This window comes from Bos indicus x Bos taurus, chromosome 2 (genome assembly GCF_003369695.1).
Source record: "Bos indicus x Bos taurus breed Angus x Brahman F1 hybrid chromosome 2, Bos_hybrid_MaternalHap_v2.0, whole genome shotgun sequence".
Lineage (NCBI taxonomy): Eukaryota > Metazoa > Chordata > Mammalia > Artiodactyla > Bovidae > Bos > Bos indicus x Bos taurus.
The window spans coordinates 97,480,033-98,056,748 of NC_040077.1; the positions used below are offsets into that span (position 1 = coordinate 97,480,033).

The 576,716-nt window shown below is 38.5% G+C and overlaps 5 protein-coding genes, 1 long non-coding RNA gene and 1 pseudogene across 41 annotated transcripts; 3 read left to right on the forward strand and 4 right to left on the reverse strand.

Annotated features, from left to right (window-relative positions):
• The first annotated feature begins 28,631 nt into the window (after positions 1-28,631).
• On the forward strand, positions 28,632-258,825 carry UNC80 (unc-80 homolog, NALCN channel complex subunit). Of its 14 annotated transcripts, none has more exons than XM_027566179.1 (65): positions 28,637-28,849; positions 29,775-29,823; positions 33,042-33,198; positions 34,230-34,531; positions 43,827-43,950; positions 45,710-45,783; positions 49,385-49,524; positions 70,412-70,673; positions 71,672-71,806; positions 73,812-74,028; positions 74,953-75,129; positions 76,193-76,461; positions 77,535-77,903; positions 83,453-83,599; positions 89,029-89,176; positions 92,021-92,169; positions 94,303-94,469; positions 95,439-95,537; positions 99,863-100,077; positions 101,241-101,347; positions 107,139-107,235; positions 115,403-115,575; positions 135,475-135,687; positions 140,258-140,429; positions 144,272-144,405; positions 151,316-151,481; positions 158,681-158,884; positions 160,882-160,982; positions 164,171-164,371; positions 172,109-172,216; positions 174,170-174,308; positions 175,891-176,072; positions 176,681-176,812; positions 179,823-180,009; positions 180,933-181,064; positions 182,765-182,908; positions 186,503-186,603; positions 187,605-187,691; positions 190,811-190,994; positions 192,816-192,910; positions 194,852-194,941; positions 195,661-195,762; positions 198,418-198,598; positions 200,049-200,317; positions 201,769-201,903; positions 205,892-206,030; positions 207,216-207,312; positions 211,404-211,574; positions 215,053-215,145; positions 216,649-216,684; positions 218,138-218,356; positions 225,699-225,899; positions 228,305-228,428; positions 229,362-229,487; positions 230,741-230,864; positions 231,607-231,813; positions 235,753-235,937; positions 236,536-236,701; positions 238,399-238,578; positions 241,616-241,754; positions 244,219-244,275; positions 250,977-251,058; positions 252,031-252,142; positions 253,193-253,392; positions 254,916-258,825. In XM_027566179.1, the coding sequence occupies exons 1-65, from the start codon at positions 28,758-28,760 to the stop codon at positions 255,180-255,182; spliced, it is 10,053 nt and encodes a 3,350-aa protein (XP_027421980.1). In that variant the 5' UTR covers positions 28,637-28,757; the 3' UTR covers positions 255,183-258,825. The 14 variants fall into 14 exon arrangements, with proteins under 14 accessions (XP_027422081.1, XP_027421980.1, XP_027421989.1 ...); XM_027566188.1 differs by having other exon boundaries at positions 180,936-181,064; XM_027566197.1 differs by having other exon boundaries at positions 99,863-100,071.
• Positions 258,826-260,258: 1,433 nt separating this feature from the next.
• Positions 260,259-285,493, forward strand: RPE (ribulose-5-phosphate-3-epimerase). 8 transcript variants are annotated; one of them, XM_027566374.1, is made up of 7 exons: positions 260,260-260,461; positions 261,126-261,145; positions 270,808-270,887; positions 276,033-276,172; positions 276,542-276,676; positions 277,233-277,319; positions 278,893-280,856. In XM_027566374.1, the coding sequence occupies exons 1-7, from the start codon at positions 260,351-260,353 to the stop codon at positions 279,013-279,015; spliced, it is 696 nt and encodes a 231-aa protein (XP_027422175.1). In that variant the 5' UTR covers positions 260,260-260,350; the 3' UTR covers positions 279,016-280,856. The 8 variants fall into 8 exon arrangements, with proteins under 8 accessions (XP_027422235.1, XP_027422185.1, XP_027422175.1 ...); XM_027566427.1 differs by having other exon boundaries at positions 260,317-260,461; positions 261,126-261,156; XM_027566412.1 differs by having other exon boundaries at positions 260,405-260,472; positions 261,126-261,156; positions 278,893-279,298.
• KANSL1L (KAT8 regulatory NSL complex subunit 1 like) lies at positions 280,390-406,291 on the reverse strand. 9 transcript variants are annotated; one of them, XM_027566294.1, is made up of 16 exons: positions 405,905-406,070; positions 386,892-387,029; positions 382,806-383,922; positions 355,061-355,202; positions 346,972-347,169; positions 345,178-345,299; positions 324,438-324,642; positions 304,003-304,168; positions 301,382-301,489; positions 289,763-289,891; positions 288,141-288,259; positions 287,271-287,395; positions 285,790-285,844; positions 284,527-284,639; positions 283,421-283,583; positions 280,832-282,332 (listed from the first exon to the last, which is right to left on the reverse strand). In XM_027566294.1, exons 3-16 carry the CDS (start codon positions 383,891-383,893, stop codon positions 282,102-282,104), a joined length of 2,964 nt encoding a protein of 987 aa, XP_027422095.1. In that variant the 5' UTR covers positions 383,894-383,922; positions 386,892-387,029; positions 405,905-406,070; the 3' UTR covers positions 280,832-282,101. The 9 variants fall into 9 exon arrangements, with proteins under 9 accessions (XP_027422152.1, XP_027422146.1, XP_027422095.1 ...); XM_027566311.1 differs by lacking the exon at positions 405,905-406,070 and adding an exon at positions 405,505-405,715; XM_027566302.1 differs by lacking the exon at positions 405,905-406,070 and adding an exon at positions 404,293-404,677.
• Positions 406,292-421,734: 15,443 nt separating this feature from the next.
• On the reverse strand, positions 421,735-463,038 carry ACADL (acyl-CoA dehydrogenase long chain). 4 transcript variants are annotated; one of them, XM_027566446.1, is made up of 11 exons: positions 462,931-463,038; positions 454,285-454,440; positions 452,577-452,714; positions 449,967-450,131; positions 449,581-449,647; positions 446,014-446,178; positions 445,267-445,368; positions 444,409-444,522; positions 430,524-430,651; positions 428,248-428,334; positions 421,735-423,173 (listed from the first exon to the last, which is right to left on the reverse strand). In XM_027566446.1, exons 1-11 carry the CDS (start codon positions 463,014-463,016, stop codon positions 423,080-423,082), a joined length of 1,302 nt encoding a protein of 433 aa, XP_027422247.1. In that variant the 5' UTR covers positions 463,017-463,038; the 3' UTR covers positions 421,735-423,079. The 4 variants fall into 4 exon arrangements, with proteins under 4 accessions (XP_027422247.1, XP_027422256.1, XP_027422266.1 ...); XM_027566455.1 differs by having other exon boundaries at positions 462,757-462,985; XM_027566465.1 differs by lacking the exon at positions 444,409-444,522.
• A 40,532-nt stretch (positions 463,039-503,570) lies between these two features.
• Positions 503,571-504,656, forward strand: LOC113907381 (annotated as a pseudogene). The gene has a single exon (XR_003515182.1). The product of XR_003515182.1 is annotated as a ninjurin-1 pseudogene (transcript).
• A 10,438-nt stretch (positions 504,657-515,094) lies between these two features.
• Positions 515,095-518,685, reverse strand: LOC113881051. The gene is made up of 3 exons (XR_003507915.1): positions 518,110-518,685; positions 517,720-517,873; positions 515,095-516,667 (listed from the first exon to the last, which is right to left on the reverse strand). It is a non-coding gene; the product is annotated as an uncharacterized LOC113881051 (long non-coding RNA).
• Positions 518,686-526,997: 8,312 nt separating this feature from the next.
• Positions 526,998-553,274, reverse strand: MYL1 (myosin light chain 1). Of its 4 annotated transcripts, none has more exons than XR_003515186.1 (7): positions 540,760-540,880; positions 540,004-540,176; positions 533,981-534,124; positions 530,570-530,743; positions 530,038-530,115; positions 528,144-528,186; positions 526,998-527,314 (listed from the first exon to the last, which is right to left on the reverse strand). XR_003515186.1 is itself a non-coding variant. In XM_027566497.1 (7 exons), the coding sequence occupies exons 1-6, from the start codon at positions 552,973-552,975 to the stop codon at positions 528,158-528,160; spliced, it is 585 nt and encodes a 194-aa protein (XP_027422298.1). In that variant the 5' UTR covers positions 552,976-553,274; the 3' UTR covers positions 526,998-527,314; positions 528,144-528,157. The 4 variants fall into 4 exon arrangements, 3 of the variants coding, with proteins under 3 accessions (XP_027422298.1, XP_027422317.1, XP_027422307.1); XM_027566497.1 differs by lacking the exons at positions 540,004-540,176; positions 540,760-540,880 and adding exons at positions 539,722-539,749; positions 552,844-553,274; XM_027566516.1 differs by having other exon boundaries at positions 540,004-540,028; positions 540,760-540,842.
• Positions 553,275-576,716: the final 23,442 nt, after the last annotated feature.

Sequence of the window (576,716 nt, forward strand, 5' to 3'; positions counted from 1 at the left end):
AAATAATTCAAGGCTAGAATGTTGTCCATGTCAAAAGCACACTTTCTAGTATCCTAAAATTGTTTCAAAATACTGTCCTTCTCTAGGTTTTCTTAAATACCTTGAAGAAACATCATGCTGCTGCTGCTGCTAAGTCGCTTCAGTCGTGTCCGACTCTGTGCAACCCCAGAGACGGCAGCGCAGCAGGCTCCCCCATCCCTGGGATTCTCCAGGCAAGAACACTGGAGTGGGTTGCCATTTCCTTCTCCAGTGCATGAAAGTAAAAAGTGAAAGTGAAGTCGCTCAGTCATTTCCGACTCCTAGCGACCCCATGGACTGCAGCCCACCAGGCTCCTCCATCCATGGGATTTTCCAGGCAAGAGTACTAGAGTGGGGTGCTATTGCCTTCTCTGGAAGAAACATCATAGACATACCCTTAAAGCCTCCTTTTTGCCTTTTATGCCTTTCATCACAAACGTACCACAGCTGTTCCCACTTCATCCTCATTCTGTTAAAATCTTCTCTGCCCCAGGCCTCGTTGAGGCACTAGACCTGTGGCCTCCAGCTGCACTTTGTTTGGGCTTGTTTTCAAACTCAAGAAGGTTCACACACACAAAAATCCCAGACTTGGACCTTTGAAAAGTTAAAAGTTCTGGCAACAGTGGGTCCACATTCATTCATGATAATGGTTGTCTGGAGCTGGTCCACGAATGATGAGATGGATCTCTTCCCTCCATTTGTCCACAACACCCACCCGTGCCTGTTACTGCTCCTAGTCCACATTTGTTCCCTGTCACTTATTACTGTGAAATTTAGAAGTTGTAACCAACCTCTCCTCTAAATCCACTTGTCTCTCTCCCTCCCTATTTCTTTCTCATTTCTGTGAAATAAAAGTCCAAAAGCATAAGCCCCAGTCCTGGAGTAGGAGAGAGGAAAGGTCAGGTTGAGTAGGTCAGGTCAGAATCAACTGGGAGCCTGGGAAACCAATATTTAATAGATTTTACCTGTCTCAAGAAAAAAGAAAAAAAAGGTAATATGTTCATTTGATGGTAGCAACTGGCAATTTTGATGGTAGCAACTGGCAATTTTCATGTCCCTGATAAATACATTTAAGATTCTGCTCTCATCTACATTTATCGAAAAACAGAAGAAAAATGCATTTTTGTTTGTGTCCCCGCCCTGTGATAAATAAAAATGTTGTCAAGTGAGAAAAGGCAGAAACTACCATCTTACTCAGTAGGTCTGAACTTATGAGATGTCTGCCTGTTACTTTTAGAAGTAGAAGAAAGATATTCTAACCAAGTGAGAGGCATGTTCTTTAACCCAGGGCTGATTTTCAGTCAACCTGGACCTTATTCAGTTGCATAAGTTTTTATAATATTAAAAGACTTGCTTCCAAGACTCTACCTTATCAATGCCTGCCTTTTGCCCCCCAGACCTGTTCCCCCAGGTGTCACTGACCTCCTGCAATTCTAGCTGCTATGAGGTGAATGCTGGGTACAGCAGAGAGCTTCCAGATCCTGTTCCAGGGTCCCCAAAAGTCCTGCCTTCCAGGCACCACCAGTTTCTATGACCCCCTCAGGGCTCTGAGGGCTGGCCTCTTCACACCAGCTGTTCGGGAAAGTCCAGATTCTCCAAGTGGGCTTCTAGCAGCCTGCTGGCCCGCCAGCCAGCCCACCACAGCTTTTACTTGACAACTGCTGTCCATGCATCATCCTCCAAGTCAGAAGAAGACTGGCGTCCTACAAGGGAGATAACAGTTTGGGGCATCCTGAGAGTCAAGTACACGGTGCTCCTGGAACCATACTTTGGCTGTGGCCACAGGCTACCAGTCTCGTTTGTCCTCAGAGCCCTCCTCTTCTATGAGTCGCATGTAGGAACTGCAGTCACCACAAAATGAACTCTCACCAGAGTAAGGAGACAGGTAACAGGCACTGAGAAGGTAATAGGAGCTTCTGAGGCCAGCAGTAGGAGGTTGTAAGCAACAGATGCGTCCCGTGGAGCCATGCGGGGTACTAGTGCCTGAGATAAAGACTTTAATAGTGCCTGCTGAAATTAACTTCCATTTAAAACCCACCAAAAGCCCAAAGGAAGTAGGTATTAGCATTAATTTTATACTTATTTAGTGATTGTCTCTATAGGCATCCTTATATCCTTATCCTTATGTTAACTCCTATGATTAAATACTGTAATTCTCAGCATCCCCATTTTACAGATCAGAAAACAGGCATAGAGAAGTTGTTTAAAACTTAATGTGCAGAGCTGGAATTTGAACTCGAAGAAACCCAAGATGTCTGATCTGACCTAATGGATTAGGTTTGATTCAATTAAATATTCTAATAAAACAATTTTCTTGACAATGATAAAGATACCAAACTAGTATTACATACATAAAAGAGAAAACTCTCAGCAAGCTGTTAATTGACCAAATGATGACAGAGAATTGGGGATTATAAACAATCTGATTTATATAAAGAGAAATTCTCTTTAAAAAAGTCATTCAATAACAAGTGGGAACTAATTGGAACAATTTTCTGCCATTCTCTATGTTAGGTCCAGGCCCATACGTAGGCATCATTTAGCAAGTGACATGTATGTCAATCAAAGATCAACCAGGTATTTCTAAAAGTCAACAGTGATTTATATTTGAAAATTATTAGGAAAATTGGATGAATATTTGTGCCAAAACACACATCACTTGACAAGCAATTTCACTATTCATACTGTTTAGAGAATAAAAGCATTTTTTATACATATTTGTTTAGATAATGTGCCAGTTGCTAAATAATTGGTCTTCTGTATCCATGATGTGTCCTGCACCCCGAATTCTACCAACCATGAAACCCACAGATGCAGAGAGTCAACTGTACCAGGACGTTTTGCATAAAGGATGAAAGCGTCCACAGATTTTGGTTTCCATGGATGGGGTAGGTACTGGAACCAGTACCCAACAGATACTGAGGGATGACCATTTTAACATCGCTCTTGATTTCAGCCCCATGTAGCTTTCTTAAATGCTTCTTTTCTTTCTCTTATGACACTAATAACTGAATTAAATTTCTTGCTTTCATTATAAGCATGGCATGCCAGTTAGATTTTTCTTGTAAAACCAGGATCTATAATTAATAGCTTAAAATGTGAGAATGCCTATTCAAAGCTTTAGATGATAGTTCGATTTTTAATATTAGTAAGCAAAAGGTTTTTCATTAACATCAGAAAACCAAGACACAAATAGATACCAAGAGGGACTTCTCAATCTTTTTTTTTTTTTTTTTTTGCTTCAACTGTAGAAAAATCAGAAAGCACTCATTATGTGGATACCCAAGTATTAATATTTTATCTTTTCCAGTATAACCAACATATTGAACAAGCATGAATCATATAAGTTGTGAGCAGAATGCACATTTATTTTTGTGTCTCATAGTTACTTTAAACATTAGGCAGGGCAGAAATCTTCCCTTTCCCCGTGCTAAAGACTTGGGCAGACTCGTGACGTTTCAGTCCCTCTCAGATAAAGTTTTTCTGGCTATAAAAAGAATCTCAATGATTAAAAAGTGTCATTTCAGAAATTAAAATACCCAGCCTATGGAACGGTCAAAATTCTGAAGATAATGTCGTAAGATCTAAACTTCTTCAGCACAGATCTGCCTCAGGCAGCAAGCCTGCTTTCTGCTCCATGGACTCGCTTTCTCTTCTTCCTGACAAAAGCTGTTTTTTCTCCCTCCAGGAATAAGGCTGGGGGAATAAACAAAAATAAGGGAATAGGAGATATCTTACTTGATTGGAGACTAGGCAGCCTGTGATTTGCAGGTGGTTTAAGCAGATTTCTTCTCTTTTTCTGTGGGCTTCCAATGGTATACCTCCAGCCTCTTTCTGCTAATTCTTCTGTCCCAACTCAGGCAGCCTTACTGGGCAGGACCTAAGGTGACTTTCCCCAGCTCTCTCTCCTGCACAGCCCTCACCTGGCCCTCTTGTATTACCAATTCTCCATACTCTGGGAGTTGAGGCAGATCCAACTCAGAAGCGCTCCTAGGGTTCCAGAACCAAAGCCATCAGCCCTTCTCTCGCTGTTGATTTCTCCAGCCTGCAGAAATCCAGTGTCTCCCAATATCTGTCTCCCAGCATCAAGGAACACACTTTAATGTTCTCCAAGCATTTAAATCTTCTTTCTATTAAGCTTAGGATTAGAAAAGGGGCTTCCCTAAGGGTGCAGTGCTAAAGAATGCAGTAGGCACAAGAAATGCAGGTTCAATCCCTGGGTTGGGAAGATCCCCTGGAGTAGGAAATGGCAACCCACTCCAGTACTCTTGCCTGGAGAATTCCATGGACAGAGGAGCCTGGCGGGCTACAGTCAATAGTGTCACAAAGAGCTGAACATGACTGAGCAACTAAGCATACATGAGTGCTAGAAGGCGAGACCTCCCCACAGCTCCCCCACACCAAAATAAAAGTGTGACTTGGCTCATGACGTCTCTGTCCAAAGAAATGTCCTCATCAACTTCCTCTCATCTGGTCCCTCTCTGTGTCCCCTCTCTGTGTCTTTAACCTGACAGAAATGAAGTCCCAGAGATCATTTCCTTTATAAAGCATCACATGGGCAGAAACAGGTTTTTACTCTCACTTTGACAGACCTGCATGCAGTAGATTCTAAGGTTAAAAAAAAATACAGTTTTAATATCCTGCTGTCTCTTCTTTTATGCTCTATTGGCTAGAGTAGTCTCGAAATGTGGATGCCTTTAAAAATAGGAAATGAATAAATGCCCCAACACTTGCTGAGTGCAGCATCCTTATCTGGTCCAATGGCCTCAAGGCATCCAGAGTCAAGTGACACCCAACACACCACAGCCCAGGATAAACAAGAATACGTGGTGGAAACTCAAGTTCACACAAAACCTATGGGGGGGAAAGGAGGACAGGGGGTAAAAAAGGGAGAGATTTCTAAAGCAATTCAAAAGCATGAGTGGAGGACACATTCTGAGAACATGAAACCTTTTGGTGTATCTGGAGCATAGGTGGGTCAGAGTAAATGAGGCCAAGGGGGAAAAAAAAGAAGCTTGGAGCTAGATACTGGGTCTTCTGTTATATTCAGAAGTTTGGATTCTATTGTGTAAGCTGGAGCAGTCATTAAAGGTTTCTGAGGAGGAGAAATGCCATGATCGTTTCTGAGGTTTAGAAGAATCATTTTGTCAACAGTGTAGAGACTGGACTGGAAAGATGAGGGTACAGCTGAGGGAACTGGGGAGAGGTGACCAAGACCCTGAGCCAGGGGATATCTCTTGACATCAAATGGACAGAACTAGGGGATGTGAATTGTAAAAGAGAAGGAGAGATATAAACTTGAGGTTGATCATTTGGGTAACCAAGTGTATAATAACATTGATGCCATTAACAAAGATGATGTATGCAGGTGAAAAAGACAAGGTATCAGCGGGGAGTATTCATAAGGCAACCTCAGAAATTTGTCAATTCGTATCCAGATCTTAGAAGTGGAATCGTGACCAAAGACGGATATGAGTATCACTCCAGATTCTGGAGGGTCCCAAGGCAGGAAGGGTAAACAAGAAAAAGAGAGTTAGCTTGCCCTGATCATACCTAACCCAACTGTACTGCTCAATAATGAGCAATGCTCTCATTGATCATCCCAGAGCATGGTTCTCTCTGAATTCAGGCATTATCCTTTAGGACGAATGAATCCAGCAGCTGTGAATGCAGTGTTGGTGACCACCCCAGGTCCATGATTCCCCTGTTGTAAATCTCTGCGTGCATTGCTAGTTTTAAGGAAAACCTCCTAAGTGGCTATGATGCAGGTTACGATAGTTCTTCCTGACATTGGTTCAGTGATTTTATACTTAACTCTTCCCGCATCATCAGCACTGATTCTTAATTTGTCCCTTGCCCCTAAGACTGTTTCATCTTAAGTAGGCAAAAGGTCTTTTTCCTACAATTTTATTTGTTCTTGACATCCCTCCATTAAACACCAGTTACATTGGCTCCATTTATTTTGTCTATGGATGAACATCAGGTCATCTAGAAATAACATCCTTCAAGTCATCAAGGACCAGTACAGTGTTATTAATTTTGCCATCTTCCCATAACATTTAACATTTGTTCTCCTTTCCTTATAACCTGAAACAGAACTTTGAAAAATTCCTAACATACAAATGACAGTATTAGTTCTGGAGACTGGATGAGCTCATTCAGGCTGGGCTTACAACAGAGAGAAGAGTTAAAAAGTCCAAAATGAAACTTTATGTAATTCCTATATTTCAGGGACAGAGAGGGGAAAAAAACGGGGTGAGGGAGGAGACTAATACTAAAAACTGAGGACCAGTGATTTGAGAAAGGGGACTGAGAAATATCAAGATAAATAGGGCTAAAATCTGCAAGGAGTCTGCCAGACAGGAGAAATGAGAAGCTGATCATTCAGTGACTTTACAGAAAAATAGTGGATGCTGAAGATAGAACAGGCTTCTTGGGCTTTAGTTCTTTATTTCTTTCACATATGACCAGGGGGAAATTACATAACTGAGCCTTTGGCAAAGAAATACCTTCTCAGCTCCCAAAGGGCAATCTGCAATGAATTTCCCACTCGTACCTTGGGGAACTTTGAATATAAATGTTTTCTTCTGTAAATGCCTTTCATCCAGGGCACACAATATTTGTCAGCATTGTCAATGATGAAAAGGCAATTTCTCTTCACTTTAGCAGCTCCTCCTAGCAGTCAGATGACTGTTTTTGAAAACTAGTTCTATTTCCCCTGGTTCACAAGTACTTATATTTGCTACCTTGACAGCACATGGTTGCTAACTTTGATACTGACTTCTAAATGAACATAATTAGGTTAATTCTTTTGTAATAAAAAGCATGAATGCAAAATTTCATAGGAGTAAATAGACTGCAAAGTATATGAAGCATTCCAATAGGATCTCAAGGGTTAAAAGAAAGTGATTATGTCTGTTCATAACTGATTCATTTGTTGCTTTTAGATTAAATCTTTTAACTAAAACTTTCAGCCACAAAAATGAAGATAATAATTCTTTCTTATGTCCTTGTGTTTTAGCCAATTACATTTGCAGAGTGATTTATGATTCTCAGATAAAGATTACTGAGTTTTCTAATTTAAAGATCATAATAATAGGTGATGAGTCGATGAATGTAAAACCCTCTGCCCTCAGGACCAGTCTGGAAAACCACAGGAGATTAATTTTGGTTATATAATTTATTGTGATTTCTTCTCTAGATAGACTTGAATATATTACACAATCATGCAATCATTTGTACATAATCGCCTTTGAATTATGTTCTATTTTGATCTCATTCCTGTTTTTGCACATACATGAGTGTGAGCATGCTTTAAATATTCTATGACATGCCCATTCTAAAATTAAGTTAGTTTTCAATTTCTTAGGAAATGAGGAGTTTCTGATGACTCCAAAATAAAAGGCGGGGGTTGGGGGGGCCTCCGTTGGCAGCCAGTTCTTTCTGCAGACTTGTAGTTCTTCCCAATTATGTTGCCTGTACTTTATTCCTGATGCCAGAGGAATCATCTTTATCAAGCATATGCGTGCATGTGTGCTAAGTCACTTCAGTCGTGTCTGACTCTCTTGACCCCACAGACTGTGGCCTGCCAGCCTCCTCTGTCCATGAGATTCTTCAGTAAAAAATACAGGAGTGGGTTGCCATTTCCTTCTCCAGGGGATCTCCCCAACCCAGGGATGGAACCCAGGCCTCTTCCATCTCCTGCACTGGCAGGCAGGTTCTTTATCACTGCGCCACCTGGGAAGCCCTCTGATCAAGCACTGCTGCTGCTGCTGCTAAGTCGCTTCAGTCGTGTCTGACTCTGTGCGACCCCATAGACGGCAGCCCACCAGGCTCTCCCGTCCCTGGGATTCTCCAGACAAGAACACTGGAGTGGGTTGCCATTTCCTTCTCCAATGCATGAAAGTGAAAAGTGAAAGTGAAGTCACTCAGTCCTGTCCGACTTTTATGACCCCATGGACTGCAGCCCACCGGGCTCCTTCGTCCAACCCGGAGTGGGTTGCCATTGCCTTCTCCCTAACCAAGTACATGGTGCTTAATTAGAGAAGAACATGCAGCAGCAATACAACTTGCCTAAGGAGATGGGTTATTTATCTATACTTTGTAAGGGAAACTTTTACCAATAAAAAATGAAATCATATTAAATATCAGAGCATAAATGGGTGGCTTCCACACATTTTTAGAACATGGGTTAAATATAGGAGAGCAAGTAGAAGACTTCCCCTTGACTTTCACAGCCACATCCAATGTCATTCCATTTTTATAGCAAAATTTCTCACCAATTTTCTACACAAAGTTTCACAGCATCAATTTTGTACATTGGAAAGAAAGATCCTAGCTGTGAGATCACTAAAAGAAGTAAACACCAAGAGAAGTCTGTTTGGCTTGTTTTCAAAAAATGCTAGAAAAATAGAGATGAAAATTACCCCATGTGACACAGCACAAACCATGGAACAAGATGAAACTCCCTGTTGTTTCAAAAGTATATCAATCACAGGTGCCATTATTCTCTATTCAAGACAGTTGACCGAATCTGTTTTCTTATGTTTGAATCAAGGAGTAGAATTGTACTCAGCTATTTTTGCCCCCAGCCCTGACACCCACAAGAGAAACCCATAGCAACCGTTCCCCAATTGGTAGTATTTTTCTAACTCGATAGGCTATAGTCCTAACACTATCAGAAAGGCAAGTCATTCTTTTGAAGAATTAGGATATTTTTCTTGCCAGCTAACATATTTTTTTTTTAGCAGATGAATGTCATTCTTAAGCACGCTAGGTAATATCTCTAGATGTAAAGAGCTTGTCTGTAATGGAAGGGCTGTATACATTTTCATCAGGATCTCAAAGAATGATTAGTGTGTGTGTGAGAAGTCAGACTTTTCCTTCAGCGTCATTTCCTTGAAAATGCCAAACTAATGATCTCTAAGTTAGTGGCTATAAACTGACAACCAGTCTTAAGATGCAAAATTAAATTACTTAGCCGCTGCTTAGTATTTTAGCAATCCATATGTAGATACCCATAGGGAAATTCTGGTGTTCATTGCTTATTACCTTTTTAAGGAAATCAGAAGTTTATTGCTTTTCAAGTATGTCTTACATGCTTTTTTAAAATATGCTTTCTTTTAACATGGCTTCTTTTAGTCTTCACAGTAACCCTATGAGGTAAATATCATTATTTTGATTTTAAGAAAAGAAGAACTTATAGGGCCAAATTAACTTATCCAGCATCACATAGACAGTAATGGTTAAGCAGTGAATCACACAGATCTCTCTGATGGGAATTCCCATACTTTTCCCATTAAACTCCAGAGAAGGCATCAGTTATTTATACTAAAAGTACATACTAAAGTTGACTTTTATTTTATATAAAAAATATATAATAAAAATAATATTTTAAAATAATAAATAATAGACAATAAATTATGTTTTATTTATTGCAATAAAATATCCAACCTGATCCTGAAAGGAAACCATGGGGTAGGATATAAAGAACATGAGCTTCCTGGGACATCCCTGGCAGTCCAGGGGTTATGATTTCAACTTCCAGTGCTGGGGATGGGAGTTTGATCCCTGGTTGGGAAATGAAGATCCCATATGCTTTGTGATCAAAACGCATATAAAACAGAAACAATATTGTAACAAATTCAACAGACTTTAAAACTGGTCCACACTAAAAAGAGAATAAAACACATAAACTTTCTAATCCTGGCCTTACTGCTTACTGGTGACGTAACTTTGGGCAATTTACTTAAATTGTGTGCGTCAGTTACAACACATGTAAAATGGAGACAATTTTAAGCATATTAAAAATGTAATTAAATTAAAAATTAGTGAATAGCTCACCGGATTGTTGGAGATTTTAAATAAAATAATGTGTAGGGTTATTTAATAGAGTACCTAAAACTGCAAATGCTAATTTTTCTGCTGTTTCACCTTTTACATTTTTCAAAATCAAATTTAATGAAATAGCACAACATATAATTTTACTAAAAGAACATACATGTTCTTGTGTATCATGCTGTTTTCCCCAAACATGTATACATCTTTCAACTCAATAAATGTAGGTTTGCATGATTTTTTTTAACGATTCTATTCTTTCCATTTGATGGATATACAGGTTACTTAGCTAATAATATATATTTGGACATTTGCTCTGTTTATAAAATTTCACTATTATAAATGATTCTCCTTTCCTACATCTCTGCACAGATATCTATTTCCCTGGCAAACATTTATAGAAATGGAATTATTGAGTCAAAAATTATTCGGATTTATAAGAGCTTTTTACATATGTAGCAAAGTTGCCTCCAGAAATCATGTGCCATTTTTTATTCCCCAAATAGAAAGCTATTCCCCAAGGCAGTTTTTTATCTTTGCCAATATGTTGTACATACATTAGTTTTTCATTTTAAAAGTTTGTGATAACAACTAACGAGACATTATTTTCTTACTAACAAGAAAACAAATGAAAAGCAGCCAGTAAGTAAGATCAGGAGTCTGAAAACTTATTCTACAAAGAGACAGATAATATTTTAGGTTTTTTCTCATCATACATTCTCTGTCTCCTCAACTCTGCTTGGTAATGTGAATGCAGCATCCAAAAAAAAAAAAAGTAAAAATTTATCAACATGGAAATTTAAATTGTGTATAATTTTCACATCCCATAATTTTACCCTTATTTCAATATTTTTCATTTAAAAATATAAAAACAATTATCAGCCCACACAGAGGACTGGATTTGGCCTACTCTGTCATTTGCAGACCCCAATTTGAATAGATGTAATGTGATTACATGTGACTCATGCTACCAGATTTTAACATAACAAAAGCAAGGGAGGAGACAGCAGAGACAGGTGATCAACTGGTTGAAGAGGCTGGTGCTGTTTAGTTTTAAAAAAAGATCTGCACCTTCCCGGCCCAAATGACTCCAAACCCTGCTCTGTAATTTATGACCAGTGTGAACTTCAGCTTTTCCTCACTTATAATGAAGTTGGAATCATCCATTTCATATGCTTAATTCATATGAAAGCAATTAAATAATAGCCAATATTCATTCTTCAATGTTCTGGAAAATTCACACATGAAGTATTGCATTAATATATTGGATACAAGAGTTAAAATGGACAGTCAAGCTGATACTTATTCATAAGCAGTCGCCTTGCATTGCCTTCCTTACAATAGTAATGAATCTGACATTCTGGCCGTTGAAATGATTATTCCTCTATATTTGCCTTCTGCTTTGAGATTTACTAAGCTTTTCCAGCTCAGTTCAGTTCAGTCACTCAGTTGTGTCCAACTCTTTGTGACCCCATAAAACCAAGGAAATTTGAATCAAGTACTGACTTTAATTAAAATAATCTATCAATATTGGTTCATTCAGTTCACGTCAATCAGTCAGTCATGTCCAACTCTTTGTGACCCCATGGACTGCAGCATGCCAGTCTTTGCGGTCTATCACCAACTCCCAGAGCTTGCTCAAACTCATGTTCACTGAGTCAGTGATGCCATCTAACCATCTCAACCTCTGTTATCCCCTTCTCCTCCTGCCTTCAATCTTTCCCAGTATCAGAGTCTTTTCAAATGATCAGTTCTTCGCATCAGGTAGCCAAAGGATTGGAATTACAGGTTCAGCATCAGTCCTTCCAATGAATATTCAGGACAGATTTCCTTTAGGATTGACTGGTTGGATCTCCTTGCAGTCCAAGGGACTCTCAAGAGTCTTCTCCAACACCACAGTTCAAAAGCATCAATTCTTCAGTGCTCAGCTTTCTTTATGGTCCAATTCTCACATCCATACATGACTACTGGAAAAACCCTAGCTTTGACTAGATAGACCTTTGTTGGCAAAGTTATGTCTCTGCTTTTAATATGCTGTCTAGGTTGGTCATAGCTTTTCTTCCAAGGATCAAGCATCTTTTAATTTCATGGCTGCAGTCACCATCTACAGTGATTTTGGAGGCCAAGAAAATAAAGTCTGTCATTGTTTCCATTGTTTCCCCATCTGTTTATCATGAAGTAATAGGACCAGATGCCTGATCTTAGTTTTCTGAATGTTGAGTTTTAAGCCAACTTTTTCACTCTTCTCTTTCACTTTCATCAAAAGTCTATTTAGTTTCTCTTCATTTCCTGTCATAAGGGTAGGGTCATCTGCATATCTGAGGTTCTTGATATTTCTCCCTGCAATCTTAATTCCAGCTTGTGCTTCATCCAGCCTGGCATTTCACATGATATACTAGGCATATAAGTTAAATAAGCAAGGTGGCAATATACAGCCTTGACGTACTCCTTTCCCAATTGGGAACCATTCTGTTGTTCCATGTCTGGTTCGAATTGTTGCTTCTTGACTTACATACAGGTTTCTCAGGAGGCAAGTAAGATTGTCTCTTTACGAATTTTCCACAGTTTCTTGTGATCCACACAGTCATAGGCTTATGTATAGTCAATGAGGCAGAAGTAGATGTTCTTCTGGAACTCTCTTGCTTTTTCCATGATCCAGAGGATGTTGGCAATTTGATCTCTGGTTCCTCTGCCTTTTCTGAAACCAGCTAGAACATCTGGAAGTTCACGGTTCACATATTGCTGAAGCCTGGCTAGGAGAATTTTGAGCATTACTTTACTAGCGTGTGAGATGAGTGCAATTGTGCGGTAGTTTGAACATTCTTTGGCATTGCTTTTCTTTGAGATTGGAATGAAAACTGACCTTTTCCAGTCCTGTAGCCACTGCTGAGTTTTCCAAATTTGCTGGCATATTGAGTGCAGCACTTTCACAGCATCATCAGGATTTGAAATAGCTCAACTGCAATTCCATCACCTCCACTAGCTTTGTTAGTAGTGATGCTTCCGAAGACCCACTTGATTTCATACTCAAGGAAATGTCTGGCTCTAGGTGAGTGGTCATACCATTGCAGTTATCTGGGGAATGAAGATCTTTTTTGTATAGTTCTTCTGTGTATTTTTGCCACCTCTTCTTAATATCTTGTGCTTCTGTAAGGTCTATACTGTTTCTGTCCTTTATTGTGCCCATCTTTGCATGAAACGTTCCCTTAGTATCTTTAATTTTCTTGAAGAGATCTTTTGTCTTTCCCATTCTATTGTTTTCCTCTATTTCTTTGCATTGATCACTTAGCAAAGCTTTCTTATCTCTCCTTGCTATTCTTTGAAACTCTGCCTCCAGGTGAATATCTTTCCTTTTCTCCTTTGCCTTTAGCTTCTCTTCTTTTCTCAGCTATTTGTAAGTCCTCAGACAATCATTTTGTCTTTTTGCATTTCTTTAATTGGGGATGGTTTTGATCATTTCCTCCTGTACAATGTTAGAACCTCTGTTCATAGTTCTTTAGGCACTCTATCTAATCTAATCCCTTGAATGTATTGGTCCCTTTCACTGTATAATTGTAAGGGATTTGATTTAGGTCATACCTTAATGGTCTAGTGGTTTTCCTTACTTTCTTCAATCTTAAATCTGAATTCTGCAATAAGAAGTTCATGATCTGAGCCACAGTCAGTTCCCAGTCTTGTTTTTGCTGAATATATAGAACTTCTCCATCTTCGGCTGCAAAGAATATAATTAATCTGATTTCAGTATTGACCGTCTGGTGAAGAAAGGTTTTTCAACTATTTATTTAATCCTTTAAATCAATCATGTGGGGTATATACTCTTGCCACATTTTCTGTAGTGAAAACTGATATAAAATAGCCTTGTATTATACAGAAGACAGCTAACTAATGGAAGAAGTCTAGTTCAACAGGTTTTCCAACCCCAAGTCTAGACTTCTCGTTCCACATGCAGAGGGAGCCTCTCATATTTGAAAAGACTAGGCAGCTGCCTTCTCTGCTGTCCTCTTATCCTGAAGCAGTCACTCATGGCCTGACTCTTACAGAGATTCAAAGACGGTCTGTCCCCTTTGTCCACAGTTCCTGCTGTCGTAAATAGTCATGGTTTAGAACATGATCTTTCTCCTCCCAGCTCTATCATAGTTTGTGGAACCACTAACTGCAAGTTGAAGACAGCTAAACCCTAGGCAAAAGGATGGTGGGGTTGGGGTGGGAGGGTGGGCAGACCTGCAGAGTGTAGCCAAGCCTCACTAACTATGGACCTATAGCCTGAACTGATGGTCTGGTCCTTGTCATGCCCTTGTCCGCACCCAATTCCCTTTCAGTGAGGCCCAGACACAACTTCTGTGTTTATGAGAGTCACGTATCCCTCTGTTTAAGCTAGTCTGAATATGTCTGTTTCTTCCAACCAAATAAGCTCAAAATAAAACATACTGGATGATCCATGTAGCATTCTTCCCCCTCCCAACCATATGTAAAGACTCATATAGAGCCATGATTTTTGATCAAAATCCCATTAAAATTTACACATCTGTATACGAGTGGGCATGTTTTAAAAAATCAAAGTAGTCAAATTTGATTTTGAATTATTTCTCACAGAGAGTAAAGACCATTGATTATTACTAACCATCCAATTTATTTTGGATGGCACCTAGTCCATGATCAAATGTTGATCAAAACCTTGAAGGCAGAAGTTAGAGGATTGTGTTTTCATTTATGGCAATTTTTTTCTGGTTTTTCTATGATAAACACTACTTTCTTGATTAATCGTATTTGTATGACAGTTGGAGTTCTTCTATTTTTCGATTTTTTTATGTAGACCTTTTCTACATTATATGAATATAATATATACAACATATATGAATACATATGTAAATATATGTATATTTTTTCAATTTATTTTACTGACATATAGTTAATCTATAATGTCTTAATTTGTGCTACACAGCAAAGGAATTTAGATATATATATATATATATACACATTATTTTTCATATTATTTGCCATTATTATTTATCACAGGATATTGAATATAATTCCTTGTGCTATACATTTAGGGCCTTGCTGTTTATCCATTCTACATATAATCATTACATCTGCTAATCCCAAACCCCAATATATCCCTACCCCATTCCCCTCCCCCTTGGCAAATGTGAGTCTGTCCTCTATGTCTGTGAGTCTGTTTCTGTTTGTAGATAATCTCATTCGTGTCATATTTTAGATTCCACTTACAAGTGATGTCACGTGGCATTTGACTCTGACTTCACCTGGTATGATGATCTCTAGGTCCATCCATGTTGCTGCGAATGACATTATTTTATTTTTATGGTTGAGTAGTATTTCGTTGTAAATACTTACCACATCTTTATCCATTCATCTTTTGATGGACATTTTAGTTATTTCCATGTCTTGACTATTGTGCATGGTGCTGCTATGAACATAGGGGTGCATGTATCTATTTGATTTATAGTTTTGTCTTTCAGCTATATGCCCAGGAGTGGGATTGCTGGGTCAACTGGCAGCTCTATGTTTAGCTTTTTGAGGAAACTTCATACTGTTTTCCATAGTAACTGCACCCATTTACATTCCCACCAACAGTGGGGGAGGGTTCCCTGTTCTCCACACCCACTCCGGCATTTGTTATTTGCAGACTTTAATGATGGCCATTCTGACCAGCATGAGGTGGTACCTCACTGTAGTTTCAGTGTGCATTTCTCTAATAATTAGCAATGTGGAGCATCTCTTCATGTTAGTCAACTGTATGTTTTCTTGGAGAAATGTCTACTTAGATCTTCTGCTCATTTTTCAATTGAGTTGTTTCATTGTTGTCATTGCTACTGAGTTGTATGTGCTATTTGTATATTTTGGAAATTAAGCTGTTGTTGGTAGCACCATGTGCAAATATTCTCCCCTAATCTGTAGGTTGTCTTTTCATTTTGTTTATGGTTTCCTTTGCTGTACAAAAGATTTTAAGTTTGATTAGGTTTCATTTGTTTATTTTTGCTTTATGTCTATTGCCTTGGGAGACTTAAGAAAACATTGGTCCAATATATGTCAGAGAATGTTTTGTCCACACTATCCTCTCGGAGTTTTATGGTATCATGTCTTACATTTAAGTCTTTAGGCCCTTTTAAGTTTTTGTTTATGCTCTAATATGGGCTTCCCAGGTGGCACAGTGGTAAAGAATCTGCCTGACAATGCAGGAGATGCAGGGTCCATCCCTGGGTCAGGAAGATCCCTTGGAGGAGGAAATGGCAACCCACTCCAGTATTATTGCCTGGAAAATTCCATGGACAGAGGAGCCTAGTGGGCTACAATCCTTGGGTTTGCAAAGAGTCAGACATGACTGAGCACTCGTGCGTATATAGTTTAATGCATGCATAGTTTGACTTTAGTTAGATTAGAGTACAGTGGTTCTTCATCCAGTTTGGACACTAAAATCACCTGCAAAACTTTGTAAAAATATTTGCATATTTTCCTCTCCCCAGTGATCTGATTTAATTGATCAAGGATGGAACCCAGATATTAATATTTTTAAGCCCCACTGGTAAGATTCTAATCACCAGAATTGAAAACCAATGGTTTCAAGAAATCTATCAACTTCTTCTAGAATTCAATTAGTCAGCACTAGGGTTGATAACGGAGAAGGCAATGGCACCCGACTCCAGTACTCTTGCCTGGAAAATCCCTTGGACGGAGGAGCCTGGTGGGCTGCAGTCCATGGGGTCACTAAGAGTCGGACATGACTGAGCGAATTTACTTTCACTTTTCACTTTCATGCATTGGAGAAGGAAATGGCAACCCACTCCAGTGTTCTTGCCTGGGGAATCCCAGGGATGGGGGAGCCTGGTAGGTCTCTGGGGTCGCACAGAGTCAGACATGACTGAAGCAACTTAGCAGCAGCGGCAGCAGGGTTGATAAATGTATAGTTTATTTCTTGATCAGATAAAAGGATATCGATCCAGATGCATAACATTTTGGATCAGGAAACAGGAGAAGAGCTGAGTTTTGCTGTACCTGTAGCTCAGAAGTGCCATGTGAAATGAATCCCCAAGAGGGTCTTGGGCAGGCTAGGCTGATCTTGGTTCCATCGATAGGAATGATTATGCTGAAAATAAAGAAAAATTAAAGTATTTGTTCAGTGGTGACCGTTTACCTTTTTTTTTTTTTTTTTTTTAAAGAGAAAATCATGAGCTGTCAGAGTCTGATAGCATTTTAAATCAAGTTGCAAACATTTCTGCAAATCAGATTCCCTTCCTTTGGGGAGGAAGTGCTGCCCAAGGTCATGCTGCTGGGTTCTCTGCAAGCAGATTCCCAGATGTAGTTGGGGTGCTCTCTCTGCAGGGGCGGGTCAGGGTCTGGGGTTTGTGCTGCTGCCTCATGACTGAGTTGTGGACAGATTCCCACCTTGAACCAGAGAACAGATGGAACAAGGAGTAAAAACAGTGACACAGCAGTATGGAGAAGTGTTACAGTGAGATTGCTTCTCCCTGGTTATTTCCTAAGGAGCCCAGCACTGACAGGTCTCCTCACACCAATGCTCATTATTACAAATTGCAGGGCACACAGATTAAGCTATTTCTGAAAGCTTGGCCAGTTACACACAAACAAACCTTTCATTAGCAAGAAAACATCCATAGACTATTAAGTGCAGATACTGCATTTTCCGCATTTTAAAAGGACATGCTTTCTAAAATGAACAAATTTTTCTTCGAAATTGGTTCCTGTGCAGAAATGGTTTAGACTCTGGGAAAACATGAATCTCTTCATTCTAAGACTGGTGGTATAAAATATTTTTTTAAATATCTTATCATATACTTCAGATGGAAAATTAAATTGAAAAATAGTTTTCTAAGGGGCTGCTCAGCATTTCCACCTTAAAAAAATAAAGCCTCCTTCATTACATTGCAGCATAATATAAAGTAAAAATATAAACATCTTCATCATCACAATATAACAAACTGCATGATAATGAAGACTGAGAATTGAAAATATTTTAAATATTCCACATACCTATGTTTAATGAAAATAAATACACAATGACTCAGCAAATATGACTTCTGGTATCCGGAAGCTTTCCTACTCTTTCAGCCAAAGACATGTGATTGTTTATAAAACTAGAAATAAGCAAAAATAGGCTTTAAGATATTGAAATGTACCTGAAATACGAGGTACTTATTTCTTCCTGTCTTAAAGCTGTAGAAGAAAAAGATGTTTGTGTTCTTGAAACAGAGCTGTCAGACAATTGATGGGAATCAGAGGGTTGGCATGAATTAAAGTTAAAACAGAAATCTGATCTATTAAGGGACTGATCATTCATGTGTTGTGATTTCAAATAAGTGGATTCTAAAGCGATGTCAGCAGCTAGCATCCACCCCCACCCCCCACAAGCAGCAGCGAGTGATAATGTGTCATCTCACCCTGTGCTTCAGGGATGTGTTGACTAACAAGATACCAAGTGGCAAGGAAAAAACTAAATGAAAATGCTCTAGTCATTTTCTCCACATAATTGCAAGGTTTATATAATACCAGCTCTGATAATTACCAGAATTGTTTGTCCATCTTCCCCAGTGTCACTCCATGAAGAAACAGCATGGATTATAAAATCAAGACAAAATTTAAAAGGTTAAGCAACAGAAGAGTTCATTTAAAAGGCTAAAAGCCTATGGCATCACATCCAAAGAATAATACCAATGATGGAGTAGAACAGGCACTGTTCCTAGTGCTTTACTTATATTGTGGTTATTCTGAAAGATGGCTGCAAGATTTGACACTCTTCCCATTGAGAGGTGGAATCTGCGTTGCTACTTCTTGAATTTGGAGGAAACTTAATGACTTACTTATAACCTATGGACTGCAGCAGAAGTACTGCTACATGGTTTTTGAGGCTAGATCACAAAAGACTAGGCAGCTTCTACCTGGTTCTCTTGGGATGCTCTCTGGGTGAAGTGAGCTGTAAAAATCCAGCTACCCAGAGACTGACACTCAGGAGAGGCTGTGTGTGTTTGCTCCAACGGACAGCCTGGGCTGAACTCCCAGCTAACATCAACTGTTAGCCACGTAAACGAGCTGTCTTAGGCATATAGACCATTTAAGTTTTCAAATAACTACAGTCTCAACTCATGACTACCTGTAACTGCATGAGAGACTCTAAATGAGAAGTACCCCGCTGAGACTTCCTAAATTCCTGACTCATGGATCATGAGCCCAATAAAATGGTTGTTTCATGCCATGAAAATACAGACTAATCACTGGTTATACAACAGTTGGAACCGGAAACTATATTGATTCATTTAATTTAATCCTCACAACAGCTGTACAAAGTAGTTATGCTTGTTATTCTTGTTTTTCAGATGAAGATACTGACTCCCAGAGACGTTAAGTGGTATTTTCAATATTACATGGCTTGTGAGCTGCAATGCTGGTATTTGAATCCAGGAAGGACCCAGGTTTCAGGGTCCTTGCTTTAAAAAATGAATAGTGGTTATCATTTCTTAACTTAAGTGCCATATTGAATCCTCTTGGCCTCACTTGTTTCTAGAGCCAGTGACCACTTGTTCAAGCTCTAATCACTTCTGCAGAGACCAATACTATTTGGACTCTTGCCAACTCTACCTTGACTGGTGCCCCTGCCACATACACTACTAGTAACCCAGAAATCCTTTTGGATGCTGAAGCATTAGATGCTGCAGGAGCCTGTGTCCACACATACATGTCCAGGGAGTGTGTGAAAGTATCACTGAGTACAAGTTTGTGTGCTCAATGCACAGTAAGCCCAAACACACTGAAATACCAAAATTTGGAGCAGAGGAAGGTTTATTTCAGTGCCGTGCAAGAGGATGAGAAGCACATGCCCCTTCCCAAAACCCTCAGCTCTAAGAATTTTCAGCAGAGCATTTTTAAAGAAGTAGAGAACAAACTTATGGATACCAAGGGGGAAAGGAGGGGATGGGATGGACTGAGATTGACATATATATCTTATTGATACTATGTATAAAATAGGTAACTAATGAGAACAGACTGTATTTACAGGGAGCTCTACTCAATGTTCTGTGGTGACCTAAATGGGAAGGAAATCCAAAAAGGAGGGGACATATGTACATGTATAACTGATCCACTTTGCTGTACAATAGAAACTAACACAACATTGTAAAGCAACCAAACGCGAATAATTTTTTTTAAACAAGGTGAGGGAGGGACATAGTTGGTTGTTAGAAATTTCTTGATGTAGGAATCCTTTTTTCTTGCAGCTGTCCACATAGGTCAGGTCATAACCTTCCTGTAAACCTCCAACAAGACAATTGTTATTCTCTGTTCTGCACCTTTTTATCCTATATGAATGGAAAAGTGTTATAGTTTTAACGGTCAGAGGCTTGAGAATGGGCCGTCCTGTGTATTTCCAGCTATAGGCGACATTCTTAACTCAAAGCAAAAGCAACAGAAAATGAAGATTAAAGTAAAAGAAACAGATCTCATATGGAGTCAGATTTGTTCTTCCCTATTTCAAAGGAACTAATACTCCATAGAGCAAACCAAACCTCCAGATACACTTTTCTCGCTTCCTTCTGTAGATACACTCTCTTGACAAGCAGTTATTCTGAGAAGTAGGTTCTCAGAGAACAGTTTCCAGATAAAGCAGTCAATTGCTCCTGTTACAAGGTAGTACTCAGCTTGGTAATGCACCATCCTGTTAGCTTTCCTCCTTCCCTAGCTTGTCTATTTTTAGTTCACTTCTACCCCCTTGAATTGCACACCCTAGTAAAAGGCAACATGTAAACCATTATTTCAAGACCTGTTTTCGGTGAAACTCAGGTCAAGATAATAAAAAAAAATAATGATGTCAAACATATTCACTATGTTATTATCAGTCAGTTCAGTTCAGTCGCTCAGTCGTGTCCGACTCTTTGCGACCCCATGAATTGCAGCACGCCAGGCCTCCCTGTCCATCACCAACTCCCGGAAACTTCACTCAAACTCATGTCCATTGAGTCGGTGATGCCATCCAGCCATCTCATCCTCTGTCATCCCCTTCTCCTCCTGTCCCCAATCCCTCCCAGCATCAGAGTCTTTTCCAATGAGTCATCTCTTCGCATGAGGTGGCCAAAGTACTGGAGCTTCAGCTTTAGCATCATTCCCTCCAAAGAACACCCAGGGCTGATCTCCTTCAGAATGGACTGGTTGGATCTCCTTGCCTACCTATAAATAAAATATATAGCATTATTTTGTGATGTTATTATTACTGTAATTCTGCACGTTTTTTGTTCGTTCAGAACTGTATTTTGGAAAATTCCCCATGTTGATACATGGAACTCTAATTTATACATGTTAAATGCTATATATAGTACTATTCCATCATGTGACTATGTCATAGCTAATTTATCCTCCTATACATGGATATGCATAGGATGCTGAGAATTCACTACCAAAATATTGTTGTGATGAGTAATTATTGTTCTTATCTTTTGGTTCATATATGTGATAAACCCTCCAAAGTTTACTTCAGGAATTTTGTGCATATATTTTAATTTTCCTAGATATTGCCACATTAGTCTCTAAAATTATTTTATAAATTAAGTCCTTGCTGGCAGTTCTATTCTTGGCAAAACATAGTATTACAAGACTTTTTAGAAGACTTTATTTTTAGAGCAGTTTTAGACTTACAACAAAGTTGAGAGATTTCTCATTTTTCCACTGCCCCCAAACCTACATAGCTTTTCTTATTATCCATATCCCCCATACCCTACTAGAGTGGGATATCTGTTAAATTAATGAACCGACACTGACACATTATAATCACCCCAAATCCATAGTTTACCTTACAGTTCACTCTTGATGTCACACATTCTATGGTTCTGGATAAATATATAATGACATGTATTCGTCATCATAATAGCGTATGGAGTATTTCCGCTGTCCGAACAATCCTCTTCGTTCTGCCCATCTGTCTCCCCTCCCTCACCAACCTCTACAGCAGCTGATATTTTCACTGTCTCCATAGAGAATGACAAATAGCTGAGGTCATACAGTGTATCACCTTTCACATTGGCTTCTTTCCGTTGTGTTTAAGCTCCTCTATGTCTTTCCATAGCTTGATAGCTCATTTTTAAAAGAATAACAAAATATCATTTAAAAATGACTCTCCCTACCTAGGAACATGGTACTTTTGCCAGTCTCTATGCCTCTGAACAATTTATGGTATCTTTTCTACAATGGCATCTATTTTTGTTAGATTTATCCCTGAATATCTTAGAGAGTCTCTTGCTATCCTGTAGATGAAACTGACAAACCTTAAAAAGTAGATATAATATTCAGAGAATGATAACTTTTATGAAGCAGAAAACAGGGGAAAATAATAGCTTTCTGGAACAGGATAGGGAAGACAATTTCAGGCAGGTTAATCAATAGTCTTAAATGATGAGGTTATACTTGGACTGAGACCTAAATGGTGAAAAGGTGCCAGCCTTGTAAAGATATAGAAGACAGACCAGTGGTATAAGATTCTTGAAGGGCTAGTATACATAGGGCAAAGTGGAGCGGTTAAGAGTTGTGAGTAATGAGGTCAGTCATGGAGAACCTTGCAATCCAGAGTAAGGAACTCAGAAAAGTATGAACTTGGGCTTTGGAGCTTTGTTCTGCTCACTGAAGGACCACTGGGACTGTTCTCCTCAGAGACAGCAGCTATTTGGGCTAACGGTGCCCAAGACACCTGGGCTATATCCATTCCTGCATAATTAGTATGAGCTTAAAGTAAGTGTGGTCTCTCCCCTCAAATTCCAAAACTGCAGCATCAGTGTATTCATTGTACACTTTGACTGATAGACACATGACAACAGCAATCATGCCTCGTCTTAAAATTCTGGTGAGTTGCTGCAGAGTAACAGCAGGCTCTTGCCAAAACTGTTTTTATTAATTACTATGAGTGCTTATATTACTACTAACTCTCAGATACTTACACAGCATTCTGGATTCTGCTTATTAAAGCAATATTTTCCAAAATCCAGACTGTTCTTTGCTCTGTTTATTTGAAAAGAATGTTTATTTATACACTCATCTGACAACTTGGCACTTGGCCACTATTAAAATTCACCCTTCCATTTAAAAGAGAGGATAACCTTCAAGGCTGACATACATTTGGTTACATCTGTCTGGATCTTTTTGCAGTTTCCTCGCACATGTTTCCTAAAGCCCTGTAACCAGATTCTTCTTCTGATCTAAAGCTACTCTATCACTGGGTACCATCTTTGGGAAAGCTCCATGTTCAATTCAGTGTCTTACACAGTGAGATGATAATATAAGAAGTGATTATCATGGAGTAGTTTGTTAATTTCAGTGGTATGATTAATCAAATTAACTTAATTCTTTGGCTTCTTCCTCTGAATTAAGGAAATGTATTAAAGAAAGCAAGGTAGAGAAAACCATGCAGGGAGGGCAGATCTCTTACCCAAAGGCAAGAAATGTTTGGAGGTTTTCAGTGAGGCATGAGAAGTAAACCATCATAATTCTCCACTTAATATTAATGAATTCTCTCCAATCTTAATTCTCCACTAAAATGTTATTTTGAAAACAGATCTTTACAGTGCTTATTATAGATTTTTTTTCCACCTCCATATGACTCATTACCTTAAGGGGATTTGGGAATGGAAAGGACCATTAGCTCTTCTTCTTCTAAGAACAATTAGCAGAGTTCTTTCACATGTCCTTAAGCAGCTCTCACTTGCATAATTCATAGCACTTCTTCCAAACCCTCACAACTTCACAATACTCAAGATTGTAATAGAAAGTTACAGTATAACTTTGAAGCCAGACTTCACAGTTTCTTTTAGCACTTTTACTGTGTAACCTCAGGCAGGTTATGTAACCTTTCTGTATCTCATTTTTCTCTTCTTAGTTTTTTGGATCAATTAACTGATATACTTAAAACAAACCTGGACATATAACAAGTACTCAATGACATACAACAAGTCTGCTATTAATATTTTTCTGACAGATATCCAGCTTTTTCTATTTAATATCATTCAAAGGACCTAATTGATTACTTCACAGCTTTATATAGGCCATCAAGACTGAGATCTCTCATAGTCTCATTCTTCCTCATTTCCTTCTAAGTTAGCCTCTACCATTCTTCCTTTTAATCTCCTTTCTTAGGAATTACTCTTCCACAAAAGAAGGATGATTCCAGCTGTGCTTCAGAACTTTGTTAACTATTCTTTTTCAAATATATCCAGCATTTTCTTCTAAAATGACCCTTTAATTTTGGCCCATAAGCATTTCCAAATCTCTTATTTTAAAAATTTCCATGGTACAGACACTTTGAATGACAATTTGACAGTTTCCTACAAAGATAACCAGTCTTAAAATGTAGTCCAACAATTACACTCCAGGGAATTTTACCAAATGAGTTGAAAACTTATATCTTTCAAAAACCTGCACACACAATGTATATGACATCTGTATGCATAATTGCCAAGGATGGGAAGCAGCCAAGGTGTTCCTTCAGTAGATGAATGGATGGGGAATTCCCTGATGGTCTAATGCTTAGGACTCCACACTTTTACTGCCAAGGGCCAGGTTCGATCCCTGGTTGGGGAATTAAGATCCTACAAGCTGTTCTGTGTGGCCAAAAAAAAAAAAAAAGGATAAACAAACAGTGATACAAATGGAATGTTACTTAGCCATGAAAAGAGATGAACTATCAAGTTACAAAAAGACAAGGAGGAAACTTAAATACTAAGTGAAAGAAGCCAATCTGAAAAAACGACACACTATATTATTCCAACTATAAGACATTCTAGGAAAGGTAAAACTACAGAGCCAATGAAAAGATTAGTTGTTGCCAGAGGTTGGGGAGGCATGGGAAAGAATGAGTAGGTAGAGCAGAGAGAATTTTTGAAGCATGAAACTACTCTGTATATCATAATGATGGGTAGATGACATTATTTAGAAAAACCTATACAACTCTACAGCACAAAGAGTGAATTTTAATGTAAACTATCAGTTCAGTTAATAATAACCTATCAAATTGGCTTATCAATAAAATAAGTGTACCACATCAATGCAAGAGAAACTGTGGGCTGGAAAAGCCAGAATAGATGAGAACCCTGTACACCTTCTGTGCAAATTGTTCTTTAAACCAAAACTTCTCTAAGAAATAAAGCCTATCAATAATTTTTTTTTAAATTTTAAGGGTATATAAATTGTTTCACTGCAGCACCTAAGATAGTATGTTTTTTAATGAAAAACTTGAAGAAGATGTTTACCAGGAGGCAGGAATCTTGGGGCCCATCTTAGAAGTTTGCCTACCCTACCCTATGCTGTCACCTCTCAGAAACATCTTTTGTGACAAAAAACTAAAATCGATGTCCCCTATACTTCCAAATTGGGATCTTTTTTTTTTTTTCTCTTTCTGTGTGTTCACCTGCATTACTTTACCTATTGATACTTCCATAGTTTCAACTACCTTTTCTATCATGTCAATCCATTTATCCTACCCTGTTAACTTTTCTGAGTGCTGTATCCATAGTTCTAGCTGTCTCTTCATGATATCCATTGGAATTTCCAATAGATACTCAAGGAAAATTCATTAATGCTCCCACACACACTCCTAAAATAACATGATTCTCCTTGCCAACTTTTTCTCTCTTTGAATGAGATCATCATTACTCAGTTGCTCAAAACAGAAAATTTAGAGTTTCAATTGATATTTATTGAAGGCTTAGTATAGTTCAGGGACTGTCTTAAATTCTTTACAAGTGTTAACATTAATTTCACAACATCTCTATGGAGAAAGTACTATTAATTGAAAACCTTAGTGAAGAACCTTTCCCAGGGCATTATAACTAAACTAGGTAGGGTTAGAGTCAAAATTTTTTTGGCTGAACCCCTAAGCTTTTAACTACTGTGATATTTTTCTTTCCTTATTCCCACTTTGTTATCAAATCTTATCTATTCTGCTTCTGCAAGTCCACCATCTCCTTATCTCTAGCTCTAATGTCTCATACTTAGTTCAGGATCTCATAGGATATTTTCCTAATATTCAGACTTAGATGCCCACATGCAATATTGCCTATTTCAAATAAGCTCTCCATTCTAGTCATATCAGTCATTTTTAAATGGATATGAAGTCTTTACTGCCCTATTAAAGTCTTCCTATCCTAACCAAATGTTATAGCTGCTGTGCATAATCTTTCTCCATCTGATTCCTGCCTATATTTTATGTCTTGTCCCTTTGTTTATAATTGAATTTGTATCATGTCTCCAATAGTACACTTTTCTTTCCCTGTCTTCCCTTCAATACAGTGAGTTTCTTATGATCAGGAATCTATATAGATTAGTGCTTGGCATATGAAACAGACTCAGTAAATATAAATAAACTATTTAGAATCTATTTTTCTTTATTTCAAGATTCATATTAAAAGATGATTTCAGGAGGAGCAAAGCTGGAGTTAACCTGTACTCAGAGCTTTAATCCTGCCCTGGCAGCTTTGAGATCCTAGTCAGACAGGCCATGTGATAATAACATAGAAGCCAGAGACATTTAGCAACATGAGAAATTGAGAAACAATTCAAGAAAACTCAATGAAGATCCCAACACTGAGACTAACATATTTTCCTAGTAATCAAATCTAAATTTGGCCCACTGAGACATATTACCTCTCTTAGAATAGAAAACTTTGACAGCATAAGTAACATTGTGAGTGATGGCAGCTACAAGCAAATCAGAAGAAATATTGAAAATTTAGCCTCAAGGATTGTGTATAAAGAAGAGTTTTGAAAAGACATAACACACATTTGTTATTTCCCCCATGCTGTTCACATAGCAGACAGCACTAATCAATAAGAGCAGTTTTGTCTTAAAGTACCTGCTTTAACTTCACAGTCTTTCGCAACAGAAAGGCCTTACCAATTGATCTGAGTTGACACAAGAAAGAAAACCTATTTAGCATCTAGCCTATAAAATAAACCTGGAGGAGAGCATGGCAACCCTTCCAGTATTCTTGCATGGAAAATCCCCATGGACAGAGGAGCCTGGTGGGCTACAGTCCATGGGGTGCAAAGAGTCGGACATGACTGAGTGACTAAGCACAGCACTATAAAAAATAAAGTTCTGTGTCAGGAATCATGAAGATTCCTTCTCCTTTGGGATCTACCATTAACCAGCTAGGAAGTCACTTTATAACTCTAGGCCTCATCACCCTTATCAGTAAAATTTGGAAGTAGAGGTAGTTAATCTCTAAGTTTCCTTTGTTTGTCCTAGCTCCAAATGGCTCAGTGGTAAAGAATCCACCTGCTAATACAGGAGATGCAGGAGACTCAAGTTTGATCCCTGGGTCAGTAAGATTCCCTGGAGGAGGAAATGGCAACCCACTCCAATATTCTTGCCTGGAAAATTCCATGGGACAGAGGAGCCTGGCGGGCTACAGTCTATGGAGTTGCACAGAGTCAGACACAACTGAACATACATGCACTTGACTTAAGCAATGGAAAGTATTTGTGAATTATTGAAAAAAGCATATTATAATTCTAAGAAATGAAATTACTCATTGATGTTATAAAACATCATTGTTATCTTTTTCCTCCTGACAGAGCTGCTGATACTAATTATAAAATTATTTGTCCAATGGTGGTAAAAAAAAAAAAAAAGTTCAATAAATTAAATGGAGACATTATTTCTCTAACTTTTCTCTGAAAATACCAATAAATACAATATAGTTCTCTCTATATGAAGTAGACACACATGTGGTTAACAGAAACTATTTCTATCTTTTGAGATTAGGCTCTGGGGTTTCTGATTCTCCATTTCATGGGTCACACCAATATCTTTGTTCAAAATGATGTGCGGCTCTGTTCACTTGCAAATATTTGAATCCACAGCAATGAATTTTTCACTCAAACTGCTTCACTTGACCCCATCCCTACTTGTTTTACTACCAGATAAAACATCTAACAATCCACTTATAAACTGTTGTATAGGGCTTTGACTATGACAACTTAAGTAAAATGGCAGTTATCAATGAGATAGAGACACCCAAGTTCACTAAGGGACTATAAACATTAAACCACATTTTCTAAAAGCATGATTCAAATGTTCTTTCTCTAGTTGTAATAATTGATACCCATAACTTGCTGGTTTGGCAATATTTCTGTTTTGGCAAAACAAGCATGGTTACTTTCTTGTGGTTACCATTTTACAATAAATTCTCCCATCAGAGAACTTTTAAGCTTTCTCTGCCTTGCCAAGCTTGCTTCCTTTCTGGTTTACACTTCTAATAATTTTCATGTGCTCCTTCTGCTAAACCCCAAGGGTGGACTCCTGACCTCCTTGCTAGAGGTGCGAATGATGCCAGGCTTAGTGACTGCTCTGCGGTTTCCAAAGCTCCTCCTCCCTAGACCTTGACAGTTCTTCAGATGCCAAGGTTGGGAAGCAGGACAGGGGACACTCCTAGGGTGCAGTTCCGAAGGGAGGAAGCCTAAATCTGGGGGCTAAAGAGGCTACGTAGGGGACCTGCGTGCTATGCGGAGTTTGGACCCTTTCGGCCATCCCAAGTCTGCTCAACCTGACCCCTGCGCTGGTCTCCCGCCCGTGCGTCCGGCGCGGGCCGCTGTCCACAGTGGGAGGTGCTGAAAGCAAGGAGCGGGCGCGGGGGCGGCGAGGCGGACTGCTCCTCCGAGCGCCCCCCTCCTCGCTCCGCGGCTCCTCCAGCCCTCCCCTCCTCCTGCAGCCATGTTCCACGCTCGAGGAGGGGCGGGGGAAGGGGAGAGGGACGGGGGATCAGGGCGGAGAGAGTCTGCTCTGCCTAGGGGAAGGAGGGGATGAGAGTTGGGGAGAGCAGAGGGAGGAAGAGGCGGGGGCAGCGGCTAGCGAGGAGCCAGCGCTGAGTCCTGCAGTAGGACTCCCAGGAGCCACCATCATGGTGAAGAGGAAGAGCTCCGAGGGCCAGGAGCAAGACAGCGGCCGTGGTATCCCCTTGCCCATCCAGACCTTCCTGTGGCGGCAAACCAGGTGAGGGGCGCAGAGGGCGCACCGCGGGCGCCCAGGGCTGGGGGCGCTCCTGGGGCCGCCTGGGTTGTGATCGCTGCTGCTGAGGCCGCGCCACAGCTTGCAGCTCCCTCTCTGAGGCTAGAAAGCAAGCTCTCCAAACCCGCTTAAAAACACGCATTTAAAAAAATATTTCAGTGAAGTTTGAGGACAAGCAGATTGGCAATATACGTTATTTAGGGGGTGAGAGGGCAGAGAGCCTAGGAGGAGGGGGCGGGGAATTAGGGGAGATAATTATGACTGGTTGTGCTCCTGTGTCCAATTTACCCTCCGTCTCCTGCTGTAATTCCAGCCCGTTGACCTGTTGTTTTTCCAGCTCCTGTTTGTCGAATATCTGCTATGCCACTTGTTAACCATTTTTGCTCGGATCCAGCCAGTGTAATCTTCCTGGTTAAAGCCTCTGAGAAGACTCATTTTTTATAAGAATTTGCTTTTTCCAGAAAAAACAAAACAAAACAAAAAACAACCCTGAAGCCTATTCCAATAAACGGGAAACAAGGTTTCCATTATTATTATTGTTAGAGATTTATCAGATAAGAAATTAGATTCTGAAAATCATAACCCACAAGCTGGGTTCATTTTTCAGTTTTGAGTAAGACTGTACACATGAGTAATGCAATACTTCTGACCACTGGCAATTTAGAATCCAATTAGATAAAAAGTCTTCAGAAAAAGAGTTGATACAGAAAATGTATAAATTCACACCTTTTTCATATATGTAATTGCACATAAAAAAGCAAATGTCAGCTGTTTAACACCTGCTCATTAACAAGGCATAGGGAGGCATGAAATTTGACTTTTGCATGTCTTATCCATTGAAAATGTCATAAGGATGCTCTAATAATAATCTTGCATGTGTTTATAACAATTATCTCTCTTAATTTTTCAGTGCATTTTTGAGGCCTAAACTGGGAAAGCAGTATGAAGCCTCTTGTGTGGTACGTGATATTCATCATTTAATGAGTATTTCCATATATCATGTGGTAATTTGAAAGAATGATGTTAAATGTACTGACTATACATGTTAATTCACTCAGCGAACATTACTGAGTACCTACTATGTGCCAGACACAGTTCTAGATGATGAGATGGAGCAATAATCAAAACAAATAAAGGGTTTGTATTCTACTGGGAGGGGGATGGGACCCTCATAAATAAATAAAATAGATAGCCAGCCAAATGGTGATATATACTATGGAGAAAATTTAAGCAAAAAAGGAAATTATAGAGCACTAGGGTGAAGTTTTCATGTTAGAAACAGTGGATAGATAAGGTTTGCCTCCTTATGTGACCCTTGGACAAAGATTTGAAGGAAGGTACTGAGGAATAGCTGAGAGAAGAGCAGAGGGAAAGTGAGTCTGAAGGCCCTAAGTGGGGGGAGTAGAGCAGAAGAGAGATGGGGAAATAACAGAGAATCAGGAGACAGAGGGCAAGTATAACAGTCAAATCCTTAATCAACAAAATTGAGAAATGTTATCAAATCAACAAGACATTATTTTATGTAGTGGAAGCTCATAAAATGCAAGCCTATGAACTACTCAATGTAATATGCAATATTGAACTTTTATGTCTTCCATTTTTTCTGCAACTCCAAAGTGGATGATATGAAATAATTATAATAATGCTATTAATATTTATGCAAAATAGAGTGCACTTGTCCTGAGATTCTAAGGGAATCTCATGACTTAAAAACTGTCTTTTTACAAACTGAAGACAAGATGAAAACCTGTGAAGCAAAATTAAAATGGGTTTTTTACAGACTTTATTAAAAATTGGAGCTCACATAAAGGTCATTACATTGTATATGAAAGTGAAAGTCACTCAGTCATGTCTGACTCTTTGCAACTCCATGTACTGTAGCCTGTCAGGTTCCTCTGTCCATGGAATCCTACAGGGAAGAATAATGGAATGGGTAGCCTATCCTTGGGAGAAGGCAATGGCACCCCGCTCCAGTACTGTTGCCCAGAAAATCCCATGGATGGGGGAGCCTGGTCGGCTGCAGTCCATGGGGTCGCTAAGAGTCAGACATGACTGAGTGACTTCACTTTCACTTTCCACTTTCATGCATCGGAGAAGGAAATGGCAACCCACTCCAGTGTTCTTGCCTGGAGAATCCCATGGACGGAGAAGCCTGGTAGGCTGCAGTCCATAGGGTCGCACAGAGTCGTACATGACTGAAGCGACTTAGCAGCAGCAGCAGCAGCAGCAGCCTATCCTTTCTCCGGGAACTGAACTGAGGTCTCCTGCATTCCAGGCAGATTCTTTACCATCTGGGCTACCAGGGAAGCCCCACATTGTATATATTATAGCCTAAAAGTAGAAACCTACTCATTTGGATATTGCCATGATATTTGCAAATGACCAGACAGAGAACAGATGACCTTCTAGTAAGGAGCTCTGAAATGTGTTAGGGCCACAAACTATTACAGAAGCCAACTGGAAAATTAAACACCCCACTTACACGCACATATATGCACAAAACACACTCAAATAGGAATTTATTTTGTTGCATTTCCTGCTCTTCAAATTGTCACATGTATTTTTTATATCTAACTTTTTAATGGAATTTATTCTACTAAGCTCAGGTTAAAGTAATTTGACACTTGAAATCTCTGAGTCTTTCTCAAACCAAGCTTACAGTTATACTAGCTTAAAATAACCCTGGCTTTTCTCTCTTCTTGGCAAAGATATGTCTGACATTTTAATGTAGTCACATAATATCAAGTAACTGAGTCACATTCATAGCTGCAGATAGATAGTGATATAAGTATAGAAAACAATTTCCCTGGTTTAAAATGACAAAAAGTTATATTAGTAACATTTAAGAAGAAAATGACAGTAAGTATTTAAGGCTTCTTGAGGTTATAAGGTATATAACTTATCCTCTAAAAGTGCATTCATCCAGACTGTATAAATTCTTTATAATCTTTCAATGTCTAACATATACACCCTTTACTTAATGAATAGTTAGGAACCAAGGGCTGAGGAGTTTTAAAGTGTTTGGATCTGCCTTTATCTAATTTCTTTAAGAAAACCCCAGAGACTACATCTCTGATCGAACTCCTTACCAAACCCTAGCATGCCTTTCATTATGAAAGTGAATTTATTTTTTTTCTTGAGTCAAATGTAAATAGCTTTCTTTGGAGAATCTCTGTATTAAGTCATATTTTTCTTATATATCCTAATAATTCCAATAATTATTGCTAGGCATTGCTAGGCACATGGAGTAATTCAGGGACCCCAAAATCAGATCTCTTCTAAGAGGTCTATCTTATTTAACATTTGTTGCACATTCACAAAAATTCTGTCCCTCCAGATACTTTTAAAAAAGATATCTCACCTTGGTCTGCAGCAGGGATAGCTCCTTTAGATGATCCAACAGCATTTTATAAAATACTACTTCTAAATACTTCATATACTTAAATGTTTTCTATTCTTTTTGATGGGAGCTTATTTTGGTGGAAATAAAAATCATTTAATAATTCAAGCAGTATACTTTGGATCAAAAACTTAAAAATGGGTGTTCTCAGTCATGTCCAATTCTTTGCAACCCCATGGAGCCCGCCAGTCTCCTCTGTCCATGGGATTTTTCCAGGAAAGAATATAGAAGTGGGTTTTCATTTTCTTCTCCAGGGGATATTATCGATCCAGGGATCAAACCTCTATCTCTTGACTCCTGCATTGGCAGGCGAGTTCTTTACCACTAGCGCTACTTGGGGCCAGGTGGCGCTAGTGGTAAAAGAGTCTGCTTACCAGTGCAGGAGATATAAGAGAAGCAGCTTCCATCCCTGGATTGGGAAGATTCCCTGGAGTAGGAAGTAGCAACCCACTCCTGTATTCTTGCCTGGAGAATCCCATGGACTGAAGAGCCTGGTGGGCTATAGTCCATAGGATCGCAAAAAGTTGGACATTACTGAAGCGACTTAGCATGCAGGCCAACTGGGAAGCCTGTTTGAAAATGGGTAGATAATAGGAAATTATCGTTGATTCATTTCATGTCAACATGTACAATGAAATGCAATGTGAGTGTTCTGTAAAGAATTTCGACTAGTGGTGTGCAACTTTTTAGGATATACAATACCTTGTCTATTTTTCCACCCATCAGAATATTTAATTTCTTATTTTAATTTTTTTTTTTTTTTTTTGGTGTCTATAGTCCTTTGAACGAGTGTTAGTAGAAAACAAGCTGCATGGCCTCTCTCCAGCCCTCTCTGAAGCCATCCAGAGCATTTCCAGATGGGAACTGGTACAAGCTGCTTTGCCTCATGTCCTCCACTGCACTGCAACCCTGCTGTCAAACAGAAACAAGCTAGGTTGGTGCACCTGCATTTCTTCTTCATAACACACCACTGTCCTCATTCATGGTAACACTCATAATAACACCCACAATAGCAACCTGTATTAGTACTTTCCCAGGCACTTGGCACACATTCTCAATTAATTCTCACAAAATCTTCCTTAGTTTCATATTACTGTTATCTCCATTTTGCCAATGAAGGAACTAGCTCTCCTTTTTAAACTTTTTCATTTTACAAGTAAACTGTGAATATGTCTTCCTTTTGAACATTAGAATGTTGTAGAGAAACTAAGGACTCTCACCTATTCAAGATGAGTTCTAAGCAGAGTTGTCCTTTAGTCCTCCCAGTGTCTAAAGCAACCACCTTCCTGCATTTGGCATGCCCCTCTCCAGCTCTTTTCCCAGCTTTGTAGTACTGTGTGCATGTGTGCATGCCTGCACATATGTGTTATTTTTCTTGCTTATATTATTTTGCAGATTGCTTTTCCCACATAGCATTATGTCCTAGCCATCTAGCCCAAGCTCTTCTTCATCCAGTTCCTTCCCCTTATGTGGATCTTTACTCAAGTGTTACCTTTATAGAGGGGCCTTTCCTAATCACACCAGGTCTTCCCAGGTGGCTCAGTGGATAAAGACTCTACCTGCAATGCAGGAGACTCAGAAGACATGGGTTTGATCCCTAGATTGGGAGTAATGAGCACACATGCATGCAAAATGGAGTAGCTATCTTCAGAACCAATATTCTTAACCATTGTGCTCTTTATTTGGAAATATATGTGGGTATCTGGCTGAAGAGATGTGATGTATGCAGTTTCTTTCCCTGTGGCAACGTATTGTTCTGCAAAGATTGCAGCCAGTTAGAAAGTCCCAAAACAAGAATGGACCGTTCTAACAATGGCTGTAAGTGGTGCAGAGAAATGCTAGTGTCTCCCAGGAAATCAAGCCACAGAACCTTAACACAAGGATGTTCTTCCCAGATGCAAGGCTGACATCATTGTCCTGGCCACAGAGTCTGCCTTAACCTGACTGTGTGGTTGTGCAATGCAGGACACCAGGATAAACTGGGTGTTGCTGAGACAAAGCTCCTCCATACCCTGCACTGGATGCTCCTGGAGGCCCCACAGGACTGCAACAGCGAGCGTTTTGGGGGCACAGACCGAGGTTCCAGCTGGGCTGGCAGCAGCAGTGCTTTCGTCCACCAGGTTGAAAACCAGGGTTCTCCAGGGCAACCTTGCCAAAGCACCGCCCATGATGAGGAAGAAAATAACCGAAGGAAGATTTTCCAGAACTCCATGGCTACTGTGGAGCTCTTTGTGTTTCTGTTTGCTCCTCTGGTACACAGGATCAAGGTAAGCAGAAAGCTGATTAGGCTGAAGAGGGACTAGAGGTCAGGTGAGGGTGGGCTTCAGATGATATTTCCGTATTTGTGCGCCCATGTCTTTGTATGAGCTTATAGGAAGAGAGCTTTGTTTCTATATTAAGATATTAAACATTATCTCAAAACCATGATTCTCCTACTTAAAAATCCTTGATAGTTCTCCATCTGCCCCATGATAATGCCCAACGTATTAAATATGACATATAAGGTCAACCATGATCTGGAGCTGAAGTCCCCTCCGTTGACCACTGCCAATCCCTACTGCCCACCCCATGATAGTTCTGGGAGCCACGTGAACCATTCCCCGAATATGCACTTGCTGTTAGCTCTGCCCTCCTTTTGCTCCATGGCTCTTCAAACTTCAGTGTCATCATTTCCATGAAGCTTTTCCTCTGACCTTCCCCATGGAGACCTAGTCACTATCTCTTTTGTATTTCCAGAACATAATGCAGGGTCTCGAGCAGAAGCTTTTACTTTTTATGTGCTGCAGTCTCTTTGACAGTTTGGTGTACCATGTATGAATTCCTTTTCAAAATATTTTTCAATGCGTAAAATAGAAAACGTATTTCATGGAAACCAATTGTATTAAAATACAGTTATATACAGGTACCCCTTGGATCTGAAAGAGACAATATTATCTTAAGTCACTCTGCTACCACTTTCTAGCTGTGTGATCTAGGTGGTCCTACTTAACCTCTTGGATCCTCCATTGCATAAAATTTTGGATATTTAAACACAGGGTGAATATACGTGAAGACACAGTACATGAAAGTACATGGGAAAAAAATCAAGTAGATGGAAAGAAATCAAGAACTATTTGTTACTTCTGAGAATTAATAAATTGCAACATTCCATCTAAGCGCTCTGATAAAAGATAGAAGGAATCAATATGCTCAAATATTCTATAACAGAATATTAGGATCCTAATGAATGTTTCATTTTTGCAATATATTATATATATGTGATGAAGGAGGAAATGGCAACCCACTCTAGTATTCTTGCCTGGAGAATCCCCATGGAAAGAGGATCCTGGTAGGCTACAGTCCATGGGATCGCAAAGAGTCGAACATGACTAAGCAACTAAGCACATATATATATGAAGGTGGTTGTAAGACCATTAAGAGCCATTATGAGGGCGGATGGACTAGAGAGTCTTTTCATCCATTTTATATTCAGGTAAAATTCACTTTTGATTGATTCTGTCCCGTTTCTGGTAGGACTAGAACTGAAATTACCTGTGGACTCCTAAAGTGCTTCACATCCACTGGCCACGTTGTCTATCAAAATTATCAAAAAAAAAAGTTAAATGTGATTTAATTAAATTTCTGCTTTAAAAACATTACACTTTCTATTTTTAAAAGTCTTTGATAAAGGTTACGCTTAATGGAAACATTAACTGAGAGTGTCCCCCTGGCCAATGAGACCTGCAGGACATGAATTCTGCTTGGCTTCATCTCCCTCAATCTCACTGGCCTCTATCTTGTTCCCAAACTTGCAGGCACACCAAAGGCTCACCTTCAAACCCGAGAAGATTGTTTTCGGTTTCAGATCTTGGTGCTGGTTTTTTCCTTCTATTTGAATCATTTACCCCCACCTTCCACCCCAGATTTTCACGTGGTCGTGTTCTTCTCAGCGGTTTACTCACCATGTAGTTGCTACCAACCCAGAAGTACTTCCCTGGCTACTTTAGTGCCACTAGTATATGGTCTACTTTTTTCATTGTTTCCTTCTTTGCACTTATCAGTTCCTGAATTTATTTTTTATGTTTCTTTACATGTTTGTTACCCATCACCCCCACCAAACCCGAGGTTCTTGAACAAAGGGACACTGCCTGTCCAGGTCACAGTGGTATCTGATGTGTCTAGAATAGTGTCTGCATATATGAGACAGTCAATAAATATTTAATGATTGTCACCGAATAAACCCAAGTTACTATCAGAAGCTGATTCAGGTGCTAAAAGTAGCAAATATATGTAGGCACATAGTCCCTTAAATGGAAAGGGCAAGAAAGAAAACTCCTTAAAAAAATAGCCCATAACATATCTATTTGTAAAGAAATATTATCTAGATTAAAAAATGTTTAAGTGTCCAGAATGACTGTAATTTTATTTGGAAACATGCAGAGTGTAAGGTTTGGAAACAGTCCTGAGTTAGAATCCAGTGCTTGCTGCTTTGTATTCTATGTAGAAAGGACATTGAACGATTTAACTTCATTAAGCCTCAGTTTTCTCAAGTATAAATTGAACATGAGAATAATTTTACGGAGTATTGTGAGGATTAAACAAATTAAAGTGCTCACCTGATGCACAAAAAGGCGTTAATAAATGGTAGTATTTAGCTTTGACATTTTATAGCTATCAGCATTATGAATTATGAGTAGAAGAGGAGCCAGATCTTCTTTCAGGGGAGACTACACAGATAGTTGAGAAAAGCTGGCTCAAGGTCCCCAGGTTTACTTCTGGCCTTGGATTGTAGTATTTATAAGGAAGTAAAACAATCCCTATAAAACATGGCACTGTGATTAATACATAGTATTGTATTCTACGATTATTGCTGGCTATTATTACTAGCATTATTGTTCTATCATTTTATTATTGCTATGAGAGAAACGTTTTCCTAGATGCCATAGGGAATACAAATATTAATGAGTCAATAGATTTCCCTATAAGGGTTGTTTTTTTTTTTAATCTGAGTGAAGGGTTTGCTTTTTTCAGTGGGGAATGTACAATCCCTTGATCGGGGTTTCTCAGTTGTGGCACCATTGGCATTTGGGGCCAGATAATTCTTTGTCCTGTGCTTTGTAGGGTATTTAATAACATCTCTGGCTTCTACCCACTAGATGCCAGTAACACGTCCTCCCTCTGGTTTGTTGCAAACACAAATGACTCGAGACATTGCCAGATATCCCTAAGGAGTAGGGAGGGGGAGAATTGCCCTGGATTGAGATCCACTGACCTAGAATTTTCATTTGCCTGCTAGTTATCAGGCCCTATCTTCCTTCCATATCCGTGCTCTAGCTGTGTCAACTGCTCCTCATCAGCACCATTAATGGCCCCCTTATTCTTCCATTGCATTTGATCCTCAGAACTCCAGCCCAAGATCAAGACTAAAAGCCACCTTTTCTTTCCAGCCCCAGAGATCTGCATGCTCCTGGGGCAGAAACCAACAGCCGTCTAGACTCGTATGTCTACACATTGTGCCATCAAGCTCCACGTGATGCCCACTTGTCAGTCCGTTTCTTGTTTCCCTCAAGTCCCCACCCCATGTTCACATAGACAGTGTTGTAGGTTGAAGCTCTTATAGGACATGGTGTTGCGGGAGTAACGAAGGGCTGAAATCCAGTCTAGGCATGAGCCTGTGCTTCCACTTCTCACCTTCCCAGCCCCTTCCACTTGCTTCTGCTTTCCTCTAGTATGTAACAGTTCTCGCCTATCATTTCTAATTTTTACAAACACCCACAGGAAGGTAGATTTTACCAAAGAGGAAACTGAAGTCCAGAGGTAATAATCAAGCTCATTAAGTAGGCAAGGTGGGATTCAAATCCAATTCCATCCGACTTTCTACAGAGCTATACTGTTTCTTGGTTTCTGTGCTAGAACTCTTCTAACCAAGGTCATCAACAAGCTTGGGCTATTGAACCTAATCTTTACTTTGCTGTCTCCAATTCATTAAATCTCAGCTGCATTTGAACTTACCTTCATTTCTTCTTGAAGTTTTCCATTCCTCTGGTGACACCACACTCTGCCAGTTTTCATTGCATCTCTGGCTCTTTCTGCTCTGTCTCCTTTGGGAGCTCATCTTCTTTGCCTGCTCCCTTAACATTGGGACTCCCCAGAGATGCAACCTAGACCCTTTGCACTTCCCACTGTATCTTTTCTTTGAAAGACCTCTTCTCCTGCTTCATTTATTTACCATTTGTGTCCTGATAGGCTGAGATCTAATTTTGTATCTCTAAACTAGTCTTCTCTCCTGGCCTCTAGACCAACTTTTCAACTAGTTTCTCCAAACAGATAATCTATAGACATTTCAGATTTCCCCTGGAATGAGCTCTTGTCCTGATGTTCTGTATTTCAGATGATGGACCCATTCACATAAACTCAAAACCTAGGAGCTTCCTTTGATTACTCCTTCATCTTTACCTACACATTCTGCTAATCACAGAGTTCTGTTTTGTCTCCTAAGTATTTCTAACTTTTTTTTTATCCTTATTCACTCCATAACCCAAACTTTCATCATCTCTTCCTTGGACCTGTTACTTGGGCCATTGTCTAATTGAATTTACAGTCTCCTGGCTTGTCTTCTAAAATCCAACCTTAACACCAAAGTGATCTCTCTAAATGCAGATCTGACTGTATCACCAATATGCTTAAAGTAATTTGTTAATTTATCGCTATACAGAGGGTGAAACTCTAGATTCTTGGTGTGATAACTGGGGCCTCCATGTTTTGTGTTTTTTTGGCTACCTCTCCTGCCTATGAGCTCCAAATGCTTGAAGTCTCCCTGAGAATATAACGTGGTTTATTCCAAACCTGTTTTCATGCTGGTCATGTTACCTGGAATGCCCTCATAACCTACATTTCTGCCTAGAAAATTCCTACTCATTCTTTATGATTTCATTCAAGATCTAGGCTCCCCTCTTCTCTATCTGTATAATATTTTAAATGTATTTTTATTGTTATTTTTAGTTTATTTGTTATTCTTATCTCTTTGTGTGTCCATCTCTCCCACTAGATTCCAAATGGTTTGAGAATAGAAATTATCATTGTATCTGGGGTAGTTAACATTAATGTTTGTGCTTTGTAGATATTTAATAAATATTTGTTGAATGAATTAGTTTACTAATTAACAAATACATCTAAATGACTCATTCTTTTGTAGGACAGTGTATAATTCAATGGATTGTTATACTTTTAACTTAAAACTAGCTCAAATATTATATAAGAAAATTAATATTCAAATATTCTGTCAAGTATTATAATTTTAGGCCAAATTTAAATGATGACATGTGTTACAACTAAGGAATCCCTTTTAAATGTGCTGTCAGTATTTTCTTGATTTGATTATATTCACTTATTCCTTCAATAAATATTTATTGGATGCCTACTGAATGCTAGGCACTATTCAAAGTGCTGGAGAAACTGCAGGAAATTAAACAAAATACAAGCCCTCAAGGAGATTTTTATAAAATTCATATGTCTAAAGTAAACAACTTTAAAACAGAATTCAAAATAATAGTTGTTTAAGCAGATGTCTCTAAGCTACTAGAAAACACATTTAGAATTGCTTCATGTCATCACGGAAACAGATTTTCATTGCAAGCTAGAAAAGAAACTGTAATGTGGAAATGTTGATTTTTTGAATGCTTACACCTTCTGGTTTTTCTTAGAACCTTTCCAGACCATTCACCCCACAGCTATTTGAATGATAAAGAGCACCTTCTCCAACTACAGAGCTTCTGTTCATGTGTGCATATATCACACTGAGTGAGCCATTGAAGGGGATTCTAGAAGTGGAGTTAGCTTTCAGAGTTTATGCGTTCCTCCAGCTTAAAAGGATGTACAAAGGAACATATCTACATAAGAGTTGGCCATAGCTTCTGCAGGTATTTGGGTCTAAAGAATGATCAGATTGAGCTGGTGTTATTTGGAGAGTCTAATATATGTTCAGTTAATCAACAATTATGTATTGATATTCAAGGAAAAATACACGGAAGAAGATCTCAATTTATCTTCAAGAAATATACAGCCTAGCTGGAAGTATATCAAACAAAAAACAAAATAATGACAGTGACTGTCACTGAGTGGTAATTGTCACATTAAGAGAGCAGATGTTAAAAGCCAGGATGTCAGTTTAAGAGAACTCACTTCCTGTTGCCATGTCCATTGGAGTTTTGTGCCAAGATTACTTAGAAGAAACATGGAAGAGAACCCATCTCTGAAACTAAGAAATTATCAAAACCTGATGAATTGAGCATTCTACATTTCTGGAGATAAATCTGATATACTCTGCACACTGTTAATTCCTTGCTTGCTGGATCTAATACCTTACATGATACCAGGCAGTCTCCCCCATGATTATTTCAAAGGAAGAGGGATTCTTTCCCTTTAACTTTAGACCTGGCCATCTAGTTGTTTACTCAATAAGTCTAGTTGAAAGTCTAATAGACCTCTCAACCTTAACATGTCTAAAACTAGACTCCTGATATCCCCAGACTTGTTTCTTCTTCATCTTGCCCATCCTTATCAGTGACAAGGCCCAAGATCTTTGACATCTTTTTCTCCTACACTCCACCTCTAGTCTGGAGAAGGCAATGGCACCCCACTCCAGTACTCTTGCCTGGAAAACCCCATGGACGGAGGAGCCTGGTAGGCTGCAGTCCATGGGGTCTCTAAGAGTCGGACACGACTGAGCGGCTTCACTTTCACATTTCACTTTCATGCATTGGAGAAGGAAATGGCAACCCACTCCAGTGTTCTTGCTTGGAGAATCCCAGGGACGGGGGAGCCTGGTGGGCTGCCGTCTCCGGGGTCGCACAGAGTCAGACATGACTGAAGCGACTTAGCAGTAGCAGCAGCAGCCACCTCTAGTCAGTCAGCATCTGCCCTCTACTAATTTTATCCTCTACTAACCCCTTAGTCTAATGATCTTTCACCTACATGATAATAATAGCTTCCTAAATTCTCTGTCTCCACCCTTGCCCTTTCTCAAACTATTCTCAATAGCCTGGGTGATCCTATCAAAGCATATATCAAGTCATGTCATTCTACTACTCAAAATCCCTGCAGTGGCTTCTCATGTTACTCAGTAATTGCTGACGTGCTTACTAAACCAGTCAGTCCTAAAGGAAATTAGTCCTGAATATTCACTGGGAGGACTGATGCTGAAACTGAAACTCCAATACTTTGGCCACCTAATGCAAAGAACTGACTCATTTGAAAAGACCCTGATGCTGGGAAAGATTGAAGGCAGGAGAAGGGGATGACAGAAGATGAGTTGGTTGGATGGCATCACCGACTCGATGGACATGAGTTTGAGCAAGCTCTGGGAGTTGGTGATGGACAGGGAAACCTGGTGTGCTACAGTGCGTGGGGTGATAAACGGTTGGACACGACTGAGTGACTGAACTGAACTTGCTATGACCCATCAGGCTATATTATTTGAAACTCAATAATGTCCCTGATCTTATTTTTTCTACTCTTCTGTCATTCACTTGACTCCAGGCTCACGGTCTCTTGGCTGTTTCTTGACACATGAGACATACCTAGGACCCTTACACCTGCTGATCCCTTTTTATAAAATGCATTTTCAGGAAATAGCTACATGGCAGCTCCTTCATTTCATTCAGATCCTACTCCAAAATCACCTGCACAAGAAGGCCTTCCCTGGCCTTTCTGTCTAAAACATTGACACCTTGCCTGCCATTTTTCTCCTTCTGCTTTACTTCTCCTTTGCACTGGGGAGCAGAGATTTTTTTTGTATGCTTTGTTCCCTGTTGTATTCCAGAACCTCGAATAGGACCAGGTACACAGTAGGTGGTCTGTAAACATTTGTAGAATGACAGTTGAATGAATTTGACCAAATGCTTTATATGCTTTTCCAATATGGCCACTAGATGCTTCTCCATAATGAGTACCACTGTGGTGCCAGGATCTTGGTCTGTAGCTTAGAGACCCCTCTATACCAACACAGAGATTTATTCAGGGATTTCAGCTAGTCTTTCCAGTTGAGGCTTCCTTTGATAGTGAGCTGCATTGATTCACCATTTGCAGAATCCTTTTCTTCCCAACTTTTTCAATTTTTTGCTAGCTCTCGTTCTTCTAGATCAGTGGTTTTCAACCGTAGCTAACATGAGAGTCACTAGGGAGAACTTAAGCAAATCTCACAGTGATTCTAACTTAATTGGTCTGGTTAGGGGAAGAAGTGAGACCTGAGCCTCCTAGGTTTTAAAAGCTCCCTGGGTGATTATACTATATACAAGCCAGGGTTGCAAATCACCACCCTAAGTGAATTTCTGGGTCTCAGTTGTGCTCATTAATCTGCAGTCAGATTCTCTCTGCTTTCATGTCTATGTTGATTTGAGAGGCTGCATTGTTGAAAATGTAACCTCAGAGTGTTATATGTTTGTACTTACGCAACTGCATTTTAAACATCTCAGCCACTCAAAGTGGTGTAATGATGAAGCAGAGAATGTGCTTCCTGGCAGAGACTTTCAGTGGTAGGCAAATTAAATGAGTATGGGTTGTAAAGTCAGTACAATTCAGCAACTATTTATTGAGCACCTATTGTGCACCCAATGCCTAACACTGAATTTAGTATTGTGATGGTGACAGAGATTGTGGAGGAGAATGCTGGCTACATCTCTGCCCTCAGGGAATTAGATTGTTGAGAAGGCAACAAACAAAATAATATACTAAGAAGGGTCTAACTGTAGGTTACTGATTCCATGAAATGCAAGAACAAGAGATGGACTGGAGAATAGAAAGTCAAAATGGCCAGCATCTGAGGATATTTTGTCTGAGCCACCAGGGAAGCCCATGAGAGAGAAAGAGGACAATTAAATCATTAAGAGGGATAATATCAATATAAATAGCCATAAGTAAAGAGATCTGCCTAGGCCCTTGAAATGAAAAGGACTCAATGGGTGCTAGTAGAAAACAATAATTTGTATTTTGTGCTCTGTCCAAAGTTCCATTTTAATTAATTACTAATTTTGCTTAAAGGAGATCACCATGATTTTTGTAGTAATTATGATGATGGTGTGTGTGTGCTCAGTTGTGTCCAACTCTCTGCGGCCCCATGGACTGTAGCTCACCAGGCTCCTCTGTCTGTGGAATTTTCCAAGCAAGAATTCTGGAGAAGGTTGCCATTTCCACTTCTAGGGTAACTTCCCGACCTAGAGATCAACCTGAATTTCTCCTGTGTCTCCTACTTTGGCAAGCGGATTCTTTACCATTGCACAACCCATTATGATGATAATTTAAGCCTATTGATTTATCTGAGTGAGGAAGGAAGATCTTGAAGATCAGCCTACTTTGAAAATAATCTTATGAATGATATTCTTTTTTAATACAAGCTTAAAAAGTTACTTTCTGTTTGTAGTTATTACAAAATATTGGCAGTATTCCCCATGTTGCACAATACACCCTTGAACCTATCTTATACACAATAGTTTGTGCCACAAACTATTGGGTGAAAGATGTTAATTGTTGCATTGACTGTTCCCTTCAGCCAATTCTTGGACATAGATCTTCCTTCCCATCTTCTAGGAATCTGACCTCACATTTCGACTGGCCAGTGGACTTGTCATATGGCAGCCCATGTGGGAACACAGACAGCCTGAAGTCTCCGGCTTCACAGCACTGGTGAAGCCCATCAGGAACATCATTACAGGTTTGTGACTCAAACACCTAGTGTGATGGTCTCAGCATAAGTAGGAATGAAGGTGATGGGTGATTCACTCTTAAGAAACCAAGAGGAAGAAAATTCCTCCAAGGAGTTATCTAGGGGCCCCTGGGTGTAGGGTTCGTTTACATGATGAGAAACTCTAAACCAGGAGCACATGCTGTGGTATTACCAAAGTATGACTTTGGGTGAGTCATTCAAACTTCCTGTGCCTCCATTTCCTCATCTGTAACATGGGAGTTATAGGTATAACTCCCATATAAATATAGTGTAACAAGTACTTACAGGATTATGATGAAGAATAAATGAGCTGATATATGTAAAATTGCTTAGAAGAATGCCAAGCACATAGGAAATAAATAAGTGGCAGCCATTATTATTATTACATCTTAATCATAATTATGATGGATGGAGTAGCAGCTCCTTAACAATCTTGCTTTAGTGGAGGTTTGTTGTTGTTTGCTGTCAAAGCATTTCACTACTGGGATTGTCTAATGAAACAGTCCTATTGTCGAACTGTAGAAAGAGTACAACATGATAGCTTGAAAAGTGCCTGGAAAGTTCATGCTTCACCCCAGATCTTTTATCATGTATATAACCTAACCTCCCCCAAGTGCTTTCATTTCTTTAAAGTTTTAGTTGCTAAGTTGTGTCTGACTCTTTGCGACCGCATGGACTATAGCCTGCCAGGCTCCTCTGTCCATGGAGTTCTCCAGGCAAGAATACTGGAATGGATAGCCTATCCCTTTTCCAGCAGATCTTTCCAACCCAGGAATCGAACCAAGGTCTCCTGTGTTGCAGGCAGATTCTTTACCAACTGAGCTATCAGGGAAGCCCCAGATTCCTTGTTCCTTATCGTTTTCATCTGTAAAATGGGTCTGGTAATATACCATAAGCTATTATAGGGATTATTATAAGTATTAAATGAGTTGATACATGTGAAAACACTTAGAACTTGACAGATATTAGGTACTGTGTGTGCTCAGTCACTCGATCTTGTCTGACTCTTTGCGACCACATAGACTGCAGCCCAATAGAATCCTCTGTCCATGGGATTTCCCAGGCAAGAATACTGGAGTGGATTGCCATTTCCTACTCCAGGGGATTTTCTCACCCAGGGATTGAACCCACATCTCCTGTGTATCCTGCATTGGCAGGCTGATTCTTTACCACTGAGTTATCTGGGAAGCTCATGTTAGGTACTATGTAGATATTAACTGTTATAATTTTCAGTATGGCTAATTTTTTTAGCACCTTAGCCTATCGAGTTGGACTGAATAGATGAAGAAATCTATATTGATAACCTAAAAATGCAAAGATTTTTTCATTGGTTGTTTGATTTCTCTTACAATACATGCTATTAAATGTCTTCTTTCAAGGTTTTAACCATCTATTAAAATGGGTTTTTGATTCAAAAAAAAGATGAACTTCCCTGATGGCTCAGATGGTAAAGAATCTGCCTGCAGTGCAAGAGACCCAGGTTCGATCCCTGAGTCAGGAAGATCCCCTGGAGGAAGAAATGGCAACCCACTCCAGTATTCTTGCCTGGAGAGTTCCATGGACAGAGGAGCCTTGTGGGTTACAGTCCATGGGGTTGAAAAGAGGTGGACACAACTGAACACGCATGCACACATTGAAACATATATGTTACCATATGTAAAAAACAAAAGAAAAAAGGAAATAAAATACCTTACATAACTTATATAAACTTATAAAATTTGTGATGGGATTTCATCCGTATTTGCAGCTAAGAGAAGCTCTCCTATCAATAGTCAAAGTCAGACCTGTGAATCACCAAATCAAGACACAAGACACCGAGAGGTGAGTATATTATAACCATGAGAAGAAAGGTAGATATTCCTTGAACATGGCGAGGTTTGAAGGGTAGGATTTGACCAGTGCTTTATCTCAGTAGCTAGCAGGTAACGCTTAATAAATGTTAGTTATCATTATTCATTCCACATTAAAGTATCTTGTTCTCAATTACTGAATCTCCTAATATTTGCTAGGCAACCCTAATATAAGTAAAATAATACTACAGCAGGTGTGGAGGAGGAAGTAGAGAGGAGGCTTAAGACGCAGTCCTACCCCTAAGGAAACTAAAGTTTAAAGACAAATCCACATGAAACAGAAGATGTGTAATGAAACAGTATAAAGTAAATTCACCATGCACTACTTGATTCAGAAAAGAAAGAAATGAAGGCCAGAGTAGTTCAAAGTCACATAGAAATGCATACCATCATTAATTTAATATGTGTTAGATGACCTGCTTTGTCTTTCAGTTCAACATGTGGAAAATACAGTTTACCGTTATCCATCAAAATTGAATCCTCTTTCCAACTCATGCATTATTGCCAGGATTATTATTATTATGCATTATCATCATCCTTTTTACCCTCAAAACTGAAAATGTTAACATCTTAGTATGTCTCCTACAGAACAATTGCTAAGTATAGACACTGTGATTTATATGCTGCTGCTACTGCTGCCGGAGAAGGCAATGGAAGCCCACTCCAGTACTCTTGCCTGGAAAATCCCGTGGACGGAGAAGTCTGCTGCTGCTGCTGCTCCTGTTACTAAGTCACTTCAGTCGTGTCCGACTCTGTGCGACCCCAGAGACGGCAGCCCACCGGGCTCCCCCGTCCCTGGGATTCTCCAGGCAAGAACACTGGAGTGGGTTGCCATTTCCTTCTCCAGTGCATGAAAGTGAAAAGTGAAAGTGAAGTCGCTCAGTCGTGTCCGACTCTTAGCGACCCCACGGACTGCAGCCTACCAGACTCCTCAGTCAATGGGATTTTCCAGGCAAGAGTACTGGAGTGGGGTGCCATTGCCTTCTCCAGTGATTTAAATGCTATATTTCATCTATTCTCAGATGTAAATTTTTTCACTTTTAACACATTTGAAATATAGTGTATTTTTCATGATCTTACATCTTACATCTTACATCTCTTACATCTCTCTGCCTGGTAGAAATCTTGTTGTGATTGTCATTCTTGTGCAGCAAAATGTGATCATTTCAGCATCTAAGTTTGCAGTATAAGGGTCAGTAGCTTAGGAGAATATCAGAGGGGATAGTGGAACACTCTTTTAAGAAATAACACTCTTGATGGAGCATAAGTTATTCTATAGGAAAAATATATGTCAACAGCTCTGAGTTGAAATTTATAAATGTTAAAACATTTTAGGAATACCTACACCAATTTATTTCACTTATATTTTCCTTTTTACATATACATGGGATATATTTATACTTCTCAAGAGGCTCAGTGGTAAAGAATCCACCTGCCAATGCAGGATATACAGGAGATGTAGATTCGATCCCTGGGTTTGGAAGATACCCTGGAGAAGGAAATGGTAACCCACTCCAGTATTCTTGCCTGGAAAATTCCATGGACAGAGGAGCCTGGTGGATTACAGTCTGTAGGGTCGCAAAGAGTCACACAAAAACTGAGTGTGCACATGCATGGGGTGGATATATGATCAAAAGGTCTGCATAAATAAGGCTAAGTAGACCTTTTTAATAACTATAAAATAAAAAGTCCTCACTACTAAGAACTTAACAGAATTTTTTTAGATCATACATAAAATAATGGTGTCTTATAACTGAAGACATCTTAGATACAGTGAAATACATAAATTCAACATTTCAGTCTTTTTAATCCTCTCCATTTGATTTCTTGCTGAGTTATATTGTTTTCTTTTCATTCTGTTGCTCAGATGTGTACTGCTATCTTCTAAATCTAGGTCTTCCTATGTAGATTGCAGCTGAAATGACCTGATTGGATTTTCTACTTCTAGCCTCTCCTGCTTCATATAAATGTCGTTCATAATGCCTGATTATTCTTCCTAATGCATCATTTATTTATTAGCTCATCATTCCACAGAGGCTCATTATATACGAGGCACTGTCCTTTTATTGCATCCTTTCCTCCTTAGGTGCCTTTAGTGGGTCCCCTCACCTCAAGACCAAACTCCTCCTCCTGGTTCTCTGTGCCTTCCACCACCTAGCATCATCCTTCTTAGGTGACCTCAATTATTCCTTTAGTTAGTAAAGCGCTGCTCCCAGGATGCAGGGCTTGCAACATTAGCCTCTGAGGCTTTGCTCAGACAGTTCCCTTATACTGGATTGCTCTCTTTCCTCCCTTTACCTATCTAAATTGTATCTTTAGGGACCAATTTAGACCTTGATTCCCCATGAACTCTTATCTAGTTGCTTTAACCTTCACTGTCCAATATGACAGCCACCAGGTCCATTTGGCTACTGAGCACTTGAAATATGACTATTTTGAATTGATCGAATGGTGTTAAGTGTAAAATGTACACCATATTTTGAAGAAAATGTAAATATCTTAGTAATATTTATATTGATGACAAGTTGAAATTAAAATTTTGGATTAAACAGAATATAGAGTTAAATTTTTAATTTTGTCTATTTCATTTTATTTTAAAAATAAGATACGTGTCTCCTATTTATGGCTTGCATTGTACTCCTATTGGACATGATGCTATAATCTTTATCTGTTTTAAAATTTAGCTGTAAGTTCTTGATTTCAAGGCCAGATTCATCTAATATATTTTTATCGCCAAAGCATCTAACATGAAACATACATAGTATGTTCTTGCTAAAGGATTCTTTGATCAAATTCAGAAGACTTACTTTATCAAATTTCTAGCTGTATTCTATTCGCTCTATGCATCATGGTTGAACAATACTTTCTTATTTTACATATGAAAATACAACGGAAGTTGTAAGGGGTTAAAATACTATGATCAGTTTTTGTGGGTATATCTTTTAGCAAAGAAATTTATCTGTAATACTGACGGGAAAATATCTCACATTGGGCAGAATTATATTTATTAGATAAATGTAATTAAAGTAAGCTACTCTGTCAATAAAGTGAAATGAATTTGTGCTTACAAATAAGGGTTATTGTATTCATTTGGGAGAAATGTCTTCCATCTCCCCTCTGATGAATGATGAAAAAATCTGAGCCCTGCACTTTCATGTCCATGCTTTGGCTTTGATTTGATTAGCTGTTTTTCACTTACCCTTGTTTTCTGCCTCATGCCTCTATTCCATTCACTTCAGTACTGACATATCTTTGATGAATTATTGGTTTGTAGCTCTTCTTCTGCAGACACTGGATATGGAGGTGAAAAGAGAAAAGAATCAAGGGCAAAATGAAATAAAGGACATAAAAGTACTTAGGCTAAAAGGCTTCTCATGATACAGGGGCTCTTTAGAAGCCTGTTTCTGTTCCTTCTTAGATGAAGGCAAAATCCCTTTGTCTATATTTATTTATGCTGCAATTTCTTTTAATTTAAAAAACAATGTATGTACAATAATATGATAATTCTGGAAGATATTCCTGAAGGAAAAAAAAAAAAAAAAACACTAATCTACTATCTCCAACCCCAAAAGGGACTCCAAGTGGTCTGTGAAACTTTCCAGTCAGATTCCATCTCACCCAAGGCCACTATTTCCGGCTGCCACCGAGGAAACTCCCTTGATGGAAGTCTGTCCTCCCAAACTTCCCAGGAAAGAGGACCATCGCACTCCAGGTACATGACGGCAATATGATGGACAAAAATGTATTTCCAGATCCTCAAAACTAAATATGAATTTCCAGCTACTCGTATAGCCTCTCTGTCTCTTAAAATGTGTAAATGTATGATATATGTATACATATTCTGGGTCAGAGTATAATTACGTGAATACGTCTATAACTAGCTGGCCATATTCTTAAATAGCTCATTTAAACACATTCAGGCAGGCGTGGTAAGACATGATTTAATGAGATGTCTGAATTGAATTTTAAGTATTTAAAAGTGGAATGATGCTACCAAAAACTTATGTTGCAGGAACGTGAAAGGATCCGCTTTAATGTATAAAAATACTTCATACTAGCAGATCCTTGTATTAAGAATGGGTGCCTCTAAAGTACGCATAGAGCATTTGGGAATCTATTCTTTGTGAACATTCCAAAGCTGCCTCTGTTAGCTGGTGTCATAGTGAATTTGCTTACCAATGCCTTCTCTAGGAACAAACATTAGTCCACTTCTTCCTGCTCTCTGATGAAATTAAGGAAACCTGGATTCATGAGGTTTGCCTTTGTGCCCATCTATAAACTCCACCTAGCAGGAGAGGAGACCATTTGTATATACCTGTTTTCAAATAAGGTTACAGTCTAATGGATAGTGTTTTAAAAGGTGGTATGTTTAAAATAGCTTTATTGAAGTATAATTTATATACCATAAAATTCACCCTTTTAAGTGTACAATTTAATGGTTTTAAGCAAATTTCCAAAATTCTGCAACTATCAACACACTTCAATTTCAGAACACTTTTATAACCCCCCAAAATATCCCCTCTGTCCATTTCAGTCACTCCCGTTCCCACACCCTGATCTAGATGGTCTCTTAACATGCTTTTTGTCTATATATGGTTGCAATTCTGGATACTCCATATAAGTGGAATCATACCATGTGTGGTCTTTTAAAAGCATTTGACTTCTTTGCTTTAGCGTGGTGTTTTAGATCATTGCATATGTCAATAGTTTATTCTCCTTTATTGCTGTAATGTATCCATACAACAATATTCTGTTATTTGGATATACTACATTTTGTTTACTCATGCATCAGCTGATGGATGTCTGGGTTGTTTATAACTTTTTGTCTATGGTGAATAATACTTTGATGAACATTCGTATATAAATTTTTGGATGAGCATATGTTTTTAATTCCATTGGATAGACACCTGGAATGAAATTGTTGGGTTGTATGACTCATTGGAAAAGACTCTGATGCTGGGAGGGATTGGGGGCAGGAGGAGAAGGGGACGACAGAGGATGAGATGGCTGGATGGCATCACTGACTCAAAGGACGTGAGTCTGAGTGAACTCCGGGAGTTGGTGCTGGACAGGGAGGCCTGGCGTGCTGCGATTCATGGGGTCGCAAAGAGTTGGACATGACTGAGCGACTGAACTGAACTGAACTGATGGTAAATTTAATATTTTTTTGAGAACTATAAAACTGTTTTGCAAAATGTCTATAACATTTTACCTTCCCACCAGAAATGTCTGGGGATTCATTTATCTCTATATCCTTGACAGAATGTGTTATTGTTGTTTTATTATAGCCTTTCTAGTGGGTGTGATGTGGGATCTGACTGTGGTTTTAATTTATATTTTCCTAGTGAGCAATGATGTTAAGTATATTTTCATGTCTTTATAAGCTATTTGGGTATCTTCTTAGGTGAAATATCTATTTAAACATTTTGCCCAAGTTTTAACTGGGTCATTTGTCCTCTTATTATTGAACTGTAAGAGTTTTTATGTATTCTGAATACATATTCAGAATGTCCTTATACCTCTCCCCACCCTGGAAAAAGATCCATAAATATTTCCTCTCAGTATTAACTTGCCTTTTTGTTCTAAAATGATTTACCTTCTTCTGGCTCCAGACAGATAAAAGAGAGTAAATGCATAAATAAATTATTTTCAGTTTACTCTAAGTATAAGAAGGCAAATAAGGACAGGATGGGCTCTTTCTCTTAGAGATCTAAATAATATGGAGGAAATGGCCTCAGAAAGATCTGGGAAGAGCAATCCAGGCAGAGGAAACAAGCCTAAAGGCTTCGAAGTGGGAACAAGTTCAGTGTATTCCAGGAATGGAAGGAAGGCCAGTGTGACCAGGGGCTATTGATGAGCAAGTGGGCAAGGTGAGGGAATCAAGCCAGAGAGGCCATAAGGAGTCAGATCACAGAGCAGCCCGGAAGCCATGGTAAGAAATTTGAATTTTGCTCCAGGTGTGATGAAAAGTCATTAGAGTTGTTTGAGCAGTAGAGTGTAATGTCACTGAATTATACCTCTTAAAGATCACTCCAGATGGTTTATGAAAATAGACTTGGAAAGAAAAGCAGACACAGAGATTAGTTAGGAGACACTTTCCATGGTCCGGGTGGGAGAAGAGGTGGCTTGGTTAGGGTGGAGGTAGTAAGGGTAGAAAGGCTGAGATTAGGCTGTAATTAGGATATATTTAAAATAGAGCTGCAATGACTAGATGTGAAGAGTGAGAAAAAGGAAAGAATCAAGCATAACTTAAGTTTATGACTTGAATAACTCTGTGAGTAGTTATGAAAAGGACATCTTTTTTGGGTGTTAGTTCTAAAAGGTCTTGTAGGTCTTCATAGAACTGTTCAACTTCAGCTTCTTCAGCGTTACTGGTTGGGGCATAGACTTGGATTACTATGATATTGAATGGTTTGCCTTGGAAACAAACAGAGATCATTCTGTCATTTTTGAGATTGCATCCAAGTACTGCATTTCGAACTCTTTTGTTGACCATGATGGCTACTCCATTTCTTCTGAGGGATTCCTGCCCGCAGTAGTAGACATAATGGTCATCTGAGTTAAATTCACCCATTCCAGTCCATTTTAGTTTGCTGATTCCTAGAATGTCGACATTCACTCTTGCCATCTCGTTTGACCACTTCCAATTTGCCTTGATTCATGGACCTGACATTCCAGGTTCCTATGCAATATTGCTCTTTACAGCATCAGACCTTGCTTCTATCACCAATCACATCCACAACTGGGTATTGTTTTTGCTTTGGCTCCATCCCTTCGTTCTTTCTGGCATTACTTCTCCACTGATCTCCAGTAGCATATTGAGCACCTACTGACCTGGGGAGTTCCTCTTTCAGTATCCTATCATTTTGCCTTTTCATACTGTTCATGGGGTTCTCAAGACAAGAATACCGAAGTGGTTTGCCATTCCCTTCTCCAGTGGACCATATTCTGTCAGACCTCTCCACCATGATCCTCCCGTCTTGGGTGGCCCCACGGGCATGGCTTAGTTTCATCGAGTTAGACAAGGCTGTGGTCCTAGTGTGATTAGATTGACTAGTTTTCTATGAGTATGGGTTCAGTGTGTCTGCCCTCTGATGCCCTCTTGCAACACCTACCATCTTGGGTTTTTCTTACCTTGGGCATGGGGTATCTCTTCACGGCTGCTCCAGCAAAGCGCAGCTGCTGCTCTTTTCCTAGGATGAGGGGTATCTCCTCACCACCGCCCCTTCTAACCTTGAAAGTGGAGTAGCTCCTCTAGGCCCTCCTGCGCCCTTGCAGCCACTGCTCTTTGGAGGTGGGGTTGCTCCTCCCGGCTGTGATCCCTGGCCTCGGGTGTGGGGTAGTTCCTCCTGGCCGCTGCCCCTGGCCTCAGATGCAGGGTAGCTCCTCCCAGCCTCTGCCCCTGACCTCAGACGTCGGGTAGCCACCTGCGCTAAATGCGCCGGTTGCAGCCGTCCGCGCTTAATGCAATGGTTGCAGCCGCCCAATAGGGGACTGAAATGCAAAAGTAGGAAGTCAAGAAACACCTGGAGTAACAGGCAAATTTGGCCTTGGAATACAGAATGAAGCAGGGCAAAGACTAATAGAGTTTTGCCAAGAAAATGCACTGGTCATAGCAAACATCCTCTTCCAACAACACAAGAGAAGACTCTACACATGGACATCACCAGATGGTCAACACAGAAATCAGATTGATTATATTCTTTGCAGCCAAAGATGGAGAAGCTCTACACAGTCAACAAAAACAAGACCAGAAGGTGACTGTGGCTCAGATCATGAACTCCTTATTGCCAAATTCAGACTGAAATTGAAGAAAGTAGGGAAAACCACTAGACCATTCAGGTATGACCTAAATCAAATCCCTTATGATTATACAGTGGAAGTGAGAAATAGATTTAAGGGCCTAGATCTGATAGAGTGCCTGATGAACTATGGACGGAGGTTCGTGACATTGTACAGGAGACAGGGATCAAGACCATCCCCATGGAAAAGAAATGCAAAAAAGCAAAATGGCTGTCTTGGGAGGCCTTACAAATAGCTGTGAAAAGAAGAGAAGCGAAAAGCAAAGAAGAAAAGGAAAGATATAGGCATCTGAATGCAGATTCCAAAGAATAGCAAGGAGAGCTAAGAAAGCCTTCCTCAGCGATCAGTGCAAAGAAATAGAGGAAAACAACAGAATGGGAAAGATTAGAGATCTCTTCAAGAAAATTAAAGATACCAAGGGAACATTTCATGCAAAGATGGGCTCGATAAAGGACAGAAATGGTATGGACCAAACAGAAGCTGAAGATATTAAGAAGAGATGGCAAGAATACACAGAAGAACTGTACAAAAAAGATCTTCACAACCCAGATAATCACGATGGTGTGATCACTGACCTAGAGCCAGACATCCTGGAATGTGAAGTCAAGTGGGCCTTGGAAAGCATCACTACGAACAAAGCTAGTGGAGGCGATGGAATTCCAGTTGAGCTATTTCAAATGCTGAAAGATGATGCTGTGAAAGTGCTGCACTCAATATGCCAGCAAATTTGGAACACTCAGCAGTGGCCACAGGACTGGAAAAGGTCAATTTTCATTCCAATCCCAAAGAAAGGCAATGCCAAAGAATGCTCAAACTACTGCACAATTGCACTCATCTCACACGCTAGTAAAGTAATGCTCAAAATTCTCCAAGCCATGCTTTAGCAATACCTGAACCGTGAACTTCCAGATGTTCAAGCTGGTTTTAGAAAAGGCAGAGACCAAATTGCCAACATCCACTGGATCATCAAAAAAGCAAGAGAGTTCCAGAAAAACATGTATTTCTGCTTTATTGACTATGCCAAAGCCTTTGACTATGTGGATCACAAGAAACTGTGGAAAATTCTGAAAGAGATGGGAATACCAGACCACCTGACCTGCCTCTTGAGAAATCTGTATGCAGGTCAGGAAGCAACAGTTAGAACTGGACATGGAACAACAGACTGGTTCCAATTGAGAAAGCGGTACATCAAGGCTGTATATTGTTACCCTGCTTAATAACTTATATGCAGAGTACATCATGAGAAATACTAGGCTGGATGAAACACAAGCTGGAATCAAGATTGCTGGGAGAAATATCAATAACCTCAGATATGCAGATGACACCACCCTTATGGCAGAAAGTGAAGAGGAACTAAAAAGCCTCTTGATGAAGGTGAAAGAGGAGAGTGAAAAAGTTGGCTAAAAACTCAACATTCAGAAAACTAAGATCATGGCATCTGGTCCCATCACTTCATGGGAAATAGATGGGGAAACAGTGGAAACAGTGTCAAACGTTATTTTTCTGGGCTCCAAAATCACTGCAGATGGTGACTGCAGCCATGAAATTAAAAGACGCTTACTCCTTGGAAGAAAAGTTATGACCAACCTAAATAGCATATTGAAAAGCAGAGACATTACTTTGCCAACAAAGGTCCGTCTAGTCAAGGCTATGGTTTTACCTGTGGTCATGTATGGATGTGAGAGTTGGACTGTGAAGAAAGCTGAGTGCTGAAGAATTGATGCTTTTGAACTGTGGTGTTGGAGAAGACTCTTGAGAGTCCCTTGGACTGTGAGGAGATCCATCCAGTCCATTCTGAAGGAGATGAGCCCTGGGATTTCTTTAGAAGGAATGATGCTAAAGCTGAAACTCCAGTACTTTGGCCGTCTCATGCAAAGAGTTGACTCATTGGAAAAGACTCTGATGCTGGGAGGGATTGGGGGCAGGAGGAGAAGGGGATGACAGAGTATGAGATGGCTGGATGGCATCATTGACTCAATGGACGTGAGTCTGGGTGAACTCCGGGAGTTGGTGATGGACAGGGAGGACTGGCGTGCTGCGATTCATGGGGTCGTAAAGAGTCAGACATGACTGAGCGACTGGACTGAACTGAACTGAACTGAACTGTGAGTAGTTATTAAATTTATGGCATGAGGAAGACTGAGAAAAATCATGTATGAAAGTATTCTGAACCTGCTTCCTTCTACCTATGTCTGTGGCCCCCACCATATTGTCCAAGCCACTCATCACCTCCTTCCTAGAGTCCTGCAACAGCCTGCTTATTAGTCTCTTATTTACTCTTGTAACTGCCCAATAAAGGATATACAGAGTCATGAAAAAACTTAATCATGCCACTCCCATACTTTAACTTTTTCAATGGCTGCCCACTGCTATCAAGATAAAATGCAAAATCCTTGAAATACCCCTCAAAGCTCCACATTATCTGGCTGGTATCAAGGTCTCCTGTCTGACATCAGGCAATTACTCACATCCTATCACTAGACTCCAATGTCTTTTGAGTTCTTCACATGCAGTGTACTTCCTCTTAGCTCTGAGATTTGGAGTATGTTATCCCATCTGCCTGGATGGTTCTTCCTTCTCTCTTTACTTAACCAGCTCCTCCTTCTTCAAGACTCAATTTAAATATTATTTCCTTACTTCCTAGAGAAGCTTTGGCAAATTTTAAATCTGATCACAGAACTCTTGTGTTCTCTTACAGTACAACTGGCAACCATAATTCCAAGACCTGTGTTGTCTAATAAATTAGACAACAACTAATAGATTAGTTGTCTAATAGTTATCTCCTTCACTAGACTGTAAAATGCATGAGCAGAGGGACCAAATCTCTTTTATTCATTGCTCTATCTCTAGTGCCTGGCACATGGCCTTAATGAAGGGCACTGGATAAGTAAATAAATTTAATCTTCACAACAGCCACACGAAGAAGACACTTCTTATTTTAAAGATGAGGAACTGAAGCATAAAGAGATTATATGATTCATTCAAGGACACACAGCTAGAAAGCAGAAGATCTAAATTTGAGCTCAGTCTAGACAGTTCCATGGTCTACACTCTTCACTACTCTTCCACAAGGAGACAGGTATTTAGGTGGAGCACAGAGGTTCCTATAGAAACCTACCCATCTTCTTAATATGTTTTAATGGAAGCCTCTTTTCTTTTTGACCCCTCATTAAATTAAAGGAGGAAGTGTTGTGGTTATTTGCCATAATTGGTCATTTTGGGGAACAAATGCTTAACATCACTTTCCCCTGACCTCTCCCACTAGACCTGAAACTTAGTCCATATTTGGTTCTGACCTAATTGAATCTTTCAGCACTTTAACCCCCATGGGCACTCTATCCTTCCTGTCACTTCCTCCTCTTCTTTTGCATGTTATACTGGTTTCTTTCCCCTTACCTTTCAAGCTGAATCTTTGTAGACTTTTCCTTTGGCTTCGCCTCCATGGCCCTTTTCTTTCTGTTGGTGTTTCCCTCTCCTCCCACATTCTCCCTCTGAGCAGTCTTATTTGCTGCCATAGTGTCAGTCACTCACTCTATGTTGATGACCCTCAAACCTTTACATCTCACCTAGACAACTCTTTAAAGCTCCAAACCCATGTAATCAAGACTGATAGAAAGCTCTTCCTGTTCCTCCCAGGTACCTCAAACTCTGTCTGAAACCAAATGCATCCTCCTGCCTTCTGTATTTCAGTAGATGGTACCACTATCAACCCAGACATTCTAGTCAATAGTGTGAAGTTTGCTGCTGCTGCTGCTGCTGCTAAGTCGCTTCATTCGTGTCCGACTCCGTGCAGCCGCATAGATGGCAGCCCACCAGGCTTCCCCGTCCCTGGGATTCTCCAGGCAAGAACACTGGAGTGGGTTGCCATTTCCTTCTCCAATGCATGAAAGTGAAAGTGAAGTCGCTCAGTTATGTCTGACTCTTAGCAACCCCATGGACTGCAGCCCACCAGGCTCCTTCGTCCATGGGATTTTCCAGGCAAGAGTACTGGAGTGGGGTGCCATTGCCTTCTCCAAATGTGAGGTTTACTCCCTTCCAAAACCTTTACATTTTGCCTTCTTAATCTCTCTCAAATCCTCTCCTCCTCTCCAACCTTACAGTCACTGACTTAGTTCAGATCCCTATCATTTCTTATTTGGATTTCTGCAGGTGACCCTAATGGTATCTCTATATTTGGAGTTGCCTCCTTTTAATCCATTACCTATATAATGTTACAAAAGTAATTTAAAATACAATCCCATCATTCTATTCCCTTGTTAACAAATCCTCAGTTGCCATGCATAGTTTTTAGGATACATTTCAAACTCCTTAGTCATCATACCTAAGTCTTCATGATTATTCATATCCAAGCTCACCTCTCTCAATTTTTCACTTGACACTTCTTTTTCCATGCGTATTTTCAATACCAAAATCTGCATTAGCTAACAATTGCAATACAAGTTACCAACATTTCTTAGCAGCTTAAAATGAAAGACATTTATTATCTCAAGCAGTTTCTGAGGATCACAAATCCAGAAACCGCTTAGCTAAATGACTGTGGCTCAGGGTCTCTCAATGACAAGCCTGATCTGCAGTCATCTGAAGACTTGAATGGGCTGGAGAGTCTGCTTTCAAGGTGATTCATCTAGCTGTTGACCAAAGGGTTTAGTTCTTCAATACCGGGGCTTCTCAAAATAGCTTCTGATGACATGGCAACTGGCTTCCCCCAAAACACATTATCCAAGAAAGTGCGTGGGGAACCAAGATGGAAGCTTCACTGTCTATTATAACCTAATCTCCAGATGGAATCTTCAGTGTCTTTTATAACCTAATTGCCAAGATAAATGCCATCAATTCTTCTATAGTCTGTATCACACCAGCCAATCCTAGTATAGTGTGAGAGGACATTGCGCAAAGGTTGTGAACATTAGGAGGCAGGTATTGAGGGCTATTTTGGAGGCTAATTTCAATAAACAATAACGATAACAATGTAACCATCATTTTATGTATAGAGATATATGTATAGATGACTGTATGTCTATTTTTATTATGTTATTAAGTATCTTCATATTCCTTCTTCACTAATTCTGTTATATTCCAAGGAGTTTATTTTAAATGTGATTTCTTACCTCAAATATAATACTGTGCTTATGCCTGACTTTAAAAAACTGTGAAACAATGTTAGGGTGAAATATTGAGGTCATAAAATACCTAGGAACTTAAATTTCCTGCATAATTTTTCTCAACCATAGTAAGCATGGAAATTTGCAAATATAAATAGCAAATGATCTTCTTTCCTCTAATAAAATTGATTGTTAATGGCTTTATTTTGATTTGCGTGTAAAGACAAAGACAACAACGATGTTCAAAGTTACCTCTTTGTGAAAGGACATTGTTTTTGCCCATTTTTGAATACTGCCACACTCAGTCATCTATGTATATATGCATTCTTTGGCATATATATGTGTACACAGTCACCCATACATGTGCGAATTAGATATGAACTCAGTGGCACTTAGAAAAATGAATTATGTCTTCTCTTTGCCTAGCTGCAGTGGCTGGTTGCCATGGAAATGATGCAGAAAGTAGACCTTTCAGGAAATGCTAATTCTAATGTGTCTTCATTGGAGGAGTTCATGTATAAATCAGAAATAAAGAGAACTTTAATAACAAAACAACGCAAATATGTTAGGAACAAAAGCTATCTGCTTTTATCAAAGAAATCCAATTCACCATCTCTTTTGTCCTGACCTTGACTGAACCAAACATCACTCTTTCTGGAACTCAGCAATCATAGAAGAGATAGCTAGTTTTTAAAAATTAATGTCAGATTTCATCTTTAATTACCATATGCATAGAGTTAATTTCTGCTTCATTAAGTACTGCATGGGGTCAGGACTAATTTCCACAGTTCTCTACCTCCATAGATTATCTATTATTTCTAAAGTGTTTTCCTGCTTCAGATGTACTCTACTAGCATCTCCCAACACTGATTAATAATAACTTGGTTTCCTTAAAACCATAGTTGCTTGGAAAATATACTAAGACAATTCCTATCATTTTTTGATACCCTTTTTTGTCATAATGTAGTCTATGCATATAAAAGAAGTATATGCTAATTATGGAAAAAGTTTTAAGGTATCAAATATTTTTTAAAAATTGAAAATCATCCATGAGCTTATCAGGTAGATATAAACATTATTTTTTAATATATATATATACTCCTCTTCATTGCTTTTATGTATACCATTTAGAATAAAACTGGTATTCATCCTTTCAGAAATTTTTCATTTTTTCCTACAAAATAACTTATAGAATCATAGAATATTAAAGTTGGAAAGAACTCTTCTATCATATTATGCAATGAGCTGCCTTCATATCATCTTTACTCACTTATGTAAGTTTCTTTCTCACATTTAATTAGGTAGATAGTTGATTAGTTAATTACAATAACTTTTATTGGTTACTTCATGACAAGTTGATTGTCTGATAGTTCTGTCCTAAGTGAAAAATTATTGTTTATTCTTGCCCTTTGTTGATTATTCGCCCCAGTGTAACTCGCACTTTAAGCCAAATAAACTAGTACTAGAGTAACATTTAAAATTGAGGTACTTCATGTTATAATATTTGCTATAGAATGACCGTTAACTTCATTCTTATTTCAAATAGAGTTTCTTTAAATATTAAGCAATTGAAATGTGAATTTACTTAGCAAATTTTGATTGCCTAAGTTACAGACTCATTTTTAGTCTCTGAGTGCAGCTCTTTGTCGGTGGGAGTTTTGCTGTTGTACATCTGATTATCAGTTGACCTTATCTGTTAAAAAGTAGTTAATGACTATGAGAATCAACTGTACATTAGTAATTACTTTCAGTCAAATAAGCTTTGTGTGTAGACATAAATATAATCATCTGGCACCCTCAGGGAGACAAAACTGCCAACGTATCATTCCAGTTAGTGTTTCCATGTAGGAATTGTTTTGGATGTTGACTTACAAGTACAAAAGTCATGCATTATTTGTTTCTCTAAGGTAATTGTCCTCCAATCTTATTGAAATTATTTAAGAATTACCTGGAGAAATTAGGAGTATAGGATGAACAGATATAAACTACTATATGTAAAATAGATAAGCAACAAGGATTTATTGTATAACACAGGGAATTATGTCAACATCTTGTAATAATCTATAATAGAAAACTGAATCATTTTGCTATACACTTGAATTTAACACAATGTTTTAAATCAAGTATATTTCAATAAGAAAAAAAAAGATTACCTGGCTTAGTAGTTTGGGATAAGACTTGGGAGTTTTGCATTTTTACCAACTTCCCTTCTCCCTACCCACCTCTTGGAGGGGCAAAGGGACAGAACAGCTCTGGGGAACTCTGTGGAGAGTGATTAATAAGATCTGTGACCTTCCATGACAGCCCTAAGCAGATCTCTAGGAGGGAGGAGCTTGAGGAAGGAATTGGTGTCCTTTTTCCTTCCCACATCCTGTGGGAGCCTCCTTCTGCAGAATTCATCCTACAGCCAAAGGGCATGGGAGCCTCCTATACAGTCTATACAGACCAATCTTCCAGACATGGAGGTAGAGAAAGGTGGAGAGTGGATGGGGTCAGGGAGCAGAGGTTAGAGGCAAATAAGAGATATACTGCCCCCCAAATTACATAATAAATATTTACATTATATATTTATATTTTATATATAATGTATATACAGAGTTGTGTATAAAAATGTATATATTATACAAGATATATATAGTATATAAATGTATAGATTTTCTGTATATATAAATAGTGGATTTTTAGTCCATATTGAGAAAGTTCAGGATCTTAGTTGGCTAAAATTCTCTAAAGAAACAGAGAAAAGTACACAACACTGAAGTGGTTAGGTTCATGTATTTTCATAGGTGAATACACTCGAGTGATCAGCACCCATATAAAACAGAACATTACAAGCACCCCAGTCTGATAAATCATGTAACACTTAATTCGTGTTTGTTAAATGAATATACTACCAGCATTTATTTGCCCATTCTCCTTTGGCTGACTTTGAAGGTGTTCTCTAGTTTTTTATTGTAACAAAATTGCTGCAATAAACATTCTTGTGCATATCTTCCTGTGTACATGAGCAAGAGTTTTTCTAAGGTAGAATTTCTGGATCATAAGGTAAGGACTAAAGTTGACTGCTGCTGCTGCTGCTGCTGCTGCTATGTTGGGTCAGTCGTGTCCGACTGTGTGCGACCCCATAGATGGCAGCCCACCAGGCTCCCCTGTCCCTGGGAATTCTCCAGGCAAGAACACTGGAGTGGGTTGCCATTTCCTTCTCCAATGCATGAAAGTGAAAAGTGAAAGTGAAATCGCTCAGTCGTGTCTGACTCTTAGCGACCCCATGGACTGAAGCCTGCCAGGCTCCTCCATCCTAGATACCACCAAATTGCACCCTGAGAGAGTTTGCCAGCAGTGTATGAGTATTCCCAAGTATTTTTTCCCTCAGTAATACTCAATGAGTTTGGGTAAACTCCGGGAGTTGGTGATGGACAGGGAGGCCTGGTGTGCTGCGATTCATGGGGTCGCAAAGAGTCAGACACGACTCAGCGACTGAACTGAACTGAACTGAACTGAAGACTCAGTGTCTTCAGTTTTCTGTGGTCTCACAGATTTGTTGAGTGTGAAGTGGTATCCCACTGTGGTCTAAGTCTACATTGCCCTGACTGTTCACGAAGTGAAGTCTCTCTTTTGTTTATTCCCTCTTTATGTTTTCTTTCTGGTGAAATTTCCTTCCATACCCTTTGCCCATTTGAGCTATTTGTCTTCTTAGTGTCTTAAAAATATGTCTTCTTTATTAGGAAGAAGACTAATCCTTTGCAGGCTAAATACATTGCAATTATGTTTTACATTTTGTAAACTTTTCAGTTTGTTTATGTTTTTAATAGAAGTTTTACATTTGAAATAGTCAAATTTATCAATACTCTCTTAAAATAGTTGGGAAAGTTATCTTCTTTGAGAATCCTTTCACTCATACTCAGTCACATCCAACTCTTTGTGGCTCCACATTGACTGTACCCCTCCAGGCTCCTCTGCCCATGGGACTTCTCAGACAAGTATACTGGAGGGGGTGGCCATTGCTTTCTCCAGGGGATCTTCCTGACCCACAGATTGAAGCCATATCTCCTGTGTTGGCAGGCAGATTCTTTAACACTGAGCCACCTGGGAAACCCCTAGGATCCTGTCATACTAGGTCATAAATATTCTTAGTGTTCTTCTATTTTGTCTTTCCAAAGTCTCTAGTTCATCTAAAGTTGCCTTTTTTTTTTTTTTTTTGATACATGATGGTATGAAATAAGGATTTGGTTCTACCACATAAATAACAGTTTTTCTCTCACCGTTTCTTGAATGGCTATTTTCCTGCAAATGTGTAACTTTATTGAGTATTAGTGTCAGTGTACACATATGTGAGAGTATGACTTTGGCTTCTCCATTCTGTTACATTTCTCTGTTTGCCTGATTCTACCAATATCCTATTGTCTTGTTATTATAGCTTGTTTCTGATTTTTGTTATTGATTTTAATAAGTTAATAATAAGTTTTATAAAAGGTTTTCTGTATCTACTAAGAAAATCACGTGAGTATGTTCTCCTATAATTTTTTTTAGGTAGTAAATTACTTCAATAGACTTTCTAATAGTAAGCCATTCTTAAATTCCTGAGGAAAATCCAACTTGTACATTGCTGGATGGAGTTTGTTAATATTTTGTTATTTTTACATTCATGCTCATAAACGTGCCTTGTGGTTTTCCTCTCCTGACTGTTGTCTGATTTCGGTAGCAAATTTACAATAGTCTCATGAACACCCCTTCTTTTTCTGTCTTTGGAACACTTTGTATAAAACTAGAAATTCCCTTTTCCTTAATGTTTAATGAAATTTGACTGTAAACTTTCTGGGCTTGATACATTTTTAAAATAAATTTTATTTACCACAATTCCATTTTTAAAGGTGGTATGCCTGTTTAGGTTTTAATTTCTTCTTGACTCGGTGCAGATGGATAAATACGTATTCTTCTGGGTATTCAAACTTTTAATCCCATTAATCATAGTGTTTTCCTTTATTTATGAAACCATCATCATATCTAGTTATGTCTGCTTTTACAATGATCATATCTTGGTCACATCTTTTATTGTATTTCTTAATTAATTTTTATTAGTTTTGTCAAAAAATAACATTTGATTTTGTTAATCCTATTTTCCTTTGTTTACTATTTTATTAGTATATGCTTCTCTTTTACTTTCCTTTTTTCTGTACTGTTTGGGGTTTTATTACCTTTTTTTTTTTTTTAAACTTATTGTAGTATTAGCTTGGCCAAAAATTTCATTCAGATTTTTCTATTCATCTTAGGGAAAAACCTGAACAAACTTTTTGGCCAACTCAGTGGATGCTTACTTCATTATTTTTTACTTCTTTACAGTTCCTTTATCCTGCTATAGTCTTGTAATACTCTAAATGCTCTTTTCATTCCACTTTATCAGTATCTCACAAGTTTTCATATGTGGAATCATTATCATTCCATGTAATATTTTAAAAATTCTCATTGCAATTTTTTATTTGACCCATGAGTTATTTCAAAGTGTATTTCTACATTGGCTAACTGATTAGAGTTTTATCTTTTTGCTGTTAATTTCTACTGGAATTCAACTATGGTTAGAGTACTAGGTTTATATGAGATGATGAATTTTCTGTTTCTTTTGAGTCTTAATTTGTAAACATTTCAAGGTACAAGAAAACAATGTTAAATGTAGTATTCAGATCTCTTATGGTCTTCAGTTCAGTTCAGTTCAGTTTCTCAGTCGTGTCCGACTCTTTGTGACCCCATGGACCCCAGCACATCCTGCTTCCCTGTCCATCACCAACTCCCAAAGCTTGCTCAAACTCATGTCTATCAAGTTGGTGATGCCATCCAACTGAAAGGTTGTTGCTGAGCCATGAAAGATGCCGGGATTCTTGGCCTCCAGAGGAGAGAATTAAATCCAGGGCTAGTGATGAGGCTTGATTGCTCAGAGCTTTTGTGTAATAAAGTTTTATTAAAATATAAAAGAGATAGACAAAGCTTCTGACATAGACATCAGAAGGGGGCAGAAAGAGTACCCCCCTGCTAGCCTTTAACAGTATGTTATATACCTATCAGCAAGCTAGGAAAGGAAATGTCTCAAAACTTAGAGTGGCACCAGGCCCCTCACCCACAACATGCATTTTGAGATAACATTGGCACAAGGTGAGTCATCTCGGGCCATGAATCTTGAAGAAAGGCAGGTTTCCAAGTAAATATATAGTTTCATTAACATAGATTAGGAGAACAATGTACGAGTAAAACATACTGGTTTGTTGAGCCCTTATCAGTTCTGAGTCTTATGGGGAACCCACTTGAAGAAAGACAGAGTCTAGGGTAAATGCATAGTTCATTAACATATCTTAAGAAAGACATTTCTATAAGAAAAATGCATTGGTTAGCTGAAGGTTTGAGAAAAGGTTAGTTCAGGTAGAACCTGGTGTCGTCATGGCAACACAGAATTTTAAGAGAAACCTCCTTTTAATTTTGCATAAAGAAGGAAAAAAAATTTGATACATGTATTTTGTTTCCTCTTGCCACTTAAGAGAGACAGAAAAAACGTCTGACACTTGCAGCGTATTTCCTCTGTTTGGAGACCCCTAGCTTTCCTTCCTGTTACCCTCTCACAACCATCTCATCCTTTGCTGTCCCCTTCTCCTCCTGCCATCAATCTTTCCCAGCATCAGGGTCTTTTCCAAGGAGTCATTTCTTTGCATCAGGTGGCCAAAGGATTGGAGTTTCAGCTTCAACATCAGTCCTTCCAATGAATATTCAGGACTGATTTCCTTTAGGATTGACTGGTTGGATCTCCTTCTAGTCCAAGGGACTTGCAAGAGTCTTCTCCAACACCACAGTTCAAAAGCATCAATTCCTTGGTGCTCAGGTTTCCTTATAGTCCAACTCTCACATCCATATGTGACTACTGTAAAAACCATAGCTTTGGTTAGACAGACCTTTGTTGGCAAAGTAATGTCTCTGCTTTTTAATATGCTGTCTAGGTTGGTCATAGCTTTTCTTCCAAGGAGTAAGCATATTTTAATTTCATGGCTTCTGTCACTATCTGCAGTGACTTACTTATAGTCTTACTCATCTCCGTATATGCTTGATCTGCTATTTGCTTGAAAAATGTGTGTTAAAGTACACTATTATTGTTTGTTTATTTTCCCCTTACATGTCTCTTAGCTTTTGCTTTAAGTGTCTGGTAGCATTCTTATTAGGCTTCCCTGGTGGCTCAGAGGATAAAGCATCTGCCTGCAATGCAGGAGACCCGGGTTTTGATCCCTGGGTTGGGAAGATCCCCTGGAGAAGGAAATGGCAACCCACTCCAGTATTCTTGCTTGGAGAATCCCATGGACAGAGGAGCCTGGCGGGCTACAGTCCAGGGGGTCGCAAAGACTAGGACATGACTGAGCGACTTCACACACACGTTAAGAATTTAAGCTTCTTGGCTTAGTTTTCCTTTTAACGTTATGGTAACCATCTTTATACCTAATAATACTGTTGTAGGAAGGGAGACCTCTTCCAGGGCCTGAAACTGGGCTCATGTCTAACACTCAGAAATGAATTGTCCGAGGAGACACATGTGCTGACAAAACAAGAGATTTTATTGGGAAAGGGCACCCGGGTGGAGAGCAGCAGGGTAAGGGAACCCAGGAGAACAGCTTTGTCACATGGCTTGCAGTCTTGGATTTTATGGTGATGGGATTAGTTTCCGGGTTGTCTTTAGCTGATCATTCTGAATCAGAGTCCTTCCTGGTGGTGCATGCCTTGTTCAGCCAAGATGAATGCCAGAGAGAAGGATTCTGGGAGGAGGTCGGACAGGTGGTGTCTCCTTTTGACCTTTCCCGAACTCTTCCGGTTGGTGGAGGCTTTTTAGTTCCATGTTCCTTACCAGGACCTCCTGTCGTAAAACAATTCATGCAAATGGCTACTATGGTGCCTGACCAGGGTGGGCAGTTTCAATCAATGTGCTTCCCCTAATGATACTTTTTACCTCAAAGTTTTTTTTTATTATTGTTACACCAACTTCCTTTTAATTACATTTACATATCTATACCTATTCTCTCCCTTCCTAACTTTCTGTGTCCTCAAATATTAGAATTTTATTTCCTAATTAGAATGTGACTAAACCTTGTTTTGTAAATCCACTATAAACATTCTTGTCTTTTATTCCATTAATGTATTCATTATTCATTTTGATAACTGACATTTTGGATTTATATTTTATTTTATTTTATACTTTTTATATACTTATGTGGAGAAGAAAATGGCAACCCACTCCAGTGTTCTTGCCTGGAGAATCCCAGGGATGGGGGAGCCTGGTGGGCTGCCGTCTGTGGGGTCGCACAGAGTCGGACACGACTGAAGTGACTTAATAGTAGTATATACTTATGTATTTTATGTTTATTTTTTTCCTTGTCTGTCAATTGATTGTATTTTCTCTAATCTCCTTGTTTCTTGTTTTGGAAGGAAGTTTTCTATTATATGGCTACTATTGAAAGTATAACATGGATTCTTATCTACTCAAAGTCAGAATTAAATGAAATCCCAATGTTTCCGCTCCAGTCACTCTGTGCCTTATTATATACTGTTATATACACTTATGAAAACATCGCCATAATCAAGATAATGAACATATCCATCGCCCTTTAAAATGTCCTTGTGCCCTTTGTAATTTTCCCCATTCTGAACCCCACTCTTTCTTAATTTACAGGCAGCCACTGAACTGCTTTCTGTAACTGTAGGTTAGTTTGCAATTTTCCAGAATTTTGTATAAGTGAAAACATACTCTTTTTACCCAGCACAATTATTGAATATAATACTTTTCTCCTTTTTATTGCTAAGTAATATTCTGTCATATGAATATATCACAATTGGTTTGTTCACTCACCTGTTGATGTACATTTGTGTTCTAAGTTCGGGACCAGTACATTCTTATAAAGTCCTTTTCCACTCCATGTCAGTTAAAAAAAAACATAGCCAATTTTTTTTCTAGTACTATTATGGCTTTATATTTCTGCATTTAAATTTTAATCTATCTTGATTTTATTTGGTAAATAAAATACATTAATTTAAGATAGGCTAAATTAAATTTTTCCTGAGGAGTAAGTCAATTATGCCAATATTATTTATTGACTAGTATATTCTTTGAAGTAATTTGATTCTTGATCTTTATATATATTAAATATTTATAAATACTTGAATCTTTTGTAGCTCATATTTTATACCACTGAACTCTTGTTTAAAATCTTGACTAAATATTATTGTTGTATAACACAGATTAATATCTTGCAATTTATACTCTTTACATTTCTTCTTAAACCTTTCTTGATTACTCCCAATTTTTTTTCATCCATTCAATTAATTTCTCTGGAAATTTCATTGGAATTTGTGATATTGTGATTTATAAAAAGAAATATGTAATATTTTGTCTTCATCCTTGTTCCTGTCTCAAAGTCCCTATAATCCTTAGGGTATCCTAAGTGGTGAGCGGAACAATTATCTTTTGCTATGTTAATAAGGTGACTTTTGGACAGCATGTAAGTTTAGGGGCTTTTGTTTGTTTAGTTCTATACAGTTTCCTTGGCTCCTTTACATAATATTTGTACAAGACAGCAAAAGAGACACTGATGTATAGAACAGTCTTATGGACTCTGTGGGAGAGGGAGAGGGTAGGAAGATTTGGGAGAATGGCATTGAAACATGTAAAATATCATGTATGAAATGAGATGCCAGTCCAGGTTCGATGCACAATACTGGATGCTTTGGGCTAGTGCACTGGGACGACCCAGAGGGATGGTATGGGGAGGGAGGAGGGAGGAGGGTTCAGGATGGGGAACACATGTATACCTGTGGCGGATTCATTTTGATATTTGGCAAAACTAATACAATTATGTAAAGTTTAAAAATAAAATAAAATTAAAAAAAAATCCTTATGAAGTACTACACATAAGGATTATTCCCATTTCTTTCTTTTTTTTTTTTTTTTTTTAACTGTCACCTTCAATTTTATTCATCTCTAAAAGGATGATGGTCAGCGTTCCAGGTGTGCCCCACACACTGGCATGAAAGAGCAAGGCTTTCTTCCCAATAGCTTCACTACCCCACCTTGGCAAAACATGGCTTATAGCTCCGCTTTTCTCATTGGTTCATTTAGTCATTTACTTGTCTCTTGTTTCATCCTACCATCCTCCTAAGTGGTCTCACTCATCCTACTTTTGCTAGATACTACCTAGAAGTAGAGACACTGGAGAGAGTTTTGAAGGTCAGGTAGTAATTATCCAGGCAAAACTGAGGATTGGTCAGGAGAGTGAGTCAGCATTTCAGTCAGAGGAAACAGTGCCTATGGAGGAATGGAGTTTAAAAAGAAGTCGTGAGTTTCAAGCAGGTGGAGGAGAGTCAAGTAGTCAGTACAGTTAGTGAGTAGTTTGGTGGTGGTGGTCTATAGAAACAGATGAGGTTCATATTATGATGTTTCTTTTATACTAAGGTTATACATCAGGTTGACTTATACCTTGACAGAAATGGGAATAGACAAGCGGCCACTCCCAGCCGGCGCCGCAGCCCCCCAGGAGCCCGGCCCCTAGGTGTGAGATATTTCAGTCAAAGGAAGAAATAGCTCTTCTCCTAAGATGAAATCTGTTGTTTGGGAATGTGGTTGATCAACTTGACACATTGGCCAAATGGTGCCCAATGTAATAAAATGAAAAGAAGAAGCAAGATGATGTCATTTTCCCATATTGTGAAACTAAAAACAAATGCCTTTTGTGAGACCAAGCTAACAAACCTCTGACGGTGCAAAGAATAATTCTGTTTGAAGAACTTAATAGTAAGATAAAAGAAGTACTTTCAAGCTGAGACCTGCAGGTGTACAAAGATCTAAAATACATATTGAGTAGGCCTGATCATCTGAATCTCATTCAGTCGAGAAGGCATGGCTATGAGTTGGATTGTCTTCTATTTGTGGCCCATGACTATATTTGTGGGCTATATAGATGGGCACAGTTTGTTTTCTTTGAGCCTATTACCCTGAGGATGTGCCAAGATGTGCCTTATAACACTGCCTTCATGCCCAATCTTCTGAATCATTATGACCAACAGATGGCAGCTTTAGCAATGGAGGTTCCCAGATTGTGGTGACCGTGTCCTCGGCTGGTGGACCTGAATTTAGCTGGCGATCCTACTGAAGGAGCCTCAGTGGCAGCGCAGAGGGACTCTGGCTTTTGGTGTCCCTGAGAGTTGAAAATTGATCCTGATCTTGGCTGTTGCTTTTTGCACATGCGTGATTGTTCACCTCCTTGTCCAAATATGTACTTTAGGAGAGAAGAGCTTTCATTTGCTCTGTATTTCATAGGATTGATTTCAGTCATTTGCCTTTCTGCCACGTTGTTTACTTTTTTAGCTTTTTTGATTGATGTGATAAGATTCTGGTATCCTGAAAGACCCATTATAATTTATGCCGTCTGCTACATGATGGTGTCATTAATTTTCTTTATTGGGTTTTTGCTTGAGGACCGAGTCGCCTGCAATGCATCCAGCCCTGCACAGTATAAGGCTTCCACAGAGACCCAAGGATCTCATAACAAAGCCTGTATCATGCTTTTTATTATACTCTATTTTTTTTTACTATGGCTGGCAGCGTTTGGTGGGTGATTCTTACCGCTTGGAATGTATGACTTCTAGTATTAACCATGTGCTTTCTGCCATTGGAAACAGGGTCTCTCTCGTGATACCTCCATGCCAAAGGTCCCGCTATGCCACCTACTTTGATGTTGCTGTTCTTCGCTGCCTACTCCAGCCGCACTGGTCTGAAGAAGGCACTCAGTGGTCTCTGATGTACTATCTACAAAGGCTGAGACACATGTTGGAAGAGAAGCCAGAAAAGCCCCCAGAGCCAGATATTCCTCTCCTGCCCAGACCAAGGAGTAGCTCCATGGTGGCAGCAGCTCCCTCACTAGTGAACACACATAAAACCCAAGTAAGAGCATCTCGGGTCCATTGTTTTTTCAACAAACAGCTTTGCCATAACAGAGTCTTTTTTCCTTCTGTGCATCCAGCTCTTATTTATACCACTGCCGACTGTTTGGTTGGTGGGTTCCCCTGATACTATTATCCTTTCCTTTCCATCTTTTACTACTGGAGCATTTGGCTGTTCTGTTTTGCAAAATTCCATTTTGCATTTAATTTACCAGCCAAAGAAGTGCTTTCTAAATGCCTCTTACACACACTAATCTAGAGCAAGCTTCTGTTGATCCATAATAATGGAATATGGGTCTTCTGGCTAATTAAAGTGCTAGTTAATAAAGAGTTTTTGTATATACCTGTCAATTACCAATATTATAAAGCAGGTGACACTGGTGTTTTACTGAATATGATTTAACCTCCTTTGCATAGCTCAAAATTTTCCTGTGCCTCAGTGTCACCGTTCACAATATTGGTTTTTGATATATAGTCTTGCTGTTTATTATAGATGTTTGAAGGAATAAACTGAATATGTCCTGATGACATCCCCATGAAAATCACTTTTTGATAAATGAAAGTACCAATAGCAGCTTAAACACTTGTTCTCTTTTTCAACATGTTAAATATGTAAAGTATGATCTGCAATGTGTTGCAGTTGTTTGAGTTTATTGAAATGTGAATTGGCTATATCTGAAATATGTCTGCATATTCTGAAAATAAACAGGAGTGATATCAGAATGAAAAGGAAATATGTTCTGTTTTAGTAATAGATGATTTTGCCCAGAGTGAATATCTCCTCTGGTGAATCATTAAATGGAAAAACACATATTTTAAATAGAAAAAGAAATACCTACTCCCTTCTTATTTTCTTGGCTTTCCTAAATCTGGAACTTTGTGGTCTCACTGTTGAAATCTCCAAAGAGAAGTTACAATTAATATGAAACATATCTCTATTGTAATATGAAATATATCTCTAAGTCCTTGACCATTAATCTATTTTTATTGTCTATTAAGGATCTCACCATGAAATGTAATGAAGAGGAGAAATCTCTCAGTCCTGAAGCCTTTTCCAAGGTTTCATTGACGAATCTACGCAGGTCTGCCATCCCAGATCTTTCTTCAGATCTTGGCATGAACATTTTTAAGAAGGTGAGTAGAACCACTTAAAAAAAAAAACAAAACATCAACAAAAAAAAACAGTAGGGCATGAAATGTTTCTGATTGTGCAGCTGAGTCAGGTGGGTTGAGGAAGGGACCTCAGAATAGAGGTCCACTCCCAGTTATAGCGCTGACTTGCGGTATGACCTTGGGCAGCATGACCTTTCACATTTCCTCCTTGTGCGTGAGTGCTTCGCATTTTACACATTATGTGGGGTTGTTACAGAGCTCAATCCTGATAATATGTGTAAAGTGCTTCTAGTAGTGTGGTCATGGAGATAGTTGTGGTAGCAGTGATGGTATCGTGCATTTGTATAGCTCACCTCATTCTACCAAGCATGAGATCATATAAATAATTCTTATTTAATCCAATGAGACTTTTATTCTCCACAATTTGCACCTAAGAACCTGAGTCTCATTGCAGTTCTTAGAGTAATGGGATCATCATAGAACATTCATTCTTGAAGTCATCTCTTAAAAATTTTAAGGCAATAGAAAAACCAAGCTTTGTGATAACATAGTAAATCCTTATAACTGACCTCTAACTTTACTACCGTCATTTCTCTTTGTGAGTGACAGTGTAGGTTTCCATTCAGCAAACATTTATTGCACATCCACAAGAATCTAGAACACTAAAACTGGGAAATTAAAGGTTGAGTCTTTGTGTAAATAAACTGACTTGGGAGTCAGTTGATTGGTTCAAATTCCACTCCTACCATTTTCTACCCATGTGATACTGGCCAAATGATATTGGTTTCTTCATTTATAAATGGGTACATAATATACTTACCTCAAAAGTTTATGATAATTGAGATTATGTGTGTAGAGTCTTTATTGGGCCTAGTACTTAGCAGGTACTCAATAAATGTTAACTGTTATTTTCAACAATAAAATAGAAATAAGACTGCACCTTAGAAACTTTAGATAGTTTTAGAAAGGTTGAGTCCAACCTCAGAACTAGGTCTTCTAACTAAATATTTCATGCTGTTATTAATCCACTCTTCTCCTCTCTTTTTTATAAGCAAATGGAGCTAATCAAATAGAAAATAATATGTGTAAGATAATGTATGTGTGGTGGCTTATTTTTTTCTTTTGCAAAATGACTAGTTTGTGTCAATGAAGAATACAGAATTACCAACCTATCTATAAGCTCAGAGTTTGCTATGCAACATTGATAATTCAGTAAAAGACAAATGCTGTAGTTTTTCTAAACATGTTAATCAGTGGGGAGAAAAGAGGTTTTCAGTTCTGATTGCATATGAGAATCTCTGCAGAACTTTTAATAAATCAAGGGCCCAGGCCTGACCCTGGATCTATGAAGTCACAATCGCTGAAGATTAGGCCCAGACATTAATATATTTTAAAAACTTGAGGCAATTCTAAACTCTTAGATATACTAGATCTTGAATTTCTTTGATTGATAGGTCATAGGGTTGTACCAATGCATATTCTGCATCCTCTTTGCCTCTCCTATGAACAGAGGTGTGCATCTGAAGTCATTTGGCTGAAACAATGGATCTGTCTTGAAAAGTGGAGTAGAAAAAGACTGATTGGTCTTCGTGATGACTCAGGGCTCCTATATACTAACCCAGGGTTTCTCAAGTTTTACCAAGCGTCAGGATCACCTGCAGGACTTGTTAAACATTGCTGGCCCTCCCCTTTTGGCTTTCTGATCTAGTATGTCTGGAGTTGAACCTGAGACTCTGCATTTCTGACAATTTCCCAGGCACTGATGCTGGTCCAGGAACCACACTTGGAGAAACATTCCTCAAGCCCGACCCGGCAGAAAAACCTAGGAAATATGTTATCTTTTTCTTAATTTCTTTCACTGCTTTGCACATTGTGGAAATTTCTCTTGTCTCTTCTGGATGACATTTGGTGACTTTCTGGGTCTCCTTTTCCTGGAACATTTCCTGAATTTTGCTCCAACCCTTTGGGAAGCAAATGGTAACCTTGCCTTTGCCCCGTGCCTGACCTTCATCTCTCACCCCTGTAGTTCAAGAGCCGCAAAGAAGACAGAGAGAGGAAAGGTTCCATCCCATTCCACCACACGGGGAAGAGGCGGCCTCGGAGAATGGGAGTGCCATTCCTGCTGCACGAGGATCACCTGGATGTGTCCCCAACTCGTAGCACGTTCTCCTTTGGAAGTTTCTCTGGGCTCGGAGAAGACAGACGAGGCATGGAAAAAGGAGGCTGGCAAACCACCATTTTAGGTGACCACAAGGACCTTCGAAAGTAGGGCAGAGCTTCTTTGACCTGTTTAGAAATCTGGATCTAGGGCTCCCAGGGAAATCTGTACCTTTCTCGACAGTTTAGTCGAGAAATCTGGGCCCAAATACAACCTCCCCAGGACCCAAATAATGCTGTGTCTTCATAGACAAAGAAATGGAAATAATTGAATTATGCAAGAATCCTGTATAATTAGACAGCTCTATTTCTAATCATCCTATACAATGATTCTTTAAATTTTATTGAAGTACAATTTATATATAATATCATGTTAAAAGTTATATATATGTATTTATATATATTTTTCATATTCTTTTAATATTTCATGTTCTTTTCACATGATATTGATTAGAGTTCCCTGTACTATCCAGTATGACCTTGTTGTTTATTCATCCTATATATAATAATTTGCCTCTGCTAATCCCAAACTCCCATTACTTTCCTCCCCTACCCTGCCTTCCTCTTGGCAACTGCAAGTCTGTTCACAGCAGTATATCATTCTAGACATGGAAACATGGCCTTAGAGGGCTCTGTGCATTAACTTTGTGAATCCAAAGACAGACTTTTCTTTCACTCAGCTATTAAAAAAAGAAGATGTAAAGAAGAGAAAAGGGAGGGTTTTTTTTTTTTTTTTTTCTGGATGTCATATTAAGACCAGCTTAAAATCAAGAGATGACAACTAGCGGGGGCCTAACAGATGGTTTCTGACATTTGGCTTAGATTGGGGCTGACCTTCTCACAGGCAGCTTCATCAATCATCTCAACCCTGAATGTTCCCAAGGGAGATTTAATTCCTGCTAGTCAGCTGTGCCTTGCAGAGTTCCTAATACCCGCTGACTGTCACTGCCGTCCTTTGGCAGAACATCTTTCAGATTTTCTAACCTTCTTGTGGTTCTCGTCCTTCTCAGGGAAATTTACCCGGCGGGGCAGTTCTGACGCGGCCACTGAGATGGAGAGCCTGAGCGCCAGGCACTCCCATTCTCATCACACGCTGGTGAGTGACCCGCCAGACCACTCAAACAGCCACGGGGAGAACATCGTCAAGGAAGGTGGGTCGGAGGCGGCCCCTGCAGGCGGGACTTCAGGTTTCTTTTCCTGTTTCCTGTTTTTTCTCCATGTTCCATCTTCATTGTAATCTGGCTCCATGTGCTTTTTGAAAACTTGCATTTGTGTATTTTATGGCTGGATTATTTGTGAGCTGTTCTTAAAATTTCCTTAGTAGCAAGAGCTATGGGATAGCACACTGTGAACACCATACCTCTCAGAGGGAAAACAAGGGCAACCCATTCTATATTTGTTTTCACAAGAGCATTGACCTACAGGAAAGACTTCTAGGACATCTGTCACATCCCTCTGAAGGGCTTGTCCATCTTCAGGGGAGGAAAGTCCCTACCTTCTAAGGTCACTGATTCCCTTTCCAGACAGCTGCTATTCTGTGCTTTATGTGGAGCAAATGTGTGCCTCTGGATGAAATCCAAGATGGGTTCTTAATCTGTGCTCTTCTCAACCTATGAGTATAAATTTAGTCCCTCTTTTTCCTGGACTGTACTTCAAGTACTTGATGACATTTGTTAGTTACCACCACAAATTTATGTTCCATAATTCTTAAGCAGAAGAGAAAAAAGAATCTTTCTGTTGCCTCAATATATTAAATAAAACCAAATATTTTCACAGCTACAAACTTGTGGGGAAATATTTCAACCAAATTAGTTTAACTATTGGAGAAGGAAATGGCAACCCACCCCAATATTCTTGCCTGGATAATCCCATGGACAGAGGAGCCTGGTGGGCCCCAGTTCATGGGGTCGCAAAGATTCAGACACAACTGAAGCGACTGAGCACAACACTGTGTAACTAACCAATAGGGTCTATCTTCTAACTGCATAAAAAGCACCAGTTAGGCAAAAAAATTCTATCCTGGGTCTCAAGAAAGCCAGTTAAGAATTCACATTTTCTATAGCCTTCATTGTTTGTCAGATATTATTATACATGACTTAACACCATGGGAGCTGACAATAGCCCTGAGACTCTCCATCAAATATATGCTATAGCTGTGATTGTGGTCGTGATTTAAATAGTAGGTTAAGTGTCTAACATGATCTTGTAGGTTCATATGGGAGAAGTAAGACATTGCTTTCCTTTTTCTAGTGCGATCTCAGATCTCCACTATTACAGTTGCAACCTTCAATACCACGTTGGCATCGTTCAACGTTGGCTATGCAGACTTTTTCAGCGAGCATATGCGGAAGCTCTGCAACCAGGTGCCCATCCCTGAGATGCCACACGAACCCCTGGCGTGTGCAAATCTGCCTCGAAGCCTCACAGACTCCTGCATAAACTACAGCTACTTGGAAGACACAGAACATATTGATGGGACCAATAACTTTGTCCACAAGAATGGCATGCTTGATCTTTCTGTACGGAGCAAGAATTTTTCTTACTGAAGCGCAAAAGATATTGAATCTTTGGTCCAGTTTTTACAGTGTTGGGTAAAATGGACATATAAGTTCTTAGAAATGTTGAGTCTTTAAATGAAAAAGCTACACTTAAAAAAGAAAAAAACCTTTTACGAGTGTATCACCCATCTTAGATGTACCTTTTCTTTTTTTTGAGCTTCACTTTAGATTCGATCTGATATTAGAATATTTTTATAATTGAAAAACGTTAGTGAATCCTGAATACACTTAGTAAATATCTGTGTATTTGTGTTTGCTAAGTCCCTCATTTTCTAGACCAGTAGTAAAAAATTCTGCTTGTTTTCTTTTGTTATATAAGCAACATGACTATAAACCACCCAAACAGCAAGAGAGAATGAATAGAAGTCCATTAAAACATTTAAACCTGCATTCTCAAGAATGCCTGTCTTGATTATAGTTATTAGCAAATGAAAGGGTTGTTATATTTTACAAATATATTTCACACAATTTTTTTTATTTCACATTAGGGAACCTGGCTCAGCAAATAATTTAACATATTAAAATCAGTAGAAAGACATAATTTAAACATGCAAATATTTTGCATTTAAAATTAAATGTAAATAATGATGCAATTGCAAATGTTCTTCTATTATATGTCTAAGGAAACCTTTGCTCTTCACCAATTATTAGTGGAAAGGATTATTGGCAGAGGATTAAAACACTTTGATTTTAGAAATCAGTTGAGCAGGTTTTCATTTGGGCAAGTAATTGCTCTCCCATTAATCCATTATGCTTTGTTATCTCCATTAACTGTCCATATTATGGCAACTTTAGAGTCCTTAAATGAGATAACACACTTATACATTTTTAATTCCTCGGGTGATTTGTTGATTAAGCACATATACAAGGTTCCAATGCAGCATAATAAGATCATCTGAAAATTACCTGAATTATTTATACTTATGTGCATAGAACAGCCAAAGGAAATGCAATAAATGGAAGAGCCAAATCTATTTAGGAAGAGGTAATTCAAGTAACTTAATCACCCTCTGATTACTTTTGTCTTCCCCCAGGTGGTTCTGAAGGCCGTTTATCTTGTCCTTAACCATGACATCAGTTCTCGCATATGCGATGTGGCACTGAACATTGTGGAATGCTTGCTTCAGCTTGGTGTGGTGCCCTGTGTAGAGAAGAACAGAAAGAAGAGTGAAAACAAGGAAAATGGAACTGTAGAAAAAAGACCAAGTGAGGGAACTTTCCAATTCAAAGGAGTGTCTGGAAGTTCCACCTGTGGATTTGGGGGCCCTACAGTGAGTGGAGCTGGAGATGGTGGAGGAGATGAAGGAGGAGGTGGTGATGGAGGAGGTGGAGGAGGTGATGGAGGAGGAGGTGGAGGAGGTGGAGGTGGCCCCTATGAGAAGAATGATAAGAACCAAGACAAGGTATGAATGAACCAGCTTTTGCATACTCATGAAATGTTATTCTGATTTCTTTCCATATTTTTGCTTGCCAGCAATCTGTTGGCTCAATAGCCACTAGTCACTAGTCCATAATAAGCAGTATGCATGCATGCATGCTCAGTCACTTCCATCATGTCCAGCTCTTTGCAACCTTATGGACTATAGCCCACCAGGCTCCTCTGTTCATGGGATTCTCCAGACAAGAATACTGGTGTGGGGTGCCATGCCCTCCTCCTGGGGATCTCCCAGATCCAGGAATTGAATGCACATCTCCTGTATCTCCAGCATTGCAGGCAGATTCTTTACTGCTGATCCATCTGAAAGCCTCTAATAAGCAGAATAATTTTTCTGAAAAACATTAAGTTCTTTCTCTTGATTTAAGGAACGCATTTTTAGGTAGCCTGCTTCAGTCACAGTTAAAGAGAAGAAAAGGGGGAATTTTTATTTAGTACGTTGATTTGCTGGTATGAGTTTAGAAGACTAGTCTTTGTCCTCTTACAGCTCGGTGTGTCACACCCAGGGGTCTTTATCATTCTCATTAGTTATTGTTTCTGAATTTAACTTCCTTTGACTTGACAACACCTGATTTATGATTTCAGTGCTTAACATCAGTAATTAGTTTTCTAATTTGAATTTTAAAGAATTACTGCAGCTATATTGATATAATTTATGCTATTTCAATTTGAGATCTTAGTTGGAAAATACTAAGTAATTGAAATCAAAGAAGAGATTTGAATCTCTAACAGGTGACGATCTACACATCAGGCCAAGTGTTTACATGTGTAAGATTTCACGGTGCAGAGTTCTATTACCTACATATTATCTTAAATGTAAATTGTTGATTTTTTGTGGGGTATCAGGTTTTTACAGCTGAAGGTGTGCAGTGCTCCTTCCTCTTTTTTTCCCCCTTCTTCTCTCTCTAGTCCTACATCATGCCTGTTTAATTTGCATTTATCATGTTTCTTTCCTCATGGTCTATTCTCATTTTTCCCAATATTTGCAGACTCTCATCCAATAATTCCCGCCCCAGTATTCTTAGGTTCTCGAACCTAACTTTTCCTTTAGAATTTCTTCTACTGCCTCACTCATATTTATATATCTTCCAATTCTAATAGAATCTTCTGGTATTTGATGTTTCCAACTTTTACATTCTCAAACATCACTGAGGACAATTCAAGGGTCCTCAGATCTCATTGTAGATGAAAATTATCAAAATGTTGATATTAATCACACGGGATTTGAACTTGGATCCCAAGATCTAAGGGATTTTTCAGTCAAAAGTTATGTAGGAATTAGTAAATAAATACAAAGTATAAGGACCACATTTATAAACACAGCAAACAGTAAGATTCTTAATTTAAAATTGTTTTACCTGTCAATCTAGGTGGCAACTCAAAGAGACGATAGATAGAACTATGTCATTTTGTTGCAAAATTCAAGGGAAAATAGGAAAAATAAAAGTTGTCAAATTTTGATAAGGATTTCTTTGGAAGGAATGATGCTAAAGCTGAAACTCCAGTACTTTGGCCACCTCATGCAAAGAGTTGACTCATTGGAAAAGACTCTGATGCTGGGAGGGATTGGGGGCAAGAGGAGAAGGGGACGACAGAGGATGAGATGGCTGGATGGCATCACTGACTCCATGGACATGAGTCTGAGTGAACTCCGGGAGTTGGTGTTGGACAGGGAGGCCTGGCGTGCTGCGATTCATGGGGTCGCAAAGAGTCGGACACAACTGAGCGACTGATCTGATCTGATCTGATCTGTCAGTAAAACTTAGATATATGCTAAATTGATGAGGATTTGCTATGTTTGGGGCTTCCCAGGTGGTGCTAGTGGTGAAGAACAGGCCTGCCAGTGAAGGAGACATGAGATATAGGTTTGATCCCTTGTTATGTTTATTGAGGATTTGAGATATAGTATTTTGTTTCTGTTTGGGTTTTGTTTTAGTTCTAAAATTACACCCAACTAGTATTCACATCTAATTTTTTATTAGAGAGCTACAAATGTCTTGCCTATCTAGATATTATATATAATCTAGATATTATTAATCTATTATATTATATAAATATAAATCTATTGTATGTAATCTAGATATTATATGTAATATATAGATATTATGAACACTAGAAACTTGATAATATAAATGTTACCTTGACTAGTTACTTTTGATTAGGATGGGGTTTTACAAAGTCAGATTATGTGTTCTCCAAAACAACTACAAAAGATGCAAATGTTCTGTAGTTAGTTCTGCAAAATAATATCCTTTGTAATGCAGAGAATTTATAAAACTGTACCGGAACGTAGGTCAAGTGCATTGTACTTGTGATTCACACAGGTCTGCTCTGCCTCCAACCCATCTGTTATTTTCAGTGGAACTGGGAGTTTATCTAATTTTGCAACCTAGTAATACCAGAAGCATGGGGGAATTGATTAATTCAGAAAAGAAGATCTAATTTCTATTTCTATATTTGCTGCAAACGAGTACTTAGAACTTGAAATGTTATTTAATATGTGTCCTGATTTCTGCCTATAACATGCTACATCTTTCTGAATGTCTCCTTCTGAAGGAGCTGAAATCCCAAGGACATCTGAAGATCCAAAGAAATACAAATAGATATTTACAAAAAGCTTTGGGAGCTAGGAATTTTTTTAAGGAACATTTAATAGTTTTTAAATGTTCATAAATCAATCTTCCAAATCAGCTCTTCCCCAGGGTGACCTTTTCTGAGGCACAACTGCCTCTGGCCACACAGGCTGTGTACTCTACAAGAGCTCTCTGCTAAAGAGGCCAGGCAGGACTGAAATCAGGGACAGTCAAGGCTGCTTCTACTAAGAGGCACCTTTTAGTAGAAGGTGCCTACTACTCACTTTTTCTAATTCATCCTCCCAGAATAGTGCCTTTTCTAACTTGCACAAAGTTGCCCCAAAGGATAGCAGTGCCCCACACCTAGAAATGGGCTTCCCTAGTAGCTCAGCTTGTAAAGAATCCACCTCAATGTGAAAGACTCAGGTTCGATCCCTGGGTTGGGAAGATTCCCTGGAGGGAGGGCATGGCAACCTACTCCAGTATTCTTGCCTGGAGAATCCCTTGGACAGAGAAGCCTGGTGGGCTATAGTCCATGGAGTTGCAAAGAGTTGGACACAACTGACTAAGCACAGCACACCTAGAAATAATCATTAACACTGGTTTTGCTATTATTATGCACCTTACTTGTTTTGCCTCACAAACTCTGTGAGACGGATATTTTATGATTCCCCTTTTGTGAGGCGTAGGGTGTTAAGTAGCTTGCCCAAGGTTATGGAGCTAAGATTTTAATTTAAACTTAAAAGATTTATGAATTGGTGAAGGAATTCACCAATTCCTACACCAGTCATGCTCAGTCATGTTGGACTTTTTGTGACCCCATGGACTATAGCCTGCCAGGCTCCTCTGTCCATGGGATTCTCCAGGCAAGAACACTGGAGTGGGTTGCCATTCCCTTTTCTTGGGGATCTTCCTGACCCAGGGATTGAACCTGGGTCTCCTGCATTGACAGGCAGTTTCTTTACCCTCTGAACCACCAGGGAAGCCACTGGTGAATATATGTACATATAAATAAATAAATGTATGTATGTTCTATGTATGTGTATGTATATATATATATATATATATATATATATATATATATGTATGTTTGAGTCTTCCATTTGTAAGCATCTGAGCTGCAGAGTTCCCAAGAAGCAGACTCGGACCAAGAGATGTGTGCAGGAGGTTTGATGGGGTGTCCACTCAGAATTGACGTCTGTGAAATGTAAAAGAAGCAGGATGGAGCCAAGAGAGAAGCTGAATTGCAATGTAGTTGTAACAGAGACTTCAGTCCCTCACACAGGGAGCACCAGAGTTGGGATGGTTCTTCAAAGTAATCCCTGGGTAAAGTAAGGGAGCCCACCTTATTCCATGACCTCCCTCCTAGCCCTCTTTATACCCTTGACCAATCATTGGAGGTGGATTGCTTCCAGGAGGAGAGCATAATGTGGGTCAAGGCCCATCTCTTTAGCTAAGGGCAATACCTGAAGAGGAACTCACCTGAGTTATCAGCCATCAATACTTCCAGCCTTGATTCATGGCTGGAAGAGAAGGGGATGACAGAGGATGAGATGGTTGGATGGCATCACCGACTCAATGGACATGAGTTTTGGTAAACTCCAGGAGTTGTTGATGGACAGGGAGGTCTGGTGTGCTGCGGTTCATGGGGTCAGAAAGAGTTGGACACGACTGAGTGACTGAACTGAACTGAACTAAATACTTACAGCAGCTCAGAGAATGAATGTTCAGTTCTGAAGGGAGGTGTTTCTGGGCATCACAGCCACTACCTGAGGCTTTGGTTAGAAAAAAAAAATGACCCAATTACATAACATTAGGGGAGCAGAGAGAGTGTCTCGTCACATAATGAACAGCACATGATGTCTAGATAACTCTCATATCTGACACACCCTCCCTGCATTTGAGTATTCTTTCTATGTGGATGGCCCCAAAGTTTATGTATCAACCTGAGCATATGACTATGGAAAAGCCCTTCACGATTTACAGATCAAGGCTTATTCATTATTTTATATTTGTCACAGTAAACTGATGAAGTAGGAAGGGAAGCTATTAAGATTCTCAATTCACAAGTGGGGAAACTAAAGCACAAAGAGATTCATTCATTTATCTAATGTCATGTGCAATTAAGGAGTGCGAGCTGGGCTCTCAGGTGGCTGTGCTGACAACAGAGAATCACTAGAAGGACCGAGGAAGGTTGAAGCTTCCTGAAGGTTATGGTGCAGATCTGCATCATTTCTTAGCAACAGCTTCCTTATGCTTCTTTGGAAACAATTCAAGGATTTTCTGGAAGCTATGTTCTTCACTTAAAGCAAGGATTACATGAGTCAAAAGAGAGGATAATAACAGTTCATCTCAGGGGGACTTCCTATTTAACCTCAAATGAAGAACCCATGCTGAATATTTGCAAAAAATTTTTTATTCTCACTTTGTTTATACATGAGTATTACAATACAGCAAAAGCAAAAAAAAAAAAAAAAAATCCTTCGAAAATGTCAGAAAATGCCACATGATTTCAAAGTTTCAGACTTTGATCAGTTCCAGAAATTTAGCAAAAATCCTTGCCTAGTGATACTATCGGAAAACTGCTGGTAAAGGTACCTTCTGGAAAAAGCTGTTTGCCTTCATCATTGATAGTCCACACTGTCTCTCTCTAGACAGTCATTCTGATCACCTGTCAAGCATATGAAAGCATGTCTTCTACTGAAGAGGTCTACATCCATAGTAGCACTAGAGGGTATTCAAATATTTTTCTTTCTTGTAAATCATGTTCTAGATTTTCTAAAAAATTAACCTGCCTGTTGAGCTCTTGACAATTTTATTTCCCAAACTGCAGGGGCTCACTGTAAAACATATAAACTTGGTTTAATAATAAAATAGAGTCTCGGTAGCAAAAGAATCTAAGTAACTAAATAAACAGCATCCTCTCTCTCATTCTGGGTGCTAGGATGAAAGTATACCTGTAAGCAACCATAGGCTTGCTCTAACCATGCTCATCAAAATCGTGAAGTCCCTGGGATGTGCCTATGGTTGTGGAGAAGGACACCGAGGGCTCTCTGGAGATCGTCTGAGACACCAGGTATTCCGGGAGAATGTAAGAGAATTAAAGTAGATTCCATTTCCTCTTCCTCTTCCCTCCTTTCAAATTAAGAATGAGTCCTTTGACAATGAGGGTCAGTGTTCCCTGAAAAAATATTTTGTGAGGGTAATTAATGCTGTCATAAGGTGGGAGAATTCCCACAAGATAATCTCAAGACATCTAAAACCCAGGCTTAGGAAAGTTTAATTGGGAAAATAACTTCTGCCTCCTGCCTAGGGCAGGCCAACTCCCAGTTGGTAAAAGGATGTATAATTGGAACATGAATTATAGTTTGAAAGAACATTGCAAAAATGAATATATTTAGCAAACTTCTGATGGTCTGTGACAAATGGTTTTTTAATCACCTGCCTGGGTACTATGGAAGCATATTTTATATTAGAAAAAGGGATCCACCTTTCAGATTAAGTTTGTTGTTTTTAGATATGGAAAATGGCCCTTATTGGGACAAAACAGGACTACAAAAGTAACCATTTTCTGGCTGCTGTGTTTGACAATGAACCTTGACTGCTAAATATTGGGTTGGACAAAAATTTCCTTCAGATTTTTTCATAACACCGTAAGGAAAATTCAAATGAACTCTTTTGGCCAACCCAATATTTACAAGCACATCCCTTTGAACTGTGTGAAACTTGAAACTCTGCCCTGAGGTTTGCAAAAAATAATTCTTGTAATGGAACATGGAAATGTAACTCTAGCTCATTTTCACTTGCCTCTGCTGATGACTACTTTTCCCTTCAGACTTTGGCGATAACCCACCTCTACAACAACTTCAAGCTGGAACAGTTGCCTCATACATATTTTGAACTGAAATCATAAGAAAATAGTCCCCGACAAATAAGAGTTTGATGCAAATTTGAGTCTAGGAAACCCTTTGGCATATCTTAGCAGAGTTTTAGGGTCATGTCAAAATCCAATGCCAGCCATTTTTCTTTGGTATTAGGTTTTGTCATGAAATGTTCACACAGTATCAGCATGCTGGCTTTCTTTCTTAATCTGTCATCTACCTACCTACCCATTTATATATCATTCTCTTTCTTTTCTATTCTATTGTGTCATATTAGTTTATTATTTGTATGTGGGGGGGGTTATTCATAGTAATTACTTTCTCTAAATTCTGAAACTTGAAAACTTTGACCAAGATCTAGATTTTGGGGCCCCAAATTTTAAGAAATCAAAATAATAAATAATAAGGCAGTAGAAGCTGACATTACCTCCATCTTTGCACATATGTTTATGATTTGGGGTCTTTGATTTTTATTCTATCACAGTATGAATAAATGCCTTCAAGGCTAAAATTACATCACATCTCATGCAGAAAACTAATTCTATGAAATGAAATACCAAAATATAAAAATAAGCATCATGCTGTAGTTGGAATTATAAATTGGTTCTGATATCAGGACCTGTCTTTCTATACGTGGAGAAGGTTAGGGCTAGTTGGATCAGAAGCCACTTGAGAGATTATCGTTACTGCTTAGTCACGATGTTTTCTTCTCTCAAGAGTACTGAGTGTTTCCTATCAGGACATCCAGTTTTCTACTTGCCTTCTCAACTGTTGATTTATATGGCAGTACCTCCATTTTCTTGTAGCCCAGTTTTATACTCCTTATCAGGATTATACTTACTTATCCATGCTTAGTAAACACATGGTCCATGAGATAGAAATTTGAGAAATCTACCCTGGGAATGTGTAATTCAAGAAGCTAAATATTTCCAGATTTATCTGGCATTGGATTTTTAGTAGTTACTTAGCTTTTAATGCATAAGAATATTTCTTACCTCTACCAGATGAAGTCCACTATACTTTTATTTTTTTAATAAACCAAATTATTATCACAATGCTATTCATCAAAGTGCCTAGTAATTCCAGGGAGTTTCTTAGAATAGTTTAATCATTAGCTTGTAGTCCCAAATTATTGAAATGGAATTCACTCTTTATATCTCTTGGAGAAGTTTAGAATATTCATTCAGAATCAAAATACTTATAGTTTGATATTCTGATCCTTGCTGAGACTTTCAGTTGAATTGTAATGGCCTCTAAAGAAGAGATTTGAAACTATGCCTTTTTTGGTGTATTTTATAGAGAAGTCCTTTAAAACTTCATTTTATAGCAAGCAGCATTAATTTTATAAGAAAAAAAATTGCTTGAGATCTAGCAACCAGTAGCCTCTCTGGAATTCAGTTCAGTTCAGTCACTCAGTCGTGTCCAACTCTTTGCAACCCCATGGACTGCAGCATGACAGGCTTCCCTCTCCATCACCAACTCCCGGAACTTGTTCAGACTCATGTCCATTGAGTCGGTGATGCCATCCAACCATGTCATCCTCTTTTGTCCCCTTCTCCTCCTGCCTTCAATCTTTCCCAGCATCAGGGTCTTTTCCAGTGAATCAGTTCTTCGTATCAGGTGGCCAAAGTGTTGGAACCTCAGCATCAGTCCTTCCAATGAATATTCCGGACTGATTTCCTGTAGAATTGACTGGTTTGATCAACCAGTAGCCTCTGGAATAAAAACACCCAATTTCTTGACCTAGTAAAGGAAAAATGAAAGGGAAAAAAAATCCTCCTGACTTTGTGATATAAATGGAAAGACTACGACAAGGTCACAACAAGAAACCATTGCTAATTATAAGTTTCAGCCTTTTATAATCTTTTTCCTCTCAAGAGTTCTAAGAATTTTTCTCTGTGTCTTGATTTGTCAAAATGGTGATGTAACTTAAATTATCCTCTGGCCCACCATTAAGGACCCAAATCCCATGAATTGCTGTCCTTGCTTCTGCCTGGTTGTCCAAAATTCTCCATTAAGGTTATGGAGTCCTCACTAAGTCCTCACTCTTAGTCCTTACTAAGCCAACTCTTCTTTCTTGATTGTAGATTTTCTTCCTCAACCCAGTTTAGTTCACTTCAGTCGATCAGTCATGTCCAACTCTTTGTGACCCCATGGACTACAGCACGCCAGTTCTCCCTGTCCATCACTAACTCCCAGAGTTTACTTAAACTTGGGTCCACTGAGTCAGTGGTGCCATCCAACCATCTCATCCTCTGTCATCCCCTTCTTCTCCTGCCTTCAATCTTTCCCAGCATCAGGGTCTTTTCAAATGAGTCAGCTCTTCATATCAGGTGGCCAAAGTATTGGAGTTTCAGCTTCAGCATCAGTCCTTCCAATGAATATTCAGGACTGATTTCCTTTAAGATGGACTGGTTCGATCTCCTTGCAGTCCAAGGGACTCTCAAGAGTCTCCTCCAATACCACAGTTCAGAAGCATCAATTCTTTGGCACTCAGTTTTCTTTATAGTCCAATTCTAACATCCATATGTGACTATTGGAAAAACCACAGCCTTGACTAGATGGACCTTTGTTGGCAAAAGTAATATCTCTGCTTTTTAGTATGCTGTCTAGGTTGGTCATAGCTTTTCTTCCAAGGAGCAAGTGTCTTTTAATTTCATGGCTGCAGTCACCATCTGCAGTGATTTTGGAGCCCCCAGAAATAAAGTCAGCCACTGTTTTCACTGTTTCCCCATCTATTTCCCATGAAGTGATGGGAACAGATGCCATGATCTTAGTTTTCTGAATGTTGAGTTTTAAGACAATTTTTTCACTCTCCTCTTTCACTTTCATCAAGAGGCTCTTTAGTTGTTCTTCACTTTCTACCATAAGGGTGATATCATTTGCATATCTGAGATTATTGATATTTCTTCCAGCAATCTTAATTCCAACTTGTGCTTCATTCAGCCCAGCATTTCTCTTGATGTACTCTGCGTATAAGTTAAATAAGTAGGGTGACAATATACAGCTTTGACGTACTCCTTTCCCTATTTGGAACCAGTCTGTTGTTCTATGTCCAGTTCTAACTGTTGCTTCTTGACCTTCATACAGATTTCTCAGGAGGCAGGTCAGGTGGTTTGGTATTCCCATCTCTTTAAGAATTTTCCACAGTTTCATTTCACAGTATCATTTTCCCATTTCTTTCCATTGGTAAGGACATTCTTTTTTAAGATGATCTTGCCTTCCGCAAGATATCAACTAATCTCCATTGTGTCAACCCACTTCCTTTTGGTAATGGGTGGTATCTAAATACATTTTCTCCAACAACCACTCTCTAAACTAGCCATGAGGCTACTATCAATATATTATGAGAAGTGTAACCACTCTGAGGAGGCAAGACCCTAGCTTCTAATTTTGGCTCTGCTGTGAAACTTGGTGTATCAGCTTGGACAAAGTCCTTGATTTCTTTGAGTCTCAGTTTCCTCCACTGTAACATAGGGAAACTCTTCAAGTCATAGAGAAGTGTGAAAGTCAAATGTTTGCATTTACAATCCAGAAGCATATTTTAAACAGCAAAGCACTACACAAATGTGATTTTTCTCTCAAAGGTAGAATGGGACTAGGGGGCCCCCTGAGGGTCCCAGATAGCATTGGGGTGTCCTGTCTGTGACCTTCTCCAGCCAATGATTGTAACTTTGTTTGTTCTGATGGTGCAAATTACTCCCTTTTCCTTTGCTAGATGACAAAATTATTTGTTGGATCATAAGAAATACGTTTTTGTGTTTCTGGTAATTTGCCAGCTCTGCCAGCCCTCTGGCAGAGCCTAATGCATGGTCAATTGGTTTTCATATCCTTAAGGCCAACTTCTATTAAATACCAAACTTCTATATTCAAAAGCAGACACATAAATAAACAAACTAGACTTGCTTTATTTTATGTCTCTTTCATGTCTCAAGGGTCTTTCCCTCCTGACCATATAAGAGAACTCTGGATAAACAGGTCCTAGAGCCCTCTCATGCCATCCATTGTTTTAAGTCACTTCAGTCGTGTCTGACTCTTTATGACCATTTGGGCTGTAGCCCACCAGCCTCCTCTGCCCATGGGATTCTCCAGGCAAAAATACTAGAGTGGGTTGCCATGCCCTCTTCCTGACCCAGGGATCAAACCTGTGTCTCTATGTCTCCTGCATTGGCAGGCAGACTCTTTACCACTAGTGCCACTTGGGAAGCCTCATGCCCTCTATTAAATCTATTTAAATTCAAAGTAGCTGAGTGTGGGGGAGGTTGGCTTCTTCTCCCTGTGTAAAGCCTCTGAAGTTTCTAATCCTTGATTACCAATCCTATCACCTACATCAATATTAAATTTTTTTTCATTTATATCTTAAAATCTTGATCTTGGCAAAAATACTGAGCTGTTCCTGGGGCAGCATTAGCCTTTAGTTTGGGGTTTTTCCTGAGGAGAAGCCCTTCTCAAAGTCTTATCCCCAGCCTACCTCTGCCCATCTCAATCTCAGACGTGAAGGGCTAGCAGAGCTGGCAAATTACCAACCAGGAGGGGTGCATGGGGACCTTTGCCTTCTGAAGGCTTCTGTCTGAAATCAGTGGTATCCCCAGCATAAGCTGGTACCTGTGACTTCTTCACTTTTCTTCCTTCCTTGCAGGCCCAGAACTGCCTCACTAAGCTATACAAGCTAGATAAGATGCAGTTCCGACAAACCATGAGGGATTATGTGAACAAGGACTCTCTCAATAACGTAGTGGACTTCTTGCATGCTTTGCTAGGATTTTGTATGGAGCCGGTCACTGACAGTAAGTAAAGCTGTGCCGAGTTCTAGGAGAAATCGCTGCGAGGTGAAGCAGGTAGTGTTTCTGAGACACCCTAAATCTGTGGTAATAGAATGGAGAGGAAAAGATATATGTTTGTGTGTGTGTGTGTGCATGCACGTGAGTCTTGTGTGTGATAAAATATAAATGTGAGAAGCTTGCCCATCATCTTTGATTATACATTTTGGAGGCCTTTTGAGGACAACTTAGCTCAGCAAATGGGAACTCAGCTCGGTAAAGCCATGACACCCTCATCTGCAGGGCCACTATCCTCACGCCCTGCTCACGGCATGCCTCTCTCTCAGGTGACTTTGTTGTGTGACTGCTGAGGCAAGGATCAAGGAACAAAAGAATATTTTCATTAGTTCAACAAAATGAAGTGAGCACCTTTTATGTGCTTGGTGATTTTTTCACAAGATAAAATAGGACAGAGAAAAAATGACTGCAGTAAACATAGTAGTAATGTAACTTCGATACACACACGCACTGAATTAAAAACAATGGACAAAGGGATCTATAGATAGGCCCATAAACTATAGGTTTATGGCTTTAAGAAAACTCCATCATAGAGCCCTGTATTACAGGGATAGACCAATGAACCCAAATGGCATCCATAATCAATGAACACTTTCAGTACCACTTGAATACAAATACAGTAATGGAATGAAGGTGATGCATGAAGCCTGAGTTGAGTAAAATACACATTTTAATTTAAAGCCTGGGAAGAAGCATCTTTTTAGTATAGGTTTTTATGGTTTATATAGTATTAATGTGATAATTATAGATAGGGAAATAGTGGAAACAGTGTCAGACTTTATTTTTTTGGGCTCCAAAATCACTGCAGATGGTGACTGCAGCCATGAAATTAAAAGACGCTTACTCCTTGGAAGGAAGGTTATGACCAACCTAGATAGCATATTGAAAAGCAGAGACATTACTTTGCCAACAAAGGTCCGTCTAGTCAAGGCTATGGTTTTTCCTGTGGTCACATATGGATGTGAGAGCTGGACTGTGAAGAAAGCTGAGTGCTGAAGAATTGATACTTTTGCACTGTGGTGTTGGAGAAGACTCTTGAGAGTCCCTTGGACTGCAAGGAGATCCAACCAGTCCATTCTAAAGGAGATCAGTCCTGGGTGTTCTTTGGAAGGAATGATGCTAAAACTGAAACTCCAGTACTTTGGCCATCTCATGCGAAGAGTTGACTCATTGGAAAAGACTCTGATGCTGGGATGGATTGGGGGCAGGAGGAGAAGGGGACGACAAAGGATGAGATGTCTGGATGGCATCACTGACTCAATGGACGTGAGTTTGAGTGAACTCTGGGAGTTGGTGATGGACAGGGAGGCCTGGCGTGCTGTGATTCATGGGGTCACAAAGAGTTGGACACGACTGAGTGACTGAACTGAACTGAATGTGATAGTGGTTGATTAGATTACAATAGAGCTGTATTTGATGGATTTAGAAAGTTTTTCTGTTTGTACCCCAGGCTTTATTATTTGGTTTTCACATTAAAGGAAAATATTGTTCCCCTATAGATTCCCTGAAATAATCTATGTTATTGAAGTTGCTTTAATCCAAGCACATAACAGATCTGAAAAACAATGAAGTAAGAATTGGGGTTGAGATACTGCAAGAGAAATTCTTGATTGCATTTTTTTTCTCTTTTTAAACCTATTTGAGATAGAAACTATAAGAGCAGACTAAGACATTTCTTTCTGTAATGTAAAGTCTAAAGATAACCCACAGCCCTTTGATACAGACAGTGAGAGGTTAGTCATAAAGTATGTAATCAACACTTTGAAGTAGTGAATTCCCACTGAGATTCTTGAGAAGGTTAAGTGGCTCATAGTGAATCATCCAGCAGATGCACATACTCCTGTCTGATCTGTCTTGAAGCTGCAGGTAACTGGCCCCTAAGGTCCACAGGTGGCTTGCAAGCTTGCAATACCCTGGCAAGTCCACAGAACCCTGGAGTGTCCATGGAAATGGGAAAAACTGGCATAAACTGCCACGTTGGGTGATGGCCTCAGTTCACTGGCATTTCATGTGTGAATGAGTTAGGCGGTGGCTCCGGGAGAGGTTGTAGATTTTTCCAACTTATATGCCCATGGAGTCTCTGGAAGCAAGAAGTTGCTAGAAGTCTTGTGTAGCTTTTGTCCAGAACTCAGTCTCATTTTTGGTTTCTGGTGCTGGTGTTAATTCCCCTACAGGACCCTGTCTCGTCTCTTCCCTCCACTGCCCGACTCACCTAGTTGGCCCTACCTCACTCCACTTCTCACAGACTGAACAGTTTCTGCTGAGAAACCAGCATTCCTCACCACCAAAACAAGCCAAATCAAGTCTGTCTCCATTGAGGGACCACTTAGTAAACCATCTTTTTAAAAAAATTATTGTCTATTTAACATTACTTAGGTTTAAAACATTTTCTTAGGGTCAACAGTTGTCCTCTTTTTGTTGCTAAGATTCATTGATGAAAACCTCCACTAAGGGATGAAATATGTCATAGTAATAACCCTGAAGGAGATTATGAGCTGTTTATCTCTAAGTCCTCATTAGATGATCAAATCTGTAGTGGCTTCAATTCTCTGGTTCTGTATTTTTTGTGTGTGCATGCTCAGTTGCTCAGTTATGTCTGACTCTTTGCAACCCAATGGACTGCAGTCCACCAGGCTCCTCTGTCCATGAAATTTTCAGATAAGAATATTGAAGTGGGTTGCCAATATTTTGTGTAGCCCTTCACTAACTCCTGGATGCCAAGTACTTCATTACTTCTTTAAACATTGTACCTGAAAGGAAACACTGCCTTTAATTGGTGCCTTTGCATTCCAGACAAGGCTGGGTTCGGAAATAACTTCACCACGGTGGACAACAAATCCACAGCCCAAAATGTGGAAGGCATCGTCGTCAGCGCGATGTTTAAATCCCTCATCACACGCTGCGCTTCAACTACTCATGAATTGCACAGCCCTGAGAATCTGGTGAGAAGCTCACCTTTTCCTCCCACAGGAGTTCTCAGTTTTATGCCATGACCTTGAGAAAGAGAAGTTGAAATCTAAAACTGTAAAGTTAAAATGTCTATGTATTTTCCCAGTGTCACCAGCAACTCACGGTAGAAACCCAGCAATACCTTTCTCCCCCCTGTCACCTGTCATCGTACCTGCAGATAGGCTTATCTCTTCCATCTCAGAGGTTCTGTGGTAGTTGGTGAAATAGTTGCCAGGTATTCTGAGCCCTTCAGAAAGAAGGTGCTAGAGCCCAGCATGCTGGCTTGTGAAATAAACAAGAGTGTTATACCAAGCTTTTGTTTGAAACCGCATTTACTTTAATAACTAATTCAAATATGCTGCTGATCAGGTTTTGTCTTATCAAACACCAATCTTTTAGCTACTGTTCACAAAAGACTGTGTTAATTAAACCACCAAGGCCACAAGTAGAGAGCACCAGGTTTTAAAAGATTAGTGTTTATTGCTGCCAAGAAGATTGTGGTTTGGGATAGTAAAATAAAGATGAAGACTGACACATCTGACATGACTAAATGAATTCAGGTCTCTCAGAGGAGTAAAGAAGCATTTCTGTATCTTACTAATCTGTTAGCTATAATGACTTCTATGCAGAAATCAGCCCATTGACACATATGGACACTATCTGCTAATCTACTTAAAACAGAAATAGTTTTAAGTTCTTCTAAATCACTGAAACTATGTAGTCACTTGAGATAAACAAAACAAAACCCTGAATGAAAAGGAGTTTGATTTTACTGATTGTCAAGCCTCCCAACAAGGTTCTTGGAGCTTGAGAATAACTTGCATACCATCCATGTGTTCAATTTGGTCATGGCAAGAAGTAATTTGACAAGTTGATTATAGCATATATGAACTCTTATAAGTCTTACCCTACATGTGCATGTATAGAAGAAATACTACATTTCTTAATTGTATTTAAATCAATTTAAATTTGGCTTTGAACCTCCATTCCACCGGAATAGCTGGAAGTTGAACCTCACTCACTCTTGGGTCTCCCAGCTTCAGAGAGTAGGGCAAATATTCTGAAGTCTTAGGTAGGACCCAGGGCTTGTGGTGAGGCTCCATGGGTGTCAAGCATCAGTTATATCTGTTTGTTCGCATGGTGCTCTCTGCTGCTTAAGGATGGGCACTCTGGTGAATTTGGAACCCTTGTTTTTTGGAGTCTTGCCTTCCATGGAGGAGCTACCACATTGCAGAGTGAGAGCATAAGGCCTTCTTCTCACAGGACCAAAAGGACGCTTTATGTTTTCCTCAGTGGCCCTTCCTTCTGCTTTTCTAAAGATCATGGGCATAACTGTCCCAGTGGTCTTAGATTTTGAAATCCAAAGCTCTAAGGTGTTGTTTAGGCTTCTATGTTCTTTGTCATGAACCTTTCCTAAGACACAGAATATACTAACTACCTTCTTAGAGAAGACAGATGGGGAAATGCTGAATGCGAAGCTTAATATATTAAAAAAAAAGAAAAAAGTCCTGCATTAAATATTGAATCACTAATACATTGGTTTTAATAGCCTTGTGTCTTTGTAAGTCTATAGTCAAGTTCATGCTCAAATGAGCTACAACATACATATTATTTGCTAAGTCTATGTAGAAAAATGTATCATCCTTGAATGTTAGGCTCTATTAGAATTGTCTAGAAGGTTTAGCATAATTTATCACAGTGATGCCAAAAATTTGGAGAAGTTGAACAGCGACTGAAATCTCTAGTCTAGACAAAATTCTGATTCCCTTATTTTTGCAGGCATCTCTTCAGAAGTCCCAAGAGACATAATTAAAAATTTGGAGGTTCAGTTGTTATAAAAGTATAAACTGATGTCTTTCTAATGTCACAGCCAACTTTCTAAATATGTAGCATGGTGACTATCCTTTTTGATACTAAGAATGACAGGCAAGGTTTTTAGTAATGTTACCATGGGAACAATGGAGGGGCAGGATACCATTAGTTGCACTATAGTAATCTCTCTTCCTTTTATGATCCCAAGGCTCATCTAAGTCCAAGGAATTACCTTCTACCCCTCTTCCTATGAATATTCTTCAAAGACACAACTATCTTTCTTTCCCCACACTTTCCTCCTGGCCTCCAAATAGGGGCTGTATTGTGACATCCGTCAGCTGGTCCAGTTTATCAAGGAGGCCCATGGGAATGTCTTCAGGAGAGTGGCCCTCAGCGCTTTGCTTGACAGTGCTGAGAAGTTGGCACCAGGGAAAAAGGTGGAGGAAAATGAACCGGAATCTAAGCCTGGAAGAGGAAAAAGGTTGGAAGCTTGAGCTCTCTGAATGTGAGGGTTTGCCCAGTCTGTAGAATATAATGTCCTGTTGTCTTGTCCATGATGTGAAATTGCAGGGCAGGGATGAAGGACTGTCCTGTATGAGTGATACCACTGGCAGGGCCCAGGTGCAGCCTAGAAAACGGAAGAGTTTCCTATTAAACAAATGCTGCCTCTGTATGAATCAGAGCTTAGTTGATCCCAAACTTTCATACACTTGAACCTTACTTCATAGCTTTTACTTATATAGTAAAATGTTATCTATGTTTTAGTCCCTTCAATAGGTATCATTTATATTTTTTGTCCAGAAAGAAAAAGCAATTGCTGATACCATATCATTCTGTTCAGTAAGTAATATTTTTAACATGGTGAAAGATAAACAACTGAGACATGTCCAATTATGTTTTCTTCTAGTAAACATGAATTTAAGGGCTTTGCAGGTAGCTCAGTGGTAAAGATTCTGTCTGCCAATGCAGGAGACATGGGCTCACTTCTGGGTCAGGAAGATCCCCTGGAGAAGGAAATGGCAACCAATTCCAGTATTCTTGCCTAGGAAATTCCATGGACAGAGGAGCCTGGCAGGCTATAGTCCATGGGGTCACAAAGAGTTGGACATGACTTAGTGTCTAAACAACAATAAGAAGCATGAATTTATTGTATGCCTGTTCTGTAAGAAATGTCACTTATGAAGATTAAAAGAAATGCCTCAATTTAACATCCTGCCTGCAGTTACTGCCTCTGTGTGCAATGATGGTATTATAGTCTTCTCAGGCAATAATGCAGCTAGGTAGTAAGTTAAATGGTAGGACATAAATTCCATAGCACATAGACTCATGATGGTATAGGGGGTGTGCAGTCCATTTAGGTTGTCTGTAACAGTGTTTTGCTTTATGAAGTCTATGAATTACTGAGAAGTGGTGTCCTGCTCTGCTGTGGTGGAATGCACCATTTGCACAGGTCAGAGGCGGGAAGCGTGGTGGATAAAGGCCCGGTGACCGCCGCACCTGAGGAATGTCGCAGCTTTATGTCCGGTCGCCCCTCACAGACTCCAGAGCAGTAAGTAGAATTAGCTTTGTCTCCAATGCAATGGGCTGAGCACTTCCCCCTAGAAGAAATTCTATTTCCCAAGCTGCTATTTACTTTTCCTATCTGCTGAACCTCTCCTTGCTTCTGCCCTTTACTTTTCATTCCCATGTGGCTTATCTCTACAGGCTCAAATCGCAAGTAATCAACTTCATGCTTCCAGGAAGCCTCCCTCACTGCCTTTCCTATTTCCCGCCCCTACCCCACTCTGTCTTCCATGCACAATCTTGCAGGTAAATCTTGAAAAGTAGCATGGATAGCAGGTACGAGGGTGATGTCATCCACTTTCTTGCTTAAAATATCTCTTATAAATCACTTACAACTGTCAATAATTGAAGCTTTATCCAGAAATATATAAGATAATCTTCTCTCATGTCCAGCTTTACCTGAAACAGACTCATCCGTTTCATCTTGGTTCTCTCCAGAGATCCAGTCCACTGCCTCTGATATCAATTTATTTCCACTTTTGATAATGGCAATATCAAAAGCATCATGAAAATAGTGCCCCCAGAAAATGTTAGGATTATTGTAGAAACTAAATACAGTCTAGTTCTATGCAAGACTCATTTGTATTCATTCTTCTTTTGAGACCTATTTACTTGTAAGTGATGTTGATCAATACTTAAAATATGATCCTTTTAGTATGCCATTCTATCTCCCATAACCATTATTTAGTACAAAATGATTATTCTTCCAGAAATTCTGTAGGGTATTCTAGGTTTTATGGTATCCTCTCTGTACGGTCAAGGAAGTCATGTCATCACATAGGACCCTGGCAACCCACAACAAGCACGCAAAACCTTTAAGGAACAAAAGGCCTGCACAGTTCTTATAGCCCTTCAAAATTTTAGAAACTGCCCCTAAAATGAGTGGGTAAAAGTAGTTCAATTGCTCAGTCGTGTCCAACTCTCTGCAACCCCATGGACTGCAGCATGCCAGGCTTCCCTGTCCATCACCAATTCCCGGAGCTTGTTCACTCTTGTCCATCGAGTCAGTGATGCAAGTAAGGAGAAGGTAAATCAACTCCATGGGTCCAGCGACCATGTGAGTTTTTACTTAACTACTACAGCCCCAGTGCCTCAATGGGCCTTGCTGGGTCCATAGTAGGCTCTCAATATATATCAAGAATGAATGTATGACAGTCAATGAAAGGATGGACTTATTGAATTACCATTAAGCCTTTGTCTTCTTTAATTTCTATTCTCAAAATTGAAGTTTAGTTTTTCCTTTAAAGAAGTTTTTAAGGACATAGTAAAAACCCAAACATAAGTTCTAAGAGGAAAAAAAAATGTGAAAGGCAAAGATTTGTCTGTAGCTGAATAACCAACCACAAGACTAGTTAAAAGTCCTTATATGCAGAATCTATCCAAAAAAAAATGAGAGAGGACTTTTTTCCCCCAAAATAACACTAACAACTATTGAGTTAATCTGAACAATAAGAATGATTTAATAAGTTAACTAGATTTAAAACATAAAACTATCTACCTTGATAGGTGATCTAGTTTCCTCAATTGCAGATACTCTTTCTGTAGTTTTATAAATACCACCTGATTTCTTAGCATTTAGCACATGTCTATTCTCTCCCTTGAGGAAAGATACATGTTTTAATATGCCTCTACATAGCAATTTGCACTTGGAGGGATGTCGTAGAATGTCAAGTATGGGAATTTCCCCTGATCCAAGTGGGCCCAGGAGATGAGCTGCCACATGTCCTCTGTTTAGCACTGAAGAAAGGTAGGTGGGTAATCTTGGCTCCTACTCTGTCTTCTCTCTCTCTGTTCCCATTCCCTCCCCTTCATACCCTTTGCTTCTCCATTTTCCCTCTTAAAAATCACATTAACTGAGTGATATTAAAAGCAGTTGTATGTGCCCGTTTCTCTGAAACTCATGATTGATACATACCCTTTGGACAAAGCTGATATGGCACTTTATTGTAAAGCTGATCAATTATAGCTTCCCTGGATATTTCCCCACTCAGGCCACATAGTCAATACTCTCATGTTACACATTCTCTCAATGTTACACAATGTTACACAATACTCTCAATGTTACACATTCCCCAAAGATAAAAAATGCTTCATACACTGTAAGCATTTGATAAAATAACAGGGAAGTCAAATTTGGAAACACTGATTTAAATTCACACTGTAGGGCTTCCCTGGTGGCTCAGGCAGTAAAGAGTCCACCTGTAATGTGGGAGACCTGGGTTCGATCCCTGGTTTGGGAGTATCCCCTGGAGGAGGGCATGGCAACCCACTCCAGTGTTCTTGCCTGGAGAATCCCCATGGACAAAGAAGTCTGGTGGGCTATAGGCCATGAGGTCGCAAAGAGTTAGACATGACTGAGCGACTAAGCACCACAATATTTGAGAAGCAGAATGTCCTGAATGAAAATAATAATTAAAAATTTTGGGCTTCCCTGGTGGCTCAGTGTTGAAGAATCTGCCTGGCAATACAGGAGACAAGGGTTCAATCTCTTATCTGAGAAGATCCCACATGCCACAGGGCGACTAAGCCCGCATATCACAACTACTGAGCCTCGTGCTCTGGAACCCAGAAGCTACAACTGCTGAGCCCATGCACCGCAACTACTGAAGCCTGTGTGCCGAGAGCCTGTGCTCCACAACGAGGGTAGACCCCACGACGAGAAACCCTCCCACTGCAGCCAGAGAGTAGCCCTGACAGCAACAGAGACCGAGCACAGCCAGAAATGAATACATACAATTATTTTTAAAATGATAGCTAAAGGTTTTTATTACTCTCATGACATTTTGAGAGAGAAAATCTACATCCCTCTATAAATATCCCCAGAAAATGATTGCTTTTATACAGTACTATCAAATTTTAGGTAGATCCCAGGTATAACCCCAATGCTTATAAATAAATCATTACCTAAAACCCCCAAAACAAATTTCATCATATGTTACTCTTTTCTCTAACCTTTTCTTTCCAAATGACTAAAGTAATATATGTTGATCAAGTTGCCAAATGTGGAAAACACACACACAAAAACATAGAGAAAAATAATTTTAAAATCAAAATACCTTCAACCACTGTCAACATTTGGTATATTATGTTGGATACACATTTGAGCATGTGTACACACAAGTTTACACACACACACATAATCACATATGTGCTTCTTTAAAAAAATTAACCTGATGATAACCTGCTTAATCCATTTATTTGACCACTGCCTTTTAACTTTACAGTATATCATGAATGTACCCCTTTTCATTAGTCTTATGAAAATAGCATTTTAATGACTATGGAGGGTGCCATCTTACAGAAGTCCCAGAATTTCTTCGACTCTTTGCCTAGAATTGAATATTGAAATTGTTTCCAGTGTTTTAACATTGGCCCAAAATCTCAGTGAGCATCTAGCATCTTAGTATGTTGTTCCATCATTTCCTGGGAATAACTTCCTGGAAGTTGAATTTCTGTGTCCTTGTTGTAGACATAGGCTTTACATCACGTATTACCAAATTACCTTCCAGAAAGGTAAAATCATTCTACCTCACCATGACTGTATCATAGTACCCTTGCTTTCTCTCCGTCTCCCTACCCCTTCTTAATCTTTGTCTTTTTAATGAGTGAAAATAGGGATCTGATTTCAACTGGCCCTTTTTTTGTTAATACCTAATGAAATTAAACTCTGTATTACCATTGGCCACTTGTCTTTCTCCTCTTGTGAAATGCCCTAGTCAAAAATCCCTTTGACAGTGTTCCCATTTGTCTTATTAAGTCAGACTAAACTTTTTTTTTTTACTTTTAAGCCTTAAGATTCTTTGACATAAGAACGGTAAATAATCAGGCATCATAAAAATAACAGTGAAAAATTATGGTATGATGCATTCCCTGGGTGTGGTGATTATATTTTATTTATTCATGCATTCAAATATTTGTACAGTTCTGAGGTGGAGATGAGGGTGGAATATGGTACGACACACTGCTCAGGGAACTTCAAAGAAAAAGTTAAATATTTACTGACACTGTAAGCGTTTTTTTATGACCCACACTCACAGACGATTACCTGCAATAATATTTAGTCTTACATTATGGTTGAAACAAAATGATGACCTCAACTTGACAGCTGAGCTGTAACTATTCTCAGGAAGAGCTCAGGGAGTCAAGCTGGGTCTTCTGCCTTCCATTCCCACTCTGCCCCTTGCTAATCCCAGCCCATCATAGGTCATCCTGCATGATTTGCCTCCATGTCACTGACAGGAGGTTGAAAGAGAGTTAAAAGACTTTCACATGTGTTGTCAGACATTTAATCATCCCCTTGCCTGCTTTCAGCGATGAACAAATGCAAGGGGGAAACCTGGGGCGAAAAGATTTCTGGCGCAAGATGTTCAAATCCCAGAGTGCGGCGAGCGACACCAGCAGCCAGTCTGAGCAAGACACTTCAGAATGTACCACCGCCCATTCAGGGACCACCTCTGACAGGCGCGCCCGCTCCCGGTCCCGCAGGATTTCACTCCGGAAGAAGCTTAAACTTCCCATAGGTAAAAGTATGTCTTTTTTATTTTATGGATTCTCTTATTCCCTGCCATGTCCTCAGATCAGCTCATAATCAGAACAGAGCAATTCATGGGAAAGTAGAGAAAGGGAAAGCTTTCAAGTCACAAACCCTAGGGTGATTCATTCATTCATTCATTTCTTTCAGCAGGTATTTCTCAAACCTTTTACTGTGAGCTTCTAGGGTGTGCAAACACTGTGCTAAACTTCAGTGATTAAATGATGAGCAGCATTTCACAGTGTCTGACTCTGCTGAACTTAGAATCTATGAGGGGTGGCAACCACTAAAGCAGATCATTATACAACAAAGTATAGTTGCAAGCTATGAATTTTATGAAGGAAATCTACATGGTGCTGTGAAAGCATGCAATAGCAAGACCCAATCTAAATAGGAAGAGGAGACAGAAATCAGGGAAGGCATCCTGAAGCAAGTGACATTAATATCTGCAGAGTACTTGGGAGAAGGAGGAAGGAGAGCACTCCAAGTGGTAGCAATGCAATATGCAAAGGTATTAGGAGGGAGGGACATGGAAGAACTGAGACAAGAGCATCTCTATGACAATGGTGGAGCCATAGAGACCAGAGTATTGTGGGCCTTGCAGGTCACCTGGCTCTTCATCTTTTAGCCCTACAGAGGCCAGATGGGATGTTGAACAGGGGGGTAACATAAGCCATAAGCAAGTAGATTTTTTTTCTAGAAGATCACTGCATGGAAAACATACTGGAGGCAGCATGAGTGGATAAGGGAGATCAGATAGAAAGCTGCATTATGGTCCAGGTATAAGTAACAGTAGCTTAGACTGGGTGGTGACCATGTAGACGGAAAGAAATGGACATATTTGAAAGATACTTAGGAGGTAAAATCGACAGGACTTAATGGAAGATGTGAAATTTGACAAGGACTACATGGATTACACTTTTAATCACCCAAGAGGCCCAGGTTCTTTTTGTCCTGATCTTAGTCATGTGATCTTATAGTCCAACAGTGAATGTTTTGGTTCAAAGCATGTACATTTTGAAAACAATTTTTGTTCACTTTTGTTTACATTGGGTCCTGTAATTTTCATTGCTTTTTGGGCCCATGCCAACATTTTTGTCTAATCCATTTGGGAGAAAATGCTATAATGGTCTAATTTTTTTAAAAATTATTAACTAGGAAACTGGCTGAAACGTTCGTCTCTCTCGGGCCTGGCAGACGGCGTGGAAGACCTCCTGGACATCAGTTCTGTGGACCGCCTGTCTTTCATCAGGCAAAGCTCCAAGGTAAACAGGACGTTACTTACGTAAGGGAATGTTGTAGTCACTAATAGAAAAATGTCAGGGCTGAGAAGTGCAAAACACCTGGAGGGGCTGAAGAAATTCTCTTCACGTTTAGTAAGTTTGGGGAACTTAAATGAACTATGGAAACAAAGATGCCTTAGTATTCAGATCAGATCAGTCGCTCAGTTGTGTCCAACTCTTTGCTACCCCATGAATCGCAGCATGCCAGGCCTCCCTGTCCATCAACTCCCGGAGTTCACTCAGACTCACGTCCATCGAGACAGTTATGCCATCCAGCCATCTCATCCTCTGTCGTCCCCTTCTCCTTCTGCCCCCAATCCCTCCCAGCATAAGAGTCTTTTCCAATAAGTCAACTCTTTGCATGAGATGGCCAAAGTACTGGAGTTTCAGCTTTAGCATCATTCCTTCCAAAGAAATCCCAGGGCCGATCTCCTTCAGAATGGACTGGTTGGATCTCCTTGCAGTCCAAGGGACTCTCAAGAGCTTCTCCAACACCACAGTTCAAAAGCATCAATTCTTTGGCGCTCAGCCTTCTTCACAGTCCAACTCTCACATCCACACATGACCACAGGAAAAACCATAGCCTTGACTAGACGAACCTTTGTTGGCAAAGTAATATCTCTGCTTTTCAATATGCTATCTAGGTTGGTCATAACCTTCCTTCCAAGGAGTAAGCGTCTTTTAATTTCATGGCTGCAGTCACCATCTGCAGTGATTTTGGAGCCCAGAAAAATAAAGTCTGACACTGTTTCCACTGTTGCCCCATCTATTTCCCATGAAGTGATGGGACCGGATGCCATGATTTTCGTTTTCTGAATGTTGAGCTTTAAGCCAACTTTTTCACTCTCCACTTTCACTTTCATCAGGAGGCTTTTTAGTTCCTCTTCACTTTCTGCCATAAGGGTGGTGTCATCTGCATATCTGAGGTTATTGATATTTCTCCCGGCAATCTTGATTGCAGCTTGTGTTTCTTCCAGTCCAGCGTTTCTCATGATGTACTCTGCATATAAGTTAAATAAACAGGGTGACAATATACAGCCTTGACGTACTCCTTTTCCTATTTGGAACCAGTCTGTTGTTCCATGTCCAGTTCTAACTGTTGCTTCCTGACCTGCATACAAATTTCTCAAGAGGCAGATCAGGTGGTCTGGTATTCCCATCTCTTTCAGAATTTTCCACTGTTTATTGTGATCCACACAGTCAAAGGCTTTGGCATAGTCAGTAAAGCAGAAATAGATGTTTTTCTGGAACTCTCTTGCTTTTTCTATGATCCAGCAGATGTTGGCAATTTGATCTCTGGTTCCTCTGCCTTTTCTAAAACCAGCTTGAACATCAGGAAGTTCACGGTTCACATATTGTTGAAGCCTGGCTTGGAGAATTTTGAGCATTAGTTTACTAGAGTGTGAGATGAGTGCAATTGTGCGGTAGTTTGAGCATTCTTTGGCATTGTCTTTCTTTGGGATTGGAATGAAAACTGACCTTTTCCAGTCCTGTGGCCACTGCTGAGTTTTCCAAATGTGCTGGCATATTGAGTGCAGCACTTTTACAGCATCATCTTTCAGGATTTGAAATAGCTCAACTGGAATTCTATCACCTCACTAGCTTTGTTCGTAGTGATGCTTCCTAAGGCCCACTTGACTTCACATTCCAGGATGTCTGGCTTTAGGTCAGTGATCACACCATTGTGATTATCTGGGTCGTGAAGATCTTTTTTGTACAGTTCTTCTGTGTATTCTTGCCATCTCTTCTTAATATCTTCTGCTTCTGTTAGGTCCAATCACAGAAAGGAAAACAGTGACAAAAACTTTAAATAAAATTGTAACGCAGCTATAAAGAGGTATATAGCTATTTGTGCTCGTGCTCAGTTGTGTCTGACTCTTTGTGACCCGGTGGACTATAGTCCACCAAACTCTTCCCCCCATGAAATTTTCCAGGCAAGTATACTGGAGAGGGTCGCTGTTTCCTCTTCCAGGGGATTTCTGGGCCCAGGGTTCGAACTTGCGTCTCCTACATTGGCAGGCAGATTCTTTACCACTGAGTCACCTGGGAAGCCCATATAGATATTAATTCCCAGCTACTTTTAACACACTTGAAATCCTCACATTTTGAGATCCTGTTGAAGGACACATAACTGTACAATGTGCATAGATTTCTTTTATACACACACAGAGTTTATCTTTGTTCCCTCCTTTTCCTACCATCTGAACCATTCTCCCCATTGACAAGAACAAAGAAGCTCAGGGTGATTTTTCCCACTTATGGCCTTCATCTGTTAAGCATCTTAGTAGCCTGCAGTTTGGAAAAGGTCATAATTCTTACTGAAAGCATTTCTGATGAGAATCTTTCTTGTGACTGGTTTGTGGTCTGCTCACAGTAATTGTTGGTGTGTGATAGAAGTTACATTCCTTTATATACAATTTGCCTAAACTTTTTCTTCTTAGATCTCACTAAAACCAATTTTCTTCTGTTTCAAAAATAATGTTTTTAAATTATAAAAAGAATATAGCAATATTATGAGACATTTAGAAGATATATTTGTAATTCCTCCTTCATATTCTTTTTATTAAAATTTGGCCAAGTATTTGAGAGTCTGTGAAGTATATAGCTTCTTTGCTTTGCTGTAAACACATTTTAAGCATTAGGGGAGAAAGCATGTTATTGCACTTTAATTATAGGACACCTTGTGAATTCATTTTTACTGATTCTTGCATAGAGATTTGAAATCTTCTATTTGGCTGTCTTTTACTTTCATCTGATTCTCAGCTGTGGTGTTTTTTATAAAGGATGAATATGACTTGTTCATAAATTTGAGTTTGGACTTTAGCAGAATTAAACTCTAAGACTATCTCAATTATTTGCTAAACTATTTTCACAGTGCCCAATTATTTTACTTTCAATCTATGATCAAGACTCTCCTTCAAAGTATAGTTGTAAGTGATGTCTTTTTGGTACGTGGAAATAAACTCTACAAACTAGCTAACCAGATATGGAAATTGGAAAAAATGAAGTGACTTTTATATAATAAACAAATTATTTTTCAAGGTAAAGGTTAAGTTCAGTTCAGTCGCTCGTCGTGTTTGACTCTGTGACGTCATAAACCCCAGCACGCCAGGCCTCCCTGTCTATCACCAACTGCCGGAGTCTACCCAAAACCATATCCATTGGGTCGGTGATGCCATCCAACCATCTCATCCTCTGTCATCCCTTTCTCCTCCTGCCCTCAATCTTTCCCAGAATCAGGGTCTTTTCAAATGAGTCAGCTCTTCGCATCAGGTGGCCAAAGTATTGAAGTCTCAGCTTCAACATCTGTCCTTCTCATGAACACCCAGGACTGATCTCCTTAGGATGAACTGGTGGGATCTCCAAGGGACTCTCAAGAGTCTCCTCCAATACCACAGTTCAAAAGCATCAATTCTTCAGTGTCAGCTTCCTTTATAGTCCAACTCTCACATCCATACATGACCACTGGAAAAACCATAGCCTTGACTAGACGGAACTTTGTTGAAAAAGTAATGTCTCTGCTTTTTAATATGCTGTCTAGATTGGTCATAACTTTCCTCCCAAGGAGCAAGTGTCTTTTAATTTCATGGCTGCAATCACCATCTGCAGTGATTTTGGAGCCCAGAAAACTAAAGTCAGCCACTGTTTACACTGAATCCCCATCTATTTACCATGAAGTGATGGGACTGGATGACATAATCTTAGTTTTCTGAATGTTAAGCTTTAAGCCAACTTTTTCACTCTCCTCTTTCACCTTCATCAAGAGGCTCTTTAGTTTTTCTTCACTTTAAGCCATAGGGGTGGTGTCATCTGCATATCTGAGGTTATTGATATTTCTCCCAGCAATCTTGATTCCAGCTTGTGCTTCCTCCAGCCCAGCGTTTCTCACGATGTACTCTGCATATAAGTTAAATAAGCAGGGTGACAGTATACAGCCTTGACATACTCCTTTTCCTATTTGGAACCAGTCTGTTGTTCCATGTCCAGTTCTACCTGTTGCTTCCTGACCTGCATATAGGTTTCTCAAGAGGCAAGTCAGGTGGTCTGGTAGTCCCATCTCCTTCAGAATTTTCCACAGTTTATTGTGATCCACACAGTCAAAGGCTTTGGCATAGTCAATAAAGCAGAAATAGATGTTTTTCTGGAACTCTCTTGCCTTTTCCATGGTCCAGCAGATGTTGGCAATTTGATCTCTGGTTCCTCTGCCTTTTCTAAAACCAGCTTGAACATCTGTAAGTTCACAGTTTACATATTGTTGAAGCCTGGCTTGGAGAATTTTGAGCATTAGTTTACTAGAGTGTGAGATGAGTGCAATTGTGCGGTAGTTTGAGCATTCTTTGGCATTGCCTTTCTTTGGGATTGGAATGAAAACTGACCTTTTCCAGTCCTGTGACCACTGCTGAGTTTTCCAAATTTGCTGACAAATTGAGTGCAGCATTTTCACAGCATCATCTTTTAGGATTTGAAATAGCTCAACTGGAATTCTATCACCTCCACTAGCTTTGTTCAAAGTGATGCTTCCTAAGGCCCACTTGACTTCACATTCCAGGATGTCTGGCTTTAGGTGAGTGTGAGTGATCACATCATTGTGATTATCTGGGTCATGAAATTCTTTTTTGTACAGTTCTTCTGTGCATTGTTGCCACCTCTTCTTAAGATCTTCTGCTTCTGTTAGGTCCATACCATTTCTGTCCTTTATGGAGCCCATCTTTGCAGGAAATGTTCCCTTGGTATCTCTAATTTTCTTGAAGACATCTCTAGTTTTTCCCATTCTATTGTCTTCCTCTATTTCTTTGCATTGATCACTGAGGAAGGCTTTCTTATCTCTCCTTGCTATTCTTTGGAACTCTGCATTCAAATGGGTATAACTTTCCTTTTCTTCTTTGATTTTGGCTTCTCTTCTTTTCACAGCTGTTTATAAGTCCTCCTTAGACAGCCATTTTGCTTTTTTTGCATTTCTTTCTCTTGGGGATCGTCTTGATCCCTGTCTCCTGTACAATGTCATGAACCTCTGTCCATAGTTCATCAGGCACTCTGTCTATCAGATATAGTCCCTTAAATCTATTTCTCACTTCCACTGTAGAGTCATAAGGTGTTTGATTTAGGTCATACCTGAATGGTCTAGTGGTTTTCCTCATTTTCTTCAATTTAAGTCTGAATTTGGCAATAAGGAGTTCATGATCCGAGCCACAGTCAACTCCCTGTCTTCTTTTTGCTGACTGTATAGAGCTTCTCCATCTTTGGCTGCAAAGAATATAATCGGTCTGATTTCTGTGTTGACCATCGGGTGATGTCCATGTGTATAGTCTTCTCTTGTGTTATTGGAAGAGGGTGTTTGCTATGACCAGTGCATTCTCTTGGCAGAACTCTTTTAGCCTTTGCCCTGCTTCATTCTGTACTCCAAGGCAAATTTGCCTGTTATTCCAGGTGTTTCTTGACTTCCTACTTTTGCATTCCAGTCCCCTGTAATGAAAACATCTTTTGGGGGTGTTAGTTCTAGAAGGTCTTGTAGATCTTCATAGAACCATTCAACTTCAACTTCTTAAGCATTACTAGTTGGGGCATAGACTTGGATTACTGTGATATTGAATAGTTTTCCTTGGAAACGAACAGAGATCATTCTGTATTTTTTGAGATAGCATCCAAGTACTGCATTTAAGCTCTTTTGTTGACTATGATGACTACTTCATTTCTTCTAAGGTAAAGGTTAGTATAAACACAAAAAATTTCTTTTGAGTTAAGTTATCTGACTTCTTGTTTTTTTTTTTCTTAGGTCAAATTCACCAGTGCCGTGAAGCTTTCTGAAGGTGGGCCAGGGAGTGGAATAGAAAATGGAAGAGACGAAGAGGAAAATTTCTTCAAACGTCTTGGTAAATGTCACTTGGCCTAAGAATTGCATGCAACTTTCATTACATGAAACAAATATTTGATTAAATTAAATGATCTACTTTATATTTTCCTTGATTTCTTAATAATTTTTTCCTCATATATATGTTGCTTGCATTACTCTTCACTAAGTCATGCCTGACTCTTTGTGACCCCATGGATTGCAGCCTGCCAGGCTTCTCTGTCCATAGGATTTTCCAGGTAGAATACTAGAGTGGGTTGCCATGTCCTATTCCAGGGGAGCTTCCCAATCCAGGGATTGAAACTGCATCTCCTGGATCTCCTGCATTGACAGGAGGATTCTTTACCACTGTGCCACGTGGCAAGCCATACCCTTTAGAGGCTTGTATATACATCTCTGTTAACCATTTGGTTTAACACATATTAGTGGTGTTCTACTGTGTTCCTCATTCCCTAGTGGGCCCTGGATTTACAAAGAATAAGGCACAGGCTTTTCTTCTGCTGTTCTGTCCTTTATTAAAAATCCGAGAGCTTTAAAGAACCTTCAGATATCCTTTTATCCACCCACCTATCTACTTAGGAATTCTGCACAGTAAATCCCTGACAGGTGGCCAGCCACCCTCTGAGCACTTCCACCGAGGGGGAGCTTATGACTGTACAAAGCAATCTGTTCCAGAACTAGACAGTTTTCGTTGTTAGAAAGACTTTCCTTATATTCTGAAAATATACTTATCCATAAATTTGACTCACTGGTCTAGTTTTGGTATCTCTAGCTGCACTCCGCCCCCCCCCCACCCCTGCCCACACACACACACACACACTCATACACTCATTCATACACACATTGCTAGTTTCACCTATTATCTATTTCATGTTCTCTCTTTTGATCTCACTTCTGCTGGTTAAATATTGTTGATTCCTTTTGTTTTACTTACATAGAACTGTCTCTAGATCTATCACCATCCCGATTCTATTTTACTGTGAATCAGAATTAGATGATATGATTTCAAAATGGGGTGCTTCAGATGGAATGTAATACACTATATTTGACTTTAGTCACTGTAATAGATAGTGTAACTGTTAAGCACCAGGGGTATAACCAGTAGATGAATACAATTGAAGAGTGCATTGTCTGTTTTCACATCACAGAGTTGGTTTGTGTTGAATTTGGGATTAGCCTTTGCCAGTTGTCCTTTACATGAATAAATATCATGTATTATTTTGATGTAGCTATTATTAATTCTTCATCTCAGAATAAATAATATGTATTGTTTCATTAACATGAAGGGTAGTTAAGTCACTTACCCAGGAAGGAAATTAAGAGATAGGACCCAAAACAAGTTAAATTCTGAATCTTCCATACAATTGTGCTATAAAAATGCATCAGCAGGGACTTCCCTGGACAGCTCCTAGAAAACATATAGTTGACTTATTGATTGACAACTTGTGGTTACAGTTTTTGGCCAATGATACATTTAATATACTAATGATCAGCAAGAACTTTCCCACATTATTGCAAAAACATCACCAGACTTTACCAAAAAATTATCTCACTGATACCTTTATAACTCTGTCAAAAGGAGGAAAGTAATTTAGTTTAACATGATATTTTCTTCACGAAACCAAGTGGTTCCTTTTTTTTGTTTGTTTGTTTGGTTGTGTTTTGTCTTTTTAGTGATCCTCTCTATCTAATTCTCTGTTACAGAATTTGGCTAGGCATACATGCATCAAGGGGCTTCCCAGGTGGTGCTAGTGGTAAAGAACCTGCCTGCCAATGAAGGAGATGTAAGAGATGTGGGTTTAATCCCTGGGTTGGGAAGATTCCCTGGAGCAGGAAATGGCAACTCATTCCAGTATTCTTGCTTGGAAAATCCCATGGACAGAGGAGCTGGGCAGGCTACAGTCCATAGGGTCATGAAAGGTCAGGTCTGTGGTTTCAAGAATCTTCCTATTAATTGGGAACTTTGTCATTTTCAGTCCTCTTGCACTCTTTCCACTCATATTTCAGAGAAGATGCATCTAATGTTCAAAGTTGTTAGTATTATAAATAGATTTTTGTGGTGGTTGTTTGAGAAGGAAGTGTGGAACTAAAATACATTCTCTAAATGTGTGCTGTGTTAGCTGGATGTCATTTGACTAGTACTGTGATTGCATCTTCAGGTCCTTTCTGTGCACTGGAGTGTAATTTGATGGAACTGAGACATAACCTCAGAGAGTCGGGTCTCTCACATTGGTTGCCTTCTTAATGAAGCTTTTCTGTACTTTCCCATTTGTGAATTTTTCTCTTTAGTAGAAAAGAAGAAAGCATGATTGAGTTGTTTATCTCCCTTTCCTTCTTCAAGTAATAGGTCAATATTTTTATTCTTACTCTTATTCCAAACATGTTATCATTAGTCTTGCTCATGCACCTTAGTTTCTTCTGGATTTTGTGTTTTTCTCACCACTGTTCTTACAGACTTCCGCCATTGTTTCATGTACTCTTTATATTTCATTCACAAATAGAAAAGACCTGATACAAAATAGTCACACATCCTGAGTCTAGGGTGAGTTTGCGTCAACAGTACCCACAATACAGTCTCTACCTGTGTGTCTAGAAGACAAAATGATAAAAATCTGGAACTGATTCTGGGATATTTAATGTGTTTTTGACTGAGAAAAGAATGTGGTTTGTACATCATCATTCTTTGTCCATAATCTCTGGCTTGTTAAAAATTTTTAAAGTATTCTATGAGATAATTCTTTTGGAATGTTTTGCAAGAGACAGATATCCCCAGCTATTCTAAAAAATCAAAACAACATTATCTGCTCATCTGAGTACATTGTATTTTGCAACAACTGCCATCCTTGACCTTGTAAACATCTTAACTTTGAACCTGTTTTTGCTTTTTATTTCTTTCTTTTCCTTTTTCTAATACTTTGCAATCTGTGAATAGATGATCACTGCACATCCATTATAGATGCATTGTCCATTTCTTTCTCATTTAAATTACTTTAATTACCTATTTTCTCTGTTTCTTTAAAGTTGTTGAAGAAAGCAAATACCAAACATTCTAACTCTCGGTTTCAATGCAGTACCCTAACTTCACTGGGTTAAGATAAAATGAATATGTGGTTGAATTTTTTAATCTAAGATTTTATTCAACAAATGAAAACTACATTTACTGAACATTTACAGAATTGAAATTACATTCAGAGACCAGCCATCTTTTTCTTCTGTATTTTCCTATTTGCTAAGAATATTTCATTTTAGAAATCATATTGTCTCTATTTGAAGGAAGATATTTCATTAACTAAAACAATGTTTTTTCCCCCCAACTGACCAGGAAAATTGATGACTTCTTTGTGCTCAGCTCTGTCATGAATTGTATGGAAAATGCTTCTTAAAGAAATACTAGATTTTAAAATGTCCTTGAGATCTAGCAACTTTTTGGAAATACATCCTATGTAAATTATACATCAGTAAATTTAATGTAAAAAAATAGTCAATAAGTGTAACTAGAATGTATTGAGACTAAAATATTACTCATGATGGAGCAAGCCAAGAGGCATCCTTACATTCTAGTAAATGTATATAAAAGATTGATAAGGAAGAGGTACATTTTATAAGCAAATTACTTTTAATGTTTCTTTCAGTATCACAATATGAAAGGTCAACAGGGTGCAACTGGACAGTCTGTATCATGTACAGTGTTGATTAATTTCTTACAGTAAATTTTACTGAAAAAAATCACAACCTTCAGCAGGATGTAAAAGTCTTCAACATAAACATTTGGGTATTCTAAAACATAGTGTGGCCTGGTGGGAAGAGAACAGGCTGTTTGTTACCAGTTTGGATTTGAATTCTGACCTTATCACTTTCTGTTGCATGAACTTAAACAGAGCTAATTCTCCTGTCCTTTCCTCTTTATCTCTCTGTTTCTATTCCTTCTCATTCTCTCTCTTTTAAAAATCATTTTAAAGATCTATCTTATATAGCTGTTACAAAAAAATAAAATAAATTATAAAATCTCTCATACAGTACTTGACACATATTAAGTGCTCAAAGAGTTAGTAAATATATTGTTATCTATTAACACTATATGGGCTTCCCAGCTGGCACTAGTGGTAAAGAACCTACTTGCCAGTGCAAGAGACATAAGAGATACAGGTTTGATCCCTGGGTCAGGAAGATTCCCTGGAGGAGGGCATGACAACCCACTCAAGTATTCTTGCCTGGAGAATCCCATGGACAGAGGAGCCTTGTGGGCTACAGTCCACATGATCACAAAAACCAGACATGACTGAAGCAACTTGGCTCACAAGCACATTAATGCTATATAGATACAATGGAAAATTTCCGTTGTAAATAGCTTTTACTCATAGCATGATCCTTACATCCTGGACTTGTGGGGTTTTTACCAAATGTGCATTGTCTGTGAATGATTCTTCACAGAATAGATTCTTACCAACAATGATTGTTTTGATCACTTCTGTTTTCATTATTTTATTTATACTTCTTAATTGTGTTGTTTCTGAAGTTCTTTCTATCAAAATGATACTTTCTTGGGAATTCCCTGAAGGTTCAGTGGTTAGGACTCTGCAGGGGGCAGAGATTCGATCCCTGGTTGGGAAATGAAGATCCTGTATGCCACCTGGCGTGGCCAAAAAAAAAAAAAAAAAAGGAAAGGGAGACTTTCTTTAGTAATATTGAATATATATTTTTAGAAGTAATTATCTTGTCAAAAATATTGAAAAAATGGTGGTATATTTATTCTTAATGCTTCCTTTAATAAAATGATGAAAACTTTAAATTGGTTAAATAAGAATAAATTTTTTGACCATCCAGTCTATCTTATACATTAGTTCTATTACAAATTTGAGAGTTATCACTTAGTGTATCTTAAATCTTAATTATGGTAAGAAATAATGGAACAATTTGATTCACTGAAAAGAAAAATCTTATTATTTGGGAATCTATCTTAAATTCAAAGTTTAAATTTAGGTACAGTTAAAGTTATAAATATTTAATGAATGAGATATCCTGTGGCATGTGTATCTATTAAAGGACTGTATAAAAACGATTAATAAAGTTATATATAGATAGGAAAAATAACAGGAAGTTACCTGTTCTAATGGTTTTGCTTATGTTCAATGAGTAAATAGAATAGTATTTTGAAAGACAGCTGTCTGAAGACGATGTTGTCCAGGAAATGTTTGTTCATTATTTGTAGCTTCTAGCTATGCCTTTTTAGGACCATTTGAAATTCTGTCTTCTGAAATTTTTTCCACCTTCAGATTCTTTTTGTGCTACTTCCTTTTGCATTTGATACAAAATATACTTACACTAACTAGAAAAAAATACTGAAGATGCTGAATATGGAATTTTTATTCTAGAATATTTATACTTGAAACACACCCATAAGGAATGAAATATAGGAAATGTTGATAATGATATTTTCATTATATTCTGAGCCATTTTTGTACTTAATGAAAATGTTCAAACATAGACAAAGAGTAAAAAGAGTGGTCCAATGGATTCCAAATATCTATCACCCACTTGTAATAATGAAAAAATTTTTTTGCAATTTGCTTCATCTTATTTTTTAATGTTTTAGAACAAATTCCACACATCATATAATTTCACACCTATATAATTCAGCATGATACTGAGATATTTTGAAAGCTGTTGACCAGGAATTGGTAATTATTTTTAGATAATGCCATAATTTTTTAGCTTGTGGTAATAAATCCAAGGGAATCTGTTCCCCAAGCTTGAACTGCTTTCAAAGAATGAAACACAGGTGCTCACCGTTTCCACTAGTACACGTGATGGCTGACATCCCTATATGCGGCACACTATCATGGTAATCCAAGCTCACAACTATAAATACCACCCTCTTATTTATGAAGAATGCAAGTAATTAAAAGGATAAGTCTAACTCTGGATTTGATTTTTAAGTGCAAATTTGTGAACATTAGTGTTTATTAACAGGAATAAATTATTCACCATATATCCTGCAACTACCAGTTACGGCACGTTTGCATGTAGGGCACTTTAGTGGAGAGCAACAGCTATAAGAGCCACTTTTTTAAAGCTGAGGCAGCAAGTGGGAAAGTGGGGCAGTGCTTGGGCGGGATTAAGGTACTTTTTATAGAATAGGTGAGAAAGCCATTTCCTATAATGGCATCTGTGACTTAGTGAGGACCTGGGGTTGGCAACACTGCAAATGAATGGTGTCAGTATACATTAAGCCATGCACGAGATCAGCCTCCTGGGGGTATATTCTGAAGTGTGAAGAGTCCTTTTCAAAACCATGGGAGGCAATCTGGGCTTGGTTTTTAAAAGTATACTCAATATTATATGAGATTATATATATTACATATAATATAATATATATTATATAAGAGAAACTAAATATTATATATATACAAGTGTATACACAAACACACACACACATATACTAGAAATTATCAAAAAGCTATGAGATATTTAGGTTGTTTTAAAAAAGAATTGTTCACTTGCTCAGTTGTGTCCTACTCTTTGTGACCCTGTGGACTGCAGCAGGCCAGGCTTTCCTGTCCTTTGCCATCTCCTACAGTTTGCTCAAACTCATATCCATTGAGTTAGCCATCCAACCATCTCATCCTCTGTTACCCGCTTCTCCTCCTTCCTTCAATCTTTCCCAGCTTTAGAGTCCTTTCCAGTGAGTCGGCTCTTTGCATCAGGTGGCCAAAGTATTGGAGCCTCAACATCAGTCCTTCCAATGAATATTCATGATTGGTTTCCTCTAGGGAAAAGTACCTGGGGTTAAAAAACCGATGAAAAACAGTGCTTTGTGTTTTCCTTCCTTAATGTGCGATCCTTAGACTTCCTGTATTAAAATCATGTCACATGTTTGTTAATATTCATAGCCCCCAGACCTATGGAATCAAAACCTCTAGCAATAGAACCTGATATTGTGCATTTTAAGGAACTCCAGACAGATTCTCATTCTTATGCAGCTTAACTGGAAAAATAAGTGAAGAAAAATAAGTGGTTCCCAAACCTCTGATTACTGTGTGGTATCAAGCTGGCAGCGTCCTTATCATCTGTGAGGCTTTACAAAACCCACATTCTCATGCTCCTTCCAGAGACACTGGTTCTGAAGTTCTGAATAAGATTCAAAACTTCCCATATAATTCTGATGCACAGCCAGGTTTGGAAATCTTAGAATTAAATGAGCACTTTCCAAGTCCTTTACAACTCTCATTGTCAATGATTATTTGCATTGGCACCAAGATACCAGGATATTGTCTTTGATATAAGTTTTTTGTAACAGATCTGAAATTGCATAGTGATTTTACATCTTCCATAAAAACAGAATTTAGCTGTTGATTACAGGAAGAATTTTTTAAAATAATCCCCTTAGCAGTGTTAGGGAAGAGACCTGGTATCAAAATGATTGGACCCTATATTCCCTGGTGGTACAGATGGTAAAGAATCTGCCTGCAGTGCCAGAGAGCTGGGTTCAACTGGGTTGGAAAGATCCCCTGGAGAAGGGAACAACTACTCACTACAGTATTCTTGCCTGGAGAATTGCATGAACTTAGGAGCCTGGAGGGCCTACAGTCCATGGGGTCACTTAAAGAGTCGGACATGGCTGAGCGACTAATTCTGAATTTTATATTTATCTTTTTAATTTTTAAGATTTATTTTATTGACACATAGTTGATTTAAAATGTTGTGTTAATTTCTACTGTATAGCAAAGTGATTCAGTTATATATATATTTATACATTATATTTCGCATTCTTTTTCATTATGGTTTATCACAGGATATTGAATATAGTTCTCTGTGCTATACAGTAAGACCTTGGTGTTTATCCATTCTGTATATAATAGTTTACATGTGCTAATCCCAAACTCCCAGTCCACCCCTCCCTCACGCTCTTCCCCTTTGGCAACCATGACTCTGTTCTCTATGGATTGGACCCTATATTTAAATAGTTGTGTAACACCCCGTATGTACATACGCAGTGTGTCACCAGAGTCTTAAAAGTCAAGGCATGTCCAAATCAAGCATTAGATAGAGAGGAGGGAGGTGTAGTTCAAGAAAATGTTCTCAGGACAACACTACAGAAAATAGATTGTTGAAACTTGAAAGCTCTTTTAAAATTTACAATCATTACACTCTCTCTCCTTCTTTCTTCCAACATGGGAAAACCCCTACAGGTTGCCACAGTTTCGATGACCATCTGCCTTCCAACCAAGATGGCGGAAAAAGCAAAAACGTGGTGAATCTTGGAGCAATCCGACAAGGCATGAAGCGCTTTCAGTTTCTGTTAAACTGCTGTGAGCCAGGGACAATTCCTGATGCATCGATCTTGGCAGCTGCCTTGGATCTTGTAAGTTGTTGCAAGAATTTTCTCACCCTGTACTCCGTTCCAGTTAATTCTGCTAATGGAGGAAAGCATGAATCCCTAATCCTAACCTTAACTATGGATTTATGTTTTGGCCTTATTTTTTCCCCTCAGCATTAGTGGGAAAAGGAGGGAAAAGGTGGTGAGGTAAAAGAAGAAAAGAAATTGAGGAAAATTCTTAGTAAATAAATTCTATATAGCATCATAATTTAAAGTTTATGAATCTTTTAAATATAATACATAAATTAAAATATATAAAATATATTCTGTATAGCATCATGATTAAAAGTGTATGAGTTACATTCCAGAACAGTATGAGACTTCCTGGCTTAAAATCTCCCTAACATCTGTTAGCCAAACACTGTAAAATGAGATTAAATGTAATAAGAGTAATAATAATATTATGTCTACCTCCTAGGGCTAGTGTGAGGATTAAATGAGATACTGGATATAAAGTCTTCAGCGCAATGCCTGAAATATGGCAAGTTCTCAATAAAGTAGGCCATTATTATTGTTAATTGTTATTAGTCATGTCTGTCACATATTTGTCCTTTAAACTCTGTCTTGGTTTAATTACCTGTTCGTCAAGGGAGAATATGAAGCAAGGATCAATTGAAATTAATAGTACAGAAGCACCTTGAACATTGTGTGGCATTAGTCACATGTAAGAGATTCAAGAGCATAATGTGGATCTTGTTTAGAAAGTATTTTTGTCAGGTAAACGAAGCCCAGACATGAGTTTAGAACTGTCTCTGTTTCCTTTATTTACCTTCTGGTTTAATAAATTCTTCGTATGATGTATAAATACTGGGTACAAAATGCCAAGTAAATATCAAGAAATAAAAGTCTTTTATATTAACATTTCAAAAAAGAATTAGACATTTTTACAACAGAAACCCTTTAGCCCATTTTATAACTCATGATCATATAAATGCTGGCCACTCATATTTTTGCCTTGGAAAATCATCTAAAGCTTATAATTCATGACATTTTTCTGTGACATTAATAGTTTTTACTGTCATGATATTTAGTGACCAGCAAGGTATGTAGCTTCACGTAAGCCTGAAATGCAAATACCACTGTAATCACCCAAAGGTTATTTATATAAAATTTTTCAGTCAATTTCTCACTCTTGGATATTGGCCTTTGCAAATATTTTTCTTAATTCCAAAGTAGTTAATGTGTATTGATATATGCTATGGTGACTGTAAAATGTAGAGAGTCACAGGTCTCCGGGAGAGCTGAGGCAGGTGGCAATCAAAGAATGAGATGCCTGTCTAAAGCAAGAGAGCTAACAAGGCAGAGAGCCAGATTCTTGTTGTCTAAGTGGAAGAGTGGTAACTAGCCTGTCACTCTTTTGAGTCATGCATGGTTCTTCTTAATTACATCTTGATCTATTCTGAAAGGAGCACATTAAAATAAATTAATGTAACAAATTGATAAAGAAAGGACAATTGAACATTTAGAAAATAAGTAAGTATGTGGTTACTTCACAAAAAATACTAAAGCCAGTAAAGTGTGCCACATTTTATTTGCACTTCAGAAATACTCATTAAAATATCCATAAATTCCTGTATTATAACTGTCAGATTTGTGATGATTAGAAAGTGCTAACAGAGTATAAAATATCATGGTGTTGGTAGCAGTGGAAGCAGCAGGATTTGATTAGGGAACAGAAGAGAGTATTGGAATAACAGGATGACAGTGAGAATGCAGTAAGCGTGAGCAGAGTTCTCAGCCTCTCCTGAGTTGTTAGTAATTTTCGACTGGATCTAGTCATAGAGGAAGAGAAACATATATTTGATATATCAAATATCAAATGGAAAGTATGGTGAAATTTGAAAGCCTGGAATTCAGTGTGGCTTATAAGATACTCATCATATAATAATTGATTAATTAACTCAGCCAATATCTCTTGAAGGTTTCCTATGTGCCAGGCATAGTGCAGTAAAGGATAACACAACAGAACTCAACTGGAAAGCATTACCTGTTTTGCAACTTTCCTTATGAGGATAATATTTGTATGGTGACCTCTCTTCTAGACTTAGAGTGTACAGCATTCTTAGGTTGACAGACTAATGGTTAACACTTACTGTGTGCCTACTGTATTACCAAAAAAAAAAAAAAAAAATGAAGCTCAGAAAGACCAACTGGCCAAGGGCTCGAAGTCAACAAATGATAGAGCTGGATTAGAGCAGACCCTCTATTTTATACAACACCATGCTGACTCTCTCATTAAAAAATTATGTGAGATCACTACAGGAACTTTAAAATATGAAAAATAAGAAATTCTATATTTTAAACCTGATAGTTTAAATGTGGTTTTAGAAACTGATGATGACAGAAGCTATTGGAACAATTTATTAAATACACAGTAGCAATGTTGCATTAGAACTTTGTGGGTAATCTGTGCTGTAGAATTCCAAATGTACTATTGTGTCCATCTTTGTCTCAATTCTGAAGTCACAGATACTTTGGAAAATTTTTAGACAAAGGAACCATCAAATTTTATTAGCATTTACTGATGGTATAAAACAGAAGGAATAAATACTTCCTACATAGAAGGCTTTTAAGAGTTATAAGATATGTGGGCATGGAAAAAACAGGAGGCTTGACACAAACAGATTGATATACTTGAAGATTTAATAAATAACCCCAGTCAAGCAAATTAACACTGGCTTCTGAATGGAGATTATGTTAATAAGAATATTGATGAATACTTTGATAGTCATCAATACTTTGTTTTGATGCTGGAATTTTATTCCTTCTCATCAGATGTTTCCATACCTATATAATCTCTAACTGCTATAATGCTTAGAGTTTCCAAGGATATTTAATTAGTGGCAGAATTCCATAGAACTTTTAAAATTATTTTACATCTTCCAAATAAGATTGTGGCCAGTTAGTTACCAAATCACTAGATTCTCCTTTCTTCCTTTCCTGTTGGACCAATTCTGGTCTGCTTGATCTTCTCAATCTTATTAATCTCATGGTAAGAAATAAAGGAGATTTTATATTTATAACCAATATCTTCAAGCTTCAAAGTAAAGAAGCATTTTTTGATCATTATAGATATCCAGTGATGAAGTAGATACATTGAGAAGTAATGAGCTCTTTTTCATTACACTGGACTCAATGGGGGAGGTTTACAGGGGGACTTAAGAAGTAGGTGGTTAGTGTGAGTTTCTTTATTATCTGAGAGTCTTTGATTCTAGGTCAAGGTCAAGGAGTATCCAGAGGTCAGTATCAGTCAAGATTAAAAGGAAACAGAGAAATTACAGGCAGACCTGGTTGGTTGAAAAAAAAAAAAAACAACAGATGAGATAGATAATGATGGTGATGATGGTAAAAAGAGGGGACAGTTGATGATGGTGGTGATGGTAAAAAGAGGGGCTAGGTGATGGTGGTGGTGATGGTAGCCATTGTGGTGGTGGTGGCGATGATGGTAGTCATCATGATGGTCATGATGATAGTAGTCATGGTGGTAGTGGTAGTGGTGGCAGAGATGAGGGTAGAAAGTAACATTTTCATTATTTGTCACAGTTTATAAAGCACCTTCATATTCATTATTTTATTTGTTGATATAAGAGGAAAGGATTAAGCCAGGAAATGGTCTCCAAATGAGGGCACCCTTAACTTCAATTTCTCAGATACAGAAAAGTGAAGGAACAAAAATCACTGGTGAATGCTGGCAAGAGGACTGAGAGGAAGGAAAGTGTGGCTGCATGTCCAATATGTTTGAAGCAAGTGGCATTCTCTTTTTACCATCATTTATGCAAGTGCGGCAGTGGCAGTTGTTCATACCTGTTGATCTGGGGTTAAGAGCCCCTTGAGATTAATGTTCACAAATGTCTTTTATTAGATGTGTTATTACATTTTGTATCCTCTGTGTTTGCTTTCACTTAATACCTGACTTCATCTGCTTTCCGACTTTCAGAAATGCTTCACTTTTAAATATGTTTTACATGTTTTCCAATGCATTTGTGGTTTTAGTGTATGAATATATAGATATAGAAATATGTAGATGTAGATATCTGTCTAGTCAAAGCTATGGTTTTTCCAGTGCTCATGTATGGATGTGACAGTTGGACTATAAAGAAAGCTGAGCACCAAAGACTTGATGCTTTTGAACTGTGGTGTTGGAGAAGACTCTTGAGACTCCCTTGGACTGCAAGGGGATCCAACCAGTCCATCTTAAAGGAAATCAGTCCTGAATATTCACTGAAAGGAGTGATGCTGAAGCTGAAACTCCAATACTTTGGCCACCTGATGTGAAAAACTGACTCATTTGAAAAGACCCTGATGCTGGGAAAGATTGAAGGTGGGAGGAGAAGGGGGCAACAGAGGATAAGATGGTTGGATGGTATCACTGACTCAAATGGATATGAGTTTGAGTAAACTCCAGGAGTTGGTGATGGACAGGGAAGCCTGACGTGCTACAGTCCATGGGGTCTCAAAGAGTTGGACATGGCTGAGCGACTGAACTGAACTGAACTGGGATATAGATATAAATGACATAGATGGATAGATTGATGATAGATACAGATGTCAGATATATATGCAGATGCATATGTACATACAGATAGGTAGAGATAAGTAGATAGATAGATACAGATATAGGTATAGATTCTACCATTTCATCCTATATGATTTGGGAGAGGAAGGGAAAATGAATATATTCAGTTCATCATCATTTTACAGTCCAGCACTCTCCCATCTCCTTTTCGTTGTTTGCTTTTGTTGGATGTTGCATTCATTTTTTAACTACAACTTAAATGTAATGTTTACCTTATGATGTAGCTTTTATTTCAGAAAATTGTCATTGTCTCTTTACCTGCATCATAGAATTTCAATGTGATTTTTTTATAATTTACAATTTTCTTCAGAATTAAAACGCATTATTAAATGAAAGAAATGCTAGAAATGTCAGTGTTCAAAGTCTTGCCCATCTGAAGGTTTTTGTTTTAAACAATCCTCTTGTCATTATTACTATGACTATGAAGGGATAATTGGTTCAGTTTTTGTTTCAGCACAGCTCCTCCTCACACTCTTTCTCTCCAGTATAAATTTAATAAATGCAACTCTAAGACATTTTTTAAAAGACGTGATTTAGAAAGGATATATTTCATCTTTAGGTTGATATAATCTACAAGTACAAAAAATAGAAAAATTATGTAGTTTGAACAAAAGGCGTTTTTGTCTGTTTTCTATATATTTCAGGTGAAATCATCTTTCATTTTTTATCCAGACAAATACATAGCATGTACAGACATAGTGATGTCTCATCTACTGGTTAATTTACTAGCATGAATAACACACAATAATGTCAATTTGCTTTAGTAACAATTCCATGACTATAAGATTCCCATGGGATCATAGTTTTCTCCCTAGTCTGTGGAAAAATAAAATCTAATTCATGTTAAATTATAATAGTTTCATAAATAGATAACTTTAGGAGGAAAGATTATATAATTTGTATTCTAACTGGGACACTTTTGAGAGTGAAATGGGGTGTAATCAATAATCATACCAATTAGACATAAACTAGAACTCTCCTGGGGAAAATGAAACATTAGGTTACCATATAGTCATACTTTTAGGTTCACTGCTACAAATTTAATCCACATTGGAGTTCACCATCATAAGACTACTTGGTGATCGATGGAAATTACCTTTTTTCAAGGAATTAGGAATATATGCAGACAGGGAACTATAAAAGCAAAGTAATATTGTGTTTTCTTTTGAATCATAAGGAAAGTTGAAGTAATCCAGTAATAACCAAAGCTAAATGGTCCAATTATACACTTTATTCTAGTGGTACTCCTATATTGAATTAAAAAAAAAATCTGACTATGAAATGTAGCAGTCAGGCACATAAAAAAAGATATGTCATAAATATGTAGCATTTAAACAAAAAAATTTTAATGTCATATGTTCATCATATATGTTAAAAAGTAGTACATTTCAAAATTTTTTTAAGTCCCTTATATTCCTTTCCTAATCACTCATCCCTACTTCTCAGAAGACCCTGCTGTCTCAAACTTTAATTTTCCCTGTGCTTGGCTTATTTTGCTGCATAAGTTTGTATCCCTAGAGAATATGTCATTTTGTTCTGTTTCCTCATGCTGTATTTTAATATATACATTTTTAATATAATTTATCAAAATTTTCTTTAATGGTTTTTTTTAGTCTTTTTAAAGAAATCACACAGTAATAAAAAATACATGTTACATTTTCCTCTAAAATTTTAAAGTTTACATTTCACATTTAGGTCTTTAACTAGAATTTACTGTGTGTATAAAGTGGGATTCTTTCCTTTTTTTCTTTTTATTTCACATGTAAAAAAAAAATCCTAGGATGTTATTTTGACTAATTCATTCTTCATTATCTGATATGCAACACCATCCTAATCATGTGTCCAGTTTCTATACATGCAAGGATGTGGTTCCGAGTGTTTTTCTGTTCCATTCCCTGTGGCTTTGAGTTAATCTACTCTGTCTTAATAGCTCAAACTTTGAACATCACCTAATTATTCTTTGCTCTTCCATGTAAATTTAATAATTAGCTTTTCAATTTCTATGAAAATTCTTTGATATATTCTTGGAATTACATTGAGCCCACAGATAAATTTGGATGTAATTAAAATTCAAATTGAGATTCAGAGTTGAATTGATTATTCAAAAGTTTTATTTCTCTCTGAGCCAGTTTAAGTAATTTTACATTTTTCAGTAATTTGTCAGGTTTACCTCAATTTTCATATTTGTTGGATTAAAATTGATAATTTTCTTATTAATATTTGCAGCATCTATTATTATTTTATCTGTTTTTATTCCTAAAATTGTCTCCTTAGGCTTGCCAGGGATTTGTCAATTTTGTTAGTCTTTTTTAACAATCTTGTTGATTCTCTCTATTATGTCTTATTCTCTAACTCATTAATGCCTTATTATTTTTTATTGAGGTAGAGTTGATTTAAAGGTTGTGTTAGGTTGTTTTGGGTGTACAACAAAGTGATTCAGTTTTATATATATATATAATTTTTAAAGATTATTTTCCCTCATAGGTTATTACAAAATATTGAGTATACCCTGCCCTTATTTTTTATTCTTCTTATTGCTTTGAATTCATTGTATTATTATTTAGCTTATTAGCTGATGGCTTGGCTCATACTTTTATTTTCATCTGTTCAAAACTGAGCATTAGAATTTTAGCATTACTACTTTAATCACATGACATAAATTTTGATAAGCAGTATGTTTGTTATAATTTATATTTAAGCATTTTAAAATTTAATTATTTCCTTTTCCATGAGTCATTTAATAGATGTGTGTGCATTTCAATTTATAAATTTCAGAGTTTTGCTAGGTATCCATTTGTTATTGATTTATAACTTCATTTGCAGATACTGATTCTTTGGAATTAAAGTTGCTTTATAAACTAGAGCATTATATAATTTTCATAAATGTTCCATGTGTAGTTGAAAAGAATGTGCATTCTCTAATTGTTGGGTATAACAGTGACTTTTCTTTCCTTTTTCTTAATTGAAGTATAGGTGACAATATTATATTAATTTCAGGTGTACAATGTAGTGATTTGGCATTTATATGCATTATGAATTGATCACCATAAAGCTAGTAACCAACTGTCACCATACAATGTTCAGTTCAGTTCAGTTCAGTCGCTCAGTTGTGTCCGACTCTTCCAGACCCCATGAATCGCAGCACGCCAGGCCTCCCTGTCCATCACCAACTCCTGGATTTCACCCAGACTCACGTCCATCGAGTCAGTGATGCCATCCAGCCATCTCATCCTCTGTTATGCCCTTCTCCTCCTGCCCCCACTCCCTCCCAGCATCAGAGTCTTTTCCAATGAGTCAACTCTTCGCATGAGGTGGCCAAAGTACTGGAATTTCAGCTTTAGCATCATTCCTTCCAAAGAAATCCCAGGGCCGATCTCCTTCAGAATGGACTGGTTGGATCTCCTTGCAGTCCAAGGGACTCTCAAGAGTCTTCTCCAGCACCACAGTTCAAAAGCATCAATTCTTCGGTGCTCAGCCTTCTTCACAGTTCAACTCTCGCATCCATACATGACCACTGGAAAAACCATAGCCTTGACTAGACGAACCTTTGTTGGCAAAGTAATGTCTCTGCTTTTCAATATGCTATCTAGGTTGGTCATAACTTTCCTTCCAAAGAGCAAGCATCTTTTAATTTCATGGCTGCAGTCACCATCTGCAGTGATCTTGGAGCCCTAAAAAATAAAGTCTGACTGTTTCCACTGTTTCCACCTCTATTTGCCATGAAGTGATGGGACCGGATGCCATGATCTTCGTTTTCTGAATGTTGAGCTTTAAGCCAACTTTTTCACTCTCCACTTTCACTTTCATCAAGAGGCTTTTTAGTTCCTCTTCACTTTCTGCCATAAGGGTGGTGTCATCTGCATATCTGAGGTTATTGATATTTCTCCCGGCAATCTTGATTCCAGCTTGTGTTTCTTCCAGTCCAGCGTTTCTCATGATCTACTCTGCATATAAGTTAAATAAACAGGGTGACAATATACAGCCTTGACGTACTCCTTTTCCTATTTGGAACCAGTCTGTTGTTCCATGTCCAGTTCTAACTGTTGCTTCCTGACCTGCATACAAATTTCTCAAGACGCAGGTCAGGTGGTCTGTTATTCCTATCTCTTTCAGAATTTTCCACAGTTTATTGTGATCCACATAGTCAAAGGCTTTGGCATAGTCAGTAAAGCAGAAATAGATGTTTTTCTGGAACTCTCTTGCTTTTTCCATGATCCAGCAGATGTTGGCAATTTGATCTCTGGTTCCTCTGCCTTTTCTAAAACCAGCCTGAACATCTGGAAGTTCACGGTTCATGTACTGCTGAAGCCTGGCTTGGAGAATTTGGAGCATTACTTTACTAGCGTGTGAGATGAGTGCAATTGTGCAGTAGTTTGAGCATTCTTTGGCATTGCCTTTCTTTGGGATTGGAATGAAATCCAATCCAGTCCTGTGGTCACTGCTGAGTTTTCCAAATTTGTTGGCATAATGAGTGCAGCACTTTCACAGCATCATCTTTCAGCATTTGAAATAGCTCAACTGGAATTCCATCACCTCCACTAGCTTTGTTCATAGTGATGCTTTCTAAGGCTCACTTGACTTCACATTCCAGGATGTCTGGCTCTAGGTCAGTGATCACACCATCGTGATTATCTGGGTCGTGAAGATCTTTTTTGTACAGTTTTTCTGTGTATTCTTGCCATCTCTTCTTAATATCTTCTGCTTCTGTTAGGTCCATACCATTTCTGTCCTTTATCGAGCCCATCTTTGCAGGAAATGTTCCCTTGGTATCTCTAATTTTCTTGAAGAGATCTCTAGTCTTTCCCATTCTGTTGTTTTCCTCTATTTCTTTGCATTGATCAATGAGGAAGGCTTTTTTATCTCTTCTTGCTATTCTTTGGAACTCTGCATTCAAATGTTTATATCTTTCCTTTTCTCCTTTGCTTTTCACTTCTCTTCTTTTCACAGCTATTTGTAAGGCCTCCCCAGACAGCCATTTTGCTTTTTTGCATTTCTTTTCCATGGGGATGGTCTTGATCCCTGTCTCCTGTACAATGTCACGAACCTCCGTCCATAGTTCATCAGGCACTCTATCTATCAGATCTAGGCCCTTAAATCTATTTCTCACTTCCACTGTATAATCATAAGGGATTTGATTTAGGTCATACCTGAATGATCTAGTGGTTTCCCCTACTTTCTTCGATTTAAGTCTGAATTTGGCAATAAGGAGCTCATGATCTGAGCCACAGTCAGCTCCTGGTCTTGTTTTTGCTGACTGTATAGAGCTTCTCCATCTTTGGCTGCAAAGAATATAATCAGTCTGATTTCTGTGTTGACCATCTGGTGATGTCCATGTGTAGAGTCTTCTCTTGTGTTGTTGGCAGAGGGTGTTTGTTATTACCAATGCATTTTCTTGGCAAAACTCTATTAGTCTTTGCCCTGCTTCATTCTGTATTCCAAGTCCAAATTTTCCTGTTACTCCAGGTGTTTCTTGTTATTATATATTATTGACTATATTCCCTATACTGTACATTATATCCCAATGACTTATTTATTTTATAATTGAAAACTTGAAACTTTTAATCCTCTTCACCTGTTTCACCTAAGCCCCATTCCTCACTCAACTCCGTACTTCTGGCAAGCACCAGTTTTCTATGTCTGTTTCTGTTTTGTTTGTACATTTTGTTTGTTTGTTTTTTAGATTCCAAATATCAGTGAAATCATACAGTATTTTTCTTTTTCTGTTTAACTTATTTCACTTAACATATTCCCTCTAGGTCTATCAGGGTATGGTATTTCATATTCAACTCTTCTACATCCTTATTTTTTTCTCCTCACAACTTAATCTGAGATGCCAAGTCAGTTTAGTCACTCATCATGTCCGACTCTTTGAGACCCCATGGACTGCAGCACTCCAGACTTCCCTGTCCATCACCAACTCCTGGAGCTTACTCAAACTCATGTCCATAGAGTCAGTGATACCATCCAACCATCTCATACTCTGTCGTCCCCTTCTCCTCCCACCTTCAATCTTTTCCAGCTTCAGGGTCTTTTCAAATGAGTCAGTTTTTTGCATCAGGTGGCCAAAGGACTGGAGTTTCAGCTTCAGCATCGCTCCTTTCAATGAATATTCAGGGCTGATTTCCTTTAGGATGGACTGATTGGATCCCCTTGCAGTCTAAGGAACTCTCAAGAGTCCCTGTCTTACTATTCTGTCTAGGTTGGTAAACATTCAGAAAACTAAGATCATGGCATCTGGTCCTATCACTTCATGGCAAGTAGATGGGGAAACAGTGGAAACAGTGCCAGACTTTATTTTGGGGGGCTCCAAAAATCACTGTAGATGGTGACTGAAGCCATAAAATTAAAAGATACTTGCTTCTTGGAGGAAAAGCTATGACCAACCTAGACAGCATATTAAAAAGCAGAGACATTACTTTGCCAACAAAGGTCTATCTAGTCAAAGCTATGGTTTTTCCAGTAGTCATGTATGGATGTGAGAGTTGGACTATTAAAGAAAGCTGAGCACCGGAGAACTGATGCCTTTGAACTGTGGTGTTGGAGAAGACTCTTGAGAGTCCCTTGGACTGCAAGGAGATCCAAGGAGATCCTAAAGGAAATCAGTCCTGAATATTCATTGGAAGGACTGATGCTAAAGCTGAAACTCCAATCCTTTGGCCACCTGATATGAAGAACTGACTTATTTGAAGAGACCCTGATGCTGGGAAAGATTGAAGGCAGGAGGAGAAGGGGATGAGATCGGATGAGATGGTTGGATGGTATCACTGACTCAATGGACATGACTTTGAGTAAACTCTGGGAGCTGGTGATGGACAGGGAGGCCTGGCATGCTGCAGTCCATGGGGTTGCAAAGAGTCAGACATGACTGAGCAACTGAACTGAACTGAACTGAGGTTTGTCATAGCTTTTCTTCTAAGAAACAAGAGTCTTTTAATTTCATGGCTGCATTCACCATCTGCAGTGATTTTGAAGCCCCCCAAAATAAAGTCTCTCACTGTTTCCATTGTTTGCCCATCTTTTTGCTATGAGCTGATGGGACAGGATGCCATAATCTTAGTTTTCTGAATGTTGAGTTTTAAGACAACTTTTTCACTCTCCTTTTTTACTTTCTCAAGAGGCTCTTTAGTTCTTCTTCACTTTCTGCCATAAAGGTGGTATCATCTGCATATCTGAGGTTATTGATATTTCTCCCGGCAGTCTTGATTCCAGCTTGTGTTTCTTCCAGTCCAGCATTTCTCATGATGTACTCTGCATGTAAGTTAAATAAGCAGGGTGAGGATATACAGACTTGACGTACTCCTTTTCCTATTTGGAATCAGTCTGTTGTTCCATGTCTGCTCCTAACTGTTGCTTCTTGTCCTACATACAGGTTTTTCAGGAGGCAGGTCAGGTGGTCTGTTATTCCCATCTCTTTAAGAATTTTCCACAGTTTGTTATGAGCCACACAGTCAATGGCTTTGGCATAGTCAATAAAGCAGAAGTAGATGTTTTTCTCGGAGAAGGCAATGGCAACCCACTCCAGTACTCTTGCCTGGAAAATCCCATGTATGGAGGGGCCTGGTGGGCTGAAGTCCATGGGGTTGCTAGGAGTTGGACACGACTGAGCAACTTCACTTTCATGCATTGGAGAAGGAAATGGCAACCCACTCCAGTGTTCTTGCCTGGAGAATCCCAGGGACAGGGGAGCCTGGTGGGCTGCCGTCTATGTGGTCGCACAGAGTCGGACACGACTGAAACGACTTAGCAGCAGCAGCAGCAGCAGATGTTTTTCTGGTATTCTCTTGCTTTTTCGATGATACAGTGGATGTTAACAATTTGATCTCTGGTTCCTCTGGCTTTTCTAAATCCAACTTGAATATCTGGAAGTTCATGGTTCATGTACTGTTGAAGCCTGGCTTGGAGAATTTGGAGCATTACTTTACTAGCGTGTGAGATGAGTGCAATTGTGTAGTAGTTTGAGCCTTCTTTGGCATTGCCTTTCTTTGGGATTGGAATGAAAACTGATCTTTTCCAGTCCTGTGGTTACTGCTGAGTTTTCCAAATTTGCTGGCATATTGAATGCAGCACTTTCACAGCATCATCTTTTAGGGTTTGAAATAGTTCAGCTGGAATTCATCACCTCCACTAGCTTTGTTTGTAGTGATGCTTCCTAAGGCCTGCTTGACTTCACATTCCAGGATGTCTGCCTCCTGCTTCTAGGTGAGTGATCACACCATCATGGTTATCTGGGTCATGAAGATCTTTTTTGTATAGTTCATCTGTGTATTCTTGCCACCTCTTCTTGATATCTTCTGCGTCTGTTAGGTCCATACAATTTCTGTCCTTTATTGTGCCCATCTTTGCATGAAATGTTCCCTTGGTATCTCTTGAAGAGATACCAATTTTCTTGAAGAGATCTCTAGTCTTTCACATTCTATTTTTTTCCTCTATTTCTTTGCATTGATCACTGAGGAAGGCTTTCTTATCTCTCCTTACTATTCTTTGGAATAGCATTCCAAATGGGTATATCTTTCTTTTCTCCTTGGCCTTTCACTTCTCTTCTTTTCTCAGTTATTTGTAAGGCTTCCTCAGACAACCATTTTGCATTTCTTTTTCTTGGGGATGGTCTTGATCACTGCCTCCTGTACAATGTCACGAACCTCCATCCATAGTTCTTCAGGCACTCTATCAGATCTAATCCCTTGAATCTATTTGTCACTTCCACTGTATTTTGGTAAGGGATTTGATGGCAAAGTTATCCATTTACCTTGAAGTTCCAGCAATTTTTGTTTTATTGATTTAGAGGAGGCGGGTAGTTTAGAAATATAATATGTATCAGGTCCTATAAAAATATTATCACTACCTTGTTCTTGTTCAGTCACTCAGTCATGTCCAACTCGTTGTGACCCCGTGGACTGCAGTACACCAGGCTACCCTGTCCTTCACCATCTCCTGGAGCTTGCTCACACTCTTATTAAGTCAGTAATGCCATCCAACCATCTGTCCTCTGTCGTCCCCTTCTCCTCCTTCCTTCAGTCTTTCCCAGCATCAGGGCCTTTTCACTACCTAGTGACCCAATTTATTTTTAGTATATAAGGATATATTTTTCTTTAATATTAATACAGTTGAAACAAGTTTACTAGTTTAGCATTGGACTTGTATATCTTTTTGTAAATCCTTTCAACATTTCTATATCTTTGTGTTTTAGTTTTATCTCTTATAGAAAACAAGTATTTGAATTTTAAACCATTTTAATGATCTTTTTCCCTAGAAAGGTTAGTACATTTGCACAGATTATATTTACTTATATAGATTCAGTTCTGTCTTCTTCGGACTACTTACCACATTTTTTTTTACTATTTCATTGTATGTGTGTTTTTGTTTCAATTTCATGCCTTCTTTTGAATTATGTTGGATTTTTCTTTGCTTTGGTTTAGCTTTGTTTTATTCATTTTCCCTTATCAGTTTGAAATTTGTTATATTCTATTTATATTTTTAAAATTGCATGCGTATTTAACTCAATGCAGTCTAAAATTAATGAATATCTTTACTCTTCATGCAAATAATAAAAGACTGTAGAGGGTTTTAATGCCAGTTGTCCAAGATTTAGTTCTCTGTTTTTGTTTTAACATTGACAAAGTAAACTTTATTTTTATTAGTTGTTAGGAAAATAATTTTTAAATTTGCCCAAGAGCTGAGTATAGTCTTTGCTCACCATTTCTCCTTGCATCTCAGACATTCCTTCCTAGGATCTATGTCCTTCTTCTAAAAGAAACCTTTCAGACATTTCTTTGGTGATGATCTACTGGCAGTAGCTCTCTCAACTGAAGTTTAATAAAAAAAATACTCCCACCTGGGATATTGGCTTTATAAAGGAGTATGTGGCCTGACCCTCCACTCCACATGAATACTGACATTTAATTTGTGGTCCATTGAAAACCCACACCCCGGTCTTGCCATAGTCAATAGAAACCCTCGGGGCAAATATTCCTTCACTAGTTCACACCTTTCTCCCTGCCTTCACTCCAGAATTGAATTTTCTTGTAATTTCCACTTTTCAATGGTCTATCATCTCATATCAGAAGCAAAAGCAAAAATAAAGTGAAAAAAATTTGGATATTTTATCCAGCACTTTTAAATGTCTAAACCAAAAGATGTTTGTCTTCACACTTAATCCATCATATTGTCAGAAATAGGAGTCCTTATTTGGTTTTTAAAACAATTATGCAAGATATTAGCATGATCTGAGTGTTAAAATGCCAACCCAGCCAAACTACGTACTCAACTGAAATGCCTGCATCTAGCCTGACACTGAATCATTTCAGTTGCCCGCAGCTACTGCAGGAATGCGCAGGGACAGAGACAGCCTGTCAGTTGCTTAATGATCTCGGGCAGAGAATTCAATACAAGCTAAGTAATAAATACTGGCTCACAAGCACGTGCCCTCTAGCAAACAAGGTTCCAGCATACACTAAGACCCACAATACCTGCTTATTCCCAGTGGTCTTAAATAAATAAGTATCTTACACCAGCAAGAGCTTTACATTTTATTGTAAGGCAATAAAAATATTATGTAATTCCCCAGGAACCAACATAAAACATTGTCTTTAAAACAGTTCCTGCTCTGGTGTTGTTATGAGTTTACAGGATCAATCAGGGTTTCTTCTTACATAACAAGTTTACATATAGTCCTTCAGGGGAAGGAATGTATCGCAATTATAACCTTCAATTAACCATCATATCTTGGTAACAATATTTTCTATGTCCCCAGGCAAAATAAAGCACAGCTGTTTGAATTAGTATTCTAGTTCTCTGCTTTACCTTCATAAAGGAAACATTCAATATACATAACAATCTTATCAAATGCAGGAAAAAGTGCCAAAAGAAGTCAAGGGAAAATAGCCTGATACTTGAAGTTTTCTAGCTGAAGAATGTTAGAGAAATAACTTACTGCATAATGCATGATGTTTTGTAATTTTAAATAGACAGCTCTGTAACCATTGCAGACAACACCGTATATAAAACCAAACCATATGAAATTGATGATATGGTACTATATTTGACCAGCAAACTTAGAGATTCCATAAAGTTCAACCTAACATTTTATCTCACCAGTTCAAATTGCTTCTTGCTTTTCTGGCAACTGCAAAGTTATGACATAATGGAACTGAAGCTGCTCTGTGGCATTATGGAACACAGAATAGAAAGGTGATCTGGCAGACATGTTAATCAGAAAGAATTTAAATCTGCCTAGTTTTCTTTTAGGACCACCAGCAAAATTCTCTGTGGTATACCAACGGTACCAAAGTTTGTTTTGATGTTCAGTTTTGACTGTGTCTCTGAAACTCCATGGTTCTCTTCATCCATGCAGCCTTCTTCTGATTCATTTTTCTCCATTTGTGCTGTTTTTCTCCGTGATGTGAATCCATCCTTGCCCATTCTGTCGTGTCTCCATTGTTTTGCTGCTTCATGAGATTGCTCTGAGCCATTAAGAGGCAAGTCCATCAAAAGAGGAAAAACCAACTTTCCTTTATGTCCAGGCAGAATCCTTTGTCTAAGGTATTCCATAACCCTGCTCCTCAAATCAATACTTTCTAACTTACACTTTGAAAGGAACTTATAAGGAAAATAATTCCTATAGCCACACCCACAACATAATGCCTTGACTACTCTTTCACACACAGTGTGAAGTCAGTTCTTATTGCCAAGGATCTTCTATGAGGACGCACAGTTGAGTCCTTAGCTTTATACTACACCAGCACCCTCCATTGTCCGTACAGTAACACACACACTACAGTACCACAGAAATTGTTAGTACTCAGTGTCCTCTTGACTAGAGGATCCCCAAGTCTGCTTTCACCTACAAGATTCGCGAGGTTTATAATAAGAAGGCAATATTTGAGTTACTCTGTGTCATCATCCCTTAATGCAGACAGTGACATTTCCAAAAGTTACTGAGTTTGGCAATTTACATGAATCAAATTATCAATAATAACTAACCTTCCCTTTAATGTTGTGCTATATAGTCAATTAATGGGAATTATTTTGATAATGGTCTCAGTTCTGTTTTCCAACTTAAAGTAGGATTTCTTAGGGCCAATAACTGATAATGTCTGGGTTTTATCATAAGAAGCTTTTGAGAGCAGAGAATTAAAATTGTTTTTTATTCAAAATGCCTTAAGTTTCCTAAGCAAATAAAACATATTTGCTAAAGAAGCCAAGCCAACCTACATGGGAAGCCTTACATAGCACAGTCTGGGTTTTTTATTCATCTTCTGTTAGTCTTCTCAGTGCAATTTAATAGTTAAACGAAATATGTGAAAAAAAAAATCTCTGCCCCATACATTTGAATTAGGTTAAGTTTTTATGCTCATTAATCATGAAAGAGCTAAAGTTCATCACCTAATGCTATTCCAGCAGTGTTGTTTCTGCCTTCCTGTCATTAAGCAATGAATCTCATTGCTTTATATTGGAAATGTGTCAAAATGTGACATGATAAGAATAGATTTGCATCACTTGCCTTGCCTTCCAGACTGAAGCTCCTTTTTAGAGATAGATATTCCAGGCTTTTCCAAATGCAGATTAGCATATCTGAAATCTTTAGTAAACTGAATATTTAATACAAGGAAAGAGTATAGATCTTTAGTTGGGATGTTATGGCACTATGGTAATGATAAGTTTAATGCAGAAATTCATCTAAGCCTTTGCATTCTAAAGTCTTTCTATCCTTCTGACCTGCTATCAAGTCTTGGCACCAGTAAAGTTGAGGATAGTTTCTCATCATCAGTGTCCATCTTTTATTAATGATAGATGTTCATCATTGTGTTTATCTTCTATTCTGCCTTAGATTAACTGCACATAGATTAACTTTATCTTCAATGGCAATATGTCATATTTTTTGTAAAATTAAGTCCCAACATAATTAAATTTCTTACTAGGATTCTTGATAGTTTCATTTAAGTTGTAAACAATGGAAAAATGCTTAAAGGGCTAACTTGCTTGAAACATCCAGGGTATTTGAGATAGTGTGTTACCAGACAGTATGAAGTAACTGCCTCTGCCTGAAGAGGAAGGATTAAGGAAATCTTCTTAGAGGAGATAACTAAACTGAAGCTTACAAGTGAGAATCTGCTAGATAGAAAAGGGGCTTAAAGGCTCTGCAAGTGATGGAAACAAAACATGGAAAGGTATGAGATGTCATATCTGGGAGACTAACCAGTTTGACATAAGTGGATCACAGAGCACTTGAGGTGAGGATAGGGAGAGAAATGAACAAAACAGCAAAGGTCAGTTGCCTTTATTCATTGATGATTCAGATGGATGGACCATAAAATATATTTTAAATGGGAAAATTATGTGCTTACTTGTGTTTTACATGACATTAATGTTCCATTTTTAAACAGTAACTTTCTACATGCATTCTAGAAATCGTCTGTTCCCCAGGTGTGTATATGAGCATGAATTAAGATCTTGAAGATAGCAAAGAGGTACAGATCTGAGCATGAGAGACCTGAAAATGAATCTCATGTCTGCTTCTTCCCAGCAACATAAGAGTGGAAAAGTTATACCTCGTATTAAAAAACATTAAAATGAGGATATTATTTCATAGGGTTGTTATGATAATTAAGAATTACAATTTATAAAAACTAGTTGGAACATAATTGATATTCTCTATACATTAGCACCTATTTTGACATTATAGATTGAGGCATTGTTAAGAATGCTATTACTTGAATCATGAAAACTGTTTCCATTTGAAAATATGTGGGACATGGGACATGGGATTCATTAGGTAACTCTAAGATGATAGCAAGGGCTTCCCCCTGATAGCTCATCTGGTAAAGAATCCACCTGCAATGTAGGAGACCCCAGTTCAACTCCTGGGTCAAGAAGATCCCTGGAGAAGGGATAGGCTACCCACTCCAGTATTCTTGGGCTTCCCTTGTGGCTTAGCTAGTAAAGAATCTGCTTTCAATGTGGGAGACCTAGGTTTGATCCCTGGGTTAGGAAGATCCCCTGGAGAAGGGAAAGGCTACCCACTCCAGTATTCTGGCCTGGAGAATTCCATGGACTGTATAGTCCTTGGGTTTGCAAAGAATCAGACATGATTTAGCAACTTTCACTTTCAAGATGATAGCAAATATTGTTATATATATATATATATTTTAACTGACACAAGTAAATGTTTGATGTATGTATTTTTTGTGACCTGTTGACCTATGGGAAACTTCACATTCTTTCCCATATTAAATTTTTCTTGGCTTCTAAAGAGTAGATATCTTACTCTTATAAGTTTCTGGATATTAACAAAAAGTTCTTGCTTTTATTTTTCAAGCACATCTTGACAAGACGGAGTCATATTTTTGTTTTCCTGAAGAAATGCTGTTTTTCATTTACCAATTAAGCAATTTCCTCTTTGTCAAACATTTTCAATTGAAACCATTCCTATTTAAGCAGAATTTGATCTGTTTATGAAAAATTAGAGAAAGAGACTAACTCAACCGAGTTTATTTATTCATTCATTCATTTATTTGTTTTTTTCTCATTTCAGGCCCCATTTTATTCTGTTTATCCTCACAACTCAGCCTGATATAGTAAGCTCTTCTTTTTCTTATTAGCCAAAGTGAGAGAGCAGTTGCATGTCCTTTGAGTTTGTGGAAGGTCCTTAAAAAACTGACATCTTTGGTTAATCTACATCTAGTTCTAGAAATTGAATATATGTTTTCATCATGCTAATTTTAGGTTTAAAAAAGCTTCATATTTAAAATCTCCTTATTAAAAGTGATTTCACACTCAAATCCCCACTGTCTCTGAAATATGAAAAGATAGAGTCATGGAATTACTTGAGATTCTCCAAAAGGAGAAAAGTACATGCAGAAACCGACTTAAAATGTCTCATTATTCAATACTCAAATTTGCCTTCATGGATTCATTTTCCAGATTTCCCACTACTACTGTAACCATGTTAACACTACCCTGGGAAATATCGCTGCTGCTGCTAAGTCGCTCAATTGTGTCTGACTCTTTGTGACCCTAGGGACTGTAGCCCGCCAGGCTCCTCTGTCCATGGGATTCTCCAGGCAAGAATACTGGAGTGGGCTGTCATTTCCTTCTCCAGGGGATCTTCCTGACTTAGGGATCAAATCCCTGTCTCCTGTGGCTCCTGCGTTGCAAGTGGATTCCTTACTGCTGAGCCACAGGGGAAATATGGCTAAACCAAATCAAAATACAAAGGCAAAAATAAGCTAAGAGTACATAGGCATTGGCTTTAAGGTCAGATTCATTGTTTCTTAATCCCACATTACTCTTTCCTTAACAACCCTACTCAGGAAGCACCGGTGGTAGCCAGAGCAGCATTGTTCCTGGAATGTGCCCGTTTTGTGCACCGCTGCAACCGTGGCAACTGGCCAGAGTGGATGAAAGGACATCATGTGAACATCACTAAGAAAGGCCTTTCCAGGGGACGGTCCCCCATTGTGGGCAACAAGCGGAACCAGAAGTTGCAGTGGAATGCTGCCAAGCTCTTCTACCAGTGGGGAGACGTGAGCTTTTGATTTTCTTCTATAAAAATTAGGCCGAGTAAAGTGAAGACGTTTTGAGTTTCTGTTTGTTCATTTGTTTGGGAGATAATCTGAGTATCTGTTATGTACCAAGCACTGAACAAAACATTTCAGGGGGAAATAATTCATTTAATCTTCCCAATAAATCTACAAAGTTAGACATTATTATCTCTTCTGGCTCCCTTTCTGATCCTCTGCCTCTTTCCTCCCTGTAAATGTAAACATTCTCAGCATCTCTTATCAGTTCTTCCTGTATAATCTCCACCAGGATTGCATTTATTCCTGTGTTAGAGCTAGAAGTACCCAGTTCTCTATCCATAGCACTTTTCAGATCCCTGACCAACTTCACCAACTGTACTTTGGAGGCATTTACTTAATGTTCTGAAACTAAATCTGACCAAACTGAAATGCTTCTCTCCATTTAAACACACCCCCATCTGTAACCCCTCTTGAATTTTCTATTCTTTTTGATAGAACTACCATCATCTGAAATGACAGTCTTTAAACATATTCTCAACCTCCTTTCCTTATTGATTCCACCTCTTCCGTGTCACTGATGCCCTTTGAGGTCAGATCTTCATTACTTCTCCTCTGTGTGACTAAAGTATTTTCCTATTTGGTTTCCTCCCACAATCTCCCCTCTCTGACCCATCCTACACACTGCCAATAAAATCTCCCTTTGGCATAGCCCGTCTAAAAGCAGAACATTCATATCTCATCTCCCAGCCTCCAGACTCTCTCCTTCCAATTCATTCTCCAAACTGCTGTCAGAATGATTAGGCTAAAATGCAAATCACGGTATAGTGCTTCAGTGGCCCTCCTTTTCCCTGGGGATAAAAACCCAAATTGCTCAGCCTGGCATCTCAGCTCTTTCCACAACCTTTATTCAAATCACACCAAGATTATAGATGATGAAGTCAATGAGCTGATGTACCTAAAGGACATTTATCTCAATCCTTTACATCTAAGAGGTGTTCAATGATAAGTTATGATACTAAATTTTGAAAGCAGGATAAATGGTTTGTCTCTACATTTTTAGACAGCTAGCATGGTGTCCCTGGAAGGAGTGATAACGCTTCTCCCCTGCTCAAAAACTGCCTTTCATCCTTCAGAATGCAAAATGAAGTCCAGCTTCAAGAACTGTGGAATCTGGTCCCGATTTACCTTTCCAAGCCCTCAGGCACATTATTTCTGCTCAGAAAATGGTGCTTCAACCAAGTGGCTTAGTTGATAGTCTCTGAACACGTCAGTGCATGTCTCTGAATATGGGTCTTTGGGAACTCTCCATCTGAAATATCTGCTTTTCCCTTTCCCATTAGCCTAACACCAATTCTTGAGAATCTATGTTTGAATCCCAGTTCAAGGCTGCTGAGTGACCTTGAGCAGGTTTTTCAACCTAACTTTCCTAATTGCCAACAGTGATACTTCTTTATGAAAGTTTATAATCTACTCAGGCATATTAATAAAGATACTGATGCACTATAACAGTTTATTCAACTTTATGTTTTATTTAATAACTAGCAAACTACCTCGCATAATAAATATTTGATGAATGAAGAAGGAATAATCATATCCCTAAGGCACTTTTCTTGTCTTGAAAGAGATGTAGAGCTCTAAATTATTATTTAGATATTTTATATTATCCCAAGTAAGTTCATTTTTTGAGAAACCTTCTAAGTTTTGTGAACTGTGGGTTTAACTTAAATTGCTTGGTTTCAGAATCTGGGGGAGATCAATGTAGATTTTTTCTCCCCTTGACTCTCACTATTAAGTCTTCTGGCTTTGCTCAGACTCATAATTCCTTGTTTCCTTCTGTTGGGGGAGTGTGTAATTTCCTCGGTTCTTTCTCGCCACAGCAAAAATTTGAAGTGACGGACAGACCAGTGTTACAGCCCCATGTAAATTTCCTTGTTACAGCAAAAATTTGAAGCAATGGACGGACCAGTGTTACAGCTTCGTGTTACAGCTCAGTTTTATTAAGAAAGCAAAAGAAAATATATCCTTGAGGTGTGAGAGGGAGTCGACCCAGAAGACTCAAAGAGAAGAGAAGCAAGCCTCCAGCTCAATTTTGGTTCCTCTTTTCATAGGTTTTTTCTCCTCCCCCTGGGCCTGCCCTATGTAAACTGGGCTAGCCAGGAGTGCTGTTGGTTTTACCTGAGGTCCTTACTCCTGTCCTCAGACCTTCCTTTGTTCTGTTTTCACAGGCTTTTCCCTTCTTTGTCTTTTAGCCACCGCCATTCTGGACTCCTTTTTCCTATTCTAACCACCTAACACTTCTTTAGAATTTCTAAAATAGTAGCATCAGGACAAGGCTTTCTGTTGAGGTGGTGGTTTTTGCTTTCACGTTTTGTTTTGTTTGCTTAAAACTTCTCAAGTTAGCAACTGACCTGCATTTCTTTTGTATTGATGTGGTTTTTGTTACTCCTCAATTGCAGACTTTAAGGAGACCCCTTTGTTCTCAAATAACCAAGATGTTCAAACAAAGTGTGTTTTTATTTGAAGAGCTCTAGACATATCTTTTGAGCTTCCCAGGTGGCTCAGTGGTAAGGAATCCACCTGCCAACGCAGGAGACACAGAAAATGTGGGTTCAATCCCTGGGTCAGGAAGATTCCCTGAAGTAGGAAATGGCAACCTGCTCCAGTATTCTTACCTGGAAAATTCTATCGACAGAGGAGCCTTACAGGCTATTGTCCATAGGATCGTTAAGTGTCAGATGCGACAGCATGCACATGCACACACGGACATATTTTTGTAACTTTCCAACAGAAAATCAAATCTCTTGCATGCCCAGAATTTAGTCGTTTTTCTAAATATTTGAAAAGGATGATGCGGGAGGGAAGAAGAAAATTAGCTGGAATTTTGTTCTTACCAATGCACAGAGTAATCACACTGTCAGACCAAGTTCAGTGCTCATTTTATCTTTTTGAGTCTTTTTCCTATGTATGTGTCTCTTCTTTTATTCTATACAACATGTAATTAGAATGTGAAAGGAATTAGAGGTAGCATATTTTGTCTCTTTTCTGGGGGGAAATTCTTTTTTTAAAATCAGACGTTAGTACATGATGACTCCGAAGAACAGATAGTAAGCATTGGTTTTGTGAATACCTTATAAAAGCCAATGTTGTTTATGTGTGGAGGTAAAAGTCATGTTTCTAATGTTGATGTTCAGGACACTATCAAAAGAATAGCTAATATTTCAAAAGAATAGTTAATATTTCTAATTCATAGCATATCATGAGGGGGAAACAAAGTCTATAAGAAAATTTTGATTGCATATATGATGAAAGATACAAATAAAATTGCAGTTCTAGAAGTCATGCCAGCCTCCAAATTCATTAGCATAACACTGCTATCCTCATAAAATTGCATGATCAGAAACATTCTGAGGAAATGTGACTTCTTATTTTTTGCTGCAGCAAAATCCTCCATTAAAAACAACTATACAGGACTTCCCTGATGGTCCAGTGGTTAACACTCTGCACTTCCAATGCAAGAAGCATGGGTTAGATGGGGAAATAATGGAAACAGTGGGAGACTTTATTTTGGGGGCTCCAAAATCACTGCAGATGGTGACTCCAGCCATGAAATTAAAAGACACTTGCTCCTTGGAAGAAAAGCTGTGACCAACCTAGACAGCATATTAAAAAGCAGAGACATTACTTTACCAACAAAGGTCTGTCTAGTCAAAGCTATGGTTTTTCCAGTAGTCATTTATGGATGTGAGAGTTGGACCATAAAGAAAGCTGAGCACTGAAGAATTGATGCTTTTGAACTGTGGTGTTGGAGAAGACCCTTGAGAGTCCCTTGGACTGCAAAAGATCCAACCAGTCCATCATAAAGGAAATCAGTCCTGAATATTCATTAAGAGGACTAATGCTGAAGCTGAAACTGCAATACTTTGGCCACCTGATGTGAAGAACTGACTCATAGGAAAAGCCCCCGATGCTGGTAAAGATTGAAGGCGGTAGGAGAAGGGGACGACAGAGGATGAGATGGTTGGATGGCATCATCAACTTGATAGACATGAGTTTGAGCAAGCTTTGAGAGTTGGTTGTGAACAGGGAGGCCTGGCATGCTGTGGTCTGTGGGGTCACAAAGAGTCAGACATGACTGAGCAACTGAACTGAACTGGAGAACTAAGATCCCATTGCCATGCAGCATGGCCAGAAAAAAAAAAAAAAAAAAAACTTTTTAAATAAATAAAAATAGTTAAAAGAAAATACAACTGCATACTCCCTTATGTGAGATCTATAAAATAAATGACCTTTGAGGAATAAAAATACTTTCAGAAAAAGTTTTGTGTGAGAATAAATACCATTCCAGTTCCTATAAGTCTTTAGGCTCAATGACCTTGGAGACAGCATTAGTGCCTTCCTTCCCTGGATTCCCATGTTGGGAAATGTGGTGGTAACAACACTATGGCAAACAGAGGAAACTTACGCTGAAGACAATCCCCATGAATTGATTGCCGACGACCTCTGTAATGTGAGAACCTCTTTTACAGTCTGACATATACCTCACACTGTTTCATTCTTTTTCTGTTCATGGTAGGCAATCGGCGTCCGGCTGAATGAGCTGTGTCATGGGGAAAGTGAGAGTCCAGCCAACCTGCTGGGTATCATTTATGATGAGGAGACCAAGAGGAGACTGAGAAAGGAGGATGAGGAGGAAGACTTTTTAGATGACAGTAAGGAGACTCCCTTTACTACAAGAACCCCTGCTTGTAAGAATCTCTGCTTTAGGAGCACGTAATATTTCTCTTTCCTCTTTCACATTCTTACCACCTTCCCATGTCTTCCACTGTACCTTCTCCCCTATTCCCTGTGCATGGATGTGAGCATGTGCATAAAACCCACAAAGTGAGGGCAGGAACCAGAGGAGAAGACTATAGACAGGAGCAAAGAGCTGTAGGCCATATGAAACATTCATTGCTTTGTGGTCTCTGACTCCTAATATTGTAAATGTCAAGATCAGTTTTAGTCCTCCGTGAGAAAAGGAAATTGTGGGAAAGTGCTGTTCCAGAAAAGGATTTGGTCAGGTTTTGTGTTTTTTCATTACTCTTGAAGATATAAAAAAGGGCTAGACCAAATGAAATTAAACACAAAAAGCTTCTCAAATCGCTAAAATATTAAAATACTTAATCATAGTTTATTATCATATTTAACATGAAATTCAAAATTTAAGGTTCCGATTATCTGAACTATGAATGTTTGATTTACTGTACTTATTTATTAAAAGTATAATTGAGTCCCATCATAGAAGAATAGAGACAAAGAGATTCCTGAACATCTTTTTTAACACCATTTTGTGCATATGTGTGTTCTATACCATACAAGCTTATGAGTATGTGTACCACTGTTTTTTATGGAGTAGCAAATTCCAGTATAGTTTTGGAATGAGTATCATTAACTGATGAAGACACTGAGGTCTCTTCCTTTTGACCTACCCTAGTGATTTGAAATGCAGATTCCCTGATGATGTCTTAAGGATTATCCTTAGTTAAGTGATGCCAAACCTACTTTATCTCTAAAGGCATGAAATATAAAAGGATGGCTAGAGTGTAATATTAGACAGAACTAAATAATAATCAAAAAAAACATATTGTCTTCTACTTTCATACCAATAATTTTTTTGCATTTTTCCATCATTTTGCTCTTTCTCTGCTGCTGCTGCTGCTAAGTCACTTCATCATGTCCCACTCTGTGCGACCCCATAGACGGGAGCCTACCAGGCTCCTCTGTCCCTGGGATTCTTCAGGCAAGAACACTGGAATGGATTGCCGTTTCCTTCAAATCAAAGAAAATCTTCTTGACTTAACTGTTGACAAAACACCGAATTCTGATGTTAGTCTTTTAACCTAATGATGAAAGTTGTTCCCAAAGATTCCCTCAAGTTCACAAGAGTCTAGGTTATCCTAGAAAGACTCACGAAATTGGGTCTGATTTGTAGTAGGACTTGAGGATAATCCAGCAACCACAGAATCTAGTTTAGGCCTGCCAGGAGACATCCCCAAACTGCCCCGGATCTCCTAGGGGTCCTTCAGAACAGAGAGAAGCCAAAGCCACGTTAGATGGAAATAGCTTCATAGGCCAGAATGTTCTCACATCTCCATGAGACCGCATAAGTATCACTGGTGATATGGTATGCTTGGTATAACAGTTTTTTGGTGAGACTATTTATAAGTCAGTAATTGTTCCCTATAACAGAATATTTCAGATGATACTTATGAGAAAGCCTGGACTAAGACCAAGCTCATTGTCTATGGGACTGACAAGAAGAATCTAGATGATATCCTTAGGATTACAAGCACAGATCCAGAAGTTTATACTAAATAACTAGTGTTCAATTATGTTTTAAAAAACAGTTGCACATCTAGGCAAGTTCAAGCATCATGTAGACTCTAGAACATTCATTCAATGAATATAAGATTGGAATATCTTCTTTAGTTCCACTTTTAAGTCAATACATAGCTCAGTTTGCATTTTAAAAATAATTATGGTATAAGCAAGTATCAGTCTGGAAACAATAGAGAAGTTTGTCTTTTTCATTCCTTTTTTTTAGTACCATTTTTAAAATTTTTATTTATTTTAATTGGAGGCTAATTACTCTACAATATTGTGGTGGTTTTTGCCATACATTCACATGGATCAGCCATGCGTGTACATGTGTTCCCCATCCTGACCCTCCCTTCCACCTCCCTCCCCATCTCATCCCTCAGGGTCATCCCAGCACACCAGCCCTGAGCACCCTGTCTCATGCATTGAACCTGGACTGGCGATCTATTTCACATATGATAATATACATGTTTCAATGCTATTCTTTAAAATCATCCCACCCTTGCCTTCTCCCACAGAGTCCAAAAGTCTGTTCTTTACATCTGTTTCTCTTTTGCTGTCTCACATATAGGGTTATCGTTACCATCTTTCTAAATTCCATATATATGCATTAATATACTGTATTGGTGTTTTTCTTTCTGAGTTACTTCGCTCTGTATAATAGGCTCCAGTTTCATCCACCTCACTAGAACTGATTCAAATGCATTATTTTTAATAGCTGAGTAATATTCCGTTGCGTATATGTACCACAGCTTTCTTATCCATTCGTCTGCTGATGGACATCTAGGTTGCTTACACGTCCTGGCTATTGTAAACAGTGCTTTTTCATTCTTAATAAGAGGCAATGTCCCCAGCCACATATTACCTCTGTGGAAAATATAATGGTTTTCATGGGGAAGCAATAGCCAGATATGGTCAGAAAAACCATAATTCTACCCACTATCAATATAAGCCATGATTGTATATTATAGCAATTATGAAAGCCAAATACACAGGAAATATTTTAGAGCTATTTAAAGATATTTTCGGAGAAGGCAATGGCGCCCCACTCCAGTACTCTTGCCTGGAAAATCCCATGGACGGAGGAGCCTGGTAGGATGCAGTCCATGGGGTCGCTAGAGTCAGACACAACTGAGCGACTTCACTTTCACTTTTCACTTTCACGCATTGGAGAAGGAAATGGCAACCCACTCCAGTGTTCTTGCCTGGAGAATCCCAGGGATGGGGAAGCCTGGTGGGCTGCCGTCTATGGGGTCGCACAGAGTCGGACACGAATGAAGTGACTTCGCAGCAGCAGCAGCAAAGATATTTTTAGGAAGGTTAATATGTAATGATATAGTTATTGCTTGATAAGTTGATTCATTCAAACTATTTTCTTCTAAGGGAGACATGTCTTTGTCTTCTTTTCTGAACACTGATAAGTAATCAATATATTTCTCCATTTTTGTGATGTCATGTATCTGAGAACTAATCCTGAGGATTTAAGTCTCTATAGTGTCACCTTGGCCATTATCTGCCTTTATAACAAAATCCATTTTTTGGTCTATGGTGGATACAACATTTAACTCATTCAGAGACTGGTGTTCTTCAAAGCAAAGGAGAATATTTGCATATTCTAGTATAGCTATTCCTTAATATGACAGGCTAGCTTGTATAAACTGTATAACATGGGTGATCAAGTAAATAAGTCTTGTTTATGCTACAGAAACACATCTGGGATAAAGCTGAAACAACTTCACTGCCCTAAGAACATTAAGATAGCCATCTCTTACAAAGTGAGCAGACAGGACTTTTGTAGTTCCAAATCTATTCACGGGCCTATACCATGAATAAATCTGATTGTATAGGTACGTGAAAATCTGGCAAGGCTGCTTTCTGTTTTTGTTTTCATTAAAAGGCTTTCCGGCCTAGTGGAGCTGCATTTTGTTTCCCTATAATGCCTTGAGGAAAATAATTCTTACTGACTGACATTTTAATACTGAGGTATTTGTTCCAGAATTGCAAAATGGAGGAAAAAAGAGGTGTAGTGTGATGTATAGATTATGCTAAAGGGACCGGGTAAATTGAACATGTACAGGTGACACCCTCATTTACAGTTTCATTTTGCACATGGATAGGTAACATTCTCATATACAATTTGATTTTACACATGTGTAGCTATCTCCATCAAACTGTGCCTCTGTATTTTTTATTGGTTGTTCGCTTATGAAAGAACTCTTTCCTTCCACAGGTACTGTGAACCCCTCTAAATGTGGCTGCCCCTTTGCCTTGAAGATGGCAGCCTGCCAGCTTCTCCTGGAGATTACCACGTTCCTACGAGAGACCTTTTCATGTCTGCCCAGACCACGCACTGAGCCTCTGATGGTTAGTGAAGCTTATTAATAATGAGGCTACTTGGAGAGTCCAGCCAGGTGGCTTGGTTTTCAGTAGTCACAATTTCCTCAAATATTCAATGAACAAATGTATCATATAGTTTAAAAATTCAACAAAGGGATTTTCATATATAAAAAGAATATTTCTTTTTATCTCTTAAAAAACTGAAAATTGACCTTAAAATCACAAAAGACTGCACCACTGGGTAGTGTCTAATTGATTACTGTCAGTTAACCTAGGAATGTCTAAGAACCTTTATACGTTCCTTTATTCTGCAAACTATGAGGAGTTTTATAGCCAGCATTTTCCAGAAATCACTGATAGGTTTGTTTTTTTCATGCTCAGTTCAGTTCAGTTGCTCAGTCGTGTCCGACTCTTTGCAACCCCATGGACTGCAGCATGCCAGGCTTCCCTGTCCATCACCAACTTCCAGAGCTTACTCAAACTCATGTCCATTGATTCGGTGATGCCATCCAACCATCTCATCCTCTGTCATCCCCTTTTCCTCCTACGTTCAATCTTTCCCAGCATCAGGGTATTTTCTAGTGAGTCAGTTCTTTGCATCACGTGGTCAAAGTATTGGAGTTTCAGCTTCAGCATCAGTCCTTCCAATGAATATTCAGGACTGATTTCCTTTAGGATGGACGGGTTGGATCTCCTTGCAGTCCAAGGGACTCTCAAGAGTCTTCTCCAATACCACAGTTCAAAAGCATCAATTCTTTGGTGCTCAGCTTTCTTTGTAGTCCAACTCTCACATCCATATATGACTCCTAGAAAAACCGTACCAACAATTCATAAATTTATGTGCTTCCAGTGAATTTTCTCATTTAAATTATGAATGAAAATACTCAAGTCTTTAGCATGTAAATGTCTCTGAACAAATATTTTATTCCTGCAGCATTTCTTATGGATACAGATAGGCAGAAAAAGACCATGTGTGCATGCACACACACACACACACACGCACATGCACACACACACGTGCACAGAAACACAAAGACCCACAGGCAGGCATACATACAGACACACTTGTATGCTATCAGGGCCTGATTTTTTTAATTTAAGATACAAATTCTGGCAAGAGCCAAGAGTCATCACAAAGCACTTTGGACAGAGGCCCATCTCAGAGCCGACTTTCTTGGCCCTTTGTTCTCTAATGGGCACCATGTTTCCAGTGGTTCTTTTATCATAGGCCTTACCTGACCAGAGCTGAGGAACCAGACAAATTCCTTTTTTTCTCCCCTTTACACAAAACTTAGAGTACCAGAGAAACTGTTACACTAACAATCTATGTGCTTCCATTTAGGTGAATTTTACAGTGTGCCAACTCTCCTGCTGTTTTGAAACAAACTCAGTATGAGCAAGACCCTACTGCAGTCCCGGGGGGTTGGAGGTTGGCATGAGGAATGGAACCAAAAAATCAGTGCTCTGGTATTCCTGAACTGTTCCTCTAACTTTGGTTTCCAGTGTCTGCACAGCCCATTTCCTCACACTCTAAAACATAAAATGGAACTCTTTGTAGGTAAAATATGTTTTCAAGAGAAACGTGTCCACATTTGGACTGTGAAACTGCACCGTTTAAATACTATCAAATGGAGTTCCTCCTACAGACCTTATTTAATTTCATGTTATCCTGAACCTTTATTTTTCTGAATTGTCACCTTCACAATTATATTGAGACTACTCTTAAAAACCAAGTAAGTCAGCCACTTAAGCGTGTTTAAAGTCAAGATTAATCTATAGGCCTCTATGAGTGTTATTAATATCAATATTCTAATTATACTGACGTCTTTGTAAAAGCTCAGAAACACATCTGTTAAATTTTCAGATTTTCATTTTTTATTTATTTTTTAATATTTATTTGGGTGAGCCAGGTCTTAGTTACAGCATGTAGCATCTTTAGGTGTGGCAAGCAAGCTCTTAGTTACAGCATGTGGAATCTAATTCCCTGACCAGGGATTGAACTTGGGCCCCCTGTGCTGGGTGTATGGCGTCTTAGCCACTGGACCACCAGGGAAGTCCAAATTTTCAGATTTTTAAAGGTCATCGTTTTGACTTATAGTGATTTAAAAAAGATAAGAACCTTAAAGTTTGATTCAGTTATTTTTGTTCTTTCAACACTATACAGCTATACTGTTCCTTATTATTATAACAAATTTGTTTTTTAAGAAAATTAATCAAATCTTTAAAAAATGACTGTATAATCAACTGGCTGTCTAGTAGAAAATGCCAAAAAATTAAACTAAAACAGAGGCTGCAGTTATTCAATCAATAAGAGGAAATTTTTCATTGCCTTTAACTAGGTCTCATAAATCTTTTATTCATTGAACTATAACTTTTATTGTCAAGTATAGGTTCATAAATTTGGGGGGGATGTGACCTTTGGAAAACGGGAAAGAGCTCATGTTTAATCTATGTAACTATAGTTGATGATAAAGAAAACTCAAATCACATTTTTAACTATTACAGAAAAAACAGTATCATAAAGCCATTTGACTAACACAGAAGCTATAAATGCTTGAAATAGGTTTTTTAAGAAGTTGTACAAAACAGTAAATCTAACAAGCTAAGCATAAATACCATTAAAATGAAATATCTAAAATTTTAACAAAACACTTGCTGTAAGAGTATTTATAGATTTGGGGGATATTTTACTAATTCAATAACATTTTTAACAGCAGAAAAATAAATAGCTACCTGAATGTACAGAATAATAAAAGTATAAGCTAGAAAAATAATCACATTAGAAACTATATTCTAGGATCTGAGACTTGAGGAGGGGGGAAGATAGGGAACATAAATGTTCTACCAAGAAAGTCTTTCTGATAGAAATGTCCTAAGATCATTTCCCTGTGAAATATTTGTTTGAAAAAGTCCTGTTTATATCCGAAGTGTGCAAGAGAAAGGGGCTTCCCAGGTGGTATTAGTGGTAAAAAATCTGCCTTACAAAGCAGGAGACATAAGAGATGCAAGTTCAGTCCTTGGGTTGGGAAGATCCCCTGGAGGAAGACATGGCAACCCTCTCCAGTATTCTTGTGTGGAGAGTCCTATGAACAGAGGAGCCTGGCAGGTTACAGTCCATGAGGTTGCAAAGAGTCGGACATGACCTAGCACACACGAGGAAGAAAAGGCAAAAGAGCCTAAAATGCAATAAATAAGTTAATTTGATAGAGCTAGGCAATCTCAGGAGGTCACTCACTGGATAGTGGGGAGTGGAGGTAAGTGAAAAGGAAAATTAATATCAGCTAAAAATATATTTTTACCAACTTAACAATTTTTTTCCATCTACATCCCTAGATGGAACTTAGTGTATTTGTTTCTCCCCCCATAATGACTTCTGGTAGCATTTTTATTCTCTCTTTTTGTAAACCATCAGATCAGATCAGTCGCTCAGTCGTGTCTGACTCTTTGCAACCCCATGAATCGCAGCACGCCAGGCCTCCCTGTCCAACACCAACTCCCGGAGTTCACTGAGACTCATGTCCATCGAGTCAGTGATGCCATCCAGCCATCTTATCCTCTGTCGTCCCCTTCTCCTCCTGCCCCCAATCCCTCCCAGCATCACAGTCTTTTCCAATGAGTCAACTCTTCGCATGAGGCGGCCAAAGTACTGGAGTTTCAGCTTTAGCATCATTCCTTCCAAAGAAATCCCAGGGCTGATCTCCTTCAGAATGGACTGGTTGGATCTCCTTGCAGTCCAAGGGACTCTCAAGAGCTTCTCCAACACCACAGTTCAAAAGCATCAATTCTTTGGTGCTCAGCCTTCTTCACAGTCCAACTCTCACATCCATACCTGACTACTGGAAAAACCATAGCCTTGACTAGACGGACCTTTGTTGCCAAAGTAATGTCTCTACTTTTCAATATGCTATCTAGGTTGGTCATAACTTTCCTTCAAAGGAGTAAGCGTCTTTAATTTCATGGCTGCAGTCACCATCTGTAGTGATTTTGGAGCCCATAAAAATAAAGTCTGACAGTGTTTCCACTGTTTTCCCATCTATTTCCCATGAAGTGATGGGACCAGATGCCATGATCTTCGTTTTCTGAAAGTTGAGCTTTAAACCAACTTTTTCACTCTTCACTTTCACTTTCATCAAGAGGCTTTTTAGTTTCTCTTCACTTTCTGCCATAAGGGTGGTGTCATCTGCATATCTGAGGTTATTGATATTTCTCCTGGCAATCTTGATTCCAGCTTGTGTTTCTTCCAGTCCAGCGTTTCTCATGATGTACTCTGCATATAAGTTAAATAAACAGGGTGACAATATACAGCCTTGATGTACTCCTTTTCCTATTTGGAACCAGTCTGTTGTTCCATGTCCAGTTCTAACTGTTGCTTCCTGACCTGCATACAAATTTCTCAAGAGGCAAGTCAGGTGGTCTGGTATTAAACCATACTCATAAAGAATATCTAGAAAAGGAAAAAGCAGCATTTTTACAAGATTTATCATCTAAAAAAGCATAATAATCCGTTTTTCTTCAAGCAATGATCAACTTCCAAACTTGAAAACACAAAAATTTTTTTAGAGAGTTTTGTCTATAAAACTGCAAATCTATTAAAATGTTTCCCTGTTGAGTTGGTAAAACCAATAACTGATGACCAAGCAGCATGGAATTAAATTAATTCCCATCGGATGCCAAGATGATCCTTAATAACAAAGAAAATGACCATAAAGAAGTCTCTTTACATCTATGTTCACTCATTAGGGAAAACAACATGTTGAATGCCTTTGTATAAGATTGTGCTAGAAACTGTACCAATTGTACCAATGGGATTTAACAAATCACTATAAAGAATACACCACTGGATCCCAAATGCTTCTAAAGTTAAACGATCAGAGTAAAAGTCGTTCAGTTGTGTCCAACTCTTTGCGACCCCATGGACTGTACAGTCCATGGAATTCTCCAGGGCAAAATACTGGAGTGGGTAGCCTTTCCCTTCTCCAGGGGATCTTCCCAAGCAAGGGATTGAACCCAGGTCTCCCATGTTGCGGGCAGATTCTTTACCAGCTGAGCCACCAGGGAAGCCTGATCAGCAGCAAAACACAATTCACATTCATATTTGAAGAGTAGATATGAATATTTGAGAGTTAGGCTATGAGAAAGGGTGGTGTAAAGGGTGCAGAGGTGGGAGTGAGGGTGATGCAGAGATGAATATGCTGTAACAGGAAAACCAACACATGAACAACACACAAGAAAGGAGCAGAGGGCCAACGCTAGCCAAAGAAGGGGCTGGAAAAATCTGAAGGACATTCCTGAAAGAGATCATATATGAACACAGCTTTGAAAGATAAGTAGGGTTTTGACTAGTAGATACAAGAAGTTGGAAGAAATAACTACTTTAGAGAATCAAAATTGTTATTACTTTTTGTCTCAACTAAGAAGCTTATCTAATTAAATTTGGCTGCCAAACTGGAAAGTAGTTAGGTTGTTTTCTTTTTCCTAAAAAGGATTAATTTCAGAGGAGCAATTATATCCTAGAACATTTTTTGACAATGTTAAATAGACTCCATGTGGTTCCTTCTTTTTTCTAGATTTGATACAGTTTTCTGAGTACCAAACTATAACTTCTATTCTTAATTCAAAGGGAAAAGAAACTATAGAGTCTAAAAGTTTCATTTATTAACAACAGTTAAAAGCTTAAGGTTTTAATCTCCGTACAAACTGGGTTTTTCAAAATATCTTTTGTTTTTCAAGCTACTTGAATCTAAGGACTTATTGTGTCATAATTAGAAAAAAATCACTGTATAAAAATAAGGTTAGCATTTTATATATTTTTCATTTATCAGGTCTGAAAGTGTTTTATAGATTAATGATTAAGTATGATCTTCAGCATGAGCGAGTCTCTCTTCATCAAACAAATCAAATGTCCATGCTCACCTCACAGATTGAACTCCTACTAAATACTTATATTCCCTACTTTCGGCTATGGGATCATTCTGTTCATAAGTGGATGGAAAAGGATCCCCTCTTATATTTGAAGTCTTCCTAAAAGAGAAGGAGTGATTCTCCCATTGTCTGATATTGTTATCATACACGAGGTTTCTTAAGCCAGAACTGCCTTTTCCTACCTGTTTGCTGAGCAAGTTTTACTCAATCCTTAGGACTGAATTCCAGCATCACCTTGCTATTTGTTTTCTGTTTATGTTCTGTGATATGATGATTTATAATAAAAAATATATGTTTGGTCTTCATCTGTAGTTCTGGCACAGTATTCCTAAAACCCTTGGAATTTCTTAAGAAGGGTGACCAAGGTGTCTTAATGAGGTGACTTGTGGTATGCCTCTAGATTACCTAAGGATCAGCTGTCACCGAGTGATTAGAAAAATGAAAATTTCAGTCCCACTCCCCTCACCTCTAGGTGGCAATGATTTAATCAATCATGCCTATTTAATGAAACCTCCATAAAAACCCAAAAGGACAGGGTTCAGAGAGCTTCCAGTTGGTGAACATGTGACAATTGGGGAGAACAGTGCCCTTGGATGACTTGGAAGCTTGGTTACCCTCACCCCATTCCTTGCCCTGTGCATTTCTTCCATCTAACTATTGCTGACTATATATATATTTTTTATGATAAACCATTGATCTAGTCAGCAAAATATTTCTCTGGGTTCTGTTACCACCTCTAGCAAATTAACTGAACTGAGGAGGGGTGTTGTTGGAACCTTCAATTTGTAACCAGTTGGTCAGAAGCACAGGTAACAACCTGGGCTTGCAATTGAATCCTTAACCTGTGGATTAAGGAAAATGTTTTCATGGCCACAGTCTGAAACTGGTATAAGGTAGATGGGAATTGGCTATTTCAATGCTGTGTGTGCTACTCAAAATGGAGTGAGGTTTGCCAGAAGACCAATGCAGTGCTGGGGAGACGCCTTCATTCACATGCTCCCCACTGACATTGCAGGACTTGGAGAGCTGCAGACTTCGTTTGGACCCTGAATTAGACCGGCACAGATATGAAAGGAAGATCAGCTTTGCTGGAGTCCTGGATGAAAATGAAGACTCAAAAGATTCCCTTCACAGTAGTAGCCACACCCTCAAATCAGATGCAGGTGTTGAAGAGAAGAAAGGTATGGATAAAGCAAAAATTAATTCATGTTTCTGGGTTTCTCAAGGGATATTTGGTCTGGGTCTAAACTGCAGAACTGTGCACTGAAAGAAATCCAAATTATTGGCTCCATACAGCACTAACAGTGTTCATTCAACTAGGCCATCATGCTAGTTAGGAGTTGAACTCTAGCTCAGCATCTCTCCATACCCCATTGAATATAAGGTACCATTAGTTGTAAAATGAACCATTATTTTATATACCATCTACTGCTACTGCTAAGTCGCTTCAGTCGTGTCCGACTCTGTGCAACCCATAGATGGCAGCCCACTAGGCTCCTCTGTCCCTCGGATTCTCCAGGCAAGAATACTGGAGTGGGTTGCCATTTCCTTCTCCAATGCATGAAAGTGAAAAGTGAAAGTGAAGTCGCTCAGTCGTGCCCAACTACCAGCGACCCCACGGACTGGAGCCCACCAGGCTCCTCAGTCCATGGGACTTTCCAGGCAAGAGTACTGGAGTGGGGTGCCATTGCCTTCTCCGTTTATATACCGTAACAAAGGAAAAATACTCCCCTTTCAGCTCTTACACAATGCTTTCTTATCAATTAATTTGTTTTATTCTTATTGAAAGAAGACTTTCAGATGTAATTAGATGTAGATTTTTATTACCAGTCCGTATGATTCTCTCTGCAGGAAAGTAAACTGATTCGTTTTCCTAAACTATCTGCAATTCAGAGTTCAAATTCTTAATCACTTTTTAACTCAAAATTGTCACTGTCTGTGTTTTTACGTATGATAATGTCCTCTGTGTCATCAGAATGTTAGTAATACATCATTTCTTAAATGAATCTGTAAAGCTCTTGGTGCTTGTTACATAAGCCAATGTGCAGTTGTATGAAGCTAGCCTACCTTCAATTCCTGTTTCAGGAATGTTGCCAAACATACATGACTTACTACTTCACCTACTCCTTCACCCAACTATCATTCAGCTCCTGAGACTTAAAAGACGCTGGCACCCATTTTGTACATTTTGTTGCTGGTGCTTTAGATATTCACACGAACACAAGCAATGGCAAATGTGTCACAAGTACCACTTGGCTCTAGTGATATCTTAAGATGGCATCAATTGTAAGCCAAATCTCAATTTCAGAGATGTTCAAATGTTAAAAAAAAAAAAAGGTGCATCTTAAAATGGTGAAATAGAGTAACTAATTATGTGACCTTGTCCAAGTTTAGCTGCTAAGCCAATTTTCTTCTCTGTAAAATTAGATTATTAACACCTACTACATTGTAATGCTGAGAGCTTAAATGAACAATGGGCTTCCCCGATAGTGCAGTTGTTAAAGAAATCCACCTGCAATGCAGGAGACCCCAGTTCAATCCCTGTGTTGGGAAGATCCCCTGGAGAAGGGATGGGCTACCCACACCAGTATTCTTGGGCTTCCCTAATGGCTCATTGGGTAAAGAATCTGCCTGCAGTGCGGGAGACCTGGGTTCAATCCCTGGGTTGGGAAAATTCCCTGGAGAAGGGAAAGGCTACCCACTCCAGTGTTCTGGCCTGGAGAATTCCATGAGGTCGCAAAGAGTCAGACACGACTGAGCGACTTTCACTTTAACTTAAATGAACAATGCAAGTAAAACATAAACTCAATAAGGACACAGTCTTTAATTAGGAAATAATAAATAATCATCATTGGTTTTTTAAAAATGTGTATTATGAGCATATAGATCAGAACCCAGGCAGAAAATCCTAAATATGAGTTAAAGATTGCAAAGTTTTAAGGTGCTCTTTAAAGCCTCCTTTAAATTGTTAACTTCTCTGATTTTTGTATTTCTTAAATTTTATTGCCCTTCAGTGTTTTTCTAACAAATTTCCATTAAATGAATATCAGCATATTTGTAAAAAGAGTCAAAGACAGTTTTCTCCACTGGTATATTTTCTGTAGTCAGTGACTCCATAAATGTTTGGTAGTTCAAGGAATACATGTTTCTCAAAAGAAATATCCCTACAGAAGACCTAAACAGATATTTTGCCAAAGAAGACCTGGCCAACAGGCACATAGAAAGATGTTCAATGTCACTAATTACTTGAGAAATGCAAATCAAAACTGCAACGAGGTATCACCTCATGAAAATCAGAATGGTCATCATTAAAAGTCTACAGATAATAAACACTGGAGAGAGTGTGGAGAAAAAAGAACCTTCCTACATTGTTGGTGGGAATGAAAATTGGTGCAGCCACTATGAAGAACCATATGGAGGGTCATTAAAAACTGAAAATAGTTACCATATGATCCAGAAATTCCATTCCTGGACATAAATCTGGAGAAAACTAATTAGAAAAGATACATGCACCCCAGTGTTCACTGCAGCACTATTTACAATAGCCAGGATACGGAAGTAATCTAAATGTCTATAGACAAATGAATGGATAAAGAACATGTGGTGTGTATATACACATACATATACATAAAATTGAATATGAGTCATAAAAGAGAATGAAATAATGCTATTTGTAGCAACATGGACAGACCTATATATTAACATATTAAGTGAATATAGAGAAAGACAAATATACGGTATCACTTATATGTGGAATTTTAAAATATGATACAGATGAATTTTTTTACAAAACAGAAATAAACTCACAGACATAGAAAGCAAACTTGTGGCTACCAAAGAGGATAGCAGGGCATGGGGCAGGAGGAGATAGTACTATATATAAAATAAACAACAAGGATCTACTGTATAGCATAGGGATGTATACTCAGCATCTTGTAATAACCTACAATTTAAAAAATCTGAAAAAGTATAGCCCTAAATAAGGAAAAACACAACATATTTAAAATATTTAAAACTTTGTAAAGAGTGGATATATTCTGGTAAAAAAACCTTTTTAAAATTTCAAGATCAGAGTGTTGTCACAACATTTAAAAATGTAAATATATTGTGTTGAATTTATGGTGAACAGAAGCCATGTTGCAGGAAGAATTAGCCAAGTTTTATCAGTTTCTGATAGTAAGAAGTATCAAGTCAAGGTTTATTCAAATACTTCTACTTTTTTTTTTTAGGAGTACATATATCTTTTTTTTTTTTTTAATTTTATTTTATTTTTAAACTTTACATAATTGTATTAGTTTTGCCAAATATCAAAATGAATCTGCCACAGGTATACATGTGTTCCCCATCCTGAACCCTCCCCCCTCCTCCCTCCCCATACCATCCCTCTGGGTCGTCCCAGTGCACTAGCCCCAAGCATCCAGTATCGTGCATCGAACCTGGACTGGCGACTCGTTTCATACTTAATATTTTACATGTTTCAATGCCATTCTCCCAAATCTTCCCACCCTCTTAACAAGTGGTGCTGGGAAATCTGGTCAACCACTTGTAAAAGAATGAAACTAGAATACTTTCTAACACCATACACAAAAATAAACTCAAAATCAAATACTTCTACTTCTGACAAAGAGGGCTGCATATGATGAGAAACTTCCATCTTTTTTTATCACTTTTTAAAAATTGAAGTGTCGTTGCTTTACAGTGTTGTGTTCCTACTATATAGCAAAGTGGTTTAGTTAGACATATATATATTCTTTTTTATATTCTTTTCCTTTTTTTAAATTTTCTTTTTTTTAAATTTTATTTAATTTTTAAACTTTACATAATTGTATTAGTTTTGCCAAATATCAAAATGAATCCACCACAGGTATACATGTGTTCACCATCCTGAACCCTCCTCCCTCCTTCCTCCCCATACCATCCCTCTGGGTCGTCCCAGTGCTCTAGCCCCAAGCAACCAGTATCGTGCATCGAACCTGGACTGGCCATTATGGTTTATCACAGAATATTGAATATAGTTCTCGGTGGTATGCAAAGACCTTGGTGTTTCCATTAGATATATAAAAGTTTACCTCTGCTAACCCCAGCCTCTCATTCCATCCCCCGACTCCTTCTCCCTGGGAAACCACCAGTCTGTTCTCTATATCTGTGATTCTGTTTCTGTGAAACTTACATATTTTAAACATATCCTACAGGGACTTTTTCCCCACTCAAAATTATTATGCTAATTATTATTTAAAGTAGTTGAAGCAAAAAGCATTAATACTGACGTGGTTACATTTCAGCAGAGTAAATTCTATATCATTTTAAGAAATAAAATCTCAGATTAATTTTTAAGAACATTAATTTCATGATTATCATTTATGTAAATTGCCTTTAATGTTCAAATGCACAAGCATTTTTCTTCTCATAGAATGGCTATGGGATCATATGAACCTATTTAATAAATTAAGAGCAGAAAGCTAGAAGTATAAATAAAATGAGAACATATTCATAAAATGTCCTTTACCAGTTGGCAAGAAACTTCTCAAAGATTCCTAAATACTCCTTAATCCTTTTAACAAGCTGATACCAGATGCTAAAGCCGATGTGAAAACGGGGACCGCAGGGACCCTGCTAACTCAGATTATTAAAATTGTATTTAAAGTTTCACACCATCTGTTTGTATAACATCTAAAAATGTCAGTTCTTGAAATAAACAACCTGAGGACAGTTGGGATTCTACAAAGGAAAACTAATATGAAATCATCCTTAGAATGAAAAATGTCTTAACTAAAATCTCCGAGCAAGATCTGATATCATTTTATCCATATTCCAGATACAAACTAAGACTGGCTTTCCAGAATACAGATACCAAGACATGTGTGATTCCTCAGTAATCATGTACTGAACATCTGCTGTATACCAGGCACTATTATAGGTTCCTAGAATATAGCAATAAACAGGGGAAATTTCCCATATATATTTTAGTTTAGATTAGCTAATAATGAATAACATTAAATTCTGGACTTTCAAGTAGAGATAAATAGTATGAGGAAATCAAGTTAGAGTCAGAGAATTGGTAGTGACCTGGAGTAGGAGGGATTCTAGTCACAAGTGACATTGAGCTGAGACTTGCATGATGTGAAGAATCCAGTCATGCTAAGGGCTAAGAGGAAAGTCTTCCAAACAGAGATAATTGAGAACAAGGCTCTGATGCAGGAACATGGGAGCATGTGAAGAAGGGCAAGGAGGCCAACATGGTTGCAATAGAATGAATTGGAGGAAGAGTGTTAAAAGATGGGGTTGAGCAAAGGTCAAATAAATAGGGTCTGTAAATATGGTCAGAAATTTAATTCTATTTAAATGTGTCAGATAGTTGTTGGGAGATTTTGACCAGAAAAGTGATATAATATTTGTATTTGTGATTATGTATTTAAAAGATGATTCTAACTCTATGAGTAGAGGTAAGAGAGTACAGTTTGCTGGTTATATTCATCCAGGGAATAGGTGATGGGGCTTTCAAAATCCTGTATTTGGAAGTGTTGCATCAGCAGGACTTGCTATGATGTGGTGTTAGAGAAAAGGGAAAAGCAATGTTTTATCCAATATAGATGAATTTGTTTCTTTAATATTAGTTCTCATTGTCATGGATGTACTTTACCAAATCTGAATCCTAACTATTATGTCCTTTGTAAATAACCAATGCCATTCTGAATATTATTTTTTGAATTATATGATATTTCCAATTATCTTTGGTAGTAGAACAGGGTTCTCAAAGTTAAATTTTTTTGCAGCATATTAAATTGGGGTTACTGTACTATATTTGTAAGCAGAAAAATATCATGAAATCAAACAAAGAACGACAAAGTGTGCCTCTGTAAAATTTTTAAATTCTTTCTTTAATCTTTTTGTCTACTTCCCAGTCTATTTTGACATAATTGTATTAATAGTCTTTAAAAATAACTATATTCTGTTTCAAATGCATTTCAGATAAGTCATAAAGTCTCAATTGTGCCTAAAAATAATACTGAAAAATACAGTGGATGAGTTTGTGCTATTACTAAAATTGAGCATTATGGTCTTTATGGAATATATTCAACTGTGCTGCAAGAACTTCTGTCTGGATGTGAAATTCTATCCAGATGTGTTCAGGGAGCTCCATGAAGCCATTGCCAGCTGAGTGGTGATAATTTTAGTCTTTCTCAATCATGGGTATAAATTAGAGATTAAACATTTCACATGATTCAACAGGATATCTTCTAGGCTCCTTTAAATGTCACTAAAAGTGTATACTTAATTAACATTTTATGGAGTGGTACAATCTTCTATCACAGTCACAGACTAACTCTCCTATGGGTAAGAAACTTGAGACTAAAATGCAATCTTCTTGATTGGGACTAAAATATTAATAGCTGTATCTTGCATAATTAGTAAGAAATCTTGTTCATGTCTTAAGAAGGAAAACTTAAAAAAACAGCCCCTTCCTGAGTATTACTTGAAGCCCTGAACTTTCAGAATCACCCTTACAGTATCAGTATGTGACAATCCCAGATCTTCAGAGGAAAAGGAAGGAGGTGTGGATATGACTATGGGAAATAAGGATGCTTTTGATTAAAAAGTAGGTTTCTAGCTGAACGTGTTTATTTTACCCTTTAATTTTCCTCACTGATGACTGTTTCTTCCAGAACACTAAAGAGGAGTAATGCATGTTCTTCTTGGTGTATGTAGACTGTAAGGTTGGTGCAGGGTGTTGCAACCTTTGGACTCATATCTCACCCAACCTTTTGACTAAGAGGAGCAATCACTAGGCGCATTGAAAATGGAACCATTTCACACTCGTGTTCACCCAAAGCACCCCACTGAAAAAACAGTTCTTTTAGTGCCTTTGCTGAGGAGCCGAGCGGACCCCACTGCTGATTGTTGGAGAGTGAAGCAACTGTTGTTTTTATTTCTTATTGAGGTATTCCCAAATGAAAGGGTTTCCCATGATGGGGTTTCCCAAACTCACATAAATCTGCCTGTCCTATTTCAAAAGACAAAAACACATGACTGATGATTCTGTGAAATCAAGCAATGATGCTATGTCAACATGCTAACAGTCTTGGAGGACTCCATGGTGAGGGCACACTCATGCTTGTGAATTCTGGGCCAGAGAGAGAGAGCAGGTTGTTCCCAGCACCGATGAGCTGTGTGTCCAAGAAAGAAGCTGCACCAGCCCTTCCTGGTGGACCCAGCCTCCTGCCCGTCCAACAAAGCTGCCTGGCTGGGCACTTGGGAGAAGCTCCTTGTCCAGACCAGCAGAGAAGAGGTTGTTCAGTGACAAAGTTGGGGAGAGCTTGGCTCTGACGCTTACTGGGGAGAACTAAGGGGGAAAAAGCCCTATTTTATTCTTTTAATACAGTTCCCAGCAGGAAGATCAGGATAGGAGGTTCCCGCCTGCTCCAGATTAAAGGAACCCGCAGTTTCCAGGTGAAGAAGGGGGGTTCCTTGTCCAGCATTCGCCGGGTCGGCAGCTTAAAGAGCAGCAAGTTATCACGGCAGGACTCAGAGTCTGAGGCTGAGGAGCTGCAGCTGTCCCAAAGCAGGGACACTGTCACTGACCTAGGTAACATAGAGGAGTGGGTGTGTGCAGGGACGTGGGGGGTAGGAAGACAGAGCCCAAATCCCCATACAGCTCAAGTCCATTTCCTCACAGGTCCATAGTCGGAGGGCAGAGTCGTAGGTTAGAGTACCCACTGGGTCTGTAAACGATGTTGCCTTCCAGAGCAGGGCTGCTCCAACCTTACTGTGCAGAGTCAGCTGGGAGCTTGTTAAAACGCAGAATCTGATTCAGCATCTCTGAAATAGGAGGCTGAGATTCTGCCCTTTTAACAAGCTTTATGGTGACACTGATGCTGCTGGTTCAAGGACCACAGCTTGAGCAGGGAGGATATGAAGTCTACAGTAGGGAAAGAAAATACTTTAGTGACGACGACAGATTTTTTTTTTTTTTTTGAGATCCAAATGCTTTATGCCTTTATACTTCTGAACAGGACCTTTAAAGCAAAATGTAGACATTCTCTTGATGTTAAGCTGACTTAATGTACTCTGTAAAATAAAGTCTCTCTTTCTCAGTGAAAACAACCAAAATTTTAGAAAGGAAAGATTGTCTACACCTAATGATTAGTGACCTTCAGCAAGTCACTTAACTTCTTGGGAATTTGTTTTTCCCAGTTACCCAATAAGAATAATTCTGTGTGCTCCTTAACCACAGTGAAAAGATGCTCTAAAGATAAATTAGGAATGATTATAAAGTATATCAAACTCCTGAGAATCAGATTTATATACAATCAGGATATTAGAGTTGTAGACTGTCACCATAGGACCCAAAGAGACTGTGAATCCCAAAATATGTTAGTCCTATGGGCTCTGATCATCATCTTAAGAGACAAGAAAAAGATTAAATGTGCATGCCAGTAGAACTCACCAGCTGTCTAGAATTTGTTAGGTAAAAATTGAAGTACATATTCTTTGCCATTCAGTCCCTGTGTGAAAACCAAAATGGAAAGCTCTTCTTTATAAGTAAGTTATTTCAGAAGTTAGTTAGAAGTTACCCAGGGAATGTGGATAAATTATCAATTTAGCCTGCTGAAATAGGAGCTGAGTATGTTTAATCAAAGAGAATTTAAAATAGAAAATGTTTCTACACCTACCCACCCTTCCCTTTGAAAATAGCTAATTTATGCATTAATTGAGATTCAGCCTATTTTTCAAGAACATAATAGAAAAAAAGCCTCATGCCATCTTTAGTTTCAGATCTGAGCTGTAACAGTATCATCAGTTAGTTTGGGGAAAAACATTATTTGAATTAATTATTTAAATTGATCCCTTTAGCCTAACCAGTTAAGTCAAACTGTCCAAGCTAGAGGCATAGTTTTGTCATAGAAAATATCCAGAAAAGCTGGTAGATTGGAGCGCAAAGCTTTGTTGTCTAGTATACTATCTAGTATATCTAGTATACTAAGAATTCCTGCGACATGTCTCCTTCAGAGAGGAATTTGGACAAAGAGTTATCCACAACTGGGCACATTTACTTCCAAATTCCCTTCGTTTTTTTGAGGCACCACCCATCTTTGAAGTAGCTCTGATAGCAAAGCCAGCTGGTGTGAAGAGCAGTTACACTAGCTGAGGTCACAGTCCCAGTGGAGGTGGCAGTACCCTTTGTGCCCACTGCAGGTTGGCTGGCGTCCCTACTTACCTACACCTGCGAGGTCTGGGCAGTCTGGAATGGGTTTGGGCACACTCAACCAATAACTTGCTCATCTCAGCAATTCAAGGACTTGGCTCTGTGTTTTTTTTTTTTTTTTTTTCCTCTGCTCCCATGTCTCAAAATGGAAGCCACTGTAACAGAGATCATAAATGTCTTTGTAATTGCTGGTTCAGCTGGTGGTAAAGGGAACATTTCCTATTAATATTCCTCCACTAAAGTCAATGCTATGCCCTGTAACCCATTGGCCATGGTAGTGTGCCCTAGGATTCAAAAGCATGGACCCTGATACCGTAGCAATGTGCTCTCCAGGGAGACAGAACAGTACAACCTTTCTTGGTGTTTTTCTTTTGAAGAAGGGAGTCCTTGGAGTGCAAGTGAGCCCAGCATTGAGCCCGAGGGCATGAGTACAGCCGGCGTGGAGGAAAATTACCACAGGAACATGTCATGGCTTCATGTAAGTAGGCATCTCAGAAAGAGCCCTGAGATCAATTTCTTTTGGCACCGGGGGCAGATCTGTGAAGAGAGGACAAAAGACTATACTAAAAATATCCATCCATTTCAGCCTCTTAGAAATCTATATGTTCACATTTCAGCTGAACCTCTGGATCCTCACTAAGATGGGTCTTCTGCTGGACTGTATTCATTTGAACCTTATCTAAGACCAAGGGTCCTTTGTTATGGTTGGCTTGTGAGTCAGTCAGGGAGAACCCTGAGGGACCAGGCCAGGTTGGTGGTCGAGAGAACTCGGGTAACACAGTCAAGGCCTCATGATCAGTTTTACACAAGTTTTCACAAGTGCTGAGAGCAAGATCATGGTGTCAGTCTTGAGTCTGCATTCTACCAAACTGTAAACCAGGACATGGAGATTCTATGATTAAGGTCACACCTCAAAGGGCTCTCCTGAGGGCACAGGCAAGAGGGAGTCCCAAACACAGGTTGTACTTCAAGGGCATGAAGAAAGGAAGAGAAAGCTCAGGAAGTAATATGTAAGATCCACAGTTGGCAGGGTACTGGCAGCACTGTTATTGATGTTAGTTATGGAATGTCTCCATCTCCTCTTTCATTTGACTTCTAGTAGGGTCAGATAAGGGCTGCCTGGTATGTCATACTGCCTGGTATGTACAGGGATAGCCCTTGAAACTGGCTGATTCCCAGAACCAGCTGATTTTGAGAATCTCTGAGATAACTATTTTTAAAGTCAACTTTGTAGTTAAGTCACACCTACATATTAAAAAGCATACAAAACCTATGTGCACGGCTCAATAAATTCTCATAAAGTAGACACATCTGTGTAACCACCACCAAGTCACGAAGAACATTAGCAGTACCTTAGAAGCCCTACCCAGGCCCTCTGCCAAATACTACCCTCCCTTCCTGGTAACTACTATCCTAACATGGAAGATTAGTGTTGTTTGTTTTTGAAATGCATGTCATATGCTAGGTACTCTGTTGTGTCTGGTTGCTTTCGCTCACTTAAGTGTAAATCCTCTAGCTCTGTTCTTCTTCAGGATGACATGGTCTATTCTTGGCTATATTCATTTCTATTAAAATAACCTTGTTAGTTTCCATAAAAAAAAGCTTCTACAGCAGCCTTATATTGAATATAAAGATAGTTAAAATTGAGGAATTGAAATTCTTTATTAAGTTTCTAATGTATAAAGTGGTCTACCCTCCCTTAACTTATGCTCCATTATTTATTTAAGATCTCTTCAATTTTATTTTCATGTTTTTTAATTGTTTGTTTATTTTTTGACTGCGCTGGATTGGGTCTTCATGGCTTTGCTCGGACTTTCTCTAGTTGCGGCTACTGGGGACTACTTGCTGACTTCTCATTGTGGTAGCTTCTCTTGTTGCAGAGCACAAGGTCCAGGCGCACGGGCCTCAGTAGTTTTGGCGCAGGCTCTAGAGTACAGGCTCAGTAGTTGTGCACATGGACTGAGTTGCTCCCTGGCATGTGAATCTTCCTGGACAAGAGATTAAACCTGTGTCCCCTTCATTGGCAGGTGTGTTCTGATCTGCTGGCATTACCAGGGAAGTCCTGAATTGCTTCAGTTTTATTCAATAATGCATTTTAGTTTTCTGTACCATGTTAGCCCTCTAGAAGTGTTTGTGTTTAAGACCAGAGATATTTTTTCAAAATAACTGGTGAATCTTCTAGACCTAAAAATTTCTTTGTAGGAAAGTCTTTAATTATATATTTAATTCATGTCATATGATTAAAATCATTCAGATTTCTGTTTCTTCTGGGATCTGTTTAAGCAGATTGATTTTTTTTTCCCTAGAAATTTGTTGATTTTATCCAAATATTCACATTTATTAGCAAATAGATGTTTATATAGTCTCTTAAGATCATCTTAGATTCTGTGGGATTTACAGTGATGTGCCTTTACTGTTTCTGATATTGATAGGTTATATCTTTGCTTTCTCTTTTCTTGATCAGTCTTGCTAGAAGTTTGTCAGTTTTGTTAGTCAAAGAACCAGGTTTTGTCCCGGTTCAAGACTAACAAGGGAAACCTTACAGTTCTTATTTGTGCCCTGCCTCATATCAGTATAAACAGAAATGTTGGGCATCTTCAATGAATCTTGAGAGAGATCTGGATATTCTGCTCACACAAAACCTGTATTTTTTAAACTTTGAAGAGTGTGAGATATTGTTAGATGACTTTGACAGGAGTGCATTTTTACTGTTTACCTTTGTCTCATGGTAAGCAGACCTCTTCTTCCAAGGAAATGCATGGCATCCTTGCCTAGTAGGTCTGATTGGTCTTATTCATGTAGACTTATTTTATGTTCTGCATCCAATATGGCACCTCACAGGTTAGGTGTTGGGGTTGGAACTAGTTTCATGAAGGACAGAATCATTCAAAAGATTACTGTATGCAGATTTGACTAAACTTGCATCTTTAGGAATGCTATTCCCTTTTTAGGAAAGCAACTTAAGAAGTTTTAAACCCTAGGGCCTTCATTCCTTTTCTTAAAATAACCCTATCCTTTAAATCAACTGAGTTCTTTTCTGGAATCCTATTTGGGAAGTCTAGGAGATATGAGAATTTGAGCCAGATCAAGCCACAGTTGAGGAGCTAGAATAACCCAAAGCTGAAAGCAAATTGTTTGTAGAGAGAGGAAACGAAGTTCTACAGTGGATTCAAGCCCAGTTGAAGGTTAGAGGCCAGGGTGGAAGATACAGAAATATTTTCAAGTTCCATGTAGGTGGGCTAGAGTTAAAGACATCCCACAGCTGTCAAAGGCCAGCCAAATCCTTTGGGATGGAACTTCTCATCATTTTCTGCTCTTCTACGGGCTCCTTCTACAACATCAGAGCTGAAAAAAATAATATAAGTTTGGAATCATTTGAAAATATCTGGGAATCATACACTTCCAAGTTTTTGAAGATCACTGAACTTTTTATTGTTTCAAAAAGAGCTTTCTGTCAAGTGTGAATCCAGGGAGCAAAAGAAGTCAAGTACATAAAGGCTTGTAAGTCTTTGTTCTCTTGTGGGAATTACTGTTCTCTCATGGAATTACTGTGATTTTAAGACCCATTAAGGAAAGTTGACATTCTGACTTTTCATGTTCTACCCCACATCGTGGCTCACGATTGGCCTGTGCCCTGGCTGAGCCTCAGTGATGTCTGTGTTCCAGGTCATGATCTTGCTGTGCAACCAGCAGAGCTTCATCTGCACCCACATCGACTACTGTCACCCTCACTGCTACCTGCACCACAGCCGCTCCTGTGCCCGGCTGGTCAGGGCCATTAAGCTGCTCTACGGAGACACTGTGGACTCCCTCCGTGAGAGCAACAGCATCAGCAACGTGGCTCTCCGGGGCAAGAAGCAGAAAGAGGTGAGTGAATGATCACATGGTATATACCAGTGAGAGGGAAAAAATGTCCTAACAATCTTTTCTCTGTAAATGCAAATTTCAGCCCACTGCAGTGGTATAAACCTGGCTACAGGTCTGTGTGGTTTCGAGCAAAGATAAACAACGGGTAGCCTCCCTGGGAGTTCAGCTGGTAAAGAATCTGCCTGCAATGCAGGAGACCCGGTTCAGTCCCTGGATTGGGAAGATCTCCTGGAGTAGGGAATAGCAACCCACTCCAGTATTCCTGCCTGGAGAATTCCACGGACAGAGGAGCTTGGTGGGCTACAGTTCATGGTGTCGCAGAGTCGCACGCGACTGAGCAACTAAAACTTTCACTTTAGAAGCTGCTGCTGCTAAGTCACTTCAGTCGTGTCCGACTCTGTGTGACCCCATAGACAGCAGCCCACCAGACTCCTCTGTCCCTGGGATTCTCCAGGCAAGAATACTGGAGTGTGTTGCCATTTCTTTGGTGCAGAAAAGACAAGTGCTTTGCCATCATGTCCATGAGCAAATATAGACTCTTTTTGTGGGTTTTGTCTTATTTTGACAAATAAATATAAACTCAAAGGAGCGTTTTTGATGAGTTGTTGTGGTAGGCAGAATAATGTCCCCCTAAAGATATCTGAATTCTAATCCTTGGAACCATGAATATGTTACCTCACCTGGCAAAAGGGATCTTGCCTGGGTGAATAAATCAAGAATCATATAATAGGAGATTATTCTGGATTATCCAAGTGGGCCTAACATAGTCAGAGATGGAGTTGCGACAATAGAAGCAGAAGTCAGGCAGGGTAGTGAGCCTAGGCAGCCTCTAGGAGCTGGAGAGGACAAGGAAATGAATGATTTCCCCAGAAGGAACACAGTCCTGCCAGTCCATTTTCAACTTCTGACCTAGAAAACTGTTAAAATCATTTTTTATTTTTTGCCAAAATAATATTTGTGCTATTTTTTGCCAAAAAGATTGTGGTCCTTTTTTTTTTTTTGCAGTAACAGGAAACTGATACAGTTTTATCTTAAGAAATAAGTAATAAATAGCCCAACTTTTCACTGACAAATAATAGAGTCAAATCAGACTAAAGGAAACATCTTCGAGAAATGATTACGTTTTCTCAGTATTCAGCTGTACTTTCCTGACAATTGGACAGCTGAGCTGGCTGAAGATGAAGACAGTTACCAGGGTTGCTGTGCTTCTGCCAGGGAAGCCCTGAGTTACCCACCTGCCCCCAAGAAGGCATGATGGCCACTGTGTGCTGCTGGCTGCGTCTGCAGCTGCTTCTCCCAAGTGGTTTTGCCAAAAGATTTTTATATAATACCTATTCATCTCAGTGAGTGTTCATTGGGAACCTGCTGTTGGCATAATATGAGGCCAGATATCCTTGGAGAAACAAAAAATAAGTAAGTGGAGCAGAGGATCTTTCTACTAAAGAGTTTGTGAGCCAAGTTTGGTAAGGTGGAAGGGTGGCAATAAAATGCAAATCAAACTAGAGAATATAAGCAATAACAAAAATGTACAGTTGAGTTGTATAGCAATTTGTAATGCTTTAGCATTCGAAAAAGGGATTTATTTAATTCAGTTCAGTTCAATCATTCAGTCCTGTCTGACTCTTTGTGACCCCATGAACCACAGCACACCAGACCTCCCTGTCCATCACCAACTCCCGGAGTTTACCCAAACTCATGTCCACTGAGTCGGTGATGCCAACCAACCATCTCATCCTCTGTTGTCCCCTTCCTCTCCTGTCCTCAATCTTTCCCAACATCAGGGTCTTTTCAAATGAGTCAGTTCTTCATATCATGTGGCCAAAGTATTGGAGTTTCAGCTTCAACATCAGTCCTTCCAATGAACACCCAAGACTGATCTCCTTTAGGATGGACTGGTTGGATCTCCTTGCAGTCCAAGGGACTCTCAAGAGTCTTCTCCAACACCACAGTTCAAAAGCATCAATTTTTCTGTGTTCAGCTTTCTTTATAGTCCAACTCTTTTTAAAGTATGCAAGTACAAGGAAGTGATTTTGGCTAATACAAGAGCTCCTAAAGAAAAAATTGTATATCTTGTACATCTCATAAATGTGATAATTTCCCTTCTGGGATATGACCTTTTAGTGTTTTTTCTGAAACATGTGTATGACAAACTATACATCATTGACAATGTACTTTTAAATTCTTACAAATCTTGTTCAGTAGATACTCTTCACTCCATTTTACAGATGAAAACATTGAAGTTAAAAAAGATGGGATTGTCCACAATCCCATTGTCCACAATACCTAGAACATATTCAGCTAGCCTTTAGTTTAGGAACATGGATTATCAAAGTCAGGGCTTTTTCAATTAAACTCTCTTACATCTCATGATATTCGGAAAACACAGATTCTAAGGAAAGATCAGGCGGGAAAATTACATAAACTGCTAAATGATGACATAAAAAGAAAAATATATATGTGCATATATTCTTATACATGTATACATATATATGGACATGTCATTTATGTTTGAAATGTATATGTATACATACCTATCTATAAACATATATATACATATTTGTGCATGTATGTATCTCAAACATAAATGATACTACATCCAAAGAAAACTTATTTAGATAAGCTATCCTTCCTATAAAAACTCCCTTACCTGTGTAAGAAAACCTATAAAATATGTTGAAAATTATAAAAATACACCAAACTAAATTAATGTTCATTGTTCCTCATGTACACGCTGAGATTTCTTCCATACCTTTGCTCCAGTCATATCTTCACCTGTAATCTATATGTGGCTGAACCCAAACATACTTCAAGATCCAATTTAAGTGCCATCTCCTCTTTGAAACCTTTCCTGATCTCCCTAGTGTTCACCACAGGACACTGCAGGTGGATGATTAATTTCATTTTTTTGTTCCCTTCTTCCTCTAAACTATAATGGTGTTTTATTCTGCTTTTCATATTATTCATTCATTAATTCATCCATCAATCCATGTGTTTATTCAACAAATTTTAAAGACTTTATGGACCATACTGAGTCCATACTGTGGGCTAGATATAATAATGGCCACAGAGATATGGCACTGTCCTTGTATGATGCACACAGTCTAGCTGAGAGACAGAAATTAATCAACTAAGCATCCCTAAGTTGGTGTAAAATTGCAGCAGGATAAGCACAATAAAGGAGAAAACTCTGTGCTGAGAGATCTTATGAATGAGACTTTGAACTTATCGGGGGAGATAAGGCAGTATCTCCAATAAAGTGACAGATGAGTTTTGGCTGAAGGATGCCCAGATGTTAACTGAATACAGAACTCTCCAACCAGAGAGAAGAGGGAGCACCAAGGCTGAGGACGAGGTTCAACCTGGCCTGCTCTCTGCTTGCTTGTGCAGCCTCATTATGTACTGCGGTCGTCTGTGCTCTTGTCCTCTGAGGCTGTGGGAAGGATTTTAGTCTTCATCCTGTGATATAGCACTGAGAGCTTTTAAGATCCCTCTGCCTACAAAATGGGGCTACTTACACCCCTATTTATCTTCTGCCACTTAATTATAAAACTTCTCGAGAACTGAGGCAGTCTTACACATTTTGTATTCTGTGTAATACCTAACAGAGAACCTCACTATAGCAAAGGGACAATAATATTGAATGAGCGAGTGGGCTTTAGGGTTTTAGCGTGTTTCACTGAATGCCCTCCACTTCTGGGCCATGAAGGACAAAGCAGCCTGAAGCAGCAGAAAATGTTACCAACCTTACAGATTGCTCACATTTCTGAAGAGTGAGTGTAAGTGAACGTCGCTCAGTCATGTCCGACTCTGCAACCCCACAGACTGTAGCCTGCCAGGCTCCTCTGTCCATGGAATTCTCTAGGCCAGAATACTAGAGTGGGTAGCCGTTCCCTTCTCCAGGGGATCTTTCCAACCCAGGGATAGAACCCACGTTGCAGGCAGATTCTTTACCGTCTGAGCCACGAGGGAAATCCCACATTTCTGAAAGGGAAAGGGAAAGGAAACAAGGGTAAATGTTCCCTAACCTTAACACATTTAAATTAGTCATGCCAATGGAGAGCTGAAAAGATGTATTGAGTCTTCAGTGATAAACATTATATTTCCAAAATGCCAGCCTCCTGTTCAAGCTTTTTCTTTTCATTTTCTCATGATGTTTCCATTTGCTTGTTCTGAATTTGTCACATAAATGAACAATGTGCACATTTCCAGAGCCCAGATGAAAACAGAATAGGCCATAAATCAAGGCTAAAAGCAGTGGTTCTGATTAAAATCAAGACTAAGAGCAATTGGTATTTCATTCCTGTTTCCTTTTTAATCGGTTTTTATGGCAGAATATATTTATGGCAGCTACTACATTTTGTAACCCTTCTAACTCTGATCAATATGCTAATCTTCATTTCAGTGCTCAAAGCCTCACTATGTTCCATTAGCCTGGTTAGTGCACTTCTAACCTTGTTATATATCACTTTCACCTAAAGGTAAATTCACCAAAGAATTTTTTTATTTTTCCTATATATCCATACCTTGTCTAATGCTATGTTCTAAATAGAGTACATGTTCAATTATTACTTGCTATGTCTGACTCTTTGCGACCCCGTGGACTGTAGCCCACCAGGTTCCTCCGTCCATGGGATTCTCCAGGCAAGAATACTGGAGTGGGTTGCCATTTCCTTCTCCAGGGGATCTTCCCAACCCAGGGATCGAACCCATGTTTCCTGAATTGCAGGCAGATGCTTTAACCTCTGAGCCACCTAAAGAGGTAATTGGAGTGGATAAAACATTTTTTTCTCCTTTCAGTTTAAAAGGAGAGGTAAATAAAAGGTTGGAGAAGGAAATGGTAACCCACTCCAGTATTTGCCTGGAGAATCCCCATGGACAGAGGAGCCTGTTGGGCTACGGTCCATAGGGTCAGACAGAGTTGGACACAACTGAAGTGACTTATCATGCATCATGCAAATAAAAGGTTGTTTGTTTGTTGTTTTTTACTCGCTAAGTCATGTCCTACTCTTTCTGACTCCACGGACTGTGCCTGCCAGGCTCCTCAGTCCATGGGATTTTCCAGGCAAGAATACTGGAGTGAGTTACCATTTCCTACTCCAAGGGATCTTCCTGACCCAGGAATCAAACCTGCATCTCCTGCATTTCAGGCAAATTCTTTAACAATGAGCCACCTGGGAAGCCCCTACTAATAACAAACAGATGCCTTCAAAACTAGTCTCCTACAACAAGTTACCAAATCAAAAAGCAACTGATGATAACTTTGTTAGTCTGAATCAGAGTCACACCAGTATAGGACTTCAGGAACCTCATGTAATATACTGAAATGCCCCTCATATGTGTACCCATCTTTAATATCTATCTTTTAGGCCCAAACAGGACACTTAAGGAGAGTTATTAGTCCATCACCCTAGTGTAAAAGCCTTTCCAATTCCCTTCCCTTTCCACTATAACAAACACCCTAATTATCTTGAAGCTGGCAGAACACACCATGCTTAAGCATGCATGCTGGGATACTACATATCTGATATCTGAGAAGCTTGACTTATACCCTCTGTCCCCAGCAGACAGGATTAAACAGAAGTCTACATGTCCCAGAGTGTGAGAGACATAAATGTTTGTCCTTTTTCTTCTGAGTATTTTTCTTTATCTGCCTGGTTAAAATTCCCATAAATTAATCAAAAGTATTATTCAGAAGTAACCCTGAAAGGACAAAATGTCCAGCCAAATGAGAAAGCAATAAAATATTCTAAAAATTAAAAAACCATATTTTAAAAGAACTGTAATGACCTGGGGAAATCATCATCATACTATCATAATGAAATGAAATGTTTAAAACTGTGTGCCACTCATTCTGGATGGGAGGGGAGTTTGAAAGAGAATGGACACGTGTATGTATGGCTGAGTCCCTTCACAGTGTACTTGAAACTCTCACAACATTGTTCATCGACTATACCCCGATACAAAATAAAAAGTTAAAAAACAAAACTTTGTGCCACATACATAGCATCATCACAGCTTTGCTGTGTAGGGGGACAAAAATCTGAAAGAAATCAAACAATGACTATCCCTGAGTTGGGTATTATGGAGATTTTGGTTTCTTTCTTCATAGTTTTTCTGTATTTTCCAGGTATTCTGCAATTTGCATGTGTTTTTTATAAATAGAATAAAAGCAGAAAGTTGCTGCTTTTTGAATACCTTGACTTTAAAAAAAGTAAATCAGATATACTGCTACATTTATATGGAAAATGATTGCCATATATGATTTTAGAATAGCTTTAAAATTATATAAAACAGGCACAATATGTATATTACATATTGCTTTTACTTTCACAAGGGGAAAAAAAGCAATGCAGAATTTCTCTCCCCAAATGATATGTATTCCCAAGTATATGCCTCCACTTTTTTTTAATCTTTAGAAAACACAACGAGAGCTCTGGTTCATTTGTTTCCAAGTAGATTCATTTAAAAGTTCATTCCATACCAGTCACATAATAGATGCATTGTCTTGGGTCTTTTTGTCAGTTTTGAAAGACTTTCTTGAAACATGCATGTAGTTTCAGCTTTGCTTTTTCTTTCAAAATATTTCCATCTGTAACACTGTGAAGCTCTGTTCAAAAATTCTTAAGGAGTTCATTTTTTTTCCCTTGGCATCGAGAGAGAGAGTGTTTCATTGACATGGCACTGGAAAAACAAATGAGCCCTTATACTGTGCAAAGGGATGGATTCCCTTTTAGCACAGCCTGGAGTGCAAAAATAGAGGACTCAGGATAAATAAACAAGGGCCTGCCAACATCAGAGTGACCATCCTTCCAGCTGCACTGTCCACTCCATTCCTTGTCATGTACAGAGTCAGGGGAAGAAATTGTCTCCTCTGTGTGAGTGCTAGTGAGTCAGGGCTATTTTAAGCTGGTTGAGGGGATGGTTTGAAAGAAGAGCTGCTGTCTCATATAGACAACTATGATTAAAAAAAAACACTTTACCTGGATGATAGATGATTATGAACTCATATTTCCTTGATGGGTCTTTTACCTTTCACTTCCTAACACTTCCCTGTGAAATATTTTCTCTTCCAATTGATTGACTTGTAGCATCCAACCCTTTAGAGGGACTATTAGAGAGAGTGGATTTTAACTCACAATATTTTAAAAGATTTGTGCTTTTAACAGCTTGGTGGAAATATAATTAGCCCTGAAATGGAAGTCGGGAGAGCCTGTCCTTTCCTTATTCTGCTAATAACCAGCTTCGCAGTTTGGTCAAGCTAGTCTATGGGCTTCCCAGGTGGCACTAGTGGCAAAGACCCCACCTGCCAGTGCAGACTAGATGTAAGACACACTGGTTTGATCCCTGGATCGGGAAGATCCTGGAGAAGGATATGGTAATCCACTCTAATATTCTTGCCTGGAAAGTCCCATGGACAGAAGAGCCTGGCAGGCTACAGTTCGTAGGGTCGCACAGAGTTGGACACTACTGAAGCGATTTAGCACAGCAAGCTACTCCACCTCTCTGGATCCTGGTCTCCTCAGTGGTAAAAGAGGAGTTTGTTGCTAAACATCTCTAAGTGCCCTTTTCATAACTAACTTAACTGCTTTTATCGCTTTCAGAAAGTGCTGACCCATTAAAAGGCCTTACATCATCTGGTGCGTTAGAAGTGGTTATCTGGAGAACTGGGGGCAAACAGCATTGCTGGATTTTAAGAGTGCACAACACGCTTTGTCATCTGTCTCATGTTCTTTCCAGTGCTCAGATAAATCATGCCTGAGAACACCTTCTCTGAAGAAGAGAGTTTCAGATGCCAACCTGGAGGGGAAGAAGGACTCTGGGATGCTGAAATATATTAGACTACAGGTATTAATCATGGTTTGAAAACATTCATGAAGCAGGAATAGGGAGGGAACTTCAGATATCCTTATTACTAATGTTTGGAAAGGTCCCTGATGCTGGGAAAGATTGAAGGGAGGAGGAGAAGGGTGCAAAAGAAGACGAGATGGTTGGATGACATCATTGACTCCATGGACATGAGTTTGAGCAAACTCCAAGAGATAGTGAAGGACAGGGAAGCCTGGCATGCTGCAGTCCATGGGGTTGCAAAGAGCTGGACATGACTGAGCAACTGAACAACAACAACAAAAATTTGGGATATACAATGCCAATTGGCACAGTGTTGGCATAACAGCCCCCTCTAATTTGGTGAGAAAGAGTGCTACCAAGTATACAAGAAAAAAAATATCCCTTCTTGCTAGACAGCCAACTTCCCTAAAGACAAGGAAGCTTGGTTAGAACCATGCCTCTTTCCACTCTAGTGGAGCCAGCTTCCTACCAGTCTGTGGTAGTGATGCTCACAGGTCTTGGAATGAGACAATCTGGGTTCAGATCCTATACCTGCTGCTCTGGCTCTGGGACCTTGGGCAAGTTAATTTCCCTTAGTTTTAGTTGCTTGATCTCTAAAATGGGGATTTTAACACTGGATCCCGGAGAAGGCAGTGGGACCCCGCTCCAGTACTCTTGCCTGGAAAAATCCCATGGATGGAGGAGCCTGGAAGGCTGCAGTCCATGGGGTCGCTGAGGGTCGGACACAACTGAGCGACTTCAGTTTCACTTTTCACTTTTCACTTTCATGCATTGGAGGAGGAAATGGCAACCCACTCCAGTGTTCTTGCCTGGAGAATCCCAGGGATGGGGGAACCTGGTGGGCTGCCATCTATGGGGTCGCACAGAGTCAGACACGACTGAAGCGACTTAGCAGCAGCAGCAGCAGCAACACTGGACCCATCTCAAAGGATCACTGCATGAATTAAAAGAGATAGTACACTTACCTACTTATCCAGGGCTTCACAAAGTTATGTTGTTATTACAACCTGAACTCTAAATCATAATACATTTTCCAGGGGAAGAGAGAAAAAAATTTCATGTTTTTCTAGAAAGTGTTTTAAATGATGGCTAAAGACAGGCTTGCCCCAAACTGACATTTTTTACCTCAATTATTTATAATAATGAATTAAATAGTATTTTGTGGGCTAACCTGGACTAATAACCACACTGTATAATATTTTGAAGGAGAAATACCATCCAAGTTCACTGGCTTAGAAAACTAACTTTCTGAATGGAACTCCTTTATAAATTAGAGGCTGCTCACAGCTTTCAGTGGAAATCATTCCTAATAGGAAGGAAAATAAGATGCTGTGAAGGTCCACTGGACTTTTAACACAAAGATTTACTGACTAAAATCCTTTTTTCTCAGAGAGTTGTACTTATTCTACAGTTTAGTCCCTGCTGCTGCTGCTGCTAAGTTGCTTCAGTCGTGTCCGACTCTGTGCGACCCCACAGACTGCAGCCCACTAGGCTCCTCTGTCCCTGGGATTCTCCAGGCAAGAATATTGGAGTGGGTTGCCATTTCCTTCTCCAATGCATGAAAGAGAAAAGTAAAAGTGAAGTCACTTAGTCATGCTGGACTCTTAGTGACCCCGTGGACTACAGCCTACCAGGCTTCTTCATCCATGGGATTTTCCAGGCAAGAGTACTGGAGTGGGGTGCCATTGCCTTCTCAGAGTTTACTCCCTAGGTGGTTACAAATTACTTTTGTGGTAAAAGTGTTTTAAAATAATATAATTTGGGACAATTATACATCAACTAATAGGGTATAAAGCTTACTTACTATACATCATGCCAGATATGTTCCCACTTTAAAAAGTATTTTAAGGTCATTTAAGGAAAATGGAGAGAGAAGCGACACTTAACTTTCAAGAGGACAACAACCAGTGTCTTCGATGGTTTTAAGACATCATTTCCATCTTTTTGCAGGTGATGAGCCTGTCGCCTGCTCCCTTATCTCTACTGATCAAGGCCGCACCAATTCTGACAGAGGAGATGTATGGAGACATCCAGCCAGCTGCCTGGGAGCTCCTGCTCAGCATGGATGAGCATATGGCGGGGGCGGCAGGTAAAGATAGGCCCCCCAGGACCCTGGTCCTGCTGCCATTCATCCCAGTGTCTCAACAACAGCAAGGCACGTTCATTCCATCTTCACGCTGAGGTCACATTGGTAGCAGTGGCTGGATCTCTAAACAGAGCTGTGCACTAAAGGGAAACAGGCCTAGGCTCTCTGTATACACTGTTCATGTTCCTGTGTAGTCTGCACAAAGGCAGCATGTCTGTCCCAGGATGTTAAAAATTACAATGATCTCGCCCAGAACCTACATCTTCACTGTATTTCACAAAAGGTTCTTTTGTGTGTGTTGTGATTTCCCAGACTGACCATGAACTACCATCGTTAATTTTATTAACTCTTAGGTAAGTCATGTTCTGTGTTCAAATTACAGTATTGAAACAAATGTCTAAAATTTACGTGATGTGTCCAAAGCCATGTAGCTAGTAAATGGTAGAGGCAAAAATCTGGATTCTTCATCATTTTCCACTTTTTGTGCACATTCCTTTAATTTTGTATGGTTACTTTAATTGAAAAATACATAGTAAAAATTCAAATAATGTAAAAATGTATGAAATTTAAAACCGTCACCCTCTATTCCATGACTCCCAGTCCTCTTTCTCAGAGGTGGCAATTTTTAAATTTCCCAGGAAACCTTCTATAAACTATGCATATATAGTACTTTTGATGTCACAAAGCATTTTTTCATATATTATTATATTTTATTCTAACAAGGCATTTGGAGGCAGCTACATCATCATCATCATCATCATCATCATCATCATTATTGATGTTTTACCAATAGAGAAACACAGACTAAGAAGTTAAGGGACTTGGCCAAGATCAGTTTCAGAGATGTGACAGCCCCAGTTATCGTAAGAGTTGGCTGAGCATATCTTGAGGATGTGGGGGAAAGTACAAGGGAAATTTTAAATAATATTTTTACAATTGACACTGGCTTCTCTGTCTATGCTATAGAGTGTACTCTTTTTTTTCTTATTATTCATTGACTTTGTAACTTACCATGGAATGACCTTTCTCTTCCTAGTATTTGGCTTTCCCCAAATTAAAAAACAACAATGATATTATGTTTCATAAATTCTCTGTTGGTTTCTCAATCTATTCTACCTCTTGGAAGGGTAGACATTTCTAATAGAGTCTACCTTTTGAATTTTATTGTTAATATAACATGTAACTTTAATGGACATTTTGTGTACCATCCTAGGGTTACTCTGAGATGACTCTAGACATTTCCTGAAAAGGATATTTCAGCATGTAATTTCCTTTTTTCATTAGCTTCCTCTGACATTCACTTTTCACTGTGAGCCAAGGGAAAGGTTGCTTAAAATGATATTTCTACTGCAATGTCATGCTATCACTGCCCTCACATCAGATATTAGAAGATTGTGGGTGGTACAAAGGATGGTGCCTGGTTTCCAGTGGATGAAACAGGGTTTTCTTTGGCTAGTGCTGGTGGCCTGGCTGTATAGCTCAGTAGTCGTTTTCAAGAGACAGAAGCAGTTTCCTCCTTCCCCTCATCCCCAGGAATCATACAGCTTAAAAGATGTGTAGCTGATGGATTGTTGACTGTCTTTAGCGGCCATGTTCCTGTTGTGTGCGGTGAAAGTCCCCGAAGCTGTGTCCGATATGCTGACGTCAGAGTTTCACCATCCAGAGACCGTGCAGAGACTGAATGCCGTCCTTAAGTTCCACACACTCTGGAGGTTTCGCTATCAGGTCTGGCCCCGGATGGAAGAGGGAGCACAGCAGATTTTTAAGGTGAGGGATACTTCTGGGATAATCCCATGGACAGAGGAGCCTGCGGGCTACAGTCCATAGAATTGCAAAGAGTCCGACATGAGTGAGCATGCGTGTGCGGGCGCGCGCACATACACACACACTTCTCACATGGGAATTAGATTAGCAAACCCAACCCAAGGTTCATTTCAATCCTGCAACTTCAAATCCACAGTGTATGGCCCAAGAGATGCTTCTTTTTTCCCCTTCTCTGGTTTTATAAGTAAACCTAACTCCAATATGAATGAATTCTTGTTCTTAAAAAGATTAAAATATACAGAAAGGTAAAGTAAGAAAATCAAGTTTCTATAATCCTCAAGATCACAGTACCATCCCCAGAGGTAAGCACATAAAACTTGCAGACATTTCACTATATATACACAGATGTTTTTGGAGGATGGGGTAATTAACACAAATAGAGATCATACAGTTGAAACTCTTCATTTTATTAATGGGTAAACTGAGGCCCAGAGACATTCATTGTGTGCTTTGTAACTGCCTGTGCTCTGTAAGATTATTTCGTGATTTTACTTCAGACTCAATCTAGTTTATTTCCCATCTTCCTTCATTCCTCTGGTATCAACTAACAGATCCCACCTCCCAGTATAAATTTCACCCTGCCATCACCGGTGCTCGGAATGCCATCTGTCCCGATGTTTGACCCTCCCTGGGTCCCTCAGTGCAGCGGGAGTGTCCAGGACCCCATTAATGAAGACCAGTCTGTGAGTAACGCATTCTTCCTTTCTCATATCTTCAGGTTCCATGGTGTACTTGTAAGAGAGAAGAGCAATGAGTGTGAGAGACAATGTGTTCTTGTCATCAGAATATAATAACACAGAACAGCAGCCACAAAAGTTCTTTAGTTCTTCTGGAATAGAATAGAGGGAAGTAACTTCTGGGGTGAGCATTTGCAGACCTGCAAGCCAAGACAGTTTGTTCTATAATTCAAAGCAGCAGCTGCCTTATAAAGCTATTAAAACAATTAGGCACTGATTTCTTAGCCCAAGGTAGCACTTTTGCTGCTCTTGATTACAGAACAATTTATTTAACCTATATACACTATCCAAGGTGCTTCCCTGGTGGCTCAGACGGTAAAGAATCTGCTTGCAATGCAGGAGTTCTGGGTTCAGTCCCTGGGTTGGGAAGATTCCCTGGAGAAGGGCATGGCAACCCACTTCAGTATTCTTGCCTGGAGAATCTCCATGGACACACGAGCCTGGTGGGCTATAGTCCATGGGGTCGCAAAAAGTCGGACATAACTGAGCAACTAAGCATGGCACAGCATGCTATCCAAAAGTGAACGATATTGACCCTGGATGAATAAGAAAAAGAACTGAGTTGACTGCTCTTATTTTCCTTATTTGGACCTTAGTCTGTTTTTTACCTTGTTGATCATCAGTATCATCATCACAAACATCACTCAGAGAACTCAGGGCATCCTATTCTAATTTATCACTGCTGTATGTAATGTAATTAATAAACAGTTAACTTTAGAACACAGTCTATTTATAAACAAGAACCAAGAATATGTGCCCTTTGAAAAAAATGAATCTTCAAAATATGCCTTTTTCACATGTTACATAGCATTTTTCTAAATTTCAAGAGTAATGTAGAAAGTTTTGGAAAGTAAATCAAAAAATAAAGAACATATCTCTCTACACAAATTCATGACTATTTCCTTGCATAGTTTCCCATGAGATTTAGGGCAATCAATATGTGAATTAAAGATTTTTTTTTCTAGATATGAAAGAAAGAACAGAAGTAGCATTTATTGAGTATTGCATTGTTGTGCCAGGCATCTTTATGTCACAACTCTGATGGACTCAGCCATAGACTTGATGAAATCTCAGCAATAGATTTCTTCATCTCAGGATTGGACTTGAGAACTGGATGGCACTGAGTTTGCAGGTTGAAGTGTTGGCGCCAGTGGCTAAATTGGCCATGGCCTGCTGCTGCTACTGCTAAGTTGCTTCAGTCGTGTCCAACTCTGTGCGACCCTATAGACAGCAGCCCACCAGGCTTCCCTGTCCCTGGGATTCTCCAGGCAAGAACACTGGAGTGGGTTGCCATTTCCTTCTCCTGAATTAAAGATTTTTGATAGATCTCACAAAATATTCCCAGGACAGTTGTACCATTTTACTCTCATTCAACAGAATGGGAAAGCATCTTCCTTATTCAAATTAACTAGTGTTATCTTTTAATGCCACATTGAACAGCAAAAAAACAAAGTTATCGGCTTTTTTATTCACATGTCATTAAAAAGTTTGTTGAATATATGAAGTGAGGTTGAATATTTTTGCATGTCACATATATTTTCTAGCCTTTTGTAGTTTTCTTGGAGAACTGTTTATTTGAATTCGTTACCCATAAGAATATTTTTATTTTAATTCTTCTGCATACAGTACCTTCATATCTCATGGTTTTGTGCCAAAGATAAAGGCACACTTGGTTCTTCCTCATATATGTAGTAATTCCAGCATCTGAACCACTGGGATAAAAATCTTTAGGTTTTCTCCCACACATGTGATGGAATCATTAGAGTCAAATCCATCCTCTCTCCCAAGTTCACAGTGAATTTCAAGCCAAGTCCTCTGATTCTATATTTAGTTCTCTTTTCCTTATTCCACAATTCTCACCTTACTATAATCAACCAGCTTGACCCCGACTCTGAAAATGAATTGCCATGTAGCCCATCAATGCCCTTAATTGCTGTTATGTCATTCATTATAGAAAATGTTATGTTAAGATGTTGCATAAAGGGAGCTTTAATGACTATAGTCCTTCAGAAGAGTGACCAACACCCCTTGTCTGTCTCTTGAATCCTACAGACCACGGGCCAACAAAGAGATGTAGAATTGCTACTGTACATAGACATCAAACTGGTAGTAGAGAATGTCAATGATCACTTCCCTGTTCTGACACCAATGGCTTTATCCCTAGAGCTCTTGGAATTTGTCTCAGCATAAGGATCATGATTAAGACAAGCAGAATGACCACTTTGCAGAGTGAATCTTGTCTCCTTTATTGTTTCTTATCTATTATGCTTTTGCTGCTGGTAAACAGAATCAGATTTTACATTCAGCCTTAGTAACACTACCAACTCATAATTTCCATTCAGTTGCTTTGTTTCTACAAATATTGCTTAGTACTTACAGCGTGCCACTGTATTTCTATGAATATTTATTATTATATATTGTTAATATTATTTAATATTAATATTTCTAAATAGTATTTACAGTGTGGTAGATACATAAGATACAAAAATGAAATAAATCTCAAAATTAGTTGTTCATATGAGAGATCTCTTTCCTCCTCTTTCCCATTGTTCTGACTTTCTCTTTTATTAACCTTACAAAATAAATGTCCTTCATTTAAAACTGGTTCAAGAAATTTTGGTAAGAAAGAGAGTATTAAAAATGTTTCTTTGATGTCAGTGTTTAAAGAGTGAATCATTGAACTTTTGTTTGAAAAGTAAAAAAAAAAAAGACTGTTTCTAGAAATTATAAACATCTTTGAAGAATTATTCAGACTTAATGAAAAAGAATAGCTTAGTTATACACAGCCTGGAAACTTGGTAGAAAAAGAAACAAGTAAACAACATGAAACTAGATCACGACACCCTAACATTTCCTGAGAGCAAAGTACCACATCTGTGTCATTCCGTAGACCACTCTTGTCTGTGACCATGCAGAAGAGTTGCTAGTAAACAAACTTGCCTTCATGTCTCCATAGAAATCCTTTTCAGCCCGGGCTGTGTCCCGCTCCCATCAAAGGGCAGAACACATCTTAAAGAACTTGCAACAGGAGGAAGAGAAGAAGCGTCTTGGTCGAGAAGCCAGCCTCATCACTGCCATCCCTATCACCCAGGAGGCTTGCTACGAGCCCACCTGCACACCCAACTCAGAGCCAGAGGAAGAAGGTGCCTCTACACACTGGACTTCTTGGAGGGCTGGGTCAGAAAAGGGAAAGGACTTGCTTTAAAATAAACTGACAATTTTATGTGACTTGAGGTGATAAGCTCCCTCTCTCTCTCACTTACCTCCTGACACTATCTAAAGAAAGAGAAAAATTGTCTTTTTCTAAATGTTTAGAGCTGGCCCGATTATGGAGGAGGACATTAACCACATTGAATGAACTAATATGATAATGGATCAAGCAGTGACTATGATTCAGGCAACAGCTGAACCCAGAGTGTGTGCTAAAATATATTCAGTCTTTCATCATTAAAAATGGGGTTGGTCCATTAGCTGCTTTCAGCCTTCACAAGTACTGGCAGTTTGTCAGAAAATGATTTATGGGGACTTTTCGGGCTGTCCAGTGGTTAAGACTCTGTGCTTCCAACACAGGGGGTGTGGGTTTGATCTCTGATCAGGGAAATAATATCCCACATGCTGCATGGCCGAAATATCTGTGTGTGTGAATACATATCAATAATGGAGAAGGAAATGGCATCTCCAGTATTCTTGCCTAGAAAGTCCCATGAGCAGGGGATCCCAGCAGGCTACAGTCCATGGGGTCACAAAGAGTCAGGCACGACTGAGTGACTAACACACACACATATATCAATAAAAATGGAAGAAAATAAGTAAAGACCAAAAATTGTAAAGAAAGTAATTTATGAGCTATTCTAAATTCAGTGATTTTCCGCCCTGCTTTTGTGAAATTTTGGGGAGGAATTTTCTGTCATTCTTTCTGTGTTTTTTCCTTTCCTAAGTACACTCTAAATCATTTAAGCCTTATGTTCTGAGAACTATATACACTTCGATGTAACTACAAGTGTAGTTGTGATGATAACTTTGTTGTTACAAAACCAAAGTTCACGTTGCCTGTTTTCTTTGCCAGTAGAAGAAGTCACCAATCTGGCATCTCGTCGACTGTCTGTGAGTCCGTCCTGTACCTCCAGCACTTCCCACAGGAATTACTCCTTCCGCCGAGGATCAGTCTGGTCAGTGCGTTCAGCCGTCAGTGCTGAAGGTGCGTGCTCTTACAAATGTGTCCTTTATTCCCTATGTGTTTGAAACAATTCCATGACTTCATTACACTGTTTTCATTAAATAACTTGCTTCTTGATTTGAAGTTTTGAAAAGATAGATTGAGTGGTATTCCAAAAAAAAAAAAAATTGTTGATTTAATCCAACAAATGTCCTTAATAAGTTGGTTCTATTTTAATTACATTAATGTAATCATATTGCTGAGGGTTTAGTAAAACATTATTCTAGACGGTTTTCAACCCTGACTACACATTGCAGTCAACCAGGGAGTTTTTTTAAAATGCCCAGGTCACAACCAAGATCAAATCAGAATCTCTAAGGGTGGACTCACCACCTCAGTGTTTTTTAAAATCTACTCAGGTGATTTCAGTGTGCAGCTAAGACTCAGCGGGATGCTTTAGGATGCTGTTCTGGAATAACAACAATCAGAGAACAAAGCTCATGCCACTCCTGTAATTAAATCTGATTCCAGAGGAGAAACGTGATGCTCTTTAGGTCCAAGAATTTATAAGCTATGCCTTTCTAATGATGAGGAACTGTCTGGGACTCACTGCTTCATGATTACACAGATTTCATCACTGATTTATGAAGTCATCAAAAAGTTACACAGAAACCAGTTGTTCTCAACCCTTTATTGCACAGCCTTGGAAAACTTCAAAAATGACCAATGCTAACTAATCCCAACTTATAGGACCGGGGTCTAAAGATACCTATATTTTTTTATAGCACCTTTACTGAGATATAATTTACATACCATAAAATTCACCATTTTGAAGTATGTAATGCAATTGATTGATAGTATATTTGTAGAGTTTGCAACTGTCACTGCTATTTAATTTCAGAATATTTTCATTATCCCCAAACAGGGATACCTTATACCCATTAGTAGTCACTCATCCACCAGTTCTTCCAACCCCAAGAAGAAGTAGTGTACTTTCTATTTCTGTGGATTTGCCTAATCAGCACATTTTATAGGAATGGAACCATACAGTACATGGCCTTTTGTGACTAGATTCTTTCACTCAGCATAATATTTTCAAGGTTGATCCATTTGTCACATGTACCAGTTCTTCATTCCTTCTTATCACCAAATAATATTCCATTGTATGGATACAACACATTTTGCTGATCATGTCATCAGTTACTGGACATTTGTATTGTTTTCATCTCAATTATTATGAATTATGATGCTATGAGAAGTTATGTGTAAGTTTTGTGAGGAATACTGCCAAGCTACTTCAAAAGTTTCTGTGTCATTTTATATTCTTACCAAAAAGTATGAAGGCTTCAGTTGTTCCATACCCTTGAAAAGACACAGTAATCTTGCAAATGAAGAACAAAGTTGGAAAACTCACATTTCCTAATTTCAAAACTTACTACAAAGCTGCAGTAATCAGGATTGTGTGGTATTGACTTGAGGATTGATATACAGATCAATGGCATAGGTTGGGACCAGAAGTAAACCATTACATGTATATCAATTTCATGTTTAAAAAGGGTACCATGAAACTTCAATGGGGAAAGAATAGTCTTTTCAACAAATGATGCTGTGACAACTAGATGTCTACATACACCAAAAAAATGTTCTATAGGTAGGCCTTGAACTGAGAAATGTTGTGCTAGAATGTTCTGAGAATGTACCTGGTACTGAGAAAAGCTTCCCGATTATGTCTCCCTCTTCAGATGAGGAACACACTACCGAACACACGCCCAACCACCATGTGCCTCAACCCCCACAAGCAGTGTTCCCAGCATGCATCTGTGCAGCTGTGCTCCCCATTGTCCATCTGATGGAGGACGGTGAGGTGCGAGAAGATGGAGTGGCAGGTATGGCTTTGACTAGTAAAACCATCTAATAAATACTTGAGGTACTCATCTGACAAAGGACAGTTGGGTGCTCTTGAAGACATGAACCACTGGCCACACATGGAGTTCTTTTATGCACATGTTATAATTACAGATTTGCTATATACTGAACTAACACTGTCACTTCCTCCACTTTCTCTTTTCATAAACTTTATGACCAAGAAATTGCATTTAAAATATGTGGGTTGGTCCAGGAGTGCTGTTTATGCCCAGAGAACAGAGCAATGCTTATTTGACCACATAGGAACCAAACAGTGATTTTAGCCACCTTAGAAATCTTAGTTATTGGCTTGACATCTTTAATACCATCTTTCTCAATTGATTGCCTTTTCAGAGGTAGTATCTATAGAGAATAGCTACAAAATTAAATAATAAACGAGGGGTCTCAAAGGGTCGGACACGACTGAGCGACTGAACTGAACTGAACTGAAAGATGAGTTACATTTGTGACAGATAACACATTAATATTATTTTTAAAAAAGCTTTATAACTTAATAATGACTTTTTTAAATGCCAATAGACAAATGGACAAAGAATATAAACACACAATCCAATGGCCAATAACATCTGTAAATAACACTGTTGTTTAAAACAACAATGAAATCTTACTTTTAATATAAAAAATTATAAGGATTATTTTAAATGAAAATATGCGTAGTTGGTAAATATTCAAAGAAAACAGCATTATCACACCTTGCTGATGGCAGTAAAAATCTAATGCAAGCATCTTGAAACAGTGTCACAGAGTGCATCCTAAAAGCATTAAAAGTGTGAACACCCTTTGACACAGATTTTGATCTCTAGCAATTTCCTAAGGCAGTATTGAGGGGTGAATAAAGATTTATATAGAATACTGAACATTGAACATATTAGAAAGAACAAATATTTGAAAATAATTTTAATATCTAACCATAGGATATTAGTTCATTGTGGTATTTCCAAATGACAGCATTCTGTGCACATTAGAAATAATATTGTAGAAAAATATTAATACAGAAAGTGTTCAATTTATTGCTAATTAAAAATGTGAGTACCTAAGAGTATTTTCTATACAATATTATTTAAAGATACACGTAAATATATATTCCATGTGTATGAAAAAACATACTCTGAAATGTTTATAGTTGTTCTGAAGAGGAGAGTGAAAAAGCTGGCTTAAAACTCAACATTCAGAAAACTAAGATTGTGGCACTCAGTCCCATCACTTCATGGCAAATAGATGGTGAAACAATGGAAACAGTGACAGATTTTATTTTCTCGGGCTCCAAAATCATGGCAGATGGTGACTGCAGCCATGAAATTAAAAGACGCTTGCTCCTGGCAAGAGAAGCTATAACAAACCTAGACAGCATATTAAAAAGCAGAGACGTCACTTTGCCAACAAGGGTCCATTTAGTCAAAGCTATGGTTTTCCCAATAGTCATGTATGGATGTGAGAGTTGGATTATAAAGAAGGCCGAGTGCTGAAGAATTGATGCTTTTGAACTGTAGTGTTGGAGAAGACTCTTGAGAGTCCCTTGGACTGCAAGGAGATCAAACAAGTCAATCCTAAAGGAAATCAGTCCTGAATATTCACTGGAAGGACTGATGCTGAAGCTCCAATACTTTGGCCACCTGATTCAAAGACTCGACTAATTAGAAAAGACCCTGATGCTGGGAAAGATTGAAGGCAGGAGGAGAAGGGGGTGACAGAGGATGAGATGGTTGGATGGCATCACTGACTCAAAGGACTTGAGTTTGAGCAAGCTCTGGGAGATGGTGAAGGAAGGGAAGCCTGGCGTGCTACAGTCCATGGGGTTGCAAAGAGTCAGACACGACTGAGCGACTGAACAACAAGACACGTCTTATTCTCCTTCTTGTCTTTTTCTGTATTTTTCATGTTTTAAGCATTAAATGCCTTCCTTAGCAATCAGAATAAAATGCTGTTATAGTTTTGTAACCAATTTGAACCTAACAAAAACCTGCATTTATTTTAATTATTTATGAAGCCACATGAGAGCTAAAGCTTATTTTGCATATCTCTTGTTAATATTATTTATAAGGCTCAGTTTCAATTGGATGGTTAGCTTCTGAAGCAAAAAAGATGGTATAATTTATTTAAAATATAGCCTGAAAAATAAAGTCATGCTAAATTTTATATTCCTAGTTTAGAAAATTGAACTAAACTATTTAAAGATCATCTATTTCTTCTCCACTACTCACTTTTACCCACCTGCTTTCTTAGCCTGGGCACTTCCAGGCAGTCTTAGCCAACTACCTTCCCCAAAGAAGTAGCACTTTTTCTTTCACATTAGGAATAATTATTTATTCCTAAGCCATCCTCATTAGAAGTGGGAACCTTAACTATTACTGGCTCAACTATGTCATCTTTTTGAAGGAGTTGTTATTGAAAGCATTTATGTGAACAATATAAGGTCAGGTCTAATTCATATGCATTCTAAACAAAAACGTATTTTCTAAAACCCAAAATATTACATTAGAAGTTTCTCTATATAGCAAACAATGAAATAGGACTTTAATAAATACCACTGTTAATAGTAGGATGATTTCCAAAACAAAGATTCATAAATGTATTCTTGTTTATTAAAGTATGACCCTGACCCTGAAGTCACTCAGTCGTGTCCAACTCTTTGCAACCCCATGGACTATAGCCTACCAGGCTCCTCCCTCCATGGGATTCTCCAGGCAAGAGTACTGGAGTGAATTGCCATTTCCTTCTCCAGGGGATCTGCCCAACCCAGGGATCGAACCCAGGTCTCCTGCATTCCAGGCAGATGCTTTAACCTCTGAGCCACCAGGGAAGCCCTTTATGACTTATAACATTGTGCTAGTTTTAGATATGCAACGTAAACATTTGATGTATGTATATATTGCAAAATGAATACCACAGTAAGTTTATTTAACATTCATCTCCACACGTAGTTTCAATGTTTTTTTATGATGAGAACTTTTAATATATATTCTCTTAACAGCTTTCAAATATACAGTATAGTACTGTTAAATATAATCATGCTGTACATTTCTAGGATTTATTTATCTTAGAACTGAAAGTTTGTAATCTTTGACCACCTTCACTCAGCCCCAGTGCCCACCCCCCACCTCTGGTAACCAGTCTGTTCTCTGTGTCTATGAGTTTAGGTTTTTCTTACATTCCACATGTAATTGAGATCATACATTTGTCTTTCTCTGTCTGACTTCTTTCACATTGCATGACACCCTCAAAGTCCATCCATAATGTTGTTAAGTGGGAGAATTTCCTTCTTTTTAAGCTTGAATGATATTCCATTGTCTATCACAAATACATTCTTTAGAGAAGCAATGCTAGTATTTAAAGACCATCCTATACACTTTTGTCACCTTTTCTTTATAGGCTAAAATGTTCAGAAACAACAGCAAAAAGAAGAATACTTACCTTCAGTAGAAAAAGGGTTCATAGAACTCTGTGAGGCAAAAATTTTAGAGAAACCAATTAAAGCTTAGAAATTACTTGAACACTATATCTAATAGATTTATGTCCATTTAAAATGAATGTTCAATTTATTTTCTCTTCTAAAGTGAGTGCTGTGGCCCAGCAAGTCTTATGGAATTGTCTAATTGAAGATCCATCAACAGTTCTTCGACATTTTCTGGAAAAACTGACCATCAGCAATAGACAAGTAAAATCTTCTGTGTTTATAGTAGCTCTGTGTGTGAACATGGTTAAACAACAAGCAGTGAACTTTATTGTGATATTCATGCAACATTGGTTGACACATAACTAAGAAGTACTTTGCATAATGAAAATAATGAACAAATTAAACTTTGCTGTTTTCTTTTGAATTTCCCCATTAACTGATGTCTCCATGTGTGTGTGGTACGCTGCTGGTAATGACCATAAGATACCGAAAGATTCTCAGTCTTTTAAACAAAGATTAAATTCAATTTAATGTTTTCAGTGTTGAGTACATTTACTGAATTCTGATTGGTTGGTAGTATGTGATACAGGTAGTATTATTAGTGTATGTTGAAACTCTCCTTTAATCAAGACATTTAATTTACCAGTTCACCCTATAAGAAGATGATACCAAAGAAAAGTAGCTTTCTGAGCAATGACAAAATATATCAATAATTATAAATTATTTCTTCATTTCTATATTATTGTTCCATTTGCTGGACAGTTAAGTTTAGTTTCTGAAAGAAAGGTTAATTATAAACATCTACCTAGGAAACAGAACTATGAAGTTTAAAAAACCTAATTTGTTAATAGTTTCTTAAGATAGGTCCTCCTCACATTTTCATCACACCTGAAAGCTATAGTAAATAGTGTTGACTAAATATACAGCTCTCCTGTGATTTGCCTGTAACCTATAGAGTCAGTCTTAGTTTTTATTTTTAAAAAATGTCTGACTATTGCTGACACGACTGAAGTGACTTAGCAGCAGCAGCAGCAGCAGACTATTACTTAATAACTTCATATGCTAGCTTCTAGGAAAAGGTGTTACAGTTGGCTTAAATAATTTATCAAGCATCACAAATACTGTATTAAAATGCTGAACATAAGAGAAATCAACATGTGGGCAAAAGTAAGAAAAATTCCCCCACCTTGCTTTTCAAAAAGTTAATATTATTTCCTACAACATGGCAGCTGAATGAGACATAGATTCTGTTGCTCTTTCAGGATGAGTTAATGTACATGCTGCGCAAACTGCTCCTGAATATCGGAGACTTTCCTGCTCAGACCTCTCACATCCTATTCAACTACTTGGTGAGTTTCACCTCCAGTAGGTTATAAATGTTCATTTCCAAGTAAGAAGCAACAATGCAAGAAAAAGGTCTTAGGGGATTTTTTCAAATAAATTTTCATTAACTGTGTGCCTGAAGTTGCATCATAGTCAGCTGAATTCACCACTGATTATATGGGAAAACTCCTCCTGGCACAATCCCTGGCATGTGATGGGCACTCAATAAATGTCTGTTTCCTCCCTGTCTCTCTTTAGCATTGTAGAACTTCCTCATGTTGGTCCTTAATTTTAGTTTTCTGTTGAAAAATGTATGTGTCATTTTTAGTCATTCTTTCCCTTTTCGTATCTCACTGTTTAAAACACATACACACACACACAGAGGAAAATGTTGCCCTAGATACAAAGTATTTGTGAGTGTATTTTTCCATAGCAACTATCTGTGCTTTACATTGTCCTCACAGCTCCTTCCTGAACCCTCCAGAATTTGCCAGTTTCTTCACATTCTCCTCCTTATACCCTAAATGAATATGCAGTTTGGGGACTGTTGGCTTGATGACTGTTCTTTTAAACTACACCTTAATTCAAGCAGACAGATGGCCAAATGAATTTCAGTGTTGGGAGAATGTTCTTTCTTCCTAACCATCACTGGTCTTCTGCGAGTGGGGAAATAGAAGAGTTATCCATATGCATCTGCAGGAGGATGATAAATTTAACTCAATGCTACTACTCTGATGTGCAAACAAAAGTTGTAATTCCTTCCCTGTGTTTATGACTGAGGTGGTTTTCATTATGAATGCCCACCTACTGGTGGACAAGGGGAAAAATATAAATAAGTGTCCAATCCAATTTTAAGTTCAGACTGATAGAAATATATAAATAGTACCTTTGGATAGTATTTGGTCTCTCTTGTCTAAAAATACTTAACCTCTAGGAATTCTCCTCCCTTCTAACTTCTTTCATCTCTAGATGTTATTTGGAGTTGGGGAGAAAAAAGACCCTTGTTCAGAATTCTATCTCCTGTCCAATGTTTGCCCCAGCTCCTCCACTTGTTAGACAGAGCTCTCTGGCTGGCTGGTTGCTGAACGCCTGACTGGTGGAAGCTGAAGCCCATGGCTTCTGTAACTTGCAAACCTTGTCTACTCCCAGCAGTGCTTGCTGGGAGACTCCATCTCAGCTCCTGCTGTTGCTACCCACCCCTCTGAGTTATGGTTGTTCCATATGGCTTTAGATTAGGAAGTCCTCTGACTAGAGTATCCTGCTCAGTGAACCAGCCTATGGCAGTTCTATCCAAAAATCTCTCCAGCCAAACTTTCTACTACTACGTCTCCTATCTGCACTACTCAGAAATCCAAGGTAGATTAGCACAGCCAAAAATATCACAGCCTCCTTCAGTTTAAGTATGTGCTCTGCCAAGTTTATGTTACAGCCAGATTGGTATCAAAAGGCTCTGTGGTGAACTCTTGTCAGAGACGCAAACACTAGAGGCAAAAGCCCCTTTGGGGTGCCTGCTGCTTCCCCAAGTCACTGGATGGGGGAAACACTTATATTGCTCCCCTCCATCCTTTTGCCCTTGGACAAGAAAATGGACAGTTCAGTTCCCTTCTGCCATATTGTCCTTTCAACTCCAAATAAGCCTTAACGCTAGACATAAATCCTCCCAACTATGTCATTGATAAGTTACTAGAGCAAAGGGCTGGGTACACATCGGCCACTTGCTGTATAACCTTGTTTTATATAAACCCCAATCTTATCCTGAATCCCAAGCACATGCATGCTTCAGGTGGACTAGGGAAAGGGGTTTTGTACTCAGAATGGCAGAACAGTGAAGGGCAGAGTCATGTTTTAAACCATTACCCCCATTGTATCTCTCTTTTTTCTAACAACTATTATAGATATGTGTGATAGGGAGTTGGGGAACATGATCTATATCTTCCAGACTTCATTAGGAACTTTTAAACCCATTGCCCAACTTGATTCAGTGATCTTCAATCTGGGGGTCTTAGTCCATCTAAGGGTATGTGAAGACTTTTGAAGCAGTTTGCTGCCCAAATAGTTTTAAGGGAATAAATCTCCAAATCCTCATTTTGTAGATATGCATTAACACTTCTTGGGCGTGTCTGCCATCTCAGTCATCACTGTACACCAGAAAGGCCCACTCTGACCCTCCCAGGTATCACCAGGCTGCATTGACAGATGTGTAAGACAGGGAAAGAATCTGATGTACTGCATTAGATTTAAGGAAACCTCATTTCTGATTGATTGAGGCCCTTTAAACCCACAAGACTTCCCACCTTTTCCTGTCTTCTGTAGATTTGTACTAGGTATGAGGTTTGGCCATCATTAGGATATTCAGCCTTCAGAGTCACCAAAGTGCACTGGGTTAGTGACATTGATTCTTTCAATGTAACTGGAAAGTTTTCTAGGTTTAGCAAATTTTTCCAGGAAAAAAAAAGTGTAAAATCGATGGGCAGTGGCTTTTACATTATTTCTTTCTGATTCTGTTGTGCATTATTGAATAAGGTAGCTAAAACTAATTTCATCAAATGTGCCGGAGTATGTGAAGTATGCATTCCAATCATAGTCAGTTCTCTTTTTTCAACATACAGGATGTTTAACATACTTATTCATATTAACAATGTAAATTTATGATGGGACATTTTAAAGTTTAACTTTAAAATATACAAAAGGGCACACAGTTTTTCAAAACTTATTCCAGAGGACACAAACAAAAACTTTTAAGTTCACCAACTTAGCCAAGCAGAGTGTTCTTATGTCAGATATAATTATTAGACATAATCCAAGCTGAAAACAGTGTTTGGACAAACGTCACATAGTCATTTTGGGTGGTCCAAGTACCTGAGTCACCAAGTGACTTGAAAGCTGGAAAACATGGTCTTTTGCTTTCCTCTTAAGCAGTAGGTATTTTGGTGATAATGCAAAAATGTATGGCAACCTGCTCTGGCCAGTTTTCCAGTTATACCTTCTCCTGCTTACTGCCACTGAAGATGCTAGAGAAGCACTTGAACAGAGAATACAAAAGCAAAAAAAGAATATCTAATTAAGAAAATGCAAAGCTAAGGAAATGAGAATGCGAATTCAGAGTCATTGTGGCTTTGTGACCTCCTCCTGTCCTGAGTTGCAGGTGGGATTAATCATGTACTTTGTGAGGACCCCCTGTGAGTGGGGGATGGACGCCATTTCGGCCACTCTGACTTTCCTGTGGGAGGTGGTCGGTTATGTGGAAGGCCTGTTCTTCAAGGATCTGAAGCAGACAATGAAGAAGGAGCAGTGTGAGGTGAAGCTCCTGGTGACCGCTTCAATGCCAGGTACTGCCTTCAGATGACAGAACTTTTCTAAGAGTATGAATACCCCTTTTACAGACCAAGTGTCTCTTTCATTCATGAGAAAACTTGCCAACCCTGGGATTGAGTGCCTCAAAGAATTTTTGTTGAATGCAATCTGAAGAAACACAATAGACCCTTTAAAAGTCAGCAATTGCCAGATGAAAAGGGGGACATGAGAACTGAGATCTGTGTGAGTCAGTCCTTGAAGGGCTGCCAAGGTGAAAGATGTGTTTAAGTCTATCACAGAGGGCCAGCTGAACTGAAAGCCTTTTTGAAGGGATTTTTGGCACTGCAGGGAGAATAATATTGTTGCGTGGCATGGACCCCAGGCTTTTGTGAACTTACTGAGAGATGGCTTTATGAAAAATTGCAAAGGGGAAAAGCAGGAAGGAGAATTACAAAAGAACATGCAGTATGATATAAAATCTAGATACAGTTCCTTTTCACTTTGGATAGCTTGTCTTTCTTGGAGATAAAAGAAATGTTTCCAAGCCTTTATCCTTGTGCAATGACTAAGAAAATGTGAGATGATACATGTATTGATATAAAGAGAAAGACAGAATTATATATAAATAAGAACACAGTTTTTATTTAACACGGGCAGCAAAGAGCCCCGTGTTAAAATCAGAGCACTGCCTCTAATTGTCTGTATGATTAATATTAGCTATGACAAGGTACATAATTTTTAAAGCTTTCTTTATGGGTAAATTTGGGATCTAATTCATACTTCACAATTGTGAGGAATAAATGAGTTTAGATTTGTAAAATACTTGCTGTCATGTCTGACACATGGTCAGCATTCAGTAAATGGTAATACACAATTTATTGTATCTATAGCAATAAATACAATTGCTATAGATTATTCAGCAAAGTGTTCATTTTTATTAAAGAAACTCATATTGTCAGGCATATACTTAAAATCAGCTCATTGAAAATCAAGGTCTATCATAATGTTCACAAAGATTTATAATTTTAAGGAATGAAGTAGAAATACTGTCTCACCAGCCAAGTAAAATACAGAACAAGTAAATTTAAACTACATTTCATGGGACTTCCTTGGTGGTCCAGAGGTTGGGGCTGAACCTTCCATTACAGGAGGTGAGGGTTTGATCTCTGGCCAGAGAACTAAGATCCCACATACCTCGCAGCCAGAAAACCGAAATGTAAAACTCAAGCAGTGTTGTAACAAATTCAATAAAGACTTTAAAAATGGTCCGCATCAAAAAGTCTTTAAAAAAAATAAATAATAAACTATGTTTTAGGTACTTGTTTAGCTTTTGCTAGTCTCTCTGTTTGTATTTTCTCAGCCATTATTTAAAATTTAGGAATATATTATTTGTTGCAGTGTTTAAAGCTTGAATTCTGACTCTTCTAGTAAATAAATGTCTTTGACTAAGTTACTTATACATTCTTATTTATAAAAATAAGTTCTCTGTTTCTTCATTTGTAACACGAAAATAATAACACTAGTGTCATAGGGTTGTTGTGAGATTTAAATACGATTATACACATAACACCATTGATAAGTATTGGAAACTCCATAAATGGTAGCTATCATTATTAAATAATAAGGAAACATATTTAAAGCAGATATTGACTATAAAAAAAAGGAGTACAGATAGTGGAATGCACAGCTCACATTAAACCCTCACTAACAGAATCCTCAACTCACATTAAACCCTCACTAATAGTCATCATAATAACAAGAAAAACATCAGCTTAATAATATTTCAATATTTCATGCTTTGTATTCAAACTTCTTTATAGTAGAAGTCAGTTTATTATGATTTTTACCTTTTGTAGGTACCAAAACCTTGGTAGTTCATGGACAGAATGAGTGTGACATCCCAACCCAGTTGCCAGTCCATGAAGACACTCAGTTTGAAGCCCTGTTAAAGGTAGGGATGACTTTCAACAGAAGTGATTTTTTTTTAATGCACAATGGCTATGGCCACTTCACTGATCATCCAGTTTAGAATTAAATGGCATTTTTCTACCTTCAAATAAATATGTGCATTTATTTACATCTTCTAGAATCTGCCCCACTTTTGCCTGCTTTTATTTTCTTGCATATTTTTCCCACTTTCACTGACATTTTACCTCTGCACTGAAGTAGCCAAAGGCTCCCTCTCAGCTACAAAGCTCATAACACTTGTCTTCAGATGCTGAGAATCCTACTTTAGAGCATCCTGGTATCGCTTGTGGTTGTTCTGGAGCTGCCCTGGGTTTGTACACCAAGAACACTGGGACAGACTCTGGTGATCAGGTGACCCATGCAGAGACACTTATTTTGGCACTGAGTTGACTGATACATAGTCTTGACTTGCCACTGACAGAAATGATTAGAGAGGCAGAAGAGAGAGAGAGAGAGAGACACACACCTTAGAATACATTAGGTGAATCAAGAAAGTATTTTTAATGGTTATGGCAACTGTGTACCTCAAGAGAAATGCAATCCAGCTACTCATGCCTGCAAGGTTTTAAAGGAAAAGTAATAAGTATACTAGTACAGTGATTCCTCTTTTATCTGAAGTCCTAACTGTTGGCCCAGACATAAGTAGAAAAGACCTCTGAGAAAACCAGCTTGCCAAACCCATGTATCTGATTTCAGTAGAAAAGGTTGTTAGGTCTCCTCCAAGTCTCACCCATTCATCCCCAGAGAATCTCTCAGGCCCAGGGAAACAGACTTCAACATCCACTTCCCCTAGGCAGTGAGTTCAAACTCAGGCTCCACCACAACCAGTGTCACCTAAATAAATCAAATGGCAGGCTCTCTCTAGTCTCAGTTTCTTTTTCAGCAGTGCTCGATATTAGTGCAGGTTATACAAGTTTTCTCCCTGGGTTGGGAAGATCCCCTGGAGGAGGGCATGACAAGTATTCCAGTATTCTTGCCTGGAGAATCCCATGGACAGAGGAGCCTGGTGGGCTACAGTCCAAAGGGTTGCGAAGAGTCAGACATGACTGAAGAAACTTAGCATACCTACACACACGCGTGCGCGTGCACACACACACAAACACACACACGTAAGTTCTCTACATGGGAAGCCTTGAATGTAGAATATAGTAGATAAGTGCTCAATCATTGTAGTTCATAATACTCTTAATGCTGCTACTGAACATGCTTTCTTTCTGTTACTGAGGCCAGTAGATGCCACTGTGTCTCCACAGTTCATCACTCAAGGCTGTACTATAATTGTACCTCGTTTAGCACTATGAGAGCAGAGCAGATAGTTTATGTCACAGTGTCCTTTTTAAATTGAGGTATGTATGTTAGTAGCTCAGTCATGTCCAACTCTTTGTGACCCCATGGACTCTAGCCCACCAGGCTCCTCTGTCCATGTGATTCTCCAGGCAAGAATACAGGTGTGGGTTGCCAGTTTCTTCTCCAAAATTAAGGTATAGTTGATGTATAATATTATATAAACTTCAGGTGTACAGCCTAGTGATTCACAATTTTTAAAGGTCATATTCCATTTATAATTATTGTAAAATACATTCTGTGTTGCACACTATGTCCTTGTAGCTTATTTATCATATATTAATAAATATAGCTTACACCTCTTAACCCCTACCTTTGTCTTACGAGATCTTACACAGTCTTTATGCTATCATTTTTTAGATGGCTATGTGCCTGTATATATTCATATATATGTGTGTATAATATATATACACATATATGCACACATATAATATACACAATGTAAGATATAAATACATATATTTATATTCCTTATAAGAAATTACCTTGTTTTTATGGCATTTTTGTCTTTCATCTTACTGTTTGGCTCATAATATGATCTCAGTAAATGTTTTTTTAAGATTTGTTGTTGTTATTCTAGGAGTGTCTGGAGTTTTTTAATATCCCAGAATCGCAGTCAACACATTACTTTCTCATGGATAAACGATGGAACCTTATCCACTATAATAAGGTAAGCCTGTGGAGTGATGACGCTCATGGAGAGTTGTGTCAAAAGCCTGTTATGCCTTTCCTGAGGGCAGCTTCCCTCAGGGGTGTGTCACTGTTTAACGGTGGGGAGTATGGCTCTTGGATCACACTGTCTTACTGTCAACATAGGTTTGGACTGGCCACTTGACCTTCATACCCTTCAGTTTGCTTGCCTGTAAAGTGAAGGTGATGATGGTGTCTACTTTAGGGTTGTTGTAATAATTGAAGAAGTCAAGCAAGGTATATTGTCACTCTTATTACATCTAAGTGAAAGTTAAGTTCCCATATTGTAAGGACATATATCTATTTGGAATGTTAACATTATTCTTGTTCCACTATATTAAGCATGATCATGGAAACCTGATCTAATTAGCAAAAGGAAGCCTCAAGACCACTGACAGCACTTTAGAATGATTTTCTTCCTCTTCCAGAATGTGTTTTAGTAAATTGCCTCTGGCTCCCTTGCTCCTGACAGGGTATTTGGGATTGGGAAAGTGTATCTGGCTTGGGGAGTTTGAAGCTTTCCTAAGGAGGGGGTATATTCCTGGGATTTTGTAGAATTTGGCAGGAGGGCAAAATAGTAAGAATGGAAACCATTAGAAAATACATAACTTATGTTTGTCTGCCCTTTGGGGAATGAGAAAATGAGAGTCAGAGTTTAGCTGTTTGAACTCTTTTTGTCTTTGTGTAACCCCACCACAGACCTACGTTCGGGATATTTACCCTTTCAGGAGATCCGTGTCTCCACAGCTGAACCTTGTACACATGCATCCAGAGAAAGGACAGGAGCTCATTCAGAAACAGGTGCCTGACCACCACAGTTTTATGCTATTATTGTGTCATGTTACTGGGATAGACTATCTGTAAATGATTGCTGGCCCTGAGATCCTATGGTTCTGTTATGATCTCTAGAGAGAGAAGGATGGGTTCTTGATCAATAGACAGTTCCCCCTAAATAGTGTATTTTTTAAGTTTTGCAAATTGGATCATATGTAAAGGTATTAAATACTCACTTGGAGTAGTATTTTGATGAATTGTTGGGGTATAAATAATAGAAATTTTCTGTTTTATTTACCTACTAGTTTCTAAGTATGGATTTTCATTCCAGATTGGGAATACATATAATGTAGCTATAAAAATGTTGTTTCAGAAATTTCTGCTAGCTGGAAAAAAATAAAAGGGATCAATGGATAAAGCATGCCTGCATGCTAGGTTGCTTCAGTCATGTCTGAGTCTTTGTGACCCCATGGACTGTAGCCTGCCTGGCTCCTCTGTCCATGGGATTCTCTAGGCAAGAATATTGCAGTGGGTTGCCATGCCCTCCTCTCAATGGATGGTAGCATACCTGAAAAAGGCACTGAACCAAGGTTCAGAGATCTGGACTCAGTCATAGCTCTGCCTCTGACCAGTGATCTGACCTTTGGTATTTTGGTAACTTCTCTTAAACTAGGAGGAGATAGAATCAATCTGCTGTACTTAGATTGAAGAGCAGAATAACATTCACACATCTCATCACAAATCAGACTGAACTTAAGAAAATTCACTGTTTTGCATGTGAAATGTAGCTGTAGCCCACAGTTCTAATGATGCAGGTTTAATGTGGTCTATGTGTTACATTCATTTATTTTCTTTTCTAATTTTATTTTATTTTTAAACTTTACATAATTGTATTAGTTTTGCCAAATATCAAAATGAATCTGCCACAGGTATACACGTGTTCCCCATCCTGAACCCTCCTCCCTCCTCCCTCCCCATACCATCCCTCTGGGTCGTCCCAGTGCACCAGCCCCAAGCATCCAGTATCGTGCATCGAACCTGGACTGGCAACTCGTTTCTTACATGATATTTTACATGTTTCAATGCCATTCTCCCAAATCTTCCCACCCTCTCCCTCTCCCACAGAGTCCATAAGACTGTTCTATACATTTATTTTTAATAAAATGTCAAAACAAAGGGCTTTCCTCATAGCTCAGTTGGTAAAGAATCTGCCTGCAACGCAGGAGACCTGAGTTCGATTCCTGAGTCAGGAAGATCCTGTGGGGAAGGAAATGGCAACCCACTGTAGTATTCTCTCCCGTAGAATCCCATGGACAGAGGAGCCTGGCAGGCTACAATCCGTGGGATCCCAAGAGTTGGACATGACTTAGCGACTAAACCACCGCCACCACATGTTACATTCATTTATTTTTAATAAAATGTCAAAACAAAAAGCTTTTATCTTCTCAATTTTTTTGCACATAGCAAGAATGCCAATTTGGCATCAAAGTATTCAGAGATATCCTCATGAGATGGCATAGAATTCAACAAGTTAAGTAATTTAAAACATAGTTAATATTAACTACCTAAATTGCATTGAAAAGAAAGAAAATAGTGAATGTGTTACAAAGTATGAGGTGTTGGGAGAAAACTTAAATATTTAATTTCTAAAGCAATCCCCCCAAATTATACCAGTCTCTGATTTTGGCAGCAAAATAATGAAAGCCATAATCAATAACAGCTCTTCATGAGCAAGGTTTTTAAAACATAATGTTTAAGAACGTGTTTTAAAAGAAGAGCATAGGGACTTCCCTGGCTGTTCCATGGTTAACATTTCACCTTCCAATGCAGGGGGTGCGGGTTGGGGAGCTAAAATCCCACATGCCTCATGGCCAAAAAAAGCCACATAAAACAGAAGTAATACTGTAACACATTCAATAAGACTTTAAAAATGGTCCACACACACAGAAAAAAATCTTTAGCAAAAATAGCATAAAACAAGACTCTTACTCTTTGTAAACTCCCGCTTGTGATCTTAAGACTTCGAAGTTCCTCAGGGAGATAATAACATGCACACTGTGGTTCTGGCTCTGGTCAAGCTGCTGATCATCTTCCTAATCACATCCCCCTGCCCTCTGACCAGGAACAGAAAAGGCACTTGGAAAAGGAACATGAGCCCCACATTCATGCCATCTAAACTCAGGGCTAAAGGGCCACCAATCTAGGCCCCATTAGCTTTTGTCCCAAAAGAGGTTTTTCCTGGATCCCATTTCAGTCTTTAAGAGGCAAACCCAGAACTGACAGGAAACAGCTTAAGGCCTCATTGGAAATGAGGGAAGCAAGTGGAATTGACTGGCTTCTGTTGGAGAAGGCCTTCCATCTTATGACATCCACACAAATGCACTCTATTTAATACTGAGCTGTTCTTGACAATACTTGCCTTGTGCTCCTTCTCCAGCCTGGCATGAGAAACACTTCCTTCTCTAGAGCAGACAGATGCAGGAAGTGTGAGTCAATTAACTATTGTTTGCTCTTTCTGCATGGTAAGGAAAAGAAACTTCTTTCTCCTTCCTTTCACTTCCCCCACCCCTTAATTTTTACTTAGCCTGGTTTGCCGTTAGAGATTTTAATGTCTTCAGTCGTGGGGGTTTCGGGGTTGCCCAATTCCGCTTTTCGTCTCCTTCTGCCCTCGCCTGCTGCTAGGTGTTCACTCGCAAGCTGGAGGAAGTGGGGCGGGTTTTGTTTCTCATCTCCCTCACCCAGAAGATCCCCACAGCCCACAAGCAGTCCCACGTCTCCATGCTCCAAGAAGACCTCCTCCGACTGCCCTCATTCCCTCGAAGTGCTATTGATGCAGAGTTTTCACTCTTCAGTGATCCTCAAGGTATCAAGAAAGAAGCCTTTCCTCTCTTGGGCATCTTCTCATGGCCTAGTTTTGTCCTCAGCTGGAGATCATCTCCATCTTAATCAGTAAACAGTTCTCTAAATCAGTGACTCTCAGTCTTGAATGGGCAACAGAATCACCTGGAGGACTGGAGGACTTGATAAAACACAGATGGCTGCATCCCACCCTCCAGTCCCCAGTTTCTGATTCAGTAGCTCTGGAATGGGGCTCAGGAACTTGTATTTCTAGCAAGTTCCAAGGCATGGTTGATGCTGCCATTTCAAGGACTAAACTCTGAGACCACTGCTCTGAGCTAATCATAAGCAATTGAAGAAAGTAGTAGGGTGTTGTTAGGGAGTACTTGACTAAGTGAAGGACAAGTATTTCTGTGAAGTTCAGTCAGTCAGTCAGGCAATTCAGTCGCTCAGTCGTGTCTGACTCTGTGCGATCCCATAGACGGCAGCCCACCAGGCTCCCCTGTCCCTGGGATTCTCCAGGCACGAACGCTGGAGTGTGTTGCCATTTCCTTCTCTAATGCATGAAAGTGAAAAGTGAAAGTGAAGTCGCTCAGTCGTGTTCGACTTAGCGACCCCATGGACTGTAGCCTGCCAGGCTCCTCCGTCCATGGGATTTTCCAGGCAAGAGTACTGGAGTGGGGTGCCATTGCCTTCTCTATCTGTAAAGTTCAAGAGGAGGCAAAATGAATCTACAGTGAAAGAAATCAGAGCAGTAGTTCCCTATTCAGGCGGGGGCTGGGGGTGGGGGGGGTAGGGGGCGTGGTGCAGAGGGCGGGGAGAATGGATTTCCCAGAAAGGGATTTGAAGGAATTTTCTCAGATGATAAAAATGGTTCATATATTGATTGGAATGTTGGTTACAAGTGGGTATTTTTGTCAAAATTCGTTGAATTCTACATTTAACGATCTGTGTATTTTACTCTATGTAAATTACCTGAATTGGAAGAGAAAAATGGAGAGAGAAAGGGAGAGTGAGACAGAGAAATAGAAAAAGATCCATTTTGAAACCACATTCAGTTATTCATTTGTGACAATTTACTTAAATCAGCATCTTTGTGCTGTGTCTTCATCCAGATGCTCAGAGTGATGGTACATGAGCTCTAGTCCAACCAGGAGTTAAAAGACCAAGAACTAGTCCCAGCCCTGCCATTTTCTTTCTGAAATAATTTTTTCCTTAAAGCCACAGCTTATGCAACAGCAACACACCACACTTGCCGGCCCTGTCTTGCCCACAGAGTTGAATCAAAGGGGTGACAGAAAAGTCCTTGGAAGACTCGAAAGTGTTACCGAAATGCAGGCAACATTGTGCATGTCAGCAGTAGGTCTTCACATCCCTGAGTTGGAAACAGCAGGGCCCTAGGTTGGACTGCCCTCCATGCTGACATGGGGATTGGTGTGGGGCTAAACCTGCCTCTGTGTCTTCATGTCTCACAGCTGGAAAGGAACTCTTTGGCCTTGACACTCTTCAGAAAAGCTTGTGGATCCAGCTCCTGGAGGAGATGTTCCTGGGCATGCCTAGTGAGTTCCCCTGGGGAGATGAAATCATGCTTTTCCTCAACGTCTTTAATGGGGCTCTGATCCTGCACCCAGAAGACAGTGCCCTGCTCAGGCAGTACGCGGCCACCGTCATCAACAGTGCCGTGCACTTCAACCACCTCTTCTCCCTCAGTGGCTACCAGTGGATTCTGCCCACCATGCTGCAGGTACATGGGCCTCCTCCCCTGCCCATTCAGAAGGTCAACAAGGTCCATGCTGAGACTTTAGCTGATCGAATTATCTGTTTTCATGACCTGAGAAGGCACCAAATGAAACCCCCACAAAGATTTATCGAAGGTCACAGTATTCCATTCTATCCTGAGATTTCCCAGATCTGAGCCACAGTTCCCCGTTTCTTCTGGGCCCGTGGTTCTCAAAGTGAAATCTCTGAACCAGCGGCATCAGCATCACTTGGGAATTTGTTCCAAACGCACATTCTTGGGCCCCATCCTAGACCTACTTCATCGGAAACTCTGGAGTCACAGCCCAGGAATCTGTGTTTTTACAAAGCCTCTGGGTGGTTCTGATGCCCTCAGAAGTTTGAGAACCATTATTCAAATGTGGGGCAAGTGTTCAATTGCTGTTTCTCCCAAGAGATTTTGCAACCTCTCTCTGAAAAGAGATTTTCAAAATTGCTGTTAAATTTGGTATAATGAGGTGGTTGGAGGAGATGAATGTAGCAGGAACAGTTTTCCCTTAATCATGTCTAACGTGTATGTGGCCCCATTGAGGGGTACTGAATAAAGTTCAGAAAGGGCCTGGGGGCTCATCCTAGTTCTCTGTTTTTATGGAAATTTTAGTAAATCATAGAAGAAGTAATACATGCTTATGTAAAGTGGAGTTTGCTCAACCTACAGAGGCAAGAAATTGACTTTTAATATCATCAGGGCTCTCTGTCCTCTTTTTAAATAGTTGGAATTTTATCTATTTTCCATTATTATAGCTTCTTAAATAATTATCAAAAACAATAAATGTTCATTATAAAATTCAAAAGAAGAAAGTTTAGATAAGAAAATAAAGATCATCTATAATCCTCCTTCCTAGATAATCATTGTTTGCACATCTTGAAAATTCTGGTGCTCTCTCTCCTACTTTTTTTTAAAACAGAAGTTGGAGCATACCATATGTTCAAGTTTTTGCCTACCTTTTTTTTAATGTGACACTAAGAATGTTGTGGGCATTTTCCCTGTAGCTACATTTAGCACTATATAGCATCTTTTAAAAAATAGTTGCATAGTACTCAGTTGTATGCATATAAATAATTCACTTAATCTCAATTTATGAATAATTTAGGTTTCAAATTTTCTACTATTTTAATGCCTTAATGCCTTGCAGCAGGCATTCCTGTATATACATCTTTGTATATTTGTTTAATTGTTTTCTTACGACAAATCACTAGTCATAAACTTCCTGGGGAAATAGTATATTTTATTTTTTGCATTTTTATGTATATTTCTAGATTTCTTTCAAAAAGGTATATACCGCTTTATCCTCCCCGCTATCAGTTTATGAAATTAGTCATTTCCCTCCATGCTTCCCATAGCTATGAGCTTGTAAAGCAAACACAACTCTAGTAAGCTGTTAAGGCCTTTTCTGAATATGTGCTGTTTTCGCACAGGTGTACTCTGACTATGAAAGCAATCCTCAGTTGCGTCAAGCCATTGAATTTGCCTGCCACCAGTTCTACATTCTACACCGCAAGCCCTTCGTGCTCCAGCTGTTTGCGAGTGTGGCCCCTCTCCTGGAGTTTCCTGTGAGTAAACTCTGTGGAAGTAAATAAAGGACCAACCCAATGAGAAAAACCAAGTTTGTTTATTCAGAACTCACTATAGCAGTGGATTCCTGGGCTGGTTATTACAGGTTGTGGATCAGAATTCTGTTTTTATGTATGGCCATTGTCCATTTCTGTTCTGTCCATTTATGGATCTCTGCCACACCCCACAGTAGAATTTGAGCTCCATTAAAGTGAGATCTTGATCTGATTTTTGTTTGCCTTTGCTTGATTTTAGTTGTTGTTTTGTTTGGTCATTGTCCATTTCTGTTATCAGGCTCTCAGCTCTATTCTTCAACCTATGGAATGCAAATACCCTAAATCATTTCTCTTTCAATAAGAAATTTGTCTGTCTTCAGCATTTCTCCTCAAGTCTCATTTCAGCCCCTAGGATGTAAATAGACCAATTCTCTAGTTTTTTTAATTAATAAAAGAATGGAAAATAGAAAATGATAAAAGGAAAAGATTCTCGAACTTATGGTTTCCTGGGGGGAAGGGACAGTTATGGAGTTTAGGATGGATGTGTACACATTGCTACATTAAAAATGGATAACCAACAAGGTCCTACTGTACAGCAAAAGGAACTCTGCTCAGTGTTATGTGGCAGCCTGGATGGGAGGGAAGCTTGGGAGGAGAATGGATACGTGAATATGTATGGCTGAGTCCCTTGTGCTATCCACCTAAAACTATCACAGCATTGCTAATCAGCTATACTCCAATAAAAAAGTTTAAAAAAAAAAAGGAAGAGTTCCTGATTCTCATTTCTATCACTGTTCAGCACTTACCCTGTTTTATTTTTATTTTTATGCAGAGTATTTATACTGTATCACGTATAATACTTGTATTTGTTTCACTAATATGTATCTCTGCTACACCCCACAGTAGAATTTGAGCTCCAATAAAGTGAGATCTTAATCTGATTTTTGTTTGCCTTTGCTTGATTTTAGTTGTTGTTTTGTTTGTATGGTTTTTGCTTTTGTTTCTGTTTTGCTATAACCTCAGTGCACAGAATGATGCCTGACACACAGTAGGAATTTAATGAGGATCTGTTGTTTTTAATGAATGAATCAAAGCCATTTTACAGAGACAGCAAGTATCTCTTCTGGAGATATTTCAATAGATTATCAAATAGGAACCACAAAATTCCCAGGGTTTTCAAAATAAGCTTCTGTTTCTCAAACATATTTGATTTCATTATGGAAATTTGGGGGGGAAGGCTGAGTCCAACTATCAAAGACCAGAGGAAACACTGGCATAAACTATTCTGGCAGTTCACATTTCTGTATTTTCAAGAGTTTCCATAAAGATCTCTTTTGTACCGGATTAGCTTTTCCTTTTGATGCTTTTGAACTGTGGTGTTGGAGAAGACTCTTGAGACTTCCTTGGATTGCAAGGAGATCCAACCAGTCCTTACTAAAGGAAATCAACCCTGAATATTCATTGGAAGAACTGATGCTGAAGCTGAAAATCCAATACTTTGGCCACCTGAATCAAAGAATTGACTCATTTGAAAAGACTCTGATGCTGGGAAAGATTGAAGGCAGGAGGAGAAGGGGATGACAGAGAATGAGATAGTTGGATGGCATCACCAACTCAATGGACATGAATTTGAGTAAACTCCAGGAGTTGGTGAAGGACAGGGAGGCCTGGCATGCTGCAGTCTATGGGATCACAAAGAGTCAGACATGACTGAGTGACTGAGCAACAAGCATTTAATAGATTCTTTAAAATTAGGCATTCCATTCCAAAATCATACAGTAGCACGGTTGGATGCAGAATTACGTAAACTGAATACCACCTAGATAATTGTTATCAGTGGCAGTGTTTTGAAACTTGAATTCCTGATCAAAACATATTAATACTGAGGTAGGAATTAATAAACTAAAATAGCTCTTCTTTAAATTGAAGTATAGCTGATTTACATGTTAATTTCTGTTGTATAGCAGAGTGATTCAGTTTTACATAAATATGCATTCTTTTTATATTCTTTTCCATTATGATTTATCATAGGATATTGCTTACTGGTGGACACTTAAGTTGTTTCCTTGTTTTGGCTACTGTGAATAGTGATGCTATGAACATATGGGTGCATGCGTCTTTTTGAATTAGAATTTTCTCTGGATATATGCCCAGGACTTGGTTTGCTGGGTCATGTAATAGTCCTATTTTTAGTTTTCTAATGGTATGGACCTAACGGAAGCAGAAGATATTAAGAAGAGGTGGCAAGAATACACAGAACTGTACAAAAAATATCTTCATGACCCTGATAATCACAATGGTGTGATCACTGACCTAGAGCCAGACATCCTGGAATGTGAAGTCAAGTGGGCCTTAGGAAGCATCACTATGAACAAAGCTAGTGGAGGTGATGGAATTCCAATTGAGCTATCTCAAATTCTGAAAGATGATGCTGTGAAAGTGCTGCACTCAATATGCCAGCAAATTTGGAAAACTCACAGTGGCCACAGGACTGGAAAAGGTCAGTTTTCATTCCAATCCCAAAGAAAGGCAATGCCAAAGAATGCTCAAACTACCGCACAACTGTACTCATCTCACACACTAGTAAAGAAATGCTCAAAATTCTCCAAGCCAGGCTTCAGCAATACGTGAACCGTGAACTTCCAGATGTTCAACCTGGTTTTAGAAAAGGCAGAGGAACCAGAGATCAAATTGCCAACATCTGCTGGATCATCAAAAAAGCAAGAGAGTTCCAGAAAAACATCTATTTCTGCTTTATTGACTATGCCAAAGCCTTTGACTGTGTGGATCACAATAAACTGTGGAAAATTCTTTAAGACATGGGAATACCAGACCACCTAACCTGCCTCTTGAGAAACCTGTATTCAGGTCAGGAAGCAACAGTTAGAACTGGACATGGAACAACAGACTGGTTCCAAATAGGAAAAGGAGTACGTCAAGGCTGCATATTGTCACCCTGCTTATTTAACTTCTATGCAGAGTACATCATGAGAAACTCTGGGCTGGAAGAAGCACAGGCTGGAATCAAGATTGCCGGGAGAAATATCAATAACCTCAGATATGCGGATGACACCACCCTTATGGCAGAAAGTGAAGAGGAACTAAAAAGCCTCTTGATGAAAGTGAAAGAGGAGAGTGACAAAGTTGGCTTAAAGCTCAACATTCAGAAAACGAAGATCATGGCATCTGGTCCCATCACTTCATGGAAAATAGATGGGGAAACAGTGTCAGACTGTATTTTTTTGGGCTCCAAAATCATTGCAGATGGTGATTGCAGCCATGAAATTAAAAGACACTTACTCCTTGGAAGGAAAGTTATGACCAACCTAGATAGCATATTGAAAAGCAGAGACATTACTTTGCCAACAAAGGTCCATCTAGTCAACGCTATGGTTTTTCCAGTAGTCAGGTATGGATTTGAGAGTTGGACTGTGAAGAAGGCTGAGCGCCGAAGAATTGATGCTTTTGAACTGTGGTGTTGGAGAAGACTCTTGAGAGTCCCTTGGACTGCAAGGAGATCCAACCAGTCCATTCTGAAAGAGATCAGCCCTGGGATTTCTTTGGAAGGAATGATGCTAAAGCTGAAACTCCAGTACTTTGGCCACCTCATGCGAAGAGTTGACTCATTGGAAAAGATTCTGATGCTGGGAGGAATTGGGGGCAGGAGGAAAGGGGGCAACAGAGGATGAGATGGCTGGATGGCATCACTGACTCAATGTACATGAGTTTGAGTGAACTCCGGGTGTTGGTGATGGACAGGGAGGCCTGGCATGCTTCGATTCATGGGGTCGCAAAGAGTTGGACACGACTGAGTGACTGAACTGAACTGAACTGAACTGAACTGAAGGAACTTCCATACTCTCTTCCCTAGTGGCTGCACCAACTTACATTCCCACTGGTAATGTGTAAGGGTTCCCTTTTCTCCACACCCTCTCCAGCATTTGTTATTTGTAGACTTTTCAGTGATGGCCCATGACTTTTCTTTACACAGGATGCTGCCAATACTGGATCCAGCAAAGGTGTGTCAGCTCAGTGCCTGTTTGACTTGCTGCAGTCCCTGGAGGGAGAGACCACTGACATCCTGGACATCTTAGAGCTGGTCAAAGCTGAGAAGCCTCTTAAATCATTGGGTAAAAGGAAAATTTGCCTTGACATTCTTTTTCTCCTTGTAATATTTTTAGTGACTTTATACTGAATATTTTGAACTAAATGAAAACAGCAACATAAGTGGGGCTTAGTATCAGTTAAATGAATACATTTTCCTATGCCCTGTTTCTTAAATTTCTTATAATTCTTAAAGTGTTAAGGATTCTCTACCATGAAAACTGGGAGAAATACCAACAACCTCAGATATACAGATAACATATGGCAGAAAGTTAAGAACTAAAGAGCCTGTTGATGAAGGTGAAAGAGGATAGTGCAAAAGCTGGCTTGAAACTCAACATTAAAAAAACCTAAGAACATGGCATCCAGTCCCATCACTTCATGGCAAATAGAAGGGTAAAAAGTGAAAACAGTGATAGATTTTGTCTTCTTGGGCTCCAGAATCATTGCAGATGGTGATTGCAGCCATGAAATTAAAAGACACATGGTCCTTGGAAGGAAAACTATGACAAACCTAGACAGTGTATTAAAAAGCACAGACATTACTTTGCCAACAAAGGTCCATATAGTCAAAGCTATGATTTTTCCAGTAGTCATGTATGAATGTGAGAGTTGGACCATAAAGAAGGCTGAACACCAAAGAATTGATGCTTTTGGACTGTGGTGTTGGAGAAGAGTCTTGAGAGTCCCTTGGACTGCAAGGAGATCCAACCAGTCCATTCTAAAGGAAATCAGTCTTGAATATTCATTGGAAGGACTGATGCTGAAGCTGAAACTCCAATATTTTGGCCACCTGATGTGAAGAACTGACTGATTTGAAAAGACTCTGATGCTGGGAAAGATTGAGGGCAGGAAAAGAAGGGGGACGACAGCGGATGAAATGGTTGAATGGCATCACCAACTCAATGGACATGAGTTTGAGCAAACTCCCGGAGCTGGTGATGGACAGGGAAGCCTGCTGTTCTATTAGATGAGAGTTTTTTAATTACCAAAAAAAAACACTTTTATTTGTCCTATGATTATTCAAAAACAGAATAAAATTTTTAGTCCCTTAAGATGAGGAAATTGAGTGTTCACAGTTTAGGAATAAAGTCTATTAAAAAAAAATACCTACAAAATATCACTAGAAAGAAAATGTTAGGAGTGATAAGCTCCTCTTTATCCCTGGCAGAATCCACTCTGATTGTGTGCCTTGACCTCTGTCCCTTTAGATTTCTGCTATGGAAACGAAGACCTGACTTTCTCTATAAGTGAAGCCATTAAGCTGTGTGTTACAGTGGTGGCATATGCTCCTGAGTCATTCAGAAGGTAACTGCACGCTTTAATCTGTGCCTTGTAATAAGTAAATATGGCAAGGGAAATAAAGCTGAGTGAATACAAAGGTTATGTTTGTTAATACTAGCATGTAACATTCTGGCAAGTCCATTTGCAAAACTAAATGTAGGAAACTTGTCATAGCAGAGGTTATGAAAAATACAGTAAATTTTCATCAATTTGAAATCCTCTAATTTAGAATTTATGCATCAGCTAAGATGTTTAGGAAATATTATCTTCACGTGTAATTGAAATTTGATTTGCTATTAATTTCTCAATAGACATTTAATCTATTTAAGAAAACTCCTTTTAGGGAAAAATAAGGACTCTGTCACACAAAGAGCAGGAAGATAAATCATGCCTATCATTTTCCAAGAGCAGGGAGCCCAGAGGCCTCACATGGAGAGTGTTATTCCGATTCTAGGATGTTGCCTCTGATATATACATATACATATATATATATATATATGTTTGTGTGTATAAATGATATGTGAAGTGAAAGTCAGTCTCATCTCTCTATTAAAATAGGTCTTCTAAAGGCAGAGATAATAATTCAAATGAATTGTGGATAGTTCCCTTTTAATATACATGCTTAAAAATAATTAAGTTGCATTTTTTCAAAATGTTCCATTATTCTGACTTAACCAACTCTTTGGCCTTTCCTCCTCCTCCTCCTTAATTATGTAACATTAGGAAACCTCTTCTTTTTAATTTCTCAATGAGGTAGTCAATAATTTTTATTTGATATGTAGACTTTTCCCGAGCTTGTGTGGAGTGGTGTACTGGTGAACATTTCACGACTAGATCTCTGTAGCTTTGCCAGTTTACCAATGTGTAGTAATTGCTAAATACAAAGTACCAGAATGGTATCACTGAACATGGTATTGGAAAGAAAGGCATACGGTAGGCTTTCCTTTCTTTTTTTTTTGGCGGGGGGCGGGCCCTGCCCTGTGGCATGTGGGATCTTAGTTCCCTGACCAGGGATCAAACCCTTGCCCTCTGGCAGTGCTGGGCTGCCAGGGAAGTCCCAGTAGGCTTTCTTGACTGGTTATTTAGCCTTTCCAACACGTGACTGGCTACCTGTATTTCAAATGATATCTTTTACTCTGTGACTTATAATTTGACTTCCCTAAGTTTGTCTTTTGATTAACAGAACTCTTCATTTTAATATAGTCCAATGTGCCGGGAGCCGGCGAGAGACATTCCGCTCGTGACAAAGGTCATGAGGAAGGAGGCTCGGCATACGCAAAGGTGGGATCGAGCCTCGGGAGTCTCCCCGGATATTCTCGAGTATCTTCCCCCAAAAAACCAGAGTCTGCCTACTTTATTGCTTTGTGCTCTCACCTCTGACTCTACTGGGGGCTGTCCCCTACCACCATCTCGCTCTCTCTGTCAAAGAGTTAACTTACAGCTCCAATTAATAAAGTTCCTGGGCAATTAGGAGTGTTTAAATCCAAACCCCTCAGATGGCTCTCTAACTCGCCTGACAAGTTTACCCGGACTCCTGCAGCTATGCATACGATTGTTTACAGTCTCCCAGCCTCCAGAGGCACGGGAAGCTTAAGATATTCAAATAGCTTAGAGCCTCTCAGAGAGTTAGAAACTGTCAGAATAAGACTAGTAAAGGATTTCATTGATGAGTCAATGCTTGTTGCCAAGTTTTCACATCCCCTGAATTGTATCCTTGAATATGTATTAATTAATAGTTGGTATATAGAAAAAATAAGTAGTGGCCTTGGTGTTAGTAACTTTAGACCCTTAAGGTAATAAATTCTTTCCTTTGTTGTAAACCCATTACACATCCACCCTATAGGAATGCAATTTTATCTTCGGAAGATGGTGCCAAACCTTAAAATAATTACTCTTAGAGAAAATAAGTCTTTGTTGATAAGTCCTTGTCAAGAGTCATAAAATGTTAATAGGCCTTCTGGCCAGAAGATGATGTAAATCACCTAAACCATTTGTATACGATAAATCTGCAGGAAAGAAACCCTGGTTTTTGATAAGAATCAAAGACTGCTGACTTTGCATCCCCTATTATCCTCTATGTGTAACTTAGGGTATATAAGCCCCTGTTGAAAATAAAGCTACGGGCCTTGCTCACCAACGCTTGGTCTCCCCATGTCATTCTTCCCTTTAACTTCCAGCTGAGTCTCCATCTGGAGCGCGGAACCCACCACGCTTACTAATTATGCCTGGGCTTCTAAGACACACTCGAGAAGGTGTCTAGGGTGAGGCACCTTCCGCTATTCGAGAGGGCGCCTGCGGCCTACCTAAGTGGTGCAAACTTCTTGTCTTGAAGTTTTATTGGTCTCCCGCGTAAACCAAGCTACTCAGCCTCTTTTCTCCACTGAATTTTCCTACTGAGCTATCCTCATTCTATTATTCTTTATATCTCTAATTAGCATATAAATAGTCGCCTAGGCCGTCTCTCCTTCGAATACCCTGGATCAGCTGGGGCTGGTCCCCGGCACCAATGTATCACCTTTTTCCTATGTTTTAGTTCTGTGTCCTCTTATGAAATCTTGGCTAACCCAAGGTTACAAATGTGTCCTCTTACAGGCCAGGTGCTTTATTGCCTTTACATTTACATTTAGGTTAACAAGTCACCTGGAATTAATTTTGGTACGGTGTAAAGTAAGGGTCAAAGTTTATTTTTTCTGTAGAGATATCTAATAGGCAACAGACCCAGCACCATTTATAGAAAAGACTGGACTTTTCCCATCATATTGCAGTGCCATTTTTGTTAAATATCAAATATCTACAGATTTGTTTTGTATTCCTTATTCTATTTCATGTATCTATTTGTCTATCCTTGAACCAATATTATACTGATCTTACTTACAATAAGCTTAATGATAAGCCTGACATCTGGTAATATGTCTTTTTATAGCTGTGAAATTTTCATCTTTAACTATAGGAATGCTATTTGCCTTGAAGTCTGTTTTGTCTAACATTATAGTTATATCAGCATTCTTTTGGTGTTTGCTCTTATTGTCATCTTCAACATTTCTGTATACTTATATTTAACATGTCTCTTAATAGAAATACAGCTGAACTTTTTAATGATTCATTCTAGTAAGCAGGCATTTTTCAGACCTGCATCACAATTACTATTTCAGACATGATTCTTGCTGTAAAAATGCTTAAGCTTTAGGAAGCCAGCCTCCTAAAGAAGAGTTTAATCTTGTCTCAAATTTGTTCCAGCTAGAAAATCACTCTTGGCAAATTACTGAATAAAAGCTTTGTTGATGATTTTGTGAGGTTCATTTCTCTACATCGACTGAATAACTCCACCTATTACCATTCTATCAGGTCGGCCAAAAAGGAAGAGTTTACAGACAAGCCCAAACGAACTTTTTGACCAACTCACTATTATGCTGTCAACCAATTGTATATACGTTAACTCATATCCCTTGGAGTGCAGCTCACCAGGCTCCTCTGTCCATGGAATTGTCTAGGCAAAATACTGGAGTGGGTTGCCATTTCCTACTCCAGGGGATCTTCCCAACCCAGGGATTGAACCTATGTCTCTTATGTCTTCTGCATTGGCAGGTGGATTCTTTACCACTAGTGCCACCTGGGAAACCCATTGGGTGCTTAATTATTTCATTAATTGGTGTTAATCAATATTTCCAATAGCTTTAATTACTCTTGACATGGGTGGAGTGGGAAGGGGACTCAGATTTTTTCATCTCTCTAGAGGCTTCTCTGGAGAAGGCAATGGCACCCCGCTCCAGTACTCTTGCCTGGAGAATCCCATGGGTGGAGGAGCCTGGTAGGCTGCAGTCCATGGGGTCGCTAAGAGTCGGACACGACCAAGCAACTTCACTTTCACTTTTCACTTTCATGCATTGGAGAAGGAAATGGCAACCCACTCCAGTGTCTTGCCTGGAAAATTCCAGGGACGGGGGAGCCTGATGGGCTGCAGTCTATGGGGTCGCACAGAGTCGGACACGACTGAAGTGACTTAGCAGCAGCAGCAGCAGCAGCAGCAGCAGCAGCAGAGGCTTCTCATTTCTCTATGCTCCAAAATATTAAATAGGATGTAAAACGTGATTTGGTTTTCTTTCTGTTGATTGAAGTCTTCAGATGCTGATGGTCTTGGAAGCTTTAGTGCCATGTTACCTACAAAAGCTGAAGAGGCAGACATCACAGGTGGAGACGGTACCTGCTGCCCGAGAGGAGATTGCCGCCATGGCTGCTCTTGCAACCTCCCTGCAGGCCCTTTTGTACAGTGTGGAGGTCCTCACCAGGTAATCCCATTGGCAGAAATGTCCACAGCCATAAACAACATGTATCCACCACAAAGAGGAAGAAAAAAAAAAGTGATGGCTAAAATCTCTAAATCCCAGTTTTTACTCAAACTTGGGAGTTTCCCAGGTGGCTCAATGGTAAAGAATCTGCCTGACAAACAGGAGACTTGGGTTCGATCCCTGGGTTGGGAGGATCCCCTGGAGGAGGAAATGGCAACCCACTCCAGTATTCTTACCTGGGAAATTCCTTGGAAAGAGGAGCCTGGTGGGCTACAGTCCACAGGGTCGCAAAGAGTCAGACACAACTTAGCGACTGAGCATGTACCCAAACTCAGCCCTTTATGGCTAAAACTGCAAACGTTCCCTGAGTTGTTTGGATAAATAGTGCTAAGTACTGTGAATAATAACAATAATGATAATAATAATTAGTAGTAGTATTGTTATTGCTAAACATACATTTGCACATAGCTTGCTGAGCTTCTCTGGCAGTTTTAACCCAGTAGTAAACAAATCTTTCATAAAAGGGCTAATTTAGTGAATGAAAATATGATCCACATTTTTATTAGCTCTTATTTTATGCAACATGAAATGTCACCAATTTCAACTAAGTGTTTATATTATTTTCCTATTTGTAAAGAGTTGGGGTTTTCTTCCTATAATGTCAGAAGCTACATAACAGACATAAACTACAAAATTTTATTCTAATGCTTCAGTTGGTAGATTCTCCATTGGACAAGACTCATTAGTGCTGAGAGAGGGGACTGAGGGATTTGGGAATGGAAAGGTCAGTTGACACCAGGGTTCACCCTAAGCAGAGTTCCAAGAATTTAGTCCTGTCAAAAGATTCTTGGGTGCAGAAACAGAAGAACTGGGTGATCTGGGGCCCAGGGAAGGGCTGGGCTGATGAGGCCTGGGTGGAGTTTGGGGTAGTAGGGGAGGAGGGATGTCTGTGTACAAAAGATAAGGTGAGTCGGAATGGTAGATGCAGAAAACTACACAGTGACTGGCTTTCCTTTTCCATTTTCATCTACAATTAGCTGGAAGGAGGTGTTCCTCCCCAGGGGTGGAGATGGGGAAGCCTTCTTTCTGCATTGGTGTCTTTGTTCCTCCATCCCATTTAACCATATCATTAGCCTAAAATTCTGTGGTTTACTCTCATCAAAGGTACCAACTTCTTCAGCCCCATCTCACTCAGTCAGTGGGAGGACTCGCTGAAATCTCTCAGTCACTTCCAACAGCAAGTGAGAGGGGGCGTGAGGTTGTCTTTCATTAAGTTCAATCCATATTTAGTTCCCAATCTTGCACTACATTGCCAGCCTAGAGAAGAACATAGCCCAAAGTTTTGGGTAGACTATCTGTTGAAATGCCCACATGTATCTAAACTGAGGAAATGGGAAGCTATGAAACAGGGACCTCATTGCCTCATTGCGTGACAAATTGCCTCATCCCATGAGAAACGGTCCCCAGTGCTTTGATGATGGTTTTTTGAAAGTCCAAGGAGAAAGAACATCCCAAGGAAAAATACATGACTTACACTCTTCCTTCTGCACCTACCTGGGTATGTCATGAGCACCTTCCTGAGACTAGAGGAAAGAGCAGTCAATTTCCCCAAGTGCCACTTGATTCTTGCTCTTCATAATACCCAATGATGTTTTCTATTCCTTTTTATAAGGATAAGTCGATTAACTTATCCAAAATTGACTTAACCAAAATTCCACAAAGAATTATGGATGGAGGTCTGATATTTAAAATTCCATGGTCTTAAATATTCCAGTGTACTTAATATTCTTTTGATGGAGTGGACGACTAGCCTCACTGGTTGGTTATAATTATTCACAACTAAACTGGCCTCATTGTTTTTACAGAAAGCAAATATTTAATAAGAAGGATACCATTTCACTTTCACAGTCTTAATTTATATAGCTCATGAAAAAAACAGCAGTTCTATAGATAGTAACACATAAACAAGTGTATTACAAGTGTATCAGTGTTAGTTTTCCATTGTTGCAAAGCATGTTACCACGAACTCAGAGGCTTAAGACAGATAATATCACATGGCATGGTTCTCTAGGTCAGAAACCTGGGGCAAGCTCAACTGATTATTCTGCTTAGGGTCTCCCAAGGCCAAAATCAAGATGTCAGTTAGTCTGACCTCTTATTGGAAGGTTCTGGGGGAAAATCCATTTCTAAGCTCATTAAGGTTTTTGGCAGAATCCAGCACCAGGCAGCTTTGGGTTGGAGGTCCGTTTTCCTTTCTGACTTCAGCCAGGGGCCACTCTCTGCTTAGAAGACACTGATTTCCCTTCTCACCTAGAACCTCCAATCCTCCAGCTGACAATGATGCCCTTGAGTCCTTCTTAGGCTTCAAATATCTCTGCCCCTAGCAAGAGAAAAATTTCTGCCTTTTAAGTACTGGCATGTGACTCAGTGTAACAAATCTGCCTGCCATGCTGGAGACACGGGAAACACAGGTTCAGTTCCTGAGTTAGGAAGATCCCTTGGAGGAGAACATGGCAACCCACACTAGTATTTTTGCCTGGAGGATCCCATGGACAGAGGAGCTTGGTGGGCTATAGTCCATGGGGTTGTAAAGAGTTGGACACGACTAAGCATGCACAGTAAGATTAGGTCTACACAGATCATCCCCCTCTTGCCATATGATAACCATGAGAGTAACACCAGGGCAGGACGAAAGTCTTGGGGCCAGCTTTAAATTCTGCCCACTATAGCAAGGGCACAGAAAGAGACAGTCTGGTGTTATCATTAAAGGTTCAGTCGCCAACCACAACCAGGATATAGAAATTGAGCATAATAAAAGCAAACCTTAAATAGTTCATATAAGCAATTGCTTTAAAAAGCCTTATCTTCCCTTCCATGTCACAAATGACACAAAGGCAGTTAACGTAATACTCAGAGAAGATGTAAAATGAGATGATTCTTATCTATTTCTTAGCATCAAAATTACTGACTTAAATAGATATTCATTTACTCATGTCCCTGGGTAGTCTTAGGTGTAATTTTCACTAGAAAGGTTCTTTCCTTCTCTGATAGTTTTGCAGAAAAATCAAGTGGTTGATTATGGAGTAGGTAGCCTAAATGATACGTGCATCCTTTTTTTTTTTTTCCTTACTGTCTAGAATGGCTAACTTCCTGGTACCTGTAGATTTGAAAAGTGAATTCTTAACTTTCACTTTATCAAAACAGACTTAGAAGTCTGATTTCATAAATGTCTGGCTTGGAGTCCTAGTTCATTACTCAGGACCAAGAAACAAAAGACCTTAAATCTCACTGATAGACCTTTGGGAATCGGTATTCCCATTTAAGTGCCTCCCAGAACAAAGACAGTACCCGAGTGTGACAGAAAAGCCCAAAGTCTTTCTAAGACTCTAACACTGACTTAAAACTTGTATGAGCTGCAATAACCTGAGGATTTCATAAGTGTCTCCACTTGTGTTGTTTGTTACTGTCATTGTTGCAGGCCCATGACGGCCCCCCAGATGAGCAGGTGTGACCAAGGTCATAAAGGGGCCACCACAGCCAACCACACCATGTCCTCTGGGGTGAATACCAGGTAATTCCCTGGCCCTATGCTTCTGTGGTCTCAGTTTCATACAACCTGAATCTCAGCCACTGGGAATGAAAAGAATCCTGAAACTAGTCAATACTGAGGGAGACATTCTCCAAAGAAAAGAAGGTGAGAGTTTAGAGTTCCGTGAAAATACTGAGGCCATTTTTAAAAAGTGTCACCTTCATAAATGAAGAGAAATAAGACATCTTTAAAAAATGGCGTTCCTTTGTTTGTGTGAACATGCAAGATGTTCTCTGCCTCCTGGGTGGTCTTTGAAGGATTCCACTGCTGTTTCATTTGCCTTTTTGTTGGACACAGATGAAACAATAATAACCAAGAGGTGGTTGCTCATTCCAGGGCAGTTGTGCAGAGTCAACTTTCTTTCATGTGGACAGATTTTCAGCAGACCTTTCATCCAAACTTTGACTTAGGTCCCTACATGATGCTTTCATGGTTGTTGACTTAATCATCTTCCTTGTTTTAGTGTAACTCAAGATACTGGCTGGACTAGTTAATACTTTACCTGCTTCATTCTGCATAGGTTAACCTCTAAATACCCTGAGACAGAAAGAAATGTTCAATTAGCTTCTTCCTTCAAGGAAGAATTTAAGACAGGGCAAATCTAAAATCAGCTTGAGAGAAAGTTCTCTTTTCCCAGTGTGGAATAGTTAGCACAATAATCATAAGGAAAAATGAAATAATTTTCTAGTCTCTCTGAAGCACATTTTAAAGTGTGGATCATTATTTATGTAAATTCCCTGCTCATCATATATTTAGGCTAAAAATGAAATAGATTTCAAACTAGTGTTGAATTGGGTCTCAGTGTCTCACATTAACTAAAAATGATTCTTTGGGTTTCGAGTAATGAGTTTTACTCATTACTCCAGTATCGACCCACTCCAGTATCCTTGCCTGGAGAATCCCCATGGACAGAGGAGCCTGGCAGGCTACAGTCTATGGGGTTGCAAAGAGTCAGACACGACTGAGCGACTAAGCACAGGGATTTCTCTAAGCATACTGAGCTATGTTCAACTAGGTTAGATGCAAGGTACACAGAGAAAGAGGGCTTCTAAAGTCCTATTGCCAATCACTCATAAAAGGAGAAGTCTCTAGAACCGAAAAGAAGTCAGCCATAATTTTCCCTCTAGTCCCCTAAGATATAGCACATGATGTTAAAATTGTAAATAGATTCACCTTACCTTTAAAGTTCAAAAATTTCCCTCATGAGACCGCATTCTGTGAGTTTGGGTGTGTTTTTACAATATTTGTCTTTCTACAAATTATCTGGCAATGGAACAGCTTTCCTGGCAGCTATTATTGCAGTATCTGTGATAGCTGAATGACAGATCAGGATTTTATACTTTAGAATTAGTACATGTGTCGTGGTGAGCTTACCAAAACGTGTAGCTTCAAAGGCTTCTCATGAGGAAAAGTCTTTAAGAGGACCCACCACAGGGCCCCTGTTCTTGCTCCGATAGTGACTCAGACTGTTTTTCTGACTCTCAGGTACCAGGAACAAGGCACCAAACTGCACTTCATCAGGTACAGAAAGACAACCTAACTTTTAAAAAAAAAAGATAAACACCTTTAATATTTTGGAAAGCATCTACCAATTGTTTATTTTTACACAAACATACATAATCACATAATTATATGTGAATAGATTGTCTTCTACTGTACTCTTTTTGAAACCTGCCTTGTTTTATTCAACACTATGTCACACCCATCTTTCAAGCCAGTAAATGTAGAGCCTTACCTTCATGTGTAATGGTTGGATATGTCTGATTATAAATATACACTCTAATTTGTTAGTCAAGCCTCTACTTGTGGGCTATTTAAGCTGTTTCCAATAGTTTGCAATTATAAGCAACCATGTAATGGCTAGATCCCACTGGGCAATTACTTATTATTTGACTGTCTTCTCCAAATGGCCTCTGGCTTCTCCAGGGCATGGCCTTTGTTCACACTTCTTTCTTTTGAGAGGGAAGTTCTTTCTCATTTGCTTAATAGTTATTATGTCTTTTTAAAATCTTTTCCTACATGATAAAAGTAAAATTCACAACCCATTAAAGCATATCTTTCATCCTAGATTGCCCAATTAAATCAAGGAAAGCCTCACAACACTTCAGGGTAGTGAGTTTTAAACTTTTTTAACCATGAGCCACATTAAGTAATACACTTTTTAAAATCATGAATTAAAACATACTTTGGGGGGTAGAATTGCCTATATATTTTTCCTTTCTAAATTTAATTTATTTTTTATTTCATTTTTACTCTTTTTAAAATTTATTTTAATTGGAGAATATTAATTATTGTGTTGGTTTCTGCCATACTTCAACATGAATCAGCCATAGGTGTACGTATGTCCCCTCCCTCTTGAGCCTACCTCCCACCTCTCACTCCATCCCAGCCCTCTAGGAAGATAACTCTAATTTTGTGCTATTTAATAATTCTATCATCTTGTGATGATTTGCCTTGTAAGCTGGGTTATGGTTCCATCAGGTTTCATTTCATTCACGCTTGGCATCCTAATTCTGCATAAATCCTCAGGAAGTGACTAATGTAAAGTCACTACAGTTTGGGGTGATAGTCTCTTCTAGAATGATGGACTTTCTTTATTTTTCCAATGTGTTTCTCCTTGGCCCTGCCCTGCTGCTTCATTAACTTGGGTATAATATAAGGCAAGGGTCCCCAACTCTGGGATCTAATGCCTGATGATCTGAGGTGAAGCTGATGTAATAATAATAGAAATAAAGTGCAGAATAAATGCAGTGTGCCTGAATCATACCCAAACCATTCCCTTCCCACCCTGTCTGTGGAAAAATTGCCTTCCATGAAACCGGATCCTGGTGCCAAAAAGTTTGGGGACCACATCATGTTTTTCTTCAACATGATACCCTTCTTTCACAGCTGCCCACTACACACACCTTTCCAGACCCCCAGTTAATAATTTTTATTGCCATACTTTTTAATAATAATTTTATAATTTCCCCAGAGAAAACCTGCACTTACTGGAGGAAGGGCAGGGCCTTCCCAGGGAGGAGCTGGATGAGCGGATCGCTCGGGAGGAGTTCAGGCGGCCTCGGGAGTCTCTGCTGAACATCTGCACAGAGTTCTACAAGCACTGTGGGCCCAGGCTGAAGATCTTGCAAAACCTGGCCGGCGAGCCACGAGTCACTGCCTTGGAGCTGCTGGATGTGAAGTCTCACATGAGGTACCATCCTCCTTTTCTCTCCACAGCATGTGCACACAGCCAGGGCAGGTGAGGGGTGGGGGCGGTGTGCAGGGTGGTTGAGATGGGGCAGGGTCAAAACTTGTAACTGGTTGAAATTGATTGGTCTCCTGTGGTTTGGATACATGACAGATGAGCCCTCTGGGAAAATGGATGTCAAATCCATGGTAAAGGATCTTGGCATGGACAGGGGGAGATATTCTTAAAGTCAGAAAAGCTCAGTCAATATTTGCTCCTCAATAAGAGAATGAAAGGAACTTGTGTCACCTGAGTTCTTATGGAAGTAACATTCCTCCAAGTACTCTTTACTGCCCCAATTCTAATTTTTCATAAGAATCCAGTGTCTCCTGCCTCTTATATTGCATGAAAAGTGCACAGCTGCTTTCTGCTCCAGGACTTGCTCTGCTCCAAAAATATCTGAGGACTCAGTGATGCGCCTACAGGGAAGGGGCAGTTTTAATTTAGAAGCACACTTTGGTTTAGTCTGAGATTCCTTTTATACACATTGTGCATGATAGCCTTCCAGTATTTCAAAAATGTCCTGGTAAAAATTCTGCACTAGCTGAGGCCAGTCATCATATAAAAATTTGTACTCCTGGAGTATCAGAGAGAGACCCCAGAATTACATCTCTGTGCACTCATATTTCCTTCTTCCTGCTGCTGCTAAGTCACTTCAGTCGTGTCCAACTCTGTGCGACCCCACAGACGGCAGCCCACCAAGCTCCCCCGTCCCTGGGATTCTCCAGGCAAGAACACTGGAGTGGGTTGCCATTTCCTTCTCCAATGCATGAAAGTGAAAAGTGAAAGTGAAGTCACTCAGTTGTGTCCAACCCTCAGCGACCCCATGGACTGCAGCCTACCAGGCTCCTCCGTCCATGGGATTTTCCAGGCAGGAGTACTGGAGTGGGGTGCCATTGCCTTCTCCATCCTTTTTCCTAGGGAAATGTCATTTTACTTGTTACTCAGACTATAAAGCCTGTGTCTGTATTTTCAGGTTCTTCAAAGAAACATGATTCCAGGGGATCTTCTATTTTGATTTATAACAGTTTGTAAAGAATTATAAAAATTCCTGGAAAGGAAAATTCCATGGGTAACTGAATATTCCCTTGAAGATTTTAGTAGATCTATAAAGCTAAAGGTAGGCTTAGGTTCTAGCCTTTCAGAAATAACATTGCAATTTGGCAAAACACACCAATTTCCTGATTATTGCCTCATTTTCCCCCCTAAAATTATCCCTTGAAAAGTTTATAAAGTACTAAGTGAGGGAAAGTGAGAAATGTATGAAGAACACAGGCTCTTTCTCCTCCAGACTGATTTCACACTCTCTGAGTTGTTGGCGCACACCCAGAACTCCATAGCATCACATGTGTTCACACTCCCCACTGCGCTGTGATGGGAAGAACTTATTTTACACTGAGAATTTCAGCTCCAACACCGGGAAAGGGGAGGGAAGTTTGAAGTGTTAAGCTCCTGTTGCCATAGTAACTCAGTGCTTCAGTCACGCTCTCTCCCCTCCTTTCCTACTGATCATGGCTTGTTGTTCAGTCACTGAGTCATTTCCAACTCTTTGTGACCCTGTGGACTGCAGCACCCAGTCTTCCCTGTCCTTCACTATCTCCCAGAGTTTGCTCAAACTCATGTCCATTGAATCGGTGATGCCATCTCTCATCCTCTATCATCCTTTTCTCCTCCTGCCTTCAATTTTCCCTAGCATCAGAGTCTTTTCCAATAAGTCAGCTCTTCTCATTAGGTGGCCAAAGTATTGGGGTTTCAGCAACAGTCCTTCCAGTGAATAACCAGGGTTGATTTCCTTTAAGATTGACTGGTTTGATCTCCTTGCTGTCCAAGAGTCTTTCAAGAGTCTTTTCCAGCACCACAATTCAAAATCATAAATTTTTTGGCACTCAGCTTTCTTAATGGTCCAATTCTCACATCTACACATGACTGCTGGAAAAACCATAGCTTTGACTATATGGACCTTTGTCAGCAAAGTGATATCTCTGCTTTTTAATATGCTGTCTACCTTTATCATAGCTTTTCTTCCAAGGAGTAAGCATCTTTTACTATTGTGGCTACAGTCACCGTCCACAGTGATTTTGGAGCCCAAGAAAATAAAATCTGTCACTGTTTTTACTTTTTCCCCATCTATGTGCCATGAAGTGATCGTGGCTAGCTGTCCTAAGTTATTCCACGTCACGTTTCCAGAGTCAGAGACACGCTACTACCAACAGACATTTTGTGAGAAAAGATTCCTAAAAGACAGGAGAGTGAATGAAGAAAGAGAGGAGAGAGACCAAGTTGGATAGAGAGTCATAACAATGAATTAGTAACTGTCCTGTGACTTGAGGGTCTGTATCTGCATTCCTTAAGGCATTTGGAGGGAGGGGAGCTCATGAGTCAGAGAGGCCTGGAGCTCCCTCTAGAGGTCAAACCCTGTTAAAGATTAAATGAGCTCTAGAAAGGCAAACTGTTAGCTCCATGCCTGGCACAGACTGATCAATAGATACCAATGCTAATGAGAAGGATCCAAACACTATCCTAGACACTGGGGATGTAAAATAAACCCCTTGTCTTAACAGGATCACAGTCCAATACTGAGACACACATAAGAATATAGAATGCCGTGTTGCAAATACTGTCTAGCACATGTGAGCATTTAGTTTATTATTGTACCAAGTACTTGAGGCAACTTAGAAAATCGTATGATACAAAAGAATACAATTTACAAATTAGAGAGTCAGAGCTATGTGAAAAATTAGCAGGGAAATAATTTTTTTAACATGGGAAATCTATGATTTTATAATATTAGATGCTGCTGCTGCTGCTGCTAAGTCACTTCAGTTGTGTCCAACTCTGTGCGACCCCATAGATGGCAGCCCATCAGGCTCCACCGTCCCTGGGATTTTCCAGGCAAGAACACCAGAGCAGGTTGCCATTTCCTTCTCCAATGCATGAAAGTGAAAAGTGAAAGTGAAGTCACTCAGTCGTGTCTGACTCTTAGCGACCCCATGGACTGCAGCCTACCAGGCTCCTCCGTCCATGGTATTTTCCAGGCAAGGGTACTGGAGTGGGGTGCCATTGCCTTCTCCATATTAGATGCTACTCATGAACTATAAATTTGACTCTGTGCTATCAATAGGGAGACAAGACCAATCGTAAAATCATAGTTTCAATAAGATAAAAACAACCAGTTTCTTGGTAAAACATCACCTTTTTAAATATGAAGAACAAGAAGTATCTCTTGGTTGATGTATGTTAAAAGGAAAGATGAGTGTGACAGACACCATCCTCAGCAACATCCCATGGTAGATAAAGGACCATTTTCCTGGGACTGGATCCCTATCAGTGCTGAAAGTTACATAATGTCATAATGCAATTCAGCAAGAGTCAACTGTGTGGAGCCAGTGTAAGGTCATTCTAGGGCACCATTATTTCATGGCCTGAATCTAGAGAAATGTAAGCAAAACTTTTCTAGCAGGGAATATTTAGACTAAATGCCCTCTATTCATGCAATATCTCATAACAAACTTTCAACAAACTTCCTTGTTCTCTGGCCAGAGTTTACTAAGTAGTGATAGTTCCATATGCTTTGACCTTATACCAAGCAAAGGATATAACGAAGGTCTTCTTTTGTATACATTTGGATATATGTGTAAGTCAGAGCTCAATATATAAGTTCTAGAATTGGGGACATATAGGTAGTACATAAATTCATAAGAATGGATAGTATCAACCAAGGAGAGAGGGTTGATTTAAAGAAAAAAAGGAATGGGATGATATAAAAGAGGATATATTTGCAAGAAGTACTTGATTTGAATCAGAGTCAAGAGGAGTGTTGAGACGATCTGTACTCCTGCGTTTGCAGAATATATGATTGATTGCAAGGCTCTCAAGAAAAACATTCTTGATTGGAGAGTTTCTACCCCAAGGGAATTTATTGCCTCATTTTCCCAGACCAAAGCTACTTAAGCAAGTGGAACAGAGAACAGTAAGCTCTGCAAATGCATTTTTCCTCTCTCTCTCTCTCCTTCCTCCCCTCCCCTGCCTCCTCTCTCCAACTTGCCCTTTCTCCCCCTCCTTCTCTATCTTAGGTTCTCAAGATTATTCGTGCAATAGTACAGCAAAGCCTGTATTAAAGGAAATTTTTGTTTTATGCTGAAACATATTCATGTTGCAACATGCCCAGGGATGAGCATTTCTGGGGGGCTCCAGAATCACTGCAGACGGTGACTGCAGCCATGAAATTAAAAGACGCTTTCTCCTTGGAAGAAAAGCTATGACCAACCTAGACAGCATATTAAAAAGCAGAGACATTACTTTGCTAACAAAGGTCTGTCTAGTCAAAGCTATGGTTTTTTCCAATAGTCACGTATGGGTGTGAGAGTTGGACCATAAAGGAAGCTGAGTGCGGAAGAATTGATGCTTTTGAACTGTGGTGTTGGAGAAGACTCTTGAGAATCCCTTGGACTACAAGGAGATCCAACCAGTCAATCCTAAAGGAAATCAGTCCTGAATGTTCATTGGAAGGGCTGATGCTGAAGCTGAAACTCCAGTACTTTAGCCATCTGATTTGAAGAACTGACTCCTTGGAAAAGACTCTGATGCTGGGAAAGATTAAAGGCAGGAGGAGAAGGGGACAACAGAGGATGAGATGGTTGGATGGCATCACCGACTCTATGGACATGAGTTTGAGTAAGCTCCGGGAGTTGGTGATGGACAGGGAGGCCTGGTATGCTGCGGTCCATGGGGTCACAAACAGTTATACATGACTGAGGAACTAAACTGAACAGGGATGAGAGAAATTTAGTAAATAACCTATTAAATGACTCAAATTCAACTCTAAGCATTGTGTTCAAGTTTGGAATAGACCAGTATTTTCTCCTGCATTTCTTAAGTTTGCATACAAAATAATGCTTCCCAGGTGGCTCAGATGGTCAAGAATCCACCTGCCAATGCGGGAGGCCTGGGTTCAGCCCCTGGGTTGGGACAACCCCTTGGAGAAGGGAATGGCAATTCGCTCAAGTATTCTTACCTGGGAAATCCCCATGGACATAGGATCCCGTGGGCTACAGCTCATGGGGTCACAAAGAGTTGGACATGACTGAGCAAACAAAATACACAAAATAATAAGGGAAAGGAAATGCATTTATATTGATATACCCTTCAGTTCAGTTCAGCTCAGTTGCTCAGTCGTGTCCGACTCTTTTCGACCCCATGAATTGAAGCACGCCAGGCCTCCCTGTCCTTCACCAACTCCCAGAGTTCACTCAAACTCACGTCCATTGAGTCAGTGATGCAATCCAGCCATCTCATCCTCTGTTGTTCCCTTCTCCTCCTGCCCCCAGCATCAGATCCCTCCCAGCATCAGAGTCTTTTCCAATGAGTCAACTCTTCGCATGAGGTGGCCAAAGTACTGGAGTTTCAGCTTTAGCATTATTCCTTCCAAAGAAATCCCAGGGCTGATCTCCTTCAGAATGGACTGGTTGGATCTTCTTGCAGTCCAAGGGACTCTCAAGAGTCTTCTCCAACACCACAGTTCAAAAGCATCAATTCTTCGGCACTCAGCCTTCTTCACAGTCCAACTCTCACGTGCATACATGACCACTGGAAAAACCATAGCGTTGACTAGATGGACCTTTGTTGGCAAAGTAATGTCTCTGCTTTTCAATATGCTATCTAGGTTGGTCATAACTTTCCTTCCAAGGAGTAAGCGTCTTTTCATTTCATGGCTGAAATCACCATCTGCAGTGATTTTGGAGCCCCCCAAAATAAAGTCTGACACTGTTTCCACTGTTTCCCCATTTATTTCCCATGAAGTGATGGGACCGGATGCCATGATCTTAGTTTTCTGAATGTTGAGCTTTAAGCCAACATTTTCACTCTCCTTTTTCACTTTCATCAAGAGGCTCTTCAGTTCCTCTTCACTTTCTGCCATAAGGGTGGTGTCATCTGTGTATCTGAGGTTATTGATATTTCTCCCGGCAATCTTAATTCCAGCTTACCTGTTTAACAACCTGGAAAGTAAAGAATTATTTTCTGCATGACACATCTTTGAGAAGGAGATCAACAAAAGAATGTGAAGGCTGTTGAAGATAATTTCTTTAAAACACTCACACTCACACACAATTCCCAGAAAGCAATGTGTACATTCAGTCTGGAGAGAGGATGAGTGGGAATGATAGTGTTACCATGGATGTATGGTTAGACTGAATTCATGCTTCCAGATGAGGCCTCATAGGAAAAATTTGAGAGAATTTGAGAACCTAATATGAGGAGACCTTTTCACAGTATGGACCTCCAAAGATGGAATGAGCTGCCTTTTGGAACAGTGATAAATCCTCCATCCCTGGCACTAGTCAAATGGATACAATTGTGGAGCACTCCATGTTTTGAAGGCAAGGGCTTAGCTCTGATTCCTATACCAGAGTGCCTATCAGAATCACCTAGGGCATTGTTAAACTATAGATCTTTTAAGCATTTATCCTGTCTCTCTTGGAGTAATCATATGTAAAATAGATGACCAGTGCAAGTTCGATGCATGAAGCAGGAATACCCAAAGCTGGTGCTCTGGGACAACCCAGAGGGATGGGATGGGGAGGGAGGTGGGGGGGGGTTCAAGATGAGGGGGACACATGTATACCCATGGCTGATTCATATTGATGTGTGGCAAAAAACCATCGCAGTATTGTTAAAGTTATTATCCTCCAATTAAATAAAATTTTTAAAAAGGAAGCTTCTTATTAACATGTTATAGTTAATATATGAATAAGAGAATGATACAGTACTACCATTGTACTACTTCTGATGAGTTAATGAATCTGTGCAGTGATCACTGATGCCCGCTGACATCATCGAGTGACAACTAGGAATCACGTGCCTCCCGATGAAAGTACACATTGCCTGTGAAGGCAACATACCAGGAAGTCAAGGTCTAATCTGATCTAGCTCCTGGATATAACCAGCAATTGAATTAAATACAGGCGAAGTAGGATCAATTAAATGACACCATGGAGACTCAGTCAGGAAAATCCAATATGTGGGAAATGCTACAGGACAAAAAGCTAATTTCTCCCACAAATAAATTACTGAATGTCCAAAAAAGAGTCGAAGAGGGGGAACTGACAAATAGGAAAGGCTTCAGAGACATATATGGGTCTAATTTTGTCCAGATTTTTTTTTAATGTTTATTTACATAGTATAAGAAAATGTGCTAGAATGTTTGTAGCTCAGGGAGTCAGTGTATTGGAAGGAGGGTGATTATCATGATGCTGTGTGAGGAAAATTCCCATGGTTGGTGGCATTCTAAGCTTATTCTTATTTAAAGGTTGGCAGAAATCGCACACTCCCTTCTGAAGCTGGCACCATACGACACCCAGACCATGGAGAGCCGTGGGCTTCGACGCTACATCATGGAGATGCTCCCCATCACCGACTGGAGCGCTGAGGCAGTGAGGCCGGCCCTTATCCTCATTTTAAAGAGATTGGATAGGATGTTCAACAAAATCCATAAGATGCCTACTTTGAGGTGAGGAGGCCTCCTAATCAACTGCAGGTATTGCAAGCCTCAGATTTCAAGTCTGTCAGCTTTTAAGGTGGTGGATCAATCCAGAGTTGAAGGAATGGCTCAAAAGTGTTCTGTTGGTTATATGTGCACAGCTAATCAGGATATGAATGCATAAGTAGCCAGGTCTGTATTTTTGAGGAAATAACATATTCTTCCAAAGTATACATCTATCTTGAAAATCTATTTATTTCTCAGCTATCATGTTTCTTATCTGACACACTTAAAAAGTTCAATGTGTATCCTTCAATTCCTTTCAAATAAGGCAGGATATGCCTTATAAATTAAACAACTAAGGACAGAAGAAAAATTAACTTGATGTTCAAAAAATACATGTTTAACATAGTATTTTAGGTATCACTTTAGAGAAATGCAAGCTTTACAATAATCAGTAAAGCACCACCGGAAGAGATCTCAGGGTTGATAACAAATACCTAATTCAGATGGTACTAAATCAATGTTGTTATCACTTGATCTCCGTTCTGGGGCCTGAAGTATCATTTGGTAGCCTCTCTATGAGCAGATGTCTCTGAACCCATCTACCTGGAGATCTGAACCCAGTCTGGAAATCTATAGCTACAGTGGGTAAACAAATCAATTAAGAAATGCTAATAAACCCAGTAGATTGGAAATTCGAAGTTTCAGTGAGACCGTTTTCCGTCCTATTAAACTAACCCCAAATCAATGCAACTCTTGCCCAAGAATTTGTAGCACTTATTGCTCAATGTGCCAGAACTTTTCCAGGTTTTATCCTGTGTTCTTCTTCATTTATGCAGCCATTTGAAGCTGTTGAATTTATTAAAAAGAAATTGAAACATTTTATTCTAATAAATGTTTGACAGTTTGATCCTATATTCTTTTCTACCATGATGATGGATGCCTATACATGATTTCAAGGTTATTTTAGTAGCATAGAAAGGCCTATCCTCAAAGCACTCCTATTTTCTTTAACAGTTCCAATAGAACACTTGTCCCTACTGGCAAATGACCAAAGTTTTATACATCTTACAAAGATGTGTAAAAATAACTTTTCATCTAAAGATGTTAACACCTGCATAGGCTACCTCATTTGTCATATAATTAAGCCTGTTATGAAGAATAGCAGCTTCCTAAAAGTAGACTTTTGGATTAATATGTGGCTAAGTCACTTCAGTCGTGTCCAACTCTGTGTGACCCCATAGACGGCAGCCCACCAGGCTCCCCTGTCCCTGGGATTCTCCAGGCAAGAACACTGGAATGGGTTGCCATTTCCTTCTCCAATGCATGAAAGTGAAAAGTGAAAGTGAAATCGCTCAGTCGTGTCTGACTCTTTGCAATCCCATGGACTGCAGCCTACCAGGTTCCTCCATCCATGGGATTTCCCAGGCAAGAGTACTAGAGTGGGGTGCCATCGCCTTCTCCAGGATTAATGTGTAGACTTGGTTACTAATAGCAATTTTCTTGGGGTACAATGTGTGAATTTGGGGTTGCCTTGGATTAAATTTCTTCAGGTGATCTAAGTTCAACAAGAGAAATGTTGACTGAACCTGACCTGTGGGTTACTTGTACAACAGGGATGTCAACATATCCCCATGTATGAACATTACTATTTTATCATTACAGTGATTTCAATCTGGTAGGTAATGTAAGCTTAGAAAGTATTTCCAGGATAATATTTGGAAATAGCATTGATCTCAGTAAAGCCCAACCTGTTTATTTAGGGGACCATAGACATGCCTCTTTGGTCCTGAGACAATTACAGACCAGATTGTCTTTTATTACAGAAAATCTGATGTTCATCTAATTGAGATATGTATACCACCATATTTACTACCACAGAAAGTGGTCCCAAAGCATCATTTTCCAGAAGGTCAAGAAAGAACACTTTTAAAATAGACTGTTTTCCTGGAGTGAATGCACATAAGTCTAATTAGTTATAGTCTGGTATAAAAGCTTATGAAATCAACTGTAATCTGATTTTTTTAAAAAGCATTATAAAAGCACAGCCTATAGTCAGATTACTTCTGTTGTGAGGAATGACTCCTACAGCAGGTTTCCTATAATGGGAGTCTCATACCCTTTCTCAAAGCTAAAGCCAGGAAACTTGAAAGGCCACTCATTCATCATCTCTGTTTTCCCTTCAGTAGATTTTGTCTCACTAGTCGAGTGGGGCAGGAGTGCCTCTGCCGCGTGTTCAGTATCCTCTTCCTTTCCCACTGTGCTCTGTACTTTTGGAACAATATGGGTAAACTTCATCCCTGGTGAAGCACTTTCTTGTCTCAGACACCCATCCTGTCTTAGACGGCATCAGAATCACTGTCTCATTCGCTTGTTTCAGGCAGTCTCCAGAAGGGAGCCACACTGCTAATGGCTCCTATATTGTATTCCAGGCGACAGGTTGAGTGGGAGCCTGCCAGCAATTTGATTGAAGGGGTTTGTTTGACACTTCAGAGGCAGCCAATCATATCCTTCCTGCCTCACCTTAGGTCACTGATCAATGTCTGTGTCAATCTGGTGAGTAGCCAAGTGGCAATGTTATGAAACTTTACAAAATTTAACTCTGCTATTGACTTCTCTGAGCTGAAGACTTACAGGTCAACCTACCTACCTACATACCTACCCATGAAAACAGACGGCTCAGGTGACACTGAAAATAGTGAGGTACATTTCAAGGTGGTGCGTGGGGAGATCCCTACACAGATGGGATTTTCGTGTGCTGCTTCCCACGTGCTACTTTGACAATTGACCTCTTCAAGTTGCGCTGAGAGTTGAGGGCTGCCAGTTGGAGAGTGGGGTGGCGGGAGACTGTGCAATTGGCTAGAAGTTGAGGTAGTTTGGGGTGGGGGAGTTTAAAGGGCAAAGAGGATTTTTGGTGTTTTTTTAGTGCAAAATGACACTATGAGTTGGCCAGTCTAGGATTTATGTGAAGAGGAAAAAAAAAAAAACTTCTTTTATCATTTATGTAATATCTAGAGTCTGATCTTGACAAGGTTTTGTACAATGTGGAAACCATGGTAGAGCATTTCATGAATAGAATCTGCTGCTTAGCTAGTTAAGCAATAAATCTGTAGCTGGAATGCCTAGTGCAAATAGAGCTCTTGCCATCATCATTGTTGTCAGTATTTACTCCATCAAAGAATGTTGACTTCATTCCTTTGAGTCCACAAGTAAGTATGTCCAGTCTCCTGATTAGACTAACTTTTGATTCATCTCTCATTATTTACATAGTTAGTTATAAACAGCATTCTACAAAACCTTGGCTAAAGCTGGTGTAATCATTTGATCTGACTCCAGATATTACATGCCTTCAAAAGAAGGCAGCACGAACAGATTAAAAGTAACATGCCCAACCTTCAAATTATTATTATAATTGACTGAGACTCCCTTCCTACAGTTGCATGAAATTGCAATAGTCAAGGCTGGTCATGTGCTCTGTTTGTATTTCAGGTGATGGGAGTGGTAGGACCCTCCAGTGTTGCTGATGGATTACCCCTTCTTCATCTCAGCCCTTATCTCTCACCACCTCTGCCCTTCAGCACAGCTGTTGTCCGGCTTGTAGCATTGCAGATACAGGTGTGACTGCCTTACCTGTTTGTCACGCTCATTATGTTGCTGGTTGAGGCACCAGATCATGGTGTTCTCTTTTATTTTTCTGCAAAGGCTGGGCAAAATCTGTGAAACAGAAGTGTAAACATCTCCAAACTTTTGCAGGTTTGGAGCTTAAGCCCTGAGCATGATCCTAAAGTTGTGCTTCTGTAATTCTTCTTGAGATCTCAAAAATAGCAGAGTCATTGCAGTCCTGCCACACCTCAGGAACCACTTCTATCATTTAAAACATGTGCCAAAACTTTAGGAAAATAATGGTCCACAGATAATCAGCTCACAGTTGTTAATTAAAAGAGTAATATTCAAAGTCTGGTTTTACATTATTGCAGAAAGAACTGCAATAAAAAAATTTTTTTCAAATGTTATTACTAGACTTTGAATATCTTACTTTTCTTTAATGATTGTGGGTTAAATATTATGGGTGTTTTTATCATTTTTCTTCCACTTCTTTTAGTTCCTAAAATTAAAATAATCATTCCCAAGCCAAAAAAAAAATGTGTACAATCCCAATTTCCCTGCTTATTTGTTTGTCACTTATTTTAAAGAATGGTAAGTCACCAGAAAACTCTGTGACCAATGGAAAGTATACAATTGCTGCAAGTGGATAACTAACCCATTCGTTATCTGACAAACCAAGTTTGATGGTCCATCATCCAGCTAATAGGTAGATTATGGAAAAGAGATTCAGCAAGTGCTGTGGTTACTATGCAGAAAGGATACAGAGGCATCCCTAAAGTGATACATTTTAACAACCTGTATACAGAGCTCATTATTTCTTTCTATATTGTCTATTGCTTTCTGGCTGGAAGAAGGTCTCATACAAAGGTCAGATGACTTTTAAATAACTCCCAAATGGAGCAGGTGGCAAGTTCTCCTTTTCTTCTTTTTCTTTGGTCACTAAAATATTTATTGGTGGATAGACACATGGAGAAATTGAAGGGGGTAATGCGGGGATTTTGTACTAAATGATAGATATTAAAATTTTTAATTTGATATTCAAAATATTACTGTTTTTTTAGGTATGTAGCTCTCAATTATATCAAGCAAATGGTAAAGTATCAATTTGGGATGAATCTTGTATGCTGCACAGATGACAATTGAACTCCTAGTTTGCAGGTGCAGCCAGCAGGGAGTCCCTGTCTCCACCATGCTGTGTAAGAACAAGCAGACTGAATGCGTGAGGGGGTCAATTAATCTTTTTTTCTATTATTGCTGCACAGGCTTTAAAAGAAGATTTCCCCTTAAGCCATGTGATCTCCCCATTCACCAATCAAGAGCGAAGGGAGGGGATGCTTTTAAATCTGCTCATCCCATTTGTGCTCACAGTAGGATCTGGAAGCAAAGGTCTGATTAATTTAACTAAAAGAAATTTATTATTGTTACTGTGTTTTCTTAAGTATCAGGCTGTTGTATCTTCCTTTTCCCATGGAGACCATCATTAAACTCGATCTGAATGATTTAAACATATATCTTAGGATATATGGTTTTCTTTCTATTCAATTTAGCTGCCCTTGGTCAAGACTTACTGTGCTCCACTTCTTAGAAGACACATGCTATTTAACATCATTTCAGGATAGCAAAAATCAAAAGAGCATTGTTTCAATTATGAAAATGGGAGTACTGAAGTACAGTATGATATGAATTGACAGATAAATGGACTTGATAACCTATTGACACTAGGTTTGGCATACATCCTGCCATTGTCATTAAATTTCAATATGTTTTCATTACTCTTTCTTTTGGGGGGATTTTTCCTTTTAGGAAAAGTTTATCTCAAATGTAAAGGCAGTGTGTTATGAGTATTTGAACAGAAAAAAAAAAAAAAAAAAGGAGATTGAAATGGTAAGCAGGAGATTTGGCTAAGAACAGGGACCTTTTGATGCTGACTGCGGAGGAGACACCCAGTACCAGGAGCGCTACTTCTGTCCATAGGAGAAGCTGTACTTGGTGGGGAAGACACTCGAATTTCTAGGGTGTTCTAGTTTGGAATTGGAAAGAGAGTTGAATTTTTCAGTGTCTAATGTGGAAAGTTTGCCTTGTGATTTGCTTTTATTTCCACTTCCTCCTTCCAAACTCTGCCCCTCAGACAGCCCATGGCTGGAACAGCCCGAGGTACAGCTGCTACTGCAGACGGTCATTAATGTGCTCCTTCCTCCACGGATCATCAGCACATCCAGGAGCAAGAATTTTATGTTGGAGAGCTCCCCTGCTCACTGCTCCACCCCGGGGGATGCAAGCAAAGACCTACGCAAGGAAGGGTTGGCAGAGTCCACCAGCCAAGCAGCGTACTTAGGTGGGTACTTCTTTCTCTCTCAATAAATAGAGACATAAAAATATAAAATAGATATAGGTATAGATAGAGATATATACACAAACATATATATGTGTATGTACACATTGAAAAGACTGATGCTGAAGCTGAAGCTCCAATACTTTGGCCACCTGATGTGAAGAGCTGACGCATTGGAAAATACCCTGAAACTGGGAAAGATTGAGGGCAGGAGGAGAAGGGGGCAACAGAGGATGGGATGGTTGGATGGCATCACTGACTCAACAGACATGAGTTTGAGCAAACTCCGGGAGATGGTGAAGGACAGGGAAGCCTTGTGTGCTGCAGTCCATGGGGTCACAAAGAGTTGGACACAACTGAGCAGCTGAACAACAAAATATGTATATACGTGTATATGTATATACATATTACTTACTTAGCTATATTCCTCCTTGACTCAAAAAGTATTTTAAAAGACCTGTATCCAGAAAGTCTTTAAAGAAACCATTTCAGCAAGTACAAAGCATCAGTCTCTACTTCTGCTTTCCTGTTACCTCTTCCCACTGCCATGACTTGAATGGTATTCCCATTGAATACCAGAAGCTACTCTTTGACTAGAATTAACTAAGCCAGGGAGAAAAGGCTACCCCTGTCACTGCACTGAGGCTAAGGAGCACTGGCCATAGAAAATCTCAAAAGGAGGAAGCTGAAAACATCTTGCCTGACATTTTTCAGTTCACCAAAGCAGCTGCTGCTGCTAAGTCACTTCAGTCGTGTCCAACTCTGTGCGACCCCATAGACGGCAGCCCACCAGGCTCCCCCGTCCCTGGGATTCTCCAGGCAAGAACACTGGAGTGGGTTGCCATTTCCTTCTCCAATGCATGAAAGTGAAAAGTGAAAGTGAAGTCGCTCAGTCGTGTCCGACTCTTAGCGACCCCATGGACTGCAGCCTACCAGGCTCCTCCGTCCATGGGATTTTCCAGGCAAGAGTACTGGAGTGGTGTGCCATTGTTTTCTCCATCACCAAAGCAGACAGAATGGTAAAAACAGGTCCTTGGAGTTTGGAGTGTGTGGGAGGTTGTGGGGAAGTGGGTAGAGGTGTTTGGGCTGCATCATAAAGGATGTATTTGAAAATGTTATGATTGACAATGAAAATGAAAAAAAAAGCCAAGGCTGTATGTGCACAGGGCCTGCCCACGCATAGCACTTGGTTGCCAGAGGCAGGAGAACGTAGGTTTCAGATAAAATCCAGACTCTAGTACAGAGCCCTGCATGAGGTTTGGGATTGTGCAGAGGATGTTGGAGAAAGAAACCTTAACATGGAATAGAGGGATAGGAGGAAACACTTAACAAGTAACTATCTTCAGTTCTGTCCACTTTCTGCCTTTTATCTTAATTGAACTATACTTGATTTACAATGTTATGTTAGTTTCAGGCAAAGTAATTCAGTTCCGCATATATAGATAGCTATTTTCTTTCATATTCTTTTCCCTTATAGGTTATTATGAAATATCTAGTAGAGTTCCTTGTGTTATACAGTACTTCCTTGTAGGTTATCTGTTTTATATATAGTAGTGTGTATATGTTAATCCCAAACTCCTTATTTATGCTTCTCCCTCTTTCCTTTTGGTAACCATAAATTTGTTTTCTATGTCCGTGGGTCTATTTCTGTTTTGTATATAAGTTCATTTGTATCATTTTTTAGATTCACATAAAAGTGATACTATATGATATTTGTCTTTCTCTGTCTGACTTCCTTCATTTAATATGATCATCTCTAGGTCCATCCAGGTTGCTGCAAATGGTATTATTTCATTCTTTTTTATGGCAAAGTAATATTCCATTGTATAAACATACCTCATCTCCTTTATCCATTCACCTGTTGATTGACATTTATGTTGCTTCCATGTCTTGGCTATTATAAATGGTGCTGCAATGAACATTGGGGTGCGTGCATCTTTTCTAATTGTGGCTTTCTCTGGATATTTGCCCAGGAGTGGGATTGTAGGATCATTCGGTAGCTCTATTTTTTTTTTTTTTAAGAACCTCCATACTGTTCTCCATAGTGGCTGTACCAGTTTACATTCCCACCAACAATATAGGAGGGTTCCTTTTCTCCACACCCTCTCCAGCATTTATTATTTGTAAACTTTTTAATGATGGCCATTCTGACTGGTGTAAGGTAATACCCCATTGTAGTTTTGATCTGCATTTCTCTGATAGTTAGCAATGTTGAACATCTTTTCATGTGCCTTTTGGTCATTTGCATGTCTTCTTTGGAGAAATGTCTATTTAGATCTTCTACCCATTTTTTGATTGGGTTGTTTGTTTTTTCCATTTTCTGCCTTTTTAATGAAGGCAAAGTCTTTGGTTACTTGGCCAGGCTACTGGACTTCTCTTTTAAATTTAGTTTTACCTTTATTTTGAGCACTTAGCGGGCACTGTTTTCTATACTTTACATTATCACTCTGGAATCCTCACAACAGCTCAAAGAAATAAATGTTCTTACTTTAGTAAGAGGCTAAGGCCTGGGAAGATCCCTTGGAGAAGGAAATGACAACCCACTCTGGTATTCTTGCCTGGAGAATCCCATGGACAGAAGAGCCTGGCAGGCCACTGTCCATGGGGTCGCAAGAGTCGGATGTGACTTAGCAACTAAATGACGATGACGAAGGCGCAGAAAGGTTAAGTAACTTACCTAAAGTCACACTGTTTGGTGGCAGGACCAAATTTCAAATCGAATCCATCCATCACCAGAATCCTTGAGCCCTTTGCCATTCTGCTGGTTTTGGGCTGATGCTGGTGAAGGTAGAAAGTAGGAAGGCAGAAATCCAAAGAAGGCCAACAGGCACACAACAATAGAAGTGTTACCAGGATCAGGGTAGGGTTAGAGGAATGCTACTTTTTGTTTATGTGCTTGCAACATCAAGGGAGAGGAATAGAGGTGAGTAGATGGGGAAGGAAGAATCTTACCACATCTGTCTCTGTGTTATATGCCCTAGTTTTCCTCCTACAAATGCCCAAAATAGAAGGTAATGGTGATTTCCAAGGGCTTTAAGGAGTTGGATTTGTATGTGTCTTCTAGATGCTGAGATAGGCCTTAATACATGATGGCCAATGCCCAAGTTACCTTGACTGCCCCACGGGAGACCCTCGGGGGAGAGCTCGGGTGGCAGAGGAAGCCCCCATCATAATCTTTGATGTCATTACAGTATTCTGGTTTATCTTGACACACTGAGAAATCTGCTCCCTAAAAATATATTTTAAAATGTAGTTTGTAACAAAGCTGCCAGAATCTGGAAGAAAAGAGATATTGTAAAAGAAATCCCATAGGGTTTAGTAATAGACATGATGAGAGGCGAGGGAGGAAGGATAGAGTTTTCTCTTCTGGAAGAATCTACTCAAACACATTTATTGTTTACTCTGGGGAGCAGTTTACAGTGGGGTCAGGAAGGGAAAGTACTCCTTTTTTTAACTTTGCATTTCTGCATGGGTTGATTTTACTTCTAATGACAAGGATATATTATTTCTAAGCTGAAAGGGAAAAAAAGGAAAATATTTTATCTTCAGATGTGAGTGGTATGCTGATATTACCATAAAGCCGCTATGATGAAACTTTTAGAAAGCAAAATATCAGCTATGTATCATGTTTATAACACATTTCCCTTTCAGTTCTATAAATTGCTTCAGTGTAAATTTTCCAAAGTAGTAGTTAAATGCACTTAATGAAGATATATGTGTTCTCTTAATCAGAATCAAAACATGTTTACTATACAAATATATGTCCTTATGTCAGAACACTCACTCAGAAGTACACTGAAGATTTTGGAAACATGGAGAAAGTTTAGAAATTTGAAAATTGTCTGATGCATAAGAGGGCTGAGGATGCAGGCAGCTGGGTGTGGCAGGGTTCCTCTGAGGCACCAGTGTGCAGACTCAGTTTTCTCTTTTCCTGGTGTGAAGCGCTGAAGGTGATCCTCGTCTGCTTTGAGAGGCAGCTCGGAAGCCAGTGGTACTGGCTGAGCCTCCAGGTGAAGGAGATGGCCCTGCGGAAGGTCGGAGGCCTGGCCCTGTGGGACTTCCTGGACTTCATCGTGCGGACCCGAATCCCCATCTTCGTGCTCCTGCGACCTTTCATCCAGTGCAAGGTGCGCTACGTGCTTCTCCTCTGGGAAGTAACAAGCCCCATGGACGTGCTGTTCCCCAGATTTAAGGCAAAACGACAGCAGCAGTCTTGGGGGAGATGCTATTGCTAGTCAGGAGGACCTGTTAAGATCATGCCTGATGAGAAATCAGCCCAGACAAGTATCCCTCTGGGGAATACCTTTACAGTAAGAGCTTAGTTAACATCTTAAAACATTGCCCTCTCTCCTCTTACCCCCTCCCCAGGGAAAAAAAAAGATTGATCCAATAGATGATCTCAAGAATTATCACTTGTCTTTGGTGGCATAATTGAAACCTGATTTTAAATAAATATGTAAAAAAATGAGATAGTTAAAGTATGGTTTTCCTCTGAGACCCTCAGTCTTCATCTACTTTTTTTATTCTTTTCATGCCTGATTTCTGATATCTGGGGGCCATGATTCAAAGCAGTGGATTGATTAAGCACTTCCTAAGGACTGTTCTAAGAACCTCATATGCATTACTTTATTTAATCCTCACCACCAACTATGAAATCAATACAATTATTAGCCCATTTTACAGATGGGAAAACTGAGGACCAGAAAATCTATGCCTTCCTTTCAGCTTCTGGCCCAACCAGCAGAGAACCATGAAGAGCTTTCTGCCCGACAACACATTGCTGACCAGCTAGAGCGGCGTTTCATTCCACGCCCTCTGTGTAAGAGCTCCCTCATTGCTGAGTTCAACAGTGAACTGAAAATTCTAAAAGAGGCAGTTCACAGTGGATCGGGTGAGTATGCATGGGATGGTTTGACTTTGACTAGTAGAACAAAGAAAGATCCTTTTTATAGGTCACTGCTCTTTCTGGAACCAAGTGTGAGTTAGCCATTTTGGTACAACTAGCGTTGCTGACCCTGTCATCCTTGTCAACAGTGCAAGTCAAGGGGGCATCATAAGAATTTAATTTTATTCCTCTTCTAATATATTTTTCAGTCTTTATTTTCGTAGTTCAGCTTTTTCTTGAAGACAGCTGGGGGGAAAAAACTTACTTTAATTCGTACTTTATTTTCCTTTTTGAAAAGGAAAGGGGACTCACATTCATTGAGCATCTGTTATATGGTAGATTATTTCATAGATGTTATCTCATTTAATCCACACAAATACCTGCAAAATTGTAACTGAAAATCTGCTTATAAAAAGAAGAAATGAAGATTCAATAGAGGATAAATAACTGACACAAAAAGACAATGACACCTGTGAGAGGACTTAAAACTGGGTCTGTATGATTGATAAAAAAGTCGTTAAGTTTTCATGACTTGGAGAGAGAGAGGATTGAATTAAAACTGATGGGCTGGGGTTACTTTCTTTACATTATTCAAAAGATTTTCTTTGGGAATGCATTGTTTACTTTTGTAATTATATTAACTTCATGTTACTAGGGAAGGAAAAGAAATCATTTTCTGCCATTAGAGGGCAGTCATCACCTATAAGTAGAATATTCTTATACATGTGGCTTTTTGTCTTTCTAAAACCTATTGTTGGTGATGTATTAAGGACCAAATATTTGTCAAATACAATCTTGGTGAAATCTGCACAAGGCCATTCAAATGTTCTGCTTTATAATGAAATAATATGACAAAAAATCAAGGGGGTGTTTTATTGTAATCTCCAGAAAAGGGTAATAAGGACACAGTATTAATTATGTATTCTGATTTTGATTGTGCAGTTCCTTTCGGACAATATGTCTATTTCTTCTGTATGCTTGTGTCAGGTATAAGGTACATGTCTCAGTGAAATTGATCAAATTGATATCTATAGTTCAGCTCAAAATGAATCTGCATTCAGCCAGCCTTGGAAAATGAAACTGGAAAACAATGAGAGAGGCTGCAATATCAAAGCATTTTTTATTGTTAGAGATATTATGCTCCTGCAAGAAAACTATTCAGTTACATCAGTGGCCGATTCTTTATTTTAATAACGTTTTCAATTCTGTTTGCTATGTACGTATGTGAAAGTCGCTCAGTCGTGTCTGACTCTTTGTGACCCTATGGACTGTAGCCTGCCAGGATTCTCTGTCCATGGGATTTTCCAGGCAAGAATGCTGGAGTGGGTTACCATTTTCTTCTCCGGGGATCTTCCCAACCCAGGGATTGAACCCTGGGTCTCCCACATTGCAGGCAGACTCTACTGTCTGAGCCACCAGGGAAGCCCTTTGTCCTAAAGTTCATCTATCTGGGACACACTATTTAAATGACCTTCCTTTTAAAAAATACACGCTGTGAGGGAAGAGTTTGAAGCTTGGTTTTCTTCCAAGCACCTGGGAATTCCCTGGTGGTCCAGTGGTTAAGACTCCTGGCTTCCAATGGGCACAGGTTCAATCCCTGGTCAGGGAACTAAAATCCCACATGCTACATACTATGCACCCCCTCCACCCCAGCCAAAAAACATCCTCACTATGGATTTTCTTTGGTCTCTCAACCTCGCTAGCTTACCAAGGAAAGACGTCCATCAGCACCGTGGGCACCTCCACTTCTGCTTACCGCCTGAGCCTGGCCACCATGTCGCGCTCCAACACGGGTACTGGCACTGTCTGGGAGCAGGACAGTGAGCCATCCCAGCAGGCTTCCCAGGACACCCTGAGTCGGACTGATGAGGACGATGAGGAGAGTAGGTCACCTGCAGCATCTGGGGTGGGGAGGTGGTGGGGCTCATGTGTGACACAGCTTGGCCATGCAAATGAGGACTTGGGTGGATTTCTGCCTTTCTGATCTTGTGCAGTTCTGATCCTCTGGTCATTTTTACAAAAAGGAGTTAAAATGGAATTGCGACTGATCCCATGATTTCTTATGCCTGCTTTTCTATAAATTCCTTGATATCCTTGGTCATTTGGTAGGATTTTAGGCAAAAAGTAAATCTTTAATGACCCCTAAATTTTCTTTGAGTTTATGCATTTAACCTTTCCACTAACCCATTTAAATTGTGGTTAAGGAACTAAGGGGAGCATTTATTCTCCTTTTTCCTGGCCAATCTTGTTTAGACGATCAATCAGCACTTAGGTGACTCAGGACTTCTCCGGTGGTCCAGTGGTTAAGACTTTGCACTTCCAATGTAGGGAGCAATGGTTCCATCCCTGGTCAGGGAACTAAGAGCCCACGTGCCGTGTGGCACAGCCAAAATGTTTCTTTAAGAAACAGCACTCACGTGACGTGACTGCAAAGAAAAGTGAGCAAGGCATATGCTCACAACTCAGAAAAAAATAGTTGGCAATATTGTCTAGAATGTAAACCCAGCGGACTGTCTTGAGGGCATACAACCCAATTTAAGTGTCCCCAGTCACTGAGGCAGCCCAATTGTGTTTTAAAGACACTCTGATATAACCTGTAAAGTGTGCAGTCTATGTCTTAAGAAAACAAAATCTAGACTTTTACTCAGAGCCCCTCTGTACCAAACAACAACAAAAAAACCCCACTCTGAAATAAATTAGAGTCAAGGTTAGAATTTTAATTAACTAAGATGAAAGAAAATTCTTTAATACCCTACTACGGTTGGAAGTGTAGGAGAGGGAAAGAAGTAACTACTTAGTCAAAGCACGTGTCAGTAATATTTCCAGATTTAGCTTCAGGGTTAAATAGATAACAAAGTGATAATCATATTGTCCTATACCTAACTTCCAGACATATTTGTTTCTAAATCATGTCTCATGGAAATAATTCTAAAATTGTAATTAGGGAAATCTTGAAAGATCTTGACCAAAAAAACAAAATGAGAGAGACAAGGATTAGCAGTTCACATATTCATTATAAGTCCTAGCAATAGTCCAGAACTTAAAGTAATATCTATTTTTCTTTAATGGTTGAAATAGTCTCTCCTAGAAATTTTTTAAATGATAGTAAATGATAAAAAAAAAACTCTTTAATAGAGCTAAATGTATTTTTCAGGTGGCCTTGTGAATTAGAGGATGACCAAGCCAGTAGGAAGGAAGTAGGGAAGAAAAGTTTAGTACAGAAGACATAAACAGAGATAGCACTGACCAAGGGCCAACATTAATACACTGACATGTATACAAGTTTTTGTTAATCTTTCTGCTCTCAAGATCATAACTGTCCCAATGACAATATGCTGTGGGTCTATATTAATTTATGAAATACAGTATGCAAGCTAGAGTGTTAACACTTTTGAATTAAACAAATTTTCCATTCAGCAATCAAACCTGTATTAAGACTTAGCAGGAACGAGACGAGGAACAAGAAGTATGAGGAGGATATATTCTCTGCTGTCTAAAATCTTAGAGTTTTCTAGAGGAGATAATAGACATTTTTTGATAAAGAATGCCTAACAAAAGAGTGAATGACACAATGTTGTGAATCAACTATACTTCAATAAAATAAATAAAATTTAAAAAAAAGAATGGAAGGCAATGCATATAATCACCAAAAAACTATTGAAGGAGTAAATGTTAAGTGATATATGAGTTTGAATAAGAGGGGGAAAAATTACTGGAATCCCAGAAAGGTCTTAGTAGAAATAGCTCAATCTATCCTACCACATTTTTTCATGTTTTTAAAGGCATATTTGATTATACTCTACTCTCTGAACACCTAAAAAGGAAATACCATTCTATAACAAGAATCAACTTCAGGTCAGTTGTTATGTAGCAAATTAAAAATTTTCAGGACTTTATATACTCATCTCTGGGTTTGAAATAAACTTCTCTAGAAATGTGACAACTTAGGATATTTTAAATAAGTGATATCAGATTACATGGTAGTAAAAAGTTCACCAAAATTCTAGGTTAGTCAAGGTATGTTTCTTGTTCAATGACAAACAATATTAGCTCACTTAGAATGAGGTCGTCTCGTCAAAAATACTATACTAAAGTTAATTTTAATATGGATTTGAATACATGAATTTCAGTTTCTATGGAGAAAATAAGTGTCTGCTTCTAATTTTAAAGTTAGATTAAAACAAACATTTATTTCTGAACTTTATAGATTTTTAAATATTTTTTGGAAAAAAAATACCTGAAATAGTCTTTCCCTCAGTAGTCTAAAAATCATGAAATGTCCTGAGTGTAGTGTTTGAAAGTCAAACGTGCTTGATTTGTTCAATAACACAGTCCCCTACTGAACTATTTCTGGAATGTTTAAAATGTTGTAGTCCAGCTTTTCTGAAACCTTTAATTTGCCAACGCCCCTTTATTTTTACAAATAATCTACTTGTAGAAATGGACAAGAAGTTTACGTTTATTTCATGCAAGCTGTTTGAGGGTGGGAGATGTGTAGATGTGAAGAATTATCCTTCACCCTTTGTGCAGATTAAAAACTCAGCTCCAGAAGGTTTTTTTTTTTTCAAGATAAGGATACATTCTTGATGTTTTATTGATGCTGTTTCCCTCAACCAAATGAAGTAACTAGTCACTTTAACTCAAAGTTCTCATAATGTTCATATTCTTATAAATGACAATGTTCAGTGACACTAAAGACTCAGCTATTAAAGTCTCTGGTTATATAAAAGCAGTGAAAATGTTTCTTAAGCTCCCAAAGGTCTTAGTTTTGAATCTGTACAAAGGGACGAATGATTATTTAACTTTAGATATTGTCCTAAGGTTGTATTCTAGGCAAGGATGGAACCCAAGTACAAAGCTGGTCTGGGTTTTCTGGTCAGCATCATAATTTCCTAACACTCTCCTCTCTGGCCCTTTCAGATGACTCTGTCAGCATGCCCAGTGTGGTAAGTGAACAAGAAGCTTACCTCCTGAGCACCATTGGAAGGAGGCGGTTCTCCAGCCATGTCTCCAGCATGTCTGCACCTCAGGCTGAGGTGGGCATGTTACCCAGCCAAAGGTAAACAGCCCTGCATATGTCGTACTCCACATCTGGGGGCAAAGGTATAAATTCTGAAAACTCACTCCTGTTACACTAAAAAGGGCCTAAAGAGAAGCAAACAATCCATTTTTTAAAGTATACCATTCAAACAAATTTTCAACAAGGGTTTGCACAACAATTTGTAGCATTTTCTAAGTCAGGCAAGCTGAAGGGATCTCAATTTCTGATCCAAGCATTGTTTCTCCTTAACATTGTTCTATAAATAGATATATGCTCTTCTTTCATGGTCTTCTTTCAGATGACATTCTTGTATTTCATATATATTATCAGCTAAGCTAATAATGGCTACCTGGTAAGTGTATAGGACTGCCTTGATATATTTGGTAGCTTAGACTTCTGATATGTCATCAGTATTTAGTTGGAGGTAGTGATGCTTAACAAAGCAAAAAAAGACCCATGCCAGTACGTGTGACCTTGGGCAGGTCATTTAACAAGAGTCCACAGTTTTCTCCTCTGTGAAACGAGAGGTTAGCTAAAATCTGCCTTTAAGGTAGCTTCCCTACTATAGAATTTTATGATTCCATAATTAGACTCTTTAAAACATTTTCTTTGGTGCTCTCTAACCTCTAAGAATATAGATTTGAAACTTTATACATATAGTTTACCATTTATATGGTAATACAGAAAATGATCTGACATAAGAAATAAAACATTATCTATTTCAGAGTCAGGACTTTTACTTTAGGAACTGAATTCTTTCAAAGAATCAGTCTTATGTTTTTATCTAGTTTATTGTTTATTCTTATTAACTATGGAGTTATTGTGGTATAACTTATACATGGAGAATAAGAACAATCAGGAGACATTCTTGTGCTCAGATAAATTTAGTTTACATGGAGAAATAATTACTCTGTACCTAAATCCTTTAGCCTATCATTCCTGAACTGTACAGATGAAGTAAAATTTGTGAAATAAAGCCAAATTTTGCAGAATATTTTAAAAATGGGGGAATGATAAAATATTAATAACTAAATTATATACTTGTAAAGAAAGCATTATTTATATACTATGGAGTTATAAAAATTGGTAATATAAAAGTATTATTATCATTGTAAGATACTGCTTTACCTACTGATAGTTTATCTTTGATAAGGAAGTCTTATAAATAAAATATACCAAAAAAGAGAGCCAAATTATAAAATATCCAAAAAAAAAGATATAAAGTCATACAGGCAGTTAATATGGGAGCATAGTGATTTATTTTTAATTCCTAGAAATATGCAAACTTTATTGAGAATAAACAAAACTTTAGTCTATGTAAAAGTTTTTATTTAAATTAGGGAATTTTAAGTAGAGATTCTTTTTGGTTATTTACATAACATAACCAGGCCATCAAATCGCTTTGAAATATCCATTAAGGAGTTATCTCATTTCTGGGGAGAAAATTTGTTTTATTATGGATAGACCAGAAACCCAGCAAAATAATATAGCTAAACTCTTTGGGCTTGAGTCCTGCTTGGGAGGGCTAGCAAAGGTAATGATGTCTCTCTCTGTTAGGGAAAGCCTCTTTCTGGGGATGGAGGCTATTTTTGCAGTATAGGTGAACAATAAAGAGTTTAATTCCATCCATTTTAACAACTATTTATTGAGTGCCACGTGGACACTTAGCTCAGAGCTAGGCACTGAAGGAAAGAGAAAGTATGTATGACATAGTTTCTGTTCACGAATCCCCATATCACCCAAATAAATTAGCGGCACCCAAATAAATCAATAAACTATTTAATCATTCTTTCACCAACCTGACAGGTTTCTTCTTTTGGCATTTACAATTCAGTCACTAGAGGATGGAGTGAGGAGGTGAATGCAAGTTCCATGTGAATATACCAGGGTTGTCTTCCTTCTTTTCATTCAACTTCCTTTTTCACTGCAAAATTAGCAGGTGCAATCAGGTTCTTTATTTGCTTTTCTTAATGGCATCAGCTCCAAGAGTTGGGTTGTGACAGTTCATGGTAAGTGGTTTCTGTGTGATCAGGTCACAACTCACAAGAAAGAAGCAGGATCCTGGTCAATGAAACATTATATGAACAAGACAGGTGAAAAGTCATAGCCACCCAGCCAAATGGTTATCAAAGGAATGATAGTTTCATCTTCTACAGACTCATTCCGCAATGTGTTCCAGAGCTCCTGTGTCCATTCGGAGCTTATCACAAGTCCCAACTCATGACCAGTAAATAGATTACTCCTCTGAGAGTCATATCCACCAAAGGCCTCCCCCCTCCCCATTGCCTTGAGTCCTATGTCTTGACCAACTCAGCACAAGGTGAAATGGTTGACTGTCTCCTTTTCCTTCCTTGTTCTGTTAAATTTATTTATTTATTTTTGGTTCTTAGAAGCAGAAAAGTGCATGCCTTTTTTTTCCTTTTTCTTTTATTTCTTTGCATTTTCTTTCCCTAAATGCTTCATCTCCCTACCCCTCCTGCAGTGAACCTAATGTCCTCGATGACTCCCAGGGCCTGGCCGCCGAGGGCAGCCTCTCTAGGTACAGTGTCAATGCTACCTGTGTATTGGTGTCTGTGCTGGGAAACAAGCTGTTCCCTGTCTCCTCCGTCTCTCTGTCTCTCTGTCTCCTCCCGCCCCGTCTTGATATCGATTTCCATTCCTTGCCCTTTGTTGCTCATAAACACACGAGCCTGGAAGTCAAAGGTGTAGCCTCTTTCACTTTTCAGCTTCAGAGCTCCATCATAAATGGATTAAAAAGTCTAATTTAAAAAAAAAAAAATCCCTGGAGTTCTTCTAGGGGTTTATCCCATGGACCATCTCAAGAGTTTGATATACAAAATGTTAAATTTATCCCAGCTAAACATTCCCTCCCATGCTGAAATTCTTTAAGAAATTTTTTTTTTGTCAAAAGCCTTTTAATACAACTCCCTATCATTAGGAAGCCCCAATCTAGACAAGTCTTCCAGCCAATACTATGGGTGATAAGAAAACAGTGATACTATAACAAGAATACCAATGTCAACATGATTTATATAATTCCCTCTCTTTGGTGCATGCAATGTGACAGGCTGTTATGATAGCTTATTCAAACCATGTTTATATAAAGAATGTCTGTCCCAGTGCTAAGATGACCCCCAAATTTGCCACGAAATATCAGATACAAACATTTCTTGGTAAGAGACTTCTCATGATGCAAACAATATAATGGTTTGGCTATTGGTTTAAAGCTTCAGAAAGGGGGCCTGCACCTTTAACACTCAGATAAACCACGTCAAACATTCCTAATCTTGTGCTGTTGATTCACACCTCTCAACTAATCCTCATTAGGGGTAATGCTTCTTGTTCATGCTAAGAGTACCTTTGTTTCATCTCAAGAGAAAATATTCCCTTTCAGGTTTGCATTATATAGTGAGTGCTCCCATGTTTATTGCTGTATCACAAAGATGAGGAAATGTTGAGAGGCCGTTCCTGTGAAAGGCTGTCCTTTTTTTATTTTTTGCATCTTGTTCAGATTTCACATTTTCTTTTGCAACTGAAAATGGGAAATTTACTGCATCATCAGATGTATCTTTTTGTTTTTTTTAACTGGCCTCATAATTCATGACATTCATTTGTGTTTGCAAGCCCCTGCCTGGATAGATCAGTCTCTTATTTGTGGTAAATGTGGAAGTGTTGCAGAGTGCAGGCTTAATTCCATTATTGAGAACTGCAAGGACAGGGAAGAACAGAGTAGTCCTCAAGGTGGTTTCCTTCATTGTTCACAGTATTGGAAGAGCTCTGAACCCAGCCTAGCACCATGACCACTGGTTTCAAAGCATTTATTTGTTAAATGCTTAATATTACATACAAGACAGGAGAATCTAGCTAGGAAGGTGATTTCAATGTCCTACTGACAGTAGAAAGTATTAAATCAGACTTTGTCCCAGGTCTTTTCTAACTAGGCCAAATTCTATTCTTACTGAATAAAATACTAGTCTGGAGTTGGTGAGAGAAGACGAGAGTTTGAGTTAATTTTTATAAATTCTCCCTAAGACTTGGCCCTCTTTGTCAGGCTTAGGGTTCAAACGGACTAATCTAGAGTTGTCTAAACCAATCCAATCTGCCTTTGGTCTAGTGTAGATTGGAATAAACCCCAAGTTCTTGCTATGTGAGGGTGGTTCAGAGCCAACGCTATAGGTTTTATCTATAGATGAATTAGTCAATCACGTGAGTTCCTTGATGACTGTTTTGGATCAACTTTTGTTGATCTGTTGTTCCCATAACTGGTGTGTTTGCGTTCTGGATGCCAGTCACCCTGATCGATTAGTGATCATAAAGAAACCAGAAAATGAAGCGCTCACTTTGGATTCTAAAAAGTTCCACGCGTGCAGAGGCATCCGACAGCCGTAGCACGTCCGCCTTTGCCATGCACTGCAAATCATCTCTCTCAAACGCCACCAGGTCACCAAGTTCTCTTTGGAGGAGAGGAACTTTTGGCATTACTAAGAGGTGGGTTTATAAAATAGGATATATATTTTTAATATTTGGTTTCCAGGCTTTCTTATGTTTGGCATGAAACTTCTTTATGGTGCAGATTCTTAAGGTTCTAAAGAAGCAGTAAGATATTAACTATGTAAATTACATTTAGCACACACCCGAGCCCTCAACGAAGGAAAACCTGACTCTAAAGCTTAAAGAATATCAGGAAACATGCCTAACAGAAAGTATTAGACCCTGCTGCTCACCCCAACCCCACATTTTGATAAACTTTCTGGGGATTTGCTTTTGAAAGAACACTTGTTTTAGGCAGTGTGGGCAAGTTGGTCCGAAGCCTAAATGAGGAAGTCTCCAGGATAATAGTATAACCTGATAAATAGGTGGAAACCAATAAAAATTTTGCAGACCTTTAGAAAATTTCTTCCAGGATTTTTTTAATGTGTGGTAACTGGTTTCTTATAAAGATTCATAGGAAAAAGTATAAGTCTGTAAGAATCACTATGCTATGGTGAATTTTTTTTTCTTTTGGAACTAATAAATGGCAATAGTATGTATATCATGGAAGAATTCTCTTCTTTAAGAGTTTTACTCTTAGAAATACAGAAACTTCATTGTAGATCTTCTCTCCCTGTGCCCACCCCCAAATACACACACCATGGGCCATATTTCTCTCTCCAGAAGAATATAAACATGCAAAATGTTATTCAAGCACTTAAGCCTGGAAGTTTATACTTGAGAATTAAATTTTGTTTGGACATGTTAGAACATTTTGAAAGGCAGGAATTGACAATCAACTCTAGCTTAAAAAAAAAATAGAGAGAAGAGATTACAATGCTATTTGATTCCATAAGGGTAATTTTAATCACAGTGGAAAATAAGAATGTGACACAAGTTTGAACAAGATAGTCTGCGTGAAACAAAATAAAAATAATCTATCCATCTCATGATCATCCACATTTCCAAACAATGAAAATTTGGCAAGTACACCCAAATAGAAAAGATTAAAGCAACCTTGTTATGGAGTTGAGAATTAATAACTAAAAAAATATCTGTTTATCTGTTGTGATACACAGAGAAGTGTACTCTCCCGGTGTTAAATCAGTTCTTACAGGAGAACTAAGATCCAGATCCTTCCCTTTTTTGTCTGAATTCCAGTCTCTAATCTCTAAATGCTGTGGCATTTAAAATATATTTTCTTAGATGTTATGGAGGCTAAGTAAACTTTAAATGCTAATCTTTTACTGGGAAAGGGAAGAGTAGGATTTTGTCTACTGTTTATATCCCTGTTTCCTATAAATGCTTTATGGCTCCTTCAGTACTGGCTTCATGCATTCCTCAGCACAAGGCGGTCACCGGGTGAAAATGGCTATGCTGTGTGCCTTCTGTTCCCCCTCCAGATTTCTCTAACCATAATAAAATTAAAACTAAAAGTATAGATAAAAGCAAAGGAAATACAAATTCATTTCCTATAGTTTCACCCAGTACTTTTACTTAAAACTTTTATTTTGAAATCTATGTTGAAATACACTTTTTTTGTACTTTGAGATGAGTGACAGAAATTTTTATTGTATTACTGAATGGCCTTTTGTTCCCCTATCCTTTAAGAAATACCATTAAATATGTATTTACTGAACGACTGAGCGACTTCACTTTGACTTTTCACTTTCATGCATTGGAGAAGGAAATGGCAACCCACTCCAGTGTTCTTGCCTAGAGAATTCCAGGGATAGGGGAGCCTGGTGGGCTGCCGTCTACGGGGTTGCACAGAGTCGGACATGACTGAAGCGACTTAGCATGTATTTCATTAGGATATGCATACATATTAATTGTATATGGTGCTTCCCCGGTGGCTCAAGTGTAAAGAATCCACCCGCAATGCAAAAGAGTCGGACATGACTTAGCAACTAAACAACATATTTATACACTCCAAGTCTTCATGCTGAAATGAGAGAAAAGAAATCATTTGTGCCAGGATTGTCTTCTAACATTGTCTAAATTTTTCTAGCTTATAAATTACTTTCTTGCATTTTGAGTAAGGTCTTTGGTTTTTGTAGACAGTTGACTCATACCAGTTCTGCCAAGACCCATATTTACTTCTCTAAAATCCAGATTGTTTGCCAGAGTAATTAATATTGCTTAGTGACTCAGAAACACCAAGGATGATTTCACTTCAATTTAGAAAGTTTTGTTTGCTTTTATACTTATGGTTTTACCTTTTTATTTGACAAAACAGTGGAAATCAGCCATTTCTCATTCCGAAGATTAAAATTTTTAGGGAATTGGTTTTCTCTAGAGAGGTGCTTAGGGCAAACACCATGGTCTTCTGGTTGGTGTTATATTGCACCCCGATAGTCACGTATCACAAATCCTGCACATGACAGAAATATTACATGACATGGGGAGAACTAAACTGAAACCACCTTTTATATGCAACTCCAATTTGATATAGACCCAAAATTACTTCTGCGTGCATTACTTCTATTATTAATTTCTCTGGTTGTTTATTACTAATGTATCCTCTGCACACAGTTAAGCCAGACTTTGATGTTCCAAATATAAACATGTTAGCATCATATTTTTAGGGAGAATATATTAGCTGAGCTGTATTTCCAAGGGAATGTTCTATAATTTAATCATTGATATGTGCATTCCATGAAACACTAACTGTATCATTTATATAAAGCAACTAAATACTAAATCTATAAACCTGATCCATTTCTTAGAATGAACCTCTCTATCCATAGAGAAAACTTTGATGCTTTTGATTCTTCCTTGGAATAATCATCGTGAAAGTACCATTATGTTTTGGCATTTAACACTCCCTGAGTGACATGTATTTCTTTTCTTGCACCATTTTTTTCTCACAATCTCAGATTACTGAATAAAAGTGAAAGCGGACTGCCTCTATTTCATTTTCTCTACCCAATTATTTTTAAGACTTTTTATTACCTACTTCCTTCTGGTGTTCTAGAAGCAATAAACTCATTATAGATGTAAAACAATGAAGCATACTATGTTACATCACTTTTCATGTTCAAACCATTTCACATTGACTAACTTCTTTTCTCTACCTTAATGGGAGGTAGATGGTAAGTATTAACCTCCCTTTACGGCCAAGGGAACTGAGGTAACATTTAGATGTCAATGAAGAATCCATTCCAGTGAAAGCTTTGCTTGGTATTTGGGAAAAACTTGTTTCTACTTTTGTGCATATGGTAATCGAATACTTAATCTTTCCAGTTTAAGACACATATTAAAATGTATAATTAATAAGGAGATGTCATTTCAAACTTGCCAGCAACTCAGTCTGTATTGCTTATCAGAATTTATTGCATTGTTCCTTTGAGGTAATTTTCCATCTACATAGAAAGGTCATTTATGGTACAAGGTTATATATGTATAAAAACAATGTACATTGATCTTTTTGAACTTGATATTCAGGAGAATAAGAAAGTCTAAAAAAACACCTGTTTTTAAAACTCTATGGAATTTCGTGTATCCCAAATGGCCTAATTATTTCAGAAAAACTATGATAAACTCCATTTGGGAATCATTGAATTTTCTTCTAGTGGAAATATGAGTAAGACTTTTAAAAATGACACGTGACTGTGTCAACCATGTAATGATTAACTATAGGGGAAACGTCTGATTGTCCGTCTTGCCACTGACTTCTCTCCCTACAACTGCAGGGAGATTTTGTTTAGGGAGCTCATTTTTTTTTTAAATGGCAATGAATGCATACAGTCTTTTCCTTTTCATGGACAGTTGCTGATGCTGCATTCCTCTGTGGAATATTTTACTGTAAAAATTATTTGTAGATGACTCTCCTTTCGCAAAGGCAAAGCCGAAATTAATCACATTGGCATCATCCACAGGATTACAATGTTCTCTGGGGCACAGTATATTTCTTTTTTTCACCTCCACTCCCATTATAAACCCCTATTATACATATGCATGCAGAATGAAAAAGGATCATGGGTCCATGACAGTGTTTTCAGCTTCACCCAATACTAAAATAGGGACCACTGCTGGTAGCCATTTTTGCATATAAAAGACACACATACACAGTAAATTTGGGAGGAGCAGGTTGTTACTTTTACAAATTGTGTGCTATATTTGGGTGCAACTATTTGATAGTAATTAAGCTACTAAGTTGTAATGGCAGCTTAATTTCTTTGCCAGCCTTATCAATCTAAAATCATTTTAAAAGACATTTTCATTGTCTACCTATGTGACTATTTACTCAGTCACAGACTTCAGGCTGCAAACATGTGTTGAATGTGACCCTTCACCCAAATGGATTCTGTGTCTGATGTGTTTGATATTTGTCCATCTTATTTTCATGTAAGTTGAAATATTTTAAAAGGTGTTCCCATCCATGTGATAGAGTTGTTCGTGTTTGTTCGTCACCACCTTTCTCCTTACCCTTGAAAAAAAAAATTGAGATTAGCATATGACGTGTTAAACCTTTTGGTGGCTTCCAAACCAGGGGTGTGATTGAATCAATGTTTTGCTGAATGACAGACTGGCATCAGTGATTGAAAACAGAATCTCAATTTTGGCAGCTTGGGGCTACAAGGCCTCGTGTCCTACTTCCTAAACCTCTGAAAATTCCCATCCCAGGGGTCCTTTCCTAACCCTCCTTCAAAGATAATGGTATCTTTGAAGTGACTGTTTCCTGTAAGCGATTTTGACTAACACCCACCAGAAGATTGTCTCATTTGCCTGCTCCGGGCACGCTAACACTGGTGATGCTCTTGACAGGGTGGCAAGTGTGCAGAGTGAACCTGGCCAACAGAACCTTCTCATTCAGCAGCCACTGGGGAGGAAGAGGGGCCTGAGGCAGGTAAGCAACCCTGAAAGGGCAGGGGAGACATGCTATGAAAGGGCGGTTCTATTCAATTTTTAGTGTATATTAAGACTCTATTTTATGTGTATTAAGACTCTGTTTTACCTGAAATATTTATTCCCCACCTGAAATAAGCAGTACAGAGCAACTTTAAAACATGGTAAGTGCTTGGGCAAAGTGGAGAGTTTGGGGCTTCTATTTTTAGCTCTAAATCTTAGTAGCAAACCTGGTTACTTGGTGAAATAAGTGGGCTTATGTTTTTATTTGCTCCCTATTCAGAAACCATTGCCAGTGAAACTACTGACCACGGAAGATTTGTTATAAAGTTCACTGAAGGCCTCTTTCTGTAGAGAGGCAGAGACAGTCATCCTTTCTTCCTCATTTCAAGATTAATGATTCTATTTAAAACTGAAATTGAAGTAAAGATTATTCTTAAAAATTTCCTTTGGTAGGGTGGGTTTCCTTTATGTTACCATCTAAATAAAAATCTAAATGAGGCTTTGTGCTGTGGCTTTGATGGGAACATCCCAGCACTGATCTGGAGGCTGGACATTTTCCCAGAATCTGGGGTGTTTTTCATCAGTCTTTCCTTCAAAGTTAGAATATATTCAGCTACAGCTTTTGGATGAGCAAAGGCTGACTGGTAAGCAATCATTGCTAGTTTTGTATCCTGAAATTCTTACTATAACTATTTTAATTTATATTAATGTTCTTAAGCTATATAAAGGGGTAATAATCGTTAAGATAGAATATAGGATTGGTTAAAGGGGATGCCAGAATTATATAAGTACTTGTGTTTAAATATGCAGGAAGCAGTTTATTTTATGGGCTAAGAATATAAGGAACAATCATAAGACTCCAAAGAGATCCTCAAAGAAGAGAACAAACCATAGAATCCTCTGAATTTAGTCTTTCCTCCCAGCAGTTAGATCCTTCCTGCTAGCTTTTTCTTCTGCCTATTCCCTTTAGCTAAGGCGTCCTCTACTGTCACGTCAGAAGACTCAGACTGAACCCAGAAACCGCCACGGGGCTCGGCTGTCAACCACCCGCAGGAGCATTCAACCTAAGACAAAGCCATCCGGTGAGGCCTCCTGTGTCCCTCTGGGTAGACATTGACACAAGGCCTACTGCCCTGCCACACAGCGGGGAAGGCCTTCAGAGACTGAGAGTCATGCAGATAAACACACCTTTGGAAGCCACTAGGAAAAGGGAAGAAGTTTCCCAGGAAACTTGAGTGCCTTTTTTTCCCCTCACCTTCCTCAATCCCATCTCTCTCCTCATGCACCTAGGTAAATGAATAATTCCCTTGTCTTTGGGAATTGTCTTTACAAAAGTCTTTATACTCTTTGCTATGAAAAAACTAAGAAATATTTAATAATAAAATTACTATTGAGGGCTTCCCTGAAGTTCCATGGTTAAGAATCTGTCTGCCAAATGCAGGGGACACAGGTTTAATCCCTGGTCCGGGAAGTCCAAGTTGAACCACAAATGCTATGAAATTTGATGATAGAAGATTGTGTTTTATTTACCCAAGCCAGGAGCTGGGTTTGTTATATGTCTCACCAAAGACAAGGGCATGATGAGTAATAGGAACTTTTAATTCCTGTTGGCAGTTGTTATGAGCGATGACCAAGTTCACTTAATGCTTTGTATTGATCTTGTTTTTATGGAAAAACAATTTATGCAGAAAGGTTCTTTTATGTAAAAATGATTTTTCTACCCATGTGCTACTGTTTGTAAGAAGTGAAGTGAAGTGTTAGTTGCTTAGTCATGCCCAACTCTTTGGGACCCCATGGACTGCAGCCCACCAGGCTCCTCCATCCATGGGATTTTCCAGGCAAGAATACGGGAGTGGGTAGCCATTTCCTTCTCCAGGGGATCTTCCTGACCCAGGGATTAAACCTGGGTCTCCTGCACTGCAGGCAGATTCTTTACCAGCTGAGCTATGAGGAGAGCCCCTAAGAAGGTAAAATCAAAACATGTATCTAATGGCCTAATGTGCTCTCATTTATTGGTAAACGAGCAATGTCTTTACTAAGAAAGGCAGGAGACACTGGTTAAGGCTAATTATTAAGCACTGCCAACCTACTATCCTCCTATTCTGATTTACTGCTCTACTTCCAACCTACAGCGGACCAAAAACGATCTGTGACCTTCATCGAGGCTCAGCCAGAGCCAGCAGGTGCCCCAACAGACACACTTCTTGCTACAGGCCAGCCACAGGGCTGCAGCCCAGCCCCATCCAGAAAACCGGAAGGAATGGACAAACCAGTGCTCACGTCTTCCCCCGCCATTGTTGTTGCTGATCTTCACAGCCTGTCTCCCAAGCAGGTGAGGGCCCTGGAGAAACAAGCAAGTCTTGCTCTTTGCATATGTCTGTCTAGGAATGGGGATATGTAAATGTCATCCATATCATTTGAGTCTGAGTCAGTAATGTTTTGTCAGACACTGGTCCTATCCCTATGAAAAAAAAAAAATCAAGTATATGGCCAAGAATATATCTACTTGAGAAGGAATAAGAGAAGTCTTTATACTCTTTGTTATGAAAAAACTAAGAAATATTTCATAATTAAATGACCACTGAGGGTTTCCCTGGAGGTCCATTGGTTAAGAATCTGCCTGCCAATGCAGGGGACACAGGTTCGATCCTTGGTCCGGGAAGATACCACATGCCACAGAGCATCTAAGCCTGTGTGCCACAACTACCGAGCCCATGCTGCACAGAGGAGAAGCCACCACAGTGAGAAGCCAGTGTACCTCAATGAAAGAGTAGGCCCCACTTGCCACAATTAAGGAAAATCCACGTGCAGCAACACCTAGCACAGTCAAAAATGAATAAGTAAATATATACATAAAATTAAAAAAAAAAAATTACCATTGAAAACCAGTATACTATACATGGCTGACAGTTCAATGAAAAAAAATAAAGTTACCAATTTAGATGAAACCTTTAAATACATACTTAGTCACGCAGTCATGTCGGACTCCTTGTGACCCCCCTGGACTGGCTCCCAGGTTCCTCTGTCCATGGGATATCTCAGGCAAGAATTCTGGAATGGGTATCCATTGCCTTCTCCAGGGGATCTTCCCAACCCAGGGATCAAACTCATGTCTCTTGCGTCTCCTATAATGAAGGTGGAGTCTTTACCATCTGAGCCACCAGGGAAGCCCTTTAAACATAGAATCTTCTGAGAGGAACTTTTGTTTTGATCTTTTTTTGTTGCTGTTTAGATATTTTTTTTTGTTGTTTTGATCCCACATTCTTCTCATGTGGTATTTAAAGAAAGCTAAGGGGCAATATATTATATACATTTTTAAAGTCTTTAATGGTTAAAATCATTGTAATACCTTTATCTCATTTTACCCTCACAGTCTACAAGGTGAACAGGGCAAAAAATGAGGCTCATGCAGCAGGTTAGAAAACTGAGGCTTAGAAAGTTGAAAGGGCCTATATAAACTCTCACGTATGCTGCTGCTGCTGCTAAGTCGCTTCAGTCGTGTCCGACTCTGTGCGACCCCATAGATAGCAGCCCACCAGGCTCCTCTGTCCATGGGATTCTCCAGGCAAGAACACTGGAGTGGGTTGCCATTTCCTCCTCCAATTCATGAAAGTGAAAAGTCAAAGTGAGGTTGCTCAGTCGTGTCCGACTCCTAGTGACCCCATGGACTGCAGCCCACCAGGCTCCTCTGTCCATGGGATTCTCCAGGCAAGAGTACTGGAGTGGGGTGCCATAAGGTTAAAACTAGGTCCAGCCTTGTGATTCCTTTCCAGTCACAGCTGGACAACAGTAATTTTTGATCCTCTTTCCTGGTATCCATCCTACCTTTCAATGTTACGATCCTTTTGGTCATAGGGTGAGAACTTCCTAGCTGAAGAAGGAGAAAGGAAAGAGGACACAGAAGTACAAGGTGCTACAGCACACAGCCCCCTCTCTACGCAACTCTCAGACCCTGATGACTTCACAGGCCTTGAGACATCCATCCTCCTACAGCACGGAGACACAGTTCTTCATATCAGTGAGGAAAATGGCATGGAGAACCCCCTGCTGGCGAGCCAGTTCCCTTTTACTCCCACTGAGCGGGGGGAGACGGATGTCGACCTAGATGAGTCTCACGTTTAGTTCTGTACCTTTTAAGTGTTGTAGGTGTAGACAAGACGTGGAAGGGATCAGTTTGCTGAAAGTTGAAAACGTTCACTTGGAATATATGAAAACACAGCACTTTACACTCAGTGGGTAGCACAAATCCCAGTAGATTTTTCTGCCAATGTGCATATTGTTTCATGAACATCGTTAAAAAATCAATGGCTAAGATGGTTTGGTTGTGTAAAGACCATGAAATCCAGGAAGGAATAAAGGGACAGAGCCATTTCACTGCACATTGTTTATGATTCAAGAAGCCTTGAGCAATTAAAAATGTATAATATTACAGAGCTGCTTACCTAGGAATATTAAGAAGTAATGTATTCTAAAAAACTAATGCAATTTTTTGAGGTTACATAATACATCTCATGCAAATGTTTATTTTTCTAATTTTAAAAACATTAAATCAGGTGGCTATACAAGTAGCAATTTACATAAAAAATAATCAAAAGGAAAATATTAGTTTGGGAAAACTAAATATTAATAGCAAATAAATCTGCAGCCATTTTTTTTTTGGATCAAAAATATAACCATTTAGAAGAAAAAATACTATTTTTAGAACTATGAACTTTTCAATTTATTTTTTAACTGTCATTTTCATTACATATTGTAAATCAAAATGCTAATGCCATAAGATCATTCCATTTCATAATCAACACAGAGAATATTCTAGAAATTATCAGACATAATTCTGAATTAAGAAGACATAAATAGCCTATGATAAAAATTAAATATAAATATAATAGCTAGAAAGAGATGGTATTCCTACTTCTAGCCCTGATGACATCAATGCCAACATTGGAAAATATCAGGAAATGTAGTTATTTTCCCTTATAGTGTCCTGTGCCTGCCCTTAAGGGCATATTTTCAGATATTAAGATTAGTGTTATTAGAATTGGTTCAATAAAATAACTTTTCTCAATGTTAACAGATTTATATGATCCTTTAGATGTTAAGCTTATGAAGAAAAAATATAAAGTGTGCAATTTCTTTATAGACACAGTCAGCTTGTGTATTTTACTTTAACTTGACATTCAGTTACTTCAAGAAAAGTATAAAACTTAGGAGGCTCATGAGGCCATATCTAGTGTGTTATTAATCCTATAGTAGGGCTTGGCATCTTACAGTTCAAGATTAAATTTCAAAACTTTAACAATTTATATTAGAAAATTGTTACATAACTTCTAAGCATATAAAAATTCATATACATACCTAAATTGGTATGGTGGTGGGGTTTGTGTGTGTGTTTTCTAGCACTCAAGCTACAGTTTAGACTATAATTACATTGCAATGAATTTAGAACCCATTCTGTACACTTAAACTTTGACTATGTTGGTTATGAAATGTATATGTATATATAAAGGAGACCTATTAAACCCACCCAAATCACAAAGGAAAATTATTTTCCTGTTAGCATTGCTTATTAAACAGGCATTGTTTGTTATTGTGATTTATATTTTCCAATATAATTTGGGATTTTGGTCTCATTCACAGTAGAATGAAAGATATCTGTGAGTTAAAGGACAAAACTAAACATTGCAAATCTAAACATTCAGAAAACAGAGGTGGTAAATGACCTCTTCTACATTTTACAATATTTTCAGGACATTTATGCTTAATGCTGAGTTCTCAAATGCAGAAATACACATAAAGAAGTGGTTTTATAATTCTTGCTAAGGTGATATATTTCATCTGCTTAAAATTATGCTGCTCCCTTAGTGTTAGAGGCCTTATGTTTGGTAATTACAAATGTCTGGGCTATATGAGTCTCCTGTATGTGCGTGTTTTGTTCCAGTTCCTTGATGCTTGACTCAAATTCTCTGTGTATAATTGTATCAAATATTTAAAAAGTAAAAGGGTCGAAGAAAATTGTTAAACATCTGACCAGAATCCTATATACCTTTATATATATATTTGAAAAGTAATAGACTGTGTTGAACATGACTATGCTGACCTGTCTGCCTTTTAGCCTGATTCCTTCACTTTAGTGTTATGGAAGTCTGTTGGAAACTTTTCCAATAAGCTAAGTAATGTTGTACCTTGCAAAAAAGCCTCCACTCTGACAAACAGGGCCTTATAGAATAGGAATGTTTTCATATTGGGACTATGGAGATTTTACAGATGTATACATCTGTTCCATTTAAGGTGCCCTTAAATGTGTTGAATGTAATGTGTTAAATGTCTGTGTGTAATTGCTAAAATACATGTATGTGCATAAGATTGTCACAAGATGTATTCTCAGGAATACTGTTCCCTGGATTTTGAAGGAATAATTATTTTAAAAAAAAGTTGGAGAAGATTAGAAAAAGATCAAGATAAGTAACAATTTTTTATAATTCAAAATGTTATTGAGTATATGACTAAAAGTTAATTATTACATATGATAAATATAGTATTGGTAATACTAGATCATTTCTTAAGCTATGATACTTAACAATATTTATCTTGTTCAGAGGAAAATAAAAACAGACACCTACTTCCCATGTACAAAAAAATTGGATTCAACCAAGGGACTGCTCTTCTGAAATTAACTTTTGAGAGACCTTGGAATGAGCATGTGTCCTCCACAATAGTGGGTGTAGATTTACTCAGATTCAATTAAAGCAGTTCAAATTCTGGATACACCATTTTATACAACAAAATATTTAACTTCTGTTTTTCAGTATTTGCTGCTTTCTGTAATTCTTTTAGGTAAGTTTTATTTCTTTTTTCCAAAAATGAAACTGAGTTATTGAGTGCATTGGGACAAGGCACTTAGAGCTATAGTGTCAAAAGGCATAAATGGGGATAACAATACTGGGAGAAAAATCCGTAGAATTTGGGGGGTCTGGTTTGGGCTTGTTGAGTAGGCTGGAAGTAATGTGTTTACTAGTTCAAGCCTCCAAGAGTACTCTGGGCAGAATACCAAGAGTACTTTCTTTAGTATTTGTCCCTTTAATCAATTTAAAACATTCTCTACTCTGCTGTCCAGCTCTGAGAGTATCTGAACAGGAATAGAGTATATGTTGGGACCAACAGGGAAAAAAAGGTCATAAATAGAATGACAGTCCAATATAAAACTAAATACCCTTTGTCAAGTTATACAGAGACTTTAATAGTCTCCGTAATTAGCTGCTATCACACCGAGTTTTGCTGTTGCCCTGTCACCTCACACTTCCAAGTCCATGGCCTTGTCTTGGCAGTGACTAGAAAGTCTCACTTCCTCATTTACTTCAGTGGGTCCTAACTGCACCTTTTCAGAAACAAAGTTTGCTTTGACACTCAGGAGAATAAAAATAAGTTAGAGCAGAATGTATTTGGAAAAACTTAAGACAAATTTACTTATGTTGTTTTAGGATCATTTAGGATTACAGATCAATGTACCTCCATATTTTTCAAAAGTCACTGTGACTGCAGGATGAAAATCCTTTATTAGCCATTTTACAGGTAAAAGCAAAAGATTGACTACACAGCCGATTTCCCTCAGATTACTATAAAGTTTGTTATGAATACTGAATGACCAAAGAGCATGGAAAAAATGCATATGAATAAATATTGAAATGTTTATGAAAGATATTTATGAAAGATAAGACTTCTGTGTTTGAATATGCACATATAATAAAATAAATCTAAAAATATTTAAGATGCCTGATTGAGTTTCATTCCTCATTTTTCAACACAGGAAATAGGTTAACTCATTCAGAAAAGTGTTCATTTTAGACCCTGAGGTGTGCTTTGTTTTGGATCCCTGGAGCTCATCTTGACACTCCTCCTCAACCCTCATAGTCTGGCCTGAAGTCACCTTTCAGTTCAATACCTCTAATTCCTCCCTCTTCCAAATGAGCTCCATTCTACTCATGCTTTCCATCCCTAACTTTCAAAATTAAGGAGAATGGGCACACTGGGAGACAAATACCCCAGTATGACTTCTCTGCTTAAGTATGATCATTTGGAAGGACTGGTAGATTTCCCAAGAGGAATGTTAAGGGCCAGGTTATTCTCTGAATGTGGCCAGAACCCCATGGGATCCAACTTTACCATCACAGTTCTGTCTTTTATACAAAGTGCCTTATCCTTAAACTCAAAGTAATGCTCTTACTAAACTTTTTTTTTCCCATGTGAATTTGTTACTGGAAAAATTGTGTTCCTCTCTTTGTGGGAGTCAAGCCAAAAGACACAACCAAGTCAAAGATTCGAGAAGGAAGGATGTATTACTTTCAGCAATAAAGAACAGTGAGAATCTTTCCCAAAGCAGCGTCTCCCCAACTGGGAAAGTGGGTAATGTGTTTTTTCTCTTTTGGTTTGGGGGTGTGTGTGTGTGTGTGTGTGTGTTAAGTTTTAAGCTAAGGGTACATGTGTATTCAGGAAGGGGCTTGGTGGGTAGACAGTCCCTGATTTAGTGATTAAAGACATCAGGGTCAGAAAAGGTAAACAGCATCATTTCTTAGGTTCCAACTGATCTGGTGGTTGAGGCTTCAGGCTAACCATTTTCATGGAAAAGAACTGGCTGAATTCACAACTGATACTGTATCTTTGGGGCTTCCCAGGTGCCTCAGTGGTAAAGAATCTGCCTGCCAAGCAGGAGACCTGGGTTCGATTCTGGGTCGTGAAGATCCCCCGGAGAAGAGACCGGATACGCACTCCAGTATTCTGGCCTGCAGAATTCCATGGACAGTCCATGGGGTCGCAAAGAGTCGGAAGCGACTAAGTGACTTTCACTTTCACTGTATCTTTAGGAATGTTACTTCTATCTATGCCTGATAACAGTGTTTGTTTCCGCATTCTTTGGTCTCCTTAAGATCATTAATTACTATACAAAAGAATCTGAAAAAGATTTAAGAACTAAAAAAGATTAAGAAACTCCTCAGAAGACTGGGAGACCAGACAGACCTGGTTTTTAGTTTTTGTTTTTTGAAAGCCCTGTTTCAAAAACTGAGGTCAGAGGAAGGATGAAGGTGCCTCATTGCGAGGCCCCGCCCCTAAGCCCTTAAGGTGGCAGTCCTTCCCTCTAGGGGAGGCGGGACTTCCCCCTTAGGGCAGCTGCTTCCGGCGGAATCCGGAAAGATCTACGGAGAAGAGGCGGAACCAAAACTGCTCGGCCAATCTGGGCAGGACGCCTTCATCGAGCCGGGCTCTCGTGCGGTAACTTGCGTTGGAGCACTAGCACCATGGCGTCTGGTTGCAAGATTGGCCCTTCCATCCTCAACAGTGACCTGGCCAGTTTAGGGGCCGAGTGCCTCCGGATGCTGGACTCTGGGGCCGATTATCTGCACCTGGATGTAATGGACGGGTAACTCTCCGCGGGGTTCGGGCCTGGGTTGTCGCGTGGGGCGGGATAGGCTCCCATTGACTGAGTACCTGTTAGGTGCACGGCGTCCCTGTGTCGCGAAGCGCCTCACTCTGAACGCGGTACTGAGGAGGGGGCCTGAGGTGGAAACCCAGGAGGTTCCGCTTGGAGGGGACCTGGGCTGCGACCGTGTCCCAAGCCTCATCTTCTCCCCTCCCCTTTACATAACGTGTATTCTTCTAGCACTTAGCACCCGGAAGCGACCTTAAATCTCTAGGACCTGTCTCTCATTTTCAGGTGGAGAAACTGAGGCCCAAGGGGATAGGCATGACTTGCCCAAGCTCATATAGCTAGTTAGTGGCATTGCTGGGGAGACAGACTTGTATAACGATGACGAGCTTTGCAGCTGGAGTGAGAACGCCCGAGTTCTGCCACTTGCTAGGTTACTTGGGACAAGCCATTTAACCTCATTGAGCTTCAGTTTCATTCTGTGAAAAGTGGGAGTAATAACACTCTATTGCCCAGGCATCTTTGGAAGATGAAATGAGCTGGTACAGGTAGTTTACAATGCCTGGCACATGGTAAATTTTCTATAATTGATGATAATTGTTGTCTCTTTGTTCGAATTTTGATTTTCCTATCTATTTTCTCTTCAGGCACCCTGCTCTTCAGGGAGGTCAGTTTTTTGTAAGTAATTTTTAAGCACTGTAGTTATAGCCCATAATCAATATTGTTTGAAATCAGATTGATGCTAGTTTCATAAGTTGGTTATAAAATGAGGAACAAAGCTAGAGAAAACAGTTAATACTCCCTCAAGGTTACACACATTGTGACAGAGTTGCAACTTGCATTTGTCGCACTGATAACTGCCATAAGATCAAAACGGCCGTTAACCATGGTTTGGGGTAGAAGAGTAAATTTATTGTAAATAGGTAAAATCTCTGTGAGTGAGTGAGTGAAGTCGCTCAGTCGTGTCCGACTCTTTGTGACCCCATGGACTGTAGTCTACCAGGCTCCTCTGTCCATGGGATTATCCAGGCAATAGTACTGGAGTGGATTGCCATTTCCTTCTCCAGAATATTACTTCTTCCAAAACCTAGATTTTTAGTTTGCTATCACATGTAACTCTATTTATGTACTTTGTTTTTTGACACCTTTGCTTGAAAGCCCTGAACTTCGAAAAGTTACTGGAGTATGTACTCACAGATGGGTAGCTACATTTTTGTGTCTGAGATATAGAATGAGACATAATTCTGAGTCACTTAGGAGTCTCGGGATAGAGCAGACTTCCCAGGTGGCGCTAGTGGTAAAGAACTAGTGTCTGCTAATGCAGGAGACACAGGAGACATGGGTTCGATCCTTGGGTTGGGAAGATTCCCTGGAGGAGGAAATGGCAACCCACTCCAGTATTCTTGCCTGGAAAATCCCATGGACAGAGGAGCCTGGCAGGCTACAGTCCATAGGGTCGCAAAGAGCTGGACACAAATGACTTAGCACTTACGAGTATAGTCTGACCATGTTTAAGTGAATGAATGGAGAAAATAATTTGTCCCAGTTTATCAGTCAGAATATCAATGATAACAATAGGGAATAATAAATATAGAGCTCATAAAGAACACTCGATTGTTTCTGTTCTAATACTTTTTTTTAGAGTTTTTTTCTTTTTTTCTTTTTCTTTTTTATTGAGGGATAATTGCTTTACAGAATTTTGTTGTTTTCTGTCAAACCTCAACATGAATCAGCCATGGTGGTGGTGGTGATTTAGTTGCTAAGTCGTGTCCGACTCTTGCGACCCCATGAACTGTAGCCCGCCAGGCTCCTCTGTCCATGGGATTTTCCAGGCAAGAATACTGGAGTGGATTGCCATTTCCTTCTCCAGGGGATCTTCCTGACCCAGGAATCGAACCCAGGAATCAAACCCAGGTCTTCTGCATTGCAGGCAGATTCTTTACCTACTGAGCTACAAGGGAAGCCCTGAATCAGCCGTAGGTATACATATATCCCCTGTTCTAATACTTTTTGTGAATTATCTCATGCAGCCCCATGTGCTTGCTGCTGTTATCAGCACCAGAGTTGACAGTGAGGAGTCTAATAAAAGAGAGATTAAGTTCCCTTGTAGCTAGGAAATGGTGGAACCCGGATCGGAAGCAGGCAACAGTTTGTTTTGTCTCAGAAACTGTCTTCTCTGGGTATTCGGCTTACAGAGAATGATTAAGATATTGTCTGTCTTTGAGAGACAGCTAGTTTATATTTTTGTCATTTATTTCATATCTCCTGCTGCACGGTAAACTCTCTGAAAGCACAGCTCACCTCTGTTCTCTGCAGGCAGGAAAAGCACTATGGCAGGCCTAGTTATAATTGGTTGGATGAATTGCTTTATCATAATAGAGGTATCTTCTAAGAAATCTCTTGGCCCTCCCAGGCCTATGGCAGTCCCTGAGCTTGTTAAGTAAATGTATTTGTTTTTTATTGACTCCTTTCCCCTTTTACTGAGAAACATCTTGGTTTGAAAATAAGCAAATTTTGCATACACTATTTTAAAAACCTTTCCCTGTTAATCATCACAACTTTGAGTTACTTTCATTCCCATTTTGCAATAGGAAACCAGTTGGGGAGGTTCAGCCCCTTCCCCAGTGTCCCATCAGAACAGGCAGGGCCTGGCTAAACTGCAGTGCTGCTTAGGCCCAGGGTATGAAAGAGGGGCTGTGGACTCCCTCCACGTTCTGCCTCCATGCTTTTCCTTGCCCCTTAAAAATCTTACATTGAGCTTGATGCACTGGTTGTTCTCTGGTCCTCTGTCTTTCCCTGAAGTCCCCACTGTGTCTTCTGATTAAAACTGAAGAACTTTGAAAGTGAGAACAAGTTTTGGAAACATTGGTCGGTGGAGCACTAGTGTGGTTGGATATTTGAAGTAAAGGACAGGTGGGTTTTTCTGGGAAAAAAAAATTGGAGAGCATGTAAACATAAATGTGTCTTGACAGGAAGTGATTGGAAATGTATGGGTCTTTAAGTGTAGGAACAGAGCAAATAAGCAATTTCTAAATTAGTTGTTGTTGTCTGGTTGCTAAGTTGTTCCAGCTCTTTGTTACCCCATGAACTGCAGCATGCCAGGCTTCCGTCCTTCACTATCTCCTAGTGTTTGGTCGTGTTGATTGAGTTGGTGATGCCATCCAACCATCTCATCCTCTGTTGCCCCCTTTTCCTCCTGTATTGTCTTTCCCAGAATCAGGGTGTTTTCCTGTGAGTTGGCTGTTCGCATCAGATGACCAAAGTATTGGAGCTTTAGCATTAGTCCTTCTAATGAATATTCAGGTTTGATTTCCTTTAGGATTGACTAGTTTGATCTTGTTGTCCAAGAGACTCTCAAGAGAGTCTTCTAAGCACCACAATTCAAAAGCATCAGTTCTTTGGTGCAAGCCTTCTTTATGGTCCAACTCTCATATCCCTACATGAGTACTTGAAAACCATAGCTTTGACTACATGGACCTTTTTCAGCAAAGTAATGTCTCTGCTTTTTAATATGCTGTCTAGGTTTGTCATAGCTTTCCTTCCAGGGAGCAGCAGTAGTGCTAGTCACTCAGTCATGTCCAGCTTTTGCGACCCAATGGACTTTAGCCTGCCAGGCTCCTCTGTCCATGAAATTCTCCAGGCAAGAATACTGGAGTGGGTTGTCATTCTCTTCTCCAGGGGATCTTCCCTACTCAGGGCTTGAACCCGCATCTCCCTCATTGCAGGCAGATTCTTTACCACTGCACCACCGGGGAAGGCCTTCAAGGAGCAAGTCTTAATTTTTTAATTTCATGGCTGTAGTCACCATCTATAGTGAATTTGGAGCCCAGGAAAATAAAGTTTGTCTCTGTTTCCACTTTTTCCCATTCTCTTTGCTGTAAGTGATGAGGCCAGATGCCATGATACTAGTTTTTAGAATGTTAAGTTTTAAGCCAGCTTTTTCACACTCTTTCACCCTCATCAAGAGGCTTTTTGGGTCCTCTTCCCTTTCTGCCACCAAAGTGGTATCATCTGCATGTCTGAGGTTGTTGATATTTCTCCTGGCTATCTTGATCCAGCTTTTGATTCATCCAGCTCACCATGTCACATGATGTATTCTGCATATAAGTTAAGTAAGTAGGGTGACAGTATATGGCCTTGCTGTACTCCTTTCCCAATTTTGAACCAGTGCATTGTTCCATGTCTGGTTGCTTCTTCAGTTGCATACAGGTTTCTTTAGGAGGTAGGTAAGATGGTCTGATATTTCCATTTCTTTAAGAATTTTCCACAGTTTGTGGTGATCCACACAGTCAAAGGCTTTAGCGTAGTCAATGAAGTAGAAATAGATGTTTTTCTGAGATTCCCTTGCTTTTTCTATGATCCAGCAGATGTTGGCAATTTGATCTCTGGTTCCTCTTCCTTTTCTAAATGTATTATGTACATCTGGAAGTTCTCAGTTCACATACTGCTGAAGCCTAGCTTGAAGGATGTTGAGCATTACCTTGTTAGCATGTGAAATGAGTGCATTTGTGCGGTAGTTTGAGCATTCTTTGGCATTGCCTTTCTTTGGGATTAGAATGAAAACTGACCTTCTCCAGCCCTGTGTCTGTTGCTGAGTTTTCCAAATTTGCTGGCATACTGAGTGCAGCACTTTACAGCATCGTCTTTTGCAGTTTTAGATAGCTCAGCTGGAATTCCATCACCTCCACTAGTCTTTTTGTAGTAATGCTTCCTAAGGACCACTTCACACTCCTAGATGTCTAGCTCCAGGTGAGTGACCCCACCATCGTGGTTATCCTGGTGGTTAAGACCTCTTTTGTATAGTTCTTGTATGCATTCTTGCCACCTCGTCTTAATCTCTTCTGCTTCTGTTAGGTCCTTACCATTTCTGTCCTTTATCATGCTCATCCTTGCATGAAATATTCCTTTGATATCTCCAGTTTTCTTGAAGAGATCTCTATTCTTTCCCATTTTGTTGTTTTCCTCTACTTCTTTGCACTGTTCATTTAAGAAGGCCTTCTTATCTCTGCTTTTCTTTGAAACTGCATTCACTTGGGTGTATCTTTCTGTTTTTTCCTTGCCTTTCACTTCTCAGCAATTTTTTTTTTCAAAATTTCCAGTACTGGGCCCACAGTCTCACAGGCCACCATTAGCCAGTAAAACCTCCTCAGACAACCTTCTTGTATTTCTTTTTCTTGGGGATGGTTTTGGTTACTTCCTTCTACACAGTGTTATGAACTTCTGTCCATGGTTCTTCAGGCACTCTACCCAGATGTTATCCCTTGAATTTATTCATTGCCTCCACTGCATAATCAATCATAAGTAGTTTGATTTAGGTCAAATCTGAATGGCCTAGTGGCTTTTTCTACTTTTTTCAATTTAAGCCTGAATTTTGCTGTAAGGAACTCATGAGATGAACCACATTCAGCTCCAGGTCTTGACTTTGCTGACTTTGTAGAGCTTCTCCATCTTCGGCTGCAAAGAGTATAATCAGTCTGATTTTGGTACTGACCATCTGGTGATGCCCATTTGTAGAGTCATCTCCTGTTGTTGGAAGAGGGTGTTTGCTATGACCAGTGTGTTCTCGACAGAGTGTCTCTGTTAGCCTTTTCCTTGCTTCATTTTGTACTCCAAGGCCAAACTTGCCTGTGAATCCAGGTAACTCTTGACTTCCTACTTTTGCATTCCAGTCCTCTGTGATGAAAAGGACATCTTTTATTTTGGTGTTATAGAAGGTCTTGGAGATTTTCATAGAAACATTCAACTTCAGGTTCTTTGGCTTTAGTGGTTGGAGCATAGAGTTGGATTACTGTGATATTGAATGATTTGCCAGGATCATTCTTGCCTTTTGGGACTGCACCCAAGTACTGCATTTCAGCCTCTTTTGTCGGCTGTGAGGGCTACTCCATTTCTTTTAATCGATTCTTGCCCACAGTAGTAGATACGATGGTCATCTGAATTAAGTTCGCCCATTCCAGTCCATTTTTAGTTCACTAAGATGTCGATGTTGACTCTTACCATTTCTTGTTTGACCGTATCCAGTTTACCTTGATTCATGAACCTAACGTTCCAGCTTCCTATGCTGTATTGTTCTTCATAGCTTCGGACTTAACTTTCCCCACCATATACATCCACTGCTGAGCGTCATTTCCACTTTGGCTCAGCCTCATCATTCTGTGTGGAGCTGTTTCTCCGCTGTGCTCCTGTAGCATATTGGACACCTCTGACCTAGGGGACTCATCTTTCAGTGTCATATCTTTGTGCCTTTCCATATACTGTGTACGGGGTTCTCTAGGCAAGAATACTGGAGCAGTTTGCCATTTCCTCCTCCAGTGGACCACGTTTTATCAGAGCTCTTCACTTTGACCCGTCCATCTTGGGTGGCCGTGTACTACATGACTCACAGCTTTATTGACTCACACAAGCCCCTTCTCCGTGGCAAGGCTGTGATCCGTGAAGGGGTCCTAAGTTAGGATGATTTAAAAGCCAGGGAGATTGCACATTAGTACTAGATTTCTGACTTTTGAAAAACTTGCAGAAATTTCCAGTACTGGGCCCACAGCCTCACAGGCCACCATTAGCCAGACCAGATCTTCATTTGTCCCCTGTCTCCTTCTGCCCTGTTTCAATCCTCCATGCTATCTGCCAACCCAGTCACCCCATCCCCACCCCCGACTACTTTCTCTCTCTTAAGGCTCTCCTCCCTTGGACTTTTTTTTCAGTTAGTTATTAATTGTCAGTGAAGGGACAGACAGGCCCAGCAGATAAGAGCCTGAACTTTGGAGCTAGGTTGACTGCCTCCTGCACTTACTGGTTGTGTGAGCTTGAGCCTCTCTTTCTCATCTATCAGTTCAGTCGCTCAGTCGTGTCCAACTCTTTGCGACCCCATGAATTGCAGCACGCCAGGCCTCCCTGTCCATCACCAACTCCCGGAGTTCACTCAAGCTCACGTCCATCGAGTCGGTGATGCCATCCAGCCATCTCATTCTCTGTCATCCCCTTCTCCTCCTGCCCCCAGTCCCTCCCAGCATCAGGGTCTTTTCCAGTGAGTCAACTCTTCGCATGAGGTGGCCAAAGTATTGGAGTTTCAGCTTTAGCATCAGTCCTTCCAAAGAACACCCAGGACTGATCTCCTTTAGAATGGACTGGTTGGATCTCTTTGCAGTCCAAGGGACTTTCAAGAGTCTTCTCCAACACCACAGTTCAAAAGCATCAATTCTTCGGTGCTCAGCTTTCTTCACAGTCCAACTCTCACATCCATACATGACCGCTGGAAATACCATAGCCTTGACTAGACGGCAAGTAATGTTGGCAAAGTAATGTCTCTGCTTTTCAATATGCTGTCTAGGTTGGTTATAACTTTCCTTCCAAGGAGTAAGTGTCTTTTAATTTCATGGCTGCAGTCACCATCTGCAGTGATTTTGGAGCCCAAAAAAATAGAGTCTGACACTGTTTCCACTGTTTCCCCATCTATTTCCCATGAAGTGATGGGACCAGATGCCATGATCTTCGTTTTCTGACTGTTGAGCTTTAAGCCAACTTTTTCACTCTCCTCTTTCACTTTCATCAAGAGGCTCTTTAGTTCCTCTTCACTTTCTGCCATAATGGTGGTGTCATCTGCATATCTGAGGTTATTATTTCTCCCAGCAATCTTGATTCCAGCTTGTGCTTCTTCCAGCCCAGCATTTCTCATGACGTACTCTATAAAAATACAGAAAACAATGGTACCTGTCTCACTGAATTGTTGGCATGATTTTAATGAGTTAATATGATGGAATTGTTTAGAATGGTGGTTGTCCTGTATAATTTTTTATTAACCCGCATTCTGCCTGCTTGTCATCTGAGCTCAAGACCTTGGTGCTGGGTGCTAAGTTACTTCAGTTGTGTCTGCCTCTTTGTGACCCCATGGACTGTAGCCAGCCAGGCTCCTCTATCCATGGGATTCTCCAGGCAAGAATACTGGAGTGGGTTGGCATGCCCTCCTCTAGGAGCTCTTCCCAACCCACGGAGGGAACCTACGTCTCTTACATCTCCAGCATTGGCAGGCAGGTTCTTTACCACTAGCACCACCTGGGAAGCCCCGTGGTTTCTTCTCTGACAGCACTTCCCACCCCACCACCACCCTGCTGCATCTTATCAGGAAAATCCTGTCAGTTGCTATCCTTGTTTCTGTTTTTGCTGTTTCTTGTCATTTACCAACACCTCTTGCCTTGCTTCTTCCAGTTTACTGCTCAGTCATTTGTGCTACTAAAGTATTGTTTCCATCTTAATTGTTCATTGCTTCTCTGGTGGCTCAGCTGATAAAGAATTCACCTGCAATGCGGGAGACCTGGGTTTGATCCCTGACTTGGGAAGATCCCCTGGAGAGGGGAAAGGCTACCCACTCAGTATTTTAGCCTGGAGAATTCCCATGGACTGTATAGAACATGGGGTTGCAAAGAGTCAGACCTGAGTGAGCGACTTTGACTTTCTCTTTTAAAACCTCACTTGATCAGGATTAAAGTTCAAACAGTGAGCCTGGCATTCTGTATCATTTAATATGACACAGTCTTGCCTCGTATTTTATTCATAGTAGCCAAGGTGGGCAGCACCGTCTCCCTTTCTTTGAGCTTAACTTAGTTTTCTCTACCTTTGCTTCATTTCTTTCCCCATCTTTACAAATTCCATTAGTTCTGTAATTCCATGATCTGGGGCTTCCCTGGTGGCTCAGGTGGTAAAGAATCTGCCGGTAACGTGGGAAACCTGTGTTTGATCCCTGGGTCGTAAAGGTCCCCTGGAGAAAGAAATGGCAACCCATTCTAGTATTCTTGCCTGAAGAATTCCATGGACATGAACCCCATGATCTATTGCTTTAAAAAAAAATGCTATTCTACCTGCCTCTGAAACAATTATCTTATATTGCATACTTTAGCTTTTTTCTACAGGCCTCATTCAAGGTAATGCATACTACTTTAACTAAAGAAAGCCTAGATTTCTTTGGCTTAACATTATAAAGTTTATTTTTCCTTCAGGTAGTAGTTTGGTGTGAATGTCCTTCCATGCAGAAATTCAGGGACGTCAGAGTCCCCTTCCATCCCCTGTCTCTGCCCTCAAGGGCCTCTTTCCTGGCAGAAGGGTAAAATGAGAACAGAACACGAATATACTCAACCTCCCGGGCTCTGCAGTGACACGCATCACCTGTGTTCGTATTTCACAGCCCTTTTGTGAGAACTAGTCACGTGGCCACCTGGTGTTAAAGGGAGTTGGGGAAAGTGGTCCTTAGCCGAGCTGGCTTCCTGCCAACAACTATACTGTAGCAGTCAGTCATGAGTTGTGGTGAGTCATTAGCCATCTCTTAGTGCCAGTGAGATTGTAAACTTGTCTGTGGTGAGCAGAGAAACTCTTTTTTTTTTAAACAAAGTATAGTACTCTGAAGCACCCAGCCTAAATGTTGAAGTGAGCTGGTGATACAACAAGAGAACTGGAGCAGGATAATGGTTAACTGCCTTGGGTCTGATATCAGAAAGCCTTAATTTGAAACCTGCCCCAACGAATTATTAACTGGGTGACTTAAGGAAGTTATATCCTGTGCTCCTCAAATGGAGATAATAACAGCATCTACCTCAGAGGGCTGTTGTGAAGATGAAATAAAATAAGGTACAATATCTGGTATGTTACAAACCTTCAGTGAAAGTGAAGTCGCTCAGTCGTGTCCGACTCTTTGCAACCCCGTGGACTGTAGCCCATCAGGCTCCTCCGTCCATGGGATTCTCCAGGCAAGAATACTGGAGTGAGTTGCCATTTCCTTCTCCAGGGATCTTCCTGACCCAGGGATCAAACCCAGGTCTCTCTGCATTGCAGGCAGACGCTTTAACCTCTGAGCCACCAGGGAAGGCACAGTTAAGTTTCCTTATTGATAATCTTTAAGAAAGCTTAAATAATCTTGTCATTTTATGCCCTGTGATAGAGGTAGATTAGAGATAGCCACAGGTGACCTGTGATAGGCTTAAGATTTGAGAAACCCATATCAGAGTCTTAAACTTCCTAACTAGTATGTGACTTGGGCAAGTCATATAAATTTTGGGGTTTTGATTTTGTCATCCTTCATTTCTTCCTGTCATGGATTTTGAATTACAGTGTTAAATTGGTTGATTATGTGACATTATGACTTACTGGAATATCAAGGAGTTACTGCTCTGTAAAACTGAAATTCTATGGGTATTTTTAGTGCCTAATACTGATACTGATGTTAAATTGAAAAATATTGCAAATCACAGATAATCTCCTCTTTGTCTATCAGGATACATTTTGAGAAAAATACAGAGACTGAATTGAAAACATTTTCAGAGTAAGATTTTGTTTGTCTTGTAGGCATTTTGTTCCCAACATCACCTTTGGTCACCCTGTGGTAGAAAGCCTCCGAAAGCAGCTAGGCCAGGACCCTTTCTTTGGTAAGTGGGTGTTTACGCCATCTGAAGCGGAGTATCTTGCTCAAGTAAAGGGGAAGTAGCTGGTTGATTTCTCAACCTCCAGTTTGACAGTGTACCCTTTCCCTTCTCCCTGTGCTGGGACTTCATTGGCCTACTGTAAGAAGCCGAACTTGCGCACTTCGGGGCCTAGGCACTTTGGCTAGAGTCGCTTTGCCTAAAAAGCCGTGTTCACTTGGTCAGTGCTACCTCATCTTTCCACCTCAGACCCTTTGTTGTTGTTTCTTCAGAGAGCCCTGTCCTAAATTAACCTTTTTACATTGTTGATTTTTCTTAGAATTTCTTTCAATCTGTGATTGCTTTTATCAGACTCCTTAAGGGCAGGATTTCATTCACTTGGTTTGCTGTGGTTTTCCCAGAGCTTAGCATAGACACACAGCTGAGGCTCAATGTGATTGTTAAATGAACTTAGGAATCAATTGATTTATGGTCTAGATGAGAAGTCGATTCATAGAAACTGGAGCTTTCTACTGGTCTGTGTATGCTCCACTTCAGTGTTGTAGGATAAGGTGAATTAAGGTTTGTTTTTAAGATCTCATAGTGACCTAGAAGTTACTCCTGTGGAACGTAGATTCAGCCCACATATCCTTGTCACTGCTGCTGCTGTTTTAAGCTAAGTTAGCAGAGCCTCTCTTGCCAGATCTCTGGTACAGAAGACATTGGGTGAGTTTTTATAAATAATGTGTGTTTATGTAATTCATTACTTAATTTTAGTAAAACTTACATATTTTTATTGACCTATTGTGGACCAGTTTTATGAAGGGCTCTAGCTGTGCCTGTTCAGTATGGTAGCCACTAGCCTCATGTAGCTATTTAAGTCAGCTAAAATTAAAAATTGTTTCTTAGTGGCATTAACTGCATTGTGAGTTCTTAGTGGCCGCGTGTGACTACTGTCCCAGTGCAGTTGTGGAACACTGCCGACATTGCAGGAGGCTGTTAGAGCCTCTGTAGGCCTGTTCCACTTCGAAGGCACCAACTTTATCAGTTCATGTGTCTTGAGGGAAACTGTTCCACCAACATGTTCACCATTTTGAAATTTCCAAATAATGGAATATAATCCTCTGATTACCTGAACTTTTTTTTTTTTTTAATTATTATTAACATTTTGGAAGCTGAATTTTCGAGGGTAAATATATCCTTACAACTATCGGAGTTGGATGAAATAGTGTTCTTTGCCCTCTCACGCCTTGTACGATGGCCACAGAATCCTCCACTCTGGCTTTGTGTGGATTTAAAGTATGTCTGTAGTTGTCTTTTCCCCTTCCTTTTAGCTGGTCTCCCAACTGTTACTTCTCACTGCTGTTTGACTCCCCCCCGTCTGTGCCGCTTCTCTTACCAGCTCAGCTGACACCCCCACCCCCCCACAATCTGTTTTTTCATTCCTGCTTTTAGTTTGTTGTTTGCTGCTAAACTTGCTAATCAGTCTTACCAGAAGACAATCTCTAAAGATGAATGGATTTCATATGCTTTAGTGTTTGTGACCTTTGTTTTTATATTATATGTTGTTTGTTTAATTCTTGGATACTGGTTGTTGGTGCCTTATGTATCTTAGGAGTTAGATCACAAGTTGTGTGTATAACTGCTAAAGCTTTTAACAATTCAGTCCTAATATTGAGTAGAATTTACTGTCTTAAGATGTAAAGTGGTAGGGAAAAGTCATTTTTGCTTTTATCTAAATCAGTGGTCTTCAAGTATGCCTGAGGACCTGTGGGAGTCTTTTTCAGACAGATATGACTGAAGCGACTTAGCAGCAGCAGCAGCAGCATGATGTCAAAACTATTTGTAGTTCGATTTGTAAATTATTTGTACTGATATTATTTGCCATTATTTGTACTGATGGTGCAGAAGCGGTGAGTGAGTCTGCTGATGCCCTAGCCAGAGATAAGGTGGTTTTACTGAACGGGTAATACTGAACAGGTTACTACAGGTAGTCGTGATGTTCTTACACACCGTGCCTTCATAGTAAGTATCCTTGATGAATTGGAACAGGTGATGGATTTAGTAAATCTTGATTCTTGAGTGCACGTCTCTTTAGTATTTTGTGTGACGAAGTAGGAAGGTAATACGTACAAAGCCCTTCTGTTGAATCCTGGAGGATGATCATTTCCTTGAGGAAGACCACTCATTTCATTGTCTTGAGCTGTACTGCAAGTGCTGGTTTTTTCACAAACACCATTTTCCATTACAAGAATAACTGACAATGAACTGTGGTTATTAGCCTTAGATGTTTTCCTGATGTTGTCTTTAAAATTAACTACGTGAACCTGTCACTTCAAAGAAAGCAGCTCATCACTTTTCGTTGCCACTGACAAAAGTTAGAATTTGCAAGTGAAAATTGGAGTTTTGGAAAACTTATATTTGCTGCTTTGAGCTTGAGAGCTTCCCAATGCTTACAGCTTTTTTGATCAGATCTGTAGTGACATTGACACATGTGGGTTTTGGATAGTATATAAAGAATGTGTCTCTGTTTGGAAGATCTGTGTAACTCAGTGAAACAATAGTACTTAAAAAAGCTGTTCAAAATACAGACTAACGAGTTTTAGCATTAACAAAGTATGGAAAGGTCACTGACAGGATTTATAGATTCCACATTGCCTGTAATCTTTCATACTGCTTATTGAGTTTTGGGGTAGAAATGGTAGAATATCCATACTTGAGTGAAAAGGCTATGCGTGTAGGGACGCCTCCCTTTTCTGTATTTTTTTTTCCCTACTATAAAACAACAGATTGAATGCAGAGCAGATGTGAGAATACAGATGTATTCTCTTAAGCCAGGCACTACTGCTGCTGCTAAGTCACTTCAGTCGTGTCTGACTCTGTGGGACCCCATAGACGGCAGCCCACCAGGCTCCCCTGTCTCTGGGATTCTCCAGACTAGAGCACTGGAGTGGGTTGCCATTTCCTTCTCCAATGCGTGAAAGTGAAGTTGCTCAGTCACATGGCTGAAGTGACTTAGCACACACAAGTAGACGCTAAAAGTTTTTTTTAGTTTGCCTTTCTAATACATTCAGTTCAGTTCAGTCGCTCAGTCGTGTCTGACTCTTTGCGACCCCATGAATTGCAGCACGCCAGGCCTCCCTGTCCATCACCAACTCTCGGAGTTCACTCAGACTCACGTCCATCGAGTCAGTGATGCCATCCAGCCATCTCATCCTCTGTCGTCCCCTTCTCCTCCTGCCCCCAATCCCTCCCAGCATCAGAGTTTTTTCCAATGAGTCAACTCTTCGCATGAGGTGGCCAAAGTACTGGAGTTTGAGCTTGAGCATCATTCCTTTCAAAGAAATCCCAGGGCTGATCTCCTTCAGAATGGACTGGTTGGATCTCCTTGCAGTCCAAGAGACTCTCAAGAGTCTTCTCCAACACCACAGTTCAAAAACATCAATTCTTTGGTGCTCAGCCTTCTTCACAATCCAACTCTCACATCCGTACATGACCACAGGAAAAACCTTGACTAGACGGATCCTTGTTGGCAAAGTAATGTCTCTGGTTTTGAATATGCTATCTAGGTTGGACATAACTTTGCTTCCAAGGAGTAAGCGTCTTTTAATTTCACATCATCAGTATTGGGGTGGAGGAGTCTTCAGTAATTTTTAAGAGTGCAGAAGGAGTCTGACAGTAGAACATTTGAGCCCTGTGTTGTAATTACAGGCAGAGTCGCTGAGTCATTGATCCCCGGGAACACCAGAGAATGTCCAGTGATGGTTGCTGGTGGTGACTGCACGCTGGAGATTGAATAGGGATGACTTAGCTATCTAGTCTGGTAACTTAGGAATGAGTAAACTTGGTCTTGTAAACCAGATTGAATTTTTCTTGTTTATGATATGAAGGAAAAACACACCAAATTGAGTTTATCTTCTAAAATCAAAGTTTTGCCTATTAAAATATGTTCTATTTTTGTTACTTTTACTAGTTTAGAAATATAAATGTTAGTCTTGACTTCATTAATCAGGCTCTATACTCTGTTTTCCTGATGTTTTTCAAAGCCTTGTTGCATTTTATAAATCTTTGCTATTGAATTCTGGAATACTAGATTTTTTTTCTTTAACATAGCTTTGCTGAATCAGAAATGTGCTCTCTGTTACAAAGTAAAAGGCTCAAAACTCTCCTCATTACTCTCTGTCTGGCACAGGAGTGTTTACTGTTTCTTCTTTCCTGCATCATTTCTTGTTTTCACTTCTTTTAAGCTGCCCTCTCTTTCCCGTGAAGTGCTATTAATATTATATTTTAAGTTGAGATGTTTAAGAAGGCCACACTCATTTCTTCCCAAACATTTTCATATGATTTGAGCTTTAGATTTAAGGTCACGTGGCAGGCTGCTTCTGGTTAACATGTTCTTTCCTCTGAGTGTGCCCTTCCTTTTTGCAGTTGTCTCCCTCTTAGTGGTGACACTTCTGTTCTAGCTCCTTAGGCCCACATCCTTGCACCATCTGACCCTTGTCTCACTGCGCACATCTGAGCCACAGCAGCCCCTCTTGGCCCTGCCTTTAGAAAATATCTGGAATCCCCACCACTGTTCACCATCTGCAGTCACTAGGTTTATTGCCTTGATCTTCAAAGTTAGATCTAAGTACTGCAGTATTTGTTCTGTGTCATTCAGAATAAAACCTGATGGTCTGCAGAGTTCGGTAGTTTTATCCAGTGTTTCTCTTACCTCATCCTCTCTCCCCGGTGCCGCCCCCTTCCCCTCGCCCCCCCGCCCCCGCCCCGCCGCCCCCGACTCCAGCAACACTGGCTTTATTTACTGCCAACTTTATTTGTATTTACTCCTTTGTTTGTCTCCCTCACTAAGAATGTAATCTAAGTTTTTTACAACGGTCTTTTCTGAACCCGAACTTATGTTTCCTGATTTCTAGTTACTACTTCTCATAAATAGTGCTGTAAGCTTTTTGTGGAAAAATGTTGGATTTTTTTTGATAAATGTGTTTAACCAAAACCTTATCTTAAGGATGCAGGGAAGCTATCTATGCTGAAGTATAACTTCTATTTAACAATTATCATGATGCCAAAAGAGTCCATATCTGAAATAGCAAAAACTACAGATTGACTTCAATAATATGAGCAGCTGTTTTCCTTTTAGTAATACTTAGAGGATATGTCTTTTCTTTCCAGACATGCACATGATGGTGTCCAGGCCAGAACAGTGGGTAAAGCCAATGGCTGTAGCAGGAGCCAATCAATATACCTTTCATCTTGAGGCTACTGACAACCCAGGAGCTTTGATCAAAGACATTCGGGAGAATGGAATGAAGGTAAGAGCTTAGCGGTGACGTTAATGTTTTATACTATTCATTTTCAGAATTGGGAAGGTTTGGTGGAAGACCCAAAATGATAGGTGAAGAAGACCAGACGTAGACAGCTGTTCTTCAGCTTTGAAGCTAGACTTTAAGTATAATATGTTTGTCAGATAAGATTAATACATTCTACTAATGTTTTCTAGAAATTGCTACCTTTTAGAAACATTTCCTTGTGATAACCATGTTGACTTAAAATTTACAGCTGAACAATTTATGTATGTATTCCATTCTTTAAGAATAGAGCTTCCTACTGGGCCTGATAAGCCACAATAATGTATTACGGAAAGAGTTACTGATGTGATGTAGCAAATTTGTTTGTTACAGGTTGGCCTTGCTATCAAACCAGGAACTTCAGTTGAATATTTGGCACCATGGGCTAATCAAATAGATATGGCCTTGGTTATGACAGTGGAACCTGGGTTTGGAGGGCAGAAATTCATGGAAGATATGATGCCAAAGGTAAAAAGAAGTATTTGGTTCCGGAGTAGGGTTTTTTATTGTGTATATTCATTCAGTAAGCATGTATTGGGCTGCTTGTATGTTTGGGCTGCTTGTATGTTTATGCCTTGCTCTGAAGGCAGGGAAATGGGGGTGCCTACATATCATTGGAATATGGGATGAGAGATGCCCAAGAGATTCAGGTTTGGAGATCAGAAGAGATACCACATGTTAGTGTTGAGTTTTTGTTTCCAAAACCATTGGAAACTGTTCTGTAACCTTTAGATGGAATTTTCATTGAATATTGAGGGTTTTATCTTCGCCTTGTTTCTGTGAACTATATTTTCGGCAAATCCATGACAAATTCAATGCCATTTGCCAAATAGAACAAAGCTTGCTTTTATGAAAGTTTGTTTCAGTATATTAAGATGGTTTTCCCCAGTCATAACTTTTATTGATATAAAGTTACTTGGTGAGACATTTGGAGTCATATTTTAGTGGCCATTTCATTTTTGTTTGGTGTGCTTTCCCTCTACCTGTCCACTTAGGAGTCATTTATTTCCTTGTGTATATCTAGGTTCATTGGTTGAGGACCCAGTTCCCATCTTTGGACATTGAGGTGGATGGTGGAGTAGGTCCTGACACTATCCATAAATGCGCAGAGGTGAGACTGCTCCTTGACGGCAACCTGGACCAATTTCCTATCAAATGTAATGCCAGGACAGGTCTTATCTACCAAAGAGATTTCCCCTACACTTCCTAAATAGTCTTTCTTTCCTGGAAAAGTATTTGTTTGTTTAAATGTAAAACTAGGAAAGTAAATAGTAAGTCCTGGCTACCTCATTAATGATGAAAAAATTCTTTGAAAGAGGAATGTGCTGACTACCAGCGTGTGTAATATCATTGAGAAGTTCCAAGGCCTTTGAGACAGTTTTCCAAAGTAGGGAATCGTCCTATTTAGTGTGTGGGTTTTTTTTTTGCTTCCTATTTTTGCTTCCAATGTTTTGTGTAAATGTCACACACTTTTCTGCTTGATACTGTGATCAGTATGGAGATGACACTGGACAGACAGTGAGCATATATCTTTTGACCCCTGTAGAATTCATTTTTACTGAACTGTGCTTTGTCATTAATGCTGTTTCTGCTTACATTGAGACATATTAAGTTGTAATGCTAGAAAACTAATATTTCATTTTTATGAGGAACATTGTTGGACAATGCACTGTATCATAGCACAGCAGTGTCTCTCTCACTGGAGAAATTTTTCTCAGCTTCAGCAGTTCTCTCAATGGTCCCCCTTTCTTTCAGCTCTGAATCATATAACAGATTGGATTTTCCTCCCTGAGTCAAATCTCAGATAAATTTGAACTCATTTTTATAAGTTTTTACTCGGTTTTACTCTTTGATTTCATATTGAAAAACATCTTGAAAATCTTTTGTAAGCCACCTCAAAACCATTCTGGAATGCAGTGAAGCATACATAAGAATATGTTCCATTTGTACTGGCATCAACATGAGAAGATACTTAAATGTAGTGTTGCCATATTTTATGGATTATCTCACATTTTAACAGTAATTGTCCTTTTAGACTGTCTGCAAATTCCTCTACATGGTTCAAAGATGAAAAGATTGATTTTTTTTTTAGGAGCTGAGGGGGCATCGGTACATATGGGGAAAACTTTAATAGAGGTGAAGATGAAAGGTTTTAGATTAAACCTTATCTCAGTGTTCGCAGAGATGCACTATAGTTTATTTAGAAGGGGGTTGAAAAGAAAGTGAAGTCGCTCAGTCATGTCCGACTCTTTGCGACCCCATGTACTGTAGCCCACCAGGCTCCTCCGTCCATGGGATTTTCCAGGCAAGAATACTGGAGTGGGTTGCCATTTTCTTCTCCAGGGGATCTTCCCAACCCAGGGATTGAACCTGGGTTTCCTGCATTGCAGGCAGACGCTTTACTGTCTGAGCCACCAGGGAAACCCTGAAGAAGGGGGTTAAGGGTTACCAAAAAGACAATGTTTCTTAGACATGTTTAAAAATAATTTCACATCCTCTTTTAAGCATTTCAGCTTCTTTCTTCATTGAACTAGCTGCTTAAGTATGTTCATCTTGAAGTGGCTTTTATACAGTTAAAGTGCTGACTGCCAGCTATAAGGGTAGAAACTCTAGTCTGGGAGTTCTGTTTCAGGTTTTTCCACATCTTCCTTTGAGGCATAACCTAAAGTGTTTACTTCTTTCAGGCAGGCGCTAACATGATTGTGTCTGGCAGTGCCATTATGAGGAGTGAAGACCCCAGATCTGTGATCAACCTGTTAAGAAATGTTTGCTCAGAAGCTGCTCAGAAACGTTCTCTTGATCGATGAAACAACAAGGACCCCAGTGTTTCTGCTTAGGAGCTCTCCTTTTTACTGGAAAACAAGAATATTGACTACCAAATCATACCACAATTGAGGCAGTGCTGCTTTTCTGAGCAATTACTCATCCCAGTGACTAAAATCCATTATGCAGAATGTTCCAAGAGGTTAGAAATTGGTGTGTATAACTACATTTTTAGTGATGGAATTGAAAGATTAATGTGATAAAATACCATTTTTACTGGGAGACTTGATTTTTATGAAGAGTAAAAATATGGCCGTATAAAGGTTACAAGCAGAAAAGTGTCTTAATGCCTAAGGAAGGCATGTTAGCTACTATGAAAAAAAATTTTTTTTCTGAATTTCTAAAAAGAATTTTCTTTGGTTTCTTTACTGTTTTCTGAAAGCAAAGGAAGTTCTTCAGTTTTTCCTGTTTCATGTCATTTTTTGTGTGTGATAACTAAGTTTGCATCTGATTAGGAATGGCATACTTACTCTCCTAGTTTCAAAAACATTTTTTACTTTGCACCTTATATTTGATATATTAAAAAAAAAAAAGTGTATTATGAAGCCCAGGGATTTTCAAGTTGTCTGTTCTAAAATATGAGCACAAGTTTTATCAGGGTATTTTGTTAGCTGTCCTAGAAGGACAGAGTATTCAGTGATCTCTCCCCCCCACCCCGTTTCCCGTTTTTTTTAATTATACACACTATTCCTAAGGACATAAAAAATGTTTTGCTAGCTCTATGCTAAAAAAAGAAAAAAGGCCTATATTTAGAAGTAATATTAAGTTGAATCCTGACCCTTCTGTTTGTTTGATCTTAGCAAACCAAATCAGCCAACCTCTTTGAGTTTCTATTAATTGATTTATACATTGAATGTAATTATGAGAGTGTGGTATTGTATTGAGGATTAAAAGATTATTATATATGTAAAGCTTCCACTATTCCTAGAATTGTAAGGGTGTGGAATTGAACATGCCAAGGCAAGGAAGCTATTAGATAAATTTCTTTTGAGGAAGATTATAAAGTACATTGATACAATCTCACTAAACCTACAGTCAGTCCTATGAATGGTAAAACAGGTGTGTTTGTCCCCATTAAAAAAAAAAAAAGATACTGAAACTCATCAACAGGCTGGTACAATGGAAAGAATCCAGGAAAGCATAGGATTTCTGTTCTGTACTCTTTTTTTTATAGATGGAGCACTTAAGAGGTGGATTAAGCAAAGGAAGCTTAATTGTCTTATTTCTAGTCTAACTTTAAACTAGAAAAACCAATTGCTAAGAATATTCTGCAACTAATGACTTTTGACTCCAAGGATATATATTTTATTAATCCAAGAAAGAAAGACCAGGTAGGCTAATATATGACAAGGTACAGATTTAATCCATACACTATTTATTATTGTATCCCAAATTACACTTTGACAGTAGATATGTATTACCTACTTCATTCTTGTAAATACTCTTGCTATGAAATACACATGGCAAGAAATAACAGGACCAATGTCATTAAACTTTTTCAGGCTACTATGAGTTTTGAGAAATAAGGTTTGGAAAATAGGAATGTTAACACTTTAAAGCATGGAATAGAGCTTCCTTGGTTTCTTCTGTTTTCTCAAGGTAAAATTTTACTTCTTACTGTTCGTTTTTATTTTGGCTTAGGAAAGGCTTTGCCACACAGCTAGGAGACGACGAGGCGTGTAGAAATAGACACAGACAACAGGGCATATAGAAATAACTTTTTAATTAAAAACTTACATAGATTATAATATCAGACATGACAAAAAAATTGAGTTTATTTGCCTGGACAACTTGGGTTTGTTCTTTTTTTTTTTTTAATGTACAGTAAAACTACAAGCAAAAATTTGTCAGTATTGAATTGCAAATTTTTTCTTTAAAGAGACCAGTATAATTTCCAGTCTCTAACAAAAACTTTCTGTCAGATCCCCCAGATTAGGCCAGGTGGCTAGGATTGTCAGTTATATGGGTACTACAACTTGAATAACCTGTTCTACATGAGAAAAGTGATTCATATAAATTGTCCTCAGTTTTTACATAGGAAAAAATAATGTAATAGTGTCAAAAGATTTTACTTTATATTTACTCCAGTATCCAATACTGAACTATTAAGAATTTTAATTCTCTCTCTAGGATACAAGTAAGAATAGATGCCTATTTGAATAGAGTAAGCAATGGTAAGGAGTGACCAAATGAACTAGAAGTACAATAATATACTAATGGCAATTTCCTGTTTGTTACTCATTTTAAGTGGGATGTTTATGAGATACATAAAGCTCAAATCTTAAAAGATGTGATACTTTTAAAATACACTAATATTTAACTCGCCATTGCTTTTCTTATTCTGTTAGGAGTGAATAGAAAATAACCTGTGTTTAACCCAACAGATTATCAGTGATTTCAAATAAAGTGTATTATGTTACCTGGTATAGAAATTTCCATAAATAACTTCTATTAAATATGTTTTTTCAAGTCTGGACTACTAGGAAGGGATGTTTCTAGATGTCCAATATCATTGGAAATCTGTGCTTCTTTATAGTGCAGCTGATATTTCATGGGATAATTCATACATGCATTTTTCAAGTGGAATGGTCACTGCCAGTGCTTTTTAAAACTACTTAGATGTGTGTATATATATGCATGTATACTCTATACACGCATATTTTTATATTCTTATTTCTGAGGCAATTTAAGATTAACCATTTGTATAGAAAAAAAGGAGCTGTCATTTGATACACGGGGGTGGTGGGGGGGGGTGGGGTGTGGGTGTAAGTTGTTTAAAAATTATTTACCCAGTAATGTGATTTGACAGCAAATTAAAGCAGTTAATTTTCTGGTACTTGTGATTTGCATCAAACACAAATGACTAGCACTTGTTGGTCAGTGAAAAGCTAGTTACTTGTGGTTTCAGGAAGGAAAATGACACTAACTTGCCTGTTTCATAAACAGCATAAAAGGTTAATGTGCACTATATGCTCTTATTCTGGAACTGAGACTGGAGGGGCTGGACAACAGGGCTTGCTTTTTTCTCCTGTTTTCCCATTCATTTACAGTTTTCTTCACTTGTTCCCTGTCACCTATTTTTTTTAACATGAGTAAGTCCTAGACCAAGGGTTTTGTACTCTTCCATTCCATCTGCCTGCCTTTTTGGATGGTGGCCATTCTCTGGTGCACTGGTGCAGAAGACTTGACCGTGGAAAGCTGGGCTTGATCTTTCAACCTGATCATTTTTTTCATCTTGGCATAATAAAGCTTCTGTGTCTTCATCCTTCAGTGGAAAAGTCCGTCGTTCCCACCACAAAGACTGAAAGAGAAAACATTTTCAGTTTCAGCTAATTTAAGTTCATATCTCAGATAATCTGTAGATGTCAATTTTGTAATAACCATTGGTCAGTACAAATTCTTATTTGGTCCTAAGTACCCAGCAACTTAAAGTGGGACATACTGAGGATTATTTAATAGGGACCTTTGGGAATTATTTTTTTACTTTGCCTCTTCCAAGAAGAGGGAAATGGTACCATTAGGGAGTACTGGTCCTCATTTTAAGGCTAGGTGCATGTTAGGGAAATTCCCTTAAATGTGTTTGGGTCATCTGCTTCAGTATCTCCATTTTCATTCCATCATTATTATAGACACCTATTAACTTTTCTTTGAGCTTTCTATGATTTGCCTCTTAAATTCTATTATCTCTACTCTCTTGATTCTAGATATTCTTCTTTTCCAATATCTACTGATGAAAAACAGTGCAAGAGCTGTATAGATGCAGTGTAGAAAGCACTCCTATTGAGGTTAAAACTGGACAAATGGGGAGACAAAATCTTTTCTAAGGGGAAGAGAAATAACTAACCTTTCTATGTGCCAGGTAGCATTCTATTTAATCCAATTAGGTTTGTAATAAACTTTGATAGAATTCCCTTTTTCTAACAATAAGTGAATAGGTGGAATTAGGTTTTGGCATGTTACATAAAAGGGCTTCCCCGATGACTCAAGCAGTAAAGAATCTGCCTGCAATGCAGGAGACACAGGTTCGATCCCTGGGTAGGGAAGATCCCCTGGAGAAGGGAATGGCAACCCACTCCAGTATTCTCGCCTGGAGAATTTCATGGACAGAGCAGCCTGGTGGGGCGATAGTCCATGGGGTCGCTAAGAGTTAGACATGACTGGGCACACACATACATGTGTTTCATAAAAGGGGGAAGTATCTGTAGTTAGTGATGGAACTTGAATGCTGGAATATGGATCCTCTGGTTCCTACACCCAGCATTCTGTACTGGACTGTTGCACTGAATGTGTTACGTAATGGTGAATCCTTTGTCAGCAGCAAACAATTCTATAAACAAGTTTTTCAAAGTCAATTAAGGAAGTTTTAACAGTTACATAGAATACTCTCACCTTGGTCTCTTGACTCAGTGAAGGTGAGCCGTGTGCACTGGAAGCCTGGCTCTCTGAAGGAGGCTCAGCAGGACTCCCCACTGTGCAGTGCTGCCCACCACTGAAATCATAAGGGCAGTCTTTCAAAAGTAGATCTTGTCCTTCAACATTTTTAGGGTAAGCTCTAGCAAGAAAATCAAGAAAACATTTTATAAACAACCTAAAGTGTAGTTCATAAGTCCATTTAACTTGGTAACTTTTCTTTAAACAGTTCTGCCCAAAAGATTTTTAAAAATTCATCTGCTGATTTTCCCCATGTTATCCTCACATCTCAAAGGCTTTTATTTAAATGGTACTTCAGGGAATCTTGCCAAATTATTATAAGTAGTTTTGTTTGGGGGTATTTTTTGTTTGTTTTCCAGAAAACAGGAAAAGATAGTTAACTTGACTCTTATCCCGAGTTCCCTGAGTATCTATGATTATTGTAATGTCATCCATGAAGAACTCAATTCACATTTTCCTCTGTACTTCTGGAAAACTGTATCTCTGTAATGTAGAGAAAGTTGAGAATAGAATCTCAGGTATGTTAGGATAACTCTTAGAATAAGGATCAACAACAAATCATCTGAATATCTTGACTTAAACAGAGAAATGTGTTTTAAACGTGTGAAATGAGGCCCCCACACTACAGTGACTACTAGGTTTCAACATGATCTTATGTTTTAAGTTTTGACTATATCAAAAAATAGTCCAGTTAAACATAAAATATCAGGGTTTTTCTCAAATACATTATGTTTTTAGGATTTATTCCCCCTTCCTTCAAAGTCATGTTCAAAGTATTTCAGGCTATTTGCTTTTTACCCTAGATAGGTTTTTAAGGGTCTTTTTTTGGTTCTTTTTTAAGAAAAATATTTTTGAAGTAGTTGTGTTACAGCTCACTCAGATTCTAATCACTAGTGTTAGGTCCACCATTATAGTACACTGAAATGACCTTTTTATGGAGAATTTTCACATTATTTGCTCAGTTAAGTCTATTACCGATGCTGACAATTAGCATGAGAAATAGAGTGGAGTAAGACACAAAACTCTTCATCATGTAAGTAGCCTGAATATAGTTCAACACCTGCCTGCTGTTTCTTCTCTGCCACTTGCTTTGTTCCCATAGTGACCATCTGGCTTGCTCCTTCTCTTCATACTTTTTGTGTCTTAGGGAGAAGACTTCATCAGAGAGGTTTTCTATCTGGAGTTAGAAATGAAAAGTTTTGCTTTGGTCAGAAACATTCTGAAATGAGAACAGGTGTCACAGTTCCTCATAAAGAGAACAATAGGAAGAAAACAACAATAAATGCAGTCTAAGTCATGAGAACATATGAGAGGAGATTCAGATTCCTAAAAAGAGGAGTTTGAAACTTTTTCACCTCCGGGTCATGTTTGAAGACTTACCTAGAGTTCTTAATAGGTACCCTGAATACACATAGGTTCACAATGGTTTTTTATATTTACATAAAATATCCTTCATGCTTTATTCATTCAAACCTTTGTATTGATTGCTTCCTATGGAGTATACTGTTGATGGAACATAGTAATATCAAGGAAAGTAAAACTGAGATATGGGAATTAGTTTAATAGATTTCTAAAGCTTTGGTTGTGGTGTTTCTGGCTAGAATCATTCTGAACTAGGGTGCATTAAAAGAGGGAAAGGCATTAAAAAGCAAATTTTGGTAGCTGAAAAATGATATCAGTTGGCATAGAATGTAATAGAAACAATGTCTTTTACATAATACTGCCTCTTCAGACTGTCACTTTGGAATTAGTTTGGCTATATAGTATTTTTCTCTATAATTTTTTCTTGTCTTAATGTAAATTTTATCCTTACAGGTCCATAGTCCCTTTCCTGTGGTTCCAAAAATCTGGAAAAAAAAAAAAAGTTTTCATAATTCATTTGGTGACACAGCCTGATCTGAAAATGATGTGAGGTTATTGTATTTCCTATGAGTATTTCACTGTAAAACTCAGTATTGATTGAGAACTGCCCTAGACTCCCATACAAGACTAAATTTCATGCAGAAAAATATGACTAATAGTGGAAGTGAATACAGATACTCATGTAAGTTCAGTATTTCAACAACTCATGTATGGAAATGGTATGTTTTATTTTTGCTTTTGTTTATTTTTTATGCATGTTGTCTTTGTAGGCAAATTTGTACAAAACACTTTCCTAATCAAATTAATACCTTTAGTGAGGAACTTTTCATAAGTTTTGAAAATAAAAAATCAAAGAGGGCTTATAGTTCCATTTAGTTCCTCAAATATCAAATTAAGCACATGGAAAAGAAATTAAGCAGTCTTCATAATAAGTGCGATTATCCCATGAGTGAAAGGCAACTTACCTCTTCTTCACCTAAATCATATTCATCCAAAGGCTGAAGAACAACCATCCTCCAGCTGTTGAAGATAGAACCAATTTCAAATAGCTTTTCTTAATCTATCTAAATGTAGCAATTTTATTCTATAAGCACAACCAATATAGTAGTGTTTTCTTTCTTTGGGATTTCCATAATTCAACTGGTTGTAGTATTTTAGTACTTCATTTTTTAAAAGAGACAAAATACTTGTACCATGAGAAGGGGACAAGGAGAAGACGAGGCTTTGCTTTGGGCCTTACAATAAACAGTCTCTTCTACATAGTTGCATTTTATACCTAAGAATGTACTAATTTTGAAATGAGTTAGTGGTATGCTGATAAACTGGCACAGAAAATAAAAGGAAAAAAGCTGTGATTTGTAGCATTTGCCAGTTTGTTTGTGTGAAGACTCCCATCATGGCCTCACATCACAGGACTTGTATATTAAAAACCAGGTCAACCAGCGAGCTCCAGCCTACCACTGGAAACTGGAAAGACTGTTGCTATAGAACTTGTAACCACCAAGTGTTGTTTTTACTTAATATACAATGTATCAACAGATTCTCTGTAGGAATTCGTCTAATACTTGCTAGAGTATTAGGAGTTCTCTCACTGCCTCAAATCAATTATGAATAAAAGGATCAATTTAGCTAGAATAGAGATGGGTAGGAATAACTGCAGTTGTCATCAGCTGTCTTGTTTCTATCCTTTTCTATATCTACTTCTTGGTGCCAGATTTATAATCTTGAAAGTGCTTTCATTATCACTAAAAAATTTGACTAAGTTGGCTGCCAGGAGACAGATCTGTGTATGGTATTCGAGGACATCCACAACCTGGTTCCAGTTTATTTTTGAGCCTTCATTTCGTTTATCACTCTAAACAAAACCTTAGTCTCTGGCTTAGCCTTGCATGATTGCTCCTGTGCCTGAGTTATGGTCTTCCTGTGTGAACACACACTTTCTCCTTCTGCCCCACCCCCTTTTCCTAATATACTCCTAGGTCTTCCCACTCTTCTTGATATTTGACGTGTGTATTGCGGACCTGGAGATACATGAGAATCTTTTGTTGTCACAGGAGTGGTAGTTGCTTTCTTTGAACTCTGTGCAAATCTCCATTTTAAAGAGCAAAGATTGTTAATGGAATTATTTACATCCCTAAAGTACCTTTTAGTTCCATGTACACCATAGAAGACTAAATGTTGAATGAAAAAATACTCAAAAGTACTAAAGTAAGTAAATCTTAAGAATTTCCCTTTCTTATTAAAACCTGAGAAATAAAGCTGCGTTACTATATGGCATTATTTTTCAGCATGAGTAATGTAAAGGTTTCTTTCACTGTCTTCCCTCCATGTAACCATATAAATGGGATAAAGGCAGAAAACAGCATCTTGTTTATGTTAAATAAAAATTTTAACTTCACTGAAAGTTATTCAAGAAAGGAAAATTAAAGGATGTAAGTATACATACCTTGGAGTAAGTATTTCCTTATATTGGAGCTTCTCTAATTTAGCTGGGGCCACTAACGACATGGGGATCACAATATTATCTATATCATAAGAGCTCTCACTTCGCAATCTTCGTCGTGCCGTATTCTGCAAGACAGGATTACAGTAGTTTGACAACAGTTTTGGTTATGTATGCTGATACTCCTTTTATGAGTATATAAAGAAAATATGGAGTGCCTCTAAGTTTTATAAATATATTATAAAATCTGACCATAAGATATTAAGAAAAACAAATATACATAACTTCTATGAAACAGTACATTTGTGTGTGCACACATTCAAGTCTGTTTTTAAAACCATTAAAAAATATGAATGCCTTAAAATACAAAACTCTTAGCAGAAAAGGTACTCTAAAGCACCCTAAATGACAGTGAAATCTTTTAGCCAACTCGTTTTTATTAGGAAGAACTATGAGGTAAAATGTTTGGTGAGCCATTTAATGAAGATTATTTTTACAGTCTTCATTTATGTGTTCCTAGGCCCTGAGCGTCATGCTGTTTTTCTAAATCCGCCCATGTTTTGACCTCTGCTCCCGACCAGATAACAAAACACAAAACAATGTAAGAATAACGCAAGTGCTGGATTCTTACTTAGCCTCACTAGTTTTTAACACACACAAAAAAACCATAGTCAAGAATTAATGAACAATTAGCTCCCTAATAAAATTTAATCAATATATTGTTTCTTAGTAAGATAATTCTAAATATGCTAATTATGTGCTAGTAAATAAAGCTGTTAACAAAATATCCTGTTTAGGTCCCCCCCACCACCCACCAGATGCGTGAGCTTAAGTCTGTAAAGCAACTTGAAAGTTCACTGTACAAAAACCTACTTGTGATGATGAATTCTGGGTTCTTGATAGAACATTGACATTAGTAACTGCAGTAAAAGTGCTTTGGGATCCTGGTTCTGTGCGCTGAAAAGCAAATTCTTCAAATCTAGTTCTTTCTCCTGCCATGGAAAGACCATTGAGAGTGTCATACATTAAATGTAACTGGAAAGTATCAGAATTTGTTTTCCTAGTTTGGTAATGTGAGTCTTGATCAGTTTATTGATTTTAATTTTTTAAATTCATGTATCAAAAACAAAACGAAGGAAATTTTATAAAAATCTCAGTCACACTTGCCATTTTCTGGAGTCTTGACAGTTTATACCCAGTATATCATTTCTTTAATCTCATCTCCCTTTACTATGTTCGTGCTTTCTGTAACTCTTATTCAGCTGTTGAACTTCTAAGATTTACCTGGTAATTTTCTTCTCTAGTTTTTCATTTTTAAAATGTCTTTGACTTTATGATCAACTTTTTGGAAGATTTTCTTAACTTCTGACTTGATTTCTGAATATGTTTCTCTATTAAAGTACTAATTTCTAAAAGTTCTTGTTTCCTTTTACTCTGTTTTTAAATAACACCCTATTTCAGGAATGAAACTTTCAAGATCCTGATTATAAGATTATTTCCAACTTTATTTTGTTTTCTTCCGTGTTCCTTTTTTCCATTTGTTTTGGGTCTCTATTTGTGCGATTTGTTTATTCTCATACTGCCCTTGTTTATATTACCACATATCTTGAAAAGTAATTTCCTGTGTAACATAAAATTTAATACAGTCTATATATTATTCCAGTTGTTTAAAAACATCCTTTCTAGCTAGTTGTTTCTTCAAATCGGTATCCATGCATTAAAAATGGTTGTTGCATACAGAGCTGTCTAGTTCCTTTGTAGTATAGCATTTTACCTGTGGTGTTCTTGTATTCATGTTAAATCCACCATGTATAATATAGTTCAGTACATCTTGGGTATAGTTTCTAATTTATTGGGTATACTGACATACTGTACCTAGGGCATACTTCACTAACGTACATAATGTTAGAGCCTCTAGAACAATGAATAAGATCCAACAGAGTATACAGATTATTTGTTATTTAATACACATCATCCCAGTTAAGTTTTGTGTTACTAGCAGAGTTCTAGTTTCAAAGGTATCTCTTCATCTTGGCACTGTAAGGTCTTAAGGGCAATTCAGCTAGGTGGCTGAGTTACTTAGATGCATCTCATCCAGTTTATCAAAATTCTGAAGAAGCTGCAGCAAATCAGCATCTCCACAAAAGGAACCAGGTATGGTAATCTCTAAAGGACAACCTTGTACTAACACGTTCTGAGTCCAGAGCACAGTGCTAGAGACTGAAGTCCCATCCAGGAGAACAGTTGGTAGAAAATAACTCCGGTTAGGAAACATAGGAAGGAAATTCTTAATTTCCATAAAGTGGATGGAATCCCAGTCTACATAATTCTGAATTGACGACATGAATTTGCTGTTTGGTGTTCATAGAACCATGGATGTTTTGTGTAATTAGTGACTTCTGGGTTATTACTTCCATGAGGCAGGGCTTTTGGAGATCAGAATTTTATTATTTTCAGTTTTTACTACTGGTGCTCATGTCCTCATTTGAACTTACCTATTGCTGTTTCACTCAAGTGTCTTTTCTTTCTTCCCTGTAATAGCTGCACAGAAGATTCTGACTCTATTTGAGGCTTGCATATAGAGGAATATCCATTTCTCCATTGATTCAGAGAAGTATTACGTACTAAAATGGAAAGAAAAATGAAATTTTAGTTCCTTAACACAAGTATGATGAACATGTTAACTTGCTTTTACTTTATAACATTGCAGAATATTGATATACCAGTTCAAAATGACATAAATAACATATGAAGATGAAATACCCCTAAGCTGAAAATAATAGAGTAAGATTTATTAAAAACATCTTCATGAAGTGCCCCAATTCCTATAGTTTCTCCATTATTTGAAGAGGAAAGGTGATCTCTTGTGTCTTCTAAGTTAGGAACTTTTACAGAGAAGATATGTTCAGATCTGTAAATCTTGACTGAACTTCCTCTGAATCATTAAGTTAGTTTATGCTCACCCTTAGATCTGGTAACAGTTCAGGACTAAGTAAGATTATAGAATCATAAGAGACTGGGATCTCTTGAGAGCAATAACCAGATTTCATCAAACTCTTGACAGTGCCTAGTGCCATTCTTTTTAAAGCAATGAATTTTTAAAACTTTGAAGTCATTTAATACCTATCTGCATCAGCTGCCTGAACTGTAAAATAGGGATAATAGCTATTGTGGGATTATGAGGATTGAGTGAGTTAATTCCTGTAGTGGTCACTAGAAGGATTTCTGACCTAAGTATGCAATAAATGTTAGTTTCATCATTACTGTTTTCTGTCTAAACCCTATATTTGCAATGCTGGATTAATAACCAAATTGGCTTCTTTTTTTGAAATGTTTGGAGATGTGGAAAGGATGGCTTAAGTGACAAATTCTAACCAACACTGAAAAAAAGAGTATGGATGGTCTGCCAACAGTGACAGCAACTAAGATTTCATGATGGCAAAGCACCCTAAAAATGATAGACAAAACTTTTACACATAGATGCACAGATCTACACATTTACATCCATATTAGCATGTTAAAAAATGAAACTTTTAAGTAGAACAATTTCTGAACAATCTCTGAAAGCCTAATACCTTAAGAAATTTGAAGAGCAAACTGCAAAAGCACAAGAGAGTACTGCCGCAAAAGTGTGATCATCAAAGGAGCTCTGAATCTGGAGGAAAGAAACAATTACCTGTAGTAGAATTACCTGTAGAATGACTACACATACTAACACAGCCAGGATCCTTGAAGCTTCAGCAGAGAAATGGATGGGTGGATAGATAAGGCAATGCCCAGGTGCCCCACTTTGAAAACATGTCCTGCCCATCCATAACTGCCTCTGAAAACAATACTGAGTGTAAATTTTTTCCTCTTCCATGAGGAGGATCTCAAGCAGTGGCGAAACAATCTTAACAGTCAACACGAACTTTAGAGATGAAAACACAAGACTCCAACAAGAAGTAATAGCAACAAGTGTAAAAGTTTTCTCAAGAAATATCTAATGGGTTCACAGAATACAAATTTACAAGTCTTCAAAATAATATTGCCAAGAGAAAGGCAAAAGGCCTCTCCAAAGAGACCTCAGAAATGGAAAGGATAATTGAACAAAATCTTATTGGCCTGAATAACAGAATGGATATAACTAAAAATCAAGATCAATGAATTGGAACAGTAATTCTAAAACTCAAAGGAACAGTGATGGAAACAGGAAAAAAATTTCTGGAAGAGGACAAACCAAAAGAGGGTAAAAAATTGGAAAGGATAGAATGAATGAGAGGCAATATTGGAAGAAGCAATAACCAAAAATATTTACACAATAGTAACCCTAAGGTTTCAGTAACTCGAGCATCAAAGCAAATGGGGGGGAAAAAACCCAAACATCAGTATGAAGACATCCTAAAAATTACCAGAGAAGGGGGAAATTATCACAAAGGAGTGAGAATCAGATTGACATAAAAGCAAATGCAGGAGAAAAATGGTGACTTAAAGCATTCATGGAAAACTAAACAAGATCCTAAGGTTTCTACCTACTCCCTCAAAGATTTCTACCCAAGAAAAATAATGCAGAGAAAAATGTTAAATAGTAAATAACATAGGCATAATTCTAAAGTTCATTTCTACAAAGGTGTATCTAGAATTGTGAGTTGGGTTTTAAAACACCTGGCATGTATTGGTGTTCCCACAGTGTCCACCACTATTGTTTTCCAGAGTATTTTCAAGAAAAATCCAGGTAAATTCAACCCATCTCTTCTAAAGGAATTCACCACCCACCTTGTCTCATAAAAGCACATCAGACTTTGTGAAGAAACCTTAACCTTTACTAAAGTGATCCTTTAAATTTAATTTTATTCAAAAGTTTCATTACACTTTTCTCCCTCTTACTCTTTGGTAATTTGTAACATTATAATGGACTCTTGAAATAGTAGGAAATATAATTCAGAGTGTAACACACATTCTCTTTACCTATGCTCATTGTAGTAGTAACCCCAGCCTTTCAGCTTGCTTACCCAGATCTGAATTCCATCCTAAAATATATTTTGACCCAGTATCTCTCATATTCCCTGTCTTCCCTTCCTCCCTTTCATTTATAGAGAGCCAATTACATGCCAGGCATGTAATTTGATTTTTAAAAATATAACTTGCTACAGGGATTTGGGGAAAATAATTGATTAGGAAGTTGATTATTTCCCCAAATAATTGATTTGGGGAAAATAATTGGTCAATTTGTTTTGATCAATCAAAATGATTGATTTCCTAATCAAAATAATTGATTAGGAAAATAATTGATTTCCCCAAATCAATTTGGGGAAAATGATTAATTATTTGATTAATTGAAATCAAATAATTGATTTCAGCAGTATAGATAGGGCTCATTAATTTGGACTAAACTGGTAGAAATACAGAGGAGCAGGTTTGAAGTGTAAGATCACTGATGGTGGGGTTTAGATAAGGTAAGCGCAGGTAAAGAAGGCTGAGCCTTAGGGTTCTGACCTGTGTGGGTTGTTGCTGTTTCTGCACTTTAAACTTTTTATTTTGACATAATTTCAGACTTACAGAAAACCTGCAGTAACAACAAGTGCCACTTTAATTCAGATTCCCTAAATATTATCATTTTACCACAATGGCTGTCAATGAAATTAAGTTGCTGACATGATGCTTCTCTATTCTAAATATGCCAATGTTTAAGGGCATTCTCTTACATAGCCACACAACTATCAAAACCAAGAATTAATGCTGTTAGCTAACTGTATAACTTACTCAAATTTCACCAGTTAGTCCTGTAATGTTCTTCACAGCAAATCCTGTATTCAGTGGACAGGTTTCTGTTTCCTCATATCTGAAATAGTTCCAGTGTCTAGTTTTTCATGACTGAATATTTTGATGAGTATAGGCCCTTAAGTTGGCTTTGGTATTTTCTCACCACTGGCAACTACACAAATCTTCAATTTTTTGTCTTTTCTCTACTTTGTTGTTAGCTGAAATGAGTAGTTGTCAAATTGCTAACTCTAATGCACAGTATAGGATAAATCCAACATCTGAGGCAAAGCACAAAACCATCTATTTACCTTCAATTTACCCTGCAAGAATAACAGGCTATGACAAGGTATGCAGTTGTTTCCATTTTAAAATCTTACATATAATGGGCCAACAGCATCTGAACCACCTGGGACCTTGTTAGAATCTCAGACCCCATTCCAGACTTACTGAATTAGAATCTGCATTCTAACAATAGCCCCAAAGTAATTTGCACATTAAAACTTGAGAAACAGTGATTTGGAACACTTGACTTTTCCTCTAGATTCCAGTTAAGTATTACATAAAGCTACACTTGGCATCACCATCTTACTGGAGTTCCTTTTTGCCCTTTTCCCATCACCCTTAACCTCTCTTCCTCTGCTGTCCACTAGGCAGTGTACACACTCATCCTGTTTTTTAGAATATTTTTATCATGTTGGTACCCATAATATCATTTAATAGTCATTTGTGTGTCTGCTTCTATCATATAATTTAACTTCCCATGATTCACCTTTGATTTTTCAGCACTTAATAGTCTACTTGGCACAGAGAAGGTGGTCAATTAATACTGGGTTCTAGTTTTACTCAGTATTTATTGACCACCTTCTCTGTGCCAAGTAGACTATTAAGTGCTGAAAAATCAAAAGTGAATAGCTGGGTTCTAGTTTTACTAGAACCAGTGTTCTTGCCTGGAGAATCCCAGGGACGGGGGAGCCTGGTGGGCTGCCGTCTATGGGGTCGCACAGAGTCGGACATGACTGAAGCGACTTAGCAGCAGTTTTGCTCTGGAGAAGGCAATGGCACCCCACTCCAGTACTCTTGCCTGGAAAATCCCACGGACAGAGGAGCCTGGTAGGCTGCAGTCCATGGGGTCATGAAGAGTCGGACACGACTGAGCAACTTCACTTTGACTTCACTTTCATGCATTGGAGAAGGAAATGGCAACCCACTCCAGTGTTCTTGCCTGGAGAATCCCAGGGACGGGGGAGCCTGGTGGGCTGCCGTCTATGGGGTCGCACAGAGTCGGACACGACTGAAGCGACTTAGCAGTAGCAGCAGTACTCAATTCTACAGAAAAGAAAAACTAGTGACCAGCTATTTAAGACACATGAAATTTGGGTTGAGAGTGGGAGGGAATGGGGAAAGTAGAAAAGGAGAGTAAAAGTTGCTCACTTGTCCGACTCTTTGTGACCCCTTGGACTGTACAGTCCATGGAATTCTCCAGGCCAGAATACTGGAGTGGGTAGCTTTTCCTTTCTCCAGGCGATCTTCCTAACCAAGAGACTAAATTCAGGTCTTCCACATTGCAGGTGAATTCTTTACCAGCTGAGCCACAAGGGAAGTCCAGGAAAGGACAAATTGGTACACAAAAAAGTACTGATTTGCCTAAAGTTACAGTGTAAGTTCGATGCAGGAACCAGGATACTCAAAAGCCGGTGCTCTGGGACAACCAGAGGGATGGGATAGGGAGAGAGGTGAGGGAGGGTTCAAGATGGGGGGACACGTGTGCACCTGTGGCTGATTCATGTCAATGTATGGCAAGAACCATCACAATACTGTAAAGTAATCCTCAAATTAATAAATGAAAAAAAAAGGTAGCATTCCATTCAAATGTTTTCCACTCCTAGCTTTTAATTTTCCATTACTAACATGTCATTATATTATTGATACATCAGTAATAATTTTGTGCCTAACATTTACACTGCTCCATTTTTTAAAGTCAGATAAATTAGAGTAACAGAAGAAACATAATTACAGAAGAAATATAATGACTTTGTTTTTGCAAATTCACTTTCAGTCATATACATAAATTTCATATTCACATTTCAAATGTAATAATTTTAATGCCAACAAAGGCCCGTCTAGTCCAGGCTATGGTTTTTCCAGTGGTCATGTATGGATGTGAGAGTTGGACTGTGAAGAAAGCTGAGCGCCGAAGAATTGATGCTTTTGAACTGTGGTGTTGGAGAAGACTCTTGAGAGTCCTTTGGACTGCAAGGAGATCCAATCAGTCCATTCTGAAGGAGATCAGCCCTGAGATTTCTTTGGAAGGAATAATGCTAAAGCTGAAACTCCAGTACTTTGGCCACCTCATGCGAAGAGCTGACTCATTGGAAAAGGCTCTGATGCTGGGAGGGATTGGGGGCAGGAGGAGAAGGGGATGACAGAGGATGAGATGGCTGGATGGCATCACCGACTCGATGGATGTGAGTTTGAGTGAACTCCGGGAGTTGGTGATGGACAGGGAGGCCTGGCGTGCTGCGATTCATGGGGTCACAAAGAGTCGGACACAACTGAGCGACTGAACTGAACTGAACTGAATTTTAATTTGGATATATGTATAAGTTTTTTTTTAACCTGATAACTTATTTTTTCAGATGGTCACCTAACATTCCTCTGATTAGAAACAGTAGCATTTAACTATTCCCTAGCTGTTGGAACTACTTATAATCATCATAATTTTATTTGTATTATGGGCATTCTTAGAATAATCATCTTGCACACATTTTTTAATTAAAAAAATTTTAATCTAGGATAAATTCCAAGAAGCACAATTGTATCATGAAAAATATCTAAACATAAGCTATACTTTCCTGTATTTCTTTTGCACAGGCAATTCCTTGTTCTTAGTGCTTTCATTTCATTTCTTTAACTTTTTACAGTGGAAAAATTTCAAGAAACATACATGGAATAATGAACTCCCCTGTTCCTATGATTCAGCATCAAGAGTGCTGGTAACCAACTTGTTTTCTCTCTCTCCCACCGAGTATTTAAAAACACATTCCAAATATTGCCTACATATATGTCAGCTTGAATCGAATAAACTAACAAACTGTGTTTATGTAACTGCATGCATTATTACATCTAACATAATAGTTTATTAATATGCAACAGTAAGTCCATGTTCAAATTTCTTGTCTTAGAAACTGTGTGTCTACAGCTGAGTTAATGAGGATCTTTTAAGAGGCCTACAGGCTGCATCTGGCTGAAGCAAGTATAAATATTTTTACATGGATATAATTGTATCATTTGTTTTTGTTCAGTGCCTAAATCAAGTCATGTCCAACTCTTTGTGACCCCATGGACTGTAGCCCACCAGGCTCCTCTGTCTGTGGGGTTTCCCAGGCAACAACAGTGGAGTGGGTTGCCATTTCCTTCTTGAGGGCACCTTCCTGGACCAGGGATTGAAACTGTGTCTCTTTCATCGGCAGGTAGATTCTTTACCATGGAGCTCCCTGGAAAGTCCCAGTTGTATCATACATAGAAGTAAAACTTTTGTCCTTTTAGATCACTCACCATTCTTGGATAAATGTTTATATCCTTAGATAAACTTTTACAATGTTTTTAAAAATGTATGTTCCATTGGGTTAGACAGATAACCATATTCCTACTGTTCTCCAAGTTGTTTTTAATTTTTCATTACCACAAATAATGTTAAGTATATCAGTGAATAAAGGTGGTTTCATATTTAGCATTAGATTGGGTTCTTGGAAATGGATTTATCAGGTCAGAATAGAGTTAACAGTTTAGTAAATGTTTATTGTGAACAAGTACAGACGTTTTTTTTTTCCTTAATGAGATTTAAAAAAATTAATCATTTAAAGGCCTTATAATGCATTTCAGGGGATCTTCCCACCTCAGGGATGGAACCAGCGTGTCTCAGGCAGGTTCTTTACCACTAGTGCCAAGGCTGTAACAAATGCATTTCACAGTACTTCCCAAAAGGCTTGTATCAATTAATTGTACCTGTAATATTTGAGGGTACTATTTTTGCTACACAGTTTTCCCAGAACTGATGATTATATGTCTAATATTATTAATGTAATTGGAGAAAGGAAAAACATTTAGCACAGTGTCTGTCACATAGATACCCAGTACATGTTAGCTATAATTTTTTTAAATTTACTTATTTTTAAATTGAAGGATAATTGCTTTACAGAATTTTGCTGTTTTCTGTCAAACCTCAACATGAATCAGCCATAGGTATACATATATCCCCTCTCTTTTGATTAGTTAGCATTTTCATTATTATCATGAATACATCTAGTTTTTCTTCTAATTCTTTTAAGATGCCACTTTTAATATTTACCTCTTTAATCTATCTGGAATGTATTTTAATGTTCATCCACCTTAAATTTGTTTTAAGGTGCTATATGACATAAAGATCTCATGTTATTTTACCAAAAAGTCATTCCTTAATACCTCTGATTACAGAAAAATAGTCATTTTAAATGTGGGCTCTGAGCAAGACTATTTGGATTTGAATCTTGCATCTGCTACATCTTAACTTTGATTTGGGAAAAGTTAGTCAAGCAGAAAATAGCCTATAGCCTGACATACTATGCAGAACAGTTTTAAAAATGCTTTAACAGAGCTGCTGCTAAGTCACTTCAGTTGTGTCCGACTCTGTGCGACCCCAGAGACGGCAGCCCACCAGGCTCCCCTGTCCCTGGGATTCTCCAGGCAAGAACACCGGAGTGAGTTGCCATTTCCTTCTCCAGTGCATGAAAGTGAAAAGTGAAAGTGAAATTGCTCAGTCGTGTCCACCTCTTAGTGACCCCATGGACTGCAACCCACTAGGCTCCTCCATCCATGGGATTTTCCAGGCAAGAGTACTGGAGTGGGCTACACAAATGTATATAGGACATTTGAGCTCATAGCCACCTTAACTTCATTTTGTCTAAACAAATCACTTTCATACTTAATGGGAAGGCCATCAGCTTGAACAATCATCTTAAGACAGAATGATAGATTTTTTCTATCAACAACTGTTAAATAAGATTTCTTTCAACAGAAAAGAGATGTTAAGATAGGAAACTTTTTTATATCTTGCATTAAAGGAGTGGTAAAATGATTTTAAAGTTTTTAGCAGTCCACTGTGGCTCCTTTGCCTGTGTGTGAAAGGTCATCCCTGGTGGCTCAGATGGTAAAGAATCTGCCTGCAATGCAGGAGACCTGGGTTCAATCCCTGAATTGGGAAGATGCCCTGGAGTAGGGAATAGTCACCAACTCCAGTATTTTTGCCTGGAGAATTCGATGGACAGAGGAGCCTGATGGGCTATATAGTCCATGGGTACAAAAAGAGTCAGACACAACTTTGCCTGTGTGTACTGAAACCTTACAGGGTTGTACAGATTAAAGGAAATTACAGATATAAAGCCCTTCATTACTGTAATAGTGTATAAGGAATGCTTCATAAGAATTGTTATTACTGTTTATTAGGCTATCTTTTCCACTCTAATAGGAAATATCATTCATATAATAAATCCTTGGGCTTATCTCTAGGCTTTTTATTTAGTTCCCTTGGCTTCTAACAGCATCAAAATGTTTTAATGATTATACCTCTATATTTCGATATCTGACACCTTATTAGTTCAGTTCACTCAGTCATGTCCAACTCTTTGCGACCCAATGGTCTGCAGCACGCTAGGCTTCCCTGTCTATCACCAACTTCCGAAACTTACTCAAACTCATGTCCATCGAGTTGGTGATGCCATCCAACCATCTTATCCTCTGTCATGCCCTTCTCCTCCTGCCTTCAATCTTTAGCAGCATCAGAGTCTTTTCAAGTAAGTCAGTTCTTCGAATCAGGTGGCCAAAGTATTGGAGTTTCAGCTTCAGCATCAGTCCTTCCAATGAATATTCAGTACTGATCTCCTTTAGGATGGACTGGTTGGATCTCCTTGCAGTCCAAGGGACTCTCAAGAGTTCTCCAACACCACAGTTCAAAAGCATCAATTCTTCTGCACTCAGCTTTCTTTATAGTCCAACTCTCACATCATACATGACTACTGGAAAAACCATAGCTTTAACTAGACAGACCTTTGTTAGCAAACTAACGTCTTTGCTTTTTAATATGCTGTGCAGGTTGTTCATAACTTTTCTTCCAAGGAGCAAGTGTCTTTTAATTTCATGGCTGCAGTCAGCATCTGCAGTGATTTTGGAGCCCCAAAATATAAAGTCTGTCACTGTTTCCCCATCTATTTGCCATGAAGTGATGGGACCAGATGCCATGATCTTAGTTTTCTGAATGTTGAGTTTTAAGCCAGCTTTTTCACTCTCCTCTTTCACTTTCACCAAGAGGCTCTTTAGTTCTTCTTCACTTTCTGCCGTAAGGGTGGTGTCATCTGCATATCTGAGGTTATTGATATTTCTCCTGGAAATCTTGATTCCAGCTTGTGTTTCATCCAGCCTAGTATTTCTCATGATGTACTCTGCATATAAGTTAAATAAGCAGGGTAACAATATACAGCCTTGATGTACTGCTTTCTCGATTGGAACCAGTCTGTTGTTCCATGTCCGGTTCTAACTGTTGCTTCCTGACCTGCATACAGATTTCTCAAGAGGCAGGTCAGGTGGTCTGGTATTCCCATCTCTTTCAGAATTTTCCACAGTTTATTGTGATCCACACAGTCAAAGGCTTTGGCATAGTCAATAAAGCAGAAATTGATGTTTTTCTGGAACTCTCTTGCTTTTTTGATGATCCAGTGAATGTTGGCAATTTGATCTCTGGTTCCTCTGCCTTTTCTAAAACCAGGTTGAACATGTGGAAGTTCACGGTTCACGTATTGCTGAAGCCTGGCTTGGAGAATTTTGAGCATTACTTTACTAGCGTGTGAGATGAGTGCAACTGTGCGGTAGTTTGAGCATTCTTTGGCATTACCTTTCTTTGGGATTGGAATGAAAACTGAACTTTTCCAGTCCTGTGGTCACTGCTGAGTTTTCCAAATTTGCTGGCATATTCAGTGCAACACTTTCACAGCATCATCCTTTAGGATTTGAAATAGCTCAACTGGAATTTCATCACCATTTCTGTCCTTTATGGACTGACACCTTATAGAACTTTTAAAAGTTTTATTGGATATTCAGCATTTACTTTAAGAAGAGTGCCTCTGGGATTTTGATTAGAATTACATTATAAGTTCATTTGAGGAAAAATGACACCTATAGTTACAACTTTTCTTTTGACAGGAGCAGAGTATTTCTCTCCATACAAGCAGATATACTCTTCTGTTCCTCAGTAAACTTTTCAAGTTTCTCTCATGTAATTTGTTGTTAAGTTTAATCCTATATATTTTATATTTTCATTGTCAATATGTCTAGGATAATTTATTATTTTACAAATTCTAATGGGTTATTATTGGTATTTTTAAAGGCTACTTGTTTTTTAAGTTTATTTAAAGATCTGTTATGGTTTAAAACTCCACGTCTAACAGGTATTCACATTCAAAAAAATGCTGAGTTTTTGAGGGAGATGATGATTTCATTTGGAAATATCTTGTTTTGTGTAACATTTTGATGTTGAAAAATATGCAGATATATTTTCTTTCTTTTTCTGATTGCTTCCAAGCACAATGTCCCCATCCCCAATTTAGAGTTTCATTATAATTTTTCAAATTTTATTATGTAACTTTAGTGTCCTATTTAAAATTCTTGGAACCATATAGAATTTACTGATAAATGATATGAGTGTATAAACATTTTCCCCAAAATGACTAACAATACTCTTTACTGAATAGTTCTCCACTTTCTTACTGATTACAATTCTTCCTTTAAATAATAAAGAATAAGCTATGTAGTCTGCTTCATGAATCTACTTTGCTAAATGTAAGCAAAACAGAAGCTATGCTAATGTTTATAGATTTCTGTAATGTTTTCATATGTGGTTGGGCTAGATTCTCTCAATATTTTTTCCAGCAATTCCTTTTACATTTTCCCATTAATTCTTCCAATGGGCCGTACAATTATTTTAAGTTAACCAAATTCTTTTAGAACTTCAAGTTACATTGCACCAAACATAAACCAGTAGGAAGAACTGATATCGTAATGATTCTTACCATCCAGTAGTGCTGTTTTCCCATGTTTATTTAAATTTCCTTTTATATTTATCAATAACATTTCATAATTCTCATTCAATATTCCATAAGTATTGCACATTTCCTGTTAGGATTACTGCTGTGTATTTTCTGTTTGTGTGTGATGTATGAAAAGTGAATATTAAAAATTAAGGACTTACATTCATTCCTTTGTTAAATTTTATGTCCTTAGCAAAAGTAATAAGTATATGAAAGATGTAAAAAATATATAAAGTACAAAATTTATAAGTAACATACCAGGTGATGGAGATATGATACAGTCTCCTAAAAATTTATTTTCAGTAAGATCTCCTTTTATTTCAGTTTTTTTTAACAGTGTTTCAAAGTGAAAACGAAGAGGCACATCTAGAAAAATAAAGCAAACAAAAATATTTTCAGTGAAATCACTCTTCATACCGTCCCATATTAAGATTTAGAAAAATAAGCAAAAGCTTGAAACGTCACAACTATTAGAAGTTGCAAAATATTCTTTCCAAGTGTAAGCAATATTTTGGAAATTACTGATTATACATACTAAACAAAGACTATGAACAATTTCATAAACTAAAATAGTACATAAGGTGAACAAAAGTATAAACATTAAATACTACTTGCAGATGAAACAAATGCTCCCAAAAAGTCTTTAATAAAATATATAGTCAAACCTAAGTCCATTCCACCCACCCCTACAAACTCTGCATTTGAAATAATGAAGTTTCCAAAAGACATAATTATACAAGTTTAGTTACTTGAAGGAAAAACACTATAATACAGATGCAACCTTTTATGAAAATGTCATTTAACATTCCCTTAGTTTACTACTGTTATGAATCACAAAATTAAATCTACTTTTACGAAAATCAAAACATACTGACAATCTAGTTCTCTTCTCCTAAGTAGAGGCTTAGGAGAGTTGTTCAATTCACTACGTTTATGTTCCATATTCTCACAGCCAAAAGAGAAGCTAAGTAAATAAAACAGATGTGCTTCACATTTATTAACCAAAGCATGTTTTCTTCAATAAAGAATGCAAAAACAATCATCTTAAAAACTTTTTCCTAAGAAATATAAAGAAATATTTTATAAAGTGGTTGTTTATTCAAAGTTTTGCTACTGAAGATATTTTTAAGAGAACTAATTATGAATGCATAAATTAACATAGATCCAGAAAAAGTCTCAATTTTAAACAAAGAAGTAGGTTTCCCTCAAAATAATGTATTTTAATAGCAGATCCATACTCAAGTGTGGAAAAATATGCACACAAAAATGGGTTCATAAGTATCATCTTGGAAACTTTCCCATGGGGCAGGGGTAAGATAGCTTTCAATGCTATCACTATACTAAGACCATGAGAAAACTATATAACAAAATGAAAATAAGAATACAAATTAAATATACTGCATAAACATTTCAGGATTCTGATATTTCCAATTACCAAAACAAGTTTCTCCAAAGAAACATCACCTATTATGTAGAGTATCACCTCTTCTACCACTGTTCTTTAGTTGTTGGAAAACCTGACGGAAGTAGGGAAGGTGCTTGTTCTACTCATATACCTTCCTTAGAACCCACCCTGTAACCTGTGAGCTTTTAGTAAAGTTTCATAACACTTTATTCCATTTAATAGTTTATATCTCAGTTGTCGAATTGGAATGCAAGTACCTTGAGGGATTTATTTGCATTCATTTTCCTATCATACGTAGTATACAGCAGGTATTCAGATTTGTATTAAATGAACAAAAGAAGAAAGATAACCCTAACTAGTAGGTAAGGAAGCTAATCTTAATTTATTAGATGTAACATTAGTAGGATGAAAGATACTTATGCCAGATCTCAGGTTTTTTCATCAGAAACAAATTTACTAATAAGAAAACAGGAAGTAAAGAGTATGGTTAGGAGTATGGCTCTGGAGAATGACAACTTCAGGTCAAATCCTGTCTCCATCATTTACTAGCTGTGTACTCTTGAATGAGTAATTTAATATCTCTAAGCCTCAGTGTTCTTATATGTAAGATAAAGAAGACAACAATCACTCTCATGGGGTTGCTGCAAGAATTAGAGGAAAATGTAACATGCTTATAGGATCCAGTGTATTCTAAGATCAAATGTTGGCTGTGTTATTATTGTCATAAATATTTTTTCTTTCTTTTATTAAGGTTTCCTCAAAGATACAGTGAAACAGCTCCTACCAGGAGCTTACTTCAATGTATGGTATAGCTAAGAAACCATTGTAATACTGGTAAAAACCAAACTAAGATTCAGGGCAGGAATAGGTACAAGAAATGGTGCTTTACAAAGAGGAGCAGTCCCTGGGTGATTAGAACCAAAAGCTGAAAAGGAAACAAAAGCTCATTTGACATATCTTCCCATAAATAAATGAACTTGAGATAACCAGTGTGAAGAATGTTTTCTTTTTTTACCCTAAATATTTACTTCAGTTTCAATGTACATAAGACTGGAAACATTCAAACAGAAAACAGGAACTGGAGAGAAACTTAAAGCCATATTAGGGACATAGGGATGTAATGCCTCATCTGCTCCATTGTAGATTACTGGTATTTTTGAGGTTCAAAAGTTGAGTACGTCTAAAGATGGACAGTTTTCTTCTCTGAAATTCAATGCTGATTATAGATGGGGGAATACTATATGGTGGGAAAACTCCATGCAAAAAAAAAAAACACACATTAGAAAAAGAACCCTGACTTACTGAGAAACATTTCAATAGCATAGCCATATTATCAATAAAATGCTAAAAATTTAACACTCAAAGGGAGATCAAAAGCTAAGTACTTTGCAAAGTTAGTCAAAATGGTTTCCAAGGAATTAAAAAATCAACTTACAGAACATTAATTCATTAATTAATTTATAAGGAGGTTTACCTGATGGCAATGATAGAACAGAATGGAAAGAAGAATCTAACTCTGATACATGTTCTGTTAACATTTGAGACTTTGAATTGTGTTCACAGCTACTCCAAATTGAAGCTGACTGCAGGCAAGGCATCTGTGTGGTATTTAAAAACCTTGTTTCTTTTGAAGGCAAAGTCTGTAAGGAAAACAAGAATAATTATTTAAAGACTTCATTTTTTTTTGAAAACTGATTCAGAGAGAATATAACAGTTAAGAGTACAGTGTGTGAATGACATCAGCAAGAAGTCCTGGATTACTGAATCACCTTGGAGAGAGCACTTTATGAAAAAGATAAATGAGTTTGAACAACTTTAGGTCAAAAGAAAATGATTACACTTCAGATTAGTGAGAAATGCGACACTGAGCAGGTACCATGCTAAGAAGAATTGTGCCTATAGCTGACTGTTGAACACAGGCTTGAACTATGCAGGTCTACTTATATGCGGGTTTTTTTTACTTAATAGGTACTATAGTATTACATGAGCCATGGTTGGCTGAATCCTTGGATGCTGAACCACAAGACAGGGAGGAAGGCCAACTGACTATAAAGTTACGCATTGCCTTAGACTTTTTTTTTTTTGCTGTGTGGGGTTGATGCCTCTATAACCCCACCTTGTTCCAGGGTCAACTGTACTGTTTTCCTCCTTCTAATCTGTTATAACCAATGAGTGAAACTAGAGTCTGCTTTGAATTATAATACCAGGCAATATCTACCCTGGAACAATAGTGAAACACTATGAAGAATATCATATATATACATTAAATAAAACTGAATTTAAAATAAAACATTACTTACATTACCATATGTAAAATAGATAGCCAACGGGAATTTGCTGTATGGCTCAGGAAACTCAACAGGGGCACTGTATCAACCTAGAGGGGTGGATGGGAAGGGAATGGGAGGGAGGTTCAAAAGGGAGGGGATATATGTATACCTATGGCTGATTAATGTTGAGGTTTGACAGAAAACAACAAAATTCTGTAAAGCAATTATCCTTCAATAAAAAAAATAAAGATATGTATAAAATATGCAGTATGTTACATGAGTCTCAGTTTAAGGTAAAGTTAAGATTCCAGAAATCTCATGAAAATCATGTTGCTAAATAAAAAAGTTACACTGCTACATTAAAAATAAATAATGTTTAAATGTTGGGTTCTTAAATTATTTTTTTCTGGTTATAAGTAGTTGGGCTTCTCTGGTGGCTCAGACTATAAAGAATCAGTCTGCAATGTGGGAGACCAGGGTTCAATCCCTGGGTTGGGAAGATTCCCTGGAGAAGGAAATGGCAACCCGCTCCAGTATTCTTGCCTGGAGAATCCTATGGACAGCAGCCTGGCTGGCAAAAGTCCACGGGTCACAAAGAATTGGACATGACTGAGCAACTAACAGAGCAGATAAGGATACAACCAATGAAAAAATTCTATAAAACAGAAAAAATATTTTAAAAGTTAATATGAGTTTACTTGCGTTCCTTCTGTCACCTCTTACCTCCACCTACTACAGTATCATTAGGACTCTTTTTTTTGAAATGATATTTAAAATGCTCATAATAACAGAATTTTAGATGCTATTTAAAAAAAATTACTTTGTAAACTTACATTGAGTTTGTCAATTTTCTTGAGTTTGAGTTTCCTGGCTAACTGGCATGTTTTCTCTGTGTTTTGACAGAGAGAGGCATAGCCATGCCTGCCATAGCATTTAACTAGATTTCCTTTGGACTGTGAGCTCCTTGAAGGTTGGGACTATAATTTGTTCAATCCTGTATTCCTGGAACCTGACACAATCCCTAACATATGGTTGAAGCTTGAGTGCTGACCAAATGGATTTTATCTCATTTGCTCTTAAAAAAACTTAAGTGAATAGAATTTTCAAATACATGTGTGCCTAAGACTATTCCACTGGGGGAAAAATAGTTCCTGTTAATATATGCTAAAATTTATCATGTAATGACTTCTGTTTATATTGCATTGGCCAAGACTTAGGTCAGCTAATCATACTCAGCTGCAAGAAGTCTAGGAAATGCAGTCATTATTCTGGGTGGTCAAGCAAATTGATGATTTTGTAAGAAGATATAACATGGGGGACATGATAATAAAGCTGTGAGTTATTTCCAAAATTTATTCTAATGATGCTATATATCTATGGGAACAGTTGCAATTTCTTACCTTTACAAGATGCACTGGTACTTGTGACTCACTCTAGAATTATTTGTTCTTTTATGATGTAGTTCAAAAAGATATAAGGAACAATTATTTAAAATTACAAAGAAAAAAATGTGCTAACCTCTCTTTTTCCATGTATGGCTAGAACATTATGAATAAAATTTGGTGATAAAATCTGAATATTTACCATGTAATTAGTTTTCTCTTGCAATTTTTCCAAATCCAGGAAACCCATTAGCCAATTTGAAACTATCCTAAATAATTATGGAGACAAGTGAGGGGCATCTAGGAAAAGGCCTTTTTTCCCCTGCAGAGAAAGTGAAGCCCAGGAGGCTGAAAAGGAATGGATGGAGAAATAAGAGAAAAACCTGGAGATTCTTGCCAATAAAAATTCAAATGTCTAGAGGGAGTGATCAACAATACCATATGCTGCATAAGATTCAAGCAAAGTAAAGCCTGAAAACTATCCACTACATGTTTTAATTTTAGTAATGAACCGTTTCATATATACAAAAGTATATAATTTATAAGGGAGGTATAAAATAACGTTTAAAAAGCACCTATACACACTATCCTACTTTTAGAAACAGAACAATGCCAATACCTTTGATGACTTCTCTTCCTGTCTCGCCTCCACGAGCCTGTGATGAAGACTGCTACTTTCCTCCCAATATCTGTGTTGGCTTCCTCCCTGTTCTAAAACTCCTGATTTTCAGTTGGGCACATTTCCCAAGTGTCCTTGCATCTACAAATTACTAAATTCTAGTCAGAACACCATGAAGAGGAGTCATCTGTGAAACCTTTAGAAACTTCCCTTTAGAAGGTAATTTAGCACTCCATTCTTCCACCTATGATGGTGATCCCTGTCCCGCCCCAGTCTTGTGAGTAAGGGTAATGCTCAAAAGATCAAACAAAAAGTCAGGAGGAGCCCGGTTCCTAGGTAGGTTTTTCCATTAATCAAACATATTCTCTACAAGTCATGACAGTTTAGATTCTTTCATTCAGTCCTAAAACCTTGAACTATTTTTATTTATAAGGTTCCAAACATGCTGGATAGGCTCACCAGTTCAATATGAATAGAAATGGCCAAAAGACACATTGTTTTGTCCCTTATTATACAGTAAATGCTTCTAAAAATTTTTCATAATTAAAAATTACAAGGATTAAGAATGATTGCAGTTTTTTTCTGTATACACTTTATCAGAATATATGTCTTCTCTGCCAAAGTATTTTTTTTAACTATGTTAATGTTGAACTTAATCATATACTTTTTATGAATCTATTGAAATGATTACTTGACTTTTCTTAATGTGGGTTACTACATTAACAAATTTATAAATGTCAAAGCAACTTTCAATTTTTATTGAGGAATCTTGCTAGAGATTTAACAATTTCTTTGCAAAGAACCAGAAACTGGATTTATTTTCTATATTGCATATGGAAATTTTTGCGTATGTATATTTGTTCTTACGTTTCACTGATTCTGGTTTATTAGGATTGATAAAATATTTTGTCATGTTTTTCCCCTCAATTAACTTCAACTTATACATTCTTCTCTTTTCTTTTAGTGGTTTTCCTAGAGATTACAATGCATACGTAACTTAAGGCTTTTAGAGTATAAAACAAATTATTCCTTTTACCACTTCCCTGAAAACACTGGAACATTAGAACACTTTTAAACTCCATTCACTCTCCTCTTTGTTACTGTTGTAATGCATTTCAAGTCCATATATAGTTAAAACACTACATTATACTACCATTATTTTTATTGTCAACATTTATATTACCCATATATTTATTCTTTCCATTGTTCTTCACTTCTTTCTACAATTCTGTTTCCGTATAGGATCATGTTCCTTCTCCTGTTGTGTAGATTTGCTATCAACAAATTCCCTCCATTTTTATTTATTTGAAACTTTTGTATATCATCATTTTTAAGGATATTTTTATGGATATAGAATACCAGATTGACTTTTTTTCTTGCAGCACTTTAAGAATATTCACCTTTTCATCTGGTTTCCATTATTTCTACTCAGTGTGCATGCATGCTAAGTCACTTCAGTCATGTTAGACTCTGCAACCTATGGACTGTAGCCCTCCAGGCTCCTGTGATCATGAGATTCTCCAGGCAAGAATACTGGAGTGGCTTGCCATTTCCTCCTCCAGGGAATCTGCCCAACCCAGGGATAGAACCTGCATCTCCTACAGCTCCTGCACTGGCAGACAGGTTCTTTACCACTAGCGCCACCTGGGAAGCTCCTTCTACCCAGTAGTTAGGTCTTATTGTTGACCTCATGTGAAGGTAATATATCTTTTTTACCCTGACTACTTTTAACATTTTTCTATGTCCTCACTTTTTAGCAGGCCTCCTATGTCTTGATATAATTTCTATGTATTTGTTATTTTTGAGTTTCAGAGAATTTGTATCCATCAGTTGATGTCCTGCTTTAGTTTCGGAAATACTATTATTATCTGTTCAAATGTTGCTGCTGCTGCTAAGTCACTTCAGTCGTGTCCGACTCTGGGCGACCCCATAGATGGCAGCCCACCAGGCTCCCCGACCCCTGGGATTCTCCAGGCAAGAACACTGGAGTGGGTTGCCATTTCTTGCTCCCTGTTCAAATGTTACTTACCCCCTATTTTCTTTCCTTTCTTCTAGAGTCCAATACGGAGAAGGCAATGGCACCCCACTCCAGTACTCTTGCCTGGAAAATCCCATGGATGGAGGAGCCTGGAAGGCTACACTCCATGGGGTCACTGAGGGTCAGACATGACTGAGTGACTTCACTTTCACTTTTCACTTTCATGCATTGGAGAAGGAAATGGAAACCCACTCCAGTGTTCTTGCCTGGAGAATCCCAGGGACAGGGCATCCTGGTGGGCTGCCGTCTATGGGGTCACAGAGAGTTGGACACGACTGAAGTGACTCAGCAGCAGCAGCAGAGTCCAATAACATATATGGTTAATTTATTTCACTAATTCACAGTTCTCTAATTCTGTTTGTGTATTTTTTTTTCTATTTTTATCTCTGTGCTTCTATTTGAGTATTTAATCTTAATAAGTCTTTTGGTTCCTTAACTGTATCTTATACTCCCCTGGTGGCTCAGACGGTAAAGCATCTGCCTCCAATGTGGGAGACCTGGGTTTGATCCCCAGGTCGGGAAGATCTCCTGGAGAAGGAAATGGCAACCCACTCCAGTATTCTCGCCTGGAAAATCCCATGGACAGAGGAGCCTCTTAGGTTGTAATCCATGGGGTCACAAAGAGTTGGACATGACTGAGCGACTTCACTTTAGTCACTTTCACTGTATACTCCATGACGGCTTCCCTGGTAGCTCAGCTGGTAAAGAATCCACCTGAAATGCAGGAGACCTCAGTTCCATTCCAGGGACAGGAAGATCCCCTGAAGAAGGGACAGGCTACCCACTTCAGTATTCTTGGGCTTCCCTGGTGACTCAGCTGGTAAAGAATCCATTTGCAATGTGCGGGACCTGGGTTTGATCCCTGGGTTAGCAAGATCCCCTGGAGGAGGGCATGGCAACCCACTCTAGTATTCATGCCTGGAGAATGCCATGGACAGAGACTGGAGGGCTAGAGTCCATGGGGTCACAAAAAGACACGACTGAGTGACTAAGCACAGCACAGCATGCTCTTAACAGATAAGCATAATATATGCTCCATTACTAACTGTATCTTAGTAATCTGTCTGTTTTTCTCTCTTGAAGGCTAGTCATCTGGTCCTATCTTTTGGGATGCCTAGTAATTTTTGATTGAATGCCAGACAGTATATTTTTAAAAATCACAAAGGCTCCAAATGATGTAATCTTTCTCCACAGAGGATTCCCTTTCCCCACTGCTAAGCAGACAAACTGCGGGTTTCTCTCTTTAATCTACATGGGGAGTGCGCTCAGTTAACTATGGGTTGCTGCCCTCATATGGTTTTCTATCCCTAATTTGTTCTTGGCCCTTCAAGATTTTCAGTTAAGTGTTTGCTGTATTTTACAGACCTTTCCCTAATCATTCAGACTTTAAGAAAAAAATCTTAAGAGTACACTGAGAGTGCCACCCTTCTTTGAATGGGTTTTGTCACTGATGATTTTTTTAAGCCTACTGTTCTCTGCAGCCTGAGTATTTAGCCAGTGTTATGAGGAAAACATAAGCATAATATATGCTCCATATATATGCAAGAGTGAACATCGACATTCTAGGAATCAGCAAACTAAAACGGACTGGAATGGGTGAATTTAACTCAGATGACCATTATATCTACTACTGTGGGCAGGAATCCCTTAGAAGAAATGGAGTAGCCTTCATGGTCAACAAAAGAGTCTGAAATGCCGTACTTGGATGCATCTCAAAAACAACAGTATGATCTCTGTTCATTTCCAAGGCAAACCGTTCAGTATCACAGTAATCCAAGTCTATGCCCCAACTAGTAACACTGAAGAAGCTGAAGTTGAACGGTTCTATGAAGACCTACAAGACCTTTTAGAACTAACACCCAAAAAAGATGTCCTTTTCATTACAGGGGACTGGAATACAAAAGTAGAAAGTCAAGAAACACCTGGAGTAACAGGCAAATTTGGCCTTGGAATACAAAATGAAGCAGGGCAAAGGCTAATAGAGTTTTGCCAAGAGAATGCACTGGTCATAGCAAACACCCTCTTCCAACAACATAAGAGAAGACTCTACACATGGACATCACTAGATGGTCAACACTGAAATCAGATTGATTATATTCTTTGCAGCCAAAGATGGAGAAGCTCTATACAGTCAGCAAAAGCAAGACCAGGAGCTGACTGTGGCTCAGACCATGAACTCCTTATTGCCAAATTCAGACTGAAATTGAGGAAAGTAGGGAAAACCACTAGACCATTCAGGTATGACCTAAATCAAATCCCTTATGATTATACAGTGGAAGTGAGAAATAGATTTAAGGGACTAGATCTGATAGATAGAGTGCCTGATGAACTATGGATGGAGGTTCTTGACATTGTATAGGAGACAGGGATCAAGACCATCCCCATGGAAAAGAAATGCAAAAAAGCAAAATGGCTGTCTGGGGAGGCCTTACAAATAGCTGTGAAAAGAAGAGAAGCGAAAAGCAAAGGAGAAAAGGAAAGATATAAGCATCTGAATGCAGAGTTCCAAAGAATAGCAAGGAGAGATAAGAAAGCCTTCCTCAGCAATCAATGCAAAGAAATAGAGGAAAACAACAGAATGGGAAAGACTAGAGATCTCTTCAAGAAAATTAGAAAAAAAAAAAGAAAAAGAAAATTAGAGATACCAAGGGAACATTTCATGCAAAGATGGGCTCAATAAAAGACAGAAATGGGATGGACTAACAGAAGCAGAAGATATTAAAAAGAGGTGCAAGAATACACAGAAGAACTGTACAAAAAAGATCTTCATGACCAAGATAATCACGATGATGTGATCACTCATCTAGAGCCATACATCCTGGAATGTGAAGTCAAGTGGGCCTTAGAAAGCATCACTATGAACAAAGCTAGTGGAGGTGATGGAATTCCAGTGGAGCTATTTCAAATCTTGAAAGATGATGCTGTGAAAGTGCTGCACTCAATATGCCAGCACATTTGGAAAACTCAGCAGTGACCACAGGACTGGAAAAGGTCAGTTTTCATTCCAATCCCAAAGAAAGGCAATGCCAAAGAATGCTGAAACTACCACACAATTGCACTCATCTCACACTCTAGTAAAGTAATGCTCAAAATTCTCCAAGCCAGGCTTCAGCAATACGTGAACCGTGAACTTCCAGATGTTCAACCTGGTTTTAGAAAAGGCAGAGGAACCAGAGATCAAATTGCCAACATCCACTGGATCATTGAAAAAGGAAGAGAGTTCCATAAAAATATCTACTTCTGCTTTATTGACTATGCCAAAGCCTTTGACTGTGTGGATCACAATGCACTGTGGAAAATTCTGAAGGAGATGGGAATACCAGACCACCTGACCTGCCCCTTGAGAAACCTATATGCAGGTCACGAAGCAACAGTTAGAACTGGACATGGAACAACAGACTGGTTCCAAATAGGAAAAGGAATACATCAAGGCTGTATATTGTCACTCTGCTTATTTAACTTATATGCAGAGTACATCATGAGAAACATGGGGCTGGAAGAAGCACAAGCTAGAATCAAGATTTCCCGGAGAAATATCATAACCTCAGATATGCAGATGACACCACCCTTATGGCAGAAAGTGAAGAGGAACTAAAAAGCCTCTTGATGAAAGTGAAAGAGGAGAGTGAAAAAGTTGGCTTTAAGTTCAACATTCAGAAAATGAAGATCATGGCATCTGGTCCCATCACTTCATGGGAAATAGATGGGTAAACAGTGGAAACAGTGTCAGACTTTATGTTTTTGGGCTCCAAAATCACTGCAGATGGTGACTGCAGCCATGAAGTTAAGAGATGCTTACTCCTTGGAAGGAAAGTTAGGACCAACCTAGATAGCATATTCAAAAGCAGAGACATTACTTTGCCAACAAAGATCCGTCTAGTCAAGGCTATGGTTTTTCCAGTGGTCATGTATGGATGTGAGAGTTAGATGGTAAAGAAAGCTGAGCGCTAAAGAATTGATGCTTTTGAACTGTGGTGTTGGAGAAGACTCTTGAGAGTCCCTTGGACTACAAGGAGATCCAACCAGTCCATTCTAAAGGAGATCAGTCCTGGGTGTTCTTTGGAAGGAATGATGCTAAAGCTGAAACTCCAGTACTTTGGCCACCTCATGCGAAGAGTTGACTCACTGGAGAAGACTGATGCTTGGAGGGATTGGGAGCAGGAAGAGAAGGGGACGACAGAGGATGAGGTGGCTGGATGGCCTCACCAATTTGATGGACGTGAGTCTGGGTGAACTCTGGGAGTTGGTGATGGACAGGGAGGCCTGGCGTGCTGCGATTCATGGGGTCGCAAAGAGTCAGACACGACTGAGCTACTGACTGAACTGAACTGAACTGATGAGGAAAACATTGGTCAAAAATGTTCTGAAGTGAAAACTGGCTGTGTGTTTCAGGTCTCAAAAAAGAGCCCAACAGCATCCCCCATAACCATCATCTACTAGCAACTGCACCAAATTTAAAAATTTCTGCCAAAGCTCCAGGACAAAAGTGGTTGCAGAAGCCAGCTATCCTAGGTGTTTCCCTCTGTGAACACATATGCTGAATCTTCTCCTCTAACCTGTATATTTTTCATTTATTTTTGTATCTTCCAATTCTTTTTTTTCCCCTCGGTTTTCTCGTATAAAATCGGGCATGAAAGAAGAATTATGTATAAGGTATTCATAAGTTGAAACAGTGTCTGGCACATAATAATTGCTTAATAACTATTAGCTATTATTATCTGACATTCTTATTAGAGATTACTGTTGCAAAAGGGACAAAATCAAGTAAAAATGCATACTAAATTATGCTTTTTATGAATTTTGCCCAGCTAAGGGATCATAACCTCTACAAATGATGATTCTAAATAATTATCCCAATCCTTTTACCTCTATTTCTTTTATCTTGTTGCTCTGACACAACAAGTAGTATAATAATTGCCTATAAAAGTGTGGAGGATAAAAATGGTACATAATGAATTCATAGATCTGGCTAAGGAGGTTTCTAGGCAGAATATTTAAGTGCCAATTGTTCACTTAACTGCCTATGATTAAGTATGGATGGAGTAATGAGCTTAGGCACAAAAGGAGCTAAGTTTTCAAGCAAAATTTAAAGAAAATACAGAACTAAGACTTGATGGGTTCAAAAATAAGACTGTTTCTCATTTACAGCCAGTCCAGACAGCAAAAGTTTCACACAGGAAGAAATGACATCAGTACAAAGGTCAAATCCAGAGAGCTGCCAGTAAAACTGTGGCCACAAAGTCAGGATCTCAGAGATGAGACTGGAAAACCAAGACGTTAGAAAGGTTTGAAACATGTTCACAGATCCTCGCATGTAGACAAGAGGGCTCTAAAGAATCTTAAAGGTGCGCCTTGTGCTACACAAAAAATGCCAGTAAGTATCTTCAGGGTATTGTCCCACAGCAGCCTCACACAAAGTCCAAAACCCAGTAAGGTGTGTGTTGAAGAGGTATGCAGATATGATATTTCTATAATGGAGTTTATTTCAATGTGATACATAGGAACACCATGAAGTTTTAGACTTGAACTTGTACTAGGACAGAAGCAGCTCAAAATGACAAGACCTCTGGGCTTTTAGTCTTTTACAGAGAGGAAGCATGCTGAGAAAACCACTACATATTTTAAAAGGTGCTTCTTTTTATGGAAAAGAAAAGATTACTCAGAGGATGTAGCCAGGAGTTGCTAGGGCAGAACTAAAAGCTAAGAAAGAACCATTTCCAGAGGAACAGGCCCACATTAACAAACCTGCAACATGCAGTAACTGTGTATTTCAGAACTGCTATATTCTTCCCATTCCCCCTGTCTGAGCAGTATTTCTTCTGATTATCCCTGTCTCACTATTATATGTTGAGTATAAATCAAATAACTAATAACATTAGTTCACAAATCTTTCCATCCAGAGAAACCACACATGAGGAGCTAAACCTAAAGAAAAACACCTGGGGAGCCATACATAAAAAGTCTCAGTGCAGGTACCTGGACATGATTTAAGAGGATGATTTTAAGATTTTAAGCCTGAACCTAATGAGGTGATGAGATGAGAAATTGGAGGTCTTCAGGGGAAAATAAGTATTGGGGCTGAAACTCCAATACTCTGGCCATCTGATGCAAAGAACTGACTCATTTGAAAAGACCCTGATGCTGGGAAAGATTGAAAGTGAGAGGAGAAGGGGATGACAGAGGATGAGATGGTTGGATGGCATCACCAACTTGATGGACATGAATTTGAGTAAACTTCGGGAGTTGGTGATGGACAGGGAGGCCTGGTGTGCTGAAGTCCATGGGGTCTCAGAGTCGGACACGACTGAGCAACTGAACTGAACTGAACTGAACTGACAGGAAAAGATTAAGTCATTTTTACATATGAGAGAGATGTCAGTAATTGGGAATCAGAGATGGTCAATGGTAGTCCCTACTGATGGCTCCTAGTACTCTTGCCCTTGAATAGTTTCTCCCACATTAAATCCTACATGGATTCCCTTTAACCAATAAAACCACACTATTCCACACCTAAGTCTTAAAAAGCACTGACAGCTTTCATATTTGCATTTTTGAGAATCTGGATCACCAGGTAAAACTACTGTGCTCAAGAAAAATCTGGTGGAGAAGCTCCATGGAAAGGCTCTGAGATTACATAAAGAGAGAATGAAACCCAATTATTCAAGCCCATTCAAAACCCTAGATGACTCCAGCCCCAGCTGCCATCTCACTGTAACTGTATGAGACCCCTTAGACAAGACTGAAAGAAGAACCACTCAGGTAATTTACAGAATCATGAGGTTATAAATTGTTTTTAAACCACTAAATTTGGGGATGGTTTATTATGTAAAAAGAGATGACCAAAATAAGGATGGGCTAACTCTGTGTAGCATGAATCCATATATACTTCTATAGTGAAGAAGATACGTATCATGATCAATCTTTGCACACATATACATGTAGCATCCACCATCGGTCATTCACCATGACCGAGATACACAGCAGTTCCAACAACCCAGAAATCTTGGCTGTACCCTTTCCTGGTCAAGGACTTTTCAGTGCAAGTCCTACCACTTGCACTGAAGTAACCACAATTGTAAGGTCTATCACTGCTAACTTTTATCTATGTTTAATATACAGTATGTACTCTTTTCTTTCAGCCAACGTAATTCTGGGAAACACATCTACACTATTGAAAAGCAGCCTATCCTTTTTATGGATATGACACAATTCTGCCAATAGATATTTAGATTGCTCTAGTTTCAGACTTTAATAAGTAAAGCTATTACAATGTTGCTTCAGTTGTGCCCGACTCTTTACAACCCTATGGACTGTAGCCCAACAGGCTTCTCTGTCCACAGGATTTTCCAGGCAAGAATACTGGAATGGGTTGCCATTTCCTTCTCCAGGGGATCTTCCCAACCCAGGGATCAAACTTGCACCTCTTATGTCTCCTGCATTGGTAGGCGGGTTCTTTACCACTAGCGCTACCTGGGTGGGAAGCTATTACAATAATTCTTATATATGTCTTTTTGTGTATAAATGTATTCATTTCTCCTGGGAAAGTTCCTAAGAGTAGAACTGCTGAATTATAAGGATATATGTACGCAGTGTATTTCACTGTGGTTTTAACTGCATTCCTTTGATGAGTAATAATTTTAAACATTTTTATATACTTGTTCATTTGGATATCCCTCCTCTATAAAAGACCTGTTCAGTTTTCTGTTTTTTTTATTTAAAAGAAGTTCTTACTGTGGCAAAATACACATAAAAGTTTACTATTTTAACCATTTTAAAGTTTACAACTCTGGGTTATGCCTATTTTTAATTGGATTGCTATTTTCTTATTTTTTAGGAATAAATTAAATTATTAATGACTTCCCTTGTGGCTCAAACAGTAAAGAATCTGCCAGCAATGCTGGAGACCTGGGTTCAATCCCTGGGTCAGGAAGATCCAATGGAGAAGGGCATGGCAACCCATTCCAATATTCTTGCCTGGAGAATCCCATGGACTGAGGAGTCTGGCGGGCTACAGTCTGTGGGGTCACAAAGAGTCAGATACGACTAAGCAACTAACACCTTCACTTTCACAATTATTAATATATTCAGGATACAACATCTTTGTTGGATATATATATATAGAGAGAGAGAGAGAGAGAGAGACATACAAATATAAACATATAGCAAGTGTCTTAACTCAGTGTATGCTTTATTGATCTTTTTGATGCTGTCTTTAATGGAAATAGGTTCATAATTTTAACAAAGTCCAAATTAACAATTTTCCTTTTATGATTAGTATTGTTTATATCCTGTTTAAGAAGTTGACTATCCCCAAAGACATGAAGATATTGTTTTCTTCTAGTTTTATTGTTCTCCTTTCACATTTAGGTCTATGATTTACCTTCTTTTTTTCAGAAGGTTAGTACATGTTTGTTACTCAGTAGCTCTATCGTGCATTGCCTGACTGTAAAATTTTGAGGGTCTAAAAACTTTCATTTTGTGCAGTTTCTGACCCTTTCAATCTAAGCCAGTAATTGCTATTAATATAACATTTTCAAAAACCTAGTGGGTCTCCCCTGTATGTCAAGATGACCCCTCTCATTAGACAAGAGGGTTTTCCCTAGATCTTATCTAAATAATGCCATCTCTGTTTCCTGAGTTCAGTTCAGTTGCTTAGTCGTGTCCAACTCTTTGTGACTTCATGGACTGCAGCACACCAGACCTCCCTGTCCATCACCAAGTCCCAGAGTTTACTCAAACGTAGGTCCATAGAGTCGGTGATGCCATCCAACCATCTCATCCTCTGTCATCCCCTTCTCCCACCTTCAATCTTTCCCAGCATCAGGGTCTTTTCAAATGAGTCAGTTCTTTGCATCAGGTGGCCAAAGTATTGTAGTTTCAGCTTCAGCATCATTCCTTCTAATGAATATTTAGGACTGATTTCCTTTAGGATGGACTGGTTGGATCTCTTGCAGTCCAAGGGACTCTCAAGGGCCTTCTCCAACACCACAGTTCAAAAGCATCAATTCTTCAGCACTCAGCTTTTTTTTATAGTCCAACTCTCACATCCATTCATAACTACTGGAAAAACCATAGCCTTGACTAGACAGACCTTTGTTGGCAAAGTCATGTCTCTGCTTTTTAATATGCTGTCTAGGTTGGTCATAACTTTTCTTCCAAGGAGCAAGTGTCTTTTAATTTCATGGCTGCAGTCACCATCTGCAGTGATTTTGGAGCCCCAGAAAATAAGATCAGTCACTATTTCCACTGTTTCCCCATCTATTTGCCATGAAGTGATGGGACTGGATGCCATGATCTTAGTTTTCTGAATGTTGAACTTGAAGCCAATTTTTTCACTCTCCTCTTTTACTTCATCAACAGGCTTTTTAGTTCTTTGCTTTCTACCATAAGGGTGGTGTCATCTGCATATCTGAGGCTATTGATATTTCTCCTGGCAATCTTGACTCCTGCTTGTGCTTCATCCAGCCCAGTGTTTCTCATTATGTACTCTGCATATAAGTTAAATAAGCAGGGTGACAATATAAGCCTTGACATACTCCTTTTCCTATTTGGAACCAGTCTGTTGTTCCATGTCCAGTTCTAACTGTTCCATGTCCAGTTCTAACCTGTATACAGATTTCTCAAGATTTCTCAGATTTCTCTATTTCCTGGATTCAGCTAAATTGGATCCCAGTGTCCTATGCATAATCTCTCTAGCAAAAAATTGTCCAGCCACATCTTGGATTCTCTCCAGAGCATGCTATATAATTTTTTGCAGAAGCATGAGAATTTCCCAAATTATCAAATTCTGGTTCCTTTTTGCCTAACAGTTTCTTCCTCAATTTATCTATATCCTCTGATACATGCATGCTAAGTCAACTTCAGCCATGTCTGACTCTTTGAGACCCTATGCACTGCAGTCCTCCAGACTCCTCTGTCCATGGAATTCTCCAGGCAAGAATACTGGAACAGGTTGCCCTTCTCCAGGGGATCTTTCTGATGGAGGGATTGAACCAGCATCTCTTACATCTCCTGCATTGGCAGGCAGGTTCTTTACCACTAGCACCACCTGAGAATCCCATATCCTCTGATATTTTAACTATAAACAATAAGTAGAAACCAGACTGCAAATTCCACACTTTGCTTGATAATTTGCTTAGCTAAATATCCAAGAATTCAATGGTTACAAGCTCTGATTTCCATTCAGCAGTAGAGTATTACTCAACCAACTTTTCTACCATTTTATAACAAGGATCACTTTCCTTCCAGTTTCTGGTAACATCTCCTGATGTTACCAGAAATCTTACCAGAATCATCTTTAACATTCATATTTCTTTCTAGTAACATTCTGCTCATGACAATACGTCTATTCTCTAAGATGACAGCACCTTTGTCTTCTATCCTCTTCACTTCCTTTTGAGTTTTCATCTGAATCTAGACTTGATTATCACACACCTCAAAATTCTTCCAACCTGGATCCAATTACCCAATCCAAAAGTCACACCCACAATTTTATGTATCTATTAAAGCAGTATTCTACTTCTAGGAACCAAACTCTATATCAGTTTCCTAGGGCTGTCATAACAAACTGCCATAAATTAGGCAGCTTAAAATCACAGAAATTAATTTTCTCACAGTTCTGGAGGCCTAAAGTCCAAAACTGAGGTTTTATCAGTGCCGAGCTTCCTTTGAAGGCTGTAGGGAAGAACTGTTCCTTGCATCTATCAGCTTCTGGTGGCTCCTGATGTTCCCTATTCCCTAGCTCTAATCTCTGCTTCTGTCCTCACAAATGCTTCTTTTCTGTATCTCTGTGACTCCAGCCTCTCTCTCCCTTCTCTTATAAGCATACCAGTCACATGATTTAGGACCCATCCTAACCCCTAAATGATCTTATTTCAAGATCTTCAGCTTAATTATACATACAAAGACTCTATTTCCAAATAAGGTCACTGTAACAGTTTGCTAGCTCTATCATAACAAAGTACCATAATTGAGTGGTTTAAACAACAGAAATTTACTGTTGCATAGTTTGGAGGCTAAAAGTCAGATCAGTGTTTCAGCAAGACTGGTTTCTTTTGAAGACAGCAAGAACCTATTCTATTCTCCCCAGCTTCTGGTTTTTGCTGCCCATCTTTGGTGTTTCTTGGTCTATAAAAGAACCAAGGAATTGATTCTGATTTCAGTCTTCATCTTCACATGGCATTCATTCTGTACGTATAAAAATTTCCCTTTTTATAAGGACACCAGTCAGACTGGGTTAAGGTCTACCCTAATTACCTCATCTTATGTCTAGGGGTTAGGGTGTCAGTAAATGAGTTCAGTAGTAAAGAATGCTCCTGCAAATGTAGAAGACACAGGTTCAGTCCCTGGGTTGGGAACATCCCTTGGAGAAGTAAATGGCAACCCACTCCAGTATTCTTGCCTGGGAAATCCCATGGACAGAGGAGCCTGGCAGACTACAGTCCATGGGGCTGCAAAGAATCGGACGCAACTGAGCAACTAAACCACCACCACCAGTTAGTTTGTGACTGTGGTGGTTTCTCCTCCAGATCTTGGCTGTGACTCTGGGTTGCCTGTCTCTCCATACTACAGGGTGGCAATTTGCCATGCAACCTCAATTCTCTGATGGGTTCATGAAAAGGCACCAATTTTCAATTTGCTCACCTTCTTGCTGTAAGGACAGGAGCAACAACTTTCAAGCTCTTTACATGTTGGAGCTGAAACCAGAAGTCGCCCTAATGTATTGAATAGTATGATGATTTTAAAAATAACTTTTACATGTATTTGTTGCAATGAGAATACTGATCAGCCATCTATCTACTATATGTTACTGGGAGCGGTATGTTACTGGTACCCACCTCTCTCCATTGCCCTTTATATAAGCTTTTCTCAACCAATACCCTATTAGATTAAACACTATAGAAAATCATTTAAATAATTATTTTCTAAATTTTGCCAAGGATCTTACATAGCTAGCACAATGCCAGATGCATAGGAGTTAATTTATTACATAATATGGACGCCTTAGTCATTTTATCCCTATACACATTTAATGTGTATTTCTTAGAATAAATATATTTTCTCACATAACTGTAAAGTAGTACACTCAGGAAACTCAATATCAATACAATATTTTAATATAACCTACCATCAATAGTTCGGTTTTCTCAATTGTCCCCATAATCTTTTCCCTCCAAAAGAATTGTGACCTGAATCATATATTCATTCAGTTGTCAAATATCTTAAGTCTCTCTTTCACTCTGAAACATTTCCTCAGCTTTTCTTGGCTTTTATGCCACTGATTTTTTTAAGAATACAGGCCAGTTTTTGTTTCTGATTTTGGCTTTGTCTGATGTTTCCTTAAGGCTAAATTCAGGTATGTATCGCTGGTCAGAATACTTCATAGTGATATTGTATCAGACCCATAGTGATACTGCATCCTTCCCATATTAGTTTCTATCACTCAGGCAAGATTATTGTCTGGTTCTCTACCATACAGTTAAGACAATATTAATCTTACTCCTGATCACACTTCACCTGAATCCTGCCCCCAGACTCTTCATGCATTGTTGATTCTTACCCAACCAATTCTTACTATGAGTACTGCAATGATTGTTTCATTTCCCTGCTCAATCTACATTAATCAGAATCCTACTCTATGTAAAAGTTTCCCTTTTCCCTTTCTCTCCCTCCCATCCTCTCTCTCTCCCTCTTTCTCATCAGAATAGATTCATGGCTTCCTATTTTTTTCCACTGGGTTCATTACTGTTAATTCTGATGCTCAAAGAGCCCCAGATTTGGCCAGCGGGAGTGAAGCTTATTCAAACAAGCTCTTGGGTTTTTGTTTATTTTTCTTGACATGCCATCATCATTTTTTTAAAAATGTCCCTGCCTTCTGGTAGCAATAAGATGTTCCAGGCCTATTTTATATCCTCTCTTTCCCAAGCCTGGAGTTCAGCCATTTCTCTAACAATCCATATTTCCTTTCAGTAGGGAATGTATTAGAAAACAAGAATGAGTGCCAGGTGTTCTCACTGCTATCATGGTAAGTTTGAGTTTAGACTTGTCATATCCAATTTGGTAGTCATTATCCAAATGTAGCCATTTAAATCAAAATTAATAGAAACAAAAATTCAGTTCCTCAGCTGCACTAGTCACACTTCATGTGTAGTTACATGTATTTAGCAGCTAACATACTGGACAGCACAGATAATTATAGAAATTTCCATCCTTACAGAAAATTCTATTAGACATTATTGTTCTAGACCCTTTCACATAGCAAACACACACACTTTTTTTCCATCTCTGTTCCAATTACTCAAGTGCTTTCTTTATCTTGACCTAAACCCTTTCAAAATTTGGATTATCCTTCGAAACCAATCCTTTCTGGTGCATTTCTTAGTGCCTTTAACCAAGCTCCTTCTCCAACCCCCAAATATACAGTCTTTACTGATTTCAAACAAACAAAAATTTTGGTATAGCCACTGTGGAAAACAGTATGGCGGTTCCTCAGAAAACTAAAAACAGAATTACCATAAGATCCAGTTATCCCACTCCTGGGCATAAATCCAGACAAAACTATAGTTCAAAAAGACCCATGCACCTCTATGTTCACAGCAGCACTATACACAACAGCCAAGACATGGCAACAACCTGAATGTCTATCAATAGATTAATGAGTAAAGAACATGTGGTATAATGGAATATACTCAGTCATAAAAAATAACAAAATAATACCATTTGCAGCAACATGGATCCAACTAGAGATAATCATACTAAGTGAATTATATCAGAAAGAGAAAGACAAATACCATATGATATCACTTACGTGTGGAATCCAAAATATGACAAAATGAAACTAACAATGAAACAGAAAGAATCACAGACAGAGGGAACAGACTGGTGGTTGCTAAAAGAGCACATGTGGTGGAAGGATGGAGTGGGAAGCTGGGGTTAGCTGACGTAAGCTTTTATATAGCAAGGTCCTATTGTATAGTACAGAAAACTATATTCAATATCCTATGACAACCATAATGGAAAAGAATATTAAGGAAAAAAAATATATGTGTGTATAACTGAATCACTTTGCTGTACAGCAGAAATCAACACAACACTGTAAATCAACTATACTGCAATAAAAATACTGATTAAAAAACATCTGGATTATTTTTGTCATTACCAATGTAAATATTAATTGGTAAGAACATGGGCTTTGGAATCAGACCTATTTCTTACTAGCTATATGACCTTGGGAAAGTTACTTAATCTCCCTAAACTTCAATTTCTGCATCTAAAACTGGGATTAATAATGCCTCGTAGTTATATGTTTGAAGACTAAAAAAAATAATATACTGAATATGCTTAGCATTATGACTGGAATATGATAAATTATATGGCCTATTAGTAACAATAATATTAGACTTGTTTCTCCTTTGTTTACTGAAAGTTTTAAATTCGTTCACTTTTCCAAGCCATTCTTCACATTACTAAGGCATACACAGTATGTTAGCAATACTGAGCAAATATTCTAAATTATTCAAATAGATTCCTTCCAGTTAGAATATTAAGACCTATTTATATGTGAAATATTTCTCTTAGACAATTCTATTTATAACTCTGAAATTATAAAATCAATTTCAAATATTTATTGCTTATAGCAACTTTAAATAAAAATTGTTAAATAAAGTATTTCTTATATAAAAACTTTAAATAAAATATTTTCCTATTAGGTTGATTAATTATGTAAAATTTCTGAAAATTCTGAAATAAAACTGAAAAATTTCAAGTTGAGAGGGCATACTAGTAGCTGAACTACAGAATGGCAAAAATCAAATTATTGATAAGAATTAATTTGTCAGAATTCATAGTCCTATTTATAAAAGGATCCTATAAAACCAAATTTGAAATTTGTTTCTAATGAAACAAAGCATCTTGATTTTGTTATAGAAATATATTTAAAAATAGCTAATGTAGTAATACTCAAAAACAACACTAAAGCAAAGATAAATTCCTTTCCTCTGACATATTATTTAAAATATAGAAAAAGAGCATGTTATACCTAATGATAACTAGAGATGACTTATTTTTCCCTCCATCACAGTTTATTTAAGATATGTACTGAAAGATGTAAACCTAATATTTTGCTAATAAATGAAAAACATGCTTTCAAAATGAATGCTTTTAGTAAAGCATATTTTATTTGTAAAAAGTGTAAGCATGGTCATCTAAACTTTCACTGCTTATATGAAAAAGGGGTGCTCATCAAATTTAACAAATACTACGCCTATAAAGGAAAGCGATATCATTTCCTCCAAAATAACTACAGCCCTGTAGATTTTTACCTTTTTCTTTACTAAGCAAAAGACAAATATATAACATGCTTGTGTCTTATTACCCTTACCGGTAAAATTTTAAAATCAACTTGATATGTAATTTTCTTTCAGATTAGTTTAAACATGATTTAAAAAAATGGAAATGTGAGAATTTCAGAATACACTGCTATGTTACAAAAATTATTAAATCTCACTTCTTCTAAATAACTATGTACAATTCATATCCTGTCACTTGTTAAATATATGGACAGTAAAATTTTTGTTCATGTTTTCCCAAAGGCAACCTTACCTGTGGAGTCCAATAAAATGTTGGGCTCAATCTGTAGAGTTTTCGTTTGTGGAAACTCTGAAGTGGCCTTGTTCGAGCTGCTGTACTCATGATAGTCAAGGATGGAGATTTCAATCTTGTCCTGTCTTTTCTCCTTTTCTTACTGTGCTTCTGGTTAAGTAACCAGCTACTGGAGGAAGAGAGCTCATCTAAATTCTCTGAAGCACTGAAATGCCATGAAATAATTGGGGAGTGGAGGGAATAAAACAAAACAAACAAAGACAAAGAAAACTAAATGTAAATCACCTTGATCTATTATGACAGAGGAGCATTAATTTTAGCCAATTTTGTGGTAACAACTGATGAAAGAATCAATATTAATGGAAAATTACATTTCAAGTTGTGAAAACAGAATCTGTATTTTCTCCTGCAAAATAAATATCCCATAGGTTAGAGATGCTCACATAAATTCACTAGTACAATGTAAATTTCACTGTAAATCAATAATCATGAATATTACAGTGTTAAAAGCATCTACATCAAATTCTTTTTCAATAAGGGTGAATTTACACAGGATTGTAGATTTTAAAAAGGCTAAAGTCTCATCACTACATCATTAGCTGCTCTTAAATAAGCACTACATATCTTACCAGGGGATTCTGAAACAAAGATGCAATCTGTCTACATTTTAAGAATTTTTTAAAATTTCTGATGATACAGAAAATACAAACTATAAAATATTTTATCAGATCACACAAAATACACATGAAAATAAGCATAATTTTATAATTATCCCTCATATTAATTTTAAAATATTTAAATATTTTAGATCAGGAGGGATTTAATGCTGTCACCACATAAATTTATTTATACCAGTATATTACATATAAAATATTCAGCTTTTCAGGCACTATAATCTACCAGTTCAACCTTATTTATATAAACAAAAGCTAGCCAACTTAGCATTCTAAGATCAACAAGTGAATCTATATGTGCTATTGCTAATCACAAATAAACTCTAAATGTGCTATTTGGTTCAAGTAGAATCAGTGTTTAAAGGTAAACATAAGATACAGTTTTTCTATAGCTGTGTCACTGGTTTTGAATGCTGCACAATATTCTCTTTCAGATAAAGCAAGTAATTCAAGAAAACTTTATATAGTAGTAAGAAACTAGAAATAAAGGTACCTGAATGGCTTCTGTTGGTGAAACTAAAAGAGAATAATAAAATATGGAATTTGGTGATTACATACAAATACATAATTGAGTATGTCTATTGGCCAGACCAGTATAGGGAAAAAAATCTGATGATAAATATTTTATTTTTAAAATATTAACTTCAGTCTTCAGAAAGCTCTAGTCATGAATGTTTTAATTATCAGTTAATAAATATTCTAAAGATTATCTATCTGAGAAAGGTTTAGGATATACCAATACTCTCAAATTAACAGGTCCAGTCTCATATACTGATGTTACTTTTTGTAATGTATCATATGTATGACTATAAAAGCCTGAAGTGTATAACGTGCTAAGTAACAGTCTGCTCTTGAGAAACCAGCCCTTGACCTGGGCTACCACATCAAGGGTAAACAGAAGGCATAGGTGATAGCCAGTATCAAGTTAGGTACTAAGCATGTCGGATACAGACGTAAACCAAGGTCAGGAAAAAGACCGATTAGTAGGTGGTTAGTACTAGAGGTGATCACATCAGGAGAGTGAGGATTCAGGAACGTAGGAGTAGATCTAGCACAAAAGGTGGCTCTTCTAGAAAGTGAGAAATAATCTCTAGGCAGATGACACTGGCTCCTTAAAAGAGACATTGCTTGGGTAATATCTAGGGATAAAGAAGAGTTTTTATTCTAGCAGTCTGGAGCACAGTTCTGGCAGTTCTTTCCCCTGTTCAGTTCTCTAGTTGTTAGTGGGCACTTGTTTCCCCGTCCCTGCAGGAGGTATAAGGAGGTGAGCCACTATATCCTTAACTGAATGACATCTCTCAGCTTTTGAACTGGTGAGAGGCTCACAGGCTAGTTTAAAGATAAATGGAAAGCTTATTTGTGTCTCTAAATGTTACATTTTCAAGTTTCAAAGACTAATACAGTATCATCGGAAAAAGCTCACCAAAGTTGGCACTTAAATCACTTTATAAATAATTGATGAAAGTGATAGTGACTCTGTTGTGTCAGACTCTTTGTGACCCCATGGCCTATAGCCTGCCAGGGGATCTTCCCAACCCAGATATTGAACCTGCATCTCCTATACTGGCAGGCAGATCCTTTAACCACTGAGCCACCTGGGAAGCTGCTGTAAAGGGTTATTTACCCTTTACAAACCACTGATAAATGATAAACCACTGATAAACTCTGCAAACCACTGATAAACTCACTTATTCTGCCCAATGGTTTACACTAAAGAGAATGAATCTTACTGAAAAGGAGAACAAGAGGAAATTATTTGGAGGACAACAAAACGCTGCCTAAGTGACTCTATAATCCAAGGTTATTTTTCCCCTCAGGAGATAATAATCCAATACCTAACACTAGTGGTAAAGAACCCGCCCGCCAGTGCAGGAGATGTAAGAGACACTGGAGGAGGAGGAGAAAACCCAGGAAGAAAAAAACATTTCAATAAGAGACAAGGCTAAGTTTTCCCACTGAGTTGTGGGCACCCTAGGAAACCCCAGAAACTGAGGATACAATAAGCCACTGCCAAGTACTGTCATAATTGTCACAAAAATTATCAATAAATATCAACATATAATTTTGAAATAGCATGCTTACAAGTGGTGTAGTACCAGGTAAGGACACAAATCACACTCCTTTAGATTTCTAACTGGAAGCTTTTGTTCAGAGAATAAAAATCTCCAAAAGGATAGCCTAGGGCCCCTGTGTAATAGGCAGATAGTACAATTTGGCTCTAAAATAAACTAAATAATTGAGGAGGGGTAAGAAATGAGGGTGGTTTTTGGGCTTACACCTTTCTCCATTTCCATTACCACTCTCTTAATCCAAGCTTTTTTCTGCCAGAATTCCTCCTATACCCTTGTAACTGGGCCCCCCTCATTCACACTTTATTCCATCCAGTCCCTTCTAATCTTTCAGGAAAACAAATCTGGTCCTGTTTTACCCTTTCCTTCCATGCCTACAGTGCTTAAAATCTCTCAAAGCCTTCTCATTGCTCTTGAGAAAAATACTTAAATCCTTAATGGAAAAGGCCCTGATTGGTCTGCTCTCTCAGCCTCCTCATGTGTCACACTCCCTCTCCTTCTCTGTGTTCCAGCCACATTGCCTCTTTTAATTCCAAACAACTCACACTTGCTCCAGTACTAAACCTACTATATATAATATCTGCTTCCAGGAATTTTCTCACATCCTTCTTCACTTATGTAATTTCCAATAACCATTTGGCTCTCAGTTCAAAAGTCAGTACCTCAGGTAAGTCTTTGAGCCCTTGCATAGTCTCTCCAAAGACAAAGTCAAATTCCCTTCTGAGTTCTGATAGTACCATTCACCTTTTCTTCATAGTATTTTTCATGATGCCAATTTTAATTATTTGTGTTACTATCTGATTAGTGTCTTTTTCCTTTTCTAAAACTGTAAGCAATAGAGAGACTGTGTTTTAACTTTTTATCAGAAGTTCCTGATATTATACTTGGCATATGACAAATGCTCAATAAATATTTATAGAATGAATGGAGAAATGTACACATATATACATTTTCAGATTTATCACTCCAGCTCTGTGCTTTGCACAGGGTATATATATAATACCACATAATGTGAAAGTGTTAGTTGCTCAATCATGTTCGACTCCTTGCAACTCCATGGATTATAGCCCTCCAGGCTCCTCTGTCCGTGGAATTCTCCAGGCAAGAATATTAGAGTGGGTTGCCATTTCCTTCTCCAGGGGATCTTCTGGACTGAGGGATTGAACCCAGGTCTCCTGCACTGCAGGCAGATTCTTTACCATCTGAGCCACTTGGGAAGCCCATACCTTATATGGGAAGCATGTAACACTACATACCTTACCTAAATAGTTTAGTGAATGAGTAAACATGGAACATTACAGTTTAAGAGCCAAAAGAAGCTCTAAATAGAAGGTTATAAGAGAGCATTTAGAAAAATAAGACATATTTACACTGCCTTGAGTTCCATTCTAAATCTCTTAATTTTGACTTACAAAAGTTAGTTTCTGATAGTAAGCGATAATGTACCTTATTTTATCTTATAATCATATATGCCTATTATAAATGGGTAAGTATTATAAAGCAGATGAGAACTGTAAGATATTTTGATTTGTAAAAGAGAAAGCATGGATAAAGTTTAAATTTTTTCTTCTAATTTAAAAAGTGCAAAATGACCAAGAGTTTTATCGAAGAAAATATTTCAAAAGTCATGAGTTCCTGTTTTATTAACATTGCCTAATTTTTCTAATAGTAATGACTTTCTGATATAACTGATTGTCTATTACAATTCCAGAAAATCTTAGCAGTTAAGATATTTATGAATAACGACAGGCATTCAATTTGCTTTTACAGAGAATAAATGGAATTTTCAAGTGAATTTTTTAGTTAAAATTTTACTCTGATTACTGCAGAAACCAAAGGCCCAGAAGTGAAGCATTTAATCTTTTAACTGTTCTATACATCAGTGTCTCTTTTGCTGTCTTGTATACAGGGTTATTGTTACCATCTTTCTAAATTCCATATATATGCATTAGTATACTCTACTGATGTATAGAACAGTCTTTTGGACTCTGTGGGAGAGGGAGAGGGTGGGATGATTTGGGAGAATGGCAGTGAAATATGTATAATATCATATATGAAATGAGTCGCCAGTCCAGGTTCGATACACGATACTGGATGCTTGGGGCTGGTGCACTGGGACGACCCAGAGGGATGGTATGGGAAGGGAGGAGGGAAGAGGGTTCAGGATGGGGAACACATGTATACCTGTGGCAGATTCATTTTGATATATGGCAAAACCAATACAATATTGTAAAGTTAAATAAAATAAAATTTAAACTAAAAAAAAATCTTTTAACTGATATTTGAATATTAATTCCTACCAAAATCACTTTCTGCAAACATTATTCACTTGTATCAAAATTAATAAAACAATCTAAAGATATGGGCTTATAGGAACATATATTTGCTAAGTTCTTGGTATCATCTTGGTGATGGAGAAAATGGTGAATAAATAAGGAAGAACAGTCTAATTTCAATGTTTTTTTTTTTTTAATTTTATTTTATTTTTAAACTTTACAATATTGTATTGGTTTTGCCAAATATCGAAATGAATCCACCATAGGTATACATGTGTTAAAACTCAATGAAAGATAGTCTAAGATTTTTAGTAACTTGTTCAAGTATTTAATAACTTTTGGCTTAAGCCAAACTGTATTCTTAGAAGGACTGGAATCATCATCATAATGCCATGCTCAAATGCTTTTACTAAATAAGAAACTTTTGGGCCTGGCTATAAATTTAGAAAGCTAAAACCATAAAAACACAGACAAGATTTCATAAAGTTATTTTTATCTTCTAATCTCAAGAAATAGCAGCAGAAAACAAGTATTCAACACAGAATTTTAAAATATTGTTTTAGTACTTTTCAACATTTCCCCTACATTCATGTACTCTTATACTAAACACACTTAAGAAAAGCAGAACTCCACATCGAGAAGAAAATTAGAATGTGTATTATCTAAGAGATTATGATAGCCTGCCAGTTACCAATCTATTCTTATACACAAATACCCATACTTGCTATACGGGGCTGAAGAGTGTTGTCACATTTACATCTACCAGGAACCTCAGATTGTGACCCTACTTGGAAATACAGACTTTCAGGAGTAATTAATGAGGTAAAATGATGTCAGAGTGGATTAGGGTGGCCCTAAGTCCAGTTACTGATGTTCTTATAAGAAGAAACAAAGAGTTCAGGAAGAGATCCCAGGGAATAACATCCTTACATGTGAAGGCAGAAAAGAAATGGTCTATAAGCCAAAAATGCCAAAGACTGCTAGGAACTACCGGAAGCCAGGAAAATGCAAGGAAGGATTCTGCCTTAAACCTTCAGAAAGAACATGGCCCTGCCTGACACCTTGATTTTCAACATCTAGCCTCCAGAACTGTGGAAGAAAAAACATCTCCTATATTAAGCCACACACTTCGTGCTGATTTAAGATCCCTATGAAACTGACATATTCATAAAGTACATGCCTAAGAATCACTATTTTTGCATAATTTGTAATCTCTATTTCAAGTCTACTTTTTGTCTTTTGGAGTTGTCTGATGATCTCAACCTATAGCAGCTAAAGTAGGCGGCAACCTTTTCCAAACCTTCCCTGATGCCCAGTGTCCTGCCAATAGTTGAATTTACTATCTTTCTTTTTCTTGACAATATTTGGAGAAATGAACACATTATTTACTCAGATATACTCAATGATATTTTAAAGAAATTACATAAAATAGGGCTTTATAGAAACTCACTAAAATGGCCTAGTAGGGGCACTGCTTGTCTTCCACACGGCAACAACAAGCACCTCTCAGATGGCCAGTGGATGAGATCCAGGCAGTATCTACTACACATAGAGAAAACAGTGCCTGGACCAGCCCATTTTCCCTACTCTAGGAATTAAGTAGGAAAATTACACCCCCGTCCCCATTCACTCAAAAATACAAGTCTCTTCAACTGTAGCAACAAGAAAATGCTGGAATACACTGTAAAATGATCTTCTAAATTAGATGTGTCTCTAAAAAAAATTTGATCTCTGGTTCCTCTGCCTTTTCTAAATCCAGCTTGAACATCTGGATGTTCTTGGTTCATGTACGATTGAAGCCTCACTTGGAGAATATTGAGCATTATTTTGCTAGCGTGTGAGATGAGTGCAATTGTGCAGTAGTTTGAGCATTCTTTCGTATTGCCTTTCTTTCAGATTGGGATGAAAACTGACCTTTTCCAGTTCTATGGCCACGGCTGAGTCTTCCAAATTTGTTGGCATATTGAGTACAATACTTACATTTGGTTGTTATTGTTGATAACAGCATCATCTTTTAGGATTTGAAATACTTCAGCTGGAATTCCATCACTTTCACTAGCTTTGTTTGCAGTGATGCTTCCTAAGGCCCAGTTGACTTCACACTCCAGGATGTCTGGCTCTAGGTGAGTGATCACATCATCTTGGTTATCTGGGTCATTAATATTGTTTTTGTATAGTTCTTCTGTGTATTCTTGCCACCTCTTCTTAATATCTTCTGCTTCTGTTAGGTCCATACCGTTTCTGTCCTTTATTGTGCCCATTTTTGCATGAAATGTTCCCTTACTATCTCTAATTTTCTTGAAGAGATCTCTAGTCTTTCCCATTCTATTATTTTCTTCTATGTGTGGATCATGACATACTGGAAAATTCTTCAAGAGATGGGAGTACCAGACCACCTTACCTGCCTCCTGAGAAATCTGTATACAGGTCAAGAAGCAACAGAACTGGACATGGAACAACAGACTGGTTCCAAATTGGGAAAGGAGTATGTCAAGACTGTATATTGTCACCTGCTTATTTAACTTATATGCAGAGTACATCATGTGAAATGCCAGGCTGGATAAAGCACAAGGTGGAATCAAGATTGCTGGGAGAAATATCAATAACTTCAGATATGCAGATGACACCACCCTTAAGGCAGAAAGTGAAGAGGAATTAAAGAAAAGAGCCTATTGATGAAAGTGAAAGAGGAGAGTGAAAAAGCTGGCTTAAAACTCAACATTCAGAAAACTAAGATCACGGCATCCAGTCCCATCACTTCATTGCAAAAGATGAGGCAACAATGGAAACAGTGACAGACTTTATTATCTTGGGCTCCAAAATCACTGTAGATGGTGACTGCCCCCATGAAATTAAAAGATGCTTGCTCCTTGGAAGAAAAGCAATGACCAATCTGCTGCTGCTGCTGCTGCTAAGTCGGTTCAGTCGTGTCCGACTCTGTGCAACCTAGGCAGCAATTAAAAAGCAGAGACATTACTTTGCCAACAAAAGTCTGTAGTCAAAGCTATGGTTTTACCAGTATGGATGTGAGAGATGGACCATAAAGAAGGCTGAGCACCAAAGAACTGATGCTTTTGAACTGTGGTATTGGAGAAGACTCTTGAGAGTCCCTTGGACTGTAAGGAAATCCAACCAATCCATCCTAAAGGAAATCAGTCCTGAATAGTCACTGGAAGGACTGATGCTGAAGCTGAAACACCAATACTCTGGCCACCTGATGCGAAGAACTGACTCACTGGAAAAGACCCTGATGCTGGGAAAGATTGAAGGTGGGAGGAGAAGGTGATGACAGCAGATGATATGGTTGGATGGCATCACCGACTCTATGGACCTAAGTTTGAGGAAACTCCAGGAGTTGGTGATGGACAGGGAAGCCTGGCGTGCTGCAGCCCATGGGGTTGCAAAGAGTCAGACGCAACTGAGTGATTGAACTGATTTAAAAAAATTAAGTTATTTACCTAACTCTGAAAAATTAAGGTACATCTTTACACAACCATTAAAATGGAAAAGAAATATTTTAAGTATAAAAAGCTTCAGATATATTATTGAAATAAGATATAAAACTTCCAATAGAGCTCAACAACGAAAATTATGTATAAAATGATAGGAAGGAAATATACTCTGAGCAATACAAGTGATTTCCACTTTCTTCTAGATAGCTCTTGAATTTTTAAGTTATTGTACAATGAACTTATATTAATTTTATAAGAACACTAAAATGTCATCTATAATTTCAGTCTTTTTGGCATTAGGAACTTATAATACATTTTAAAGTGGCTATTTGAGAATAAGAGACTTAGGAGACATAACTACCAAATGTAATACAGATTTTGTTTGGGTCCTGATTCTAATAAATTGTCCATAAAAAGATGACTTTGAGACAACTGGCAAAATATGAATATGGATAGAGAATTTTATGATAGTGATAAATTATGACTAAAATATTAAAAGAATAATAAAAAATTAGCAGGTGATAACAACATGGTGGGTATGTTGAAAAAAAGTTTATCAAAGAAATAAATGAAAGTCTTTATAGTTAAAATATCAATAAAATTTATTTAAGTTCATAGGAAAAAAATATATCAGGAAGAGAAATAGTTGAAGTGAGTAGCAAAATATTGATAACTATTTAAGCTAGGAATAAGCTGATTTACTTTTCTATGCTTTCTATATGTTCAAGTTTTACATAATAAAGCTTGAGAGGAAAAGAGATCAAATATTGTAGAGCCATCTGCCATTCCCACCCTCTGGCTCTTAATTTCAAGAGGACTTTTTAGAGTATAAAGGCAAGAAGACTAGGAAGCCTATATGAGAACTATATTTTTTCTGAACGTGAAGTGCAAGTGGCTCAGTCGTGTCCGACTCTTTGCAATCCCATGGACTATACAATCCATGGAATTCTCTAGGCCAGAATACTGGAGTGGGTAGCCTTTCCCTTCTCCAGGGGATCTTCCCAACTCCAGGACCAAACCCAGGTATCCCACATTGCAGGCCGATTCTTTACCAACTGAGCTATCAGGGACATAAAATCTATCAAACATTTCTAACTAACCTATAGTTTGGGAGTATAGCTCAGATTCTTCAGTATAATCTGTGAGTTGTTTTTCTGACATATGGAATATAGTTTGAAATTGAGACTTTCTAATATTTCACTATTTTTTTTTTCATTTTAAAGGAAAATTTGCAAAGAGAAAAAATCTGAAAAATTCTAAAATATTTTTTAAAATCCTTGCATCTAAACCCAAATATAGCATTAGGAAAAAATTTTGATTTTTTTCCTTTAAGTCTCTTTTTCTTCCCCTATAAAATCATACCCCTATGAGGGTCTAAGGCTGTTGCTGTTCAATTGGTAAGCCGTGTCTGACTCTTTGTGACACCATGGTATCACAATGCTTTTGGTATCCTGATTTTTTCCACTTAACATTCTAAAGGAAGTACATTCCTATATGACCACATCTTTTTTAATACAGATCATTTTTTTAATAGTTACATGACATGTCTTCCAGTGGTTGTATCATGATTTAAACATTTTCTATAACATTAAGTTTAAGACTTATATTAATAGAGGTTAAAAGGGAAAAGTAGAGTTTTTACAAAAGAAAATAAATCCTATTGGTATTACTTTAAAAACACATCAGGAGACATTTTATTTCCTTATTGATATTGTACATCTAGCTGATACAATATTTAATGTCACAGAAACTCAAAATTATGTTTGAAAACTTCAGCCTAGAATTTGCTAACAATGTTTTCTCATTAACTGAGAAGTGACTATTGAAAATATTATGAAGGTAAGAGAACTACTTTATATGTGATTAGTTTATCAGTTCAGCTGCAGTTTTTCAATTATGATGCCCAATTAGAAAGGATCATTACATTTTGTGAGATAATTATCATTTGTGGAAATAAATAGCATGATAATGATTCATTAGAATTTAATTTCATATCATATTCTGGGACCCATTAAAGCAAAACAACAACAACAAAAATTCTAGACATTATTTCAAGTAGAAATTCACTTTCCCAGAGATAATACCCCATGGGGTAAATGAAGATGTACTTACAACATTATATCTTCATTTTAGAGTATGAGATCTAAAAACAAATAACTATCTCTATGATGATAAAATGTAATGCTTCATTTGTTTGAAGATTCAGTCTTTTCAGTCTTTCCTGGTGACTCATCTTAAACCCTGCTGCCAAGATTAATAAAGCTAAGAAAATAATTCGGACTTCTGGGAGATGCTGCAATTAACTAAAAGATAGGGGTTGGGAATCAATGAATAAAAAGTGGGCAAAACAGCTGCCCTGAATTAACCAAGTGAATTTACTTTAGACATAAGAACAGATCATTAGGGTATTATAAAAATTACCTTAAATACTTAGAAAAAATTGTATCAAACATTAAGTTCTATGTGGTCCACTAAAAATAACAACACAGAATAGGTAACCAAACTTTTTTAGTTTCTTAAACCTAACTAACTAACTAACTATATGTGTGTGTGTGTGTATATATATATATATATGATATGATGTGATATAAAGCTAGAATGAGAATGCTTTATTAGAAGCACTGACGAGTCTACTTATCTAGTAAGTCCAAGTATACAGAATACAGCTGAAACTGCAAACGCCTTTTAAATAACCAAAAAAGATCTCAATGAGTCCATGGATGAAAGCTCACTCCTGTTAGTATTAAGAGAGAGGCCTTATCTTTTACTTCAGAATCTCTTATCAGAGGACAGGTACTTCTACCATTCTGACTTTATTTATCTGATTTTCTAATCCAGAGTTAAATTAGATGAGAGGAAGCAGAACTGCAGGAGGCAGCATGAGATTAACAACATATCAATCCGACTATGACAGAGAAAAAGCAAATAAGTACAAAATATTTTGGGGGGAATGCTGATTACCTGTAAGAAATCCTAAAAGACATTTCATTCATTCAAAAAGTATTTATTCATGCCCATGTTATGACTCTGATGTAGATGTCAAGAAAATAGCAGTTAAGAAGACAGACCAGAAAAATTCCTACTGTCACGGAGCTTACATTCTCATCCAGGAAGGTAGATAATAAACGAGTAAAAAACAAGAGTAAAATTATATCACACTTCTCTCATTTGATCCTCACAATAACCCAGCAAGCAAACTATTTGCATTTTAACTGTGATTTAGAAAGTTGCCTAAAATCACAATGCTACCAAGTTCTACAGTTGGGACTGATCTCAGACCCATCTAATTTCAGAACTATTTAACAATGCAATGAGTTTTCTTCATAGCACTTGACCAGGATTTTAATTTTATTTTTTTATTTAAAATTTTTCTTCACATTTTGTCTGTGGCATGTGGGATCTTAGTTCCCTGACCAGGGATATATCTGAGCTCTCTGCCTTGGAAGCATGGACTTCCATCCGCTAGACTGCCAAGGGAGTCCCACCAGGATATTTTTTTTTTTAGTATTTACTTTTAAAATGTTTATTTATGTATTTATTTGCCTGCGCCAGGTCTTAGTTGTGGCACACAGAATCTTTCAGTTGCGGTGTGGGGGATCTAGCTGCCTGACCAGGGACTGAACCAGGCCCCTGCACGGAGAGCATGGAATCTTTGTCACTAGACCACCAGGGAAGTCCCAGGATTTTCAATTACACATTTATTTGCGTGGTTCTTCAGCTGATACCATTTTTACCCAGTTAGACTCTATACCATAAGGTCAGAGACCACACCTGGTTTTGTTCAACATCACAACCCAAGCCAATCCAATGCCTGGCACCCTGTATCACTCGGTATGTATTTGCTAACTATTAAGTGAATTCTTTCATTGATATACAATTATTAATATTGATAGTCTGTGAGGATGTGGACACAGGGATGAGCCTGAGTTATCAAAGAAAAACTAAGATGAGAATCATCCAAGAAAGGCAATGTGTAATAAATTTGACTTAGTTCTTACCAAATGGCTTATTCGAAAGTTTTTGACACTTGAGGAGGATCATCATTCCTCCTATTGTCTTGGGTACTTCTTGCCATAATAAATTTTATATTATGCTTTAAAGGTAATAAAATGTGTTGAGTAATTTCTCTTTATTCACTAAATCTCTAGATACAAGCTAACATAAAACATCCAAAGCAAAGAACAATAATGATGTTACAAAGAGATATACATTTTAAGCTGTATTGAGACCTTTCTGTTTTTATTTTTCATTTGTTTGAATAAATGGAATTCTTTACAAATAAACATTTGATTGAACACTATTAGCACTAGAAACTACTTTAGAAAATATTTGTATCCCAGTAAATTTAGAATTAAAGAAATGCAATGTAAAGAAATTAACTGACTTGCCCAAGGTCACAAAATGTTGAAAACAAAAAGTACATGAAAAAAGTATATATGTACTTCCATAATCTCAAGTTCCCCACAAACCACTAAATTAAAAGCCACTATAATTAAGAATAAACAAAAGTTTAAATCTTTTAGGGGGGAGAAAGGAGATTACATGTCCCGAGGCAGTCTTTTGAGAAGGTATGTTTTCCTAGTGTAATATGAAAATAAAACATAATAAGAGAAAAAAACCCAATAGTGTGTTTATCCTCAATTTAAGAGTACTTGGTTTAATTACAGAGTACCAAGCAAATTAGGTAGACCAAAAACAATTCAGCAACATTTTACCTTCCCAAGAGATATGACAAAAATAGATGGTACCTCAGTGACTCCAGGTACCTATGTGACCAGTGTCTTCGGTAATAGCTGGCCTATGAGGTTTACAGCTATTGTTGCTCACGCGCTAAGTTGAGTCCAACTCTTTGCAATGCCGTGGACTGCAGCACACCAGGCTCCTCTGTCCACGGGGTTCTCCAGGCAAGAATACTGAAGCAGATTGCCATTTTCTTTGCCATGGGGTATTTCCGAACCAAGGATTGAATCTGTGTCTCTTGCATCGGCAGGAAGATTCTTTACCACTAAGCCACCAGGAAAGCATGTTTTTGCTGTTACTTTCTCATTTTCCTTACCTTATTGTCCTGGGTCCTTGTGCTTGACTATATTTTATATTTGACTGTGCTGATCACTGCCCTCAAAAAATGATTTCTAAGGATCTCCTGGCCCTAATCAGATTGATTATATTCTTTGCAGCCAAAGATGGAGAAGTTCTATACAATCAGCAAAAATAAGACTAGGAGCTGACTGTGGCTCAGATCATGAACTCATTATTGCCAAATTCAGACTTAAACTGAAGTAAGTAGGGACAACCACTAGACTATTCAGGTATGACCTAAATCAAATCCCATACAATTATACAGTGCAAGTGACAAATACATTCAAGGGATTAGATCTGATAGACAGAGTGCCTGAACAACTATGGACGGAGGTTCGTGACACTGTACAGGAGACAGGCAGCAAGACCATCCCCAAGGAAAAGAAATGCAAAAAGGCAAAGTGGTTGTCTGAGGAGGCCTTACAAATAGCTGTGAGTAGAAGAGAAGCAAAAGGCAAAGGAGAAAAGGAAAGATATAGCCATTTGAATGCAGAGCTCCAAAGAATACCAAGCAGAGATAAGAAAGTGTTCCTTAGTGATCAATGAAAAGAAATAGAGGAAAACAATAGAATGAGAAAGACTAGAGATCTCTTCAAGAAAATTAGAGATACCAAGGGAACATTTCATGCAAAGATGGGCTCGATAAAGGACAGAAATGGTATGGACCTAACAGAAGCAGAAGAGGCGGCAAGAATACACAAAAGAACTATAAACAAATTTTCACCATCCTGATAATCATGATGGTGGGATCACTCACCTAGAGCCAGACATCCTGGAATGTGAAGTCAAGTGGGTCTTAGAAAGCATCACTACAAACAAAGATAGTGGAGATGGAATTCCAGTTAAGCTATTTCAAATCCTAAAAGATGATGCTGTGAAAGTGCTGCACTCAATACACCAGCAAATTTGGAAAACTCAGCAGTGGCCAAAGGACTGGAAAGGTCAGTTTTCATTCTAATCCCAAAGAAAGGCAATGCCAAAGAATGCTCAAACTACCACAAAATTGCACTCATCTCACATGCTAGTAAAGTAATGCTCAAAATTCTCCAAGCCAGGTTTCAACAGTATGTGAACCGTGAGGGTACAGATGATTAAGCTGGATTTAGAAAAGGCAGAGAAACCAGAGATCAAATTGCCAACATCTCCTGGATCATCAAAAAAGCAAGTGAGTTCCTGAAAAAATCTACTTCTGTTTTATTGACTATGCCAAAGCCTTTGACTGTGTGAACCACAACAAACTGTGGAAAATTCTGAAAGAGATGGGAATACCAGACCACCTTACCTGCCTCTTGAGAAATCTGTATGCAGGTTAGGAAACAACAGTTAGAACTGGACATGGAACTACAGACTGGTTCCAAATAGGAAAAGGAGTACATCAAGGCTGTATATTGTCACCCTGCTTATTTAACTTCTATGCAGAGTACATCATGAGAAACGCTGGGCTGGATGAAGCACAAGCTGGAATCAAGATTGCAGGGAGAAATATCAATAACCTCAGATATGCAGATGACACCACCCTTATGGCAGAAAGTGAAGAAGAACTAAAGAGCCTCTTGATGAAAATGAAAGAGATGAGTGAAAAAGTTGGCTTAAAGCTCAACATTCGGAAAACTAATATCATGGCATCTGGTCTCATCACTTCATGGCAAATAGATGGGGAAACAGTGACAGACTTTATTTTGGGGGGCTCCAAAATCACTGCAGATGGTGACTACAGCCATGAAATTAAAAGATTCTTGCTCCTTTGAAGGAAAGTTATGACCAATGTAGCTGCTGCTGCTGGTGCATCGCTTCAGTCGCGTCCGACTCTGTGCGACCCCATACACGGCAGCCCACCAGGCTCTCCCGTCCCTGGGATTCTCCAGGCAAGAACACTGGAGTGGGTTGCCATTTCCTTCTCCAATGCATGAAAGTGAAAAGTGAAAATGAAGTCACTCAGTCGTGTCCAACTCTTGGCGACTCCATGGACTGCAGCCTACCAGGCTCCTCCATCCATGGGATTTTCCAGGCAGAGTACTGGACTGGGGTGCCATTGCTTTCTCCGATGACCAATGTAGACAGCATATTAAAAAGCAGAGATATTACTTTGCCAACAAAGGACCGTCTAGTCAAAGCTATGGTTTTTCCTGTAGTTATGTACGGATGTGAGAGGTGGACTATAAAGAAAGCTGAGCACTGAAGAATTGATGCTTTTGAGCTGTAGTGTTGAAGACTGTTGAGAATCCCTTGGACTGCAAGGAGATCCAACCAGTCCATCCTAAAGGAAATCAGTCCTGAATATTCACTGGAAAGACTGATCCTGAAGCTGAAATTCCAATACTTTGGCCACCTGATGTGAAGAACTGACTCACTGGAAATGACCCTGATGCTGGGAAACACTGAAGGCAGGAGAAGGAGATGACAGAGGATGAGATGATTGGATGGCATCACCGACTCAATGGACATGAGTTTGAGTAAACTCCAGGAGTTGGTGATGGACAGGGAGGCCTTGCTTGCTGCAGTCCATGAGGTCACAAAGAATTGGGACACGACTGAGTGACTGAACTGAACTGACTGAAGAAAGAAGGTACCTTCCCCTAGAGAGAATCTGCATTTGACTTTGCACCTATTTTGTAGTGTCATACATTCTAAAATCATTTTAAACTAGGGATTCCTTGATGACTCACAGATGGAAATTTGGACTGAAAATCCATGTCAAATCCCTATAATGTTCACATTATTTCAAAGCAGGTTTGCTATTTTCCTTGGTGCTATGCTCAATGTTGTGCTTCTGATATGCAGCAAAGAATATGAAAAATAATATATATACATATATTTACATATAAAAATATATATTTACAATATATATATGTATACAAAACAATATATATACATATATATATATATAGGCAAGGCCATGGGCTCTGATTTATCATCCTCTAACCCAAGCTATTAAAACGTCACTCGATTTTTCTGGATCTAGCTTTCTCTCTTTCCACACAAAGCTACCAAATCCTCAACTTGATATTTTGTCAAAATTTGGTCTCAGACAAAGTAGACTGCTGTGCCTTGTTTACTTTTCTGGGCTCTTGCTTATTTTTTTAACTTGTGGTTTAGAAATGTTGTTAACAGCATTCAATAATTTCTCATTTACAATGTAAACAATTGAAAAATAAACCTGTTATTCAATCCACCAATTCCCCTTCTGGGTACATATGCAAATAATAAAACGCTGGGACCTCAACAGATATTTGTATACCCCTGTTCACAGAAGCATTATTCACACTAGCCAAAAGGTGGAAGCAACCCAAATATTCATCCAAAGATCAATGGGTAAACAAAATAGCAACTCAGAGCCTGAGTGTTGTAGGGGAATCTGTTCTTAGAGACTGGATGACTGCCTGGCTGAGTACAGGCCTAACTGCCCGCTCTCTCCCTAACAGGTTCTGAGCAGTGCCTGAGACCTTGCTCCACAGAGCTTAGGTGTGACACTGGGGACGTAGAAGTGGCCTACCCTGTTTCACTAAATAGCCTGTTTCAGGGAGGAGGAAGCGGGAGACATCTATCAATATGCTGGGTGAGGGGCATGGGGGTGTCAGAGAGGCAAGTGTGTTGTGTTACTATGTCAATAAACTGATTTAAAGTTTAAAACAATGTTCATACATAAAGTAGAATTTTATTCCCTTAAAAAGAGAATGATGACATATGCTACAATATGGATGAACCTTGACAACATTATGCAAAGTGAAGCAAGGCAATCACAAAAGGACAAAAACTACATTTATATAAAATACCTAGCATAGTCAGCCTCATAGAGATATAAAATAGAATGGCGGTTGCTAAGAACCAGGAAGAAGGAAGAATGTGGAGGTATTATTTAATAGATAGAGTTTTAGTTTAGGAAGATGAAAAAGTTCTGGAGATGGATGATGGAGACTATTGACAAAAATGTGAATTACTTAATGCTCCTAAAACTTAAAAATGATTAAATGGTAAATTTTATGGTATGTACACTTTACCAGAATTTTTAAATTCTTACTCAAATGAATTTTCTTACCTTCACATTTACTTTAATACATAAAGTGAATAACATTAAACAGGGCAAGCCCTTACTCTTGAAAATCTCTGAGTTTAAAAGATGTTTTGTTCCTATTAAACTACATATAAAGGAAAAAAATAACAAGAATATTGGAAAAACAGAAAGATATAAGAAATAAAACTAGGCCTCACTTGACATGGGCTTCCTTTGTGGCTTAGCTGGTAAAGAATCGCCTGCAATGCGGGAGACCTGGGTTCGATCCCTGGATTGGGAAGATCCCCTGGTGAAGGGAAAGGCTATTCACTCCAGTATTCTGGCCTGGAGAATTCCTTGGGGTTGTAAAGAGTCGAACATGCGACTTTCACTTTCATTTGACATTTTACTCCCAGAGTCAGAAGCTCCACAAAAAATAAATTTTACATTGCTTCAATATCAATATCTCTTATTAAAACTTTTCCATATATTACTATAATGTGAAATTACATATTTGATTAATTTTTAAAAGCTTTGATAATACTCTTAAATATGAGCAATGTAAAATAATCTGTTAAATTATTTTACATTACTTTCTCCTGCCATAAGGTTCCTCCATAACTTTGTGGTATGTACCTCTACATTTCCCATCTGCGGCTCTTTCTCTTCTCTTTATTTTAATAAAGATGCTTACATTTCTTCCATCTTAAAAACAAAAACACCTTCCTTGACTTTGTGTATTCATTTTATTTCAGCCTTTACAGTCAGCACCCTTGAAAATACAGTCTGGACTCCTCTCTATTTCACCTCCCATTCCATTCATAGTCAACTCTTATTTCTGTCATGCCACACTACATATTCTTGCTAAAGTCTCAACTGATAAAACCAAGAGATATTTTTTAGTACCTCTCTTTGGTATCTAACACAATGACAACATATCCTCAAAATTTTCTTTCGGTGTTATTATTTTCTTATCTGTAATATATTCTAGTTTCTATGTTCCTGGTTAATATATTATAGTATATACTATCATAAATAGAATTTTTACAAAAATTTTTTATGAATCTGGAGTATTCCCCAAATCATTTGTTTCATATAGCAGTTTACTGTTATCTGGTAACAAGACTTATTAAAGATAAATTAGGCATTTAAAAAACTCAACATTCTAAATTCTCTCATCTTCTCTGAGTTGATGAAAGGGAGCTGTGTTACATTTTCTAGCAAATGTTAGAAAATAACTATTACAATCTTTCCTTCAAGGGAATATAACATTTTGATAGGAAATGTGAAAATAAGTGCAAAAAATTCATGTATAAAATATTTGGAAAAAAGTGTTCATTGTTGTCAAAAATAAACACATTAGTGAAAATAAAATTAATTAAAACATATATATCAGCACACTTCAAAATGCTGGAGAGCAAAATTTTACCTGCTCTTAAATCTATCAAATAATTTTAGGTTTTCAACCTGTTACAAACTTTCAGAAATAATCTTTCAAATTAGTTTGTAGGAACAACTACTTAACATCAAGAAAGATGGCAATTACTAACTGATTTCAATAAGGACCTTTGACTATATAAAGACAGGACTGAAAAAGTATCATGATTTGGTAAACACAGCCAATGTTACATTTCTTTCATTTGGATTTGTATATTTTTATGAGGTACGTTTTTCAACTATGACAGCTATTAAAACCAAATATTCAAACAACTCCACACAATTCCACTATTATTATATGGTATTTTAAACAATTACATGTTTAACCTACTAAACTGTTTAAGCTATTTACAAGTGAAGATTTTGTCTTCTTAATCATTGTGTTCCTAGGACTTTAACTATAGGGCATACAGCAACAGTTAAGCAATAAATACTTTGTGAATAAATGATCAAAAATATATGCAAGTACATTAAGATGAAAATTAGTACACACATACACATACATACCACACCCACGTGAGTATAATAGCATAAGGCCTACTTAGGTAAACAAAATATAATCTAAAATTGACTTAGCCCCAAATCACAATTTGATGGTGCTTAGTGGCTCAACTTATAATTATGACTTTTTTAATGAGGAAACGTCCTCATAAATGAAGATATTATAATTATCTATTAGAACATATTAGAATCTTTACTTTCAGGAGAATCATCAGTGATACCAGGATTGAATATAAAGTCAACAAAAATAAAAGTAAAACCAACAGAATTACTGTTTCCATAATAGAATAATGTAAAAATGAGCCTGCACAAACAAAACTGTAAAAGTATTAAAAATTACTTTCAAAACAATAAATTAGAAATAAAAATAACAGCATTTTTAGGACTTAGTTTACATCCACTAGTCTCATTAAGAATCTGATAGCTACTTAGCATAATTTTCATTGTGGTATAAATTTTCCTTTCTTGTTATTTTTAATTTAATAATAAACCATATATAATTATTAATACAAATATTTCCAGTACTAAATTACACTTAATTCTTTATGGTACTTAAGGCAAAGAAGCCCACATTACAATTTTATTTGAAAAAAATGAGATGCACAAAATAATATTCTAGTAGCTTTTTAATTGTAATTTATCTTTAAAATGAAAGCTTAAAAGAGAAAAGTAAGCAAAATAAAGGAAACAAATGCTGTTCCCAAAAGAGGATTCATAGTATCTATATTTTTTGCTAACATGACATAATAAATTGCTAAGGATTGTAGGAATTACTATATTAACTACATTTAGTAAAAAATTTATCTTACAAAAGCTGAGCTACAGAATGACTCATTTACAAAATGAGTAAAACTTAAGCTCAATTTTATGGATGGTATCTACCAATCAGCCTTCCATGCCCAAACTATATATAGGATCTTTTACTAAAATGAATTGCAACGGCAGTAGGGAGCTGAAGACTATAAAATGTACAAAATGGAAGGCATATTAAATATGGCAGTACTACTGAAGCACATCATATCACTGTTTTTCTTTTTAAGAAACATTACAAAACTTCCCGGAAAGCTTTCTTCCTCATTCTCAGGTTTACAGTTCCCTTAGTTATAAAAGTTTGATGTTATCTAAAAATGCATCCATGGTTTATTGATTGTACTCTAATAATGCTTAAGAAAAAAAAAGAAGTTACAGTACTTAAAAGATCAAAACAAAATAAAATAAGCAAAGCCAAACTGAGAAGTAAAACTAACTCACTGACACCTACCTCCTGGAAATGCCGTTAGCCAGACATTTATGGCTACACGATTTAGAAGAGAGGGGTGATGATGTAGGGGACAAGTTGAGAGGAGCAATCAAACTGTTGATGATTTCAGTCAACTGTGCACTCTGCAAGAAAATAGTAAACCTTTTACTGTTGCTACAAGAAATATGGTTAAATCTCAGACCTTTAGTGCCTATTAAAGTTTAACCTCTCATGAAACAAGTAAATGTTTGTTTTAGTACATATTTTACTCTATAAAGACAATTTATACCGTTACTAATTTTTCCATTTATTATAAATAAATCTACATTTTTAAGTGCTCCTCTTTTTCCATATCCGTTTTTGCTCAGTTCCTTTGTCTACTCATCCTATCTTCTAAAACACTAAAAATTCTAAAAATTCAGCTGATACCATCTATAAAATATCTCCTTTGAGGTAGCCAAATTAATAAAAACAAACTCATAGCTATAATTTATTAATTGCCAACTATATGCCAGGCACTATATTAAGCACTAAACATAGAATATTGCTATCTTTACCACTAACCTGCAAAGTAGATAATATTAAAAACTACTGATACTACTATTATTAAAATCAATTACAGATGAGGAAGCTGAAGAAAAGATAGATTAAGCAGCTCAATCAAGGATTATAAAATTGGTATGATGTGGAGCTAGGACAACCTGGTGCTCTGTGACAACCTACAAGGGACGGGATGGGACGGGGGGGAAAGAGGTTCAAGAGAAAGGGGAGATATATATATACACACACATACACACACACACACTTATGGCTGATTCATGTTGTATGACAGAAATCAACACAATATTATAAAGCAATTATCCTCAAATTAAAAATAAATTTAAAAGGAAAATAAATAGAGCTAGAATTCAAGCTTAGGCTTCCTTCTCAAATTTTTTCCTAATTTGAATATACCAGTTTTTTCAGATACCCCAAATTTTCATTCATTCTTATCCCAAATTTACATGTAATGTATTTGTAATATATAATAAATATTAATTATTCTCAAAACAATCACATATAACAATTATAATATGCATAAGCCATATCAATGGAAACAGTACATTTCTACAAAAGAGTGACACCTTTTTCATTACACATGTAATCTACTATAGTTCATTACAGAAAAAAGGGAAAGTATGAAGAGGTTTCAAAAATGAAAAGAAAAATAACCTGTAATAATATTTCACAGAGAAAACCACTGCTAATTATGTTGGTATATATTCATCTTCCAAGACAAAATTTTTTATTTTGAATATTTATGAGTTATTCATAAGAGGATTTAAATACCAGAAAAAGTTTTGGAATCAAAATAATTTATCAAAGATCTATTAAGACTATTTCCACAATCACTTTTTAATGAAATAATCCATATTCCAATGTTATCTTTCACTAAAATCGTCTATCAGTAAGTCAATCAAATACCCCACTCAGATCTATTAAGTGGTACCCCAGTTCTTTCCCCATGAAAAAAGTTTAATGATGAGCAATTTTGTTAGAAAACAAGATTTTCCAACCCTAGTATAATGAGTTGATCACCCTATTGCTATGTGCCAATGCTTGACATATTATATTTAAATAACGTTAATTATATCACTATTAGACTAGATATACTAAATATTTTAATTGTACTTAATGTCAAATGACCAACTTCAATAATCAATGTCTTAAGAAATTGATATTCTTAAGAAACATATTTAATGATATTCTTAAGAAACATATTTAAGTAGAACAGTTTACAAAGTCCACTCAAAGTCCACTCATACCTCACATTACCTGTTTTTCTATATTGCGAAGAAGTAGTGTAGGGCTACTTGGTGACATTTCGAAATCTTGTTCTGGTAAAGGATCTTGACTCTCTTGAGGAATCTGGGGAGTCCCAGAAGTGTTTAAGGAAGCTGGATGGTCTGCAAATTGTACTTGCTTTTTCAATATGTCTTTTGGAAGTCGACATTCTTCTAGGATCACTATCCCCTAGACAAACAGCAATTAAAGAGTTGCAATGAAAACAAATTGATTGCTGGAAGAACTTAAATGTTACAATGCATGTGAACCATGCTTTTTATTATTCCCTAGAAATCAGAAAATAGACAGTTGGAAGTACTCTTTTTTTTTTTTTGAAGTGTTAACATTTTTTAAATTTATTTATTTATTTTAACTGGAGGCTAATTACTTTACAATATTGTAGTGGTTTTGCCATACATTGATATGAATCAGCCATGGGTGTACATGTGTCCCCCATCCTGAACCCACCCGCACCTGCCTCCCCATCCCATCCCTCAGGGCTGTCCCAGTGCACCAGCTTTGAGTGCCCTGTTTTCATGCATCAAACTTGGACAGAAGTACTAGTTTAACTCTGTAAAAAAAGTCACTGATCTAAACTAAAATAACATGTATATGTTTGATGGATTAGCCTTGTAAAGTACTGTCATAAATTATATACAAGCAATTGCCTTTCTTATTGGTTTTAGTTATTAGCATTAAAAGCATGATACATTCAGAATAAAGAAAAAGTTGGAAGGAATGATGCTGAAGTTCCAATACTTTGGCCACCTGATGCAAAGAGCCAATTCATTGGAAAAGACCCTGATGCTGGGAAAGATTGAGGGCAGGAGGAGAAGGTGGCAACAGAGGATGAGATGGTGGATGGCATTACCGACTCAATGGACATGAGTTTGAGCAAACTCCAGGAGATAGTGAAGACAGGAAACCTGGAGTGCTGCAGTCCATGGGGTCGCAGAGTCGGACAAGACTGAGTGACTGAACAACAACAAATTTCATAAATTAAAATATCAAACTTACAAACATCCAAACAATAAGCTAACTTTATATTAACTCCTTTCAGAGCATTCTAAAGAACCCCAACACTGTTGTGGCCAGCCAGCAACCATGGATTGGACTGTACTATTGAGAAAAAGTACTCTCTAAACTAATCAAGTTCTCTTTGCTTGCAGAGTAGATGGATTAATAATATAGACACAAGTTTTCAACTTTAAGGGGTATTTTCTGAAATGTAAGTAACTGGAGAAATGAGTAGGGATCTAGCTGCCTCTGTTCTCCCTGCCTACCATTCATACACACACATACTACTCAACTGGCTTGCTGAATTTTCTCCCCCATTTCCTATCATCTTCACTCCAACTGTCCTTATCCTTAGGTCCCTTAGAAGTAACAAAGAAATGAGAGAAAGGGGAAAAAGGAGTGCACATGTGTCATTTGAATGGTTTCATAGTTCTCACCATAGTATTTCTTCCCTTCCTATCCCTTTTATTACACTTGCCCCTGCAAATAATACATATTATTATGAAACATTTAAGTGTGTGTGTGTATATTGTGTGCATATGTGTATATTACTATTTTTCTGGCAAAATGTCAGTAAGTTCCTATTGGCTAGTTGCAAAGGTATTAAATGCCTAATGTGGCTAAAATATATTATTGAAATCAAAAACAGACTAAAACAATTATACAAGTGTATAGTATTTCAAGATGGGATAAATTAAATTGCCATGGCTAGCTTATATCATGTATAAGTGCTATACATAGGGTGGAAACTACCTATAGATTATATGTTATATATCAATAATTTTAGTTTACACTATAGTTGAGAGAATATACCACTTTAGAATTAACATATTCAGATACTGTATTAAGTATCCACTTTAGTATTTTATAGTAATATATTACAAATGATGCTTAGTAAAAGTAACATTTCTTAAACTATACTTTAACAGCACTAGTAACTTTTATAAAGATAAGGGAGTCCAACTGTTGATCCTACTTCAATGACTATTTTTATAGAACGTACAAATATGGCTCTCTAGAAATCTCAAGAAATGTATTTAAAAGTGGCTTCTGTTTTACTTGATATTTTAAAAATTAAATTAGATTTGACAGACATAGTATCATCAAACTCAAAAGTGCTTGAAAGTATCTGAAATATCTACCCAAAATTTGTACAAGTCTCTAGCAGGTTTTTCACAAGTACTTGTATACAAAAGAAATATAAGTTTTCACTATATGATTTATAATTTCATTTGTTTTTATTACAGTTTATATTATGGGCCAGGCTGCTGTGAATTACCATGATTTTATTATCCCTACTTACAATATTGTTTCTAGGGGAAAATTGATTCTGAATTTCAAAAGTCCAATTTCCAAACCTTTAAAATACTACCTTTTTTTAAGTAGAAGGCCTGCTATCGTTGATTGAATTAAGAAAAACATTTAAAAAATTCAGCAAGGGAATCACTCATAGCCAACTTCATAATCCATTTTGTTCTCTTAAACTGTTGCCCTGACAAAACTCTCATAACATAAGAATGGCCCACAATTTTTCTCTGCCATAACCAAGAACAGAGAAGAAAGTAAAGAAGATTAAATCCGCTGGAGGTATTGCAGAAATAAGTTTCTGTTCTTAAAAATCAGGAAAAGATATATGTGTTGGGTCACCATGATGGTTATTTTACAATGTTTGCTGATCATAACTCAATTAATCTGAATTTTTTTTAAAAAATCAGGAAAACAGTCTAATGATAGATGAAATAAGGTGAATAAAAAACACAAAAGTTTTTTATAAGGATAAATTGGGTTAACTGAGACAAGTGAAAACTCTAGCATAAGATGAAAGCAAATCAGTTGCTCAGAGATGACAACCACTCCTGATAATAACACTAGAGAGATCCCCACTTCCACTCCCAGATTCCTCATTAGAGATGAAATAATATGAAAATATAAACAATTGCCTCAGTGTAACAGGAGGGAAGGGGGCAGTGCACCACCTTTCAAAGAACGATACACCCATAGGACAAGACAAAAATTGGTTAGAACCAACCAGGCCAACCCACTCCAGTACTCTAGCCTGGAGAATCCCATGGACGGAGGAGCCTGGTGGGCTGCAGTCCATGGGGTCGCGAAGAGTCGGACACGACTGAGAGACTTCACTTTATTTTTTCACTTTCATGCACTGGAGAAGGAAATGGCAACCCACTCCAGTGTTCTTGCCTGGAGAATCCCAGGGACGTGAGAGCCTGGTGGGCTGCCGTCTATGGGGTCACACAGAGTCGGACACGACTGAAGCGACTTAGCAGCAGCAGCAGCAACCAGGCCAAAGATGGTGGAATATTTGACTTCCAGTGGAGCTTGGGCCTCTTACACGCTCATGGCAATACAGTAGCATGCTAAATGACACACCTACCAGTGCCATGACAGTTCTGAGGTGAACCATAAAAGGTCAGAAAGTGGGCATCGTGCAATTCCTAGAAATCTCCATCCCTTTTCCCTAAATAGTTGGACTAATCTTCCCACATCCTAGCCTATGAAATTACCCAGCCCATAAAAACTAACCACATCATATTTCAGGGCCTCTCATCTTCTGAGACGGCCCACACTCTGTCTGTAGAGGGTGTTTCTCTCTAAATAAATCCACTTCTTACCTATCACTTTGTCTCTCTCTAAATTCTTTCTGCAATGAGACATCAAGAACCTGAGTCTCTTTAAGTCCTGAGATCAGGTGTGATCTCAATTAAAAGACCGTGGGGTCAATTCCCAGTCTGGGTTCTGGCTGGATTTTCATCTTGGCCTGTGGGTTCAAGTTCCATCTGAGATGCATGGTTTCATCAGTGACATTTTATATGAAGTCATCAAAACTAATTTCAAGCAAAAAACTTAAATGAAAAATTTTAAAGTAAAATACACAATTTAAGATGTGGAAGACCCTATTATAGGATAACAGAAGAAATCTAAAAGAGAAGCTATTTAATATAATTTAGCCAGTTTCTCCAACTAAGAAAAATTATTAAAAAAAAATTAAAGTGAAAAGAAGCTACTGTCTAAGTAAAAGCTGGAGCAGAGAATACGAGAAATATGGAAGCTGTCATGTGTTGACAAAATTGTTGCAAGAACAAGGAAGGGATGTTGCTAATACTCTTCTAAAAATTGAAGCAAAATTTACACCATCTGGACTGTGTCAAAGAATGGGCAATGACACACTCTAGGTCATCTGTCCCTTATTTTACCCTATGAAAACACTGTGTTTCCTGACCAGAGATACACAGTAACACTTATTTTAAAAATCTATTTATAAGGTAGGACATAGAAGCAACCTAGACATCCACTTGCAGATGAATAAATAAGGGAGTTGTAGTACACACACACAATGGAATATTACTCAGCTGTAAAAAGGAACACATTTGAGTCATTTCTAATGAGGTGGATGAAACTGGAGCCTATCATGAAGAGTAAAGTAAGTCAGAAACAGAAGGACAAATACTGTATATTAACACATATATATGGAATTTAGAAAGACGGTAATGACGATCCCACATGTAGGGCAGCAAAGGAGACACAGATGTAAACAACAGACTTTTGGACTCCGTGGGAGGAGGCAAGAGTGGGATGATTTGAGAGAATAGCATTAAAACAAGTACATTACCATATGTAGAGTAGATGAGGAGCGCAAGTTCCATGCAAGAAGCAGGGCACCCAAAGCCAGTGATCTGGGATAACCCAGAGGGACAGGGTGGGTAGGGAGGTGGGAGGGGGGTTCAGGATGGGGGGACATATCTATGCCCATGGCCAATTCATGTTGATGTAGATGGCAAAAACCATCACAATATTGTAAAGTAATTATCCTCCAATTAAAATAAATTAATTTAAAAACTAAAAATGCTATTTATAAAAGAGCATCTCAATTTCTTTCCCTTCTCCTTATCTCTGAGAAGAGTTTTTTCCCCTTTCAATATACAATAAATAAAAAGTTCTGCCTCACTTACAATGCATTAAACCATTCTTTTCAGTTTCTGAACTATAATAATTCAAGAAGATATAAGAGCAAAAAGTTGTTTTGCCTATTCAATATAATAGTTAATAAATCAACTAACCTGCACATAGATAAGCAATTAAATATCTTGATTAATTTCTAAGAAAGGTAAGACAAAACTATCAAAGTAAAGAAATATGTATTTTGATAGCATAATTATAATGACATTTTCCATAAAATAATCTGACTCTTATGGGAACAAAGGGCCAGACATACACCTAGCTTAAACCAAGAAAAAATTTAAAGCCATATAAAAGCCATATTATTGCTGGAAAGATTTATCACCTTAAAATAACTGACTACAAATAGATATTATATAAATACATAACCAAAATTCAAAAAGTGTTTCAACAACAAGTATAAAGCATTGCTTAGTTAGAACATAGAATATTAAAATACCCTTTCTCAAGTCAAAGCGAAATGAACCAGACTGTCTAGATTCAGATATAAAACTTAGTTATCAATTCAACCAGGAATAATTTTCTTGGAAATTTCCAAATTGCTTTAAACTGGATTTGTTCTTAGAACTCTACTGGCTATAAAAAACACTTGACATCTTTCAAAGAAAATGATCAACGAAGAGAACTTTTTTGGTGATCTTGAGAGCATTGGGAGATAGCCACAATTAAGGCCCAGCTGAAGATGGTTAAAAATGAGAAACAAACCGAATAGGACTTGCATCAAGAAATTATTCCTGAACACAGCTGCGTCAAATTCAACAGACAGAACGGGTAAGCCTTTAGGTCTATGCTTCTGTCCACCTTCCTACAAACATCACCACCAAATTTTACAAAGTATTAAACAATATTCATGACTTGCCTAGCTTCTTCTCCCATCCCTGAACAACTCATACTTCCTCTTTTTTTGAATACAATACTAATTTGTCATTCCTAAAACAGATCATGTTGTTATATGCCTTCAATTCTTTTTTTTTATATTTATTTTAATTTGAATCTAATTACTTTACAATACCGTGGTGATTTTTGCCATACATTGACATGAATCAGCCATGGGCGTACATGTGTCCCCCCGTCCTGAACCCCTCCCACCTTCCTGCCCATCCCATCCTTCTGGGTTGTCCCAGTGCACTGGCTTTGAGTGCCCTACTTTATGCATCGAACTTGGACTGGTCATCTATTTCACATATGGTAATATATATGTTTCAATGCTATTCTCTCAAATCATCCTACCCTCGCCTTCTCTCACAGAGTCCAAAAGTCTGTTCTTTATATCTGTGTCTCTTTTGCTGTCTTGCATATAGGGTCATTGTTACCATCTTTCTAAATTTCATATATATGTGTTAATATACTGTATTGGTGTTTTTCTTTCTGACTTACTTCACTTTGTATAATAGGCTCCAGTTTCATCCACCTCATTAGACCTGATTCAAATGTGTTCTTTTTAATAGCTGAGTAATATTCCATTGTATATGTACCACAACCCTCTTATCCGTTCATCTGCCGATGGACTAATTTAGGTTGTTTCCATGTCCTTGCTATTGTAAACAGTGCTGCGATGAACACTGGGGTACACGTGTCTCTCTCAATTCTGGTTTCCTCAGGGTGTATGCCCAGCAGTGGGACTGCTGGGTCATATGGCAGTTCTATTCTCAGTTTTTTAATGCCTTCAGTTCTTTAATGAATTCCTTTTTCAGTTCCATAGGTTCATTAAGCAAATTACTATTTATCTTCCAAAGTCATACTAAAGCATCACCTGTTTACTGATGTTTTCTCTGATCTGCAAACACCTAAAGACAGAGTTAAGCACTCTCTCTATGCCACACCTATATCTTATTAAAACCACATATCATTCCACATATTGTATTATATTAAAATCAACTATATTTTACATGCTGTATCTCTCCTACCAGAATATAAACTCATGATAGAATTTAAAACTTAATAATTGTTATTGACATGCAGACCCTAGGTGGGGTTAGACTAACTACATGGTTTGAGGACTCAATTTCCTTCCCTTCTCAGCTTTTTTTTGTTTCAGACCAGCCAGCATCAACCTTACAATATTATCTCCATTATGTCCAGTTTCACTATGTAGAATATGGTTTCTCACAAAAACAAAGGTAGAAATTTTTTTGTTTTTAGATTCCACATACAAGTCATATAATCAAGTATTTGTCTTTCTCTGTCTGGCTTACTTCACTTCATATGATAATCTCTATGTCTATTCTTGTTGCTGCAAAGTGTGTTATTTCATTGTTATTCATTAAAATAATACAAATAAACTCATATACAAAACAGAAATAGACCCACAGACGTAGATAAACTTATGGCTACCAAAGGGGAAAGGGGGAGGGATAATTCAGTTTGGGATTAACATATACACACTACTATACATAAAATAGTTAATCAACAAGGACATATGTATAGCACAGGGAACTATATGGAATATTTTGTAATAAGCTATAAGGAAAAAGGATCTGAAAAAACAGATACATATGTATGTATAACTGATATACTTTGTTGTACAGCTGAAACTACACAACATTGTTAATCAACTACACACCAATATAAAATGCAAATTTTAAAGAATATGTTGGAATCAGTAGCATGGGGAAAGGGAATTGGATCAGGAAGGACTATATAAATAGTCCAACTGTAAAGTAATGCTTTATTATTCTAAAAACTACACCCCGAAGCGACTTAGCAGCAGCAGCAGCACACAGGTATTCATTATATTGCTTTCTAGAACTTTTTTATGTGTTTGTAATTTTTCTTGAAACAAAAAACTCTAAAGAGATTTCAATAAGATACACTCAGAATTTCACACAAGTTAAAATAAATGCCAACAAAGTCAGGCTTATAAAAAATGTGTATCATTTGCATTAACTGGAATCCAGTAAAGAAATTCTTTAACTGCTTGATATGATAAAATGATTGTGATAAATTTTAAAAATAATTTCAACTTATAGAATATATCAAATCTTACAACATTACATTTTTAGAAAGCCTAGTAACAATTATTTTATGTGGAGAGATGAGAAAAAACTAAAACCAGTATTTTTTTTAAAAACAGAAGAACACACAATACCTTGGAGGCACGAATCTGCCTGTGAACATCTGTTAGTTGCTGGATTTTGTATTCCAGCTCTGAAATCTGGGCTTGAAGCCATGTCCATCGGCTGCCAACTCTTGCTCTGTCTACAAGCCACTTCCATTCAGTACTACAGTTACTGTGAACAAGACAAACACAGATAATTAAAGCACAAAGACAGTTAGGTTTTCACACAGATTGCTTAATAACTTCCTTGACTCTTGTCATACAATCCCAAATTTCTTTACAAAGCATCTAATTACCTTAAAGAATGGTACATCAATTTTTCAAATATTTTATTTCCTTATCTTTCTATCCCACAAACACCTGTTTTCATTCAATACTGTGTACCTGGTAGGATAATCTCCTTGTTATCTAATATTTTATTAATGGTCAAGGGCTGAAACAGAAGTAGATCAGCAAAGGAAAAGAAACAAAAATGTCAGTACTAACACCATGCAAAAACTGTTACATGAGCCTTTTATATGTAAGCAGGTATCAAGTATAGGACAAGTCATTTGAACTGTACTAGATCTAAATCCATGTAACAAACCTCACAGTACTCAATTTTACTATATGTAATTTTCATTTGCTAAAATAGGAATCAATATTTTAAATGCCAAAAATTATCAAAAACAGGAACACTGCTACACACAAATATATAAATCTTGAGATGTTAATTAAGATAGTTGGTTAAAAACTTCATTCCTAGGATTCACAGTTCAGAAATGACAAAAAATTTATATCAAGTCTTTCTTTCATGAATATTTGAAAATGAGATTTGAATTTTATCTCCTTTATCTTTTGGCAAAAGCATTGCTCTAATCCACAGTTTGTGAGATTACATATTAATTAGTTTATGAAAATATTTCAACCATTCCAACTAGAAAACAATCAGTTCACAGCGGGGAGGAGAGACAGGGTTTGTGCGTATTTTGGATAATCAATTAGGAGCTTCATCTTGCCAGGGAAGAAACTGAAGACAGTATAACAGAAGAAATTGAAACTACAACTGAAGGGCAATAACTGCTGCTGCTGCTGCTGCTGCTGCTGCTAAGTCCCTCAGTCGTGTTGGACTCTGTACGACGCCACAGACGGCAGCCCACCAGGCTCCCCCATCCCTGGGATTCTCCAGGCAAGAACACTGGACTGGGTTGCCATTTCCTTCTCCAGTGCATGAAAGAGAAACCTGAAAGTGAAGTCGCTCAGTCGTGTCCGACTCTGTGCGACCCCATGGACTGCAGCCCACCAGCTCCTCTGTCCATGGGATTTTCCAGGCAAGAATACTGGAGTGGGGTGCCATTGCCTTCTCCAGGGCAATAACTACTTAATGGCAAATCACAAACTTCATGAAAAACATGTCTAAAAATTGCATTTATTGTCAAAACCCATTGAAGGCATGACACTGAAAGTGAACCCTATTGTAAACTATGGACTTTAAGTGATAAAGATGTGTTAATGTAAGTTCATAGATTGTTATACAAACACTACCTTTATGCAGTACGTTGACAGTAAGGGAAGCCATATCTGTGTAGGGACAGGGGATATATGGGAACTCTGTATTTTCAACTCAATTTTGCTATAAACCTAAAACTTCTCTAAAGATTAAACTTTATTAATTTTATACATATAACCATAAAGAAATATCTTTCATATAAACTTTAGCCAGGGAAAACATTTAAGAGATCATTTCTTGTCAGAGAAACAGAATTATTATAACTCTACTACATAGAATTTATTTATTATACCAGTGTTCTCAAAATGCTTTTTTTCCCCCAGATTCTAATTATGTATACAATGTGACTGACTGCAGAGACTGACATATAAATTAGGACTTCTTTTGGTATTATCCATTTATAGTTACTACTGTGATTCTGCAAAACTTTTAAATAACATTTTCATAACTATAGGCAAACTAAAAATACCTTTCCAAAATAAATATTATCTATGAATAGTGTAATAATACTAACTGCCGTTCATGAAAGAAGTGAAGAAGGCAAGGACCGTATCATGCAGTAGTCGCACAAGTGAGGGTAAAGTGCTGGATTTTATGCTAAAAGGAAGTTATTCACAAGATAGTAATACAATTTTTTTCTGAGCACTCAAGCTGCTAGGTAGATAATGTACTGGGATATGAGAATAAATAAGGAAACCAATTAGGACACCATTTATAAAACCATTTATAATAATCTAAATGAGGTACAGATAATGTGATCTCTAAATATTTCATGTACTGTCCTACATATCCCAGCCTTGACTGCACTTAGGTTGGAGCCATGTCACTAGTTCTGACCAACAGACTGTGAACAAAACTGATATAGTTATTCCCAGTCCACCTGCTCACCTAAAGCTATATAGTGCAGATATTACAGCTACAAGGTGGAAGAGGTTGACTGCACTTAGGTTGGAGCCATGTCACTAGTTCTGACCAACAGACTGTGAACAAAACTGATATAGTTATTCCCAGTCCACCTGCTCACCTAAAGCTATACAGTGCAGATATTACAGCTACAACGTGGAAGAGGGTCATAGCTCACACCACACTGGACTTCATGTAAGCCACTGTAAACTTCTGCTGTGCTAAATTACTGAGATTAGAAGGTTAATTTGTTACTCCAGGGCTTATTCTGACCAAAACACAGGATAAAATATGAAAATGGCCTGGACTGGAAATGAGGTGAGAGATAAAGAAGAAATGAAGACTAGAGGATGGATTCAAGATTGATTTAAAGTGGATAGATCTTGAAGAAGTATGATGAAGCATGGAGAAATCAAAGATGATCTTAAGCATTCTTTCATTAAATTTTACTCCAGTCAGAAAATTTTCCTATAAAATACAACTCTGGTAATCAAACGGATTATTAGCTCATGGAAAAATAGAGACAAATAAAAATTTATAGAGTTGATGTTAGCCCATGGTGGTGGTGGTTTGGTTGCTAAGTTGAATCCGACCCTTGTGACCCCATGGACTGTAGCCTGCCAGGCTCCTCTGTCCATGGGATTCTCCAGGCAAGAATACTGAAGTGGGTTGCCATTACCTTCTGTAGAGGATCTTCCTGACCCAGGGATCGAACCCAGGTCTCCTGCACTGCAGGCAGATTCTTTACTGCCTGAGCTAGCAGGGAAGCTCTTCTGCTTCTGTTAGGTCCATACTATTTCTGTCCTTTATCATGGCCATCCTCGCATGATACGTTACCTTGATCTCTCCAATTTTCTTGACGAGATCGCTAGTCTTTATTCTATCATTTTCTGCTGTCTTGCACTGTTCACCTAAGAATGCTTTCTTATCTCTCCCTGCTATTCTCTGGAACTCTGCATTTAGTTAGGTTTATCTTTCCCTTTGGTTTCTCTTCTTTTCTCAGCTATTTGTAAAACCTCCTCAGGCAACCACTTTGACTTCTTGCATTTCTTTTTCTTTGGGATGGTTTTGGTCACCGCTTCCTATACAATGTTGCAAATCTCCATCCATAATTCTTCAGGCACTTTGTCTACCAGATCCTTTCCCTTGAATCTATTCATCACCTCCATTAGATAATCATAGGGGATTTGATTTAGGTGACACCAGAATGGCCAAGTGGCTTTCCCTACTTTTTTTCAATTTAAAAAGCCTGAATTTTGCAATAAGGAACTCATGATCTGAGTCACAGTCAGCTCCAGGTCTTATTTTTGCTGACCTCCATCTTCAGCTGCAAAGAATATAATCAATCTGATTTGATATTGACCATCTGGTAATGTCCATGAGTAGAGTCATCTCTTGTGTTGTTGGAAGAGGGTGTCTGCTATGACCAGTGTGTTCTCTTGGCAAAATTCTGTTAAACTTTGCCCTGCTTCATTTTGGACTACAAGGCCAAACTTGCCTACTTGACTTCCTACTTTTGCATTCCAATCCCCTCCAATGAAAAGGACATCTTTTTTTGGAGTTAGTTAGTTCTAGGAGGTCTTGTAGGTCTTCATAAAACCACTCTACTTCAGCTTCTTTGGCATTAGTGGTTGGGGCATAGTGTTGGATTACTGTGATGTTGAATGGTTTGCCTTGGAAATGAACCAAGATCATTCTGTCATTTTTGAGACGGCACCCAACTACTGCTTTTCAGACTTTTATGTTGACTATGAGGGCTACCCCACTTCTTCTAGGGGATTCTTTCTTTGAGCAAGGGATTCCTGCTTGAAAATAGGTCTAAAAAATAATTATATTGTAAATATGTTACAGATAAGTATATGGCTATTTCATTCAAAGGAGATTAACACCTGTTGTACCTCAAAGACAAAACATGTTTTTGTAAACAATTTATATTATCAATGATGTAATGGCTCATATGGGCTTCCCAGGTGGCAGAGTGGTAAAGAATCCACTTGGCAATGCAAGAGACGTAGGTTCGATCCCTGAGTTGGGAAGGTCCCCTGGAACAGGAAATGGCAAGCCACTCCAGTATTCTTGCCTGGAAAATTCCTTGGACAGAAGAGCCTGGTGGGCTACAGTCCATGGGGTCACAAAGACTCGCACTCGACTGAGCACACATACAACAGCTTATGTAACTTACAGTGTAACAAATAAGAACAAAGCTGAAGCAATAAGAAATTTAAAAGAATGTGAAGCATACCCAGTGTCTAGACTCCTCAGTTAGCATTAAGCTTGGCCTGTCAGACCACTAAGAATTTGACTTCCTACATCTCTCTGGAGTAGGTTGAACTGATCACAAACCACCACATGCCTTCATCTTCACTGGAAATAGGAGCTCCTACTTCTAGTGACGATCAGGGCAAATACACCCATGAGTGGACCTGGGCAGTGAGACTGGGCAGTCAGTCCTCAGAAAGGCAGTATAAGCCTTCAATCCTCATCTTTGCTTATTTGCAGTCACCATTTAAGTTACTGATGGAAGTAAGTATAAGCTGATTAACCCAAGTCATTTTGAGTACAATACCTACTGGCACTAACTTCTGCTTAACATCAGGAATCTATATCACTCTTTTGCTGTTATTTTTTTTCTCTTTTTACATCACTATTTTAACCCTGAAATACAGTTTGTTCCTCAGAATAAGACAGAGCTTTCTCATATTACACTTTGAGTTACCAAGACTTAAAGAAAAACTTGCATAAATTAATCTTGCCTTTAATAGAGTCTGTTAGCTTAGTAATAAAAACGAGTAAACTATGATTTAAAAAAAAAAAAGATCCAACTATAAAATAATTACAATTCCAAGAATAATAAGATTTATCCTGGGAAAAAAATATACATAAAATTAGGCCAAACTTCTCTGCTGTCTGCACACCTAGGAAGAACTTAGCCTTTCCTGGAATTTCATTCCTTTAGATGAAGGGATAGCACCCTTTCTGTAAAGAGGGAGACATGAAATATTTGTTTTATGGGCCACATGGTCTGTTTAGTAACTGCTCAACTCTGCTGTCATAGCATGAAAGCTGCCATAAACAAAAGGGTGTAACCATGTATCAATAAAACTTCGTCTCCAAAAATAGACAATAGGCTAGATTAGGTGCATGGGCTATATAGTCTTCCAATCCCTGATGTAGAACATGTTTTCATATGACTTCCCTTAATGAAATGTCTTTTTAGCTCTTTTGCTCATATTTAATTAGCTATCTAACTCATATAAGACTATAAACTGTATATAAGTATATAAGGCCATACACACTGTAAATGCTTACAGCTCCCAATCTGTAGCTTGCCTTTCATTTTCCTAAAGGTGTCTTTTGAGCAGCAAAAGATTTCAATTTTGATGCAGCCTAATTTTTCAAATGTTCCTTTATGGAAAGTTCTTTTTTATGTCCTAAGAAATATTTGCTTAACACAAAGTCATAATGATTTACTCATGTTTCTAAAATATCTTACAGCTTTAACTTCTAGATCTATAATCCAATTCAAGTCAAGCTCTGTGTATTGTATGAGGTATGGTCCAGATTCATTATTTTCCATAGGATATCTAGTTCCTGAATCATTTGTTGAAAAGATTCTATAATCCTTTAACAGAAAAAAAAAAACTATCCTGGAATAGATAAAAGACTACCCATATGAATACTATATGTTGTATATATACTTACATACACACAGAGAACCCTAAGGATATCTTTCCATCATCTACCTACCTACCTACCTACCTGTGTCAACACCATGACCCAGTATCACACTATCATTGTAGTTTAGTGTAATTCTTAAAATCCAGTAAATTCTCCAACTTTGCTCTTTCCCAATATTGTTTTGACAATTCTAAGCTTGAGAATCAGCTTGACAGTCTCTTTAAATAAATGACCAGCATTTTGAATAGGACTACATTGCATCCATAGATCTATTGGTAGAGAATTAACATCTTAACAACACTGAATCTTCTAATCATGTATAAGGTATTATTTCTGTTTATTCAGATACTGGTCATTTCTCTCAGCTATGTTGCATGCAGTTTTGAAATTTTATCTCTATGTATTTCATGTTTATCAGTTCAGTTGCTCAGTCGTGTCCGACTCTTTGCAACCCCATGGACTGTAGCACACCAGGCTTCCCTGTCCATCACCAAACTCCTGGAGCTTGCTCAAACTCATGTCCATCGAGTTGGTGATGCCATCCAACCATCTCATCCTCTGTCATCGCCTTCTCCTCCTGCCTTCAATCTTTCCCAGAATCGGGTTCTTTTCCAGTGAGTCAGTTCTTTGCATTAGGTGGCCAAACTATTGGAGTTTCAGCTTCAGCATCAGTCCTTCCAATGAATATTCAGGACTAATTTCCCTGAGGATTGACTGGTATGATCTCCTTGCAGTCCAAAGAACTCTCAAGAGTCATCTCCAACACTACAGTTCAGAAGCATCAATTCTTTGGTGCTCAGCTTTCTTTATAGTCCAACTCTCACATCCAAACATGACTACTGGAAAAAACCATAGCCTTGACTAGATGGACCTTTGTTGGCAAAGTAACGTCTCTGCTTTTTAATATGCTGTCTAGGTTGGTCATAGCTTTTCTTCCAAAGATCAAGCGTCTTTTAACTTCATGGCTGCAGTCACCATTGTTCATGCTTATGGATGCCAGTATGTAGCATTCATAAATTGTTTGATGTCAGAATATAAAAATATAGTTGACTTTTATATGGTGACCCGATATCCTTTGATGCTGTCAAATTCACTTAGAGGAGTTTTAGTACCTTCCTCATAAAGTCCTTAGGATTTTCTATGTATTACTATGTCAACTGCAGATAGTTTTATTTTTAATCGGATTCCTTTTATTATTTTTATCTTACTGCACTGGTTATGAACTCCTGTATAATGTTAATTATAAGCTGTGTAAGTGGACATTCTTACCTTCTTCCTAATCTTATACAGAAAGCATTCAGTCTTTTATCACTAAATGTAATGTTAGCTACAGATGTTTTATAAATGTCCTTTTTCAGACTGAAGAAGTTTCTGTCTATTCTGGGTCTGCTGTGAGTTTTTATCATGAGTAGGTTTGAATTTTGTCAAATGCGTCTGCTCAAAAGGGAGGCTTATGTCTTAAACTTTACACTTTCCTTCTTCTCTAATGTAAGAATCTGTAACTTTAAATTCTTGTCTAAGAATCTGTAACTTTAAATTCTTGCATTTCTTTTGTAATCTAATAGCTGTATCTTACAAAATGTGACATACTGTATTTTCATTATCATTCTGTTTAAAACATTTTATATATTCTCTTGTGATATCTTTGATCCAAGCAATATTTGGAAATGCATAATTTAATTTCGATATATTTTAGACATATATATTTGCCATTTTCTATCACTTCTTTCCTTTGTGTAGACTGAGTTTTCACTCAGTATCATATTCATTCAGCCTAAATAACATTTTAAGATTTCTTATAATATAGGTATACTGACAGGAAATTTTACTTTGCTTATTTGGAATGTTATTTTGCCTTTGTTTTTAAAAGTAATTTTAGGTTGAGTTTTTTATTCCTTTCAGCCCTTTAAATATATCATTCCATTGCTTTCCAGCTTGCTTATCTTCTGATGAGAAGTCGGCAATGATTTTTTTTTTCTTTGCTTCCTTATGTGTTTTTTTTCCTCCTCTTACTGCTTTTAAGATTTTCTCTACATCACTAGCACTTGGCGATTTGACTGTAATACACCACAATGTGGTTTTGTTTGTAATCGTATTTATAACTTGAAATTCTTAGGTCTGCAGTTTTACGTCCTTTTAAGTCTTGGAGCACACTTGGAGAAGGCATGGCACCCCACTGCAGTACTCTTGCCTGGAAAATCCCATGGACGGAGGAGCCTGCTAGGCTGCAGTCCATGGGGTCAATAAGAGCTGGACACAACTGAGCGACTTCAGTTTCCCTTTTCACTTTCATGCATTGGAGAAGGAAATGGCAACCCACTCCAGTGTTCTTGCCTGGAGAATCCCAGGGATGGGGGAGCCTGATGGGCTGCCGTCTATGGGGTCGCACGGAGTCGGACACGACTGAAGCGACTTAGCAGCAGCAGCAGCAGCAACCATATTTTAGATATTTTAAAGTCTTTGCCAACTAATATCTGTCATTTCTGTGTCTGTTTCTATTGAAGATTTTTCTTCCTCTTTGCACGTCTAGTAGTTCATTGTGTGTGTGTGTGTGTGTCTGTGTATGAATGTATGGAAGCAAATACACACACATTTATTATGGAAACTATGGAGAAGGCAATGGCACCCCACTACAGTACTCTTGCCTGGAAAATCCCTTGGACGGAGGAGCCTGGTAGGCTGCAGTCCATGGGGTCGCGAAAAGTCAGACACGACTGAGTGACTTCACTTTCACTTTTCACTTTCATGCATTGGAGAAAGAAATGGCAACCCACTCCAGTGTTCTTGCCTGGAAGATCCCAGGGATGGGGGAGCCTGGTGGGCTGCCGTCTATGTGGTCACACAGAGTCGGACACGACTGAAGTGACTTAGCAGCAGTATGAATATAATATTGTCGAATGTATAGATTTTATGATCTTCCTTTTAAAGAGAAAATATTGTTTCAAGGGATTATTATTTATTGTTCAACTTCATTGTTTTCAGCTTTCTGCAAAAATTTGTTAGAGCAAGTATAGAGTAGCCATTAGTCACTAGGTCAAACTCAGCCTTACCCTTTGAGGTATCACCAATCTGGGGCCTCTACTGAATGCTCCAGATGTTCAACAAAGTCTCTCCACTCTGCTTATAAAGAACTCAAACATCTCTCAACCTTGTATAAGCACTGGAAAATTTTCAGATTACAATTTCCTAAGAACTTTATGGGTGCCCTTATGGAGTTTTACCTACACATGCACAGCTTAGTGTTTAACAAACGTCTCAAGAGGACTACATGAAGATTTATGATGCTCTTTGAGTACTTAAATCCATCTTCTTTAATATTCTGATCTAATGATTCCAGCTATCTCAGCCTCTCCAACTCTAATGTTTATTTCAGTCAAGCAAGACCACTGTGCTCTATTTGGCTTTCCTTTCCCTGCACCAGATATTTAAAAATGCCTCTAGGCAGAAAACAAGGGCAATTATAGGGCTCACTTCATCTGTTTCTCTTTTCTCAGGAATCACTGACTCTGACCTTTGCTGCTTTATATCAATTTTCTGAAAATAACGACTTTCATATATTTCTGTCTCATTTCCCAGATATTTACAGTCAAAGAGAACAAATAGTACCAGTAACGGCACTCCGTTACAGCTAGAAATCAAAGAACTTTATTTAATATGCATTTGTGTGTGATCTCTCTAAAATGTCTATTTTGTTTCAAATACTCAGAATTTCACTGCCTTTAAAAAAATAAAAAGCAGGGACTTCCCTGGTGATCCAGTGGCTAAGACTCTAAGCTCCTGATGCAGGGGGCCCAGGTTCCTCCCCTGGTCAGGAAGCTAGATCCTACATGCTACAACTAAGATCCAGTGCAGCCAAGTAAAAAATAAGTAAGTATTAAAACAAACAAGCAGAACTACAGTTGCAGGTTAAGACCAGAATCTTAACCAAAAAAAACATTAAAATCGATTCACAGGTTTCTTTTTCGAGTGTTCTTGGACATTTCAAGAAAGCAGAGCTGTTTATCCATCATCTATCTACCTTTCAACTGTTCTATAAGAAATAGTTAAATTATGTTTGAGCCACTACAGTTTTAAGTCTCTTTCTTACAACTTAGCCTTTATGCTAAATGCTACAGAAATTCTTATGACCAAAAGAGTGATTATAAGATAAACCCAAAGCATGTGTATTAACTTAGAGGTAGGGACAGAAAGCAGATAGGAAAGAAACAAAAGTTGACGATCCTTTTTTACTTCACTATACCATATACACTATCTTGGCAAAATATCATTTAAAGAGAGACCCAAGTGCCTAACAAGACAATAGTTCCAGTAAAAGCAGCTAGAAAAAGTCATAATGATGTAATGTAGTGATGGTTCCTTGGTGTTTTAATCCTCATAAACAAATCAATTTAGGCAAGAATTAGTTCAGCTGCAAGAGAAAAAAAAGAATACAACTGCTTAGGGAGGCTCTCTCTGACTACAGCCTACTTCTAACTTAATGAATAATCCAAGAATACAGGGCACCTTGAAGGAGTAGAAAATCCAGTTGCTTCTCTGCTGCTAACAACAACAAAAAATGTATAACAGCAACAAAAAAATGTATTTCAATAATCTCTCTTAAGAGTTCTAGCCACATAATGGGAGCCACCCTAGGAGCAAAAAGTCAGATTAATCCCTAATCAAATGTACTGTTTCAGGTGGCCACAAGGTAGCAGTCATTAAGATGAGGGAGCGGTGGATGGTCTGGGGAAAATAACTAATTAACTAGTTTGTAGGCTAAGCAACTATGAGCAAGGGAGATTTTTGGTTTTGATATTTTTACATACAGCTGACTGGAGGCAAACGAAATTAAAAACTACATTTTTGAGGCAACTCTATTAGCAAAAAGACCCCACAAGTTACCATGCTCTACCCAGAAAGTACAAATTTGTACTAATAGGACACAGGATGAGAATCTTGTATGAAAGGAATTTTTAAAGTTAATAGTCTGTTAAATTGTCTTCTCTGTGCTTTAAAAATCCTTGCATAATGTCAAACATTAACAATTAGGGACATACAAATTCATACATAGGAGATTAATGATTTTTAAACCAATAAAAACATATTTGCTAAAGAATAGTCTGAAGTCATGCATGTGATCAGTTCAACAAGCACTGTGTGTGTGTTTGCATATGTGTACACACACGTTTATATGCATGCACAATTCTTTTGTATAGGAAGCCAGGACATGGTATAATGTTACCAAAGTATACACTGCATAAAGGCAAATAGACAGGGGAAAAAATGGAAACAGTGACAGAATTTATTGTCTTGGGCTCCAAAATCACTGTGGATGGTAACTGCAGCCATGAAATTAAAGAGGGTTGTTCCTTGGAAGACAAGCTATGACAAACCTAGACAGCATATTAGAAAGCAGAGACATCATGCCAACAAAAGTGTGAATAATCAAAGCTATAGATTTTTCAGTAGTCATGTACAGATGTTAAGAGTTGGACCATGAAGAAGGCTGAGCATCGAAGAATTGATGTTTTTGAACTGTGGTGTTGGAGAAGACTCTTGAGAGTTCTTTGAATTGCAAGGAGATCAAACAAGTCAATCCTAAGGAAATCAACCCTGAATATGCATTGGAAGGACTACTGCTAAAGCTCCAACACTTTGGCCACCTGATGCAAAGAGGCGACTCATTGGAAAAGACACTGATGTTTGGAAAGATTGAGGGCAGGAGGAGAGGGGGTGACAGAGGACGGGATAGTTGGATGGCATCATCGACTCAATGGACATGGGTTTAAGCAAACTCTGGGAGAAAGTGAAAGACAGTGAAGCCTGGCATGCTGCAGCCCATGGGGTTGCAAAGAGTCAGACACAACTGAGTGACTGAACAACAACAAAAATAGCTGGGTTACAATAACAACCCAGTTATATCAATGGACAGATCATCCACACAGAAAATCAACAAGGAAAAACAGTCCTTAAATGACCCAGACTTAACTGTTATTTATAGAGCATTCCATCTGAAAGCAGGAGTATACACATTCAAGTGCACACAGAACATTCCCTAAGATAGATTACATCCTGGACCACTAAGCAAGTCTTGGTAAATTTAAGAAAACTGAAACCACAGCAAATGTGTTTTTGGACCACAACACAATGAGGCTGGAAATCAATTACAAGAAAGAAAAAAAAATGCCACAAACACACAGAGGCTAAGCCACATGACACTAAACAATCAGTGGGTCACTGAAGAAATCAGAGAGGAAAATTAAAACATCCTTAGAGACGAATGAAAATATGACAATCTAGAACCACGGGATGCTACAAAAGCAGTTCTAAGAGAGTAGTTTATAGCAATACAATCTTACCTCAGGAAACAAGAAAAATCTCAAATAAGCAACCTAACGTTACACTTAAAGCAAACAGAGAAAGAATACCAAGCAAAACCCAAGGTTAGTAGAAGAAAAGAAATCATAAAAATCAGAGCAGAAACAAATAAAGTAGATGCTAAAAGAAAAAATAGAAAAGATCAATGAAACTACAAGCTGGTTCTTTGAAAAGATAAAATTTATAAACCTTTACCCAGACTCATCAAGAAAAAAAAGGGAGAAGGCCCAAATTAATACAATCACGAATAAAAAGCAGTTATAACTGATACCATAGAAGCAGAATGGATCATAAGAGCCTATGATGAACAACTATATACCAATAAAATGTACAACCTAGAAGAAATGGATACATTCTTAGAAAGGTACAATCTCCCAACACTGAACCAGAAAAAAACAAAATATGAACAGACCAATTACCAGTGATGAAGTTGAATTAGTAATTAAAACTACCAAAAGCAAAAGTTTGGGACAAGATGGCTTCACAGGTGAATTCTACCAAACATTTTCAAACTATTAAAAAAAAAAAATCACAAACGAAGGGACACTTTCTGAATTCACTCTCTGAGGCCACTATTGCCTTAATACTAAAACTGGACAAAGATATCACAAAAGGAGAAAATTATAGGCCAATTTCACTGAAGAAAATAGATGAAAAATCCTCAAAAAAAAAAAAAAATACTAGCAAACCAAATCCAACAATACAGTAAAAGGATCATACACCATAATCAAGTGGGATTTATCCCTGGGATGCAAGATTTTTCACTATCCACAAAAGTTCAAAACTGCACGAACAAAGTGAAGAATAAAAATCATATGATCATTTCAACAGATGCAAAGGAAGTTTGTAACAAAATTCATTTATGATAAAAAACTTTTCAGTAATTAGGCTTAGAAGGAACTGACCTCAATATAATAACGGCCTATATGATAAGTCCAGAGCTAATGTCATACTCAATGATGAAAGGCTGAAAGCATTTCCTCTAAGACCAGGAATAAGACAGGAATGCCAACTCTCACTACTTTAACATAATTTTGGAAGTCCTGGTCACAATAATCAGAGAAGAAAAAGTAATAAAAGGAATCCAAACTGGAAAACAAGAAGTAAAACTCTCAGTGTTTGCAGATGACATGATGCTATATATAGAAAATTCCAAAGACACTACCAGGAAACTACTAGAGCTCATCAATGAATCTGGTAATGTTGCAGGATACAAAATTAATACACAGTAATCTGTTGCATTTCTATATTCTAAAAGAGAAAGTAAGGAAACAAGCCCATTTACCATTGCATCAAAAAGAATACTTATGAATAAACCTACCTAAAGTAGTAAAATACCTATACTCTGAACACTGTAAGACTCTGAGTGAAAGAAACTGAAGATGGCACAAACAGATGGAAAGATACACTATGTTCTTGGATTGGAAGAATCAATATTGTTAAAATTGGCCATACCACAAGGCAATCTACAGATTCAGTGCAATCCCTGGCAAATTACCAATGGCATATTTCACAGAACTAGAACAAAACATTTTGAAGTTTGTATGGAAACACAAAGACCCCAAATAACCAAGGCGATTTTAAGAAGAATATAGCTGAAGGAATCAGGCTCCCTGACTTCAGACTAAACCACAAAGCTATAGTAATCAAAACAGTGTGATTCTGGCACAAAAACAGACACATAGATCAATGGACTAGGATAGAACACCCAGAAGTGAACCCATGCACTAATGGTCAGTCTATACAAAGGAGGCAAAAATACACAATGGAGAAAAGACAGTCCCTTCAATAAATGGTGCTGGGAAAACTGGACAACCACAAGTAAAAGAATGAAATAAGAAAATTCTCTAACATGATATACAAAAATAAACTCAAAATGGGTTGAAGACCTAAATGTAAGACTAGATACTATAAAATTCTTAGAGGAAAATATAAGCAGAACACTCTTTGAGACAATTCACAACAGTATCTTTTTCAATCTGTCTCCTAGAGTTATGGAAATAGAAAAAAAAAATGGGACTTAATTAAACTTAAAAGCTTTTGCACAGCAAAGGAAATCATAAACAACACAAAAAGACAAACTACGGACTGAGAGAAAATGTTTGCAAATGATGCTACCAACAAGGGGTTAATTTTCCAAATTATACAAATGGCTCATACAGCTTAATGTCCAAAAAAAAAAAAAAAATCAAAAAATAGGCATAAGACCTAAATAGACATTCCTCCAAAGACTGTTTAGTTGCTAAGTCATGTCATGTCCAACTCTTTTGGGACCCCATGAACTGTAGCCCACCAGGCTCTTCCATCCACTGGATTTCCAGGCAAGAATACTGGAGTGGGTTGTCATTTCCTTCTTCAGGGCATCATCCCAACCCAGGGATCAAACTTCCTGCATTGGCAGGCAGATTCTTTACCACTGAGCTACCAGGGAAGCCCCAAAGAAGACATACAAATGTGCCTGCTAACTGGCATACGAACTGATGCTTAATATCACTAATTAAAGAAATGCAAATCAAAATTACAATGAGGTGTCACACACACCAATCAGAATGGCCATCATTAAAAAGTCTATGAATAATAAACACTGGAGAGGATGTGGAGAAACAGGAAGTCTTCTGCATGGTTGGTGGGAATATAAATTGGGGCAGTCACTATGGAGGACAGTATGTAAGATCCTTAAAAACTAAAAACAGAGCTACCATTTGATCCTGAAATTTCACTCCTGGGCATATATGCAGAGAAAATTTTCATTTGAAAAGATATATGCACCCAGTATTCATAGCAGCACTATTTAAAATAGCCAAGATATGGAAGTAACATCAACAGATTAATGAATAAATAAGACCCCCCTACACACACACACACCTATACATGCACACAAACAACAGAATATTACCCAATCATAAAAAGAATTAAAATACTGCCATCTGCAGCAACAAGGATGGACCTAGAGATTATCATATTAAGTGAAGTCAGACAAAGCAAGACAAATATCATAGGATATCCCTTATATGTGGAACCTTAAAATACAATACAAATGAACTTATTTACAAAACAGAAATGGACTTATACAGAAAACAATGTTATGGTTACCAAATGGAACAGCAATGGGGCAGGGAGATAACTGGGAGTTTGGGATTAACATATATACACTCAGGTCAGTTGCTCAGTTGTGTCTGACTCTCTGCTACCGCATGGGTAAACAACAAGGACCTACTGCATAGCACAGGGAACTATACTGGGTATCTTAAGTTAACAATATATTAACAGTCCTATTAAGGTTGCTTATTCCTTCTTGTTTGCAATTTGGTAGACTGTACCTTTCAAGGTACAATCTATAACATTCCTATATAACAACCTATAATGGAAAATAATCTTTTATATATATATATATACACTTGACATATATATGCACACTTGAAAGTAACACAACATTGTAAATCAATTATAATTCAATTTTTAAAAAAGGTTTTTGTCTGTGTGTGTGTGTGTGTGTAAGGCCAACAGGTCCAAGGGAGAATTGTAACCACTAATCTCACTAATAAATAACTGCTATACTAAAAACAAAACAAAACAAAAAACTAAACTGAAGAGAGAGAGAAAGTTAGGCTATGCTAACACTAAACAAAAGAAAGTCAGAGGGACTTCCTTGGTGATTCAGTGGTTGGGAGTCCGCCTGCCAATGTAGGGGACAAAGGTTTGATCCCTGTTTCGAGAAGATCTCACATGCTGCCAGGCAACTAAGTCCGTGGGCCACAACTACTGAGCTTGCGCTCCACAACAACAGAGGCCACCACAGTGAGAAACGCACGCACCACAGACAGACAGGAACCTCGCTCGCGGCCACTAGGGGGACGCCCAAGGGCAGCAACAAGACCCAGTGCAGCCAAAAGAAGTAAATGTCATAAATAAATATACTAAAAAGAGAAAGTAGGAGTAGCTATGTTAATTTCAGACAGGACAAACTTCACAGCAAGAATGTTACCATGAATAAAGAGGGGTATTAGATAATAATAATACCTTGAGAAGGTAACAATCTTCAATGCATATTCAATGCTAACAACAAGAACAACAAACCCATATCACTCTGTGAGGCAAAACTGACGGACGATTGCAAGAAGAAATAGATAAATCCACTACTATAATCAGAGACTTTAACATTCCCTCTATCAGAAATGCATTGATTCAACAGGCAGAAAATCAGTAAAGACAGAGGTGAACTCAACAGCACCAGTAATTACTAATAGCTGGATATAATTGTTATCTATATCCTACTTCACCCAACAATAGCAGATTACACATTCTTCTCAAGCTAACATTAAATATTCACCAAAAGAGATCACATTCTGGGTCATAAAACACACTTCAACAAGTTTAAAAAAAACAGAAATTATATAATGTCTGCTCTTAGGCCACAATGGAATTAAATGAGAAATCATTAACAGAAAGGTTAACTGGAAAATCTCAAAATACTTGGAGATTAAACAACACACTTCTAATTAACATGTTAACAAAGAAGAAACCTCATTAGAAATTTTAAAATGCTATGAACAAACTGAAAATGCAAATACAAGTCATCAAAACTTGTGGGATATTATCACTTTTGTAATTAAAAATATAAGGCTCTTCCGTCCATGGGATTTTCCAGGCAAGAGTACTGGAGTGGGGTGCCACTGCCTTCTCCAAATAAAAATTAAAGAAAAACAAAAAAATTGTGGGATACAGTGGAAACATTGCTTACAGTGAATAGCATAAGAGAAAAACAGAATATACAGCATTAAATTCACATATTGGAAAATAAGAGAGATCTAAAAATCAACTGTCTAAGCTCCACTTTAGGAAACTAGAAAAGGAAGAGCAAATGCAATCCAAAGTAAGTACAAGGAATAATAAAAATCAGAGCAGAAATCAAATGAGACTGAAAACACAAAATCTAAGTCCACTAATTTGATAACCTAGAGAAAATGGGCCAATTCCTTGAAAAGTACAATCTGCCAAATTGCAAAAAAAGAAGAAATAAACAATATGAATGGGACTGTATCTGCTAAAGAAATTAAATCAATAATTAATAACTGCCCAAAGCAGAAACCGCCAGGTCCAAATGAGTTCACTGACAATTTCTACCAAAAATTTAAAGAAATTTTACCAATTCTCTAGAAATTATTTCAGAAGATAGAAGCAGAGGAACTATTTCCTAACTCATCTATGAAGCAAGCATTACCCTAAAACCAGATAAAGTTATTACAAGACGTCTACAATCTCATGAAAATAAACACAAAGAACCTCAAAATATTAGTAAATTGAATTTAACAATGTATAAAAAGACTTAAATACCATAACCAAGTGGGATTTATTCCAGTATGCAAAACTGGTTCAAATTCAAAATCAATTAATGTGATCCATCACATCAACATGATCATATCATTATCACATCATTATATCATATCACATCAAAAAGAAAACAATCACAGGAACATATCAATAGTTGCACAAATAGCATTTCAGAAAGTACAACACAAACAATGAAAACTCAAAGTAAACTAGGAATAGAGGGAATTTCTTCTCTTGATTAAAACTGTCTACCAAAAAACTACAGCTACATCATACTAAATTATAAGACATGAGAACCTTTCCCATTAAGATCTGAAACAAGACAAGATATTCCCTCATCTCTCCTTCTCAACATTGGGTACTGGAAATTATAGCTAATGCAATAAAATAAGGAAATAAAAGATACATAGGTTTGTAAGGAAGAAATAAAACTTCACAGATGACATGGTTATTTATGGGAAAAATCCAAAAGAATCATGTTTTAAAAGCCTACAACTAATACGCAATTATAACAAGGTTGCAGGATACAAAGTTGATATAAAAAGTCAACTGTTATCTCATATACTAGAAATGAAGGGGCAGAATTTGAATTAAAAACACATTACTATTTACATTAGCACCTCCAAAAATGAAAACAGTTCAGTTCAGTCGCTCAGTCACGTCCGACTCTTTGTGACCCCATGGTCTGCAGCATGCCAGGCTTCCCTGAACATCACCAACTCCCAGAGTTTAACCAAACTCATGTCCACTGAGTTGGTGATGGCATCCAACCATCTCATCCTCTGTCGTCCCCTTCTCCTCCCGCCTTCAATCTTTCCCAGCATCAGGATCTTTTCAAATGAGTCAGCTCTTTGCATCAGGTAGCCAAACTACTGGAGTTCCATCTTCAACATCAGTCCTTCCAGTGAACACCCAGGACTGATCCTCTTTAGGATGGACTGGGTGGATTGCCTTGCAGTCCAAGGGACTCTCAAGAGTCATCTACAACACCATAGTTCAAAAGCATCAATTCTTTGGCACTCAGCTTTCTTTACAGTCCAACTCTCACATCCACACATAACTACAGGAAAAAACCATAGCCTTGACTAGACAGACCTTTGTTGACAAAGTAATGTCTCTGCTTTTTAATATGCTATCTAGGTTGGTCATAACTTTCCTTCCAAGGAGTAAGTGTCTTTTAATTTCATGGCTGCAATCACCATCAGCAGTGATTTTGGAGCCCCCAAAAATACTCAGCCATTGTTTCCACTGTTTCCCCATCTATTTCCCATGAAGTGATGAGACTGGATACCATGATCTTAGTTTTCTGAATGTTGAGCTTTAAGCCAACTTTTTCATTCTCCTCTTTCACTTTCATCAAGAAGATCTTTAGTTCTTCTTTGCTTTCTGCCATAAGGGTGGTGTCATCTGCATATCTGAGGTTATTGATATTTCTCCTGGCAATCGTGATTCCAGCTTGTGCTTCATCCAGCCCAGCGTTTCTCCTGATGTACTCTACATACAAGTTAAATAAGCAGGGTGACATATACAGCCTTGATGTACTCCTTTTCCTATTTGAAACCAGTCTGTTGCTCCATGTCCAGTTCTAACTGTTGCTTCTTGACCTGCATATAGGTTTCTCAAGAGGCAGGTCAGGTGGTCTGGTATTCCCATCTTTCAGAATTTTCCAGTTTGTTGTGATCCACACAGTCAAAGGCTTTGGCATAGTCAATAAAGCAGAAGTAGATGTTTTTCTGGAACTCTCTTCCTTTTTCCATGATCCAGTAGATGTTTGCAATTTGATCTCTGGATCCTCTGCCTTTTCTAAAACCACCTTGAACATCTGGATTTTCACAGTTCACGTATTGCTGAAACCTGGCTTGGAGAATTTTAAGCATTACTTTATTAGCATGTGAGATGAGTGCAATTGTGCGGTAGTTTGAGCATTCTTTGGCATTGTCTTTCTTTGGGATTGGAATGAAAACTGACCTTTCTAGTCCTGTGGCCACTGCTGAGTTTTCCAAATTTGCTGGCATATTGAGTGCAGCACTTTCACAGCATCATCTTTCAGGATTTGAAATAGCTCAACCGGAATTCCATCACCTCCACTAGCTTTGTTCATAGTGGTGCTTTTTAAGACCCACTTGACTTCACATTCCAGGATGTCTGGCTCTAGGTGAGTGATCACACCATTGTGATTATCCAGGTCGTGAAGATCTTTTTTGTACAGTTCTTCTGTGTATTCTTGCCATCTCTTCTTAATATCTTCTTCTGTTAGGTCCGTACCATTTCTGTCCTTTGTTGAGCCCATCTGTACATGAAATGTTCCTTTGGTATCTCTAATTTTCTTGAAGAGATCTCTAGTCTTTCCCATTTTATTGTTTTCCTCTATTTCTTTGCACTGATCACTGAAGAAGGCTTTCTTATCTCTGCTTGCTATTCTTTTGAACTCTGCATTGAAATGGGTATATCTTTCCTTTTCTCCTTTGCTTTTGGCTTCTCTTCTTTTCACAGCTATTTGTAAGGCCTCCTCAGACAGCCAGTTTTATTTTTTGCATTTCTTTTTCTTGGGGATGGTCTTGATCCCTGTCTCCTGTACAATGTCACAAACTTCCATCCATAGTTCATCATGCACTCTGTCTATCAGATCTAGTCCCTTAAATCTATTTCTCACTTCCACTATATAATCATAAGGGATTTGATTTAGGTCATACCTGAATGGTCTAGTGGTTTTCCCTACTTTCTTAAATTTAAGTCTGAATTTGGCAATAAGGTGTTTATGATCTGAGCCACAGTCAGGTCCTGGTCTTGTTTTTGCTGACTGTATAGAGCTTCTCCATCTCTGGCTGCAAAGAATATAATCAATCTGATTTCGGTGTTGGCCATCTGGTGATGTCCATGTGTAGAGTCTTCTCTTGTTTTGTTGGAAGAGAGTGTTTGCTATGACCAGTGCGTTCTTAAGTATAAATCTTACAAAAAGTATATATGATCTACATGAGGAAATACAACAAAACTATGATTAAAGTTATCAAAAAAGAACTAAAAAACTAGAGAGATATTCCATATTCAATGATAGGAAGAATCAATATTTTTAATATGCCAGTTTTTTCCAAACTTGCTCTATAGATTCCATGCAATCCTAATCAAAATCCCAGCAAGCTGTTTTGTGGAAATGATAAAATGATTCTAAAGTTTATATGGAGAGGCAAAAGACCCAAGATAGCCAACACAATATTAAAGGAGAAAAGCCAAGTCAGAGGACTGAAATAATCCATATTCAAGACTCAATATAAGCTACAGTAATCAAGACAGTGTCGTTTTAGCAAAAGAACAGATAAATAGATTAACAGAACCTGATACAGAGTCCCCAAATAAATCCACATAAATACAGTCAACTGATCTTTGACAAGAAGTGAAGGCAACACAGCAGAGAAAGAGCAATCTTTTCAATATATAGTGTTGGAAAACCTAGACATTTCACATGGGAAAAAAAATGAATCTAGACATGCACCTTATACTCTTTCCAAGAATTAACTCAAAATTGATCATAAATATAAAACACAAACTATAAAATTCCAAGAAGATAACTTAGGAGAAAATCTAGATGACTTTGCATATGGTGATGACACTTAGACACATCAAAGGCATGATCCATGAAAGAAATAATTGATGAGCTAGACTTCATTAAAGTTAAAAACTCCTCTGTAAAAGACACTTGAAAGAGAATGAGAAAACAAGCCATAGACTGGGAGAAAACACTTGGAAAAGACATATATAATAAAAGACTGTTATTTGAAACATATGAAGAACTCATAAAAGTCAATGCAGTTAAAAAGTAGGCAAAAGACTTGAATAGACACATCACCAAAGAAGATATATATAAGTAGGCATATGAAAAGATATTCAACATCCTATGTCACTTGGGAATTACTAATTAAAACAACAATAATATACCACTACGCATCTATTACAATAGCCAATATCCAAAACACTGACAACATCAAATGCTGACGAAGATGTGGAGCAATAGGAATTCTCATTCATTGTGGGCTGGAATGCAAAGTATTACAGCTACTTTGGCAAACAGTTTGGCAGTTTGTTTACAAAACTAAACATACTCTTACCATATAATCCAGCAATTGGACTCCTTGGCATCTACCCAAATGAACTGAAAATGTATGTCCATACAAAAACCAGCATGCAGATGTTTATAGCAGCTTTATTCATAACTTCCAAAACCTAGAAGCAACTGAGACATCTTTCAACAAGTGAATGGATTAAATAAACTGTGGTTATATGCAGACAGTGGAATATTATTCAGTGCTAGAAAGAAATGAGTTATCAAGCCAGGAAAATATGGGAAAAACTTAAGTGCCTAGTACTAAGAAGCCAATCTGCAAAGGCTACACACTGCCTTTCTTATAGACCTGCAGAAATTGAATACTCAGTTCCAACTATATGACTTTCCAACTATATCATTCCAACTATATGACTTTCTGAAAAAGGCAAAACTATGGAGGCAGTAAGATTAGTGGTTGTCAGGGGTTATGAGGGAAGAAAGGATGAACAGACAGAACAAAGAGGATTTATGAGGGTAGTAAAACCATTCTGTGTGATACTACAGTGATGGGTATGTATCATTAACAATTTTGTCCAAACCCATAGAATGTACACCACCAAGGGTAAACCCTATATTGAACTGTGGACTTTGGGCAATATTGATGTGTCTTTGGAGGTTCACTGACTGAAACAAATAGTACGGCTATGGTGGGAATGTCAATTGAAACAAACTGCACCACTGCAGTGGGGGATGTCAATCTGGGAGGAAGCTGTTTGTGTGGAGGGGGAAGGGAGCACACAGAACTCTCTGTGCTTTCTGCTCAATATTGCTGTGAACCTAACACTACTTGAAAATGGATTTTATTAGTTAAAAAAATAATACAAACCAATGAGCTTATTTTAACTGAAGTATTACTTTCCTAACAATGTGCTATACCACAATATGAAATATTTACCATTTTGTAACTAATAATGTTTCACAATTACATTTTTTGATTTCTGCTCTTTACTTCCCTTTCATCACAAGCTGTCACTCAAATATCACTGCAATTTCTCTAGGACTGTCTTCCATTCAACTTTTTCTGTTTCTCATACAAGTAAAATAAAACAAAAAAGAATCAGACATTCCCCATCTATTTATAAAGTACAGAGAATTTAAAAGGTGATAAATACAAAAATAATTTGTCAACGTGATATTATACAAACTTTAAATACTCTTATTTGCAATTCATTAATATAGTATTACTCATCTCTTTACTCTCTGAATGTCACACTGAGTTCATACTCCTATTTATCAAATTCCTCAAAGGAACATTCATCACCTGATTTTTTTCCTTTCTACTGGCAAAATAGGAAATGTTTAGAAAACTGAGTATTCAATTTCTGCGGGTCTATAAGAAACTACTTTGTTTTTTCCTTTCAATCTGGAGTCACCTCACAGCTTTTAAGCAAGCATCAACAATACTCCTTTATTTCTTAGTGAATATCTGATTTTGTTTAAAAGAATTTCCTTATCAAGAGAGCCAATTTACAAACTGAAGTAAACAACTCAAAGAAAATTTCAGTATATGGAAACTAAGTTGGAAAAATTAAGAGATTTTTCTCCCAACATCAAAGATGGTTGAATGATTTGAAAAATATTGGCAGATTTTCTCAAATAAGACAGGAAACCATGTTTCTTCCTTTTTTCTTACAAGCTTGGAGGATCAGAACATGTTTGTGTTAAAAATCTATGAGTTTTCCCACATCCATCTTGGAAGAAAGTAAATAACCATCATTTCCCAGAGGGAGGAAAAGAAAGCCAGAACTCTAAGTCCTTACCACCAGATAAGAGCTAACATAATTGCAGCAGATTCTGTCTGTGACCCACACACATAACTTCATAACTTACCAATTCACATACACAGACCTGACTTCCAAATGCCAGCACTTGCATTTCTTTATAGGCTTTTTCAGAACAGAACTGCCAAGGAATTGGAATTAACACAAATAGGAATAGTCTTAACTCAGTAACTGATGCATTTCATATATAAATAAATACTCCAGCTTCTTTGCCTCTCAAATGGTTAACTTAGGTATGTATTTTACTCTGTTTCCCCAAGTTTCCCATGGGATATTAAGCTCCAGTTTTCCAAAACTATAAATCACTTAATAAGACACTCTATATTGGCTCTCAAATCAGTGCCTTATTACATATAGGTACATTATTTCATCTAATCATCTCCAGAACTCTTTAATGTACACCAAAATAGGAGGAATCTGATTCAGTGGGTTAAGGATAACCTAACCATTGCTCAGTCACAGAGCAAGCCATGATTGTAACACAGTATATCCAGAACTTGTGTTCCTTCCACAAAGGAACAGAACACGGAGGGGGGATTCCATTCAAATAGGATTATATCTCAAACCTACAAAAAAGTCCTGCTATCTTGATTTTCAAAGTAAACTGACTCTAAAAAAGTGTTCAATGCATACTAGTCTTATTAAAGTATATCAGTAATGTCATTACGAATTATATATATTTAAAATAACTGGTAATGGGCAATATGAGTACTTTCCAATTTCCTAAAACAATCATATCTCTTCACAGGTAAATTTCCTGATGAGAGTGATGGAGTAAAGGAATTTGTTTTTCTTATACACACTATAAACTAAAAATCAAAAATAAATAAGACACTTGTAATTATATAATTTAAGATTTTAAGAAAATATAATGTGTTTTATCAATTTTACTTATCAAAATTAAAATGCTATATTAGAATAATGACATTTAAATGTCCACATTTTGGCATATTTCATTTATTCATTCAACACACACTTATGCTGGTTCTAAACTGTATAAAATACACCTTGTGACTAGTTTGTTACTACAGACCAAGGAAAAAAGGAGGAAAAATCAAGTAAAGATAAACTTCAGAATGGAAGGAGAAATGATAAAAAAATAGAGAAATTTTACAGATTGCTAACCTCAATTTTTGTAGCTTTACAACTACATATACAAATACAGAAAAATTCATTCATTCACTCAACAAACACCAAAAAACTACTGAAAAGTCGACAATGCTAGGAACTGGGTATACAATGACAGAAAATAGTAGTACTTGCCCTGAGTTGCTTAAAATTAAGTTGTTTAGCAAAGGAAACTACCAAAACATCAAAAGGCAGAATACTGAATGGGGAAACATATTTGTAAATGATATATTTAATGAAGGGTTAATACGCAAAATATACAAAGAACTCATACAACTCAACATCAAAAACAAAAAACTTGATTAAAAAATAAGCAGAGGATCTAAACAGACATTTTTTCAAAACAGACACAGATGGTCAACAGGTACATCAAAAAGAGCTCAACATCACTGCAAATCAGAGAACTGCAAATCAAAACCACCATGAGCTATCACCTCGTACCATTAGAATGGTTATTATCAAAAAGACAAGAAATAACAAGTGCTACAAGGATGCAAAGAAAAAGGACCCCTGTGCATTCTTGGTGAGAATGTACATTAGTGCAACCACTATGAAAAACAGTATGGAGGTTTCTCAAAAAATTAAAAATAGAACTACTATATGATCCAGGAATCCACTTCATGGTATTTATCCAAAGAAAACAAAACACTAACTCAAAAAAGATATAGGCACCCACATGTTCACTGAAGCATTGTTTACAATAGCCAAGATATGGAAGCAACCTAACTATCCAGCCATAGGTGAATGGGGAAAGAAGTTGGTTTATACATAAACACACACACACATGCAGTGGTATATCATTCAACCATAAAAAATTAAATCTTGCCGTATGCAATGATATGGATAAATCTAGAGGGTATTACGCTAAGTAAGTCAGGCAAATACCATATGACTTCATATATGGAATCTAGAAGGGCAGGGTGTGGGGTGGTGGGGTAAAGAAGTGAAGGGGATTAACCTCCATTTATAAAATAAATAAGGCATGGAGATGTAATACACAAGGAATATGGTTGGTAATATTGTAATAACTTTGTATGTGGACAGATGGTTACTAGACTTTGTGATGATCACTTTAAAATGTATGTAAATGTCAAATCACTATACAGCATACCTGAAACTAACATAATACTGTATATCAATTATGTTTCAATAATAAAAAATCCTGCCCATTACCTCTAACAACAACAAAGTAAATAATCTACATTTACCTACTAAATATTAATAACAAAAATATTAAAAACAAAAAAAGTAAATAATCTACATTTACCTACTAAATATTAAACTGAATTAGTTCAAAAGCATTATAAATAGAAAATCTGATAAATTTTTGGGCTTTCTTCAGAACACGTGGGCTTAATAATATAAGCATCACTGATATAATGTTGACAAAGCTGCATGGTTCCATAGAAAGTCCAGAGGTTTAAATTTCATATACATGGGGCAAGAAGCCTAGCTCCATCACTTAATTGGCTTTTTTACCATAGGCAAGTCACTTATTAAGTGAAATAAAGATAACAAAAATTACCTCCCATGGTTGTTGAAAGGATTAAATAATAATGTCAAATGTAAAGTAAATAGCACAATGCCAGTTAAAAAAAAAACATGTCCTCAATAACTATTAGCTCTCACATTCAAATACATTTCAAATATCATGAAAATAGAACACTAAAAGCCTGGAATGGTCACTTTGTTTTACATTTTACTCTTCGCTAGAAAAATTAATACATTGACTTTCTGTTTACTAGTAAAGATTAATGTATTCGCTTCCCTGGTAGCTCAGATGGTAAAAAATCTGCCTGCAATACAGGAGACCCAGGTTCAATCTCTGAGTCAGGAAGATCCCCTGGAGAAGGAAATGGCAACCCACTCCTGTATTCTTGCCTGGAAAATCCCATGGACAGAGGAGCCTGAAGGGCTACAGTCCATGGGGTCGCAAAGAGTCGGACACAACTGAGCGACTCTCACACACACACACATTAATGTATTCTGCTTCTAATTCTCTAATAATTCTTATTTATCTTTGAAAATTTGATAAAAATGATGAACTTCTTCCTCCCCAAATACCACACAGTATTTCACATCAATTTAGGGACATTAACAGGTTCTATGAAAGCTAGACTAAAAACTACATCTAGCTGTTTAAAATAAAACTAATTCAAATTGAATAAAATTAAAAATTTAGTTCTTCAGTTGTACTGGCCACATTTCAAGTGCACAGTAGCCACAGGGGGCTAGTGGCTAGGATACACAGACATAAAACATCCATCATCCCAGAAACGTCTACCAGAGCTGTTCCGGAGTATTAAAATAGTATGATGAGTAAAACTATTTTTCTCTAAGTTTGTTTTGTTTCATAAAATATCTAGATACCACTCTTTGTGGCAGATTCCCAAGAGGATCGAGGCTGTGAGTATTTTGCCTACGAACTAGGGTCCAGCAAATAAGAAGCACTGAATAGTTATCTAATAGATGACATTATAATTTTGTTTTGATTAATCTAGCAAAAATTGACTAAGCTGGTAAAGACCAGAGCTGACAGCTGTGAATATGAGTCTGTAAATAGCTAAAATTTTTTCTAAGTACCAGGTCAGCTTATACGTACTACCAACTGACTCCTGAAGCCAATGAGGGCTCCCTATTCTGACTTTAAATTTTTTGAACCATACATTTTGGCTAGGTTACTTGAGCAAAATTGTAAGAGCTGTCTATATCCTATTCCATTGAAGAACAGAAAAAACACATACTTACAGCTAATTATTTTTCACTATTCCTATAAGGGTTTTTCCTAGATAGAGCAATTGGGTAACTTATTTTTAAATAGTATGTATATATTCACACAGTCATTTTTAACAAATGAAACATTTTTAAAGTTCACCAAAGTTTTATAACTTAGAGATTATGGCATTAAGATTTTAGAAAATTGCTTTCCTTTTAACATATTTTGAAATCAAGAAAAAGTTGCTGCTATACACAGAACAGTAAAAGGTCTAATAATTATTTTGCACTTACACTGATACATTTTTCCTAACGGTATACTCATCCAAATCGTCATCAGAGCTGCTATCAGTTGCATCAGAATCCAGACCCTCTTCAACATGAGACAACAGGCCTGTAGCAGACAGTGCAAATCTTTGGATTTCTGCAGCTGTACACCGTGCAAAGCCATTTTTTGTGTCATTCCACAATTTAGTCTCTGCAGTCAATATGTTGATGTCTGGCTTAATTTCAGTGCATTTAGGTAAACTGTTATCCAAAATTGTGGTAGGTTCATGAAAAATCTTTACTTTGGGGAGCTGATGTTTCATAGAAAATTTCATTTGTTGACCATAGTGCTTAACAACATGCTTTGCCAGGAGCATCTGCAAATGTTTCTGAGTTCTTCTAGCCTGGCTAAGTAAAATTTTCTGTTTACTTACACACTGAAGTAAACGAGCATTCACTTCCTCCTCCTTTTCAGCAGCGGAGGAACTAATAGGCACATATGAGTGGTCAGGTCCAATTTTGTTTTGAGCATGGTGCAATAAACCCTTTTTAATCTCACCACCACTAACTTTATCCAGAAGTGCATTCTTTTGGTACCATTTACAGTTTTTCAGTTGTACTTTATCTACATTAGTGTCTTTGGTTACATTTGAATCCAAAATAATTTGTACATCTGTCACGCATGGACTTGTGGTATCTGACAGAGGTTCCTTTTTGATGAACTCTTCAGAATGAGAATGACAAATTTTACTGAGCTGAATACTGCCGCCATTACACAGGATGTTTTTCAGCTTATTACAGTTGGGTTCCCCTAATTTCTTTTGTTTATAATTCTCATTGTATTTATTTAACGTAGTGTTAGAACTCATTAAAAGAACTGTCTGGTAATGTTTTGAAGACTGAGGGGAGCCAAAATGTTTTAAATTCACAAAATTAGTGTTAAGAGTAGGTTCAGGAGTTGGAAATCCCAGCATCTGAGAGAAAGTGTCTCCTTTTAGCTTTTCATCTACAGTCCTTGGACTTTCCATGCATAGCATCTTGTCCGATTCCATGGTATTCGGTAAAGATGAAAAGCAGATACCCTTTGTTGCTGCCTCCCTCAGAGCCGGGGTCATGGCGAATCCTGCAGATAATTACTGGAAACCTAAAATAACATAAAAATAAAAGATCAAATATCAAGAAAAAAGTTTTATGCTTATACTATTACCAAGGGCAACGCTTTCAATGTCTCTGGTTAAAAAGTATTGAATGGAACCAAACTCTTCCTTAATTTGCCAACTCCTAACATTATCTCTGCTCTTTGCTAGTTCATAAGGAATTTAATAAGGATTATTCTTTACTCTGACTATAGGCCTACTACCCAAAACTTCAATGAAAGATGTATTGTACCTAGTACATAAAAGACAAATATTTGTGAATGCAATTATATCTCAAGATTTCATTTTTTTGACAATGATTAGTGATAGTCAAAAGAAAAAAAAAATCCATCCTGGGATTCATACTTGAAAATGTGACTTGATCCCACATTTCCAAACAAAAATATATTTTTATAAAATATAACTGTTCAAAATTTTCATTTCTCAATTTAAACTTCACAATTTGAACAGTATTAATAACTAAAACACAGAACTGAACCACAAACAAAAAAGTATATAATTGGAAATTCCCTGGTGGTCCAGTGGTTAGAACTTCATGTTTTCACTGCCAGGGCCTGGGTTCAATCTCTGCTAAGGGAATTAAGATCCTGCAAGCCTCGTGGTACAGCCAAAAAAAAAAAAAAAGTATATTATTTCACAGGTGCTAAAAAATAATGTAGTGAAAACTAGCCTGATCCACAATGTGAAAATTTTTTTTCTAAAAAAATCTGCAATCATTATTTTCTTTTCACAAATGGATACTCATCAGTTATCATTACAGAAGCTCTTACTCCTGCCTGAAAACACAGTAGGGGATATTACAGATGACACTAAAGATTAATCCCATAATTAAACAAATTTCATATTATTTTATCAAAGTAAAAAGTATAAAATTACATATTCTGACATAAAAAAGGTAATTTAGTACTTAATTTAAAAATTATGAAGATTAAAGAGTTAGTGAAAACATTTTATATCATTAACAATCACACATTTTCGAAGATACTTTGGAACTATAACACTATAATTTCTGTCTCAAAACACATGACAGTAGCCATTTAAATAGCCAAATTCATATAAGCCAAGTCCCCGGACTTAGCTGTAACTCTCGATCCTTCATTCTTGTTTAAAAACACAAAACCAAAATCATATTCTCTGCAAAGACTAACAAGAATTATCAAAAGGAAAAAAAAGGCACAAAACGTTTATGAAATTAGAATAAAAATCTATACAGAGGGTTAAAAGTGACAGACTAGGAAAAGATATTTGCAACATATATCAACAAAGGATTAGTATCCAGAATACATAAAGAACTCCTAGAAACAAGCAAAAGTTACAACAGTCAGATACTTCAGAGATGATGACATTCAAATGATCATTAAACATATACTCAATCATACCAGTAATAAAGGAAATGTAAATAAAGCAAGAGATGAGTTTTCTAATCAAATTGAAAAGAGAGTTTTAAGTCTGAAAATATCACTTGCCATGGGAATGTGGGTAAAGAAGACTTCTCACATCTATCTGAACCACAATTTTATGCTAATTTGACAATAATGTGAAAAGGTGCATAAGAGATCAGTGTTTGTATGAGAAAACCACTCTTTCAAAGTAACCTACATATTTAACAATAAGATAATGGACATTAAAACATGTGGAATGCTAGGTAGTAGTTAAAAAATGAATGAGCTAGATCTATATATATCAATATAGACAAACCTCAAAAACAAAATAATTTTTTAAAAAATGGTGCAGAATATATGTACTATGGTGCAGTGGTGGTGGTTTAATCGCTCAGTTGTGTCCAACTTTTTGTGATCCAATGGACTGTAGCCCATGGGCTCCCCTGTCCATGGGATTCTTCAGGCAAGAATACTGGAGTGGTTGTAATTTCCTTCTCCAGGGGGATCTTCCCGACCCAGGAATTGAACCCAAGTCTCCTGCATTGCGGGCAGATTCTTTACCAACTGAGCTATGAGGGAAGCCCATACTATGGTACCATATAAATAAAATACAAACACAAACTATACCATATTTATGTATATATACATGTGTGTGTTTAAGTGTTTACAAGAACAAAAGAGGAACCAGAAAAATACCCACCAAAGTTGTAACAGTAGTCAGGTAAATTGCATGAAACAGAACTAAGAGTGCTGCTTTAAGACAAGTTGAATTTTAGCTATAAAATTTTATTACTTAGGGGAAAAAGATTCAGTGAAAAATGAACGAATGTTAATGGCTGTTAATTCTGTGCAATAAAAATATTTGCCTATTTTATATTTTACTGTTCAATGTCTCAAAAAATAAAGAGATTTCTGTATAATTTTCTGTGTCAAAATTTATATACTTTTATGTCTCAAAAATAATAAATCCTATTTATAAAAGATTTTTAATTTTTCCAAAAGCAAAACAAATAGGAAAAAAATAACCAGAATATTGGATTTTCTTTTTAAAAATATATTTTGCACTTTTATGAAAAACAGAAAAATATTAAAAAAGCTAGCACTGGGAAATTTTTTTTCAAGATTCTGTCTGTCACTTAATGCAATGACCATAACTTCTAATTTATAGATATTAACAATTGTGTTTAGATAATTACATTGCTCTCTGAGGGAAACTGCCCTAATCAGTTCTCTCTGAGGTAGTTATACTCAAAAGATACTATACTCTATCCCCTCCTTACCCTTTCTCCTTTAGAAATTTGAAAAGGGTACGAAGTATGTAATCAAAGTGGTGGGCAGCAGGACAGGGGTGAAATAATGAGAAGCAGTGGATTTCTTATTCCTGGATAAACTAGAAATAAGGGAAAACTAAAAATAAGCAGAAAAAGATATACCGATTATTAGATAAGAACTAGAGTTGATAGAAAAAAGAGAAAACAAAGAAATGTAGACATTGAGAGTGGCTAAGAAACATTTATGGTAGAGATCTAGAATAAAGCATACACACAAAAAACTCTGGTAGGGCTAGGGCTTACTTGGTATGATAGGCAGGTTCTAAAATGATCTTAAAAATCCCAGTTTCCTGGTATTCATGTCTTTGTGTAATCCTTTCTTCTTGAGTGTGGAGTGGATTTATTGACTTCAGTGTGGACTGGATTTAATGACATTCTTTTCTAGCAAATAGAATGTAAAAGAGATAATGGGATGCCACTTTTAAAATTAGGTTACAAAGAGATCGTGGCTGCCATCTCGTCACCCCCTCACTCACTAAAGAACATTAACTGCCACGCTGTGAGCTGGGAAGACTCTCATGGCAAAGAACTACTGACTTCAGCCAATAGACAGCAATGACCTAAAGCCTGTCAACAGTCATGCCAGTGATCTGAGAAGCAGTGATCCATCCTCATTCCAGCTTTCAGATGCCTGTAGCTGTAACACCTTGACTGCAGCCTTGGGAGAAACTTTGAGCGAGAGGCACTCAGGAAAGCCATGCCTATATTCTTGACCCACAGAAACTGTGAAATAGATGTTTAAAACCATAAAATTATGGATAAATGTGTTATATGCTATGTGCTACATTAGTTTAGTTCAGTTCAGTTGCTCAATCGTGTCCAACTCTTTGCGACCCCATGGACAGCAGCACGCCAGGCCTCCCTGTCCATCACCAACTCCCAAAATTTACTCAAACTCATGTCCATTAGTCGGTGATGTCATCCAACCATCTCATCCTCTGTCATCCCCTTCTCCTCCTGCCTTCAATCTTTCCCAGTACCAGGGTCTTTTCATATCAGTCAGTTTGCATCAGGTGGCCAAAGTATTGGAGTTTCAGCTTCACCATCAGTCCTTCCAATGAATATTCAGGACTGATTTCCTTCAGGATTGACTGGTTGGATCTCCTTGCAGTCCAAGGGATTCTCAAGAGTCTTCTCCAACACCACAGTTCAAAAGCATCAATTCTTTGGCACTCAGCTTTCTTTATAGTCCAGCTCTCACATCCATACATGACTCCTGGAAAAACCATAGCCTTAACTAGATGGAACTTTGCTGGCAAAGTAATGTCTCTGCTTTTTAACATGCTGTCTAGGTTGGTCATAACTTTCCTTCCAATGAGTAAGCATCTTTTAACTTCATGGCTGCGGTCACTATCAGCAATTATTTTGGAGTCCCAAAAAATAAAGTCAGCCACTGTTTCCACTGTTTCTCCATCTATTTCCCATGAAGTGATGGGACCAGAGGCCATGATCTTTGTTTTCTGAGTGTTGAGCTTTAAGCCAACTTTTTCACTCTCCACTTTCACTTTCATCAAGAGGCTCTTTAGTTCTTCTTCACGTTCTGCCATAAGGGTGGTGTCATCTGCATGTTACTGATACTTCTCCCGGCAATCTTGATTCCAGCCTGTGCTTCATCCAGCCTGGCATTTCTCATGATGTACTCTGCATATAAGTTAAATAAGCATGGTGACAAAATACAGCCTTGATGTACTCCTTTTCCTATTTGGAACCATTCTGTTGTTCCATGTCCAATTCTAACTATTGCTTCCAGACTTGCATACAGTTTTCTCAAGAGGCATGTCAGGTGGTCTGGTATTCCCATCTCTTTTAGAATTTTCCACAGTTTATTGTGATCCACATAGTCAAAGGCTTTGGCATAGTCAATAAAGCAGAAATAGATATTTTTCTGGAACTCTCTTGCTTTTTTGATGATCCAGCAGATGTTGGCAATTTGATCTCTGGTTCCTCTACCTTTTCTAAAACCAGCTTGAACATCTGGAAATTCACAGATCACGAATTGCTTAAGCCTGGCTTGGAGAATTTTGAGCATTACTTTGCTAGCATGTGAGATGAGTGCAACTGTGTGGTAGTTTGAGCATTCTTTGGCATTGCCTTTCTTTGGGATTAGAATGAAAACTGACCTTTCCCAGTCCTGTGGCCACTGCTGAGTTCTCCAAATTTACTGGCATATTGAGTGCAGCACTTTTACATCATCATCTTTTAGGATATGAAATAGCTCAACTGGTATTCCATCACCTCCACTAGCTTTGTTCATAGTGAGACTTCCTAAGGCCCACTTGGCTTCACTTTCCAGGATGTCTGGCTCTAGGTGAGTGATCACATCATTATGATTATCTGGGCCGTGAAGATCTTTTTGTACAGTTCTTCTGTGTATTCTTGCATTCTCTTCTTAATACCTTCTGCTCCTGTTAGGTCCATTCCATTTCTGTCCTTTATTGAGCCTATCTGTGCATGAAATGTTCCCTTGGTATCTCTAATTTTCTTGAAGAGATCTCTAGTCTTTCCCATTCTATTGTTTTCCTCTATTTCTTTGCATTGATCACTGAGGAAGGCTTTCTTATCTCTCCTTGCTATTCTTCCGAACTCTGCATTCAAATGGGTATATCTTTCCTCTTCTCCTTTGCTTTTGGCTTCTCTTCTATTCACAACTATTTCTAAGGCCTCCTCAGACAGCCAGTTTTCTTTTTGCATTTCTTTTTCTTGGGGATGGTCTTGATCCCTGTCTCCTGTACAATGTCATGAACCTCTGTCCATAGTTCATCAGACATTCTATCAGGTCTAGTATCTTAAATCTATTTCTCACTTCCACTGTATAATCATAAGGGATTTTAGGGCATACCTGAATGGTCTAGTGGTTTTCCCTACTTTCTTCAATTTCAGTCTGAATTTGGCAATAAGGAGTTCATGATCTGAGCCACAGTCAGCTACCGGTCTTGTTTTTGCTGACTCTATAGAGCTTCTCCATCTTTGGCTACAAAGAATATAACCAATCTGATTTCGGTGTTGACCATCTGGTGATGTCCATGTGTAGAGTCTTCTCTTGTGTTGTTGGAAGAGGGTGTTTGCTATGACCAGTGCATTCTCTTGGCAAAACTCTATTAGACTTTGCCCTGCTTCATTCTGTACTCCAAGGTCAAATTTGCCTGTTATTTCAGATGTTTCTTGAATTCCTACTTTTGCATTCCAGTCCCCTATAATCAAAAGGACATCTTTTTTGGGTGTTAGTTCTAGAAGGTCTTATAGGTCTTCAGAGAACCGTTCAACTTCAGCTTCTTCAGCATTACTGGTCCAGGCACAGATTTGGATTACCATGATTTTGAATGGTTTGCCTTGGAAACGAACAGAGATTATACTGTCATTTTTGAGACTGCATCTAAGTACTGCATTTTGGACCCTTTTGTTGACTATGATGGCTACTCCATTTCTTCTAAGGGAATCTTGCCCACAGTAGTAGATATAATGGTCATCTGAGTTAAATTCACCCATTCCGGTCCATTGTAGTTCACTGATTCCTAAAATGTCGACGTTCACTCTTGCCATCTCCTGTTTGAGCACTTCCAATTTGCCTTGATTTATGGACCTAACATTCTAGGTTCCTATGCAATATTGTTCTTTACAGCATTGGACCTTGCTTCCATCACCAGTCACATCCACAACTGGGTGTTGTTTTTGTTTTGGCTCCGTCTCCTGCATGCTACATAGCAATATGTGATTAATGCACTGGGGTTTAAAGATTTGGGGATTTTGGACTCTGGAAGGTCTAGCAATATCACAGTTCCTGTTCCAGTATTTCCATTAAGTTTTTCTATATTCTATTCTCAAGTGAATCCTTATTAAAAACACACACACACACACACCAAAACCTAGCCTGAAAGTCTCTCTACTTTGCAATCAAAAGAACTTCACAAAATTAGCTATGTCTCCTATAATTAAAAAAGGATAAACTATGTTCATGTAGCTTTAGTGTAAGACACAAGTCCATTTATTCCAACTTTTTAATTAAACATACAATCATTATGCATAATGTTTACTAATTGAGCATTCTAAACTCTATCACTTCTAACTACCTCCACATGACATAAGCAACTACACTTATTACTAACATTTCAACTGCTTGAACTTTTTTTGTTCACTACTCTGTATTTTGTTAACTACTCTGTCTTCAACATGCGAAAGTATCTGAGATATAGCAGATACCTAATAAATATTTGGTTAAAAAAAAAAAGTGGTTGCCATTACACTTAAAATCCAAACTTGTTCTTATCATGGCCTATAAAGTTCTTCACTATCAAGTCCCTGACTACTTCCCCTCTTAGTAACTTTCTCCACAGGTTGCTACATTCCATAAACAGTGGCCTCTGTGCTATTCTTGAGCACAGAAAGTCCTTGCTTCAGAGACTTCCTATTTACCATTCTCTCAGTCTGGAACAATTTTCCACATATAAGATGGCTGGCTCCCTCACTTCATTCATGTTTCTGCTCTAAAGTCACCTCCTCAGAGAGTCCTACCTTAACTAATTATTTACAATAGCCCTAGCACCTCATTTCACGATTCTCCATTCCCCTACACTGTTACATTGAGCCTCAGAACACTAATATCAGAACCTGACACTCTATTACATTCTAAGGAAATAATACAATTCAAGGGCAGAACTCAGTTTTGTTCAATGTTCTAATCTGCAGCACTTAAAACAATGTCTGGTACATAATAATTGTCAGATATTTGTTGGCTGAATAAACAGTCATAATTTTTAAAGGTATTCCAGAACTTATGTAGTAACAACATCTATTTCAGTTATCATTTTTAAAATAAAATTAATCATTGAAATGCACCATATCAAAAGACTAAAGAAAAAAAATTAAAAGCATTTGACAAAAGGAAATGGCAACCCACTCCAGTACTCTTGCCTGGAGAATCCCATGGACAGAGGAGCCTGGTAGGCTGCAGTCCATGGGGTCGCAAAGAGTAGAACACGGCTGAGCGACTTCACTTTCACTTTTCACTTTCATGCATTGGAGAAGGAAATGGCAACCCACTCCAGTGTTTTTGCCTGGAGAATCCCAGGGACAGGGGAGCCTGGTGGGCTGTCGTCTATGGGTCGCACAGAGTCGGACACGACTGAAGTGACTTAGCAGTAGCAGTGTGTGTTCATAATCGGGAAAAAAACTCAGCAAACCAGGAAAAAGAGGGAAATAGCTTAACCTGACAAGGAACATTACTCAAAAGCCTAGCAACAACTTCATGGTTATGATGAAAGACTGAATACTTCAATTGTTAAGACTGGGAATGAGGCAAGGTGTCTGTTCTTATTACTCCTATTCATCATCACATTGGAGGTCCTAATTAGTGGGACAGATGAAGGAAAAGAAACAAGAGTCACATATATCTGGAAAGTAAAACTGTGTCTACTCATTGATAACATGATTTTCTACATAGAAAATTCCATGCAGACATGATCACTCACTCAGTTGTGTCCAACTCTTTGCAACTCTATGAACCATAACCCCACCAGGCTCCTCTGTTCATGGGATTTCCCAAGCAAGAGTACTGGAGTGGGTTGCCATTTCCTTCTCCAGGGAATCTTCTTGACCCAGGGACCTTCTTCCTCTTGACCTCTGTCTCCTGCATTGCAGGCAGATTCTTTACCACTGAGCCACCTGGAAAGTCCTAAAGGGATCTATAAAAAAAGCTCCTAGATGTAATGAGCTTACTAAGGTAGCAGATAAAAAAGTCAAGACACAAAAATCACTTGTATTGCTAAATATTGGAAATGAAAAAAAAGATAGAAAATTTTAAAACAGTAATAATTTCAATAGTTTAAAAATATTAAATACTGAGGTGTCAATCTAACAAAAAATGTGCAGGATCTACACACTAGAAAAGTACATCATGTGAAATGCTTGGCTGGATGAATCACAAGCTGGAATGAAGACTGCCAGGAGAAATATCAATAACCTCAGATATGTAGATGACACCACTCTAATGGCAGAAAGTGAAGAAGAAATAAGAACCTCTTGATGAGGGTGAAAGAGGAGAGTGAAAAGCCGACTTAAAACTCAAAAAACTAAGATCACGGCATCCGGTCCCATCACTTCATGGCAAATAGATGGGGAAACAATGGAAAGAGGGACAGACTTTATTTTCTTGGGCTCCAAAATCACTGCAGATGGTGACTGCAGCCATGAAATTAAGACGTTTGCTCCTTGGAAGAGAAGCTATGATAAACCTAGACAGCATATTAAAAAGGAGAGATATCACTTTGCTGACAAATGTGCATATAGTCAAAGCTATGGTTTTTCTAGTAGATACGTATGGATGTGAAAGCTGGAAAATAAAGAACACTGAGCACTGAAGAACTGATGCTTTCTTATTGTGGTGCTGGAAAAGACTCTTAAGAATCCCTTGGACACCAAGATCAAACCAGTCAAGCCTAAAGGAAATCAACCCTGAATATTCATTAGAAGGACTGATGCTGAAGCTCCAATACTTTGGTCATCTGATGAGAAGAGCCAATTCGTTGTAAAAGACGCAGATGCTGAGAAAGACTGCGGGCAGGAGGAGATCAGGATGACAGGGGATGAGATGGCATCACTGATTCAATGGACATGAGTTTAAGCAAACTCCAGGAGATCGTGAAGAACAGGGAAGTCTGTGTGCTGCAGTCCATGGGGTCCACGTCAGACACAACTTAGCATCTGAACAACAACAAGATTGCTCATGGATTAATTATTCAATATTGTTGCAATGTTAATTCTCCTTAAACTGATATATAGATTTAACACAATCCCAGTCAAAATCTTGACAGGAATTTTGTTAATATCAATAAGCTGATTCAAAATTTGTATGGAGCATTTTCCAGATGGTCCAGTGGTAAGGAGTCTGCCTCCCAATGCAGGAAACACAGGTTTGAGCTCTGGTCCAGAAAGATTCCACATACTGCAGAGCAACTAAGCCCATGAGCCACAACTACTCAGCCTGTGCGCTGCAAATGCTGAAGTTCACATGCCTAGAGCCCATGGGCCCATCCAACAAGAAAAGCCACCAGAACGACAAGCCCATGCAAAGCAACGAAGAGTGGCCCATGTGCAGCAAGTAAAGACCCCATGCAGCCAAAAGTAAATAATCAACAAATTTTAAAAAATCTGTATGGAAAGAGAAAGCAACTAGAATAGCCAAAACAAGAATGAAGCTAAAGGACTCATAATGCCTATCTATTTACTTTGGTCAAAATAAGCATGAATTGGCCAAAAATGGACACAGATCAATGGGAAAAAATAGCTGTTAAATAGACCCACAGGTATACAGTCAATTGATTTCTGATAAAGATGTAATGGCACTTCAATGCAGAAAGACGGTTTTTAAACAAATGCTCTGGAACAATAAGGTACCCATCTGCAAAATTCTGAGCCTTAACCCATATCTCATACCTTATACAAAAACAGTCACATACGTCAGAATGGATAGACCTAAATGTAAAACTTAAAGCCATAAAATGTCTAGAAAAAAATAGGAGAAAATCTTTGTGATATTGGGTTGGGCAAAGTTTTTTTTTTTTAACTATGACACAAAAACATTTGTAAGAGAAAAACTTGGTAACTTGGACTTCCTCAAAATTAAACAATAAAATAAACATCTAACAACTATTTAAAACATAATAATTGAGGAGCCTTTGACATAAATATACAAAAGGCAGTATGTCTAGGAATTAGTGGAAATCAGATGTGCATACTCCTGAAAGTCACAGAGTTTACCATTCAGGTTAATTCAGAAAAATGGTTTCAACTATTATACAGTTTTAAATTGTAACCATTTTCAACTGTGTATTATTTTCTCTTATGCATAATAGACATCTGTTTAGAGGCAGAGCACATGAAGAACACTGATTTGAGAGCATAAAATAATAATTCTGCTAGTTCACCTCAAGATATCTTCACTAGTTCCATACGCTGTATTCCACATGATCAAAATTATTTTATAACATCTAAAATCTCCAGTATTTTGGAAGCCAATTTAAGACATTGAGAATAACTACAAGACCACCTGGTTTTCATTTGGGTATAAATCCATCGATACCACAACTTATTTATAGAGAAGTGCTTATGACTGGCAGCTGAAAACCTATTTCATCTTTTAAAAACAAAACATTTCCCCAAAATACATGGAAATTAACCAGTTGACTTTTTAAAAGCAGAAAATGAAGAAATTTATTTTTTCTCAGAAATATAGTTTTGTCTATTTCTGGTGGAAGCTGAATTTTATTTATTTTTCGTTGTTGTTTAATCGCTGCTGCTGCTGCTGCTGCTGCTAAGTCACTTCAGTTGTGTCCGACTCTGTGCGACCCCATAGACGGCAGCCCACGAGGCTTCCCCGTCCCTGGGATTCTCCAGGCAAGAACACTGGAGTGGGTTGCCATTTCCTTCTCCAGGCGATCTTCCCAGGGATTGAACCCACATCTCCTGCATTGCAGGCAGATTCTTTACCACTGAGCCACCAGGGAAACCCACCTTCATTAAATGTATATTTGATCTCAGATCAAACATTAAACCATTCAGTTAACGCACACAATAACTGAGAAGCATGTTAAGAGACACTATGTTAGGTACTAGGAAGATGGCAGTGAGCATGACAAGTAAGGTTTCTATTCTTACAGAGCTTACATTCTATCCAACAAATGGTAGACAGAGAACACACAAATAAGAAAATAAAAAGGTAAGACGTAAATAGGGGTCTCATTGTTTTTATAAAAATCAAAGTAGAGTAACAGGGCATGAGTATGTTGCAGTAGGAGTTAACTTAGATTTGTTGATGAAGGAAGTCTCTTGATGAGATCTGCTCTAAGACTAGAAATTACTAAAATCTAACCAAGATTTCAAGTAAGAACTTTTCAAGGAAAAAAGACAATTCATACAAACCTTTAAAGCAGGAATAAATTTGGTATGTTTGAAGAAGAATAATTATAAACTTATCTAGAACATGAGCCAGAGAAAGGAGCCCAGGATCATGCCAGGGAGTTCACTCACATTTATCTGAACAAAGGAAGAGGCATTACGGGGAGAAAGAAGCCTAAAAGAAAACTTAGAAAGTTCAGCTGGTGGGAATTCCCTGGCAGTCCAGTGATTAAGACTTTGACTTCCCAATGCAGGGAGCACAGGTTCAATCGCTGGTTGGGGAACTAAGATCCTGCTTGCCATGTGGTATGGCCAAAAAAAAAAAAAAAAAAAAGAAATGCTAGAGACTAACACCACTATAACTGAAGTAAGAATGCCTTTGATGGACTCTTTAGCAGACTGGACATGGCTCAGAAAAGATCTGAGCTTGAGGATATATCAATAGAAACTTACAAAATGAAAAGAGGATAGATGGTGGTGGGGGAGGGAGAGGTTGGGGGGTGAGGACACATAAACAAGAATATCCAAGAATTGTGGGTCAACTAAAAAAGGTGTTAATGTATACACATAATGGGAACAGTGAAGGGGAAGAGAAAAGAAATATTTGAAGCAATAATGACTGAGGATTCCTCCAAATTAATGTCAGACATAAAACCACAGATCCAGCAAAGTCAGAGAACATAAAGCAAGATAAATGCCAAAAGTAAATTATATAGCATAAGTCATTCAATACATGAAGCACTGTATTAAAATTAAAGTACACAAAATTATATATAATAGCCAATATAATTGGAGAAGGAAATGGCAACCCACTCCAGTTTTCTTGCCTGGAGAATCCCAGGGACGGGGGGAGCCTGGTGGGCTGCCGTCTATGGGGTCGGTAAGAGTCGGACATGACTGAAGTGACTTAGCAGCAGCAGCCAGTATAATAGCCAATAGTATTTAGAATAATAGTTCATTAAAATTTTATCACTAAAAATTTATCATACATTTTCCCCACTAGAATGAAAGCTGTATGAAAGCAGGATGTGAATGTTTTCATTCACTGCTGTATCATAAAATATTGTTGGGTACATAGCAGGCCCTTAATAAATATTTCTTCAATAAACATCATTCAAAATAATAAAATCATTTAAAAATTTCAAGGGGACTTCCCTGGTGCTCCAGTGGCTAAGATTCTGCGCTCCCAATGCAGGGGGCCCAGATTTGATCCCTGGTCAGAAACTAAATCCTGGATGCCACAACTGAGAGTTCATGTGCTGCAACTAAAAGATCCTGCATGCCACAGAGGTCCGGTGTGCCGCAACTAAGACCCAGCACAGCCACATAAGTAATAATTATAAAAACATAACAAAAATGTCAAGGAAAGGGGTTCATAAGGTACTTTACTGTGAAAAGAATCTCAAGGCTAGGAAATACAACATTGCTGTCCAATAGAAATATGACATGAGCTACACATGTAATTTAAAATGTGCAGACATATTACAAAAAATAAAAAGAAACATGAAATTTTAACTTCATTGTTACCCATTATATACAAAATATTATGACTTCAACCTGTCAGGATAAAAACATCCTTATGAGATATATTATTTTTTGTGTGTGCTAAAACCTTAAAATACAGTGTTTATTTTACATTTAGCACAAAGTCTATATGGACTAGCCACATTTCAAGCGCTTAATGTTAATAGCCACATGTGGTTAAGGACTACTGTACTAGATAGTATAAAGTATATAGTACCCCTAAAGAAAACATGAATCAACCATTAACTAAAACATTTCAGTTCCAAAGCATAATAGCAGCTTCAGATCAGTTCAGCTCAGTCGTGTCCAACTCTTTGCAACCCCATGAATCGCAGTACGCCAGGCCTCTCTGTTCATCACCAATTCCCGGAGTTCACCCAAACTCGGTGATGTTTGGGTGACCCAAACATCATCAAGTCGGTGATGCCATCCAGCCATCTCATCCTCTGTCGTCCCCTTTTCCTCCTGCCCCCAATCCCTCCCAGCATCAGGGTCTTTTTCAACGAGTCAACTCTTCACATGAGGTAGCCAAAGTATTGGAGTTTCAGCTTTAGCATCAGTCCTTCCAATGAACACCCAGGACTGGTCTCCTTTAGGATGGACTGGTTGGATCTCCTTGCAGTCCAAGGGACTCTCAAGAGTCTTCTCCAACACCACAGTTCAAAAGCATCAATTCTTCCGCACTCAGCTTTCTTCACAGTCCAACTCTCACATCCATACATGACCAGTGGAAAAACCATAGCCTTGACTAAATGGACCTTTGTTGGCAAAGTAATATCTCTGCTTTTTAATATGCTATCTAGGTTGGTCATAACTTTCCTTAGGTTATACAAAAAGAATGTGAAAAAGGCAAATTCTCAAAGGAGTTTTCCAAGCATCTTGATCTTCTTATGAATACTCTGGAGAACAGTGTGGAGATTCCTTAAAAAACTGGAAATAGAACTGCCTTATGACCCAGCAATCCCACTGCTGGGCATACACACTGAGGAAACCAGAATTGAAAGAGACACGTGTACCCCAATGTTCATCACAGCACTGTTTATAATAGCCAGGACATGGAAGCAACCTAGATGTCCATGAGCAGATGAATGGATAAGAAAGCTGTGGTACATATACACAATAGAGTATTACTCAGCCATTAAAAAGAATACATTTGAATCAGTTCTAATGAGGTGGATGAAACTGGAGCCTATTATACAGAGTGAAGTAAGTCAGAAAGAAAAACACCAGTACAGTATACTAATGCATATATAGGGAATTTCGAAAGATGGTAACAATAACCCTGTATGCGAGACAGCAAAAGAGACACAGATGTATAGAACAGTCTTTTGGACTCTGTGGGAGAGGGCGAGGGTGGGATGATTTGGGAGAATGGCACTGAAACATGTATAATATCATGTGAAACGAATCGCTAGACCAGGCTCGATGCATGATACAAGATGCTCGGGGCTGGTACACTGGGATGACCCAGAGGGATGGTATGGGGAGGGAGGAGGGAGGGGGGTTCAGGATGGGGAACACGTGTATACCCGTGGTGGATTCATGTTGATGTATGGCAAAACCAATACAATATTGTAAAGTAATTAGCCTCCAATTAAAATAAATTTATATTTAAAAAAAGAATATTCAGTTTCTAATTATGCAGATATTGGGTGGGAAAAACAGTAACTGGATCTTACCTAAATCTAAGAAATTTGTTTTTAGTTGCTAAAATACTGTGTTCTATTTACTGTTGGCACCACTATCATCTTTTATGATATTTATTTTATATACACCCAAGATACTCAAGCAAAATAGGTTCCTTCTCTAAAAAGAATTTAGTCAGTCCATATATATAAGACTTCAAAGAAATTGGAATGAGCAAAACTGAGAAAAAACAACTTCCTTAACCACAACATACAGAAACTAAAATAGTAACCTAACAGGATTTAAGAAGCAAAACTGCAAAAAATCTTATCACCCTTTCAAAGGTGACAAGAAAGCAACCAGATAAATTATTTTAACTATTGGTGGTTTAGACAGTAAAGAATCTGCTAGCAATTCAGGAGACCGGGGTTCAATCCCTGGGTTGGGAAGCTCCCCTGAAGAAGAGAATGGCAACCCAGGCCAGTATTCTTACCTGGAAAATTTCATGGACACAGGAGCCTGGCGGGCTACATTCCATGGGTCACAAAGAGTAAGACACGACTGAGTAATTAATACCGTCACACTTTCTCTTTAAGAAGCAATAGTTCTAGATAATCCAAAAATCAATTATATTTGCCAGGTATGAACTTTGCTTTCATGTTTTTTACAAGAGTTTTCAACCTGCATTCTGAATTAAAATTAATAATCATTCCTTAGCACATCTGCAGCCCAGAAATTTTAGGCACAGTGAACAAAAAAACAAAAACCAATCCACTGCAAAACTGTTACAGATAATCCACAAAGCAAACAACCCTACAGCAAAAAGTCCAGATTTCAATTTACATTTTCTTAGAAGTATCATAAAAACTACCAACCAGAGACAATTTCAGTAAGACATGCCAAAGTTTATTCCTTTAAATTATAAGCATTTAAAAACTACAAATAAAAAGTTTTTTCTTCCTGGTTACTTTAAATTTATTATAAATAAAACCAAGTTAATCCAAAAAATTGGGGGGACTGTAAAGTCGGGTCTACAATTTAATCCAATATTCACTGTGAATTAAGGAAGAAGTCAGTTGTTCTGATGTTTACATTACTACAAATAAAAAGTCTTGCCCTGTTGTCTCCAAAATGCTTCCATTAGTGACTTAATCTTTAGGATTTATAAATCATATTTATGAAATTTAGCATTAATTAAACACAATCTAATCCCTTGGACATCATGAGCTTTAGTAAATACTATCATTTTGTTGCTGTTTAGTCACTGAGTCACGTTTGACTCTTGTGACCCCATAGTCTGTAGCCCACCTTGCTTCTCTGTCCATGGGATGTTCCAGGCAAGAATACTGGAGTGGGTTGTCATTTCCTTCTCCTGGGCATCTTCCCAACCCAGGGACTGAACCTGCACCTCCTACGTTGGCAGGTAGATTCTTTATCACTAAGCTACCAGGGAAACCCAATATCATCATGTCATCTCTCAAAAGCTGCATGTACACAGTGAGATAATTATATCAATAATTTTTGAGTTGATCCTGACACTAGTAACCAGGTCTTTACAACTACTATTTAAATATAGGCAGGTCACATATACCAAATAAATTTTGGCATTTGGGCTAAAGAAAATCAAAAGTTTGCCAATCTAGTCCATTTTCAGAGTTGAAACTAAAAATCTAGACAATCTAAATAAGACCCACCCATCCTTCTGAGAATGAACATTAAAAATTAAAAACCAAATCTGATTTTCCAGCCCCTAAAATACTACTCCAGATTTGATTATGACTTACATTCTAACATGCATATGTATATTCCATAAAGTCCATGGAAAATATCATATCAATATCTACTCCGATATTAAATGTATTCTCTCAACTGAAATATGGATAATCCTAATTTTCTTCAGTGCAACAATATAAACTAGGAATAAAAGTACCATAAAGAAAGCAGATTCATCCTTAAGTTAAAAGAAAGTGAAAAGACTACCAATAGATAGAAGTGAGAACTCTGAAGCAGAGACAAACATTAAATTGTTTCCAAACTTATAACTTTAATGTGTTTCATATAGTCAATCCATTATAGTAACAGTGAAGGAGTAGGAAAAAAGCATAACTTCTTTTAGGAAAATTTGAGCAGCTCTTTCAAACATTACTGAAATACAACAGGGCTAAAGTTCTGAATTTGTAACTCATAATGTTAAATTAAGTCAATTAAACCAATTAAGTCAATAAAAGTAATGAGAATCTACACTGGTATAACTTTATTCCTGAAAAATACAGGAATTACTGGAACATGCAAACACAAAATACACTGCTGTGTTTTCAAGATTTCTTTATACCACAAATGGGCATTTTTAAATTACAGCAGAAAGCACTGCAGTAATTGGCATGACCAAGGTACAGTTAGCTCAGTACTTTGTATTCAATAATGTTTATAGCTAGAACTCCTTCCACTTCGAAAACTATGCCTAAAAAGGAATTCTCTTTGAAGACTAAAGGAATTTAATTAAAGATAAAGCCACTTGGGTGGCCACAGAACACATCAAACAGATCATAGTTCAAACTTCAAGCAGAATTATTACTATTCAGTTACAAAAGCATGACTCATAGGAATATAAATGAAGAGTCATGTTTTTTTCTGTGTACATCAACTTAGATCCAGAAATTCACGTTAAAATTTAGCGCTATCACATTTGCTCATTATATACATTTCAGCTTCAACTTAATTTCAAGTGGTTAAACACTGATTAATGACCTACTATTAAATAAAAACAAATTTTTAACTACTTTAAATAACATGCTTGAAAATTCTTGATCTTAAAGAACCAGAAATAATAAATTAAACGTTCATTAGAAATATAACAAAGCCTTTATTTTATAAATGAATGCATTTTTCCCAATTCTGCAAGAGAACTGTCACATTCATATAGAAAAGTGTTCCTAAAAACCTAAAAATATTATCAAGTATTTAAAAACTTTCACTATAAATTGTCCTCAGATTTCCATTACAGACTGTCTCCAGGCAAGTACAATATCATTTTTTAAGACTTGCTGAGAGTTGGACTGTGAAGAAAGCTGAGCTCCGAAAAACTGATGCTTTTGAACTGTGGTGTTGGGGAAGACTCTTGCGAGTCCCTTGGACTGCAAGGAGATCCAACCAGTCCATTCTAAGGGTGATCAGTCCTGGGTGTTCTTTGGAAGGACTGATGCTAAAGCTGAAACTCCAATACTTTGGCCACCTCACACGACGAAGAGTTGACTTATTGGAAAAGACTCTGATGCTGGGAGGGATGGGGGCAGGAGGAGAAGGGGACGACAGAGGATGAGATGGCTGGATGGCATCACCGACTTGATGGACATGAGTTTGAGTGAACTCTGGGAGTTGATGATGGACAGGGAGGCCTGGCGTGCTGAGGTTCATGGGGTCACAAGGAGTCGGACACAACTGAGTGACTGAACTGAACTGATTTGTTTATCTCACACAGAATAACAAGCACAGTTCAGTGAAATCTCTTCAGAACATGTAAAAAGGAAAAAAAAACAAAACCTCTCAGAAATGAATACACCTTCCTTTCCTTTCTAAATCAAACATACTGAAAGTAAGACTGTATTGATGACTGAGGGTCATCACTAATGTACCATGTTCCATTATAGTCCTTTAATATAGTAATAGTAAGGACTTTAAGGCTAGAGGTGTAACAGATGATATGTTTTAAAGTCAGTAAACTGGTTGCTAATTTCCTATTGACTGTCACTTCAGTTGCAAGCGGTTTCATTCCTTCACTGCTGATTGTAACCTGAAGAATACAATCAATAAACAATCTTCTACACCAGAAAGAAAGCTTTTGGCCTCTATCAACTATTGTACAGACAATTTAAAAAAAACAGGAAGAGAGATAAATAACTGAGTAAGTAAAAGTTATTCATAACAAATAAGATTTATGTGGTAGATTAAAGATAGGCTTTATTTTGTTTTTAGTTACTAAGTTGTATCCAACTCTTTTGTGACCCCACCGAGTATAGCCCACCAGGCTCCTCTGTCCATGGGACTTCCCAGGCAAGGATACTGCAGTGGGTTGCCATTTCCTTCTCCAGAGGATCTTCCCAACCCAGGGACTGAACACAAGTTTCCTGTATTGCAAGGAGATTCTTTGCCACTTTGCCACCAGGGAAGCCCCAGGTTAAAGGCAGTAAAAGATGTTAGAGCCAATTCAGAGATGTGCTATCAAGAGCATCTATATAATGAAGCAAAGTAACTTCAGACACCAGGCTTTTTTCCTTTAAAAACAGAAAAGGCTATAAGTGAATCTGGAACAATTAAAGTAAAATTTGTAATCGAATTCCACACTAGACAGTTGAATGAATATAGGAAATGAAATAGTCTAAGTTATTATGATAAATGGCATCAAAACTGGATGGAATTACTGGATAATGCAGCAGTTGCACAATGGGCAGTCACTGGCAGACAACTGTGATAGATCAAGAGGCCCCACCTGAACAGAGAGATACTCAAAGTAAGGAATAAAACAGTAAGAGTATATTGCCAATAAAGCACTCATAACTAAGACAAAAAAGCAAGATATAATTTCCTGAAAAATTTCAGAGATCAAAAAGATAAATATTAATAGTCAACTTGCAAGTGTTTATTAAGCATCAACTATGTAATTGCACTTATCAAATATGAAATATATTCCTCTTCCACAAGGGGCTTCTAAGAAAATAAAACACATATATCACAGACACACATGAAAAAAAATTTATGCTAATGAAAGCAAGTTCTTTTGTTTTATTGCTAATACCAGATGATGAATAAAGATGTAATATGAGGCACGCTCATACACTAGATGAGTATTAATACTCAGGAAGGCAATTTGGTGATGTTACAAGAGCCTTAAAACACACACACTTCCACCAATAATTCCTCTTTTACAAATCTAGGAGAAATTTTTTTCCAAAGCTTTACATAAAAGGCTGTATTCTCTGTAGTGAAATTTATATCAGCAAAACATTAGAAACATCCCAAACATGTGCCAACAGGAAAAATTTTAAATATGATAATTATACGATATAACACTGAGCTTCCAAACATAATTTTTTCAAAGACTAAGGACATGGAACAGTTTATGAGGTAGAGTTAAAATACCACATAATCCTAGTTTTAGGAAAAATGTGCAAATATTCATTGGCACATAGAAATACAGATTATTTGTATTTTTTATTATCTGCACCTGTTTTCTTTCCCCAAATTATTTATAATAAGATTTAAAAACAAGCAATTATTATTTGAAAAGGTACATAACACACACACAGAGTAAATGTTAAAAAAAAAAAAATCAGTGTGATACAACTGGCCTGGATTTAGAAAAATTTCATGTAAAAAAAGTTAACCCAGAAGGGCTGGGTAAAAGAAGTAATGATTATCTAGATTAAAACTATGAGAAATGGCAGAAACCTTGACACTGATCTGATTAAGTGGGAAAAATGGGAGAATCAATGATAACAATTACAACAGATTTTAAAGACATTCAAATATATGCTATTTCATCATTTATATTCTTCTAAGATGCTGGCTTAAAAAAAAAACGGACTTCTGTTAAAAAAAAACGTATTACCTGTCAATTTCTGTATGTGTAGTGTTGATAAAGATTACAAACACTTTTACTAACACAAAGCATTTGATTCTCATAACAACCTCTTAAGGCACGGACAGTATTACGAAACTATTTAGAAGAGGATACAGAATCGGAGAGGTTGTAACTTGCCCAAACAAGCTAGTAAGAACTGGAAACAGCAGAGGCCACTCACTGCTAAGCAATTTCTCAAGCAATCCACAGTCCAGAACACCAAGTTTTTTGCTAATGTTTAATTATTTTTAGAGCCACTTTTTCCTAGTCAAAAATACTGTCGATTTTGTCTACAGGAGTGGTAAATATCTTCAGTTCAGTTCAGTCGCTCAGTCGTGTCCGACTCTTTGCTGCTAAGTCGCTTCAGTCGTGTCCGACTCTGTGCAACCCCAGAGACGACAGCCCACCAGGCGCCCCCGTCCCTGGGATTCTCCAGGCAAGAATACTGGAGTGGGTTGCCATTTCCTTCTCCAGTCGACTCTTTGCGACCCCCATGAATTGCAGCACGCCAGGCCTCCCTGTCCATCACCAACTCCCGGAATGCACTCAAACTCACGTCCATCGAGTCGGTGATGCCATCCAGCCATATCATCCTCTGTCGTCCCCTTTTCCTCCTGCCCCCAATCCCTCCCAGCATCCGAGTCTTTTCCAATGAGTCTTAGGTTTTATCGCTAACAAACCTGCCCCATCCCTCGGTATTTAAAAAAAAAAAAAAAATTCCCACTGACGCAAACTCAGCACGAACTTAAGCAAACTGGTTAGGGCGGACGAAGGACAGACGAAAGAACTATCCTCTTAAATCTCGCCAGTTGACCAAAGTTTGGATTATCAAAAAGTAAAAAGAGTACCGCGCAGCAACAAAGACCAGCACAACCAAATATAAAAAAACAAATTTTAAGTAACATGCTTTCCACAGTTAAAAAAACAAACAAAATCTATCCCCCCAGACCGCTGATGCGAGGGTAAAAGAGTGAATCTGCACGGAGAAGAGCGAAAGCGGGCAATGAACGAACCAAATAGTACTAGTGAGTAAGAAAACACCACAAGAAGGTCCGTCCAGTGCCCTTCCTCCCTGTAAAGCTAGCCTCTTCTTCCTTTCCAGTAGTTTAATAATCGGAACACTGTCCTGTATTTCTTGCTACCAAACACCACACATCCTCAAGTTTTCCGGCAATACATCAATCCCTTCAGCACACAAACCTGCAAACACCATTCCTCAACAATTCTCTAGATTCCCCTCCATCCCACGTAATTCTAAAGGCCAAATCAACGTCTGCCTAGATAAAGTGGAAACAAGTAAAACAACGGTCCCATCTAATACAAACAGGTCCGCCCTCAGAGATTCCCCAAAGCCGGCGTCATCACAACCGCACTCAGCGAGGCGCGGCCGCCGAGGCAAGGGACGGACCCAGGAGACCACGTGTTCGGCCCTCTGCGCACGCGCCAGCCAAAACAAAAGGGAGGACAGCCAAGCCCCGCCCCTGCTCCCACGTGACAAAGTCTAGATCCGCCCCTCCCCTCCCTCCACCCCTTCCCTCCCCTTAGCTCTGCCAAGGCTGTTAGGTTTAGCCGTTTAAATTTGGCTGCGGTCCGACCCTACCCTAGAGCGCGATCCTGTGCCGGGACCCAGAGTCCAACAGCTCAGAAGATTCGGGGGGCGAAGGGGCTGCCGGTCGGTCGCCTGGCCCGCAAGTCCACCCAGCGGTCTTCGCTCTCCCCTCCCCGCGGGGCCGCAGTCCCCGGCAGAGGAGACCCAACCCCCTCAAGCCCGCCACTGAGACGCCGGCCACTCGCCTGCTGGGGCGCCCTGGCTCCCCTCCGCCGCCGCACCTTCGGTCCGGCCGTGGTGGGGGCTGCCGAGGTGATCTGTAGCTGCCCACCCTCCTCCCCCCACCCGGGGCGCAGCTGACTTGTCTCCAGAGCGCGTCCCGCTCCCGCCCCGGCCGCCGCCGCCGCCGCGGTTTAACAGTCCGCCAGCTGCCCGCAGCTCCGGGCGGCTCGGGGGACGGAACCTTGCCGAGGTGGAGGGGCAGTGGGCGGGGCGCGCCGCTGGCCAATGGCAGCGGGGGAGGGGCAGCGCCATGCAAATGAGCGCGGGTGGCGGGGAAACCCCGGCAGGATGCTGTGCGGGCAGAAGCGGCCAGGAGCGTTCTGGAAGTGGCTGGAGCGCTGGCGCCCGAACCCTGCTGCAGAGGCGCGGCCGCTCCCTTGGGGCGGGCTCCGCACTGCTCCTGCTTCCTACTCACCGCGGTCCTCAGCCAGCCGGGAAAAACACATACACACACTCACACATACAGACACCAGGAATACCGCCCGGCGACTTCCCGCCCCTGCTCTGCTATTTCTGTACCACCACGACAGCAAAAACAAAGCGAGAGGATAGTCAGGCTGCTCTACACCCTGCCGCCCGCGCTGGCTCCTGGCGGCCAGACACCCCTCCCGCCCCGCCACTGGAGGGACAAGTTTTAACAAAGCTTTGTCACTGTTGCCAAGTCTATGCGTGTCCCTGCGTTTGCTTTTCTTCAGGTTTTGCGCTCGAATGCAAAGTCATAATTCTGTACGATCCTAGAAGGGCCCTGGGAGAGAGTGACAAATCTGCCTTGAATCTGAGTCGGTTTTATTGGTTTAAAAAAATAATAAATCAGGAAAGGTCAGCTCAAACATTTAAAAATCTGTACAGAGCTGGTTTAAGTGCCGTTGTAGTTAACTCCGTTCTGCAGTAGCACAGTCAATTGACAGAGTTTTTACGTGGAGATAGTTGGCCAGGGACACACAAAAACGTCGCTGAAAAGTTTGCACCTGGCCCGGCGCTCCACTCACCACGAAACTACACCCAGGCATTTCCCTAGCCACGCACTCAAGTTTTGTGTGTGTGTGTGTGTTTTTAACATAACTGAGCACTAAATATAGCTCCTTAGGCTGTAGATGGATTACAGGCTTTCCTAAACACCTAATTTACACGTGAAATGATAACGGGGAATGAAGCGCACTAGAGACAATTGACTATTTCTGCCGTATTAATAGGATAACATGGCAGGGGTGGGTGGGGCGGGAGCAGGAGGATGGAATCCAAGGAACTGGAGTTTTCACAAAACCTAAAACAACACAGATTACTGAAATTGGAAAATTACAGACTTGTTCTTGGTCTTTAATAGATTGTGACAAAACTGCAATGGTTTTTATGACAAACTGCATTTATAGGAGAGAATACTGCTTAAAAATTGCTCAAAACAATAATTGCATCTTCATATGGGATAAGAAAAGTATTTCAGAAATCGATGTACCATCATTGGGATAAAAACTAAGTGAATGTTGTGAAAACAATTGAATCAACAAATATTTTTTGGATATTCAAAGGGCTGTCCTATCCCTGGGGACAGGGATTAAAAAAAAATAGATAAGGCATTAATTTTTTTTAAATGAACATTTAATTTTTTTTTAATGACTTACTGAGAAGTCACGCAAGTATTAACAATAATTCAAAGATTTTTTTATTTGGTCTGAGTATTTTAAAAGACTTTAGGCAGTGAAGGAAGAAAGGAATCACTAGTTCAGAGGATAGTTAACGTTGAATTTTTAAAATTTATTTATTTTAATTGAAGGCTAATTACTTTACAATATTGTAGTGGGTTTTGCCATACACTGACATGAATCAGCCATGGGTGTACATGTGTCCTTTGAATTTAAGTAGAGGTTGTGTGTGTCATATTATTGGGCTGAAAAGTGCTGTCATTACTAGATTGAGAAAACCTCTATAGGTCTGGAGATATAGCACTAATCAAAGTTCCGTCCCCATGGAATTTATAGCAGTGATACAGAAATTAAGCTTTGCAATTACACAAGTAATAATTTAGAAGGCATTTTTATATACATTATTTAATTTTCCAATACTCTAAGTTTTTATCTTATAGTCAATCCTGCAGTCTGCCAAATTTGCAGAACTTAAACTTTTCAATTTATTGAACCACCACACAAATAAAACTTTTTTACTTCTTTTATATTTACAATACTTTAATAGGAATTGGGGGGTGGGAAATTAATAATACAAAATGTATCTTTGATATAAAATGTAGAAAAGGACAAAGATGAAAATCATAATCATCTGTAAGACCTGCTGTATTTTATATATGAGATGACACTGCATACTGTAATTTTTACCCCATTTAACTACATATTAAGGACTTGACCCTTGACACAGAATATTAATCTAAAGCTTGATTTTAATATTTATAGCATGTGCATGCCAGTTTTCCAGAAACTATAGAATATCAAAGCTGCTTAATAGGGAAATTGACATACTGAACCATTTGTTCAATTGTTTATATTATTCTGAAAAATACATGTAGTTACTTTTTAAAAATCAAGGATATATTGTCATTCAGAAGGTACATTAAAAGCATCCTGATTTCCAAGAAAAATATAACATTGGGTAGGAGACTTATAGAACCAGCAAGAAAAAGGAGACCAGAAGGCACCATTCTTGCTGACATAATTATTACCTATCTGGAAGCATGTAAAAGTGTCCAAGTAAGCAGTATTATAGTGATTTAATGAGATAATCTTTTTTAACACTGGTTTGTATTCAGTCACAGCTTTCATTCAGTAAACATGTGTGCAGCACTTACATGTAGCTGACATGATAAACGCTGGTGATACAGGAGAATTTAAGCAGCTTACAGCCAAAAAGAGGGTAAAAGTACTTTTCTATCCCCCTTCTTTGCTGTTTTTCTCCATGGAACTAATAAAAATCTAATTTAACATCAATTTTGATTCTTTTTGTTGTCTAAGTCAAATGCAATCTCCATGAGGTTAGTCACTTTTTCTGCTTTTCTTACTGCTGTATCCCCTGAACTCAGGACAGGTCCTGGCAAATATAGGTTTTCAGTATACATTTGTTAAATGAATATATGCATTTAGTTCTCACATTCTGCAAAGTGAGTGTTATATTCATTTTCCAAAGTGAGTGGAAAAGAAAAAAAAACTCAATGAGGTTACATAATGTAATATATCCAGATTCTCACACTAAAAAAATGGCCAAATTTGGAATTTGAAAAACAGACCTGCTTGTCTCCAAAGCCAGCATTCTTTCCCCATTACCTCTCATAGAATAGAACACTAGTTTGGAAGCCTGAACTATTATTTCTCTGTATTTCCATACCCAGGGCAACTGTCCTCCACTGTCATATTCTAGTATATTCAATTTGTTTTTATAATCAAGTTTAGAAAGTGAAATAGGAGAAGTAGCAGGCCTAAAAGTGGTCATTCCTATTCAGGATAGATTTAGCTTTAACTAGCCAGAATCATCAAGTGAAATGGGGGCTGGATGAAGCACAAGCTGGAATCAAGATTGCAAGGAGAAATACCAATAACCTCAAATATGCAAATGACACCACCCTTATGGTAGAAAATGAAGAACTAAAGAGCCTCTTGACAAAAGTGAAAGAGAGTGAAAAAGCTGGCTTAAAACTCAACATTCAAAAAGCGAAGATCATGGCATCTGGTCCCTTTAGTTCATGGCAAATAGATGGGGAAACAATGGAAACAGTGACAGATTTTATTCTCTTGGGCTCCAAAATCACTGCAGATGGTGACTGCAGCCATGAAATTAAAAGACTCTTGCTCCTTGGAAGGAAAGTTATGACCAACCTAGACAGCATATTAAAAAGCAGAGGCATTACTTTGCCAACAAAGGTAGGTCTGTCTAGTCAAAGCTATGGTTTTTCCAGTAGCCATGTATGGATGTGAGAGTTGGACTATAAAGAAAGCTAAGCACTGAAGGATTGACGCTTTTGAACTGTGGTGTTAGAGAAGACTCTTGAGAATCCCGTGGACTGCAAGGAGATCCAACCAGTCTATCCTAAAGGATCTCAGTCCTGAATATTCATTGGAAGGATTGATGCTGAAGCTGAAATTCTAATACTTCGGGCACCTGATGTGAAGAACTGACTCATTGGGAAAGACCCTGATGCTGGGAAAGACTGAAAGCAGGAGGAGGAGAAGGGGACAGGGGACAACAGAGGATAAGATGGTTGGATGGCATCACTGACTCAATGGACATGAGTTCGAGTAAGCTCTAGGAGTTGGTGGTGATGGCCAGGGAAACCTGGCATGCTGCAGTCCATGGGGTCACAAAGAGTCGGACACGACTGAGCGACTGAACAACAACAGTAACAAGAAGCCAAGATCAACAAATAAACAGACAAAGGATAGGGGTTAATAGCAAGAGCTATAGATTCTTCTTGGAATGAGGGCAGGGTGCAAGAGTAGTCAGAATTGATCCATGACTTTAGAGAGACCAAAAAATGACTCCCTGTGTATACAAATATTCATAGCACCTTTTTTCAAAATAGCCCCAAGCTGGAAACAACCCAAGATCCATCAAATGGTGAAAAACCATTTGTGGCACATCCATATAATGGAATGCTACTCAGCAACAAAAAGGAAACAAACTATTGGCACACAGGACAACATACCTGCGTCTCAGACAGTATGCTAAGTGAAATAAGCCAGACACAAAAGAGAATAAATATTTTATTTATATAAATAAACATTTATACAAAGCTTTATCTACAAAAGACAAATTTAAACCATAATGACAGAAAGCAGACCAACAGTTGCTGAAGCTGAGGTAGGGGGATCTGAGGGGGATGGGTATATGACGTAAAGGAAATACTCTATCTTGATCATGATGGAAGTCAAATGGGTACATGCATTTGTCAAAACTCATCAATATGTATACTTAAAAATAGGTACATATTATTGTATGAGAATTGTACTTCAATAAAGTTGATTTTTAAAACAAGGGCTTTCTGATGAAGGTTGTGACCCAGAAATCTCAAGGAGTTTTAAGTCCAAAATCTAGACAGGCAGAAAAATTAAAAACTAGCCTACATCAGTTATGTGTGAAATGCATTTGAAAACTCCAAATGATGGCTTAAAACCACAAGAATTAATACTCCTTGTTACATTTTATTGATTCTGACACATTTTTTTTCACAGCAATAACAAAGCAATAGAACAAGAATGTTTGATTGGCAGTGGGTTTTTCTTAATAATATATAATGGTGCGTCTTAACAGTTAATGAAACATGTTTTGTTTTTCTAAAACATTTATTTATTTGACTGCACCAGGTTTTAGTTGTGGCACATGGCATCTTTAGTTGACACATGTGGGATCTAGCTCCCTAACAAGGGATCAAACCTGGACCCTTTGCATTGGGAGTGCAGCATCTTAGCCACCAGACCATCAGGTTAAATCTCTGAAACATGTTTTAAAAAAAAAAAATGTTGAGAGACAGCCCAGAGCTGATATTTCAGCTCCACAAGGTAACCAGGAATGAAGGTTCCTTCCTATTATTCTCTTCTGCCATTCTCAACCCTGGCTTCCATTCTCAAAGTGACTTCATGTTGCCTGAAGGCTACTGGAACTCCAGTCATCATATTTATTTCTCAAGCAGCAGGCAAGAAAGGGATAGAAAGCAAACTGGGCCTCTAAGGTGACTTCCCTGATGTTCCTCTCAACAATTCTACAAATGTGCATGTAGAGTTGCATGGGAGACTAGGAAACACAGCTAACCTTGAACACATTGTCACCTCTTGTGACAGTCATGTCCGACTCTTTGAGGCCCCATGGACTGCAGCACACCAGGCTTCCCTGTTCCTCACCATCTCCTGGAGTTTGCTCAATGTCAAACAAACAGACTGACAAGAGATTTTGAACTACATTCCCCTTTCAGGCTCTGTGGCTGTGTCCATTATTCTTTTTAATAGATATAAGTCTGCAAAGGTCGATTAAGACCAAAATATGGACGTTTAAGTAAAGGATGTAAAGTTATTCTGCAGGTAATAGTTGAACCATTGAAGAGTTTTGCATAAGGAAGTGAAATGATCAAAGTGTTGTTTTCAGACACCAATCTCATAGGTCTTTACACTAAACAAGCATACCCAGAAATACTGGTCAGAACTCACTACAGCTGAAAAACTATCCCAATATTCTGACTCATTTCATATGAAGTATGCATATCATGGCAGTTTCTTGGGATCACTGAGGTGTTATATATTGTAACAGCAGTTTTATATCCTCTATTACATACAACATATAAGAACAAATGGATGTTGTATCAGTCATGGTGGGTTATGATCAAGTTATAATACAATAACAAACAGTCCCCAAATTACAGTCAATTAATGCACAAAAAGTTTATTTGTATCTCACACAAAGTTTGAGGCCAGGTAACTTTTCAGAACACTTGCCTTCCATAAGTTTTATCTTTATTCTATGCTTTGATCATATGTCACCCCTACAACATCTCTACAATTGCTGCCACAGGGTAAGACACATACCTCACTTCCATCCACAATCCATTGGCAAGAACTAGTCACACAATTACAATGGAACCAGGAAACAGAAACCTCTCATGTGCCCAGAAAGGAGTTATGTGCATAGATGAATATTAAAGCTTTCTACTACAAAAGTCATGTCAAAAAATATAGTTAAATGGCACCAACAAATGAAACCATATTCAATTGGAGATGTGACAATCTTCAGGCACTGATCTTAAAAAAAGAGGATCTTTATTCCATAATTTTCCTTTCCTAACATTTTCCTGTTTTTCATGCTCATATGCAGTCCTCCTCCCAGTTCATGAGCTCTGAGTGAATCTGCTTCTATTTCCATGTCCCAAAGTAGGCTCCAGTTTGCTTAAGCCAAGTAAGGCAGTCCATTTCCTTTGGCACAATCATTGGTTCGGAGATAGGCATGTGACTAAAACTAGCTGCTGAAATTCATTCTCCTGGGCTAGTTTTAGTCACCTATACATCTATATGCAAAAACTAAAAATGTACCTTGACATCTCACCCCTAAAAACATTACTGAATTGAACATAGATCTAAGTGAACAACATAAAGTATAAGATTCCTAAAAGAAAACAGGAGAAACTTTATGACTTGAGTTTGAGCAGAGTTCTTAGGTACACTAAATGTGTAATCTAGACAAGAAAAAACTGATACATCATAATTCATCAAAATTAAAAACTTTTGCTCCAAGAGACCTACTATTACAAGAATGAAGGAACTAGCTACAGATAGAGAGAGATCTGGGAAAGGACTTGTATCTCTAGGAGTACAGCCAGAGCCTGACAACCTTGCACGTTTCCACACAGACCACAAAGGCAACGCTTGGACAGCAGCTGAATTGTGACAGAATGCCATAAGGCCTTGTCAACCTCCTGGTACAGGAGAGCATGGAGACATGGGATATGCTGCTACAATGCTGTTTCTCACTTACTCTCCAAGTGAGGGGGGCTGTCATGGGCCAGGGTCTCATTGTTTCCAGATTTTGGTGGAGTCTGAGGCTTTCTGCCTCACCATCCATAACGCAAACCTGCAGTTATAAAATTGATTAGCAGCATGCTGGAATGGAATCCTCCACAGGAGTGTCCCATCCTTCTCATTGCAGTCGTCCGGCGTCTTCTGTTTGTGTCATCCTGTGCAAAGGCCACAGAGGGCTGGCACCTTTGGCTATTTATCTTTGCATTCTCTATGAAGCAAAAAACTGAGTATGTAAACGGCTCATTGCTTCTTTACTGGCTGAATCTGTCAGCCTAAATTTGCCTGGTGCTTAACAGTATTCAGTTCAGTTCAGTTCAGTTGCTCAGTGGTGTCTGACTCTTTGCAACCCCACACCCCAGGCCTCCCTGTCCATCACCAACTCCCAGAGTCCACCCAAACCCATGTCCATTGAGTTGGTGATGCCATCCAATCATCTCATCCTCTGTCTTCCCCTTCTCCTCCTGCCCTCAATCTCTCCCAGCATCAGGGTCTTTTCAAACAAGTCAGTTCTTCACATCAAGTGGCCCAAGTATTGGAGTTTCAGCTTCAACATCAGTCCTACCAATGAACACCCAGGACTGATCTCCTTTAGGATGGTCCAGTTAGATCTCCTTGCAGTCCAAGGGACTCTCAAGAGTCTTTTCCAACACCACAGTTCAAAAACATCAATTCTTTTGCACTCAGCTTTCTTTATAGTTCAACTCTCACATCCATACATGACCACTGGAAAAACCATAGCCTTGACTAGACGGATGTTTGTTGACAAAGTAATGTCTCTGCTTTTTAATATGCTGTCTAGGTTGGTCATAACTTTCCTTCCAAGGAGTAAGCGTCTTTTAATTTCATGGCTGCAATCACCATCTGCAGTGATTTTTGAGCCCAAAAAAATAAAGTCTGACACTGTTTCCACTGTTTCCCCATCTATTTGCCATGAAGTGATGGGACCAGATGCCATGATCTTAGTTTTCTGAATGTTGAGCTTTAAGCCAACTTTTTCATCTCCTCTTTCACTTTCATCAATAGGCTCTTTAGTTCTTCTTCACTTTCTGCCATTAGGGTGGTGTCTGCATATCTGACATTACTGATATTTCTCCTGGCAGTCTTGATTCCAGCTTGTGCTTCCTCCAGCCCAGCGTTTCTCATGATGTACTTTATTAGAATATAAAGAACTCTCAAAGCTTGATGTTAACAAACAACCCAACTAAAAATGACCAAAAGATCTGAACCAAAGAAGATACATGGAAGGCAAATAATCACATGAAAAGTTGTTCAGTATCATTAGACATGAGGGAAATGCAAATTAAAACCACAGTGAGATACCACTACATAGTATTAGAATGTCTAAAATAAAAATAATAAAACCAAGTGCTAGAGAAGATGCAAAACAGTTGGAACTATATTGCTGGTGGGAAGGCAAAGTGGTGCAAGAATTCTGGGAAAACAACTCTACAATTTCTTATAAAGTTAAACATGCATTTACCTCTGTGACCCCAAAATTCCTCAAAAATCAAAATGAATGAATACATAAGCAGTGGTATATCCATACAGTGAACTACTATTTAGCACTGAAAAAGGAATGAGCTATTAATTCACACAGCATGAATGCAACATAAATGCATTTTGCTAAGATGTTCTTAAAAAGTTACGTATTATATGATTCCATTTATATGAGTCTCAGAATGACAAAAATATAATAAAACAATGAATATATCAGTGGTTGTCAGGGGTTAGAGGGCTTTCCTGTGGCTCAGTGGTAAAGAATCTGCCTGCCAATGCAGGAGACACAGGAGACGTGGGTTCAATTCCTGGGTCAGGAAGATCCCCTGGAGGAAGAAATGGCAACCCACTCCAGTATTTTTGCCAGAATAGCAAGAGGACAGAGGAGCCTGGCAGGCCACAGTCCAAGGTTTGCAAAGAGTCAGACAAGACTGAGCGACTGAACAGGGGTTAAAATTGCAGAAATGATGTGACTATAATGGGACAGAGGTAGTTTTTTTTTGGTATAATAGAACTGTTCTGTATCCTGATTATGGTGGTGGTTGCACAAATCTATATATATGCTAAAACTCAGAGTACAAAAAAAAGACAATTTTATCATCTCTAAGGCAATGGCACCCCACTCCAGTACTCTTGCCTGGAAAATCCCATGGATGGAGCCTTGAAGGCTGCAGTCCATGGGGTCGCTGAGGGTCGGACATGACTGAGCGACTTCACTTTCACTTTTCACTTTCATGCATTGGGGAAGGAAATGGCAACCCACTCCAGTGTTCTTGCCTGGAGAATCCCAGGGATGGGGAAGCCTGGTGGGTTGCCGTCTATGGGGTCACACAGAGTCAGACACGACTGAAGTGACTTAGCAATAGCAAGAGCAATGTATACCAAAACAAGCAAATGTGCTATATATTAATTAAAAAATAAAATGTAAAAAGGAAGAATGAAAGAGAAGGGAAGACTGTTATAAAAGAGGGAGTTCCCTGGTAGTCTAATGGTTAGGATTCCAGGCTTTCACTGCTGTGGCCCAATTTCAGTCCCTGGTCAGGAAATGGAAATCCCACAAGGCACTTGGTGTGGCCAAAAATAAATAAAATTTAAAAGTTAAAAAAAAAAAAAAGAAAAAGACTAATGCCTAGTATTTGGGACTTTCCAGGCAGGCCAGTGGTGAAGACTCTAAACTTCCACTGCAGGGGGCACAGGTTCAATTCTTGGTCAGGGAAACAGGATCCCACATGTTGCACAGCAAGCCACACCCCCCCCACCCCAAAACAAAAGAGAGAGAAAGTGAGAGATGTAGAAGACAAAACCAAAAATGCAATCTGTGGATCTTGCTTGGATCCTGATTTGAACAAACCAACTACAAAGGGCATTCTTGATACAACTAAGAAAAATTTACTGTTAATCTGTAACTATCTTTTAAAGTTTTTAAATTATGATCTTGGGCTTGTGGTTATATACAAAAAAACTTGATCAGTTAGACACACATTCTGAAGTATATATGTATGTGAAATAGGATTACGTCTGGGATTTACTTTAAAATTATTGAAAAAAGGGGCTTTGCATTGGCAAATGTTGAAGCTAGAGGCTCATTTCACTACTTTCACTATTTTTTGAGTGTGTTTGAATTTTTATGTAATTTTTCTTAAAATTTGTCATGATAATGAGATTTCAAAAAAGGATATTTGAAAGGAGAACTCCTTTTCAACATTTATTATAAAGCAGAAGACAGATCGGCCTACAGTTGACTTCCACCTCAATGTCAAATCTTTCCAATGACTTCAAATAAATAAATGCTGTGTGTGCCAAAAATAATACTGACATATGAAAAAAGCAGCCTCCTAGAAATCTTATACCGTGAGCAATAAACTACTAAAATTACTAGATTAGTAAAGATTTTGCTGTTAGATTTTTAAAACGGCAAATCAAAATAGCTTCTTTTATATAATGTCATTTTCAATGACACCATCAAAGAAACAAAGGGCAAAAATAATTTTAGGGCAATAATTATGATTTTAAAAATCTGAGCCAAACCCCAAAATTACCCAGGCTTTTTCATTCTCATTAATTATTTACACAGTGTGGCTTTCCTGCTGTGTGGGTCCAGTCTGTTCTTTTGAGCATGATTATTATTTATCATTTCTTGAGCACTTAGCACTGCGTGAGATACAGATGCTAAATTCCTTCCCTGGAGGACGACAATCAAAGCCACACAAGCAAAATACAAAGATTAGCTATTGAAGAAATGAAAACTAAATAAAAAGCTAAGGAACACACTCTAAGCTCCCTGTTTTGCTTTATGCTTTAAGTTCATGATACAACACTTGATTCTTTGGAGGGAGTGCAAAAGAAGACTGAATTTGCCAGATAAAAAACTAGCTTAAAAGAAATAGAAACACAGATTTCAGGGATCATTCTAGGAAATATCCTACCTTAACAATCGTTTTACCTTCTGATAAATACAAATTACAAGAACCTACTCCCAGGATGCAGCAGTGCGTGCATGGGACCTTTTGAACTGAACTGAACTGACTGTCTGCTTAAGGAATGGCTTCTCCCAGTCTGTGTTCCTGATGAGTGTCAATCACAGTACACCTTTCCCCTACTTTATAATGACGTTGTGCTGAACTATGTAGGCCAGGAGCTGCTGCTGCTGCTGCTAAGTCGCTTCAGTGGTGTCCAGGAGCAGCCCAAGGTTATTTTTTACAGGTCCTGTAATGAAATTTCTCTGCAGTGTCCATTGGGCCAATTTGTAAAGAAAAGTAGACAAACGGATGCAGTCTAAGATCTGGCAGACTAAACTCCAGAATCAGGCCCTTAAGTTCCTACAGTTCTTTAGATTATATGAACTCCTCTACAATTCATTTTAGCCAGCACACTCAAGTTTTTGCTTAGGATAGTCTGAATTGGATTTCCTTGTCATTTGCTCCTGAAAGAATCCTGACTCAGAATTTGCACAAGGTCCAATAGCTGCTAAATGGTAAGACATCATTCAAACCTAGGTTTGTCCAGCTCTACATAGTAGGCATTTCCTGTTAGGTTCAGTTCAGTACAGTTCAGTCGCTCAGTCGTGTCCGACTCTTTGCGACTCCATGAATCGCAGCACGCCAGGCCTCCCTGTCCATCACCAACTCCCGGAGTTCACTCAGACTCCGTCCATTGAGTCGGTGATGCCATCAGCCATCTCATCCTCTGTCGTCCCCTTCTCCTCCTGCCCCCAATCCCTCCCAGCATCAGAGTCTTTTCCAATGAGCCAACTTTTCGCATGAGGTGGCCAAAGTACTGGAGTTTCAGCTTCAGCACCATTCTTTGCAAAGAACACCCAGGACCGATCTCCTTTAGAATGGACAGGTTGGATCTCCTTGCAGTCCAAGGGACTCTCAAGAGTCTTCTCCAACACCACAGTTCAAAAGCATCTTCAGTGCTCACCTTTCTTCACAGTCCAACTCTCACATCCATACATGACCACTAGAAATACCATAGCCTTGACTAAATGGACCTTTGTTGGCAAAGTAATGTCTCTGCTTTCTAACATGCTGTCTAGGTTGGTCACAATTTTCCTTCCAAGGAGTAAGTATCTCTTAACTTCATGGCTGCAATCACCATCTGCAGTGATTTTGGAGCCCCCCAAAATAAAGTCTGACACTGTTTCCACTGTTTCCCCATCTATTTCCCATGAAGTGATGGGGCCGGATGCCATGATCTTCGTTTTCTGAATGTTGAGCTTTAAGCCAACTTTTTCACTCTCCTCTTTCACTTTCATCAAGAGGCTTTTGAGTTCCTCTTCACTTTCTGCCATAAGGATGGTGTCATCTGCATATCTGAGGTTATTGATATTTCTCCCAGCAATCTTGATTCTAGCCTGTGCTTCTTCTAGCCCAGCATTTCTCATGATGTACTCTGCATATAAGTTAAATAAGCAGGGTGACAATATGCAGCCTTGACGTACTCCTTTTCCTATTTGGAACCAGTCTGTTACTCTATGTTCAGTTCTAACTGTTGCTTCCTGATGTGCATATAGGTTTCTCAAGAGGCAGGTCAGGTGGTCTGGTATTCCCATCTCCTTCAGAATTTTCCACAGTGCATTGTGATCCACACAGTCAAAGGCTTTGGCATAGTCAATAAAGCAGAAATAGATGTTTTTCTGGAACTCTCTTGCTTTTTTGATGATCCAGTGGATGTTGGCAATTTGATCTCTGGATCCTCTGTCTTTTCTAAAACCAGCTTGAACATCAGGAAGTTCATGGTTCACGTATTGCTGAAGCCTGGCGTGGAGAATTTTGAGCATTACTTTACTAGCGTGTGAGGTGAGTTCAGTTGTGTGGTAGTTTGAGTATTCTTTGGCATTTCCTTTCTTTGGGATTGGAATGAAAACTGACCTTTTCCAGTCTTGTGGCCACTGCTGAGTTTTCCAAATTTACTGGCATATTGAGTGCAGCACTTTCACAGCATCATCCTTTAGGATTTGAAATAGCTCAACTGGAATTCTATCACCTCCACTAGCTTTGTTCATAGTGATGCTTTCTAAGGCCCACTTGACTTCACATTCCAGGATGTCTGGCTCTAGGTGAGTGATCACACCATTGTGATTATCTTGGTCATGAAGATTTTTTTTTGTACAGTTCTTCTGTGTATTCTTGCCACCTTTTCTTAATATCTTCTGCTTCTGTTAGGTCCATACCATATCTGTCCTTTATTGAGCCTATCTGTGCATGAAATGTTCCCTTGGTATCTCTAATTTTCTTGAAGAGATCTCTAGTCTTTCGCATTTTGTTGTTTTCCTCTATTTCTTTGCATTGATCGCTAAGGAAGGCTTTCTTATCTCTCCTTGCTATTCTGTGGAACTCTGCATTCAGATGCTTATATCTTTCCTTTTCTCCTTTGCTTTTCGATTCTCTTCTTTTCACAGCTATTTGTAAGGCCTCCTCAGACAGCCATTTTGCTTTTTTGCATTTCTTTTCCATAGGGATGGTCTTGATCTCTGTCTCCTGTACAATGTCACGAAGCTCCGTCCATATTTCATCAGGCACTCTATCTATCAGATCTAGTCCCTTAATCTATTTCTCACTTCCACTGTATAATCATAAGGGATTTGATTTAGGTCATACCTGAATGGTCTAGTGGTTTTCCCTACTTTCTTCAATTTCAGTCTGAATTTGGCAATAAGAAGTTCATGATCTGAGCCACAGTCAGCTCCTGGTCTTGTTTTTGTTGACTGTATAGAGCTTCTCCATCTTTGGCTGCAAAGAATACAATCAGATTTTGGTGTTGACCATTTGGTGATGTCCATGTGTAGAGTCTTCTCTTGTGTTGTTGGAAGAGGGTGTTTGCTATAACTAGTGTGTTTTCTTGGCAAAACTCTATTAGCCTTTGCCCTGCTTCATTCCGTATTCCAAGGCCAAATTTGCCTGTTACTCCAGGTGTTTCTTGACTTCCTACTTTTGCATTCCAGTCCCCTATAATGAAAAGGACATCTTTTTTGGGTGTTAGTTCTAAAAGGTCTTGTAGGTCTTCATAGAACCGTTCAACTCAGCTTCTTCAGCGTTACTGTTTGGGGCATAGACTTGGATTACTGTGATATTGAATAGTTTACCTTGGAAATGAAGAGATCATTCTGTCATTTTAGAGACTGCATCCAGGTACTGCATTTCAGACTCTTTTGTAGACCATGATGGCTACTCCATTTCTTCTGAGGGATTCCTGCCCGCAGTAGTAGATATAATGGTCATCTGAGTTAAATTCACCCATTCCAGTCCATTTGAGTTCGCTGATTCCTAGAATGTCGACGTTCACTCTTGCCATCTCCTGTTTGACTACTTCCAATTTGCCTTGATTCATGGACCTGACATTCCAGGTTCCTACGCAATATTGCTCTTTACAGCACTGGACCTTTCTTCTATCACCAGTCACATCCACAACTGGGTAGGTTTTGCTTTGGCTCCATCCCTTCATTCTTTCTGGAGTTATCTCTCCACTGATCTCCAGTAGCATGTTGGGCACCTACTGACGTGGGGAGTTCCTCTTTCAGTATCCTATCATTTTGCCTTTTCATACTGTGCATGTGGTTCTCAAGGCAAGAGTACTGAAGTGGTTTGCCATTCCCTTCTCCAGTGGACCACATTCTGTCAGACCTCTCCATCATAACCCGCCCGTCTTGGGTGGCCCCACAGGGCATGGCTTAGTTTCATTGAGTTAGACCAGGCTGCAGTCCGTGTGATTAGATTGACTAGTTTTCTGTGATTATGGTTTCAGTGTGTCTGCCCTCTGATGCCCTCTCGCACACTTATCGTCTTACTTGGGTTTCTCTTACCTTGGACGTGGGGTATCTCTTCATGGCTGCTCCAGCAAAGTGCAGCCACTGCTCCTTACCTTGGATGAGTGGTATCTCCTCACTGCCACCCCTCCTGACCTTGAACGTGGAATGGCTCCTCTAGGCTCTACTGCGCCCACGCAGCCACCGCTCCTTGGACTGTTTATCCTACAGATGTTTAATTCCTAAAATGTAGTTTCCTTTAAGATTGGGAAAGGAGCTGGGGCTGGGGTAGGGTGCTTGATCTAATTCTCTATCATTTCCTGGCAGTTGGTGTGAGGTGAAAACGACAAATACAGTAATACCTAACAAGAATTTATTTTCACCCATTTTTTAGATTTACTGAACAAGAACTCAAGTTGGCAATCATACAAAGTTCTACCCAAGAGCAAATCAAAGTTATGTAAGACACTAAGACAGAATGGTATAAAAGGATTTTCTGTTCTCTCTGCTCTATCCAGTTGTAATGACTGCATCAAAAAACAATGTTTAATATCCACAACACCAAATAAAATATTGAGGTTTTCTAAGTTGCACAAGGATACATCTATTTATTTACATTTAAAAACTACTTTATTCTCTGTCTCACCAATACATGCAAAGGAAAACAAGTACTAAAATGATGCTGGCAGTTTACAAATTAATGGCCTATTTTTTGGTAATAATTAAATTAAATGTCATTTCCTCATTTTCCTATTTAAGATACTTCATTTCCTTTATTACCTTTATCATGATTTGAAATTATTGTTTATTTACTTCTTACCTCATTACAACTTGTTTATTCACTTATGGATCTTGCCAATTTTTTAAATCATAGTTTTCATCAATTTAACAGCCTGGCTTATAGACAACAACACAAAGTATAAATCTGTTAAAATTAATTAAAAAATTATACTGCTCCCAAATAAAAGTCACTGTTTTGGTACCTATAAAATATACCAATATCTTGAAACTATTAAGGATAATGGTGTGTGTGTTCTCCTAGCAATTACACTGGAAATCTCTTGAAAGCCCAGGTGTCAGTGGTTTAAGGAACCAGTGGAATTCTCTTGTGGGGATTTGCTTAGCTGAGTCCTAGTGGTTTTAAGGCCCTAAGGTAGGAGGCTTCCTGCTTTAACCTAAGCAGCGCTTCACACATCAAGATTTCACATGGACTTGGCATAAGCTTTGGACTGAAGAAAGTGTTTTATTACTTAAAAACAGGTTTAGGGGTAGGGTGGTAGAAACCATGTTCTGGGGAATTTGGAATAAAAGATATCTAAACTTATTTTGCATTCTTAATTACATTTATTCTTCTTTTTCAAAATCAATGTGCTGTAAAAAATTTAATAGTATAATAAAAAATTACTTCTGCCTCAATTTTAAAGACCTAGGCATTATACTCTTAGAATTTTAGAGATAAATGAAACATTAAGGCTTCTAGAATCAGAGAATCTTTGCCATTTAGCTATGCAAAAAATTAACAGTTTAAACCTTATATTGGGAAACTTTATGATCTTTGGATATTTGCGTTTGATTTCTTTCTCTATAGAGAGAACAGATAAAAACTTGTTTAGTGTTCCCTCCCTTTCCAGGTTGTATTTTATCTTGAGCAGATTTAAAACAAGATTAGCTGTAATAGGATTCCGGGATGTGGGCAGATGTCTACTGGTCATGGATGATCTCTCTTGCAATCAGCTCCTTCATTATTTCATTGGTACCACCATAGATTGTCTGGACACGGGCATCCACATAAGCTCTGGATAAATAAGAAGATGATTAAAGGAATAAACAAAGGATATTAGAAATTATAAATTTTGTCTCACCAGGTAACTATTAATTACTTTACAGTGTTCATTTAATGAAATTCAAACAATAAAAGTTCTTCATAAATTACTTTTTTTCAGTATGGCATTCACCCTAGATTGGTATGATTATAAAATTCTATTCAGATATTGATCATTTGCATAGATTTGTTTTAGTTTGCTTGAAGAGAGTACAAATTCAAAATAATATTTCCAAGTCTGTTTCTTTTAATTTTGTAAAATTCAGCACATATAATAAGATCCTAAAAAGTGCTATTTTAAATTTAGAAATGAATACAATGTCTTAATAGCTTGTTACCTTTAATGTTTCCCCCCAAAAGTTGAAATCTACTGGTTTTATTTAAAAAAAAGAGAAAAGTACATGTTTTCTAACATCCTTTAGAATCCCACCAATACTGCTGCCATCAGCAGTATAAATTGATGCTTCAGAAAATTATTACCTCACAAAGTTAACAAGTAACTTACTTTTTGGAAAAGATTAATAATCACCCCAGTAATGTATGTGTTAAAAATACTGAGTGACTGAGCACACTGCCATAAAAAAAGACTTTACTCTTGATAGTGATGACAGCAAATATAACACTATATAGTTGTTTTTATGTTTTCTCATTTTATCCTCTCAGCTCTGGAATTAGGGAGGGTAAATACTATTAATTTTGCAGGTAAAGGAACTGAGGTGCTAAAAAGTTAATACATATACTAATTAATGGTTGCTATTTAATGGTCACATAATAGATCATTGGCAACCTGGAATGAAAAGGTAGGTATCTTGCCACTTTGGCAAATATCTTTTTAATTGTATCAATATTTTCATTGATGAAATGATCAATACATTTCATTACAGAAATGTAAGATTAGTTATTGAGCTTTGCAGTTTTCTAGTAGGCAAATTCAAAGGCATTTTTTTTTCTAAGCCTTAAACTGTTTTGTTTTTTTTTTTTAATTTAATTTGAGAAAAATTAAATGTGCTGGCTCTCTAGGAACATGATCAATTCTGAACTTTTCCTCGTCCAAGTTCATCACGGTATCTTGCAATGGTACCTTACTTGAGCGCTCAGTATTTATTGATTTGAGTTACTGTATTACAAAGGAATTTTAGAGTGTCAATACCTACTTTTTGATGAAACTTGAAATCCAGAGACCTTTGTGTTTTCAAATATATTTTTTCTTTCAGACAGATTTCATTGTTGCCCACAAAATCCAGAACTTTCATTTAGAGAACCTATCTGGCATTTCAGCCTACTTCAGCAATTTCAATGCTTTTGGACCTTTTGGACCGAGTTGGGCACATTTTTTTCACATTAAAGAAGTTTCAATGGAGTAGGTAATCGACAGAGACCAGTAGGCCTTTTATAAGTTATTAATTAAATTCAGTCATCAACTAAAATTCACAGAATGGCAGCAGAAGGAATGTTTAACCACACAGGGATGAAGCTCTTTATCTCACACTGTTCTTCCCAGCAAACAGGTCTCGAAATGGCAAAATGTAAGCATCTATTCCCATAGCCCCAAGCCGAATGAGTAAGACTGAAGTATGACTCATACTTAAAACCACTTATACAGGAAAAAATACAGGAAAACAGGAAAAAATAAACAAAACAAAAAAGCATCTCCTTGATCTCTGAAACCAAGACTCAGCAACATGCACAGGCATAAGTTCAGTTCAGTTGCTCAGTCATGTCTGACTCTTCGCAACCCCATGGACCACAGCATGTCAGGACTCCCTGTGCATCCCCATTTCTCGGAGTTTACAAACACACAAATAGTACAGTTTAACCTTAAGGTATAAAAAAACACAACTATAATGATTTTTTTTCTATCATATCAAAATATATGTACTGCATTCATATACTGCCTAATGTATCTGATTAGCTTTTTTGGTATTATCCACTACTCTCTCTTGTCATCTTATGAAAAGTTCTTTCCCTTTGTCTTTGGAGAGAAAAAAGCAGCCTAGTTTAAAAGTTCATACAGTCTTCAAACTAAGAACCTGCCCAAGAAGGGGATTGTTACTCCTGAAAGGAAGTATGTCTCTCAAACTGAAACCAGAAATTTCAAATAAGTCATCAAGTTACCATTTTTGCTTGCTACTGTTCTGATGGAATTGCCTCTGAGAAAACAGACCAAGACTTATGCTACACTCTAATCCTGGACCATGAGATGGCTGACTCTTCTTCACCTAAATGCCTTTCTTAGGAATAGAACTAAACTAGACAAACACTGAACCATGACATTGTCTACATTCCCAGAAGCAGTTATAATAGCACAGTTAAGCAGAAAAATATAAATAAAGCAGAAAAATATAAATACCCATTATTATTTTACTTGCTTAAGCACTGTGAATATTATAAATAAGATGAGTTAATATTGTGACTAAAACATAAAAACACACAGGAAAAATTCCAGCAACGCTTTAATTTGTCCTAGCATAACTCAGTTTACTTCTGACTTCATGACTATTCAAAGATTTAAAAAAAAAAAAATCTGCTTTTGTTTAAGGCCTGTTTGAAGTAGTTCTGAAAGGATATACCAAAACCCAAGTCCAAGGATTGATAAAGAAAAGGAAATAAGTTAGTTACTTCATGCCTACATTCTAAAGGAAGGAAAATACCCTACTTGTTGAGTTTTTATAGAAAGTTATAAATTATATATACCCTGTGATTAAAGCTTTCTGAGCTACCCAGTAGCTACAGGAAATTAGTAAATTACATCTATGCTGGAGCTTCTGTTCTTAATATAACTTGAATACAATGTTTATTTTCCTTATTAAGGACTATAAACAAATAAAATGTCTTCAGTTATACTTGCCAAAATGATAAATTTGAAAGTAAGTTTGAATACTAGTTTAATACTGTTTCCCTTTTAGATTCCATATTTAGATAATATTATAAGAGGTTTTTAGAAGTTCATAGCATTCTCATTCTCAGATTCAAAACTAAATTGGACTTCTCTCTATATAGCAAAAACTCTCTTGGGAAAATTATATAAGCTGAAAATATTGCCAAATAAGAGGAAAAATATATTTTCTATAATGATAAGGAGAAATGCCATGGAGGGATTACTAAGGCAAAGACTACAGGAAAAGGGAAAGAAGAAACTATGGAGATGGAGGAAGAAACATAGAAGAGGATGCTGCCTATTGACAAACTGGAACTGCTTCGAAACGGAAACAAGAATATTCACGTGTAATGCAATAAAAAGGCTGTATTTATTTTCATTTGAAGGAAATACAAATTCTACTTAGAAAAAAATAACACTTTTGATTTGTTTTTAGAGCTAAATAAACAATAAAAAATTTAAGATTTTTTTATTGACTTCAAATGTAGGTTAATTTTTCTGTAATGTGTGTTTTTTTTAATTTTTAAAAAGTGATATTTTCAAAGACATACAAAATGACCAAAAGGTATATGAAAAAATACTGTATCACTAATCACCAGGGAAAATGTAAATCGACCACAATGAAATATCATCTCACATCTGTCTATTAGCTAAAAGGCCAAAAGACAAATGTCAAGGAGATGAAGAAATTGCAATACTGGCACACTGCTGTTACAGAGAATGCGAAGTGGTGCACAGCAGCTGCTATAAAAAACAGTACGGAAGTTCTTCAGAAATTTAAATAAAACTACCGTATGATCCAGAAATCCCACTTCTAGATATTTATACAAAAGAATTGAAATCAAGACCTCCAAGTGATGCTAGCACTCACTTGTTCAATGCAGTATTACTCACAATAGCCAAGATGTGGAAACAACCTGTACATCCATGGACAGATGAATGGATAAAGAAACTGTAGTATAACATACAATGGAATACTATTCAATCGTAAGCAGAAGGAAGTTCTGCAATATGTCACCACCTGGATGAACCTTGAGGACACTCTGCTAAGTGAAATAAGCCAGTCACAGAAAGACAAATACAACATGATCCCACCTATATGAGGTATCTAAGGTAGTCAAATTCATAGCCTCAAAAAGGAATGGTGGCTGCCAGGCACTACGGAGAAGGAGAAATGGGAGGTTACTAACCAATGGGCATAAAGTTTCAGTCAAGCAAGATGAATAAGTTCCAGAGATCTGCTGTACAGCACTGTGCCTAGAGTTAACAATACTGTATGGTACACTTAAAATTCTGTGAAGAGGGTGGATCTCATGTTAAGTGCTCTTAACAACAGTAAAATAAAACAAAATAATTAATAGTCAATGCAAATTAAGGGCTTCCCTGGTAACTAAGACAGTGAAGAATAAGCCTGAAATGCAGGAGACCTGGGTTCAATCCCTTGGGTCAGAAAGATCCCCTGGAGAAAGCAATGGCTACCCACTCCAGTATTCTTGCCTAGAGAATCCCATTGACAGAAGAGCCTGGCAGGCTATATAATCCATGGGGTCGCAAAAAGTCGAACACAACTAAACGACTAAGCACATAACTTAAGAGGGTAAGCCATCTTCAGTCTTTGACAACTCATTTGAGTATAAGTTGCTTCAAACTGGAGGAAATGATCTTGAAATGCATTAAAATGTAAAATATGCATACTTTTGAACTAGCAGTACTACTTTTGGGACTTTGTCCTATTATGATAAAAAACACATGTATCTAAGACAAACGTATGAGTGTTTATTGAAGCATTGTTTGTCACAGTAAAAAACTAGAAAAAAAAATCTGAATAACTAAACATAAACAATTATAGTAAAATACTATTCAACTATAAAAGTGATACTAATCCTGAATAATGATGCAAATAAAGCTTTAGTATATTATATATTTATTTATATTTAATATCTTGTATACTAAAGTATATATTCACTTTTTAAAAAATTATTAAATCCTAGTAGTAAGCTGATAACATGAAGTTGTTTCTAGCTACCTGAACATACTCCATAGGCAGTTGAAAAATGCGAAGATTTTGCACCTCCTTTCCCTCTATCCTCAGTGTACAAAGAACAGGTAAAGAAGTTTTCCTTTTTCTACACACTACCCAGAAAAGCATAACACAACAGGCCTACTTACTTTGCAATGGGATACTCAAACATGTATCCCCAACCTCCATGCAGCTGCAAACAGTCATAAGCTACTCTGTTTTGCAAATCAGATGCCCTAGATGTCCAAAATAAAAAGCAGAAAAGGAACATTTGAAATGAATTTTCATGAGATGCTTTACAGCCAGAAAACAAATGACTGTTTAAATGCATACATTTATCAAACAATTAAAAATAGGCGTATCAGTCAACCAGAGAAGATTGATATAAATTATAAGTGAAATAAATCTCAAGAATATTTTCACATAATGAATACTTTCTTCATCAACTATATTTCTGGCTGGGTTTCTGTTAAGTCTAGAAACAAAATGTAGAAAATTTAGACTATTTATTAGGTGTTGGGAACTTTAAGCCTAAAAAGAATATAGTAAAAACTTGAATCTGGTCTAATTTATTCAGATTCTCTGTGTGATATGTTAGCAGAAAAATTATATAGTCATCTACTTTCTTTTGCCTTGTGTAATATGTGTTTGTTTTCTTCAAATATGTCACTTCCTATGCAAAGGCTGCAATTCTGAATTTTTAACTGTAAAAAATATGTTTTAGGGTTTTCAGGAATAAACTGAAAGTAAAAGTGAAAACCTAAGAGGATAGACCTCTATCAAAGCACATACTATCTTCTAGGACACTTATTAAAGATTATTGGGGAATTATTTATTCCTGAAGTATATATATATTAATATGAAGTGCTTGAAAAATATATTCTTTTCTGATCTAATCACAACAATTTTAACTACTGTTAAAATCCATAAAATAACTGGTTAGTTCAAAATCTTTTCAACTTACTTTCAACAGTGGGAAATATAAAACAAAGGTAAGCATAGACCCATTTTCCTATAAAAAATAATTTTTAACTCAAGCCATAGGACAGGTCAAGATGTTCCTGAGAAATACAGTAACAATATAATGATTAACAGACAAGATTCAGGGGGCAGTGATATTTGGAATTCTACACATTTTTGTCTTTGACAAGTATGTTAGTGAAATATTTGCTGGGTTATAAGTAGTTGCTTCCTCTTCTCCAATATGAAATACCAGTATGTCTATAAACCTAGTGTTTTCAAAGAATAAGGCCACCAGCTATCCAAATGTCTTTTTCCAAAAATATCTAAAAATTTTTCACTAGTTAAAAAACTTGCTGTAAATGTAAGTATCTTCCCCCCAAAATGTTAATTTCTAATAATTCCACATGACTTTTCAACCTGGCAAGTTTATTATTTTGGATTATTGGTTCATTACATAATACATACATGCAGAATAGTGGTTCATTACATAAACCACTATTCTGCATATTTCCTCATTCTACTTCTCACTAAAGTGAACACAAGTTAATGAATAACAACAGGAATTTTTTCCAGGTTATTTTTGGGCTAATGAGATGTGAGAATGTTTGTTTTTAAAAGAGGAAACAAAACCCGCTTTCAGAACCTGATTTAAACTATGTTCTTGCATCTTAAAATACACAAAAGGCCTATGGGGGGGTGTCTTTTTTCAATTAACTCATCTTTAATAACATTGCTAATCATGTTTAATGAAAATGAAAAATTTTTTTGTTTTGGTTTGTGGTTTTGACCATACCATAAGGTACGCAGGATCTTAGTTCTCCAACCAGGGATCAAACCTGAGACCCCTACAGTGGAAACCCAGAGTCTTAGCCACTGAATGGCCAGGGAAGTCCCTGAAAGTTGTCTTACAGAACATTTTTTTTTTTTTTTCCTTTTGCTTAATAGAGCATGTACAACTTTTGATTGGACAGTCAAAACTTCAGAAATTTTTTCTGAGGTCTAGAAAACCTTTTAAACAGAAAAATCTTGCCTAATCTACTCATTTCACAGATATCAAAATGTTGGCCCAGAAATAATTAAATTTAATTGCAGTTACGTAATGACAGAATTGCGGCTCTATCTCAGGACTCGAAGTATTACTGTTCTTTTGTTGTCTTACTCTACAGCCACTCTTCAGCTAATTTGAGAATCAACTACTACTTGAAATAACAAATTAGTCATCATATTTAATATTTGCTTTTCGAGGGTAAGCTAAAAGTTAAAAAGTAACTTGGGTAAGTTTTAGCACATTATAAATAGATTTAATGGGAATATTCAGAATTTAAAAAAAAATTGGTCCTTACGGCTAGTTTTCATTCACTCAGCATTCTTCCTTTAAGGCCTTCAAGGCTGAGTTTCACTTTGGAAGAATTCCATAACAGTCTGTGCAAACACCACATTTTAATTACCGTAGCATGCATACCAGTATTTCGCCATGGCAGCAGTGGCAACGTCCAGACGTTTCACTCTGTGCAGCTGGAGACAGCTGTCCACAAAAGCTCTGGTTACACATATGGATGTTTTTAATTCTGCTAGCTTATGCTTCACCGTCTAGAGTTTAAAGGAAATGAAGGAGAAGAGCATATTTTGAGTCACTTAGCATATAAAAAATTATATAATAAAAGATCTTTGGCAATGGCACCCCACTCCAGTACTCTTGCCTGGAAAATCCCATGGATGGAGGAGCCTGGTAGGCTGCAGTCTATAGGGTCGCTAAGAGTCAGACACTACTGAGCGACTTCACTTTCAATTTTCACTTTCCACTTTCATGCATTGGAGGAGGAAATGGCAACCCACTCCAGTGTTCTTGCCTGGAGAATCCCAGGGACGGGGGAGCCTGGTGGGCTGCCGTCTATGGCGTCGCACAGAGTTGGACATGACTGAAGCAACTTAGCAGCAGCAGATCAAAACAGATGTGGAATTACTGTGTTGTTTTTTTTTTCCCTTCAAAAAAGATGCATATTAACTACACAGCTAATGTTATATTTCATTACTAAGAAAATGTACCAAAAGACAAGATGCAAAGGTCGATACATACAAAATAACATCTCATATTTTAGGTTAAAAAATTTAGACTACTTAGGGAACTTTTCGGAGAAGGCAATGGCACCCCACTCCAGCACTCTTGCCTGGAGAATCCCAGGGATGGGGGAGCCTGGTGGGCTGCCGTCTATGGGGTCGCACAGAGTCGGACACGACTAAAGTGACTTAGCAGCAGCAGCAGCAGGGAACTTTTAGAAGAACAGCATGACTAATGGGTGAGCACCATTGTGTGGTACAGTCCTTTAGGTACAGCTGTTGAAAATACCTGTTCTCCTCTGGAATCTAAATCCATGAAGAACTATTAATGAAATCAAGTATGCACATTTCCTGCTTCTCTGTATTGGAATAAAGAAACAAGCTAGGACAATATAAAAATATTATTAGACATTAAGGGCGTCCCTGGTGGCTAAGTGGTAAAGAATCCACCTGCCAACGCAGGAGACACAGGTTCGGTCCCTGACCCAGAGAGATCCCACATACCTTGGGACAACTAAGCCCATGTGTCCCAGCCCCTGCTTACCACAACTAGAGAAAAGCCCATGCGGCAACACAGACACAGCACGGCCAAAAAAATTTAACAAATAAATAAATAAAATTTAAAAACTGTATATTTAAAAAACATATTTATACTTGTTGTTCAGTCACTCAGTTGTATCCAACTCTTTGAGACCCCATGGACTGCAGCATGCCAGGCTTCCCTGGCTTTCACTACTCCTGGAGTTTGCTCAAACTCATGTCCATCGAGTTGGTGATGCTATCCAACCATCTCATCCTCTGCCGCCACCTTCTCCTGCCCTCAATCTTTCCCAGCATCAGGGTCTTTTCCAATGAGTCAGTTCTTCACATCAGGTGGCCAAAGTACTGGAGCTTCAGCATCATTCCTTCCAGTGAATATTCAGGGTTGATTTCCTTTAGGATTGACTGGTTTGATCTCCTTGCTGTCCAAGAGACTCTTAAGAATCTTCTCCAGCAACATAGTTCAAAAGCATCAATTTTTCAGCGCTCACTGTCTTTATGTTTCAACTCTCACATCCGTACATGACTAATGGAAAAACCATAGGTTGTTTTTTAAATAATTATTTATTTATTTTTGGCTGTGTCATGTCTTAGTCACAGCATGCAGGATCTTCACTGTGGTGCACGGGCTCTGTAGTTGCAGCACACCAACATGTGGGATCTTAGTTCCCCAACCGGGGATTGAACCTGCATTCCCTGCATTGGAAGGTGGCATCTAGCCTGGCTTTTCACATGATGTACTCTGCATATAAGTTAAATAAGCAGGTGATAATATATGGCCTGGATGTACTCCTTTCCCAATTTAGAACCAGTCCGTTGTTCCATGTCCATTTCTAACTGTTGCTTCTTGATCTGCAAATAGGTTTCTCAGGAGGCAGGTAAGGTGGTCTGGTATTCCCATCTCTTTCAGAATTTTTCACAGTTTGTTGTAATCCACACAGTCAAAGGCTTTAGTGTAGTCAGTGAAACAGAATTCTTCCCTTGCTTTTTCTATGATCCAATGGATGCTGGCAAATTGATCTCTAATTCCTCTGTTTTTTCTAAATCCATCTTGTACATCTGTTAGTTCTTGGTTCATGTACTGTTGAAGTCTAGTTTGAAGGATCTGAGCGTTACTTGCTAGCATGTGCACGCATGCGTGCTTAGTTGCTTCAGTTGTGTTCGACTCTGTGTGACCCTATGAACTGTGTTGCCCACCAAGCTCCTCTGTCCATGATTCTCCAGGCAAGAATACTGGAGTGGGTTGCCATGCCCTTGTCCAGGGGATCATCACAACCCAGGGATCAAACCCGAATGTCCTGAATTCCAGGCAAATCTTTACCTCTGAGCTATGACAGAAGCCCTGCTAGCATGTAAAATGAGTGTTTTACATGCTACTGCATACATGCAGTAGTTTGAACATTCTTTGGCAATGCCCTTCTTTGGGATTGGAATGAACTTTTCCAGTCCTGTGGCCACTGATGACTTTTGCAAATTTGCTGGCATCTGAGTGCAGCACTTCAACATCATCTTTTAGGTTTTGAAATAGCTCAGCTGGAATTCTATCACCTCCACTAGCTTTGTTCATAGTAATGTTTCCTAAGTCCCACTTGACTTCACACTCCAGGATGTCTGCCTCTAGGTGAATGACCACACCATCGTGGTTATCCAGGTCATTAAGACCTCTTTTGTACAGGTCTTCTGTATCTTCTTGCCACCTCTTCTTAATCTCTTCTGCTTCTGTTAGGTTCTTACCATTTCCATCCTTTATTGTGCCCATCTTCGCGTGAAATATTTCCTTTGTATCTCTAACTTTCTCAAAAAGATCTCTAGTCTTTCCCATTCTATTGTTTTCCTCTATTTCTTTGCATTGTTCACTTAAAAAGGCTTTCTTATTTCTCCTTGCTATTTTTTGGAACTCTGCATTCAGTTGGGTGTATCTTTCCCTTTCTCCTTTGCCTTTAGCTTCTCTTCTTTTCTCAGCTATTTGTAAGGCCTCCTCAGACAACCATTTTGTCTAATTGCATTTCTATTTCTTTGGGATGATTTTGGTCACCGCCTCCTGTACAATGTTACAAACCTCCATCCGTACTGCAAAATATTTACTCTATATCTGCAGAATGCAATAGAAGAATAGAATTGGAACACTCGAGACGTCAAAGCCCAGTACCTCCCCAACCTCTGCTGCCTTTCCCCACTCTCCCTCTTACCTCTTTCAGTAGCTCGCACGGTCCTTAACTTGAACTGCATGGTCTGCAACTGTCAGTGTCAACATACCTATTCACCTCCTCCTGCTGGCCATAGACAACTAACAGCATTCTAATCATTCTACTATTCTAATCATTCTATCGAGACCAGCGTCAACTATTCTTGATGGCTCTAACTTCAATCCAATTTTCTTGTATTCCTGATTTTATTGTTCCTGTGGAAATTCAGATAGAAACAGAGTTTTGATCATTCTGCTTGGAACCTAAGTGAGATCTTCACTGTGGCTGATAAAAGGCATGGAAGACAGTGACAGTGGCACTAAGTTGATGGCACAGTGAAACTCACACTAGAAATTATAAATGCACTCCACCTCCACAACCAGTGAACCAGTGAAGTTGCTCAGTCGTGTCTGACTCTTTGCGATCCCATGGACTGTAACCCACCAGGCTCCTCCCTCCGTGGAATTTTCCAGGCAAGAGTACTGGAGTGGGTTGCCACTTCCTTCTCCAGGGGATCTTCCTGACGCAGGGATTGAACCAGGTTTCCCGCGTTCCAGGCAGACGCTTTACCATCTGAGCCACCAGGGAAGCCCCCTCACCAGCACAATGTCTAGTTCAAAACCATGACAGCCTTCTCCCAGGAAGGCTTCAAGGAGCAGAGGGTGCTGACCCTCGTTTGCTGCCATTACAACATCTCAAACCATAAAACCTAACCCTTCAAAGCATTATTGTGGTGGAGACCGTTAGAGTACTTTCCATTTTTGGAAAAGAGTAGAAAAGGAGTACAATAAAACTCAGGACCAGGCAAAACTCACAGTATGTCAGCTAAAGGCATTCTAAGGGACAGATTCCCCATACGTGTCTCAACATAACTACTGTGCTGCTGAAGAACCCGACTGCCTTTCCCTTGAGTTTACTCCGTCCCTCTCTGGTAACAGAAAATGACACTGACTTCTAATGATTCTAAAACCAAGCAGTGGGAAGGTTGGTACCACACCTTTCCACCTCTTGTATTGCTGTTGTTCAGTGGCATCTGACTCTTTGCGACACTATGAACTGCAGCACTACAAGCTCCCCTGTCCTTCATGATCACCCAGAGTTTGCCCAAACTCACATCCATTGAGTCAATGATGCCATCCAACCATCTCATCTTCTGTCGTCTCCTTTTCTTCCTGCCCTCAATCTTTCCCAGCATCAGGGTCTTTTCCAATGAGCTGGCTCTTTGCATCAGGTGCCCAAAGTACTGAAGCTTCAGCTTCAGCATTAGTTCTTCCAGTGAATATTCAGGGTTGATTTCCTTTAGAATTGACTGGTTTGATCTCCTTGCTGTCCAAGGGACTCTCAAGAGTCTTCTTAAGCACCACAGTTTGAAAGCATGAATTCTTCAGTGCTCAGCCTTCTTTATGGTCCAACTATCACATCCGTACATAACTAATAGAAAAACCATAGCTTTGACTACATGGACCTCTGTTGGCCTCTAATTCAAAATGTGACAGGTTACACCAAAACTTTCTTCCTTTCTCAGACTTCCCCTTACTTTTTCAATCTCCCTTTCTATTCATTTATATTTAACAAAGCCAAATGTCTACCTTTTAGTCAGCACAAAATTTCCCACTCCCACCCCACACATCCGAATTTACTCACAGAAAAATCTAAAAGTGGAATAGGAAACAAAATAGTGGAGCAATACCCTCCCACACATTAAAAACAGATGAGTGTATATTTCATGAAAATCCCTGAAATGGAATTTTTAGCTTAGTATTGGTGTAGATCAATGACACTACCTATGAGACTTCATTTGAAAAATAAGGAAGAATCTGACAAGTCTCAATATACTTTTGCACACCCCATGCACAGCATGTGATGGCACATTAAAGAATTTTTTTGAATGGTTGTTTATTTATTTATTTCCTTTTAGCTGTGCTGGGTCTTTGTTGCTGGGCTTTTCTCTAGTTGCAATGCACAGGCTTCTTGTTGCAGTGGCTTCTCCTGTTGGAGCGCATGGGCTATTGGCAAGGAGGCTTCTTAGTTGTGGCACATGGACTCAATAGTTGCAGCTTGCAGGTTCTAGAGCACTAGCTCAGTAGCTGTGGTGCAAGGGCATAGTTACTTCGAGGCATGTGGGATCTTCCTGGATCAGGGATTGAACCCATGTCTCCTGCACTGGCAGGCAGATTCTTTACCACTGAGCCACCAGGGAAGCCCAGATTTAAGAATTTATGCACTATTTACAACAGAATCAAGATCTCTAAGCCCAACTATCTCATAAGAGAACTGCTTTGATGAAAATGCTAAGAGCTTCTAGAAGCTAAAGTTAAATTTCAGACCAGGATGGGCTCATTTAGAACATTCTTGCTGTGCATTCAGGTGCACAGGTTTGAAGGAATTAATGCCTGCAAGAGCACATAATTTACTCTTTGGGGATAAAGAGTAAATATTTACATATTTGTGGCATTGAGCTGAGTGTTACCAAACAGATTTGGTCTTTGCTCTTCACTGCAGACAATGCATCATGCTTTCAGAAACTATGGTAGCTAATAATTGTACCACCTGTTATTAGCAAGGTGCCTTTGGTGAATGATCAGCATGCTCACAGCAGTATTTTTTAACATTTATTACTAGTCACTCATAGATACTACTGAAGCTAGCATTTTCCCCTAAAGTTGCAAAGTGGATCAGATAGCATCTCTTTCTGAGTTCTGAATAATACAATTCTTAAAAACACAGAATTATGGAATTAGAAGACACTCTGGAGAAGTTTCTGAGCCCAGTATTTCATTTAAACAGCATGACTCAAGGATAAACTATAACAATTTAGGTTTACTATCTGATTTTACAGTTAATTAACCCTACACTTGGGCTTCCCAGGTGGCACTAGTGGTAAAGAACCCTCCTGCCCATGCAGGAGACTTAAGAGATGCGAGTTTGATTCCTGGGTCAGGAAGATCCCCTGGAGGACGGCATGGCAACCCACTCCAGTATTCTTGCCTGGAGAATCCCATGGACAGAGGAGACTGGCAGGCTACAGTCCACAGGGTCGCAAAGAGTCAAACATGATTAAATGACTTGACATGCATGCACACAATCCCACACTCAAGGTCTAAGACCTTTTTGGAGAAATATAAGGAAGAAGTGTTATTTTTTACCTATCCTATTTTATTTCCTAATACTTTGTCCTCTTAGAAGAGCATATACCACACAGGAAAGAACTAAAGCTTGTGTTAGAAAAGAATGGGAGAAGGCACTGGCAACCCACTCCAGTATTCTTGTCTGGAAAATCCCATGGACGGAGGAGCCTGGTAGGCTGCAGTCCATGGGGTTGCGAAGAGTTGGACACGACAGAGTGACTTCACTTTCACTTTTCACTTTCATGCATTGGAGAAGGAAATGGCAACCCACTCCAGTGTTCTTGCCTGGAGAATCCCAGGGACGGGAGAGCCTGGTGGGCTGCCGTCTATGGGGTCGCACAGAGTCAGACATGACTGAAATGACTTAGCAGCAGCAGCAGCAGAAAAAAACACTGAATTTTCATTTCACTGTCCATGGGTGAAAGAGATGGGAAAAGAAGAAGAGTCTATCTACTTTGGATTTCTGGGTAATAAAACTAGTGAATGGCTTTCACTAGAGGCAGTAAAACTAGCTCTGGAACCTAAACCTAGAGTGTAGGTTCCAGGGCTAGAATATTTATGAAATCTTGAGCATATAACTAAACCTCTCCATGCTTCAGCATCCTTTTCTGTAAAATAAGGATAAATGTAATATGTATTATATGCAGTTGCTAAGAAAAAAGGAGAGACAATTTTTAGCACAGTGTCTGGCATACAGAGAACATCAATCAATGACACACATTATCATTATTTAATATCTGAATTTTACTATTGTATTGTCCATTCCATGGAAAACCATAAGACTGGACAGCAACTTTGGAGACTATGGATGAGATAAAAGGAAAATCCTGTAACTACTGCAACTTAAGTATGGTAGATCTCCAGTCTAAAAAGAAAATAAATCTTATAAAATGTGTCCAAGTGGTCAGAAAGGCCCAAAATATTCAAAATTCTAGGATAACAGATATCAGGAAACTGAATCATTACATGGTCATAAAAATGACATTTGGATACATATAATATAACATTTTAAAGTCTACTATTTTATTTTATTTTATTTTATTATTATTTTTTTAAGTCTACTATTTTAATTTAATATTGGAACCATAATGGTAAAGAACCTGCCTGCCAATGCAGAAGACATAAGAGACACGGGTTCAATCCCTGGGCAGGGATGATCCTGTGGAGAAGGGCTTGGCAACCCACTCCTGTATTCTTGCCTGGAGAATCCCATGAACAGAGGAGCCTGGTGGGCTACAGTCCATGGAGTTGCAAACAGACACGACTGAAGCGACTCAGCATGCACGTATAAACACATATTATTCATTCTTCTCTGAATACATATCTAGATTGAGTATGAAAATATTATTCAAAGGTACTTATTTATATAAAACAAGAAGATCAGAAGAAATATCTCAGAAATCTCAGAACCACACATCTACTTGGAAAACAATACTGCTCTTACCAATGCCTGTAGAAGCAGGATGGCACTGCCACCTAGTGAAAGTTTAGTGAACTACCTTTAAAGAAGGCAACAATAAAATGGCACTTGCTTTGAAAAGGACTGTTATCTTTTTGCTCTCAAAATACATACATATATATCTACACATATGCACATGTATGTTATTAAATAAGTAAATATTTTAGAAGAATCTAATATTGGAAAATATGATACCAATTTTCTATATTTTTCATGGTTACATGTCAAATAATATTTAACGCTCTGAAGTCTACAGGCAATCTGGGTAATAATATTGTCATTTTTGTTGTAATTTAATATGCAATTCATAAACACAGGATTTCCAAGGGGATGGAAAATATGTCTATTTGATTCACTTTTTATAGTACCCAGAATAGGGCTAAAGGCAAGAGCATTTTTTAAATTATTTTTTAATTGAAGGATAATTGCTTTACAGAATTTTGTCGTTTTCTGTCAAACCTCAACATGAATCAGCCATAGATATATATACACATATAAACAATTTTGGTGAAAGGGGTAGTGGTTGGCTTTGAGAAGCAAATGATACTAATTCCACTTTGGATATATCCGGGAAAGTCAAAGAGTGATAACAAGTAGTATCACTCGGTTTGTGTTGCTAGGAGCTTACAGTATTTCCAGAGTCATGTCTATCAAATTACATTTGAGCATACAACCTTCAGAAGGCAATCAATACATATTTGCTCAGTGAAACAAATAGTGCATATCAGTGTTTCTCAAAATGAAAAGATTACATGAAAAAGAAAATGACTGGTGTGTTGATAACAAAGAAACAGCAGTATGATTACTTTATGGTAGCCTAGCGTAATCAATGGCATCCTGTGTCTGTGTGCATAAATTTTGATAAATTTAACTTTTTGTAATAAATTTGTACATACTTTATGGTAGTAAATGATAAATTAGACAAGTATCTACACATTTTATGCATTCATGATATACATTTTCTTTTTTTTTTTTCGTATTTCTCAGCCACACAGTTCATCTGCACTATTTAAATTGTCTTAAAATCTTCAGAAAATTTTCCAATGTATTTATTGAAAAAAATCCACATGTAAATGGACCTGTGCCATTCAAACCTGTGCCGTTCATGGGTCAACTGGAGTAGCTAACTTTAATGAAAGCTTGCGTTGCCAGGCAATATTCTAAGCCCTTTATGGGTATTATCTTCATAACAACTCTATGAGGTACCTACTCATATTACTCACATCTTACCAAGAAGAAAGTACTTTTGAGAGAGATAATACAACTTGCCTAGACCACAAAGACTTAAGGAGTTGTACTAAGTTTTAAGTCACACGTGAATTTAACTTCATATATAATGCTGTGCTGAAAACTTACCAAAGTATTTCATCTTTCCTTTTCCCTTTGCAACGAACTTTGCAATTATACTTCCAACTGCAGGATTTTTGATGACTGCATTATTTTTAAGTTTTTTCTTCATTTAAGAAGAAATTAGAGGGTTTAAAATTTGATTGACATTTTAGTGATTAAGGTCACCATATTCTGAGTTATTCTGAAAATACCTTAAACTTCTTGGCAAAAGCCAGGAAGAAGCAAAACCCTTGCAGTAAAGCTAATACACAAAAAAGCAGAAGATTCTGCTATAAAGGCATGATCACTAACCTCATTTGGGTCCTCAATACTGCTAGAAAGCTTACTGTAAGTGTCCCTAGTGTTCAGTCTCTCACTCCAAAGAAAGGATTTCAAACCTTCCTACTTCCAACCCTATTCACTCACATTTCTTATTTCCCTATCGATACATAAAGACATGGAAGTCTTTTGAAGACATTTTGCAAACAAGAGAATGGGAGAGACTAGAGATCTCTTCAAGAATATTAGAGAAGGCTTTACAAATAGCTGTGAAAAGAAGAGAAGCAAAAGGCAAAGGAGAAAAGGAAAGATATACCCATTTGAATGCAGAGTTTCAAAGAATAGGAAGGAGAGATAAGAAAGCCTTCCTCAGTGATCAGTGCAAAGAAATAGAGGAAAACAATAGAATGGGAAAGACTAGAGGTCTCTTCAAGAAAATTAGAGATACCAAGGGAACATTTCATGCAAAGATGGGCACAATAAAGGACAGAAATGGTACAGACCTAACAGAAGGAGAAGAAATTAAGAAGAGGTGACAAAAATACACAAAAGAACTATACAAAAAAGATCTTTATGACCCAGATCATCACGATGGTGAGGTCACTCACCTAGAGGCAGGCATCCTGGAATGCGAAGTCAAGTGGGCTTTAGGAAGCATCACTACAAACAAAGCTAGTGGAGGTGATGGAATTCCAGTTGAGCTATTTCAAACCCTGAAAGATGATGCTTTGAAACTGCTGCACTCAATATGCCAGCAAATTTGGAAAACTCAGCAGTGGCCACAGGACTGGAAAAGGTCAGTTTTCATTCCAATCCCAAAGAAAGGCAATGCCAAAGAATGCTCAAACTACCGCACAATTGCACTCATCTCACACCCTAGCAAAGTAATGCTCAAAATTCTCCAAGCCAGGCTTCAACAGTACATGAACTGTGAACTTCCAGATGTTCAAGCTGGTTTTAGAAAAGGCAGAGGAACCAGAGATCAAATTGCCAACATCCATTAGATCATCATAAAAGTGAGAGAGCTCCAGAAAAACATTTACTTTTGCTTTACTGACTATGCCAAAGCCTTTGACTGTGTGGATGACAATAAACTGTAGAAAATTCTTAAAGAGATGGGACTACCAGACCACCTGACCTGCCTCCTGAGAAATCTGTATGCAGGACAGGAAGCAACAGACTGGTTCCAAATCAGGAAAAGAGTACATCAAGGCTGTATATTGTCACCCTGCTAATTTAACTTATATGCAGAGTACATCATGAGAAACACTGGGCTGGATGAAGCACAAGCTGGAATCAAGATTGCTTGGAGAAATATCAAAAACCTAAGATACACAGATGACACCACCCTTATGGCAGAAAGTGAAGAAGAACCAAAAATCCTCTTGATGAAAGTGAAAGAGGAGAGTTAAAAAGTTGGCTTAAAGCTCAACATTCAGCAAACTAAGATTGTGGCATCCAGTCCCATCACTTCATGGCAAATAGATGGGGAAACAGTGGAAACAGTGACTAATTTAATTTTGGGGGGGCTCCAAAATCACTGCAGGTGGTGATTGCAGCCATGAAATTAAAAGACGCTTACTTCTTGAAAGGAAAGTTATGACCAACCTAGACAGCATATTAAAAAGCAGACCTTTGTCAACAAAGGTCCGTCTAGTCAAAGCTATGGTTTTTCCAGTAGTCATGTACCTGGATGTGAGAGCTGGACATTTTTCTAGTAGTCATGTACCTGGATGTGAGAGCTGGATTATACAGAAAGCCGAGTGCCAAAGAATTGATGCTCTTGAACTGTGGTGTGTTAGAAAAGACTCTTGAGAGTCCTTTGGACTGCAAGGAAATCCAATCAGTCCATCCTAAAGGAAATCAGTCCTGAACATTCATTGGAAGGACTGATGCTGAAGCTGAAACTCCAATACTTTGGCCACCTGATGTGAAGAACTGACTCATTGGAAAAGACCCTGATGCTGGGAAAGATTGAAGGCGGGAGGAGAAGGCGATGACAGAGGATGAGATGGTTGGATGGCATCACCAACTCAATGGACATGAATTTGAGCAAGCTCCAGGAGTTGGTGATGGACAAGGAGGCCTGGTGTGCTGTAGTCCTTTGGGTCGCAAACAGTCGGACACAACTGAATGACTGAACTGAACTGAACTGTTGGAGAAGATTCTTGAGAGTCCCTTGGACTGCAAGGAGATCAAACCAGTCTATCCTAAAGGAAATTAATCCTCAATATTCATTGGAAGGACTGGTGCTGAAGCTGAAACTCCAATACTTTGGCCACTTGATGCGAAGAATTGACTCATTGGAAAAGATCCTGATCCTGGGAAAGACTGAAGGCAAGAGGAGAAGGGGAAAACAGAGAATGAGATGGTTTGATGGCATTACCAACTCAACGGACATGAGTTTGAGCAAGCTACGGGAGTTGGTGATGGACAGGGAAGGCTGGTGTGCTTCAGTGCATGGGGTTTCAAAGATTTGGACCTTACTGAGAGACTGAAATGAACTGAGGAGCGACCCTTGCTCATTCTTTCCTCTTTTCTTCCTGTTTCAATGGTAGAAAGGCCTTTCCTATCAGGGATGTTTGGCATCCATACCCTCACACTTTCTCAAAGATCATATACATTTAATTATAGTTTCCATATCTGCAATCTTTCCCTCTTTACTAAGTCCTTTCTCTAGGCATTAAAATATAACTCTAGCATTCTCATCGTAGTAATAATAACAGAAGTTAAGAATTGTCATTTACTTCACATGGTCTCCAAATGTTTCCCTCATTCCCCTCCCCACCCTCTCTTCTCACCTCCAAGTTACCAACCCTTCTCTCAAGAGTTGCCAATCACCAGCATTTTTACTTCCTCATTTCCATTCAGTCCTCTATTCATTCTGGTCTGACACCACACCAGTCTAACACCAGTCTGACACTGCTGCTGCTGCTGCTGCTAAGTCGCTTCAGTTGTGGCCGACTCTGTGCGACCCCATAGACGGTAGCCCACCAGGCTCCCCCGTCCCTGGGATTCTCCAGGCAAGAACACTGGAGTGGGTTGCCATTTCCTTCTCCAATGCATGAAAATGAAAAGTGAAAGTGAAGTTGCTCAGTCGTGTCCGACTCTTCGCGACCCCATGGACTGCAGCCCACCAGGCTCCTCCACCCATGGGGTTTTCCAGGCAAGAGTACTGGAGTGGGGTGCCAAATCTGACACTACACCAGTTCATTAAGGACACCAACAAAATAACCTCGATATATCATTATGTCCAGTGGGCACTCGTTAACCTTCACCTTATTTTCCCCCTGAGTAGCTCCCGCCCACTTGAAATCCTCTTTTCTCTTGGCTTTAGTGACAATACTGCCTGACTTACTTTCTCCTAACTGTCCATTCTCAATTGTCTCTGTAGGCTCTTTGTTTCCTATTCTGCCTTTAAATCTCATAATTTTTTTCTCAGGACTCTGTCCTAGAAACCTCTTTTGCCTTAATCTCTACTCTTTCCCTCAGTGATTTCATCCACTTCCGTGGATTCTAGTATCATTGTGGAGAAAAATGTTGCCTGCCATATGGGTAAACCAAGGATATCGTGGCCATTGAGCCAGCAGCCACTGCAGCTGCCTTCAACTGTGCACCTGGAAAGGAATCAGGGTGGAGAAGAGGGTAGTGGCCCTAGGTGGTTAAGGCGCATATCAAAGGAGTGATTTCAATGAGTGCAGACTCTTGCATCTTCCCTGCAGAAACAATAAATTCATGAACTTGAGTGTCTGACTCTCTTTAACTGTAATCTTTGGATGTTCCAACTATCTGGGTTTTGTTGCAAAACTCTTATATATCTGGTTCCTCCCTACCTGTTTGGACCAGTCCCACAGAGCTGTCTAAGAGGCTGTCTTTGGGGCTCACATCCTCAGCTTTGTCCATCAAGTAAAACAGAATTCTCAACTTTTAAGTTGTGCATATTTTTCAGTTGACATCATCTATGTGAAAATTACTCCACATTCATGTTTAGCTGACCTATTTCAAATGAGCAAATTGAGACTATGTGAAAGTGAAAGTTACTCAGTCATGTCTGACTCTTTGAGACCCCATGGACTATACAGCCTATGGGATTCTCTAGGTCAAAATACTGGAGTGGGTAGCCTTTCCCTTCTCCAGGGGATCTTCCCAACCCAGGGATCCAACCCAGGTCTGCCACATGGCAGGTGGATTCTTTACCAGCTGAGCCACCAGGGAAGCCCAAGAATACTGGAATGGGTAGCCCATCCCTTCTCCAGCGGATCTTCCCAAGCCAGGAATTGAACCAGGGTCTCCTGCATTGCAGGCAGATTCTTTACCAGCTGAGCTGCCAGGGAAAATGAGACTATGTAATACCAATGAAAAGCTTACCTGTAAATCTGCAACTGTCTTTCCAAAAGCTTTTCTTTGTTTAACGTAGTCCCTGGTTTCCTCAAACATGAATTCACTGGCTGAAACTGCTATCTCGGAAATTAACAGCCTTTCCTATAACCCCAAAATTAGATAATTACTCTAATTACACAAGTGATTTTCATATGATTTAAATGACAATAAATCACGTAAATAATCTTTATAAAACTCCTAAAGATTAATTTATTTAACTCTTTATAAGAAAAGACTCCCACTGAGATTTATAAGACTATTTTGATCATCTATAATAAGTCTCTTAAAAAAATCTTTTATCTTTATGTATGACTGTCTTTATACAGATATATATAAGTAATTCATTTCCCTCTTCTCTTTACTTACTTATGAGAAAAGAAATTCCAAAGCTGTTTGAGTATTATTTAAAGAAAAAGAACTTGGCAAATATTTTGGCTATTTCCTTACAAAGAGCTAAAAATTCTTGACTTGCAGGTAAGATACTAAAATCATTCCAAGAAGGAATCATAGGACTGAAAATCTTATTTTCCTGACTCACTTATAAGTTTTACATGGATATCCTTGAGTTCTCTTATTCATACATCCAGTTTACAAAAATCATACATATGATTTTTTCATACATTTTCATACATCCAGTCTACAAAAATCATACATATGTATATATATAATATATATAAATAAATAATATATATAATATATAAAATATATGTGTATTGTACACCTTCAAGTTATAGTCAAGGGACTGGCTACATCACAAGTTCTGTATGCATGGATTGATACAGTCCTGTATTATTCTACTCCAGTCCATCATCTAATCAAAAGGTGCATTCTTTTAATACTTCTGACCTGTGGAAGCTCTTGCATGAGGTAATAGTAGCCTTTATTCTCTTCTCCAAGTAGGGCACCTGCTGGCAACCGTACATCTTCAAAGAAAAATTCTGCAGTATCCTAAGGGATCATACGATTGAGTACAGAATTACCTCATTTAAATCTCCCAAGAACCTGATGAGGTGATTAGTATTGCCATTCAGAAAACAAAACAAATTGGCAGACAAGCTAAAGTTGTTAATGATCACAATTAGTAAGTGGTAAACCTGGGATTCAAATGGAAGTCTATCTGATTCCAAAAGTGGCTTTCCCACTGTGATACAGTCATTCTAGTTCTAATACTGTTCTGTTCTGTAGATATTGAGCGCTAAGGATTTCTAATGCATATCAAGTAAAACATGTTTTTCTTTTTGGTAACAAAAAAATTACTAAATAATTACCAAGTAGTAGGAAAAAATATTTCCTGTTATTTCATAATTCAATTTCAAAAATAGACAGTATTATTAGGCAGTTAATGTTCTAAAGCAGATTTTCAAAATATCCTAATTCACCTCTACTGCTGACAACAGTGGCATAAACAGTGGAATAAATTTCCACAATCATTTCTGAAAAAGCATATTTTAAGAATCCAGCATAGGAAGAAAGGTATGATTGTGCTATATATAGTTCTATATATAAAGCATAACTGAGTAAACTCAATTGTATATAAACAATATATTTTATAAATGATTTATATTAAGAAAACAAATTTGTATTATGACTTACCTGGGCTTTTAGTCCAATTTTATCTAGCTTTCGTCCCTTGATAAATCCTTTCATTCCATTTTCCACCAGAAAAAGGCTAATGCCATGGGCAGGAGAGTGAGCCTCTCGATTTGTGATCGCTACTACGATCACAATGTCACACAGCCACCCATTAGTGACAAATACCTGCAAAACCCCATGTATACTGTGAGGCTCCACAATAATTCAGGTCCATGTGTAAGTCAAGACTGCAAACACATTCGAGAAAACCAAACCAAACAAAACATGTTTATACCTCTCTCTGTAACCTCTCCAAATAGTTGCAGTGTTGATTATTCATACATGAGGCTATTATATGAGGGGAAATTATTCAATGTTTCAAAGAATGAATTCTATACATTTTCTTCCCACTATCAATATTGTAAATAATAATAATAATGAACTGACTATTATATTCTATTTAAATTAAAACAAAATTATCTATAAAAATGATACACTATATTTTAGAAAGATGCTTCAGATGAGAAAATGGAATCTGCTTTGAATAGCATGATACTATTGAAGTACTTGTACTTTCAGATTTATCAGTTTTTGAAAAGGCACAGTTTTCGATAGATGGCCTAAATAAGAAAGGTACTGATTAAGAAGGGCTTCACTGGCAGCTCAGCTGTAAAGAATCTGCCTGCAATGCAGGAGACCCTGGTTCAATTCCTGGGTCAGGAAGATCTGCTGGAGGAGGGACAGGCTACCCACTCTAGTATTCTTGGGCTTCCCTGGTGGCTCAGCTGGTAAAGAATTTACCTGCAGTGTGGCAGACCTGGGCTGGATCCCTGGGTTGGGAATTTCCCCTGGAGAAGGGAATGGCTACCGACTCCAGTATTCTGGCCTGAAGAATTCCATGGACTGTATAGTCCATGGACTGATTAAGGATTGATAAAACAACAAACTCAATAAGATATTAGTTTATCAAATATTTATCCAGAAGACAAATATACACAAAATAAATATGAACCACTATCTTCTCATTCTGTATCTTTCCTGGGTCCTCTCAGCTGCTTCCATGGCTTCAGTTGTTATCCATAGGCTGATGACTCCAAATCTTTTATCTAAGCCAAATTTCTTGCTAGGTTCCAGACCTGAATATCCACCTGCTTCTGGACAGTTCCATCTGATAATTCAAGGAACATATGTCTTCCTGCCTCTGCTCCTATTTAATTTGGGTATCAATCTGTTTTCCCCCACGACAGGGTACGATGGACATGTGCACTCAGTTGTGTCCGACTCTGCGACCCCAAGGTTGTAGCCCACCAGACTCCTCTGTCTGTGGAATTTTCCAGGCAAGAATTCTGGAGTGAGTTGCCATTTCTCCTCCAGGGGATCTTCTCAACCCAGAGACTGAACCCAGGTCTCCTGCGTTGGCAGGCAGATTCTTTTCCACTGCGCCACCTGGGAAGCCCCCTTCCTAATGTCAGTGAATGGTCAATAAATCATGTTATTATCCTACATAATACTCAATTTGACATACAGTTCTTTCTAATCTGTTTCAACACTTTTTCAGGTTTTTTTTTTTTAGCAGGGTTCATCACATACTGGCACTAGCTTACCAGTCCAGCCTTATCTCTTATCCCACTTTCTCCTCATTCCTTTGTTTTAGGTGAGATCTACTGTATGACTTGCTGTCCCCAATGTTCTAAGGTCATCTTTACCTATGGGTCTTTGGAAATCTTTTTTCCTCTACTTGAGAGGCCCTTTTCCAACTCTGTTACAATGAATTCTACTCATCTTGGAGAGTAAGTTCAGACATCACCTCCTACAAAAAATCTCCCCAAATTCCCCAGACTGGATTAACTGCTCCATAGCATCCTAAATTTACCATCTTTCAGTTCAGTCACTCAGTCCGGTCCAACTCTTTGCAACACCATGGACTGCAGCATGCCAGGCCTCCCTATCCATCACCATCTCCCAGAGCTTGCTCAAACTCATGTCTATCGAGTTGGTAATGCCATCCAACTATCTCATCCTCTGTCATCCCCTTCTCCTCCTGTCTTCAATCTTTCCCAGCATCAGGGTCTTTTCCAATGAGTCAGTTCTTCACATCAGGTGGCCAAAGTATTGGAGTTTCAGCTTCATCATCAGTCCTTCCAATGAATGTTCAGGACTGATTTCCTTTAGGATGGACTGGTTTGATCTCCTTGCTGTCCAAGGGACTCTCAAGAGTCTTCTCCAACACCACAGTTCAAAAGCATCGATCCTTCAGTGCTCAGCTTTCTTCACGGTCCAACTCTCACACATCCATACATGACTACTGGAAAAATCATAGCTTTGACTCTCCAGACATTTTGTCATCAAAGTAATGTCTCTGCTTTTTAATATGCTGTCTAGGTTAGTCACAGCTTTTCTTCCAAGGAGCAAGTCTCTTTTAATTTCATGGCTGCAGTCACCATCTGCAGTGATCTTAGTATCTGTCAAACTCTATACAAATGATCTAATCCTGTCTCTGTCCCTTTGAAACAGTACAGGCATAAAATGGTGTTGATTACTCTCATCACCTACTATCCATGCCTCTTATAAGAAGATTCATCTCTAAAATACAGATTGCTGATACTAAGCAAAAATGGGAGATGGGTGTGATGTTAGTGCTGTGTACATGACAACAAATGAAAGCGCTGGTGACAGCATAGTTGTAAGTGACATAACAGTAAAAAACTCAGTCATCAATAAATTTTCACTGGGTGTATACTAGACACAGGTTTGCTGCTGCTAAGTTGCTTCAGTCATGTCCGACTCTGTGCGACCCCACAGACAGCAGCCCACCAGGCTCCCCAGTCCCTGGGATTCTCCAGGCAAGAACACTGGAGTGGGTTGCCATTTCCTTCTCCAATGCATGAAAGTGAAAAGTCAAAGTGAAGTCACTCAGTCGTGTCCGACTCTTCGCGACCCCATGGACTGCAGCCTACCAGGCTCCTCCGCCCATGGGATTTTCCAGGCAAGAGTAGTGAAGTGGGGTGCCATTTAGGTAAACAAAAACCTCTGCTATCGGTGATATGATACTCTAAAAGATACATTTACTTCTGAGCCTATCTATAATCTCAATCGCAGGTGCTCTCCAATTCTATCAGTGGATTGACATGATGCTCAGAAAGGTTGAAGGGCTTTTCAATTCTATTAAAAATACTTTTTCTCTTATGATCTTTTGAAACTCTTCTTGATATTTATAAGAAGTCTTTCCCCTCATTTTTCATCAACATCAAATTCATTAACTATTGTTTGTCCCCTATTTGGACAATGTAAGCCTCACCTTTTCTTTTTCTGGTTTGTAAAAGGCTGCCTGGAAGCTAAAACAACATTTTCCATATTAGTGAGAGAACAAGCAAACAGAACAAAAAGGAATATATCTCAGGTAATATGAATGCTGTACAATTCTTACTGTCTCCAAAACAAATCAGCTCAGTTCCTGTGCCAGCTCAAGTAAACAATTCCCATGTGAATCAGAGATCTGAGAAGACTCAATGATGAGTAGTCTTTAAGGCTTTGTTACCCACAGCATGACTCCAGACAGGTGAGTTATGGAAGCCATTCTTTACAGACCTTGCTTCCATTGAGAATCCAGTCACTTCCATCCTTTTTGGCATTTGTTCTTATTCCTTGCAAATCACTATAATTGAAAGAATTGATTAAAAAAATTCATTAATTGGTAAAAAATAAACCATGCAAATGTTGTTATGTATCTACTGTGATAATTTACACTGCTACACCATTATAAAAATTGACATTTAACTAATATAAGGAATGTTCACATAAATGCACTGAAAAATTATGTCTGATATATTCTAAACTGTTTATACAAATGAATATTTGATTGAGATTCATAGAGTAGCCTGATTTTTACAGACCATAACAAGGCCTATACTCATTCATATTTGTGGTTAGGACCTTGCTTCTGAGATTTCAAAACCAACCAAAAGTTGTTTTACCTTCCAGCCCCAGGCTCTGTCATTGCTATGGCACCAATACATTTCCCTGCAACCATCTCAGGGATGAAGCGCTTAATCTGTTCTTCTGAACCATAGTTTGTAATATAGGGCATGACGATATCTGAATGAAGACCAAAACCTGGGCCTGTACAATTTGAATATGCTCTTAGAAAGAAAAAAAGAGAAGACAATTTAAAGCACAACACAGTTATTTTTTTTCTCTTTTTAGTTCCTCTGATTCTTAATTAGAAAGCAACAAGTACTAGAAGGTCTTTTTTTTTTTTTTGATGTCTGATCGTATTCATTTCGGATTCTGCTAGCTCTTCTGGGCCCTAGGGGATGAGGCACAACAATATCAGTGAGTCCAGAAATATCCTTCTCCCTATTTTTAATGATGACCATGTTGAGAACACTCAGATTGGCATCCACAATGCAAACCCGTACAGATGTGCACTTTTTTCCTCTGGTCTTCCTCAGTCTATAACAGGAATGCCCTTCACTCAGTAGCAGTCATGGGTCATGGGTCAAGACACCTTGGTCATGGGTCAAGACACCTTGCTTCATGGGAAACCCTGTTTGTTATTCCCACTGATTTGGACCACATAATCTTTCTTTTCTTCACCTAGAGTGTCAGTGTCTGTGGCCATACATTTCTCACAAAAGGTATGAAGTTTTCGTTGAAGTCTTCCTTCATCATCCACTTCTATGTTTCTGGCAGCCAGTAGCCAGGAAATAGTTGTTCAAAGGGCAGTACTAAACCCTTATCACATTATGTGGTGATAGCTTGTCTCCTCACAAACCCATGAAGTTCCTGAAGGTTTTCTCTCTTTGTTTTTGCTAACCTTTTAATTTCTGGCTCTAACATAATAACAGTGCTCTAGCAGAGCTCAATGATCACTTATTTAACGAATTAAAAGATAAAACATTAAAAAAAATTTACCACCTACAACTGTATTACCCTAAACACAGTAACTATATTCATTTTAGGAAATGACCTTTGCCATAAGGATATATGTATTTCTAATACAGCTGTATTAGAACTGGACATGGAACAACAGACTGGTTCTAAATTGGGAAAGGAGTACATAAAGGCTATATACTGTCACCCTGCTTATTTAACTTATATGCAGAGTACATCATGAGAAATGCTGGAATGGATGAAGCACAAGCTGGAATCAAGGTTGCTGGGAGAAATATAAATAACCTCAGATATGCAGATGACACTACACTTATGGCAGAAAACGAAGAAAAATTAAAGAGCCTCTTGATGAAAGTGAAAGAGGAGAGTGAAAAAGTTGGCTTAAGGCTCAACATACAGAAAACTAAGATAATGGCATCAGGGCCCATCACTTCATGGAAAATAGATTGGGAAATAGTGGAAACAGTGACTGACTTTATTTTTGGGGGGCTCCAAAATCACTGCAGATGGTGACTGCAGCCATGAAATTAAGAGACGCTTGCTCCTTGGAAGAAAAGTTATGACTAACCTAGACAGCATATTAAAAAGCAGAGACATTACTTTGTCAATAAAGGTCCATCAGATCAAGGCTATGGTTTTTCCAGTGATCATGTATTGATGTGAGAGTGGGACTATAAAGAAAGCTGAGTGCTGAAGAATTGATGCTTTTGAACTGCAGTGTTGCAGAAGACTCTTGAGAGGCCAACAGCAAGGAGATCCAACCAGTCCATCCTAAAGGAAATCAGTCCTGAATACTCATTGCAAGGACTGATGGCTGAAGCTGAAACTCCAATACTGTGGCCACCTGATGTGAAGAACTGACTCATTGGAAAAGACCCTGATGCTGGGAAAAACTGAAGGGGGATGAAGGGGATGACTGAAATTGGATGGCATTACCGACTCAATGGACACGAGTCTGAGTAAACTCTGGGAGTTTGTGATGGACAGGGAAGCCTGGTGTGTTACAGTCCATGGGGTCGCAAAGAGTAGGACGTGACTGAGTGACTGAACTAACTGAATACAGCTGTGGTCATGGCACAAATATGCTTATTCATTCTCCCACTGCCGTACATATAGATTGCTTCCAAATTTGAGGGATTATAATCTAACAAGGCAATGATGTTTGTACATAGCTGTTATTTTTTTTCTAACAAATTATTTCCTAAAGACAAATTCCCCAAAATGGCATCCAAAGAGTATAAATATTTTCATTTTTTATGTAGCCATGATTTTAATCACCAAAGCACTTATTGCTCCAATATATAATGTCACCAAGAGTATATGAGTCACTTTTACCTGCAAGCTTGTCAGCACTGGGTATTATGACTTTTCATTTGGACTATCTTTTGTACTCAAAATGATATATCTCTAGATATAATTTAATTTGCATTTGATTGGTAGAAAGGGTAAACTTTTTCATTTAAAAAGCTATTTGCATTTCTTTTTTGATGAATTGATAGTTCAAATCTTTTCCCCATTTATCAACTGAAATCTCTGAAACAGTCACATGGGTCAATTAGAAATGAAGCAACTACTTTATCAACTTAAAAGGAGATTTTCGATCTTATAAGAAGATTAGAAATTATTTTAAAATCATCTCAGAAAGGAGAGAGAACAAAACAAGATTCAACTTCAAATGTTTTCATACTTACTGCTCCTCCCAAACAATAGCTGATGAATACAAGTCCCCCCCAATGCCACCATGGTGATCTGCAATATTGATACCAAGTAGTCCTTGTTTTCCAGCTTTTTCCCAAAGCTCCCTACTCACTTCTCCAGCTTTCTCCCATCTGCAAATAACAAAACATTTTAAAATCAGAAAAAGTGTTTTCATATTATTTAAATGGCTACAATTTGAATTTATGAATGATTTTGAGCAGGAATGGTCCCTTAATTTAAGATAATAAAGGGGGTGCTCTCATACTCTGTGACAACAGTAGGGCCCAACAGGAATAAGAAAGACTCCTTTTTCCCAGCAAGGGCTCAGCCACTGAAAAACCATGGGCTTTGTGTTTATCCCAGCCCTCCCAAATTCCTTTTCCTCTCTATGAACATGCTCTCCTTCCCTTGCTGTGGGGGGTCTTGCACACAGATCACTGTGGATGCTGACCCTGAACTGCAATTCTCTGCTCATCCTGAATAAACCCATTTTTTTTTTCTTTGCTAGAGAAAAAACAGGCAATCAACTTGTCTTAGGTCAACATATAAGTATCTTTAATTTTTTAAAGTATTTGTTGATTTTGTTATAATATTGCTTCTGTTTTATGTTTTGGTCCTTTGGCCACAAGGCATGTGAGATCCTAGCTCCTCAGCCAGGGATCAAACTGGCACCCCCTGCATTGGAAGATGAAGTCTTAACCACTGGACCACCAAGAAAGCCCCTTAACATATATTTTTTAATTGTGTATTTTAAAATTCATTTAAGAAGCTTTGAACTAGTTTATGCATGCATGTGCACTCCGTTGTGTTCAACTCTTTGCAACACCATGGATGGGTAGCTTACAGTTAGTTCACCAGGCTCCTCTGTCCATGCAATTCTCCAGGCAAGAATACTGGAACGGGCAGCCATTGAACTTGAGTCTCTTACATTGGCAGGAGGGTTTTTTTACCTGCTGAGCTACCAGGAAAGCCCTTGAACTAGTTGAAGAATCCCGTAACCTTACATTATTATATTGAAGAGTGGTAAAAATGTTAACAAAGTACTGAACACAGTACTGTTTCTATGAAACAACAAAGAGCACTCTAGAAAACAGTCCTTCTTGGACTTCTAATGTGTATTACTTTAAAAGAAAATGTCCATCAGCAGATGAATGGATAAGAAAGCTGTGGTACATATACACAATGGAGTATTATTCAGCCATTAAAAAGAATACATTTGAATCACTTCTAATGAGGTGGATGAAACCGGAGCCTATTATACAGAGTGAAGTAAGCCAGAAAGAAAAACACCAATACAGTATACTAACGCATATATATGGAATTTAGAAAGATGGTAATGATAACCCTGTATACGAGACAGCAAAAGAGACACAGATGTATGGAACAGCCTTTTGGACTCTGTGGGAGAGGGTGGGATGATTTGGGAGAATGGCACTAAAACATGTATAATATCATATAAGAAATGAATTGCCAGTCCAGGTTCGATGCAGGATACAGGAAGCTTGGGGCTGGTGCACTGGGATGACACAGAGGGATGGTATGGGGAGGGAGGTGGGAGGAGGGTTCAGGATGGGGGACACGTGTACACCCGTGGCAGATGCATGTTGATGTATGGCAAAACCAATACAATATTGTAAAGTAAAAAAAAGTAAAAATAAGAAATAAAATTAAAAAAAAAATAAAAGAAAATGTCCCACTTACTCTGCATGATAAGGAATCACTTCTTCTTGAAAAAACTTCCTTACACTTTCCCGGAAAATGTCATGCTCTAAAGAGAAGATTCTTCTAGTTCCTATATCTGTTAATTTTTTAGCAGAAGAAGTTTCTAGACGTTCTTCACCTCCAGAATGAGAACATCTTAAAAATACAAACACATTAAGAAAACTCAGTCAAAGGTTACTCTTCACATCCAAATTAATGTCATTGAACAACATGGAAAATTAATTCTATAGGATAACATGGAAAAAATTCTGACTCCCCTCAACTCTACCTCCTCATCACCATCCCCCCTGCCCCCGAGGCACTTTAGAGACAAGCAGAGAGTCTGAAATCGTACAAACTGGTTCAGATTTGAGCAGAACCACTTTAGGATCTGCCTCCATTAATGAGGTTAAGAAGTAGCTTACCCTGATTCAATTCAAACTTTACTTCCAAATCCATAAAGAGGACATCGTGCCTAGAACTAATCACACATGTGAGCTGAGGTAGACTAGCACTGTCATGTGATGCTGATTAAAGAATGTAAAATTTACCCGATATCAACTAAATAAGGTACAATTCAAATAGTACAACAGAATAATCATCATCATGTAGTCAGTTGCTCAGTCGTGTCTGACTCTTGAGACTCCATGGTCTGCCAGGCTACTCTCTCCGTGGGGTTCTCTATGCGAGAATACTGGAGCCAGTAGCCATTCTCTTCTCCAGGGGATCTTCCCAACCCAGGGATTGAATCTGGGTCTCCCACATTGCAGGCAGACTCCCCACCATCTGAGCCATCACTTATATGTGGAATCTCCCATGCAAGTCAGGAAGAATAATATTGATATGTTTTCATGTAATGTACAATATTTAAAATAATGTAATCCCCATCAATATTTTATCCAGAATTATACAATTTCAAATATCAGGTATATAACATGCAAACTGTGATGATTTTTTAATTGATTAATTTTAATTGGAGGATAATTATTTTACAATACTGTGATGGTTTTTGCCATACATCAGCAGGACCGTGTTGGTTTTTATTGCTACATTACAACCTAATTGTAAAGCGATATCAAAATGCCCACCAGTCTCTGTAGTGATTAGTCCAGAATTATTCAAGATCTTTGGAAACTGGCCTTTCATCTCCCTGCAATGCCCCATGCTGCTGCTGCTGCTGCTAAGTCGCTTCAGTCGTGACCGACTCTGTGCGACCCCATGGACTGCAGCCCACCAGGCTCCCCTGCCCCTGGGATTCTCCAGGCAAGAACACTGGAGTGGGTTGCCATTTCCTTCTCCAATGCATGAAAGTGAAGAGTGAAAGTGAAGTCGCTCAGTCGTGTCCGACTCTTAGCAACCCCATGGACTGCAGCCTACCAGGCTCTTCCATCCATGGGATTTTCCGGCAGTGCCCCATACCAGGCTTCAAAAAAGACATCTCTGTAGTTCCTTTTGTTAAATGGTCTGAATTCAGATCTTCCCCCTCCTTAGGGGTACACCTAAAAAGATTTCAAAATTCTGTGTACCACTTGGTACCTTTTGAGCTCACATCTAAAAAAACTTTTTATCATATATTTGAATATTGCCCAAAAGTATTTTTCTGTTATGCATGATACTGTTTTTGGATTTCTCTCTTCCTTATTTAGACTCTGATCTGATCCTATCCTTTCCTTCCTTTTCCTTTTCTTCCTCTTCTTCTTAGTCCAGAAAAGACTAACTCTTCTTTATTGGCAATTAGGCATGTTTTCCCCCTGAAATGGGCTATTTTTGTCTTTGCTTAATGCAATGAACTGAAATGCAATGGACTAAATTGCACTCGCTTCCCTCTCCTCAACCCAATTCATATGTTGAAGCTCAAACACCCAATGTAATGGTATTTGGAGATACGGCTTTGAGGAGGTAATTACAGTTCAATGAGGTCCTAAAGCTGGAATCTAAACCAAGAAGCTAGACTTACATTATAAGAAGGGGAAGAGAGAGATACAGTTCTGTGTACACATAAGGAAGGGTCTAGTGAGGACAAAGGGAGAAGGCGGCTGTCTACAGGCCAGGAAATCAGGTCAATACTGAAATCAGATTGATTATAGTCTTTGCAGCTGAAGATGGAGAAGCTCTATACAGTGAGCAAAAATGACTAGGAGCTGACTGTGGTTCAGATCATGAACTCCTTATTGCAAAATTCAGACTTAAATTGAAGAAAATAGGGAAAACCACTAGGCCATTCAGATATGACCTAAATCAAATTCCTTACAATTATACAGTGGAAGTGACAAATAGATTCAAGGAATTAGATCTGATAGACAGAGTGCCTGAAGAACTATGGACAGAGATTCCTTAAGTTGGACCATAATGAAAGCTGAGTGCTGAAGGAGTGATGCTTTTGAACAGTGGTGTTGAAGAAGACTCTTGAGAGTCCCTTGAACTGCAAGAAGATCAAACCAGTCAATCCTAAAGGAAATCAGTCCTGAATATTCATTGAAAGGACTGATGCTAAGCTGAAGCTCCAATACTTTGGCCACCTGATACGAACAGCCAACTCACTAGAAAAGACCCTGATGCTGGGAAAGATTGATGGTAGGGGAAGGGGACGACAGAGGGTAAGATGGTTGGACTGCATCACTGACTCAATGCACATGAGTTTGAGCCAGCTCCGGGAGATGGTGAAGGACAGGGAAGCCTGGCATGCTGCAGTCCATGGGGTTGCAAAGAGTCGGACACGACTGAATGACTGAACAACAACAGGCCAGGAAGATGGCTCTGACCACGAAATGAACTGGCCAGTACCTTGATTTTGGACTATTCAGCCACTAGAATTATGAGGAATAGATTTCTGTTGTTTAAACCACCTAGTCTATAGCATTTGGTTATGGAAGTCTGAGCTGATTAATACACTTAATATGTATATTGTGTCATTTTGCTTTAGGCTTACCTATTATAAGCAACTCTTAGTTGAGGCTTATTTGTTAATACAGTCTGAGATGTCTTTTAAGCGGTAACCTTTAGTTGAGAACATTTAACAGTACAATTGTTATACCTGGTCTGCCATTTATCTTCACTGATATTTTTCTGGTTTGCTACTCTGTCTTCCAAATCATCATTTTTAATAGCTTATTTATTAATATAGCCAACAAATACTTTCTGAGTATGTAATATGTACTAGGAACCATTCAGGCAACTTGGGATACAATAGCAAGCAAAGGTCTTGCACACCACTGTGCAATAGATAGAATTACAGCAATAGATAGAATAAAATCTACTTCATTCTCTACTGAAAGGATTGGTTCCAATTTCTTTATAACACACAATGTCTTGGTCCATACTTGGGGTTTTCCTCAAGGGAAAAAATGTGCTGAGACTAGGATACTGAGACTTGAAGACTCTGAATCATTTGTCAGCATGATTAGTAAATAATAGAGTGAAACTTATATTTGGGTCTTCCTGGATCTTAAAATTTTATATCCCATGTAACATAAAGGAAATATTTGCAACATTTCTAAATAAAACACACTAAGACACAGGAAAGTGTGTGACACAGAAAGAACAAAGACTTTCAGATCAGTCAAAAGTGTTCAAAACAGAATGTGCAGGGGGAAGAAAATCAAAACACCTGGCAGTAAGTTTTTGGAATATTCATTTTTTCCCAAGACCAAGGAACCAGTACTAAACATATTGGCCCCATTTCTCCCCACAAAAACCAGGAAATCTGTACTGAATAAATTGTTCATTGTTTTCCTAATGCATTAAACTGCTACCAATCTAACAGGCTAGACTCTAATTATTATTATTATCATAATTTTTTTAAGCCTCAGTTCAGTTCAGTTCAGTTCAGTCACTCATTCGTGTCCGACTCTTTACAACCCCATGAATCGCAGCACGCCAGGCCTCCCTGTCCATCCCCAACTCCCGGAGTTCACTCAAACTCAAGTCCATCGAGTTGGTGATGCCATCCAGCCATATCATCCTCTGTCGTCCCCTTCTCCTCCTGCCCCCAATTCCTCCCAGCATCAGTCTTTTCCAATGAGTCAATTCTTCGCATGAGGTGGCCAAAGTACTAGAGTTTCAGCTTCAGCATCATTCCTTCCAAAGAACAGCCAGGACTGATCTCCTTTAGAATGGACTGGTTAGATCTCCTTGCAGACCAAGGGACTCTCAAGAGTCTTCTCCAACACCACAGTTCAAAAGCATCAATTCTTCGGCGCTCAGCTTTCTTCACAGTCCAACTCTTACATCCATACATGACCACAGGAAAAACCATAGCCTTGACTAGACGGACCTTTGTTGGCAAAGTAATATCTCTGCTTTTCAATACACTATCTAGGTTGGACATAACTTTTCTTCCAAGGAGTAAGCGTCTTTTAATTTCATGGCTGCAGTCACCATCTGCAGTGATTTTGGAGCCCAACAAAATAAAGTCTGACACTGTTTCCACTGTTTCCCCATTTCCCATGAAGTGATGGGACCAGATGCCATGATCTTCGTTTTCTGAATGTTGAGCTTTAATCCAACTTTTTCACTCTCCTCTTTCACTTTCATCATGAGGCTTTTTAGTTCCTCTTCACTTTCTGCCATAAGCCTCATTTACATTATAAAAGAAGGGAGACAGTCTCCACCAGTAACTTCAGGTTGGGAGCTGGTGATAAATACATAATTTCAGGTCTCATCCAAGGCCTATTGAATCAGTCAGCATATTTGACCTATGAACAACATAGGGGTGAGGGATGCCCAACCTTCACACTGTCAAAAATCCACGTGTACCCCGTCATCAGCTCTCCATTATTGAGATTCCTCCAGAGCACAGTTCTGCATCCTTGGATTCAAGCGACCAAAGACTGTGTAGTACTGTAGTGTTTATTACTGAAAAAAATTCTCATGTAAGTGTACCCTCGAAGTTCAAAGGCATGCTGTTCAGGCCTCACTGTATTTTAATATTGTATCCTAAATGATTCACATGCACCTTAAAGTTTAAGAAGCCTGTGTGAAATGAAATATCTCCTGCCATATTAATCAACAAGAAATGTCACAGCCATCAGTGATTTCTGGCCTCCAAAAGTGAAAGAAGGCTCCCCAAACTGAGATCCAGCAGATGCTGCCATCCCCCACAATGATTGCTGAGGAGCTGGGGGAATGCAAGAAGCAAGGTGAACAAAGAAACAGGATTGGCCCCAGATAGCTGAGGTGCATGTGAAGGAATGAACTCATTGAGCCAAGAGGCTTGCCTCTTCCCATACATAGAATGCTAAATTCCTTAATTTGATACCTGATCTTTGATGTTCAGACTGCCGTCTGTCTTTGTCGCAAACTTATATATAGCCTCACTCCTTTCCTGCCTCCTTGGAGCAGTTTTCTGAGAGCTTCTGAGAGGCTGTCTCCCGGGCTTGGAGTCCTAAACATTTCCACCAAATAAAATAACTCTCTACTTTCAGATTGTGACTATATTTTTTTGGTCGACACCTGTTATAATAAACCTAGAGCCTCTGACCTATTTAGAGGGTCCCTCAGGTCCTCTGTTCCAATATTCTTCCTATGTGTGTGTTAAGTTGCTTCAGTGGTGTCCAACTCCATGTGACTCTATAGACTGGAGCCTTCCAGGCTCCTCTGTCCATGGGATTCTCCAGGCAAGAATACTGGAATGGGTTGCCATGCCCTTCTCCAGAGGATCTGCCAGACTCAGGAATCGAACCTGTGTCTCTTACATCTCCTGCTTTGGCAGTCGGGTTCTTAACCACTAGTGCCACCTGGGAAGCTCATTCTTCCCATCCATCAACCAAAACATCACAATAGACAATGAAGAAGCAGGTATGAAAATCAGGCAGTCTTAATTTACAGACTTAAGAGAAGGAACTCAGGAAGGGGAATGTTTGGGGGAAGGATGGGAGAAGGGATAGGCAGGGAGTTTGTGATCAACATGTAGACTGCTATATTTTAAATGGATAACCAACAAGGATCTATCATACATAGCACAGGGAATTCTGCTCAGTGTTAGAGGCAGTCTATACGGGAGGGGCTTTTGAACTGTGGTGTTGGAGAAGACTCTTGAGAGTCCCTTGGACTGCAAGATCAAACCAGTCAATCCTAAAGGAAATCAGTCCTGAATATTCATTGGAAGGACTGATGCTGAAGCTGAAGTTCCAATACTTCGGTCACCTGATGTGAAGAACTGACTCACTGGAAAAGACCCTGATGTTGGGAAAGATTGAAGGCAGGAGGAGAAGGGGGCGACAGAGGATGAGATGGTTAGATGGCATCACTGACTCAATGGACATGCGTTTGAACAAATTCCAGGAGTTGGTGATGGGCAGCAAAGCCTGGTGTGCTGTAGTCCATGAGGTCACAAAGAGTCAGACACAACTGAGCGACTGAACTGATAGACTGATATGGGAGAGGAGTTTGGAGGAGAATGGATACAGGTATCCATACATGTAAGTCCCTTTGCTGTCTACCTGAAACTATCATAATATTGCTAATTGGCTATATGCCAATATAAAATAAAAAGTTTAAAAAAAGAAAAAGAAAACCAGGCTGTCTTCTATTAAGCCAGATATTAAGGGATCTACAAAAGTGCAAAACAATGTCACTCTTCTCACTTTTTTCTTTGTGGAAAAGGTGCTTATTTGTAAAAATGTTGTGTATGTTAACATGTAATGAGCTACTTTTACGTGAACTAAATATTTGTAAAATTTCACATTTTCGAATTTTGCACGCTTGTCTTACACCTAGTATTCCTGAACTGATTTTTTTTAAGGTATAACTTATGTTGATTTTCACTGAAATCACGGTTCTGTCATTACTTTTGTAAATTAATCTGAAAGGATATGCTCAGAAAAGTGCTCCCCTTTTATCATCAGTGTAACTCCTTAATCCCCTTCCAACCTAATTCCCTTATCTTGCTATGAAAATAAGGTGTAATTTTGTGACTAAAGACTTCCAAAGAATGAAGACAATGGGACATTTTATTCTCAAAATTGTGACATATTACTTGCAGCCACAGATTCGGTATCAGATGTGAGAATAAAGATTTTTGGTACATAAAAAAAATATTTTCCAGTTGTAGATATCTGTTGACATCAATGTCCATAGATAAAACTGAGGTACACAAAAGATCTTTGAGGCCCTCTCCTTTTCACAGCAGGCTTTGCAGGTGGCTCAGTGGTAAAGAATCTGCCTGCCAAGCAGGAGATGTGGGTTCAATAGCTGGGTGGGGAAGATACCCTAAAGATGAAAATGGCAACCCACCCCAGTATTCTAGCCAGAGAAATCCCATGGACAGAGGAGCCCAGCAGGCTAGTCCCTGGGGTCACAAAGAGTCCGACAGACTTATCGACTAAACAACAAAGTTTAACAGCACAAAGTTTAAAATCCAAAAATTTGAGCATCACTGTCTTATGAAGTTTGGGGGAGAGCTTAGAAAAGTATGTGTATCGAAAAGTAAAGTTACTCCTCCATGAAGCCTTCCCAGCCCTCCTCAGGAGCAGCAGGAAATTTGTTTCCATTCCCACAGCATCTTGTGTGTGTGCAATCCCATCTGATTCTTGCCACCCCATGGACGGTAGCCCACCTCTCCTGCATTGGCAGGCCGGATTCTTTAGCACTGCGCCAGAGTCGCCATAATGCCGCCATAAGTTGATTTATTCATCGTGTCACTTTTTTCACATAGGGAATGAATAAATAAACAAGTACTTCCAGTTTATTTATCCAATGACTGTATTTGAGGTGTCAGCCGGTATGGAAAGGTAATCGAAACATTACCTTAATAATCACCGAGTCACTTAGAAACAGTCTCCATTAATTCCCATGTATTTAACTTACTAAAGGATTTGTTAAGTCTTAATTTCCTTATCTAATGCGGCCATCACCAGGTCTTTTCCTGTCCTGGGATGTCTTCTCTAGGCCAGCATCGCTGCATGTGCTTTCTTTTCTAGAGATCTGGGAGGCAGTGAAAGTCCCCCTCACAAGTTCACAAGTTGGCTGTGCCTTTTGGCACAGATCTAATTGGACCAGAGGTCGCGCCTCGAACTCTTGCCAACTGTGTCCGAGGGTGCGTCGACGCTTCGTAAGAACTCTAGGAAATGCGAACTCACCGTGCCCACTGCGGCCCTCGGATCCAGACGGGCTAGACTGGAGCCACAGGAGTATTGGGGGATTCCACCCCCCTACACCCCCCCCGCCCCCCCCCCCCCCCCAACCCCGCCGCGCCTCCCGCCGCCTTTGGCTGTGCTCGCGTTGAAGCTGCTAGGCCGGCGCCCGCCCTGCTAACCGCTGTGGGTCCCACCAGGTTCTGGGAGTCCAGGAGCAAGGCCCAGCCTGTTCTCCCACTCACTTTCGCCCCGACAGCTAAGCCGCAGCCCCTGGTGGCGAGACCGCCGGCCCCGAGAGCGCGGCTGCCTGGTTTCCAGTCCCCAGGAGTGGTGTGCGGGTCGCCGCCCGGCCCTGCAGCCCCGGGGCCGGACTAGCTGGAGCCCAGCCGGCACTCACCTCGAGGCCGGCGGCAGGCAGGGTGCAGCGCGGCCACCCCACAAGCGCAGGGTCCCGCGGAGGAGGCGCTTGGCCATGGCTGGGACAGCGAGGGCTGCCGGAGGGGCAACGGACACGTCTCCTCGGGACTCAGAGCGCGCAGGGCGAGGGGCCCGCACTATCCCTGAACCTTACCCGGGTCCCGCCCGTAAAGCGTCGCGCAGCCGCCCTGGTACCTGCCTCCTGAGCGTGCTTCCGGAGCGGTGTCTGCAATCTCCCATCCCCAGTGTCTGCGGTGGTGAGTCGCCCAGCGTTGGGACACGCCCCGCCCAGTCCCTGGAATCTTACCAAAGGAAAGACTCCAGGCGGGAAATTGTTACTTTTTCCTAAGGCGTTGTGTATCTAAGCAGTTCTTTTCAGTGTTCTGAACCGCTTTGAGGAACCGGTATAAGTTCTGGAGCCTCAGGAATACACCCAAACACAAACTCACAAACTTACATGAAGTATTTTTTCTTTTCCTTTTTAGGATTTTTTTCCCCTTATTATTATTATTTTTTAATTGAAGTCGTTGATTGACAGTATTAGTGTCAGGTGCACAACGTGCCTGCGTGCTAAGTCGCTTCAGTCCTGTCTGACTCTTTGGACCCTATGGACTGTAGCCCGCCAGGCGCCTCTGTCCATGGGATTCTCCAGGCAAGAATACTGGCTTGGGTTTTCCTCCAGGCTGGTGCACAACATATCAGTTCAAAATTTGTGTAGCTTATACTCCATTTTTAAAACATTGTATTGGGGTATAGTTGATTTACAATGTTGTGTTAGTTTTTGCTGCATAGCAAAGTGAATTAATTATACATATACCTATAAACACTCTTTTAAAAATTCTTTTCTTATATAGGTCATTACAGAGTAGAGTTCCAGGTGGTATATAGTAGGCCTTATTAGTTATCAATTTTATTTTTTGTTTTCCAAAACTTACCTATTTTATATATAGTAGTGTGTCTATGTCAACATCAATCTCCCAATTTATCCTTCCCTTCCCTTTATCCTCTGGTAAGTTTGTTTTCTACACCTGTGAGTCTGTTTCTCTTTTGTAAGAAAGTTCTTCATTTGTATCATTTTGATACTCCACATATAAGCAATAATCATGGTACTGGTCTTTCTCTGTCTGATTTCACTTAGTATGATAATCTCCAGGTCCATTCATGTTGCTGCAAATGACATCATTTCATTCTTTTTATGGTTGAATAATCTTCCATTGTATGTATGTGCCACATCTTCATTACCCACTCCTCTGTGGATGGATGTTTAGGTTATTTCCATAGCATGGCTATTGTGAATAATACTTCAGTGAACATTGGGGTGCATGTATTCTTTTGCATTATGATTTTCTCTGATGTATGCCCAGGAGTAGGGTTGCTGGATCATATGGTAGTTCTATTTTTAGTTTTTTAAGGAACCTCCATACTGTTCCATGAAGTTTATTTTCTAACATTGCAGACTGATTTACTTCACATCAGTTCAGTTCAGTTCAGTTCAGTCGCTCAGTCGTGTCCAACTCTTTGTGACCCCATGAATCACAGCACGCCAGGCTTCCCTGTTCATCACCAACTCCTGGAGTTCACTCAAACTCATGTCCATCAAGTCGGTGATGCCATCCAGCCATATCATTCTCTGTCATTCCCTTCTCCTCCTGCCCCTAATCCCTCCCAGCATCAGAGTCTTTTCCAATGAGTCAACTCTTTGCATGCGGTGGCCAAAGTATTGGAGTTTCAGCCTCAGCATCAGTCCTTCCAATGAACACCCAGGGCTGATCTCCTTTAGAATGGACTGGTTGGATCTCCTTGCAGTCCAAGGGACTCTCAAGAGTCTTCTCCAACACCACAGTTCAAAAGCATCAATTCTTCAGCGCTCAGCCTTCTTCACAGTGCAACTCTCACATCCATACATGACCACAGGAAAAACCATAGCCTTGACTAGACGGACCTTTGTTGGCAAAGCGATGTCTCTGCTTTTTAATATGCTGTCTAGGTTGGTCAAAACTTTTCTTCCAAGGAGTAAGCCTCTTTTAATTTCATGACTGCAGTCACAGTCTACAATGATTTTGGATCCCAAAAAACATAAAATCTGTCACTGTTTCCATCGTTTCCTCATCTGTTTGCCATGAAGTGATGGGACCTGAGGCCATGATCTCAGTTTTCTGAATGTTGAATTTTAAACCAACATTTTCACTCTCCTCTTTCACTTTCATCAAGAGGCTCTTTAGCTCTTCTTCACTTTCTGCCATAAGGGTGATGTTATCTGCATATCTGAGGTTATTGAGCATATATAGTGGTGGCTCTTTAGAATCTTTTGGGTCCTGGTTGACACCCCACAAGTGTATATTTTGTTGGAATTGCCCAATGGTCTTGGTATAAGACCAGAGGGTCTGAGTCTCTACATCTAGGAAGAGGTCATTGACATAAACAAAAGGCCTCCCATATAGCATCTCATAAGGACTAAGACCAACCTGTTCCTTAGGGGCAATACGGGTGTGGAGGAGAGCTATTGGTAAAGCCTCCTTCCAACCGAGGGAGGTATCCTGGGTTATCTTTTTTATCACGGATTTTAAGAATTGGTTGGCTCTTTCTATTTTTCCTGAAGACTGAGGCCTCCAGGCACAGTGGAGATAATAAGTAATGCCCAATGCTCTGGAGACCTCTTGGGTGACCTTAGAAGTAAACTATGTCTCATTGTCACTTTGTAATGACCTGGGCAGACCAAATCTTGGAATAACTTCATGGAGCATTTTTTTTTTTTCTTTACCACCTGCTCAACCTTCTCAATCTGGGTGGGAAAGCCTTCAATCCATCCTGTGAATGTATCAGTCATGACTAATAGGTATTTATACCGTTGAGAAACTGGCATCTGGGTGAAGTCCATCCGCCAGTCCTCTCCTGGGTAGGTCCCATACCATTGCACAGGCTGGGCCAACTGGGGTCTTCAAGCTCCTTGGGGGATGTTTAGTTGGCACGTGGGACAAGAGGAGACCGCTTGCCTTATAGTCGTTTGAAGGCCTGTTCCTCTCAAAGACCTTTCTAGTAATCTTTGGAGGGCCTTCTCCCCTAAATGAGTGATGACATGTAAGGAGTTAACTAACTTCCATTGAAGATCCCCTGGCAGAAAAAGGAGTCCCTCCTTTGGGAACCACCCCATATGATCTTGAAAACCCTCACTATTAGCTTTAGGAGTCTCACCTTCAGTATATGAAGGAGTTTCTGCCAAATTAGTCTGTGGAACCAAGGTGGCAACCTCTCTTAGGTCATTACTCCATAATGCTGCTCTCTTAGCTGCCTGATTGGCTGCTTGTTTCCCTTGTGCCACCTGCATGCTCCCTTCTTGGTGTCCTTTACAACAGGAGACTGAAACCTCAGCGGGCAGATGGACTACCTCCAAGAGCCTAAGGATTTGGTCACCATACTTGATTGGGGATCCTTTCAATGGCATCTTTCTTTCCAAATAGCAGCATGTGCATGTAGCACCAGAAAGGCATACTTGGAGTTGGTGTAAATGGCTACTCTTTTTCCTTTTTCCAGCTAGAGAGCTCAAGTCAGGGCTACGAGCTCAGTTAATTGCACTGAAGTACCTGATGGAAAAGGTTTAGCTTCTATGGTCTCAAAATTGGAGAGTACTGCATATCCAGGTCTTCTTTTTCCATTCAAGACAAAGCTGCTTTGTTCCGTGTACCAGATTTCATCAGGATTGGTCAGAGGATCTTCTGACAATCCCTCTTGGGGTTTTGTCCAGTGGTCCAAAGTTTCTAGGCAAGAATGAAAGGGGAGAGAGCCCTTGGGAGTAGGCAGGAGGGTAGTTGGGTTAAGAGCCTCACAAGGGGGTATAGTCTGGCCTGGATTTTGCATCAGCACTACTTGAAATCTGAGGATCCTTTGACCAGACATCCATAAGTGGCCTCTCCCATTCAGAAGTTGTTTCACTTGGTGGCTGGTAAAAATAGTTAGTTTGCCCCCAAGAGAGAGTTTTAAAGCATCTTCTATCAGGACTGCAATAGCTGCAAAATTTCAAAAGATCTCTTTCCAATAAGGGAGTAGGACACTCAGTGACCACCAGAAACTGGTGGGAAAATATTTGTCCATCCCAGCAACAAAGAAGTGCTCAGGTTTTGTAATTGTTTTTTCTGTAGCACCTGAAATGGTACAGGTTTTGGAGGAAAAGGTTCTGGAGTAGGAGGTCAGGACAGAGTAGGTAGCCCCTGTGTGAACCAAGAAATTCTCAAACCTACCTGCCACATCCAGCTGCACCCTTGGCTCAAGGCCCGTGATGGTTATCTGTGACAGGCAGGCTGGCTGGAACGGGCTGTGTCAGTACTATTAAACAACTGTGAGGGAACACTTGGTGCTTGACCTTGAGGCTCTTGGATCCAAAGGGTAGCATGTTGACCAATGTCCCAATTGATGGCAGTTTTAGCCAGCCATTTTAGGAGGCTTGTTACCGTTTGGGCACTTGTTGGCCCATTGTCCAGCCTATCTACAGATTAGGCATTTGCCTCGTGCCTTGTCCTTCAAGGACTTGTGGTGCGCCATATGGCTTCCCTGGAGGGCGGCCAGCATCTGGACATACCTTGTCTCTTTCCTTCTCTTCCTTTCCTGGGCCTTGGCCTCCCTTTCCTGTTCTCTGTTATAAAAGATATTGGGGACTATCTGGACAATCTCATCTAAAGAGGCAGCAGAGTCTGATGTCTGATGCACATTGGGAGAGGAATTTGTCCTTTAAAATCACCTGTCCCTCGTATGAGTCTAAGTCCAGGTTGGTAAACTTTAGAGGGCCTCTTTTAGCCTTTCCGGAAAGGCAATGGGGTTCTTGTTGGGCTTCTGAGCTACTGCTGAGACTGGGCACAGTCCCACCATGAACAGGCCTCCTCCTATTTCCATGGGTGGACTTCCTTAGGGATGAGTTGTTCTGAAACTTATCCTACCCAGTACTGTTGTAATCTGAGAACCAGGCATCCTTGGGTCAGGGTGCAGATCCCCAGGGAGGCTGAGGCATGACAAGCTCCTGGAGATCGAATCCCTGGGCAAGGCAAACCATGTAGGTCTCCCGAGAATTGGGTCCCTGGGCAGGTTGAGGAATGTCAACCTCCTGGGATCCCCGGACTGGCAGATCCCAGAGCAGGTTGAGGCGTGACAAACTTTCTAGGACCAGATCCATTGGCAGGTCAAGGCAGGTCGACCTCCTTGGAACCCCATACTGGAGTTGGGCATCCTCAAGTTGTCCAGTATGACCAGTGCTGGGTAGGATTAAGGGGTTGCAATCTTAACTCATTGATGGTCTGTTCACCACAGATGGAAATAGATATCATAATGTAAAGCAATCCAAGCCTGTGCCCTGAGATTGGGAACCTGGTGAAGCAGCCATAAACCTTATCCTCTTACTGTTCTGAGGAATGCAAGTCACTGATTTCCTCCCCTAGTCCTCCATAAGAACAGTTTAGGGTGTTTCCAATGGTAAACATTTCATTGTCATAGACCCACTTTGGGTAGTAACAGAAATAATGCTTTATTGACTATGCCAAAGCCTTTGACTGTGTGGATCACAATAAACTGTGGGAAATTCTGAAAGAGATGGGAATACCAGACCACCTGACCTGCCTCTTGAGAAATCTGTATGCAGGTCAGGAAGCAACAGTTAGAACTGGACATGGAACAACAGACTGGTTCCAAATAGGAAAAGGAGTTCATCAAGGCTGTATATTGTCACCCTACTTATTTAACTTATATGAAGAGTACTTCATGAGAAATGTTGGGCTGGAAGAAGCACAAGCTAGAATCAAGATTGCCAGGAGAAATATCAATAAACTCAGATATGCAGATGACACCACCCTTATGGCAGAAAGTGAAGAGGAACTAAAAAGCCTCTTGATGAAAGTGAAAGAGGAGAGTGAAAAAGTTGGCTTAATGTTCAACATTCAGAAAACTAAGATTATGGGATCTGGTCCCATCACTTCATGGGAAATAGATGGGGAAACAGTGGAAACAGTGTCAGACTTTATTTTTGGGGGCTCCAAAATCACTGCAGATGGTGACTGCAGTCATGAAATTAAAAGACGCTTACTCCTTGGAAGGAAAGTTATGTCCAACCTAGATAGCATATTGAAAAGCAGAGACATTAGTTTGCCAACAAAGGTTCGTCTAGTCAAGGCTATGGTTTTTCCAGTGGTCATGTATGGATGTGAGAGTTGGACTTTGAAGAAAGCTGAGCGTTGAAGAATTGATGCTTTTGAACTGTGGTGTTGGAGAAGACTCTTGAGAGTCCCTTGAATTGCAAGGAGATCCAACCAGTCCATTCTAAAGATCAGCCCTGGGTGTTCTTTGGAAGGAATGATGCTAAAGCTGAAATTCCAGTACTTTGGCCAACTCATGCAAAGAGTTGACTCATTGGAAAAGACTCTGATGCTGAGAGGGATTGGGGGCAGGAGGTGAAGGGGACGACAGAGGATGAGATGGCTGGATGGCATCACTGACTCAATGGATGTGAGTTTGAGTGAACTCCAGGAGTTGGTGATGGACAGGGAGGCCTGGCATGCTGCAATTCATGGGACTGCAAAGAGTTGGACACAACTGAGTGACTGAACTGAACTAAACTGAACTAAATGACAAAGGAGTGGGTTTTCTGGTCCTTTTAGGAGCATTAAGAGTATTTTAATAATAAACAGGGTGGAGCGATGTTGCCTACGAGGGGCATGGTCCTGGTTGTAGGAGTTAGTAAGTGGCTTAAGAACAAATCAATAAGAGGCAACAGACCAGATGTTCCATAAAAGTGGAATGGGGATTTGATCCAGGGATATGTTTGTAACTTTAGGAGAAGGGTGGTAAGGGTTTGGGCCCAAATGGCCTTCAGGGCTAACACCCAAAGTGGCAAACATTATCCCTGGAAGCCCAATTGCCCTTGAAGGGATGCCACCAACAGGTGGACTTCTAGCAGGCATTGTGTGCCTGTCACTTGCCCTAGTGAGTCCACTGAGAGGTGCTGTTGACACACATGTTGTAGGGAACATGGAGGATGAAGGCCTGAATCTCTAGAGAGATTGGATATTATACAGTGTTTCCATCCCAAAGCCTAGCTATTTTCTGGTTTTCCCTTCAGAAGATTGTAGAGGCAACATTGTGAGCCTGGAGAGGGTTCAGGAAAAGAGCATGAAACAGGAGGGAAGAGGGCAGGGCACAACTTTTGAAAGAATGTCATAGCCCAAGGCTATAACATAAAGCAATTAAAATCAAATGGTTCCAAGATCAAATTCAACTAATCTTTGATTCTCAATCTGCAAGCTAAGTGACACACCAAGAGGCACGAGGACTGTTCTAAGGCACTATCAAAAGACCAAGGAGTGGGTGGTTCCGCAATTGTTAGAATGATCCTCCAATTCATTAGTATATGAAATTACCCAGCTCACAAAAGCTAACCACACCACATTTCATGGCCACTGCATACACCCTTGTTAAAGGCACAGACTCTGTGGAGTGTGCTTCTCTCTGAATCCAAACAAATCTACCTCTTATGTAATGCTGTGTCTCTCACTGAATTTGTTTTGCAAGAAGACATGAAGAACCTGAGCTTCATTAGGTCCTAAAACCAAGCACCATGGGTTTTGGCTGGGCTCAAGTCCCAGTTGGGTACAACTGAGTGATTAAGCATAGTACAGAGCCCCTGCCATGTGGGTTTGAGTCCTAATCTTAGGTAAACAGTTTCAAACACAATGTTCAGAAATGGAAAGATGAGGACCTGCCCAACACTTTTTAAGCAGTGGCATAGATGGGAGAGGAGCTAAAGGATGGGAAGAAAAAGCAGTGGGAAAAAACTGCCAAGGAATCCCCTTCATAACCTGCTAGAAAATCTGCTAAATACCTGACTTGTGTTCACAGTTTTCATTGGCCTGATCCTTGGCACAAAGAAGATTAAGGACAGAGGAACCCTCACCCACTCGGGCAACAGTTAATAGGGCACAACAGATAGCGGAGCCTTCAGGACACACTGGAGAGTGGCCCCTGCCAGAGTCCCTCAGTTGCACCCACTGCCGCTTGCCTGTTCACAGGGGTTTCAAGGAAACAAGAAATGAAAAATTGTAAAGGGATTAAGATTTTGTTAGCCATATATCCTTCCAACCATAGGGGTGAGGACCTCCTATCATAACTGGAGGTCTTCTGGAATCTGAGACTGAGCCGTGTGAGCTTTCTGCCAAGTTTGTTTTTGTTGTCCCAGTTTCCAGCACACTAGGCTTCTTGTCCGGAGAAGGCACTGGCATCCCACTCCAGTACTCTTGCCTGGAAAATCCCACAGATGGAGGAGCCTGGTAGGCTGCAGTCCATGGGGTCAATAAGAGTTGGACACAACTGAGCGACTTCACTTTCACGCATTGGAGAAGGAAATGGCAACCCACTCCAATGTTCTTGCTTGGAGAATCCCAGGGACGGGGGAGCCTGGTGGGCTGCTGTCTATGGGGTTGCACAGAGTCGGACACGGCTGAAGCGACTTAGCAGCAGCAGCAACAGTAGTACACCTTCGAGGGGTGAAGGCAAGCTAACCTCAAAGAAGAGGCCTCAGTCCTTCTAGGCTTCCTCCTTTTATACATTGGTCTCCTCCTCGCTGAACCTGCCCTATGCAAATTGGGCTAGCCAAGAAGCGGGAGTGTTTGTTTCACCTGAAGTTCTCACTCAGATCTGCAGGTTTTCTTTTTTTCCATTTTCATGGCCTTTTCCCTTTCTTTGCCTTTTAGTCACCACCATTTTGGACTCCTTTTTCCTATTCTAACCACCTAACACTTCCAAGGAATGAGCATCTTTTAATTGAAGCTGTAGAAGAGAGCAAAATTTGTCATGCAAGAAACTACTCAATCTTCACTGTAAAATGTAAAGAACTATTCATAACTAAAGGCATCTATTTTTAGAAAGCTAATATCAATCACCTCTTCTCTTGATGATCATGTGGTAGAGATGTTCTGATCTGAAAAACACCTTGATCAATAGAGATACACAATAGAATCAATACTCTGATAAAAGATCCTGATGCTGGGAAAGATTGAAGGCAAAAGGAGAAGAGGGCAGTAGATGATGAGCTGGTTAGATAGCATTACCAACTCAATGGACATGAATTTGAGCAAACTCTGGGAGACAGTGGAGAATAGGGAAGCCTGGTATGCTGTCCATGGGGTCACAAAGAGTTGACACAATTAAGCAATTGAAGAATAACATGTAAACTGGTAGGGAGTGCTGGAGTCTGAAGGAGCCCAAACTCAGAGCTAATTATTCCTGTTAATTTTCCACCATGGACTTCTGGTAAGTAAGAAGAAGTACCACTAAGATTATACATTGTTGATGAGAAGTGCAAATTGTTACAACCTTCAAGAAATAAACTTTAATCAGATCAGATCAGATCAGTCGCTCAGTCATGTCCGACTCTTTACAACCCCATGAATCGCAGCACGCCAGGCCTCCCTGTCCCTCACCAACTCCCGGAGTTCACTCAGACTCACATCCATCGAGTCAGTGATTCCATCCAGCCATCTCATCCTCTGTCATCCCCTTCTCATCCTGCCACCAATCCCTCCCAGCATCAGAGTCTTTTCCAATGAGTCAACTCTAAAATTTAATAATAACTATCAAAATCACACAAGTGCCTATACCTTTTCACCAGTAATGCAATTTGAGGGAATTTATCCTATAGCTATGCTTGCATACCCAGTAAGTGAACAATATATAAATTATTCTTTGCTCATCCATCCATGGGATTTTTCAGACAAGAATACTGGAGTGGGTTGCCATTTCCTTCTCCAGGGGATCTTCCCAACCCAGGGATCAAACCCAGGTCTCCCACATTGTAGACAGATGCTTTTACTGTCTGAGCCACCAGGGAAGTCCTCTTTGTAACATAGTTTGTAGTAAAAGAAAATGTAAATATTACACATATATGGAATTGAGTAGCTAAGTTATATTCAGTCATACAATATGTCATGGGTGTATAAAAATGAGGACATACTCTATGTACAATATGAAAAGATCTCTAAGATATATTTGTTAAGTGAAAAAAAGAGAAAGTATAGGATAATGTCTGTGGTGTGTTACCTTTTGAGTAACAAAGGGAGATAAGTAGAATATATTTTGTATTTGATTGTGCAGGTATGAAGAAAATCTGACAAAATATACAAGAAGCAATAGTTTTTCCCTGTGGGTTTTTCTGAGGGGAAGAGTAGTATTGAAAACTGAATGGGTGGTGAACTGAGTGAGAGAGAATTTTCACATCTTACTTAAATTTCTAATGCTATAGTAATGTATTACATTTTTGAAGTTAAGTTAAAAATTATACTTGACTTTACAGAAGAGTCAATGAAAACCCAGCTGTCAAAAATGAAGGGAAACATGGGACTTCCCTGGTGATCCACGCTCCTAAAGCAGGGGGCCCAGGTTGGATCCTTGGTCAGGGAATTGGATCCCACATGCCACGGCTAGGATCAGGTGCAGCCAAAAAAGAAAAAGAAAACGAAGAGAAAAAAAACAGGAAGTGGGCACTGGAAATTTCATTGCCTTTGGAAGCAGGTAGGGAACTTCCTGACCTTGACAATTTAGAACTTCCCCGACCTTGAGTTTAAGTGATTATCCAAAAGATGTGGACAGAAACTAAGATCCTACATTAAACTGGAACCCTTAAAGGGCTACAATCTAAGTGAAAAGACAAAGAAAAATTCTGCTGTTGTTAAAAGAGTAGATCTTAGAAGTTATCACAAGAATAAAGAACTTGTAACTATGTGTGTTGGTGGATGTTAACTTATCGTGGTGATCATTTTGCAATATACACATGCAGCAAATCCTTATGTTGTACACCTGAAACTAATACAATGTTAAAAGGTAATTATATCTCAGCTTAAAAGAAAGGAAAAAAATTTGCTCAAAAGCCCAAGCAGGTAAGTGACCAGGAAACGTATGCATCTCAACTTTGGCTCTGAGTATGGGAAAAATATTCTCCTAAAGATTCATAACTATTGGCCTGACCTCACTTGGGTTAGGTTTCAAATATTCAGCCACAAGAATGGCTATAAGTTAGAATAAGGCCAGGTTGCCCATTATTGCCATAGTACTTAATATTTTACTGGAGACAAAAGAAAATATATATGTAAAAATTGAAAAGGGAAAAATAATTGCAGATAGTATTCTTTATCTGAAGAAATAAGAAATTAAGTAAAGTAACTTTTTATACAATACAATAATTTAGTAAGGTAGCAGGAAAAAATAGTGTACAGAAATGGTAGTCTTCCTATATATGAACAAGTGCTTTGAAAAAGCAGGAGACAAAATATTTTGAGCTGATGGAAAGAAGACACAAATATGTGAAAGACATCCTATGAAATAAATATAAGTGAATTGATCTTGCCAATTGAAAGACAGAAATTATCTGGTTGGATTAAAACCATTAAAACAATAATAATAAACTCCTAAAAAACACACTTAAATTCAGCTATAAGCTGTTTGTAGCAGACAAACTTAACACTTAAGAACCTGGGGACCTCAGAAGTAAAAATATAATAAATATGTTAGATAAGACTGAACCAGTGGAAAGTCATGTACCTATTCAAGATGAGACAAAGTGGATTAATGTAAAAAAATGATAAAGAATAAAAAGGTCATTTGATAGAACCCAATTTTTAATCATGATAAAAACCTTTTAATAACCCTGAAATCTTAAACCCAATAAAGGGGTGTATACAATATAATCTGCAGCAAATGTTACAATAAATGTCAAAACCTCACAAGTATTTCCTTAATTTCCTTTCTAATATTACTTCTATCTAAAATTAAATTCCAATCATTAGAGTGATAAAATTAGAAGAAGAAATAAAAGTTCTGAAGATTGAATAGGAAGTACAAAAGTTATTGTTAGCAGATAAAGATTACCTATATGGAAAAAACCCCAAAAATACTGCAGTCAATTATTAGACATAAGATCTCATAAAGTATGAGATCAATATTGAACACTCAGTTGGGCTCTTATACATCAGCAAGTCAGAAAATGGGAATGTGCAAGAGGTAACTGTGTATCAGACCAAGCACCTGTTCTTCATTATTATCAAGACTTTGTTATGTAACCTGCAACTGATGAGTAATTATGCTGATGATAGGCAGTTTCATTGAAGAATGGGCACTAGTCACGTAGCCCTGAGGTTTAAAAGCTTATAAAACCTGAAGGACTCCAGTGCTGATGGTCTGACTGGCCAGACGTGCTAGTCACCAAAGTTCTCTTATGTTGTCACACAGTATGTATTGGTGGCTATTGGATATTCTTTTTTCAAATTAAGTAAACTTGGGGCTTGGAGAAGGCAATGGCACCCCACTCCAGTACTCTTGCCTGGAGAATCCCATGGATGGAGGAGTCTGGTGGGCTGCAGTCCATGGGGTTGCTAGGAGTCAGATACAACTGGGCAACTTCACTTTCCCTTTTCACTTTCATGCATTGGAGAAGGAAATGGCAACCCACTCCAGTGTTCTTGCCTGGAGAATCCCAGGGATGGGGGAGCCTGGTGGGCTGCTGTCTATGGGGTTGCACAGAGTCAGACACGACTGAAGTGACTTAGCAGTAGCAGTAGCAGTAAACTTGGGGCTGATGAAGGCAATTTTTTTCTTGTGAATTTAATTACTAGTCCAAACCCTACTGCTGGTTGAGAAGAGTGAATGTTTCTTTTTCCAAAATCATTTTGTAAATTGAATAGAATTCCCATCAAAGCAAAAATTCTATAATATATATGAAATAACAAAGGATCAAGAAAAATCAAGACATTTCTGAAGAAGGACAAGTTGGAGAGAGGGCCTTACAAAATCATTAATTAAGAAAATGAATTTTAATGAGATAAATAAATTGACCAAGAGAACAACTTAGCTTCAAAACATACCTTCCTATTTATGTAAACTTAATATATGACAATGTGTGTGTGCCAAGTAACTTCAGTTATATTTGACTGTTTGCAACCCTATGGACTGTAGCCCACCAGGCTCCTCTGTTTATGGAATTCTCCAGGGAAGAATACTGGAGAAGGTTGCCATTGCCTCCTCCAGGTATCTTCCTGACCCAGGGATCGAACCTGCATCTCTTGCAGCTCCTGCATTGCAGGCAGATATTTTACCACTGAGCCACTGAGGAAGACCCCAGTATATGACAGAGATTAAAAAGTAGTGTGAAGTGGGTGAATTATTCCATAAATGGTGCTGGGATAATTCTTTATCTCTATGTAAAAATAAAATAAATTCTTAGGACACACTATTCCCAAATCAATTTCAGGCATAAAGAAAAGCTATAATACTTTTAGAAGAAAAGAGAAAAATACCTTTATGGTCTCAAAATAGATTTTCTTAAAACATTCTTAAAAACACTTCAAGGAAAGGATTGGTACATTTTATTATGTTAAAACTGAAATATTCTATGTATTAAAGACATATTGGATTATTACTCAGAATATTAAAAATACTCCCACAAATCAATAAGAAAATGTCAAACAACCCTCCCCCAAATAGACAATGGATATGAATAGACAATTTATAGGAGAGAAAAAACCAAATGACCAATAAATACAGTAATAGATGGTAAAACTCATCAGTAGCCAGAAAACTGCTAATTAAAACTGTAGTGTGATAATATTTAAAACGCTGCAAACTAGCAAACATTATAAATATGTCAGTACCAAATATTGAACAGAGATAATTTATAAAAGTGGATAGTGAGACTAGCAATTGTTATGTTGTCTTTGGAAGTGCAATGTGGCAATACTTAAGTTATATTTATCTTGAAGTGAGGCTACTCCTCAGTATAAATTGTATAGGAATAGTTCTTAAAGTGACCAGAAGGATCAGAGTCGTTGAAGAACTGTTAGAAATGCAAATTATAGGTCCCCACCTCTGAATCCCAAGTGGCTCAGTGGTAAAGAATCTGCCAGCCAAGTAGGAGACCTGGGTTCGATCCTTGGGTTTGGAAGATCTCCTGGAGAAGGGACCGGCTACCCACTTCAGTATTCTGGCCTGGAGAGAGATACTCAAGAGAGTCGCAAAGAGTCAAATGCGACTGAGCGACTTTCACTGTATAGGGCTTTCCCAGGTGGCTCTGTGGTAAAGAATCTGCCTGCCAATGCAGAAGATGAAGGAGATGCTGGTTCAATCACTGGTTTGATCACTGGATCGGGAAGATGCTCTAGAGGAGGAAGTGGCAACCCACTCTAGTATTCTTGCCTGCAAAATCCCATGGACAGAGGAGCCTGCAGGGCTACAGTCCATAGGGTCGTGAGGATTCCTCTGAATTAGGACTGCACATCCCTTTGAATTAGGAAAAACCTGGAGGGTGGGACCCATCAACAGTATTTTTACAAGCCCTCCATGTGATTCTGATGCATACTAAGGTTTAAGATCCATTACCCTAGAGAAAAATCACTTGTGCCTATAAAGTTTTTTCTGTAGGAATATTTACTGCAGAATTGTTTAAAACGGGAGAACAATTAGAAGTATCCTAAATATTCATTAGTATAAAATATATAAATAATGTAATAATTTAAAGGATAACTAATGTAAGAATGTGTATTCTGTCATAGTTCTACAATAGAAGCCTATGCCAGAGTTAAGAGGATGAACTAGAATTGGATGTATGATATGTATTTATATATCTTAATATTACATTGAGCATTCTTTGGCATTGCCTTTCTTTGGGATTAGAATGAAAACTGACCTTTTCCAGTCCTGTGGCCACTGCTGAGTTTTCTAAATTTGCTGGCATATTGAGTGCAGCACTTTCACAGCATTATCTTTCAGGATTTGGAATAGCTCAACTGGAATTCCATCACCTCCACTAGCTTTGTTTGTAGTGATGCTTCCTAAGGCCCACTTGCCTTCACATTCCAAGATGTCTGACTCTAGGTGAGTGATCACACCATTGTGATTATCTGGGTCATGAAGGTCTTTTTTGTACAGTTTTTCTGTGTGTTCTTGCCACCTCTTCTTAATATCTTCTGCTTCTGTTAGGTCCATACCATTTCTGTCCTTTATTGAGCCCATCTTTGCATGAAAAGTTCCCTTGGTATCTCTCATTTTTTTTAAGAGATCGCTAGCCTTTCCCATTCTATTTGTTTTCCTCTATTTCTTTGCACTGATGGCTGAGGAAGGCTTTCTTATCTCTCCTTGCTATTCTTTGGAACTCTGCATTCAAATGGGTATATCTTTCCTTTTCTCCTTTGCTTTTCACTTCTCTTCTTTTCACAGCTATTTCTAAGGCCTTCTCAGACAGCCATTTTGCTTTTTTGCATTTCTTTTTCTTGGGGATGGTCTTGATCCCTGTCTCCTGTACAATGTCATGAGCCTCCATCCATAGTTCATCAGGCACTCTATCTATCAGCTCTAGTCCTTTAAATCTATTTCTCACTTCCACTGTATAATTGTCAGAGATTTGATTTAGATCATACCTGAGTGGTCTAGTGGTTTCCCCCACTTTCTTCAATTTAAGTCTGAATTTGGCAATAAAGAGTTCATGATCTGAGCCACAGTCAGCTCCCGGTCTTGTTTTTGCTGACTGTATAGAGCTTCTCCATCTTTGGCTGCAAAGAATATAATCAGTCTGATTTTGGTGTTGGCCATCTAGTGATGTCCATGTGTAGAGTCTTCTCTTGTGTTGTTGGAAGAGGGTGTTTGTTATGACCAGTGCATTCTCTTGGCAGAACTCTATTAGCCTTTGCCCTGCTTCATTCTGTACTCCATGGCCAAATTTGCCTGTTATTCCAGGTGTTTCTTGACTTCCTACTTTTGCATTCCAGTCCCCTATAATCAAAAGGACATCTTTTTAGCGTGTTAGTTCTAAAAGGTCTTTTAGGTCTTCACAGAATGGTTCAACTTCAGCTTCTTCAGCATTACTGGTCAGGGCATAGACTTGGATTGATATTGAATGGTGATATTGAATGATATTGATATTCAATATCATTAATGATATTGATATCATCAATAATGATATTGAGTGATATTGAATGGTTTGCCTTGGAAACGAACAGAGATCATTCCGTCATTTTTGAGATTACATCCAAGTACTGCATTTTGGACTCTTTTGTTGACCATGATGGCTACTCCATTTCTTCTAAGGGATTCCTGCCCTCAAACTACCACACAATTGCACTCACCTCACAAGCTAGTAAAGTAATGCTCAAAATTCCCCAAGCCAGGCTTCAGCAATACATGAACCGTGAACTTCCAGATGTTCAAGCTGGTTTTAGAAAAGGCAGAGGAACCAGAGATCAAATTGCCAGCATCCACTGGATCATTGAAAAAGCACAAAAGTTCCAGAAAAACATCTATGTCTGCTTTATTGACTATGCCAAATCCTTTGACTGTGTGGATCACCACAAACTGTGAAAAATTCTGAAAAAGATTGAATAGCAGACTGTCTGACCTGTCTCTTGAGAAACCTGTATGCAGGTCAGGAAGCAACAGTTAGAACTGGACATGGGACAACAAACTGGTTCCAAATAGGAAAAGGAGTACGTCAAGGTTGTATATTGTCACCCTGCTTATTTAATTTCTATGCAGAGTACATACATCATGAGAAACACTGGGCTGGAAGAAGCACAGGCTGGAATCAAGATTGCCGGGAGAAATATCAATAACCTCAGATATGCAGATGACACCACCCTTATGGTAGAAAGTGAAGAAGAAGGAAAGAGCCTTTTGATGAAAGTGAAAGAGGAGAGTGAAAAGTCGGCTTAAAACTCAACATTCAGAAAACTAAGATTATGGCATCCAGTCCCATCACTTCTTGGCAAATAGATGGGGAAACAGTGGAAACAGTGGCTGACTTTATTTTTGGGGGCTCCAAAATCACTGCAGATGGTGATTGCAGCCATGAAATTAAAAGACACTTGCTCCTTTGAAGAAAAGTTATGATCAACCTAGGCAGCATATTAAAAAGCAGAGACATTACTTTGCCAACAAAGGTCCATCTAGTCAAGGCTATGGCTTTTCCAGTAGTCATGTATGGATGTGAGAGTTGGACTATAAAGAAAGCTGAGAGACGAAGAATTGATGCTTTTGAACTGTAGTGTTAGAGAAGACTCTTTAGAGTCCCTTGGACTGCAAGAGATCCAACCAGTTCATCCTAAAGGAGATCAGTCCTGGGTGTTCACTGAAAGGTCTGATGCTGCAGCTGAAACTCCAATACTTTGGCCACCTGATATGAAGAGCTGACTCATTTGAAAAGACCCTGATGCTGGGAAAGATTAAGGGCAGGAAAAGAAGGGAACAACAGAGGATGAGATGGTTGGATGGCATCACCGACTCAATGGACATGAATTTGGGTAAACTCTGGGAGTTGGTTATGGACAGGGAGGCCTGGTGTGCTGTGGTTCATGGGGTTGCAAAGAGTCAGACATGACTGAGTGACTGAACTGAACTGAAATGAATATTACATTGAAGAGAGAATAATTTTACACATCAAACAGAATATATGGGAGACACAGTAGCAACTAAAGCAGACTGGGAATCTGTGTCCCAGCCAAACAGGACAGCCTCCACTCAGGGCTAGCTCCTTTTTATCAGGCAGTAAGGTACACACAGTTGCTGATCTTCCAGTTTTTGAAGATGTCAAAAATTAGTAATTTTCTATTAAATACTGTACTATTTGAATACTGGTAAGTAATTAAAATGAAATCCACCAGGCAGATCTAACCAAATAGAATTGTAGTTAGCTTCAGTTAGCAGGTTAATAACTTGCTTCCTCCTTTGTAGTATAGATATGCCAACTCTAAGGCATTAAAAGTTTTGATTTCAGATCTGTGTTGTTATCCTATATATAGATTCAAGTTTATTGGATGGTGTTATAGGTATAGTTTTAAATATATTTTAATTATAATAAAACATATGTATGGATATGAGAGTTGGACCATAAAGAAAGCTTGAGCACTAAAGAATTGATGCTTTTGAACTGTGGTGTTGGAGAAGACTCTTGAGAGACCCTTGGACTGCAAGGAGATCAAACCAGTCAATCCTAAAGGAAATCAACCCTGAATATTCATTGGAAGGACTGATGCTGAAGTTGAAGCTCCAATACTTTGGCTACCTGATGTGAAGAACTGACTCATTGGAAAAGACCCTGATGCTGGGAAAGATTGAAGGCAGGAGAAAAAGAGGATGACAGAGAACGAGTCGGTTGGATGGCATCACTGACTCAATGGACATAAGTTTGACAAGCTCTGGGAGATAGTGAAGGACAGGAAAACCTGGAGTGCTGCAGTCCCTGGGGTTGCAAAAAGTCAGAAATGACTGAGTGACTGAACAATATAGTATAATAATGGATAGTGTTCTTCAGCTTGTATGCAGCTGACTATGATGCCTCAATAATGCTGGGCATTAAGTTCAAAGAATGTATAAATGCATTAACAAATAAGTAAACTAATACATAGACATTAAGATCTTGGTCTAAAGTTATACTGTCTGTTGCAACCTTTAGAATTTACATTCTGTGATACAGAATGCTATGAAAATACTTCTAGCCTATCTGCACAACCAGATTAACATTTATAAAATGCATTTTGGAACAAAACCAGAAGATGGCAATAGAGTAGCATAAATCTCAACTGTAGAGGCACTTTATGTAGTCTTATGTAGCCTTTGTCCTTCAATATACTTATATTGACTACTTCTTTGACCTTTTGTCTCATAATTCCTATGAATAGCTTGTTATGCAAGTGGGTTGAAATGCATATTTAAAAAAAGAAAAAGACAGGGACAACAAAATCCCACTAGTATCAGCGTTTTCTTGCTCTGTACAAAAAAAGATCCAGAACTCTTTCTCAGCAAGTTTTCATTTCAAAAAGTTTGTGGGAATACAGAAGAGTAAAGACTGTCCAGAGAAAGAAACACACCCTAAAACACCCTAGAATAATCAAGAGACTTGCATGTAGGAATTGTTTTCAGCCTTAATTTCTGATGGGTAATATAACATCATTGACTTCCCAGGTGGCACAGTACCTGCCTGCCAATGCAGGAGACACAGGAGATGTGGGTTTGATCCCTGGGTCAGAAAGATCCCCTGGAGTAGGAAATGGCATCCCACTCCAGTATTCTTGCCTGGAAAATCCCACAGACAGAGGAGCCTGGAGGGCTACAGTGCATGGGGTTGCAAAGAGTCAGACATGACTGAGTGAGCATGCACGCATGCAGTATAACATCATGGGTAAGTACTTGGGCTTTCTGACAGATCTGGGTTCAACCCTGATTTTATCATTTTATAGACTCTGAGAAAGTTAATTTCCTCTTCTGTAAAACACTAGTAATAAGATATGTCACCTTAGGGTGAGGGTATAAGGATTAGATGAAATGATACATTTACTTCAGTGTCTGACATGTAACAGGAGGCTAAAAATGATTCTTCCCACTATATTTGGATGAAGGAAATTTGCTTTGTAATCAGTTTTCAAAGAATACTAACAGTTGGATTGTATCAGATCTTTTTATTGCTTGTTAAGTATGCAACTGAAACAAAAGAAAAGAAAAATAAACATTTCCTGAAACATATTGCAAGTTTCTGTTTATAGTGAACTGACTTCTGTGTCAGAGCTAAATAGAGATTGGTGTCTTATTTAGAGTGCCCCCACCTTTTTTTTTTTTTTTTTTTTGGCCACAGATATATTATCCTTAACACTACATTTAGTCTCCTCTAATCAGTTTGTCAAGTATACAGATTCATTTCCAGTTGTTGATGATGGGATTATAGCTTTATCAAGCTGGACTATGTGAAGTGATCTTATTTGTATCAGTGTTAGTAAAAATATAATAATAAAGCAAGCTCTTTCCATTGCTCTCTCTGAGCTATCTGGTATTCAATAGGAACTTATGAAGTTTTGCATTTTAATTTGCATAAAACAACAAATGGCATTCAGGCCAGCAGAGGGGCTCTGACCTCTCCCAAGAAGAGGATACCGTTAAGATACCACTTCATAGAAGTCTGTGAGCCTGTAGGGAAAAACCAGCACCATAATTGATAATTTCTTTCAAAGTAGCTAAAGCAGGGATGAAAGTCAGTGAACTGTAATATATAGAATTATCCTGTTCACTGTCTTTATAGACATGAACAGTAGACCTGTCTACTGTCATTTTTTTCTCTCTTTAAAATCCAGACACCGTCAATAATGAATGCTAAGCACTTTCTGTTTAAATACCGAAGTCAGAAGTTCTTATCTCACATTAGCAATACTTAAGGGTTTTAAAAATAACAAAGCCAGGGTGTCTTTCTAGATCTCCTAAATAAAAATTTCTGTAAGCCAGAACATAAATTATCTTTAAAAAATAAAAAGTTACCCAATTGATTCTTATACACATCCAAGGTTGAGAACAACTGAGCCAAGTATTATGAAGTTAGCACTCCTAGCTTGGATCTGAACAAACTTTTTATTAATCCCCTATCCCATTTTCTCTAACTCTCTTGCAAATGTATGCCTCCCTGCACTTACCTCCTTCTTAACCAGATGCAGCACATTTGATAGGATTTCCTCAGCTTTCCTACACTCTCTATACTTTCAGGGGTCCAATTTTCTCCCCTTGCCTCAAAGGCAGAAGTATCCTTTTTGCTTTGTTTTCAAAGCTTTCTCTTCCACCCTAAAGTCTTCTACTTCCTTTAGAACCAAGTTCCTTCAATTCTTTTCTTTTGAATTTTTAGTTCCAGCTCTACAAATTTCTGAATGACCGCTACATGCCAGGTGCCAGGTCTTCAAAGGAGAGACAGTCAAAGAGTTCAGTCAAGAAGGGGAGATAGAAACTCAGACCTAATACTGTGGTGTGATATGGATATATGTAAATATATGTAGATATATATAAAGAACATGGAAGGATCAGGAAAAAAAAAAAGGTGATTGTTAATTTTTCTGTTCCCAAATCCTCCTGTGCTAAAAAATATTCAGTTCTATATACCCTAGATGGCAGTTTATTTTCCTTTATTCTTTTTTTTTGAGATTTTTTTGATGTTCACCATTTTTAAAGTCTTTATTGAATTTGTTATTACATTGCTTCTGGTTTATGTTTTGTTTTTTTGGCAATAAGGCATGTGGGATCTTAGCTCCTTGACCAGGGATCGAATCTGCAGTCCCTACATTGGACAGTAAAGTCTTTTTTGGAGAAGGAAATGGCAACCCACTCCAGTATTCTTGCCTGGAGAAACCCAGGGACAGAGGAGCCTAGTGGGCTGCCGTCTATGCGGTCGCACAGAGTCGGACACGACTGAAGTGACTTAGCATAACAAAAATAAATATTTTCACTGAATGAATGAGCATATAAATGAATAAACTCGGTAAGTGTGAAAATATTACTGTTTTGTGGGAGATGAAGTCTTAACCACTGGACTGCCAGGGAAGTCCAGATTTTCCTTTATTCTTAAATTAGCTTAAAAAAATTTTTTTTGACTGCCCTGGGTCTTCATTGCTGTTTGAGCCTTTTCTGGTTGTAGCACACAAGGGGCTACTCTCTAGTTGCTGTGCACTGGGCTTCTCATTGTGGTGGCTTCTCTTGTTGCAGGGCACAGGCTCTAGAATGTGGGCTCAGTAGTTGTGTTGCATGGGCTTAGTTGCTCTGAGGCATGTGGGATCTTCCCCAACCAGGGATCAAACCCATGTCCTCTGCATTGGCAGGTTTATTCTTAACCACTGGATTATCCAGGAAGCCCCACGTGTCCTTTTTTCCTGCCTTTTCTTTCAGTGCCAAGTTTCTTCTGAGGGTAACTGACATTCATGTCTTTAGTTCCCCATGCATTTCTTAACCTTTTTCCACTTTAGCATCTGTTTTTACTGTTAACATTTTCTGGGTCACCAATAACCTGCTTTTCAATAACCTGATTTCTCAACACTATCACATGCCCTGAAATCTGCAGGCTTCTGTGACATTACATCTACTCCATTTTCCTATGAAAGTGAAAGTGAAAGTCGCTCAGTCGTGTCTGACTCTTTGTGACCCCGTGGACTATACAGTCCATGGAATTCTCCAAACCAGAATACTGGAGTGGGTAGCCTTTCTGTTCTCCAGGGGATCTTTCCACCCCAGAGATCAAACCCAGGTCTCCCACATTGCAGGTGGATTCTTTACCAACTGTGCTCTCAGGGAAGCCCCCTGATAATGGTTTTCCCATTATATCTCTCCATTCTGACCTCTCTGAGAAGTCTTTGTCTCTCATTTAGTTATTCTTCCTCTCACACATTAATTAGGTGCTCTTAAATAGTCTATTGAACTTCTGTCTTTTCCTACCTTGAAGATCTAATCAAACTATTACTTTTATCCAGAAAAACAATCTGAATATGAATTTCCAGTCAAACAAACCATTAGCACATCCAGGGTAAGAACAGTAGTTTACTATTCTTCTTTTTTTTTTAATCTCAGTTCAGTTCAGTTGCTCAGTTGTGCCTGACTCTTTGCGACCCCATGAACCGCAGCACGCCAGGCCTCCCTGTCCATCACCAACCCCCAGAGTTCACTCAGACTCACATCCATCAAGTCAGTGATGCCATCCAACCATCTCATCCTCTGTCATCCCCTTCTCCTCCTGCCCCCAATCCCTCCCAGCATCAGAGTCTTTTCCAATGAGTCAACTCTTCACATGTGGTGGCCAAAGTACTGGAGTTTCAGCTTTAGCATCACCCCTTCCAAAGAAATCCCAGGGCTGATCTCCTTCAGAATGGACTGGTTGGATCTCCTTGCAGTCCAAGGGACTCTCAAGAGTCTTCTCCAACACCACAGTTCAAAAGCATCAGTTCTTCGGTGCTCAGCCTTCTTCACAGTCCAACTCTCACATCCATACATGACCACTGGAAAAACCAAGTCCAGGTTAATTTAAAAAGATCCAATAAGTGTTAGATCAATTCAACATAATCTCACAAACTGATTCTCACAATAAACTTGACAATCCCCCAATATTCAGTTCTTTCTTTCCGTCTGCTGGTTATCTCTATACACTCTTAAAAATATAATTTGTCCTGGGTTCCCCTGGTAGCTCAGTGGTAAAGAATCTGCTTATCAATGTGAGGAAACATGGGTTCCTTCCCTGGTCCAGGAAGATCCCACATGAGGTGAAGCAACTAAGCCCACGAACTGTGGCCTGCCAAGCTCTTCTATCCAGGCAAGAATACTGGAGTGGGTTGCCATTTCCTCCTCCAGGGGATTTTCCCAACCTACAGATCGAACCTGAGTCTCTTATGTCTCCTGCATTGGCAGGCAGATTCTTTACCACTGTGCCACATGGGAAGCCCTAACTAAGCCCCTGCACCACAAATATTGAGCCTGTGCTCTAAGCCTGGGAGCCGCAGCTACTGAACCTACTACCTAGAGCCCGTTCTCCCCAAGAGAAGCCTGAGCACCACAACAAAGAGTAGCCCCCACGCACCACAACTAGAGAAAAGCATGCAAAGCAACGAAGACCCAGCACAGCCATAAATAAATAAATAAAATTATATTTAAAATGTAATTTGCTGTAAACCTATCTTTTAATTCATTATCCTAATCTATTCATTTTTTAAAAATAAATATGGACTGAAAGACCACCAAGTACCATGCTAGCTGCTAGTGAACTGGTGAACAAAGATGCTGTGGTCCAGTTTCTTATCAGATTACCCTTTAAGGTAGTTCCTAATTACAATATTGCTACCATTTTTCGATATCTAGGCCTAAAAGGTTAAGATAACATATAACTTCTTCTCATTCATTGAACAAATCCTTAATAGTTTACCTTCCCAATAGCTCTAGTACAGCTGGATCACTGAGATATTCTCACAAACATTTTTCAATTTCCTCTTTTTCCAAACATATTCCTTGAGCCCCATTCCAAGTGCTTTAAATTTCTGTTGAATACCTTCAGTGTTTTCCATTTCCCACTTCTCTGTTCACTTTGTGTGTTCAGAACCCATAGGCAAATATGCAGCATCCTTCTGGATCAGGCCCTGCCCACCTCTTTTGCAGCCACTCTCTTGTGTTGCTCTGTTTCATTTATATTTCCATTCCAAGCAGACTGGTCTCCTTGCTGCTCCCTGGGCACAGATTTCACTTTCTTACCTCTGTGCCTCTGCTCTTGCTCTGTGTTATGGGGAAATATTCGCTCCTTTTCTTTTCTTATTCATTGGAACTCCAGCTCAAATGCCTCTTTCTCTCTGACTCCTTTTATCTCTCTTCAACATAACCTCTTCTACTTGGAAACTGCTATAGGGATTTGTTGAAATCACTGAAATGTTTTCCTAGAGCTTTGTGATCATCTCTTGTTGTACTTGTCACATATTCTCTGCATTTATCTTTTCTGGTAGCAATATTAATGCATAAGACAAACAGCTCCAATTCAAATTACCTTTACTATACAACATATCTTTTTTTTATTGCCCAAGTACATCAAGTTATTTTATACTGTTAGGTTTTTTAATATACTCTTATGAGAGAATGACACAAAGAATATAGACTGCTCATCAAGTAACTGAGTCAGAACTCAGTATATAAATACTTTTAATAATCATCAGTCAGTTCAGTTCAGTTGCTCAGTCGTGTCCGACTCTGCGACCCCATGAATCGCAGCACGCCAGGCCTCCCTGTCCATCACCAACTCCCGGAGTTCACTCAGACTCATGTCCATTGAGTCAGTGATGCCACCCAGCCATCTCATCCTCTGTCATCCCCTTCTCCTCCTGCCCCCAATCCCTCCCAGCATCAGAGTCTTTTCCAATGAGTCAACTCTTCACGTGAGGTGGCCAAAGTACTGGAGTTTCAACTTTAGCATCATTCCTTCCAAAGAAATCCCAGGGCTGATCTCCTTCAGAATGGACTGGCTGGATCTCCTTGCATCTTAATTACTCATAAACCCAGAAAGAAGTGCACTGTGGGCTTATAATGTTCCATGTTAGTCAGTTTATGGTTTTTAAAATTTACTTATTATTTCCTTTTGAATTCGGAAGATATTAAGAAGCCAGTATATACATTAAAGTGTTCAGGAATAAAGGAGAGTGATGTCTGCAATTCATTGCCTTGTGTGTTATGAAAATGTTACTGGTTATGAGTATACTGAAGGATAGATGGGAGTCATTTGTATTATTCTTGCAACTTTTTTGTTAGCTTGAAATTGCTTAATGATAAAAATTTTTTTAAATTAACCTGAAATATAAATATATTTCCTTCAAGTCTTTGTGTTGAAAGTAATGCCTAGGGAGTTCCTGTTGGTCCACTGGTTAGGTCTCTATGCTCTCACTGCTGAAGGCCCTGGTTCAATCCCTGGTTGGGGAACTAAGACCCCACAAGGTGTTCAACTTGGCCAAAACAGAACAAAACAATACAGTATATTTATTCATCCTTAGAAATAATTTGGGTAGCTATTTATTTTTGCATCAGAAATAAATATTCTCCAACAAATACTGAGAACCTATTTTGTGCTAGGCCCTATTCAAGGTGCTGAGCATCGTTCCTGCCCTTATAGAGCTTATATTCTGTGAGGGAAGGAAAATGCTGAGAATAAACAAGCATACGATGGCATATCTGAAGATGATAAGGTTTAAAGTGATAAAGGTTTAAAGTGAAGCAAAAACAACAGGAGGTTAGGGTTGGTGATAGTGTTCACCTGAGGAGAGAATCAGGGAAAGTAAAGGAGTGAGCCAAGAATGTAGCCAGTGGAAGTGGTGTCTAGATGGTGGAATAACAGGTATAAAGTCCTTACATGCTTATCATGTTCAGGAAGCAGCAAGGGGACTGGAAGAGCTAGTAGAGAATATGGAGATGGGAGAATGATTAGGGATGAAGAAAATGATGAAGTAGTAGCAGTAGTTTAGTCACTAAGTCGCGTCTGACTCTTGCAACTCCAAGGACAGTAGCCTGCCAGGCTCCTCTGTCCATGAGATTCTCCTGGCAAGAATATTGGAGTGGGTTGACATTTCCTTCTTCAAGGGATCTTCCCAACCCAGGAATCGAGCCAGGGTCACCTGCATTGCAGGCAGACTCTTTACCAACTGAGCTATGAGACCAGCTCCCCAAAGATGCCTTATATTATTTTTTGGACAGAGCTCTATAAGCCAGACTCAGGCAAAGATAAATAACAGTCCATTTTGATCTTGGGAATGTTGGACAGAGGAGAAGAACTCTGTTTGAACCTCCCTGTTTGAATGATGTACTGGGTGCCAGATAATGTAAGACCTTACCAGACTTTGTAAGCTTATTGGCTTTTACTCCAAGTAAACCAGAAATGAATTGGAGGGTTTTGGGCAGAAGTGAGATAATCTCATTTCTGAGGATAATTGTAGCTATGTTGTAGAAAACACTGTAAGATGGATAAGACAAAGTTGGTAAGTGACTTCTGAAGCTACTGTTATTATATAATCTGGTTGAGTTATATAATCTAGTGGCAGCTTGAAAACCAGGTTGCTATCTGTAGAGGTGAAGTGAAGAGTGGCTAAAATTTAAGACTATTCTGAAGATACAGAAGACAGGACTTATTAATAGATGGGGTGTTTGTAGTAATAGAAAGTGGCAAATCAAGGAAGATTCTAAAGCTTTTCACTAAGATGGGGAATACCGCATGGGGAAGAGACTTTGGAAAGGGAAACCAGAATTTCAGTTTGGGATATATTATGTTTGAGCTAACTTTGAGACATACAAAAGAATAATTTCACTAGGAACTTAGGTATATGAGCTTGGAGTTCAGGGGAGAGAACTATGTTAGAGAACAGATTTGGGGGTAATCAGTATATAGATGGTATTTAAAGTAATGAAACTGGATGAGATCCTCTAGTAAATGATGAAAAGATAAACAGACGTCTAAGCTTCAGAACATAAAAGAGGAGATTAAAAAAAAAAGACGACAACAACAGAGAATGTAGAGTTCTGAGGAAAGTGGTTGAAGGAGGAGAGAAGAACCAGTTTTGTCAAATGCAACTGATAGGTCAATTAATTTAAGGGCTGAGAATTCAGTTATGAAATGGGCAGGGGATGAACTACTGCTTTGATCAGAGGAGCTTTGGTGGAGTGATAAAAATGGAAGGCCAGTAGGCTCAAGAAGAAGAGGAATTGAAGACAGTAGTGGATACAGTGCTTTCAAAGAGCTTCTCTGAGAAGGGGCACAGAGGATTGGGGAAGAGCTAGAAGGGACAGTAGGGTCAAGAGGGTTTGTTTTTTTTAATACACAGGAGAAATTATAAGAAGGATGTATATTGATGAAAATGATCAAGTAGAGAGGGAAAATTAACAATGCTATGAGTGGAGGAATTGCAGAAACTATGTTCTTGAGGAAGTGAAAGTGTTAGTTGCTCAATGTGTCTGACTCTTTGTAACCCCATGGACTGTAACCCGCCAGGCTCCTCTGTCCATGGGATTTTCCAGACAGGAATACTGGAGGGGGTTGCCATTTCCTTCTCCAGGGGATTTTCCCAACCCAGGGATCGAACCCGGGTCTCCTGCATTGCATTCAGACTCTTTACCATCTGAGCCACCAGGGACACTCTTGAGGGGATGAAGGGGAATGGAATCCACAGGCAAGCGAGCAAGGTGGCTGCAGCCAGCTTTTCCATAGTAACCAGAGGAAAGGTGAAATACGTGAGCAGAGGAATACGCTGGCAGAGAGGAAAAGAGTGCTTATGAAATCTCTCTTCTAATTTCTTTTATTCTTTCAGTGAAATGGAAAGCAAGGACGTCCTCTGAGGGTGAGATGAGGCAGGAAGTGTTGGAGATTTTAGAGTAGAAAAGAAAGTATAAGATAATCATCCAGTAGAGAAAGTAAATGTCTGAGAGAAACATGTTATTATTAACATATTAGTATAAAATATTACTAAACATAATAATACACTAACTAGATTAAGGGTATGTAAGGTCACAAATTTAAATTCAGACCAGTCTCTGTTTTTTAGCCACTGTCAGCTGTGCAGGTGTCACAATATAGACTGAACAATGGGTTTCACCAAGGTTGAGGTTGGCATGTGACTACTACAGATGTAGTATTCAAAAAGGGGCAAGGTATGCAGGCGTGTGAGTATCATTATGGACTGTGGAAGTTAAACCAGATAAAGTGTGAAGGGAGGGCACAAAGGGGCAGTGAAGAATCAAATGGATCTGGGATCAGAGGTTTGCAGAACTGTTGGATCAAGTGACTAAAGTGAGTGAGGTAGAAAGTTAGGAAATGCTAGGATGTTTGAATCTGAGATTTTAGAGGATATGCAGTTATTAAGAATAACAGTAAGACTCTTGAGAGTCCCTTGGACTGCAAGGAGATCCAACCAGTCCATCCTAAAGGAGATTAGTCCTGGGTGTGAAAGGTTGTTGTTGAATCACACGAAGACACCGGGATTCTTGGCCCCCGGAGGAGAAGAATTCAATCCAGGGCCAGAGACGAGGCTTGATCGCTCAGAGCTTTTGTGTAGTAAAGTTTTATTAAAGTATAAAGGAGATAGAGAAAGCTTCTGATATAGGCATCAGAAGGGGGCAGAAAGAGTAACCGCTTGCTAGTGTTAACAATGAAGTTATATACTCTCCATTGAATCCAAAGAATGTCTGGAGGTTGTAAAGACCTCATCAGACCTACTCCCATAATTTACATTTTAAGGTAACAGAAGGTTTAATCCAGAGACTGTCCTCAGGCAGGATACATTATTGTTATATAATCCTAAGGAATGTGGAGAAAGAAAAAGTTTGTCCTTTCTTCCTCCTTGAGAATTCCAGACCCCTCTCTCCTTGGGAACCCCTACACTCCTTATCAACCTGCCTAGGAACTGACTCTCTCAGGTATTCATTGGAAGGACTGATGCTGAAGCTGAAACTCCAATACTTTGGCCACCTCATGCAAAGAGTTGACTCATTGGAAAAGACCCTGATGCTGGGAGGGATTGGGGGCAGGAGGAGAAGGGGATGACAGAGGACGAGATGGCTGGATAGCATCACCAACTTGATGGACATGAGTTTGGGTAAACTCCGGGAGTTGGTGATGGACAGGGAGGCCTGGCTTGCTGCCATTCATTGGGTCTCAAAGAGTTGGACATGACTGAGCGACTGAACTGAACTGAACTGAAGAATGACAATGTCTAGGGGCATATCCACGTGAGTAGGTGGCTGAAGTAAGATTAAAGGACATGATCATTGGAGTAGAAGAGGCCATGGTACTGTGAGTTCAGAATGTTGGAAGGATCATTTTCATGGATATTTGAATCTTTAATACCTGTGAGGGTGAGTGATCTGCAAATCCACAGATGATGACAGCAAGGAGAGACAGCAGTTGAAATGCTTTGATGGCAGGAACTTCAAAGCTGGAGTGTTCCAGGAGGGAGAAGAATGTTCTGGAAATGACTCAATTTATCTCCAGACCTTATGTTATAGGAGGTGTGGAAAATAAACATGTCAACTTGAGGGAGACACAGAGTTCTCAGGGAAAGACCAAATTTCAGTTAGAGTAACAAGATGCAGGGACCTTGAAAAGATTAAGGATATACACTTTCTCTGTCTCTGTTCAATGCAGATTCCTTTTAAAAATTAAGGAAAAAGTTTTAAAAAAGAGAGATTAAGAAGAGTACCTTCTACTGCAAACTGCCCGTCTTTTAAGAATGTTGCCACCCATCATTTACTACATTAGCTGGAGACTAAATGTTTATGAAGTAATCCATATTTCCCTTAAAAAGCATAGATTTTTTTGTAATAGAAATTTCAGTTGAATGCTCTAATGAACTGTAATGTAAGACATATGAGCTAATTAATCTAGAAGGCTGATACAAGAACAAGATTTTTTTGGTAGCTAATCAGATTCTCTGTGTATGATTATCTGAACAGATAAGGATCAGTATTATGTAAATAAAACAGGAATAGCAAGATACTTGGATACCTAGTTGTCTCACCTAAAAGTAGTTTCTTTTTTTTCCAAATGAGGATAATCACAATTACATGGATTGATTTTCAAATAAGACTTCTGAAGACAGATGACTTCTTTTAGATTTTAAAAAAATCTCAATTTCATACACACAGCAACTTGAAGGGATCACAAGGAAATTATTTTGAGTGAAAAAAGCCAACGCTGCTTTGGTTCCATTTTTATAATATTCTTGAAATAACACAATTATAAAGATGGGAACAGGTTAAGGGTTAGGAATTGGAGGGAAGGGTGAGTATGGCTACAACAGGTAGCAAGAGGGAAACTTGTGGTTATGAAACAGTTCTGTATTTGATTGTGGTGGTAGTTACCTGAAGCTACACATGAGATAAAATTGCATAGACCCATACACACACATCTGTGTGTAAATGGTGACATCTGAATAAGCTCTGTGGATGATACTATTGTCAACTTCCTGGTTCTGTTACTGTACCATAGTTACACAAGTGTCAATAATAGGTGAGGAAGGAGGAAGGATTCATGGAGGTTTCCCTGTATATTTATGCACAACCTCATGTGGAAATACAAAAGTAAAAGTTTACAAAAGTCCTGCTAGCTTTCCCAAGAAACACAAAACCCAAGAAATCATAAGAATCAATGGATGCATGATATAGAAATAAAATAGTGGGTCATGGGTGAAGAATGGTATGAAATTCAAGAGTAACATTTAAAGAAGTCTTCCTATTTTCACATTCTTTAACAGAAACAGTTGACTGCTATCCCAATTGACTTTCCTATATTTAAGAAACTAGGAAATTACTTTTAATACTTTCCACAAATTTTTATTTTCTTGGCTCCAAAATCAATGCAGATGGTAACGGCAGCCATGAAATTAAAAGGCACTTGCTCCTTAGAAGAAAAAAGATGACAAACTTAGACAGCATATTAAAAAGCAGAGACATTACTTTGCCAATAAAGGTCTGTCTAGTCAAAGCTATGGTTTTTCCAGTAGTCATTATGGATGTGAGAGTTGGACAATAAAGAAAGCTGAGCACCGATGCTTTTGAACTGTGGTGTTGGAGAAGATTCTTGAGAGCCCCTTGCACTACAAGGAACTCAAACCAGTCAATCCTAAAGGAAATATATCCTGAATATTCCTTAGAAGGACTGAGGCTGAAGCCAAAACTCAAATATTTTGGCCACCTGATGCAAAGAACTGACTCATTAGAAAAGATGAAGGCAGGTGGAGAAGGGGATGACAGAGGATGAGATAGTTGGATGGCATCACTGTCTTGATGGACATGAGCAAGGTCCTGGAGTTGGTGATGGACTGGGAAGCCTGGTGTACTGCAGTGCATGAGGTTTCAGAGTTGGACACGACTGAGTGACTGACAAATTTGTCTCATCAACCCATCTACTAAGTTTTTTTGCTACACTCTTGACATGATTGTCTTTGGAAATGGCTTCCATACAATATATGTTTCAATGCAGAAGAACTGTTAATGCTTCTTTTAGCAGATAAGGATAGTGATATGGTCCATTGCTTTTGTTTTTGCCTTGGGTGTTTGGAAGTTCAGAGCTAATGCATAAGAAATACAAAAAGATTTTCAGAGCAAAAGGGCTAACACCCTAAATACAAAAAGTTCAGAGCAAAAGGAATTACTTTCATACATAAGTACATAAATAAGATAAAGATTTTCAAAATGTCATTAGAGGTAAATGAGGAGTACTCTGTCACTTACCCTGACTTTGGTTCTTCTGTGGCCCTCTCAATTTCAGTCTTTCAGGAATTAACCTTATCTTGTTACCACCTCTAATGTGCATTTGACTTTAGCCAGCTTATTTCTTATTTCCAGAGCAGCTTGTCTCTGTTCAGCCCTCTTCCAACTCAGAATATCTCTCTGAGAAAATAATCTTTTTAGTTTCATGAGTTACCTAAAGGAGAAATGGGGAAAGATATCTATAGCAGGTCCAGGTCCTAAGAAAGAGTGCAGCTTTTCTTAAGGCAACCTATTACTAACATGTTCACAAGACTATGTGCTAGTGTTTGGGTGAAGTTATTTATTTAAATTCTTACAATTATAGTATTCAGAAGGGAAGATCTGAAGAGAAAGAATCTGCTTAACTTCGTGCAACTGGTCAGGAATGGAATCAAGGGCCTACAGTACACCTTCAGTGAATTTTTTCAAATATTTCATGTGATTTGGAGATGAATTGTTCATATGCATACACATGATGCTAATAAGTTGTGTAATAATTTTTAAATGAAAGGAATAATTATACTTTGAGATTTAATTGTAATAAAACTAGTCTTTGAAAATATGCTGCAATAATGGGGAAATTATATCTAAATTTAAATCTACATTTTCATCAATATCAATTTTTTCTGTTTATATACTTTAAAAGGTCCCATATAATTAAGCACTATTATGTAAAGAACCTTTCATTATAAAATGTTTTCTATGTCCTTGTGGATAGCAGATGATAACAATAATTTACATTATCCACTGCTTTTATCGTTTCTCAAATATACTCATTCGGTATTCACAAAAACCAAGTGAAATAAGAAAAAATTGGTTTTGCCATCATTTTGTAGCTTAGCAAACTGGCCAGAGGCTTCCCTGGTGGTCCTGCGATTAAGAATCCACCTGCCAATGCAGGGGATACAGGTTTCATCCTTGGTCAAGGAACTAGGATCCTACCTGCCCCAGGGCATCTAAGCCCAGGTGTCACAACTATTGAACCTGCGCTCTAGAGGCTGTGTGCTGGAATGAGAGAAGCCCACACGCCACAACTAGAGTAGCCCCAGGTCACTGCAACTAGAGAAAGCTGGCACAGCGACAAAGACCCAGTGCAACCGAAAAGAAAGAAATACTTAATTACACAAAGACCTGTTGTTCTGTGAAAACAAACAAGCAAAAACTGGTTATGGCCATAACCAGTGGCAATTAGAACCCAAGTCTTCTGATGTTGAATTTAATGTTCCTCTGACTAAATCAAGTCAACTAATGTTGCTTAACCACCTGTAATGGAACAAGTTGTATCACCAGACTTTTTGCCACTCCATTCATAGGACCTGGCATATCTAAGGTGTAGGAGAATACAGTCCAAGATGAATGTGGACCCTAGAAGTACACTTTATATCTGGCAATATTTATTACTTACTCTTACTTCAATTATGGAGCAAGGTGTTATTCAAAATAGAAAATATTTTTTTCAGAAAGGATTTTATAAAAATGACATCAAACATTCAGATACTACATAGGGCTATTTAATGACAGTAGGGTTTTAGCTTCTGTCATATCTATAAATTATGTGAGAGGGCTCACCCAAAGTTTCTTTGCATGAGGAGCTAGAAGCTCCTGGGGTACTCAATAAGGAAAAAATGGAGTCTCACGCCACACATTGGTTAAATAAGAAAGCCTAGGTTTGCTGTTTGGGGGATGGAAGGAAGGATGGTTCTGAGTCCTACATGATGCCTATTCCTTGATTTGGTTCCTTACTCTAGCCCCACTAAATGAATGCATGCACCCTAGGGTATGTCCACCCTAGTGTCCACCCTTATGGAACTGTTATGCAAACTAGCACAACTAGAAAAAGCACCTCCTTTTGGCAGGTGCACCAGGGCTCCCCTGGTGGCTCAGACAATAAAGAATCTGCTCTGAATGCAGGTGACCTGGGTTTGATCCCTGGGTCAGGAAGATGCCCCAGACAAGTGAATGGCTACCCACTGGGAATGGTTACCCACTCCAGTATTCTTGCCTGGAGAATTCCATGGACAGAGGAGCCTGGCAGACTACTGTCCATGTGGCTGCAAAGAGTCAGATACAACTAACACTTTCACCTTTTATTTTTTTTGCAGATGCAGTCCTAGGAGCTCAGGGCTCAGTGGCCTATCAAGATAATGTAGTCTTTGTGGGAAGAAAAAGCCTTCTCCTCTAAGGACATGAAGCCCTTTACCAGTGAGTTGGCCCACAGCGCAAGAACTAACAACTACTCAGCTCTTACATTTGGGCACAAATGTACAGTCATGTAGTGCTCCACACCTGAACAAAACCTGTGCTGTGCTAAGTCGCTTCAGTCCTGTCTGACTCTGTGCAACTCTATGGACTATAGCCCTCCAGGCTCTTCTGTCCAGGGGATTCTCCAAGCAAGAATACTGGAGCCGGTTGCCATTGGCTTCTCCAGGGGATCTTCCCAACCCAAGGATCGAACCTGCGTCTCTTACATCTCTTGCATTGGCAGGCAGGTTCTTTACCACTAGTGCAACCTGGGAAGCCTAATTTCATTTAAACTGTAAAATACTGACGACGAGAGTAGTAGTGTATACGGACTCTTTAATAACATTTAACGTAAGGGGAGAATGGCATTCAGTTCAGTTCAGTTCAGTTCAGTCGCTCAGTCGTGTCCGACTCCTTGAGACCCCATGAATCGCAGCACGCCAGGCCTCCCTGTCTATCACCAACTCCCGGAGTTCACCCAGACTCACATGCATTGAGTCAGTGATGCCATCCAGCCATCTCATCCTCTGTTGTCCCCTTCTCCTCCTGCCCCCAATCCCTCCCAGCATCAGAGTCTTTTCCAATGAGTCAACTCTTCTAATGAGGTGGCGGAAGTACTGGAGTTTCGGCTTTAGCATCATTCCTTCCAAAGAAATTCCAGGGCTGATCTCCTTCAGAATGGACTGGTTGGATCTCCTTGCAGTCCAAGGGACTCTCAAGAGTCTTCTCCAACACCACAGTTCAAAAGCATCAATTCTTCGGCGCTCAGCCTTCTTCACAGTCCAACTCTCACATCCATACATGACCACAGGAAAAACCATAGCCTTGACTAGACGAACCTTTGTTGGCAAAGTAATGTCTCTGCTTTTCAATATGCTATCTAGGTTGGTCATAACTTTCCTTCCAAGGAGTAAGCATCTTTTAATTTCATGGCTGCAGTCACCATCTGCAGTGATTTTGGAGCCCCCAAAAATAAAGTCTGACACTGTTTCCACTGTTTCCCCATCTATTTCCCATGAAGTGATGGGACCGGATGCCATGATCTTCATTTTCTGAATGTTGAGCTTTAATCCAACTTTTTCACTCTCCATTTTCACTTTCATCAAGAAGCTTTTGAGTTCCTCTTCATTTTCTGCCATAAGGGTGGTGTCATCTGCATATCTGAGGTTATTGATATTTCTCCTGGCAATCTTGATTCCAGCTTGTGCTTCTTCCAGTCCAGCATTTCTCATGATGTACTCTGCAAAGAAGTTAAATAAGCAGGGTGACAATATACAGCCTTGACGTACTCCTTTTCCTATTTGGAACCAGTCTGTTGTTCCATGTCCAGTTCTAACTGTTGCTTCCTGACCTGCATATAGATTTCTCAAGAGGCAGATCAAGTGGTATGGTATTCCCATCTCTTTCAGAATTTTCCACAGTTTATTGTGATCCACACAATCAAAGGCTTTGGCATAGTCAATAAAGCAGAAATTGATGTTTTTCTGGAACTGTCTTGCTTTTTCAATGATCCAGCGGATATTGGCAATTTGATCTCTGGTTCCTCTTCCTTTTCTAAAACCAGCTTAAACATCTGGAAGTTCATGGTTCACATATTGCTGAAGCCTTGCTTGGAGAATTTTGAGCATTACTTTACTAGTGTGTGAGATGAGTGCAATTGTGCAGTAGTTTGAGCATTCTTTGGCATTGCCTTTCTTTGGGATTGGAATGAAAACTGACCTTTTCCATTCCTGTGGCCACTGCTGAGTTTTCCAAATGTGTTGGCATATTGAGTGCAGCACTTTCACAGCATCATCCTTTAGGATTTGAAATAGCTCCACTGGAATTCTGTCACCTCCACTAGCTTTGTTCATAGTGATGCTTTCTAAGGCCCACTTGATTTCATGTTCAAGAATGTCTGGCTCTAGGTCTGTGATCACAGCATCGTGATTACCTGGGTCGTGAAGATCTTTTTTGTACAGTTCTTCTGTGTATTCTTGCCACCTCTTCTTAATATCTTCTGCTTCAGTTAGGTGCATACCATTTCTATCCTTTTTCCAGCCCATCTTTGCAGGAAATGCTCCCTTGGTATCTCTAATTTTCTTGAAGAGATCTCTAGTCTTTCCCATTCTGTTGTTTTCCTCTATTTCTTTGCATTGATCTCTGAAGAAGGCTTTCTTATCTCTCCTTGCTATTCTTTGGAACTCTGCATTCAGATGTGTATATCTTTCCTTTTCTCCTCTGCTTTTCACTTCTCTTCTTTTCACAGCTATTTGTAAGGCCTCCCCAGACAGCCATTTTGCTTTTTTGCATTCCTTTTCCACGGGGATGTTCTTGATCCCTGTCTCCTGTACAATGTCACGAACCTGATTCCATAGTTCATCAGGCACTCTATCTATCAGATCTAGGCCCTGGAATCTATTTCTCATTTCCACTGTATAATCATAAGGGATTTGATTTAGGGCATACCTGTATGGTCTAGTGGTTTCCCCTACTTTCTTCAATTTAAGTCTGAATTTGGCAATAAGGAGTTCATGATCTGAGCCACAGTCAGCTCCTGGTCTTGTTTTTGCTGACTGTATAGAGCTTCTCCATCTTTGGCATTGGCTCCTACTTAAAAAAAAAAAAAAATTATTTTTGGTTGTGCTGGGTCTTCGTTGCTGCATGGGCTTTTCTGTAGCTGTGGTGAGTGGGGGCTACTCTTCCCTGAGGTGTGCAGCCTTCTCACTGCAGTGGTTTCTTTTGTTGTAGAGCTCGGGCTCTAAGGGCGTTCGGGCTTCAGTAGTTCCGGCACATGAGTTCAGTTGTTGCAGCTCCCAGGGTCTAGAGCACAGGCTCAACAGTTGTGGCACATGGGCTTAATCACTGCGAGGCATGTGGGACTGTCCATGGATCAAATCCATGTTCCCTGCATTGGCAGGTGGATTTTTTTACCAGTGAGCCCCCAGGGAAGCCCTGGATCATGCATTTTAAAATAAAACTATGTTGCACTGAAAATATAAAAGACTTCAATGACTCAATAGGGGCAGGAGATGATGGTGCCCAGCTGACATGCCCAAATGCACCAGATGCACAGTGGCAAATTGTGAGTGTCCACCAGATATGCTAGTGCCCACTGGGTACTGGTGGAAGGTGGCAAGGGCACAACAGATTTGGTAGCATCCAGCAGGTGCTACCATGCTAAGGTGTTCAGTAAGGCAGTTATGAAGCTTGGCAGGAAGGACATGCATATGCATCTGGAGTTCCCTGAGGAGCCCCAGAACATTGCTGAGGGCAGAGTCGGGGGAATACCCCCCTAAGTAGGAGCTTGGAGGTCTTGTCTTAAGGTGATGGTGGTAGAGGAGGAGACATTAGTGAGATTTGGCTTTCTGCTGTTATTGTCTGTCCATCTGTTCCTACAATCTGGTAGAAAGCCTGGAGTAACTCAGGTTTCACAGATAAAACATTACAGATACACTGTATAATGAAGCCCATCCCTAATATCTTGCTTGGGGTCAAACATTAAAAAAAATTTAGAAAAAAAATGTGACCTGATGTTATTCCTATAGGAATGCTGTAACTTTTTTTTTTTTTTTTTTTAACAAAGAAAGCGGAGTTTTGTACTTTTATACAGTTCAGTTCAGTTCAGCTGCTCAGTCATGTCTGACTCTTTGTGACCCCATGAACCACAGCATGACAGGCCTCCCTGTCCATCACCAACTTCCGGAGTCCACCCAAACCCATGTCCATTGAGTCGGTCATGCCATCCAACCATCTCATCCTCTTGTCGTCCCCTTCTCCTCCTGCCCTTAATCTTTCCCAGCATCAGGGTCTTTTCAAATGAGTCAGCTCTTTGCATCAGATGGCCAAAGTATTGGAGTTTCAGCTTCAACATCAGACCTTCAAGTGAACACCCAGGACTGATCTCCTTTAGGATGGACTGGTTTGATGTCTTGCAGTCCAAGGAACTCTCAAGAATCTTCTCCAACACCACAGTTCAAAAGCATCAATTTTTTGGTGCTCAGCTTTCTTTATAGTCCAACTCTCACATCCATATATGACTATGGGAAAAACCACAGCCTTGACTAGATGGACGTTTGTTGACAAAGTAATGTCTCTGCTTTTTAATATGCTGTCTAGTTTAGTCATAACTTTCCTTCCAAGGAGTAAGCGTCTTTTAATTTCATGGCTGCAATCACCATCTGCAGTGATTTTGGAGCCCCCCAAAATAAAGTCAGCCACTGTTTCCACTGTTTCCCCATTTATTTGCCATGAAGTGGTGGGACTGGATGCCATGATCTTAATTTTCTGAATGTTGGGCTTTAAGCCAACTTTTTCACTCTCCTCTTTCACTTTCATCAAGAGGCTCTTTAGTTCTTCTTCATTTTCTGCCATAAGGATGGTGTCATCTGCATATTTGAGGTTTTTGATATTTCTCCCAGCAATCTTGATTCCAGCCTGTGCTTCTTCCAGCCCAGCGTTTCTCATGATGCACTCTGCATATAAGTTAAATAAGCAGGGTGACAATATACAGCCTTGATGTATTCCTTTTCCTATTTGGAACCAGTTTGTTGTTCCATGCCCACTTGTAACTGTTGCTTCCTGACTGGCATACTGACCTCATTTCTCAAGAGGCAGGTCAGGTGGTCTGGTATTCCCATCTCCTTCAGAATTTTCCACAGTTTATTGTGATCCACACAGTCAAAGTCTTTGGCATAGTCAATAAAGCAGAAATAGATGTTTTTCTGGAACTCTCTTGCTTTTTGGATGATCCAGAGGATGTTGGCAATTTAATCTCTGGTTCCTCTGCCTTTTCTAAAACCAGCTTGAACATCTGGAAGTTCATGGTGCACGTATTGGTGAAGCCTGGCTTGGAGAATTTTGAGCATTACTTTACTAGCGTGTGAGATGAATGCTAAGCCATGCCGTTTGGGGCCATCCAAGATGGATGGGTCATGGTGGAGAGGTCTGACAGAATGTGGTCCACTGGAGAGGGGAATGGCAAACCATCTCAGTATTCTTGCCTTGAGAACCCCATGAACAGTATGAAAAGGCAAAATGATAGGATACTGAAAGAGGAACTCCCCAAGTTGGTAGGTGCCCAATATGCTACTGGAGATCAGTGGAGAAATAACTCCAGAAAGAATGAAGGGATGGAGCCAAAGCAAAAACAACACCCAGTTGTGGATGTGACTGGTGATAGAAGCAAGGTCTAATGCTGTAAAGAGCAATATTGCATAGGAACCTGGAATGTTAGGTCCATGAATCAAGGCAAATTGGAAGTAGTCAAACAGGAGATGGCAAGAGTGAATGTCGACATTCTAGGAATCAGCGAACTCAAATGGACTGGAATGGGTGAATTTAACTCAGATAACCATTATATCTACTACTGTGGGCAGGAATTCCTTAGACGAAATGGAGTAGCCATCATAGTCAACAAAAGAGTCTGAAATGCAGTACTTGGATGCAATCTCAAAAACGACAGAATGATCTCTGTTCATTTCCAAGACAAATCATTCAATATCACTTTTGTACAAGCCACATCCAAATAATCCTGTGATTCATTCTTAATGTAAGAAGAAATTATCCTCCACACCCCATATATAGCTTTAATAAAAGTATGCTAGCTGAAGAGGTAACTATAGTGGGGTCACTGTGTAAGTGATGAGTAAATAGAAATTAACTGACTGCTCAATTTCAGTGAAGAAGAAAATGACTTTTTGGGAGGTGAGAAAACCACTTAGAAAAGTTCTTTTGTTATTTGATTTAGTGATTAATTTTGCAGAAAGATGGCATGCCCCTATACAGAGGCAGTGCTATAGCTGTGTAGCTAACATCGTCTTTTTATATGAAGGAGGCAGGATAACAAAGAATTATGGTCCAAAAATAACTGCTTTAAGTGGGCTGGCCTTGATGGGATGCAGGCAGGAAACAGCTTGACTCAGTCTCACCACTCTCCTTTGGAGAGTCTCTCTGTTGAATATCTTCCCTCCTGGATCAAATCTTTCATCATTTACATAATGAAATTTCCAGTCACTGTTAGGTAGTAAAAACATTCCTGTTACTTTAATGCCTATTAAAGCATTTCTTAAAAGCATATACACCATTCTTCCCCCCCCAAATTTTACTCAATATAGTTTTCTACTTCTCATTACGTAAAACATGAGTAATAGAGTTAAATAGACATAGAAACTGGAAGTTGTGAAAAATGACCCTTTCATTTGTTGACTTTGTCCCTTGTCTGATGGAACACGTCTTGGATTAGAGGAGTCTTCCTGACAGAGAACATCTCCAGTTAATAAGTGATTTAATGGCTGTCCTGTTCCAAAATAGCACTATTAAAGGGAACCACCAGTGCATTTGCTATACATAATTAGAGCTTGCAAGGTGAGATAATAAGTGCCAGTAATTAAGTAAATTGGGGTCTTTTTTCTTGGAGGAGCACTTTTATTCTACTTCTGGAATCACGTTAATCCCTCGTTCACTCTCGACTTCAAAGGCTTGGGTCATTGCAATGACATTCTTAGATCTGCTTGCAGTCTTCTGCACATTCAGCTCTGCTCTCTTGCTGTGCCACAGGGAGTCTCTAGAGACCAACTCGAATTTCTCCTTTCAGGCAGGCCATTTTCATGACATTCGAGGTATTTGTTAAGAGGCCAATTCTTATATTTTCCTTTCTAAAATTATTTTAGACCTGTCAATACAGTGACATGCATCTTTAGGATGACAGACAACCAAATAAAAGCTCAGATAAAAGCCATGATCATTCACTCCCTAATATCTTTTATATTAAATTCTGAAAGAAATTTTCAGAAAGAACTCACCACAAATATTTAAAGAAAAGTTAAGTGAAGAAATCAAAGATATTGCTGTGATACACACACACATACATATAAAAAGAGCTTATGTTAATTATTGATAATTATTTGATATATATGTTAGGTATTTAGAATAGGAAAAAGGAGCGCCGGGCGGGAGGAAGGCGGGCCGTGGGCGGACCCGCAGCCGAGTCTGTGTGCGCGGCTGGGGCTCGGGCCACGCTGAGACCCGGAGCAAAGCTGACCCAGTGCCTCACCATGGACTCGCGCCCCGAAGAGTACGAGCTCAACGCGACCTGCGCCCGAGCTCGCCCGGATCCCCGGGCGCCTCGCCTAGCCGCTGGGGCAGGAACCAGCCCATCAACATGAACCATTATGCCAATAAGAAGAGCGCAGCTGAGAGCATGCTGGACATCGCACTGCTGATGGCCAACGCCTCCCAGCTGAAGGCTGTCATTGAGCAGGGCCCTGGCTTCGCCTTCTTCATCCCCCTGGTGGTCCTCATCTCCATCTCCCTCGCGCTGCAGATTGCTGTGGGCGTGCTGCTCATCTTCCTTGTTAGGTATGACCTCAACAACCCTGCCAAGCATGCCAAGCTGGACTTCCTCCACAACCTGGCCACTGGTCTGGTCTTCATCATCGTCGTGGTCAACATCTTCATTACTGCCTTTGGTGTCCAGAAGCCCACCATGGACATGGCACCCCGGCAGTAGGGGCTCAGGTGCCCCTGGATCATGCCTGGCCACAGCTGCCTAGACGCAGGAGGCGCCTTGCCCTTGAGGCCCATCCTCCTGTCCACGGGATTCCTCTAAACCACTGGAGCCCAGGCTGGCCCCCCTGGACTGCATCCAAATAAGCCACACGTGCTCAGGCCACTCTGGCCACACAGGGCCTGCCCCGTCCTCAGCTGCTCCTCCTCCTGGAGCATGGAGTAGCCAGGCCCAGAAGATAGAACTGGTGAGCCTTCAGCAAGGGTCATCGCTGCTGTGGACATGCAGCAGGCTTGGGGGTCAAGGAGCTGGCCCCCATCTTGGGACATTTCCAGAGAGACGAGGCGATGCCTGCCCTCTGCCAGTGCAGCAGCGTCCTGGCTTTGTGTGCTGCCCACCCTGGGTGACCTGTGACCTCTGCACTTCCTGACCCAGGACTATAGACCATCAGTGACCCTGTGGGTCCCCCACCGTGGCCACTGACTCCGACCTCACACCTTCCACCAGCAGTGATTGGGCAGGGCTGTAGCCCCTCCTTGGGGATCTGAGCCCCCACTTTTCTATATATAAGTAACCAATAAAGCTGATTCTTCTCCTCGTGTGGCTCCCAGAACCACCCTCCCTGCCACCCAGGCCCGGGTGCTGGACTGTGCCCCTCAGAGCCCCCAGCCTATACAGCCCTCCTCTGTCCCTCCCTCCAAGCCTTTGTTGGCATCTCCAGACATCACCCCTACATACATGTCCTCGGGGCAGTCAGCTCGATGACCCCTGACCAGACCCTCATGGAAAGTTCCAGCACTCCCACATTTCCTGCAGTTTACATGCCCAACTAGCTCCCTTCTATACCCACAGTACTGGATCAAGGAGAGTGGGGCTGATGCCAAGCCAGCCTCGACCCTGCAGAGACACCAGTGAGGGCCAGGTGCTGTCTCTGGGGGCTCACGGAGCCGCCTCTCACATGGCTGGGACCTCCAGCTCCCTCAGTCCACCCTGTGACCACTAGGACCTGAGCCCTCACTCAGCCCCCTTGTCATCTCCTTTCTGACCCTTGCTGGCCTCATTCCCTATGAAAAAAGAAAAAAGAAAAAAAAAGAATAGGAAAAAGGAGTCCAAAATGGCTGTGACTAAAAGACAAAGAAGGGGGAAAGGCCATGAAAATGGAGCAAAAGAAAATCTATGGACTGGAGTGAGAACTTCAGGTGAAATAAACATGGCCCCTTCTTGGCTAGCCCAGTTTGCATAGGGCAGGCTCAAGGTGGGTAGGAGACAAATGTATAAAAGGAGGAAGCCAAGATGGATTGAGGCTTCTTCTTTGGGGTCAGCCCGTCCTCATGCCTTGAGGGTATACTATCCTTTATTTGACACATAAAACTGAGCTGTAACCAAGTTGTAACACAGGTCCACCAATTCAAATCGATGAGCGACAACCAAGAAAATTACACACTCCCCTGACATATCTGGTGCCATTTCTTGGATTTAACCTGGCTGAAATAACCTTAGGTCGCCTCCGTGAGGCGGAGGCCAAGCACAGCAGAACACCAACTCAGCAAAACCTCACGTGATGGAAGCTGAACACAGCACAGTGGAAGTGACAAGAAGCCCAGAGTGCTGGAAACCGGGACAACAAAAACAAACTCAGCAGAAAGCTTGTGCGGCTCAGTCTCAGATTCTAGAAGACCTCTGGTTAAGGTAGGAGGTCCTCGCCCCTATGCTGGAAAAACATATGGCTAACAAAAGTCAAAGGCTTTGGCATAGTCAATAAAGCAGAAATTGATGTTTTTCTGGAACTCTCTTGCTTTTTCGATGATTCATCAGATGTTGGAAATTTGACCTCTGGTTCTTCTGCCTTTTCTAAAACCAACTTGAACATCTGGAAGTTCATGGTTCAACGTACTGCTGAAGCCTAGCTTGGAGAATTTTGAGCATTACTTTACTAGCGTGTGAGATGAGTGCAATTGTGTGGTAGTTTGAGCATTCTTTGGCATTGCCTTTCTTTGGGATTAGAATGAAAACTGACCTTTTCCAGTCCTGTGGCCACTGCTGAGTTTTCCAAATTTGCTGGCATATTGAGTGCAGCACTTTCACAGCATCATCTTTCAGGATTTGAAATAGCTCAACTGGAATTCCATCACCTCCACTAGCTTTGTTCATAGTGATGCTTCCTAAGGCCCACTTGACTTCACATTCCAGGATGTCTGGCTCTAGGTCAGAGATCACACCATCGTGATTATCTGGGTCATGAAGATCTTTTTTGTACAGTTCTTCTGTGTATTCTTGCCACCTCTTCTTAATATCTTCTGCTTCTGTTAGGTCCATACCATTTCTGTCCTTTATTGAGCCCATCTTTGCATGAAATGTTCCCTTGGTATCTCTAATTCTCTTGAAGAGATCCCTACTCTTTCCCATTCTGTTGTTTTCCTCTATTTCTTTGCATTGATCGCTGAGGAAGGCTTTCTTATCTCTCCTTGGCTATTCTTTGGAACTCTGCATTCAGATGCTTATATCTTTCCTTTTCTCCTTTGCTTTTCACTTCTCTTCTTTTCACAGCTATTTGTAAGGCCTCCCCAGACAGCCATTTTGCTTTTTTGCATTTCTTTTTCTTGGGGATGGTATTGATCCCTGTCTCCTGTACAATGTCATGAGCCTCCGTCCATAGTTCATCAGGCACTCTATCTGTCAACTCTAGGCCCTTAAATCTATTTCTCACTTCCACTGTATAATCATAAAGGATTTGATTTAGGTCATACCTAAATGGTCTAAGTGGTTTCCCCTACTTTCTTCAATTTCAGTCTGAATTTGGCAATAAGGAGTTCATGATCTGAGCCACAGTCAGCTCCTGGTCTTGTTTTTGCTGACTGTATAGAGCGTCTCCATCTTTGGCTGCAAAGAATATAATCAATCTGATTTCGGTGTTGACCATCTGGTGATGTCCATGTATAGAGTCTTCTCTTGTGTTGTTGGAAGAGGGTGTTTATTATGACCAGTGCATTTTCTTGGCAAAACTCTATTAGCTTTTGCCCTGCTTCATTCCGTATTCCAAGGCCAAATTTGCCTATGACTCCAGGTGTTTCTTGACTTCCTACTTTGCCACAATCAATGAAAGTAATGTCATGGGATTTTAATTTTAATTCCGGTTATATATAGGTTATTATGAAGGACCTTTCAAATACCAGTTTGATCTCTGAAGGAAGGAAACACACTATAAGGGAGTCCATTTTATCATTCCTACTCCCTTGAGGGTCTTCACATTTTACATTATTTTATTGTGTCACTTTTCACTTTTGATTTTTTCTTTTTCAGTTGGAACAAGAAAAAAATGAAAATTTTTATTGTTTACAAAACTTTAATTCTTTTATCTGGATTTAGCAAACTCAGCAAATAATATGTTAAACTCACTCTAAAACCATGTGAATTTCAAGGGACATTAAATCTTTCTCATTTAGTCACACATTACTCATTGAAATATTATTTGTTGGAAAATGCTTGCTGTCCAGAAATCTTATGAACCATTTTATCATCTTTTAAAAATTTGATTCAGCAAGTTGATTTTCATGGGTAGTAAATAAAGTTTATATCTGGAAAGGTGAAATCACAAAGTCTATAGGGAGAATATAAATAAAGGTAAAATAAAGGTTAAAGATAAAGGTAAAAATTGAGGTAAAAGATTTACAGAAAAAATAAATGTATGTGGAGAATTATAAATGTATTAAATTTGTTCTGAGCTTTCTGACCACCAAGTCATTTCCGTCAGTTCAGTCACTCAGTCGTGTCCCACTCTTTGTGACCTTATGGACTGCAGCACGTCAGGCTTCCCTGTCCATCACCAACTCGTGGAGCCTACTCAAACTCATGTCCATCACTTCAGCGAGGCCATCCCATCACCTCATCTTCTGTTGTCCCCTTTTCCTTCCACCTTCAATCTTTCCCAGCATCAGGGTTTTTTCAAATGAGTAAGTTCTTCACATTAGGTGGCCAAAGTATCGGAGTTTCAGCTTCAGCATCAGTCCTTCCAATGAACTTTAGGATGGACTGGTTGGATTTCCTTGCAGTCTAAGGGACTCTCAAGAGTATTCTCCAACACCACAGTTCAAAAGCATCAATTCTTGGGCACTCAGCTTTATTTTTAGTCCAACTCTCACATCCATACATGACTACTGGAAAAACCATAGCCTTGACTAGATGGACTTTTGTTGGTAAAATAATGTCTCTGCTTTTTATTATGCTCTCTAGGTTGGTAATAGTTTTTCTTCCAAAGAACAAGTGTCTTTTAATTTCATGGCTGCAGTCACCATCTGCAGTGATTTTGGAGGCCCCCAAAATAAAGTCTCTCACTGTTTCTATTGTTTCTCCATCTATTTGCCATGAAGTGATGGGACTGGATGCCATGATCTTAGTTTTCTGAATATTGTGTTTTAAGCCAACTTTTTCCCTCTCCTCTTTCACTTTCATCAATAGGCTTTTTAGTTCTTCTTCACTTTCTGCCATACGGGTGGTGTCACCTGTGTATCTGAGGTTACTGATATTTCTCCCAGCAATCTTGATTCCAGCTTGTGCTTCATCCAGCCCAGCATTTTGCATGATGTACTCTGTATATAAGTTAAATAAGCAGGGTGACAATATACAGCCTTGACAAACTCCTTTCACGATTTGGAATCAGTCTGTTGTTTCATGTCCAGTTTAACTGTTGCTTCCTGACCTGCATACAGATTTCTCAGGAGACAGATCAGGTGGTCTGGTATTCCCATCTCTTGAAAAAATTTCCACAGTTTGTTGTGATCCACACAGTCAAAGGCTTTGGCATAGTCAATAAAGCAAAAGTAGATGTTTTTTTTCTGGAACTCTTTTGTTTTTTTGAAGATCCAGCAGATGTTGGCAATTTGATCTCTGGTTCCTCTGCCTTTTCTAAATCCAGCTTGAACATCTGGAAGTTCATTGTTCATGTACTATTGAAGCCTAGCTTGGAGAATTTTGAGCATTACTTTGCTAGCATGTGAGATAAGTGCAATTGTGAGGTAGTTTGAGCATTCTTTGGCATTGCCTTTCTTTGGGATTTGAATGAAAACTGACCTTTCCCAGTCCTGTGGCCACTGCTGAGTGTTCCAAATTTGCTGGCCTATTGAGTGCAGAACTTTCACAGCATCACTTTTTAGGATTTGAAATAGCTCAACTGGAATTCCATCACCTCCATTAGCTTTGTTCTGACCACCAATGCAAAAGTCAAATCAAATGATTTTACTTGGAAGAAGTCTGATACTTGGCTTTATCTTCATCTTGGATAGATAGTACATGCATATTATGAGAGCAAAAGCTAAGAGCAAAGAAACCAACAAGCCAGGATTACCTTGCTTAGCAATATTTACCAAAATAAATGAAAACTTGAACCTTCTCATAAAGTACTTCTTAACAGAAAACAAACTGAATGAAAACTGGGTTATTTGGTAATGGTAAGGAAGCTTTCATGAAATATTTAATTTTTATTTGGACACCCATTTCTTTTAAATCCTAAACTTCCTTTTGCTCTTTTTTTTTTTAAACCAAGTATTTGTCTTTAAATAAAATTTTTGTTACTGAGATTTCCTTTTGGTATTAGTTCACGATGTTTATGTGATTTAAAAATTAAAAGAAACTTTTATTTTGTTTCTAATTGCTAATTACAAAAGCAAAAATATATCCCCTACTAAGCTAGCAGTGGCACCCCACTCCAGTACTCTGCTTGGAAAACCCCATGGACGGAGGAGCCTGGTGGGCTGAAGTCCATGGGGTCACTAAGAGTCAGACACGACTGAGTGACTTTCACTTTTCACTTTCATGCATTAGAAGGCAATGGCAACCCACTCCAGTGTTCTTGCCTGGAGAGTCCCAGGGACCAGGGAGCCTGGTGGGCTGCCGTCTGCGGGATTGCACAGAGTCTGACACGACTGAAGCGACTTAGCAGCAGCAGCAGCAGCAAGATATCAAGAATGCCTACATAAAGAAAACATGGAAACAAATGAAAATTTCATAGTACAGCAATTATCCTCCCATTAAATTTTTTTTTTAAGGAAGAGAAAGAACATAAAAAAAAATAACACCTTGGGATCTTTTCAATCCTGAGTATATGTGTACATTTTGTAGCATAAAGTTGTATTAAAAGTGAAGTCACTCAGTCGTGTCTGACTCTTTGCCACCCCATGGACTGTAGCCTGCCAGGCTCCTCCATCTATAGGATTTTCCAGGCAAGAATACTGGATTGGGTTGCCATTTCCTTCTCCAGGGGATCTTCCCAACCCAGGAATTGAACCCAGGTCTCCCACATTGCAGGCAGACTCTTTACTATCTAAGCCACCAAGGAATCTCTCAAGTTGTATTGTGTTGTTTTATTTGTTAAAACTAATGGAGAGAAAATACTTGAGGAGATAATAGTTGAAAACTTCCCTAAAATGGGGAAGGAAATAATCACCCAAGTCCAAGAAACCCAGAGAGTCCCAAACAGGATAAACCCAAGGCGAAACACCCCAAGACACATATTAATCAAATTAACAAAGATCAAACACAAAGAACAAATATTAAAAGCAGCAAGGGAAAAACCACAAATAACACACAAGGGAATTCCCATAAGGATAACAGCTGATCTTTCAATAGAAACTCTTCAAGCCAGGAGGGAATGGCAAGACATACTTAAAATGATGAAAGAAAATAACCTACAGCCCAGATTATTGTACCCAGCAAGGATTTCATTCAAGTATGAAGGAGAAATCAAAAGCTTTTCCGACAAGCAAAAGCTGAGAGAATTCTGCACCACCAAACCAGCTCTCCAACAAATACTAAAGGATATTCTCTAGACAGGAAACACAAAAACGGTGTATAAGTTCGAACCCAAAACAATAAAGTAAATGGCAACAGGATCATACTTATCAGTAATTACCTTAAATGTAAATGGGTTGAATGCCCCAACCAAAAGACAAAGACTGGCTGAATGGATACAAAAACAAGACCCCTACATATGTTGTCTACAAGAGACCCACCTCAAAACAGGGGACACATACAGACTGAAAGTGAAGGGCTGGAAAAAGATTTTCCATGCAAATAGGGACCAAAAGAAAGCAGGAGTAGCAATACTCATATCAGATAAAATAGACTTTAAAACAAAGGCTGTGAAGAGAGACAAAGAAGGTCACTACATAATGATCAAAGGATCAATCCAAGAAGAAGATATAACAATTATAAATATATATGCACCCAACACGGGAGCACCGCAGTATGTAAGACAAATGCTAACAAGTATGAAAGGAGAAATTAAAAATAACACAATAATAGTGGGAGACTTTAACACCCCACTCACACCTATGGATAGATCAACTAAACAGAAAATTAACAAGGAAACACAAACTTTAAATGATACAATAGACCAGTTAGACCTAATTGATATCCATAGGACATTTCATCCCAAAACAATGAATTTCACCTTTTTCTCAAGCGCACATGGAACCTTCTCCAGGATAGATCACATCCTGGGCCATAAAGCTAGCCTTGGTAAATTCAAAAAAATAGAAATCATTCCAAGCATCTTTTCTGACCACAATGCAGTAAGATTAGATCTCAATTACAGGAGAAAAACGATTAAAAATTCCAACATATGGAGGCTGAACAACACGCTGCTGAATAACCAACAAATCACAGAAGAAATCAAAAAAGAAATCAAAATTTGCATAGAAACGAATGAAAATGAAAACACAACAACCCAAAACCTGTGGGACACGGTAAAAGCAGTCCTAAGGGGAAAGTTCATAGCAATACAGGCACACCTCAAGAAACAAGAAAAAAGTCAAATAAATAACCTAACTCTACACCTAAAGCAACTAGAAAAGGAAGAAATGAAGAACCCCAGGGTTAGTAGAAGGAAAGAAATCTTAAAAATTAGAGCAGAAATAAATGCAAAAGAAACAAAAGAGACCATAGCAAAAATCAACAAAACCAAAAGCTGGTTCTTTGAAAGGATAAATAAAATTGACAAACCATTAGCCAGACTCATCAAGAAACAAAGGGAGAAAAATCAAATCAATAAAATTAGAAATGAAAATGGAGAGATCACAACAGACAACACAGAAATACAAAGGATCATAAGAGACTACTATCAACAATTATATGCCAATAAAATGGACAACGTGGAAGAAATGGACAAATTCTTAGAAAAGTACAACTTTCCAAAACTCGACCAGGAAGAAATAGAAAATCTTAACAGACCCATCACAAGCACGGAAATTGAAACTGTAATCAAAAATCTTCCAGCAAACAAAAGCCCAGGTCCAGATGGCTTCACAGCTGAATTCTACCAAAAATTTAGAGAAGAGCTAACACCTATCCTGCTCAAACTCTTCCAGAAAATTGCAGAGGAAGGTAAACTTCCAAACTCATTCTATGAGGCCACCATCACCCTAATACCAAAACCTGACAAAGATCCCACAAAAAAAGAAAACTACAGGCCAATATCACTGATGAACATAGATGCAAAAATCCTTAACAAAATTCTAGCAACCAGAATCCAACAACACATTAAAAAGATCATACACCATGACCAAGTGGGCTTTATCCCAAGGATGCAAGGATTCTTCAATATCCACAAATCAATCAATGTAATACACCACATTAACAAATTGAAAAATAAAAGCCATATGATTATCTCAATAGATGCAGAGAAAGCCTTTGACAAAATTCAACACCCATTTATGATAAAAACTCTCCAGAAAGCAGGAATAGAAGGAACATACCTCAACATAATAAAAGCTATATATGACAAACCCACAGCAAACATTATCCTCAATGGTGAAAAATTGAAAGCATTTCCTCTAAAGTCAGGAACAAGACAAGGGTGCCCACTTTCACCATTACTATTCAACATAGTTTTGGAAGTTTTGGCCACAGCAATCAGAGCAGAAAAAGAAATAAAAGGAATCCAAATTGGAAAAGAAGAAGTAAAACTCTCACTATTTGCAGATGACATGATCCTCTACATAGAAAACCCTAAAGACTCCACCAGAAAATTACTAGAACTAATCAATGACTATAGTAAAGTTGCAGGATATAAAATCAACACACAGAAATCCCTTGCATTCCTATACACTAATAATGAGAAAACAGAAAGAGAAATTAAGGAAACAATTCCATTCACCATTGCAATGGAAAGAATAAAATACTTAGGAATATATCTACCTAAAGAAACTAAAGACCTATATATAGAAAACTATAAAACACTGGTGAAAGAAATCAAAGAGGACACTAATAGATGGAGAAATATACCATGTTCATGGATTGGAAGAATCAATATAGTGAAAATGAGTATACTACCCAAAGCAATTTATAGATTCAATGCAATCCCTATCAAGCTACCAACTGTATTCTTCACAGAGCTAGAACAAATAATTTCACAATTTGTATGGAAATACAAAAAACCTCGAATAGCCAAAGCAATCTTGAGAAAGAAGAATGGAACTGGAGGAATCAACCTACCTGACTTCAGGCTCTACTACAAAGCCACAGTTATCAAGACAGTATGGTACTGGCACAAAGACAGAAATATAGATTAATGGAACAAAATAGAAAGCCCAGAGATAAATCCATGCACATATGGACACCTTATCTTTGACAAAGGAGGCAAGAATATACAGAGGAGAAAAGACAATCTCTTTAACAAGTGGTGCTGGGAAAACTGGTCAACCACTTGTAAAAGAATGAAACTAGAACACTTTCTAACACCATACACAAAAATAAACTCAAAATGGATTAAAGATCTAAACTTAAGACCAGAAACTATAAAACTCCTAGAGGAGAACATAGGCAAAACACTCTCTGACATACATCACAGCAGGATCCTCTATGACCCACCTCCCAGAATATCGGAAATAAAAGCAAAAATAAACAAATGGGACCTAATTAACCTTAAAAGCTTCTGCACATCAAAGGAAACTATCAGCAAGGTGAAAAGACAGCCTTCAGAATGGGAGAAAATAATAGCAAATGAAGCAACTGACAAACAACTAATCTCAAAAATATACAAGCAACTCCTCCAGCTCAACTCCAGAAAAATAAATGACCCAATCAAAAAATGGGCCAAAGAACTAAATAGACATTTCTCCAAAGAAGACATACAGATGGCTAACAAACACATGAAAAGATGCTCAACATCACTCATTATCAGAGAAATGCAAATCAAGACCACTATGAGGTACCATTTCACACCAGTCAGAATGGCTGCGATCCAAAAGTCTATAAATAATAAATGTTGGAGAGGGTGTGGAGGAAAGGGAACCCTCTTATACTGTTGGTGGGAATGCAAACTAGTACAGCCACTATGGAGAACAGTGTGGAGATTCCTTAAAAAACTGGAAATAGAATTGCCTTATGATCCAGCAATCCCACTGCTGGGCATACACACTGAGGAAACCAGAAGGGAAAGAGACACGTGTACCCCAATGTTCATCACAGCACTGTTTATAATAGCCAGGACATGGAAGCAACCTAGATGTCCATCAGCAGATGAATGGATAAGAAAGCTGTGGTACATATACACAATGGAGTATTACTCAGCCATTAAAAAGAATTCATTTGAATCAGTTCTAATGAGGTGGATGAAACTGGAGCCTATTATACAGAGTGAAGTAAGCCAGAAGGAAAAACACCAATACAGTATACTAACGCATATATATGGAATTTAGAAAGATGATAACAATAACCCTGTGTACGAGACAGCAAAAGTGACGCTGATGTATGGAACAGTCTTATGGACTCTGTGGGAGAGGGAGAGGGTGGGAAGATTTGGGAGAATGGCATTGAAACATGTAAAATATCATGTATGAAATGAGATGCCAGTCCAGGTTCAATGCACGATACTGGATGCTTGGGGCTAGTGCACTGGGACGACCCAGAGGGATGGTATGGGGAGGGAGGAGGGAGGAGGGTTCAGGATGGGGAGCACATGTATACCTGTGATGGATTCATTTTGATATTTGGCAAAACTAATACAATTATGTAAAGTTTAAAAACAAAATAAAATTTAAAAAAAAAACTAATGGAACTTGAATTTGGAATATTGAGACAAAAATCAACTGCAGAGATGCACTAATTTTACTGGATTAATATTGGTAGATTTTACTTCCTATGTGATGTTCAAGGACTACAACAGAACGAATTTGACAGATGAACTCTGAACTCATGTTGGTAAGGGGAAATAACGGAATGACTTAGATTACTATAGAGAATAAACTTTTTTCACAATTAAAAGACATTCAGTCACTGGGTTAACTTACTTTCAGCTTTTCCCTCAACTTTCTCTGGCCTTCCCTACTTTTCCTGTCCCTACCCTTCCTATCCCTTGGGGCTCTCTATTCCATCTCCCCTAATTTATGTTTTTTTCTAGTATTATCACTTTCTAACTTCCTATGATATTTACTTGTATATTTGATTATTTTTTTCCTCCATCAACAGAGAATAAATCCATGAAGAATACTTCTTTTAAAAACATTTTGTTCACTGAGGTGTCTAAACATAGCAGAGCCCAAATGAATGATTTAAAATAAGTGATCAGTTCAATAGTGTCTATAATATTTAATGTTATTGGAATAGACTCATTTGATGAAGAAAACTCCCTAGGCTCTTAGGAGCGGCAAATTCATGGCATGCATGTCACTATTTCCCCCTCTCATCTTATGTCAGATGCCATAACATTCACACACTTTCTTCCAGTTCTAATCAAGAACAACATTCTTTTCTATTAAACATGGGCTATATAATGCTTGCTAAAAAAAAAAAAAAAGTGTTTCAGACAAACACTACCAATTGAAAAGAGTTGGTACCCATTTGCCATCTGGTTCTGAAGGAAGAGACATACTTCAAGATTATCTTACCTGTAACTGTGGGAGTTTTCCCTTTATTAATACATTCCTATATTTGTTAGTTTATTAATACATTTGTAAAACTTTTATTGGTTACCTACTGTTTTTTTTATTACTCACTTAAACATTCAGGATACAAGTGTTAATATTTATTTAGTGCCAACCATGTTCTAGTCCTGAAGATATAGCTATGCTGTGACACAAACAAATATTTATAGAATATTATAACTATAATAAGTACAAGGTACTACAGGCACACATTGGTGAGTGTGGGTAAGGGAAGTGAGGAAAGTCAGTAGAAGAAATAAGACTTGAATAAAGTATTGAAGATGTAAAATATTTTTTCTGAATAGACATTTTCATAACAATTTCAAGAGGCGATAATTATAATAAAAATCATGAGTTTGTTTATTTAGTCCTTACAATAAGTAAACCTTACATAGGCACCTTATATGTTGTCTCATTTACTTCTTATGGCAGGGTGCCCTAGTCTATTTTATATATACTATTAATATAATCAAAGTTACCCATGTAGGATGTGACAGAACAAGTCTGTGCCACCACATCTTTACATCACTTACCTACTACATCCTTCAGCAGAAGAATAATTAAAATAGCAGGAGACAAAAACTGAAAAATTTCCTAGAAGATCCTGTGTATCTTGATAATCTTTTAACTTTATCTTCTAGGCAGTGGGGAGTTATTACAGATGTAATCCAATACTTCCTAAAAAAACTCAGAGGCTAGTAGTAAAGAAAAGAAGAAAAATATTTGAATGCTTGCTGCATGCAAAATAATTCACATTCTTAATTTATTCTAATTTACAAAACAGCCTTAGTAAATGTCATTTTATAGAAAACAAACTTTGAGATTTGCAAAGGTCAAAAAACTGCACCATAGTCACACAGTTCAAAAGTGAGAGCAGTAGCATTTTAACCTAAGCCTGACTTCAGAGCACCTGCCTGCCATTTAAGGTATTCTTCCCAAGAAAGTCTAGCTGATGGCAGTGTAAAAGTGAGCAAGAGGGAGTATATGTTTGCCATTTGGCCACTTTTGCTGAATTGTATTTCCAATTAAGCTTTCCCAGTTAGAATTAAATGATTTACCACTAAGTATGCTTTTATAGATGAGCTATCATTAGTGAACTTTGAAAAAGTATAAAAATATTTCCCCAAATACATTTTTACTTATCACTTTTAAGCTCACATTTTTTTAATTGTACCACCAAGCATTATTGATTATATACTACTATTCTTACAGCAGTACACTTTTTCCCACCCTACAGGATGAGTTGATATTCTCCTTCACAGGTTGGAGAAATAAACTAGGAAAAGACAATAATTTTTTTGTCTTTTCAAGGATAGAAAGAAAAGCCTAACCTATTTGCTACTTGAACTCTTCTTTGCCACCTATATAATTATTGATGAAGGTATTCAACTATTATAATTTTACATTTTCTTTATTGAAATACAGTTGATATAACAGGATTATGTAGTTTCAGGTGTTCTACACAGTGACTTGACATTTACATCCATCATGAAATTATCATCACAATAAATCTAGTAACCATCTGTCTACAAAGTTATTTACATACAAATATACAAATATAATACAATATTATTGACCATATTCCTTATGCCATATTTATTTTGTAACTGGAAATTTGTGCCTCTTAATTTCTTTACCTATTAAGCAACCCCACCCCCACCCCTCACAGCTCTGGCAACAATTTTTTTGTTCGATAAGTCTCTTTGTTACCGAACTTTCAGTTGGACCCCAACAAGGTTTCTCCTACCTGGTGTTGCGGGTCTCAATAGATGGAGACTGAGTTCCATTCAGAAGCAACTGGAAAGCCTTATTCTTTCATGGGAGAATGGAGAGGTGTGAGTTCATGCTCTAACAGGGGTCCCCAACCCTGGGGATCTAATGCCTGATGATCTGAGGTGGAGCTGATATAATAATAATAGAAATAAAGTGCACAATAAATGTAACACACTTAAATCATACTGAAACCACCTCCTACCCCCATGGAAAAGTGTTCTTCCTTGGAACTGGTCCCTGGCGCAAAAAGTTTGGGGACTGCTGCTCTAGGGCACTGGCTGTCCCCAGCAGGCTGTGGTGGGGGCGACTGCTTTATATGGATCTCTCAGCGGGGTCCTTACAGGGCAGGTGCAGTACTGCTTACCTTCCAGATCACAGCGCTGGTTGTCCCGCTGCCACACACGTCCCCAGCCGCCATCTTGAGAAGCAGTGCCTATGCGGGTGCGCTGAGCTGAAGCATCCAGAGCAGCGGCCCTGGGCTGGGAGCTCTAATCCAACGTGTAAGGAGCAAGGCCCCTGAACAGGAACCCTTACAAGCAAATGAAACCCGACCAAGCACAAAACAAGAGGTTAGACCTTATCATCTAGACTCCAACTTACGTTTCCCGGGAAACATTAACGAGCTTTGGGCTGGTGTCAAAATTCCTTCTCTGCCTTTTGTCCTGATTATTATTCTTGAGGGGCACTGAGGGCTCAGGTCCACATTCTGTAACTCCTCACTGCTAAGTGTGGACATTGTTATAACCCCAGGGAGAGGAGCAGAGCATCTCCCCAGGTGCATTTAGACATGTTTGAGTGTCCCCAGGTCTGAACCCTGATAGTTTCTCTCCCTGAGTGATTAGAAGTTTTATAGATTCTAACCATTTGGTTAGAATAGTGGATAGTTCTGACAAAATGTGGTCCACTGGAGAAGGGAATGGCAAACCACTTCAGTATTCCTGCCTTGAGAACCCCATGAACAGTATGAAAAGGCAGAAAGATAGGACACTGAAAGATGAATTCCCCAGGTCAATAAGTGCCCAATATGCTACTGGAGAAGAATGGAGAAATAACTCCAGAAAGAATGAAGAGATGGAACCAAAGCAAAAACAACACCCAGTTGTGGATGTGACAGGTGATGGAAGCAAGGTCAGATGCTGTAGGGAGCAATATTTCATAGGAACCTGGAATGGTAGGTCCATGAATCAAGGGAAAATGGAAGTGGTCAAACAGAAGATGGCAAGAGTAAACATTGACATTCTAGGAATGAGCGAACTAAAATGGACTGGAATGGGTGAATTTAACTCAGATGAACATTATATCTACTACTATGGGCAAGAATCCCTTAGAAGAAATGGAATAGCCATCATAGTCAACAAAAGGGTCTGAAATGCAGTACTTGGATGCAATCTCAAAAATGACAGAATGATCTCTGTTCATTTCCAAGGCAAACCATTCAATATCACAGTTATCCAAGTCTATGCCCCAACCAGTAATGCTGAAGAAGCTGAAGTTGAACCATTCTATGAAGACCTACAAGACCTTCTAGAATTAACACCCCCAAAAGATGTCCTTTTGATTATAGGGGACTGGAATGCAAAAGTAGGAAGTCAAGAAACACCTGGAATAACAGGCAAATTTGGCCTTGGAGTACAGAATGAAGCAGGGCAAAGGCTAACAGAGTTCTGCCCAGAGAATGCACTGGTCATAGCAAACACCCTCTTCCAACAATACAAGAGAAGACTCTACACATGGACATCACCAGATGGCCAAAACCAAAATCAGACTGATTATATTCTTTGCAGCCAAAGATGGAGAAGCTCTATCCAGTCAGCAAAAACAAGACCGGGAGCTGACTGTGGCTCAGATCATGAACTTCTTATTGCCAAATTCAGACTTAAATTGAAAAAAATGGGGAAAAGCACTAGACCATTCAGGCATGACCTAAATCAAATCCTTTATGATTATACAGTGGAAGTGAGAAATAGATTTAAGGGACTAGATCTGATAGATAGAGTGCCTGATGACCTATGGACAGAGGTTCATGACATTGTACAGGAGACAGGGATCAATACCATCCCCAAGAAAAAGAAATGCAAAAAAGCAAAATGGCTGTCTGAGGAGGCCTTACAAATAGCTGTGAAAAGAAGAAAAGCGAAAAGCAAAGGAGAAAAGGACAGATATACACATTTGAATGCAGAATTGCAACAAATAGCAAGGAGAGATAAGAACACCTTCCTTGGTGATCAGTGCAAAGAAATAGAGGAAAACAATAGAATGGGAAAGACTAGAGATCTCTTCAAGAAAATTAGAGATACCAAGGGAACATTTCATGCAAAGATGGGCTCAATAAAGGACAGAAATGGTATGGACCTAACAGAAGCAGAAGATATTAAGAAGAGGTGGCAAGAATACACAGAAGAATTGTACAAAAAAGATCTTCAAGACCAAGATAATCATGATGATGTGATCACTCACCTAGAGCCTGACATTCTTGAATGTGAAGTCAAGTGGCCTTTAGAAGGCATCACTATGAACAAAGCTAGTGGAGGTGATGGAATTCCAGTTGAGCTATTTCAAATCCTAAAAGATGATGCTGTGAAAGTGCTGCACTCAATATGCCAGCAAATTTGGAAAACTCAGCAGTGGCCACAGGACTGGAAAAGGTCAGTTTTCATTCCAGTCCCTAAGAAAGGCAATGCCAAAGAATGCTCAAATTACCACACAATTGCACTCATCTCACACACTAGTAAAGTAATGGTCAAAATTCCCCAAGCCAGGCTTTAGCAGTATGTGAACCATGAACTTCCAAATGTTCAAGCTGGTTTTAGAAAAGGCAGAGGAATCAGAGATCAAATTGCCAACATCTGCTGGATCACTGAAAAAGCAACAGAGTTCCAGAAAAACATCTATTTCTGCTTTATTGACTATGCCAAAGCCTTTGACTGTATGGATCACAATAAACTGTGGAAAATTCTTCAAGAGGTGGAAATACCAGACCATGTGACCTGTCTCTTGAGTAATCTGTATGCAGGTCAGGAAACAACAGTTAGAACTGGACATGGAACAACATAATTATTCCAAATTGGGAAGAAGTACATCAAGGCTGTATATTGTCACCCTGATTATTTAACTTATATGTAGAGTACATCATGAGAAATGTTGGGCTGGAAGAAACACAAACTGGAATCAAGATTTCTGGGAGAAATATCTATAAGCTCAGATATGCAGATAACACCACTCTTATGGCAGAAAGTGAAGAAAAACTAAAAAGCCTCTTGATGAACGTGAAAGAGGAGAGTGAAAAAGTTGGCTTAAAGCTCAACATTCATAAAATTAAGATCATGGCTTCTGGTCCCATCACTTCATGGCAAATAGATGGGGAAACAGTGGAAACAGTGGCTGACTTTATTTTTTGGGGCTCCAAAATCACTGCAGATGGTGACTGTAGCCATGAAATTAAAAGACTCTTACTCATTGGAAGGAAAGTTATGACCAACCTAGATAGCATATTGAAAAGCAGAGACATTACTTTGCCAACAAAGGTCCATCTAGTCAAGGCTATGGTTTTTCCAGTAGTCATGTATGGATGTGAGAGTTGTACTATAAAGAAAGCTGAGATAAAGAATTGATGCTTTGAACTGTGGTGTGTTGGGGAAGACTCTTGAGAGTCTCTTGGACTGCAAGGAGATCCAACCAGTCCATCCTAAAGGAGATCAGTCCTGGGTGTTCATTGAAAGGACTGATGGTGAAGTTGAAACTCCAATGTCCACCTGATGAGAAGAGCTGACTCATTTGAAAAGACCTTGATTCTGGGAAAGAGTGCAGGCGGGAGGAGAAGGGTATGACAGAAGATGAGATGGTAGGATGGCATCACCGACTCAATGGACATGAGTTTGAATAACCTCCGGGAGTGGTGATGGACAGGGAGGCCTGGTGTGCTGCAGTCCATGGGGTCCCAAAAAGTCGCACACAACTGAGCAACTGAACTAAATCTTTTGGAGACAAAAGGACATCAGACAATATCAGGGACATGGGCCCATATACCTGCAAAAGAACGATGGTTATTAAGCAGCCCAGGGAAGGTAGAAGCCAAGTGACCCCAGGAAGGGCCTACATTACCCTGCTCCACAGTTGTTCTGTTGGGTTCTGGTAGCCAAATTGCATTTTTCAGAAGCCTATCTGCATTTACTCTAATCAAGCCACTTGCGTTGAGGAAAAAGCAACTTGATGTATTTTGGCCAGAGCACAGATTCTCCCTGGTCAGCTAACATCATTTAAGGCAAATCAATTATCTCCAAATCTCTACTGCTTGGCAACGCATACAGTTATTTATCTTTTGCTGGTTTCTAGAAAAGGAGATTTAGATCCGAGAGATTCACAAGAATAATGGTTGGGGGGGAGGGGTGTGAGGGGAGTTGTTCATTGTCTTGGATTGTCTTTCCAGGGGTTAGGGCCTGGATGCCTTCCTTACTCGAGTGTAATGTACCCATGGAGCAGTCCCCAGAAACTTCAGGGAAACATGGGGGGTTCAGTTCCATTCAGTCACTCAGTTATGTCTGACTCTTTGCCACCCCATGGACTGCAGCATGACAGGTTTCCCTGTCCATCACCAACTCCAAGACTTTGCTCAAACTCATGACCATTGAGTTGGAGATGCCATCCAACCATTTCATCCTCTGTTGTCCCCTTCTCCTCTTGCCTTCAATCTTTTCCTGCATCAGGGTCTTTTCCAGTGAGTCGGCTCTTCATATCTGGTGGCCAAAGTGTTGGAGTTTCAGCATCAGCATCAGTCCTTTCAATGAATATTCAGAGTTGGTTTCCTTTAGGATTGACTGGTTTGATCTCCTTGCAGTCTAAGGGACTCTCAACAGTCTTCTCCAACACCACAGTTCAAAAGCATCAATTCTTTGGTGCTTAGATTTCTTTATGGGTGGTTAGGATCACTGAGTAGGGTCTGTTCCTGTTACGAGTGAGGTGATCTTGCAGGCTGCTGGTTTTCCCAGTTTTTTTTGGTGCACCCAGTCTCCCATGTGAGCTGAGAGGGGCATGGAGCTGGTGGTGGCTCACTGGTGGGTGATGTGTCAGTGCATGACTGTCTACACAGCCGGAATGTGCTGGGCTAGTGCCTACTTTCTGGTAGGGTGGGTAACCTCCTGGCATTCATTAGGCTAGAGGGAGGATTCCAAAATGGTTCTTGCCTGTGCCAGTACTACTGCTGTCAAATGTGCTGCTCAAATTGACTGCTGCCAGCATCTCTATCCTCAGGGGGAGTCCCAAGGTTCTTCTTCTCTCTTTGGGAGGGTTTCCAAGATGAACAAATAGATCTGACTAAGGCTCCTTTCAAACTACTGCCTCTGCACTGTAATTCAAAACATGAAATTTTGTGCACACCCTTTGAGAACAGTCTTTGTTTTCTGTAGCTTTCTAGTTTCTTCTGAACATAAGTCTCAGTATGTTCTGGGGGCTTGTTTTCATGGTGAAGGACACTTAGGCTGGAAATCCCGATATGCAGCTTGGAGTTCCTGCCCTTTAGGGAGGACTTTACAATTGTGGGTGCAGGTATGCTCAGTCGTGTCCAACTCTTTTGTGACCCCATGGACTGTAGTCCACCAGCCTCCTCTGTCCATGGGATTATCCTGGCAGGAATACTGGAGTGGGTTGCCATTTCCTGCTCCAGGGGATCTTCCTGACCTGGGGATTGAACCTGAGTCTCCTGCATTGGCAGATGGATTCTTTACCACTGATTCAGTGATATCCCTTCTGTTTGTGGGTTGCTGATTAGAGCCCTGACTATGTCATATCTCTGCACCTCCTGTCATCTCACTATGATTCTTTCTTTATGTCTTTAGCAGTGGAAAATCTTTTCTGTTAGTTTTCAGGTCGTTTTCATAGTTGCTCTGTAGGTAGTTGTCATTTTGGTGTGTGTGAAGAGTTGAATTAAGGATCTTCATATTCTGCCATCTTGATTGCCCTAACCTCTATTATTTTTTTAAAAGTTCAACTGTACTAGAAGTATTTCTAGTGTTATTTGGAGTATTTATGGACAACCTAAAGATCTGCCCCCAGAAAATCTGAATTTGTCTTTTCTCAGCAGGTCCACCCCTATTTTTGCAGGCCTGGGACAAGAGTTCAAATTGAGGTCCACTTATCATAAATTTAAATAAATTTAAATTGATTAAAAGTTATCAGTCAAATTAACAAACTATTCCATAATGTATACTCTGGTACTCCCTTGACAAATATAGCTTCATAATAGCTTGGAAGGCCAAGTTATACTTCTTGGACTCCTTGGTGATATAGTGGCCTGCCCTCCTTCAGTTCCCACCTCCAGTTCCATCCTGCACTGCAGGGACCTTAACGTCAATTCTATCCTCACTTTAAGCAAAACAAAACAAAAACAGCTGACTTTGGCCATCTCTTGGTGTTTGTTTTGCAGTCTTCCTTTAGGAGGGTAGACCTAGGAAGAATCCCACCTATTCTTGGAAGAAAGCTTGGGGCCATCTGGGCTAGGAAGTCCGGGGTCATGGGTACACAGAGTGTGTAGGAATGGGGGCGTTGTTTCCAGAAGCGGCATGCTCTATTTCTTTGTAGATTCCTTGACTCTGGAGGAGAAATGGACTATGAGGTCTACTGTGTGAGGTACAGGACATGGCAACATTGGCCCTAACCAAAGAGTGGTTCCGCCTCTCAGTGTCATGGTAAAAGCAGATTCTGGCCAGTCACAATGTAGGAGCTGGCAAGTGGAGGACAAAGTAGGGTAGAGCTAGTACTTTTTCCTACCATAAATTAATGAATAACTGAAAAAAATGTATCTTGATACGAAATTTCCGGAAAAATTCTCAGCAGATGTTTTAAACCCCCTCACCCTTCCTTTTGCACTGCCTCTCCTTAGCCTGGGGCTCGCTCACCAAACTGTAAAATTGAGATCATTGCTTGAATTATTCCATCATTTTGCTCTTCCTTGGTTTCAAGAGAGTATAACTCTTAGTTTGGATTCCAGATACTTGCTATTTAATCACTTTGTTTTTTGGACTTGGTTTGTTAACTAAATCTTTGGATTCATAATTTTTCTCTCGACTTAGAATTTAAAGGAAGGTATTTTTCCTTTACTCTTTTAAGTTTCAAGGTATATTTGCCACTGTGGAAAAAAACATGTAAAAATCCAGTTAGAGAAAAAGATGTCAAGAGTTATTTTGGATACAATGTTGCTTGAGAAAAATAAAATTTTATTTCCCTAATTTGACAATCATTGTTCATTTCATTCATAAAGGAGAAAAATTAAGTTCTGTGTGCTGTTTTAAATATACTTTAAGGCAAAAAATTAACACATAATATTATATTACATTAATATATGTCAGGAAGGTAACTTGAACATAGTTAAAAAACAAACTTGAAAATATTTGCTTTGCTGTGCAGGCTTTTCAACAGTTATTTTTAAAGACTGAGGAATTAAACACCTGTCACTTTTGCCAGCTGGTGTGGATGTTAAAAGTCACTGTCACTCTCTTGCCTGCTACTCTATTTTGCACCTGCTACAATTTGAGACATGGGCATCTCACACATGGTAATTTAATAAGGATAGGTCCCATGACAGTGTATTCAGTATTATCCCACGGGGAGTTAAAGCAGTTTTATAAGGTCTTGAGGGAAAAATATTAAATATCAAGCTTGAGAACTAAACTTTCAGTGCCTTGTAGACATCACATTTTTCTAACTGAAAAGTATTAAAGGAATGTCCAAGATGAGAAATTTAGCCACATGTTCCAAAACAAAAATGAGCCTTTTAGGATTGGATTTTTTGTACCAACTGACTTCTCTACATACTGACTTTTGTAATTTTTAAAAACACATTTTATTTCCTGATGTAACAACCCAAATATGAATGTGTACTGAGAGCTGATCCGTTCAGTATGTATTCATGAGTCACATAGGGCTATTTTAATTAATTAAAATGAGATACAATTAAAAATTCAGTTCTGCAGTCACACTTGCCATATTTCAAGTTCTCAGTCACCAGATGTAGCTGGCTAGTGGTTACCATACAAGACAATATAGATAGAGATTTCCATTTTTACTGAAGTTTCTATGGGATAGTGCTGTGTTAAATTTCCAGTTCCTGGTCTTAGGCTAACTTGACCTTAAAGATCTTGAAGCCATAGTAAATTCTCCTTCGAAAAATGATTGCAATGTCCCAACCTTATCTTGGCTACAGAGACTTAGGTCAAATTTAAAGCTGATGGCTACTGAAATCTGAGTGACCTTTGCTAAATAAAGGAGCATGATGACCTGAAGTGACTGACATCAGGACAAAGCTGTTCCAGCTTCCAAAAATATATAGGCAGGCAGGTACTTTTCAGAGATTTTATTTTAGAGATATCTCTTTAGAGAGTGGGAGAAGTATTTATCATTTCATCTCTTCTAAATATCCAGCTACTAACTTGCAAATTCTGCTTCTATTCTTAAAAAAGTGATAGGATGTGATAGGATGAAGTAAGTTTACACTGTGAATTTATCTATCAGCTGATCTTACTATTCAGAGCATGTGTTAAAAGGTGAAACCAAGATTTTGGGACACGGACATAGAAAGTAGGAGAGAGGATATTAATAGATAGAGTCTTGAGTAAGAATGTCATTCCCAGAGAGGTTTTTTTTAAGTAACAGCTGAAAGGTCACTTTAAATTTTATCCTTGAAGACATTCAGTGAGACAGATCAAGAGCTTATTAGAATTTTCCAATAAGCCAGATTGTCACTAGAAGTGAAATAGTTCAAGCTATGTATACAATGATTTACACAAAGCTGAAGAAACGTGCTTTCACTTAAATTGCCTGGATGTTATTGTTTAGTTGCCGAGTCGTGTCGGCCTCTTTTGAGACCCCATAGATTGTAGCCTGCCAGGCTCCTCTGTCTGTGGGATTTCCGAGGCAAGAATACTGGAGTGGGTTGCCACTTCCTTCTCCAGGATACCTTCCCAGCCCAGGGATTGAATCCACATCTACTGCTTGCCACGTGGATTCTTTACCACTGCGCCACCTGGGAAGGCCAAATTGCCTGTATAATTTATATTAAACTATCTCTATCTGAATTTCCTCAGTTTTCTATTTTGCTTTCTCAGTAATATATGATTATCATTATTATTTAGTTTGTTATTGCCTATAGATTGTAATTATTCTCCTAAAATTTTATAATTCATCAACATTAAGAAAAGAACTGGGATTTTGAAAAATTAGTTTCTCTAAGCAGGAAGATAAAAGTGCAATGCAACATGAACATTCCAGACTGACCAAAATTATTTATTGGTTTATTATTTTAAGGATGTTCTTTGACCCATGGTATACAATAAAGAGCAGGGCTTGGATCTGAGATTGTCAGTATTTCACCATTCTTGTCTGGATCAGCAGACACTTAGTTTGTGTGGTATGAATATAATTCAGAGAGAAACATAAAATGTATAAAAATTCAGGGAGTCCTTCAGTTTAGAATAGTACAAATTGTTTTGTTTTTCTAAATGATGGTAAACAGATTTGGACAGTTAGTCATGGGTGTTCTTAAAATAAGGTTCAGCCAGTCTTCATAAACAATGCTTGATCTATAAAGGAAAAGGGAAAAAGAGTTAGATGTTGATTGCATCTTTTCAGAAAGAAAATGGGGAAGGAAATAATGTAAAGTGAAAAAAAAAAAAAGCACAAAATGAACCATCAGTCCCAAGGGATGGCATTTCCTTGCTGCACAAACCTGGTTTCCAAGTGTTGTACTTTGGACTGTGATAATATGCTTTTCTAGAGCAGTAATTATTAAAAACTACTTTAATACAATTTAGAGTTATTCAAAGAACCTAGGATAATGCTTTTATTATTCTTATGTTCCAATTAAATCAAATAATCACTCTCTGGTTTCTTGACTCTCCACTGCATAATTATAGTACAGATAAAGATATGGTCTATTTGTTGTTTAGCTTCTAAGTTATTTCTGACTCCTTTGTGACTTCATGGACTATAACCTGCCTGGCTCCTGTGTCCATGGGGTTTTCCAGGTAAGAATTCTGGAGCATGTTGCCATTTCATTTTCTACAGAATCTTCCTGACTCAGGGATTGAACCCATGTCTCCTGCATTGGCAGATGGGTTCTTTACTGCTGAGCCACCAGGGAAGCCTTGATATGGTCTATAAATGGAGGGGAAAACCTCAAAAGTTTTTGCTTGTACACTTATACAAAAATAATCTATTTTTAAATAACCCATCTCAAGGAGTTATAATAATATAACTCATTAATATTGATATAATATTAATTATACTAATGTGTTCTGGTTAATATGAATAATTATTTATTCCAACTATTAATAACTAATATGAATAACTCTTTACATTAAATACAATGTTGAGAAAGCCTTATATATTAAAGAGGGAACAGATAGATACCTTGAGAGCTCCATTTAGTTAGACATGATGTGCTTGACAAAAGCTGTAGGGATAATACAGTTTAGAGTTAGAAAAGAGTCAAATTTAATAAAAGAACATTATGTTAAGTTAACTTAATTCTAATTATTCTTATAATTCTTGTAACTCTAGAGTTTATTTATTTAAATTCTGTATAGCCCACTATTCTTAATACTAGATTTATGGCTTTCCCCCGATTTTGTAAATTTAGCTTTTTAAGTGTTACATTCGCATGGTTAAATGTTTTTCTTGAAAGTATCAAAGAGTTTAAAATAAAAAATGTTCTTCACCACTGTCTCCTAGCTATCTAGTTCCTTTTTATAGCTAAGTTGGTGGAGTTGTTATGCTTGCTTAGCAAGCATACAGGAGTGGGTAAGCCTTTCCTTTCTTCAGGGGATCTTCACAACCCAGGGATCGAACCCAGGTCTCCTACATTACAGGCAGATTCTTTATCACCTAAACCACAAGGGAAGCCCCCCCAAATACAAATATATGTTATATTTTTTTTTTACACAAATGGTGGCAGTTCTACAAACCCTTTTGCTCTTATTTTTCTCACTGCATAATGTACTGTCTTAGAAATATTACCATAACCATAAATAAGGGTGTCCTTGTTCTTTTTTAGAGCTGTGGGGAATGTCATTGTGTAGATGTACCAAAATCTATTTGATGCATTCTATATTGTTGGACATTGTTCTTTGTTGTCGTTGTTTAGTTGCTAATTGTGTCTGACTCTTTGTGACCCTATGGACAGTTGCCTGCCAGGCTCCTCTGTTCATGGAATTCTCCAGGCAAGAAAACTGGAATGGGTTGCTATTTCCTTCTCCAGGTGACCTTCCCACTTATGGCAGTAACTGAATGTAAAATGTTGTTTATAGAAAAAAGTAAAGTTTAACCAAGATTGTCAGTGTAGATATGATTAGCTGAGTATTTTCTTTTTCTCCTATCCTTTCCTGTCCTCTTCTCTTCTCTCTTTTTCATTTCTTTTCCCTCCCTTCTTCTCCCCTCTGTGTTTCTTTCCTTACTTTATCCAAGTTGTTAGACTTTATAAGTCCATATTGACATCAAAGCTATCAACATAGTTTATTGAGATGTGGTGAGATTAGTCTTTTTGGGAGGGTGGATAAGTTTTTCAGTTTTATTGCAACATTTCAAATTTACAAGTTATATCATGCAGTTTTATCTTGTATCTTTATTTTGGGTGGTGCATTGCTTTTCAGACCCTCTGGGTGAAGCTTCAGTAAAAAGGTGGCAGGAAATAGATAATTGGATACTATAAGATAAATTTCATTTGAACAAGAACACTAGATAAGGAGAACTAAATTTTAGCACCAGCCTTGCTATTAATTATGTGACCTTCACTAAGTAGCTAAACATCTTCAGCACTCAGATTCCTCATTTTCATCACTGCTTGCTGTAAAGGATTTTGTGATATCTCCAACTGTAATATTGAAGAATTAATATTAAATCTAATATTAAAATTTATTCTGACACAAATGCTGTCTCACAGAGGTGTTGTGAAGATCTAGTAAGATGGGTGATTCATGTTGATATATGGCAGAAACCAATACAATCTTGTAAAGCAATTTTCCTCCAATTAAAAATTTTAAAAAGATCTAATAAAAAAGTAAAAACACATTTTAATCTGTATAACAGTGCACAAAAATGTTAAAACCCACTGAAATAAAGTTTATGTATATAGTCAGATCCTTACAAGATATCTTTTTAGGGTTATTGTGTAATTGGTTGATAATAAATAATGTGTGTGTTCAACAAGAGAGTAGAGAAAAATAAGTTGTTTCAAACTCAAAAGGCATCCGGCATCAACCCAATCAGTTCAGAATTGCTGTAACCACCAGAGCACATGAAATTATACCTTCATAGTTGATGCAGCCATTGGAGTCTTCCTGACCTGCCATCAGCGCTTCCACTTCTTCTTCTTTCATCTTTTCACCTGATAAAACAAAATTCTTTGTTCAAGAAGAAAGCCAGAGAATATTCTCAAAATTCCACCATAAGTGATAAGATTTGGACTCCTGGAGACCTCTTGTAGGATAGACACCAAGACTTTCCTGTTCCTTTGGCAGGAAGTTTGCCAATAAATTGTTTTTGAATAAATGAATTAAATGCACATTATACCTGATCATCCACACTCTATCCTGTAAGAACTGCAATGCCATATGTTACTTATTCATAACCAATAATTCAAGTTATTAAGACCATTTCCCCCAAATAAACTCACTGACATTGAGGCTAATTGAAATGGTCATTAACTTTTGACTATTCCTTTTCATTTTCCCTTTGTAGTCTTTCCCTCTACTTATTTTGGTTATAACATGATTCCCCTGAGTCATACTCCTTCCTACATACTCTGTCCTATTAAGTCCACTGAAATGAATTTTTCTTACCTAGTGTGGCTAGAACATGACGAAGTTCAGCACCCATGACGGTGCCATTGCCTTCCTTGTCGAAGACACGCAGACCCTCAACAAAGTCTTCATAAGTGCCCTGGTCCTTGTTGTTGGAAATAGCTTGCAACATGGGCAGAAATTGTTCAAACTCAATTTTCTTGGCATTCATCTCTGAAAGAAATCGCAATTTGGAGAGTTATCAGCTATCATAAAATGCTACCACTGAGTTACAAATTAAGCTTGAATGTTCATTCTGGATCATCATAAAGATCTTCATACAGCTTAAATTTCAGTTGGTAAATGGCTGCTGACAGAAAGTTTGTAACAGAGAATAGCAGGACCTCCGGACTCCTAGTGCTTGAGCTTTTATCCTTAATTCACCATTTACAAATACGTGATCATGGGCAAGTTTCTTAACCTCTTTGTGCCTCAACTTTTTAATCTTTCTTTTTTTTTAATTTATTTTTATTTTTTTTTTACTTTACAATATTGTATTGGTTTTGCCATACATCAACATGCATCCACCATGGGTGTACACGTGTTCCCCATTCTGAACCCCCCTCCCTCCTCCCTCCCCATACCATCCCTCTGGGTCATCCCAGTGCACCAGCCCCAAGCTTCCTGTATCCTGCATCAAACCTGGACTGGCGATTCATTTCTTATATGATATTATACATGCCATTCTCCCAAATCATCACCCCTTCCCTCTCCCACAGAGTCCAAAAGACTGTTCTATACATCTGTGTCTCTTTTGCTGTCTCGCATACAGGGTTATTGTTACCATCTTTCTAAATTCCATATATATGCATTAGTATACTGTATTGGTGTTTTTCTTTCTGGCTTACTTAACTCTGTATAATAGGCTCCAGTTTCATCCACCTCATTAGAACTGATTCAAATGAATTCTTTTTAATGGCTGAGTAATACTCCATTGTGTATATGTACCACTGCTTTCTTATCCATTCATCTGCTGAGGGACATCTAGGTTGCTTCCATGTCCTGGCAATTATAAACAGTGCTGTGATGAACAGTGGGGTACACGTGTCTCTTTCAATTCTGGTTTCCTTAGTGTGTATGCCCAGCAGTGGGCTTGCTGGGTCATAAGGCAGTTCTATTTCCAGTTTTTTAAGGAATCTCCACACTGTTCTCCATAGTGGCTGTACTAGTTTGCATTCCCACCAACAGTGTAAGAGGGTTCCCTTTTCTCCACATCCTCTCCAGCATTTATTGCTTGTAGACTTTTGGATCACAGCCGTTCTGACTGGCGTGAAATGGTACCTCATTGTGGTTTTGATTTGCATTTCTCTGATAATGAGTGATGTTGAGCATCTTTTCATGTGTTTGTTAGCCATCTGTATGTCTTCTTTGGAGAAATGTCTATTTAGTTCTTTGGCCCATTTTTTGATTGGGTCCTTATTTTTCTGGAATTGAGCTGCACGAGTTGCTTGTTTATTTTTGAGATTAGTTGTTTGTCAGTTGCTTCCTTTGCTATTATTTTCTCCCATTCTGAAGGCTGTCTTTTCACCTTGCTTATAGTTTCCTTTGTTGTGCAGAAGCTTATAATTTTAATTAGATCCCATTTGTTTATTTTTGCTTTTATTTCCAGTATTCTGGAAGGTGGGTCATAGAGGATCTGGCTGTGATGTCTGTTGGAGAGTGTTTTGCCTATGTTCTCCTCTAAGATTTTTATAGTTTCTGGTCTTATGTTTAGATCTTTAATCCATTTTGAGTTTATTTTTGTGTATGGTGTTTAGTTTCATTCTTTTACAAGTGGTTGACCAGTTTTCCCAGCACCACTTGTTTAAAGAGATTGTCTTTTCTCCTCTGTATATTCTTGCCTCCTTTGTCAAAGATAAGGTGTCCATAGGTGCGTGGGTTTATCTCTGGGCTTTCTATTTTGTTCCATTGATCTATATTTCTGTCTTTAATCTTTCAAAAGAGGTACTTTGTAGTGTTTTGTGAACATTAAATGAGGTAATAATGCATTCTATTACCATACCTGGGACAAACTGAATGCTTGATCAGTGTTAGCTACTATTTTATTAGTATCGTCAGTGAATAAATACTATGAATACTAGGGAAGCAATATAGAAATATACTGATAACAAACCTATTGGCATATAAATATAGCAAAACCTAGCTGAACTTTAATATGTATTCCACCATTGTTTGAGCTTTCACAGAGCTTTCAATTTCTTTAAATTTTAATTAAAAAAAAAAAAAGAAGCCTATGAGAAGAATGTGCATGTTAAATACTTTGTGATCTCCTGACTTTGTGGTTTTAGAAGCCTGGAGATGATAAGAATTTCTTTAGTAACCTTCTGACAAGGCAAATGGTATTCATAGCAAAAGTATAAAACAGACTAATCAGATGTACACAAATAGATAAAGTTATGTACCCATAAATCAAAATTCCATTTACCAGTCTTTCCTCATAGTGTAGAAATCTAGTACATTGAGTAATATTGAGAAAATTAAATTTGAATGCTAAATAAATGAACATTTATCTAATAATTCCATTAAAGACAGAAGTTTGATAAGTTAGAAAATGGCATTTAAGAATGAATTTGGCTAACTGAGCTCTCACTTTATCTGATACTCTCAGCTACTTTTTGAATAAGTTATGTGGACATTTTTGTCCAAAGGAACTATAATCTGAGGAAAATTCCGGCAGACTGATTTAGAGGTAGTTTTTTTTTTCTTAATCAAATATTTTTCTTTTGTAACAAAGGAACATAGTCTTTTCTAGAAAAAAGAGATTGCCTTCCCAGTGTTATTTTCCATACGGTAAAGATAAACTGAGATATCTACTTGAAAAAAACTTCAGTTTTGTCTCTTCTGTTTTGTTCAGAGTGGTATTTTCCAACAGACTATTATACTTTGCCATGAACCATGGGATTAGAAAACATTTCCTTGTTGTTGACTAATGACTAGATTACCCTACCCAGCAATCACCTCTGCAGTTTTTCCACTTACATATTTCACTAGCTTTTGCCTTAGGATTTTCCTTGGGCAACCAAATGCAGGTTTTGGCTTAATACTTTTAATTCTTTCTGGAATTTTTATTAAGGTATCAGCTATCTATTCTTAATTAAGATAGCCAAGTTTCTTTTAAGATGGTCACAGAAGCAGGGTATATTTAGATAGCATGATGATGATGATACTAGCATTAGGTATTGTTTCCTTTCATTAACATGAAATTATGCTTATAAATTCTCAAAGGAAGGTTAGTTTATCTCATGGAGGAAAAAACTGAGACTAGATAGCCAAGAAACACAGTTACCATCAGGAGTAAATTAAATCCTATCCTATGGAACTTGTTTCTCAATAACCCTCTCTTTCTTATACATACACACACTCCCACACATGCACACACACTCCCAGCTTCTTGGAAAAACAGGTGGTTACCTTCATTGCTGGGGTTTCCCAGCACCTTCTTGACCTCTGCATTGGTGGGATTTGTGCCCAGAGCCCGAAGGACATCACCAACCTGGCTTAAGGTGATCTTGCATTCACCTGTTCTGTCGAACAGGAGAAACGCCTCCTTGAATTCTGCAAGAAGCAAGAAACATTTGGTTGCTTTTTTTCTGCCTCAAACTTACAAAGGAACCCAAAATTCGTCAAGGATCCAGTTCAAACTCTCCTCTATTTTATAACTTTTGCCAGTCTCTTAAGTTGCTGTCTTTGAATTTCCCTTTTCTGAGTTCAACGTCAACCCTCTTTTGACATTTCTTTTTGGGACTGTTTTAAAGTTGCTGCTGCTAAGTCACTTCAGTCGTGTCTGACTCTGCGCAACCCCATTGACGGCAGCCCACCAGGCTCCCCCGTCCCTGGGATTCTCCAGGCAAGAACACTGGAGTGGGTTGCCATTTCCTTCCCCAATGCATGAAAGTGAAAAATGAAAGTGAAGTCGCTCAGTCGTGTCTGACTCTTCACCACCCCATGGACTGCAGCCTACCAGGCTCCTCCATCCATGGGATTTTCCAGGCAAGAGTACTGGAGTGGGTTGCCAGTGCCTTCTCCATATTTTAAAGCAGCATTTCTAATTTCAAGTCATATGTTCAGTTCAGTTGCTCAGTCATGTCCGACTCTTTGCGACCCCATGAATTGCAGCATGCGACGCCTCCCTGTCTTCCGGAGTTCACCCAGACTCACATCCATCGAGTCAGTGATGCCATCCAGCCATCTCGTCCTCTGTCGTCCCCTTTTCCTCCTGCCCCCAATCCCTCCCAGCATCAGAGTCTTTTCCTATGAGTCAACTCTTCGCATGAGGTGGCCAAAGTACTGGAGTTTCAGCTTTAGCATCATTCCTTCCAAAGAACACCCAGGACTGATATCCTTTAGAATGGACTGGTTGGATCTCCTTGCAGTCCAATTATTAGATATGGAAATTGAGAATCCTCACCATATTTGTTCATATCTCCTTCATCTACCTTGGAAACAGGACTGGGTTAAGAAATTCTGATGCCTGGAGAAATCTTAAGAATTCCGCATAAAATCCCTCATATAATTAACAAAGTTAATAAAAATTCAAGAAAACAAACATTAATTTGGGGTTGTGTCACATGAGGTTAACTCAAACTTCTCAAGTTATATAGAAAAACTTCTCTTGAGGTACAAACTTCCTAGACTCTCTTCTTAACTAATTTTCTTCAGGAGTAACTTCATTTTTCAGGAAAATTTTAGAAAGATGACACAAATCTCTAAGTTCTCTGGTGTCCTTTAACCACTTTAATGGGACTTTAATAGGCTCCTAGTGTAACAGAGTCAGAAGGAACCATATTTATTTGAATCTATTGCTATAGCGAGAGAAGGCAATGGCACCCCACTCCAGTACTCCTGCCTGGAAAATCCCATGGGCGGAGAAGCCTGGTAGGCTGCAGTCCATGGGGTTGCTGAGGGTCGGACACGACTGAGCGACTTCACTTTCACTTTTCACTTTCATGCATTGGAGAAGGAAATGGCAACCCACTCCAGTGTTCTTACCTGGAGAATCCCAGGGACGGGGAAGCCTGGTGAGCTGCCGTCTATGGGGTCACACAGAGTCGGACACGACTGAAGTGACTTAGCAGCAGCAGCAGCAGCATTGCTATAGTGATTGCTTTAAACTTTGTATTTTTCAGATATGACATATGATAACATGTTGCTATATTAGTTTTATTATACAGATACATATTTTAATTTAAAATTTTGTGGAGATAATTGTAGATTCACATGCAATTTTATGAAATACAAAGAGATCTCTTAAATATTCTGTCTGGGGGAAATACTATTTCCCCCGATAGTAGCATTTTTCAAAATTATAGTATATGATATATATACACTATATGTATATATGTATGTGATCATAACCAGAATATTCACATAACCAGAATATTCACATTGATAGAGTTCACCTATTTTACTCAGATTTCCCTAGTTTTACTTGTATTCATGGGTGTATGTAAGTACACATTTTAAAAGTGTTGTCTGTTTTTATAATAGGCACGCTGTTGGTTGTGTGCATGTGTGCTCAGTCACTTCAGCCTTGTTCAACTCTTTGTGACCCTATGGACTGGAACCCACCAGGCTCCTCTGTCTGAGGGATTCTCTAAGCAAGAATACTGGAGTGGGTTGCCTTGCCCTCCTCCAGGGAATCTTCCCCACACAGGGATTGAACCCACGTCCCTTATGTCTCCCGCACTAGCAGGCGGTTTTTTTTTTTTTTTTTTTTTTTACCACTAGTGCTGCCTGGGAAGCCCCATTCTATGGCTTATTTGCCCTAAATTTGGTCACTTTCCATTGATAGAATTGGTTTTGCCTTTCAGAATTACATTAACCCCAAATTAAGAAGTGTACACCACAAAGACAGAAAAAGGTACTACTAAGGATTTAGGAGCAAATAAAGACATTTTAACTGAAACTACAAAGCTAAATTAAATCACTTTTTATGGTAAACCTAAAAGTATTGGTGGTGATCTGTTGGAGTTTAATACCAACACTCAAAAACTCATTTGTGAATGAGCTGGTAGAAGTGAAAGCATTCTTTTTAGGCCATTAGTGGCCTCAGATCAAGAGATACTATCTAGGTAGATGACTCAGAAAAATATCTTAACTATCCCTTCATCCTCTAATCCAAGACTACTAGACATTAAATTCACAATCAACTATAGATCATGTTACCACTCTTTGCTGAAACGTCCCCCTCAAATTCTATTCAAATTGACATCACAGATAATTTGCCTTACATAAAAGACATGCTGTAGGTCCCGTGGGGTCATTAGTCAAATATAATTTTTCATCTTTCTAAGGGAATTATGAAATTGAACTGCTCTTATTACTGGCTCCAGGCTTTTAAGCAGATTGCTCAGAGGGTTCCCTATTACCCTGGTCAGATGCTGATATAGAAATAGGGTTTTATGGGCTGTAATGGAATCTCTTTGACATTAACTCTTTTGTTGATTTAAAGGCCAAGAACAGAAAGATATTGCTCTTCTTACTCCAGATTTTTAAAGCTTAGTTATTCCCTGAAGAGTCTAAAACATGGGTTAGCCAATGACTGTCTACAGGCTGGCCACCTCTTTTTGTAAATAAAGTTTGATTGGAATATAGACATGCCCATTCATTTATGTATTGTCTATGGCTGTTTTCATACCTCGGGGACAGAACTGAGATGTCTCCACAGACTGTAGTGCCAACAAAGGCTTAGATATTTACTATTTAGCCCTCTAGGAAAAATTTGCCAGCCGCTAGTCTAGAACAACACTGTTCTAGGATTTTTTGTGATGATTGAAATGTTCTGTATCCAGGCTTCCCAAAAGGGTAGTAGCAACCAGCTGCCCATGGCTTTTGAGCATTAAAATATGACTAGTGCAAAGCAGAAAGTAGACTTTTAAATGCATTTATTTTTACTTAACTACTGGTTAAATTTTAAAAGCCACATGCGGCTAGTGGCAACTTTTCTGTATGGCACAGGACTTAACACCTTTAGAATGCTATAATTTTCTGGTGTTCTTGTCTTTACTCTGAACTTGTGATACATTCAAATAGAGCAGCTGTGAGAAAAGCTAATCACTGAAGAAGGAAACGAACAAAGTATGCCTTTATTTATTTCTTAAAATATAAGATTTCCTTTTAATTTAAAAGTCTCTCAAAGGGTTTTTAAGGCTTCTGTTTCTTGGTTCTACCATAGTTTGGCAGTTATAATGACACTGTAAGTTAGATATTTGCGAGGACTGGGATACAGTACCAGATATTGTAGAAGCATCATTAGTTAAAATAGATTAAAAATCAAGCAAACCATAGCAGAATTGCCAACTGTTTTCAAAACTAGTCCTTTTAGTACAATGTCAAATGACCTTGAGCTGAGTCATCAAATCATCTAATTTGTCTACATGAAGGCATTGACCATGAAGTAGATATAAATGAGTCTGTACTATAGCAAATATCCTTTTATTTTCTTTCCTTTTTTGAACTATTTTAACTGATGTCCAAATGTGAGGTATTCTTGACACTCAAGAAAAAGCTGAAAAATTTTGACTCCTTTAGGTATGCTGCTGCTAAGTCACTTCAGTTAGTGTCTGACTGTGTGTGACCCCATAGATGGCAGCCCACCAGGCTCCCCCATCCCTGGGATCCTCCAGGCAAGAACACTGGAGTGGGTTGCCATTTCCTTCTCCAATGCATGAAAGTGAAAAGTGAAAGTGAAGTCACTTAGTCGTGTCCGACTCTTTGAGACCCCATGGACTGCAGCCCACCAGGCTCTTCTATCCATGGGATTTTCCAGGCAAGAGTATTGGAGTGGGGTGCCATTGCCTTCTCTGTCCTTTAGGTATAGAATGGAGTATAATTATAATTATATTCTTATGAGTATCTTCACAATTATTTTTATATTATATATCATAAATATATAATATACACATACTTATTTTTATGACCAATACTTGTACAATATTACATAACTAAAATTTTATTATTTTATTCCATTCTTTCTATAGATGTATTTTTGTCTCTATTTAAGTATGTGACTCTTTTCCATTAAACATTTTGTCCTACACTTTCCAGTAAAAAAACAAGATTCATAGGCCATGGGATCTCTTAGATCTAAAGACCTGAAGAAGAAACAATGAAAGTGTTAGTGAAACTATTCAGATTCTTTTGAATCTCTAGAGCTTAAAGTCTTGTAATTAGAAATTGTTTCTATGAAATAAATTCCTAATTAATTCAGCTAGTTTTGATTTTGATGCTATCATTAATTTTTTGGATCTTTGAGTCAGTCTCAACATCCCTCTGGGAGTCTGTCCTGCATCTCTAAAGATGGACTAGAAAATGTCTAAGTTTCCTTCCAGTTTTTTTTTTTTTTAAAATAAATCATTTCCCCCTCTATCTCTGAATGTACTTTTTCCCCTAAATCCACGTCACCCTCTATTTCTCTCAACTTACTGTGGTGCCTATTGAGATCATGTGTATTTGGTAACTGGGCAGTATTAGAATCAATTTTATTTTCTAAAGTGAACAATTTAGACCTGCCAAATTTCTGTTTAGGTATTTGATTAACAAATCAGCCATCCAAGATCCGCATCCTTTTTGGGGGCATATGTATAGTATTACGGAGAAGGCAATGGCACCCCAGTCCAGTACTCTTGCCTGGAAAACCCCATGGATGGAGGAGCCTGGAAGACTGCAGTCCATGGGGTTGCTGTGGGTCGGACACGACTGAGCGAATTCACTTTCACTTTTCGCTTTCATGCACTTGGGAAGGAAATGGCAACCCACTCCAGTGTTCTTGCCTGGAGAATCCCAGGGATGGGGGAGCCTGGTGGGCTGCTGTCTATGGGGTCGCACAGAGTCAGACATGACTGAAGTGACTTAGCAGCAGCAGTATAGTATTACCTACTGTATCAAATTAGTTCTATTTAGAAATCAGTGAATGCAAGAAATTATTTTGTAGTGTTTAGCTTTTGTTTGCTTAAACCTTTGATTACTGATTATAGATGAAGGGTTCATGCTGAGAGAATTTATATTTAGAGGGATTGAGAGCATTTATATTTAGAGTGACAGCACTAGCGGGGATAATTAGAAAGAGCTAATCTCATCTCAAGGGAGTTGGTTTTCTCACATGCCATCTTTATGAGTGCGCACACATTAACAACTATATCGTTTAAACTTACCATCCTGCTGTTGCTTAGAGAACTCGATCTGTTAGAAAGAAATTAACCACAAAGAATATTTTAACCAAACAAAAATGTCCTGATTTTTTAAATGTATCCAAGCTCATTCCCTGAGTAATCGTCAAAGTAAGCTCAAAAAGTATGCCTACTTTTCAGAGTTCAGGCATAGCTTGGATACTCACAGTTTGAGCCACACAGTAACATGCCTTGGAGATGAGTATTATTTCAGAAACTGAGCAGTGCTCTGCCTACCTCTGAAGCAGAGAAGCTCAATTCACTTACCAGCAATCTGCTCAGCACTGAAGGACTGCAATGGCGAGAGAGAGGAAGAAAGAAAGAAACAACTAGAACTCTTTCAAATGCATTGACAGAAGGGAGTGCTCTCTGCTCTGAGGTTTTTAGGAAGCCATGTAGGTGTCAGAGAATAAGAAGTTTGCCTTAGGATACTTTTGAATCTAGGAAAAATAAAAAGCTATTGCAAAACATAGTTAGGGAATATTTCTCTGTATCTTAACCCATGAGTCAATAATTTAACAAATGTTAAATCAAATTCTTCCTGGAACAATATCATAATCTATGGTATATTTAAGATATGTCTAATATAGATACACTGTATTAAGAACTACAGACACATTGCATTAAAAAGATCACTTTAAGTCATTCTTCTATTTAACCAGTATGTTTTACCCAATGCATCAAAAGTAGTTTATTTAATTTTAGTTATCAGCATCATTGGATTGTTTTCTTAAGGTGCAATATTTTGCTATAATTGCAGGTTTCCCCCCCCTAAATTTAGATATAATAAACCTTATGAGATATAGAAAGTTGGTGAAGCATAAAGTACTTCTTTTGCAAGTAAGATGTATTTCTGTAGTTGGCATAGTAGCTTGAATTAATCTTGTCTATCCTCAACACACCTGGATAAAAACCAAAAGTAGATTCTACAGACTCACACTGAGTATGTTCTGTCCTCAATTTCATTCCTATCTACTCTCACATCTGCCTATGAATTACAAATAGTTTTCTCGTAGCACCCACCATGATGGAGCTGCTGGGCTGCAGACAGTGGCGAAGCTGTAGAGTGAGTTGAGGGCCGCTCCAGTCCCTGAGTGGGTCCTCCCTTGCTGAGGCTGCCTTTTATTTCTGGAGAAGCTGTGACCTCACAGCTAGCATCAGGTTCCAGAGAGAAGTAGCCACTCCTCTTGGAGGGTTTTTTAACTTTCTTAGGGCAAAGGGAAGGAGAGATCTGTACCCTGAGGTCTATTTTTAGGAAATCAGAACCTAAGAGTGGATGGCCATGATGAGACCAATGCCTATCAGCACTTTTATGGTCTTTACCCCTGAGATAGTCTCTTGGAGTGTCTTCCTTGAAGAAGATTCTTATTTGTTCAGTGGCAGAGGGGCTTAGAATTTCTTGAAAGACTCCTCCTGACCTCTTCACTTAGTGAATTATGGACTTTGCAAGCTTTAAGTCAGCAGTCTGGGTATAAATGGAACTTACTGGATGGGACTGGTTTGGGGTTTCAAATGGCAACTGCTATAGAAGGAAGAGCCTCTGGAGCTCTGTCCCCTGTGGTAAAGTTCAGAGGACTTGAAAGGGACACACATATTCTGTGTGCTTCTTAAGGTCCTACCAAGTGAAAATCTGGTCAGTTTGTGAAACCTCCAACTAAAGACCATTCTTTTGCACATTGTACTCTCAGAAGTATAGAATTCATTTAAGCCAGGGATGGTTTTAATCTCCATTTTTAGTATTCTTCCTTAGTATTCTTACCTTAGGGGTAGGTATTAGATTCCTTCCTTGTTCTCTTTAGGAGAAGGAAATGGTAAACCACTCCAGTATTCTTGCCTGGAAAATTCCATGCACAGAGGAGCCTGGCAGGCCATAGTCCATGGGGTCGAAAAGAGTTGGACTCAACTAAATGACTGAGCATACACTGTTCCCTTTATGGTGGCTGACTAGTCATATTTTTTGAATTTATGAAATTCTTCTAAGAGGGAAAGCTGACGGGCCATTTTGTATTCTTTTTCCTCTCATTCTATACATATTCTTTTAAATTTTATAAACGTTGCTTACTTTCTTACTAGAACATGCTGTTTCCCTTTCTGTCATGTCAAACACTTTGTGACTCAGTCACCAGACTGAGAACCAAAAGAATCCAAAATAAAGACTGTGAAATGCAAAGTTGTAATTTCAAATTTTAAAGGTGTCCATGGGATTGGTATTAAATTTTCATGGCAGCTTACATGAAAATAGGTAATTTCCTATTTCCTACACTTCCTAGAATGATATTGGGAAAAGATCAGTCTAAATGCCCACTAAAACTCAGACATGTTTGTTAGTTTTCTATATACTTAAAAGCAGCTCAAAGGCATAACAAATGTTAGCGATAAATTCCAATTTAAGTACTATTTTAGCAACTATTTTTAAGAAAATGATCACGAAAAGCATAGTCACCCTCTGCTAGACAGATGTATACTTTGCAACTTTCCCCAAGCCATTTGGAAAGAAATCAACATTTAAATGTATGTCTTTTTTTTTTTTTTTGTCCAAAGTCTACAAGTAGTGAAGAAAATCTGATAGACTCTGAGTCCCAAAATGAGGATTGAAAGTATAACTTTAGCAGTATTAGAAGCCATATACACATATTTTCATGAATAGATTGACATTTTGAAAGTTGTTGGGAAATAGAAGTTAATAAAAAAATTTAAGTCCTTTGAATCATTAGGGGAAAATGAAAGAAAGGGACCAAGGTGGAAATTTGTCACCTTCGATGACTATAATTTGGAGTCTCAAGACTTTTGATGCACAAATTAAAGCCATTACAGCATACCATCTTTCTTTGTTTTAGTTTTAGGTATTGTGTCATTAAATTTGAATTGCCCTATGATCAGCATTGAGAACTATCATATTCTTTATTAAATCATCAAAGTTACCCTATATAATACTCATCATGCTGCTGCTGCTGCTAAGTCGCTTCAGTCGTGTCCGACTCTGTGCGACCCCAGAGACTGCAGCCCACCCATCCCTGGGGTTCTCCAGGCAAGAACACTGGAGTGGGTTGCCATTGCCTTCTTCAGTGCATGAAAGTGAAAAGTGAAAGTGAAGTTGCTCAGTCGTGTCCGACTCTTAGCGACCCCATGGACTGCAGCCTACCAGGCTCCTCCGTCCATGGGATTTTCCAGGCAGGAGTACTGGAGTGAGGTGCCATTACCCTACATAATGCTCATTTTCTTTTTTTCAGATAGAAAAATGAGTCCTTGAATACATATAAAATACAATGTGTGTAAAATCTGTTGTGTAAACTGGAAAGTCATTTTAATAGCTGTATTTATGTTATAAACAAGTTATTCATAGAAACTTGCATACTATGTAAAAGTTTATTATTTATTAAAATACAATGGAGGCAGTTATCACACTACTTCACTCTAGTTTTTAATCCATATATTTATCACATAGAGAATGAGAGTTTGATTTTTTTTAATGCTTATTGAGGAAAGAAAACATTTAAAAAAGTTATTGATAATGCTAGAGAAGGCTATAGTCTAGTCTAGTCTAGAGAATAAACTATAGTTTAAAAGTCAAAAGACCTAGACACTGGCCTCATAGAATAAATGGAAGATGATATTTATTCTCTGGTACACTTTTACACTTTGACAAATGGTAAAAACTTTCACTTGTATCTCTTCCTGGGTGTTATAATAATGAAATAATCAACCCTTTGTACAAAGGCATGATATGAATACAAAATGTCAGTTGATTTTGGACTCCATTTGCTATGGTATCATTTTATTTTGAAAGTTAGATTTAAGTCTCTTCTATCTGGAATGTTCTCCTGTCATCTCTGTTTCTTGGAAATTAATTATCCTTCAAAACCCTTGAAAGAACCTTTTCTATTTGTCTAACTCCTTTCTCCCACTTCAGTATGTTTAACCTTCTGATTTTAAACTTCTGGGAAGCACAGGCTGCTACTGGAGATCAGTTCCCTTGGTCCGTGATGTGAACCTGAGTGTGAGCCGACCTCTCCCTCCTGGAGAGCTGCCTCTGCCTTATTCTTAGATCGTGTCCCCCATGATCCTATACAATACCTTGTCTACGTTAGATACTCAACAGAATTTTCGTTAAATTAAAATCTTTAGAACAGGGATTTCCCAGGTGGCGCTAGTGGTAAAGAATCTGCCTGCCAATGCAGGAGACCTAGGTTCGATTCCTGGGTCAGGAAGATACCCTGGAGAAGGAAACAGCATCCCACTCCAGTATTCTTGCCTGGAGAATCCCATAGACAGAGGAGACTGGCAGGCTACAGTCCATGGGGTCACAAAGAGTCAGACACGACTGAAGCGACTTAGCACATAGCACAGCACAGAACAGGTGTACTGTGAGTTCCTCCTTCAAACATGTTTCCTCCTCTATATTATCTTCCTGGAGGGGAGAGACCTTGTCAGTTCCTTTAAAGAACTTATATTCTAGAGGAAGGGGCACTGGTGCACTCATTCTCCTTTGGTACTGCATCTCCAGCACCTAGAACTGCCAGGCACATAGTTAGTAGGCATGCTTATTTAAAATTATTGATATTATGTGCATGCGTGCACGCTAAATCACTTCAATTGTGTTTGACTCTGCGACTCTATGGACTGTAAACTGGCCAGGCTCCTCTGTCCATGGATTCTCCAGGCAAGAATATTGGAGTGGGTTGCCATGCCCTTCTCCAGGGGATCTTCCTGACCCACGGAATGAACCCGCATCTCCTGTGTATCCTGCACTGCAGGCAGATTCTTTCCTGCTGAGCCAAAGGAAAGCCCTTATTGATGTATATGCCTTTATCTTTCCATAACATTTCTTTAGATTTTATATAAATGTTATGATCAGGACTTCTAATTGACCATCTCCTATTTTTTTTAAGCGTTTTTTTTTTTTTTTCATTTTAGTCTACATACTAAAATGACTTGGTAAAGGTAACTACATTCCACATTTTTATGATTCATGTAGTAAACAGTATTGGATTTAGATATGTAGTAGACAAGATACTGGTCCTAAAAAAGATTTTTATTGCAATGTTTTCAGATTGTTTCTCACTTTGAGAAATATTTTTCTAATAGTAATCATGAGGTTTGGTTAACTGATTAAACACAAGACAAAGCTGCTGGTATATAGAAAGAGTTGATTTATAGGAAAAATATTAATATGCATTTACTCAAACAGGCTGTCAGACTGATGTATGTTAATCTTTAGTATAATATGAAGAGCTGTAATTAAAGATGATCCGGGAGATATGTGATGTTGAGTGCTGAGGGCTAATGCCCTAAGAAGGAAGATAGACTGTAGTTTTTAAAGAGCTTAATCATCACTGCTAGATACAAAGGAGAATGACTGGTGAGGTTAAGTAAAGTCCTTACTCTAACCGCTTTTCAATCTAGAAAACATTGTTGCATGTTTGTTGATTTAATGCCTGGCAGGGAGAACAAAGACCTGGATGTAAGCAAACCCTAACAAAAACTTAATTATTTTTACTCCAACCTTAGAGTTATGAGGAATTATTGTAAAAGGCAGGCAGAAGTACCATTTTGGAACTCTGAGAGTTTCGTGCTTCAGAACAGTTCACTTAATTTATTTTATTGCACTTTTTATTTCAACAAAGGATATATTTAGCCTGGTGATTCTCATATGGTGTAAAAAGGAGAAATTAAGAGCAATGAGAATACAGTACCAGCCTGAGTTGTCTAATGTAAGAAAGAAGAGATGGCTATATTGGATAAATTGATCCGAACAGAAGAAGAAATGAGTAATTCTGTGCTTAGAATGCCTAAACTAGTCACCTGAATTCACTCACATTAGATCAAAGGCTGGATTATTAAAACAATACATTTTAGACCTACAGGAATTAACAGAGAAGTTTAAATGAATTTTAATAAAAATTTTAAAATGTGACCTAAGTCTGTACTTCTTTGGATTTCTCATCAGCTTTCCCATTGTTAATAGTTGAGAAACAAATCTAAGATTTCTTGAGTTGCTTCTGTTCTACTTTGTGCATTTGTGTGTAATTTAATTAAAAATCCAAATTGTGTTTATCTTCTTTCCTTCCTCTTTTTATTTTTAAAATAAGGGCATTAGAATAAAAGTCTTTGTGTATGTATTTTAAGGAATTATAAGTATCTTTTTTTTCCTACTTTTCTGGAGTAGAACTTTCTTTTGTAACAACAAGGATATGTGAATATTGATATTATTATTTTGGTGATTTCAGGTCTTTCGATAGGGAAGAAAAAGTCCTAGATGGGGCTTGAGGTATTCAAAATTTTGTTCTGGTGCTTCTGTAATGAATCATGTCTTTTGATTAAATAACTTCTCTTATCTAGGTTATCAGTTCAGTTCAGTTACTCAGTGGTGTCCGCTCTTTGCTACCCCATGGACTGCGGCACGCCAGGCTTCCCTGTCCATCATTAACTCCTGCAGCCTACTCAAACTCTTGTCCATCGTGTTTCATCCTCTGTCATCCCCTTCTCCTGCCTTCAATCTTTCCTAGCATCAGGGTCTTTTCCAATGAGTCGATTCTTTGCATCAGGTGGCCAAAGTATTGGGGATTCAGCTTCAACATCAGTCCTTCCAATGAATATTCAGAACTGATTTCCTTTAGGATTGACTGGTTGGATCTCCTTGCAGTCCAAGGGACTCTCAAGAGTCTTCTGCAACACCACAGTTCAAAAGCATCAATTCTTCTGTGCTCAGCTTTCTTTATAGTCCAACTCTCACATCCATACGTGACTACTGGAAAAACCATAGCTTTGACTAGAAGGACGTTTGTTGGTAAAGTAATGTCTCTGAGTTATAGCTTCCTCAAATAAGAGATATTATTCTTTATGGTTTCTAGGATTGCTTGTGGTTCTATAATGTTTTGAGTTTTTAATCCTTTTCTCAGTAGTATCTACAGCAAGTCGCTTTTTTTCCATGGAAAAAAGTTGCCTAAAAATTTGATATATTACTTTGAAACAGTTTAGATAAAGAGGAGTTGAGCAAAACAAAATTTTGTAACACTGTTCTAATGAGTGTTTTATATCTTACTTATATCAGAAGGTGGCATATCATTGGGTACCTAACTAGGTACAAAGAACCTCACATGCCACAGTGAAAGGAAGAAAGTCAAGTTGAATAAGATGTAGTTTTATCTTAAGGAAAAAATTTTCTGCTCTGGCTTCAGTCCACTATTATTGATTTATGATCAGGATGACAAGAGTTTATTATTTATATCATTGACATTTTCACCAGCATAATCGAAGCCATTACTACTTGTATAGTGCAATTTTTGTCTTCCAGATTCTGATTTGGGAGGAGAAAGAAACTGTAGAACTTGATATAGGAACAAATTATAGAAGATCTCCTTTTCATACAAAAAGTATTCTAGTATGAAGAGAAGAAGAAAAAAATGTGGTATCAGCAGACTAAATATAATCCTTGCCACAATTTCCATGAGTCAGATGGTGTTTAATGCTGGGTAATTATGGAAAGGCTTCTGAAGACAACTTGCCAGGGGGTTCATTCGCAGCACTAAAATGTCGAGAGGCTAAATTTGGCTCTGTCACTTTGTGGTCTCCTTGTCTTACAAAAATTTCATTATCTTTATTAAAAGTGCTATTCACTAATTATTGGTAAACATTCCTATTCCCTTCCAAACCGCCTTTACTTTGCAAAGACATTATCTAGTTAAATATTATTTAAAATATAATTTTAGACAAAGTTACAGAATGCCCTTTCATATTTTCTCACTCCACTCCACCTGTTCTCTTCTTTTACAGGGTAGACATTTCAAAGTGGAAACTTGATACTAATACTTAGTGATAGTCTCAAATAATTTTTGATTTACTTCTGAAGTTATAATCATGCCACAAATGGATGAATATTGCAACTGGTTGACATTCTAGTTGTATTAAAAGGCCAGGGTAAAATAAGACAGATTCTTAAAATTATATGAAGAAAAATTAGTAACAACTTACATCTTCACATATTCCTTCTAATTAGAAATTGACTATATGTCTCCTTTCCCTCTTTCTTTTCCTCAGACTAGTTACGATTTAATCATTATACATGTGGCATTATGTTTCTTTATATCACCCAAAAGACTATTTGGTTGAGATTTGCAGTTATTTGTAAACAAAATATAAACCCATACTATTCTTAGACTATTAGTCTGATGGCAAAATTTGCAGGTCAGTTTTGATATAAGGGCATGTTTAATTAAACAAAAGCAAAATTATTTTAAAATTCAATAAGTTTCACTACTTTTAACAACATTTAAATATATTTTGGTATAATTTTTTCCAGCTTTATTGAAATATGATTGACATATAATATTGTATAAGTTTAACATGTACAACATGATTTAACATGTGATGATTTTGATGATTACCACAATAAGTTTAGTTGGTTAATATAACCATCATATTACTTAGTTATCTTTTTTGTGGTGAAAACCACATAATTTGCTCTTTTAGCAATTTTCAAGTATACTACATGGTACTGTTAACTATAGTCATTATATTGTATTTTAGATCCTTAGAACTCAGTAATCTTTTAACTGCACATTTGTACCCTCTGATAATGTTCACTCTTTTCTCCCATCCCCACCCCACCCTGGCAATTACCAGTCTGCTCTCATAACAGCATTTTTGATATCCATGTTCCATTTACAACTTTTTACAGGAAGCTGGACCAAAGTGACTAGGGTGTCTTTCTGGGATCCTAATATCTCACCTTCCACCTGTAAATGAGAACACCCAACCTGTCAGCAACAGGTGCTAAGATAAGGGAAAGCTGAGGAAAACAGAACAGTAATGAATTGCCAAGATGAAAGGTCTCGATGAACTAGCTCTGATGGGTGCCTGTAACCCTCTCCCCCGGTTGTAGAGGGCTGTGCAGGGCAACATGAGAGTCACTCTTACATTGATCACTCTTACCCTCATCCTTAAGAGCAAAAAGTCTTCTTTTCACATTCTTAGAAATAGCAACTTACCCTTTATAACAGAAGGTAGTTTAGGAAATGGTTAATACAGTTGACTCTGGATTTACCCTGGTAGGTGATATCCTAGATCTATCACACACTTGTTATTTGAACATGGGCTTGACATTGAACCTCATTTAGGCTTGATTTCTTGCAAAATGTAGCTAAAAACAACCTGAGTGTAATGTTTTTACTATTAAATATTATAATTAGACACAGAATAAATTCATAACAAATATTGATTATTAAAATAGCTTTATAATATTCAAACCTTTTTATAAGCTCATTTATTTTTCCAACAATTCTTCTAAGTGGGACTGGGTTTGTATTAGCTTTGTTAGTGAAAGTCGCTCAGTCATGTCCAACTCTTTGCAACCCCATGGACTATACATTCGCATGGACTATACAGTTCATGGAATTCTCCAGACCAGAATATTGGAGTGGGTAACCTTTCCCTTCTCCAGGGGATCTTCCCAACCCAGGGATTTAACCCAGGGCTCCCGCATTGCAGGTCGATTCTTTACCAGCTGAGCCACAAGGGAAGTCCTATCTTTGTTAGGGATGAGAAAAAATAACTTATAGATTAACACCAGCAATCCTATACCTGGACTAGAACAAGTCAGATGTTGCAATGAATACATAATATTTGCCTCCACTGAATACTCATCAGTAAAGAGATACATTTATTGGGAATGCTATATTTCCACCTTATCCATTAAATTGCAAGTTTAAGGCTTCCCAACACATGGTCAATTGTTGCTGTGAAACTTGTTATTGACGAGTTTCTGTCAATGCATTCTGTACCTTTACAACTTTTTTTAAATGTTTCCCGCAGTATATTGTCAGGGCTCACCTGACTGAGTGATGACTACAGCAAGAATTAAAATTTAAGCAGCACAATGATAGACATATTCAAAATCTCATCACTTCAGAGCAATCCCAACGTACCAGCTAAGGCATGCATCGTGCAAAAAATTTGCTTAAAGTGAAGATCTTTTAAAATCTAGGCAAATGATCATCTCATTGCTTATCTACTTCTGTTATTTCATTTGGTTGTCATTTTGGGCAACAGGTGTTAAATCTTGTTTGTATTTGCAGCTAAACTCATGATGGGTTTTACTTCCTACATTTGCAATTCTCTCAGGCAATGTTCTAAAGTATCACTTTCTGAAAGCAAAGAGTGCTTAGAACCACCCAGGACAATAGCTTTAGTGCTCAGATATCAGCATAGCTGATGTTTGAAAAGGATACTCATAGAAAATCCATGGGGCAAGGGCATATCAGGTAAGCCATCCCTCAGAAAATGTCAAAGGTTTAATGTCAGAACAACCAAAGAAATGTCCTAAACAAATAACCAATAAAGCTGGAAATCAGGTTGGAAAACCCATTTAAGAAATTGATAAAACCAATTCATATTGTTCATAGTTTATGGAGAGTCAAATATATGGCTAGTAACATAACTGAGATAGTATTGAGGGATTAAAAATTATGATTGCTATGATTATACTACACAAAGATAGTTCCACTTAAACTTCAGCCCTACTCAAAGTATAAAGAACAGCTAGATTTCTAATCTTATATGATTTATGAAAGACAGTGTAAAATCCAATTAAGTTTTTTTTCCTTTATCGAGTTTTCAGAAAGTTAATGAACGCTTATAATAGCTCTATTAATTTCTTTAAAGTCCATTTTCTCTGCTTGAAAAAAGTTTATAACTTATATGAGGTAATATATCTAGAAATATCATGGAGTGATTAAAAACACCATAATATGAAATGTTTTAATGCACATCTTAATTAGCCTTCTTACCTATTGGGATGAAATTAGATTTTATAAATTTCTCAAGTTGCATCACATTCTTTGGCTATGTTATCATATGTATAAATATGTTCTGATTTCATATTGTTGAATACATATCATTAAAGCCATTTAAATTCTTTTACAAAAATATATTTCAATTCTGTTTTTTTCTTTTTCTCTTTCTATTAAGAATGAGCTCTCTGAATGAAAGATAATGTTTCTTCTAGATTCATTTAACGTCCCTTTTTGGTTTGTGTTCCTTATTAAAATCCATCACTTCTTTCATTCTACAATGAAATAGTGAAGATGGAGTATATCCTATCCTTACAGAGACTCTCTCGGAGAAATTACTTTTTTTTTTTTTGTGCTAGCTCACAGTAGCATTATTTCAAGATACAGATGAAAGGATACACCAGTTTTCAAGATACAGAAAAGCATCACTTCTCTGCTACAAAGAAGCAATCAGTTTAATTTTTGGATTTGAAAAATGATTCCATATTTGTCTTTTCTTGGAGACTTTTACCTGCCAAACTAAAATTTTATTTACTTACTTATTCTTACACAGTTCTTTGGGGAAGAAAATTAATGCCTGTTTTCATTAATGGGATACTTCATTTTCTCCTTAAGAAGGCACATTTTTTCCTTTCCAAATGCTTGTAGTCCCAGATACAAAAGGGTGGTATTGTCTTATAAATCATGATAAATATAAAGAGGAATTGCTTTGACAGTGATTCATATCTTTAGTGTTAATATAAAATGGAGAGTCAAAGAATAGAGGCAGTTGAAATTATTGTAGTGTCTGTAATCTTGCTTATTGTACAGTGTAGTCAGTGTGCATGTATAAGATACATTAACCAGTATTGCTAGAGATGAAAAATTTGATTTTCTCCTAATGAACTGTATGCATACAGTCCTCAAGATAGAAAAACATGTATTGGAAGACATAACATTCATTTCTTCTCCTAAGTGGATATTCATTAAGAATAGTTCCTAACCAATATTAGATTCTATGATGAACTTTTTTCAAATATGACTTCAGTGACTTACAAACTCAGAATAAAATATCTATGATGATCTACTTCTACTTTGAGATAAAAAATTTCATATTTAACTGGACTACTATAAAAATTTTAAATATATTTACTTAATGTTATCACATACATCTAAGGGTAATCTAATTCAATATTTTTGTCAAAATATTTTAGGTATCTACAATTATACTAAAATAGTTAATGAATTATTTATTTATAGGTTAGCTTGATTGTTGCAAGTAAACAACATATTAAATACTAACAAGGATTAAGTTAGCAAAATTCAGATTTATTAAGCATAGAACTGTTGGCTTCAGTGAAATGATCACCTCCTAGGCACTTTCAGCTACTAGTTTTCCATATAAGGCAGGGTTCCCTTAATGAAGATTTTCAAACTGTCATTTGGACCAATCAGAGCCCAGGGAATGAAGAGACAGTGCACATTTGATAGGTCATATCACTGAGAAGTAACAGGCACATCCATAGCATCATTTTTCCAAAAGCAGATAACCTTTCAGCAGTCGAGAACTTTGATCACAGCAAAATGTTGACACAAAAATCAATCACATTCTCCTTAGTTCAAGATGAGTATGCAAGGAAGAGCTCAAAGACATAAGCTCAAAGCCATATAACTAACAAGTTTTACAATATTGGTGGTGGGAGGGTTAGTTTCATTTAGAAGCAACTCACATTCTGAATTAAATGCTGTATATAAATAAGCAAGATGACAGTTATAGTCACTGAAACACTTGAGTGCATAGTTGTCTGCACTGAGATCTCATTTAGTGTTGTATCAAATTTTATTAAGCAAAGCTGAAGGGGGAATTAACTTGAGTTGCAAAAATCTCTTTTTCAGATGAAATAAAGCAGCTGTCAAATACATCTAGGACAACTGGGTCATCAGCTGTTTTTAAATTTTTGGAAACAAGTAGGGACTAAAACTCTCTTTTTAATGTAGCTTTAAGGAAGAGTTCCAGAGATTTTATTTAAAAAAAAGAAATCATTGGTTTCAATGTTTGTAAAACATAGACTTTGACAATTGAGGGAAAAAAAGAAACAGAAAACAAAGACTACAGCAAATACAGGTTTCAAGTATAATATACTCGTAATAATTTTACTGAAATTATATGCTGCAGTTTTGTTTTAAATTTTTTAAAATCAGGATTCTCCTCTATCCAGATCTATCTGTTTGCTTAGTAATTCCATTCCTGTCAATGAAAAACATGCCCCCTCTGCAAGTCCCTAGTGTTCCCACCGTTAAGAGATGTTTCAGTGACCAAACAATTCACCCTTTTTGTTACCTTGATGGCAGAGAGGTCAATCTTTTCTTCTTTGGGTGGGGCAGGTGCAGGTGCTGGGGCAGGGGCCGGGGCCGGGGCCGGGGCGGGGGCAGCGGCAGCAGCAGGTTTCTTTACGTCCTTCTTTGGTGCCATTTTGTTTAAAAGGATGGGTTAAAAAAAAATGAGAGAGAAGGAGCACCTCCAAAAGAACCTGTCAAAGTGATTCTTGGAAGAGGAGTGGTGGCTCGGTTGATCCACAGCCCAGTGTCTTGCAGGTGGACCCAGAGTGTTAAACGGTATAAGGGCATGCATATATATTTCACTTAGTGCCTAACAGAATCTTGACACTTGGGGCTGGATTGGACAGTTCCCTAGTCCAGGGGGATGGCATTCCGGCTCAGACTATAAATGGAATCAAAAGGGTTAGGGCTTCATCAATTTTTTTAACTCCTCTTGCTTTCCACCCCACCCCCCTGCCCCCGCCACCTTCATATATAAAGGAGAAAGAAGTATGACAAAGCCAGCCAGCTTTAGATCTGTTGATGACAGTAAAGTAGATTGACTGATACTTTCTCTTCATAGAATTACAGTTCTGATGAAGTTGTAAATCATTTTTTTGTCTCCTATGCCTAAGAAACTTTAGTGAAGGATTTGATTTCAGCTTGGAATTTTGGCAGAGTATCACCAGCCCAGCTTCTTTGGTCATGCTCCTCCTCTCTTGCCATAATTTGCAAGAAAATGTTTGTCAGCAAAAAGGTAGTGGTGTTTAAAAATAAAAAGCGGACGTATAAGGAGAGCCCATTAAGTCTTAAAGTGGCTTCCCTTCTAGGGAGCACAAACTCTGACTCCCTCTCTCTTAAACTGTGGTGAACAGTATGCTAAAAAGAATAATTCACAGCTGCTTCCTATCACTTAACTTTTTTCTATAATGAAAAATATTAAATGTGGTGGAAGTAACAGGAAGATTTACCCTCTTGCCAAACACTTTTTCTAAGAGTAAAGTAACTTTCAATCACAGTAGATACTTAATCCCTTTTATTTCCTAAATGGAACCAAGTCTAATTATTTATCATCTAATTTTTTCATCCATACTAGGGAGATAAGATAAAATTTTAAATTTACTTAAATGACCAGAGAGATGAAGAGAGAAAAGGACTTTATCATTAGGTGGAAATTCTGGTGAGTAATTTGTAAGTTTTTCCTTTTCTGTCCTTGACTTTCTCAGTTAACAAGACTAGACTCATATTAAGAAACATGATTAGCCAATGTACCATCCTCACTCCTGTTAATTTGTGAGATATCTAATTACTGAGTTGTTATTAATTAGTAAAAAAAAAAATCCAGTAGCAAGTCTGAGATTTTAAAAGAGCATATTTACACATTGCTGTTGTTCAGTTGCTCAGTCACGTGAAACTCGAACTGCAGCATGCCAGGCTTCCCTGTCCTTCACTATCTCACAGAGTTTGCTCAAGCTCAGGTCCACTGAGTCGGTGATGCCATCCAACCATCTTATCCTCTGTCTCCCCTTCTCTTCCTGCCCTCTATCTTTCCCAGCATCAGGGTCTTTTCCAATGAGTCAGCTCTTTGCATCAGGTGGCCAAAGTATTGGAGTTTTTTACACATTATATATATTTATACATTAGATATATAAGATTATATATATATTTGTATGTATACATATTGTGTGTGTATATATATATAATGTGTAAACAGATGATATATATTCTAATTGTTGAATATAATTGTGCTTATAGATTTTAGCCATTTTCTTTTGGTCTGATTAAAAGCATTCCCCAACTTGGTAACTGTTACTCTCCATAGCTAACAAGGATTGAGACTCATATTGGCAATAATTCATTAAGTCATAGCTGATCCACAGCTAGTCTGATTTCACATGGTGGCCTGATCCACTGGATTATATTATCCACATGGGTTCAAGAGAAGCTTTTTTATTACTCCCTCCTCCTTGCTGTCCCACATCAATGACTCAATCATTACATAAATTATGCTACTCATTGCTTATAGACAAGAGAGTCAAGAGAATCTGAACATATTTTACCTAAGCATATTGCTTGTCTCAAATTAAAATAATTAGAATTCAAAAAATAATGCTATATTTATCATAGAAACTATTTTTGTAAATAGCAGAAATTTTGTCTACCACTTTGTTTTCCTTTGGATTGTCAAAGAAAGTACTGAGTGATGGATATGTTCTTCCTTTAACTCATAGCCTGTATTAACACTTTGCTTCATGTGCAGAAATCCCTTAAAATCTGTGACAGGCTTACAAGTAAAAAAGCTTTATGGGCTCTGAGCAAATCAGTTTGAAATTGGAATACTTTATTTCACGTTAAGGGGGAAATGGCTTGATCTCACTGTATGTCTAAATCCTTTCTTGTTATCAAATAAATATCATGGTTTATGAATTCACAGAGGAAAAATATATTGGTGTAGAATTTTCAGCTTGAAAAGTGGAAATCACAAAGGTATAGTGTCACTCATATCTTATCAAGGGTACATGCTGTCAAAACGTGACATTATTCATGATATTAATGTTGACCAAGAGGCTGAGATGGTGTTGACAGGCTGTTCCTCAAAACCCATAACTTAGTTTAATCATGTGAAAAGTCTAAGCCCCAATTGAGGGATACTGTACAAAATTCCTGAAGAGCACTTTAAAAAATAGTCAAGATTATTAAAATCAAGGAAAGTCTGAGAAACTTTCACAACCTAGAGGAGACTAAGGAAACATGATGAGTAAATTAATGTAGTATCCAGGATAGAATCCTAGAATAAAAAAGGGACATTGTGTAGAAACTATGGAAATCTGAATAAAGCATAGACTTTAGCTAATGCTGCTGCTGCTGCTAAGTCACTTCAGTCACGTCCGACTCTGTGCAACCCCAGAGACAGCAGCCTACCAGGCTCTTCTGTCCCTTGCCAGTTCCTTCTCCAATGCATCAGAGTGAAAAGTCAAAGTGAACTATATCAGAATTGGTTCATTAATTGTGACAAAGGTACCATATTAAACTAAGATGCTAACAATAGAAGAAACTGGGTGTGGAGTACATGGGATCTCCCCTCAACTTTTCTATAAATCTACAACTATCCTAAAATAAATACTTTATTTAAAAATCCCAAGAATGAAAAACCCTAAAACTAATTCACCCTGAAACTTCAAAGAAAGGAATTGTAAGATCTCATTCCTACTTAGTCAACAATCATTGTGTTTCGGTCAGGCATATTACAGAAGGGAAGTCTAAGCATGCGCACCATTTACAGCACTGAGCCCTTTTCTGAAATGGTTAGCCTATTGGACATGATATATATGTTACTTTGATAGATGTTACTAACCAAAGAGAGAAATTATCTGTGGAGAAAGAAGAATTTAGAGCCTTTCTGTAACTATGATCTTGAGTAATTTAATATAGTGATTAAAATCAAAGTGAAATTTCTCTCTTGACTCTTCCTTTTTATAGGCCACGTGACAAGATTTACTTGTAAGGAGAAAGAAGGGCAACAGCTGAGGAGTCATGTTCTCAATGACAGCTGATTCGCCTGTGAGCAGATCTCCAAGTGTTCCTCATGCTTAACTGTACCATTTGCTGTCTAAGTTTTTTTGAGGCTTACCAAAGTGCAGGGGAATGGTAGAGACGGGATAAATTCACTACTAAAGGTGGGCCGTCATATCCGACCTTCTAAACCCTTTGTATTTTATTTATTTATTTTTATTACACGGTCAAGATTTGATACACATCAATCTTTTTCTTATGTAATGGTGTAGGTTTTTAGTTTCTTTTGGACTAAGATAAAGTATTTGTTTTCTATTTGGAAATTTAGAGCCTGGGAAATGAGAGGAAGCAGTATTTCCCCTTCTCTGCCCTGGTCCTTATAATAGTCTAACAAGCTCATCTACTGACCAGGCAACCACAGAGATTTATTTATCGCACATACTGATCACTTATAATATGCTAGGTGCTTTTATAATAGCACTCATTAGGCTTACTGGGTGAACAAGATGGATTTGGTTCCTGTTCTCTTGGCGTTTTGCTGGAGATGGGGGCTGTGAAAAACAGTAATCAAGTAAATGAAAGGATGGCAAATTGTCACAAGTGATAAAGAAAACCAAATGCTGTGAAAATAATTATTTGAAGTGGAGTGGACACCCATTTTTATATCTGAGGAGATGCCATTTTAGCTTAAAAAGAGACCCTTTCCTTGTACTTGATTTATACTTTTAGTTTTTCTGAAACTTAGAGCAGAAGAAGTAATGATATTATAAAATTTGTAATTATATGGAATTTAACCATTTAGAAAATGAGTCCAAAGTGTAAAATGTGTATATCCTTCAACTCTGCAATGCTAATGTTTCACAATTAGTAGTGACTCTCCACCCTGGTTGTATATTAAAATTTTTTGTGGAGATTTTATTAAATTCCTATGCCTGGGTTCAAGAAATTCTTTCTTTCAGAATTTCTTTCAGAAATTCTGATCTAATGGGTCTGGTGTGGGGTGAAGGGGCAGCAGAGCATGGGCAGCAGTATTTTTTAAAAAGCTCCATGGATAATTCTTATGTAAAGCTAGTTTTGAGAAACACTAGTCATAGTCAAACACTCATGCCTATGAACCAAGATCCTGTACAAGGGTATTATTACAGCATTGTTTCCAACAGGAAAAAGATCACAACCGAAACGCCTATCAATGAATATTGGTTAAACTGACATGGTCCGTGTGGTGTTTTTCTATGCAGTTCCATGGGATAAGGAAAGATCTGTAAGAAATGAAAATAGAATGTGATACCATATATGTAATATATCCACAAAAATCTACATAATTACCTATGCATGTATAAATACATGTCTAGGTTGATTCTTGTTCAGACAGGTGAGAAATGAGTTATGGGGACTGCAGAAATTTCAAGGGACTTCCCCAAAGGTCCAGCAGGTAAAGAATCTGCCTGCAGTGCAGGAGACGCAAGGGATGCAGGCTTGATCCCTGGGTTGGTAAGACCCCCTGGAGAAGGGCATGGCAACCTACTCCAGTATTCTTGCTGGGAAAATCCCATGACAGAGGAGCCCAGCTGGCTACAATCCATGGGATTGCAAAGAGTCTGACATGACTGAAATGACTGAGCAAACACAGAAAGCTCAAGCTGAGTGCTGATGGAGGGATTCATAGAGAAAAATTAGGAAGACTACTTCCCATTACGCCTCTTCTGAACACTGAATCCGGTTATCATGATTTAGGACATGACTTGAAAGATGATGTTCCTATGCTTCTCAAAATGCTCATGGCTGTGTATATTGCAGAAGAAAGGTAATAATATAGGGGGCTTGAGATCTGCGAAGAGAAGTTACAGAGACTCACTTCTACAATTTCATTTGTTGTGATGCCCTCTTTGATGGCACTGTTCCTTCCTCTCTACTCTTTCTCATTTGTGCCTGAACTGTGGATCTTGGGGATACATACTCTCCACACACACACACACACACACACACACCTTTACAAGGACATACTTACTCTTTCTCTCTCTCTCTCTCACACACACACACAGCTACAAGGACACAGGTACTCATACACACCTTTCTTCAGCAACCAAACATAGCCCTGAGGAATTAGATCATGTGGTCCATTCTAAAGGAGATCAGTCCTGGGTGTTCTTTGGAAGGAATGATGCTAAAGCTGAAACTCCAGTACTTTGGCCACCTCATGCGAAGAGTTGACTCACTGGAGAAGACTCTGATGCTGGGAGGGATTGGGGGCAGGAGGAGAAGGGGACGACAGAGGATGAGATGGCTGGATGGCATCACTGACTCGAGGGATGTGAGTTTGAGTGAACTCTGGGAGATGGTGATGGACAGGGAGGCCTGGTGTGCTGCGATTCTTGGGGTCACAAAGAGTCGGACACCACTGAGTGACTGAACTGAACTGAACTGAACTGAAGAGCTTCTTACTACTTATTAAAGGAGATGAGTTTTGAATGCTTATAATATTCTCTAGGAGTGAAAGAGAGGAAGAGACTTGGGAGTTTTGAAGTATTAGAGAATGAAATGACAAAAAATTGTAATAAGAGTTGTAATGGACTTAGCTCTTGGACTTTTATTTTTTGATGTTTTAGAGAAAGAGAAATGAATAAAATGTAGAAACGATTGTTTGGGCTGGATTTCTTTAACTGACACGACTGAAGTGACTTAGCAAGCATGCATGCATGCATTGAGAAGGAAATGCCAACCCACTCCAGTATTCTTGCCCCGAGAATCCCGGGGACAGAGGAGCCTGGTGGGCTGCCATCTATGGCGTTGCACAGAGTTGGACACGACTGACGTGACTTAGCAGCAGCAGCCCCAATGCTCAGTGTTGTGGCTGATTTATATTAGATGCTCAAAATTTACAATGAATAGATAATTTTGGATAACAACATGTAATAATTAAATGAGCTTTATTTGAAACCACAAGGAAAAACAAATTGACTTTTATAAAGTCTGTTTAATTAAAAATGTGTCAACTAGCAAGTGAGTAAATGCAATCAACCTTCAGCAGAATTTTTGGATTTATGTTTTATATTAAGGCTTGGAGCTATTTTGGTACACCTATTTGTTAGGTATAGGTTATATTGTTGCTAAATTCAGAGTCAAATCTTTCCTTAAGCCATAGACAGAGAGTAGAGATTTACTTTGTATTCCTGTTTTGATGATAATACAGTATACAGAGCCTATTATATGTATTACTATGAACTGGGTTTATAGCAAGCTGTTCTTAAAGAGGAATTATCACTTTAGACATAGAATGGGTAAAAATGGTATTACTTATGAGTCTTGAAAAACTGTGTTCAGTTACTAAGTCATGTCTGACTCTCTGCAACCCCATGGGCTGCATCATGCCAGGCTCCCCTGTCCTTCACTGTCTCCAGGAGTTGCAATCAAATTAGGTAAAAAATATATTCTCAGGAAATTTTATTCAACAAACATTAAATATTTACTGTGTCTTGTATACCATGCCGGGCACTCTGAATACAGTTGTGAGCAAACATTTGAGGTTATAGTCTGTTGAGGGAGAAAAGCACTGGTGCATCACCCATGTAAATCTAAAATTATACTGAGATGGGTATTTGAAACAGTATATAAGTGGGGTTAAGAGAAGATGGAGTTGGAAAAACTTGAGGCTATCAGTGAAGTCTTCCCTCAGGAAAGGATAACTGGATTGAGAACAGGAAGAAAGGCAGTAATACATGAAGGGAGCAGGGATGAAGATTCTAGCCAACAGAAATGGCAGTGCACAAGCCATCTTAACAAGAGTTGCCATACACAACAATAAAGTATCTGTATAAATAAATATTAAAGCAAATGAAAAAAATTAAATGGGGGTTACCATTAAAAAGAAATTGAAAGTGGCCCCATCAATTGTCCTTCAAAACAAATCAAAAAGACATTGGAATTTCAAAGATTCGCCTTCTTAGCTGAGTCTGTATCTGCAAAGTAACTTAGAAATCCCATCTGTCCAGCCAACTAGAATAAAAGTAGGTGACAGAAAACTCAGAGAAATCTTGAGAATGCAAAGTGCGTAATGGATTTTGCCTATCTTTCTTCTTATGGAAAGGAGGTGAAAGTGAAAGTTACTCAGTTGTGTCCTACTCTTTGTCCATGGAATTCTCCAGGCCAGAATGCTGGAATGGGTAGCTGTTCCCTTCTCCAGGGGATTTTCCCAACCCAGGGATCAAACCCGGGTCTTCTGCATTGCAGGTGGATTATTTACCACCTGAGCCACCAGGAAGGCCCTATGGAAAGATAATATTCCTCCAGCTTCATAGCAAGGACTTTGAAAAAGACACATCGACCTCATCAGCTCCCAAAACTCAATGTGTTTTCTTGCCTCCTACCAATTATTTTGCCCAAGTAGTCAGAAAGATTTTGTGTGTGTGTGCATGTGTGTTCCCTGAAGACAATTCCTGAGAAGCATAGACAATTATTTTATATTTCCCCACATATAGGGACCATTAAAAGTTTTTAGTAAAGTCTTGTTGAATTAGAATGGAATTTGTTGTCATAACTCCCTTATACAACCCTGAAGAAAATCTGTTAATTAATTGAGTACAATTGGCTCTTCATATCCATGGATTCTGAATCCTTGGATTCAACCAACTGTGGATCAAAAATATTTGAAAAAAAATTCCAGAAATTTCCAAAAAGCAACATTTTTGGAGAAGTAAATGGCAACCCTCCTCAGTATTCTTGCTTGGTAAATCCCATGGGTAGAGGAGCCTGGTGGGCTACCGTCAATGAATTCACAAAAGAGTCCGACATGACTTAGCCACTAAATAACACAGCAACAATTTACATAGCATTTCCGTTGAATTAGGTATTATAAGTAATCTAGAGGTGATTTAAAATATATGGGAGGATGCTCACAGGTCATATGCAAATTGTTGTTGTTCAGTCATTAAACTGTGTCTGACTCTTTGTGACCCTATGGACTGCAGCACACCAGGCCGTAGTATATGCAAATAACACACCCTTTTATAGGAGACTGGAGCATCCACAGAGTTTGGTATCTTTGGAAAAGGAGAGGTTCCCGAATCATTCTCCCTTGGAGACTGAAAGATGACTGTATGTAGTAAACAATAATTGTGAAAATTTTAATTTCTCCATATGAAGTGTCCTGTTCATTTGTGATAAGTATTTTTTGGTGTAACAAAGTACTATTTTAGCTTTAGAAGTTTGCCTCAATTTCCTTTGTTATGCCTCTTTAGGTAAAATAAGAATTAGCTTGAATGTGTGAAGAATTACTGTGTGTATGTGTGTGGGTAAAAAGCACAATGTTAATAATAGTTATTTCTGAGTGATAAAAGTATAAATGAGTTTCCTTTTGCTAATGTATATTTTCTATTTTTCTTCTGTGGTTGCAGTTTGTTTATATAATACATAAATGATAAAATAATTCAAAAAGCTAACAATAAGGATTTGATATTGGTACAATACAAAGAATTCACATAAAAGCCCACTTGTTAAACTTTCAATTAAGATTCAGGAATTTTTCCCTTTTATGCTTATATAGCTAAGTTCATGTCTGTGTGATGATTATATGAAAACTTGCCAATGACAGGCACTTGGAATAAAGGGGCTTCACCTAATTCCATGCCCCAACAGCTACTTATCTGGATTTTAGTTGACATATCCACAAGGCCCCAATATTTGCTTATTATAGCTCTTCTATCACCTACAATTTATTTCCTTGCTTGAGCTTTGTCTATAAATTACAATCCACATTTGGTGAGTGAGAATTGTATGGAGACCGTATCTTCTTATTGGCTTTTCCCACTTAACAAATTGAATAAAAAGTAGAGTTCATGTTTCTGAGTCTCTCAAGCCTTCATAAGTAGCATGCATTAAATCATCCACTTCTCCAATCACAATTCGCCCCAACAGGAATAAGACTGTATCTGTGATTTATTTAGGTAATGATTGTGTAGTTCATATAGCCCAACCTCAAAGCTAAAGCAAGCAATGAACTGTTGAATTATTTCTCCATGAGAATATTAACTAGGGAAGTCTGGTTTACTTCTAAGGAAGGAGGGAAGAAAGAAAGGAAGGAATAGAGGAAAGAAGGAAGTTACCATTGACAGTTATTTTAGTTTTAGAGAGGCTTAAATACAAAATGAGAGAAATTGATAAGGTACCATCCATCATCTCTTTTTACTGCAAAGTTCTATGAATTTTGCTTGTGAACAGCATTATTATAGTGGCCATCTGTTGATGGTTATTGTGTATCATCTTCATCAAAACTTGCAACAATTTTGAGGTAGAGATTTATCCTACTATCCATTTTACAGACCAAAAGACTCAGCAAGGTAAGGTAATGTACTAGTTACACACAGTAAAAGTGTCAAAAACAGAAATAGAACCTGGTTTTGATAATTAAAAGCCTAAGCTCTTAACTATTGCTTCCCACTGACTGAGAGAAGAGACATTACATGTGAAAACCTATGTGGATTACACATCAGCTGTCCAGTTATGTTAGAATTAAATCTTGTTGATCCATTTCAATGCTATGTTTCAGAAGAGAGACTCAAAGAGGGAAAATAACTACCCGAAGGCTAGAGACACCAATGTCTGAGAAACCTTGGGAGTACTGGAAAACACAAAGTGGAACAGAGTGTACAGTAGTGACAGGATCATACTCCTGGCATATTTTTTAATGCTTTAATGAATGGGAGTGTGCATTTTATTTTTATTTATTTATCGACTCACCATGAGGCATGTGGGATCTGAGTTCCCCAGCCAGGGATCAAACATGTGCCCTCTGCATTGGGAATGCAGAGTCTTAACCACTGGACCACTAGGAAATTCTCCTGGCATTTATTATCCAGAGAAAAACATTTATGGGATCTTTCAATAATGGAATTATGACCTATGGAACTTGCAAGATAAACTCCTAACATTGTTCAACAAGGTGGATTTGACCTAATTCCCACCTGCCTCCCTTCACTGCTTTTATCTTTGCATGTAACGCTGTAGTCATAGTGACCATTCCACCTTAGGGGTCTATTTTGTTGTATGTAGGCTGTTCTTGCTATATCTTTGCATGCAATACTTTTCCACACACCTTTTCATGCCAGTCTCCTGGGATCACTGAGATGTCAGTCTTTAGTGTTACCTCTTTAGAAAGACCTTCCCCAGTCATGTTATCATAAGGAGTCCCTATTTCAGTCATTATCTAGGCCAGTATTTGATTTTCCTCATAGCCTTTATAAATTTCACATTTTATAATTTGTCTTCTAATGTATTTTAGGAAGTGTGCTGCTCCATGAGATCAGGGACTCATCTGTCTGGTTCTACAGCAAACCTCAAGCTCTCAACTCATAGTAAGTTCAAAACAAGTATTTATTTATTGAATGAATGAATAAATAAGTGAGTGGTATGGGTTTTGGCATTGGTTAATTATAATTAAATGATTCAGGCAGTTTGCAGCTCTAATTTTTGAGAGCTTGGAAGAACTTGGATAGCTAGAGTAGAAAGGCACTGAACAGAGAATTGACTATCAGAACCCATTCTGAGATGGTAAAGACTTTGACATTATTTAGTGGGAGGAAGGGAAAACAGTGACTAAAAAACAATTTTCATTATGTAAAATGTAACAAGAGAACATTCATCAGTGCTTCTTAATATGAAACTAAGTAGGATGAGTGAAGAGATTTTTCTGATAAAAATAAATAATTCACCAACTGAGGGTTAAGAGATACTCTAAAAGTGTTCTGAAATGTTATAAACTGTTTCTTTTTAAGAGCAGATAGGTATTTAAGTGCAAGCTTTTTAAGGGACTAGGAGTGGATAATAAAGATGATTTTTTTTTCTTTTTGATATTTACACTCCTTTCATCACTAAGTTTTTAACCAGTGTTATTTATTTAACTCTCAGTAAATCCCATCCTTGTGTAAATAGGAGCTGGTGTTTTTTTCTTCTACTGCTCTTAGAGTTACCTTGCTAGAGGTCATGCCATATCCAGGGCAAGCCGGGATCAGTGCTTAGGAATCCTTCCTTCAGAGGGAGATGGTGAGCCATGTGGAAAAGGAGTCAGCGTGATTCTTTGCATGGTTAGCATGCTGCTTCCCTTGGGGGTAAGGTTTCTTAAGGAAGGACATTTATAGTGATTAAAATTGCTCAGAGCTTGCTTCATTGTGTAATTCTGATACTGTAGTATGTGATATTGGCAAGAGGGGAGTATGAAAGGGACAGAAAATCCCAGACGGTGACATAGAAGGGCACATGGTGTAGACGTTACCTTAAGTAAAGGGACTGCAGCAGCAGATGCACAGGAGCCCATTGGTCAGACTCCGGGTCAGAAATGCCTCCTGGTCATCTCCGGAGAAGGACGGCCGAGAGCACAGATGCCCAAGGACAGCGACTGTCTGTTAGCTCACTGTCATTCTATAATATCATCGTTCCAAGAACAAACTGGCAAAATAAGCATTTGCTGTTTTTCTGGGAAATAAGTACAAAGTAACTCCCAGGGCAAAAATGTTAAGAAGAAATACTAATTATGTGCCTACCTTAAAAACCAGTAATTTTACTGCTATAAACATACCTTACCACAATGTCTACATGTAGGCATAAACCTTCTTAGTAACATTATTCATAGTAGCACAAAGCTGAAAACAATTCAGATATCCATCAACAGTAGAGAGGACATGTAAAACACAGTATATTCATATAACGACGCATTACACAGCAGTAAGAAGGAACAAACTACAGGTATGTATAATAACGCGATCAGTCTCATGTAGTGTTGAGTTAAAGAATGCTGATAAAAAAACAGTATATATAATATGATTCTATTTATATGAAGTTCAAGACCAAGTGAACTGAACTGATTGCATAAGAAGATAGGGTGGTGGTTAACTCGGAAAGGAGGGTGGGGTAGTGGTGGTGAGTGGAAAGGTAGCTGCATGAATATATTCACTTTGTGATTATTCATCAAGCTGTACACTTATTTTGGCACCATCCCAAATATATAATTTAATAAAAAGCTCAGTAATGAAAAGAAGTAATACTGCCCTTCAAAGTAAAATGAGTGAGAGTAGATGACTCAATGGACACGAATTTGAGTGAATTCCAAGAGACAGTGAAGGAAAGGGAAGGCTGGTGTGTTGCAGTCCACGGGGTTACAAAGAGTCGGCCACGGCTTAGCAACTGAACCACAGATGAAGTCGAAGAAACTGAGGGCTGCTGTTTTCAAGCATGTTTTAGGGGCTTCAGGGGGCAGGAGTGTGGCCGTCTCCATTTGGAGGATGGGCAGCAACTGTAGGGACAGGAATAGCCGTGGCTGACTGTGCATTTGCTACTTCTCCCGGTCAAAGTTTTCTAATTCAGGCCAGGAGAGTATCTGTGACTCCAGGAGGCCACACTGTGGCACGTTAAACATTCTCTAGGGACTGGCAGCCTTGGCCTGTGCGTTTGGAGGAGTTCTAGAAGAGAGGATAGCACAAAGAGCATGCTGGGCCCACTCCAAAACAGCACCAGGATCTAAAAGATGCCAGACACCTGCTCCCCGTAATAATAAACTTCAGTGTGAGATTTCTTGCTTTTAAATTGCTCCATACATTCTTGTATATCACACACCTGTGGGCTTTTCTGACATGGAGGAAGTTAGGACCATGAAAGCTGGGAAGAAGGCAAAATGGAACTGCAATGGCCTCTTTCTCAGCTTGTAATGAACTATTTGCAGTCAAGACCAAGCACGCTTATTGATTCTCATCAAGTGAGATTCTTTGCAGAGAGAAAGCATCGCCTGCCCTGAGGTGAGCCCCATGGGACTGTTCCTGCCTCACTCTTTCAAACAAACAGATTAAACTCCTCATAAGATGCTTCTTCTGACACATCCACACTGTATATATGAAAATCCCCTCGGTCTCCTTTTGGCAGTTAAGATGCTTGGAGCTTCAGTGCACTGCAGCCTGTGTACCAGCTGGCAAGGTGATTTTTTTTTCCCTTCCCAGGAATGTGTAAAGGAAGAATTAGATTGCTGTTTGTTGAAATAGACTGTATATCTCACAAGTCCCATTTCAATAATCTTCTGGAGGCGAGAATGAATTTTGGATTGGAAAGGGCATTACAACGTGGCTAAATAAATAGCATGAAGCCCCTCGGCACCTAGCCAGCAAGCAGAGCTACAATGTGACTTCCAGCCTTTACATTTCACAGTCTCTTTCTTCAGCAAACAGAGTCTGAAAGGTCTTACACAGAGGCAGAATTTTAAGTCTGAACACTCAGGAAACTTGGTCTTCGAACTCCAAAGCTGTCATATAATCCCCTGAGAAGTGTCAGAAACTTTCCAACTAAACTTTTTATGTCTTCAGTAATTGTTAAATCCAATATGCCTTAGGTTTCCCCTCAAATTCAGTCTTTGAGCTACATATATATTCCTGTACATTTCTCCAACTTTAAGACTGGACTCCACCATCAGAGTCGTATGAAGACCCTCTATAGGGCTGTGCATTAATACTGCAAATCTAGAAATCCAAGATATCCTGGTAGAGGGAGAAAGACCTTTGGTTGGGGCTTGGAGGAGTGGGAAATCTGAGTGCTCAAGTTTGATGTGTGGTTTGGTCCCATTTCTTTGTCATTGTTGTTCAGTCGCTAAGTTGTGTCTGACTCTTTGTGACCTCATAGACTGCTGCGCGTCAGGCTTCCCTGTCCTTCACTATCTCCCTGAGTTTGCTCTAACTCATGTCCATTGAGTCAGTGATGCCATCCAACCATCTCATCCTCTGTCTCCCCCTTCTCCTCCTGCCCTCAATCTTTCCCAGCATCAGGGTCTTTTCCAGTGAATCAGCTCTTTGCATCAGGTGGCCAGAGTATTGGAGCTTCAGCTTCAGCATCAGTCCTTCCAGTGAATATTCAGGATTGATTTCCTTTAGGATTGACTGGTTTAATCTTTCTGTTCCATTTCTTTCCTCAGTTTATATTTCTTTAGGTGTGAAGGAAAGGGAGTATCTAAAGCAGGTCTTGTGTATGAGTGAAATTATTTTTATAGTTTGCCTTCTCACAATGAACCTATTTTTCCTAGAATACTGAAAAAAAATGGATGAACTCCCACCTTATCCCTGCTAACCTCCTCCTCATTCATGGACTCTTGTCATTTGGCTCTTCAGCTTATTCATTATGTTTCTGTGCCTCAGGACCTTTGGAAATGCTATTATTTCTCCATGCACTGATCTTTCCACCTTTCTTTCAGTGACTATATTTTCCTGTCCTTCAACTATTAGCTTAGATGTCATCTCCTCAGAGAAACCTTATCTATCACACTATCCAAAGTAGGTTTTACTTCCCCTATTCCTTATTGCAACACTTCATTTGATAGACTCATGGTATTTATAAGAATTTGAGTTATTTATTTACCTGATTATTGTGCAGTGTTACCTATTATAATGTAAATTCTGTGAGGCAGCATTCATGGCTATCTTGTTTACTGTTGTAGCTCTCTAATGTGGAATAGTATCTAATATATAGTATTATGCTCAATAAATATTTGTTGAGTAAATAAATGAATAGGCTTATTTTGGGTGATACATTTTTCTTTGTACTGTGCGAGGTTTTTTTCTGAAGCTAGTGTCTTAGGTATTTTTCTCTCTTAGAGACTTATAATCCTTTTTCAAAATATTAATGAATTACTATTTGACTGTGCTGGGTCTCTGTTGCTGGGCGGGCTTTCTCTAGTTGTGTTGAGCAGGGATACTCTCTTGTGGTGGTGCATGGATTTCTCATTACAGTGGCTTCTCTTGTTGTAGAACACAGGCTCGAGGGTAGGCTTCAGTTGTTATGACACATGGGTTTGGTTACATTGTGGCATGTGGATCTTCCCAGACCAGGGATTGAACCTGTGTTTCTTGCATTGGCAAGCAGATTCTTAATCACTGGGCCACTAGGGAAATCATATAATCCTTTAAATAGAAAAAGTAAATGATAGTTGTTCAGTCGTGTCCAATTGTTAGAGACCCCATGGACTGTAGCCCTCCAGGCTTCTCCATCCATGGGATTTTCCAGGCAAGAATACTGGAGTGAGTTGCCATTTCCTTCTCCAGGGGATCTTCCTGACCCGTAGATTGAACCCGGGTCTCCTGCATTGCAGGCAGACTCTCTACTGTCTGAGCCACCAGGGAAGCCAAGAGAAACATATATTACAGTTTTGGAGATAGGAGAAAAGAGAGTTGGTCTTATTTATCTTTCCAACCTTGTATTAGTCATCTGTTGCTGCATCACAAACTACCCCAACATGTGTAACAGCCTACAGCAACAATAAACATTCATCTCACGTAGTTTCTATGAATTAGGAACTCACAACTAGCTTAAATGAGTATTTCTGGCTCAGAGACTCTCATGAAGTTTTAACTAGGATGTTGTCTGGGGCTGCAGTCATCTGCAAAGGCGCCGGTGGTCCACGCCTATGGCTAGCTAGTAGGGATGTTGACAGGAGCTCTCAGTTCCCTGCCATGTGGGTTTTCTGTGTGACTGGATGAGTGTTTTTCACAAAATGACTGCTGGCTTCCCGCAGAGCAAGTGATTCAAGACAGAAAGCTGAAGCTGCAAAGTCTTTCATAGCTTAGCCTCAGGTGTTACACACTTTTATTCTCAATTTGGTTATTTATGTCAGTCCTACTTGATGCGGGAGGGGACTACTTAAGGTGTGAAAACCGGGAGGTAAGAATCACCGGAGGCCATTTTGGAGGCCAGCTTCTTCAAATCCCAGTGTGGTTGTGTTTTCGGGTTTCTGGGGTTTTTCATCTTGTTTCTGTTTCTCTCCCTCAATCAGCTAATAGCGACATCAACTCTCTCATAAGGAGATATCTCAGGACCCAGAGACAATGTAATAGGCATCTGCATGTGAGAAAAAAACATCATTTGTGCTTACTAAAATCAATTTCTGCACGCACAGAACTCTCCTTGGGCCCGTCACTGTGCCTACACAAAGGAAAAACACACAGGAATTCTCCAGTAAGATAATTTTTTTTTGAATGAAAGAATGAAAAAAATAAAGGAATCTGTTTTTTCCCCTCATGAACCTGAGGGCTGGTTTTGTGCTGTGACTTACACAATTTCCAGCCTTCAGAAATACACATCAATTTTAATAATAATAATAAAAAAAACATACTGTTAACTTTTAACTTTCATAGTCTGGGTAGATGCCTATCAGACTTGAAACCCATTCAACACAAACCAGACAAATCTTTCACTTTCACAAATGGACAGTTTTATCCCTTCCTTCTTCTCTCTCTTTCTTTTTTAAGCATTTGCATTTGTTGAAATTTATTCTGGCCATTAAGTTTAATGCCTAATACACAGAATAGGTATTTTAATTCTTTACCTACTTGCGTTAGTTATAATCCATTTCCAGAACTATTCTATAAATGTTGTCCCTATGGCCCTAACTACTGTCATTAAATTTATATCTTACTTATCTGTAAAATGCTTTTGGAATTTAAAAAATATCCACACTCCAATAATGCCTACACAAGTTATTTTTCCTTAAAAGGTTCAAAACGCATAAGATCCTTCTTTAACAATGGAGTATCAAGTGACATTTTATATCTTAAAAATACCATTTTTTGTGATTCTCATTTACATGATTTGGTGGCTAGGCTTTGCTAAAGATGATTTTAGAGCACTACCATAAAATTAAAACCAAGAACTCTGATCCAGTGCTTGTGGGAGTGTAATTTATGGTATAACTATTTTGTGGATTGGAGTTGAAATTGTGTACTTTCTATGGACCAGTAATTCCAGTCCTGGGTGTATATATACATATATTACCTCATATGCAAAAATGTGTACTGCAATGTTGTTGGAGTGAAAAATTCAGAAAGCATAAGAGCAAAAGCACAAATGGATGACAACATATACCATTACCAACATAAAATATTGATATAATTCATATAACAGAATATTCTACGAAGCAAAAATCAATAAAATAGTGCATACATCAACTTGGGTGAATCTCACAAGCATTACGCTGAAAGATAAAAAGCAGTTTATACAAGCAAACACAGTGTCTGACTCCATTTATACAGCCTAAAACATCCAACCAGTATTATATTGTCTATGGTCTAAACAGAATAAAAATACAACAATATAAATGAAAATTACAAACCTCAAATTTAATATAGAAATTTTCCTTCTAAGAAGAAGCGGGGGTGAATAAGATCTGGGGTGGGTAGATAGAGGGATTTAATTGTAGTTGTAATGTTTTATTTCTTGAGCTACATGGTACTTATATGGATTTTTGTTTTACTATTTGTACTTCGCAAAACAATTCATAATTTTAAAAATTTAAGTGAAATGGTGAGATCTTTTGAGAATTGTAGTTTGGCTACTTGATGGTGAGAACTGAGATACAGTTATTAATATAATAACAGTCAACATGTGTTCAAACAACATTTTATGTGATTTTTAAAATTGGAGTTTCCATATTTTTATATATACCTCTGCTGCTGACAACATTGATTTCTCCTTTTATCCAAGTGATCATTTTGACTAAAATCAAATGTGCCCTTTCTCTCTTTGATCTGTAAAACGGCATTGGTTGCATCAAGTCATTTTTGGTCTAATGTTTTATATGGCTATAATGCTTGGTTGAAGTATAAAAACTTGAGTATTAAAAATAAAGACCTTGAAGAAGAAATCTAGGTTCACAAAAGGGAGAATTAAAAATTTCTAAACTGCTTCCCTACATATTCTAAATAATCTTTGAAGCACAAACATTTAACAGTTATTTGCTCTTCTGCTCTGTTTGCCTTTCTAGTGTTACAGAATGGTTCAGGAAAAGAAAGAAAAGATAAAGGATGGGACACTCCAAGGGTGGCTAATTGTTTTTTCCTATATGTGGTAGAGTTACTGCACTTGTATCACCAGGCAAGTGCTCAGAGATTTGCAGGTTAAATTTCTGCAAGCACTTTGAAAGTTCCCTCATATGGTCTGTGACCATACTACCCTTAGTTGGAGAAATACAGGTTTTGACACTGGATATTGGCTATGCTGGAGTGGCTGTCCTATTCTAATGACTACATTTAAATCTCTATGATCTTAAGAAAATGACATCTCAACATGGGCTGAAATTTCTAGCATTCTAGCTGTCAACAATATGGTAAACAAACAGACAAAACAAAAACCAAACCCTGCAAATGAAAAAAAGGAAAAATAAATCCCAGATGCAAAGATATAGTTGTCCCAAGTTTCATTAAACCATTGGTTCTCAACCTTGACTGCACATTGGAATTACTTGGGGAGTTGTAAAAATACACTGATGCTTGGTCTCATTCCCAGAGATTCTGATTACAGCCTGGGTATCAGAATTTTTTTAAATTATTTATTTTTAATCAAAGGATAATTGCTTTACAATGTTGTGTTGGTTTCTGCCATGTATAAACATGAATCAGCCATAGGTATACATATGTTCCCTCCCTCTTGAACCTTCCTCCCACTTGTTCCCACCCCTCTAGATGGTTACAGAGTCCCAATTCATTTCTCTGAGTCATACAGCAAATTATCATTGGCTATCTATTTTACGTATGGCAGTTGTATATGTTTCCATGCTACCCACTACTCTCTCCATACCCTCCACCCCCATGTCCATAAATTTGTTCTCTCTGTCTGCTTTCCATTGCTTCTGGACATCAGAATTTTAAAGAATCATTCCAGGTGATTCTAATGTAAAGTTTATGAACTACTTACTGCATTAAATTAAAAAAAATTTTTTCTGTGTGAGAGAGCCTGAAAGTGCGATTGAAAACTTACTGACTCTCAGCTCACGTATATTCCTACTCACCATTGAATCAGTTTATACAGATTAAAGGTAACTAATTAAATCAGTGCTATTGCTAGCCAGACCCATGCACACAGAAATGAGAGCTGGCAGCCAGGATGCAAGGGAGAAGAGTCAGACATGACTTAGTGACTAAATAGTAACAAATGAGTAAAAGCAAAAACTTATAATTGGTGTCAGTGGGTTAAAAGCATCTGTGAAATGGTATCATGAGTACTTAGCAGTGCTTTGGACATAGTGAGCACTGAATATATATTCACTGAATAAAGGGATGAATACATGAATAAATGAAGGGAGCTTTGAATACAAGGAATACTCAATGAAAGTATCATGTTGGTGAGAACTAAAATCATCTAGCGATTTAACACTTCTGAAAAAAAGTTGAAAGTCCCACATCTCTATTCTATCTATTCCTTTGGCATTTGTTGAAAGGAACTATATTTTTGTAATGTTGATTCTTCCTAATCTTAAGTGGGATGGAGATTGCTGAGCATCTCAGTTCCAGTTGGAATTCACCTGTCATTCAGCTCCCTCGCAGGACACTGGAAGAGGGAAAGTCTTTCTTCACCGCTGTCCAAGACCAAAAGTAAAGTGTTTGTCGTTCAGTTGTTTCTGACTCTTTGTGACCCTATGGACTAAGCCCACCAGGCTCCTCTGTCTATGGGATTCTCCAGGCACGAATACTGGAGTGGGTTACTATTTCCTTCTCCAGGGAATCTTCCCAACCCAGGAATCGAACTGGTGTCTCTTTCATTGCAGACAGATTCCTTACTGTCTGAGCCATCAGGGAAGCCTGTCCCAAAATCAAGAGGTTCCCCAAATTAAATTAAACACTGAACATTCAAGGACATTTCAAGATGAGATATGCTTCTTTTTTTACTTTCTTAGCAATACCTTAAGTATTGAAAAGAGCATTTGATAAGTGATAGTTCTGGGATGATTTTTAATCTCCTTATCAGCTCAGGAAGCTGTTCTGCTTTTCACTCCCCTACATTGGCGCCCCTGCCCTCTGTGCCAAACTCATGTAAACTGGTTCACAGAAGATGTACTTTTGATTTGAGACCGCGGTTAGCTTGCTTCCATCAATTCAGTTAAAGGGGCTTCATCTCAGGATGGTTCACCACTTCAGGTTGAAATTAAGTTCTCCTTAACCTGCCCAGGGGAGGTAGGGAGATATTGAAGTGCTTCCCTCATCCTTCTGCTAAATCAATTCTGCACTTGACTCATTATGTGAGTATTAGAGAAAAATTTCTTTCAACTAATGTTAGGGAGGATTGCACCAAAATACAAATACCTAAGTTTGTCAGACTAATAAGCACAGGAGAAAAAAACCCCAAGAAGTAAATTTTAGTTGACAATTTTTGTGTTTTGTATGAGTCCTAATGTCCTGATACCAGGTGGTCATTTCCTTGGGGACTCCAACAGGGAAGAGAAGAAAGGAAGAGGAAGTGTTTTGGTTTTTTTAACAGTAAAATTATTGCCACTCATTTACCTTCAGAATAGTCTTATTTTTAATGTTAGACAAAAGTAAAAATTTTAACATGAAAATAATAGTGGACCTGTGGCTGATTCTTTTTGATGTATGGCAGAGGCCAACACAACATTGTAAGGCAATTATCTTCCAATTAAAAAAAAAAAGAAAAAAAGCAATAGTGGGCATAAGACTCCATGACGTGAGTCTTTGGGTTAATGTATTTTATAAAAATTTTTATTGTTTTTCTTTTGTATAACTAACACCTGTACATTTAAATACTGTAGAAGTCTATAATTTAGAAAAAATAAATTTCCCATAATTCCATTACCAGTAATAATATTTTAGCATATATTTTTCACATTTTTCTATATATAGCCTAATATTAGTAATAATAATAATAATGGTATTATATTTTACATACTACGTGATATTTTTTGGTTTTGTTTCACAATATATACTAGTTATCTTTCCATCTATATGGGGATATATTATATTGTCAGTTTTAAATTACTTCATATAAAAATGTATGTCAAATTTTCATGTTTCAACTGGATTAAAGAACTTTATCCATAGGCACCTGAGAAGGGATTTTTCTCATCATGATTGTTTATTTGCATTCACAGAAATAATAGCCTAGATCCATCTGGAAAGGCAGCACAAGCATTCACTGAACACACACATCTGCTGTGTGTAGGGTGGTACAAAGATGAGTAAATTGTGTGCCTGCTCACGGTCTAGTGCGGGTAACAGAGAGGGTTAAATATTGTTTAAAGCCATTGAGTTTTAAGTTTCCCAACAGTGGTCTAAGTGAACTTTCTGAGTAGAATAGGGGAGGGAGAGACTAATTCTGACTGAAGGGAATGGGTGAAATTTTTGGAAGGAAATGTGTTTTGCATTAGACCTCAAAGGTTGTGTTGGATTTTGATAAGAGGGTAAAGAAAAAGTCTGGCGCAAACAGTGTGACCTAAAGCATGTGACCCTAAAGGACATGATATGTTCAAGGAAATATGAGAGTTGAAGAACATGTACAGAGCAAGAGGTAGAATATAAAGCTGCAGAGATACCTCCAGACTAGATCATGAGGCCCTTAAATGGAAGGCTTAGGCATCTGAGGTAAAAGAAGTTGAAAGTCTGTTGATGATCTCTGATCAGGTGGTTGACTACATATTTCACACACAACTCTGTTACAGAATGTTGCAGGCTGTACTGTGATTGTTTACTTATGTGATTTGTAAATATCTTCCACACACAAAAAGTGAGCTCTTTTGGAACAAGAAATCATTTTTAAAAATTCATCTTTATAGCCCCAATACTGGTAAAGCAGCTGTCATATTGAGTATTCATGAATGTTAAATTGGTTTTTAAAAGCTATTCAATGAGTAACTGCTGCGAGTCAGGTTCTTAACACATTCTGTCTCAGTCACTCTTATAAGTAGACAAGCTCTGTTTTTCCTGTCTACTTTATATTTTTCTTTTCTACTCCACATTGGAAGGAAAGTTATGACCAACCTACATAGCATATTCAAAAGCAGAGACATTACTTTGTCAACAAAGGTCCGTCTAGTCAAGGCTATGGTTTTTCCAGTGGTCATGTATGGATGTGAGAGTTGGACTATAAAGAAAGCTGAGAGATGAAGAACTGATGCTTTTGAACTGTGGTGTTGGAGAAGACTCTTGAGAGTTCCTTGGACTGCAAGGAGATCCAACCAGTCCATCCTAAAGGAGATGAGTCCTGGGTGTTCATTGGAAGGACTGATGTTGAAGCTGAACTCCAATACTTTGCCCACCTGATGCAAAGGGCTAACTCATTTGAAAAGACCCTGATGCTGGGAAAGATTGAGGGCAAGAGGAGAAGGGGACGACAGAGGATGAGATGGCTGGATGGCATCACTGACTCAATGCACATGGGTTTGTGTGGACTCTGGGAGTTGATGATGGACAGGGAGGCCTGGCTGCGGTTCATGGGGTCGCAAACAGTCAGACATGACTGAGCGACTGAACTGAACTGAACTGAACTCCACATTACTTCCTAGCAGAACTTCCCATGTTTAGAGTGAATTTCTGAGTTATGAGGGAGCCTTTATATTAGGATATACTTATACTAGAGAATTATTTGTTTTTTATCTGCAATTCAATCTTAACTAAGCACCCAGTACTTTTATTTGCTAAATCTTGCAACCCTACTTACATATAGTTAGCCTTCCCTAGTTAGTCCAGTTGATATCTTTTTTCCCTTTCTTTTGATCTTTCTTTAACACTTTCAGATGCAGCCTCTAACAGATGTGTCACACAACACTGTGATTCACTGTGCAACTTTAAAAGGCTATTCTTGAGGCCTCTGCATTACTTGCTTGCTTTTAATGTTGTCAGACTCTACCTCTTTGGGAAAGGAGATTGTTTGTGTGTGGTTTAAAATGGATAACCATATGCAAATATAAATTCTCTCTCAAGAAATTTTGGTTAACATAAAACCCATTCTTTGAGTTAACTCTGTGCCTATTATCAGTGTCATGGGGCACAGTGAAAAATAATACTAGTTGTTTACTTTCTATATTCATAATAAAAGTCTTTATTCTGTTTCCTGGGCTGGATGAAGCACAAGCTGGAAGCTAGATTGTTGGGAGAAATATCAACAACCAGAGATATGCAAATGACACCACCCTATGGCAGAAAGCGAAGAAGAACTAAAGAGCCTCTTGGTGAAAGTGAAAGAGGAGAGTGAAAAAGTTGGCTTTAAAGCTCAACATTCAGAAAACTAAGATCATGGCATTCAGTCCCATCACTTCATGGCAAATAGATGGGGAAACAGTGGAAACAGTGAGAGACTTTATTTTTTTTTGGGGGGGGGGGTCCAAAATCACTTCAGTGATTGCAGCCAAGAAAAGTTATGACCAACCTAGACAGCATATTAAAAAGCAGAGACACTACTTTGTCAACAAAGGTCCGTCTAGTCAAGGCTATGATTTTTCCAGGAGTCATGTATGGATGTGAGAGTTGGATGATAAAGAGAGCTGAGAGATGAAGAACTGATGCTTTTGAACTGTGGTGTTGGAGAAAACTCTTGAGAGTTCCTTGGACTGCAAGGAGATCCAACCAGTCTATCCTAAAGGAG

Excerpts from the sequence above, each read along its gene's own strand:
- UNC80 (XM_027566179.1), top strand. The coding sequence starts at position 28,758 with ATGGTGAAGAGGAAGAGCTCCGAGGGCCAGGAGCAAGACAGCGGCCGT. Across the intron at positions 89,177-92,020 it reads TATGGAGCCGGTCACTGACA|ACAAGGCTGGGTTCGGAAAT; the intron begins GTAAGTAAAGCT and ends TTTGCATTCCAG. Across the intron at positions 95,538-99,862 it reads CCCTCACAGACTCCAGAGCA|CGATGAACAAATGCAAGGGG; the intron begins GTAAGTAGAATT and ends GCCTGCTTTCAG.
- RPE (XM_027566374.1), top strand. The coding sequence starts at position 260,351 with ATGGCGTCTGGTTGCAAGATTGGCCCTTCCATCCTCAACAGTGACCTG. Across the intron at positions 260,462-261,125 it reads CCGATTATCTGCACCTGGAT|GCACCCTGCTCTTCAGGGAG; the intron begins GTAATGGACGGG and ends TTTTCTCTTCAG. Across the intron at positions 270,888-276,032 it reads AGGCCAGGACCCTTTCTTTG|ACATGCACATGATGGTGTCC; the intron begins GTAAGTGGGTGT and ends TTTTCTTTCCAG.
- KANSL1L (XM_027566328.1), bottom strand. The coding sequence starts at position 383,893 with ATGACCCCGGCTCTGAGGGAGGCAGCAACAAAGGGTATCTGCTTTTCA. Across the intron at positions 285,845-287,270 it reads AAGGAAATACTTACTCCAAG|CTGGAGGATGGTTGTTCTTC; the intron begins GTATGTATACTT and ends TATCTTCAACAG. Across the intron at positions 284,640-285,789 it reads ATGATTTAGGTGAAGAAGAG|ATAGAAAACCTCTCTGATGA; the intron begins GTAAGTTGCCTT and ends TTCTAACTCCAG.
- ACADL (XM_027566446.1), bottom strand. The coding sequence starts at position 463,016 with ATGGGAGATTGCAGACACCGCTCCGGAAGCACGCTCAGGAGGCAGGTA. Across the intron at positions 445,369-446,013 it reads AAATTGGACTAAAAGCCCAG|GATACTGCAGAATTTTTCTT; the intron begins GTAAGTCATAAT and ends ATGATCCCTTAG. Across the intron at positions 428,335-430,523 it reads GCTGCCATGGCGAAATACTG|GGCATCTGATTTGCAAAACA; the intron begins GTATGCATGCTA and ends TTGGACATCTAG.
- MYL1 (XM_027566497.1), bottom strand. The coding sequence starts at position 552,975 with ATGGCACCAAAGAAGGACGTAAAGAAACCTGCTGCTGCCGCTGCCCCC. Across the intron at positions 530,116-530,569 it reads TCATGTTCTAGCCACACTAG|GTGAAAAGATGAAAGAAGAA; the intron begins GTAAGAAAAATT and ends TTGTTTTATCAG. Across the intron at positions 528,187-530,037 it reads TGGCTGCATCAACTATGAAG|CTTTTGTCAAGCACATCATG; the intron begins GTATAATTTCAT and ends TTATCCCTACAG.